At 47.0% G+C, this 576,716-nt stretch overlaps 1 protein-coding gene, 1 long non-coding RNA gene and 1 pseudogene across 7 annotated transcripts; 1 reads left to right on the top strand and 2 right to left on the bottom strand.

Annotated features, from left to right (window-relative positions):
- The first annotated feature begins 192,350 nt into the window (after window positions 1-192,350).
- On the top strand, window positions 192,351-435,746 carry PBX1 (PBX homeobox 1). 6 transcript variants are annotated; one of them, XM_037906079.2, is made up of 10 exons: window positions 192,511-192,526; window positions 193,284-193,540; window positions 196,453-196,526; window positions 385,335-385,579; window positions 393,081-393,289; window positions 393,767-393,902; window positions 400,034-400,082; window positions 411,560-411,672; window positions 412,965-413,054; window positions 428,744-435,746. In XM_037906079.2, the coding sequence occupies exons 2-10, from the start codon at window positions 193,350-193,352 to the stop codon at window positions 428,834-428,836; spliced, it is 1,200 nt and encodes a 399-aa protein (XP_037762007.1). In that variant the 5' UTR covers window positions 192,511-192,526; window positions 193,284-193,349; the 3' UTR covers window positions 428,837-435,746. The 6 variants fall into 6 exon arrangements, with proteins under 6 accessions (XP_043408681.1, XP_037762007.1, XP_037762005.1 ...); XM_037906077.2 differs by having other exon boundaries at window positions 400,034-400,193; XM_043552745.1 differs by having other exon boundaries at window positions 192,512-192,526; window positions 393,099-393,289.
- Window positions 435,747-558,530: 122,784 nt separating this feature from the next.
- On the bottom strand, window positions 558,531-559,893 carry LOC102947230 (annotated as a pseudogene).
- Window positions 559,894-560,302: 409 nt separating this feature from the next.
- On the bottom strand, window positions 560,303-571,184 carry LOC122466865. The gene is made up of 3 exons (XR_006292770.1): window positions 571,137-571,184; window positions 562,589-562,709; window positions 560,303-561,589 (listed from the first exon to the last, which is right to left on the bottom strand). It is a non-coding gene; the product is annotated as an uncharacterized LOC122466865 (long non-coding RNA).
- Window positions 571,185-576,716: the final 5,532 nt, after the last annotated feature.

The following is a 576,716-nucleotide window of genomic DNA, read 5'->3' as shown; positions in this document are numbered from 1 at the left end:
GGGTGGGAAGAGACGGGGTGGGGGCAGGGCTTGGGGGAAGTGGTGGAGCGGGGGCGGGAACAGGTGGAGCTGGGTCGCTCACTGCTGCCGATGCCATGCCCCCTGCTACCCCCTAGACCCCCCTGGACCCCGCATCCCCCTGAAGTGCAGGGCCCCCCAAAGCACGGGGCCTGGGGTGGTTGCCCTGGAATGTCCTATGATGGGATGGCTCTGAAAATATAAGCCCAGACATTGGTGGAGCCAGGCCCACGTTCCTGAATATTGGTGGAGCACGGGCACCATGGGCCCATATAACTTGTTGCCTATGGCCAGGGCTGGGTGCTTTTGAAAATTCCACCCCCAAGGAGCACCCATCAAGAGGCTAAATCTGTGCTAACACTAGACATGGGCAAGAGCCAAAAACCAAAGCCCTCCCCTGCCCCACTTAGAATCCAGATCTGAACTTTGCTGCCTGGACCCATCTCTAGTTAAAAATCAGAGGTCCCTGGGGAAATCGCAGGCCTTTGGGCACGCTGCTTTTAATCCCTTAGCCATGTAAATGGAGGGTCTCAGTTGTGTTCTATTTAACGGGCTCTAATAGTCAGTGAAGGGACTTGAGAAAATGTTACCACAGGGTTTCCTCTTTATTCTCTCTCTCCATACCCCTCTCAAAAATTAAAAGATACTTTTTTTCTATCTGCCAGTGCTGCACTCTGAAGAATCCAGCTGTTTTCTTTCCCTCCCTGAAATCCTGACATTATAATCAGCACTTAGTGGAAAAATTTGCTGCCAATGTATAAGACAGCATAGAGTCCCAGCACATTATCAACGATGTACAACCTATCCTGAAAAACGATCCCTCACTCTCCCAGACCTTGGGAGACAGGCCAGTCCTCGCTCACAGCCAGCCCCCCAACCTGAAGCAAATACTCACCAGCAACTACACATCACACCACAGAAACACTAACCCAGGAACCAACCCTGTAGCAAACCTCGTTGCCTACTCTGTCCCCATATCTACTCTAGCGACACCATCAGAGGACCCAACCGTATCAGCCACACCATCAGGGACTCATTCACCTGCACATCTACTAATGTGATATATGCCATCATGTGCCAGCAATGCCCCTCTGCCATGTACATTGGCCAAACTGGACAGTCTCTATGTAAAAGAATAAATGGACACAAATCGGACATCAGGAATGGTAACATACAAAAGCCAGTAGGAGAACATTTCAATCTTCCTGGACATTCAATAACAGATTTTAAAATAGCCATACTTGAACAAAAAAACTTCAGAAACAGACTTCAAAGAGAAACTGTAGAACTGAAATTCATTTGCAAATTTAACACCATTAATTTGGGCTTGAATAGGGACTGGGAGTGGCTGGCTCACTACAACAAGCAGCTTTGCCTCTTCTGGAATTGACACCTCTTCATCAATTATTGGGAGTGGACTACATCCACCCTGATTGAATTGGCCCTGTCAACACTGGTTCTTCACTTGTGAGGTAACTCTCCTCTCTTCATGTGTCAGTATATTTGTGCCTGCATCTGTAATTTTCACTCCATGCATCTGAAGAAATGGGTTTTTTACCCACGAAAGTTTACGCCCAAATAAATTTGTTAGTCTCTAAGGTGCCACAAGTACTCCTTTTCTTTTTCCAAATAAATCTGTTAGTCTTTAAGGTGCCACCGGACTCCTTGTTGATAGAGTCCCATAGTGTCTGGGTTCTATTGTGGCTTTCCTGCTGAGGTGCTGAGTGATCATCACATCTCTGATTCCACTTCCAACTTTTGTCATTTTAGGTTGCCAGCTCTTCATGGTAGTCTCTTACTATGTGCATGTACAGTACCTAGCACAGTGGGGTTAACTGATCTCAGTTAAGGCCTCTAGGCTGTGCCATCATATTAATAATTATTATGTGAAAGGACCATTTTTGAGGCTGAAAAGTCAAGCCCTCAAAAGTTAGGAAGTTTCAGTATTAATGTTTTCCTGCACAACCCTTATTCTGCTCCCATGAGTATCCATCCATCCTGTGCACAGAATGAGGTGGGGCTCCTGTGGAAAAAATAGTATACGATCATGTCATTAAAAAAATGATAATGCACATGGACAGCTTTTAAGTGCTTGACCTTGCAACATGAATAATATTTTTAACATAGTTTTTTTGGGGCAAAATTTCATATTTTTTCTATTTGTTTTCACCTTTCTTTATGTTCAACTGCACCACTTCCTCCTGCCACCTCATCAGTAATCAAAAGGGTTTGAGCCTTGAACCTTTAGCCCAGGCTGCTACCGCTTGAGCTCCAAGATGTAGAACACTTGTTAGGAGCAGGAGGGCATTGTTCCTCCAGGTGGGGAGAGGATGGGTTGCTGGATTCAATTGCTGGATCAGACGAGTGGCTGAGGGGAAGCCCAGCCAGGATCTCTGTCCCCTATCTCCAGAGTTGAGGGAAGGTGCTCCCTGCACTTTATAGTAGCTATATAGGATATAGGCAAAGAGAGAGCCAAACAAAAACATTGTACAATACTAGTGGCATGTATATTGTACAACATGGTTCCAGTTTGGATTCTATCAACACAAAGACAAGAGGAGGGAAAGCTTAGGTGGGACTTGCTTTACGTCAGAAATAGAAGACAGTGAAGCCACTGTCTGTTTGCTGTTTTGTCCAAGATGTGCTCTCTCTGCTGTTTTCCTGCCTCTCTCCCCACTAGAGGAGGCTGCATTTTAGTGGTGGTTTCTGCACGGTAGAACATACAGTAAAACCTTATCCAAATGTAGGTGATGATCCCTGGTGTACATCACTTCCCTGAAAAACTCCCATTCTATCTGAACCCTATGATCCTTATTCCATACAGATAATCTATCCAGGATTCAGGATTGTGGCATATTGTTTACCATTCACTTAAAGACCCCTTGCATGAAAAGCACTATGCAAATGTAAAATATAATATTGTTCTGCCCCACACAGGTTACAGCTGATGTGCCTTGAAGAGCTGGAGCGGACAGCCTTGGAATAGTGGAGGGTCATGGGTTAGGATTGAGGTGCATTTTTCAAAGCTGTAGGGCAAGAAGCTGGCTGAACCAGTGGCTAGGGTGCTTCCCTGCAACTTGAGAGACCCATAGTTAAGTCGCTGCTCCACCACAGGCTTTGCTGTATGCTGCTGGCAAATCTCTCTATGTCTTAGTTCCCTAACTTTAAAATGGGGATGCTGTTTCCATGCCTCCCGGGGGTGTTGTGAAGGTAAATAGTGCTCCGAGGCTGCAGCAGCGAGGGCCACAGAGAGAGAAAGGACTGGCGCAGTGGAGGGTCTTGTGGGACAGAGCTGAGGTCCTGCAGCTCAGTAATGTGCCTGGCAGTGGTTTTTGCAGGCTGATCCTGGAATAGTGGGTTGCTGCAGCGCAGGATTGTGGGGTGTTGGCAGCAATGTGTGATGAAGCTTTCTGTGGCCTGGTCTACACTATGGAAGTAGGTTGACGCAAGGCAACCTACATCGACCCAACTCTGGACACGTCCACGCTACAATGTCACTCCCACTGATGTAACTCGCCTGCTACACCTCCAGGAGAGGCATAGTGCGTAGGTTGATGTAGTTAGGTCGACGCAGTGTGAGTGTAGACACTGTGTTGCTTACATTGACTGTTGCTGCCTTTCGGAAGCTGTTCCACAATGCCCCACACTGACAAATAAATCGGTGCAAGCACACCGCCAAACACAAGGAGCATAGTGTGAACATGTAAAACTGATTCAATTACGGTAGTGGCTGTATGTTGACATAATTTAGGTCAACTTAATTTTGTGGTGTAGATTGGCTCTGAGTCCTGGCCTGCACTGAGCGTGGTGTTAGCCAGTGCTATTGGCCCCTAGCTATCGCAAGAAACAAATTCACAAAGCCTTTTATAAAGGAAGATAAAGAACTATGATCAGGACTGGCCCTGCATTCGGGGTGGGAGGGGACCGGCAGGGAGGTGGAAAGGTACAGCCTGACCATGCTCACTTTTTACTCCTCCCCATGCCTCACACTGGCAATATGGGTGAGAAATCCGACCTGAGCCTGGATTGTTCCTCCTCAACCCACACCTGCTTGCTCCCCAGAGTCCAGGCCCTGCCAGGACTTTGTGCTCAGTGCCAAGGAACCCACCTGGCACTGCCATGCCGTCCACCGAGTGAGATATGCAGCTGGCACAAGATGAGGTGCTAGTTTGGGGAAGGGATTCAGTGTCCCTCTTGGCTGCCAGCTGTCTGACCTGCTACTCCAATTGGGGCCTTCCTTCCAGGGCTCTCCCTCCCCTTCTGGCTTCTGCTCATTTCTACAGGCTTCCCCTTCTCCCAGCCGCTTTTTGTTGCATCTGACTGGGATTGGGCTCCCAGCCACTGCTGCTACTTTTCCCTGTCCCTGCAGCCCTTCCCACTAGCTCGCCTGTCCCCATGCCTTTCTGCCCCAGCCAATCTGCCCCAGCCCCTCCCTGAGCAGGAATGGGGAGGAAAGGGCCTGACAAGTGCATTGGGAGGCCTCAATGGAGTGGGCCCAAAAAGGGCCAAGAGATTCTTGACTTGGGCCTGCTACAGTAAGGAATTGTGAAGTGGGAATAAAAAAAGCCGCCCTCTTATAGACTTGTCTCTCAGCATGAAATCCCCTTCTCTTTCTTCTGTGAATTAGCCCGAGGCCAGAGAACAGGACTGAGATCCCTGTTATGGCAGACCAGCTCAATGATACTTTGTGTGCCTGTGTTTCCTATACCAAACAACAGCCTTGAATATTGATGGAGCGCAACATCAGATTCTCCCTCTGTTGAACTGGAGTGAGACAGGAAGGGGGGAGAGAGAGCAGAAAAATACAGCAGCCTCATGTCCAAGCAGGAAATGCCGGAGCATGTTAACACAGCAAATATTCCAAGCTACAGGCTGGAGGCGGAGGAAAGTGGAGAGAATGAATAAGGTAAACTCAAATGAAACAAACATGCGAGATGTCTCTGTGTCTGTAGCAGGTTGGTTACTGATGAGCCTTACAACACAAAGGAAGAATCTGCATAAAATATTCTGAGTGGAGCTCGGGTAGCTGGTTCCACACCAGATAACAATTTGACAATAGCTGAGGAAGAATGCCTCTAACCTTCATGAAACTGAAAGGACAGGAGAGAAATGAGGCGGGCGGTGGTGTCATGAAAATTACAGCCTCAGCGATTTGGATGCATTTCATTCTGCAGAGGAGTTCTGTGCAGCTGAGGGAGAATAAACAAAATTGGGAAGCTGTCTGTAAGTGGCATGGAATATTTATGTTAAGCTAGAACAAGATGTTGTGCCTTTTATCAGAGGATCAAAAAGAATGTAACAGACATTCATTAGTTAAACTGCACCTTGGTGAGTAATCTCTCCATTTTGCAGGTGGCTAATCTGTGGCACAGAGGGGTTAAATGATTCTCCCAAGATCACACGGCTAGTCAGTGACCAAGCTCAGAACTGAACCCAGGAGTCCTGGTGTCCAGATTACTCCATCTCGCCTTAGTTAATGAATGATCTCTACGGAGCCTCCAGGGCTTGGAGTTCAGAAACCTGAATTTTTTTTAGCTCTTCAGGAAATTATTTTGTCACCACAAATCTACACATTTTTCATTGAAAAGTTCCCTTTGATGGCACAGTAGAGTGAGTGCGCCATGCTTTGAACTCCAGAGACATGCCTGCTTTGAAATGAACTTCAGTAGGCACCAGCCTTGTCTCTGTTGGGAACTTGTCCACATCTTGGAACTGCCTCACAGTCAGTCCAGCAGGAGTTGCAGCCACTCTTCAGCAGAGGCCCAGTTGTGGAATAGTTGAAAATCAGCATGAGTGAATTGGGCTGCTTTGGCAAAGTTGTCTGGTGCATTGCACAAATGCTGCAGGTTAGGAGTGAGATGCATTGGCAGAGTTGTTGGAAGGCCCAGCAGTGCAGTACCAGAGCTCTTGCCTCCTTATCTAGCCAGAAGATTTTCACCTGTCCAGGTCCCTACAGTATTTTCACTATTTGCTCTGTTTTCAATGCATGCCCTATGGATTTCACTACGGCCCCACACAACCAGCAATGCTATGACTCTCCACACATGACCTACTCACGGCTGGGGGGAAAATCTTCTGCCCAGATACTTGGCGTTATGTTTGGCTTTCTGATGACAGCTATACTGCTTTGGTGTCCTGGGGAACAGAGCTGGCCACGAGTGGAAAAACTGGTTCTGGAATATTTGTTCAAATAAGAGAACTGAGTGTGGTTCATTCTGATTCCTGGGGTCTTCTTAGTTTCTGACATGGGTATTCAGGAAACTCTTTGTGAATCCCAGTATTGTCATGAATTTTAGCACAAATGCTGATTCTTTCCTCACAGCCCTGGTTTGCCCCCCAATTCATGATTCCAAGATTATGTGACATCCAATTTTTGAGATAGTTATGTCCTTTTGTTTTCCTGTGACTTTAAAATGCAGGTCACTTTTGGGCCTCAAAATCACTTAACAAGGGACATCATTCTTCCTAACTTTGGAGTCTTTAAAGACAGAATGGATGTCTTTTTGAAAACCATGCTCTAGGTCAATTTTTGGCAAGGACCTTGGATGAGTTAACCTTTCCTGCAGAGCACTGTGCGGTCATCATCTAGGTTTTCTGACACAATCAACTTCCTGTGGTCACTGGTGGAACTCAATGCTTCGCAAACTTTTCTTTCTGGGTTTACATCTGCCAGAGAAGAGGATCGAATCTACAGCAAGCATTTGTTCCAGTGAAAACAAAGTCAGTGAAACAGCACAGACTGCTGGATCAGTGTTTCCTGCTTTGCCTTGAAAGTACAGCCAAGTGAACATTTTTGGCTGAAAGGTTGAAAAATGCAGTTTTGGGCTAATCAAAACATTTCACAAATGCATGTTGAATTCATCAAACTGTTTTGTCCCCTCCAAAATTCCAAAAAATAGAAACATTCCATTTTGATATTCTTGAGACAAAATGCTTTGATTTTTCAGTTCAAAATAACTTTTTGTTGAGAAATTGACTTCCATTTTATTTTTTTAAAAGTTTTTTAAAAACCCTCAAACAAAACCTTGAACCCAAATAAGAAAACATTCAACAATTTTGGTTAATGAAAAAAGTGAAAAACTTCTCAGGCTGAGCAGAAATTACTTTTTTCTTCAGTGTTTTTGGTATGGCCACTGAATGAAAAATCAGTTATTTGCATAACTGCTTGAGAGTTATATGACAGCAGAAGACTTTTGCCCATTGAGAAGGCCCTGACTCATAATTATAAATGTAGTCCATGTCACTTAGAAGTTAGCATGGGTGCAGAACTTCATGGTGGGTAAAATTCCATGGATTTTTATTTTTTTTCATTACATCTGACTTTTCTTGCGCCTGGATTTCAGATAGGGCTCGTATGTCCAAGCTGTCCTTAATGACTATACTAATACAATACCAAATCTTGGCCCTCATCCTGCAAACTTTTATGCACATGAGTAACTTTACACCCAATGAGATGACTTGCACATCATGTGTGTAATGAGAATACTTTATGCATGAATTTACTTATGTGTGCAAGTGATTGCAGGATGTGGGCCAGGATTTGGTTCAGCCAGGGCCTCTATTTTCATAGTTGCAGATGCTTATGTGAAATTGCCATATCTCAGTCAGATTTGTTATCTGAAATTTATCCCAGCTCTTGTAATCACATAGTCCAATGTGAAGAAATCTCTGTGAAGCTACATGAATTCTCTGCCCCCTCTGCCAATGTGAGAAAGATAAAGCTGAATGTATGGGGAAGAAGCTAAGGGAGGACAGAGTGAGTAGTAACAGCCTCCTCTCACAGCTTGAGAATCAGTACCAGAGGGTTTAAGCCACAGGGCTGGATGTTGGGGCACTTACATTTGGTGGCAATTGAGAACTCCCACGTGGACGGTTCTTGGGGCTGAGAGTTTCCGTGGTGCTTGCCAGATGGCATGCTGGTGGTGAGGGCTCCATGGCAGTTGGGTTGTTGGACTGAGGGTTGAAGCACTAAAATGACAGCTAGGCAGTTTAGTGCAGGGGTGAGAAATGCCTGAGGTGGGCGGATGTTAGGAATTGAGTTGGGTGAAGCCACCTAGTGAATCCTGCATCAATCCAGTCTTTGTGCATCCAAAATAACCTGTGGAAATGATGCAGCTACAACCTAAGTGGCCAGACCTGAAGGAATTTCGAAAACACAATGCTGAAATAAAAATGTGGCGGGACCCAAACTTCAGAGGTAAGCACTATCTGAACTTAGACCCCGTGAGCCAAGTTTGGCTCAGAAGCACCAGACATTTGGGACTGTTCAGAGCTTGACACACAATTCTCAGATCCTACTTAATGGCAATTCCTAAAGGCCTTCTCTGGAGGAGTTGGGCTCGTTGTCAATATTTCCCAACACTACAAATTGAGGATCTGGGGCCGGCAGGTACTCTTATCAGGAACTGAGGCTTCTCCACAGGGAACTCCACGAACAAATTCAACAGAAGTGAGAACACAGTCTAGAAGAAAAATCAGCTCATCTCAAAGACTGGACCTTTAGAATACTGCTCAGAACCATTTAACTACAATTGATAAGGAGGCATATAAGTGGAAATAGCTTACTTTGAATTGTTGTGAGGTGTGTATGTATATATATATACATTGGTTTATCATTTGTTTTAATCTTTTATTAAGAAAGGGAAGATGTGAAGTGGTTATAGAATTCCTGGTCCTCCACAGCTACCCAGGGCGGACCAAGGGAGGTTAATAAACATAGGAAGATGGGAAGTTCCTGCTTAGGGAGTTCTCTAGTTGCTGCTTAAAGCATGTCTCTTTGTGTCTGTCCTCACACTACAGGAAATATTCCTCTGAACCCGTTCTTTTGCATAGCTTGCCTCTTTACCTTATGACGGGACTTGAGGCCACATGACAATTCCTTGATAGCATGGAGTATCCTGGGGCTTACACAGTCTAACAGTCCTCACGATTAAATAATATTGGCTGAATTTCAGAATGATTTTTCGTTGGCTTATTTTCATCCCATTTCTTCTAGCACCCCACTTGCGCACTTCTTCTCCCCACTTGGCATTCACACCCTCAGATACCTGTAGCTGGTCATCATATCGTCACACTTCCCTTCATTATCTTTTAGACAGCAGACACATATGTAGTACCTTTTAATAAGCGTTCCCCCTAATTCAGTCCCTCCAGCCCCTTCCCTTCTCTTTTTAGACATCTGATTAATTACAAAAAGGCTGCAGGTAGAGCAAATCCCCCACCTTGTCTCTTTCTCATTTGTTCCATGCACAGAGTGGGCACCGGGGATGCCAGCTGTCTTGTGTTTGTAGAGTTACAGGAATTCAATACAGCGGTAGGCTTGCAAAATAAATTATCCCCTAAATGGGTGACCCCACAGCCCACTGAACTAACTGTGCCTTGCTAGCTTATTAATAAGCATCTTTTCCAAGTAACCAAGATGTATTGAGTTGGGACTCCCTGAGTGCGAGCGCGGCCAGACATAGCTTTGACTTTTCCTTTTTTTAATTTACCTTGTGGGACTGTGGGGAATGAGCAATTCTTGAGTCTGTCAATATTGCCAGCAGCAGCAGCAGTGGTACTGCCCTGGGAATAAAGGGGGGACCGGCTGAGGGGATGGAGAATTGATGCACCTCAGTAGCAGCAGATCAGCTGCTTGCCTGGGTATGGCTGAAATGTCAAAGCAGACAATGGACTAGTGCTGAATAATCAGGATTCTGATCAGCCCACAGCACTGCATGGGGCTGTGACAACTACCAGAAGATAATTCTTCTGCCTAGACCACTTTCTCTTTCTGATTCCCAGAGTCAGATTTCTTTCTTTCTTTCTTTCTTTCTTTCTTCCTTTCTTTCCAAAGACTTCTTTTTATGTCTTTTCAAACTTTTTTTAGCAGCAAAATTGTTCGTTCAGTCAGATGTGTTCAAGGCAGAGGTTGTTGGGCCCCATGAAGAAATCACCGGGTGAAATTCTCCGGCCTGTGTAACTGGAAGATCATAATGGTCTCTTCTGGCTTCAGAATCTATGTAGCGGCTCAGTGAAGACTTCGCTTGGGGACTTCTTCAGTGGACTACATGGGGGATTCAACCACAGTGCTTCACTTGGTGGGTCCTTCTAATCCCTCCCTCTTTTAGTGGGTGTCTCTCCAATGCTCAGGCCTTGGCATCCTGCTCTTCTTTCTACTCCTTATCTCTAAGCATTCTTATCCGCGAGCCTGGCCTCAAATATCATCTTTACACAGACCACTCCCAAATCTACCTCTCTACTAAAGACCTCCATTCGGTCCCGCCTCTTTCATCTCTTTGTCATTCAGCTGGCAATTTAAACTCCCTTTTGCTCATGTTGAGATTTTGATCTTCCCTTCTCCACCATGTCTCCATCACTGTGAACAACACCCCTGTCCTACCAGTCACTATGGCCAGGAATGTGGGCATTATCTTCAATGTGGAGTTCCTTTGACCCACACGACAAGAGCATATCAACATCTCCCCACTTCTGCCAATAGAAAATTTTGTAAAGATTCAGCCTTTTCTGTCTGCCAAGACTCCTTTTTAGGCCTAATGCCTTGACTACTGTAATTAGAGCTGGACAGAATTCTTTTTTTTGTCAAAACAGGTTTTCAGTGAATGCCATTTTAGATAAAAGTGTCAGTATTGATGACATTTTGTCTAGAAAAAAATGAAATGAAGGTTTTTTGGTAATGTCAAAAAGTCCCTTTCTGCTATTTTTAGAATGGAATGTTTTGATTTTGCATTTTGAAACAAATCTTTTTTAACATAAAAACGTTTTAAAAGGTTGAAATTAGAATGAAATGTTTCAATTATATCAAAATGAAGCTTTGCAGTCAATCCCAAATTCATTCCCCACCCACCGACCCTGAATTTAATTTCATGGGAATCTTGGACATTGTTTTGGTTTTGTTCCATTTCAGAATGGGGGGGATTCAAAATCACAGAATTTCCCACAAAATGGAAAATCTGGCTCCTGCACAGAACTAATTGTAATCTCCTCTTCTTTAGACTAACACCAGTCACATTGTCTTCCCTCCACCCTCAATGGCCTTTCCAAGCATTGCTACTAGAATCATTTCAACCATATCACTGCATTCCTTGTATCCCTCACTGATTCCTCACCCCCCTCACACCAGACACAAAGCAGCATGTCTCTATGTCCTTCACCATTTAGCCCTGTCCTAGGTATCAATCTGCTAGCTTGCAGATCCATTGATTCCCCACCTTTGCTCTGCCAGTGATGGCACCCTCAATTGCCCACCTGTCGTCTTTCCTCCTCCTGCCCCCGAAAGCACCTCTGTGTGTTCTCCCATGTCAGGGAAAAACGCTCCATCACAATTCATCAAACCATCACCTTTAAATGCCCCGTAAAACCCACCTCTGCTTTGAAGCCTGCAAATCACTCCCATTTGGGCCAGGCAAATGGTGGGTTGTGACTTCTGCTAAACTCCGATTAATATTGTTACGTGTCTGTTTCAGCCACTTATCAGATCATTTCTGGCACTGGGAGCCCATTGAGGCCAAGGCTCTTTTCTTTGTTACCGGGCTGCACAATGCCTACCATTATCATCACCAAATAAGAACTATTCCTTCTACTTAGTGATACCTATTCAAGTACTTTATGGTTTATAGCTGCAGCATTTACTATGTTTCATGTTTATTAATTGGGTCCTTGATGTGCAGTGGGAGTAGCAAAAATGAATCAGTAACAGCCCTTCTTCCTGCACAGTATAAATCTCAATCCATCTTTATAACGCAAAGGCCATGTATGGTACATGAGAAAAAAAAACTACTACAAAATAATTTTACCCTTGCTTTTCTTTCTAGTACTACCTTCATGGATGTGTGGAACTGAAATCTATACCCAAAAGGCTCCTATTCTGTAATAACTTGGCCCCCAAACCAGAAAAGCATTTAAACCCATTCTTAAAAGTATCCAGTGCACTTTTTAAAAAAAACTTGCAGGTCTGCTTATGACCACAGGACTACATGCATGGTTTGTTATATAGGGTTGGTCTGGAGCACTGGTCTGTGCTTGCTGACTTATGACTAGAGGTGTAATATGAGCATGGGGAATGCTGTCACTGAATTAGTTACTTTGAAAAATCTTGGCACTTTTGTTCCAAAACAGAAATCCTCTTCTTCGATGACAGCTGTAAGATTCAACATTACTGATCTCATGGATCAAGTCTTAAGCCAGTGCCGATCCTGGCAGTTCTATTATTAGTTGTATTACAGTAGCAATTCAAAGCTCCAACTGATTTCAGGACTCCAGCGTGCTTGGTGCTGCACACCCACATAGTGAGAGACATAGGCAGCATCTTTAAGAGATGCTGAGGGGTGCTCGACCCCTGTTACGCACCAGGCCCCGTCCCCACTCCACCCTTTCCCCCAAACCCCCACTGTTGCTCTACTTCTTTCCACTCCTGCTCTGCCCCTGCCCCACCCCGTTCCATCCCCTCCCCCGTGCACGCCCCACCCTCACTGCTCCCCCTCCCCCCAGTGCCTCCTGCACACCGCTGGACAGCTGTGCTGGGAGGTGCTGGGAGGGAGTGAAAGAGGAAGGAAGGGAGGGGGGGGAGGCGCTGATCAGCAGGGTTGTTGGTGGGCGGGAGGCACTGGGGGTAGGGGAAGGAGCTGATTGGGGGGCTGCTGGTGGGTACTGAGTGTAACCCACACACCTCCTGGATGTGGTGTTCTGTCCCACCGAGTGGCACCAAGACCACTTAGAGTGAGAGATTAATGAGTCTGCTCTACAGCCTGCTCACGCACTAAACTCCAGAGGTCCCAGGTTCAATCCCACCTGCTGACGACCGGGGTCTCTCAGTGTTACAAGTGTGGACTTATCTGGGATTTCAACTGGGAAGTCTCCGAAGCTCAGGATGCACTTCCTCAGCTAGAGGAAGTATGTAACCCACACATCTTGTGGGTATGGTCTTCTGTCCCATTTAGTGGCACTGAGACCACTTAGAGAGAGAGATCAATGAGTCTGCTCTGCAGCCTTAGCTAACAGCTATATAGCTTTGGGCTCATGCACTAAGCTCCAAAGGTCCCAGGTTTGATCCTGACAACCGGGGTCTGTTGGTGTTACATGAGCACCCACTATTTTTTTCCCGTGGGTGCTCCAACCATAGACAGACAAGACAGAAAATGCCTGGAAGCTTAAGCTACACAAATTCAGTCTGTAAATAAGGTGCAGATTTTTAACTGTCAGGGTCATTAACCATTGGGACAACTTACCAAGGGTTGTGATGCATCCTCCATCACGGGCAAATTTTAAATCAAGATTGGATGTTTTCCTTAAAAATCTGCTCTAATTCAAAGAGGAATTAATTCAGGGAAGTCCTGTGTTGTATGGGAGGTCAGACTAGATACCCACATTGCTCCCTTCTGGCCTTATAATCAATGAATCAGAAGCACAGAGAAGGACAGTAATTGGCCAAGGACAGAGCCAGGAAAAGACAGGGTTTCCTGAGTCTCAGTGCACTAGCTCATACGCCTCTCCCTTGTACTTGCAGAGCAATGCTCAGCAGTTGAGCAATGCTCAGTCCTTACTGCTGTAGAGCTGGAAGGTACAGGATTAATACACATCTGAACTTAACTTCTGCAAAGGTTTGGCCATGCTGCTGTGGTACAGCCATGTATTCATAATGTGTGATGCGGGGAGTGCCCAACACAGGCTCATGGGAAGCCAGTCATACTCTCCTGCAGCACCTGGTGGGAGAGCCAGGCTTAACTGATCATGAAGCCTAGCTGGCTGGAGCAGGCTGGTGAGTCTAAAGAGAAGACGTTTGCAGCAGAAGGGGGCTTCAGGGAGAGAGTCTGCAGTCACTTGCTGGGAACAGAACAGTGGTAAGGAGGAAGCCTAGGGAGGAGAATAAGCCCTGGGATCCTAGCCCTAAAAGAAGGGTCAGCCTAGAGAAGTTGCAGGGAAGAAGCCTTGAGAAAACTTTGGGTAGACATGAGGCAGGGAAACAGCAACAAGGAGTAGGACTGTGCAGACCTTGGCTTTTGGTTATAGGAGCCCTGGGCTGGAACCCTGTGTAGTGGGTGAGCCCGGGTTCCCCTACCAGCCGCTAGCACGGTGGCATGTGTCCAGAGAAGGTGACAAGGACATTGGAAAGCCCTGAGGCAAGGGTGTGAAGACCAGAGTCCCGGAGTTGGGGCCAAAGACCCTCTTGTGAGGACTTTGGACTGCCTTATGTTGGGCTTTGTGTTACCCCAGAAGGGGGAGGACTAAATGGGGGCCTGGACCCAAGGAGGTACGCCTGTGGTGAGGGAACCCTTTCATATAATGATAATTCCTGGAAAAGGCTGAGGTCTTGGGAAGCTTAGGGTGCTCCCTTGGCTCTCTTTCGTTTCAAAGATCAACATGTTCTCTTTTCATTTGAAGTTGTTTGACTCTGAGGCCAACAGGTGGCACTTTGTGCTGCCTCACAGGCACGCTGTGATAAACCCCATTCTCACTAGACCTTGAGGTAAACAATACACATACACACGCGCGCACACACAGATTCTGCATTGCTAACATTTATCGTGTATATGTTCCATTTATCTCTGGCAAAAAGCTTCAGACCCAAACTATCTTAAGTGATCTAAAAAAGACAGTGATAAGTACCGTCCCCCATCATTACTGCTCCATTTTATCACAGTGGTGATAGCAATAATGGCGGTTGTAACCCCTATCAAGTCCACTTAGCATGGCTCATTTTCAAAAGCCACTCAATGCCTTCTGACAGTCTGACCGGGCGGTATGAAAAGATCACTTAACCCCGATGATCTGAGGAAGACTTCGACTGGGAAAAGGAGCCCCTACAGTGAGAGAAGAGACAGTGTGAGGAGGGTGGGGGGGAAAGACCATTGATTTTATGACAAGGGGCAAAACCACTGTCAAAACAGAGTGGCACAAATTGAAGGAATGTTTCAATTAGCTGTTTGGGAGAGAAATTCCAGAGAAGTCGGAAAAGCGCCGGCTTTTTTTTTAAATGGTGAAAGATGAACCCGAAATTAGAATCCTTATTAACAATTAACATAATTAAAGGAGACATGTTATAATTTCAGCGGCAAGGCGCTTTATGATGATACGGTGGCCTGAGATAATTATACCAGTCATTTGGCTGAAGTGAGCGGTAAATGGGCACAGCGCTGGCCCGGCTGCCACTCAAACACCCCTGCCATTATGCTGCATAATGCCGCTGCCTTGTGTGCACTCCCATTAAAAGTAAAGTCCTCTCTCCTAAGTATCTGATTCATTTAGGAACTTCTCCTAAACCCTGACTTTGTTTTTTAAAACGACCAGCATAACCCCATTCAGCCCAACAGCTGTTCAGCACAGGAGACAGTAGTAGAAGCTCCAGTGAAGAGGAGGAGCACAAGAAGTCCCAGCACAATTTGATCCAGTCCTGTCCAGGCTGTAGGCTCAGTTCTAGAGGAGAAACCGGATGCTACGGCTAGGGTAATCTTCTTGCCTGACTGATCTGACCACATCTTTGTGTCCACTCCACTGGTTCCCATCCTCCACCACATCAAAAGAGAGCTGTTCTCTTGCAGCCCTTCACCAGTCAGCTCTGTCCTACCTATCAGAGCTAGTATTTTATCACCTTGATGACACCTGCCTTTATCATTTGGCATGTCCGCTTGGATGCATAAACAGGGGAATCTTGAGTGGGAGTGGAGAGGTTGTTTTACCTCTGTATTTGGCTCTGGTGCGGCTGCTGCTGGAATACTGTTTCCAGTTCTAGTGTCTACAATTCAAGAAGGATGGTGAGACATTGGAGAAGGTTAAGAAAAGAGCCACAAGAATGATTAAAGGACTGGAAATCATGCTGTATAGTGATAGACTCTAGAAGGTCAATCTATTTAGCTTAATAAAGAGAAGGTTAAGGGGTGACAATCACATTCTAAGTACCTACATGGGAATCAAATATTTGATAATGGGCAGTTCAGTCTAGCAGCCAAAGGTGTAACAAGATCCCATGGCTGGAAGTTGAGGCTAGACAAATTCACATTAGAAATAAGATGTACATTTTTAACAATGAGGGCATGTAATCCCTGAAACATCTTACTGAGGGTTATTGTGGATTCTCCATTACTGGCCATTTTAAAATCAAGAGTGGATGTTTTGTTTAAAAAATTCAAATAGGAATTATTTTGGGAAAGTTGTATGGCCTGTGTTATAGAGGATGTCAGTTTAGATGGTCACAGTGGTCCCTTTTGGCATTAGAATTCTGCCCAGGAGAATAACCCTCCCCACCCCTGTTCAAATCCCAAAAGCCACCTCCTTGTCCTAAGAACATAGGAATGGCCATACTGGGTCAGACCAATGGTCCATCTCGTGGAATGTCCTGTCTTCTGACAGTGGACAATGCCAGGTGCTTCAAAGGGAATGAACAGAACAGAGCAATCCTCAAGTGATCCACCCCTGTCGTCCAATCCCAGCATTTGGCAGACAGAAGCTTAGGGCCACTCAGAGCATGGGGTTGCATCATGACCATCTTGGCTAATAGCCATTGATGGACCTAACCTCCACGAACTTCTCCAATTCTTTTCTGAATGCAGTTCATAGAATCATAGAATACCAAGGTTGGAAGGCACCTCAGGAGGTCATCTAGTCCAACCCCCTGCTAAAAGCAGGACCAATCCCCGAGTTTTGCCCCAGATCCCAAATGGCCCCCTCAAGGATTGAACTCGCAACCCTGGGTTTAGCAGGCCAATGCTCAAACCACTGAGCTATCTCTCCCCCCCTTCCCCTCCCCTCCCCACCCCACCCCACCCCAGTTATAGTTCTGGCTTTCACAACATCCCCAGCAACGTGTTCCACAGCTTGACTGCGCGTTGTGTAAAAAAGTACTTCCTTGTGTTTGTTTTAAACCTGCTGCCTATTAATTTCATTGGGTTACCCCTGGTTCTTGTGTTATGTGAAGGGGTAAATAACACTTCCTAATTCACTTTCTCCACATCATTCATGATTTTATAGACTGCTATCCTATCTCTCCATAGTCATCTAAACTGAATAGACCCAGTCTTTTTAATCTCTCCTCAGATGGAAGCTGTTCCATACCCTTAATCATCTTTGTTGCCTTTCTCTCTACCTTTTCCATTTCCAAAATATCATTTTTGAGATGCGACGGCCAGAACTAGATGGAGAATTCAAGGTGCAGATGTACCATGCATTGGTACACTGGCATTATGATATTTTCTGTCTTATCTAGCCCCTTTCAAATGGTTCCTAACATTCTGTTAGCTTTTTTGACTGCTGCTGCACATTGAGAGGATGTTTTCAGAGAACTATTCACAGTGACGCCAAGATCTTTCTTGAGAGGTAACAGCTAGTTTAGACCCCATCATTTTGTATGTATAGTTGGAATTATGTTTTCCAATGTGCATTACTTTGCATTTATCAACATTGAATTTTACCTGCCATTTTGTTGCCCAGTCACCCAGTTTTGTAAACTCCCTTTGTAACTCTTCACAGTCTGTTTGGGACTTAACTATGCTGAGTAATTTTGTATCAGCAAAATCATCTGCAAACTTTGCCACCTCACTGTTTACCCCTTTTTCCAGATCATTTATCAATATATTGAACAGCACTGGTCCCAGTTCAGATTGCTGGAGGACACTGGTATATACCTCTCTCCATTCTGAAAACTGACCATTTATTCCTACCCTTTGTTTCCTATCTTTTAACCAGACACTGGTCTATGAGAGGACGTTCCCTGTTATCCCATGTATGCTTACTTTGCTTAAGAGCTTTCGGTGAGGGACCTTGTCAAAGGCTTTTTTGAAAGTCCAAGTTAACTATATACACTGGACTTTCGGAAATCATTTGACAACATCCACGTGTTTGTTTACCCCCTCAAAGAATTCTAATGGACTGGACAAAAACCATGTTGACTCTTCCCCAACAAATCATGTTCATCTGTGTCTAATAATTCTGTTCTTTACTATAGCCAATTTGCCTAGTACATGGAGTTAGGCTTACTGGCCTGTAATTGCCTGGATTGCCTCTGGAACCTTTAAAAAAAATTGATGTCACATTAGGTATCCTCCGGTCATCTGGTACAGAAGCTGATTTAAGTGATAGGTTGCATACCACAGTTAGTAGTTCTGCAATTTCATATTTGAATTCCTTCAGAACTCCTGGGTCAATACCATCTGGTCCTGGAGACATCACTGTTTAATATATCAGTTTGTTCCAACACCTCCTCTAACGACACCTCAATCATACCGAGGACAATAGGTGGAGGTGGAGGGATGTGGGCACTGGAAGCACAGAGTGAGTGAGCGGCACAGACTAGCACTACAATACAAAAGTGATGGGAACCTTTAGAGAAGGCAAGCTAGAAAGACAGACAAATAGAGCTGGGAACAGAGCCCAGAGCTCCTCATGTACATTTGCCTTTCCCTTACCACTACCCAATTCTCCCTCCTGTTATATAATTAATCTTAATGTTCTCTTCATGTAGCTTTTGTGGGAATTTCCTAGATTTTTTTTTAAAGAAAAAAGAGGCAAACTAGGGTTAAAAAACAACAACAACAACGAAAGGAGTTAGTGTCTGCTTGCTTGCAAAAAAAATGGCATAGAGATAGGTGTGGCAGAATTTGATTTTTTTTCTTTTACAGTTCTGGTGGATAATATCACAGTTTCTTTTTAATCATTTTTTCAATTTTTATGGATTTTAAATGTTCACAGTTCTGGGAAATGATGGAGGGTCAGACAATAATTATTTAATGACAGTAGATGTTGAGATTCAAAAAATTAAAACTTTATAACCTTTAAAACACAAATTGCCAACATCATGTGTCACAATTTTAGCCTTAAATCCAACTCTAATGAGTTCTCAAGCAGCAATTTTCTTGCTTTGCCTTTCTGTAAATTTCGGTTATTATTATCAATGGAAATTTTTTTCGTTGGTTTGCGTGGGTATGATGAAATCGATGTTTGCTGACATTTACCGATAAAAGTTGAATCCTTCCAAGCCTACAGATAGGACATGCAAATCCCTTAATCTAGAAGTATTGGGGTCACCAGTCCCTACCACTGCCATTCTTGACTGAGCTCACCAGAACCCAGTTGTCTCTTACCAAGAGCAATGAAACAAAGATGCCACCTTAATATCTATGTGGCAACTTTTGCATTAAAGCCCTGTGTATTGTACCCCTTGCTCTTTACTTAGCAAGTTGTGTATGTAAGCTTAAGCCAGGTCTACACTACAGACCCATGTTGCTCAGGCGCATAAAAAATTCGCCCCACTGAGCAACCTAGTTATACCAACCTTAAACCCCCCATGTAGACAGCACTATGGTGATGGGAGAACTTCCCCTGTTGACATAGCTACCGCCTCTTGGGGAGGTGGATTAACTACGCCTACGGGAGAGCTCTCTCCCATCGGCATAGGAGCATCTTCACTTATGCACTACAGCAGTGCAGCTGCATTGGGGCACCTGTGTCAATGCAGCGTTTTAAGTGTCAGCCTGCACTTAGACTCAGTCACCTACTGTTGTTAGCATCTTCAGACTACCTGGCATCAGCTAAATTTATGTCAATGCTGTCCCAGTTAAAGCAACACTTGTCATTAGTCTAAATCAGGTTCCAATAAAATAGCTGCCCCAACATATAATGTTGCACTGAACTACAATATTCTGTGATAATAATTGACATTAATATACCAACTTTCATGCCAAAGCACTTTGCACTTGGCAGGCAAGATTGTCTCTTACACCCTGCACCTGTGCAGGGGTGTAAGGGGATATAAGTTACCTCCTTGCTTCCTTGCATGGCTGACCTACATTATAGGTCACAGAGCAGAGGGACAGCAAACCCTGTTTGAATGCTACTGTCCCCCTTTTTCCCCTCCCCCACCACTCTGTGAGCTGCAAGTGGGCAGGCAGGGGTGGAGAATGGAAAGAGTTTTGACTCCACCCCCTCAGAGCTATTTAGACCATTAGCGGATCATATCCCCCTTGGGGCAAGGTGGTATCAGGGAGGGTACTGTGATTCTGAATGGGACAGAGGGCAATTCCTTGAAATATCCTGGATAAATCTTATGGAATTAAGATTAAAACCTTTGGGGTTCATTGTGTTACAATGCAATTGTTTATTGTAGGATTGTATGTAACTTTTCTAGGAGACTGACTAACACCAGCCTTGGAGAAATGTTAGGAACTCCAAAAAACTGTTTGGGACAATACTGGTGAGATGGGTTTCCTTGGAGGTACTCGGGAGGCAGTTTGAAGCTCCATACTGGGGAGAAAAACCCGTTGTCAGCTGATTACCTGCGCCTGGAAACACCAGGTTAATGCCCTTGAACTGTGCAAAGGACGGACTGAACTTTTAGGGGTTTGACAGATTAGTCACCTGCCTGAACCCATTGCTGAAGTTGGGGGGATCTCTGGTAAGTTTATTAGCATGTAGGTTCTTTTCTTGTTTTTAGTATGCTTTCTCTGTAATGCTTTACCCTAAGACTAAAGAAGCTTTCCTAGAAAGAGCAGTGTGGTAGCTTAGTCTCTGGTGAGAAAGCAAGTCGGTTTGCTTAGGCAGTGTGACTTTGCTGGTGAATTCACAGTATAATCAGGGAGCTATGTAGCCTGGAAATATCCTGATCAGAAGGGAGAGACGTGTCTCCACCCAAGAGAGGCAACAGCTGGGGAGCCAGAAGACTAGAGCGGGTGCCCTTGCTGGAACACTGAGGGGAAATACAGGGGCAGTTGCCCTGAACTGTGACACTGAGCATCAGAGGGCATTCCCTAGTCTGGGGCTGCAAACACAGGTTCACACAATCCTGCACTGAGAGGAGATTGCTGTATTACAGGCTTGGCCATGCACAGCACATGGTGGAACTGCATTGGTTTCTGGGTGAAGGGCCGGAGCTGGCCAGTGCACAGGACTTGACACAACAGCCCTGGCAGAAGAAACTGGTACCCTAGTGCCTTAGAAAAACCCTGCTTTTACAAAATGCTCATGCATCTGTAACATGCACACACAGAAAATGGAGCTCTGTGTTCCCAGGTCTGCTCTGCAGGCTCCATATCGCAAACGGCAGGAGCACTTAGTTTCCTGATCTCTTTCCAGAGGAGGCCAGCCTCCTGTGCCTCACTGTGAAGCAAAGGCTCCAGGAAGAGTAAATATTTCAAACATGAAGTTTTAAGCCATCTCCTAAGGCCAAGGCTGAAAGCTCCTTACACACTCTGGGGACCTTCTCTTTCATTTTCCATTTAAATCAGCTGATCTCTCTACAGAAAGTGTTTGTGCCAAACTTTTCCCTTCCCCTACAATTCCTTCCCTTCTATCCTCCTGTATAGCCTGAGGATCTCCTATGCCGTACACTCCTCTCAGCTGTGAGGAAATGGGTGAGCTTAGGACAGATTTGATGTAGTGATTGAACTCTGTTCCCCAAAGCTGCAGCAGACGGATAACAATGGTAACTAATGATCCTCTGTTTTGCTTTTTCAAAGATATTGTTAAGGAATCATCATTGCTCTTCCCCTTCCATAAAGTAATAATACCTGGATCTTAAAGAGCACCTTTTATCTGTAGATCTCAACACACTTGACAAAGTAGCCATCGTCATTTTACAGATAGAGAGACTAAGGCACAGAGAGATTAAGTGACTTGCCCAAGGTTATCCAGCAGAGCTAGAAGCAGAACCCAGGTGCTCTATCTATTAGGCAACACCGCCTCTCTGTAGATAGACAGGTAAATCAACATTGCTGTCCCCATTTTACTGCTGGCTGAACAAGGACATGATGTGAATTGTGTAAGGTCACACGTACCTGCCAAGTACACCTAATTCAAAAATGCCAATCATTTGTCATGGGGAATTTTATTTTTTTTTCTCCTGGAAATTTCCTGCAAGCTATTTTGGGGGTTTTTTTGGTGATAAACCAAGATCTGAAAATATTTGGTTCTGGGAAAACATATTTGGCAACATCTGGGTTCTTTAAAAAAAAATAGTTTTCCAAAACTGAATTTATTTTTTAACGAAACCTGAAAAATTGTACTGTAGAGTTTCTAGGTTTTGGCGAAAAAACTTAGAAATTTCCACCAAAATGAATATTTTGGTCAGAATGCCATTTTTTCATTTAAAAAAACAATGTTTGGGGGGAAAATAAACTGACCAGCCCTGCTGCTCAGTGTCACTCACTGGAATGACCGTCATTCATAGGCAGCGTAGGGGCTTTGGGCAAGGTTTCTCCGGCAGCTCCTCATCCAGGCTACTGGAGGTTACTCCTGGGGGTTTGGAGCAGGGCAGTCTAGGGTTTCTACTCCTTCCCTTCTCACTGCTCTTCCTGCCTACCCCCTCACCCCCACCACAGGCGCCGACTTTCTTCTTTCCGGGTGGGTGCTCCACCCCCACTCCACCCCGAGGCCCCATCCCCACTCGGCCCTTTCTCCCAAGGCCCTACTGTCGCTCTGTCTCTTTATGCCCCTGCTCTGCCCCTGCCCCGAGGCCCCACGCCACCCCTAACCCTGGGGCCCTGCCCCCACCCTGCCTCTTCCTACCCCCGAGCATGCCCCATGCTTGCTCTGCCTCTTCTCACCTCCGCTCTGCCCCCTTCCCCCAGCGCCTCCTACCCGTGGCCGAACAGCTGATCAGCAGGTGGCTGATGGGTGCTCCAGCCCCCAAGCACCCACGGAGTCGGTACCTATGCACCCCACTGTGACTGTGCATCACAGTTAGGGTTGCCAACCCTCCACAATTGTTCTGGAGTTTCCAGGAATTAAAGATTAATCTTTAATTAAATATTAGGTCATGTGATGAAACCTCCAGGAATATGTCCAACCAAAACTGGAAACCCCAATCACAATGAGGAGGAAGGGGTGGCCAGCACCGGTGCCTCTGTTTTCCCTGAAGAAGCAGCACATGCCACGCCCAGGAGGTGGCTATGGTCTGAGGGAGACAGGGCCAGAGGGGTGGCAGAGAAAGGCGTGAGCAGGAGGCAGGAGCTTTGCAAGGACCAGTGACAAAAGAAGGGGTTGAGGGAAGGACCAAGTGGGAGCAAAGAGACATAGGATCGTTAAGAAAAATGGATGGGAGAGAGCTTGATAGTAAGAAAGGCAAAGGGAGGAAAGAACACAGAGCAGGGGCAAATAGGAGAAGGACGATCTTATGGCTAAACCACAGGATTGGGAGGCAGGACGCCTGGGTTCCCTTTCCAGCTGTGCCACTGCTTTGCTGCCTGTCCCTGGAAAGGTCACGTTGCCTCCCTTTGCCTGAGTTGCTCACCTATAAAATCAGGGTAATAATATTGACTTGGCTTCCAGGTAGGTGAAAGCTCCTTAAGATCTTGAGACGGACATATCAGCATAAATGGATTATTATTACATAGGGAGAGAGGCAAAAGCAGAACAAAATTGCTCACTTCAGGTGCTCACATCTGCCAAAAATGTGGCCTGAGGAACTACTGAGAAGTTGATAAATGGGTGGCCACATGACAAACAAGTGCCAGATGCAGAGGTCAAACTTACTTGTGCCCAGGGTCCTTGCAGCCTTTCTTTCCATGCCAGTCCTAGAAAACAAGACTCTTGTTCTTAAAAGAAACGTGTGTGAGCAACTAATGGCGCCCCACCATAGGCTAGCATCTGTAGAGCCCAGGGTTCAGAGCACCCACAGGGCTTGCCTCTGAGTCAGTGGTACACAGAATATGCTACCAAACAGATGTAAGAGTGCTCCCAGGCCCAGCTGGCATGGGGTTCCTTAGAATACTTTTCACCTCCATCAGGATCCTTCCTTTGTAGAGCTCTGAGGCTTGCTCGAGGTGAGGAAACTCCTGTAAGACAGGTGGCACCAAAGCCAAGACCTTCTCCTTGGAGAGTATCCCTATACACAGAGAGATCTCTCATGCAGAAATGGGTGAGGCCACTGCACCATCCAAAGGTGGGTACAGAACCCAGGGTCTCATGGCTAGCAATGCTGTGCCCATAGCTGTACACAAAGGGCCTTTGGATAGCAGCAATGCAAGGAGCTGGCCTTTTACCAAGCCTGACGTTTCTGAGGAATATTTGGATGGGGTGATGTAGCCAAGTTAGTCCGACAGCACAGCCCCCCTCCATTCTGAACACTACTTATAAATCCAGCCAAATGTATCGGGAATGCTGGAAAGGCATTTTTCAAAGGTTCATAATTCAGCAAATCAAAAGCAAACATATTGAAATCTCTAAGGTTCTTATATGGGCCCCACTATTGTAGTACATGAGCACTTTTCAATTGTTCCTGCATTTGTCCTCCCAACACCCCTGTGTGGATAGGCAGGGCTATTGGGGAACTGCCCAAGGTCACACAGAACATCTGTGGCAGAAAAGGGAATCGAACATGGGTCTCAGCCTAGTTCTGGAGTCCTTCTCCTCTATGTGTGGGTGCATGAAGCTAGGGTCCTCAATCCATTTTAGACTTCCAAGGAAGTGAGCTAGTGTTCAAAAGTAAGCGCATCAATGGAAGTTGTTGGGTGCTTGGCACTTTTAAAAGCAAGCACCTTATTTAGGTACCTAAATGTGGTCTGAGGCTGTTCAGTGTTCAAGCGCAGAAAGAGAGAGAGACAAGACAGTGCAACAATCGGGATTTTTTTTCCTTTTTCCATGTCTGGTGTCCTATCAAGCATGTCCATTCCGAAAGCAGAGTTCGAAGATCCTAGACATTACCGTACACATAAGCATACTGTCATACCATACTGCCCCATGTAGGGAAGCTAGTTATCAGAACAGAGGAGACTTAATTTTAGGTTCTTATTTTTTAAAATTTTGGCCTGGTTTTTACTTAAATACTCAAAGCACTTCTCTTAATGAGTGCTAGTTCTCTGCCAATTTTCCCATTTGTCTCTCACCAGTTTTAACACCAGTTCTGTTCAAGAAATGTTGCAAGAATTTGTTTTTATAATGAAGAAAGTGCCTCTTCCCCCAATTGTCCTTGTGTTAAAAAAAGGCTGAACTGTTTCTATTAAAATGTTTTTAAAAAATCACCTGGAAAATTTCAGCCAAAATGGAGAAAGTTTTTTAAAATTAATGAGCAATTGAAAATATGTCTAGCCACTATGGTTCAAAAATTACCATTCCATTCATGAACTGAGTGTAAACTGAAGCAGCAATGTATTCCTGAGCCTGTAGACTGCTCTAGCACTTCTGCTGATGCTCAGAGCTTTTACAAGCTGCGGCAGAGTAAAAATTGACCTTGTCGTGTCAGATTAACTGCTGCTATTCAGAACTAAAGCTGTGTATCGAATGGATTTTACAATTTGCTGGTAATTCCAAAAAATGAGAAAAAAACAAATTGGGGTTAATCAGAAAACATAATTTTTAATTTTTTTCAGGATTTAAAAAGTTGAATAAAAATTTGGAGTTGAATGAAATGTTTTGTTCATCCTGAAACAAGCCATTTTGGCTTTGAGCATTTTTTTCAACTTTTTAAAATAAAATTAAAAGGAAATTTCAAAATGAAAAGTCATTTCCAAACAAATTGAAACGTATCATTTGGAAAATGTCAAGATGAAATATTTCCATTTTTCTGGGGAGGGAGGCAGATTTTTAAAGTTTTGTTTCTTATTGAAACAGTTTGGTAAAATTGACACTAATTTGTTAAATGTTTTGGTGTCACCAAATATGTATTTTTCACTGAAAAACATTTTAGTCAAAATTTCACTCCTCTCTGTTCAGAACCCTGTAGGCAGCAGTGAAAATAGGAAAATTGAGCTGGCATTGGAGTGTCTTGCAGTTTAGGAAGATTCAAAGGATGGGTAAAGTAGGGAAGACTCCCTGGTGACAGCTAAAAACTTGCAGGAAGGGCAGAAACACAACTCTGAGGCTGATGAGATTAACAGAGAATCCCCTTCCCAGCCCCCAGATGTTCTGGATAGCAGGAGTGGCTTCAGATTTACCAGACTGGGGCTGGGCTACAATGAAAAGTTAGGTGGACCCAGCTATGTGGCTCAGGGGGTGAAAAATCCACACCTGGGAGTGACATAGTTAAGACGACCTAACCTCTCTTATAGACAGCGTTAGGGCAATAGAAGAATTCTTCCATTGACCTAGCTCCCGCCTCTCGGGGAGGTGAATTTCCTACAGCAATGGGAGAACCCCCCTGTTGCTGTATTGAGAGTTTACACTGAAGCGCTGTGCCACTGTAGCAAATTAAGTGTAGACATAGCCCTGCTAGTTAGAGACTGATCTGAAAGATGGAGCCCTGAGCAAACTATGCTATATCTATATATATATGGGATATATACTAGAAAAATTGTGTGTGTGTTTCTGTCTGGAGTGTGTGCATGTGTATCTTCACTGCTCTAAAATATTTCTAAAACAATTTTGGTAACATACAGGAGACATGAGGGGCCAGATTGATACAAAGGTTTCCTTAGCTCTTATTTGGGATGACCTGTGTAACTTCATACTTGTGCATAACGGAACCATCCCAAACTCATTAACCCTTTACACCACATTACCCTTTGGGTATTCTGGTACTCTCTATACATTTTTTTCAAAGCACTTCTGATTGAAAGGGGTTATAGAAACGCAGCGTTGGGTCACACACCCTGCCATCTTTCTTGTTCAGCAGTTCCTCTCTTTGAAATAAACAACTCCTACAGCACTGGCATAGGGGGAAAGTGCATACGCGTGTGTGGGTGTGCCCTTCGTCCCCAAAACTAATGCAAATCTCACTTCTTTAAAAATCACTTGTCAAATTTCCACAGTGCTCTCTAGCTGTCCATAAAGCATGAAGAAAGAAAGGGTTTGTTTTTTTAAAAACAGAGAGAGGAAGAAAGTGATCTTGTGCAGAGAGGTGGAGAGTGAGTGTATATTGAGTGCATCCAGCAATCTATAGAGATCTTCAATGTGCATACATCAAAGGAAGGATGTATGCCCACTGGCATTCTCAAAGTTCAAATAGTTAGAATAATTTATGCCTGACCTCGTCCCTCTTTCTCTCTCTTTCTGTTTCCTTCTCCCTTTTGCCAGTTTCCAGTAACCCAATTCCAATAATCTGGTTGTAATAAAATGTGACTGCTGGGGCTATTTTTACGGAGCTGGCATTCATTTGCATGCTGGCTCTGTGTGGGGCCCAGGGCAATCCCTTATCCACCCCCCGCCTCCTCCACCACCACCGCCACTTCTCCCTGCTCCCCCGCTGGCATTGCCCTGATCAGAAGTGACAACACAAACACAGCCGTATTTCCTGGAGATTTACTGAGTTAGATGATAAAAGCTCAGAGGAATGGTAACAATAGAATAAGAGACTTAAAGGAAAGGAGGGGGGGGGAAGTTCCTAAACTGATCATTTTCAAATGTCAGCTTGGTCCTCGGGGGGCTCCCAGAGCAAACCCATTGCTAACAAATACGCTGAGAGTCATTTGAATCAGAGAAGCCCGAGATGGAAAAGGCCGATTTGGTCACATCTAGTCCATTTCCCGGGGGGGCTAAGCAGGATTGCTCCCTACGGTGGTCTGTTCTACAGGGTTTTGTCCAGTCTAATGTAAAATGAACCAGGCAACTGGGCTTGGGAGGCTATTCTACAGACTAACATATCTTCCTGCCAGGGAGCACTTCTTGACATTCAGCCTACATTCTGTACTCTGTAATCCTTACTCCTACTGATATGCTCTCCCCTCTCCCTGTGGAGAGCCCTAAAAAACTTCACTGCCTCCTGAAGGGCCCACTGTGTTTGTCGCTTACACAGGCTTGTAGTCCGGGGGTTATGCACAAGAAGCCATTCCTCACAAGGTCGTGCCCCCACCCCCATGCAAGCGTTTTTCATCTTAGAGATCCTCCTATGTAAACATAACAAATGCATCCAGAAGGAGGAAAAGGATGGAGATGAGGAAGCTCATTATCCCTGCTTTGGTTTCGACAGTGAGGGAATCATCGTGTGTGGCTGGTATAGCTGATTGAAAGTTTTGCTAAAATTTTGAATTTCCATGAAAAAACCCCCTCATTAAAACTTATTTACAATACATTTAAATTTGGGTTTTTTTTTCCAGCAGTCCTAATGTCCACCAAAATGTTTTGACTTTTGAGAAGCAGCTTTCAGGCTACCCCAAAAACGTAGGTGACATTTTCAGAATTCTTTTTTCCCTCCTTTTTTCAACCTGCTCTTGTGTGTGGTGAGGCCCAGAAGCAATGGGAGTGGAGGGCAGACGCAGAGGAAAAGAAAGTCTGAGGGACAAAATAAAATATTCTCTGGTAAGTGGTCAGTGCTCTGTGAGGTTTAATGGGCATGTGCCACAGAATGTCATGTTGGCACTTTCCAGTTGCCAAGGAAACCAGTAGGATGCGCATTCTAGAAGTTTTCCTGTAGAGTAAAGAATATTCCACTTGTTCAATGGTTGGCGCCATTGCTTGGAATGGAAGCAAAGTCCCAGGTTCATTTGGTGAGTCTGTTCTATGACATATAATGGTGCCCCTCCCAGGGAGTGAATAGCACAGCTAGTGGTGGGGTTGGATTGCTGATGCTACAGAGCGGTAGCATCGCCAATCTCAAAATGGAGATTGGGGATATGAGAAATCTATTGTATGATTATTTTTTAGCTTGGAACATGGTTATTGTTAGAATCAAAGCCCTGTGTCCTATGTGGCATATTAGAAGTAAATCATCTGGCGTCTTTGGTCCCTCTATGCCTTACTAATCTGCTGCCCTCTGCCAACCATTTTCCCCACCCACTCACAAAGGTACACTCGGAAGCAAACTCAGTCAAAAATCTGTGGTGAAGTCCTGTGGTTTCCACACTCTGTTGGTGTGGCAAAGTGGGAAGCTCTGCCACGGATTCAGGCCAGCTCATGAACGGAGGGTTTTAGTGAAGTACTCGTGAAAATAGAGAATACAATCAATGCAATATCAATTGTGTTATATGTTCTGGCATTATACCTGACTGCTCTGACTCTTTTGAGGCACTCTGTGAAGCGGCCATGACCCAATTCCTTTAAGGCTGGCTAGATTAGGACCAATATTTCCAATTCTATTCTGAAATGAATGAGGCGCTTGGGGAACTGACAAAAGCTGAGTGTGATGTGTTGTGGTAGCTTGTGTTACTGTTGTGTGGTGCATCTACTTCAGCCTACTTGTGGCGACGGCATTCAGCCTCAGGCAGGGAGAGTTACAGTAGTTTGACCTGGAGGTGGCAAAAGGATGGGTCACAATGGGTACGTTTTTGCCCATATGGGATTTGGTGTCAAAGAGGGATATAAATAAGAATGGCAGCCAAGAGAGCCGAGCCACACTGCAGGCTTGTTTACATGGGGAAGTTATACTGGTATAAGGTAAAGTGTGAATTTAAATTGAAATAGTTAAATCAGGATAACATCGTATGTGGGTGTGATGGCTGCCATCATGGCTGACACACTGGGGATTGAACCGGGGCCCTTCAGAACTAAAAGCCTGCACTATAGTTCTGTAGCTGTGGATCAAGGACTTTTAACAAGAATTCAATGTAGTTCACTCAGGAGGCCTGGAAGGCCCCAGGACTATACTAGTCGATAGATGCTTAGAGGCCTAGGTCAGTGGCTTTCAACCTTGTTTCATTTGTGGACCCCTAAACAATTTCAAATGGAGATGCAGACCCCTTTGAAAATCTTAGACATAATCTGTGGACCCTCAAGTTGAAAACCGCTATTCTATGGTAATGACAACCTATTGTGGACCCCTTAGACAGTCTGCGGACCCCCAGGGGTCCATGGACCACAGGTTGAAAACCACTGGCCTAGGTAAACTGAGCTTCTGATCTCTGTCTGGATCTCGGCAGGCAGGTGCCAGAAATGATTACTAACTGGCCCTCTCATTGGTGGGCTCAGCAGAGAGGCCATGGTCTGAATGGGCTGTGGAGGTGAAGCTCCCCTACAGATGAGCTGTCCAGGTCAGAATGAAGGCCCTTTGTGCGTAAGCTTGCCATGGCTGAACCTGTTCCACAGATCAGGGGAGGACCTCAGTCTCCAGGTGCTGTCAATCTGGCAGCTTCCACCCCCCTCCAATCCATTTCGAAGGATGATTTTAATGTTATTAAACACTAAATCAAGTCCCCTCTGTTGTTTTATGTATCAAATACTCAGTGCTAATTACATCCCCTCCAAACCCCATTTCCTCTTTATTCAGGAGAACAGGCACTAAGTGCCAGTGAAATACTCCTGTCTGTGTCTCTCAAGGCACCTGGACAGCTGTGAACTCATGACCTGATTGTTCTAATGGCTTTCCCAAGCTCCCCTGCTCAAGGCTACAGGAATCAGAGCCCTCTGAACCACAAGCCTGTAATTCATGGTACTTAGTCAAACTCCCCCCCTCTCCCTGCCACCACCAGTGCTCCCCCCACCCCTCCTCAACACCAGTCTCAAGCAGCTTGATCACCTGCCAGCCAGTATTGATTTTTGCTTCCCAATCTCCAAGCTGGATGGAAGGAAAAGATTAAAAACAGTTTGTCAGTTTGAAGTTGAATAAGAATTCAGCACAGGGGACATCTTAGAAATGTGAGAGTGCTGGGGGAAGGAGGGGGTCAAGGCCAAAGTCAATGTCTGGGAGTTTAACCCTTTTGCTCCATGATCTGCACTGGTGACACAACAGTAGCCCCTTACCAGCCCAGAGCTAGAGGAGGAAAGTAGGAAGGAGCAGAGGGGAAATGGCAATGGGGTCTGGGAGTAGGCAGACCCTGGTTGCTAAGGCGAGGGCCCCTGTGTTGGAGCCTGTAGTAGTGGGCAGGCCTGGGTTCCCCTACAGGCCACTGCGGAAAGTGGCATGTTATTGAATTAGAGGATGGCCTGGAAAGGTGACCAGCCAGTCAATCTGGAGAGACTTGGATACCCCCTGGAAAGGGAAAACACACAGTGACCTGGCTGGAGGGCCAAGCCACGAAGAGGGACCGTACTAAGTCGCAGAGAGCGAGTGAGGCCCAGGCAGAGCAACTGACAAGAAGAGGGCATCAGACTAGGATGGAGCTAATCCGCTGAGCGGCCAGGAGGAGTCACTCCAGCGGTGATTTTACCCTGTGACAAGCAGTCCTGTCCCCCGCCTCCCAGTATTCCAGTCACACAGCTCTCCTCACACAGCTCTCCTGAGTCCTGACCTGCAGCACGCTCTTTTATACTAACCTGGAGCCCCCCAAACGCACCCCAGCCTTGACCAGGTTATTGGGCTCAGTACGAGGCACCAGGGTGGGGTTTGGTAGACTGCGATGCGAGGAGATCAGAGTTGATGACCTGGTGGTTTCTATGGACCTTGAACTCTGACTCCATATGATTCCGGAGCTAGGGTTCTCTCGCTCCTCTGCCATTGCACATCAGTCAGTGCTGACCAGCCGCAGCCCTCATATCTCTATCTGCCCTGTGGCATCCTAGGGCTTTGCCATTAGCATGCATGTAGTGGGGCCTGCTCCTGTCCTTGTGAAGACTGAATGGGCAGATTGAGGAAATTTGCCCTTCAGAAAATGACTCATTTGACTCAAGAAAGATCTGGTTTCCTTGCCAGCTCGAGAGATGACAAATGATTTACAGTGATCCCTGCTCAATGAAAAGGACCTGAGAGTTGAGAATCAGCATGTAGGCCTCAGAACAGGGGTACCACATTCTGTTCTGTCCCAGGGCATATTGAAAAGCTAACGGGAGGCTCAGGGCTGCCCCTAACTTGCATTAAATAGAGTAAATTAAACCCAATACAGATCCCACCATGGAGTGCTCCAACTTGATCCACATGGCCTGTCTGATAAGATCAAGAGGGGGTGTTGCATGCTGGCTCCTGTAGTTCCCAGAGGCCTTACCTCGGTGTGTGGGGTGAAGGTAGAATACAGTTACAGAAATCCTTCAATTGCATTTGGCCTGCGAGACACATTTGACCCTGAGTCTGGGTTTTTGTTGCCACTGAACAGTCTGGAATAGCAGGATGCCAGCAGAGGTTCAGTGGCTGAGCTGTGAGCTGATCTCAAAACTGCATGAGCAGGGCATACCAGTGGTCAGGACGGAGAAGCACCAGCAAAGCTGTGTGAGAGGCACAGGAGTGAAAGAATGAGGGGTCCTGTAGGTCAGGACTGAGTGCGATTAGAAGTGCTGTGTGAGCTTGCCAACTCCCTGACACCACTGCTTCTGAGTGCTCATTTCTCCCACAAACTCAAATCATTGGAGCAATGTAAATGAACGCCACACAGATAGATCAATTTTGGGGCTGCATCCTATTCCAGAGTGAGGATTTTCTTCCAGGCTCACCTCACCTTCCTCCTGTCATAAATATAAAGGGAAGAGTAAATACCTTTAAAATCCCTCCTGGCCAGAGGAAAAACCCTTTCACCTGTAAGGGGTTAAGAAGCTAGGATAACCTCGCTGGCACCTGACCAAAATGACCAATGAGGAGACAAGATACTTTCAAAAGTTGGACGAGGGGAGAAACAAAGGCTCTCTCTGTCTGTGGGATGCTTTTGCCGGGGACAGATCAGGAATGGAGTCTTAGAACTTAGTAAGTAATCTAGCTAGATATGCGTTAGATTCTGATTCCTTTAAATGGCTGAGAAAATAAGCTGTGCTGAATGGAATGTAGATTCCTGTTTTTGTGTCTTTTTGTAACTTAAGGTTTTGCCTAGAGGGATTCTCTATGTTTTGAATCTAATTACCCTGTAAGGTATTTACCATCGTGATTTTACAGAGGTGATTCTTTTTACCTTTTCTTCTATTAAAATTCTTCTTTTAAGCATCTGATTGCTTTTTCATTGTTCTTAAGATCCAAGGGTTCGGGTCTGTGTTCACATATGCAAAGTGGTAAGGATTTTTATCAAGCCTTCCCCAGGAAAGGGGGTGTAAGGGTTGGGAGGATTTTGGGGGGGAAAGATGTTTCCAAACGACTCTTTCCCAGTAATATACCGGTTAGACGTTTGGTGGTGGCAGTGATAAAGTACAAGGGAAAAAGGTAAAATAGTTTGTACCTTGGGGAAGTTTTAACCTAAGCTGATAAAAGTAAGCTTAGGAGGTTTTCATGCAGGTCCCCACATCTGTACCCTAGAGTTCAGAGTGGGGAAGGAACCTTGACACCTCCCTACTGGGGTGACCACACATTTGGATTTTTCTCTTCCCTGGTATTAATGTCCATGGTCCATATCCAGTAAGGAGCTACTAAAATGCACTTGTCTACCTAAAAAGGATGTAGATGTATGGGGGGAGCCAGCAATGCACTGTCTCATTGGCCGGTTGGGGAAGGAGAGGAAATCAGTTTCCCCCCCCCCCACCCCAAGCTTTTAAAGAGACCTGATCGTCTTCACTCTGTAATGAATCAATAAACATGAGAAGACGAGTAAAAGCAGAGGCAGCTTGTTGGATGCAGAGACAAGCCCACTGTGGTGTAGACTTCCCCCAGTTTATAATGTAACCCTTCTGCCAGGTGGAGCCAGCAGCAACAAGGTTCAGTATCTAGGGGTTCCTTTTCAACAATACAACACAAAACTGGCTCAAGCCCCCACCCAGTGACCTGGGACAATTACACACTGCCCCCTGGGCGCCTCTGAGAGGCAATACTTCCCCTCTTGCAAGCACCGAGTTTGAGTGTAGCAAAAACTTTTAATAAAAGGAGGGCATTAACTCAGCGTTAATTTGGGACAACACCGCAACTAGGGTTCATAAACACAAAGCATGAGCAAAAGACCCACTCCCAAATAAGTTGGGCAGTGTCTTTTTCCCCTCAGGGTCTTAAGTCCAGCAACCCAAAAGTCCCTTTAACATGCCCATCCCTTGTCTGTACCCCACTCACAGTTGCTGTCCTTGGCCAGTGCAGCCCCAGAGTTCAGGGGTTCATCCACAGAGTTCACCTCCCACACTGTGTGGAAGGCAGTGGCAGGGGAAGTAAGAAGGCACCTTACATGCTACACTGCTTGGGCACTCACTCATTGCCCCAATGGCCAATTGCCACGATTCTGCGGGGCTCTGCTCTGGCCCTCTCCACCAGCTTCTCTGCTGGCCGCTTGCCATGCCTCTCCACCAACCCCTCTCCACCAAGCCCCCAGGTTCAAGCCTGCCTGCCAATGACCAGGGTCTGTCAGTGTTATAAGTGGGGGAGCCTCACTGCTGCTACACGCTGGACAGTCTTTTTGCAATGCCCAAATAAATTTGTTAGTCTCTAACGTACCACAAGTACAACTCATTGCTTTTGTCCCAAAGTAGGCCTAATATTTAGATCAGGGATTTTAGCTCTGCAACTATGTGACAAGACTCTCAATTGAGTCTAAACTAACTCTCTTTCATTATGAGCAAACAGATCAAATACTGCCCAAAACAGAGCCCACCATCTCTGAACTCACTGGGCTTTGGAACCCATGTCCCCTGCCTAGTGAGCGCTATTCAGTTGAGGGTGAGTCCCTCCATTGGGGTATGCCAGGTACATTTCTGCTGCCCTCAGTTCACACAACAAAGATAACAACTCTTTATTACTCCTGCCCCAATAACAAGGAGACTGGGGTTCCAACACCAGTCACAAGGGATCATTTGGGCAAGCAATCCCATCATGCTGAGCACCTAGGCAGGGTGGGTGTGTCCATGCAAACGAGATCAGCTTCTGAAGTCTTTTTCCACAGCTCACCACTAGATGGCAGGGGAGAGCTCATTCAGACTCTGCTTACAATACTATCAACTCTTTGGGGTAGGCGGCCTCTCTGATTACACACAGTGCCTAGCCCCACAGGGTTCTGATCTAAGGGTCCCACAGAGAAAGACAAATAATAAAGTTAAGATTTGTCCCATTCTAAGGATAGGCACTGTTGACACAGCACAGATAATACAGTTCAGAATTCCATGCCCCCATCCCCAGCACAGATGTGCTTGGATCCAGGGTTTACTTCGGGTCCAGCTTTAATTCTGCACTCGCAGTTCTGCCCTGAAACACATACATGCTGAACCCAAAGAGATCAGAGCTCACTGAGCCCTGTGACACGTCGTTTGCTGCTAGAGGGCTGTCTGCATTTCGAGTTTGGGCCCCTTGGTAACATGGCCCCAAATCCTCCCCCGACGACACACACCTAGCTAGGGTTGGCTGAGCACAGCCACTCATGCAGAGCAAGGTTTGTTCTAATGGCTGTGGTATGACGGCTGCTGCTATTGCTGTTGCTGTCTGGGATGGCAGTGTCCCCAGGTGAAGAGTCTTAACTAATGCACTCTGACAGGTAGAGGAATCCCTCAGTCTGGTGACTTGCCTGGAATAATTAATTAGCTAATGGTGCTCTCGTGTGATGAGACGCAGGCAAATCCCACAGCCCTTGGCCACCTCTTCTCTGTTCCACCTGCACAGAACAGAGCCTGGGAAGGCTGCTGAGACGGTTAGGCCAGTTGGCAACTGGAAATGACCACCTGCTGAAGATCAACCCCTGGGTTTGGGGGCAGGAGAGCCTGCTTTATAATAATACTTCCCCTCCAGGGATTGGAAAGTGCTTGGCAAGCATTAAATAAGACTCTCCACCACTCCCCTGTGAGTTACAGAAATGTTGACTTCCACAGATTGAGCAACTGAGGTGCAGAAAGAGGTTAAGGGATGTGCCTATGGATACACAGCAGGTCAGTGGTAGAGGCAGAAAAAAGAACCTAAATTTCGTGGCACCCCAATCCATGCCTCTTAATCTGAGGATCTCAAAGTGCTTTACCAGCGTTATGATCCAAACTGTGCCCTGAGACGCATGCATGGAGCAATGGGAGCTTTGGGTGTGTGGCCAGGGCCAGCACTCCTGTGCACTAGGGAAATGCACATAAATTATAATGAGTCTGATACCATATTATGTTCTGTCTAGTGAGTCTCACAACTCCACTGTGTGGAAAGGAAAGGTTATTGTCCCTGTTTTACCAATGGGAAACAGAAGAGCAAATAGGTTAAGGCCCAGGTCTTTAAAGGTATTTAGATACTGCTGCACTCAGCATTGCAACATCTGAGTTAGAAGCCTAAATCCCCTTTTCAAAAGGGATTTAGGCACTTACCAACCAAAATCCCATTAACTGTCGATGAGATTTTGGGTCCTAAATGCCTAAATCTCTTTTGAAAATGAGATCTAGGCTTTTAGATCAGTAGCAGCTTTATGCAGAACTCAGCAATGCATTAATCCCATTCCAATCTAGGCCTATGTGATTGTCCAAGGTTATACAGTGAGTCGGTGAGAAAATAGGGAATAGAACCCAGGAGTCCTGGCCCTCAGCCCACTCCCCCTAAACGTATGCAGCATTCCTTCAAATAATAATATATCTAGACAGCCATTTTCATCCTGGAGAGTCCCAAAACACTTCACAAACTACATATAGCAGCAGTGCTCAAACTGTGGGCTGGTGGGCCAGAGAGACTGGCTGCTCACATGGTGCCGGCTCCTCCTCCTTGTTCCCAACTGTTACATCACCATAACCACTCCTGTAAACACACAAGACATATGTCCTTGGCACCACTTTCCTGAGCCAAGAATTGCTGAAGCTGCCCAAGGGTGCTGAATTATCAGGGAGGGGACAAGGCCCATGTGATCTTGAATAGGAGAGGAGGTGTTCAGGAGACATCTCTGGACCAAAATGTGGACCATGCCAGGGAAAAGTTTGAGAAGCCCAGATACCTGTGTAGAGTAATCACATCAATAGAGTGGAGCATAGGGCTCAGACCCTCAGCAGGTACTAGTGAGACAGGCATGGAGGTATGCTGATTTACACCAGCTAAGGCAGTGGCTCTCAAACTTTTTTACTGGTGACCCCTTTCACATAGCAAGCCTCTGAGTGTGACCCCCCTTATAAATTTAAAACACTTTTTAATATATTTAACACCATTATAAATGCTGGAGGCAAAGCAGGGTTTGGGGTGGAGGTTGACAGCTCGCGACCCACCATGTAATAACCTCGCGACCCCCTGAGGGGTCCCGACCCCCAGTTTGAGAACCCCTGAGCTAAGGGGTTGGCCCTGTATGTCCTAACCCCATAATCACTGCCATCTGATAACCCACCAACCAACATGTGCTCTGGCAAAGTACTCCCTCTTCCCTCCAGCCCCCACCCCCGATCTGATATGAGCCCAGAAAAGCTATAGTCCTTTGGATCTGACTGACGGGATGCGGCTGTGTCTTGGTCACGTGACCTCTCTCTCTCTCTCTCTCTCGCTGGTATAAAGGCAAGGTGCTCTCTCGGGGGAGAAAAGAGAAAACGACAGAACAAGTGAAGCAAAAACGGCTCAAATGGAAAGGTCATAAGGAGTTTTAAGTAGAAATGTCATTGTTATTCTGTCAAAAGAATAATAGAGCTAAACTGCATGCAGCAGAGATGAAGTCTACCGTCTAGGACGGGGAAGAGGGGATAAGCAGAACCCATTTATCCTTGAACTTTGGCTTGTTTTTCAGTCCTTTGGCTTTTTGGGGAAGATCGCTGTTTACCTGTGGTCCTGTCCCCTCTCTGCTCGGGAATGGAAGGGTACATGGTTAGTTGGCTTTACCTGTGTACCTAGTGGGCTGCTCTGACTGCCCCATGAGGTAGAGATGTTGTAGGAAGTCTTTCACATGTTTTGGATTTTCTCTACTTTGGGCTATTAGACTCTGTTATTGACTTGTGAGTAATGGGTCTGATTGGCTACCAGAGAGGAAAGGACAGAGCCTATGAGTCAGAGGAGCATTAAGCATGTAGGCTGTGCTTCCCCTGCTGCCAGACTTGACATTTCCCAGCCTTGTCTATTAGCATATCTGTGTGTGTGTGTGTGTATGTATGGGAGTCAACCAGTCTCACTATCATCCCCTTGTTCTTTCTCGCTCTGTTTCTAGTGTCTCTCACAATCTTTCTTTTCCAATGTCTGTCTTTGAACCAGATCTTCAGCTGGTATCAATCAGAGTAGCTCTGTCAAACACTGCTTTGCACCAGCAGGATCTGCCCCCCGATCACCCCCCATTCTCACTCTCTCTGTCTTTTGAGGAAGGATGGTGCAGTGATTAGGGTGCTAGTCTTGTATTCAGACCTGGGTACCATTCCTTGCTCTGCCACCGATTTTCTGTGTGATCTTCGGCAAGGCCTAGATCCTCAAAGGTAGGTCTGTAGCATGATTGCAATGGAAGTTAGTAGCCTAAACACCTTTGTGCATCTGGGCCTTAGTCTCTCTGTGTCTGTTCTCCATCTGTACAATGGGGACAATAGCACTGACCTACCTTTTAGCATATTTATCCCCACAACACTCCTAAACATTGTGAGGTGCACAGATACTGTGGTTACTGAGAGCCAGACAAGTACAATAGATCTCTACAGAGGGCCTGGCTTGTGTGAAAGAAGGGGCTCAATCTTCTAAGGATTCAAAAGGGCTTAATGCTGCACAAATTGCATGCAGAAGGAGGTGTGCACAGTGTACCCCATCCTTCCCTTCACCTGGTAGAAATGAACAGTGGAGCCCCGGGAACCTGTTCCACTTACTAGGAGATACAGCAAGCTAGTGGAGTGAGAATTGGGCCCAAGGGGGAGATCAGTGAAATCCACTGAAGTGTGTGAACAAGGGAAAGGGTCAGAAATACAGTCCCACTGGTTACAGCAGTTAGTAACTGAGCATGGACACAAGGGGCCTGATTCTCCACTGCCTTGCATGGCATAAACAGCTACCAGATTAGAGCCTCCACTCACTCCCATTGGCAGCATTTTACACCCACTTTGCACTAGATAACCACATCAGGGGCAAGGCAGCTTTCATAGCGTGTGGCCCCAGAATGGCCAATATGGTGGTGAGGTTGGAATATGGCCTGTCGGTGAGAGGCTGTAGCACAGAGGTGGGCAAACTATGGCCCGCGGGCCACATCCAGCCCATGGGACCGTCCTGCCCGGCCCCTGAGCTCCCCGCCAGGGAGGCTAGTCCCGGCCCTCCAGCCGCGCTGTCCCTCCTCCCTCACAGCCTCAGCGCGCTGCCAGTGCTCTGGGCGGTGGGGCTGCGCGCTCCTTCCGGGCAGGGCAGTGGTGTGTCTAGCTCTGCCCTGCAGGAGCGCGTGGCTGCCAGACATGCTGCTCTGAGCAGCATGGTAAGAGGACCGGGGCCGGGGTGTTGGATAGGGGACAGGGAGCAGGGGGCGGTTGGATGGGGCAGAAGTCCTGGGGGGGGGCAGGGGACGGGGAGTAAGGGGGGTTTAGATAGGGGGTGGGGTCCCGGGGGGTGGTCAGGGGACAAGGAGAAGGGCAGGGGGGGTTCTGAGATGGGCAGTCAGAGGGTGGGAAGTGGGAGGGGTCAGATGGGGGTGGGGGCCAGGCTGTTTGGAGAGGCACAGCCTTCCCTACCCGGCCCTCCATACAGTTTCGCACCCCGATGTGGCCCTCGGGTCAAAAAGTTTGCCCACCCCTGCTGTAGTAACTACCTGTCATGCTGTCTACAGTAGCTCACAACTGTGAGTGTCAATCTCTGGGCAGACTGTCAGAAACCAGAAACTGATGGTGTAGGGGAAAAATTTCTGTATTTCTGTTTTGGCATTAATACCAACACGCCATCTTGAATTCCTGACAACAACAACTAGGAAGCCCTTCTTCCCCCTCCTTAGGTATAGTTTCCTGCCCTTTGTACCGAAAGGTGGGAAATCAGGCAACCATGTGACATGTGATCTGCCCAGTAACAGCAGGGCATATAAGGGTTAGCACATCAGAAGGAAGGGGCTGGCCATCTGAGTGGCAGAGTGCTGGATCACAGCAGTGTATTCTACCCAGGTGCATAAACCAGAGCACTGTGCCTTAGGGTTGTGGGATGGTTAAACACACTTGCACTCAGGAGTGTGCTGCTAGCTGCCACCCTCTCATCTGGATCTTACTTGCACCCACGATGACGCAGGGGAGGAGAAAGAAGGATCACCAGCATCAATCAGAGTTACCACCTACCTGTTGCCTGAGGTCCACTCCTCACCCTGCAGAGTCACCTGGTCGGTTCCGGACCCGATCTGTGTCGTGAGGGCAGGAGGCTCCAGACACAAGCTGCAAGAAATGGTAGAGACCTTTCAAGTCCTCCATACCCCTTACCTGGGACCCGTCTTGGGAAGGGAGTAAACCACCAAAGAACGCTAGCAGCCAATTACTCTGGTAAACTAACTAAAGGTTTATTAGCTAAGAAAAGGAAATGAGAATTATTGAGAAGTTAAAGCAGGTAAAATACATTAACAGGTGAGTCAAAGTTTGTAACTCCACAGTGTTAGCAGAGTTGTAGTAATCTGCTAGCATTCAAAACAGTTGAGAAATACAGGATCGTTCCCTGGATTCATTCTTATAGCTGTCTTGCACGGAAAGAAATCATTATCTGCACAAGTGTTTCCCTCACAGATGGACTTTTCCTTTGTTGACTAAACGCAGACAGGATCTGTGGATTTCCCATTCATACTTTGAAGTTAGCATGCGTCTTCATTTACAGTTCCAAGGCTCTGGTCCTGTTTTATGGGCAGTCAAATTGCAGATACATACACAATGCATTTATTTACAGCAATCTAAACAATCTTTCATTAGTTCTGATGAAGTAAATTCTCAGTAAAACACACTTTTGATCCAGGGTTAAGTACAAGGATATACATAATGTTGGGCAATAGCAAGCAACAGGTAAATGTAGTGTGAATGTAATTACTGGGGCATATGCCATGTAAATGTAATATAACATTTCCCTTTGTTCTATTCTAACAAGTGAATTGGCCTATGCCTACTAACCCATTTAACATTTCTTTGATATTCACACACAAGTGAACTGGCCTATGGCTTTGATTTGAGCTGGTCTGTCAGCGTCACGTGACCCACAGGTGATAACAATAGTGCTACATGGGGCAGCAGGAATACAAGCAACAAGTTGAATAATTTATCTCCAGCAGAACATTAACTGTAACAGGACAGGTGAATTCAAGCCAGCCTGTGACCTAAACAATGGGTCAGATCCAAAGCACAGACAACTCAGAGGGCATAGATCCCCACTGTGCATGAGAGGAGAGCACCACTGACTGATGTCTCTACACTCGAGATGTGGACATGAGTATGGGCCAGTGTTTTGTTACATCCAATCAAGCCACTGTCCACTAATTGCAGTGATGCCTTCCTTTCTGTGCTGCTCATTTTATGACCTTGCCAGCCTCCCTTCCCTTTTGATGGCATTGCCATCTCTTGAACAGGTTTCTACAGCCTCTGGCATTTCATTTAAGGATGGATTGCAGCTGCTTTAACTTGTGCATTGGGATGTGGGGGAGGGTTTCTTGGTGGAGAGGGGTATGCCCTGTTTGGGCATATGCTCCTGGAAGAGGGAACACATGGCACAGCTGTTAAAATTGCAGCCACTCCATAAGTGCATATTCCTCTCCCCTTCCCTCCTTACCCAGGTTCTTTGTGCAGCAGCCAATCAGCCACTATGATAGCAGTGTGCCAGGGGCCCATCACAGCACTAAGTTTTTGTGCATCAATCCTTTTTGGAGGACATGCCTTTTTGATGGACCTTTCCTACCTCCTGCATGGGTAATGCTGTATCTACTTGCAGTATATTATTCAGCCACTAGATGTCTCTGTGCTCTGCATTCAGGACAGGAAATGAGTGAGGGTACCATATTCAAAGGAAGTGGTGGGTGAAATTTAAGGAATCAGAATGTAATGGCCTAAACTGGAATGTGACTGGGAATCTAGGCTGCACTGACAATGACCCACCAGGAGCTCAGATGACACCTCATTTGAGATGAGCGCCCCCTAGCACCATGTTGAGGCTCTGTCTTGACTCAGATGGCAGGGCCTTGTCACTTCTAAAGCATTTTATGTTTCCTTTGGAGACCTCCTAGCTGAGCACGGACTCAGGCCAGTCCTATTTACCTTGTAAGAGCCAACAGGATTACACCACCTGGTGCCAAGGCCGCAGGCCGTTTTAGCTGCCATCCAGCAAAAACAACATAACCAGCCCCCACATGAAAGCGTGCCTGTGATTTTTCTAGCCTTAATTACAGAATTTCCATATCATCAACTCCCCCACGAGTCCGTGCTGACAAGGAAAGCTGGGGCTACAGCCCCGACTGCTGCCATCCGAGAAAAACTGCTCCGTCCAGGGGACAGCTCTCAAAACGTTATTTTTAACTCCATCTCATAAAGCCTGTTCTGTATAAATATATTTTAATTAATTAATAAACGGGATGTAATGAATTCTGGCAGGGTGACATTTGAGCACAAAGTGAGGCTTAAACAGATCCTGACATGCATTAGCCGGGAAAACACAACACACGCATGCACACCTCTTCATTAGAGATGTTACGTAACATGGAGGGGTGTCCTTGGGTTGGAGGAGAGAGGTCATTTTTCATAAGGTTGGGGTGACAAGCAGGTGCATGAGCTTCATAGACGAGCCAGTTGGTCAACTACTCATGAGTTATTGCATCCCTACCCTGCTACAGAAAGGAGAGGATTGCTCACTTTAAGAGAGAGAGCTTGAGAATAGAATGCCATCCACAGATACTCTCCCAGTGAATGCAATTCTCTGGAAAGTGCCACAGAAGCCATGCCGAGGAAGCCATGGGAGTTCCTGCAAACAGCCACGGGTCAGAGCCAAGGGCACTTCGTCGGCAGCTCTCTAAAGTTTATGATTTCTTGCAAACTTATGCTTCCATTTTCAGTTCATGCCCTGGCAATTTCATATTCCTTTTCAGTTACGAATGAAGCCCATAGCTCAAAGCCAAGCTCAGCAATAAGGTGCCAAGTTGGCCTGGTGGTGTGAAGACACCACTGAGTTTTGCATGGTTTCTACCTGAAATAATACATCTGAGCACTTTTGCTAAAAATTAGCCCAGGTTTTGTGCCCTTTGACAAGCCAGGTTGGTGTTTTAAGTCTACAACAAAACATGAAATCAGGCAAGACTCCTGAGGTCTGTTCTCCTGCCAGTCCCTTGGGCAAGTCACTTTAGCGCTCTGAGACCCAGCAATGTAGAATTCTGTATTCTTAGGGGATTAATACCAGGCTCCTAGCAACCTGGAGCACAACAAGAATATGGGCAGACTAGAGACCCCCTTTCTGGCAGCTCTTAGCTAATGTCCCCCAAGGCCGTGAAGGAGGAAGTGTCAGATAGGGACATCTCCCAATTGATCTAAATGGCAGTTTAAGAGCCTTCACTCTTTCTACTAGGAGAGAATAGTAAATAAGCCTGGTTAAAATACAGAACCCTACACCCAAAAATGAGGGTAGTTTTTTACCGGGATGGCTTTACATTTGTTTCCTCCTGCCCTTTTTGGTCCTGGTAGTGATTGTCAGTGGCAAAAATTTCAGGAGAGAGTTTGATCTGACATTGGGTCCTGGTGCAACCAGAAGCAGGAGTGTGGTGGAACACCCTGTTCATATGAGATTTCCAGCTACTTCCCAGAAGCACCTCTGAATGTTTTGAGGTTCTCTCCTCCCAGCTCAGAATTAGAGATGGGCCTGAGCATGTATAATTTGGATTCAGGTTCTGGACCAGATTTTTGAACCCCCATCCAAAGTACAAGCCTGTCTAAATATTGGGGTCACTAAAGCCCATTGTAGGGAGAGGAGCCACCAATAACCCTCCTGGCACAGATAGATCCCAGCTATGCTTCTTGCCCCCTTGGGAGAATGATGTGATATGAGCCACTCTGTCCCCATGCTGGAGAATACTCAAGGATCTGAGTTTGCTCATCTTAAATCTGCTCTATATCCATCAGGATTGGAGCAATTTATTGATCGTGGGGGATTTTCTTGTCAAGTCTCCTTTGCTGAAGGTCTGTTTAGATCATAAATTGAGATGAGAAATACGAGCCTTATCCGCTCTATTACAGTAGCATCTTGAGGTCTCAAAGCAAGATCAGGGCCCGGTTGCACTAGGTGCTGTACATAATCTTAGTGAGAGACTCTCCCTGCTCCAAAGAGCTTACAGTTTAGCAGATCATCAGCACAGAAGCGTTGGCTGTTTGTAAGACCAGCTGCAAATAAATTCCCTCTGGTGCAAAGCAACTTTAAACGGAGCTTCCCAAGCCTCTTTTCCTGGAATGAAGAGGAGGGAGGTGGAAATAGATTTCACTCTCTCCCTAGATGGAATGGCTTGATAGTCCCAGCCTGCCCCTGGGCCATGGTTTTGCCCTCCTTCACCCAGCAGCGTTATTGTCATCCTTGCTAAGGTCTGACATTTTATGCTTTAACTAAGCACAGCCTTAGGCGAGAAGCTGCTGAGAGACAGATTTCCTTATTAAAAGAAGATGTCACCAAAAGAGCAAGCCAACAAATATGCCACTGCTCAGAAACAGCCCTTAGACTGGGAGAAAGGAGGCAAGAAGACAGGGAAGTGAGGAAGAGACAAAGCTGGAGTGGGTGGTGGGGTGGGGCAAGGCAGGCAGGCAGACAGTTCTGTCTGTACAACTTGAGGACACATAGGATGATGCACTCCAGTGTATAGGGCTCCATAATGAGCAACCATCAGAGGGCTGGGTCCTATTTGGTTTTCTAGGATGGTGATATCAGGTGTCAGAATCGGACTCAATATTTGTGGCACTTGCTGGCCATCCTCAGTCAATTATCTACAGCGTGTTGGTGTTGGCGTGATGGGCTCTGCGCTCTTGTGTAGACCAGCCAAACACAAACAGTGGGGAGGAGCCGCTCACAGTCTGCGCTTGGCTAGCATGACAGCCATAATGCATAACAAGGCATGTGCTTGACACCCGCCCACCGCAGATACGTGCCCACCTCTGAGGCTGCCGCTGCTGCTTCTTCTACCTTTAGTTCTCCCTCAGGGCAGTTTTGACCCAAAAAGCCAGTGGGATGCAGTGGACTTGGATTCAGCAGAGCTAGGTGCTATTCCTGGCTCTGCTATTGACCAGTTGCATGACCTTGGGCCAGTCTCTTCATCTCTTTTTGCCTTTGTTTCTCCTCTCACCCCTTGTCTTGTCTACTTAGCTTGTAAGATCTCTGGGGCAGGGACAGTTTCTTATGATGTACAGGGTCTAGCACAGTGGGGCCCTGATCTCAATTGGGGCCTTTCAGCACTGCTGAATCAGTAGCGATGACTCACACCTTTCAGTCACTGATCGGGAACTAGGCCTGTGATGGGTGGAGGATTTGAAAGTACGATTTACCAGACTCAGACAGAAAGCTGCGGGCAGCCGCTCTCTTTTATTGGAGTGAGTTCGATAATGTGCCTTTTCCCCATGTTGCTGACAATGGTATTTTGCTCCCCTTTATGGAGTTTAAGTGTAATACACTTAATAGCAGTTAGTGATGTCAGTGCTCTTTGGTATAGCAAATCTCTGGTGTGAGATAATCCTAGTTAATGATCAGCATAAAACAGATAGAGGTCAGTATTTTAACGTTGCTATAAATTTCACATTCACTGTGATACCATTGGAAGGAGGTGATCCCATTAGCCTTTTCATTGTATTGATAGTGTGTACCGAACCCCAAGGTCAGTCTCCAATTCGAGAGCTCCTGACACTGCCCTTCTTACCTGGCACATGCGGACCTGCAAAGAGCGGGTTTAACTCCATGGGGAGAGAGTGTGAGCTAACTTCTCAGCACATAGGTCCTGCTCCCATCACACACTGCAGCCTCACTCAGGCTGATACCCAGTAATGGAAGTGAAAGTTTTGCAAGGCAAGAAGAGAGATGGAAAGATACTGTTGGCTTTCTCCCTACTGCAGTTTACACCTTGTAAAGGTGTAAGGCAATATACATGTCACCAGGCACCTTGGGGTATCCCCGATTGCTCCAGCAAACTCTGGCATAGCTGTGAATCATGGGTCAGATTCCCCAGTTGGTGCAAATTGATGCCACTCAACTGACTTCCGTGATTTGCACCAGCTGAGGATCTGGCCCAGTAGAGTTGCTGCTTGTGATCTGACGTAGAAAGATAGGGCAAAAAATGCCAAACCAAACCAAAACAGTGAATGAGACATTATAGTTAAAAATCAAATTGCATAAAATTCAGGAAATGCAACTTTTAAAGCTCCTCCGGGAATATTAAATCAACAAGCAGTGCACTTATGTCGTGGCAGCACTACCGTTTATCCTCTTGTTTTTAGCAGGGCTTTTGACACAGTTCCACATGACATTCTCACAAGCAAACTAAGGGAAATGTGGTCTTGGTGAAAATACTCAAGGCTGGGTTCACAACCAGTTGAGAAGCTTGTATTCAACAAATAGTTATCAGTGGTTTGCTGTCCAACTTGGGGGTCGTATCTAGTGGTTCTACTGCAGGGGTTTCTTCTGGGCCTGGTACTAGTCAATATTTTCATTAATGACTTGGAGAATGGAGTGGAGCATGCTTGTAAAATTTGTGGATGACACCAGGCTGGGAGGGGTTATAAGCACTTTGGAGAACAAGTTTAGAATTCAACAGGACCTTGACAAACTGGAAAATTGGTCTGAATTCAACATGATGAAATTCAGTAAAGATAAGCACAAAGTACTGCACTTAGGAATTAAAAATCAAATGCCCAACTACAAAATGGAGAGTAACTGGCTAGGCAGTAGCACTACTGAAAAGGATTTGGGGGTGATAGTGGATCACAAATTGAATATGAGTCAACAATGTGATGCATTTGTGAAAGAGGTCAATATCATTCTGGGGTGTATTAACAGGAGACACGGGAGGTAATTGTTCAACTATGCTCAGCGCTGGTGAGGCCTCATCTGGAATATTGAGGGACCACACTCTAGGAAAGATATGGACAAACTGGAGAGAGTCCAGAGGAGAGCAACAAAAATGATCAAAGTTTTAGAATCCCAGCCCCAGCCAGGAAGGAGTTAGAAAGTGCCTCTGGAGAGAATTGCCAAACCTGGAGATGGACAGGACCTGGAGAGGGGGGATAACTCTGAAAGAGCAGGACTTCAGTGCAGAGCTCCCTGGCCATGGGAAGCCGGAGTTCCTGACCAGGGAAATGGCTAGAAAGGCTTGCTCACCCTGGCCCTTTCAGAAAGGAGAAGGGTTGGTACTTTTCCCTTTGGCTTCCTGAAGACCTAACACTCCTCTTTTCATAGGCTGTGGAAACATATTGACTCTCTCTTTGGACTACTTGAACTCCCCTTGTGAGGGAGCAGACCTCCGGCTGTGCTGTTCAGGTTGACTGGGTCCTAGCGTCTGAGGGTACGTCTACACTGGAGTAAAAGACCCGGGGCATGGCCTCAGCTGGCCTTGGTCAACTGACTGAGGTTCGTGGGGGCCAGCCCGCCCTACCCTCTCGCGGGGTCTCAGACCTGGGCTCCAGCCTGAGCCCGAATGTCTACACTGCACTTTTAAGCTCTGCAGCTGGAGCCCTGCAAGCCTGACTCAATTGAACTGGGCTGTGATACTCAGGGCCATGGGGTTTTTACTGCAGTGTAGATGTAGCCTGAGACAGGAGCAGCACCTGCCCTCTCCCCAGGGGGCATAGCCTGCTACAATGACCTGTGAGGAAAGGTTAAAAACTGGCCATGTTTAGTCTTGAGAAAAGACGACTGTGGGGGGACCTGTTACCAGTCTTCACATATGTGAAGGGCTGTTAGAGAGAGGACGGGGATCAATTGTTCTCCATGTCCACTGAAGGTAGGACATGAAGTCATGAGCTTGCTCTGCAGCAAGGGAGACTTAGGTTAAATATTAGGAAACGCTCTCTAACACTAAGGGTAGTTAAGCTCTGGAACAGGCTTCCAAGGGAGGTTGTGAAATCCCCATCACTGGCAGTTTTTAAGAGCAGGTTGGACAAACCCCTGGCAGGGATGGTCTAGGTTTACTTGGCCCTGCCTCAGTGCAGGGGGCTGGATTAGATGACCTTTCAAGGTCCCTTCCAGCCCTACATTTCTATGATTCTGTGATCCTGTTAAATATATACTGTTCTTTTAATATCTACGGTATGAGCAGTGTAGCTGTAGTCTGCTCTCTCCTATACCACTGTAAATGTGGAGTAAGTCTGAATTTATCTCAGTGTAGCTGAGAGGACTAGTTCCACCCCCACCCCCAGCCACCAGCCTTGTTGTGCAAACATCAACTTTTGGATTATTGGAGGAGGAGATGGTGCCTTTAGTCGAGTGGTTGGGATGCTCACCTGGGAGGGAGAGATTTGTGTTCAGATCCTTCTTCCCGAGCTAGGATTCAAACCTGGTGCTTTCACATCACAGATGAGTGTCCCAGCCACTGCACTAAACATTATAAAGGATATGTGTGTGATACAGAGACCCCTTGGCAAAGGGTCCCCTGTACTTTGCACACAACTCTTACCTCAGACATGACAAACTCACTATACCAAAAACCTGTCTTACATAAAGAGTAATGTGTGTGGTATCTATCGAAAGCTCATAACTTGTCAAGACTCATAGTCATTGCTAGATATACATCCGGCTAAAAGTTAAGGACGAGTGTATTTATACTGAAAGCATGCTTGATTGACTTGGAGTAGGAACTGGCCACCAGGAGGTAATTGTTTCAGCGATGACCCATTCAAGCAAGAGGGAGTCATCACCCCACCCTAGCCAGCTGGCAAGGCAATGCAAGGTTCTGTTGCTTACCCTGAGCACATCCCAGAACAGTCAATGGAAAACCATGAAAGACAATTGCAAATGGTCGAAGCAACTTTGAGGTGGACAGGACCCTTCCAGCAGGCAGGAGATGATCCTGGCTGGGAATAAAGACAGAAGATCATTTCAGAAGAACAGAGTGAAGGCAAAGGCACTATGTATTTGTTCAGCCATTCACTCAGGAAACCTCTTAAGGAACAAGGGGTTTTCATGAACACAGACTGAATTTTGGGGGGAGGGGGGAAACCGACTGTATTAGGTAGGACAGGTACCTATTGATCAGTGTAGAGCCAGGTTTGCGTGTTAGGATTTTGTTTTGTTATAACCAGTTGTTTCCATCACTTTCTCTCACTTATAGTTCAAGCTTTCTTCTCTTTTCTTTTGTTTTATGCGAAGTGCTCAGTAATGCTGTCTGCTTTGCAGGAGTGGTAGTTTAAGATCTGCAGATTTATCTGGGGTGCATTGCACCTTTGGGTGCAGAGGGCCTGGAATTTTGGTGAGTGTCAGGCTGGCTATCACAGGGGAGCGATTCCTGGGGACTCGGGGATTGGAGTGCACCGATTGTAAACCTGCAAGGTGAAATTAGGGCTGGCATTGCCCCGAGGAAAGTGCTGGAGCAGCTGAAGGGTTCATGATGTCAGGGTGGGAGCTGACCTCCAGTTACCACCAGAAAGACTCCTGGACACAGGAGCTGATTAGGTGACTCACAGTCCTGGGTACCCCAAGAACCATCACAGGGGGCTTCTGCTCCAGCCATTTTGTGAATCTAGCCCTTAAAAAGTGCCTGGAAACAGAAGGTTTTGGGTTGAACAACATGTTTTGTTCAAGCCAAAATGGATTATTTTTTTCACTTACCAAAGTTTTTTGGATTTGGTGCCACCCGAACCAGCCCCCCCCCCCACCTCAGTTTTTCAGGATGACCAGTGAACCAAAAAAATCAGTTATTCACCCAGCTCTATTTGTAATGCTTCTTTGGGGGCTACACCATCATTCCTGTGATGTTTTAGCCCTTAAATTACTGATATGTACTCAATGTCATCTCCAGTTTAACATGGGTTTTATCTGGGAATAGCAATGAGGATTAAAACCCCAAGAGTTTTGGAAGGGGTGTAAACCCTCAGGCTTCAGGGCACAAACCAGCCTTTAACTAGTGAGGATCAGAAAGAAGATTGCCTTAGGGACAGGCTAACTCATCACTGCCACTGCAGGGCTCCTTGCACCTTACCCCAAAGCAGCTGGTCCTGGTCACTGCTAGAGACAGGACACTGGATTAGATGGATCTCGTCTGATCGAGGCGGGCGATTCCTATGTATATATGACAGTTCCTCATTGTACAGATTATAGATGGAACTGATCGTGATGCCTAAAGCTAAGGTTGTCTAACTCTTGATAAGTCCCTGTTTTCAGTGGCTTATAAACTTTGCCAAGCAAAACACCAAGCTACTTGTGCTGGATTTTTCCGTATTGGGTGTCTGCTTCAGATTGACATTTGTGTGTGAAGGTTTCCTCAAGAAATGGTTTAGCCATTTGGGAGAACGAAGCAAAGGAAAAAAGGTAGTTTGGTCAATGTTAATAATGTTCCCAACTACTTCTTTGAAGAGCTGTAGTACCTCCTGGGTTTGAAGCAGGAAACTGATATTTTGAGAGAGGCCTTTTTGACATGGAGGTGCCTTTTTACTGTCTCCATGAAAATCCAGTCAGATTTAGCCTCTGAAAAATTACCATAGTCACACAGATATTTGTAAAGGCTTGCTGCTAAAATCTCTGAACATTCTATCTGTCTTGTGTATGCGCCAGACCTACTGGCCTCCCTGCATCTCCACAGAGCATGTCCTCCGCCCAACTGACCTTGCAGTGTTACCAGCCCCAAGTGTTCAAAAAAGATCATGAGAGGTTAACAGCCAACTATTGCTGCCCTTAGCTCAAGGGGCAGAGTGCTGTGCTAGGGTACTAAAGATCCTGGTTTCCAACCCTGCTGATGACTTATCAAGTTCTTTTGGTTGCTCTCTCTTTTTCCACCTTTCCTTTTGGGGGAAAAAAGCTAGGAAATTCCGTACAAAATAAGTGTGATAGAAAAGATAAAAGCTGCAAATTCATGCACTGAAATGTAAGAAAAGGCAGCATTAACTCCGCCCCATTGTGCGTCTGCATTATGGTATAGTCTTTAATTACATGATTATGTGCTATTTTTACACATCTATTTTTACCCTCCATGCTGCAATGCTTTACACAGAGGGTAGCGGGGAGATAGTTCTGAGAGATTCTATACTCTGGATAATTTAACAACCCGACAATTCTTCAGTGTAGTTACCAACTCTACTGCATTAAAAGCCCAACTGGCCACTGAGAAGGCTGGTGATTGGTTACTAGCTTTTGAGAGGACTTTTCCGTAGCCCAGCTCTCAGTGGGTAGCACAGAGTTGATTTCGCTGGCAAAGTGAATCTCAGCTCAGGCTGGCCAATCAAAAGGAAGGGGACTCTTTGGGGCATTCCCAGAGGAAGTGAGACAGGTTCAGCCACTGGTGGGGAAGAAGGGGATGTTTGTTATTGTTTGGTTGATGTCATCCTCAACATGGCCTCTGGTCTCCTGCATTCTTATCCCTGATGCCACCACTTTTTCCAGGCGGTCGCACCTCTGAGGAGATATGGCCTCATACCAACCTTCCTCCCACGGAGGACAAGGGATCAGGCTTGATGGCCTGTGCAAGTGTTCTGGGCAGCAGGTGAGTTCACTGGAGAGGTTCTCCTCCTCCCCCAGAAGGGGTCATGTGCTCTTCATTCATGAGGCCGACCTGGAGCTACTAACTCCCTGTGCATGGCCTGAGGGAATGGAGAGGGCGAACAGAAGGAGTCAGAGCAAGCAGCTCCAACAGAAGAAGCTTCTTCTTTCTCTCATAGGGCCAGCTTTGAGTGAGGTGATGAAGCCTTTTACACATTATTCTTATCTTCTCTTCCTTCCATGGCTATGCAAAGCCTCTCTCTCCCTCTGAATTCTCAGCTTCAGTCCCAACCCATCATTAGTATTAGTAGTAAATATTTATATTCTGGTAGCAACCAAAGGGCTAGGGCCGCATTGTGCCAGACACTGTACCAAGCCCACTGATGGGGGGAGGGGAGTGAGGGAGGCAAAGGGGACAATTGCCCAAGGGCCCGGGCGATTTAAAAGGGAATGGGGGCCCCCAGTTGCTGCCATGAACCCCGGCTCTTTTAAATTGCCTGGGCGGGCTGCAGGGCTCCTAGGTGCGTGCAGGGTGATACCGGCAACGGCAAAGGCAGCTGGGAAGGCATGTGGAAGCCCTGGCTATGCCAGTAGAGCGCGCCCAGCAGCACAGCCGGCAGCAAGCTCCCTGGGCCCCAGCAGCGCAGCCGGCAGCAAGTTCGCTGGGTACCAGCCAGCGTAGGTGCAGCACCTGCCCTGGGGCCCGGAATTGCTGTCGGCGGGCCTGCACTGTACAAACACACATTGCCTTGAAATGTCACTTTGGCTGTATGGTATAGCTCCAAAGAACTTGGCTTTAGAAATCATTGTGCTATAGAATTCTTTTTTGTTTTCCTCTCAGCTGGCTGGATAGACAGAGCCGAAATAAAGGCTCTCTCCGGTTCTCATTCACATGTCACAAGAAAATGTATTAATGAACCAGTAATCCCAGAGCACGTTTGTTGCTTGTTACCAGCAGTTAATCTTCTGCTGTGACCTGTTTGCTACTTGACTGCCCAAGAACAGGGAGACACAAACCATTGCTAGGCTGTGTTTAGGGTCGAGTGGTGTGGAATGAGGAAGGGGACTGCTTGTTGTGAGCAACTGAATGGGTTTGATTTGCCCCTGCAACCACAGGGGGTACAAGTAGCACCTCCTGCACTGATGGGGCAGCTGCACCAGAGAGGGGGCGTTAGCTTTTGGGGAAGGCAGCACTGAACCCTGACACCAAGAATGTTCTCCAGGGGAGGGCTGCTTTAGCTTGTGGCTGGGCACAGGCTGCATGGGAGATAGGCTTATTCAGGGCACCAGCTGGGCACCCTGGCCCTTCTTCCTGCCCAGCCAACCACATTCATTTTCTGGGCTGTACCATCCACTCCAAGAGAGGTGGGGTTTGCAGGTGACTTGTGCTGCACCTTGAGCCTGGGTTCTTCCACTAGCAGTGAATCAAGCACGAAGGGCTCAGGCCCCCTAAGCCTCAGTGAAGAGAGCAAGAGGGATGCACAGAGAGAGAGAGAGGGATCTCAGGACAGGACATGCTTGCCAGATCCCTCCCCAGCCCTGATTAGATCTTTGCAATTGCAGTGCAGTTCTGTCTGGCTTACTCAGGTCCTAACAAGGTCACTTGCGCAGTGAAGGCAGACAGGGCGGGAGGGGGGGAATAAAAATGGTAAATCTAAGCTATAATAAGCAAGAGGGGGGAAAAAACAAGGGCAGATGCACATCACTGAAACAGAGAGGAAAGAAAAGGTCAAACGTATCTTTTGAAACAGCAAAGGAGTATTCTGATCTTCCAGGTTGGGTGAATGACCAAGGCTGAATCCCAATAAAGTCAGGGCTGTCTGTGTATGATGCACGTGTCCTTTGTTTTCATTACTTGAGAGGGTAGTGACCTGCCTGTTAAAACCAAAGTAAATATCATCCCCTGCTGGCCCACTCCCTGGTATGAGGGCAATGAACAATAGCACTGCAGAGCTCTTTATACACCAAACGGTGGTCATGTCTTGTCTTAACTCCCAGTGCATATGTTGAGACAAGTAAAGTCCTATCACTTTTTCAGTCTCTCTCCCTTTAATTCAAAAGCATAATCCCATCCAAGGATGCCTCTCATACCAATATTCCCTTTCTTCATGTAGCTTCTCTCCAACACCTACACACATCCCCAGCCTTGATGGGAGTTTTGGCTGTATCACAACGAGCCTCTTGTTGTAGGCATTTATATGTAACTGTCATCACCATCTCTCGCTGTCTGATAATGGAGCTGTACTGGGACAAACATCTGTCTTCTACTGGTGGTCATCTACTTGGCCATTCCTCTGACCTGGCTGCTAGTGGAGTTCTCCCTTTCTGGTGTCCTTCAGAATCTTCTGTCTGGTGGCCAATGAGCCTCTTCTCCTTTTCACAGTGTACTTCTTCATACGGTGATGATATGTTTCATCTGGCTACTTTGGGTCACTCCATAAGACTGATGGGGATTGGCCCTGCTGGCTCCTTTTTTGGGTTGTGATGTGTTCGCTTCATTCCAAAGAGCCATTTTCTAATCCCAGGCAGATTCAGTGGTAGTCCCAGAAGAGAAGCCACCTGGATTGGCAATATTTTATGTGCCCTCATACCTTGTTGTGAACTCAAGGACTTTTGCCTGCAGTCTTATTTTGAGGGGAAGAATGGTCTCATGATTAAGGTACTGGACTGGAACTCAGGAGAACTGAAGTCATTCCCAGCTCTGCCACAGACTGTGTGTGACCTGAGTGAGTCACTTAATCACTTTGTCTCCGTACCCCATCTGCAACATAGAGATAAGAACACATCCTCTCTCCCACCCTTAGTTGGGGCTATTAGACGGTAAGACCTTCAGGACAGAGCTGGTCTGTGACTTTGTGTATGGCACAATCAAGCCCAACTGGGCCCTGCAGATGCTACTGCTATACAATAATAAGTCCCTGCTGGTGGAAGGGAGTGTGCATTCAGTGCTATGGATTTGCACTTGTACATGTAGTGAAGATAATGAACATCTTACAGGGCTTTTAGTAAGACACAAGTGGAATGATGCAGAGGAGATGCAAGGTGTTAAATGCAGAGGCTCAGAGTTTGGCATGTGAATTCATGTTTTATGAGCATTTTCTCCATGCGGACCACTTCAATAGCAATGACTGTACAGTCCAAAAAAGTCATTAGAATCCAGCAAATACAGGCCCCCTTATTTATTGGAAAGTTTCTCTGTATTAATTTCTCATGGAAGAGGGTTTCATTAGGCCCTCTAGGCTGGTATAAAGAGGGGGGAGTCCTCCCCTCGAAAGTTAATTTCTTACCCTGTTGTTTTGTTCCTGTTGCTCAGACACAAGGCTGCTTATTGCAGTGAGAGAGAAGCCTGCACTCAAGTCAGATTTTTTTTTTATTTCCTGCATTTGAGCAGGCCAGAATTTATATCACTCGGGTCTCCTTAAATTAGTCCAAGAGGATTTCATTTTACAGGCCTGCTTGACTGGGATCCTTTTGGCACGATGGGCTCAGCTTTGTATACAACTGAGATTCATATTTTATGTGTGTATAAAAATCCCGGTCATGAATCTAGCAGCTTAAAGCTTCACCTTCCTTCTGTACAGCTCAATCAGAGCTCACCGTGCGTTTCCAAAGGGGGGTTCTCACAGGCAGCTGAGCTTCCAGGGAAAACAGCAGGAAAGAAGGGAATGACTATCAAGGGCTACTTAGCTCTTCCTGTCATCCACAGGTGGCTTTTGAGGCCCACAAAAACTGGCTAGTGGAGTACCTTGATTCATGATGGGCCATATTTGGGAACCTGTCCTGAATCTAACAGAAGGGTGTTACTGATGGGGGTTGTGGCTACCGCACTAGACTAGGGATCTGCATTCAATTTCCAGCTCTTCCACAGATTCCCTTGTGCCCTTGGGTGAGTCTCTTAATTTTCCTGGCCCTCAGTTTTCTATCTATAGAAGGTAACACCTCCTCTGTCTGACCTGTCTATTGCTGCTAAGCTCTTTGGGGCAGGGAATATCTCCTTCTACAGTCTTGATCAGCACCTCACGCAACAGTGCCCTGATCTCAGTTGGGGCCGTTAAGCACTACCAAGATACAAATCCTAATGAATAATGCCAAACAGCAGTGACCAGGGAGGGTATGGAAACAGATTGAAGAGTTAAATGGAAGTAAAGACATTAGAGACCCTCTCAGTGCTGGCCTCACCAGGCTCCCCAAGAATTCTAGCCCTGCCTTTACAACCCAACACCCCAAAACATAACTCAGGTCATTTTAGTTCACAGAGCTTACAAGGAGAAATGAGAGCCCTGCTTGCCCCTCCGCTTTGGTGCCAGTTAACGTCTGGTCAGATTGGACAGACACCACAAAGGCCCCCCTGATTATCCGGGACTGTTGCTGTTCTTCTAGGAAAGTCTATTTAGATGAAAATGTAGGGCATTTATTACTGCAGTATAACCAAGTTGGACACATGGGTGCCTAGCAAGATGCTCAATGATTCCCCATGAATGTTGGGTATCAGAGTCTCTGGTCAGCTGTTTACTGGAAATGGAATTGATTCATTTACCAGTCTCTCTTGAACAGTTTTTTTATGACTTACATCCTGAATCAATGTCAGACATGGAGACACCCTCATCTTCTCCCATCACTCTCAGAAGTCTGTCCTTTTTCTAAATGGCTCAGTATGTCCAGGAGCACTGATTGTTTCAAGGAGCCTGCATCCAAGGTGAAGTGATGGTTCTTTCCAAGTTGAGAAATCATTCCTGCTAGCTGCATCACTGCTTGCCTGTGCGCTTTCCCCAAATCCAGAATGAATGAGCCTGCTGCCCTTCTATACCTTTCACAGACATAACCATCCACTTCCAAAACCATCACATCTTAACATGATGAACGTGAGTGACACTGACAGCATTTACCCTAACTTCCCCTTGCACCACACCAGGAATAAATGGAGAACTTTATGGTCCAATGTTCTCAGCTGAGGTTTCTAGCAAACCTGTTCCCATGTACCATTTCCTATCAAAACTAGAGATGGGCCAGAACCGCAAAGTTTAGATCTGGATTCCAAATGTCCCCAGAGTTTGAGGGTGATTTTGGTTTGACCCATTGAAGAGCTAAGGGCCAGCCACAAAATTCAGATATGGCTCCACATTGGAATCCAGACCTCACAGTTGGATTTGGTTTGGGTCCCTCTCTAATAAGACACAGGTGTGACTCATGGCTTTACATAGACTTCAAGATGAAAGTTTGGTGGCTCAGTTTGATTTTTCACTTTGAGGTTTTTCTAATTCTTGAAGTTCAGTTAAAAGGGATCTGAATTACAGAAAGGGTTCATATGAACCCCTCCATCCAGAGCAATGTCACAGAGACCCAGTAATAACTGTGGGCATGTGTGTGCAAAATACTAGAAATGTTACATCCGGGGACAGCATTCAGGATCTGTTCCTCTACCATTCTGGGGTGGGAGGAGAATACTGACAAGCACAGCAGGTGGAATTGAGTGAAATTGTGCACAATATGAGACAAAGAGCACAGGGAGTCAATCAACACTGTCACAGTTTCTGAGCAGTCAGGAATAGAAGGACACAGATGTGGGATGCGAGAGGAATGAGTAGACACAGACGCAGAATGCTGGATTCCTGGGCTGGTTTTTCCCTCCATTAATTGTGCTGTCAACTGGGGGATTTTGATGGCAAAATAGCAGCAAAGATTGGGATCCCAGGTGCAAGCCCCACAGCCAGCAGCAGTTTCTCTCTGATGTTCCTCCGCAGACTGCAGGGTCTTTCTTCTATGTGAGGGATGTCACTCCAGCTTTGACTGCATTGGGGATTTGCCCCAGTTCCAGCTGCTCTGGCACAAACCCCAATACAACTACACAGGACTTGCCATACTGGATCAGACCTGTGGTCCATCTAGCTCAGTATCCTGTGTCTGACCCTCACAGCATCCCAATGCACGAGGGCCTAGGGCTCACTGGGATCTGGTAGTGAGTTTCAGCTAGCCTGACTGACTAAGTGTACCTCAACTCACTAATGTCATAACCTGTATCTAGAAGGTGTCATGTAAGATATCAATAGAAAGCTAATATCATTCTGATCATTAATATTAGTGCGTGGTGTATGTATGGAGGAGAAACTCAAACTTGCAACCATATTGGGATTTACGTTATCAAAGTGTGACTACCAAGCAGGGCTAAAGTTACCCCGTCCTAGGCAAAGAAATGTGGTTCTACCATCTTGAAGGTAAGAGACAATGGGAACATAATTTACATAGAAGGTAAACAGGGCCAACAAGGGGTGGAGACAACCACTCAAAATCACAGCAGGGGAAGAGATTGCGGGAACTGATCAATTTGCATTTTAGCAAAGACCAGCATGGAACTGCCTTCACCAGGAGACTCCATGTCACCTTCCTCACTGCTAGAATGAACTTTACTTCACTTCAGAAGACTGGACTATAGAAGAAAGGGGCAAAGAATTCCAAGTTATCTTTCACCCGTGGCAAAGGAACTGAGCACTTTGGACTTTGTGGGAGGACCTGACTACAGGGCGGACAGACATCTTGCTGGAAGGTAGATTGGTAAGGAAACTACCTTGAACAAAGGCTGTCGCTTGTTGCGTTAAGTCTTAGTCATTGGACAGCATTATTTGCTTGCAACCATTTTTAATTCTATCCTTCATACTTGAACTCACTTAGAATTCTATTAGAGAGACAAGATGGGTGAGGTAATATCTTCTTTAGCTTTGCATAAGCTCAAAAACTTGTCATTCTCATCAACAGAAGTTAGCCCAAAAAAAGATATGACCTTCCCCACCTTGTCTCTCTAATATCCTGGGACAGACACAGCTACGACAACCGTGCCTAGAATTAGAATTCTATCTCCCTTTGTTAATACACTTGTGATACTTTTCATCTGAACCCATCCACCGCTGTGTTTGAATTGAAGTGCTAGCTAGCTCCAGTTCCAGTGATGAGCTGTGCGCTTGGTCTCTGGAGGAGCACATGAACCTTAGTATTCCTCCGCATGGTCCAGGAGAGGGCTGGCCATCGTAGAGCACACCGTTTGGGGAAGGTTTGGGACAGGGGTGTTGCGGTCACCCCTGCATAAGGTAACTGGAGACTAGAGTGGGGCTGTTGTATTATAGGCAGGCTGCTGGAATCAGAGCTGCTTAGTGCAGGCTTGTCTGCAGACTGTGAATCACAGCGGCAGAGCATTTGAGGTGCCCAGGTTTACAGGTCAGGTGGTGACACAGCCCCTTGCTGGTTTGGATTGCACCCCAGCATATGACACTGTCTGTGTGTGGGCGGGGGGGAAACAATGTGATCATGTCATCAAAGGCATTGTTTTGCATACGCACAAAGGAGCCAAATTAAGCTCGCACAGCCCCAGTCTCCTTGTCCAATGAGTCCCAGCCACACCCACCTCCCACTCACTCAGCACAGGATGTTTCAACCGAAACAACTGAAGTTCATCAAAGTGATAAGCAACTGAAAACAGGGTCTGATAATTGTTAGCATCAGGCTACCTTAATAATAAGCAGTACTGCTGGGCCCCCCATAACAACTCGGGATATTCTTGCTATCCATATTATAATCCCTCTTTGAATCTTGCTAAATTCTTGGCCTCAACAACAAAGGCAAAGCTGCTATTTACGTACATGCAGCTTAGACCTGATTCAAGCAGGGCATAGCTCTTTTGGGGAACATCATGGGTTGTCTTGCTTATACTGGTCCAGCTGCTGTAAGCAAGGCAAACCATCAGTGCAGACAAGCCCTCGCTCACCATGGCCCCAAACCAAATCCACACGCTGCCTCCTTGGCCCGCGTTTGATTTTCTAGTAGTGGGGTTTACAGAGCAGTGCTCTGCTGGATTTATCATGCCAGTTGTTAAAGCTTCCAGCTGCTTAAATTTACTTTCTTGTTTTCTCATTTTCTCATCTGTCTTTTCAGTGTTCTTTACAACAAAATCCACACGGTCCTCTATATCATTAACTCTACGGGTGAGTTAATCAAATTTAGTGTCAGGCCCAGCTATCGCTGTTTGAATGTTTCTAATCCCTTTGGAGGGGGATACAGGCCATGTGCATACTCAGCCAGTCCTTCCACTTGTTTTTTGGTGGTAGGCCCTGGTGTGACTGGGATTCTGAGAGTCAGGGCTATTGGTTATGGACTTGTTTGGGAAGCTGGCTTCACTTAAGAGAAAAGTTGTTCCATTCTCTACCTGTTTTTTATCCATTTCTGTTCAGGTCTTAGTTTGTTTCTATCACTGTCTGAACAGTTACGGACTTGGGAGGCCAAATGGTCTAGTGAGTAGAGCACTGATCCAGGAGTTAGGACACCTGCCTTCTATTCCCAACTCTGCTGAGTGACTTTGAGCATGTCCTCCTGCCCTGTGCCTCTATTTTCCCTCTTACTCTTTGTCTTGTCTATTTAGATTGTAAACTCTTAGTGGCATGTCCTGTTTCTTGCTGTATATACAACACCTAGCACAACTGAGCCCTTACCTCAGTTGGGACCTCTAGGTGTAATACAAATAATTACAGAGAGGACTACAGTAAGTGATGAAGATTTTTAACTCTTTCTTCCAAGGATCTCACCATGCTTTGCAAGTATTAGTTAATCCTGCAAAGTACGGAAAAGATTTCAGAGGCAATTCACCCAGGATGAATGCAGCCCACTGTGAGGTAGAGCACAGCCACATATAACAGCACACAGCAATTTTATAAAGATTTAGGACAGGAAGTGTTGCACTGAACCTGGAAGGTTATAACTTAATGGTTCAGCTTCAGTGGCTGAAAGAAGTGAAGACAGGTGGCCGTAGATTTGTTCTGATCTTGTAAGATAGCAAAATCTGTCACTTCTGTTACCACCAGGGGATAAATTCTTTGGAATATATCAACCACCTTTCTAACTCTGGATGTCTTTGATGGTGGAGGGTTGTCATCTCACCAGACTTCCATATCCGTTTGTATTGGGTGCTGCTGGCAATGTCCCGATACATGGTGAGATGTGACCACATGAGACAACATCATATGGCCATGACTTAGAACTCCCCCAAATCAGAAACCATCACAGAGTGACACTGCATTTGATGGCTGAATAGGTGGAACTCTCACTGGTCCAGACGTTCTCAGCAAATGATCACTCAAGTGCGTCTGAGGCCCTTGGCTTGCGGCACCCTTAATTTTTTAAACACCAGCCTTTTCCCTGCAGCTCTCAGCCTTTCTTCCTGGCTGCTCCAAGCAGAAAAAGGCTCCCCTGGCCAAACTACCTGGGAGTCATGTGTGAATTGCATTCTCTTGTTCTTCAGCAGAGTCATGTCACTAAAGTTACTTGCTTCCCACAACAGTCAGCTGCTGAGGCAGCTTGGCCCTCTAGCTGAGCCCCAAAAGTCCACCCCTTCCAGGGTAATCAGGTCCAGAGGAAAATCCCATCCTCCTGTCCCAGTCACAGAACAGTCTCTTCTTCCTCCCTTTAATTTCAGGGGGTCACTGCTTCATCTCACCATGCGGCAGTACAGGGTAATTTTTCTTTTCTATGGGCTGCCAACACAGGGAACCTGATGAGTTGGACAGTCTGCTCCAATAGCCTAACCAAGAAGAGGACTCTCTCTTTCCCAAGGGCTGTTCTCCCAGCCTGCCTGGCTGGTCTCCTGCTCTTTGAAGAGGCCCAACACCACGGTTCCTCTCAATAGAGTGTCTCTGCTTGGCTGTTCCTCTCCAGAGACTCGCCACGCTTCCCCCCACCCTCCTTCAACAGCCTTGCAGCGTCTCTTCTCCAGCCAAACTCCTTTCCTCTCCCAGGCCTGCTCTTTTATCCCCCAGCACACCCAGCTCCTAATCATCTGCTTCCTTGTCAGGTGATTTTGCTCATTGCCTCCACGTGGGGAGGCAGGCCAAATTTCCCACATGTGCATCTGTGCCCTTCACCCTCTGAAACGACCAGCTCACTCTGTGACAATGGCTCCAAGCCCAGGTCATGAAAATCAGATGAAGATCTCAACCTGAATCTGGGTTGTCCTGTAGTTGAAGGATCGTCGTGAGCCACCAAGTTCAAATTCAGATCTGGATGTGAGCTTCCCCTGAGAATGGGGGTGGAAGGGCAGTGTCTTTTTAAACCCATCTGCTTTGCCAATAATTTTCTATTTGCTTCTCTTCTGTTATTGGTGCATATGTGTGTCTGTGCATGTAAGTGATCTGTATGAAAGCCAGAATTTTCCATAGGTGCTCAGATACCATGGCAATGGGCGTGGTATAAGAAACTAAATAGACAGTATATTCCATTATAGTCACCTCTTGGGTCAGGCAGGAAATATAACCTCTTTAGTCATTCCAAGGGCTTTTGGAGCAGCTGAATTGTGTAAAGCCCTCCCAAAGTGTTGGCTGCATGATATCAAAGTGTTGTTCAAAATAATGCATTTCCTTACAGATGAATCATCTAATAACCGGCTTTGCAGGTATGTTGTGGAGTCCTCTAGACTGCAAAGATGGGGACTGTGTGTTTCATAGGCTTGAATAGAATAGACTTGACCGGTGCATGCACAAATCTCTGTCTTGCTGGGTATGTGTTGTGCAGATGCACTTTTGCGCATGGAGCTAGAAAATGTGAGCCTTTAGCCGTTGCCTCAGTTTCCCTCTCTGAATAATACGGATATTAATACCTTCTTCATAGGGGTCTTGTGAGACTTAGATTGTGTTTGGAGATCCTTGGATGAAAAGCAATATGTGCTTGCAAAATAATACTTACCTCATGCTTTTCAAGGGCAAATTGCTTGGCGAATGCTATACAGTTAATTCTCATGACGTTGCTGTGAGCTAGGCCGTGGTATTGCCTCCATGCAGTAGCTGGGGCAAAGACGTAGGGGGGCTGCCCATGAGATGCAGCAGGCCAGGAGTCAATGGCACAACAGGGACTAAACCTGAAGCTGCTGTTCCAACAGCTTGTCTGTGCCTCCCTCTATAAGTAGCTGTGTCCTTTAGCAGGATCTCCAAGGTTCCAGTCATTTGACAGTGTATGGGGTGAGCTAAGGACCTGTCTGCTCTGCAAGTATGAGGATGCAGATGTCACTGGTAAGGGGTGTGTGTGAAGCTTGGAAATCAAAGTTGGAGACACATGCTGCAGGGAGACGTTCAAAGGACCAGGGATCGAAATTGGGGTCACAGGGGTTCCAGAGTCATTAGAGTGGGGATAGAGGTGACATCCAGGATGTTCACCCTTATTTTGCTATAGGGCAGTAGACCAGTTATTCAGCTGGTGTAGATCAGAGTAGATCTGTTGGCTTCAGTGGAAACGCACTGATTTACACCAGCTGAAGATCTGGTCCCTGATGGGAGATTGTGGAGCATATGGAGCAGGGACTGCACCCTTGGCCTAAACTCCAGCCAGTGCAGAAGTTTCCCCTTCTCTTGCCCCAAATTTGTCTCCTAATCAAAGGATCATATGGTGTCCCCACTGAAGAGCATCTCAATTATTGAGAAGCACAGCCTGTCACCTTGTGCATTAGATTTTGTGAATCCCCATTCCTAAGGGAGACTGGAGCTCAGTAATCTGCCTTATGGGGTGAAACATGCAGGTAGGAGCTTATGGGGGCTTTTGTTTGGTTGCTGCTACTATGAGGCATTATAAATTGAGGGGCTTAGCAGCATTACAGGGGTGCTGCTCTGACACAGAGCCCTGCAGCTCAGAGCCAAGGGAACAGGGTCGTGCAATAAGGTGTGTGTGTGTGAGAGAGAGTAGATGTTTGAGGTGTGAGTTTTTTTGTGCGTCTGATGTTCTGTATGTATGTGTGAATGCGAGGTGTGAGATGGTGTGTGTGTGTATTAAAGAAATGATGCTGCAGGCTTTGATTCTGGATAACTGTCTGCAGGTGAGTGAAGAGAGAGAATGGAAGAAAATGGGGAAGGGACTGGAGGGAATAGCAGCAGCAGCAGAAAATGGGGAGAGGGACAGAGGAAAAATAAGACTGGGTGAAAGAATTGGAGGGAGGGGGGAGAGAGAGCAGGATGGGGAGTAAGTGAGAGAGAGAATGGGAGGGGGAAGGAAGAGAGGTAAACAGGGATGAAATTGCAGGTAAAAATAAAGCCGAAGAAGCCCAGGTGGAATTCAGGCAAACTCTTCTCATCAACACCGCTCCCCCCGCCTGTCATGGGAACTGTCACACGGGCTCGGCTCATAATGAAAGGAAAAATATTTTATTCAGATTTATTAATTTGAAAATGAAGCCCGCCTGTCGAGAGGGGGGCAGTTCTTCTCAATCTGTCATCGTTGAACCACACGCTCCTGACACCGGGATTCATTTGTCTTGTCGGCTCTGACAGTCGGATTCTCCCAGAGCTCTTCCTGGTGGAGCGCCCTGGGATTTTAAACGGGATGAAACACATTCCGACAAGGAACAGCCTCTTTATTAATGCAAATTACATGGCGAGGCAAGAGAGAGGGAGGGAGGGAGGGCGAGTGACGCCAGCCGACCCTCTGGTACCTCTCCTTGTAGCAGTCATTTGTTATTTACATTTATTCACGTTTTTCAGTTTTAATAAAAGGAGACCTGGATTTTCGGTGACATTTATGGACAGTTTATTTCCAAAAAAATGATGCTATCACCGCAAATGTATGCAACAATATCTGTCTGTCTCCGGGCCTGCCCTCCTGCCGGCGCTGGAAAAAGCCAGCTAGCAAATGGGCTTTAAACGGCACATGGGGGCTAGGACATGCACTTGGCAGCACAGTGGGTACGGGTGAGAGATGGATGTTTTATCTCTTGGCAGGAGCTGGCCTATGAGAGCCTCAAGCACCTATGTGAGGTCCCAGCCGAGGCTCAGCAACGGGCAGCCTAATGCCCCTCCTCTGGCAATGGGGTAGACCATGGGTCTGCGTGCCTTCTGGCAGCAGGCCAGACCAGAGAGTAGAAGGCAAATCCCAGCCACGTCCCCCGCTGGCTCCAGGAGCAACTCCAAGTGGAAAGGTTGCTCCCAGGCCGGTCTCCCCAGCCCAGCACCTGGACTGGCTGAAGGAGGAGTGTCTTTTCTGGGCCATCTCTCTTGATCAAAGAGCGGAGGCTGACTCAAGGCCAGAGTCCCCTAGTGGCAGCTTGAGACCCAGAAATGGGCCTGGCGAGCAGGGAGTACCGCCTGGGAGCTGGAAATGGGGCAGATGAACGCTCGTCCGCCCTCCTCCCTCCATTGCACCTGCACAACGCAAGACTCTGAGGCGAGCGGCTCCCCTGTCCTGGCAGAAAGAACGATGCCCTTCCTCCATGATAAGCAGATGGCAAGAAGGGTACTAAGGAAACACAAGGAGCTGGCAAGGGCACAGGTGGAACGTGGGTAATAACCTCTGTGCAGGCACCAGCACGACCAAACCAGCCTTTGAACCAGGGCTCCATCTGCTGGTAGGGCTAGTTGGAGAATGTTTCCCTTGATTGCTAGCAGCTCCTCCTGGCTAGTGTGGTGGTTGTCAGGTTTCCCTTGGCTGGTGTTGTGAGGCACAGGACTCCCCCAGGCTGGGGCTGAGCAGGCGGACGCTGCTTGGGGGGGATGCTCGCTCACTGCAGCAGCAATGTGCCTCTGGTCCCTGGACAGTGTTGGAGAAGCCAGCATGACCCATGGCCACTCCCGCTGGAGTTCTGTCCCCCTATAGTGGTGGCTGGACCATAAATAGAGGGTGCTGAGTTTGCTCCAGCCTGGGCTAGCATTGCTGGGTTGTTTAGCTCAGCTAATAGCTGCTCAGATGTCCCTACTTCAATCCCAACTGCTAAAGGCCCAGCCAAGGAGGCAGTGTACTGCCAGCAGGGACTACGGGAAGCACCTGAGAGATACAGGAGAGGCGCTTCTACTCATAGCAGCTTCTGTGGCTCAGCAATGGAGAGGGAAGCCCTGGCCTTGATCTCAGCCTAGCGCAGATGTTAATAGGGCGGCTGTAGTCTTAGGATTTCCAGGTGAGCTTGCAGCACGGTCTCCCCGGATCCCTGGCCTGAGCCATACCTGGTCCCTATCCCTGTAAGGATTGGCGGGACTTGGAACACGGGCCAGCAGGGTACCAGCTAGCTAACACACCCACACTGCCACGGGGCGGCAACTGCAACCTGGCTGCTCCCTGCGATCCGCGATCCACAATCCACAGAGGTTGCATGCCACAGGAAGTGATCTGACTGACAGTTGTCTTCAGGATCCCTGATTGGCTCCATGATCCTACATAAACCCAGGGGCCGTACCACGAAGTGTCCAGGCAACAACGTGGATCCCTGGCTAGCCTCATGACCACCCTGCTTCTGAGCTCCCAGTATTGACCTCCGCTGTGCCTTGGATTCTTGCTCGACCCCAGAACCCCATCCCGGGCCTGGATAGCTGGTATTGTCCCTCGGCCTCATTCCTGGCTCATCTCTGACCCTCAGCTTGGCTCCTGACCCTGGCTTCACGCTCAGCTTGACACTCTGACCCCAGGCTGGCTCCCAAGCTCCCCTCACTAGCCCTGCCTGCCTTCACCCAGGATCCCGACAATCCCCCATTCTCCCAGGACTAGAGCTTGGGGAAAGGTCAGTGAGGTGACTGTTTGGAATACCCCTCAGCCCAGGGCTCAGAGTGGTGATATTTCCATGCCAGCCGTGGTGCTGTGGGAGCGCTATCTACTCAAGACAGGGAGAGGAGGGCAGCTGTCTCCCCCCCATCCTCCTTATTTTAAACGCTGCTTCAAAGTTAACTGCTATATTGACATAATGTGGGAGTGGGGGAAGTCTCTCACTGCCTCCCACTGCTAAACGGGACCCCAACTCCTTTCAACCTTAGCCATGGGGTCACACCACATTACATCTCCCAGGATATCAGTAGAAGATAATCCATTAGAGATAATGCAACTCTCACCTCTGACACAGCCTCCCTGGATGGCTTTTGGCAAGTCTCTTAATCCCTCTGTGCCTCAGTTGCCTATCTGTGTAATGAGGATAATAATACGCCCTGTCTGTTGAGACTGTAAACTCCTCAGGGCAGAGATGGTCCCCTGCTGTGTGTTTGCGCAGTGCCTAGCACTACGAGGCCTCTTGGTAGTGCTGTTAATAATGGTAAAAGGCTAGAAATGGTCTTTTTAAAAAAAATAAAAAAGCAAGCTGCAATTCCCTTCTATGGGGTCCAGAAGCCAGTTCTGTTAACAAGGGGACTGCTCAAGCTCCTGTGAGGCCCTGTTAGCTCATCAGTGCTGTGTAAAACAAATGCATATGCAGAGACTGAGCGTATGTGTCTAATGATGTCTCCACAGTGTAGAGAATGAATATTTAATAGTGCTTGTCAGCAAGATCTTATACTGGGATTTCTTTTCTAAAATGCTTGTTAGCTCTTGTGATCTCCATGGCCACCCTGGTTTTAATATTTGAGTTTCTGTCTGCATTTTTTTCTCCCTACTAAAAGGTTGGCTTGTCTTTGTTCTTCTTGCCTTGAGATGGCCAAAGTAAGGTGTGGTGAGGATCACACAAATGCAGGGCTTCCTCTCGGTTCCCTTTGCCTCTCTCTTCTTCTCATCGAACAATAGTGGGATGAGTCCCTCAATTACAATCATTGGCAATCCCATGGGCTGGAAAATCAGGGCAAGGAGATTTTTTCCTTGGGTTCTTTGGAGGGGCCTGATCCAAAGTGAATTGGAGAAAGTGGGAGTCTTTCTGTTGACTTGGATCAGGCCCCAAATGTAGAAGAAACAAGTTCCGAACTGGATTGTATGTGGGTCACCCAAGCACCCCCTTGTGGCTCTGTTTCCCCTCACCAGGGTTTTCTGCCTCTCTTGGGGATTCACAGGGCTCAGCCCTCCAGCTGGGTCACTCTTGGACTTCAACCCCTGTTCGGGGTAACAAAAGTCCAAACAAACAACAAGGCTCTTCCCGTTTAGCCTGCCTTCTGGGCTCAGTTCTCCACCACCCTTATGTCTCTCGGCTCTGGGATACAGGCTGTTTCCCTGGTACCCTCTCCTATTTCAGGGCCTTCTGTAGAAGCGCAGCTTCCTCCCTCCCCCAAACTCTGCCCTTTTATGAGGCCCAGTTGTTTATCAGGCTGTCACCTGACTGCAATGAGTCCTGCCCTCTTAGGCTGAAGGCAGCTAATTATGGCCCAGGCAGAGCTGGCCGGATTTCTCCTTAGAAGGGCCAGTCGCCCTGTGAGGCGGACATACCAGTATGTCTATGGCATTTAGGGGCGGTGCTAACAACATTCTCGGGTTCACCCGGTTACGTGCTAAGGCACAACCCATGTAATCAACTCAGCATCTGACCGGCACTCAGCTACGTCCCAGATTGAACAGCGGGGAAAATAGAGCATTTAGAAAAGGGTAGGAAGAAATTCTCTAAGGGCCTGTTTCTCTACCTGGTACAACCGCATGACTCTCGTTATCTTTAGCTGATATTTCCACGCAATATTTAACCATGTGTGACTAGGCCGTGCATTGTAGAAGGGTAGCTAGCACTTCACAATCTGCCTGCAGTAGCCACTCTGTTGTTCTCCCTTTGGGCCCATGATGCCCCTATATTGTCCCTATTTTTGTCCTTTCACCCACAGATACGGTAACCCATTATTGCAATGGGTAAAGTGAGAAGTGTAGCAAAAGGGTGGAGGAGGATTGAACCAGAGTTAAGGGAGTTCATCTCAGGAATCGTAGCCAATTCTAGGTTCAGGGGAGTTTGCATTGAGGGCTCAGAGTGAGCTCCCAGCTCAAACGGTCCATTGTCACCTACAGAGCACAGGTTCACCTACGCATTTGCCTTAAATGATGAGCTTAGCCCTGGTGTGAAATGATTTGGTAACCAAGCCTCCAGCCAGATGGAAACTCTCTTGGCTTCAGCTTTCATGACAACTCCAAGCTATGGGTTGAGTTTGCTGAGGTTCACAGTCCTTGCAGTGAACCTGGGGAGGCATGGCTAGGGCCTGAATCCTGAGCAAGGCTGGTCCACTTTGTGATCCGGGGCTAAAACTAGGTCAGATGTGGTAGGTTTGGCTAAGTTTCACTCTGAGCTTTTGGGATTCCTTCAACCCAGAACCTCTTTCTAACATTTATGGGGCACGAACTCTGTGTCAGCTGAAACAAAGAAATAAAGGCTTGGTATGAATCACTCCATGTCCCTAACAAATTCCTAAAATGTCCAGCTCACGTTATGCCCCAAACTAGACCATAGCTATGGTGCTGTTAAGCTAATGTTTGCAAATAGCGCTCTCCTGCACGCTATGCCCTTGGGCAATTTATGAAGTGACTGGTACATCCAGTTTATTTGCCCATTCGCTGATACCTGTGTGGAGCCATTCATCAGCTCAGAGCAACACCTTAGCCTTCTCCCTCCTCGTGAAACACCTGAGGGCATGACTTTCCTCACATATACTGATTTTTCACCAGTGAAACATCATTGGCTTCACGGGAGTTACTCCCACTATGAACTAGCTGGACCGTGGCCATCAATTCCTGCAGTAATAACAACAAACAAAAATGTGTAAGGATCTCTGTTGCATGCTTGCTTTGTCTAAAAAAGTTTTTTTTACGTGTGTCAACATGCTAACCTTTCCCCTGCAATGGAGAGACCCAGACACAGCAACGTTGGGCTAGAGGTCTAGAAAATTAGTGCTCTCCCAGAAATGGGGAGGCGGAGGAATCATTTTTGAATGTTTAAGAAACTTTGCATAACAGAAGGTATGAAATAAAACTAGTTAGGTGGGGCAACTTTGACATGAAAAGGAAATACAGGATAAGTATATAACTATAAGTATATAAATATAGAATATAAATATAAGTATATAAATAGAGATGTAAATACATATCTATATAGAAATACATGTATATAAATAAATAAGTACATGTATATAAATACAGAATATGTTCTACATGCTGAAAATAAATAAAAGACACGTAATCAGTATGTGGCTGTTTGTAACAGGCATCCAACAGTAGCAGTTGGAAATTGCTACCTGCCTGGTCTAGATTTGAACCATTGACCAAGTGGTTAAAGCTTGAAAATGTTCTTTGAAGTACAGCAGCAGTCAGGGCTCCCAAAAGTCAGTGGGAGTCTTTACGCTGACTTCGTTGGGCTTTGGATCAGGCCCTGGGGACGTTCCTAAAAAGCCACTTTTGCCCTTGAATTCCCATTTAATTGCAAAGCCATGGACAGGGCTCAGCACTGATAGACGAGGCTCACGATTCTTGATAATGTGTTTCCTGTCTGCAAGCTCCCCATCCCTAGACCTACTTATAAAATAATGTACATTGCTCCAGTTTTATCAGCTGCATGGTAAAAAAAAAAAATCCATTACAAGAAATAAAGGCAGGTGCAGTTAGGTGCAGCAGGCACTTGCTCACTTTCTTTCATTCTCTCTCTCTCTCTCCTTCACTCCTGGTGTTTGCTAGTTTGTATGATTAATTTTATCAATTTTCCTGACCTGCTTTGCCACTGAAATAAATATGACAGCTGCAGTGCTGCCTCAATTCGTTCTCTTGCCAAGTGAGCTGCTGAGATGTGTTTTCTTGTTGATCTCAGACTTTGGTAAATATCAAGTAAATAGACTGAAGAGGATTCATTTCAGCAGCTTGGTGCATCAGGACTTCAGACTGAGGGCAAATCCTCCAACAGGAAAATGAAAAAAAGACAAATTCCTTGCCATCCCCCCACGCCAAAATTTCCAAAGCCAGTATGGCCCCTGGCACTAATTAATCCCTTTGCTGGATGTCTCAGCAGAGGCTAACACCATATCTACACTACAAAATTAAGTCAAGCTAACTTATGTCGGCATGCAGCTGCCGCAGTAATTACATCACTTGTGTGTGTTTACATTTTGTTCCTTGTGTTGGAGGTTTGCGACCTCGCCAGGAGCACTTTTATCTATTGTATTGTCGGTGTGGAGCCTTTGTGGGAAAGCCAGTAACAGTCAACATAAGCAACACAGTGTCTACACTGACAGTACAGCAACTTAACGACATCGATCTGGACTCTATGCCACTGGTGGAAGTGGAGTTATGAAGTTGGCATAGCTGGGCAGTTATATTGGCAGGAGAGATATTTAAGTGTAGACAGTTCCACAGTTAGGTTGATGGAAGCTGCCTTGCTTTGATCTAACTCTGTAGTGTAGACCAGGCCTAAAGACTTGAATGGGTCATGGAGAATGAACATCCTTCTCAACCTTTGATTTGGTGCTTCCAGGTCAGAACTGGGAATCTTGCTGAAATTGCCCTTTTCCATGGACCAACAGAGGACTCCACTCAGAAGGCTGGTCAATCTGGTACCTTTCACCAGACCTTCCACCCCGTCCCTCTGTTTTCAGTTGTCCCTATGTAATCAGTTGGCCTCGTTTTTCTCCCCCCCCTCCACTTCCAAGGGGGAAAACACTATTGCCTTGTGGTGGGACTTTTTCGGGGCGGGAGGGGGGTGTCTCTCCATTACCAGCTGGGGTGGGGGTGGGGGGTCAGGCCTCTGGTACCAGAACCCGATTCACTTTAGAAAGAACCAAAACAGCTACCAAGATGAATGTGCCTGACCACTGCAACCCTTCATCAGCACACATGATTACAGCTGGCTGATATTTTCCAGAGGATTAGTTTGCATAAAAAATGCAGTTTCAGGTCAACTGAAACTTTTGTGAATTTGGGTCAAAAAAAGGTCTAAATGTTTCTTTTCAACCTTTTCTGTACAAAACAGTTTGACTTTCGTTTTAAAACGTTGTTTTGTTTAGAAATTAGGCTAGCTTTAGTATAAAAAACAAACACAAAAGGTTTTTGAAAAAGCCTACCCCCAAATGAAACAAACGAAAAAAACTGGAACAAATATTGTTTCAGGTTTAACAAAACATTTCAGTCTCCCTGAATGAACTTTTTTTTTTTTCATTTTTAATTCCAGGAAGAATTTATTTTTCCATTTTTCTATTTGGCCATTTGGCCACCAAACTGAAAAATCAATTATTTGCTCAGCTCTACTAATAATAATTAGCACTCAACAAACCTGGTTCTGGGACCTCACTCAGAGGAATAGCCCAGGCTAGAGATGGGTGAAAACCGGTGGTATTTGCACAAAAACATTCATGAATCTGTTTGGGTTTATTTTTTAATTGAAATTCAACATCTTGATGAACAATTGTATTGAAACGTCAGATGTTAAAAAGTTTTGCCCAGCTGCAGCCACAAATGTTTTATCTTTTATTTCCGCTGTTGAAATTCAACGTTTTGAAGAAAAACAAGTGGCAACATTTTTCCAGAGTCTACCCATGACTGCTTAGCCCCATTTTGAGGTTACTCCCTTAAATAAGGACTGTTCTCACGAGATGTGATCTAGTACTCTGTGTGCTTGCTTTCCATGGAAATCAGTGTGATTTAAGTATGTGCTTCAAGTTAAGAACGTGCTATAGTACTTTGCTGAATTGGAGTCTACTGAATTCTGGCTCTGTTGAAGTCAATGGGAGCTTTGTCTTTGTTGTCAGCGATGCCAGGATTTCACCCTATGGGTGTGTCTTCATTGCACAGGGGACTCAGGCTCTTACCACGATGCTGCCTCTAACCCACCCTCACCTCCATCCACACACGAAACCCCGTTACCTAGGTTTTGTGGTGTTTTCAACCTGAGCTAGCTGGCACAGCTGGGGGTTAGGGTAGAGGTTGGGTGCCACTTTCACTCGGGCTGGTAACCCGTGCACATTGCAGTGAGGATGCAGGTTAAATCACTTGAGCGCTAATAGTCTTCCAATGCCTTCCCATAATCTCCCCCACACACACACACACACCCCAGGTGCCCAGGACACATAAGTTCTCCCACAAGTCAGCTCAGGTTACTGCAGCACAAAGAACCACGGGGTATGCTATGACCCTAAGAGCGTCCCAGTGCCAGCGTTATGATTACCGAAAAGGTGGCATGTAATATACCAGTGGAAAACTAATAACTCAGTGATCATTAATATTCTTTCATGATGTATGTAAAGCAAACCCACAAAGGATTTAATAGATATATGCTAGAAATATGTGGCTGCAATGTTTTTACACCGGGCAGGTCAGGGGAATTGTTAAACAGGTTCTCTCCAAGCAAAGGAAAGAGGTCAACACCTCAAACCAGGTGTGGCCAAATTCATTTGTATCAGGGGTTGCAGGAGGAGATCATTTACATAGTAGAAATCAGCAGCGGGGGAGATGACAGCCTGGAGTCTACACCAAACAGCAGGGCATGCCCACCCTGCAGGGAAAAGGAAACTTATCTGGGGCTATGTTTCAGAAGAATATGTTTCCAAAGTTTTCTGGAATATAAATGGGGGGGAAGGTGTGAAGCCCTAAAAGTTATCCTACACCTGGGGGGACAAAGAAGCCCAGTGCTTTGAGCTCCGTGTGTTGGGTCCTGGCCAGAAGGTCTGGTCAGCCAGGCTGAAAAAGAGACTTGGTGAGAAATACTTCTTTGAACTCTAATTTGTTAAAGCAGGTTTTAGTTTTAGACACGTATTTTGACTTCTTGATGCTTGTGACCCTTTCTCTCTTTACTCCTCATCCTTGGTATCACTTAACTCTATGGCTTTTGGTTTAGTAACCTTGTTTTCCTTTTATTATAAACCAGCTCAGTACTGTGATTGAAATAAGAGTGTTTGTCAAACCTCCATTAAATTAATGAGCTGCAGCTCATTGTCTCTTTAAAGCAGCAACAAACTTAATAACTTCTGTAAGTGGTCAGTGTGAGGGATGGACACTGCAGGGAGAGGGTTTGGGGGGAATTTGGGACTGGGAGGGTGTTGGAGTCAAGCTGCAAAGATAACTCAGTGGTGGAAGCCAGGGGGTGGCCTGCATGCTTGTCTGCTGGCTGTTGGTGCCATAGGTGCTGGAACTAGGGGTGCTGGAGGTGCTGCTGTACCCCCTGGCTATACAGGGTTTACAGTTTGGTTCAATGGCTCTCAGCACCCCCACTATACAAATTGTTCCAGCACCCCTGCTGTGAGCCATAGCAGTTTAGCATTTAAGGCACTCAGAGTTCCATGGCAGGCAATGACACAATCCCTTACTGGTCTGGGTGCCAGAAATCCTAGCAACACATATGAAGGAGCACAGCACCACTGAAGGTATTTAGGCACCTATTTAGTTAAGTGCCTAAATACCTTAAAGGATCCGGGCCTAAATCATTGTGTTATGATTACTATTTATGATTAGTATTACAGGAGTTGTCAATTGCCCCAGACAGAACCAGGCCCCATTTTACTGGGGAGATGGTCCAACTATTGCTAACCCCAAATCATGAGCCTGGTCGCCAAAATCATGAGATTTAAAAAAAAATACATTTTAGATTCTTTTTATTTTCTGAGCTGTGGGATGCACAGGCTTCACTTTTTCAAGCTTCTTTCAGCAACCACAAGGGATAAAAACTTGCTTTTAAAAAAAAAAAGAAAAGAAAGAAAGCTGCGGTTCTCAGGCAATCTCTTGATTCCCACAGCTGGAGCTTTAAGAAAAGCTCCAGATGTATAGCAAGTCACATTGCAAGAGTTGGAGAAACTTTCTGATTAATCTAATTTCAGACATGTGTTTGTATTAGTTATCTAGTTAATTAGCAAGCACTTGTGTTTAGAGTAATGCTAAGGCAGAATCCTCTGTATTCCAAGATTCCTTAACAGTGAAGTTTCTGCAGAACTTGCTCTTCGCTAGAGAATGGTGCTATAGAATCTCATCTTCCATTTAAAAGAAAAATGTTTCCAGCTTCTACATTTGCAAATAAATTTTGAAAATGTGAACCAAATGTAATTGATGTAGTGTTACCTTCTTGAGTCCGCAGACAGATGAGATCACTAGCTCCAAGGGGTATGAGCTGTTCCCTTTATTGCTCGCAGTTTGAAACCAGTTTAGGGATGATCACAGATGTCTTGTTTCAGAGTAGCAGCCATGTTAGTCGGTCTCCGCAAAAAGAAAAGGAGTACTTGTGGCACCTTAGAGACTAACAAATTTATTTGAGCATAAGCTTTCGTGAGCTACAGCTCACTTCATCGGATGCATACTGTGGAAAATACAGTGGGGAGATTTTATATACACAGAGAACATGAAACAATGGGTGTTACCATACAGACTGTAACAAGAGTGATCAGGTAAGGTGAGCTATTACCAGCAGGAGAGTGGGAGGGTTTGTGTGTGTGTGAAACCTTTTGTAGTGATAATCAAGGTGGGCCATTTCCAACAGTTGACAAGAACATGTGAGGAACAGTGGGGGGTGGGGTGGGGGAAATAACATGGGAGTCTGTTTTTGAAGTTTTTTGTTGAAGAATTGCCACTTTTAGGTCTGTAATCAAGTGACCAAAGAGACTGAAGTGTTCTCCGACTGGTTTTTGAATGTTATAATTCTTGACGTCTGATTTGTGTCCATTTATTCTTTTACGTAGCGACTATCCAGTTTGGCCAATGTACATGGCAGAGGGGCATTGCTGGCACATGATGGCATATATCACATTGGTAGATGTGCAGGTGAACGAGCCTCTGATGGTGTGGCTGATGTGATTAGGCCCTATGATGGTGTCCCCTGAATAGATATGTGGACACAGCTGGCAATGGGCTTTGTTGCAAGGATAGGTTCCTGGGTTAGTGTTTTTCTCGTGTGGTGTATAGTTGATGATGAGTATTTGCTTCAGGTTGGGGGGCTGTCTGTAAGCAAGGACTGGCCTGTCTCCCAAGATCTGTGAGAGTGATGGGTCGTCCTTCAAGATAGGTTGTAGATCCTTGATGATGCGTTGGAGAGGTTTTAGTTGGGGGCTGAAGGTGATGGCAGATGTCTTGGCAGGTCAAACCTGGTGAGCAGATGGTTGGATTGGTGACGAGAGAGGGATTAACGACTGTTGTCACTGGCCACTTGTTATGCCAAGAAGATTTCACTGTCATGTCCTGTGGTGGCACAAGTCACCATAAAGGGTGTCTAGAAGATAGGCAAACTGGGAGGTGGTTGTAGAGGTTTGAGTACAGAGGCAAGTTGCTGTTCCCACAGATCTTGGCCAGGAGCATGGTGGAGACTCCCTTGTGGTGAATGTGGGGCAGTGCTATTTTACTAAGTATTGGAAACCATGGCCTCAGAGTTGCGCGTAAAGTCCCAGTAACAATGCGCATAGCTTTGTTAAGCTCTACATGGACCAGCTTCGTGTGAGATGAGTGACACCAGACAGGAGCACAGTACAATGGTGTTTAATAGCAGAGAGCAATGGCTGAAGTTCTAAGCGTCCGGGTGCTCGCACCCCGCGTTGAGCCAGCCAATTTTCTGAGCAAGTTGTTCCAAGTGCTGACTTTGGCTGCTATCTTCTTCAAGTGGTTGTGGTACATCAATGACCTATCCAAAGTTACATTGAGGTAAACCAGTTTGCGTTGTGCTGCAGGTGTGGGCCATTTAATGAAATATTTAACTTGTGGTGTGTGTTTGCATTATGCAGATGAAATACGCTAGAAACAGTCTTTGGAAAAGCTTGGCTGAAGACAGTAGCCTGCCATGAGCTTCATACCATCATTCAGGACCATGTCAATTTCTGAGAAGGACTGATCTTGATAGCTGCCACAGATGTTGTTGGCATAGATAAACTTGTGCGAGAGTGTTGCTGGCAAGTCGTTGATCTACACATTGAACAGTATTGGTGAAAGAAATGAACCTTGAGGAGGACCGTTAATCTGACACTTCCAGGAACTGCAATGGTCACTCATGTGTATACTGAACTGCCTAGTTTGGAAGAAGAGCTCTATTATTTCGATCACCCAATGTAGGGCAACTTGAGAGAGTTTACACAGAAGGCCTCTGTGCCAAACCATGTCATAAGCAGTGGTCAAATCCAGGAAAATGGCACCTGTCTTTAGATTTTGTTGAAAACCATTTTTGATAAAGATGGTCAAGGCAAAAATTTGATCACATGTGCTAGGTCCATTCCTGAAGCCTGCCTGCTCAACCTGCAAGACATCGTTCAACTCCAGAGCTATTTGTTGGAGGAACAATCGGTCAAACACCTTAAAACACACTGACAGCAAGGATATTGGGTGGTAATTCACCACATTGTGGGGGTCCTTGCTTGACTTGAGAATGGCAATAGTCTTTGCTTGATGGCAAGTGTGTGGTAGCTTCTTTGCATTAATGACCTGTAGTTGTGGTTAAGGCAGGACTTATCTACATGGGAAATTATAGTGGTGTAATTAAACAGCTATAGTTATACTGATAGAGCACCTTCTGGGGACACTTACTGCAGTATAAGAGGGCCGCCTTCTGGTTTAGATTATGCTGTTTTGGAAGCATTTTAAGCTAAACCAGAAAAAGCCATTCTTTTTATAACTATAGGGGTTTAATTATACCAGTATAACTTCCTGTGTAGACAAGCCCCTAGGCAAGGTGGATGAAGTTACTGTCCCTGCCACAGTCTCCCTGGATGGCCTTGGGAAAGTCACTCAGAGAACATCTACACTTGGAGCTGAGGGTGGGATTCCCAGCTTGAGGATACATACCCACGCTAGCTGTCATCGAGCTTCGCTAATGCACTAAAAATAGGGTGCAGCCCCAGCAGCGGGGGCAGTGTGAGGAGCTCACCACCTGGAGTTTGTATCTATTGTCTCTGACAGGCACATACTAAGGGCAGCTTGCCCCTCCCTCCGCAGCTACATTCTGTTTTGAGCAAGCTACCTTCATGAGAACTAGTGCGGGGTGTCTCCTCAAGCTGGGGATCATGCCCTTAGCTGGACATGGAGATGTACCCTTATTCTCTCTATGCCTCAGTTCCCCATGGGATCGTAAGCCTTCATTTTCAGTCCAGATGATTTTGACTAAGTTCTTTGGGGCACGGACTGTCTCTTGCTATGTGTGTGTGTACAAAGCCAACCACCATCGATCTTGGTTGGGACCTCGAGGCGCTACAATCAATACATAATAAACTGGGATCTTTCTGAGGTAGGGGCTGACCCCACACACCCCTGAGTCAATGGAAAGACTCTCATTGACATCACTGCATTTTGGCTTAGGTTCCTCAACTTGGATAAGCTGATTATTGGTTCAATCTAAAACAGACTCTTATCATGAGAATTGTGGGTTCATCCCAGCACGGATCCATTATGCCTCCAGAATGCTATTAATTATTAGGATGATCCCTTTTATTTCGCAGGATGCATGGAGGCTGTCCTGAGAGTATCCAAATACCCAGGCCAATAAAGCAGGACTATGTTTTTCACACCAGTCAAGGTTGTCAGAAATCGCTACTCTGTTGGCTAGGCTTGTGTTGTTTTTTTTATTGACGCAAATCACCTTGGTCTGGGATGCAACAAACACGGCAGCAGATTCCCATCAATTCAGATATCCCCCTGATTTTCAAGGACTTCCGAGAGCAAAAGGCTTGTGGCTACAAAGATTTACATCCCTTTCACAAGGGTTAAACTCATCTCACGGCCACTGTTGTCTCAGGACAAGTTGTCAGTCTGGGAGAACGTGCTGTAATGGATTTGAAGAGGATTGCTCAGCCCATGGAGAGGGAGCTGCTGTATATATTGAATAGACATTAAAAGGAACATTTCTCAGTTTCTCAGGACTGAACTCAGGGTCAATGGATCTTCTTGGCACTGACATGCTGAGTCAACTCCTAGCTTAAAGCTTTTAGAAGGCCCACAGTTAGATTAAAGGATTAGACTCTGTCGTTAACGTTTCCCTGGCAAAATCATTGCGTCTTAAATCATTTAGGTTGCCTTGCAGTGCTTTGTGTGGCATTTCCCTGCTACCTTTGAAAGCTGTGTGCATACGCGCGTACACATACACGCACATACAAACACAGAAAAAAGGCTTCCTTCTTTTTTTTCAGATTTAAATGACAGAAGTTCATCATTTCCACCACTCTCTGCCAAGTTGACATGGATATAAAGAGCTTTTGGACTTCTACTGCACATGCTGTGCTGGGCTTGAAAAAAATGGAAAAGTGGGAGCTAGAGAGAGTCTGCTGGTTCCCACACAAATGGAAACAGCACAACAAATATGTGATGGAATGCACCCCTGAATTCACACCCTGCACACCGTTCCTATGGGGAGGGGACCTGGGGCTAAGGTTAGGGTTCCTATGGGAAGGGCGCTCCCCCATAGAAACCCTATGGCATTGTATCACTAGAGTGGCGTGCCCTTCCCATAGGAACCCTAACCCCAGCCCCAAGTCCCCTATCCATTGGAACCCTAACCCTAGGACGGGGCTCCCTCCCCACTGGAACCCTAAACCTAGCCCCAAGTCCCCTCCCCTTAGGAACCCTAACCCTAGGGTGGGGCGCCTTCCTCATGGGAATTCTAACCCCAGCCCCAAGTCCCCATCCCATAGAAACCCTAACCCTGGGGTGGGGAAAGAACTTTATCTAGGAGTCACTCTCAGGAAAATGCATTTCAAAGGGTGACTGAACTATAAAAGTGAGGGGCAAAAACACCCCACGTTATCTCTCCCTATCCATCTCTCTTGAACCTAAGAAGACAAAAGAATACAGCTCTTTGACTTTGGGAGGGATCCTGACCTGAAGGTTGGTCAATAATGCTGTTTGGAGCGTGTGGTAAAAATGTTACCTGAACCAAGCCTAGGTTGTAAAGTTTTAATGCAAGAAGCATTTTATCTTTATTTTTCTTGTAACCATTTCTTACTTTAATACTTGTACTCACGCAAAAGCTATCTCTCTGTAGTTAAAGAAACCTTTTTTCTTCTTTAATCAAAATTAATCCAGTGGCAAGTTGCATATTGTTCCCTTATAGGGACAACAGACCTTTAAAATCTGAACTGTCCAGGAAAAGACTGCACAGTACAGAACACACATGTTTTGGGGGCAAAATTCAGCACTGGGAGTGTGTTGGGGTCACCCTGCAAGTAATAACCCAGGCTGGTGGGAGCCAGAGTGTAGCTGGCATTTGCTGACAGGCTTCTGGGATCAGAATTGCTGAACCAGAACTGTGGACTTACACAGACACTTGGGGTGTGGCTTACATGCAGGCAGGCTGTTTGTTAGTGGCCCAGGTGGGCATTACAGTAACAAAGCATTAGAAGGCACCTCAGGTTGTGGGGTAGGGGTAATACAGCCCCTTAATGGTCCGGATTCCATCCTGAAAACAGACAGCAGGAGATTGTCCAGTTTTGGGTTAATAAATTTGTTGTGTTTTAATAAGACAGGTGTATCATAATAAAATACCAATAGATTACAAAAATCTTGACTGAGGTTTCCAATTCTATTGTCAGTATGTGGAATTAGGCCTCAAGAAGATGAAATATATAACTCACCATTTCATTATCTATTAGAGGGGGCTCTCTGCAACATTCCTTATTTGCTTTCAATGGGAGTTTGTCTGAGTAATGAGCACTAAATAGGGGCCATAGGTATTAAACCTCAATTAGTGTGTTGGCATCATTAATAGGGGTCAAATTCTGCTCTCTGAGCTGGCATAAATCTGGAGTAACTCCATTGACTGTGGATTTATGCTGGTGTAACTGAGAGCAGATTCCCTAAGGGTATGTCAACACTATGAAATTAGGTTGAATTTATAGAAGTCGATTTTTTAGAAAGCAATTTTATACAGTCGATTGTGTGTGTCCCCACTAAGCGCATTATGTCAGCGGAGTGCATCCACAGTACCGAGGCTAGCGTCGACTTTCGGAGCGTTGCACTGTGGATAGCTATCCCACAGTTCCCGCAGTCTCCGCCGCACATTGGAATTCTGGGTTGAGCTCCCAATGCCTGATGGGGCAAAAACATTGTCACGGGTGGTTTTGGGTACATGTCATCAGTCACCCCTCCCTCCGTGAAAGCAACAGCAGACAATCGTTTCACGCCTTAATTCTGTGCAGGTGCCATACTGCTTTCAGCAGACAGTGCAGTAGGGCTGCAAACCATCATCATCAAACGACCGCTTCTGCTGCCACTCTGCTCTCCTGGTGCTATGAATCCACCTCATAGGTCCTCTATGTGACCGTCGTCATCCACCGCTTCCGCTGCCACTCTGCTCGGCTGCTCTTGTCTTGCCATACCACGGCAAGCGTGCAGCCCGCTCAGCTATTGTGCCGTGGCAGCAGATGGTGCAGTAGGTCTGCAAAACTGGTCATCCAACCACTGCTTCCCCTGCAACTCTGCTCTCCTGCAGACGCCATACCACGGCAAGCATGGAGCCCGCTCAGATCACCGCAGCAGTTATGAGCATTGTAAACACCTTGTGCATTATCATGCAGTATATGCAGATCCAGAACCTGAAAAAGCAGGTGAGGAGGCAACAGCAGCGTGGTGATGAGAGTGATGAGGACATGGACACAGACTTCTCTCAAAGCACAGGCCCCGGCAATTTGGCCATCCTGGTGACAATGGGGCACGCTCATGCCATGGAACGCCGATTCTGGGCTGGGGAAACAAGCACAGACTGGTGGGACCGCACAGTGTTGCAGATCTGGGATGATTCCCGGTGGCTGCGAAACTTTCGCATGCGTAAGGGCACTTTCATGGAACTTTGTGACTTGCTTTCCCCTGCCCTGAAGCGCAAGAATACCAAAATGAGAGCAGACCTCACAGTTCACAAGCGAGTGGTGATAGGCCTCTGGAAGCTTGCAACGCCAGACAGCTATCGGTCAGTCGGGAATCAATTTGGAGTGGGCAGATCTACTGTGGGGGCTGCTGTGATCCAAGTAGCCAACGCAATCACTGAGCTGCTGCTATCAAGGGTAGTGACTCTGGGAAATGTGCAGGTCATAGTGGATGGCTTTGCTGCAATGGGATTCCCTTAACTGTGGTGGGGCGGTAGATAGAACACATATCCCTATCTTGGGACTGGAGCACCAAGGCAGCCAGTACATAAACCACAAGGGGTACTTTTCAATGGTGCTGCAAGCACTGGTGGATCACAAGGGACGTTTCAGCAACATCAGCATGGGATGGCCGGGAAAGGTACATGATGCTCGCATTTTCAGGAACTCTGGTCTGTATGAACAGCTGCAGCAAAGGACTTACTTTCCAGACCAGAAAATAACCATTGAGGATGTTGAAATGCCTATAGTTATCTTTGGGGACCCAGCCTACCCCTTAATGCCATGGCTCATGAAGCCATACACAGGCAGCCTGGACAGTAGTCAGGAGCTGTTCAACTACAGGCTGAGCAAGTGCAGAATGGTGGTAGAATGTGCATTTGGACGTTTAAAAGCACGCTGGCGCAGTTTATTGACTCGGTTAGACCTCAGCGAAACCAATATTCCCCTTGTTATTACTGCTTGCTGTGTGCTCCACAATATCTGTGAGAGTAAGGGGGAGACGTTTATGGCGGGGTGCGAAATTGAGGCAAATCGCCTGGCAGCTGATTACGCGCAACTAGACACCAGGGCGATTAGAAGAGCACAGCATGGTGCCCTGCGCATCAGAGAAGCTTTGAAAACCAGTTTCATGGTTGACCAGGCTACGGTGTGATAGTTCTGTTTGTTTCTCCTTGATGAAAACCCACCCCCTTGGTTCACCCTACTTCCCTGTAAGCCAACCGCCCTCTCCTCCCTCCTTTGATCACTGCTTGTAGAGGCAATAAAGTCATTGTTCTTTCAAATTCATGCATTCTTTATTAATTCGTCACACAAATAGGGGGATAACTGCCAAGGTAGCCCAGGAGGGGAGGAGGGAAGGACAAGGCCCCACTGCACTTCAAAACTTATTGAATGCCAGCCTTCTGTTGCTTGGACAGTCCTCTGGGGTGGGGTGTTTGGGTGCTCGGAGGGGGCTCCCCACCGTGTTCTTGGGCATCTGGGTGAGGAGGCTATGGAACTTGGGGAGGAGGGCGGTTGATTACACAGGGGCTGCAGTGGCGGTCTGTGCCTTTCCTGCACCTCAACCATACGCCTGAGCATATCAGTTTGATCCTCCAGTAGCCTCAGCATTGCATCCTGCCTCCTCTCATCACGTTGCCACCACCTCTCCTGTTGCTCCAGCTATCTATCCTTTCATGCGTCCCTCCTGTCCTCGCGTTCATTTTGTGTTTTTCTGGACTCTGCCGTTATCTGCCTCCACGCATTCTGCTGGGCTCTTTCACTGCGGGAGGACTGCATGAGCTCAGAGAACATTTCATTGCGAGTGCGTTTTTTTTTTTTTTGCCTTCTTATCTGCGCTAGCCTCTGGGACGGAGATGCTAGTGGCAGTGGTGAAACATTTGCAGCTGCAGGAGGAAAAAAAGGGAGAGTAAAATTGAAAAAGACACATTGGCCATTTAAAAGGAGGGGCTGTGCAGCACAAACCAAACTAACCCCCTCCCTACCCAATTCTCTGGGATGATCACTTCACCCCTCCCCCCACCGCATGGCTAACAGCGGGGATGATTTCTTTTCAGCCACAGGCAAACAGCCCAGCAGGAACGGCCACCTCTGAATGTCCCCTTAATAAAATTCCCCTATTTCAACCAGGTGACAATGAATGATATCACTCTCCTGAGGATAACACAGAGAGATAAAGAACAGATGTTGCTTGAATGCCAGCAAACACCGGGACCACACGCTGCCATGCTTTCTTATGCAATGATTCCAGACTATGTGATACTGGCCTGGCATGGTAAAGTGTCCTACCATGGAGGACGCAATAAGGCTGCCCTCCCCAGAAACCTTTTGCAAAGGCTTTGGGAGTACCTCCAAGAGAGCTTGATTGAGATGCCCCTGGAGGATTTCCATTCCATCTCCAGACACGTTAACAGACTTTTCCAGTAGCTGTACTGGTTGCAAATGCATCCCAAGTCTTCAGGGCAAATTAATCATTAAACATGCTTGCTTTTAAACCGTGTATTATATTTTCAAAGATACACTCACCAGAGGTGCCTTCTCCACCTTCAAGGTCCGGGAGCCCGGGTTGGGAGGGTATTGGCTCCAGGGTGATAAACAGTTCCTGGCTATGGGGGAGAACAGTTTCTCCGCTTGCCTGGTGTGTGCTATCTTCAACCTCTCCCTCATCATCATCTTCCTCATCCCCCAAATCCTCGTCCCTGTTGTGTGAGACTCCCTTGCAGGAGTCCATGTACAGGTGTGGGGTAGTTGTAGGGGCACCACCTAGAATTGCATGCAGCTCATCATAGAAGTGGCATGTCTGGGGCTCTGACCCCAAGTGGGCATTTGCTTCTTTGGTTTTTTGGTAGGCTTGCCTGAGCTCCTTAAGTTTCACGCAGCACTGCTGCGGGTCCCTGTTATAGCCTCTGTCCTTCATGCCCTTGGAGATTTTTGCAAATATTTTGGCATTTCGTCTTTTGGAATGGAGTTCTGATAGCACAGATTCATCTCCCCATACAGCGATCAGATCCAGTACCTCCCGTTCAGTCCATGCTGGAGCTCTTTTGCGATTCTGGGACTCCATGGTCACCTCTGCTGATGAGATCTGCATGGTCACCTGTGCTGATCAGCTTGCCATGGTGGCCAAACAGGAAATGAAATTCAAAAGTTTGCGGGGCTTTTCCTGTCTATTTGACCAGTGCATCTGAGTTGAGAGTGCTGTCCAGAGCGGTCACAATGGAGCCCTCTGGGATAGCTCCTGGAGGCCAATACCATTGAATTGCATCCACGCTACCCCAAATTTGATCCGGCGATGTTGATTTCAGCGCTAATCCCCTCGTCGGGGAGGAGTACAGAAATTGATTTTAAGAGCCCATTAAGTTGACAAAAATGGCTTCGTTGTGTGGACGGGTGCAGGGTTAAATCGATCTAATGCTGCTAAATTCGACCTAAACTCGTAGTGGAGATGAGGGCTAAGAGTGTATTTTTATGTGGCATCTGGCAATCCTGTAATAAGATACAGTATTTTTATGCCAGGGGTTGAGTAAAACCTCGTTGATGCGGATGGGTAGAATAGCCACCCTTCGTTCTGGATAAATGTAGAAAGCACTTAAGCTCCTTCATCCAATAGATAGCTGAAACAACAGAAGTTACCACCCAAAACATAGGCCTTATGCAAGGCTGGAGTAGAAATTAAGTCACGTGGGCTGAGGGGTATTGTCTGATGTCTGAACGCAAATGGAGGGGGAAGCATTTTTTTTGAGGGACCTGCGTGGATGTGAGAGACAAGGAGCTGAAATGCCACCAAAGCACACAGAGAAGGCAGCAAGGAAGACCTAGAGAAGCACTTCTGGTGTGACCCTGAAAAAAAGCAAAGAGAGAGAACTTTTGGGTAGAGTGCTGGCTAGAAAGAGGCTTGGGATGTGAGCAAAGATACTATCTCCTGCTGTGTTCAGGGAAGCAGCACTTCATGTACATTCTGTGTAAATAAACAGAATTGCATCTAAGAAATACCTGATTCCATCACCAATTTCTTCCCCCAACAGCTCACAAGGCTCCAAATAGTGGCTAACCACTCAGGTCAAAAGGGGTAACACTATCTATTTCTGATGATAACCTATACAGCTAGATGATAACTTTGGGTCAGAAAAATTCGATCCCTTTACTCACATGTAGTACCTGACTCCTGGAGAAATCCCATTGAAAACAATGTGTTACTCAGTGTGAGTATGGGCATCACTGTCTGTCCCTTTTTTGGCAAATGTAAATCTACACAATGTGTGTTCAGGCCTGCAGTCCATACGCAGACAAAACTCTCAGTGGAGCCAGCATTTTGCCTGAGAAAGGTCTGCAGCTTCAGGCCTTCTGGCAGCAATACGACAAATAAAATGCAATCCACACTTACCATAAAATCCAATAAGAATGAAACTGAACAACCCCTTTGAAGGAAGCAAGTACATTGTAAATTTATGAGCTCATATCTTGCGCAAGACAGAATAGTTAAGGGGTGGGGGGAATAAGGGGCTAGTGAGGAAGAGAGAGAGAGTACAAGGGATAGTAAATATGTTTTCAGTAATGAAGAGACCCGATAACCCTCGTTCCCATAAAAACATGCAGAAGAAAAAGATGCTATAAAATTATTCTCAAATAGACTAGTGTGTCTGCCCCTTGCAGATCCATGCAAATTTGCCACCTGAGTAGCAGCCAGTGTGTTTAGGTTCAGTGAGGATGGCTGGGCTGTGTGAGGAAAAGGCAATATTTACTTATATGCTGAAAAGCACCTTCCTTTACGGCTTCCTGACCCCCAGGACACAATGGTTTGCCTGTGACCGTAGCAACCAGCTCATCGATGAAAGATCTGTATTGTGCATAGCACAGAGTCACAGGCAGCTGATGGCATCCGCGGACACAGGTAGACAGACAGTACAAGAGTGAATGATGGGTGGATAACAAGAACCTAGTCCTGAATAACTCAGAGTTACTGAGTTAAATGAAAGGTGTATGAGGAGAAATGCTCAGCTGACTGTCATGTGAATGTGCACAGCATTACAATGTACCATGTCCGCTACTGTTGCACATACAGTGTTATTCCTGCTGTACCCAGGCAGGCCTGTCTGCTCTCCTCGCTGATGCTCACATTGTTGGAGATTGGTGCGTGGTTGCATTTGATAAAAAAGAAAAAGCAACAACACATTAACTAGGGCAGGGACTGCATGTAACCAGCCACCTGACCCATTCTGATATATAAACAGAGATTGTGCCTCAGTCCAATATACCTGAATGCCAGCCAGCCCCCATTCCAATGCCCACAGGTTGAATAATGCATATTGTAAGCATGCTCTCAATCTGAAAACCTTAGCAGTCCTCATTTATGGGAATCAACCTACAGAAGACCCCACGCCAGCACCAGTACCCACTGCAGTCCCATGTGCAGGTCGATAAAGGTGCAGGTCCATGGCTATCTTTCCCCAATCCCATTTTTTACACGGCTCCTGAAATGCATCATTGTAACAAGGCAGCCTTTCCCTTGAAGGGCCAGGCAGCCTAGGGCCAGGCAGCCCTGTTCAATTAGCCCCAATATGTTAAACCTGTTCTGGGGATTGGACTTAAGAAGAAGGAAGCCCAGCCATGGAAAGGAAAGCAGAAGGCTGTGAGGAGTCAGAGGAAACACAAGGCAGGAAGAGGGCCGGGGAGACTCCAGGTAGGCAGGCTGGGGAGTAGTTGCTCGAGGCAGATCAGGGAACCCACCCCAAAGGAGGCCGGGAGGGGAACTATGGAAAGGAGCCTGGGAAGGGTGAAAGCGGAGCCCAGCAGGTGTGCAGAATTAGAGGAGACAAGACAGACCCTTTGGGAAGGAGGGGCTGGGCCCGGTTGGAGAATGGAGCAAAACCTTTGTGTTGTGTTTGCTTTGGACTTGCATACCCTGGCAGGGATGAGCTTCTGTTCGTGACCTAGCTGGATGGCCAAGACACTGCAGCAAGCCCCTTGTCAGGGATTTCCCTGCCCCATCCCCACATCCACCCATTAGTGGTCAAGTAGTTACATTGTTTTTTGGAAGGCCACGCCCACTTTCCCCAGGGTGACACTAAAAAGTGAGAGAGCCCAGTGTACCTTCTTATGCTAGATTGACAAGCCCTCTATTATCAAACTTCTGGGTATTTATAGACTGTGATCAAGTCACCCCTTAACCTTCTCTTTGATAAGCTAAATAGATTGAGCTCCTTGAGTCTCACTATAAAGCACGTCTTCCAGTCCTTCTCATGGCTCTTCTCTGGATCCTCTCCAATTTTTCAACCTCTTTCTTGAATTGTGGCAGCAGAACTAGACACAGGATTCCAGCAGTGGTCACACCAGTGCTGAATACAGAGGTAATATAACCTCTCTACTCCTACCTGATATTCCCCTGTTTACACATGGTCACTGCATTGCACTGCAAATTTGTGTTCATGACTCCAGAATCTTTTTCACAGTCACCACTTTCCAGGATAGAGTCCCCCATCCTGTAAGTATGGCCTGCATTCCTTGTTCTTGGATGTGTGACCTTACACTTGGCCATATTGAAACACACTTGCTTCAACTTAGCTTACAGAGCAATCCCGATTTCTTGGTATCAGTAACCTGTCCTATTCATTATTTACCACTCCCCCAACCTTTGTGTTGTTCTGTAAAACACTACTGAATCAAAATGGCTATTATGTGTATTGCGATTGCAACTAGGGGACCTGGCCACATGTAACAAAGGCAGTGCCATCCCCATAGAGCTTCCAATCTGAGTACTGATTTACACCCACTGATGCTAATGACTCCTTGAGGTGCAGGGCAATGGGGAATCTGACTGGGGGTAGGGAGAAGATGATGTTTCCAAAGTTTTTTTCTTCAAGACTCCTGCTGTCACACCATCTTGTACCACCTTTATATTTGGTAGAACTAGATTGTTGGGCCAGGAGGAATGGAAGGGAGCAAATGTTTTACTGAGCATTTAAAGATGTATGAGGGGGTGATCCTGGTAAATTACAGACTAATAGGTCTTACCCCCCATAACAGTAAACTGGATGAAATGAAAGTTAAACAGATGATCATGAGATGGTAGGGGGGAAACTGGAAAAAGGAGGTAAAGTGACTTAAATTCTAAATTGGTCAGATCTAGGGAAAGTGATGAGGAAGGTCCAAGGAGCCTAACAAAACTAAACTATTGACTGGCAGGACAGCCAATGAAACTTTGGAAGGAATAATTTGAACTAGTCATACACCTTCACTGGTTTCTAAATTAAACATAATAATTCAGGGAAAAGACCTGAGCATCACTGAAGACAGCTCAGTGAAGACTTCTGCTCAACATGCAGAGAAGGTCAAGATAGCTAAGGGAATGTTAGGATGTGTATAATATTTAGTCATGGTAGAATTCAACTCTTTTTTATAAGTAATGGATAATATTGATTGTTTTAAGTGGTTTTTAAAAAAAATTGTATTACAATTTTCACAGTTGCAGGAAATTACAGTGGGGTCAGACAATACAGCGGGTCAGACAATTATTATTTAAAGACAGTCGCTGTTGAGTTTCAAAAAGTTAAAGCTTTATAACCATTAAAACACACATTGTTAACATCACATGTAAATTATACAAAGTAAATATCCTTAAACCAAACGCTAAGTACTCAAGTAGTGTTTGTCTTACTTTACCTATCTGTAAATTTCAGTTATCAATGGAAATCTTATTTTGTCCCTTTGTGTGTGTGTGAGTGTGTGGGTGTACAGTGAAATCAACGCTTACTGACATTTACCAATAAAAATCTAATCCTTCCAAGCCTAATAACATTATAATGCCATTCTATAAATCAATGAGAAGGCATCACCTGGAATACAGTGTTCTTTTCTAGTCATATCATCTCCAGGAGATAGAACAGCAATTGAAAGGGTGCAGAGATGGGCAATGAAAATGATTAGAAGCCTGGAAAGAAGAGAGACTGAAAAGGTTAGAAGAGTGTAATTTAGAGTGGAGATGAATGAAAGGGGACATGACAGAGCTACACAGATTAATGAATGGAACAGAGTAGGTAAATCAGGAGCTCCCAACTTTCTCTCTCTCTCTCTCATTACATAAGAACCGGGGGTTGCAACAGAGTTTAAAAGGTAAAATACTTAAAACTGGGGTAAGGAATTTTTTTTTTTTTTTGCACAATGCATATCGAACCTGTGAAGTTCATTGATCCAAGAGCTTAGTATTCAAAACAAGGATTAGACTTTTATAAGGATAATGAATCTGATTTTCCTCCCACATTGCCAATGTAAACCAGGAATAAATGCACGGAACTCAGTATAAAACATGAGTAGGTCAGAGAAGAATCATGCACAATGAGAACATCCACTGTTACCCTCATACTTCAGGGCAAAAACCAACTCCTAGATGATAGAGGTTGGAAGGAAACTTCCCCACCTGGAAACCTCCCTGGCTGGAGACAGGCTACCAGCCTGAATTGGCTACTGATCCAATCAGGATGACAATTCCTGTGTTCCTCTTCTGGCCCATCCAAAAGCACAAAACTCAAAACCTCCTGAAATAGCCTATTCTCAGCAGACCAAAGATATTAAAAGTTTGGCTAACCTATGGATGCACACGCTTTTGGAAGTTGATTTGAACAGAGGGAAACCTCCAAGTCTTTTGAATACTCACCTGAAGCTAATGTGCAATAAAATGAATGAGGACTGCTGTACAATATTTACATTAATGGAATTTCTTCTGGCTCCATTGCTAAAGAGCTCCTTTTTACCACCCCTGCCCCCTTTCTTCACAGTAGCTGCAATTGGCTCATAGCTTTTGGAAGCAGTTTGTGTTCAGTGCAACTTTATTTTCTATACCTCTTTCATAGGAATCCCCAAAATACTTCCTAGAATAATAAGAGAAACTTAGAGTTAAAGGGAAGGAAGAAAATAGATGCTTTCAGATGAGACTGAAATAAGAGTGGTGCTACTGAAATGCTATTCCGTAAATTTCAGAGACGGTTCTCATACTGACAAGGACCAGCCTGCATCAAGGGACAGTGAGAAAGCCAATGCTAAATGCGTGGCGTTGAGAGCAGGGACAAAGCCCTGCAAGAATACCTGGGAAAAGTCCTTAATATGCTTTGAAAACAAGGAGGGAAATTCCTAGCAGGATCCTGGAAGGGGTGAGGAAGTGGAGGTGTCTGAAGAGGAAGGTGATATGTTCCTGTGTGTGTAGACCTCCAAGAGGGAAGCATGGCCTTGTGGTTAAAGCACTCTTGGCTGTCAGGCGGGCTGGGTTCAATTCCTTATTCTCATGCAGATTCCCTTGGTGACCTCTCATGGGAATAATGATGCTTCCTTTAGCTATTTTGCTTGTAAATTCTTTGAAGCAAGGACTGCCTCTTGCTATGTGTCTGTACAGTACCTATCACAAGAGGGACCCGATCTCAGCTGGGGTGGGTAGATGCTAAAGAAGGAAAGAGAGCAGTAGAAATCCAGCATATGCTGGCACATGGAAAACTGAGTTGTGGAGACCCTATAGAAGGCAATTTCATTCAGATGCAGCACTGTGTTGCAGGGAGAATATTTTCTTTTTTTAAAAACCTCTTAGATCAAATGCAGCTGTGGGGTGGAGAGTGTAGCCATCTCTTGCCTTGTCTAGAAGTTTGAACAGCAGAACCAATGATCACTTATTTATTTTTATATCCAGGAGGTATAAAATGGAGATAATCTACAATTCTCCCTGAATTAATTGTAACTCCCTGCCACCTCAACACAATCTCCTGGCAGAAAAACTGCCTTCCATCTTTCCAGCTCTCTTCCTTTTGCTTTGAGAAGCAGCACACAGACTGGCTGCCTTCACAGCTGCCTGTTGAGTCTCCTGAGATTAGAGTTTTCCCTGAGGCAATAACTTAATATGGAGATATACCTATCTCATAGAACCGGAAGAGACCTTGAAAGGTCATTGAGTCCAATCCCCTGCCTTCACAGCAGGACCAAGTACCATCCCTTATTTTTGCCCCAGATCCCTAAACAGCCCCCTTAAAGATTGAACTCACAACCCTGGGTTTAGCAGGCCAATACTCAAACCACTGAGCTATCCCTCCCACCCCGTTTCCTGGGATGCTAATTGGGTTGGCCAGTATTGAAGTGGTAGAACATTCCACTGCCAACCTGGGGGGAGAAGAGAGTTCAGGCATGCTGGGACCCAGGGCCGGCCCTAGACCAAATAGTGCTCCAGGCAAGGGTGTGTGTCTTCGGTGCCCCCCTCCACTTGTTAAACTTTGGAACACCTTATTTTTTATTGCATTTGTAGCCCATTTCCTACATGATTTGCATGCAGGATTTATCCCTGTCATATAAAACAATAAATGTGCACACTAGGATCTTCAAATCTGTATTTATTCATGCCATATATAAGAAAATAAAAATATATGTTTCCTCTAAGCTTATAGAAACTTTTTAATTTTAAGAATAACTGAAATGTACTAATATCAAGAAAGTGAACTGTGCACCAACATTGGGTGGACCAGTATTAAATAGTCTTACAGTAAGTGACAGCCTTAGAATGTTAACCCTAGTCCTTTAGTTCAAAAGGTCACTTTTCTTGCCTCTGCCCTCCTGAACTGAAGCATAGTGTCAGAGAGATCCAAAGACTGGCCAATGGCATTTTCAAGTGGTAAAATAGCAAGCAATATCAGTCTCTCATCAGCCATTGTTGATCAAAGATATGTTTTAATGAGCCTGAGATTTGAAAAGCTGTGCTCCCCACTCGCGACTGTGACCGGCAGCATGAGCAGAATCCTCAAAGCATCCACACATTAGGAAAAGTGTCCTTCAGCTCTGCACCATGAATGAATTGGAGAACTCGGAGTGGAGTGGAACTCGGAGTGGAGAGTGCTTCCCGTGTTGCAAAATGTGACAGATGTTGTCCAATTTGACATAGAGGTCTTTATCATTGACGTCTGAACATTCACCATGTGTCACCATGTGTCACCATGGTGAAGGTCTGTACAATTATTCAAGAGTGTTTTCCTGGCCGCCTGTAGCTTACTAAGGTCATACAAAGCCCCCTGGGTCTTTTCATGATTCTTCATTTGTCTGAACCTTTCTTCAGTGAACACTCGAGCAGTGTCAATGAGCGAGTAAAAAAACTCCCTCTTGAATTTTTCTTCCAAGCTTCCCATCACCTCATCTGTGCCCTCATAACCAAACTGTCTCTTCTTCTGAATACAAGTTTCCTTGAGGACAGGCTCAACTCCTGAGTTTTCCTCCATTTCTTTGGTAGCAGTGATGGCATCTACAAATCCGTTGTTCCTGTAGGCCACAAAGAAATCAAGGCAGCTTCTCATCAAAGTAATAGTGGTCATGATGTCCATCGACTGAGTTTGTTTACAACATTTACTTGGAACAGGATATAATGCCAAACCACAATTGAGACCAGAAATTTGAAGTCAGTGATCTGCTTTTCCAGGCTTTGTGCCTTATGTCAGATTCCAGCCTTGGGTTTACTTGACTGCACCAGTTCCATCAGGGCATTGTAAACCTCAGTCACTTGATACTTTACTGGCCTTATGCTGTCAGTGTGGCTCTCCCAGCGAGTGTCACTTAGCAGCTTCATGGTCAGATTTGTAACATTGTCCATGAAGATCTTCCACCTGATAGTTGATGCTGAAAACAGGATGTATATCCTTTGCAGTACTCCAAAGAGAAATACTGAATCTAAAGAAGATGACACTGCATGTGACACAACCAGGTAGAGGGAATGGCAACCACAAGGCATGAAGAAAGGCTTTTGGATTCAGTTCAAGGATCCTTGCCTGGACATCACTGTTTTTTCCCTTCATGTTCACACCATTGTGGTAGCCTTGGCTGTGGCAGTCCTGAAGTTTTATCTTATTCTCATTCAAAATGTTCATGAACAGTTCTATTAGGCCTTTCCCAGTAGTGTAATCCATAGACCGGAAGCAGATAAAGTGTTCCTTTACTTGGAAACAGCCATCCCCGTCATCAACAAATCTTACTGTAAATGACATCTTTTCACTGTGACTAATGTCGGGAGTGCAGTCCATTATTACGGTGCAGTACTTTGCTTTGCCGAGCCATATCAATATGTTATCAAGCACTGTCTTTGCCATAAGGTCAATCAATTCCTTTTGAATTGTTTTGCTGCAGTAATGGTCCATAGCTTCTTTACGAACTACTCAATGTAGGTGTTCACACATGGCATCGTCGTATTTCCCAAGGAGCTCTACCAAACTGAGGAAATTACCAATATATTCAGTGAACAACTTATCTAACGAGCCTGGGAAAGTCAAATTATTCTTTGCAAGAAAGAGGGTAATTGAGATCAGACGCTGGAGCACATTCCTCCAGTGTTGGGTTTCTCTATTAAAAATGCACTGGTTTTCTACATCTATGCATTTATTTAGCTTGAGCCTGGATTCGACTTCCATCCATTTGGAATAGGCCATAAAATGGCCAGCTTTCTCATTAAATATGTCCCTTATTAGTCACTACTTACACTCTTCAAGTCTTAAAACACAAGTACACTTTCACAATTACACAATAAAACAATGTTCACAGTATCACAGCTGGGTTCTCACTTCATTTCAGCTAGTTCTTATATCTCACTGACTGACTGGTGATGCCCTGCTCTTTATATACCTGCAAGGGCATGGCTGACAACATTTTAGACGGTTTGAGGAAAATGTAGTTCTCAGACAGTGTGGAAGGTTCCACGAGATTCTACAAAGAACATTCTAGGAGGTTAGTGAAAAATGAATCCACATACAGAATACCTGAAACATTTTACTTTCAAACATTCCATTTTCCCTTTTGTCACTAACAACTATAACAGCCCGAGCCTGGGACCCCCAAGCTAGGTATCCCAGGCAGTCACCTGGGTCGCCTGCCCCTAAATCCGGCCCTGCTGGGACTCATGTAGCCTGGCCTAAAGGAGAATGGGGATACTGCAGAGAGACAGAGGTGAGATCTAAGCAGATCTAGGGATCTTGACCCAGATCCTCAAAGGTACTTGGGCACCTACCTCCAATTAACTTCAAAGTATCTTTGAGGATCTGGACCCTTGTTACCAGGAAAACTATTCTTTATTCATTTGAAAGATTGCTCTGGGGTTGCATGCTTCAAATCCAAGATGGCAGCCAATTGTTGTCTCATCAAAAGCTTTTTATCAGCAACAGAGTTGGAGCTATGGTTGGTGGGGAAAATGGTATTTACTCCAGAAATGTTCATTTTTGTCATCAAAACAAACTTAATTTTCTTTTCAGTTTGAATCTAATTGAATTAAAAAATGTTCAGTTTTATGGGGGGAGCTGTTTCCTTCCCACTATTCTTTTTTTCCCTACAAAATTCTCTTTTCTATTCAAAATAAAACTTTTTAAAATTAGCTTTGAGGAAAACTTGAAAATTTTCAAAAATATTTTTTATTTTGCCTAAATTTTTGATGGAAAAATTCTCGATTGGCGTAATGTGGATCATAGGCAAGGCCTCCCTCTTGAAATCATCTAGGTGAATGTTGCTCTGCTAAATTTTTTAACTTTATATGTCAGTGTAAAGAATACTACAGGAAACCTGTAAATAAGGCCATATAGAAGAGCTACGCGTTTGACAAAAATGAATCAGTGCTTACAGAGCACTGTTGCAAGCACTTACAAAATACCCAAGATATAGAGAGAGTAGAGATGCTTGAAATATTTCAGATGACATTTTTGATAGAAAATTGGTGTTTTATCAGACAATTTGTATGAAGATCTCATTTTCAACTTAAATATTTGAAAATTGAATTTCAAAATTTTGTTTCCCATTTTCAGCATCCTATAACCCAAAGTTTTCATTTTAAAATGGAAAAACTCTAATTTTCTGAGTTGTTTCAACAAAAATACACTTTTTTGTGTACGGAAATTGTCAGTGAAAACCCTTTTTTGTGTCAAACTTCCCGCCAAAAAATGACACTTCATTGACTTCAATGGAATTATAGCAGAGTAACACTGGTATAACTACAGTTGAGATCCACATCAATCTGGCTATTAGAACTGGTTGGATTTTTCTTTTCTTTTTTCTTTGTGAAAAATGTTAGTGCAAATAAAAAACTTCTGACTTTCAAATTTTTTCTAGGAAAAAACAATATTGACTACCAGTAATAGCAAGATCGAGCCTCATTCAGATGTCAGTTACACCAAGTAACTCTGATGTAATGCCATTCACGTCAATGAGGTTAGCCCAGATCTGGTATAAGAAGAGAGTCAGTCCCATGGACTCCATCAGATCACACAGGGATTGACCCTGGCAGTTTGTCATGGAGACTTGGGATCACCTAAAACTTGAACCTCTGTTGACCTGTGCCACTTCCCCCACCACCTCTGTCCTCCCAGGCCTCTGACCCCACCACACACATCATTATTAGATAACTTACTGTCCTGGTAACCAAGTGATCCTCTGCACTGCTCTCTTCCTGTTAGCCAACACTTCAGGAGCTGCCAGTCAGAGCCACTGCCTCTCCTGATCCCATTAGGACAGTGGCTTTCCTGTTACAGTGGCTGTGTAACTGACCACGGGGCAACTATGCCTTGATTGGGATGTCACCATAATGTTCACTGACATGTGGTTACTGGGGAACCCCAGGGAGTTCACAGTTGCACAAAGGATTCTGGGGAGCTACCTATTCATATTCACTAACACAGCTGTTGCAGCAGCAGCTCCCACAGTCCTTTGGAGAATGAGACCACCTCGTGACCCTCTGGGTGATCTTGCTCAACATTAGGAGAGAGAGATCATATAAATGTAATGCTGGAAGGGACCTCAAGAGGTCATCTAGTGTCCATCCCTCCAGGGAACCACTGAGATAGGAATAAATATATCTAGACCATCCCTGACAGGTGTTTGTCTAACCTGTTTTTAGAAACCGCCAGTGATTGGCATTCCACAACCTCCCCAGTAACCTATTTTAGGACTTAACTTTCCAACTATAAGGATAGGTTTTTTTCCTAATATTTAGGATTGGCAGAACTAGATTTTTTTTTATAATTGTGCTGATAATATCAGTGGTTATTTTTAAGTATTTTTTTCTATTTTTATCTGTTCAAATTTTCATGGTTGTGGGAAATTATGGGGGAGTCATACAATGGGTGGGGGGGGGTCAGACAATTATTTGACTGTAGACACTGAGATTTAAAAAATTAAACTATTAACATCACATGTCAAAATATACAAAATAGATATCCTTAAATCAAACTCTAAGTTCTCAAGCAGCATTTTTCTTACCATGCCTATCTGGAAATTTCTGTTATTATCAATGGAAATATTTTTTCATCTGTGAGTGTGGGAGGGGGGTGAAATCGACACTTACCGACATCTACAAATAAAAATCGAATCCTTCCAAGCCTCCTAATGTCTAACCTAAATCTCCCTTGCTGCTGATTAAAACTATTACTCATTGCCCTACCCTTGGTGGACATGAAGAACAATTGATCAGCATCCTCTTTATAACAGCCCTTCAGATATTTGAAGATTATCAGGTCCCCCTCAGTCTTCTGTTCTCAAGACTAAACATGCTGAGTTTTTTAACCTTTCCTCAGAGACCAGGTTTTCTAAACCTTTTATGATTTTTGTTGCTCTCCGCTGGACCCTCTCCAATTTCTCCACCTCTTTCCTCAAGGATGGTGCCCAGAATTGGACACAGTACTCCAGCTGAGGCATTATAAGAGTAAAGTAGAGCAGGACATTTACCTCTTGTGTCTTACATACGATACTGCTGTTAATACATCCCAAAGTGACACTTGCCTTTTTCCCAACTACATCACATTGTCAGCACATATGCAATTTGTTGTCTTTCTTTCTTTCTTTCTTTCTTTCTTTCTTTCTTTCTTTCTTTCTTTCTTTCTTTCTTTCTTTCTTTCTTTCTTTCTTTCTTTCTTTCTTTCTTTCTTTCTTTCAGCCTCCCTGATTTGGGGTGGGTTGTGAGCTCTATGTGAACACTTCACTAAGCTTTATCTTGAGGGAATCACAAACAACTCGTGTCAGCCGTCTGCGGGTCGCACAACACGAGCGGAACCCCTGGAGGTGTGAGGTTGCTCAATGCTCCGGAATGTCAGGTAGTAGTATAGTGAGCAGAAACCTTTGGTGTGTAAGTACAGCATTCCCATATCACAGAGACCAGACAGGGTGTACAGGTGAGTGCAAACAACTTTTGTGAAGGGTCTAAAGGAGGTACTGCAGCCATTTGTGGAGTCTGAGACAAAGCTGTTTAACCATCACACCATTTGCAAGCCAAAGATTTTTTTAAAATGGAAAAAAAATAAAACTACTTTTGAATTTTGGTCAAAATATGGAATATCAACATTGATAAAATGTTGACATTCAGAAATTCTAACCTGTAGTTGTTTCATAAAAATGGAGGGAAGTCATAAAAATGTCAGACATTTCCCCCTCTTTTTTCATTGAAATTAGAAACTTAGTCACAAATTTTCACTGAGAATTCAAAATATGTTGACTAATTCTGCATGGCAAACTTAACACAGGAGCCCTAGCTGGCAGAAAATTCAGGGGAAGTTTCAGAAGAGCAGAACATAACTACTCAGGAAGGAATTTGGCCAGGAGGCTGGGACTAAAAACTAGATCAGTATGACAAATTCAGTTGTACGTCCATGCAAAGCTTCAAACTGACTGATTTTGTTCTGAAACATTTTGTTTGAAGTATTTTGCTTAAAAAAACCTGCAAGTAAATGTTTAATTTAGAGCTGAAATTTTCATTAAAAAATCAATAATTTTTGTAAAATTGACTTGTTCTCACAAAATAGTTTGGTTTCAACACAATGGCAGGTTGTTAATGAAAAAAACATTGTGGTTGAAAAATGTTGACTAGTTCTACTAACAATAATGCTGTTAATATTATTGTTAGTACTAGGACTGTTCTGTGTTTGTACAGCACCTAGCAAAATGCGGTCCTAATACATGACTTGGAATGCCTTAGCGTTACTGCAATATAATATGACATACCGGAGTTCAATCCAGATCAGTGTGGGGTTCTGTCACCACTTGCCCTGCAACCTGGGGTACCTCACAATGCTTTGCTGCTGTAGCTCCCAAACTGGGCTGCTCACAAACAGCCAAATGGCAGGCAGGTCACCCCCTGAGTGCCTGTGTATGGCCACAGCCCTGGTCAGGCAACTCGGACCCCAGCAGCCTGTAAGCAAACACCAGCCATGTTCTGGCTTCCAGCGGCCTTGGTTATTACTTGTAGGGTGACCCAAATGCACTCTCAGTCCTGGATTTTCCCAAAAGAACATATTCTACACTGTCCGGCCCTCTCCTGGATAGTCCAGATATACTAGGTCCATTGCCCCTCTAAGGGAATCAATATACAACAGTCTGCTCCCTTAACTGGAGTTACCCAAACAATTCACAATACTGGATTAGTTTTCATTAAAGAATAACACAAGTTTATTTTAACTACAAAGAGATAGGTTTTAAGTGAGTACAGGTATAAGGCATTCAAGTCAGAAATGGTTACAAGAGAAAATAAAGATAAAATGCTTCCTAGTACTAAACTTAACAAATTAGACTGGGTTCACAGTGAAGTCCCTTACCACATGTTTCCAGTAACATTGCCAACCAAACTGTCAGGCCAAGATCTACTCCCAGCGTTCAAATGCTGTTTCTTTTTTCTTAGGTGAAAAAGAGAGAGTTATAGGGAGAGAGAACTTGAGGTATTTTTGGCCCTCACTTTTACAGTTCAATCATCCTTTGAAGTGTATTTTCCTGAGAGCTACCCTGAGTTAAAGTTAATTTAAACAGTAAAGAAGGTGTCTGGTGGTGAAAGAAGTTGCCTGTTGTTTCTTCTCACTTCTAGAAAAGGAGTACCTGTGGCACCTTAGAGACTAACAAATTTATTTGAACGAAAGCTTATGCTCAAATAAATTTGTTAGTCTCTAAGGTGCCACAAGCACTCCTTTTCTTTTTGCGGATACAGACTAACACAGCTGCTACTCTGAAACTTCTCGCTTCTGTTTGCTGAAATGCAGATTTTGCTTGTCTCTTGTCTTCCCCTTCTCCCTGTCTGAGAACCCAGTTTACAGCTTAGATGTAAATTGAGGTAAACACACATTCCTTTGTTTAAGACCTGCTTGATCAGTCCTGCCTAATTGGGGTACATGGGTTTGAACATGTGCTACCAACTTTACTTAGGGGGAATTCATAACTTTACATATAATGTTGCTACAGGCATGTCGTCATGATATTATTGACCAGTGAGTTATTAGTTTTCACATGATATCTCCTAAGGCATATTTTGTGCAAAGATTATTACAATTGTGTGTAGGGTGTGACTACAGGGGTGCATTCCATCACAAAATGATAATAAAAAAAATAACATTGCTATTCCAAAAAGTGCTATGAGATCTTGAATGAGTACAGAGGAGCCGATGTAAGGAGAGCAACCTTGTTTCACTGCTATGGGAGTGACTCTACTAGCATTGGTGCTGACTCCATGGGTGCTCCAGGGCTGGAGCACCCACAGAAAAAAATTATTGGGTGCATAGCACCCACTGGCAGCCAGCTTCCCCCTCCCCCCAGCACCTCCCCCACACCGGCAGCCCTGCTGATCAACTTCTCCCCCTCCCTCTCAGCGCCTCCTGCCCGCTGCAGATCAGCTGGTCCTTGGTGTGCAGGAGGCGCTGGGAGAGAGGGGGAGAAGCGGGGACAGGGCGTGCTTCAGGGAGGGGTGGAAAGAGGCAGGGAAGAGGTGGCCAGGTCAGGGCAGGTGGGTGTGCGGGCTTGGGGGAAGGGGTGGAGTGTGGGAAGGGCCTGGGGTGGAGGGGCGGTCGAGCACCCCCTGGGTAGAGAGGAAGTCGGTGCCTATGTCTACCAGTAACTAGCTAGGAAAGTTCAGGACCAGTCAGAGTCAGGGAGGAAACCTATGGTCTATTGGTCTATGTCACCAGCTGGCCTGGCATAAAGAAAGCAGCATGCTGCACAATCTTAATAGTGGGGTCTCAGGGGTATACTCCCCTGCTTGCCAAACTTCTTGGAGGAGAATCATGCCTTTCTGTGGCACAACCTCTTTCAGAGCCACCAGGAGACAGCATGGCTTGGCACTGCCCCCAGAAGAAAGCTATACCCAATAGCTCTATAGGGTCTTCCCCTGCCCTTTGACAGTTTTTGAGAAAATGGTTGGTTAGTGTCACTGAGACTGTGCTTTCAGCAACGGGCCCTGAACACAGCTCGGGGCCTGGGATTTGGGAGTATCTGTAGTGAGAAAGAGTGTAAGGGTTTGTCTGCACCAGACAGTCACGCTGGTCTAATTTAAAGAGTGATGTCAAACTGGTTTGGTTGAGCCAGTGCAGAAGGCTGTGTGCACACGCATATTTCAGTTTAAACCAGGCTTATTTGGGTTAAGCTTAAATCGGTTAGGAACTCGTTTATACTAAGCGGCTCTTAAACCGAAACAAGAGCATCCTCTCCTCCGTGTACTCTGGATGAAGGAGTGCCTAGTTTTAGTTAGAAACCCTAACACTCAGATTCCCCCAAATGAAGTGTCTAATGACTACATTATGTGAATGCCGCTCACTTAAACTGTAAGACTGTTACTAGCCATGAACGTCAACTGCACTGATTGAATTTGCTTGTTTTGCACATTCTGCCTGTGCCTCTCGTAAATTAGAAGGATGGGGATCTGGGAGGGGAGATGCACTCCCTTTTCCATGGGGCCTCAGGGAGAACGGGCGGTGCAGGGGTCGGGGTCACAGTTTGGGCACTGGTGACCCCCCCCCCCCCCGCACTTTTAGGGAATTTACACCGCTCCGGGAGGTGGTAGTGGTGGGAGAGGTAGCATCTGAGAGCTTGCAGGGTTTAGTGGGTGGAGCACTGGGTTCTATTCTGAGCTCTACTACTGATCTGCTGGGCAAGTCACTTCATGCCTCTCTTTCTCTTGTCTATGTAGACTTTAAGAACTAACTTTAAAAGGTAGTTGGTGGCTAATTCCCATAGAAATCAAAGGGATATAGGGCCAGACTTTTGAGTATTTGGGTGCCTAAGTTATTTGGGGCAGGGACTGTCTCATGAAGTGTACATACAGCTCCTAGTACAGTGCAGTCTGATCTCAGCTTGGACAGCCACAGGAAGGGAAATCAGTAATGCTCTCCACCATGGAAATAAAGATGTTGAGATGATGAAATGGCTAGATGCTCTGGGATAGGAAATGCAGTAAGGTTGTGCTGGGCCTAGTGCGGGTTTCCCCCAGTTGAAGACAAGTTGCGGGAGATGAGGCTACATTGGTATGGACATGTCTCATGGATACCCAAGAGTTCTAGTGGTAGGCTGACACCTCTAATGATTGTGGATGGAAGATGAACAAGGGGGAGACCAAAGGCTCAATACGCGGCCTGGATATCAGTAGGCCTAAGACAGACCAATTTGCATGACAGCTAGGTGTTCAATCATGAGTTTTGGAAGAAGGTTAAAAAAGTCATTGACCCCAAATAGGGAAATGGCAAGAAAGAAGCGGAGATGGCATTACCAGCCTCTTCCAGGAGCAGCGTGGAGCCAGGGCAGGTAGGGAGCCTGCCTTAGCCCCTCTGTGCTGATGACCAGAAGTTGCCTGAGGTAAGTCTGGTTGAGGGCGCAGTGGGGCTAAGGTAAGTACCACGCAGACGGCATGTCCGACCCCTAGGCAGAGGCACGCTCCACGCGCTGCCTCCGCCCTGAGCCAATGGGAGCTGCAAGAGTGGTGCCTGCAGGCAAGGGCGGTGAAGCACCGTGTAGAGCCGCCTGCTGCGCCTCCGCCTAGGGGTCGGACATGCCGGCCTCTTCCAGGAGCAGTGCAGAGCCAGGCCAGGCAGGGAGCCTGCCTTAGCCCCGTTGTGCTGCCAAGTGGGAGCCGCCTGAAGTAAGTGCCATCTGGACAGAGCCCACATCCCAAACCCGCTGCCCCAGGTCAGAATCCCCTTCCGCACCCTAACTCCCTCTCAGAGCCTGCACCTTTCATGCATCCCAACCCCATACCTCCTGATCCCCCTCCCGCACTCCAAACTACTTGGCCCCAGCCTGGAGCCCCCTCCTGCACCCAAACCCCTCATCCCCGGCCCTACCCCAGAGCCCACATCCTGAGGCAGAGCCCATACCCCCTCGCACACCTGCCCCAGACCTGAAATCACTTCTGCATTCCAAACCCCTTGGCCCCAACCTGGAGCCCTCTCCTTTACCCCAAAACTCCCCATCCCAAGCCCCACCCCAGAGCCCACACCCGCAGCTGGAGCCCTCACCCTCTCCTACACCACAGCCCCCTGTCCCAGCACAGTGAAATGAGTGAGGTGGGGTACAGCGAGCGATGGAGGGAGGGGGGCTGGAGTGAGTGGGGGCAGGGCCTTGGGGAAGGAGTAGGGCAGATGTGTGTGGTTTTGTGCAGTTAGAAAGTTGGCAACCCTATCTAGGAATGGGGGGGAGCTAGGCTGGATTTGAGTGGCACTGCAGCCCTGTGCACCTGGGCAAGTTGCCAACTGGCAGGGCTCTGCAAAGTGAAGTGCCGGAGCATCACTCCTGGGTTTCAGGTGCTGGAGCGACACTGGCAGCACTACACCCTGGGGTGAAATCTGGGCTAACAGGAGCTCTGTACTGACTTAGTACGGGGCAGGGAATCTTTTTATTTAAATAAGGGTGCCCCCTAACACATGGCTGGCAACCATAGAACACCAGGACTATGGATGAAGCTCACCAATCACTTTCCAGGTGAAACCTGGTCTCCAAAGCCAAGAGCCCCACCCCTCGCCCATTTCTCCCTAAATGTGGCCTTCCAATATAGCTCCCACCCAGCGACCCTCCCTCCTGCCAGCACTGCAAGGGAGCTGAACACCACTGACTGTGGTTCTAGGTGTGACTAACCCAGGACTGCCCAGAGAGTGGGAGATGGCCTATTATATGGTGTGGAAGTTCCATGGAGAGAAAGGAGACCACTTAGTGTCTTCTTTTATTCTCTATAGGTTCTTATACCATGCTTATCACTGTAGTAACTAAGCGCCTTACAGCTGTGCATTAAACAACGTTACCTGATGTCTGTCATGTGCCTGCTCTCTCATTCTCTCTCTAGGGAGAGCAGCGTGTGTCGTGGAGTGTCTTGTTTTGGTAGGTTTATTTTGAGGGTAAGAGTGGGTGTTTGCCTTTGGGTGGTGGTTTTTAAATATGCCTGTTGCTATGTATTAGCTAGAGAAATCACGGTCAAAGAAATGTACATGGCATTTGGAGCAGAAGGTGGGGAGGTTTGTGACAGTCCTTAGCTTCTGGGGGAGTTCATTCCACAGGGTGGGGCCAGTCCCTGAGAAAGCTTTGTCTCCTGCACAGATGAGCTCTGTTGAGAGTTCCTTGGGCCAGAAGAGCAGAGTTGTTGACATCCTGGCCTTTTAGCTGTCCTTGCCCACGCTGTACTTTTTGGAGGTAGATGTTGCTCATTCAGCTCCACGAGTAGTAGATTTAAGGCAGAGGGCACACCAGTATTCCATACCTACCACTTCTCTTCCAAAACAAACAGCTGATCCTTGCTAGCAATAGGTGATCCCTGCTCCTTAGCTTTTCATCTCATCCCAAAGTCAGCACCTCCTAGTGCTCTAGGCAAGAGCATTAATGGATAGGGTGAAGGAACAGATGGGATATCTTGATTTTTATTAAGGCTTTTGACAGTCCCATATGGCATCCTCCTAAGCCAACTAAGGAAATGTAGTCTACATGAAATTACTAAAGAGCAGATGCACAACTGGTTGGAAGACCGTACTCAAAGAGTAGTTAGCAATGGCTTGCTGTATCTAGTGGGGTCCAGCAGGGGTCAGTCCTGGGTCTGCTAATAGTCAATATTTTCATTAATGGCTTGGATAATGGAGTGGAGCATGCTTGTAAAATTTGTGGATGATACCATACTGGGGGAGGAGAGGTGGGTTTACAAGCACTTTGGAGGACAGGATTAGGATTCAAAAGGACCTTGATAAATTGGAAGATCGGTCTGAATTCAACAAGATGAAATTTAATACAGACAAATGCAAAGTACTTAACTTAGGAAGGAAAAATCAAATGCACAGCTACACAATGATAAACAACTAGCTAGTTGGTAGCACTGTTGAAAAGGGTCTGAAGTGAGAGTGGATCACAAATTGAATATAAGTCAACTTGTGATGCAGTTGCAAACAGGCTATCATCATTCTGGGGTATATTAACAGGAGTGTCGTGTGTAAGACATGGGAGGTAATTGTCCTGCTCTACTTGGCACTGGTGAGGCCTCTGCTGCAGTACTGTGTCCAGTTCTGGGCACAGACTTTAGAAAAATGTGCACAAATTGGAAAGAGTCCAGAGGAGAGCAACAAAATGATAAAAGGTTTAGAAAACCTCACCTGTGAGGAAAAGTAAAAAAAAATTGGGTATGTTTAATCTTGCAGAAGAGAAGACTGAGGGGGGGACCTGATGAGTCTTCAGATATGTGAAGGGCTGTTATAAAGAGGGCAGAGATCAATTATTCTCCATGCCCACTGAAGGTGGGACAAGAAGTAATGGGCTTAATCTGCAGCATGGGAGATTCAGGTTAGATATTAGTAAACCCCTTTGTCAGGGTTCCTTCCCCACTCTGAACTCTAGGGTACAGCTGTGGGGACCTGCATGAAAGCCCCCCAAAGCTTATTTCTATCAGCTTATGTTAAAACCTGGTACGCTGCCACCACCAAGCGATTTAACAAAGAATCCGGGAAAAGCCCACTTGGAGACGTCTTCCCCCAAAATATTCCCCCAAGCCTTACACACCCCCTTTCCTGGGGAGGCTTGAGAATAAACAAGATGAGCACAAACCAGCCTTGGATTTTAAGACCCAAAAAACCCACTCAGAGTCTTAAAAAACAGAACTTTATTAGAAGAACAAAAAAAGATAAGAGAACAACTCTGTAAGATCAGAATGGAAGATAATCTTACAGGGTAATCAAATTCAAAACACAGAGAATCCCTCTAGGCAAAACCTTAAGTTACAAAAAGACACCAAAACAGGAATACACATTCCCTCCAGCACAGCAAATTTCACAAGCCAAAACAAAGAAAACCTAACACATTTTCTAGCTAGATTACTTACTAACTTTACAGGAGCTGGAGGGCTTGCATCCTTGATCTGTTCCCAGCAAAGGTATCACACAGACAGCCAAAAGCCTTTTCTGCCCCTCCAGATTTGAAAGTATCTTGTCCCCTCATTGGTCATTTTGGGTCAGGTGCCAGCCAGGTTACCTGAGCTTCTTAACCCTTTACAGGTGAAAGGGTTTTGCCTCTGGCCAGGAGGGGTTTTATAGCACTGTATACAGAAAGGAGGTTACCCTTCCCTTTATATTTATGACACCCTTCATTTTCAGTTTAATCAAATTTTTACTGAAAAATTCCCAGGTTTCACAAAAACTATTCATTTTTTTTCCAATTTTCACCCTACTTTTGTATCATTCAAATATATAAAATAACTTATTTTAGTAAGAAAATACAATACATTGCATGAGATATATGTACTACGATAATACATTAGTCAATGTGTATATGCAAAGCTGCCTGTTGAAGTAAAGTTATGTATCAGTCTAGAAGATTCATACAATAAACAAGCATGCAAGCTCTGAAGTGTGTGTGCATCTGAACATACTGATGAATCTCACGCCACCACATACCCATTTCAAGCTGTTAGCAGATAACGGTTTAAAGATTTGACATACTAAAATGGGAAGAAAATGAAAATCTGTGTCAGAATACATTTCAGAACACAAGGCAGTATTCCAAAGTTTTAAAAAACTAAAAACAGGAGAAAAGGATGAAGTTGAGTGTGTGCGCTGCAAATGGTGTGGCCCAATTATTATATGTAAATATTTATAGGCTAATAGTTCTAAGTCTACAACAGCAAACTGTTTATTCAAATGAAAAGTTTTACTGGGGCATTAGAGATATGTTGTTTTCTTAAACTCAGATGTGGCATTGTGTTTTGAGTTGTTTTAGTTCTGCAGCAAACCACACTGATGAACGGAATTCAAAGCTTTAATCTACTGAATACTTTTCCCTTCTTTCTGTCCACCAAAATAAACCCCGATATTTGCCCACAAAAATTATTAATAGTTTTTTGCACTGATTTTCACCTGTTTTTGTTGTTGTGGTAATAAACACTGATAAATTCCTGGGAAAAATTAAATAAAATAAAAACTGAAAACCAAGGGCCCTAGATATTAGGTACCAGGTTTCTGTCTCAGGGGAGTTAAGCTCTGAAACGGGCTTCCAAGGGAGGCTGTGGAATCCCCATCGCGAGAGGTTTTCAAGAGCAGATTGGACAAACACCTGTCAGGGATGGTCTAGGTTTACGTGGGCCTGCCTCAGCTCTGAAGGCTGGATCAGATGACTTCTCGATTAACACTACTTCCCCGAGCACCTAAGGGTCCGTCTACACTGCAGTTGGGAGTGAGTCTCAGCTTAGCCTGGGTAGACAGACACACACTAGCTTGGCTCAAGCTAGAGCGCTAAACGCAGCAGTGTGGCCGTTGCAGGACAGGCTGGCTGCCTGAGTACAATCCAGTCCAGCCCTCTGGCTCTGCACTCAGGTGGCTAACCCCTGTCGCTCACCGTGCTGCTGACGCCACACTGCTAGCATGCTACCTTGAGCAGAGCTCGCGTGTGTGTCTATCCCAAGCTGAGATGTATGTTCCCAGTTGCAGTGTAAACACTCTAAGTGTTCCAGGGAGGCTTCGCTTCTCCCCTGCCCGTAGGCCTGCTGTTGCTTAGTTTGCTAAGTGATGAAATAACAGTCCTTTGGTGCAAGTTCAGTACAGGCACAGCAGTGAGGGGTTCCTTGCTGTGCGATCAGTGGGCTGTCTCCTTCTTTTCCAGCCTGTTCTCTCACATTCAGAGCCTTCTGTTGCAAATGTTTGCAATGCAATTGTCACAGAAGTTTTGCTGCCGCAGCTCGGCCTGTGCTCTCATTCCTTCTGGAATGCGCCTCTGATCAAACCTTTCCCCCACGTGCTTTTGCCACCGTGTCTGTTTCCAAAGTCAGGCTGGATTGAGGCAGCTGCAGCCGCTGCTGTCCTCCCTGCAGTTTGTCCAAAATGTAAATACATTTTATTCATAGGTTTGTGCATTTCCTGGGGTTATGGATTCCTTCAGTTCTCCAGGGAGCTGCTATCTAGCCATTAATATTACACTCTGGATTGCTTTGGGCTCTGTTGTGTGGCATTACAACTTTCCCTATTGACATCTGTTTCTAAAAGGGTGGAGGAGCAGCTTCATGCTAAATGGCCCGATAAAAATTGAATTTGCCATGAACCACTCTCTGTTGGTGTGAAAAGCCAGGCAGTGCTAGAACAAAGCATGGAGCATATGCTGAGCAGAATGGTCTCGGGGAATTGACTAGATGGGATCTTTAATGTCTAGAATCTCAAACTACACTAGCGATGGGCAAAGCTGAAAAGGTGCCATCTGGGGCAAGTAAGTACCCCAGATTTGGCTGCTTAGCCAAATGTTTCCTAGACCATCTGAAAAGCCTGAATGTGCCAAATTTTCTGCTTGGGGTATCTCACAACAATAGGCTCTCTTAATATTATTTGTTAGAGCTGGTAGGAAAATGGAATTTCCAGTCTGCGTAAAATTTCAACACTTTGAAATTTGTATTTTAACCCAATGTGGGGCGGGGAGACACAATTCTTGAAATATGTAAGAGGGTGACTTGCCCTTGGGTGGGAGAGCCTGCAGTGACCCCAGTGCTGAGAGGAAGCAGAGGATACAAATATAAAAGGCTGCAGGAAGGGGTAGGAGTTGAGAAAAGTGGCTGTGATTTCCAGAGGCAGAAGCTTGGTGGTGAGCTAGGGAAACCCAGAACAGGAGACTGGATGGAGCTGGGACTGATGAAAGACTTTGTGTTTGGTCTGGGACTTTTTTGAGTTGTGTTTTGGACAGGCTCTGTCACCAGCTTGAGGAAGAGTGAATTTGAGGATTTTGGGCTGAGAAGGCATCGGGAAACTTTGTGAGTTCTTCAAGGGGCCCTGGTGAAGGGGAAATAGAAGCAGGTGGTGGCCAGGGCACTACAAAATAGTTTACAGAGTGGAAGCTGTGAAATATTTTGACTTGGAAACACTGAAACAACGTCATTGAAATGTTCCATAATGTGGAATTGTTTCAATTTGATAATGTCCAAACATCATAATATATTTCTGTATAAATATAGTATAATACAATACAATTAAAAGTTTAAAAAATTATATCAAAACAAAGCAATGATTAAGTTGGAATAAAATGTGCCATTTTGACTTCAAATCATTTTGAGGGTTTTTTTTTTTGCCAAACTTAATCAAAATCGACACATTTAGATGAAACAGCATTTACTGATAGAAAACTCTTCCATCAAATTGGCTTGAGATGCTCTACTAAAATGCAAATAATAGTGCCTTGAGCCCCCAACCAAGATAAGCACCCTCTTGTCCAAGGTGCTGTACAAACACTCAGAAAGACACAGGCCCAGATCCATGAAGGTACTTTAGGCTCCTAACTTCCATTGCAATCAATGGAGACACCGTTGTGGATGTAGGCCAGAGGCCCTGTTTTGAAGAGTTCCGTTGCATGGCTGAGGAACTGATGCCAAGAGAGATGAAACTACTTGCTCGTGGACACACAGGAGTCTGTGGCAAAGCCAGGAGTGGAACCCAGGTCTCCTTAGTCGCATTCCAGCACCTGTTTCCACAGATAAGTGTAGAGGTAACCATGTTGGTCCCAGGAAATTAGAGACACAAGGTGGGTGAGGTAATATCTTATATTGGACCAACTTCTGTTGGTGAGAGAGACAAGCTTTTGAGCCCCATGGTGCTCGTCTCTCTCATTAACAGAAATTGGTCCAATAAAAGAGATTACCCTCACCCACCTTGTCTCCACAGATAAGGGCATTTTCAAGTGCAGTGGAGAACTCACCAAGGATCTAATCCAGCTGCCATTCAAGTCTTTAGGAGTCTTTCTTTGGCTTTCCACTGGTAATTGGATCAGGTCTTAAAGAATTTAGAACCAGAAGGGATAAGGCAAGTTTCTGGAGAAAAAATTCTTTTTTGGGGGAGACAATCACTCCTTTTCCCTAGCAGTAAACCAATGAGGAAGAAAGGTTTGGTTTCCTAAGAGAGAAAGCTGAGGCCTTAAAAAGCTCAGGAGCTGGGACAATCCCTGGCTGAGTGACGTTTCTGAGGGTACCATTGCAGTGAAATCCCTAGCGAAGCGAATTTTAGAACTGCTAAACTTGGAAATATGCAATAACATTAACATCCTTGCAGGCCCTCACTTAGCCCATCAGAAAGAGCTAGTTTGTTGCCCAATGCCTTTGTGATGGAGATATGCAGCTGGTCCTGCAGGCCTTGAGGAAATTAGGAAATGCTGAAATGAAAGATCATAAAGTTCTGCTTGTCCAGGACTGCTCTGCACATGCAATTAATAAGAGCAGTGTTCAGCAAGATATGCAGGAATGCATGAGCATTCATTATACCCAGCAATACTAAGAGTCTTCAAAGCTTAATCAAACTTTTACTGCCAGTGAGGGAGCTGAGAACTACTTGGCAGAGAACGAATCTGCGTGCTCTGTGCATTAAACCCCATAGCACTTGCCTTTTCTAACTATTCAGCCTTAGTGCAACTTTCCTAGGCTCCCAGGGCCAGGGCCTTGCCTCTTGTGTCATGCTTACTGGAGTTCAGGAGAATGTGTATGTTAAGAATGTCTCTGTTTCCTTCCCTCTCTGAGATGCTCAAAATGAATGGCATGAAATGCTCTGGCTAGGGTTAGCCTGGCATGTGTTTTGCCATGGTCAGCAAGCTTTGTTTATGAACTCATTGATTATGAAGTCCACGTGAAAGGTTAATAGTTCATGTAGAGTGTGTAGTACCTTTGGCATACATTGTGGTGCATACGCACCATCACATCCACGACAATAAACATGTTAAATCAATGCCAGACACAGAATGTGATGGTCAGGACGTGGAGGGCCAAAAAACCTAAGCTCTAAAAGAGAGAAAAGTCCATCTCCGCAGCTGCAATAAGTTTGCAGAACTCTAGTAGCTTCAGTGGAGCTATGCTGGCTTCCATCAGTGGGGGATGTGCCTCAGAAGGTTCTGCCTGTTAGGCTAGAGCATGAGTGATCTTCATTCAAGATTCCCAAGAAGAACAGGATATACCCTCACAAATAACTGACCCATCAAGGTGGTATCGGTGCCTTCCTCTGCTCCCAGGGAGTAAGGCTGCATCCCCCTTGTCCCTCATCTGCACCGTGGCCCAGCACCCAAGATCCCACTGTGACGCTTCCCACGGTACCCAGAGCTGTGAGGCACCTTGCGACCACCTGACCTCAGTGTGAAGAAGCCTTGTCTGGGCCTGACGGGGTCAGCTCTCCAACTCCTCTTGCCATGGGCAACACAAGCAACCCCTTTCAGCCTACCCAGGTTCTGTTGTTACTCTGTCAGTTAGCAAAAGGCACACTCCAGCCCTCTGAGCATCTCCCTGGAGCGTCCAGCCCTTGGTCCACTGCACTCTCACAGTATTCACTGCTTCCAAAAATACAGAATACCCCAGTTTCACCTCAGATCACTGCTCTGCTTAGTACACAGCACTTAGACTCATAAGAGTTGCCATAATGGGTCAGACCAATGATCCATCTAGCCTAGTATCCTGTCTTCTGACTATGGCCAGTGCCAGATGCTTCAGAGGGAGAGAATAGACCAGGGCAATTATCAAGTGATCCAGCCCCTGTCGTCCAGTCCTAGCTTTTGTCAGTCAGAGGCTTAGAGACACCCAGAGTATGCGGCTGCATCCCTGATCACACTGGCTAGTAGTCATTGATGGACCGAACCTCCAGGAACTTATCTAGTTCTTTTTTGAACCCAGTTATACTTTCAGCCTTGACAGCATCCCCTGGCAATGATTTCCACAGGTTGACTGTGTTGTATGAAGAAAGACATCCTTATGGATGTTTTCAGACCTGCTGCCTATTAACTTCATTGAGTGCCCCCTAATTCTTGTTATGTGAAGGGGTAAACAACACTTACTTATTCACTTTGTCCACACCTTTCATGATCTTATAGACCTCTATCATATCCTCCCTCAGTCGTCTCTTTTTTAATCTGAACAGTCCCAGTCTTTTTAATTTCTCCTCATATGGAAGCTGTTCCATACCCCTAACCATTTTTGTTGCCGTTCTCTGTATCTGTTCCAGTTCTAATATTTTTTTTTAAGATGGGGCACCCAGAACCGCATTCCATATTCAAGGTGCGGGCACACCAGGGATTTGTATATTGGCATTATGATATTTTCTGTCTTATTATTTATCTGTTTTCTAATGGTTCCTAACATTGATGGCTTCTTTTTTTTTTTACTGCTGCTGTACACTGAGCAGATATTATTTTCAGAGAACTGTCCACAATGACTCCAATAGCTCTTTCCTGAGAGGTAACAGCTAATTTAGACCCCATCACTTTGTATGTATAGTTGGGATTATGTTTTCCAATGTGCATTACTTTGCATTTATCAACCTTAAATTTCATCTGCCATTTTGTTGTTCAGTCACCCAGTTTTGTGAGATCCCTTTGTAACTCTTCACAGTCTGCTTTGGACTTAACTATCTTGAGTAATTTAGTATCATCTGCAAACTTTGCCACCTCACTGTTTATCCCTTTTTCCAGATCACGTATGAATATGTTGAACAGCAGTGGTCCTTGTACAGACCCCTAGGGGACCCTGCTATTTACGTTTCTCCATTCTGAAAACTGACTATTCCTACCCTTTGTTTTCTGTCTTTTAATAAGTTACTGATCCAGGAGACGACCTTCCTTCTGATCCCATGACTGCTTAGTTCACTTAAGAGCCTTTTGTGTTGGACCTTGTCAAAGGCTTTCTGAAAGTTCAGGTACACTATATCCACTGGATCCCCCTTGTCCACATGTTTGTTGACCCACTTGAAGAATTCTAATAGATTGGTGAGGCATGATTTTCCTTTACAAAAGCCCAACACATTGTGTTCATCTATGTGTCTGATATCTCTGTTCTTTACTATAGTTTCAACCAATTCTCCTGGTACTGAAGTCAGCCTGTAATTGCCAGACTAGACTCTGGAGCCTTTTAGGAAAGCTGGCATTACATTGACTATCCTCCAGTCATTAGGTACAGCAGCTGATTTAAGTGATAAGTTAGTTCTGCAATTTCATATTTGAGTTCCTTCAGAACTCATGGGTGAATACCATCTGGTCCTAGTGACTTATTACTTTTTAATTGATCACTTTGTTTCAAAACCTCCTCTTCTGACACCTCAATCTGGGATAGTTCCTCCGATTTGTCACCTAACAAGAATGGCTCAGGTATGGGAATCTCCCCCACATCCTCTTTAGTGAAGACCGATGCAAAGAATTCATTTAGCCTCTTTGCAATGGCCTTGTCTTCTTTGAGTGCTCCTATTGCCCCTTGATGTCCAATGGCCCCATGGATTGTTTAGCAGGCTTCCTGCTTCTAATATACTTAAATTTTTATTTTGCTGTTAGTTTTTGTCTTTTGTTAGCTACTCTTGAAATCTTTTTTGGCCTGCCTAATTATACTTTTACACTTGACTTGCCAGAGTTTATGCTCCTTTCTATTGTCCTCTGTAAGATTTGACTTCCCATTTTTAAAGGATGACTTTTTGCCTTTAACTGCCTCTAACTCAGCTATAATGAAATCAAATAACAAAATACACCAATTCAAATAGTAGCCAGTAGAAATATTGAAAAAAATGGCTACCTATAAAATAAAATCATAACATGAGTTCTAGAACGTACATGTCATTAACAGGATACTCTCATGTCTAAAAGTATTGCTTACCCCAAAATCCCTGCAGTGCTTTGCAGCCAGTCTGGCTTTGATGATTCTTTCATGAGACATGCATGCAGTCTGTTTGCCTCCTAGGCACAGAACTCAGTGTGTCCCTTTGCACTCCAGGATATGCCAGAACAATCCTTTGACTTTATTCGTAAGCCGGACACTCCCCTGCTGTTTGTTTCGTCCTTGTAGATTTTGCAATCTCTTAATTTGCATTTGGCTCAGTGTGCAAATAGGCCTGCAATGGGAGTCACACACAATACACAGATGGCCAGTCATGGACACAGGTGTCTGTCACCTCCTGCCTGAAAGGTACATGTTGAGGTTTGTCACCTCCTGCTGATCTGCCTTAAGAGCATAATTTTCAGGATAGATACATATCTCCTTAAATATTACCCACACATACATTTTGCAATGATTATGATGAGCGGTGGGCTACTGGCTTGTGGTAAAGACTATTGTGCAGATCGCTGTAAAACCTTGTTGGCAGTTGAGGGGTCCCTTGGCCACATCTTCCCCCTTCTTTCTTCCTCTGGGGTGCCCAGGGGAGCACAGGCTCCCTCTGTTAGCCCCCAGAAGCACTCATTGCACAGTCTTGTCACCCAGAGTTAGCCACGGACAGTGTGCATAATGTAGAGAGGCTCCACCTCTAGAGCTTATGTTGCTGCTGGCATATGGGACAGGAAGGGGGATGCTTCACTTGTCCTCTTTAGCCCTTGTCCGCGTGCTGGTTCAAGGACACAGGGTGGATGGTGCTGCAGAAGCAGTGCACGCTCCTGCCACATGGCTGGAGAAGGTGGATGGCTCCTGGCAGCATGGGTGGCTCCTTCTGCATGCCGCTCTATGGGACACCGCATAGCCCTTTGTCTGAGGATGTTCATTTAGACTAGGTTGAAATATCTCCAGTCCCCGAGCGTTCCTTATGAGGCCATTATTGTTATGTGCCTTGCAGCACTCGCTGGGGCTCACGACTGAGATCAGGGCTGTATTGTGCTTGGTGCTGTATGAACACTGAGTGAGAGACAGTCCTGCCCCTGAGTTACAATCTAAATAGTCAAAGGGTGGGAGAAAGGAAGGATAATGATGGGGTGGAGGGGAGGGCAATTGCCACAGTGCACAGGGCCCCAGAGTTCTTTAATCCAGCCCAAATGTTCAAAATTCATGAACCAGGCCCTAAAAACCTGACCTCTCAAGGTTTTCTCTGCCACCAGGAGGGCCAGAATGTATTTTATATTTTTTTAAAAAGAAAGCTAATGAAATCATTTGACTCCAGATACTGACCGTTAAGGAAAATACCAAAAATTGTGAGCATTGGCAACACTCTTTTACGTGAAAGCTCAGTGGAGACAAGGCATTAGGGCAGCAGTTCTCAAACTGTGGGTCAGGAACCCAAAGTGGGTCGCAACCCCATTTTAATGGGGTGGCCAGGGCTGGTTGAGACTTGCTGGGGCCCATGGCCAGAGCTGAAGCCTGAGCTCCACTGCCTGGGGCCGAAGCTGAAGCCTGAATGCTCCAACCCTGGGCAGCAGAGCTCAGGTTACAGGCCTCCTGCCTGGGGCGGAAGACCTTGGGCTTTGGCTTTGGCCTCCCTGCCGGAGGCAATGGGACTCAGGCTTGGGCTTTGGCTTTGGACCCCCTCCTGGGGTCATGTAGTCATTTTTGTTGTCAGAAGGGGGTTGCGGTACAATAAAGTTTGAGAACCCCTGCCTTACCGTGTGTAAGACCGCGCCCATGGGTGTGTGTGAAAGAGTTAGATTCTTAGCTGATGTAAAAGGTCATAGCTCCATTGACTTCAGCTTGCCCCAGCTGGGACTCTGCCGCAGAGATTCCAGATGCATGTGTGTGTGTGTTGCTGTTTACAGTAGGGTGGCACTAGTCAAGGTTTGACTGGGCAGGTAAACCTTTCCTGATAATTTTGCAAAGCTGATTTATGTATTATTGTCATAACATAAACTCAAAGAAGAAATATAGGACAGATAACACAATATAGAGATCCATATGTTTCCCCATTGAGTAACATCTTGTGCAATTTTATCTAGTTACTATTAAAACAGCTTATTTCTGAGGGGGAGCGGGGGGCAGCAGGTTAACCACAAGCACATTTCACTTTATTTGCTGACAGGTTAAGGAGGAAATATATATTCGTTGCACTTAATATTTCAAACCAAACATACTAAAAAGGGAAAATTAGCAATTAACTAAAAAGCCCAGCAATGTAATAGTGGCATCCCTTCCCTCTGGATTCAGCTACCATGAGCCCTTCTTACCATAGACTTACTTAATTGCAGTCATGTTAAATCCTTTTATTAATAACTTTGCAAACCTGCCAGGAGCACAGTGAAATTACTGTGTTCACCTTTCAAACCTCAGCAAACCTTTGATACAGGGCCCACATCCAAGGCAATAATTTACATTTATGCAGCACCAAAACCTAATATGCTCACCCATCATATTAAAAGTCTATTTAGAAGTATTTTGTAAAGGGTTAATGCTTGATTAGCAGATATTTTAGCAAATGGTTAATTGATTGTTATAAAGTCCAACAGGTCAGTGGATTGCTTGTAACCATCTAGAACACCTTGAAGCTGTGTAACACAGATTGCTGATGTGTATAACATCTGTCAGTTGTCTGTTAAACCCTTTAGAAATAGAACGTTGATCTGTAGAGTGGCCCACTTCACAAACTGTGCCCCAGATCCTCAGCATAGCTCTACTGATGTCGGTGGAACTATGCTGATTTGGACCAGCTGAGCATCTTGCCCATTACCAGCCTAATCTTAAAGTCCTAAAGGCAAAAATCCCATAGCCATCAAGAGAACTTTTGCCTGAATAAGGACTTCAAGGTTGGGTCCCAGACCAACAGAGCACCACTGAAAGGCAGCCAGTTCTGGGACAAGGGGCAGCAACCGCCCAGAGAACTTTGGGCCAAACCACTAGCCATAAAAATTAAAATGGGACAAACCTCTCACTCCTGCACCGTCAGCCCCCTTCCCCCCACTTGCCTGCCTAGTTACCAAGGCAAGGTGATTCATGTGCATATGAGGGTCTCCACGCTTTGCTACTGTCACTGGTTAAAATGGGCAGTTTGGGGTCTTTTTATCATCAATGGGAAATTGTGAGAAGTTCTTGGCTTTTCACCCAAACTGGAATTCCCAAACCATTGCTGAAGAGTGCAGATCTCCCAAACCCCTCTCCAATGCCTTGAGCACAAGCCCATTCCTCTTCACATGGTGGATGCTCCTCTTTAGATTTTTAAGACGAGGGACAGGCTAAGAAAACTTGGCTCCTTCCTCACTCCTCTCACTCCCCAGCCCCTGGCACCCTCCCTGTTACCTCTCCATGCCCTTCCCGAGCACCTGTAGAGGTGCATGCGACCCAGCCTACATGGGAAAGAAACCTCATGCTCCCCACTCAGCCTACCGATGCCACTGGCTGTGTCTTTAGCATGCAGCAGCATTCTGGCTGGGTGCCATGAAATCCCTCTCTCCCAGCCACTCTCCCGGCTGCAAGCTGCCCATCTTCTGCTTCATCCCTGCACCAGACAAGGGAGCAGGTGGTACAGGGGCAGCTGGACAGTTGACATCAGCCCTGCTTGGTTAAACAGCTTATGGTTGAAGGCAGGTTAGAAAACGCATCGCTGTGCAAATGCGGGTCATTTCCCCAGGGACCGTGAATATATGCTAGTGCCCCAGCCCTGGGAAGAAGGTGTGTTTTACAGATTTTTTTTTGCAGATCGAGAACCTCAGGCACACAGGCTGAGGTCTAGGCCAAGGTTGCAGACTACATCAGTGGTGGACGCAAGACCGTGAACAAGAGCCCTAGCTCCCTCTGTGTCTCCCAGAGTTCCGTGTTTCTATAAATAGTTTCCCAATAAGGGGACTCTATGTATAAGGTAATATCTAGAAGTTTGGTACTCTGCTTTCAGGAAGTGCACGGTGAGAGAGGACCGTGCACGTGGAGGAACAAAAAAAAGGCTGATTGTTGCCCTGCCTGGGCTCTCTCTCTTACTGGGCTTGAACTCTGAGTGTGCTGCATCGCTCTTTGTTCTTCTGCTGCCGCCACTTGATCGGCCTGTTTGCTCTTGTGCTTATAGTCCACCACACCACTTTAGTGCTCTCGCCATTTGGGTAGCCCTTGTGGACAAAGCCAAAGCACGTGAGGATGGTGCTCAGAAGTTGTGCTGAGAATCTAGGTCCATACTTAGGCTAGAGCATCGGGCTTCTAGCATCCAAACTGAGCCAATTAGAATCTGTCTTGAGCCACAATCCAGTCTGAACCATGCCTCGAACAGTATCTGGACTAGTGTAGACAGCTCCACCCTCCTTAACAAATAGCAATTTCAGGCGCTGTTCAATATACTTCAAAACCTCAGAAACAGACAGATTTCCTTGTGCTTCTCCCCTCTGTGAACCTAGAGCCCCTAAAAGTGGCATCAGTCTCCCCCGGATGCCTGTGCAATCCCCAAACTGTCTTGCTAGCTTTCAGGCCAATCTTCTAGAGCCTAGCTCATAGCAGAGATTGGGGCCATAAGCAGAGCTGGGCAAATTTTTTTGTCCAGAACATTTTTTTTGGTGAAAATGCAATTTTTGGCAACGCTGAAATGTTTTGTGATTTTGTGTCACTTTCACTGAGTTATTCGTGTTTAAAAAAAACATCAACCAAAACTTAAATTATTAAAAAACCCAGTTTTTCAATTCCAAATGACTTTATTTCAAAGATTCTTTCAATGTTATTTTTAAAGATAAAACATTTACTTTTAGATTTGAGAAAAATTTTGAGGAAAAGATTGGTTTTGGGTTGATCCAGAACTAATTTTTTTTAAGTGTAGTGACCCAAAAGAATCAGTTATTCGCACAGCTCTAGGTGTGAGGCACCTTCACTACATCTCCCATGAGGCACCATGAAACCTTAGACAGATGTCGTTCATTGTCCACCTGTCTCAACATCAAAATGATTTGGTTCATTCAACAAACCAGAATGTTTCAATTTGGATCAAACTAACCCAAAGCGGAATATTTCCTTTTGGTTTTCATGATGAGTGGGGAGGGAATAAAAACAGTTAAGCAAAATCAAAATTTTACGAGGGAAAATTTTGATGGAAAGGGAACTCTTGATCAGCTCAATAATCCTCTATTTGATTTTTTCAGCATAGTCCAAAGCCAAGCATCAACCTGAACTTTACATTTCTTATGTTTGGTCAGCTGGTGCCACACAACTTCTCTGTTGCAGGGATTTTATGGGAGAAGGGGTTATGTGGAATATTACAAACATATATGGACTAATCCAAACACCTTCAAGTCAGAGAAAGACTGTAAGGGGTGTAGATTATGTCTATATATTTTAAACTATATACCATGGTTGATATAAAACTTAGCTATACATGCAATGCACATGTGTAGCACGTGTGTATATTTTTGCACCAGTCAGCTGCAATCTCTGCTTTCTGTGTAGAATGTCAAATTTGCTGTGAACATTTAACGGTGCACGCTAGGAAGTACGGATGGGAGGGGGTGGGGGTGAAAAATGCATTTTCCACTTCATTGGAAACTTTGAAATTTTGGGGGGGAAAATCAGTTTGGTTTGGACCAATATTGAAAATTTTCAGCAAATTGAAAACTTGGGGAAAAAAATTGTTTCAGGCTGAACAAAATGTTTTTTTTTGACCAAATCAAAACATTTTGCTTTGATTTTAGCTTTTATTTTACATGACTCTTTAAAATTAAACAATGTGTTAAAATTTTCTTTCAGATTGAACAATTGAAATGTTTTGTTTTGAAAATGTCCAAAGTGGCTGTTGCAAACTTTTTGAAATTTAAAAAAAAAAGGTTTGAAATGAACAATTTGGTGAAATCGCCCCAAATTCACAAAATGTTTGTGTTGCCAAATGTGTATTTTTGCCAAAAAAACTTGAGCGAAAAATTTCGCCTAGCTCACCTATGCAGAGAGCATGAAATACTCAATAGGTGTTTTGATTTCAGGTTTGACAGTATACATCCAGATCACCCATCATTGTGCATATTAGAAAGGAAGGGAGTTTAGCAAGTACAATATGGGCTAAGATGGAGTGGGACTGTAGGTTCCCAGGGGGTGAGAATGCGGGTTCTATAAAAGGTAGCACTGGGGTCTCTCCAGAGTGAATCAGCATTCAGCTCTAACACCGCCGCCGTCTCACCGCTCTTCTCCTAGGATTCCCCTCGCAAAGCCGCCTCAACCTGCTGTGGTGCCTTCTGTCAAATGCTTCACACGTTTGTCACCAAAATGTTTTGGCAGCAGCATCATCTCTAGGTTTTGACATAATCCCGAAGAGAGACTTTCTCAATTATTACTAATGGAACATTACGCTCCTCTTTGGGAACTTCTGCATGAATAAAAAGGGTCATTAATGACATCTACTCACAGCCCGGAAATTATTAGTCAATGCTAATCCTTTTTTTTTTTTTTTTTAAAGCTCCTGGTAATTTCCCATCTCACCTCCCACCCCCTTCTCCAAAGTCTCTAGTCAAAGTCTGCACTGAGCGGAGTTATTGTTGGCATCGTTGATTTTGTGCAAGTATATGCTATTCCCCTCTCGCCCAGGTTTCCCATTTATTCTCTCCTATATTGTTTAATAATATTGCATGTTTCTAGAGCATCTGCCAGCCCAAAGGATCCTGTAGCACCTTCCAGTGCGGCGCAATCACACTCCCAGTGAATTTGGGACGTGGAGTCAGTGGGACCATGGGAAGGTGACAGTTACCCTTCACCTACCTGGATAGCAGTGGGGGTGAAAGCATGAAAGAAAAGGAATGGCGCCTCCATGTTCTCTCTTCCTTGGGAGCTATCAGAGCTTTCTACCCTGCCATGCTGTGGGGCAGAGGCTTCAGGACTCAGGAGAAGAGATGCATGCCCTAGGCCAGAGAGGGTGGCGCTCAGAAGGATGGATACCCAGGCAGGTGTTAACACCGCTCCACGGCTGTGCCTCTCATTAGAGGATGGGGGTATTGTGGAGGTCCTGTTGGGCGAGCCGACACTATTCAGCCAGGTCCCTGAGAGAGGCAGATTCATCTTGGGGCTGGTGTTTCTTTGTGCTGGGGACCACTGGCGTCTGTAGTGTGGAGGCCACACCCACTGTGTTCATGAGACTCCCAGACCACCCTTGCCTCCCTGAACCTCCCTGAGTTTCCCAAAGAGTCCTTCCCACTTCCACCAGCATCGCCCACCCCCCCAGGGTGTTTACTTCAAGAGGACATATTTGGAGATTGACAGAGAAGACACAAGGGGGTGAGGTGGTTTGAAGGGTTTGATCAGAATCAGAAGGATTTGGGGTGGTCCCCTCACTTACAAGTGGCACAAAAATAAGCGACTTACCCTGGTCATCCCAAGTGACTGCTAATAAACCCTTTATGCCATCCAGCCCTTCTCCATGTACCATGTATATTACAGGAAACTTAGGCTCAGATTGTTTGAGAGTTTTTAAAAAAACAAATTAATACTGTGGTTTCCTCCATCTGTCTGCCTTGTAAAACTGAGTGTGTCAGTCCCATGAGCCCACCAGTGCAGGGCCTAGAACAGGGATGGGCAAGCTTTTTGGCCCAGGGCCACATCTGGATATGGAAGTTGTATGGTGGGCCATGAATGCTCATGAAATTGGGGGCTGGGGTGTGGGAGGGGGTGAGGGCTCTGGGGTGGGGCCAGAAATGAGGAGTTCAGGGTGTGGGAGGGGGCTCCGGGCTGGGGCAGGGGATTGGGGTGCGGGGGAGTGGTAAGGGCTCTGATTGGGGGTACAGGCTCTGGGGTGGGTCTGGGGATGAGGGGTTGGGGTGCAGAAGGGTGCTCTGGGCTGGGACCAAGGGATTTGGAGGGCGGGAGGGGGCACAGGAGGGGGCCAGGGGTACAGGCTCCTGGTAGGGCTTTCCTCAAGGAGCTCCCAGAAGCAGCGGCATGTCCCCCCCTCCGGCTCCTACATGGAGGCACAGCCAGGTGGCTCGGCATGTTGCCCCATCCACAGGCACTGCCATGGCATGGTTCCCAGCCAATAGGAGTTGCGGGGGTGGCACTTGGGGCGGGGGCAGCATGTGGAGCCCCCTGGCTGCCCCTTCATGTAGGAGCCGGACATGCCGCTGCTTCCGGGAGCCACGTGGAGCGGGGCAAGCCCTGGACCCCACTCCCCAGTGGGAGCTTGAGGGCCGGATTAAAACATCTGAAGGGCTGGATGCGGCCCCCCGGGCCATAGTTTGCCCACCTCTGACCTAGAAGGAGAGGGAAATTCTAAGAAGAAAGCTCTACAGATGGCCTAATGTTGGTTTTCTTTGCATAATAATGCAGTGATTTTAGAGTCTGAGATACCTTGCAACCTCCCAGGATTAAGGAGAATATCCTTATCCTGCTGGAAAGGGGGTTTCCTGAGAAGACTGCTGTTTCCTCTAATGCTATGTTATGCTGTCAGCTGTTTAACTCTCTACTCTGATTGCAGACTTGGCTCTGGGAGTCTGTGAGCAGCGGAGGTTCGTTGGGATTGGTCAGACAAGCCCACATCTGGACTAGTTTCCATTCCCTGGCTGGAGGAGTGGGGACCCTATGGTGGAAAAGTGACTGAAAACTCGCTTTCAAAGGTGAGTGAAGATTCCCAGGAAGGAAATGTTTTGCTCTCTCCGCCCAACGTTTCTAACTTCTTAGCTCCGATGGCGGTCAAGTGGGTCTCCCTCTGACATTGGCCACATGGTCAAAATTTAATTCTAAAATGTACAATCTGATTTACTAATTATGATTGCAGTAGCGCTTAAAGGCCACAAACAGGGAGGGGGGCACCATTGTGCTGGCACTGTACAGCCCCCTAACAAGAAAACAGTTACTGCTCCAAAGGGCTTACAATGCATTTGAGAGGCCTCATTCTTTCCTCTGTAGTGATGACATCAACAAATGGAAAAGGACATGCTCTAATAAAGGCCGGCTGTGATACGGTTTTTGTCATGGATGGTGAGAATAATTCCTTCAGCCAGGAACCAGATCTTAAATGTGGTGCCTTTGGCTGCTAGGTGGCACCTGTGGGCCTGTCAGGCCCTGCGCTTGGGCCAGGTATAGGCGGGGAGGGGGGTTACGTGGCCTCCGTTGCACTTCCCATGGCCCTGTTGGGAAGAAGAGAAGAGTCGTTGTAAGATGCCCTCTGGCCATGTCCTGACATGCCACCAGTGCCAGTGTTGAAGCATTAGCCCAGCTCGACCCTGCTCAGGGTAACCCCTTACCCAGAGGCTAGTCTGAGGGTCCATTTCTACTCCTTTTAAGGCTGTTTTATGCTGCCAGAGTGACCTAAAGGGGTCTTAGGACAACTGAGAATCAAGCCCTTTGTTTTGATTAACCAAAAGGGCTCTAGCTCCCAGACACCTCAACAGCTGTATGGCTACCTAGCACACTATAGATGTGGGGCAATACACATCTAGCCTCCCCCCCCCCCCCCGTTTCTTCTCTGGTCTTTTTCTATCTCTCTACATCCTAGCTCAATTTTCACTTGTCCCAGCTCCATTTCTGGCTTCATTTTCACCTGTCCTCTTTAAATAATCCAAATCCTCACCTTTCTTTCTCTTAAAAAACATTTTTATTCCTGACTGGAGTCCTGCCTATGTGTGAAAATTACAATATAGAAGTGCGGTAAGAGCCAGGGAAAGGTGACACTGACGTTGGGGTGCGCTCACCAACTTAGTTCAATTTCCTTGGTAGGAGACATACTCACATTGGGCCCCAGTCATAAGAGGGATGTTGTATAAATACTCCACTGAGCTTACATAGTTATTCTCTCTCAGTGAATTCCGATCCAGATCGCTCCATTTACAAGTCAAAAGATGATTTGTTCTAATGGGGAGCTGATCTGAAAAGCAGCCATACGTTTTCTGCCTTTGCATATGGTTAGTTGTTGTTATATTACTGTAGCGCTCTAGAGGCCACATACTGAGATCAGGAACCTGTTGTGCATGGTGCTGTACATACACAGTGAGATGATTCCTCCCCAAAGAGCCTACAGCCTGACTAGACAAGACCAATGGGGAGGGGGGGAATGAACACAGAGAGGGGAAGTGGCTGGCCCAAGATTACACAGCAAGTCAGTAGCAGATATAGGAACAGAATGTAGATCTCCTAACACCCAGGCCGTTCCCCTATCTACTAGGCAATACTTTCTCCCAATATGTAATTGACAGAGAGGGGAAAAATAGATTCAGCATTTGGGTTTTAGCTGATAATGCGCCTGGCAGAATAATATCCAAATGCCTCTCCTGCCACTGTGTCAGCAGATGTGACTCAGACACATGGGTCAAAATTTCTGAAAACAGCCAGTGATTTTTGGGGTGCTCAACACAAGGCATTTAAAGGTGTTTCCAGTTGGACACCCAGAAATGGAGACCCCTGAAATCACTGGCCACTTGGGAAAACTTTCACCCAGGGGTCTCGCTGCACGGGGCTCAGAACAAGAGAAATTAAAAGTAATCACAAATAAAACGCCTGCAAACCTCACTTAAAATAGCTTTTTCTAAATCTAAAAATGTTGCCGGTTGGGGGCAGAAATGAGGGCAGCAAAGGAAAGGAGGTAGAAATCTTTAAAGCCATAGTGGTTTTTATTTCTGAAACTATCCTGTCTTGGCTTCAGGGTGGTCTGATCTGGGGGCAGAGAGAAATTCCATATATGGGGAATTGAAATTGTTTAGCAACCCTAACTAGTGGGTGCCACTGACCAGCTGCAGTAATGTGTTATAGTTAGTTTGAGAAGTTATAGGCCTGGTTTTCAAAAGTGCTAAGCACCCCTTCCTCCAGCCAACATCAAAAGGAAGTGCAAGTGCTCAGGGCTTCTGAAGAATGGGGTTGTGTTGGCCAGCTTTTCAGAACAGCTCAGTACCCACTATGATTTATGTCCCAGTGGGAGCTGCCGGTGCTGAGCTCTTGAAAATCTAGCCCTGGGCTCTTTGGAAAAATCTGTCCTTCTGTTGCCCAGGGGGACTAGATGCAAAATAGCACATGGAGTCTTTCATTGCTCAGTGTCCACTTGGAATCCACCCCAAAGGGTTCAAAGGTCAGTCCTATCTGGTGGTTGCATAATGGCTGAAAATGACTTGGCGGATCCCAGTCTAGTGAAAATGTGGCCATCTCATCAAGCCACTGGAACTAGTTGGCCACCTGCTGCCCTTCCAGACCTGGATCGAAGCTTGTATACGAGAGAGTAGGACACATCTTTATGGTATGCTTGTATAAAATTAAAACATCCCCAATTCTAAATGTGAGCACTGGTTGGCCAAGTACTAAGCACCTTGGATTTTCAAGCCAGATCAGAGGAATTAGCCAGATAGGAAGTTTACTTCTCTATCTTGCCCATCAGCCAGGGGCTGGTGCAGTATTGTCCCTTGATGCGAGCACTTACAATCTTTGTCTTATTCTCCTGTGAAAAAGAAATCTAGAAGAAGCCACTCTCAATTCCACTGGCCTCTGGGAGTCAGAAGAGAAATTAATAATCAACTCCTCTGTTAAGCCTACTCAGCTGAGCAGGGACTCATGCCTTCTGAGGAGCAGATAGAAGAACTTGCCAGGGCCAGCCACAATGGTCCACCCCCCCTCCTCCCAATCTGTCACTGCGATCAGTCCTGACCTGCAGCACCCCCTGCTATTCCACTGCCACCAGCTCTACTGATACTCCTCAGTCTCGATGTACAGCACTCCCTGCTGACTACTGACTCCTGGTTCCCTGCTGGCTGGAAGCTTTGGAAATCAGATCCAGTCATGCTGTGGTTTGTGATGTGCCCAGTTGCTCAATGGGAGCCTAACAAGCATTTCACAGGTGACGTCACTGCAGGATCCCCAGATACGCTCAGAAGGGCTGGCACTTTAATCCACCTTCCCACACAGTTCCCTTCCTATCTTTCCAGCAGCTGTTGCTTTCCTGGCTCTTCCCTGCAAGCCCCACATTTGACCTCATTCTTTCCTGAGGCCAAGAGTGTGGTTGTAAAATAACGTTAAACATAAATACACTGATTCACCAATGTACTACTCGGATGTGAGCACACAGTAAATTAGCAGGACTTTAATGGAATTTAATGTCCCATTAATGGTTAGTAAATGACGTGTGTTCGTATCCTGCTGGAATGCAAAGCTCAGCCACATAAATGGGCCTCTATGTCTTCTATTCATCAGATGCTTCATTGTGCTGGCTGATTCCAAGTGAGTGCTCCCTACAGATGGCGCCCTTCCCTCTGAGTCCATGCTGAACCAATACCCAAGCCAAAGCCTAGGGCTCCCAGCCAAGGAAGCAATCTCCAACCAGAGACTTGTGGTTCTCAAGCTATGAGGCACAGACCATTGATGGTCCATGGAGGTCTGGCTGATCACATAGTGCTGGCTCCTCCTGCTTGATTCCAGCTGTTTACACTGCCTCAAAGATAGCTATAAATGCATGACATGCTTCCCTGATATTGCTTTCCCAAGACACATGCACAGGGATGTTACGTGGTTGGGAGAGGAGAGGTGGCCAGTGGATAACAAATGAGAGGGGAGGTGGGTCCGTGACATGATCTCCTTAGTCAAATGTGCTCCATTCAGTGGAATAACCTGAGAGCTCCTGCTCCAGGTTCTGGATTGCTGCTGGAGGTGCAGCCTTCCAGAGGAAATGTAAAACGGAAGTCGTTAGAGCCACCTGTGGTCACATGAATGAGTGTGTATAGGCCCCAGTGGATGTCACCTGTTCTCCACCCCCTGCTTGTTCCCTCCATCCCCTGACCCCACAGAGAGGCCTCTGTAATGTTTTGCGGGAAATGCAACAGAATCCCCCCAACAGGAGCTTGGGGCTTATCAGGCTCAGTGTCCTACTTTTGGCAACACACAGCTCAAATCAGCCCTTCGGCCCCCTGAGGGAGGGAAATTGAGTCCTGTGCTGTTTACTCAGAGTTTGGGGTATTTAAAACCAAGGGCCTACTCATGGTGTGTTACAGGAGGCGCTATAACTGAGGTATACAGGGATAACACTGTACATTATTGGCCAGGGTGGTAGAACTGTCTATTATTAAGATTGCCCAGCACTTTCTGTTATAAGACCCTTTTTCAGTTGCTTATAACTTTGCAAAACTAGATGATCTGGCAGTCCCTTCTGGCAATAAACTCTATGAAACTTTAACCTTTTGGGCTGAAATTTTCCATGCCTGGTGCCTGCCGCGGGCAGAACTTGTCTGGGAAATTTGTGTCAAGACAGTTTAGCCGTTTCTTAGAACAAGGTCAGGAAAAAATACCTTGTTTTGCCCATGTTAAAAAAAATTCTTGAGACCTTTTCTTTGAAATGCTTTAGCGCTCAAATGCTTTGGAGCAAGGATTTGAAATTTGGCAGGGATGTGGCCTTTGTGTCAGGGATGTTCCTTTTGCTGTTTTTGTGTAAGTCCGCCCATGTTTGGCAAAGTTAGAAGCCATTGAAAAATCTCAGTTCACACATGCTCAGTAGAGACTTCTTCAATTTTATCAGCTACAGTCTTTGAAGATTCTGTCTTCACTGAGCATGCTCGAGCCTCTCTCATCTCCTAGCGCTGATCGGAGTCAGCATGCGCCATTCCCACAGGGTGACTAATGCATATGCACAAGGGAGCTGAATTAAGGTTGCCCACCCAGGCACCCTTAATTCTGGCATTTCCTATCTCTTGAGTGCTTGACTTTGCAATGTTAATCATGTTTTTTTTAACACAGATTCTCTGCTTAATGTGTAAATAGTTAGTAGACAAGGTGCCAGTAGATGATGCTCAAGAATACGTAGCATTTGTCCTGTGCTTTGTAGAACCAATAAAGCTTGTTATTTTGCCCTGCAAATGGCTTCCTCTTTATGTGGGGCTTCTAGTATGGTGTTGCTTAACTGGCTGTCAGTTTGTTATGCTTCTAAGGGTGAAAGTTCAGCAGTCTGATGTGAAGGCCGGCAGTGTACTGCCTCAGAATATGAATGGGCCTGGCAGAACCTTGCAGTGTTATGTGTGATCAATTGTTTTCAGTAAAGAAGTATTAAGGCTACCGGTTCCTCCGGCTACCCTAGGAGAGTTAGTCCTCAGAACAGTTACACAAAGGCTAGGGGAAGCCTCTCTAAATAGTCTCACAGCTGGTTCCTTAGAGGGAAAAGAATCTTCTGAAGAATTGGATCTCCAGAATGGCAGTAACTCATGCCTGGAAAAAGCTGGTCCCTGGAAGATTGCTGTACCTGGAAAGTGCTTCTAGATCCTTACACATCAAAGGGGCTAAAGAAATAGCACGGATCGGTGCGATGTGCAAAAATCAGTCTATTACACACCCCCATTACTTTCTTCTGGAACCTTGGCATAAAGCCTAGTGACTTGTGCACATACATGGGATTGCCCTGGGTACAGAGATCATTTTATACTGAGGATGGGAAGGGCAGGAGTGCCAAGGGGGAATGGAAAGGAATCCATGTTGGGTTTTGGCATGAAAAGGAGAGCCCTGAGAAACTGGCTGGTTTTGGCTCCCGGGGCTTTTGATGGACTTTGGGGTCAGCCCCAGAATAGTGAAGGTGAAAATCAAAATGAAACAATGTTAAGTTATGCTCTACTCATGGTTAGTGAAGAATAAGAGTTTGTTCCAAGTAAATGACCTCCCATGTGACTAACCTTCACAGACTTTGGGCCCACGTGTGTCCCTCTGATCTGCATGTTGTGGGCACATCTATCTATGAAATGGCAAATATGGTGAGCAGGGAACAAGAGTTTAAGTTGGATCACCTCCTATTTGTGTATCTTCCTGTGACCTAATGGCTGACAGACTGTCATCACTCAAGTGCTACTAAGGCCACCAGTATCTGTCAATAGCAACGCCTGCTATTTCTGTTAGAGATGGGTCAGAACAAAAACCCTGGATCCAAACATGCTTGATCTATGGGGAAGTTTGGCTCTGGTACCAACCTTCACAACTGGCCCCTATCCCTATGAGGGGACAAACCAAAACCTAGGTCCAAACATCTCTGAAATTTGGTGAAGTTTGACTCTGGATCTAAACTTCGATGTTCACAAGCATCTCTAATTCAATATCTTCTTCCATCCACAGGGATCCCGACACACTATACAAACTGTACATACAGAATCACTGAAATGCAGCCACCTCTGGGATACGACACATCAGCTGTTTAACAGCACACAACACTGTACAGAAGTTAGAGACAAGAAATAAGGAAGAATGCTCTCTTTAATTAAAACCGTACCACTAATTAAGGGTGGCAGGTTTAATTGCCTCAGTTAGAATTTGCTTAGTGTGCTCTTGAGAACAGTGCAGTAGAGACGACCTCCATTTTACAACCCATCTGGAAGACAGCAGTACCTCCAGCAGTGGAGGCAGGGTTCCACTACTTACTCAGGAAGAAGATGACCACTTCCCACAGCACCGCTGCTTTTCCTTGGAGGTCTCCCATCCAAGGACTGAGCAGGTAATGCTACTTAGCTTCCCACAAGAGACCTACCACGATCACAGTCTGTGATGGCATGCGCTCAGGAAACAGGGCTGCAGCTGCATCAGTCTGATTGTACAGGATACTTGCAAAGAAAAATACACACCTGCGTTCAGGTTAAAAATACCAATTCTGGTTTGAGGTTAAAGTGTTCTGCCAATGAGACCATCCTACCCCAAATGTGTACTTGGATTTTGCAAAGTGGATGAATGGCCCAGGGGGCCAAATGGGGATCACCAGGCATATTTTGAACCAGAACTGGGAGGTGAAAGGTCAATGCACTCACTCTAAAAAGAAAACTGCTAAACAAGAAATAGACTCCTTTTAAAAAGTCCCTCAGAGAAGAGATTGCAAAACCTTTTTGATTTATGACCTACTATAGAATATTGAGACATTATTTACAATCGATATATGCGCCTGCAAGCCTCCCGCTGGAGCCATAGACCTGGCCTGTTAGAGGGGAGGCTGGTCAGCGTGAGCCAATGGAAGTGCTAGCAATGTCCTACTGGAACGGGCAATAAAGCCAGACGTGGCTGTATATCTTCCAGAAAATGGACCTGGTTACACATGTCTTTGGGCAGCTGACACAGGGATATAGTTTAGGACTAAGCCAGCAGTTTAGTAGCAGAACTCTGTATTCCTTAACTTTACCAATAATGAAATCTCTTGTACCACGCATCATGGGTATATCCTCAACTGGTGTAAATTAGCATATCTCTATTGACTGCAATGGAATCGGGTCAGCTGTGGATTTTACTCCAGCATTTTCCTTTTAAAAGGGGATTTGCAAATACTTTCGGGGCAAAACTTCATTATTGTAGAATTGCATCCTGGCCAAATTCCAGGGTACTTAATTGCAGTCTCTTCTATAGGTGGCCACAGGATAAAGGACTGTTCATCCCATTCTAAATTCTGCAGTGTGCTCCTGTGCTCCACTGCAGAGGAGGCTGCATTTCAGTGGTGGCTAAAATGATTACTTGATATCGAATGGTGTGCACAAGAAGGTAGGAAAGTTTGGGAAGTGCTTTGAATGAGAGAGAGAAGTGCAAGAAGAACGGCATCATTATGTGTTGAATGTTCCAAATAGCCAGAGTCAGAGGAGCACTTTGCAAAAGAGATTGCTTTAACCTGACCTATGCTTTCCTCTTCAGATCCCCTGAAGTCACAGCTCGCCAGCTTCTGCTTTGTGAGGCACCCCTTGTACTGGTGCCGTACCAGCAACCATGGAAACCTTGATGGAGCATGATTTTATAACCCAGAGGGGGCCCAGGCTTCCTTCAAGGAATAGCAAATCTCCAAGCAAACCATTTCAGCAAATGGTTAAGTCATTGACTTCAGTGGGACATAAGCACATGCTTAAAGTAAAGTGTATGCTTATGTGCTTTGCTGGATCAGGGCCTAGCAGATGGAATCTTACAAAATTTGGCCTGGAAATAAGGTGTAAATTTTTAACAGTGAGAATAATTAACCAGTGGAACAATTTACCAATGGTCGTGGTGGACTGCCCATCAGTGACAATATTTACATCTAGATTGGGTGTTTTTTCTAAAATATACACTGGAATTCAACCAGGAATTATTCCAGCGAAGTTCTCTGGCCTTGTTCTGCAGGAGGTCAGATTAGATGATCACAATGGTCCCTTCTGGCCTTGGAATCTATGAAAAATGCAGTCTTTTGGGAGGGCTGAGGGTAGAAGAGATAAGCAATCACCAAAACGACACAAAACACAAGCCAGGGGGACTGTGACTGAGGTTCCTCACCCTGGGAGTTCAGATGATATCCCCAACCATTATCATGAGAGCTGCTTCACATCTGTGTCTACCGCCTTTTAATTCCCGGTTTCCTGAGGAGTGGCTCTAATTATTACAACCGTGCAGAATGTTTCCAGTGCAAATTGAAGCCACCCTTGGTCTTGTTTCTCATTTGAAACTCAGAGCTCAGCCAGAGTTGCTGAAAGGTTCATTAAGGTGTGGGAAGTGTATCCCAGCAGACAGCAACATTGATGAGATCTTAAGGGAGGAAGCAAAAATACTGAGTCCAATTGAAACAATAGGGAATTTTAGGGGAGCAGAACAAACACCCAAACTGGGATTTGGCCAGTGTGGAAGTTATCACCTCTGTCCACCTCATTGTCTGCCTTCAAATCCCTCCTTACAAACTCGCCTCTGCTGTGATGCCAACAGCCTTGACAATGGTTCGGCAATGGTTCACTCTGCCTTCTGGTTGGTGTCACATCTAATTCTTACCTTGTGCTCCCTCGTCTATCTGTTGTCTCCAGCTCTTGTCTCTTCTATTTAGATTGTAAGCTTGTGGGGGGAAAAGATTCTTTTTTGTTTGCACAGTGCTTAGCACAATGGGGCTGGGCCTCTAGCTGCTACTGCAAAGCAAATAACCGACTCTTGTGCAAAATGCCCCAAATCTTTTATGACCACCATTCAGCAGAAGCTTGGTTTTATGTCTCACCCCAAAGGTGGCACTTATAGCAGCAAAACCTGGCTGCTAGTGTTCTGCTGGGCTATTGCTTCTGCAGGAGCAGCAAGGAAAGGGCACCACCTACTTACCCAGCAACATTGCTTTCCGCAGCACCTTGGCTTTTTCCTTTGTCGATTTCCAATCCAAGCCTTGAGCGGCTCAAGGCCTGCTTAGCTGATCCAATCACAGCTGCAGATGGTGCTGCTGCTGATTGGGTAGAGGCTGCAGTAGAGTAGGGCAGATATGGATGGAGAGGGGGATGGATGAGTGGGAGGCAGGAATTGAAGAGAATGGATGCTTGTGACCAGTAATGTGACCTGCCTGTGAAAATCCTTGACCTACCAGCCTTGGTTGTGTCCCTTTAAAGCAATTTGTAGATGGTTATCCTGTGTCATTAACCTAATTAGTGTAATTGCCACCATTTACTTAATGAGTATAAATACTGGAGGAATCCTGTAATTAGAAGATGTAATTAGGTAATTAATAGATGACATAGTAAAAATCCATAGAAAAGTTTGTGAAATAGATATGATGCAGAGGTATGTGGGCAGCAAGCTCTTCACAAACATTGGCCTCTCCAACATCGATGTGCAAGAGACACCCTGAGGTTGAGTCTCAGCCACACTGTGGCCCTGTTATTTTTATTTTGGAAGAGTAAAGGGGCCTTAAAGTGAGCAGGAATGACCCCTGAGAATACCCCCTGTTCAGACAGTCTCTCTGGTCTCTGTGGAGACTCTGTGTCAGCCCTGCTCCCTGATCTCTCAGGAGGGGGCATGTCGGCCACTAATTCTGACTATTCTCCTTTCAGGCCCCGGAAGAAACAAAGCATAAGTTAGAGGAGCAGCCCTAAGGCCACCTCTTCATGGTCCAGAATACAGGGGGCACAGAGGTGGCATAAAACTACATTTTCTACCAGCCCCTCCGTCTCTGCCACAAGTGCAGGAATGGACTGAGGATCAGGCCCCATCTGTATAGGTGGGGTCTGTGTGATGGAGATTCAGTAGCTTCTCCATAGCTAACGCTGCAACCAGCTTCTAATAGAAAGTCGTGCTTAATCCATCCTTTGAATTTGGCTGGGGGAATTGACTGAGTCTAGAAATTGCCAGTTTTACACTGAAGACAAGCAAGAAGGTTTCCATGTGGTTTGAAGAGAATTCGTCTAACAGTTTTGAAGTTACAGGTCTTAAACATTTACCCTCTCCTGAAACGTTGACTTTTGCCTAATGTTTCTTTGTCTCCCTGGCGTGTTAAGGCCCCTTCTTGCTTTCCAGGGAGTTAAATGGCCATATGTGTCTGAAAGAAATAGGTTGAAATTATGTAACGACATGAAGGATTTTTGTTGTGGATAGTCTGGACTCCAAATCGGCTTCCATTGACATCAAAGGCAACTCGTTTTTTAACTCCAGTTTGTAGCTCCAGTTAAAAGCTCTAGAGGGGCCTGCATTTGAACTCAAGCTGCTAACCCGAGCCAATAGCCAAATTGTTGTGTCTTCACTGCTATTTTAACCATCTTAACCTGGATTAGGAACAAACTTTTTTATTTTCATTGAAAACATACCCAGTGCAAGGGTAGGTTGCAACTGATTTCAGTAGAAACAGGACTAGGGTGTGTGTGAGAGAGAGACAACACGTTTTCTGCTCTGTGGCTGGTTGCAGAAAACATAAGGCCACGATTTTTTTTAAAAAGCCTGTCTCTAAAGTTAGGTTTCTAACTACATCTTTAGGCACAGATGGAGGTTAAGCTCCCTTAAAGGGCCACATCACACAGCATATAACAGCTCCCAGTCTCAGATCTGTAAGCATGTGTTGCTTTCTTATGGAGAGCTCCATAGATAAGGCTGCCATCACAGACAGCATAGTCATCAGCAGTGATTGAACCCATGACCTTCACCACCAAGAGCACAAGCTCTCATGCTTTTGAACTAAAGGAGAGCTGGCTTACGTATTGGATAGTAGCAGGCCAGCTAGTCCCTAGAGCTAGCAGCTAGAGGGAGATAGGACCACATTCAAGCACAAGGCCACTGTTTCATACCCAGTGGCTTTATAAGCCTGATTTTGATTTCTCTTGTAACCCCGGATAAAAGAAAGAAATCCTCTCACTTTCAAATGCTTTGAGTTAAGGTAATCGACAAATAGAATGTCTGGCACAAATTTCATTAAATGGAATAAGCATCTTTTGAAACTGAAAGCCTTTCAAATGGACCCTGTTGGAATTTTTGCCAAGTCTTCCTTAGGCCTTGTCTACATGGGGAAATCGTACCAGTTGTACTGAGAGAGCTGTACCGGTTATAGTTCTACTGGCCGAGCCCTCAGGTGGACACTCTAATTCTGGTATAAGAGGCTTTTTAGCTTAAACCCTTCACAATCGATGTATGCTAAATCAGAAAAAGGCCCTCCTATACCAGAGTAAAAGTGTCCACACAGAGGTGATACCAGTATAACCAGATTCATTTAAATTCACACCTTGGGTTATCCTGGGTTTTTTCCTGTGTAGACACGGCCTTGCTGCCCCTCAGTCAGAACAAGTGTCAGAGCTGGAGCCTGGTCAGTTTCTGCCGCCATGTTTTCTTTGATTAATATATGGATGGGAGGGATTTCCAGCGTTGGGCCTCTTACATTATTCATACATGCTGTGGTTTTGGTGTGCCTCCGTTCAGGGCGGAACCCAGGCCATTTCCCTCCCCCTCTGCCCCTGACACCACATGGGATTCAAAAGGGACATGTGAAAAGAGGAAGTTAAGCGGATGCCATGGACTTTTTGCTAGCTGTCTGCCAATTGTTATAAGTCTAGGTTGGGGGCTCCACAGTTAGTAGCCTCACGTACCTCTCCCATGTAATACAGCACACCTACTAAATCAGGCACCTTTGCATGTTCCCGACCGAGTGCGAACTGAATCCCAAAAAACCAGGCAGTTCTGAGTCCAAACAAAACCAGGGTGAGGATTTGGTCCATTGAGGGTTTTACTGCATAAGTCCAACTTACCACGGGGGTGGGGGGGTCTGTCTGTGTTAGCCGGCCCCATGATCAGTGAGGTGGCTCTGTACATGGACACGGATTGCTTGTAAGGATGCTGTGCTGTGTCTCCAGGCTCAATCAGCATCTTGTTGATTTTACCAAGAATTTTCATCCATTGCTGGCTGGTGGAGAAAGCGAACTTCTCAGAGAGTAGGAACTCCAGCCAGTCGGTTATGCTCTGAGATAGGGCATACTTATTAGAGCTGCCTCTGTCGCTCATAGGCCCCCTCTATTCCAAGATGTGCTGGTCAGTCACTAGATGCCTAAATATCTCATTAGCACACACAGATGGCTGTCCTCTGCTGGCCTGGACCAGAAGTTCATGCTTACGCTCATAAAATTCCAGAATATCAATGTTCTCCAGAGGTTGCCGTCCCTGACAGGACAGAGAAACCATAGCTAGTAGCTATTCTACTTAGAAGTTCTCCATGCCACCTCCAGAAAAAAAAAATGAAGGGGATGTAGAAATAACTTCAAATGAATTTTTTAGGTATGTCTTTCTATGATGTGTGACGGTGTCAGTGCTGCTCCAAAGGACGTCTGAAGTGTGAATAAAACACAGCCCATTGATAAAAAGTAGCATCTTTTGACCTGGAATTAAAGCAGCCCTTTTCACATAGCGGGAAATATAATTTTTTATCATGCTCAGACTGTGCTCTGAGTTTCTTCATTCAAGGCTCTTCCACTTCCACAGGGCAAGCGGGTGCAGGCCAACCTACGGTGAGTAAAGAGAAAGAGTCTAAGATGATGGGAGAGCCACTAGATAAAACTAATTGTCAGATAGAATTCCAGAAGGACCAAATGGGGTATCAAAAGGACAAGAATGCACGAAGGGTGGAAAGAGAAACCAAATCTGCAGAGCGCAAGGAGAAATGAGTGGACAGATACATGGAGCATGGCCACAGGAGGAAAACAGAGCACAGTAGAAGAAGCTGTTCAAATGATGACTTGTGCTCATGGCTACCAGTCTCCACTGCCATCTTCAGGTTCTGCCACATAGCCTGAGTCCCCTCCATGCTATTCTGCCCTGCAGATAATGCAGCCTTTAGACAGTTCAGGGGTGGGCTGGACCCTGGCACAGGCAATGAACACTAACACATGGAACAGACACAAGTACTTTAGGCATTCATCCACTCCAGTCCAGTCATGGCCTGCACATACAAAATGCTCCTGAAAGGCCAGAGAGAGCACTGTCTACAAGGGACCCCCAGGAGTAGTTGGACATATCATTTAGGCACATGGACAGTTGATTGTTTTGACACAGTTTGTTTATTGCTCTGTATGCTTTGATGGCCACTGATCTGCCTTTCTGGTTCTTGCAGTGGATGGAAATACCTGAGTACAATAAAGTGTTGACTTTACAGACAAGCCTACAATAGTAAGTTGTATTATATATAATGGGAAAAGTAGCACAAACTAATGAATGTCGTCACATGCCCATTCTCAATAACTTCCATAATAAAAATCTGTCATCACGTTAATCCGTAAACTGTGAGTTGCAGTACCTGGCCAGTTCTGATAAAATGCATAACACATCTCCATACATTTCATGAACATGTTTACAAAAGTCATAATACACAATGCCAACAGCTTTGCAAAAATTTTCCCACAACTGGCCCCACACCCTTATGCAGAACAACCTAAAATACCATTTCATTCCCACTCCTGCAGGGAACTGTGCAAACACATTATGTGGGTGCTGAATGCATCCCTGCTTTCCATTGTGTGTGTGTGTGTGTCCAGAAACATAGATCCAGCACCAGTCATGACAGGCACACTCTCTGGCTGTGTGTACTGGTTCAGAAATCCAACTGTGTCTTGAGTCTACTCCTGGCAAAAAGGTTCCCCCTTCTCCTCGTAGACATTATGCAGAACACAGTGGGCAGAAGGCACTGATGACACCGGAATCCAAATAGTTTTGAAGGGATCGCCAACGGGATTTCAATCCGCCAAATGCACATTCCACCACTTCCCTACAGGAACTGCGTATGTAGCTGAACCTTCCTTTGCCAGGTCCTCCGAAATCAGGGTACAGTTTCATAAGCAATGACAATAGGGGGTCCCCTAGAATAACAGTGGGGACAGGGATTCCATTTATAAGCATGTCATTTGGTGGTGATAGTGCCCCCAGTTTGTCCATGAAGGCAAAGTCCCAAGCTCCAGAATACTCTGGCATGATGCCCCCTGCCAGTCCATCCCTGTGGTCATTGAGAGCCTGCATACAATGGTGTAGTACCCTTTGTGGTACATGTGCTCCATTTGGAGGGCAAACGATAGGCACATGAGTCCCATCACAGCCCCAGCACCGTTTGGAAAACCCATTCTCAGAAAGCCAACAATTATTTCCAGAACATTTCTTATTCCCACCACCTTTGGGTACATTACAGCTCTGAATGCCTTAAAATCTCTGCCACAACAGCCCCCATAGCTGATTTGCCAACTCCAAACTGGTTAGCCATGGACCTGCAGCAGTCTGGGGTAGCCAGTTTCCAGATGGCTATAGCAACCTGCAGCTGGATGGGCATGGCCTCCCTCATGTGGGTATCCCGGCACTACAGAATAGGAGCAAGCTGATCACAAACCTCCAGGAAAATCTTCTTCATGCAAAAGTTCTGGACCCATTGTTTGTTGTCCCTGTCCGCAGGAAGATGTAATTCCACTAGTTTGTGCTTGTGGCCATGCTCCAGAAGTGCCTCTGTACATGTGGGTGGGGGGGGGATCTCTGGCTATGACAACTGGCATGAGAAGCATCAGTAGGATCACAGTTGGCATGTCAGTGTCCCCCTCCAGATGGTGCCTTCAGCAATTCAAAAGCTGCTGCTGAAACATCCACCGGTGTCTCCTAGATGCTCTGTTGTGTCCTGAAATAGGACTGAGAGCATAAGGTGGAGAAGTTCTTCCACTGTGTGGAAGAACCTACTCATCACCCCAGGCTTCAGAACCTGAGCTCCAGACCAAGCTGCAACTTCAAAGCACTGTCTACAGGGCTATTTTTAGAGCACTAGTGAGAGCTGTGCTAGCGTGAGTCTGTCAACCTGGGCTGGGAGGCTGGCTGCCATGGGCTGTGTAGATGTACCCCGAGATCACTTGCTAAGCAGCTCTCACCTGCTGCTCTGATGTCACAGGCCAGGCCTTGGTGAGGCAAAGCACTAGTGGCATAAGAGGTGGGTACTGGTGTTATATGGCAAAGTGATATTGTATCATCTTGCAATATGGAAGGAGGCATGGAAGAGGGCATGGAATACATGCATCTGAAAAGGCACCTATTTTGAAAAAAATCTTCGTCTAAATACACACTAGTGGTACATCCTGGTCCAACAAATCCACATCCATGCATAGTTCCACCATAAATTGGTATAATGGGGCAGCTTGTTCCTGGGCTGGAGAGCCTGGAGCTAAGCCAGCCCTGATTACAAGGTGAGCTCCACCTGAGGGGAATCTAGAGAGTCCAATATAAAAGGCAGCAGGAAGGGCTGTGGAGGAGACTTGGCAGTGACTTAGGGAAACCCTAGGCTGGTGACTGGCTGGAGCTGGCACTGAAGAACGACATTGTGTTTGTTTTGAGAGTTCTTGAATTCTGTTTTGGACAAGCTCTGTTGCCAGCTTGATGACGTGTGAATCATAGAATGATAGAATCATAGAATATCAGGGTTAGAAGGGACCTCAGGAGGTCATCTAGTCCAACCCCCTGCTCAAAGCAGGACCAATCCCCAATTAAATCATCCCAGCCAGGGCTTTGTCAAGCCTGACCTTAAAAACTTCTAAGGAAGGAGATTCCACCACCTCCCTAGGTAACGCATTCCAGTTTTTCACCACCCTCCTAGTGAAAAAGTTTTTCCTAATATCCAACCTAAATCTCCCCCACTGCAACTTGAGACAATTACTCCTTGTTCTGTCATCAGCTCCCACTGAGAACAGTCTAGATCCATCCTCTTTGGAACCCCCTTTCAGGTAGTTGAAAGCAGCTATCAAATCCCCCCTCATTCTTCTCTTCTGTAGACTAAACATCCCCAGTTCCCTCAGCCTCTCCTCATAACTCATGTGTTCCAGTCCCCTAATCATTTTTGTTGCCCTCCGCTGGACTCTTTCCAATTTTTCCACATCCTTCTTGTAATGTGGGGCCCAAAACTGGACACAGTACTCCAGATGAGGCCTCACCAATGTCGAATAGAGGGGAACGATCACGTCCCTCGATCTGCTGGCAATGCCCCTACTTATACATCCCAAAATGCCATTGGCCTTCTTGGCAACAAGGGCACACTGTTGACGCATATCCAGCTTCTCGTCCACTGTAACCCCTCGGTCCTTTTGTGCAGAACTGCTGCTGAGCCATTCGGTCCCTAGTCTGTAGCGGTGCATGGGATTCTTCCGTCCTAAGTGCAGGACTCTGCACTTGTCCTTGTTGAACCTCATCAGATTTCTTTTGGCCCAATCCTCCAATTTGTCTAGGTCCCTCTGTATCCTATCCCTACCCTCCAGCATTTCTACCTCTCCTCCCAGTTTAGTGTCATCCGGAAACTTGCTGAGGGTGCAATCCGCACCATCCTCCAGATCATTTATGAAGATATTAAACAAAACCGGCCCCAGGACCGACCCTTGGGGCACTCCACTTGATACCGGCTGCCAACTAGACATGGAGCCATTGATCACTACCCGTTGAGCCCGACAATCTAGCCAGCTTTCTATCCACCTTATAGTCCATTCATCCAGCCCATACTTCTTTAACTTGCTGGCAAGAATACTGTGGGAGACAGTGTCAAAAGCTTTGCTAAAGTCAAGGAACAACATGTCCACTGCTTTCCCTTCATCCATAGAACCAGTTATCTCGTCATAGAAGGCAATTAGATTAGTCAGGCATGACTTGCCCTTGGTGAATCCATGCTGACTGTTCCTGATCACTTTCCTCTCCTCTAAGTGCTTCAGAATTGATTCCTTGAGGACCTGCTCCATGATTTTTCCAGGGACTGAGGTGAGGCTGACTGGCCTGTAGTTCCCAGGATCCTCCTTCTTCCCTTTTTTAAAGATGGGCACTACATTAGCCTTTTTCCAGTCGTCCGGGACTTCCCCCGGTAGCCATGAGTTTTCAAAGAATCAAAGGATGTTGGACTGAGAAGGAGACTGGAAACTTCATAAATGGGAAATACAAGTGGGTGGTGGCCACGGTACTACAGTTGGTAATGTACAAACTCTTCTATCAAACTGCATGCACAATGTTGTTCTTGAGGAACTGTGTTTATAAGTACTTTACAAAAAATGTCCTATCAAGTGATAACTAAGTTAACTGATACTACTTTCCACATAACAATAACTTTTAGAAGGAAGTATTTAGATAATGAAATCATGATAACAAAACCACGTAAACTGGCCATGTGTATGGGTCAGAGTTAAGGCTGTTGTGTTGTAATGAAATATGCACATCCTCCTACTTCATTAGAAAAATGAGTTTGTTCATTACGGAGGCAGTGTAAGAACTATGATGTCCTTAATTAGTAATTTCCTTGCTTTCAAAATGTTTGGGTTTCATAAATGATGTGATGGGTAATTACACTGCCACATAGTCACCTTAACTCATTTTTGAGATTAAATGTTTTAGTTTTGAAATATTATTTATATCTGTAGATAGGAGTGAATTTTTTTTCAACAGAACTATGCACGAAAGTTAATAGAGACTAGAGAATAAACTAACAAATGCCATTGTTCATACATCTACACCCTGATTTACATGGGTATGTGGGCATTCATACAGGGTAAAATTCATACCATGGAGAGAGCAGGTAGGAAGCCTATGCAATGTTTATATTCCAGTTAAGCCTGCAGGATCCCCATATTCTTATGCAAACAAGGGAACTCATGCACAAGTCAGACTTCCTTATTCATTGCAGTATAGCCCAGGGCAGAGGCAGTGTGGCCTCCTAGATCAAACATTGGAGTTGGGACCTGAGTTCTATTCTAGGCTCTGCCGTTAGCCAGCTGGGTGACCTTGAGTAAGTCACTTGACTGCTCTGTGGCTCAGTTTCCCCATCTGTAAAATAGGGTAATGATGCTGACCTCCTTTGTAAAATGCATTGATATCTGCTAGTGAAAAGAGTTATTACTTGTTGTTCATTATTCACCTTTTTAAAGATGCCCTACAATGGAAAAAATAAGTGGGCTTATGACATCTTTTGCTTCTTTCTGGAGAATAAAGAGGGCCTGAAAGGTTGTGGTTCTTTAAAAGAGAAAAATTTCCAATGCTTGGTTTATTTTTTTTTTATTATTTTTTAACACTAGAAATTCAAGTCCTGTCTAGGCTTTAGGGTGATTAGAAAACTGACATCACCGGTGAAAGTTGGGTGATTGGGAAAGAATTGTTATGCATCATAAAAAGCAGAAATCTGACTTTTTAAAAGATTCCTTTGCTACTGGTCTTTAAGAAGTTTTAGGCCAGGACTAGACTCAAAACTTTTGCTGATATAGCAATGCTGATTCGGATTATGATTTATTTACAAGATTTTGGTACTGGCAAAAGCCCTAATGTAGACAAATTATGCTGGCAAATAAAGTGCTTTTGCCAGAGTGACTTATTGTGTTAGGGAACTGGTATGAGCTATACTGGCAAAATCAATATAAACTGCATCTGTACCTGGATGGTTTGCTGATGCAGCTATACTGGCAAACTTTTTCTAGTGTAGACTAGGCCATAGTCATCTGGGGGCCTGATTCAAAGCCCACTGAATCACTGAAAGATTACCATTGACCTCAGTGGGCTTTGGATCAGGCCCCTAAATGAGTTGCAGTACCAGTGCCATGCAACTTAGGTGACCAATAACAAATCACAAAGCAACCTCAGTGAGATCCAAGCACCATGGTGCTAGGTGCTGTACATACATGTAGTGAGAGGCCCTGCTTTAAAGCATTTACAATATAAATAGACTCTGTCACAGTTGTCTGTGAGGCCTTCTCTGCCTCCTGATGAAGGCCTCAATGCCTTGCCACTCCCCGCCCAAGGAAAAGTCACTCAGACAGGGTTACCAACAAGATAACCCTCCCAGAGGCCTAGTAGGAAATACTGAACAGTCCCGAACCAGCAGGCCAGTTAAGGCTTCCCTGCTTTTGCTCAGGGGCAAAGCTGGGTGACACTGGGACACAGGAATCACTCCTCAGGGCTAACCCAGGCCAAGGCCTTTCCCTAAGCGCCTGCATTGTGAAGGGTTTTTTTTCTTTGTTTAAAGGCAGAGACAGCTGAGTCCTGAGTTGCTACTAGATTGATTAGAGACTGACGCCAAGCGTATGACACAGGCAGCCCTGCCCCAAGTGGGGCTAGGCCAGGGAGTGCCTGCAGAACCACGCATGGCCCTGAAGGGGGTGCTGCACAGCAGCCCCACCTCCCTCACCACCACAGTGGAAAGGCGTATTTCCATTTAATAAATGTGGAACTGAGGAGTGGAGATGAAGTGACTTGCCCAAGATCCCACAGGAAGTCTGTAGCAGAGCCAGGAAAGGCACCCACATCCCCCTAAATCCTGGTCCAGTATCTAAACCACAAGATCATCCTGCATTTCTGCACCTGTTGAACAAAAACCGCAAGAACCATGAGAAAAAAACCTTAAAGGGACACCGTTAAAATTAAAGACTTTCAGAATGCTAAAAGTTGAGGTTATTAAAACAGAACCAATGTTTTAAACCGTGGCGAGTTTTCACTTCTGATTGTTGAATTACAGCATGTCACACAGCTTTGGCAATGAATGTGGAATGAGCCTTATTCTTTTATGTATTTCTAGTAGGGCTTAGAATGTGCTAGGGCATTTCCGATCAGGATGCTGAGTTTTCACTTTCTGTGTAGCTGTTCTATATTCAAGGCAGTTGTGTTTGCTTTGCCCACGGTGCAGGGGAAAGTTTAAGTCCAAAACACCTCCTGACTTCTCTCTCTGTCTCTTTTTAATTCCATGAAAACATTTTTACTTCCATTCAGTTTTGTTAAAGCTCTTTGTCTACAAAACCTAAACTTGAGGCTACAAAACAATGTAGCAGGGTCCCTGCAAAGCTCACATAGCATTTTTCTCAAGAGTAGGGGTGTTAACCTCACTGTCCTGGCCAGATTCCAAAGGAGGTAATTACATTCTGTCTCAATAAACTAGCCCTGCAGTTTCTGCAGGAGAATTTATTTGTCACTTCTCCTCCAAGCACTGCTGTGCAGTGCTACAGAATGGCTACTGTGCTCCGCCACAGAGGTGACTGCATTTCAGGGGTGGGGGCAGGGTATCAGTGATCCATATGTACACCATACCTCAATATCCAGGCTTCAAACAGCTTTGGGTTCCTATTGGGCTCCTCTTTAGATATGATGGGCTTGATTCTCAATACCTCCATTCCTGTGCTTGACTCAGGGATGGCTTGGGGAAGGGCAAAGCCACCCTTAAGACACCTTTGTGCTTCCCAGGCCAAATTCTCTGCTGTCTGAAACTTGTTTGGTTTGGATTGACTGAAATGTTTCATTTTGATAAATGTTTGTTTTAATTTCAACCTTTTTTCAAATAAAGCCCTCTTTTTAGTCTACATTTACAAAAATAGTTAATGATGGAAAGCCAATTACAACTTTAAAGCCAGGTATGTGGGATAACTCACATGACTGGAGTACTGTCATGGATGGTTATAAACTGTTCAGGAAGGACAGGCAGGGCAGAAAAGGTGGGGGAGTAGCACTGTATGTAAGGGAGCAGTATGACTGCTCAGAGCTCCGGTATGAAACTGCAGAAAAACCTGAGCGTCTCTGGATTAAGTTTAGAAGTGTGAGCAACAAGAGTGATGTAGTGGTGGGAGTCTGCTATAGACCACTGGACCAGGGGGATGAGGTGGATGAGGCTTTCTTCTGGCAACTCGCAGAAGCTACTAGATCGCACGCCCTGGTTCTCATGGGCGACTTTAATCATCCTGATATCTGCTGGGAGAACACTACAGCGGTGCACAGACAATCCAGGAAGTTTTTGGAAAATGTAGGGGACAATTTCCTGGTGCAAGTGCTAGACGAGCCAACTAGGGGGAGAGCTTTTCTTGACCTGCTGCTCACAAACTGGGAAGAATTAGTAGGGGAAGCAAAAGTGGGTGGGAATCTGGGAGGCAGTGACCATGAGTTGGTCGAGTTCAGGATCCTGACGCAGGGAAGAAAGGTAAGCAGCAGAATACGGACCCTGGACTTCAGGAAAGCAGACTTTGACTCCCTCAGGGAACTGATGGGTAGGATCCCCTGGGGGAATAACATGAGGGGGAAAGGAGTCCAGGAGAGCTGGCTGTATTTCAAGGAATCCCTATTGAGGTTACAGGGACAAACCATCCCGATGTGTCGAAAGAATAGTAAATATGGCAGGCGACCAGCTTGGCTTAACAATGAAATCCTTGCGGATCTTAAACATAAAAAAGAAGCTTACAAGAAGTGGAAGATTGGACAAATGACCAGGGAAGAGTATAAAAATATTGCTCGGGCATGTAGGAATGAAATCAGGAGGGCCAAATCGCACCTGGAGCTGCAGCTAGCAAGAGATGTTAAGAGTAACAAGAAGGGTTTCTTCAGGTATGTTGGCAACAAGAAGAAAGCCAAGGAAAGTGTGGGCCCCTTACTGAATGAGGGAGGCAACCTAGTGACAGAGGATGTGGAAAAAGTTAATGTACTCAATGCTTTTTTTGCCTCTGTCTTCACGAACAAGGTCAGCTCCCAGACTGCTGCGCTGGGCAACACAGCATGGGGAGTAGGTGGCCAGCCCTCTGTGGAGAAAGAAGTGGTTAGGGACTATTTAGAAAAGCTGGACGTGCACAAGTCCATGGGGCCGGATGCGTTGCATCCGAGAGTGCTAAAGGAGTTGGTGGCTGTGATTGCAGAGCCATTGGCCATTATCTTTGAAAACTCGTGGCGAACGGGGGAAGTCCCGGACGACTGGAAAAAGGCTAATGTAGTGCCAATCTTTAAAAAAGGGAAGAAGGAGGATCCTGGGAACTACAGGCCAGTCAGCCTCACCTCAGTCCCCGGAAAAATCATGGAGCAGGTCCTCAAGGAATCAATCCTGAAGCACTTACACGAGAGGAAAGTGATCAGGAACAGTCAGCATGGATTCACCAAGGGAAGGTCATGCCTGACTAATCTAATCGCCTTCTATGATGAGATTACTGGTTCTGTGGATGAAGGGAAAGCAGTGGATGTATTGTTTCTTGACTTTAGCAAAGCTTTTGACACGGTCTCCCACAGCATTCTTGTCAGCAAGTTAAAGAAGTATGGGCTGGATGAATGAAAGATGGGTAGAAAGTTGGCTAGATTGTCGGGCTCAACGGGTAGTGATCAATGGCTCCATGTCTAGTTGGCAGCCGGTATCAAGTGGAGTGCCCCAAGGGTCGGTCCTGGGGCCGGTTTTGTTTAATATCTTCATAAATGATCTGGAGGATGGTGTGGATTGCACTCTCAGCAAATTTGTGGATGATACTAAACTAGGAGGAGTGGTAGATACGGTGGCAGGTAGGGATAGGATACAGAGGGACCTAGACAAATTGGAGGATTGGGCCAAAAGAAATCTGATAGGTTTAACAAGGATAAGTGCAGGGTCCTACACTTAGGACGGAAGAATCTAATGCACCGCTACAGACTAGGGACCGAATGGCTTGGCAGCAGTTCTGCAGAAAAGGACCGAGGGGTTACAGTGGACGAGAAGCTGGATATGAGTCAACAGTGTGCCCTTGTTGCCAAGAAGGCCAATGGCATTTTGGGATGTATAAGTAGGGGCATAGCCAGCAGATCGAGGGACGTGATCGTTCCCCTCTATTCGACATTGGTGAGGCCTCATCTGGAGTACTGTGTCCAGTTTTGGGCCCCACACTACAAGAAGGATGTGGAAAAATTGGAGAGAGTCCAGCGAAGGGCAACAAAAATGATTAGGGGTCTGGAACACATGACTTATGAGGAGAGGCTGAGGGAACTGGGATTGTTTAGTCTGCAGAAGAGGAGAATGAGGGGGGATTTGATAGCTGCTTTCAACTACCTGAGAGGTGGTTCCAAAGAGGATGGTTCTAGACCATTCTTAGTGGTAGAAGATGACAGGACAAGGAGTAATGGTCTCAAGTTGCAGTGGGGGAGGTTTAGGTTGGATATTAGGAAAAACTTTTTCACTAGGAGGGTGGTGAAACACTGGAATGCGTTACCTAGGGAGGTGGTAAAATCTCCTTCCTCAGAAGTTTTTAAGGTCAGGCTTGACAAAGCCCTGGCTGGGATGATTTAATTGGGGATTGGTTCTGCTTTGAGCAGGGGGTTGGACTAGATGACCTCCTGAGGTCCCTTCCAACCCTGATATTCTATGGTTCTATGATTCTATGATTCAGGTCAACACACACAGATGTAGCAGTTTAACAAAAGATGGGATTTTAAACCAGTTTAGTTAAATTGGTGCAACTGTGCGAGTGGACACTTAAACCAATATAAACCATGTATAGTTTGCCTATATAAACTAAGGGTGTGGTTACACTCGAAGTGGTTGATTACATTTAAGTATCATTGAGGTCCATTGTATTAAATGAATGGTGTATATGTTATTGTGGGCCAGGACTGTATATAAATGAGGCTACGATTTAGTCACGGGTATTTCTAGTAAAAGTCATGGACAGGTCATGGGCAGTGAACAAAAATTCACAGCCCCGTGACCTGTCCATGACTTATATTAAAAATACCTCTGATTCAATCTTGGGGGTGGCACTGGGGCCACTGCTGGGGGTGTGTGTCTCAGCGGGTGCTGCTGGGGGGAGGGGCACCTGGGGCCACTGGCACCGGCGGCTGGTGTGGCTGTCTCCTGGGCCATTCCAGCAGTGGCTGGTGTGGCTGTTCCGGGGGCCACTTGAGCAGCTGGCTCCAGAGCCAGCTGCTTGGGTGGCCCTGGGGTCAATCATACTGACCCCTACAGAAGACACGGAGGTCACAGAAAGTCATGGAATCCGTGACTTCTGCAACCTCCGTGACAGACACAGAGCCCTATATATAACCTCTTAAGGTGGGAGATATGGCAGATGTGAGACCTGGAGGTTCAAAGGACGATGTTGAATAATGTGTCAGATAACAATGGATTTCTGGAACGAAAAGTGTTAGGTGGTTTTCTTGGGGAATACCTGTGGGTAGGTGAGTGCAAATTCCCCATTTCTGGTAGTGCAAAAACCCAGCCTTTTGAGGCTATGCCCTGAGGAGGGGCCATTGTCTGCTGATCACCTGAGGCCAAGATCAAAGACCCAAGTTGTATAAAGCAAAGACTGAATTATTCCTGGTGGTTCTGATTCTGAATCTGAGACAGTTAGGAACTTGGAACCATGGGGCAAACCCAATTGTGGGTTTTGAAGGACTAACGCCTCCCAGAGGCTGAGGTTGGAGCTCTGGTAAGTTTTTTAGCATGCATGCAGATTATTTTATTGGTTTGCTTTCACCTTTAGAATACATGTGCTTGCTTAGAAAGAATTGTATGGTAACTTATAATTGTGGATAATTACAGCTGTTCATAACCTCTGGAGAGAAAGCAAAACACAGAGGCTAGCCTGTCTAGGGATCTATGTAGCCTGGATAGACCCCAGTCAGGAGGAAGAGAGATGCAGGTCTCTGCCCAAGAAGGTGACAGCTGAAGAGCTGGGAGCCTAGATCTGGTGCCCTTGGTGGACCAGGGAGGGTAAATACAGGTGCAGTTGCCCTGAACTGACAGTTGAGTGAGTTAACACAGTGTAGCTCAATGGTACTCAGCCAGGGGTACGTGTACCCCTAGGGGTACGCAGAGGTCTTTCAGGGGGTACATCAACTCATCTAGATATTTGCCTAGTTTTACAACAGGTTACATAAAAAGCACTAGTGAGGTCAGTACAAACTAAAATTTCATACAGAAATTTTCATACTTGTTTATACTGCTCTATATTCTATATACTGAAATGTAAGCACGATATTTAGATTCCAATTGATTTATTTTATAATTGTATGGTAAAAAGGAAAAAGTCAGCAACTATTCAGTAATAGTGTGCTGTGACACTTTTGTATTTTTATGTCTGATTTTGTAAACAAGTGAGGTGAAACTTGGGGGTACGCAAGACAAATCAGACTCCTGAAAGGAGTACAGTAATCTGGAAAGGTTGAGAGCCACTGGTGTAGCTAACTTTGACTTCACCTCGACCTTTTCCCTAGCATATATGCTGGGTAACACCTTTTACCTTGATTTAAGAAATAGGTTCTCTGACCTCAACCAGCTAAATCAAAGTTAATTATGTTAATCTGTCCATATGCTAGTTTACTATCTAAACTCCCAAATTCTCATAAACTGTCATCTTAGAGAAATCATCAGTATCAGGGGGCTGGAAAAATACCTCAAAGAACTCTGGAGGAGGACAAAACAGAAACCAAGAGGACAGGAAAGCACGGAACAAAAATGGAGATGCATGGAGGAAAGACCCAAACAACATAACAAGACAGGCATTGGATTGGAACTTCTAGAGAAAGAGAGGACAAGGTAGACCACTTTTCCTTGTGTAGACAAACCCCTTTGAGGGGCAAGCTAAACTGATATATAAGCAAGTTTTAACCAGTATATAAGTGTGTCCACATGGAGGGTTACATCCATTCAGCTAATCTAGTTTAATCAAACCAGTGCAAGCTGGTGGCAAACACATCCCAATTGTGAAGAGGCAAGGCCTCTCCATAATGTATTAGTCTATTTTGTCTTCATCCCTTCAAAAAGTTTGTGGTGAGTTCTCCACGCTATCACATATTTCTTTGCAAAGCAACCGAAGGAAATTGCCGTTGCAGTCAGCAGAATTCAGTGTGGGATTTTCAAAAGTGCCTCGAATGATTAAGTAGCACAAATCCCGCTTGTTCTCCTAAATCTTAGCCGCTTTTGCAAATCTTCCCCTAAAGCGGGATGTGTGCTCTTGAATCCCTTCAGGCACTCTCGAAAATCCCACGCTGAATTCCGCCGACTGAAATGGCAACCTTGTTTGGTTGCTTCCCCTTTGATCTGGAAAAAAGGCTCATGCGAAAGCAGAGACAATCCTTCATTTGTTTCTTGTAGACTGAGAGCCCTGCCCCTGGGCAGAGATGTACCTCTGTGTGGGTTCGCCCATTGCACAGCTCAGTGTGGCCCTGATCTGGGTTGGGGCTCTTGAGTATTATTATCATCATCATCATCACCATAGAGTGGCTATCTTCTAAATATCACTGCACCTACAGGTCCAGATCCTCAGTTGGGGTAAAACAGAATAGCTCCGTGGAAGTCAATGGGCCAGATCCCCAGCTCATAGAACTGCACTGATTTATACCAGCTGAGGATCTGGTCCACAGGTGCTGAAGCCGGGCTAATTCAGTTACCCCTCTCTTTGGGCTGTTGGCAATCACTACAATGAGTGACTGATGGGGTTCCTTCTGTGTGTGAGCTCTTGGTTTAGCAAGCAGCGGAACGACTCCACATTCACCTTACTGTGCTCTGTGTGGGAGAGGGTTTCAAGAAACAATTGACCAAATGAAACCTAGGTAATGCTCCTAAATACTCCAGCGAATTAGACATGCCTTCCTGGCTGGGAGATAAATTAGAGTTATTATCACTAGTGCGCAGGCAAACAAACGGAGGGCCCTCTACAAACAAGCCATTCACTCCAGACTAGATCTGTGAGGCTCAGGGAAGTAGTTTGAGTGTCACACACGTGCCTTCCTCTGAAACCTCCACAGATCCGCCATATTTACTGGCTGCAAAAAAGGAAGGGGTCTCGCAGTGCATCCCTGAAACATAGCTCTCTAATCCAGAATCCCCAAATGGCTTTTTGGGGGGTCTCTGCCTCGTATTACCTAATGCTCTTGTGTGATGCATCGCACTGTTAAATAATAATAGAATATCATTTATTTAAATATTTTTGGATATTTTCTACCTTTTCATATATATTGATTTCAGTGACAACACAGACTACAAAGTGCACAGTGTTCACTTTGTATTTTTTAATTAGAAATATTTGCATGGTAAAAAACAAAAGAAATAGTATTTTTCAATTTACCTAATATAAATACTATAGTGCAATCTCTTTATCATTAAAGTTGAATTTACAAATGTAGAATTATGTACAAAAAAATCCATGCATTCAAAAATAAAACAATGTAAAATTTTACAGCCTGCAAGTCCACTCAGTCCTACTTCTTGTTCAGCCAATCGCTCAAACAAGTTTGTTCACATTTGCAGAAGATGATGCTGCCTGCTTCTTGTTTACAATGTTACCTGAAAGTGAGAACAGGTGTTCTCATGGCACTGTTGTAGCCAGCGTTGCAAGATATTTACGTGCCAGATGTGCTAAAGATTGTTCACCCGCCTTGATATGTGTAAGTAAGCCAACCTCCATCTCTGTATAGACACTGCTAGGTGGAAAAAAGAATTCTTCTGTTGATCTAGCTGCTGTCTTTCAAAGGGGAGGGGTTAACTGCCAAGATGGAATAAACTTGAGGGGGAGGGATAGCTCAGTGGTTTGAGCATTGGCCTGCTAAACGTAGGGTTGTGAGTTAAAACCTTGAGGGGGCCATTTAGGGATCTGGGGCAAAAATTGGGAATTGGTCCTGCTTTGAGCAGGGGTTTGGACTAGATGACCTCCTGAGGTCCCTTCCAACCCTGATAGTCTATGATTCTATGAAACCCTTCAGTTCTTGTAGCAAGTGTCTACACTACAGTGGCACAGCGGCCACAAGTTAGTTTTTATCTGCTAACTTGTATTACAGCAGCACATGGAGGTGCATTGTGTTAGGCACTGCATAGACACATGGTAAGAGACAGGGTATGTCTACACTGCAGTAAGAGGTGTGCCTGAATGACCAGCCAACATGCAAACAACCCCCCTGAGAAAGCAGGATTCCAAACCACTAAGGGTATCTCTACACTGCAGTTGGGAGGTGTGATTGCATCTTTGATCTAGCTAGCTCAGATAACAATAGCTGTGAAGCCGCAACAGCATGAGCTAGCTGCTGGAGTACATACCAGGATCCCAGGTAGACTTGTACAGCCCCTGCTGTCCAAGCTTCACTGCCACTCTTTGAGCTAGCTAGGGTTGCAGTGTAGACACACCCTGCGTCCGCCCCAAACAGCTCACAAGCTGAACAGGCTGGACAGAAATATGATCCCAGTTTTCCAGCTGGGCACAAAGACATGAAATGGCTTTCTTATCATCACACAGGAAATCTGCGATTGCCCCATGCCAGGCCCTGCAACACAACAACCACGTTTCTTCCCAGAGTGACTGCCAAAGAGAGCCAGTACAGAATGGTTTAGTGCTCCAGGCTGACTCACTGAGAAAGGATCTGCAGCAACATTTGGAGCAGGGCTGTGATTAATCCAGAGTTTCAGCATTTGGCTGAATATCAAATAGGCAGCCTTGGTACCCAGTGACTATTGAATACAAGTACAAATAGCAGTGGGAGTAAGCCAAGCAAGCAGGAGCAGGATTCTACATAGCAAGGAGGATGCTGGGCTCAATGGTGGGAGACTTGGAGCTGGGCTGGGTTTGGAAACAGGAGTGGAAGGGGACCAAGCCCTGCTGCGGAGCTAATGTAGCTGGTGTGATTTGGGAGCAGCCATTTAAGGGTATGTCTACACTCCAATTGGGAGGTGTGACTACAGCACAGGTAGGCATAAATGAGCTTGCTCATGGCTACACTGAGATTTTTAGCAGCTCAGGTACATCTATGTGTGCTGCAATCACACCTCCTGACTGCAGTGTAGACATGCCCTTAGTGGCTTGAAGTCCTGCTTTCTCAGGAGTGGGAGGGGAAGAGGAGTGTTTGCATGGCAGCTGGTTTACTCAACAGAATATAAATACCTGCCAAATAACTGCATAGTACACAAACAGAGACTGAATCAGACTCATCACAGCCCTAGCAGTGGGGGAACTGCCAAGGCTTGAAGGCCAGCTGAGACCACTGTGAGCAACTCATCTGACCTGCATAACACAGCCAGAGCATTTCTCCTGGTAATTCCTGTAATGGAGGGAATTATTCTTCCCTGCCATATAAGCAACACTACCAAGCCCAATGACTTGAAGCCAAATCAAAGCATCTCTTTTAGAAAGACACCCCATCTCGATTTAAAGATCCTAGGCGATGAGGAATTGACCATTTCTCCTGGTAATCTCATTCAATGGTTATTTACCCTCACTGTTAAAAGGTTGTATTTTATTTTAATTTGATTCAACTCAATTCTCACAGTTTTTACCACGTCTTGTGATATTTGATGCTTTCTTCAAATCCCCAGCTCCTGGAGTCATGTGAGAATCTCACATTTCTAGCCTTCATGGTTGCGGAGAAAAGCTTGGAAATGTGTTCGTAGTGTGAGCTAAAGGCTCAAAAACCAGAAGGCAAATTAAAAGAACCCCTGGGTTTTTTTCTCATGACTTTTTAAGCCAATCTCTTGTTCTGTTTTGTGTGGAGTGGAGCTGACTCATGATTTCCGAACACTTGGGATGGCAATAATACTAGTGTACCTAGGTCCCAGGATGTCACAGATTTTAAGCCAGGCATATGGTGGACTGTCCATCACAGTAAGTCTTTAAATCAAGAGACGCTCTAGCTCAAACAAAAGCTATGGGCTTGTTGGCAGAAATTATTGGATGATGTTCTCTGGCCTGTGTTACACAGGAGATCAGACTGGATCGTTATAATGGTCCCTTTTGGCCTCTATAAACTTCAACTTCATTGCATCTTCTTGTGCCTTTGCCTGCTAGCTGAAAGGGCTTCCCTAATGTCCGATAGCTTCACCTTCTGTAGGTAGATGATGATCTGGTGATTCAATTTATGAACTGTTTGATATTGGAGGATAATGGAGATGGCAAACTCCATTTTGACTGTGAGGCTGGACTTTGCCTTCCTGCTGTCTTTTAACCTCCATCTTGGGCTAAAATTCCAATGGGTGGCAGTAGCATTGGGCTAACAATGAACGGTCGTTAAACTTTGATGATCATCCATTCAAATGGAGCAGACTTGGACAAAGATGGCTGCCATCCTGGGCACAGCAGCTTTTCAGGTCTGAACTCTGGAGTGGGAGGTAACTAAGCAATGAATCAATTGGTAGGGGACTTTCATCACCTGGCAAGGCTGATCCGGGAGTCACCAGACAAAAGGGGCTGGAGTTTATAAAAGAGAAGGTCAGTCATCAGCCATTTTACAAGAAGCTGTGGCAGGAGAGAGAGGGAAGAGTCCAGAGACTCCATGTTTTGGAGAAGCCAGGTGGGGAGAGGAAGGTTCCTGGAAACTTTGGAGAATTCTGTTCTAAGACCAAAGAATGCTCAAGAGTGGTGAGGAGACCGAGGCAGGGAAATGCATATAGGGCTTTAGGAATACCTGAAGAGGTGAACTGTAAACCCCAAGAGCCCACAGGGTTGGAGTTGTGGGAAAGACTGTGCGTAAGCTACTGGGCAGTCTGGGGGAGGGGGAAATGGGTCAGCACTGGTCCAGTGGGGGCCATTTCCATGAAGGGGTAACCAACAGCCTATACCCAGGAAGTATGCCAGAGAGGCTAAAGACAGTACTGGAGCCTACTGAGACCCAGAAACGATTCAGAGCACATGAGTCTGGTGTATTGGCACCCAAACGCATCAGGCTGGAGGGACCTCTCTGTGCATGTCGGAGATTGTCCCCTTTTGTAGCTGCCCTATAGATGGTGATCAAGCTGCCAGTTAGATTTCTCTTTGATAAGCTGAATAGGCTCAGCTCCTTAGGTCTCTTGCAGGCTGAAGCACACGCATAATATAAGATGTGTTAAAACAAGAAGCAATGTACGTGAAACATCCTCTCCACCCTTGCTCCTTGCATGACGTAGTGCTCCTTTTTATAGAAAACTAAGCTGTAGGAGGCATCCGAGTTAAATGATCTGACCAGTTGCTGGAGGGGACTTTAATTGCCCGATGGATGGTGTATTGAACACATCAACAAACTCGCCATTCAGCCTTAAGGAAGATAGTGAAATGCTCCAAAATGTAATTAAAGCCCTGGGACCGCTAAAAGCAGGGAGTCATCAGCATCCCACTTAGTTAAAAACAAATGCTCAGTTTGACTGTACATAATTCATTCTCGGAAACTGATTTTCCTTCAACTCCTGAATTAGTTTATTATGTAACAGACGTGGATCAGCATCCCAGACCTGCACTGTCCACTTGCCTATATACATGGGCCATAATACTTTGCACCTGAATGGTTCTTTTCAGCCAACAATCTCCACACGTTTTGCAAACTCTCATTCGTACGACACCGTGTGCGGTAGGTAATTATCCACATTTTACAAAGAGGTAAACTGAGGCACAATGAGACTGAGTAACAAGCTCAAAGTCACAGAGCAAAACCATGCTATAGCTGAGACGAGAACTCAGAAATTCTGTCTCCCAGGCCTGTGCCTTAATGCCTTCTCAACAGGATGGAGCTGGCTTGCTCTGTCCTGTGAAGGATGAAATGCCAAAGACTGCAGGCTAGAGACCTCAGGAAGACTTAGCCTGGGCAGGATACTGCTTCATACTGGAGCTAGGGAAAGGCAGTGGATCTCCAGGAAAGGATTGAGCACAGGGCCCAGAAGATTCTTTGGGACTGTAGACTACTTTGGACATTTAGTTACCCCAGAAGAGGTTAGAACAGAGATGGGCAAGCTTTTTGGCCTAAGGACCACATCGGGGTTCTGAAACTGTGTGGAGGGCTGGGTAGGGAAGGCTGTGCCTCCCCGAACAGCCTGGCCCCCGCTCCCTCCCACTTCCCGCCCCCTGACTGTCCCTCCTCAGAACCCCGACCCATCCAACTCCCCCTGCTCCTTGTTCCCAGGCCACCCCCTCCGAGGACCCCCCGCCCCTAACCGCCCCCTGGGTCCCCCTGCCCCTTATCCAACCCTCCCCCTGCTCCCCGCCCCCTTACCATGCCGCTCAGAGCACCAGGACTGGCAGCTGCACCGCCCGGCCGGAGCCAGCCACGCTGCCACATAGTCTAGAGCACCAGGACAGGCCGGCGGCTCTCGCAGAGCACTGGCAGCATGGTGAGCTGAGGCTGCAGAGGAGGGGGGACAAAGGAGCTCAAGGGCCAGGCAGGAGAGTCCCGCGGGCCGGATATGGCCCGTGGGCCGCAGTTTGCCCACCTCTGGGTTAGAACTTGCTGCTTCCCAGCCAGCGGGCTGAGTGGTGCATGAAGACAGATAGCCAGGAGGGGGTGCTGGAGATATAACCCCCTGCAACGCCCCACCCTGACACACAAGGGTGCTCTGGTGGTGAGTGTGCGTACTACAGCGCTCAGCTAATCCCAAGAATCCGGCAGTGGATGCACCATTGTGCCTGGCTGGTGAATAGGCAATCCCAGGCTTACTTGCAAAGACAAATTAATGAACATGTCAAGTGTTTTGCTCACAAAGACCCATCGCGTGCTGAGAAGAGAGAGCAATCATGCTGGTATGGAACTAAAAATGAACTGGCTTCATGAGTAGCTACAGCACATTGTTACCATGCAGTTCTTAGTGGACAAGCATCCACCTCATAGCTGACCCTGTCTGATTTCCTTATTGGTATTCTGAGGAGAGGCCTAGAGAACATACTCTTCACTTACCAGTAGAAATAACCACCTGCAGGACAAAGGTGAGACCCGCTGATGGGCCAGCATGCATATGACGTGTGTATTGCTGCTAGCCTGCTCTGTAGATAGAGGCTTGTAAGTCACATGGGCTGTCAGCAAAAGAGCTTTAGTTTAAATGACTATTTGACAAAGAGAGTTAGAGTCACAGACAGACAACCCAGAGCTGCAACAACAGCACGGACCAGATCCCTTCTCAAAGACCAGGAGCAAAGCAGACCTGCAGACACAGGGACTGTACTATAATAGCTCTGCTCAAAAGGTGAGCGGAGAAGAACGATGTGATCATGGTCTGTTATACGTGGGAAGCAACATGCATGGATGCTGAGACAAGAGGCACTTTCTTGAGCCATTCCTGTTATTATTTTAACCCTGTGGTCTGATCCTATACACTGGAATTGACCCTTGAAGCTACTTGCAGCTAATTATATATGTATTGGCAACAGCCAAAAGCGATCGTCAGAATTAAGCAATGCGGCTAAACAAAGTCAATTTGCATGAAAACTTTTACATTCATCCTCTGGCAAGGGGATTGTCTGACCACTAATGATGCAGTCACAGCCCAGGTAGTTTGAAATCAGGCCCATTTTGGAAACTGGTTACTGTCCAGAGAAGTGGCCACAACTGAGAATCCAGCACTTGAAATCTTGCTCTCTAATCCTGGTTTCTTGGATGGATTTGAGCAGCAGCCGTCAATGTGTTGTTTTGCCCACTTGTAATTTACCTACATCCCAGAGTTTGTTATTTTTGGGGGGGAAGATTCTTTAAGTAAGTGGCCCACAACCTGCTCCCCTTACCCACCTATGCTGTCCCACCGACTTCAGAGGGATTAGTCATAAGTGGCACAACCTTGCGTAGACCAGTGCAAAGAGTAGGCCTCACTTAAGACCTAGTTTGCGTGTTGCCCTCTCTGCCCAGGGATGAAATTCACCCTGTGTGAATAAAGTAAACAGGATTTGGCCTAATCTGCAGAATGTCACACACTATAAGTGCTGAATACTCTCTGTTTTCAGAACTGCTGGCTGACCCACCGATTGGCAATGTATAACTATGCTGACCATGAGGGAGAACAGAACTCCCTTATATGGTACAGTGAACAAAGCTACAGTTTACACTCTTTTGTAAGCCTAATAAAGAATCGCTTAGTTATGACCAGGGGGATGTCTGCACTACGCAAAGAGCCATGAACAAGCAGGGGTATGAATCTTAGCAGCTAGGGGAATCTATGATCTAGCAGGATTTCTCTCACTGCCAGTGTAAACTGTAGCCTAGTTAAGTAAAAAATTAGGCTTTGAACTAAGCTACTCTAAGTGTAGAGGAGGATGGGAAATTGAGGTTGCTAGTGTGAGAAAGTTAGAGATGGGAAAAATGAAGTTAGCAAGGACACAGCTGAAGGTTGCGTTGTGACTATATTTTTGGTTATAACTGGTTTAAGCAGGGTTTTTAATGAGTGTTAAGAATTGTGAATGTTTTATTAAAATGCTATCTATACTGACAGTGTGGGAAGGACGTTTGTGCAGATGTTTGTTTACATGATCTTTATTGTAAAGAGCCAATAAGGAGGTGGCAGAAATATAATATATAATGGTGAGGGGCAGTATAATGTTATTATAAAAGGAGGAGTTTTGAGCGTAAGTATAACTGTAGCACTGTGTAAGAGGTAATTGCATGCCTATTTGCTTAACTAATCATTTTCCTTTTGAATAAAGTTTTAGTTTTTCATTCAAAGCGTCACCTAGTGGTCCTCTACTGAACTTTCTGTAACTGACCCAGAGGCTCAAACCTGAAAATGAAGTTGGCTTTTATTGCACGCTTATTTTTAACACCTTTCTATTAATTGGGAACACTTCAACATAAAGGTTACAAAATGACAAACCAGTTCTAGAACTGTTAGGGAGCAGTGGTATGACTTACATGGCTCTCGACCATGTCGTCCGGGTATCCTAGCAATAAAAATTAATGGTAGAAGTCAGATGTCCTTAATCACCACAGACAAATGTTCTACCACATGGATCATGATTCTGGGTGCTACAAAAATAACAGCCATGCTCGAGTACACTGCTAAGTTCAGACCTCAGGTCCTAGCCCCAGATTCTGGTTCATAGGATGAAGCAGCTAATCACTGCTGTTGTGCACAAAGATTGTCTTCGGGACGACCAGTCAGGCTGTAATCCTGGGAAAGACACAATGGAATTTCATAGAGGCCTCATTAGTGGTCCCCAAGGGTGTGACAACCAAGCATATAGCTTAATCCTAGTGCTAGTACACCCCTCATCTCCATAGAATGGCACAACCTGTCTTCTGAAATGTGAACCAGGGTCAACATCTTTTGTAAAGTGGACTAAGCTTTCGTGTGATTGCTCCAGACTACTCAATCATGACAAATTACTTGCTTTAACAAGGGGCTGGGTCAGATGCTCCTGAGCCTTTTGCTGTTAGGTTGCGGGTTCCAATCCCGCATGTGTCAAGAGTGACTGACTGAGAGATGCTCCCATCTGCCTGCTCTTTGGCTGCCTATGTGGTGTGACGCTGATGTCTCCTAGTTTATAAAGGCCAGAAGGGATACTGTGATCATGTAGTCTGACCTACATAACCCAGGCCACAGAACTTCCCCCAGATAATTCCTGTTTGATCTACAGTGCGTCTGCATATATAAAATCAAATCTTCCAGTGACAGAGAATCCACCACAGCCCTTGGTAAGTTGTTTTGATGGTGAATGACCCTTGCTGTTTAAAACACATCCCTTATCTCCAATTTGAATGTGTCTAGCTTTAACTTCCAGCCAGTGGAGCTCTTGTTACATGAATCATGTTCCCATTGGACAGGTGTTGTAACTGGCCCTATCTGCATCCCTGGTGAGGTGGTATCAGCAGAGAGGCCAAGAACTGTATGGGAAATGGGATGGAACTCCTAGAGGTGGGTGCTGCTGATCAGCATGGAGAAAGATGTGGAAAATTGGCCTGGTTCTCTCTCTGCTGTTCCTTCCCTTTTGTTATATAGAGGACTGTAATTTCTAGGTTCATTGGGCTGGCTGACCATTAGACCAGCACTTTTGTAAGCATTTACTACCTATCAACCTACATAAGCAATTTTTATAGCATTTCTCTCTATAGTTTCAGCAAGAAATTATACTATAGTCAGGGCTGATGACACCATCAGTTAAGATTGGTTGACACTTCCCAGTATAAGACCCTTTCTCAGGTGCTTATAACTTTGTCAAACTTTAACCATCTGGGTGGAAATTTTCCATTCTGGGTGCCTGCCTCAGGCTGGACTTTTTTTTTTTTTTTTTGAAAACTGCAGCCAGAATGGTTTAGTTGTTTCTGAGACTGAGGCGTGGGAGGAGTGGAGAATACATTGTTTTGCCTCTGTTTAAAAAAAAATTCTGGCAGCCTTTTCTGTGGAAAGTTCTAGTGCCCCCATGCTTTGGAACAGGGACTTGACATCTGACTGGGGAGTGGTCTGTGTGTCAGGGATGTGTCTTTTGCTATGCCTCTGAAAATCTTCCCACACTGAACCAAGTTACAAGCCTTTGAAAAATAACAGTTTGCACATGCTCAGTAGAGACTTAGATTTTTAGCAGCTAAATTCCCTGAAGATTCTTCCTGCATTGGGATATGCTCCAGCTCTGAACCAAGTAGGATTTTCCTTGCAATTCCAGTTCTGGGCTGCTGTGGGCCATGCCAGGTCCAGGTAGCTGAACTGAGAGCAGGGAGACTGTCTCCCCTGAACTCTTTCTCTACTGCTTGCCTTGCCCAGGCAGCTTGAAGGAGAAAACTGCCTGATTTGAATGCTGACAGGATGAGAGCTGGACCTGTGGAAGGAATAGTCTGAGACAAGGTGGAGAGGGAAAACTGGGACTTGGAAACTGGCAGGGAGGGTGAAAGGAAGAGTGGAAGCTGTGGTGGAGACTGGGACTGGAGGGGTAAGGAGACTGGGACTGAGAGCTGGCAGGGCACTACAACTGGCTAGGTAAGGAGATTGGAACTGGAGGAAGGGAATGATGGGACCAGGAGGCAGTAGGATGGGAGAAGATTGAAATTGGATGAAGAGCTGGGGAAGACTGAGCTGGGCAAGGAGATTGGGACTGACAACCAGGAGGGCAGGGGAGAAGGAAGCGGAGAGGGATGGGGGACATCTGACAAGGACAGGGGAATTGTTACTGGCTGGACAAAGAGATGGGAAGAAGGAACTGAGGGCAGGATGGGGGACTGAGATGGAACAAAGAGTCCAGGGAGGGAAACTGGGACCGGGAAACATTGAGGGAAGAGAATCTGGGTGGTGGAAGGAAATAGACAGGATAAGACAGGACTGGAGAACTGGGACTGACTCGGCAAAGGGACTGAGACAGAGTCAAGGGGGATTTGACTAGGACATGATGGGCAAGTAGACAGGGGCTGGGATGAAAAGCCTGGGGAGTGGAAACTGGCTAAGTGAGGAGAATGAGAGGAGGAGCCAGGGTGGGGAAGAGACAGGCTGGAGCTGTGATGCTGTATAAAAGAAAAGTGACCATGTTTACACTAAAGATTGGCTGCAGTGCAGTATTTGGTGAGATCCTGACAGTACCTGTTAACCTGGGGGCGAATGTCTGATCCTTTGGGACTGGAAGAACCTACTATGTGGTGAATTTTGGTTTTATAACCTTTCATCATTAAGTTCAGTTGTGTGGGTGGTACCCAGGGCTGGAGTGCCTAGGGGACTGTTGTGTGGCTCTCTGTGAACTAGTGTAGTGATAGTAGACATTTGTTACTGTCTTGGTGAAATCTTACGATAGAATATGCCACCAGTTTGGAGTACATGCCCTGTATTTTGACAGTGTGACGTGAGATTAGCTCTCTTAGCTGTGTCCCATACCAGGCAGCGTGACAGAACGGTATGGGGCACAAGGGGTCATGCTTGTGGGGGGAATGGGCAGAAGAGTCTATGCCCACTAGAGATCACTCCCTTCTAGAGCCTGCCGTGGAACCCCATGATCCATTCCTCTGCTGTCAGCAAATATCCCATCCCCTCTAGTGCATCCACAAAGAGGATGACAATCTACTACAGCTATCAGTTACTCTATTAGCTCCAGTAGCAGAGGTCTGTGGTATGGATCGAAAGGGTCCTTCACTGATGGTGACCCCTGTCAGTGTCAACATGATGGAATTGTCTTGCGGAGTGGGGGGGGTGGTTGTTTCATTTCATTTAGTTTTTTTTAAGAAGCAAACATCTAAAAACTATATTAAAAGTTAAAAGGCACTCAGGTTAGGAAATGCCAGAGTTAAGGTTGCCTCTGTAACCTTAATTCAGCTTTTTTGTACATATCCATTGTGATACAGTCTTTGGGCTTGTCTATGTGAATACTTAGTTTGTGGCAAGCTGCCACATTCAGTGCCCAGGATGGATCTGCTCTGGGAATGCACAGAAAATTGTAATTCTGACATTCCTCACTTTTGAGTACTTTCATAGGCACTGACTCCATGGGTGCTCCGGGGCTGGAGCACCCACAGGAAAAAAATGGTGCGTGCTGAGCAGGGCCATCTGGAGGTGAGTGCAGGGCCCGGGACATAGTCATCAAGTTGCTAATCTGCCAGGGGGGTGCTCCCCACAGCTCCGCCCAAGCCCCATTCCCCTCTGCCCCCACCCTGCCTCTTCTCACCCCACCTCTTCGCCGCCCAGTTCCGCCCCCTCCCCTAAGCACCCTCGCTCCTCTCCCCTCCCCCCCAGCACCTCCAGATGCCACGGGTGAAACATCTGATCCCCAGTAGGCCCTGGGAGGGAGAGGGAGGCACTGATCGCCCTCCCTCCGCCCGCCTGCCTGCCTGCCTGTTGCTCACCTTCCCGTTCACCTCCTCACCCTGCTCGCCTGCCTCTTGCCTCACCTCCCCGTCCACCTTCTGTGGGGCCCCCCAAAGGGCCCAGAGTGGACACCCCGATTCGCCATACCCTAGGGATGGCTGTGGTGCTGAGCACCCACTGGCAGCTCCCCTATCAATGGCTCTCCTCCCCACAGTGCCTTCTGCCCCCATGGTGGGCCCGCCGATCAGTGCCTCCCCCTCCCTCCCAGCACCTACTGCCTGCTGCAAAACAGCTGTTTCGCAGTATCAGGAGGCGCTGGGGGGAAGAGGGGAGGAGTGAGGGGGCAGCAGGTTTGGGAGAGGGGGCAGGGTGGGGCAGTGGTGGTGCGGGGGTGGGAAGAAGCAGGGTGGGGGCATTGGAGGAAGGGGTGGGGTGGGGGCGGGGCCTGGGCGGGGCCGGGGAGGAGCACCCCCCAGAGGATTAGAAACTCAGCACCTATGAGTGCTTCTCTTTGCAACCTCAATAATTTTCTTTTAATTTAGTTTTCTGGTGTGTAAAATACATGCACAACTCTCTCTCTCCTCTCTTATGCCTCTCTATTCTATGTGGAACACAGGGCTTTCATCTTTGCGGATCTCTAGCTGCAGTTTTTCCATGTCATTTTGATAGCTTTCAGTTCTGCTTCTATTGTGCATTTCCATGTTATCTTTGGTCTACACACACAATACACTAAATTAAATCAAATCACTGGATGAGAACATAAACCCCCCCCCTTGCACTCTCTCACACTTTTCTTTTCAATCCTCCTTTGCTATCACAGAAATCTTGATAGCCCCTTTAAGTTCAAAGCCATCAAAAGCTCCAATATAGGTGAAATCACAGAATGCCCTCTCCCTTTACATAAATGGTTTACAACAAAGCACAAATAGCCTTGCCACAGAGCTGAATGCAAAGATTCAGAGACATTTCAGGGATAGCATTGAGTCAGGACTTGAGAACACACTTTAATTGAGCAGTGCGTGTGGTGATGTTCTCAGATCAAGAACACTGACACACTTAAGGGTCTTGCTACATAATAAATAATACAAAAACAAGGAAAAACTCCCTGACCACAATTCTACCTCCCTCCTGCTCAGACTACAGAAGAATTTAAATAAATTCAGGGCTATGGGCTCCCACAGCATGCAGGAAGGAACAGTCTGAAACGCACTCTCTCTGCACGCTACATGCTGCGCGATCCAGGTAGTGGATGGAGCTAAGTCACGATCTCCATATGATTTTATTTTCTGTGTACTAAGCTTTGAATTGCTAGGAGTCAGCTTTCTGCAGCTTTCAGGTTGTTGCGGGGTATATCAGAGGAGAGACATGCTGCTCTCGCCTGGAAACTTTACTTCAGTTCATTCTTGTTAGGTTCCCATGCCTCCTGAAAGAGTGTGACTTGCTCTTTGGGTATGAAAAAATAACAGCACGACACATGATAGTCAGGAAGGATGGTTCAGTTCACTCAGTGGAGACCTGGGCTGAATTTCCTGCTCTGCCACAGACTTAGTGTGTGACTTTGGGCCGCAAACTTAGCTTCTCTGTGCCTCAGTTCCCCATCTGCCCTGCTTCAGAAGAGTATTGTGAGTATAAATCCATTAGAGTGTGGTGCGCATTAATAAATACCTTGTAGGTAGGACTAGGGTGTGGCCTGAATAGCTCAGTAGATGCTGGTTCAGCTGTGCATGGTGAAGCGAGCAGCAGCTCTGCAATCTGCTGCAGTTCCCATGTGTTACTGCCTGGCTCTGCAGAGGACAGCCACTGGATGCAAGCTAACACCCCCCAAACCCCCACCCCTAAGCAGCATTAACTTCTTGATCTTCTCTTTTTCCTGAAGTCACTAGGGTTGCTCCAGATTTACACCAGCGTAACTGAGAACAGAATCTGGCCCATTCTCTCTAGTTGACCAGACATATTTCTGGGATTTTTCAGGAGCTCTTCTTGAGCTGCGTGAGCAAAAAGGAGCTGTTGTCTTCCCAGTGAAGAAGGGAATTATGTGACCAGGGACCAGTGCATATTACATGTCCAGTGCCCATATGGACTTGTTATAGCCCTCTAGTTACAGAACCTGGTTCTTCAGCTCAAGCTGTAGACACTTACAGTTGAAGTTCTCGGCTCAGCCACTGGTGTTGGCCAACCTGGCAGCTATTGCAATGGTGGGGCTGGATCTTCTTCAACAGTAAAAATATAAAAACTAGCCCCCTGAAGACACAATGTGAAAAGGCCTGGGTGCTAGTGGATCTGTCCATTCGTTTTAGGCGTGCAAGTGCTTTTCCAGAGTAGCTATGCTGTTGTGAGTGAATTTGCACATTTCCTATGTGATGGATTTGCACATTTAAGGGATTTTTGTATTGTAAGTGCTCCTTTGAACTGGTTTGCTTTCCATTTCCTACCACCAGTTTCACCTAGCAGACAAAGGCATAACAAGACCCAAGAGCTGGAAGCTGAAGCTAGACAAATTCAGACTAGAAACAAAGCACCATTTTTAACAGTGAGGGTAACTCACCATAGGAACAACTTACCTACGGACATGGTAGATTCTCCATCACTTGCAGTCTTAATGGCAAGTCTTTCTAAAAGAGACGCTATAGATCAAACAGAGGTTATGGGCTTGATGCAGGGATTATTGGGTGCTGGTCTTTGGTCTGTGAGATGCAGGAAGTTAGACGTGATGATCATAGTGGTTCCTTCCTCCCTTAAAATCTATTAGAGATGGAGGAATTCAGTTGCCCACATGATTAGAATAAACTGCCCACCCTAAATGAAGAAGAAAAAATTTATTCATTCTCATTTATTTGTTGTGGGAATTTAATGCTCATAAAAACTTCTTTATTTCTTCCTCCCCTCTAGGGCCAGTTGTGTTAAGATAACTCAACTGAGCTGCCATTCTTTCCTGTTTCATCTACCCACATGGCAGAATAAAGACCTGGGGTGAAATCTTGACCCAGTGAAGGGGAAGTTTGGTATGGAGCCAGACTTTGCAGCTTGCGGTCCTCTCTGCTAAGCCTGGTTGGAATACCCAGGGAGTAGTGCTTGTGAATCAGCATGTGAGCCTCTTTGCTCTGGATCAACACTGACCCAAAACCTCAGTGTACAATGAAGAGCACAGTGCTGTTAGTGGTGCCGTATTTCAGGTACAACACAAGGCCGAGGTCCTGACTGCATGTAACAATTCTCATGGGTAAGCCCACCGTCCTGACCAGTTTCCAAACTGGTTAATTACGTTCTGCCTCCCTATATTCCTTCTGCCCTTTCAGGTGGATATGATATCGCTTTTAATTTCCTGTCCTACACCGTTGTGTGCTGGTACTCTACTCTTGAAACCAGTGTAGTGGCTAGTGGGTTGACTCCTTTATTCTCTCTGTGTGGTATATGCGTGTTATATATATTTAGTTTGGGATCTGATATGATGAAAGGCACTATGTAAATATATCCTATTGTTACTCACTATATATGTACTTTACTTACTATATATGGGCTTATATATGTTGATATGATCTATTAAAATAGAGAAGGGAGGAAGAACGGTCTTGTGTTTAAGAGTCCAAAGATCCTTGCCTCTGCCAGACACTTCCTTGGGCAGGTAACTTGGGCCCAGATTTTCAAACTTGGATCATTTAAAGTTAGCATCGTCAATCCCACATCTGGTACCTAAACATGTGGCTTGGTTAACTGAGCAGCTGAGCACACGCAAGGTCTCCTGAGGTCAATGGGACTGGTGAATTCTCAACACCTTTGAAAATCAGTTCATTTACTTAAGGGCCTAAATTTGGATTTAAATTCCTAACATTAGGCATGAAAGTATGAAAAGGTTAGCTTTAATCTGTCCCTCCATTCTCTCATCTGTAAAACAGGCATAATAATGTCTTACAGTAGCAATTGAGACCCCATCTGAAATTAGGGCTGTGTCTAATCCAGCACTGTACAGACACAGAGTAAGAGACAGTCCTTGCAGTTTGAGAAGACAAAGAGTGAGAGTGGAAAGAGGCTGCCTAAAGTCACAGAGGAGGCAGGTACATAACTGGAGCTAGAACCTCTGGGGCTCCTGACTCCCAGTCCAATGTGTGATCCATTTGACCGTGCTGCCTTATCAGACACCCATTCTGTCATTACCCATGAATGCATATGCTTGTAAGCCTGCATTCATTACTGATTGAAGAGCTCTTTGCGATCCCCACATAGGAGGTGCAATAGAAAGGCAACATATCATTTAATATAGGTATTTGTATGTCTTTTGCCCTAGACAAGCGAAATGTCCCTAACCCATGTTCTCTGTGCTTATGTCTTAAATAAGATGAGTCCTATAATCATAGAAATTACAGATGGACAAAGAAATATGGCAACTAGTACATCCAGCTCAGACATCGTTGTTTCCTACAATGTATCTTCTGATGCTTTTTCCATCACTTCCTTTTGAGAGGACGCTCTTAATACTTTGACACCCTAATACTTCATTTATAGAAGCATAGAATCATAGAATATCAGGGTTGGAAGGGACCTCAGGAGGTCATCTAGTCCAACCCCCTGCTCAAAGCAGGACCAATCCCCAACTAAATCATCCCAGCCAGGGCTTTGTCAAGAGAGAGGGTTTTTTTTTCTTCAATGTTCATCAGACAGTTCCCTTTCTTGATTCACCCCATTAACCAGCTATATCTCCTCATCCTTCCCTATGTAGTAATCCTTCTCATTCATGAGAGAGATCACTGAACCACAATCAGACGGGAGAGGCAGGAGATAGTTTTGTGGTTAGGGTATGGGACTGGGAGTAGGAGAGTAATCTTCTATTCTCAGTTCTGCTATAGACTTCCTGTGTGACTTTGGGTGGCAAATGCCTCTAAGAGACTTAGTCCCTCTGGGCCTCATCTTTAAAATGGGTGTCATAATACCCCATTTTTCTACTTAGTCCCTGCACTGAAGAGCATTTATGCTCTCTCTCTTATTATGTGTCTGTACAGTGCTTCGCACAATGGGGCTGGAGTCTCGGGTGCTACAAATAACAATAATGTTGGGAATGTCTGGATCTGAACTTTGCAGCTCTTTCTCTCGCTCTAGGACTCCAAGCCAAAAGAGTAGATGCCTACACCCTCCAAACTCTGAGATCGAGAGCCAAACTGCCCTGGCTTTTGAATTCAGGTACTAAACAATGTGGTGTTCATTGAATTAGAAATTGCTCCTGTGGCAAACTGGGAAAGAATGAGGAGATGGTACTAGACAATTTCCAAATATGTGTTTATTTGAATTTTCAGTATTTATTCTCTCTAAAAAGGGGGATGGGGGGTGGGAGAGAAAGCACTTTGAATCTTGCAATCATTAAAACCAATTCCACTTTTCCTGTCCCTGCCCACCTCCTGATATGTGTGTGAAGCAATCTTTATAGCTACACAGCCATCAGATGGTATTGATCCAGATGTGGAAATTGGTATTGACTGCTGCTCTGTGTATTTCCGTGGCTTTTAAAGATACACCATGCAGGTGATTTCACTTTTCACATGACGCAGCTTGGGAAGCATTCCCTGTAACGGACCTAAAAGTATGTGCACATGTAATATAGAAAGTTTTGCTTCCTTCACTCCTATTTATCCAAGGAAAAAGATATAGGAATGTTACAGCTGCTGGGGAGGGATGCTAAGACACAAGAAACCACTTATCTAATGGGAGGAATTAAGAAGTTGTACATGTCTGTATTCTGCAGTGGTTGTTTCTCTCTATCCAGCAGACATTTTCTTTTTAGAGCCAATGATTAAATCTTGCAAATCCACAAACCAACTGGGACTAATCCTGCATCCTTATTAGGGCAAAGGCCCATTGAACTCCTCAGTACGAGCAGTGTCCCTGTCTGGGACTGCAGGATTGGGCCCACTGATATTTTTTTTAAGGGACACCTCTGATTAGGAATTCTCAGTCTCTCTTCTGTGGTGAAATGGAGAAAGCAGGAAGTAACATTTGATTTTTAATATAACTTGTGTGTTGCTTCATATATTTCCTTCATCATGAGGTCTGAGAACAGAGTGCCAAGAAGACCATAAAATACACATTTGTTTTCTTTAGGGTGGCTTATTCTATGCTGCCTACATGTTCAAGTGTCTGGGACAGGGCAAGCCAAAAGGGAAGGGACAGTCAGAAAAATATCGGGCTCGATTCTGGTCTCATTTACATTGCGTAAATCCAGAGTAACTTCACTGGATTCACTTTGGGTTTACGCTGGTGTAGCTGAAAAGAGGAATCTGCCAAATGAAGTCTAAAGGTACGACTTCCTCTAACTATTGCTGCTGCTGCAATAGAAATTACTCTGATACTTGATTCAGTTACTTGAATTCAAAACTCACATGTGTCTTCATCTCCATTAATTGAAGGCTGCCCTTTACAATGAAGGTCTCTTCCATGCTGTTCACGTCAATCCGTCCACATAGACCAGAGGTGTTCAATACGTTTGCCACTAGCCACATGTGGCTAATAGGCTATTGAATTGTGGCTAATGCATGTGGCTTTTTTATAATGTGGCTAATAAGAAAAATTCAAAACCACAAGTGTGGTAGCAGTGTGTAGCTAGCATCGAATTTCTATTGGACACCGCTGATGTAGACCATTCCCAGAACACCGCAGAGTGAGGGCACCTGTCTATTATGCTGAATGGTTGTCTAGAGATAGGCACCACATGCAACCAGTGAAGTCAGCTGAGGATTTCACATAGCCGGCCAAGACCTCCTCCTCCATTCCTCAGCATGAAGCCTGCCAGGAATTGTCTCCAGTGGTATTGCTCAGAGATTCTCTGGCTGACTTATGGCCAGTCACCCAACTCAGAACTAAAGTCTCCAATTTGTAGGGTCAGATGCTGTCATTAGAAAACTCTTAAATGACTTACTCCCCTCACAGATTTTGTCTAGGAGGTCAGAGACGTCACAAGCTCTGCATCTGTTTCCAAGCCAGATGCCTGCTGAGACCTCGCTTAATAGGTTGGCCATATATGCAGACACTGTGGTCATCATTAGCTAACAAGAGGCCTACGGTCATGTAGGCAGCCTAGGGGAATGGGCTTAGCAAATTCTGTTCTAAAGAGCCCTGATTTGCAAGGAAGAAGAGTGGCTGCATTTTGCATCATTGAAAATGAGACGAGGGAGGAGGAATATGGTTTTTTTTATTGTGGAAAATTTCTCTCAAAACTGTGAATTTTAAAAAATTATAACAGTCACTTGTGTGAATCCTGGAAAGCAAAGGCAATTTCGTTTTTTCCCATGAAGTTTCCCCTACCTCTTTTATTAACCAGTTCTAAATATTATGAGGCTGGTACACTTTATTTTTAATCAACCTACTGTTTCTTTACATATTAAAAATATAAGACATTAACTGGTATTACAAAAAGAAGTCAGACTTAATCTAGTTGGGAGTGTTCCTTTAGGACCCATATTTTGATTTCGTAAATATTTACCAAAATATAATCTGAAGGCAAACATTTGTTTTTACATGAAAGAAAAACTGCAAGGCCTAGGAATGCGAAGTGTCACAAATGTCCTCCTGGGGGCTCCAATAAAGGTCATAGAAACTTCAGCAGGGGGGCCTGGAAGAGAGAGGGCTAGAAGGGGCTTCCTCCCAACCATGGCATCGGTTGCTGCACGCCAGCAGCACCACAGCTCAATAAATAAATGATATACCAATAAAGGTAATTGACTTTGTGCTTTTTTTTTTTTTTTTTTTTTTGCAAACTTTCTGCTTAAAGACGGCCCCGTGGGGATTTCCTGTCTTTCCCCAACTCATTAAAAACCCCTTCTTGTTTTTTTTCCCCATTAGAAATACAGGCCTTGCTATCAAAGTGTACTTGTTAGTTACATGCTCTCCTACGATCAGGGCCCTATTGTGCTAGGTGCTGTACATACATATAGCAAGCAACAGTCTGTGCCCTGTAAAGCATACAATGTAAATAGACAAGGCAGACCGGGGGTGGGGAAAAGGAAGGGCGGTGGTTGTATTTTTCCAGCTGGGTCTGCCTTCATCGACTCAATTGCCTGGGGCCCAGGTACAGCAAAGCATTTAATCACATGGCGAACTTGAAGCAAATGCCAAAGTGCGTTAGTTATTTAGTATGAACCACCACCCTGTCGTATAAACGCTGTGTACATGAAGAAAAAATGTTTTACTACATAAATGAGAATAATGTAAACTCTTTGGGGCAGGTATAGTGTCTTTGTGTACGCTTAGACAGCAGCTCCCACAACAGACCTAGGAGCCATCTTGACCTAGGAGCACTGGAGTAATATTAATTTAAAATAATGCTTGGATGCAAAATCATCAGAACATAACTTCATAATATCAGCTCTGATCCTGCATAGTCTTATGCAGTGATGAGCTGCCAAAATCTTAACAACCGGTTCCCTCCTCACCCCACGGGGGGGTCGTGGCCTGCCCCCGCCCCCCAGGACTCCTGCCCCATCCAACCCCCCATGTTCCTTGACGCCCCCCCCCGGGACCCCTGCCCCATCCACCCCCCCTCCCCTGTCCCCTGACTGCCCCCAGAACTAGACAGGAGGGTCTCATGGGCCACCGTTGTGGGTCCCCACCCTGCCCCGCCCCGCCCCTAAGAGCCAGAGTGACCTGCCGGGGGTTGATGTGGGCAGTCCCGGCAGTGCTTACCTGGGGCGGCTCCCGGGAAGCATCCGGCAGGTCCCTCTGGCTCCTAGGGGCGGGGGAGCGTAACTTGCGGGGGAGCAGGGGGAGCAGCCGCTCCCCCCACTGATCACATCAAAAGTGGCGCCTTAGGCGCCAACTCCGTGGGTGCTCTGGGGCTGGAGCCCCCCTGGGGGGAAATTTGGTGGGTGCAGAGCACCCACCGGCAGCTCCCCGCCCCGCCCTGCCCCGCACCTGGCCCCAGCTCACCTCCGCTCCGCCTCCTCCCCTGAACGTGCCGTCCCGCTCTGCTTCTCCGCGCCCCCCCCAGCTCCTTCACGCTGAGGCCCAGGGAGGCAGAGGCAAGGAGCAGTTCCCCTGAGCACCCCCCGGGTTACCTGCCGCGGCACGGGCGGCCCTCCTCACACCCCCTCACCCCAGCTCACCTCTGCTCCGCCTCCCTGGGGCTGAGCGCGAAGCCACCGCCTGCTTCTCAGCCCTCCCCGGCTTCCCCCGCGAACAGCTGATTCACGGGAAGCTGGGGGCGGCGAAGCAGAGTGGGGCGGCGCGTTCAGGCCCAGGGAGGTGGAGCAGAGGTGAGCTGGGGCCAGGTGCGGGGCAGGGAGCTGCTGGTGGGTGTTCTGCACCCACCAAATTTTCCCTGTGGGTGCTCCAGCCCCGGAGCACCCAGGGAGTCGGCTCCTAAGGCGCCACTTTTGGCCAATTGTTAGGTTCCAAAAGAGCTTCTAAATTTAACAACCGGTTCCAGTGAACTGGTGCGAACCTGCTCCACCTCACCACTGGTCTTATGTGTGTATGCTTCCTTTTACAAACTGGGAATTGTACTACTTAAGTCAATGGTGCTACTCACCATATGTAAAGTTTAGCATGTGTGTACATCTTTGCAGGATTTGTGCCTTACTGTGGCAGTGGTGGTTTTCTGGTGCGGTTTCTTTGTGGGAGCTGTGGCAAACTCTTTGCTTTAATATCTATAACTAGAGTCAGTTCTTAGGGAAGAGTTGGTCCCTGTTAATTGAGCATTGGTATTTGGCTGAGATTCCTGCAAGAGGGGATTGTCTGCATGCTGTTTGTAACCATCTGTGTTCCAGGACTGCTGTATATAGTGTAAATAAAACAAATTTTGCTAACAATATATCCAGACTCTGCATCACTGATTTATCCTCCAGTGGGAAGCCAACCTGCCAGGCCCTGACATCTGCTACCCCTCATATCATTTAGACAGAAAACACTTAGCCACAATAAAAACGTTTCAACTTTCAAATATACATCAGAAAATATGCAAAAACCTTCCGGGTCAAATTCTCTGCTCCATTTTGCACTGCTCAGGCACCACAAAAACAGAGAAGAATGTCTGCAAACCCCTAACTGATCACTTGCATTATATAATGCACTTCAGCAAACCTCAGTCGGGGAAAGGTCCTTGGGTACCATCATCTGCTAGACCACATTAAGGAGACTTTGGGGTATCCTAACAAATCCCTGGGCCTAGAGAGAAAATCAGGGAGACATAAGGGACTCCCATCTTGGAGCAGAGCACCCAGTAGAAGTCAAACAACCACAATATTCTACTCCTGAAGAATCATAGGTCTACACTGACTGCTTGTAGCATGGTTTGCTCTTCAGTTGTCTCTGATTACTGTTATGGCGTCTGACCTATTTTTTAGTTCAGGATGCAAAGCCCTTCTAAATGCTAAAATATTAAAAGATGAACGATGTTTCCATTTTATCATTAAGAAGTTGTTTTTAGACTAGAGCCAATGTGCAAAGTAATTCCCAGCATTCCCCTCTTCTATTTGCATATTAATACTTTTCATGTTTCAGGCCCTACAGGGACACCTGCTGGCAAGTTTCTGTGTTGACTTTGGCTGCAGAATTTATTGTCTCATCTGAGGAAATGGACCATTGGAAACGTTCAGTGATAGGCTTTTAGCTCTTGGAGAAGGCAGCAGCCGTTTAACAGATCAGCAACCCAAAGCACAGGTATCTGATCCTAGCATTCCATCCCTTGCACCTTCTGCCAGGTTGCCCCTGGGGTGTGGAACACTCTCCCAAAGTCAGGAGCGATTTGGGGCAGCAGCTGTTTCTTACTGTGTATGTGTTCAGTGCCTAGCACAATGGGGTCCTGATCTAACTAAATTGCTTATTATTTTCATCCTGCAGGAAAATTCCAAAATGCTGATGTGGTTTTTGGCCCAAATTGGGATGAAAAGTCAAAATCTTAGAATTTTGTGCAAAATGACATATTCTAAAATATTTCATTTTGACCTTATAGCATTTCATGAAGACTTTATGACTTGACTTTATATTGTAATATAATATTATTTTGAGGCTTGTCAGAATTCAATTTTTACTCTTTATTCATCTAGATGCATAATATCAATATTTGTTTTTTAAGCATGTTTTTCCTGTTTTTATTGGTTGTTTTTTAAAATTTTCAGTTGCGCAAAATTATGCCTGGGGTAGGGGGGGGGAGACAATAGCAGGGTCGGACAATTATTTAATGATAATAGAGGATGAGATTAAAAAAGTTAAAGCTTTTTGTTAAAACACAAATTGTCCACATGTCAAAACATACAAAGTAATTATCCTTCAATCAATCTCTAGTACATTCTCAAGCTGCAGTTTTTTTACTTTGCCGATTTGTACATTTTGATTATTATTGATGGAAATATTTATTCATTGGTTTGTGTGTTTTGCTGAAATCGACTTTTTCTGAAATTTACAAATAAAAATCTAATCCTCCCAAGCCTTATTATATTATATTAATAATCAAATCAATCAAATCAAAATGATATATTTCAATAATTTGTTGTGAACATTTTGATAATCAGTATGTTCCTGCAAAACATTTCAATTGTGTTGAATCAGCATTTTCCAACAGAAAGCTGTTCTGTCAGAATTTTCAGTCAGTTTAGTAATGTGTTTACTTAGGGCTTGTCTTCACTATGGGGATAAGTCGACCTAAGTTACGCTACTCCAGCTACGTGAATAACATAGCAGGAGTTGACATAGCTTAGGTTGACTTACCCCAGTGTCTTCACTATGCTGCGTTGACGGGAAACTTACTTTACTCTTCTCAGGGAGCTGGAGTACCGGAGTCGACCGGAGAGCGCCCTGCCATCAATTTAGCAGGTCTTCACTAGACCCACTAAATTGACACCTGCTGCATCGATTGCAGCAGCGTCAATCTCCCCAGTAGTGAAGACAAGCCCTCCGTCACTAAAGTATTCATTTACTAAGTTAAAACAATGCTGCCCTTAACCCTTTTAGTTTATTACTATTTATCATTTATTAGCACCAGCTCCAGAAATAATAATTTTTGGAAGGCGCTTAAGCATGTGCTTAACTAAGTTGATGTGCTTAAGTGCTTTCACGAATCAGGGTTAATAATAATTTATTAATTGTTTATTATTAACATATCCACTACTGTGCCCTCCTTAAGTCCTACCTATTCCATAACACCTTGGTAACTTGCCAAATGAGAATGGCTAGGCCTGTGGCCTGTTAGTGATTCATTAATTTGTCTTCTCCATTGATCTTATTTCAAACACACTAAAAAGACATCACAGTATATCACATAGAAAGCAGCAGACAGACATGCCAGGAAGAGATATACTGACTGATTTTTTTGGAACTTAACAAATATTGAAGATCAGATCTGTGTATCACCTAAATTGTTTGCAGTGTTGTTATAGCCATGCTGGTCCGAGGATATTAGACACACCAGGTGAGTGAGATAATAACTTCTATTGGACCAACTTCTGTTGGTGAGAGAGGCAAGGTTTCAAGCTACACAGAACTCTTCTTTCAGGTCTGGGAAAGGTACTCAGAATAGCATAGCTAAATACAAGGTGGAACAGGTTGTGTAGCATAAGTAAGTACATTTTAAGAGACCATTCAAGGTGAAGTGGCCCATTAACACCTCTGTAGTCATAGGACAAAAGATGGGGCAGGGGGGCTAGTGGGTTACAGACTTTTATAATAAGCCATAAATCCAGTGTCTTTGTTAATACCATAGTGTCTAGCAAACATAGGTGCTAGAACTAGGAGTGCTGCCTAACCGCCTGGCTTGAAGTAATTTCCATCCTATACAGGGTTTACAGTGTGGTTCAATGGCTCCCTGCACCCCCATCATACAAATTGTTCCAGCACCCCTGCTAGCAAAGTTATGAATTTAAGCTCCCAGGCTTGTCTTTTGAAAGTGTTGTTCAGGTTTCTTTTAAGGACAAGGACTGAGAGGTCAGATACAGGGTGATCACCCGCCCAGTGCTGGGGGAGGGTCTGGGACTCCCCACAGCAGCCCAGGCTCCCTGGGAGGTTCTTACCATGGCCTGGCTCCAGCTTCCGGCCTGGACGGGGGGGCGGAACCTCTGGGGGAAGAGGAGGAGTGGGGGGGCATAGAGGCAGGCGGGACTCCTCCATGTGTCCTGTTTTAGCCTTTTGAAAAGGTGGTCACCCTAGTCAGATACGGAGTGATTGCTTTGTGAAAAGTGTTTGCCCATGTGTTATGTGGTGCTTTTGTCTTTTATCTTTTTCCTGTGTGAGTTCATTCAAGAGCACAGTGATTGCTGGTTTCACCTACATAGTTGTTGTTGAGGCATTTAGTGCACGGGATGAGGGACAACACATATTGTGATAGGCTTGTGTAGAAGCCATGGTCTTGAAAAGTGTGTTGTGGGGGGTATTGATCATCAAAGCATTGGAGATATGTCTGCATGTTTTGCATCTGTTTTGGCAGTCTAGTGCTGCTTTGAGTTGATATGTCCTGGTCTGTGGGGAGCTTGCTTCCGATGATGAGCATGGTGAGGTTGAGAGGTTTTCTGAAGGCAAGATGAAGGGGTTCAGGAAATATTTCTTTCAGCATGTGTGGAGCCCATTGGGTATGGGTTGTAACTGTTTAATGATACCCCGTATGGGGTCCAGTGTGGGTGTTAGGTGACAACTAGAGGTGTGTGGTCGAAGGGGAGGGGAGCTTCTGTATTGAAGTGAGTTCTCTTGAGGTATTTGGGTGGCCATTCCATGATGTGATCTACTTCTCTGGTAGAGTGTCCTCATTTGGTGAAGGCATTTGTAAGTGTTAAGGTTTTTATCCCGGCCTTTCTCCTTGGAGCATATTCTGTGGGTGCCTGGCTGTAGATATTAGATTTCTTGGTGTGTTTGGGATGGTTACTGGATCTATGAAGGTAGGTGTGGTGATCTGTGGGTGTCTTGTATATAGTTACCAGTAGTGTTCCATTGTTGAAGCTGGTTTTGGTGTCCAGGAAGTTGATGTTGATGTGGGAGTATTCTAGAGAGAGTTTGATGGAGGGTGGTGGTGGTTGAGTTAAGGTGGAAGTTTGAGGGAGTTTAGGTCATCTGTTCAGAGGATGAAAATATCATCTATGTACCTCAGGTATATCATTAATTTTTGTGGTGCATTTGTCCAGAAATTCTTCCTCAAGGTGGCCCGTGAAGAGGTTGGCATACTGGGGAGCCATGCTAGTCCACATAGCTGTTCCTATGGTTTGAACAAAGTGCTTGTTGTTGAATGTAAAATGGTTATGGGTGAGGATGAAATGGATGAGTTTGGTGATGTATTTGGGGTGGATATCTGAGGATTGTCCATTATCTTAAGCTATATGAGGCAGGCAGCAATGGTGAAGAATGTTGATGAACAGGGAGGTGACATCTATAGTGGAAAGGACAGTGTTCTGAGAGAGGTTGTTAATGTTGTGGAATATCTGGAGGAAACAGGCTGTGTCCTGGAGGAAGCTGGCCCTTTGTACGGTGAGTGATTTGAGGATGGTTTCTATGAGTCCTGATATTCCTTCAGTAAGAGGCAATGGCCAGATAGGATGGGTCTGCCTGGGTTCCCTTGTTTGTGTATCTTGGGAAGCATGTAGAAGGTCCCTGGCTGGGCTCATGGGAGATGAGGTTGTAGAGTTTGTCTTGGGGGAGGATTTGATGATATTCTTAAATTCCTAGGTGAATTATGGTGTGGGGTCTTCTCTGAGTTCTTTATAATAGGTGGTATCAGAGAGTTGTCAGTTGGCCTCATTGACGTAGTCATCACGGTTGAGAACTGCAACTGTGTCCTATTGTCTGTTGGTTTGATCATTGTCTGGTGGCCAGATTTCAGGGGCTGTATAGCTGTCCTCTCAAGAGTGGACTGATTATGGTGGATGTGAGGTTTATTAAGGATTTCATTGTCAATTTTTTTTGCCTGAAGCAATCAATGTAATAATCAAGTGTGTGCTGTTATCCACTGTTGTGTATCCAGTCAGATGATTCTTTTTTTCTTATGACTGTCGGGGAGGTGGGCGGGGGAGCGGGATGCTGTTGTTGGTGTTCTGAAAGAATGTTTTGAGGTGAAGTTGGTGGAAAAAATTCTTCTAGTTCTCCCCATGTTAGTATGGTATCAGGTTCTGTGGTGTGGCAGAAATTCAGGCCCTTCAAGAATACAGAAAATTCAGCTCCAGTTAGAGGTAGTTTTGACAAATTGATGAAGTTTGGGGTGTTGTGTCATGTCCATGTGGTGGATCCTGGTGCTATGGTTTCTCCCAGGCATGGTGTTCTGTAGATTGTGCAGGAGTTGTAGTTGGTTCCATGTCTTGTTTTTGTGTTGGATGGCTGTCATCATGGAGTTTTTTTCAGTTGTTCTGGGTTTCTTCCCTGATCTCCGGGTAGGCTTCCTGATATTTTTTTCCTTCCAGTGTGTGGGAGAATGTGAGGATTTCTTTTCTGAGGTGGTCCCTTCTGGAGTATGTGAGGTACAGGAGATGGTTCCTCACTAACCCTCCTTTTTTTGTCCTATGACTGCAGAGGTGTTACCAGGCCACTTGAGAAGTCCCTTAGAATATATGTTAACTACCTGTTCTAAACAATCTGTTCCACCTGGTACTCAGCTGTGGTGCTCCGAGTACCTTCCAAAACCTGAAGAAGACCTCTGAGTGGCTCAAAAGCTTGATTCTCTCACCAACAGAATACAAGATATTACCTCACCCACCTTGTGTGTCTACCACCTACATTGTCTCTTTTCAGATAAGCAATTCTGTCTGATCCTGCCGAATCCGGCAGCTCCAGTACCCCAGATGACCCTGTCTCATGTCAGGGTGCTTTCAGGAATAACAGTATCCTTTCACAAGACCTGCCCCTCTGGCAAACCCAGCGTTTGTGCTGGTATGTCAATAGCGCCATCAGGTTCCATCTACCAAGAGCTGGCTCCTACACTAGCTCACCCTACAGTATATGGTTCTGTTGGGCTGTGAAAATGGCCTGAATTATGTATGGGCAAACCATCATTTCCCCAGATAGAAGTAAAACAGGGCTATCTAGGTGTCAGAAGGTAGCCTGCAAGAGTTTGCCATGTTCAACAGATCCTGTTGAATGTTCCGGTTCAACCTCTGTTAAGACAAGGGGGAGAGGGGGTGTATGATACAGGGGCAACTGGGAACAGAATTTGGCCCACTTGAGGGAAAACTGTAGTGTAAGGCCATGTCTATGTAACTCAGTCAAGCCCAGTGTGGCACTTGGTCTCCATTTTGGACTAAACCACATGCAGAGATTTCAGAGTCTGATGCAGTCTCTGAGCTAAGTGGCTTGGCTCCTCTGGTTCAGGCAGTAGTGTTTCATGCTTTTAGGGCCAGCGGTCCCAGGTTCAATCCCCACAGATGACAAACCAGCCAGCGTCATCACATTACATCTCCCCTGGTGGTTTGCACCTATTTCAGCCAGCCCTGGGTTGCTGCACTGAGGCAATTTCTGGAGTCAATCTAGCTCAAGGAATGCAGCTCAACACAAGGAGAGCCAGATTCCAGTACTTAGGAAGTTGCTATATCACATCACCAGCGAGAGGCCCCACCCAACTCAGATCAGCATTCCAGTGGGCTAGGTGCGGTGTACACCTGTAGGGCAAGAGAGATGGCTCCTGCCCCCAAAAGAACTTACAATCTGAATAGACAAGACAGACAAAGGCTGGGAGCAGAAACAGGCCCAGCGTGGAGAAGTGAGTTGCCCAAAGTCATTCAGGAAAGAACTGCACGTGGAAACCCATCTCTCCTGAAGGCTAGTCCAGGGCCCTGTCACTGAGCCATGATGTTTCTCAGTCAATAAAACACTAAACTTGGCAGAGACTTTCAAAGCTTTCCTAATCCAAGTTTTGCTCAGATGTAGGGACTCTACAACACCTTTGAAAAGCTCTGCATTTGCCATGTGTGCTAATGGGCACCTATATTTCCTGTGGTCTAGGCTGCTGATGTACCAGTAAAATTGCAGACACCAACAACCTTCCCAGTAATGGAGATGATGGTATTAGTAAGGATTGAACCCTTAGGAAAATTCATTTCAGTCTGATTTTTTTTTTTACTAGGAAACCGGGCCAGCTTAAGGCATAGGCACTATGCATCTTTGCCTGGAGCCTCAGCGCCTGGAGTCATGTGATTACACCACTCTCAGCTTTCATTTAACAAAAAGTACATTTCTCACCCTCATAGTTGGGAAGAAAAGCTTAAAATGAAGTCTGTTGCAACTGACACAGTCTGAGTCTGCAGTTGGCCAGTGAGGTGAACAGCTCCATACATCTCAGTAGGGTGTTCAGTCCAGGACTCACTGCTCTGGGGGGCCCTGCTAACCCCACCTCAGCAGAGGTGACTCTGTGTGTGGCAGGAGAAGAGTGTATCTGGCACAGCCCTCCCACACATGCAGATACATCCCAGCTGCTGGGGTAAGTACTCAGGGCATCATTACAAATGGTGGCCCCATGTGGAGATGGCTGTAGGAGCCTCACAAACCTCTAGCCACAGTCTAGCCACTAGAGGGGGACAAAGAATCACACTGTGTTAATCAGAAACAGGCATGTCAGCCCACCCATGTTGAGGGGGTGAGTCGTACCAGCCAGAACAGCAAGGGTTGCTGCTAGAGTGAAAGCAGCTTTCATGGCAGCCATCTAGGCTGTGCACCAGCCAGGCATGGGAGCACAGATATAAAACCCCAAGTAATAAAACTATTGAGGGGCCCTGAAAAAAAGGGAGCCCGCACTGCTATCCAGTGCTCTGTGGAAATAACTCTAGGCCCACGCACAAATGTAGGGCTAAATGCAGAGCTGGTTCAAAAGTAAGTTATACAAAAAATGGCTTTTTTCAAGCTTGAAAATTTTTACAAAAATTTTTTTTGGTGGAAAATGATTTTTTTTTCAGCTGTATGCCGAAAACTGAAAGGGTTGGGTAAAAAATTCTGATTCTGTTTAAAAATTTCAGTTTACCAAAACTTGGAAATGCTTACTGAAAACTGAGGAAAAGTACTGAAAATTGTTCTGGAACTTTTTTGGTTTTTCAGCTTTGTTTTTTCATCAGAAATAACGCGTGTGAGAATTTTCAAAGAAAAGAATTTTTGTCACTGAAATTTTCCACAAAAAATAATTTGTATTTTCTGACTAGCTATAGCAGGGGTGGGCAAACTTTTTTGGCCTAAGGGCCACATCAGGGTTACGAAACTGTATGGAAGGCCGGATAGGGAAGGCTGTGCCTCCCCAAACAGCCTGGCCCCTGCCCCCTGCCCCCTATCTACCCCCTCCCACTTCCCGCCCCCTGACTGCCCCCCTGAGAACTCCCGACCCATCCAACCCCCCCCCCCCCCCCGCTCCTTGTCCCCTGACCGCCCCCTCCCAGGACCCCCCACCCCTAACCACCACCCCCTGGGACTCCCTCGCCTATCCAGCCGCCCCCTGCTCCCTGTCCCCTGACTGCCCCCCAGGACTCCCTGCCCCTTATCCAACCCCTCCCCCCCCCCCTTACCATGCTGCTCAGAGCACCAGGACTGGAAGCTGCGCCGCCCGGCCGGAGCAAGCCACGCCGCCTCACAGTCTAGAGCACCGGGGCAGGCCAGCGGCTCTCGCACCCAAGCTGCCCGGCAGGAGCTTGCAGCCCCGTCGCCCAGAGTGCTGGCAGCATGCGAGCTGAGGCTGCGGGGAGGGGGAACAGCGGGGAGGGGCCATGGGCTTGCCTCCCCGGCCGGGAGCTCAAGGGCTGGAAAGGAGGGTCCCACGGGCCGGAAGTGGCTCGCAGGCTGCAGTTTGCCCATCTCTGAGCTATAGGCTAAAGTTCTTTATGAGCAGTGTAATCCGCTCTCTGACAACAACTTTCCCAGACCAGCTTCTAGCAGTGATGAGGACCTAGGGCTGCACTGCTACAGCAGCCTTAAAGAGACACAACATTAGACCCTTTCCACAAGGCTTTGCAAACCCAGGGGTTAACAAACATAAACCTATAGCTTTGTTCTCATACATAGCATGGTCATTATTGCAGTCCTCCAAAGCATTTTCTCTTGCCACCTTCTTACAATGGGAACATTCAGAAAGCTGATTGTCCTCTTGTCTCTGGAATGGGATGAAGGAGGTATGAGTTTCTTATGAGCATCTCCATCAACCATTTTCCTGGATTCTTTGCTTTTTCTTGTAACATTTTCCTTCTTAAAGAACTTGCTTATATTCCTCTCTGGTGGCTCAGTAATGCCAAATAACAGCCAGGGCCAATTTGTCTTCCTTTGCTTTTTCCCTGCTTTATCTCTCCACACCCAGAGTTCCTCTGTCAACCGTTTTATTTTGTCTCTCTTTGTCATTGGCTCGTCTCTCAGTCTGAGTCTCCACATGCCATAGCACCTTTCTACTCTTTCCTTTTCTAAATCCATCAGTTTGATGGGCAAGCACTTTCATTTTAACCTGCAGCTGCCTGATTTGCCTTCTCTTTCAACATCTCCCAGCTTCTTCACTTTAGCTTTCAGTTTCTTCTTCATGGGACCACTTCCTGGGCATTCCTCTTCTATGTGACAACATTCCCGGTAATGCTGCTGTCCTGCCTTGAGAGATCAATTGCCCTTTTCTTTTCTGGTTCTGCTTTCAGTGCACTGCGGTTCTGAAAGGCTGTAAGTTGTCCTCCTGTCATGTAGGTGTGCACAGTTTCCTCTAAGTCAACAGTCAGCTGTTGCCTGACCACCCGGGCTCTTCACCCGTGGACATGCATCTGCCTTTGCTTTAACAGGTGGGTTTCCCAGTTCCTGTTTTGTGTGTGAATTCTGCCCTCTGGAGCTGGAATTGTACCTCAAAATTTAAGCTAATTAGAGTAAAAATTTTTCTAAATTAAACTGTCAAAAAACACATTTTTTTTTTCATATTTTAAGTTCACAAGAAATGTTGCTGTTTGGATTTTGTGTCCCAATTCAAGATGGGAACATTTAAAAAAATCTCAAGATTTCATAGGATGGGAAAACCACGGGTACATCTACACTGCAAAAAATAAAAAATCCCAAAGCCCCATAGCAGTGAATCTTGGAGCCCGGGGTAAATGACAGGCTTGTGCTAAGGGGCTAAAAAGAGCAGTGTGGATACTCCCACTCTGTCTGGAGCACGGGCTCTGAAATCTGGCCAGGGGAGGGGATCTCAGAACCCCGGGAGCCAGCCTGAGGGGGAAAGCCTACACTGCTCCTTTTAGCCCTGTAGAGCAAGCCTGAGTCAGTTGTCCTGGTCTCTGAGACTCACTGCTGTGCTTATTTTTTTTCTCTGGGGTATTCAGGTCTCTCAGTAGAGTCTCACAGCCTGCTTCTTCTAGTCTGTTCCCTTGAGAACAGCACCTGCTTCCTCCAGAGCTCTCCCTGTTGCTAGGAAAGGCAGCTGCTTATATCCCCTGGCTCCCTTACCCAGCATTCCTTGCCAGCTTCTAATTCCCAGCCATCCCTCTGGACCACAAATCCCAGCATGCTTTGTTGCAAGAACAAGACTAATACTGAATCATACATCTGCCTTAAATTCATAGATTCATAGAGTCATAGATATTAAGGTCAGAGGGGACCATTATGATCATCTAGTCTGACCCCCTGCACAACGCAGGCCACAGAATCTCACCCACCCATTCCTGCGATAAACCTCTTGCCTATGTCTGGGCTATTGAAGTCCTCAAATCATGGTTTAAAGACTTCAAGGAGCAGAGAATCCTCCAGCAAGTGACCCGTGCCCCATGCTACAGAGGAAGGCAAAAAACCCCCAGGGCCTCTTGCAATCTGCCCTGGAGGAAAATTCCTTCCCGACCCCAAATATGGCGATCAGCTGAACCCTGAGCATATGGGCAAGATTCACCAGCCAGATACCCAGGAAAGAATTCTCTGTAATAACTCAGATCCCACCCCATCTAACATGCCATCACAGGCCATTGGGCCTATTTACCATGAATAGTTAAAGATCAATTAATTGCCAAAATCATGTTATCTCATCACACCATTTCCTCCATAAACTTATTGAGTTTAATCTTAAAGCCAGATAGATCTTTTGCCCCCACTGCTTCTCTTGGAAGGCTAGTCCAGAACTTCACTCCTCTGATGGTTAGAAATCTTCGTCTAATTTCAAGTCTAAACTTCCCGATGGCTAAGACACCCTGTTAAGGGGCCTTTGGAACGCTTTCCCGCCTGTGGTTCAAAGCAGCCTGTGTCTTTCAGACACACTGCAAAGCCCATCTGTTTGAACAGGCATTAGCCGAGGAAGGGATTTCTTACTAGTGGGAATGTGTGAGTGGGGGATTAAACTTTATAGCCCTGCAGACTGGTGATCCATTGACATCAATGGATCCCATTGACTTCAGGGGATGTAGGCTCAGGCTGTGGTCTGGGAGTGTGGGGAGGAAGGAGAGTTGATGCTGCTGCACTGGGCAATGTCTGTTTTATAACTCCCATGTTATTGCATTTTTTAGATGCCCATCAAGAGCTCTGGATGGGCACCTTGTGGTGCGGCATTTGAATCAAAATCCCAGTGGCTACATTGGCCAGATGGGGTTCCTAGGGTGACCGTGTGTCCCTGAAAACAAGGAATATCCCTGTTTCTTCAGGGCCTCACCTGAAATCTCTGTTGGTTTAACCAAAATGCATATTTTGTCCTGGTGTTTTCATTAGCTGTTTGGGGTTAGAAGAATTAACCATCTAATCTAGTAGGTGAACATCACAGGTTGAAGGGACTGCTGAGTCACTGCCGTCATTATCAAGAACATAGTGTGCTCTAGATCAACCAGGAGGTATGGCCTTCAGACAGGAATCACTGGGAGAAGTTCAATGGCCAATGTTATGCAGGAGGTCAGACTAGAGCCGTGGTTTTCAACCTGTGGTCCATGGACCCTGCAGACTGTCTAAGATTTCCAAAGGGGACCACACCTCCATTTGAAATTTTTTAGATGTCCGCAAATGAAAAAAGGTTGAAAACCATTGGACTAGATAATTAGATTTGTCCCTTCTGGCCTTTAGACTCTGTGGATCCTTGAACTTTGCTCAGCTGCTGTTTAAACTGCTAGCCAAGGTAAGGGAGTGCACAAGACCTGCAAGGAGAGAGCGGTGACCAGGACTGTCAAAATAGCCTTCGTCATGCTGATTGGATGATCTGTAAGCTATGCAGAGATAACAAATAACCTGACTATTTGGCTAATTAATAGTACTGATATTGGTGTGTAGCTCTTAGACAACAGTGGGTTATCCTGTTTTTTTTTCATGGCCGTTTGTAATACATATTGATGCTGCAAAAGGTAGCTCCGGTGCTGGTTTATATGAATGTCATCAGGGAAAGCTTTGGGTGAGTCCTTTTTGGATCAAGGACATTGCCACTTCCAGAAAGAAAGTATCATGACTGTTCCGGGAATTTGGAGAGGGTTTTAAATGGACATTGGCAATGGCATCTGCTGAGGGATCTATTTTTTTTTGTTTTAGGGAACACTAGACCCACATTCAAGCCAATTAGTAGAATGGAACTGAGTAAAGTACAAGAGGAACTGGAATGATAATAAGCCAAGTGCTTCAATGTAAGAAATTTGGGGCAGAAGCCAAATGAAAATGAAATAAAAGGCTATGGTCCAAATCCCAGACTCTTGCTGAGAGAAGGGAACAGACAAATATAGCATTCCTTACACAGACACTGGGTCAAAACCCCAGTGAGTGCTGCTGGAGGCAGCTCATGTGTGGGCAACTGCATGAAGAAATTAGGGGTAGTGGGGAAATCTAATCTAACAGTGAATCAGTGCTGCTCGTCATGCCGGCCTGCACGCACCCTGAGAGACCAGGGCCTCGCTCCATAACACAGTGAACACTTAACCTAATTTATTGATTAAATCCACCTTGAGAAATGCAAGAGAAGATGAGAATATATCCTAGTAATCAATGATTATCTCTCCAGTAGGCAGATGCTTGGTTATGGGACTCTTCTCTCTAATTTGTCTGCCTAGTTTTGAGGGGCACCTATCCACCCCTACAGCCCCACTGCTTGGGGTTAGGGAATTTTACTGGAGCTTGCCTTGTCTATCCCTCCATTAATACAATATTTGTAGGAGAAGCTTGAACCAATTCCTGATCCTGCCTTTATCAGCTGCTGGAAGCCCTATAGAAAGCAAGAGTCCTCGACCCCACAGGTGAACTTTATCAACATCATCTTTAGGTAGGCAATGGGGAAAAAATCAAATGAACTAAATCTTTGCCTCAATGCAACAGCAAACTAAGAAATCATTCAAATTAATATCCATTGTTAATATAACTCAAATAAGTTTGCAGTGTTGTAGCCGTGTTGGTCTCAGGATATTAAAGACAAGGTGGGTAAGCTAATATATTTCACTGGACCAACTTCTGTTGGTGAGAGAGAACTCAAATATGCATATTTCTCTGAGAATCAGCTAGTGAGATATACACTACACTAATAAACCACTGTCTAGAAGTGTACCCATCCAATAAGGGGGGAAATGTTGTTGAAATATGTGGTATACAAAAGGGAAACATTATTAAAATACATAACCGTGAACTTATATAAAAAGGAAAGTCAATAAAGATATACTGGACCATGATGAGAATGAAAATAATGTAAAAATACAAGAGTGTTTTTCTAAATTACAGCATGTTACATGTATGTTTTTTGGCTGTTGAAAAATGGTTTGAGATCAGAGTTCTCTTCCTGGCTCTTCCACTGGGTTACCTTGGGCTTTGCTTCCTGGTACCTCAGTTTCCCCACCTGTACTATGGAGATAATGATACTGACCTCCTTTGGAAAGCGCTTTGAGATCGAGAGATGGAAGGTGCTATAAAAAAGCTAGATGTTATTATTATATTGTATTATTTGAGAAATAGAGCTGCTTGAAACCGGGAAATTATTTCATGAAATAATTTCAAAATTGGGTTTTGTTTTATCGAGTCCAGAATGGATCCATTTTCCATTTTTACCTAAAATGTTCTGTGACATTTTTGTTAATATTTTTACTGAAATTTTGTATCTGAATCATTTTCAAAATCATTACAGAACATTTCCATTTGCTTGAATACACAGTTTTTGGGTGAACCAGAAATGTTGATGATTTTGAAAATGACTTGGATACAAATGCGATAATATATCACAGAAAGTGTCACAAAAATGGAACATTTTGGTAATGCTAACAAACTTTTGCAAAAAGTTCTCATTTTTGAAATGCAGCCAGTTTTCAATGAAAAAACTTTATATACTAAAAGTTGCCACCACCTCTCAGAAATAGCAGGCGATCACATCAATAAAGGCTGCATTGTAATGTACAAGAAGACAGAGTTTAAACTGAGGGTATGTCTACATTACAGTGGCATAGCTATGGCTAACACCACAGTATAGATGTTTCCAATATCCAGTGATGAGCTGCCAAAATCTTAACAACCGGTTCCCTCCTCGCCCCACAAGGGGGTCATGGCCTTCCCCTGCCCCCCCGGGACTCCTGCCCCATCCAACCCCCAGCATTCCTTGATGCCCCCCCCGGGACCCCTGCCCCATCCACCCCTGTCCCCTGACTGCCCCCAGACCCGGACAGGAGGGTCTCGTGGGCCACCGTAGTGGGTGCCCACCCTGCCCCGCCCCTAAGAACCAGAGGGACCTGCCGGGGGGCGAGGTGGGGAGTCCCAGCAGTGCTTACCTGGGGTGGCTCCCGGGAAGCATCCAGCAGGTCCCTCTGGCTCCTAGGGGCGGGGGAGCGTAGCTTGTGGGGGAGCAGGGGGAGTGGCTGCTCCCCCCACTGATCATATCAAAAGTGGCGCCTTAGGCGCTGACTCCCTGGGTGCTCCGGGGCTGGAGACCCCCCGGGGGGAAATTTGGTGGGTGCAGAGCACCCACTAGCAGCTCCCCACCCCACGCCCGGCCCCAGCTCACCTCCGCTCCGCCTCCTCCCCTGAACGCGCTGCCCTGCCCTGCCCTGCTTCTCCGCCCCCCTGCAGCTTCCCGCAAATCAGCTGTTCACACGGGAAGCCAGAGAGGGCTGAGAAGCAGGTGGTGGCTTCGCGCTCAGGCCCAGGGAGGCGGAGGCAAGGAGCAGTTTCCCTGCACACCCCCCTGGTTACCTGCTGCGGTGCGGGCGGCCCTCCTCACGCCCCCTCACCCCAGCTCACTTCCGCCTCCCTGGGCCTGAGCGCGAAGCCACCGCCTGCTTCTCAGCCTGCCCCAGCTTCCCCCGCGAACAGCTGATTCGCGGGAATCCGGGGGCGGTGAAGTAGAGCGGGGCGGTGCGCTCAGGCCCAGGAAGGCAGAGCTGAGGTGAGCTGGGGCCAGGCGCAGGATGGGGAGCTGCTGGTGGGTGCTCTGCACCCAACAAATTTTCCCCGTGGGTGCTCCAGTCCCGAAGCACCCACAGAGTTGGCAGCTAAGGCGCCACTTTTGGCCGGTTGTTAAATTTAGAAGCCCTTTTAGAACCGGTTGTCCCAGCTCACCACTGCCAATATCGACAAAAGGGGGGTTTCCATTGATATAATTAATCCAACTCTGTGAGAGGCAGTAGCTAGATTAATGGAAGAATTCTTCTGTTGACCTAGCAGTGTCTACAGAGTGTTTAAGATAATCTAACTAGGGCACTCAGGGTATGAAACTTTCCACACCATGAGCAACGTCATTAAGTTGATCTAATTTTTAAGAATAAATAGTAACAACTGAATATAGAGTATGACTCACTGTGAATTTACCATTTATTTCATACATATAATGCTTAGAAAAATCACTTACACTTTTATGTCAGCTTATGAAAAAATCAGTTTTCATATTCGTTTAACTTGCGAAAATAGAAATAGAATGTGTTACTTTCAAACCAGTAATGCACAAATACAAATTCTGGGCACAACACATTTTAGTGTAAATCCACTCTTCAATGGAACTAATTAGGGCTGTCAATTAATTGCAGTTAACTCATGTGATTAACTAAAAAAATTAATCATATTAATCGCTGTTTTAATCGCATTGCCAAGCAATAGAATACCAACTGAAATTTATCAAATATTTTGGATGTGTTTCTACATTTTAAAATGCATTTATTTCAATTACAACACAGAATACATAATGTGCAGTACTCACTTAATATTTTTTTTTGCAAATATTTGCACTGTAAAAATGATAAAAGAAATAGTATTTTTCAATTCACCTCATACAAGTACTGTAGTTCAATCTCCTTATCATGAAAGCACAACTTATAAATGTAGATTTTTTTTTGTTACATAACTGCACTCAAAAACAAAACAATGTAAAACTTTAGAGCCTACAAGTCCACTCAGTCCTTCTTTTTGTTCAGCCAATCGCTAAGAGAAACAAGTTTGTTTACATTTATGGGAGATAATGCTGCCTGCTTCTTATTTACAATGTCACCTGAAAATGAGAACAGATGTTTGCATGGCACTTTTGTAGCTGGCATTGCAAGGTATTTACATGCCAGATATACTAAACATTCATATGCCCTTTCATGCTTTGGCCACCATTCCGGAAGACATGCTTCCATGCTGATGATTCTCATTAAAGAAATAATGCATTAATTAAATTTGTGACTGTACTCCTTGGGGGGAGAATTGTATGTCCCCTGCTCTGTGTTTTATTCACATTCTGCCATATATTTCATGTTATAGCAGTCTCGGATGATGACCCAGCACATGTTGTTCATTTTAAGAACACGTTCACTGCAGATTTGACAAAACGCAAAGAAGGTACCAATGTGAGATTTCTAAAGATAGCTACAGCACTCGACCCTAGATTTAAGAATCTCAAGTGCCTTCCCAAATCTGAGAGGGACGAGGTGTGGAACATGCTTTCAGAAGTCTTAAAAGAGCTACAACTCCAACGCGGAAACTACAGAACCTGAACCACCAAAAAAGAAAATCAACCTTCTGCTGGTGGCATCTTACTCAGATGATGAAAATGCATCGATCCACACTGCTTTGAATCATTATTGAGCAGAACCCGTCATCAGCATGGACACATGTCCTCTGGAAGGGTGGTTGAAGAATGACGGGACATATGAATCTTTAGTCCATCTGGCACATAAATATCTTGCTACGCTGGCTACAACAGTGCCATGAGAACGCCTGATCTCACTTTCAGGTGACATTGTAAACAAGAAGCGGGCAGCATTATCTCCTGCAAATGTAAACAAACTTGTTTGTCTCAGCGAGTGGCTGAACAAGAAGTAGGACTGAGTGGACTTGTAGGCGCTAAAGTTTTACATTGTTTTATTTTTGAATGCAGTTATTTTTGTGCATAATTCTATATTTGTAAGTTCAACTTTTATGATAAAGAGATGGCACTACAGTACTTGCTTTAAGTGAATTGAAAAATACGATTTTATTTTTACAGTGCAAATATTTATAATAAAAAATAAATATAAAGTGAGCACTGTACACTTTGTATTCTGTGTTGTAATTTAACTCAATATATTTGAAAATGTGGAAAACATCCAAAATATTTTCATAAATAGTATTCTGTTATTGTTTAACAGCGTGATTAATCACGCAATTAATCACAATTAATTTTTTGAATCGCTTGACATCTCTAGAACTAATTAATCTTTGACCTATGTGAGGCTAGGTTGGGGTTAGGACAGATGAGAGAAAAATGCTGGGCCGACATTTGTAAGAGGGAGACATCACTTTATTTAAATAAGCAATACTTTATGGAAGACAAAGCTTGCATATTAGAGGCAGCGTGGTCTAGAAGACAGAGCACTGGACGGGGTTTGGAAGAGGTGGCGTTGATCTGTGACTCTTTCCCCACTGTGATATAATTGCAGCTCTAAGTATGGGAGATGAAGTCCAGCCAAGGATCCCACTTTATGGAAGAAAATGGGCACATGAGGCATCTGAACTACAACTCCCATGAGGCACCACACCAGCATTTCAGAACAGAAACATTTCAGTTTTGGGGCATATAGATTTTGGATCAAAAATAATTTTCTTCTCTGCTCTTTCAACCTTAACTTTGGTATTTCCAGCCGGACGAGGGCTTACCTTTGCTTTACGTTTAATAAACAGTGGGAATTACACTGATACGGTGCCAAGATTTTAACAAGAGCCTTCCACAAACATTTCCTCCAGTAATCTATAATAAACCAAAGACAGGGAGGCTTGCAGAGAACAGGGATGAGGGATTTGGAATTGATCCATCCAATTTACCATTGAAACGAAACCACTCGTTAATAAGCAAGGTGTGTGGGGGAAGTAACATCACTCAGCGTTCATGCTGTGTGAGGTGGAAATATTTATTCTTTATATCACTGTGTTCTGCTTGTGTAATGGTAAAGATTTCTTGAAGGGAATCCAGGGTATCCTGCCCAGGGACACTGCTTTGACAATACTTGTTGCATTACTGGTACATTCCAAATAATACTGGTACATTCCAAAGAAGGTGAGACTCATGTGCATTTTAGGAGTCGTTTTGTCAGGCCGAAGGATAAATCATCTCGCAAGGGGCTAATTTAATAGAATCCAGTTGTTAGTCCTCATAACTCTCCCTTCAATTGCCTTTTTAGCAAGGGTGGGTGGACACAGCGGAAACCAGCAATGCCAAGCTACTGAGGCTTGGCCTTCCTCTCCCTGCCCCCAACGACTGCATTCCTCTCCAGTCGGGTGACCAGGTGTCCGGTTTTGGACCGGAAAATGAGGTCGAAAAGGAATCCTGACAGCTCTGGTCAGCACTGCTGACTGGGCCATTGAATGTCCGGTTCGCGGCGCCACAGGGGGGCTGGCAGGCTCCCTACTCGCACTGTGCCATGGCCTGCGCAGCTCCCGGGTCCGGAAGCAGCTGGCATGTCCGGCTCCTAGGCTTAGGAGCTGCCGGGGGGATCCACGTGCTCCCCCACTCCAAACCTGCAGGCGCAGCTCCCATTGGCTGGGTCATGGCAAGGGAGGAACTAGTGCCACTCATGAGTGCTCCCAGGCGGCTGTTGAGAGGGGTCATGCGGTGCGCGCTTGTCCTGCTGCTGCCCGGCCCTCTTCTGTTCGCACACCTCATGTGGCTGGGCTGGAGTTGCGGTGCCTGCCCTGCTGCAAACCGCTGTCTGTCGCTCCATCGCCAGCACCCAGGACTTGGAGGTACATGTATCCCCATCTCCGAGTGCTGGGAATGGGGCTGCATCCCTCCCTGTCCCAACGGCCCCCACCTCCATCCCGCTCACTGCATCCCTCCCCATCCCAACCTCCCCGCACCTCCATCCCCCTGTTACTGCATCCCTCCCAGTCCCAACCCCTCCCGCACCTCCATCCCCCTCACTGCATCCCTCCCCATCCCAACCTCCCCGCACCTCCATCCCCCCGTCACTGCATCCCTCCCTGTCCCAACCCTGCTGCACTCTCATCTCCCATCACTGCATCCCTCCCCATCCCAACCTCCCCGCACCTCCATCCCCCCGTCCCTGCATCCCTCCCTGTCCCAACCCTGCTGCACTCTCATCTCCCATCACTGCATCCCTCCCCATCCCAACCTCCCCGCACCTCCATCCCCCCGTCACTGCATCCCTTCCTGTCCCAACCCCGCTGCACTCTCATCTCCCATCACTGCATCCCTCCCTGTCCCAACCCCGCTGCACCTCCATCTCCCATCATTGCATCCCTCCCTGTCCCAACCCCGCTGCACCTCCATCTCCCATCACTGCATCCCTCCCTGTCCCAACCCCGCTGCACCTCCATCTCCCATCACTGCATCCCTCCCCACGCCCCTCACTGCATCCCTCCCTGTCCCAACCCTCCCGCACCTCCATCCCCCATCTATGCATCCCTCCCCGTCCCAACCACCCCACACCTCTATCCCCCCATCACTGCATCCCTCCCAGTCTCAACCCCTCTTGCACCCCCATCCCCCTCACTGCTTTCCTCCCCGTCCCACCCCCGCACCCCTATCCCCCCATCATTGCATCCCTCCCCCTTCCCATCCCATCCTGCCCCCACACCTACCCATCCCAGCCCTGTACCCCTTACAGCGCTCTCCCACCCATCCTCTCTACCTCCCAGAGCCACCACCCCCCACAGCCCTGCACCCCATTCACCTCCATACACTCGTGCACTCCCATTATGTCCCTATACACCCCTGTGCCACCCACATCCTAATTCATCTGTAGCCTTCTGCCTCCCCCTGCATCCCCATTCACTTCACATACCCCCCATGCCCCCTCCCCTCTCCTTCACTGCCCCCTCTTACCCCCACCCTGCTCTCATCTTTGACCTCTTTCCCTCCCCATCCTCTCTCCTGCACCCCCGCCCCACCCACCCCCATCTTTACCCCTCCAGCCCACTCTCCTCCCTTCCCAGCTGGGTGATTTAGGCAGCCCCTGGAAAAGTGTACGAAAAAGTGTCTCTGTGTAGGTAAGTGTGTGCATACATGCACGGTAGGTGTGTAAGAGACTGTGTGTAAGTGTCTTTGTGTAGGGAGGTGCGTGTATTGCCACGTGTGTGTATATCTGTGTGAATAAAATTTGCAGCCTAACTCTTTGACTTTTATTCCTTTTGCTGGCTTGCGCACAAAAAAATTGATGACAAAATATGTGTTTATTCATTTCATAACAAGTTTTTAAAAGAGAAGGGAACGCTAAAAGAAATGTATTATTTCTTAAACAGTGAATGTTGTTGACTAGTACTTGCAGAAGAGCCAATGTATCATACATTTCTCCCCACCTTTGTCAAGCTACATTATAAACTCTTTGTTGCAGACTCTCTCTTTTTGTGTGTATGTCCAGCACCTGGAGCCCTGATCTTAGCTGGGGTCTCTAGGCACTAAACAACAATTGTAATGATAAATAATGTGGAAATATACATGTTAGTGCTAGATGTGTACACATGAATACACGTGTGTATCTGCATGTAGTTGTGGAAGTCAGTTTCTACAGATTTATTTATATAGGTATCTGGACAGGTGTGCATTTCTGTGGTTGTGCTCTGTGGATTTGTATTTGGGCTTCGGGAGTGGGCCTTTAATGGCCCCATTGCAGCTGTGATAATGTGTGGTCCTAATTCCACACACAAAATTACGATAACTTTACTGAACAAAAAACATGGAGCTGATTATGAAAAATGGGAAGAGGGGAGGGAAAGAATCATGAAAACCTTCGTGAAATTTCATTTTTTTTAAAAATTACCCTTTTTGACTATTTGCTGCCAGCTCTAGTGTCCTGTAACAAATAAAACCTGAACTTAGCATAATACATCTGTCAAAACAATAAATATGCCTGTTTGGGTCTTGCAGTGAAAATGAGCACGTGAAAGAGGGTCGGGGAGAGTAAGTGAGGGAGGGAGGGGGAGGGAATGAGCGGGGGAGCCTCAGGCAGGGGCGGGGCCTCAGGGAAGGGGCAGGGCAGTGGGTGGGAGGGGGTGGGGCAAGGGGGTTCATTTTCTGGAATTAGAAAGTTGGCAACCCTACTCCCCAGGTCTGTGCAGGGCTCTGGAGAGGGTAAGAACAAGGATCATTTATCTCCTACCCCTGGTCTCAGTCATACAGGGATGCAGAAATTGATGGGGGCTCCCTGCAGAAAGGGGTACCCCTGGCGGCCATCCAGCTCCTCTTCCTCCCAAGCTCTATGCAGTGGTCCTGGGAATAGATGACACCATCATGGCCCCAGACTCAGAACCAGCAGCTGCTCTGGTGCTGTGTTACTGCTGAACATCCTCCTATGGGCCCTGGGGCAGAGCTTGCATGTGAGTTCCATCTGGAGCACTGCAGGAGACAGGGATTACAATTGACCAGCCAGGGACCGTAACCCCTGGGCAGAACAAGGACCCTGACCTGTGAGATGCATGCCAGCAATATGGATCTCTTTGAAAACTGGAGACCTACACCACCCCCCAGTAGGTCAGCAGCACAGCCGCCCTGCAGGCCAGGCACAGAGACCTGACAATCTCTTTCAGTTTTACTCACATTAGGCACACCTGCCACATCAGGTGCCTCATGTGACACTCATACCAGCTGCGTGCTCAGCCCCCAGCTGGGTCCGAGGCAGGCAGCTGGTATCCCCTTGCAGTGACTCTGCCTGGCCATGGGTAGGCACTGCTAAGCCCCTCTACTTCTTTGTCTGCGCCTGCTGCCAGCTCCTGCTGTTATGCAGGAGGTTGGGTAGGTAGCTCCAGACAAGTGTGTGTTTGATCTGTGTGGCAGTCACAGATTTCATGGCTGTGGATGGACATGCTCGCCACTTTCCATTCAGGTGCTTCAATGCCAGACCCCTACCACTGCTCAGGCGGAGGGGGAATCAGTCACTGTCTCTTTGAGGGAAACGTCACGCTTGCCAGCTGTGATTCAGGAGTTACTTATACTTAGGACCACCGTGATATTTCCAGACAAATATGATTTTCAAGGTGGCAGTGCCCTGGTTCACTTCACTGAATCCCACAAAGGCAGTTTAAAGGGATTGAGTTCCTGAAGCAGACAGGGCTCTCTGCTTTGTAAGCTCCTTGGGGCGGGCACCATATCTAGCTCTATTTGTACAGGGGAGGGCCAGCGCTGATGGTGCTCTGTAAATCATTCCAAAACTTCCTTCACTCCACAGAACCACTTTGGCACTTGGGAAGAAAGGCAAGCACTCATTTAATTTAACTCTTTCTATGGCCTCTCCTATTGCAGAATTGTCACCCAGAGCCAGCACTGCCAACTCTTACAGTATTTGGTGTATGTCTTAAAGCCCCAACTCCTGGAGTCAGGGGATTAGGCAAGGAGTTCATTTAAAAAAAAACCTTCTAGCCTTCATGATTGTGGAGGAAAGGCTGAGAACGTGACCCAACTGTAACCTAAAGGCGCAGAAACTTCAAGTGAATGAAATAACCTGGTGTTTATTTATTTAGTTTTGTAAAAAAATCCGGTGTTTTTCACCTAGCCCCAGGGTTTCTTGGGGCCTGCCTCCTCATTCTGAAGGTGGAGGGCTGCCCGGTCTGCCGAGCGAACCAGGCCCTTTTCCTAAATCACAGCTGGCACCTCCCTGCTACCCAACCTACAAATAATGCTTTCGCAAGGACATGCAGGCAAGGCTTGTAAACCAGTGGTAGGTTGGCATGTTTGCAATAAACCTCCTTTTGTTTCTTTTCGCAGGGCTGCAGGGTGGCCGGGTTGGAAGCCTTCCCCTCCCTTAGGAAGAGCAAGCACATCGGGGGACGACGACGACGGGGAACGGGGAACAGGCCAAGTGCACTTTCTTTTGCAAAGACCCCTTTGCACCTTTAAGGACTGGAGACTTCGGATGGAAGCAGGGCACAGCCCACCTCTGAACCCGGTGATTGACAGGAAGCTGGGGGGGTGGGGTGGGGATGTGAGTGTATGTGTCTGAGGAAGGGGTGGGAGGAGCTCGGGCCCTTCCCAGATGGCCAATCAAGGCAGAGGGGTGGGCAGCTTGGCTCTCTCCTCCTGTGGCTTTTTTCTGTGTCAGTTTCAGGAGTCCTGAGCCTGAGCTAAACAAAAGCAGGAGGCAGAGGGGGCTGCTGGAGTTTGCAGAGACAGAGAGAAAAGGGAGGGTATTTTGCTTGCTTTGCTGCTGCTGGGGTGGGGGAAGAGCTCTGGCTTTTGCAAGAAGAAGGGGAGAGGAAAAAAGAAAGAAAGCAAACCAGCCCACCCCCTTTGAGATCGCTCTGGCTGTGGCTGGAGGGGGGTGGGGGAAAGTTTGCCTTGCAACCCTCCTTCGCCCCTGCCTTCCCCAGATCAATGCCTATTTGCAAAAGGATTAAGAGGCAGATTTAAAGGCTGATAGCTCATTTCTGCGATTGCAAAAGGAGCCCGGGACTAAGAAAGCAGCCAGAATCAAGCTCTGATCCTCCCCCTCAAGTGGCAAGGAGCTTTATTTTTCTTGCTTTTTGGAGTCACCCTCCTCCCCCTCCCCACCCCCCGAGTCCCCTTCCCCCCTCCCTTCAAGAAGCAACGGGATCCCCCTCCCCCCTTTCTCGTTTTGCCTTTTTTTTTTTTTTTTTTAATTTCCTCCTCCCGAGAAGAAGGATTTGGAGCCAGCGTGAAGGATAAAAAGCCTGGTTTCTCCCTAGGAGGCGCGCCGAAGGAGCAGGAGGGAGAAGGAAGGAGAAAAGGGACTGCTGCTGCTAGCTTGGGCGATGGACGATCAACCCAGGTTGATGCATTCCCATGCTGGGGTGGGGATGGCAGGACATCCCGGCCTGTCCCAACACATGCAGGATGGAGCAGGAGGGACAGAGGGCGAGGGAGGCAGGAAACAAGACATTGGAGACATTTTACAGCAGATCATGACCATCACAGATCAGAGTTTGGATGAGGCACAAGCCAGGTGAGATGTGAAAGGGGGGGCGGGCGAAATCTTCTCTTCCTTCTTGCATGGTGCTGGGTTTCTTCATTGTGCTTTCTCTGCTTTGAAGATCAGCTAGGTCGGGGAAGGGAAGGAACCAGAGCCGCAGGAGAAATATTGATCGCGAGTGTATCTATCTATCTATCTGGTGATATGATATAGTTACATTATATCAGTCTGTCTTTATCTATCTATTTGAAACTGCTCTCTGATCTCAAGCCGGCCTTCCTCACTTCCATGGCGCCTGGAGTCGAACAGGACAGGAGGGCTAAGTTTTGAACATCATCTTGCTGGGTGGTATTCCAGGAGGAGAAAGTCCCAGGCTAGACTTTATTGCTAAATTATTTGATTTTCATTCCTTTCATCCCGCCCTTCTTGCCCGTGTCTTGGGACGGTTAAGATTTCTAAAAAAATTGATTCCTTGCTCTTTTGTGTGTGTGTAAAAACAAATCACTTTCTTTGTTGCCAGTTATCTGCCCTTTTAGAAAAGCTTTTCCATGGGATTTTAAAAAAACAGGCCTTTTCATGGGGGTGGGGGGTGGATATTTGCTTTTATTCATTGAAAAAGTCTTACTCAAATTCTTGTTTGGAGTGGTGGGATTTAAAAAAAGCAACAAAAACCTGGGTCAGTTTCTTGTGGGTTTACTGTCTAATCCAGCTATATGTACAAAAACTACACTCTTTCTCTTTTCCCCCCTCCACCCCTCACATTAGGCACCTATGACACTACTGTGTGTTATTGGAACCATGTGTGGATTATGTACATTTTTGGAGTAGGATTTGGGGATGGCAGCTGATTCTTCTTCAGCATTTGCACTGTAGTATTTCATTTTACAGTAGACAATTTTAAAAACACAGTAGCCTGCTTTGAATTCCATAGAAAATGCACCAAGTGGTATATCATCTTTGGACACATTTTAAAATAATGCACTTTCTTCTAAGGCTACATTTTATGGTTGGGACAGACATTCACGGATTTTTTTGTATGGTGGGATATTAAAAAGGAAAAAAACCAGTAAAAATCTGCTAACTGGAACATATTCGACTTCATCGCATGCAAGCTCAATAGACAGCTTTGAGAAGCTCTAGCAAAACTTAGAAAAATGAAGGCTCAGTTATTTATTTTTTTTTTAATATAAAGTTGCCAAAAATTGTCTGCTGTACATTAGAATTTTATTATCTGAAGAAAAGCTTCTAGGTGAGGTATAGTTCTCACTGGCACATATGTTCCACAATGGAACAGATTGCTAGAGTACATTGTTCATGGAAAAACACGCATCCCAATAAACTAGCTTGGGTCTACTTCCAAAGGCATGAGGGTATGCTATTATATTTGGTCTCTCTGTCTTCTTAGCCTTAAAACCCCAATATAATAGGATTGTTGTAGAAGCAGAGCTTGCTAGCTTTTAGGATGAAGAAATTTCCCACTTCATGCCCAGACAGAGCTGAGGGAGGGGGAAAATCTTTATCCTGAAAGTTACAGGAATTTGTGTGTGTGTGTGTTTTTGCATGTGTAATATACATTCAATCAAATTAAAAACAAACAGAACTTTGAGACCTGGATGATGCTCCATGTTTTGCCTTGCTGGGCTACCCACAGCTACTTCCTTACAGGACTTTCTCTTCAGCTGCGAAACCGACTGTATTTTTCAGCGATGCGTGGTTTTCAATCCTGCGTATGCATCCCATGTTAGTTTTTTATGAAGTTCCTTCAAAGATGTAAATTGCTAATTCTGTGTGTGTGGCACATATGCGTTGTTTATATACAAATGGCTGTGATCATTTGAGTTCTTTGCTAAGGGACAGTGTGGCTTTTCTGGGTTATGCCTTTGAGAGACTTCATAGACCAATCTTTTACCATTAGGTGGGGTCGGGTGGGGGACTTAGGTTGGTGAGGAAAATAATAGTGAATGTTTGCCAGATGTTCCCACCACCTTTATATATAATTTCAGTTGGTAAACAGCATTCCCATAATTGATGCCTGATTGGAACAGCTCTTTATACAACCAAGCCCTTTGCAAAGTGATTATATGGCTAAAAAAAATGACATTTGTTTCTTTGCTTAAGTGGGCACCTGATGGGTTTTAAAGGCAACCAGCCAATTAAACAAGCAACTCTCCTGCCTCCCTCAAAAACAATAACTAATCCCTGCTGCCCGAAAAGAAAATTTAAAAAAAATCCACCAGGCAGAGGGTTGTGTATGGTGTGTGTGTGTGTGGTTTTTTTTTTTAAATGTGTGTAGTGTCCTAATTGTCAATAATTGAATCTTAACATCAGCAAGCAGGCAGTATGTACACAAGACGCATAATGTAAACATGAAAAAATGAATTTTTGTGCCCAGATGTGCGTGTTTGCCCCTGGCAGTGCATTTCCATTCTCTTTCACTTGGGTCCTGAAATGCTAGAAATTGACAGTTCCAGTTGGTGCACCTTTCAAATTTTGAGGGGCATCTGCAGGATGAATTGGAACACATGGGTGTATTAAATAGAAAGGAGGGTAGTGTGGGGACGGGGTCAGAGGGAGGGAGACAGATCTCAGTGCTGTGTATTTCAATAAGATTGTCTTCCACATGTTCCTGGCTTTGGCTGTTAATTGCCTGGCTAGGGCTGCTAGATTGTGAATGCCACTTACTTGAAAATGGCTTTCGCTACTAATTCCTAAATTGGCCTAATTTATGTTATCTGCGTTAGTGGGTAGCCCCTCAAGGATGAAAGATCACCAGTTAAAGTCCTAAAAGTTATTGAACGGTGACTTCCTGTGCAGTTTTGGCCAAAATGTATATTGTTTATAGGTATATTTGTATTTCCCTCCTCCTTTTGCACATGCTAGCCAATTTCAATTTTGAAAGTTGTCTTGAGCTGCCATGGCACCCTAACCTTGCTTCTTTCTTGCAGGAAACATGCTTTAAACTGTCACAGAATGAAGCCGGCCCTTTTTAACGTCTTGTGTGAAATCAAAGAAAAAACAGGTAGGAATGGGGATTTTGATGTTCTTATGGGTTTTGTGCGGATTTTGTTTTTCTGATTTAAGGGTATTTCCCTCTCCTCAAAAGTTCTTATTTTTTTAGTATTATTTTAAAGGGAAAAATGGAATATTTTACACTTCGGGCATTAACATTGCATAGTAGGGCATCTGTTGAAGAGGAGAAAATATTAATTAATCTTCACCCATGGAACCTTTTTTTTTTTTTTTGCCATATGCTGCTTTTAATATATTGTCTTTCTTGTTACAGCTTTAAAATATTGCTCTGCTATGAAAACTGTTTGGAAATAGATTTAAAAAACAAACAGCCCCCTAAGAAGGTGTTTTCAGTTTGTCTCTTAAATAAGGGTAAAAAGAATAAAAATACACTTCTAAAGTTTTTTATTTTATTTTAAATAAAGTTAAAATCCCTGTGTATCTGCCAGTCACTGGCACCAGATGACACACAGAGAGAGTTGTCAAATACCTTTAGTGGAAGCCTATCTATTAGATTGTTGATTACTTTAGGGTACTGTGGTTTTATGGCAGGGGGTGTTCTCCTGTAAGGGCGGTAATGACATCACAACACTCATTCTGCTGGTTCCCACTTTTCCAGACCTCCTACCGTGCACTAACACACTTATAACACATCCCAGGAGGGCATTTAAATTTTAAAAGCAACAATTAAAAAATAGCAGTCATCAATCAAGGGTGATCTTAAACAACAGATGCTCAGGGAAGGACATTTAGCAACATCCGCCGCCATGTATTTATTTTATTTTTTGCAATTTTTAATTTTATTTTCCTCCCTCCAAATGGGTAAAATCCTTTCTTATGCCTCCCAGAAAAATGAACTGCATATAGGCAGCCTGATCCAACAGCTTCTTTTTTAGCACGCTGAGAACTACTTGCCTTTTTTTCCCCCCTCCCCTTTTACCAGCAGGACGGTAACAGTCAATAATTCATATCTAAACTATATAAGCAAGGGCATGACATGAATGAAAGTGACAATAAATATGATTGCATGCCCAATTGATATACATTGATAGTTACACATGGTGGGGGAGAGCAGCTTTTGGAAACCCGAATCTGTGTCTGTTTAAAAAAAATATATATATGTAATATATAAGCCTCATCACGTTAGCAGCTGATTGAAAATGTGGTTACTTGACTCTTGTAATATATATAATATGACTAAGGAGGCCCTTTGTTAAATGTTGTTTGAGCAGCTTGTAACCTAGACAAAGCACCTAGCAGTGGCATTCAACTCTCTGAAGTCCTTAGGGCTGCATTGCCAATGCCTGACCTTATTGAAACGCCGTTCATTATATATTTCCTATAATAGAATGGAGCCTGTATATGGTTCCTATAATGTAATGGACGCTGTATATATAAATATCAGAGATGCCGTGGAAATCCTGCAAGTGCCTTTTCTTCCTCTCCTTTTATTTTCTATTAGCCAAGAAAAAGACCTGTCTCTCTCTCCCTCTTCCTTTCTCTTATTTGTTTTGTTGAGAATGTTGTCTATAAAATGTTGGTGGTTGGCCCAGTCTCTAATCAATATCTGCCCTGGTTTGAAATCAAAGCAGTCGTGAAGTTGTAGGGGGTGATTCTTTTTGAATTAGAGCAACTGGAAATACAGCGGGAAAAACAACAACCCACATCCCCATCCGCTCTAATTTTTGGAGAAGCTGTTGGGCTATAGGGAATCGGAGTGAGGTGGGAGCATTTGAGTGTCCATAATGAGTGGGTGTGTGAATTCCGATCCCCTAATTAAAATCTAGAGAGACATTAGGTCAAAGTGTGACAGTGCAAACAAAGAGCAGGTGTGGATGGGTACTGTCTCCCTTTAATCATTCTGGCTGGATTGCTAGACGGGAGGCTGCTGTGTTAAACAGAATAACCCCCCCAAAGAGGTAAATTAGGATGGCATTTGGAATGAATTTTTATCAACCCTGCTATATGCGTATGGAGAATAATTTGCTTTATAAATGGGTGGGGGGGGGGGAAGAAGAAAAGAAAAATCCATCACACTTGAAACTAAGAAAGGTGCAGGTGGTATCTTTATTCTTCTTTTCTTGGACCAAATTCTATAGCTGAGTAGCCATGGTCTTCCGAAGATGAGCCTCATCCAAAAGGAACATACAGGCCTAGTGCAATCCAAGGTGCAGGTGTGCAAAGGTGAAAGTTGGGGCTAAGTTAGATTTCCTCCCCACATCTGAATTTCTGATGTGGAGTCAGCGGGGTGGAATCCATTGTCGGATAAAATCCTGGCTACTCAAGTGGCTTGTGGTTCTGGTGGGGCGTGTGTGTGTGTGTTCCACTCTTCCCATCTCAAGCGTTACAATGTGTGGAAACGGGGATTTGCTTTCAAACAGCTTGATTTAAGTGACTCCAGAGCCTGATGGAGACTTTACCACCATCTCTCGCAACATTACGGCTAATATTTCATAGCTTTAACGTTGTCTGAGCAAACCCAAAGTGTCCATGAAGTTTAGAAAAAGAGGTCGTCTTTACTGGCTGGAGTCCCCTTTTGCAAGCTGACTCTTCAATTATTTTAAAGGATTTATAGGCATGCTTTTATATATATATAAAACTATTTGCTGGAATCCGTTAGTTTCTTTTGTCTATTTCAGAATGATGTCTTTTAAAAAGTAGTAAGTGGAGAGATTTGATTTGAGGTGAATGCAGGAAAAATTGTTGCTTAAATGTACACATGATTAGTCTCTGCTAATTTGCAGTGTTTTCCCTTCTTTTTTGGTTGCTTCGTTGGGGGCTAATTGGTAGGACTAGCTTCAAATGGCTAATTGGCTTTTTGGAATAAAATAATAATAAAAATAGAAGTCATCATTGTCTCAAATGCAATTGATTTCCCAGTCAATAGAAATTTAAATAAAAAAATTGCACTGGCAATTTTGAAAAGTTTGCAAGGGGTGGGGGTTCCTGTGTGTGTGTTTTTTTTTTTTTTAAAAGATGATTCTCTGCCTGAGCAGAATTGCTAAGTAGAGGAATCAGGCAAGGCAAACGCAGACGTGCGGTCCTTGGATAGCAAACTGGAAAATATCTGCTGTCAAAATGCAGCAGCGTCTATTTCAGCTGTGAGCCTTTTCCAACTCCCATCTCGTTTGATGGGAAATGGAGAAGAGAGAGAAGGTGAATGCAGGATCTATGATCATTTAATCCGATTGCTCCTCCTTAAACATTAGATGGGATATTCGCTTTTTCGCTTCTTTTGTGGACGTGGGAATGTGAAACATGTTTTATTTAAAAAGACCCTGAGTTTTTTTTTTTAAAAAATTTCTAAATTATTTTTTCCCTTCTATGTGTCAAAGTAATTCAGGTATAAAAGGAAAATTAATACACCCCCAACAGATTAAATATTCCATTTAATAAATTTCTAGACAGCAATGATTAGCTGTGCAATTGTTGTTAGTGGTTTTGGTTTGTTTGTTTGTTTTTTGGGTTTTTTTGTTTTGTTTTTGTGTTTAAATTTTGAACATAGTAGCTACATAAGGCACTTCTTAGCCACCCTTCTCCTATGTATTATCTTCATGAAAGTTAACTCAAATCAGCTCTTTGGAGGAGGTAGAATATTTTATTTATTTTTTTTGTTTTTTGCTTCCTTAGCACCCCTTTGTTCTTTCTAGCTCTCTGCCTTTCTCTGTGTTCAATTAACACCCCCATCATAGAACTGTAGTCTCTCTCTTTTTTTTTAATGTCTGCTACTGTATTTCACTTCTGACACCGCCCTTATTATTCTTGCCTGCCATTTCTTTTTAATATAGCAATTACGGTATGGGGTTTCTTTTCTTTTCTCTCCCTCCCCCCTTTCATTTCTTTCTTTAAAGCTGGAAGAAAAAAAGGAGGGCCAAGCATGTGTTGTATGCAAGTGAATGTTTCCTGGGGTACATCTTATCAGTGAGAGAATGGCCAAACCAAGGCCCTGTCTGCCCTTTATAGGATAGGGTAGCATGGGGCAGCTTTTTTTCGGCTCTGCTTTTTGACCTTTATGCATCACTTTAAAACTCTGCCCTCAATTTCCTGTTCTTCCCTTAAGCTGGGAGTCAGCAGAGGAGCCCAAGGAGCATAAAACACCCACATTAGAATGTCAGTGGCAGTTGTGTACTTAGGGCCTGATCCTGCTTCCACTGCTGTTGTCTTCCCACAGCGGAATCAGAGTCCTAACTCCTTCAGGCTCCTCTGCAAATCCCAGCCTTGGTTCCAGCGCTCCCCTCTCCTCTCCAAAGCAAAGCAGGGTTTAGAATTGTGCTGCTTTTTTTTTTTTAAGCGGCTGCTGTTCAAATGTCTTTAGCTGCCCTTTTGAGCTGTGCACTGTTCTCCTGGCGACCTTGCATTGGATCCACAGTTGGCATGTGCCTCGAGGTTGGTTTAAGAATATACAACCGGTGGGGGGGGTGGGTGGGTGGGAGGGGAAGAGTGGGGGAGGTTTAGACTTTTCTGCCCCAACAAACGCAGCTTGGTGTAGGCCCCTGAAGGTTGCCAGATGCTGGCCGCGAAAGCCTTTGCAGGACTCTTGATTCAATTAGTTCCAGAAACGTAGCATCTTTAGAGGGAAAGGAAGAAAAATAGGAATGAAGGAAATAACTGCACAGAGGGAAAGGGGTTTTTGGGGCGGGGGGGGGGGGTTGACTTAATTGGAGACCATGTGCACCCTTGGAAGGGAAAAGTTTGCAGCGCGACAGGGCGTGGGGTGTGAATGAGGATGGGGCATAAACCAGCAGCCCAGACTGGGACTGAAGACAAACAGAGTATCTATTGGTGGGACCTGCCTAGTGGGGATGATAAATGCAGCTCTCCACTCAGGTGCAGGTCCCTCTGTGCTGCTGAAATGTCCAAAAGCTTTAGTTTTAATTGTACTTTCTCTACTGTTGAGAGGAGGGGACGGGAGGGTGGGGGTCTGTACAAAGATCCTCCCCCTCCCCCCTTAGAACAGAGCAGACAAAATTATCAGAATCAGAACTGGCGAGGCAGTGTGAAAGGAGGTGGAAACTGGAGGCCTGCGATTGACTCCAGCCTGGCAATGAGGAGGACATCTGGGGCACTATGGGGTGACAGGGATTTTTTTGTGTCCGTGATGCCAAATAAACTTGCCAGTAGCTGCGGAGATGGATGTGATCCCCCCTGCGTTATCCAGAGGGAGCTGAATCGTGCAGACTGGTGGCCTTGTTTAACTAGGGGGCCTGACGTGAGGCGAGTCCCCTGGCCGGCTCTGTCTTGCTCGGGGATAGGCTTTGATTGGTCTTAAATCTCTCCTGTGCGTGTCAGGTGGCGTCGGGGTACTTCGGGTTGGGTGGCTGGATCGGAAGATGCGTTGGGATGAGGTGGAATTCCTGCTGGATTAGTCCGTTGCAGCCTCCCGAACTTGTGGTGTTGCCTCGGCAGCATTCATTCATGAGACTGCCTGCCATCACCCCTGGACTAGATGCTCTGGAGAGGGTGCACCATGCCCACTGTGGGTGAGATTTACATTTCTTGCCTGCTCGCCTTTGCAGAGAAAGGGTGGTCCTGTGGTCAAAGCACTGCAGTGGGTTGAGTGCCCCACTCTGCTCATTGTGACCTCTGGGCCTTCATCTGTAAAATATTCCTGTGTCTATTTAGATTGTACGCTTCCCAGGCATGGCCTGACTTATCGTGTACACGTACAGTGCCTAGCACAATGGAGCTTTTAGGAGCTACAATAATATAGCAGTCTGTTCAATAAGCTACAGTAAAATATAAGAACATTATGTACAGCACACTATTTCACTATAGGTTATTCGTTAGAGTAGTTCCTAAAAGCCCCAGCCAAGAGCCAAGTGTGTGGGCATGAAAGTGCCACGGCCACAGCGCTATGCCTTCAGTCACTTCCCTTCCGCAATCAATAGAAGGGCTACTTGGTGGATCACTGGGTTTCCGTGTAAATTCCTTCCTTTTGGCTTTGAGCAGAGGCTTCCCTGTCTGAAAATGAAAATAACGATTGGAAAAGTAGCCGGATCAGGCTGTGTTCTGCACAGCCTCTCTCGCAGGCGTTCCGGCCCCAACTGCTTCGCAAAGTTAAATAACAAGAGACAGCGGGCAGTATAGGTATAAATGACAGAAAGCAGTAGTGTGAAGATGCTGAATAAATTAAAGCGTTCAGTTCTCTGGCCGATAACAGAGTGGGAGAGGAATTAAGCATACAGGCACAGGGAGATGGGAGACATTTTCTCCTGAAATGGAGAGTTGATGAGAGACATAGGAGGCTATTTATTGAAGAATAACTTTTTGTAAATGAAACCCAAATTAACCAAAGAATTAGTCACTTGCCCTCGTGCCAGTAAACCGCTCCCTTCTCCCTCCTTTTTAGCTAGAACAGTATTATTGTGACCAGTGCACTCGCAGTGGGAAGCTAGTCCTTCAGCAATGCATTATGGGATACAGTTGTTCGGAGGGGATGGGTGGCAGAGGGGGGAGAAACCCCAGTCTCCATTTTATGAATCAACGAATCCCGCGGTGCATGCTGCTCGGCAGTGACAGGCTGAGAGAGTTTATTTTCAGTTAAAGGATTGCTCCCTAAACAAAGGCCATGTCTACGCCTTGCCGCTGTCGAGTTTTTCCAGGGCTTTAGCAGAGGAGGTGGATTAACACCACCGATGGAAGAACTCCTCCCATTGCTGTAGCGAGTGTCTACACTGAAGTGCAAGAGCGGTGCAACTGCAACGGAGCCGCTGTAGGGTTTCGAGTGTCGACAAGTCAGCGCCCAGCGACGGTGGCGAGGGACTTGTCGACGCTTGAAACCCTATGGCAACTCCTCTGCAGCTGTGTTGCTGTAGTGCTTGAGTGTAGACCCTCGCTACAGCTATGGGAGGGGTTAATCCTCCTCCCTGCAAGGCGGTAGCTAGGTCAAAGGAAGAATTCTTCCGCTAACCTAGTGCTGTCTACACCGGGGGCTAGGTCGGCTTAACTCCATTGTGCAGCGGTGTGGAGTTTTCACACCCCTGAGCAATGTAACTGGATCAACTTAACTTTTGAGTGTAGACCTGTCTTAGGCTGATGGAAGCGTTCTTCCATTGACCTTGCTGCGTCTACACCAGGGGTTACATTGGCAGAGCTCTGCCACTGGGGGATGTGGGTTTTTCATGCTCCTGAGCTCCAGAGCTACATCATCCTAAATTTTAAGAGTAGACTAGGCCTAAATCAGAGTGCAGAATGGGGGAAAAGCCTACTACTGGCCTTGGTTACAGAATCCAGCAAACTGGATCCTCTGCTCTGTTCTTTGGTCAGAGTTGTCTGTCACAGGGATCTCTTGCAGGCAACATCCAAGTTGTGTGTGTGCATGTGTAACTCTTCAGATACATTTGCCAGAGAGACTGGCCATGTGCTCTGAGGCAGGGACTAACAGATCTTGGATTTTAGTGGGAGGTTCCCATATTTCTGCCCCTCTTTAATTTGGGTCACTTCTTCCCATCTTTCCCCATATTCATCTTTTCCCTGCTGTTCCATCTTTCCCATCTGCAGTCACGAGCCTGTCTTGCCACCCCTTAATAGCTTTCTTCTGGTCTGGTGAATAGAGCTGGGGGGACGGGGAAAACCACCAGCAGTAATTTAATTGTTTAAAAACCTGATACAGATTTTCTTTCTTTTTTTTACATTCTGGTTTTCCCGACAGCAAACATTAGACTCGAAAAGGATCAGGCAGCTTTATGGGGGAGCTGCACAGAGATCGCTGTTGCTGGACACTACTTTACTGAGCTGTGTATATCCATGTCTCCACCAGATGAAACCATCTACCTGTGCCTGCAACATAGAAATGCAGTACATTGTGCATTGCTCTTGTATATTTTTGGGAAATGCCAAAGCAATCTAGCTGGATATAATAGGCTTCAATGTATATTTTGAGGGGGTATCTAAAACATGCATGCGACTTTAATGATCTTTTATTTGTAGAAAAGAGCTTACCCAAAATAACGTTTTGCTCATGCTAAACAAAAGGGGCAATTTTCCCACCTTGTTTTTAAGAAGGTGAAAAATCAGCTAGTGTAAAAAAAAAAAAAAAAAAAAAAAAAAAAATCCCTACCCGTGTTACTAATAACTATGATAATTAAAATAATTACTTTCAGCATTTCATGTCAACTACATTGGAAAAATTAGCTAAAACTGAATAGATTTTAAAAATGTAATTTGCATTTCCCAACTGCTGAGGATGCCTTGATTTTAGTTTCTTTTTTCCACTCACCATGGGCAGTGAAACTAAGCTGGTCAGTTTCAGGTTCTGTTTTTAGTTAGTTTCACATCTAGGTTCTTCTACCAAAATATTTGCCCTAAACTACCTGACTGTGCGCCTTAGACACTAGAAGAAGAAAATCTAGTTTCTCTCCTGTTAGATAACATTTTACTAATCAGCATCACTGCAGAATAAGAAATGAGTAATGAAAGGTGACCTTCAAAACTACAGTACCTGGTTCCGAAGTCTCTTCACTGTTCTTTGCGGCCCGATTCCCAGTAGCTGGGCTGAGTCCCAGGTCCTACAAAGACATAGGCACGTGCTTAATTTTATTTGCTGTGAGTAGTCCCTGTCTCATCAAATGTTTTGCGAGGTTGGAACCTAGAGGGAGACTGTCTGCCTATAATAATCTGAAACATTTATTTTTGTTCTTTCAGAATAAACTTTGAAAAATGCAAGCTCTTTGTGTGTCTGTATGCGCACGCATATACAAACACACACACTCAGTTTATGTGGGCTCCTGGTCTGATTCTGCAGTGATTTGACAGTACAATGAAGTGTTAAATGTGATATAACAGTTAGAGCATGCTAGCCATGGCATGGATAGACATCTACCAGTTTCACTGCAGTCAAGAACTATACAAGGGGCAGACTTAAGGTTATGCATAAAGTGTGAAGTTCCTGACTTTTGAAAACATTTAAGATGGCAGGATTATAGATGTTTTAATCTTTTAATCTTTTTTTTTTTTTTTTTTTTTTTGCATTAAGTTGCGCTTTGGAATATCATGATATGAATGTCACTGGACAAAATTAGATTTTTCAGGTCAGAAGAGGGTTTATTTTGATCATTGAATCTGATCTCCAGTATAAAACAGGGCATAGAATTTCACCCATTAATTATTGCATCAGACCATAACTTCTGGTTGGGCTAGAGCATCTCTGTTAGAGACGCATCGAGTCCTGGTAAAGACTTCAAGTTATGGAGAATCTACCACCTCCCTTGGTAAGTTGTCATAAATCGTTAATTACCCCCATTTAGAAATCGGGCCTTTATTTCTAGTCTAAATTTGTTTAGCTTCATCTTCCAACGTTGAGATCCATGTTATGCTCTTGTCTGCTAAATTAAAGAGCCCTCTACAGTCGGAATCTTTTAAAATTCAAATCTTTGGAGTTAGGGGCCAAACTCCCCCTGAGTTCAGAGGGAGTGGGAGCTGCAGTATACAGGGAAGTGAGTTTGCGGCAAATGCATGGGCTATCCCTGGCTGTTGAACCCAGTCAGGAGAGATTGCCAAAGTGCTGATGCTGTTTGGGGAAATTAAAAATCTGAGGAGCAGTGACTTGACTTACACACTTGTTAACTGAAGTAATGCAGTTTCTTAAGCTTTGTATATGGAGAGCACCTTGTGGAATATTTATTCCTTTGGATATGAGTCAGCCTCTTACCTGCTTCAGCCTCAAATTGCTGGTGATTTTGGACGCATAAGTTGCTTGGGTGCCTATCTTGAAACCTTTTGAAGGGGACCCAATTTGCAGAGGCTAGGTGGCCTGCCGCTTCTGAAAACTGGGGTGTCAAACTGGGCACCCAAAGTTGTAGGCACTCTTGGAACACTTGGGCCATTTTAACACATCAAGAGTAAAGATTCAAAAGAGGCATAAAGATAAGTGCATCTCCCTGAGCCAGGGTGTCCTGTGCATACAGTGCCCTGCACGGTGGGGTCGGCACCTACTCTGCTTGTGCATGGGGCAGATACGGGGGCTGCTGTCTGTTGCATGTGATGCTGCTAAGGTGGTGGGGGAATTCTGCTCCTGCGGTTGGCCTGAAAGGTCTCCGAGCTCAGTAGCAAATATTTCATTTCCTCACTCTGCGAATACCTGAGCAAACATCCTTCCACTGGTGCAAGGAGTGGGGGCTCTCCACTGCAGCCCCACCGGGAGGATGAACTATTGAAGTGTCTGACAGAGCAGGGCCTCTTTCCCCCTCAAGGTCTCCTATTGCTATTTGCAGAACCTGTGGCCTGAGTCAGCTTGGCATTTCCCCAGCTGGCTGGAATTTACTTTCTGTCTGGCAGGGCCATTCTATAACATTTGCTCACCTGGGTGGCTTAAGCTTCAAAGCGGGGTGGAGCAGCTGATCCTGCCTCTCCATGACCCTGATTCCTCATTGGTGGGTGGGAGCCAAGCCAAGCAAGCAGTGGCTCTGACTTTCCCTGGGAATTAATAATAGGGGGATGCTTATCTGCTGTTATGCTCATTGAGGTAGCACCTGGGAAAGATCAGGGCCCCATTGGGTTAGACGCTGTATGGACAAGTAACAAGATGGTCCCTGAGAGCTCGCAGTCCAATCTGCTGCTTCCCTTTGCTAAGGCTGGCTGGCTGTCCATCTCCGGCAATGTGGTCTAGCTCACGGATACTCAGGCCTCTGTGGTGCAGGAGTCAAATTATTGATCGGCATTACGCAAATGAGCCACAGCAGTGTGAATTTCATTGGTTCATTTACTATAGTACTGTACAATCCTATTTAAACAGTATGGCAGGAAATATTTAATGTGTGTATTTTGGTGTGTGTGTGGGTATATATATAATATATTCTCACAGCAAAATGACTGACCAAGTATTATTATTTTATTAACTGCAATTGGTTCAGAACATAGTAAAAGCAGCCTGGTTGGTTAATAACTTAGGTTGGTTAATAATTCAGTCACACCATGGTTTAATATCATGTGCGGCAAAGAGCTGCCGGCGATCACAGGTCTAGATCAATGCGTGTGGAAGTGGAATTCAAGACCTTCTGCCTCTGCAGCGATGGGTCGCTGAACGCTGAGGCCCAGATCCACAAAGGTATCTGGGCTCCTTGCTTTCTTTGAGGAGCTGAGCCTTAAGCGCTGTGTCTGTTTCCTCATCTGTAAAACAGGGCTCATGGTTATTTACCTGCCTCCCAGCGGAGAGGTGGGTGGGTTAATTGGTTAATGAATTTTACTATGTGTGTGCGAGAAGGCCCTGTAGCAATGCCCTTCTGCTCGCTCTCTCCTGCCTGTCCTACTCCTGGGTGGAAGAAGTTGGGCTGCTTTCTGAGCCCCTGTCATTAGATTGTCTGACTGTAAGGCTCTGGGCAATGGGCCTTTGGCTGTAGGGCACCAGGGATCAGGAGGAGGATTGCTGGTTTCTGGGGTGTGGCTTCTAACCCTCCCAGATGCTGGCTGTTCCTTCTGTCTGTCACACACAGTAGCCATTCTGGATAGAGAGGATTATAATGCCCGGTCTGTGCTTCCCAGCTGTCTCCTGCCTCCCCTGCCTGATGTTTCTCTGCTTGCTCCACCTCCCTTCAACCAGAGCAGATGCAGGAGATGGAAGCTCTGCCTCTTCTGCTCCAGCCCACTGCGAGCCAGCCTGTGCACACTGACTGCAGCCCCCTGGCAGGACATGCCTTGTGTGCTCCTGTGCGGCAGAACGGCTGGACCAGTGGCTACCTCCAGATCTGCACAGCCAGTGCTTGCTGGGGGTGAGGCACAAGGAGGGGCCTCCCAGGAAAGGATCCATGCTACAGACGGGGTGCGAAAAGGATCGCAACAGGTCAGGTCCTGCACCTGGCGATCTCAGCTCTGCAAGGCCTATGCTGGCTCGCTGCTCCCTCCTCCCAGGGACCCCTTCTTGTTCTCCCCAAAGAAACAGCTGGAAGGGCCCCATCCCCTCTGTCACCAGCCTCTTCGGCTCCTCTAGAGACTTGTTTGGGTTCCCAAGGAAGGGGGAGGAGACGGATTGAGAGCCGCAGCAAGGGGAGACCTTTTCTGGCCCTGGACAGGAGGTAAAAGTTGGTGGTACTCTAAAGAGATGCTCATCAGGAGCTACATCTTCCTATGGAGGACCCCAGAGCTCTGGTCTCGCTGACCCCCTCAGCCCCTTCTCTCATTCTCGTGATCTTCTGGGGCATGTCTGGAGACTTTCAGCCTCAGGTCGTCCTCTCTGACAAGGTCTAACTCCCTAGAAGGGGACCTCACTGCCACCGATGGCAGCCTTAGTAGATGGGGTGTCCACTCCTCTTCCAGGTCAGTCCAGGGGACTTATTCCGTGTACTAGAAGCCAGGGTGGCTGGGCTTGCACTGTGTCTGTGACGCTCCATCTGGTGGGATGACAGGGTAGTGGTGGGTCATCATGGGGGAACTGGGCCATCATCCTTTATCACTGACCCAGAGAAATTGATCCTGCTGAAGTCCTTCATGTCTGTAGCCGTGCGGACTGGCTCAGACATGTCCAGATCCCTTTGCCTGGATGGAAGCGCCACAAGGAAGTTTTTCGGTGAATAGAGACAGGGATTTAGGTCCAGGGACACTGACCATCCACCCCCAGCTGGAGCTGCAGTCAAAAAAGCCAGCAGGATATAAGGAAAACAATACAGATGTCCTTATATAAATTGGTGGTATGCCCTTATCTAGAACATTGTGTGCAGTACTGATCACCACCTCTCAAAAAGGATATTGCAGAATTAGAGGAATGTTCAGACATGACAAAAATGAAGCCAGACTGGGATTTTTTACATTAGAAAGGAGATGAATAAATCTTTAAAATGAGGGGTATAAAAAAGGTAGACTTGGGAGAACAGAAGCTCTTGATCTCCTAACACAAGCAGCAGGGGGTGTTCAATGAAATTGGAAGGTGGCAAATTTAAAACTGATAAAAATGAGATTTTTTTTTTTCCAGACAATGCATAAAACAGTGGAACTCACTGCCACATGATGCCATTAACACCAAGAACCTAGCAAGCTTCAAAAAGGATTGGACATTTTGTATTGATAGCAAGACTATGCGGAGTTAGTGATTAAAAATTAGAATCAAAAGGAATATAAAACCTCATGCTTCAGGTTTTACACCAATATATGACTAGTAGGGATTAGGATGAGACATTAATGGGGGAGCAGTTCTCCCCACATCTACCTACTGGGTGGGGGGGTTCTGCACCTTCCTCTGGAGCATCTGGTGCTGGCCACTGCCCTAAACAGAATGCTGGGCTAGAGGGACCTCCAGTCTGGTCCAATCTGACAGTTCCTCTTAACCTATTGCCTTCTTATAGATGGGGAAATGGGCTAAGTGACTTGCTAAAGGTCTTTCTGGAAGTCTGTGGCAACCTGCATCTAGAACTCAGATTTCCAGATTCCTAATCTAAGACCTTAGCACATGACTCTCCTAGGTGGTTGAAAAGGAGAGTTCTGCAGACTACACTGTAGAATTGCTCTGTGGAACGCATGTTCTAGATGTCTGTGCACAAGGTTGGTCAGACCTGGTAATGTGCGTGGGTGTGCGCGTGCGTGCACTGTGGAATAAAGAAACTGAGAAAATAGAGGTTTCTGGCTTGTCTTTCAGTCCCTACTTGTGTCCAACTGGAACGCTGTAGGATGATTAAAACTGAAATAATTTTAACAATCTTTTTAAGTTTGGCCATCAGTGCTTCTGTTTCTTGGATGGCAAAGCTTGATGGGTCAGTTTCCCTTTCACTGTATATCTAGGTTTTCATTCCCAAAGCTACCAAGAGAATGGGCAACCGAGTCTCTTCTGCTTTCCATAGTAGTATTGAGAACTATTTTGTCTCATTCGCATTAGCAGCTATGATGTTCTCAGGACCCATTGCTGATAATGATTGTCTTCACCGGTCACCTTTTTCTAGTGGAGAAGTAGGCAGGGCCATAAAATCTGAGAGCATCTCTGAGATGCTGTGTGGCCCATTACCTAGGGGCCAGTGCAGCCCTGTCCCTACAATATCCTCTTCAGTGCTTTGCCTCTCCCAGCTTCAAATGTTTAAAGTGTCAGGGCTCCCACCAATTCCCTTGACTATTCCCCAGTCTGATAGATCGCATTGGTATGAAATTTTTCCCTATATTTTCTTTTTTATTTAAATTCATCCTGTCCTTCCTAAGTCACTCATCTCCTTTGCTGCTCTTCATCCTCTTGCGGTCTTGGAAGGTACCCAGGTATTCTGGTGATACGCGTGGTGTGGGTATACTTAGGGATAGGTCTCCATGTAGCAGACACACGATAAAAGTGAACTGTCAGGTTTTTATTGGCCAAGACCAGTTTGAGACTCTTCATGTCCCGTGCCAGAGTGGAAGGCATCACTAACTCAGCATGTGGCACTGTGTTCCTTACCCTGATGTGATCATCTAGAGCGGAGGGAAATGTTGAATCCTGAACCAGGATCTGGGATGTCATTAAACATGGCTCTAACTTACAAACAGAGATGGCCCTATACCAAAACCCCGGGTCCAGATCAGGTTTCAGATCGGCGTTCATGGGAGAAGATGAATGCTCAGAAGCTTGCAAATCAGGTAGAGGCATCAGATATCCAGGGGCAGGATTACTTGGATCTGGGGTTTTCGTTTAGATGATTCTTTCCTCTTCAGAGATTCGGGGACTGATTCTCATTTTACAAGACCTTTAACACTTGACCTAAGGCCCTGCTATACTGGCGGGCAGCTTTAGCATCAATGCACATTGGTTCCCCTGTTGCTAATACCTTTTTATCTGCGAGTCCCCAAGTTTTCCCTAGCTGAATAAGGGACTGTGTGCGCATTCAAAGTAATTCCTATTTCACCTTTAAGGCAAAGCCCCTTCTTGGAGAGAGGTGTGCCCTGTTGATTCCTGGCTGCAGCTTAGCCCTGATTTTGGGGAAGAGGGAACATGTAGCCCCATCGGAATGCCCTCCCTTCATCTGCTCTTTAAATAAGTGCTTTTTGCAGCTATCTTAGATTTTGTGGGGAGAGGGGAGGGGAGCTGAAGGAAGAACAAACGAGAACCATATAAAGACAAATGAGAATCAGATTTAGGAAGCAGACTAGACAACCCCTTTGAAAGGAGGGCGGAGGGGAGTTATCGCTTTAATTGGTCTCCTTCTCGGGTTCCAGGCAACAATAAAAGCTGATTTTTTTTTTCTTTTTTCTTCCAGAATTTGGCCTGCTCCTCTCCCTTCACTCTTTTCCCTCTCTTGGCCTTTTATTTACTGTTTTCAAAACATCTCTGGATCCAACAGCAACAGCGTCTCCTACCCTTCCGCGAATCAGGTTACCATCCAATCCCAGCTGACCTCTTGCCCGCTTCCCTTCTCTTGCTGTCTGCTTACCCGTCTGCTGTCCGTGCTCTCTGACCAAAGCTATTTCTAGCTGGACTGTGTTGGCAGGGAAGCTTTTTGAAGTCCCCCATCCCCCCACCAGTCTTTTTGAGCAAGCCTGGGAGCAGACTCCTGTAGGTTTCTGTTTCTGTGTTCTTTGGCGGCGGATGAGTCTCAGTCTTCTCCTGAGATGGTTTTTAGTTTGATCCTTTAGGTGTCTCCAAGATTTTCGCACTCCCCATGTGATTTACAGATGGTCCTGAGGGGAAGAAAGGCGGTGTATATGGTAGATGATTGTTTCTGTGTCTCTGTAAGATGTGGGTCGTCCCTCAAGTTTGTTCTTCTGGGGTCTTGTTTGTGACTGGTGCCAGATCCTCAGCGGAGAGGGGCTGTTGTTGCAATAGCCAGCTGCTGGGTCAATTCTGCACTTACCTCGGAGAGATCTGGGTTCTTGTGTGTGCACTGTAGCCAAATTCCTGAGTCGTTTGGAGCTATGGGGAACCTGCCTTTGGGATGGATGATCCCGTAGGAGATAAGGGGTTTTCTGTCTCCGGTGGAGCCTGTTTCTCTGTTCGGTTTTTTGAGGCGGAGGGGAGAGCGGGGTCTTTTTTAACATGTATCAAGGATTCCCAGAATCTTCTTCTCCACCCAAGCTTGGCTGGGAATGGAGAGCAGTTCTCTTGGGAACCCGTCCACCTCTGCAAGTTCCCTGCCTGTCATAAAGGCCACTGAAGTCACTGCCCTGGCTGTGGAATTCAGCCTGTTCCATGCTCGCTGCGATGCGCATGGGGCCGAACCCATCGCCAGCGAGATCAGTGGAGGTCTCGCCGTTGGCTTCAGTGGCCTCTGCATCAGGCGCGTGGGGCAGTACTTAGGTGTCATGTCAGTACCTGGCTTGTTTGTTGTGTTATGGCTGGGGGAATAAGAAGGCCACCAGCACTGCACCTCCTCCAGCCTGGGAAGGTGATAAGAGCACACAGCTGGGAACTGGGGCCCTGGGGTACTGGGCCAGACTCTGCAACTGACTCACAATGTGGCCTTGGCTAAGTCACTTAACCTCTCTGTGCCTAGGCTGGTCCTCTCACGTGTAAAACACTGAGATCCTCTGGGGAACGGGGCTTTAGAACGGCTGATTTACATCGGTTCCAATTTTCAAATGGGCATGCCCAGAAATGTGTGGGAATTGCCGACACCCCTGTGTGCGCTCATAAGCTTTGACCTCTGTGCTTGAATAGGAGATGTGCAAAGGTGCGCGTATGTCATTGTATTTGTATTTGAAGAGGCCAGGCTTATTAAACAGATTTATATCTGGCACCTTCGCCACCCATGGTAGCTTCATAATTGCATCACTTGCGAAGATGAGACACAAGAGCCCCCCACACCCTGCTGTGGTCCATTCGCTGCAGACACATGCGCAGTCATGCAGGTCACGTGTGCCGTTCGGAAAGTCCTGGCTGAGGGCCTTTCCTCTGCAGCCCTGGAAGGAGTCTGGGGCAGAGCCCGGGTTCGAACGCGGGCCTCCTTCGCTCTCGGGCCTGCTCAGTATTGACGTGGCTAGCCTGCCTCTGGCTATGAAGTGAAAAGAGACACCCCCTTTGTGGCTAGAGGCCACATCAGCTGCTCAGCTGGGAGGAAATTTGTGGTAGCCCTACTGCTGTCATTGGCAGCCCAAGAGGGAATGATTGATTAATACCTGTAAGGCAGAATATAACCGCAGGGCCCTCCAGCTGCAAATGGGTTTGCCTTTGCCCTTCAAAAGTGCGGGGGGAACTTTGTCGCTGAGGGCTTGACAGATCCCAAAGGCCAGCCCTGGGCAGGTGGTCTGGGGCCGGGGGGAAGCAGTGTCAATTACACCCTCGATTTCACCACTGGAGGTAAAACCTCTTGGTCATAAGCTCTCAAACCTGCGCCCCCAGTGCTGGGCTTATATTTTTGCCCCTTAGGCAAGGCTTAGGGCAGAAGGTGGGGAATCAAAAGCTCGGATTAGCTTGGAGGTTGCTGTGATCCCTAACTACGGGCTGCAGGCTACATCGCTGCCCCCCCACCACCCCCCCCCCCCCCCGCCCCCGAAGGCTGGTTCAACCCATGAGGCCCATTTGGTTGCTTTAAAAATGCAAGCCCTTGCGGTTGGCCCCTGGCCCGCTGCTAGCAGATTTGTTTGAGAAAAGGCTGCCTCGGCCTCCCGCTGTATTGACTGGGCCTCCTGGGAAGGGTGTCTCCTCAGAGCAGGGAGCTGGAGGCCAGTTGCTGCAGTGGGGATGGGGGCTGTGCCTCTCTCCCCACCCCACCCCCCCCCTTTCCGTTGTTCCAGGCTTTTTTTGGAGGAGTGTGGCATGAGCTATGCCTGGTGCGTTCCACTGCACGCTGCTTTGCTCTCTCTCTCCCAGCGGAGTTCATCCAAAGTTCGTATCCAGCCCATGAACAAAGTGGCTCAGACCTTTTCCTGACTCCTCACCCTTTGTCCTCATCACTCAGTGACAGACAGGAATCAAACGCCTGGGACAGGGCAGGGGTGTGTGTGAAAATATTCCTGTTAGCCGGGAGGGGGGACGGGAGAGGGAGGCTGAGGGGGGAACTCTTGTTTAAACAGCTCCCCGAACGCCTGCCCGAGCTGAAAGCCGAGTTTGTTTTCCTTGGAAGGGAAGAGGATGTTCAGCATTTTTAATGGCACGTGGGAGGGTTTGAACGACAGTAAAGGAGAGGTGGAGATATGAGGGATGCAGGACAGAACAGGGCCCAAAGGACAGGCTCCTCATGGGCGCGTTGTGTTACTGAGCACAGTGGCTCATGCTGAGCCGGGCTGGAGAGGGGGAGAATGCAGTTTGGTTCCCTTCCAGAGCTCCGTCCCTGCCCCGTATAGGAGAAACGTATCCCCTTTCACAGAACTGGCATGTGGTGCTGGGCAAATCTCTTTCGAGACCCTGCAGAGGGAGATGTTTGGTGTGTGTGTGGGGCGGGGGGAGGTACATGTAGCAAACCGCTGCACTTCTGTAGCTTGTTTAGCTCAGGACTGTGTGTGGAATAAGCCATACTGGCCAAAGCTACCTTTTGAGGGTATCTGCCGTGGCCGCACTAGGAGTGCTTTACTGGTATAACTATCCTGGCAAAGCGATCATAGTGTAGATGTGGCCTCTGTGATAGGCCCTTTCGCATGGCAGCTGCCCGCTGGAGAGGTTTGTGCTCTAAATTTGGCTTGCTGCAAACCCTCGGCTTACGCTGGATGGAGCAGCCCAAGGTCTGTGGGTAGGAAAGAGCGGATACAAAACAGAAGGCAGCAGGTGCTGGCAGGTCTATGTTTGTTTGAGTAGGGTTTGGTCCTGTCTTAACTCGAGTGAACGATCACACTTCAGTGTGGACTATCACCAGACGTTTTGCTCCAGGACATGCGTGTTTGTGGTTTAGCATAGGCTGAACTCAAACCCTACTCTACCCTCCCCTGTAAATGTCTCTGCCGTCCCCAGGATCTATATGCTCTCGTATGTAAATGCCATGCCCCGGTGGCCAGTGTAGTGACCCCTGGGCACAACTGGTAGGCACAATGCAGCCATATTGCAGTGGTGAGTTGAGCGCGCCTCAGAGACCTTGTTGAAGTGCTTGAGGATGTGAGGTGCTGTAGAAATGTAAGACGACACCTATTTCTAGCTGTAAAATAGTGGCTTTGCCTAGGAAGTGCAGAACACTCTGTCCAAGGCAGAGGAAATAGATGAGGGAGCGGAGAACGTTATTACCTGAATTTTGGTCTGCCAGGGGTCCCTGGATTAACATCCCAGCTTCTGAAAGAGGCCACATAAGCTTTGCTGACCCCAAAGTTGGTTTTACTGTTCGGCTAAAAGATAGCAGCCCCCTGTTCCGTACCGGCTCGGAGAAAATCATGCTTAGTGAATTCCCAGCACTACTTCCATGGCCTTCCATCCAGGTACTGAGCAGGCACAATCCTGCTTGGCTTCAGAGCCAGTGAAATTGCACCCCACGGCTGCGTAGCTGCAAGCTGCTGCTGCTTTTTTACACTGCGGCTTTTAACATAAAGCCGCCAATGATATGGTTTGAGGCTGGCACTTGGTCGCATGTGTTAAAGAAATTTAGTGGGTGGGGGGAAAGAGAGAGATTTGCTCAAATGGTTTCAGTCAGTTGTACAAGTGCAAGCGAAGAGATGGTTTGCCCGTCGGATGCTTTGTACGCAACTAGAATCCAAGCAACTATTTATCCCTCTTCCCCTGCCACTACCTTCAAATGATCAGGTGACTGGTGCAGGAATTGATTAATTCGTCTATTTTTGTTTTTGTTTTGTTTGTTTTAATCACAACCCCCCAATCACTCCCCCTTGCAAATACAGGATGAGAAAGGGGCTTCTGCGCTGCTCTGTGAGATGCCCTGTTCATGGGCTGCGTTGCCATGGGTGAAGGGCACGTCTGCGGTGCTGAGCTGACGGGTCTCTTTGAGTGCTTGAGGCCTTGTACCTGCTGGAAGGCAGGAATTAGCTGCTGCCTTGTGTGTCGAATCAGAGAGGTAGTCAGAAAAAGCTGTTTTCAACTGTTTGCACAGTCCTAAAATAACTCGTAGCCACTCCCCTCTAGGGGGCGCTACGCGAACGGTATTCAAACCAATGAACCTTCAAGGTTAAAATAGCTGTCTGTGGGCTGGGGAGGAGTTGGGAGAGAGGAATGGGCTCTAGGTCTATTCCCCCACTTGCCATAGATGGCTGTGGAACCTCAGCCGAGTGGCATCACCCGTTCTCTCTGCGTCTGTAAGCTCTGACCCTACTCCTGTAACTGGATCCACATGAGTAGAAGGCTGCCCAGAGCCTCCGTTCAAGGCTCTGCATTAGCCCAGGCATCTGCATGTGGAGATGCAAGCGCAGGATCGGGGCCTGAGTTTTTAAGCCTTCCAGCACTCTCTGAGCTAGAACCCAGTTGTCTGGAAAGGGCAAAGCACTGACTCTGTTTCCACACTAGGGAAGATACACTCTCCCTCCCCCATTGCTAACACCACGGATGGCTTTTAGTGACATTAGAATCCCTAGTGTAGACATGGCTCCTATGTCCATAGTCCTTTTAACAGACTGTCTATTAGACGTGGCTGAAGATGTTCGATTGATGTGGAGTTATAGATGGCTGCAGGGGCTTTGTCTGCGTTCGGGCTCCCCCTGGTGTTTAGCCAGGGTGAGAAGCTTTTAGAAAATATCCCTAGTGTAGACAAGGCACCATGACTGGCACCAGTATCAACGAGGATGGATGGAGAGGGATTATAAAGAGAAATAAAAAGAAGTGTTTTCATGCTTTTTAAAACTGGATAGGTGTTTGTATTACATTAGCACCAGGAGATCAGGACCTCATTGGTTAGGCACTCCCCTAAAGAGATTGCAGTTGAAATAGACAAAGGAAGTATTTTGTCTCCCCCCCCGCCCTTAGAAGATGGGAAACTGAGGCACAAAGCAGTGACTTGGCCGGGAACAGAGCCCAGATCTCTGCAGTGCCAGTGCAGTCACTTAACCATGGGCCACTCTTCCTCTCCCTGCGGTGGAGTGAAGCATGGATCTGCTGGGCCTGGGGTGAGGGTTAGTTCCATGCCTCTGCATTGCACAGTTCTGTGCTTCAGAAGTGCTTTATTTAAAAAACAAAATTAAAATCCACTAGCAGGGCCTGGGTGTAATTTCCCCTCCTTGCATGTAAAAATCAAGCACGGCCTAATGGTGATGAAGAGATTGGATGTTCTGGAGTGACTGTGCTGGCCTGCTTGTATCTGGGCCCTGTGTATTCCCTGGCCCTTAACACATCTCTCATTTAAATGTGGATAAAATATGGTGGTAATGTGTCATTTTCCACCCATAAATCTACCTCTGTAATATTCTTCTCCTTTTTTCTCCCTTCTCCCCTTCAACTGTGAAGCGTGCCTCCTGCCAGCGTGCACCTCTTGTGAATGACTCAGTGACCGGAATACTGAGTGTCTCTGGGCTAAGTGCTCCGCAGCTCTCTGCCAGCAACGAAGAGGGGTGTGGTGTGTAGGGCTGATCGCTGAGCTGGTCGGAGGGGGAGACACCTGCCGACAGGACCCGGATCTTTCAGATCTGATCCGAAGAGTTACATGGTGCCTGAGCCGGCTTTTCTTCCTCCGCTCAGTGGGTACTTGCTTCTGTGGCCCCCCCGCCACCGGGGTATCTGAGCGCCTCATGATCTTCAATGCATTTATCCTCCGACAGCCCTCTGAGACAAGACAGTGCTGTTATCTGTATTGTAATGATGGGGAACTGAGGCGTAGAGAAAACTAAGTGACAAGGCCAGGGTCACACAGTAAATGGTAATTGAACCTAGGCTAGGTCCTTAAACCTTGAGCCAGTCGGCCTGGCCCGTGTGATGATGGTGGCGGCTGCTCCCACAGAGTTTGAGATCCAGCTTGCTCTGCTTCCAAGGCAATGTAAGGATTCCCTGGCTACTGGCGTCGTGGCAGCCTCTGCCTGAGGAACACAATGTGCAGCTTTGTTTCCTGTCTGATCTGTGTGTCGTCTCCAGGAGCAGCGGTGTAGGAATTGCCCCTCAGCTGGCAGTGTGGCAGATGGGGAGGAACCAGTGTAAGATCCAGCTTGCCCTGCTTTAGATCTGCTGCCTTAAATCTGCCTTGTTGGCAGGAATTATTTGCTTTGTATCCATAAACAAAGCGGGGTGGGATCTGGAAGGCGGATCTGGGCAGTATTGTGAGCAGGAGCCCAGCTGTGAAAAGCTGCAGCGGTGACACAATTGCAAGTGAGCTGACTTGTGTGGCTCGTCAAAGACTGAGCGCAGATTCTGGGAGGCCAGGTCAGTTTCCTCCAATGCCAAACTTGAACGGTGACCTCAGCAATGTTAAGGCAGAATTATTTTGGAGCTTGTGCCAGTCAGAGATACTGATCTGTTGATCCAAGAGAGTTTAAGGTACCCTACAGATTTGTCTGGGTCCAAATGCTGGTCCCGTGTAGCTGTAAGGGGACCAAGAGTAACCCATGATCTTCAGGAAAAGTCACTGTCTAGAACCTAGGTCCCTGAAAGAGGGTGGGGGCACCAGGGGAGGAAATCGCCATGGGATTTGCAGGAAGAGATAATTTTAATATATACTCTGTGAATCTATTTTAGCTGTTGCCTCTGCTCCCCCTGGCTGGCCGGTTTTGACAGCCTCGCCTGCTCCTATTGAAGTCACTGGCAAAATTTCCAGTCACTTCCATGGCAGCGGGATTGGGCCCCAAGTGGAATTGCTGAAATAATCCAAAGGAGCCCTGCTTTGATTGTGTTTCTGACCCAGCCAGACACTGGAAGCGCGAGTGATCTCACCAGGGAGCCTGTTCTCATCCGTTTCCTAATGCTCAAGAGGTTTGGGGGAGAATCTGAGTGGAGGTGGTAAACCCTGGAGTGTCATCTTCGAGCTCATGCATCCCCTCTGTAATGTGGTTGCGTTGCCCTCTCGTGCATTGGAGTGGCCTGCGCCAGGTTACACTAGCGACTGTGGCTATCTCTTGCCTGCTGATGAGAGCAAGGGCCGGGGAGTGAAGGGGGGTAAACTGACTGGGGGTGGGGTGGGGTGAGAGAACGATGCACGTGTAGCTGAAACGCCTAGATGAGTATTAATTGTTGTCATGACTCTCGCCTGTCCACAGCGACCAAGATGTGAGCCGCTTCAGATGTGACATTGTATGCAAATTTTTTAGTGAGCTTATTTGCAAATAACTGGCATTGTGGAGGTTTGATGGCAGTGAAAGGCATGGGGTTTGTCTCCTGTCTAGTGACACAGCAAGCAAACGCTGCCTTGCTGCCGTGGCATATCTCTGTTATGGGATGGGGTGAGGGTGGGCAGCCACTTCCCCTACATAACACGTAGTTCAGCCTCCATTGTCCTTGCAGTTCTTGGCCCCTCTGGTGAGTCTACCGAACTGGGGTGATGAGTTTGTGACATGAGCTGGCCCTGAGGCCCATGAAACTCATCGCACGGAAGGGGCCACAGAACATCCATTAATCCCTGCTGAGCTGGGAATCTGCAGCTCATTAGCAGTCCCCTGAAGCATCTCATCCCCTGAGAAGTGCTAATGTTCCACCTTGGAGAATGAGACTTGCATCCTGAAAAGATCTGTGAGACCCGGTCTTGATTGAATTTCTGGAGCTTACGACAGCAGGATCGTTCCCTCTCAGCACACACTGTCCCTTCCATCTTCCTCACACCAGCGCTACAATAGATGCCCCACCTGGTTCTCAAAAGGACAGCGCCATGAACGAAAATACAACAGTACGAACAAGTATTAATGCTGTCTCCTCCAAATCTGCTTCTCACTACAGTGCATTGCAATAGAAAGTGACTTCAAGCCTCCCCAGGTCCTCGCTCTGTTAGAATTTATTATTTATATTACCATACTGCCTGTGAGCCTGGCCCATGGTACAAGACACAATTAAAAAAACTAATAAGGATCATCCACAGAGCTCGGACCCACAACAGGTCTCTTCCACTTCAATGATAGATATTTCTCTTGGGGATAGCCTGCTGTGTAGACTCACCTAGAGAAGGGGATGTGACACACATTTTGACAGTGTGGCTATTCCCTGTTCGAGACACAGCAGTGGAACGTTGGGGATCTAGGAGCAGTGGCGTGTCTGCTGATTGGAGAGAGCCAGATCTTTTGATGCCCCTGTTTGGATCTTTTGCAGGGAGTGAACCCAGGAGCTTTTGATCTTAAAAGCACAAGACTCTCTCATTTGAACTAAGTACCCCCTACCCCACCGGTGTAACAGGGAGGCAGTAGCAGACTTCTAAACCTATCTATGATCTAACCCAGTGATACTCAGACTGAGGCTTGCGAGCCACAAGTGGCTCTTTAATGTGTTTCCTTTTGAAGCATGTGATATTAAACCACTGTGTGATTAAATTATTAACCAATCAGGATGCTTTTACTATGTTATTAACCAATTGTAGTTGATAAAATAATACTTGGTCAGTCATTTTGCTGTGAGAATAATATATAAAAAACTTAATATTTTCCCTGTCATATGATTTACATATGAATATATATTACTATAATAAACAAACTAATGAATTCACATTGCTGTGGCTCTTCTGGGTAATGTTAATCACTAATTTGACTGCTGAACCACCGAGTTCTGAGGATCACTGATCTAACCAGTAGAGGGAGACAAAGATCTTCACTGTAATCAGGTGTGCTACATAAGTACATAATTTGATGCATTCCTTCTGAAAGGCAAGGTGGCTGAGACATGTTGGCCATAATAGAGACTGGTGGTTCTGTTTCTGATCCTGTATACAATGACCTTGTGCAACCTCAATTATCTTGGCTAAAACTTTCAAAAGCACCCTACATGACTTAGGAGCTTAAGTTCCATTGACGTCTGATGGAATTTAAAATCCTAAGTCATTTAGACACTTGAGAATTTCACCCCTAATCTGTAAAATGGGTGAATGATAGTTGTGAAGTGCACAGAAATATTAACAGCTATCAGTGAAAGCTCCCGGCCTATAGTCAGTGTGCAATTGCCTAGGATACAGAAAAAAGAAAAGGAGTACTTGTGGCACCTTAGAGACTAACACATTTATTTGAGCATAAACTTTCGTGAGCTACAGATCACTTCATCAGATGCATTCTAGGATACAGAGTATTTTGTGTGTGGGGGGTTGTTCTCAGAGTGTGATGTGCAATGCGTGAGACTTGGTAGGGGGCTGCTTTTTCCCCAGGGGAAGTTGCCATTTAAGCCCCCGAGTCAAGATCCTTTCTTTCTTTTCCCACAACTTCTCGCCTCCTCCTGCCACTGGCTTTTCAATCCAACTGTGTGTCAGGGCCAGAAACCCTCCGAGCCTCAGCAAACTTATCTGAAGTGTCAGCATGCAGCGTTTCACTTCCCCCACCCCCTGCCTCTGCCTCCACATTTATCAACCATTTCTATTGCCTCCAAGTCTCTGAATTCTTGCTTCATGGCGTCATCCCCCGACAGAAGCCGATCCATCCCCATTCTCCCTTCCTTCAAACAAGCCCTGAAGTGCTGGGCAAACATCTAGCCTGTTGTTATTACAGTATTCCCATCTGCATACTTGGTCATAAACCCTTTTAATTCCAGCCCTTTCTGGGGTGGGGTTAAGAGTTCAAACCCATCATTTTTCTTTTGGGGGTCGAGGCGTACAAAAGCTGCCTGCAGCGAGATTGTTCTGGCGGCCAGGGCCGAGAAGGGGTTTGTGGGGGTGGGGTGGGGAGGGAGGGAGGGAGGTAGGGCGGGGGAGCGGGCCTAGGTGGAAATGGAGATAATCCACTCAGGGAAGGTTTTTGGAAGCGGTTGGTACAGAGTCAGGCAGGTGAGACTTTGAGCCAGACTCAGAGCCGAAGAGGGTGCAGCTTTCACCAACTCAGTGGCATTGTGCAAGCTCACGCAGGTTCTGCATGGGCCCCTTAGCGCTGCTCTCTCGTGTCTTCTGTTGTGTCACTGAGATTTTGCAGAATGCTTTAGGGGAACTAGGTCATGGTTTCCTTGAAGGCGGGACGCGGAGGGTTGCTAAGTCCAGAACCCTTTTCTTCTCTTTCTTCCACCCTACACGCCCCCTTGCTTTGCAAGATTCTGCAAGATTCCAATAAACCCCAAACGAGGAAGGAACCCAACTAAAGTGCTCCAGTATTGAATTTTAAACATGGATACCCCGAGCCCTCGTGCGAGACCTTATAATAAACCGGTTTCGTAGAAATTAATGTGTTAGATGGGAGGAATGTGAACTAAGCTTGCTTCTAAAGCAAGTAAAGATTTTTTTTTTTTTTTTTCAGGCTCTGTTACCACCTATATAATCCTTTTTAATATGTAAAATACATTGATGTGTTTCTTAAACACAAACCAAACCCTCTTACTTTTTAATCTGGTCTCTTTATTACTGTTGGCCCAAAACAAGGATGGCTGGAGGAGATAGGCTGGAGGAGCGTCGCCTGACTTTAGCACCATCTGCTGTACCAGTCCTGAACTCACATCTGCCCATACCCCTTCCTCTTGCATGTGGGGCTCGTTAACTCACCTGTATATCGGGGGATTAGCTATCCAGTTTGGTAGTGCCACATAGTTTGTACTATCCAGTATCCTGTAGGTAACTGTGTTGTGGAAGTGGTGAGCTGGCACAATGGAGGACTTGGTTGGGACAGCTGAAGCTTTTGGCACCCAGGCAGGGGTGGGAGGCAATTTGGGTCTGTGGGATAAGCGCACCAGCTAGCTATTTTAGCAGTGAAATAGGTAACAAGTCACCATTTTTAAGTCACCTTCATCGCTTGGCTTCAGAGTTATCACCCCCCTGAGCTGAATGGGGCAGCTGACACATCTCTGAGCTGTTGTTCTGGGCTGTCTGCCGGCTCAGGCAGACACCACTGTATTGGGTATACTCATAGGTGTTTGAGAGGGTTTCTTAAACCCACAAAGCTAGAAATGTATTCTCCCTGCCCATTAATTAAAGTTTAGAGTCCGTGATTCTGTAGCCGCATAGTCCAGGGTCCCTGAGAGCTGCACTGGGAGCACTTGGAACGCTGCATATATGAGAAAACAAATGTGGGTGCGGGCCTATTGGACAGCAGCTTAGGAGCACCGTGCTTGCATGGTCCCTTGCACTGGCCCCTGCGGCCGCATGGACTCGATGTCCCCAGATAATATGCATGCTCAAAAACGTATGCAGCACAGTTGAGGACATCTTTATATGCTCCTCCCCCTTTCCAACACATGTTGGTTAGCCATTGGCTCTTTTGCAGCTGTCTTGCTATTTACAATGGGAAAGGCAGCAATTGCTATAGTTCAGGTTGCATAATGATTTCCAGTCTAACTCTGTGTTCACAGGGGCTCATGGGCCACCTGTAGGCTCAAATATGCCAGGTGTGACCTGTGCTTGAGGAGGGGTAGTTTGTCTTTTGGGGGGGCATGGAGAACAAGATGGGGTGGGAAATCTCCCCACCTTATATTAAAGGAATAAAAATCCTCCAGTCTTTGCAAGCTGCTGGCCTAAAGGGGTACTCCTCGATGAACCTTGGAGCCTTCTGCTATACTACGGCTTTCATCTGAAAGTCATACCCCTTTACAAACCCAGGGCCATGCATCACGCTACGTTCTGCATGAGGTTTTGTGCCATGCTCCTGAAGTGCCCGGAATGCCTCACTGCATCCGCGTGGCTGCCTACATACCCCCCTGCCAACGTGTGGCTCATAGCACCCTTTGCTTCATGGCGGGGCGTTCCTGCAGTATGCGGTGCCTTGTTGGCGTCGAGGGATTCTGACAGGCAGCTGCGCGGTTTGTAAAGCTTTATCCTGATGCATTTTAAAAGCTCCACTGCTGAGATTGGAGCAAAGGCCCAGCTTCTCAAAGGTGATTGGACGCCCAACTCCCATTGATTTCCTTCCCCACATGCTGGTGTACAGGAGGCGGGAGTTCTGAAAGAGGGCGCCCAGGGGCTGCGAGGCCTGTTGCTCAGATGATGTGTAGTTCAACTTTTTTCCAGAATCGGGAATCTGCAGGCACTGTTGCAAATATTTTGCAAGCAAATAGCGCTTCCAAGCCCAGGAAAGTGAAGTTGCTTTTTCACTTCCCCTGGCCCCTTTTTCTTAAAGCAGTTGTGGGGGTGGAAGGCTGTCTCCAAAAAAACTGTTCAGGGTTAATGTTGCAAAGTGAAGCACTCAAAGACAGGAAATGCGAAAGTGAAGGTTGCATCAGCCCCCTTAACTCTTCCTACTTGTGCATATCATACTATTCGGTCTTCAATTACATATGTTGCATTACCCAAAGAATATAGTACAATATGACAGAAAGTACAACTTTTCTCCTAGCTTCTTAGATACATGAGTTATAGAATCTCAGTGCACCGTGTGTACATGAGTTTCATGAAGGGCATTTGTAGAAAAATTAAATTGAACTGCATGTTACATCTTGTAAAGTTACAGCATAGAGTAGTAGTGAAAGTTTGCAGGTCATATATAGGCCATATAAGGTCCAGCCCTGCAACTGTATCCATGAGGACAGAGCTCTGGGGTCAGCCTGCGCAGGTGCAGCTGTGGGATTGGGGACTAAATTTGCATCTAAGATAGTTTCATGGTATCGGTTTGATCTCCTGACATTCACCGAAAGGCTGTGCTGCTAGATGACAAGAGCATGTACTTTACCTGGGTGCAGTTAAAATTATTAAAATACCTTGGAGAGAAGAGAACTTACAAAGAAGTCTGTCAATAAAGATGTACTGAGAGTGAAATTGGTCTAAGCTTTTAAAAGAATGGAAAAAGCTATTACAAGATGTCATCTGTGTTTCTCAGCGTTGTACAAGGAATTGCACGATAAAACAAGGCACTTGTAACAACCTGCTAGCTATAGCTAAGTTTGTATAACTGTTTCCATTCTAACTACCTGTTTTCAGTTGCTTGTAAAAATTGGAAACTTCTTTGTTTTGGGCTGAATTGTTTTTCTTTGATCCCTACCCACGGATATATTTTAGTTTTAAAATGCTGTTGTGGTGAAATACTCCATTAGTATATATCTGGGCATTTTGGTGTTTTTTTTTTTTTTTTAAAACAACCAAGTGTTGACTGGCTTCAAACAGGGGAAACTCAAATGGTTCAGATTACAGATTTCTTTGACTGCAGCTGTTGGAAGTGGGAACTGCTGGGAATGTTTGAAAATCTGGCCATTGCATTGTAAATGGGGAGCTGAGCAATTTTGAAAGTGGGAACCCAAATACGGATCTTGATTTGCTGGGCCAGGCCACGGTGCTGCTTGGTGTGAAGTTTTTTGAAACAGTTGTTCCGTCCCTAGAACGGAGGTGACGTGCGCTTGCTTGCCCATCTTTGCTGGAGGCTGTGAGGCCGATAGATGGAAGAAGTGCAGTGCAAGGGCAGCGTATTTTTATGAGACCCATTTCACAGGAAATGTGAGTCTCAAAGGATGTGTGCCTCACCAGGGCCAGGGGTACCAGGTTAGGCTTTAGTATGTAAGCCCAAAGACCTAGATTTGACTCCTGGGTAAGACAGTTAGTTGCTGAGTGACCCTGGTTGAGTCCTGTCGCTTCCCTGTTCTCCTATCTGTAAAATGGAGATGTTAATATGCATCTACATCCCTCACAGAGAGCACTAAATATCCTATCAGGTTATGCAAGTTGAGAAGCACTGGAAGGGGTTGGGTGGGTACTGCCACAAACAGCTCCTCTGGAGAGAGAGAAAGAGAGAGGCCAGCTTGAAAAGAAATGGAGAGATGACGCCTGCGCTGTTAGTACAGCATTGAGCCTCGTCTAGGGGCTATGGCTCAGAGGTCTGACTGCAAAATGTTTGGTCTTCCTGGGTTCAGACCGCCATCCCCGGGGGGACGTCTGAAAAGCCAGCCTCTAATTTCAGTAGCTAAATATGGATGTATGTGCCCAATATTAGCATTTGCAAGGGCTGGCCTCCGTGACTTCGCCAGGGTCACATGCTAAGTTAGCATCGGAACTGAGGAGAGAACCTGCCTTTCCTGACCCCTGCTTGGAGCTCTGTCCGTAATAACAAAACCACTGAAGAGCCACCCCGTTCATGTGACCTGGCGAGCCGGTTGGAAGGCTTCCCAGGCTTGCGGTTAGTTTTTGGGGGTACGAGTGGCGTTCCCCTGAATTTTCAGGAGTCAGGTTTCCGATTTACTAGCCAAGGAAATGATCTGCACAATTGATTCCTTTCCCCTACCGTGTCCTTTTTAACTAGAGGACTTGGTCCATGCAAGCTCTCCCCGTGCCTACCTGCGCCTCTCACCATTCTGGTGGCTGATGCATTAATTATGGCTTGAAAAATTGTTTGCCAGTAAATCTTCCAAGAGCATGACCCCCTTCATACCCTCCTCTTTCCCACTCTCAAAAGCTCTATGCGTCACATTCCAGCACCAGGAATGTTGTCCGTGTCTGGGTGAGCTGTAGCCTCTGCAGTCCCTTGATTTCAGGGCGTGCTGTCACCCTGGCTCCTTTACTACCCCCTCTCTCTCTCTTTGTGTGTTGCCGGTGTAATTGTTGGCTGTTTGTCTGCTAATGATTATAAATTAGAGGCTGAGTGTATACAAAGTTAATGAAGTTCGGTTAGTGGAACCATTATGAGTTCCCCGGCTGGCACGTACAGGTCGATGCAGGCGGTAAGAAAAGCCAGACACCGAATCCAGCCTTTCAGGAGATCGGGTTTCAGCTTGCTGGCTCTTTCCCATGCACTCTTTCTTGCTGGATTGCTGGAAGGAGCCAGAGCCGAGCGCTGAAAATGCCAAAGGTGACAGGTGATCTCGACTCTGTTACTGAGTGAGAAGCGCCACCTTGCTCCCCTTGTATTTGTTCCTCTTAACTTTGTCACCCTCTGCAATCTAGTTTAAGGGAGGCATGTGCTGTGCTAGCTTCCCCCCATACCCAGCTGTTTCAATGTCCCTAAATACTCTCCTGCAGAAACCTCTGCTATTTCAGTCCTGGGCTCCAGCATAGCTCTCCTCGTGCACTTCAGTTCTGGCCTGCAATCGCTGCTGTTAGCCCAGTCCTGACTGTCCAAAACCCTCCACTGCTGAGCTCCTTCTGCTTCCCCTCCTTAAAGGGACAGGGCCTTGCAATGCTGGACTGTATCACTTTCTCCTGGCGATTTGGCACTTACAAGCTCGGGATCTGAAAGTGGTGGAAAAAAATTATAGCGGGTGCAGGTAGGTCCATAGTTAGTTGCCCATTATACGATCTTGTTTTCAGTTGCTTATAACTTTGACCAACTCTAACTCTTCGGGCTGAAATTTCCTAGGCTGGGCATCTGCCTTAGGCTTTTTTTTTTTTTTTTTTTTTGGGTAAACTGTCCGCTTAAATGGTGCAGCTGTTTCCAAGAATGAGATTAGGGAAAATACACTTTAGCTCTTCTGTACTTTAAAGCAGGGACTTCAGATTCATGTTCGGGCCAGGGAGTTGCCTTTTGCCATCCTCATGAAAATTCATCCAGGTTTGGACATATTATGACCCTCTGGAAAAACCTCCATTTGCACATGCTCAGTGGAGACTTGTTAGGGGCTGGCAGCTAAATTCTCCAAAGAGTCTGTGTGCAGACTCTGCTCCAGTCCACGGCTGACAGGGCTGAGCAGAATCTTCTCTACAATTGCTCCTCACTTCACCAATTGGCTGCTATGGTGCCAAGCAAAGAAATTTAGAGCAGGAAGACGGTGTCTCTCTCTCCTGTGCTCGGAGTGCTGCTTGCCTCGGGAACCATGGGTGCCTGCCTGTTTTGAATGTGTCCGCCTCCCCTCCTGGTTACAAGCCCATTGCATTGCCATCTCGCCTTGCGGTCACAGCTTCGTTGTTTCCCTGCTGCAGTTAGAGCAACCTTTTTATATGGGAAACTGAGGTCAGGGAAATACTTAATATAGGTAGCTACTGGGAGGAGGTGCCAATGCTGTGTGCCTCTTTGTGGCCCACAGTGAGTGCGCTGTGGGGGCAGAGTTTGGGGAGCTCTGCAGTAGACAGTGCTTTTCCCTCTAAGCTGGCACTGACCCAGTGTCAAGGCCTATTGTATGGGGATGGGCTGCTGCTGGAGCTGCTGTCTTCCTGCTGGGATGTAAAACTCAGGTCTTCGCCACCTGTAGTTGTCAGCAATCTTGTGGCACTTTTCCCAAGTGTGAGATGTTAACTCTGGAGTCCTGGCCAAATTCCAGCCTGAATCATCACTTTTAGCCTTCCTAAAGTCCCCCTGCTGTTTCCCATTGGATACAGTGTTCTCTTGTTCTAGCTACTGACTGGTGTTGAGATGGGCTGTTAAACAGCTGCTGTGTTCCATCCTGGAGATGGCTGCATTTCAGTGGTGGGATCAGTTCTTGACCCTCTGCTATTTAACATTTTTATGAATGACCTGGAAGAAAACATAAAATCATCCCTGATAAAGTTTGCAGATGATGCAAAACTTGGGGGAGTAGTAAATAGTAAAGACACATCACAGATACAGAGCGATCCAGATCACTTGGTAAGCTGGGCGCAAGCGAAACAAGATGCTTTTTAATATGGCTACAAGTAAATGTAAACTTCTAGGAGCAAAGAATGCAGGCCATATTGGGAAACTCTGTCCTGGGAAGGAATGACTCTGAAAACCATTTGGAGATCATGGTGGGTAGTCAGCTGAACATGAACTCCCAGCGTGACGCTGTGGCCAAAAGGGCTAATGCAATCCTGAAATGCATAAAAAAGGGAATCTTGAGTAGGAGTTGACAGGTTATTTTACCTCTGTATTTGGCAGTGGCTGGAGTACCGTGTCCAGTTCTGGTGTCAAGGATGGTGATAAATTGGAAGGGATTCAGGAAAAAGCCATGAGAATGATTAAAGAATTCGAAACCCTGCCTTCTAGTGATAGACTCAAGGAGCTCAATGTATTTAGCTTAACAAAGAGAAGGTTAAGCGGTGATTTGATCACAATCTGTTAGGACCTACATGGGGAACAAATATTTAATCATGGGCTCTTCAATCTGGCAGGGAAAAGTCTAACACGATCCAATGGCTGGAAGTTGAAGCGAGACAAATTCAGAGTGCAAATAAGGCATAAATTACCCATTGGAACAACGTACCAAGGGTCGCGGTGGCTTCTCCATCACTGACAATTTGTAAATCAATATTGGGTGTTTATGTAAAAGCTCTGCTCTAGGAATTGTTTTGGGGACATTCTCTGGCCTGTGTGATAAAGGAGGTCAGACCGGATGATCACAATGCCTTGGAATCACTTGGATCACTTCTGGCCTTGGAATCTAGGAGTCCATGCAGCAGCGGGCCCCATATACTGCATACTGCCGTTATGTAGCTGCACAGACGATTGCATAATCCCTTTGCACTGTAGAAATCCACAAGATGCTGCCTGCTTCTGCTCTTGAGCTTTTCCATATGCTGGTTTGTCATCCAGCTGTGCCTGCTCTGCCTTTGCTCCCCTCAAAGGACGGAGGGGAAGGCAGTGTGAGGGGGACCCTCCCAGACTGAGGACAGTACCAAATATTGGACCACTGCCAGCTCCCTCAGACCTTGTCTCGGCAGTGGGATTCAGTCACCTGCCAGGTTTTGCTTCCTGGGCAGAGGGAGATGGGGGAAAAATGAAGGACTTGAATCCAAAGCCCGTGGGAGTCTTTCTGCTGATTTCAGTGGGCTTTGGATCAGGCCCTAACTGTTCAGGAGGATGAAGAGAAACTCACTTGTGAAGATTTGAGGAAGTTGACCAGAAGAGGGGATGTTGCCTATAAAGTTCTTCTCTCTCCCTCCCTTCTCAAGGTCAACTGATGATAGTGGGCACCTTCCAATCAGCCCCAACGTTAGTCGAGTGTAATGTTGTTTTTCTTGTAGTGTCTCGGAGCCCCACTGAGTTCAGGACTGTATTGTGCTAGCCAAATATAAACCTCTGTCAGGGATGGTCTAGATACACTTGCCCTGCCTCAGGGTGCAGGGATAGATTATGACCTTGAAGAGTCCTTTTTATCCCTACCTTTCTATTATTCTGTGACAGAAGGTCCCTGTCTGGTGAACTTACAATTGGAGCATGTTGGAAAACAAATGTTTTTGCAGGATGGAAAAATTCGAGAGTCCAAAAACTTTTTTTTTTTTTTTTTTTTTGGGGGGGGGGTCTCTATTCTGGACAGAGGTGAAATTCGAATTTTTTTTGCAAAACAAACTTCAGAAAAAATTGTTTTTTGGGTCAATCGAAACCATTTTATTTTTATTTCAATTTTTAATTGAAAATATGTAAAGTAAATTTAGAAACAAAATATCATTTTGAAATGAAAAATCCAAACTGTTTGTTTGGAAAATGTCGACATGGTTGTTTTTCAAACCATTTTTTCCAATTTCTTTTAAAATGGAATGTTAAGTCCACACGATTTTGCAAAAAATTTCAGTTTCTTCAAAATGGCATTTTCCAACAGAAAACTTCTGACAAATTCTGTCAGCTCTGCTCAGTCTCACTAGACAAGACTTCCCACTGCAGTTGCTTAACCACAAGATCTTTCTTCCCCTCTCTGTTTTTGCTAGAATTAATTTCTTTCCCTCTCTCTGGCATATTCACCAATACCTCCTGTGGAGGACGCAGTAAATGGAGTTAACTTTTGAATCTCATGAGGATCAAGAGAGTTCAGAAGGATTTTGTCCTTCTCCTGGTAAAGAAGTCTGTAGACAATGTGGAAATCTAAACTTCCTGTAAATCTTGGATATAGATTAATTAATTTACTTACACAAGAAAAAACAAAGGGAGCTACAGGTTGCTGGTGACCAAGGGATGGTGGGAAGGGGAACCTAGAGTCTGAGGAGAGACAAGCTGATGAGTGAGGTTTGGGAGCTAGTTTCTACTGCACTAGTCTGCATGCCTGTGATGTGGTGGGTCCACTGAAGCAACCTGGCTTCTCCCTGTCTCTTCTAAGCCCTGTTTAGCTTGAGTCAAGGGGCAATTGGTTTCAAAGGTGGCTTTACCCACACCAAACTGAATAGACCATCTTGGCGGAAGTGTGTGTGTTTGTGTGTGCGAGAGAGCAAGCTCTCATTATGCAACACAACAGTTTCAATCTTTGGGAACTGAATGGTGTGAAGACAACTCCATCTGGCCTCCTTCCCCTCCCCAGGGACCCAGCCCTGTTCTGTGGGAGGTCTGTAGGCAGAAAAGAGAAGAGGTCTCAGGCGATGGGGCAGGGGTGGGGGCACTGAGATTGCAATTTCACCCACAATCCATCCATTGCAGACTCATTACTCTTTCCCTGTGGCAAATTTTCTGTTAAGTGTAGGCATTCCAGGAATTTGTAAGGAATTGTGGGGTGGGGTGGAGTGGGGGGCAGAGAGGGGAGGAGGGGGAGCGGGAAGACTCCTGGAATATAAACCATCTGGTTACGGCCTCCCTGTGCTGCAGCGCCTGGGATAAAGGAACTGATCTAAAACAGACATTGTTTTAGACAATAAAACTGTATTACACGTTAATGAGCAAATACATTTTAGAAGCAAAGGCGTCACGCAAGCTGGGTGTTCTCTTTTTCCCTCCTGACCCAGGAGCGGCCCAGTTTGCTGCCCAAGGGTCTAATGTGGTCGGCGGCTACCTCCCTCCATTATAACCGTGGGCTCCAGTTGCTGGGGGTCTTGGCTGACAATGAGCCCTTTCTGGTCTGCTCTCAGGAGGAATCTGAACGTGCGCAAGAGATTCGGGCTTTTGGCCCTATTACATGCCAGTTGGCTGTAGCTCACTGGGCAGTGAGCTGGTGCTATGGCTGTTCTTCTGTCCTTACGTCTGGGACTCTTAATGCCGGCACGCTGAGCATGGATCAAACTGGGCCAAATTCACTCATTGATTGGAAATTTTCTTCCATGTAAGATTTTGTTAGCAACTGTAGGGCATTTATTTGGGGGCAGCTGCCCCCACCCTGCCAATGTCCCTGCCACGCTGTGAAAAAAGCAGCTTCAGATCCTGGAGTCTCTGTCCCTGGGCCCCCCCGCCGTCCCTGCCATTTATTGCTGGCAGTTAGTTGCTGAGCTGGGGTTACCCAGCCCTGGTGTGCGCTCACCTTAGCTTGCCCCCCTGCTGATTTCCCGGTGGACTGTGCACTGCGTCAGAGGAGCCATCACACGTAATGCAGCACGGTCTGGTGCAAACAGCAACCTTTTCACTGAGGGGAGGCTGTGGAGGGCTGAGTTTGCATGCTAAGTGGAGTGGCTCTGGACCAGTGTAGCAGAAGGCCTGGCTTTGGGGGTTGGTCAGTATGGCTAGGGAAATGGGGGAGCGGGAAGCCTTGGCCCTCTCACCATTCTACTCGAAAGGCAATGCGGGGACTCTTAATTGGGGCATATTCATTTTGAAATAAGCGTGCAACAGTGAACCCAGAAGGCAGCGCCTGGGAGATGCATCCTGCTAATTCCAGGAGAGATGCATCAGCCTCCCCATCCCATCTTATCAACCCCACCCTGCTCTGCGCAGTGATTCCCAACGGGCCCAGGACATTTCAGTACTAGCTTCCCTGCAGAGGAGGGAAATCCATTGGACAGTGCTCTCTGCAGGGCTCACAGCAGCTTTCCTGGCCCCTCTCTTGCTGCTTGCCTGTAGGCTGCGTGGTAATAAAGGCACCCGGGCTCCTGGTGTGTGTTGTTCTGGTGGTGGCTGCTTGGCATGCGTCCGACTTGTCCTAGTGCCAGTTCTTGCTTGACTTTCATGTTCCAGCAGCCTCTCCCTCTTCTGAAAGGAGCGGGGAAGAGGGGAGACACAAAGTTAGCTCGGCTGGGTTGCCATTCACTTGCCCTTTATTTTCCTAACTTGCTTGAGCAATAAATCCCAGTTCCCTTCCTCCATTCTTTTCATGACCTGCCAGTGCTCTCCGTTTCCTTGCTGGTTGGATGTGTGTTTATTTCTGGAGCGCTGCCTTCAAAGTGCCTTCACCTCGCTCTCTCTGCGTCTCCGGTCTCCTCTCAAATATCATTTTAATCTTTCCATTGCCGGTCCTTCCCCCTCTGTTGTGCTGGTTTTGCTGCTGCTTTAACTTTCTGTCTTCGTTTTCTTGCCATTTGAGCCACTTCAACTCTTGTCTCCATCGCGCGCAGGGTTGACTTTTTTGTGATCTGGCTCTGCTTTGAGTAGGCACCATCCTCCGGGCAGCTCTTTCTCTCCAGGGAAGATCAGATCCAATTTAGAAAGGTAGGGCAGCTGTGGGATCCCCAGCGGGTGTGTACCGGCCATAGCTCCATTTTAGTCAATGGCGCCAGATCCCCCAGCGGGTGTGAATTGGCCATAGATCCATTGACTTGAATGGCCCTGTGCTGACTTACGCCAGTTGAGCATGTGACTCCTTATAGGCGTGCCCTGCACCCCAACACTCAGAGCTCTAAGTGCTTGCTCTGGATTTCAGTCACGCTGCTCCAGGGGCGGCCCGACTCCACGCTAGCAAAGACCTTAGCTGAGTGTAAATTCCATCTGTGCTCTTAGGAGAGGCCCCCCAGATGAAGCAAGCGCGTTTTAAGAAAGGGATAGGAGCCAGTTTCTATTTTGGGGGCAGTACGTCAAAGGGGGGGAGGCGGAGCGGGCCCTGTGCCTCCCAGTAGAACATTTTCAGAGCTCTTTCTTCACCTAGAGCTGACAGCCCACAACAATGGCCCCTTTTCTTCCCCCAGGCTGGCTGCTGGCGTTGGGATAGTGTTGGGTTACAGCCCCTTCTCTTGGGTGGGGGAGGGAGGGTGTTTGTAAAAGCCCGCACGGGCGACGTGATGTCATGTTGTTTTTGCAGCACTGAAACGAGGCAACATTTCACCCAAAGTCAGCACAAATTTACAGCGAGCCCGGAGTCCCGGCTGAGTGGTGTCTCTCTAGCCAGTCCCCCAGCACCCTGGCCGATCCTTTGACAAGTCAAAATCTCCATGAGGTGGTGGCACCTGCGGGCATCTCCCCTCTGGCCCGGTTTTGCCACTTTCCTGGGCCTCAACCTATAGATTTAATTAAATGTATTTTATTTGTGGTGCACAATTGGGGAAACCCATTTTATACCCTGTGTTCAGTTAATCAGCCATCAACATCTGTTTCCTATTGAACGGCTATTTGGAGAGAGCGATCCTTTTTATAGCTTAATCATTTCAGAGGCAAGCATGCAGCCCTGGCTGTCTTTCCAGCATTCCCCCCTCTCTCTGCCTCCCCCTCCAATCCCCAGCTTGGCTGAGCTTTCATTTTAATAAGTAGTAATAATTAAAAAAACAACAACAAAAAACGTTCTGAACCCCACCGTTAGTGTTCTGCTGAAAGCTTGGATTGAGTGCACATACGCAGCTCCTCCACCCTGTCTACCTGAGTTGCACCATCGCCTAGCCTCCATTTCTCCTTTCTCCCGAAGCGTGCCCTGCATACTGACCACATTCTGAACCAGCAGCACGTGCCAAGCTAGAAATGGGGATTGGTGAAAATAGAGACCCTCGGTTGAAATCCACAAGATTCGGAGCTATTGTTTTTAAAGGGTCGGAGTGGAAAGATAGTCTGTGTTACCATTAAAAGCTTTGGCTTTGTGTTGTTTCAATTCCTGTAGCTCCTAGGAGCCTTAGTCCTGGGCCAGAATTGCATTGTGCTAGGCGCTGCAAGGTACAGGCGGATTAGGAATGGATGGGCTCTTTCCACACTCAGGAAAAGGCATGAAGGTCCTTTTCGGGAAGGTGTAATAAATGGGTGCCACACTGTGCTATGGGATATATGGTTAACTGCCAGTCCTAAATGCACTAGTATCCCATGGCGGCCTTTCAGATGAATTTGACACTACTTGATCTGTTTGGACTCTGCAGGACTGGGACTGTCTCTTGCTTGACTCTACATGGGGTCATTCTGGAATAGCTATTGTGCTTTTAAAGCCACACCCTCCCTTAATCTGAATTAACATTTAGATGTAGACAAGCGTTTATGTATACGTGCACTGGGGCTCAGATTTCACTTGGACCTATAGGCTCTGCTGTAATACAAATACTGATGGAATGTCTATGCCTTTTATTGGAGAGGGGCTGGGGTAGGAAAGGGCATCTTTGTTTATGAATATATAGAAGGATTGGAATGGCCTCGGATATAGGCCAAAAGGGGGACGCTGCATCATGATGGCCTTTTGAGATATGCTACAGCTTGCAAAGTTTAAAGATGGTCAAGACCTATTGGGTCTCTTCTGGTTGCTTGTGATGCCCCCCACAGCTGAGCAGAAGAGCCGACAATGAAAAGGTTAATGGCCCAATATGTTCTCAGGCACTTCAACCTGGTATCACTTCTCCACCAGACCTTCAGTAGTTGGATACAGCTGCGCTCAGTGTGCTGGGGTGAGGAGAGTGGGGATGAGTATAATATGACTTCAGCTCTCAACCTCGCACACACTCAGGCTAGGAATGGGTAAAAATTAGTCTAAAAACAAAAATTTGTCATAGAGGATAATTTGGGGGGAACATAAAATAGAAAAGTCCCCCTTTCTTCTTTTGTCTGATACCGAGAGATCTCTGAAGCGTGGCCTCCTCTCTGATGTGCACCTAACACGTCTAGTGCACTTTTGTTTGTATCCTTTTACTAAACAGTTGTGAGTTATTTCAGCGTTACAAACTGTGGCTCCAGAGCCAGTTAACCCTCAGCAGTCGAGGGAAAGCTTTTGATTCTCTCCTCTTCCCACTTCGCGTGACTACTGGGATAGAGACAAATGCCACACGAGGTTTTCACTGTCCCCCCTCCCCCCCCCCTTCCTAAGTGTAATAAATGCAGGGTTTTTAGTTTGGAATAATAGTGCCGTGGATCAGAAGGACTTTCTCTGGGGTAGGTCAAGCCCCTGAACCCCACCAACCGCAACGTGTGCACAGCAAACTGAGAGCTTAGCAAACACTGGAGAGTGTAAGTGAAGGCTAATTGGAAGCAGCCCCAACATGCTCTCTGCTGGAGTTATTTACAATATCTTTCATGCAATGACTTATTGGGTTATTCAGTAGAAGAGAGAAACCCGGCTTTATTTATAGCAATAGTAGTAACCTTTGATACGCGAGCAGCTTTGGACGTGGAGGCATGCGTCCCCGTTGAACCCATGACTATTCGTATTCCCACTGGTATGCATTGAAATATGCAGATGTCTGCTGAAAGTGTGTCATGGGGTTGTCATTGGCGGAGGATTTACCAGGCTGGGCACCATGGTTGGCCGATAGGGATTCTGTCCAGCTGCATAGGCCAAAAGATCAATATTCCGATGAAGGCCAGGTAGCAGATATTTGATCTGGTAGGGCTCAATGGGGCAGAAGTCTTGTCTGCGAACACCCTCCAGCTTATCCTGTCATGCAAAGTCGGTTACTAACGAAGCTGATTTTGTCGATGAGTTAATTGTGGGTGAGTGGCTCAGTTTCACATTGTTGAGGCCCAGCTGGATGAATCCTGTGGCTCTGTCTTGGTAGATTAATTTTGGGGCTTTGTATTGGTGAGGTTTTTGTCTGGGGAAGAGTAATTTGTTCTGAGGATGCGGGGACTCAGGAAGGAGGAAGGTCTGCATTTGTTGCATCTGACTTTGGGTTTAGGACATGTATCTAAGACTGAAGTGCATCAGAGTCCTAGAGTTCAAGGCCAGACAGGACCACTAGATCTCTCGCGCGCGCACACACGCACACATACACACACGTGTGTGTGGGTCCTGGGCATTTACGTAGGGATCCTGGTTGTGTACAGACTTCCCTGCCTGTGAATTCCTAACTGGGCAAACTCAGTTATCTGTCCTGGAAGCAGAGTCACCAGGGTGTATTGCTCTGAGCATGTTCCATCTCTGGGCAGACAATGCTGCTTTTCTTTGAGCATGGCGTATGGTGCTCTCCATGACGACCATCGGATTATCCCAGGTGCTTTCTGAGTCCGCTTCTGTGGGTGAGCACGCTCTGGTCTAATCTTTTAGTGTTTGGATTGGATTTAAGAGGTTAAGGGATCATGCCTTTGCTACGGTCAGGTCTTCCTCACCTCGACCCAGAGAAGAGGATCTCACCAAGCTCTGGAGAGTTGGGTTGACTTGTTTGGTTTGATGGCCAATTCTTGGAGTCGAATGGCCCCCGCTGGATTCCCAGATTCCTCTGTGGGTACATACTGCCCAACCTTTGGACCTTGTGGGGCATTCTCACCATCTCTTGACCAGAACCATTGATGCACTGGTCCAGCATCGTATGCTTCGGCTATTATCGCTAAATTTGGGAGGAACGGCAGGAGGGATTGATCAGGCTGCCTTCTCCTGGGGCGAGCAGACACTAAGCTTGATCCTGCGTTGCAGTGGCAGTGACGACAGACTGCTGGGCAGGCCCCTGTATTGCATGGTCAGCTCCCTACACCCATGCCAAGATTAGCTGTGTGCCTTGAGGAGCGACCATAGCTCTCTTACTGCAGTGGCCTATGTTAAGTAATGTGAATGGGGCCCTTTCTGCACTGAAACAGGGATTCTTGGGGCCAGGTTAGATTTCAAGGGAAATTTGCCCCCATGCCTTGTGCGGGGTTTCTTAAATGCGCTTTAAACTGCTTCAGTTAGGGCAAAAGCATCTTCCACTTTGCCTACTCTGGGAGGCACAATCATTGGTGGCTTTTAATAACTGAAGGAGAGGGGATGGAAATCTGGCATCTCCTGCAGTTGGTGGGATTCAGAGCTTTGGGGGAAACCCCTCATTCTGTTTTTGACTGCCCCCGGGATTAGACCAGGCTCCGTTTCATCCCAACACCTACTGGCAGCGGTTCTGGGTATGTGGCGCATCGCCAGCCCGTAGCTTATGTAGAACACAGAAGTTTTGTGTCAGGGTACAGGACATGTACGTAGTTTTCTGTCAAGTGAAGAGCACCACGTTGCATGGGACCATGTAGTCCACACTCTCATCCTTCCAAAGCTGTTTGCTTCTGACCCTGCCTCTCTGATTTTTTTTTTTTTTTTTTCCTCCCCTACAGCTTAGCATCAGTGCTTTTGATGTTCCCATCCTCCTATCTCTGCACAGCTCCGGCAGCACCAGCCCTCTGCCTTTCATTAGTGCATTAACAAACTCGAGTCGTGCCTAACGAGGACGCCTCATACGTTATGCTAATGATCAAGAGACATGTTAATGATATTTTAGAAGCCTAATTAGTGGAATATATAACTATATGCAATTTGGTAATGGACTGTGACAACAAGTTGTTAAAAGGGGGCTTGACAAATCCCGTTGTATGTGGCCTCAGACAAACAGTGGCTGAGAATGGATGAGCAGCGACCATGTGGAGGTAGTGGGGGGGAGACGTGTGAGTTCCTGTGTATCTGCTTTTCGGTTTTACATTTCCTACGCTGCCATGTGAACTGATGTGACCAAAGCTTCAATTTCTGTGCAAAGTAATTTTCTCTCTCCAGCTGTCAATACCTTCCCGCATACCCATAAAACACTGTCTGTTTGTCTGCAGTGTTGCTGCACCGGATCAGCTCACTGATCCATTGGGTATCTGATCTGGCCTCCCTGCTCCATTGTGTTGGAGGCTGGAGAACACTCCCTGAAACTGCCCCCGTCTACTCTAGAGCACTGCACATTGGGTGGGGGGTGGTAGTGAGCATACCGGAGATGCCTGCAAGTAGATTAGCTTTGTAAGGGTTGGGAATGTAGAACTGTCAAGCCCTCTCCAATTGGCTAAGACAGTCTCGTGTTATAAGCCACTACTGTGACTGAATAGAGATGGAACAAGGTCTGCCAGGTAAAGGCCAGGCCTGTGTGCTCTGAGATCTGGCTTTTAGTCTTGGCTCTGCTGCCAGTGACTTGGCCTCGGGGAGCCACCTGGGTGTACACTCTAACATGTCAGCTGAAGGCAAATGTGGGTACTCCGGACCTCGGACAATCACACCCCAGGTGTTTCAGGTCCAGCCTCCAAAAGAGCTTCCCTCTGTCTCTCCCTGCCTCTGTTCCCTTCTCTGAGAAGCACAGATGGCATACTCGCTGCGCCCTTCCATTGTCCTCTCCAGTTCCAAATGTCCCAAGTTCAGGTGGCCACTTCTTCCGCTTCTTAAGGGGGAGAACTCTGGAGCCAGTGTTTAGGTTGGCTGGGAGCCTGGATTTTCTTTCGATCTCTGCTACTGATCTGCTGTGTGACCTGGGGAAAGTCTCTTCACCTCTGCATGGTCCAATTGGGAATAATTACGTTCCTTCCCCTTGTACAGCACTTTGAGATCTGCTGGTAACCATTGTTATACAAGAGCTAATGATAAGTAATAATGAATGATTATTGTTAAATATTACTTATGAAGGAGTACTAATTATTAAATCTCATTGTCAGGAAGCCTGTCCTGATGTTGAGTCTATTTTTTTTCTCTTCCTTAATTACTTCCCCACATTCCTAGTGGTACTGTATCTGGAAGAGTAGACCATCCTCAACGCCTCCAGATATTTGTTGGCCGCTGTGCCCACCACTGAAGTCATTGTGCATCCAAGCTATATACATTTAAACTCTCGCTATTGTCATGCATTCTCTCCAATTTTTCAGTATCTGTCTGGTCACGAGATGCTTAACTGAACCCAGAATTCCACCCTGGAGACCTAGAAAGGTGGGCTGTGATCTTCTTGCTCCGTAACCCAACGCCTCTGAATATGCACCTCAGAAATGATAAAACTGATTGCATTTTTGTCCAGCAAATTTCTAATTTTAGCAACCACCATCACCTGTCTTTTTAAATGACTTGCTTCCCATATTCCTCCTTCCTCCTGAATATCTCTGTTTTGGGTTCATTGCCCAAAGATGTACCTAGCTCCCATTTTTACCAGCTAGGAGAGCAGTAATGAAGAGCTGTTTCAAAGGCCACATGACTTTGTGGCAGGCATTTTGCCACTGCATGTCCATACTACGAACACTATAATAATCCAGGAGGCACCACGACATCTATTATGTAGCTAGCACCTTTCTGCGGAATTATTTTGAGGCTGCAATTCAGCATGCTTCAGCGTGGCTTAAAGTAGACTTTGGGTGAAAGTGTGAAGAAATACGCTCAGATGCTTCTATTACCTGAACGGGGGGAAAGGAAGTCTGAGTTTGTCGCTTAGAATGGTGGGGGCCTGGTCTGTGACTCATAAGTGCTATGGTACAGCAAATATGTATCCCCAGGCATGGTTAGTGATACCCTTTCCTATTTTGCCTTCTCTCTTCTATTGCACTTATGTGGCCTTCATTGCTGGAGAATCTGAGTGTCTGACCATCTTTATTGGATTTATCTTCACAACACCCTTGTGAGGCAGGGTGGTGCTATGAACCCCATTGTACAGATGGGAAACTGAGGCACAGAGCAGCTAAATAATTTGCCCAGGGAGTCTGTAGCAGATAGGAACTTGAACGCAGGTATCCTAGGTTAGCACCCTGATCGCTAGGCCATCGCTGTTTCGCCAGCTACCGTGATAGGGTTATTGACACCAGATGCGGTTTCCTGTTGCATATTATAAGTAGGAGTTTGTTTCACTTGCAGGGGCGACCAATACAAGACCTTGGTTGGGACTGGTGGGGCTCTCTGAACTGTTTGAAGCTGGGGAAATTAGCAGCTGCTTTGAAGCTCAAAGAACTTTTCATCGTCTGCGTTTTTTTTTCTTTCCTTTAAATATTTTTTTAAAAAGTTGAAATTCTTTTTCTCTCACCACTTATTTGGTTTTTTCTGCTAATAACTAAATTATAATGAGGCTCCCGATGGGATTAAAAAAAAAAACTTCACATAAATTTATTCCTTCCCCCCCCCGCCCTTTTCTTCTTTTCAGTAAAATCCATTCTGCATAATAGCTCTTTGTCTCGCTTATAGATAGAACGGGGGAGGCCAGGCATCGGAAATGAAGCAGCCGTGTTCTCGGGAAGAAATCTGAAGTTCTGCAGCGTTAATAGGGGGCTGTGGGAGGGGGTGGGGAAATGGGGTTTTGAAGTTCTGTGCGCTGCTGGCAGTGTAGAAACATGTTCCATTACCTTCCGAAGACAGAGTCCTACCCATGAGCCTTGAGGATGTGGTTAGTGTCTGATATGGGGACTTGGTGTGGGGGATTTTGCACAGTGACAGGTGGGTGATGGTCTTGTGGTTTAAGGCATAGGAGCGGGAGGTTGACCTCGGTTCCATTCCTGCATTGTTGGTCATTATATTAGTCATGGACCCATTGTGCTAGGCGCTGTACCTCCCTCGTCTTCCTTTATGAGCCAAAGCAGTCACGTAACCTTTCTTTGCTTCAGTTGCACCGTTTGTCAAATGAGGATAGTCCCTGTCCACCTCACAAGCATTTCCGAGGATAAATTCACTGACTCCTGGAGATTCTTAGACAGAGTGGGTTATCAGAGGACAAAGCATTATTATTTATTAAACCATTGTCTTTTGTTATATATTGTCATATTTTTACACAACAACCATGTTCTCCGGGGATTAAGCCATCAAGCCGTTACTGAAAAGTGCTGTTGTGCAAAATGGCTGTCCCCCATTGCGTGGTGTGCAGCCCGCATGTCTTGCACACACAGCGTGGCGAAGGTGTTTTAAACGTCTCCATTGTGTCCAAATGTCTCCACCCATTTTTTTTAGCAGTGGGGCTGGAGAGAACCCTGACCACCTGAACCTTAGCTTCTCCCTCTGCCCCTCCCTCCTGTTGGACAGGTATAATGAATCAGGAGAATCTTTGCACTTGGTGATTTTATACCACGGAACAAAGATCAAAGCAGAGGAATACACAGCGACCATAAAATTAACTGCTTTTTCAATTTTACAATGCTTTCAGTGATAAAAAATCATATAAATTTAATATTAATTAAACACTTAGCTTTTAACCTCCTCCTGCATCTACTTTTGGCTGCTTGTTGGGGAAAAATTAATTGGGCATCTTAAATCTTGTGTTACTAAACGGCTTGACAGGGGGTTTCAAAGGCACTTATAACTTCAGCAAAATGCACTTGGAGCCTTCGTCCTTCCACTCATCTAATTGAAAAGTCTGAGGGGGTGGGGGTGGTGAAAGGAAAAATGTATCATTTTATGGTTTTGTTTCTTAAAAAACCATAACTTATAGCCCCAGTATTGTAGTTTGTGCTTTTAATTCGATCCCTGTCACACTTAACACTTCACAAAATGGAAGCGATTGATCATCTGTTACACATGACCTATTGCTCCTGAGCCACGTTGGTAGGAGTGCATTACTGGTGACGTATACTTAGCGTTATAATAGCTGGTATTTCTCCAGTATGTCTCATCGCTAAGTGGTGTACAAACTCTGTGTGTGCAATGCATCTCTCTCTATAAAAGAGATAAATGCGTGTGTTTGTATATTTGTATGTAAAATTATTAGCTCAACAGCCTTTGAAATGCAGCTGTCTCTGGGGTAGAACACAGCACCTCTTTAACAGTCCATAGCTTCATTCATAGCTGAGGATGGAAAGCGAGGAACTGCAAGGTGGGCAAAGTAATAATAATCCAAAACAGAGCAATTCAGTGGAAAGAAGGCCCTTAGACGTCAGTATTGCTGAAAAAGACCTGAGGAGTGATATGGACAGTAAATTAGACTTGTATTTGAACGGTGGGGTGACAATCAAAGAAGGCCAATATGATTTTGGGCTATGTATGCAGCACTGTGGAGCAGAGAGATCACAGTCCTTCTCTAACTGGAATATTAAGGTCTTTTCTGGAAGTCTTACTAATAGAAACCTATTGATAAATGGAATTTAAAGAAGGACACCCCCTCCTCCTCCCCCCCCCGCAAAAAGGGGGTTATGGGGTTGGGTGATTTACTGAGAGAAATTTAAAATGGGTTCTGTAGCACCTTGTTAATTCCCACTGTCGACTGGGAGCCCCATTGACTGTGCTCAGATACCCTATGGTTATAGAACTTGGTATGGAATATCTAGACTGAGAATAACAGAAGCTTGTGATCTAGCCCAGTGGTCTCCAAACTTCTTTGATCATGCACCCCTCAGGGGAAAAAAAAATTGATGCAGGGGTGTCGCCGAAGGAAAGAAAGGGGAGGAGCTGCTGCAGGCGAAAAAACCATGGAAGAGCTACTATGTGGAAGAGCTGCCGCAGGCTTGCTCCTCCTGCTGCCGCAGAATCAAAGGTAGAGGAGCTGCTGCAGGCGTGCCGGCGGCACTCCTGCCGCACCCCACCAGGGATCGTCTTGCACACCCCCTGGGGTGCGTGCACCCCACTTTGGAGATCACTGAGCTAGCCAATAAATGATCAAGCAAAGAATAGGTGCTGCCTCGTAGGATGCACTTTTGCTCCTTTGATGAATGCGGTTTAATTTATTGCGGTGCTTCCTAGAATACTATTACGAGTTTTTTGTAGAGTCTTCTGTAAACATAAAGGCGTCTTAGTAAGGTGAGATCTCACTCCGTTTTCTGCTATAGACCTTTTAAATCGGGGGGAGAGAGAGAGAGTGAGTGTGTGTGTGTATTGAGTGAAGTGCAAAGTGTGTACTGTACAGCTTGACTGAGAGGCCAACAAACTGTGCGGGGGTGGGGAGAGAACCGATACCTGCTGATATGTTTAGAAATGGACCCTGAGCTGAAATTTTGAATCTGGATTTAAAGCAACCCAAAGTTCTTGGTTGGTTGGTTCTCTGGTTTGTTTGTTTGTTTGTTTGTTTTTCCATTAAGGGTTGACTATGAAATCTGAATTCCAATTCCGATCCAGATGTCCCTGTTTGGGGATGCTCAGACCAGGATATTTAATGTGAATGCCTCTCCGCTCTGGCCCTATGAGGCCCTTTCTTTAATAACAAACACTTGCGCATCCGTGAACCAGATCATCATGTTACCCACTGACTGAGCAGAGGAGGAAAGGGAGCAAAGAATGGAGAAGAATTATTTAGTGTGTTATCCAGGGCTATGTTGCAACTAAAAATCATGGATTGGAATTAAGAAAGGGAACATTTAGATTTTCCTACTATTCGGCCTTTTTGACAGAGATCTGGGTGATGCTACAGAGAAGTCTCCCAGGGAAAGGGATGGAAACTCAATTGCTCGAGATAAAATGTACAGTCTGGCTTAATCTTGCATTGCCAAAATCTCCCTTCCATTTCTAACTACTGATTCTTCGCAGCATCCAACTTAAACTGCTGGGGAAATTAAAGGCAAGATGTCATTGCTGAAGTTGTCCTGGCCAGATTCCATGATGCACAACCCTCCCTTCTGCAAGGTCTCCTGGTTTCATTCCTTGCTGGATTGAGCGCTTCTCTTGTATTTTACAGGAAGTCCTTTATATGTTGCTTAAATCCTGGGACCTATATCCCATACGACACTGAGAACTCTTTAGATAATGAGTATATTTCCAAGCAGTCATCACTGTAGAATATTATTACTAGTATTAATATAGAGCCTAAAGTATGCTAGACACAGCCTAGAAAGAGACCCAGCCTCCACCTTGAACAACTTCTTCTAATATAACATTTAGGTACAACGGATGCTCTGTAAACTTTATATGATGAAGAAAACCTTGTGGGGCAGTGTCCCTTTAAGAAGAAGCCCTACCCTATTTCTTTCATGCTGTTGCCCTTTATACCTGTGAAATTTTAGGTAGTTCCTCGTTCCTGGAGTCTGAGACCTTGGGAAAGTTCACTGTGTGTGTAATGGGGACAATGTGGGGGGCGGGGAAAAAGTGTTTGGGTAAGCTGGAAAGCGCTATAGAAGAGCCAAGTGTTGGTGCTTTTTTCATGGCCCCATAAAGAAGAGTGTCTGTGGGCAGGACTCCCAACAAGCCCAGGGACTGTCCCATTTTGACCTGCAAACCCCCCTGTTCTGGTTGAGGGGCAGTTTGTCTTGGGACCCCATTTGAGAAGGCCCCCAGACCAAGTGGCTTTGGCACTTGGTGCACAGGGTCTCAGCGCCACTCAGGTTTGGCCCTGCCACCCCTCTGTGTGTATCTCCAGAGGGGCAGCCGGGCTAAACCTGACTGGCGCTGTGCCCTGCTTTAGTCACTGGATGGGAGAGATACTTTTGTATCTGTGCATCCTGAAGCATGGGGCCGATCCCTGCCCTAGCTAGCCCATTTGCAGGAGAAGCAGTGGCTCTGGCTGGTGCCTCTTGGAATGTGGCCAGGATTCCATGGAAGCCAGGAAAGGTATTGGGCTATGTTTTATGTTTTTGCTGCTCCTCTTTGGAGAAATGAGGAGTGTACCTTCACACACCTCTGCTAGTGTGCGCCACGCAGCAGCAGAGATGCTACCTAGCAAAGGAGGAGTTAGCCACACTATTCTGCTAGAGGAGCATGATCCTGTGAGGCTCTGGTTGAAGTTCTTTGCTCCTAACAACTAGATCAGGATCTTGACATGCTGCTTGCAAGTTAGGGGGGAGAGAGAGGGGAAGCTCCTAACATTCTCTTCCTTACCCACCCTCCCTTTTATACCTGCCTGCCACATGGTTATAGTGTGTGCCAGTGTAGGTATATTTAGTAAGTACATCCTCAGATGGCCATCAAAAGAAAGGGCCCTATGCAGACTCTCTGTACAAATCCCCATACAGATTTTGGATTTTTTTTTTTTTGGTCAATCAGGTGTTGAATATCCCAGATAAGTAGAGCCGGCCCATTTCCATCTTCAGTCTCTGATCAGAAGACTGTTAGCTGCTCGTAGGGGTTAGGCAAGCCCAGTTTTTCTATATGCAATATGGTTAATGGCTCTATGTTGGTGTTCACCAGACAGGGTGTATCAGACAAAGTTATCAAGAAACACTATAACGTGGATGGAAGTTTTTAAAGTACTGTGGACCCCATCAGGGAATAAGAGAACATTAATGCAGAACACTTTGCAATGTTATACGTGGCTGAGAGAAATACGGCTCGTTTCTCCAAGGCTGTGTTGTAGGGTTCAGTGGCGTGCGATGTGAGTAGAGTCCATCTTGGGATTTGGCACAGATCATGATCCGGTCACCCTCTCGGTGGGCTGTGCATTAGGGACTGGGAAAAGATGGTGGAGAGGATGGGAAGAAGCCTCAATTAAAGTTAAGGGGCTAGATCTTGAGCTCATGTAAATTGATGTCTCTCCCCTAACTTGAAAATTGATTTACAGCAGATGAGGCAGTGTGATCTCGTAGACAATTGGATAACCACCTTCAAGGGAATTGCCTGAGCCCACTCAGTAACTTTCAATTCTTAAAACTTATTAAAAATAATGTATCGAGCACAAATGTCCCGTACTATGTTACAGTGGTCAGTTGCAGACATAGATAGTGCCCAACAAACATAAAGTAAGGAATCATAGAAGATTAGGGTTGGAAGAGACCTCAGGAGGTCATCTAGTCCAACCCACTGCTCAAAGCAGGACCAACCCCAACTAAATCATCCCAGCCAGGGCCTGGTCAAGCTGGGCCTTCAAAACCTCTAAGGATGAAGATTCCACACCTGCCCCTAGGTAACCCATTCCAGTGCTTCACCGCCCTCCTAGTGAAATAGTTTTTCCTAATATCCATTCTAGACCTCCCCCACTGCAACTTGAGACCAATTGCTTCTTGTTCTGTCATCTGTCACCACGGAGAACAGCTGAGCTCCATCATCTTGGGAACCCCCCTTCAGGTAGTTGAAGGTTGCTATCAACCCCACCCCCCTTTCTCTTCTGCAGACTAAATAAGCCCAGTTCCCTCAGCCTCTCCTCGTAAGTCATGTGCCCCAGCCCCCTAATAATTTTTGTTGCCCTCCACTGGACTCTCCAATTTGTCCACATGCTTTCTGTAGTGAGGGGCCCAAAACTGGACACAATACTCTAGATGTGGCCTCACCAGTGCCGAATAGAGGGGAATAATCACTTCCCTCGATCTGCTGGCAATGCTCCTACTAATGCAGCCCAATATGCAGTTAGCTTTCTTGGCAACAAGGACACACTGTTGACTCATATCCAGCTTCTCATCCACTGTAATCCCCAGGTCCTTTTCTGTAGAACTGCTGCTTAGCCAGTCGGTCCCCAGCCAGTAGCAGTGCCTGGGATTCTTCCATCCTAAGTGCAGGACTCTGCATTTGTCCTTGTTGAACCTCATTAGATTTCTTTTGACCCAATCCTCAAATTTGTCTGGGTAACTAATCCCTACCCTCCTGCATATCTATCTCTTCTCCCCCCCCCCCCACCCCCATCTTAGCGTCATCTGTGAACTTGCTGAGGGTTCAATCCATCCCATCATCCAGATGTTCGCTGCTACAAATAGCTTACAAACCAAGCGCCTAAGTTGAAGGTGCCTAGCACTTCTCAAGATCAGGCCCTAAGACAGATAAGGCCAAGAGACATAGGACAAGATACAGACCAATAGTTCAGGTAAAGGAGGGTATGGGGTGATCACATCCAGTCCTTCCTGCCTTGTTCTCATCAATCAAGTAGGGGCAGAAGTGGCAGATGAAGGAGCATTGTAGATCCTGGACTTTCTCCTAAGGCGCTAAACAGAGTGAGGATAGGAAAAACATTCCCTAAAGTTGGTGGACAGAGGCCTGGCCTGGGACTTAGGAGAGCTAGGTGCTAATCCCAGCTCTGCCACTGGCCTGCTGGGTGACCTTGGACAAGTCACGTCGCCATTCTGTGCCTCAGTTTCCCCATCTGTAAAATAGGTATATTTAGGTCTCTCTTTGTAAAGCACATTGAGTTCTATTGAGGAAAAGCGCTGAGAGCTAATTATCATTCATCTCATCCGTTTACTGTTCAGTCTGTGTCATTCAGCCCTTAACTGTAATGCTAGGGAGCGCTGGTTTGTTTTTCTTTTTAAAAAACACCTTGGGTAAAAAAATTTCAGAATTTCCTAAGTCCCATTTTCAAAAGTGACTTTTTGAAAATAGGACTTAGAATCCTAAGCCACTCAGGTGCTTTTGAAAATTGAGGGGTGTGTGTATGTAATGTCTACCAAAGATACTTCAGAACTTTAATGGAGTTGATAAAAACTGATATTTCAGTGAAAACTTTTTAAGTATTAAAACTTTCCTCTGCAGTGCTGTGCTCCTAAATCCACCCACCCACCCCCATGAGAAACGAACAGTGGAACTGACTACAGATGGACAGTGGGACCCAGCATTGTGGTGAAGGGCACAAAGGAAGCAAACAGCATCAATGATAAGTACATTGAGGTTTGGATTTTCAGAAGCACTTGGCTAACTCTGCTCCCATTGAAGTTGACCCTTGTTTATTGTTGAATTCAGTGGGAGGAGAATTTAGTTTGGGTGCTGAGCTGAAAGCACCAGCCCCAATGTATAAATGTGATCAGTGTATACGCTTTAAAGCACAGCTGGGAACACAAGGCTAGGGGAGGGTTGGCATTCTCTCTTTGAAAGTGGCTTATTACGGCAGTGCCACTTGGACTCATGTGAAGAGTCCAGTCAGCAATAGCCTTTACACTAGTGTGGTTGAAAGATACCAAGCCACAAAATGCCTGCAAACAGCTGTCTCCAGCGCACTCTCTTGGATCTGCACAGAGTTGTTCTCTTTGGCCTCAGCACTCGTATTATTTCCCCTGCTCTCTCCATGAGGCCCATGTTCCTATGACAGGATCCTGAACTGCCCATAAGGCTCAGTCTGAGTAGCTACTGATGATGATTTCATTATTGAATTTCTCCCCTCTTCTTTCACATAAGGGGGTGACTGGCACAAAGGAGTAAGACATGGGCCTTCTGAGTTGTAGTAATGGCCACTTCACTGGTTCCAGGCAGGGAGAAGTAAATCAGTGGAAAGGAAAGTGCTTGAAATGTGGGTCAGTCACTCACCAGCAGCTCCTCGGGGAGGATTGGATTTCATGTTCCTAGGCGCTCCAGAGGAAGTTGATTGCCCAGTTTCTTTCAAAACGTCTCCCTGGCCTCACAGATCCTGCCGAGTTCTTGTTACCTGCACTGGAAATGGAAAATTAACTCTTTGTCTTTAGTAGCACTCGTTTGCTGGGACTGTCTAATCTCTTGCCTGGAACTTCAATTATTTTTTCCCTCTTGTTTCCACGATCACTTAACTCCTTTTCCTAAAAAATTGTCCTGACCAAAACTGTAGCAGAGTAAAAACTGAAATCACAGCCCCAATGATTTGTTGGTGTGGAGGAGAGATCCATCAGACTAGGGGATCAATCTCTATTCAGCGGAGGCCAGGTATTGAATACGACTGAGTGCTGCAGAAGAAGCTGGGCAGAGCTGCGTTGGAGAACTGTACGCGGTTCAGCCCAGTTACTCAAAGGCAGTTAGATGCTTAAGTACCTTTTGAGGATCCCGCTTTTTCTACCTATCCTATTGTCTGTTCCCCCAGTGCTGTTTCCTGACATTAGCTCACGCAAATCCTGTTAGAAGTATCATGACTGCACTTGGGGCCTCTCCATTTAAAAAGCCCAAAGAGCTAAGTTCTCCACTCTGTAGTGCTATAACATCTTGGGCTAAAATCCTTTGGTTTTAATTTTGAAGAGGTACAAAAAGAGAATTAACATTGGCTCATAGTTTTGTTGCATAGTGAATTGTCCCCTTAAATAGAACACTTCTGCCGAAAGGATTTTTTAAACCATCTTTACACGTGCAATGCCTTAGTGTACTGAGAACACTTCCCTTGAGTGGGGCAGGGCTTATGTCTCAGTTTTCGGGTCAGCACTTGATCTTGTAGGTGGTTGAAACCTCGGCACCACTGGGAGTGCCGCCCTGTGCCAGTTACCCACCTCCGTCAAGCTGCCCGTAGCATCTCCAGAGGCTCCCGTCACAGCCTGGCTAGTGAGAAGTGACCGGCCCCTGAAATCTGGCCTCAGCAGCTGGAGAGAGCAGAGAGAACGCCAATGCGTGCCTTCACCTCACTCCCCCTGCGCGCGTTCTCCTTCCTGCGACGGGAGGGAGGGAGGGAGAGAGAAGGAGGAAGCACTGTATAAAAAAATGTTAATTTATTAATCACTGAATATATAGCAGTTCATCTGAAATGCTGTTGCCATGCCAACACCCTGGGAGTTTATTTTCTTAATCCAAGTGAGGAGCGCTCGGCCCCCTGGTCCCCTGCTGTGTCATTTGAATACGTTGCCTCCGCTGCGGTATCTATTTAAAAGGGGGAAGGCAAAAAGAAGAAAATAAAGTAGGCTAAACCACCAAAGCAGTCAGATGCAAAGTAGTCCGAGGCCTTTCTCAGTGCGACTTAGTAAAAATGACACAAATTAATATACTCTACTTAAACCAGACCAAGATTAATGGTTCTCTTTCAGAGCAGCTTAGCCCAACTGTCACTCGACAGGCGTTCGTCGGACAAAATCAACACTAATCAACATTTATTCCTCTCTTGCCCTTGGGTCTGAGGAGCGTAGAGCAGGCTCCGCCATTCTCCGGCTCGTCTCGCCACGCTTTTCACCCTCTATCCAGCTTCGCCATATATCACCCTTCCTCGATGTGCCTCTCCTTGTGCGGATCCACACGCTCAGCTATCAGGCTACATTAGAGGCATGATAGATTTTCTGTTTTAATTTACATCTATTATATTACAACATAACAGATCTTGATTCAGTGGAGACCAGTGTCTCCTATAGCCAGACTCTTTGGGAGGATTTCTGCATTAACTTATTAGGGCTGGTTAGCATGTGGCTTTGAATAGACTCTCACGCGGCGCTCCCTCCATCCCCTGCAGGCTGAACGAAGGGGAGCACACAGCAGCCTTTGCTTCCTGTAGAGGCTGACGGGGAGGGCCTTGGTCTCCTGGGGGAAAGGGCTCTTGAATTCTGTTCCCAGCCCTGTGATAGTCTTGTTATATGATACCGCCCGCTGCTGATGTTATTACTACTGGTCGTTTTTATTACGTTGTATTCTGGCAGGCCTAGATCTGAGAACGGCGCACCCGGTCCCCTTGCGCCAGGCTCTGTACAAACACATAGGAAGAGGCCTGTACTCAAAAGCTGGCAATCTCTATAGACAAGACCAAGGAAGAAAGAAAGGCAGTGCTGTTCTCCCCATTTTACAGATGAGGAATTGAGTGACTGGCTCAATGCGTTTTGTGGCACAACTGGGAATTGAACCTACTTGTCTCAAGTCCTGGACCCAAGCCTTACCGACAAGACTATCTTTCCATCTCGCTGTATCTCGACGGCGGAGTTCCCTATCTGTTAAATGGAGGTAATACTGCACCCTGACCACACTCTGGTGTGGGGAGGCTAAATTCACCAGTATCTGTAAAGTGTTTTGAGATCTGTGCATGGAAGGTGGCAGGGAACGATGCTATTGTTTTCTTTAGACTAAGAGCAGAAGTTCCTGCTACATGCATGCTTCAGATAAAGAACACGGCCTGGTAGGCGCCAATACATTTTTGGTCAGGCTTCTGCTCTCATTTGGCACAGCCCTGCCCTTGCCTTCCACGTGCACTTTACCTTTGGCTTCTAGCTCTATGCTGTTTGGTTGGCTGCACAGGAAACCAGAGGCGTCTGGGCAAGAAAGGAGACCGGGAAGAAAAAGCAGTGGGAGAAACTGCAGCTTTTGTGTTCGTTTCCTCTCCAGCTCTTGGAAGTGGAGCGTAGGTCGGGGTTCTGTCAAGTGGAGCCCGGAGTCATTTGAAACGCCCCCCGCCCCCGCCTGATCTTAGAACCTTGGATTGTTGAAACAAGAGAGGATTTTAAAAAACAATTATTTCCCCCATATTGATTGTGTGTGTGTGTGTGTGTGTGTGTGTGTGTGTGTGTAAACCACTTTTTTCATCTCATTCCCTTAGTCTCCCTGTGCCTGTCTGCCACCTCTGTATGGAGATGATGGCACAGGATGCTGTGAGGATAAATGCAGTAAAGATTGGGAGGTGGTCAGATGCTGTGGTGATGGGGTGGGGGGCCATGCAAGTACTTGAGAGAGATCAGAGAGATGAGCTGGTGGCATTGTCTAGTTCTCCCGTACTAGCACAATGCTGTTGTTTTTAGGTTTCTGTCGAGATTTTGCAGATAACATTTATGGCTGTGGCCTGCCAGGGCTTCTGCTGATTTCAGCTATAGGTAATGCAGGTAAATCCCTGGTGTAGACAGGCAAGGTTGGTATTTGCATCTTGTTCCTGCTTGCCAATGACTGTAATTGGGGCAATCTCTAGTGGGGACAAGACCTCATTTGTGCCCTGTCCCCAGGATGATCTAATCCAAAAATGCAACTTCTAGATCCTGGCTGTGGTGTTGGGTTGCCGTGGATTCTGCTCTCCAGGAGGCAGTGGGGATAAATGGCAGCAGAACAAGGCCCAGTACCAGGATTCTGTTGAGGGAGTCGAGGTCGCTCTTGCTGATTGACAAAGGTGCATTGCCCGGTGTTGCACAAAGAGGCCTGTGCTCCCATTTACTTTGCATCTTGCCTTTCAATATTTGCTTTGCAACAAGTGCCGCTGAGGCTGGAGGGAGGTGAAACAGGACAGGAGACATATCCTGCTGCTCCTTCCTTTCCGGCCTGTGCCCTCTGCCCAGTGGCGACTTAAAGCCGGGATTTGCAAAGGCCCAGGAGTTGAGGGTACCTTTCTCTGTTTGAACTGAGCTTTGATTAATCTGGGCACTCCAGCACAAGTGCCATTTTCCAGGTAGTAGTTCTTGGCACGTGGAATACCTGCCTGACCGGAGCGTAAATGAAACTGCAGACAGTGTTTGTGCCTGTGCAGTTTATGATGTGTTTGGAGGAGAGCTTGGTGCTTCCATTTAAGTTTCTTATTGCTCAGCAGTAAAATAAATGATGCTTAGTATAACTTTGCACTTATAAGACTGTAGCTCAATTTAAAAAACAAAATGCCAGTAGCAGGAGGGGCTCTGTAGCATGCTCGTCTCTGGAAACTGACCTCGTTAATTTTAATGGTGGGAGAAATTCTCCAACTAGGGGGGAGAGAGAGAGAGAAAAACATTTGATGTTTCAACTCCACACCCTTCGCCATCAGAGGCAGTGTTTAATAACCCCTACCCAGGAATTGTTGTGAAGACTCTTAAACTGGACGTGGAAGGGTTGGAGATTCTCTTCCTCCTCCACCCCCCCCCCCACCCCGCCCCCCCGCCAAGAGGCACAACCAAAATTAAAACAATTATAGTGAGCGAGTCCACAATCAATGAATGGTTAACTAGGAGTGAGATGGCAGCCCCTGTACCAAGCAGACTAGAAGGTGGGCTGTCTCCATGTGAAGTTTTCAGGACTATGCCAACGCTTGATGGAGCACTGAAGAAAGGAGAAAGTTAGTGCATAGCGGCTCATTATATTCATAAAGCACTTGGAAGATGTGGAAAGACTGCTATAGAAATGCTGTTGTCAAAAAGTCTGGCTCATTGAGTTCTGTTTGAAAAGCTTCTGTTCTCATAAATTCATCTGTAATAGCAACTGGTCAACTATTGGGAAAATTAATTTTCCCCCAACCCATGCCAAGAATAAAAATAACAAGTGAATTTTTCTAATTGTCCCATAGAACTCAAGTCGAGATGTGAGCGAATCTCAAATGGTGCAGTCTGACAGGATCTGAGTGATTTGTGCTCTAGTGAAGCGAAAGATATTTGTATGTGTCCGTACATGTTCTTTCATTTTAACAGATCACAGATCGCCATTCCATTGAAATGTAGCCACTTCTGGGGTGGAGGACAGCAGCTGGTTCAACAACCTGGGGAAGGGGAGGTGAGAGAAATTTGGGACCAGAGCAAACCCTTATTCTTATGAGAAGTGCCGGGGGGATCTTGAATGGCAGAGCCGTTTTTAAGGCAGTCTCCAACACACCAATGTACAGCGTGGAATTGAATTCATCAACCTGCTGAAGGAATCTGGTCTGACTTACCCTGACTGGGGTTTGAACCTGCTAGCCCCAAAGAGTTTAGATATGCCAAACCCAAGGCTTGGCTCACTTATCCCTCAGATCTGATTTAAACAGGAGCCATTTGTTTGGAACCCAACTAAACTGCAGTCGTTGGGGGAGAGTCTCTACAAACGGAGTTGGCTGTTGGGGCAGTTAAACTAGCTGAAGGGGCTCTGAATGAAAGCTTGGGAAAGGGCCTGCCAGACAGGCCCCCGTGGGTGCCCCCTGTGCTGAGCAAGATGGCTCTTCCTGTGTGGTGCATGGAGATAAAGGAGCAGCTCACGGAGGAGTCCCTGGAAAAAGGAGGAAAGCGTGACTGGCAATTGTTTGCTGGGGCCCAGGGAACAAAGCAGTCAGGAGAGAGAAATGCAGCCCAGCCCGGCTGACCTGCCCTTTCTTGGAGCTTTGGCAAACGACAGGCTCCTCTATGAGGTCACCTGCTTGAGGACATGTCGGTGGGAGAGTGCCTGGATCGGATCAGGGGCTGGAGCTTTGTTAGGCTGTTGGGGAAACACAGGAAGAGGTGGGTATGCTGGTAGATGGGTGCACTTGGCCAGGTATCTTCTCTTCTCCCTCTTCCCCCTGCCCCCCAACGTGGCTACTGGCTTTGGCTTTTGGGAAGGGAAGATGTGGCTGTTGCTTTCTTTAGGAAGAGCGTGTCAGCCCACACAGCCGGAGTTGGGCAACGTGGTACAGGGCATCTTTCTATGTAACCCACCGCCCCGGAGCGAGGGGTGAATAGCTGCTGTATGAATTGGGTGTAACACAGGCAGCGTTGCTACAGCCAGCTCTACCAATGTACCAAAATCTGGATTTACACCACACCCTCCTGTGCAACTCCCAGGCCTTTCTGGAGGGAAAGCTCTGGGGAGGAGGGTGAGCCCCAGCAAACTAAGGAGAGAAGTGAAGATGTGAACCCAGATCTCTTTTGGTGCAAGGCAGGAGCAAATGTTATACCTGTCTTTTTGAGGAGGCGCTAGGAGTGCTCTTGAGAATCCCAGACCACTAAACCTTACTGCAGTACCAAGAGGATCTGTTGAAATGATGATGTAAAAATAAAAGTATAGACCCCTTAATTAGGACTCTGGGATAAACCAGTGCTGCTTCTGGAAAGTGAAACTGTGCTGCTCCACGAGGCTAGAATTCGTGGAGACCACAACAAAACAGTGCATAAGCGAGAAGCAGTGAGAGTCACTAAGATGGATTTTCACTAATGCTTTGACAAAGTCTCTCACAAGAGACTATTAAAGAAATAGGTCATGGGGTGAGGGAGTTAAGCACTGACATAGATTGGAAACTGGCTAAGGGACAGAAACCCAAGAGTGGTCTGTTTTCAGAACATCTGGAGGTTACCGGGGGCGCACCCTACGGTTTCCCAGTAGGAGCAGTTTTAAATACGTTAACGAATGGTCTGGGAAAGGGGATGGACAGTGAGGTGGCCAAATTTGCACAACGCCAAATTCCTTCAGTTCCCTCAGTCATCCCTCGTGTTCTGCTAGGCAGAATGGGTTGCCGGGCAGCACGTGAAGTTCACTGGTGACCAATGCATGGTAATGAACATTGGAATGAAGAAGGTGACTAGGCCGTCGCGTTGTAAATTAATGGTAACCTCTCGAGAGGGGATGGAAAGAACGGGGAGTCGTGAGCAGCTCACTGAAAAGTCGTATTGTGCAGAATTGATGCCCCCCCGCCCCCAAAGGGGCAAATCTATAGGGAATATAACGAGTGGGATGGAAAATAATAGTAATGAGATGATGCCGTGATGTAAATCCAGTGGGATTCCTGGACCTGGAACACGGCGTTCTGGTTTGGTGACCCTGCCTGAAATGGATGCAAGTGAATTGGAAGGGCTTCCGTCTGAAGAGATGGAAACCACTGAAACCGTTCAGCTTAGGGAGAAGATGCCCAAGAGGGGAGGGCGGTGAACTCTTGTCTTTGGTAGGATGCTCCTACCAGACCCAGTCAAAACAGAAGAATAAGGAAAGACACCCAATGAAATCCCAAGGCAATCCATTTCAAGTTGAGATAAGGAAATACTCGGTTACAAAAGCACAACCATTACCGTGGGAATTTGCATCATCAAAGCTAAAACTTGGTAGGGTTCAAAGGTGAGACATTTAATGGTTTCGAACCTGGATGGCTAAAGTTAGGTCAGGCACACTCTTTAAACTTTTGCTGATATAATAACAGCAATGCAGTGTGTGACTTTTTTTTTTTTTTAAATGAAATTTTTTTGCCAGCAGAAGCCTTCGTGTAGATGCAGCTTATTCCGGCAAAAAGTGCTTTTTGCCAGGAGAGTTTATAAACTGGTATAAACGGTATCTGCATTAGGATGGTTTGCCAATGTAGCTGGACCGGCAAATCTTTTCTAGTCTCAACTAGGTCTGGGACTCCTTAATGCAGAGAGAGTCACCTCATAAAAATGGCATGGTTTGCGAAGGTGCTGATCGCTTGCAATTCTCCTTTGACTCCTTTGGGATTTCGGCCCGCTTGATGCCTTTTGAAAAGCAGCACTCCTCGTGATGCCTGCATATGGCTCGGGAAGCTGAGCTTTGGCTGCAGCCAGGTTCGAAAGCGTTGGCCTTATAAGACCATCCAGCTGCTATATAAATATATTTTATAAGGGCTGTACACCCGTGTACTTCAGGCAACCCTTAACTACCAGGCTGAGGAGGAAGCTTCCCCTGGAGCAACTTATTCCAAAATTGCCTACTGCAGGGTTTCTTGTGCCTTCCTCTGAAAGATCTGATCAGAGATGGGCTACTGGAGTAGATGGACCACTGGTGTGACCTGGTAGGGCAGGCCCTGTGTTCCCATTGGAAATTCAACCCAGAAACCATTAAACGGCTCTAAAGAAACAAGAGTAAAACTAACATATCCCTTTCTATCTGTCTGTACCAGGATAGCTGGGCCTGGAAAAAGTACCTCCTCTCTCTCTCTCTCTCTCTCTCCCCCTCCCTTCCCACTCCATTTCACTTGGCTCCCCTCCCAGCTGAGGCCTGAGTGACATCAGAGGTAGCAGATATCGCAGCAGGATTCAATAAGCGACCTTCTCCCCGGGTCACTGGTTGCCAGGGTCAGTTGGCTGCTAAGCTGCATATCAGAGATGTTTTTCCCAGCTGGTGAAAAAAGCAAAGGAGAAAAACCGCGGGTGGGGGAGGGACGGCTCCAGCAATGGCTCGTTGGTCCCACCCTTGTGTGGCCCCGTAGCACGTTGCAGCCTATCTATAGCGTTCCAGAACTCAGTGGAGATTTTGTTAAATGTTACTATAAAAGAAATAGAGGCCGCCTCTGGTGAGGAGGGGAGAGATAGTTAAAGTGTAGATCTTGGGGGCAGGAGATTTCACTTCTGTTTCCGCCTCTGGTGTGACCCCAGGCAAGTGCCTCAGTTTCCCTATTGTAAAATGAGACTTGGGAACCCATTTACACTATTTCTGTAATAAACCAGCCGGGGGGGGAGGGAGGGGGTGATGCGTACTAATGGGGCAAGAGAGCCTGGCCTAGAGTCCTTGGGTTACCAGGGTGCACCGGTCATGCCATGGTCTGCCACAAGAGGGTGCTCCTGTCAGGGTCATCCCCAAGCCAAGGGCCTAAAGCCAGTTTCTGCGCCCGGTATCTAGGTGCCTATTTCATCTTCACTTAAATACCTTTAAAATCTGACCCTGCATTTTCAAAAGTCACTAGGGCTAAAATTTTCAGAAGCATCTCAGTGACTTGAGGGTTACTGGCTCTTGCTGAGCCCTGGGCTCCGTAAATCACTTGGGAAATTGTTACCCTAGGTGATTCTGGGGGGTCCAATTTTCAACACCATAGGAGGCCTGATTTTCAGAAAGTGCTGAGCACCCGCTCTCTGAAAATCAGGCTTTTAAAGTGTTTAAGTTGGGCCCCCAGAACCACGAGACACTTATCCCTGCCTTGTGCCTGTCTTTCCCTTCTGTAAAATAGGGACAGTGGTACTTGCCACCCTTTATAAAGTGGTGTTGAGATTACTGATGGAAAGCGCTTGGTGGCAGTGGGAGCAGCTGATTCATTCTGTAGGTAATAAGGAAAGAGCCTGGACATGTTTCACTTTGAAGGGAATTGAGAGTTGTTGTAAGTGCTGGATTCGCAGCCCAGGAATGTGACATCCTTGACCCACAGAATAGGTAAAGTCCTAGTAACCAGAGTGCAAATAGCTGCGTGTCAGGCCTGATCCAAAAGGCCAACTGCTCCACTTTGTCTTACAGAAAGTCTTGTTAGGTGCATGGCTACTTTTTCAAGGTTGCCCACTGGGGATAAGGGCCAGCTGGGGCGATGGTTCTTGTGATGGGGACAGGTGCCTGCTAGGAACAGCACAGAGATCAGACAACAGGTTACTGGACAGCTGTGAGATGGTAACAGCTTGCACTCTCTTTTGGCCTGGGCTGGATTTGAACCAATGACCTAGAGATGAAAGGCCCCATGCCCCTTTCTTTGAATCACCAAGTATTTCGTACTTACATCTTCTGTAATGCTCTCCCTCCATGTGAGCCATGTACCACTGTGGTTTCCCAACAAGTCACTGTCTTCTGTGAGTGGTCTAATGCAGAGGCCCCAGCCCTGTCATAGCCAAGCACCTCCTATGCACTTATCTTTGCAACACCCATTTTATAGACAGGGAAACTAAGGCACAGAGAAATTCAGTCAGTGATAGAGCCAGAAACTGAACCTAGAGCTTCTGAGTCCCAGTCCAACCCATAACCACAAGACCATCCATCCATCCTGCTTCCAATGCATCTCAACATCTGGATACGCCCTTCCCCCTCTCCCCCCGCCCAATGCTCGATGTGGAACGGGGTCTTGATCCTGGCTCCTTTCCCAGTGGCACATGAAGTAAGCCGGAGGCTTCCTTCAGATAATCTGAGGCTATTGGGCCAGACGGCGGGCAGGTGTGGCCCCGTAGAGGCGGAGATTCAATATAGAACGAGGGGTAGAAATAGAAATGTTTGCAACTGTTAGTGAGTGTTACTGTTGATGTACAGCAGCCCCTACTGGTGGCAGCCTCCTCCTTTCCCTGGGAGCCAGGGGGAGCTGAGATCCAGGGGGAGGAGCTAGCAGCATTGTATGACTCTCCAAGGGCCACGGTTTGGAAAGGATAATTTTAAAGACGTCAACAGTCATTTTTATTCGAAACATCTTGGGGAGTCGTGTGTGTGTCCACGCATTTGGCTGTGATAGTGCAATGCATTTAGGATAACTGTTTCCCTCATTCGAATTCCTACTGGACTAGAGAAGCCACCACACAATTTGCTGTCTCAGTGCAGGAGAAGCCCAGGACTTGAATAGCAAGTGGGGATGGGTGGGGGGGCGGGGAAGGTGAAGGAAATGATTGAGGTGCATTGACAGAGCTGGGTAGGGGTAGCTTTGGAATAGTAGCAGATGGGGCAGATCAGATTGGGTTGGGGGAGGTGGGTGGGGTAGCTTTGGAATAGCAGGAGGGGGACAGATCAGGGTGGGTTGGGGAGGTGCGTGGGGTAGCTTCGGAATAGCGGGAGGGGGACAGATCAGGGTGGGTTGGGGAGGTGCGTGGGGTCGCTTTGGAATAGCGGGAGGGGGACAGATCAGGGTGGGTTGGGGAGGTGCGTGGGGTAGCTTTGGAATAGCGGGAGGGGGACAGATCAGGGTGGGTTGGGGAGGTGCGTGGGGTAGCTTAGGAATAGCGGGAGGGGGACAGATCAGGGTGGGTTGGGGAGGTGCGTGGGGTAGCTTTGGAATAGCGGGAGGGGGACAGATCAGGGTGGGTTGGGGAGGTGCGTGGGGTAGCTTTGGAATAGCGGGAGGGGGACAGATCAGGGTGGGTTGGGGAGGTGCGTGGGGTAGCTTTGGAATAGCAGGAGGGGGACAGATCAGGGTGGGTTGGGGAGGTGCGTGGGGTAGCTTTGGAATAGCAGGAGGGGGACAGATCAGGGTGGGTTGGGGAGGTGCGTGGGGTAGCTTCGGAATAGCAGGAGGGGGCAGATCAGGCTCAGGGTGTGTTGGCAGAACCGTGCTGGGGGAAAGGTTGCAGGAGTCCTGTTTGTGGCCCCTTGGTATTGACGTCAATTTCCTGAAATTCACCTAGATCTTCCCCCTCCTCCTCCTCTGCCAAGTCTCTTTCATTTTTTCTCTCCAAGCTAGAAACGACCAGCTGCAGGATAACAGCAGAGTGGAAGCTGTTCTCTGCCCCCGTCCGGGGGAAGGGACACTAACCACTGGGGCAAATGTCTGTTAATTTCACCCTTAATTTTGTGACTGGAAAGGAAACACAACAAAGGGAAGTGGCACAGCACGGGGCTGGTTTAACCTTGATAAAACAGTGATTTCACTAAGGCTGATGTTCTCCCATCTATCTTCATCCATCACAGCGCAGCTGAAATATGCTAATGAAGCCCATGGATAGGAGTATAGTGCAGTTAAATGGGGCGTTGCAAACACTCTCTATACCCCCATGACAGGGTGATGCTACTTACTGTCCAAATTTAGTACAGGAAGTAGTACAATTGCTGTCTCTTGGATTTGGGGGTCAGGGCAGAATATAGATTGGGCTCTGAAGCCAGAGGTAAGGAACAGGGGCCGGGGGCTTCTGTTAACCCTTCGTTCAGGGTTATTGTAAGTCCCAAGACCCTTAGTTGTCATAGCCCCATTGACTTCAGCACCAGCTGACGATCTGCCCTGTGGTGTAGACTTCTGAATAAGCAAACAAGCCACGATCAGAGCAGCCACTTCTCCAAATGCACTTGGTCAGTTTATTTTGATAAATGCATTTCCCTTTTATCTGGGATAAAAGGTTAATGGCATTCGTCAACGTGCTGTGTTTATTTGGTAAAAGTAACCAAGTCGTACTAATATGGGACAGCATGGAGTGGGCAAATCACTCTGTGTATGCGCGTACGTGTAGATTAGCAATGTGGGGATGATTGTTACTGTATTTTGGCTACATATCTAAAAACAACCTTACTGGATATATAGGAATAAAAATTTAGATAGACCAGTGGTAAACTGACCCCTGTAATCTAATCTCTTATTCTACCCTATTCCTGTGAGCTTAGACAGGGGTTCATGCAGGAGCTCCACAATTCTCTAGAACTTCCAAACATCCATGTGTGTCCCTGAGTTCTATATTTTAGTTGTGTGTATTATAATTAAGTCTCACAATTCCCCTCTGTGGTAGGCAAAGGATATGCATAGATTGCTTTGTCCATTTCTGGGGTGGAACACAGCATCGTAGAGAAATACTTCACAACAGTGAAAAACCCTGTGCCAATATAAAACACCTGGTAAGGACTTAGAGGAGGTAGAATATAATTAACCTGGTTGGAATTTGGCCGGGGCGCCAGGGTTAATATTCTTTTATCAAAATCGCCATGGATGGGCAAGGCCTAGTTTTGATCTTTGATCCCTGGAAGCCTCTCGAGCAGCATAATGCCCCCAACACCATCCTGGGGCATTTGGGTTCAGGGGTGTATCCGAGAGAAGAGCGATGCTTACGGACAACCAGACATGCAGCACCGTAGTGCTTTCCCAGCCAAATGAAGGATGAGGCGTGACCCTGACCCTGATTACCTGCGATCTTAGGTGACTGCACCACGGCACATCTGCTGCTGGAATATATCATGGAAGTCCTCGATCCTCCTTGAGCTCCTCCTTTAATACCTAATGGTTCCTGCCCTCACTGGCCACTCAGTGCTCACAATGCAGGAATCACTGGATGGAGATATCTGACCTCCTGCATAGCACAGGCCAGACTAGATGGTCGCAGTCGGGCTTTAAGGCCTAAGAAACTCCAAGTCCAGAAACAGTGCAATCCAACCTCCACTTCTGATCTTGCCTGTGAGGTTATCTGTCTGTCCGTGGAGGTGGGTTACTTATTGAGGGACACTTTACACCAGTGTGGGGGTCTGTTTGGTCATTGGATCATGTCAATTTCAGTTGTACTTTGGCCATGCTGTTCCTAGACCTTGGGCAAATGTCCATGGCTGCTCTGTGAGCTCCAGTTTGGAAGGAGGAAGCAGAAGGAGAGTTTGTGGTGTCTGTCTGTCAGGAAAAGTTCCCGCAGGTGTGTTTCCATAGTGTATCTCCCAGCATGCACCTAATATGAGAGTCACAGGTGCTTTCTTTCAGGGAGAGCATTATTTCAGTCCTGGGGACTCCTGTAGAGTTGGACCGTGTCACCTCTGCTAGGGTTGCTAATTTTAGTTGGACATATTCCTGGAGGTTTCATCACACAACATAATCTTTAATTAAAAGATTCATCTTTAATTGCTGGAGACTCCAGGATAATCCTGGAGGGTTGGCTACCCTAACCTCCACCTAGACTTCCAACACCTCCAACTATTTTAGTCATGAGTCCTCGCGCTGCTCTCCCAGAGCACCTCAATCCTAGGCCTGGAGAACCCGCTGCTTTCCTGCTCCCGGCTAGCAACTGCCAGCCTCTCCTGATCGCGTGCTGATTTTTGTGCTGCGCATAGTTACCGCGACTAGGAAGAAATCCTCAAACTGGGATTGGGAAGCAGGTTTCCGGAAGCTCCGGCTTAGCGTGCCACCCCACACTGCAGAACCTTTGGTGAGTGACTGCTCCTAGCTTCATTAAACCCTCTTCACCAAAAACCTAGAGCAGGACCATGTGAGCCAGAGGCCAGCCTGGCAGAGGCTTTCAGGGCCTGTGCTAGCTACAGGAGCAGCACACAGAGTGCCGCCCCCCCAATCTCTTGTTCCCGTTTTCCCATTGCTGCCTCCATTCCTAATGCACTTGGGAGCATTAGGAAAAAGTTCACAAAAGAAATGAATTATGCATAAGGAATTAATTTCCTTGATGAATAGGGACTTGCAAACTCGATTGCCGTTTGCTTTCAAGGGGCGATTGGGGGAGGCGGAGGAACGTGAGCAAAAGATAAAATGATGGGAGGTGGATTTGGTCTGCAGAGTTCCCTGGCCATCTATTGGCCCTTTGGAAGTGGCACCGGCCCATTTAAAATCACACAGAGACATTTTCTGAACCAGGGGCACGGTTCACAGAGCACGAGACGGTAGCTGTAGTGGCTCAAAATTGGGTGAAGGACGGTTTGTGTGTGGGATGCAGGGTCATGGCAAGATGCATGGGAATTAGGTGGTGAACTTGAAAAGCATGGGGTGAGAGACAAGATTCTCCAATAAGCAGCATCATCCCCTTTTTACAGGTGGGGAAACTGAGGCACACAGCAGGGAAGTGACTTGTTTACAGGTACTCTGGTGGTTGGTGACAGAGCCAGATCTAGCACCCGGGTCTCCTGAGTCCTAGAAATTTGCTTATCGCCCTTGGAAGCTATACAGCATTAAAGACCAGGAGCACAGGAATTATAGGGGCTAACACAGCAACTGGTTGATAATTCATGCTCAGTCTCTCGCTGTGGTTGGGAAAAGGGCCGTACATGGTGTCCGTTTCAGTTTCTGGCTGGCCCTCCTCTGACCACACTGGGAGGAGAGGTGGGCTGATACTGGTGTGGGTGGTGAGATCCAGCGCAGCCCACCAATGTCTTTTGCATGGGAAAAACCAGGAGCATTTAAAGCATCTGTGTCAAGATACTGAAAAGTAACCCTCGGGAAATGGATCCCAGCAAAAAAACCTTCCCCAGATGCATGGGTGGCCAGTGAACTACCTGTTGTGGGAGGCTAGCCCCCAGTCCCTCCCCTTTTGCCCCCCTGCCCAGAACCCAGAGCCCCCCCCTCCACAGCCACTGGCCCCTCACCCTGGATTGCCCCAGCCCCAGAGCACCAGGGGGCGCAGCCCCAACCCCAGAGTGCTGGGTGGGCAGGTGGCACGGTCTCCCCCACTGCCCCTCTGAGCCCAGGCCACGGCATGGGGGAAGACTAAGCTGCAGAGCGGGAAGCAGGAGGAGGCCTGGGGGTGGAGCATGGGTGGGGCTACACCTGGCTGTCTGGGGAGGCTCAGGCTCCCCCAGCCTATGATACCTACTGCCCAAGCCCAGATGGGGGATTCTTGGAGGGAAATGGTTGTATTTGTCAGTGCCCCGCCACAGTGCTTTTGCTTAGCATGGCAACTTGTATCCAGGGGTTTGAGGCAGTTTGGGGATAGAAAGAAGCTTCAGACAGGCGGTTTAAAAAAAAAAAAAATTCTTCTGTCCCATTCCTCATCTTGTGGGGGGAAGGTTTCAACTTCCAGAGCCGTGAAAGGGTTAAGAGAGCCCCTTTTGTTGCAGAGGCAGGGAATTTTATGCTAGTGAATCTGAAAAATATTGAGCTGGGTGTGGTGGTGGCGGTGCGGGTGGGGGTCTGGAACAGTATTTTTGTCTTTACAAAGGAAACAGGCAGACTTAGCAGCAGGAGGCCCAGCATTCCAGTGACCTTGGCTTCTCCTGAGCTCGCTGTGCAAAATCCATGTAATTCTTCCTTGTTGTTTTCCCCGCCCAATACACTGTACATGGTATTTTCCCAAGAAACACTTGCATAAGTCTGGTGCTTTTGAGCAACTCTCCAATAACAAGCCACTGTACACAGCCTGCCTCTCCAATCACAAACTAGCATGTGAGGGGCATTCAGAGAAGGTCCACAAGATGAATCCTATGAAGAAAGACTGAAAAGATAGGGATTGTTTTACCTTTGGCAAGAAAGAAAGAAGGAAGAGGGGACATGATAAAAGTATATAAAGTTGGGACCTTCTGTTGTCCCTGTCTCATAGCCTAAGAATAAGGGGACATTCAATGTGATGAAAAGGTTACACATTCAAAACTGATAAAAGGAAAGGTTGCATGAAAAAGTATATAATTGGACTGTGGAACTCACTGCCACAGGGAGTTGCAGATAGGCCAAGAATTTAGGAAGATTCAAAAAGGGATATTGTGAGTTTATCACAATTATGCTGATAAAAATGGGAAGGGATATTAAACCGTAGGTTTTAGGGTTCAGCCAGTCTGTCTCCCCCCAATCTCATAGTTAATTTGGGGGGCAGTTTGGCCTACATTTGCTTACTGAGTGGTATTTACCCCTCCCTCTGAAGGTACTGGCTACTGTTGGAGATGGGACGCTGAACTAGATGGACCTCTGGTTTGATCTAGTCTGGCAATTCCTCTGTTCAGTGGAGGGTAAGAAATGTTGGTAGAGAAATATTCAGGTCAGCGCTTCGCAGGGAGGGGAGAAGACTGTAAACAGGAGTGGGTAAGATGCTAAGTACATTGACTCTGTCCCCTTCCCCTAGCTTGTGTGTTGCCTGTGGCGATTCTTTTTTATACGACTCACCTTTTCACGTACTAGATGGCCACATAACTTCAACACAGCTCGTCTTCAGACACTGCCTCCTGGGAACAGCAGGCCTCCTTTGTCGTGTGTGGGCACCTCTTTGTTTTTAAAGATGGAAAAGGTAAAACGAGGCAAGAGCAACCTGTGAGGGCTCGCAATTGCAGCTGCTGCGCGAGGGCCATCTGAGCAGAGTTGGCTTTAGTGGCCACCGGGCCCAGGAGCATCACTGTGTAGAGTCCATGGGATAGGGACCTGTGGATGACTGCACCGGCCGTTCTTCCCCTTTGGGTGAGCAGGAGCTGCGGCACTCCCTGACGTGGAATTCTCAGCCTGTTTTAGTCCTTGGCACGGGTCTGACCCTCCTGTGCTGTGAAAAGACAGTGGCGTGGGAGTTTCACCAGTGAGGTGGGGGAGGGGCCAGTGGTTCTACCCCCAGACCCACATACGCTCTAGAATAAGAAAGCACTTAAGGTCCTCCTTGCTGGCTCTGGGACCTTTGCCCCTGTCATTGCATCTCTGGGGATGGCTCCATCCAGGAGCAACCCATTACTGTGCAGTTAATGTTGCCTCCGACTGCACTATGTGTCTGCTGGGAAGGTCCATGACACCGCCCAAAGCTCCCGGGGGCATGGCCCCCAGCCTGACCCCTCCTCAGCCATAGATCCTTGACCCTTCAAAAGGCTCTCTCCTCAGGCTCGGGTGAGGAGGGTCGCAGAGGTGGCTTTGCCCCATCACTTCCCTTAGGACTGGTGAAGTAGATACATAGGGGCTGCCCCATGCAGGAAACTGGGGGTCGGGAGGAGCTCAGGGCTCAATACGCAAGAGGGTCGCAAGAGCACTTAACGAAGGTTTAATGAAGTTTCCCCCCGATTAGTGTTATCCAGGATGCACAGCGAGTCTGGGACAAGCTAGGATTAGAACGCAGGCATCCTCCCCACCCAGTTGCAACAAGCTGCCCAAGCTGTCCCTTTGTGCTTCTGCCCTGTGTCATGTTACCCTGGTATCTGGGCACCAGGACCGAGGGCCTGCCCTCTCCCATCTCGGGTTTTCGTAAGAGACCCAGGACCTGCTGACAAATGCACAGTCGCCAGGGACAGCGTAGGGACAGCAAACACCCCAACTGCCTCTGGTTAAGGGGTCTCCTGGGCAGCTTAGTTGGCGTGGTGGCCTAGAGACTAGTGAAAACACGATGATCTCATGCACCAGCCCAGCCTTTCCCAACCCCCTCCATATGCACCCCAACCTCGCCTTCCTAACCATGTCGGCAAGGGCTGGCAGCATGCCTGTGGCTTTTTCGGGGACATGAGGGAGGGTGGAGGTGAGACCTTTTGTGCTGCTAAACAATAGCTCCTCCAAAGGGGAAGATGGGGAGAGCTTTGGAGGGCCCACTGTGCTGCCCTCAGCTGGAAGGAGGGCAGGTGAGATGTGGTGGTTTTGAAGTCTGACCTTTGTAGATGGAGTAGGGTTAAAGCATGCGTGCTGGGCTTTGTGTAGGCCTTCAGAGGTCCATAAGGGAAACTGTGGTTCCCCAGCCCCCCCCTCCTTTAGGGGGGCTGCAGAGGGAATTCCCTCCTGGATGCATTTGTTACCCTCAAGCTTCCTCCAGGTCCTTGCAGATTCCTCCCTAAGGCCTTTCTGCCCAAACGGGAGGGGTGTAGATGGGTGGGTGGCTGCTAACATTTTCCCCCCAAGCCTTAGAAGAAAAGTGCTAACTCTCCTGATTTTCATTGCACACCTTGTGATATTTGGTGCTTTTTCTCAAAGCCCCAGCTCCTGGAGTCAGGTGATCACAAGAGGGGCTCAGCTGTCTGTATAATTCGTAAATTATACAGCTATGCTGCTTGAAACCCACCCCCAAGGTGGAAGACAAATAAAAGGAACTCCATTGTAGCATGGCAGGTACTCACCGCTGCAGCGCCTCCTGCTGGTTGTCCGGGAATTAGCTCAGTTTGAGCCTCAGAGGACCTCCTGCTGGCCGGTGTCTTCCTACCGGTGCCTGCGTCCTTCTGATCTCCACCACTTATAGCACTTCAGGCCCCGTGTCCCTCCTGGCCCCCAGTGCCCCTTACCTTGGGGTGCTGCCCCACAGCAGTGCCCCCACACTCGTGGTCTCCCCTCCCCAGGGAACCTGAATCCCCTAAGCCCACCTCACCTCAGTGACCCACTGCCAGTCCCCAGTGACCCACCTCACCTAGCCCCTTCCCTCAGGGGCAAACTGCAGTCTGAAGTGGCCACCCATCATCGGCAAGGGGGGTTTGGACCTGCTTCCTTTCCAGCCCCAGCTGCCTCCCTGCAGCCCTAGTACCTCCTCTGGCCTTTAGCCAGGCCTCAGCCTGGGGACTCACAGCCAGCGCTCCTCAGCTCTGCCTGGCTGCCTTTCCCCAGCCCTGCTCTGCCTCAGGTACCCTGCTTGCTCTCCCGAGCAACCTGGTCCTCTCTGCTCCTCAGCTGGAGCAAGAGTCTTTTCTCACTCTCTCAGCCTGCCCTTTTATCAGGGCCAGCTGTGCCCTAATTGGGTGTGGCCACACCTGTGGCTGTTTACCCAACCAGCCTCCCCTGGCTGCTTTTAACCCCTTCCTAACTGGAGCGGGGTGACCGCCCCGCTACGCTCATCATGTGTGTTTAAAAATGTTAGGGTTTTTTGGGTTGTGGTTTTGAATGCTTAGCCCCGTTGCTGTGCCAAGCTCCTATGCACGCAGGCGCAGGGTCTTTGGGCTGAGCCCAGGCTGTGTAGTGACATGGCTGCAGGGTCACTGTGGCCTGTCTGGTGGAGACCTTCTCTGCGCCAGGGCTGAAGCCCTCCATGTTCGCTTTTGCCAGCGGCAAGGGGGTGCTCCTGACACGAGAGCTGTGTCAGTGTTCCCGCTGTCCGCCTGTGGGCAGCGGTGACTCCTGTAAGGTGCCCTCGAGCTTTTAAAATAGATTGCTTGTGCCACCTCCCCTTCCCACTTCATTGCTGCCTCGCCAGCCTGTTCCACCCAGCCAAGCGATGTGATTGGCCGGTGGCAGGTGAGAACGTAACCCCCAAAGTTGTCCGGTGATCTCACGGGCCCAGATCCTGCAAGAGGATGCATGTGGTCGATTCCCTATGGCCCACCGGGGTCCACCAGCACTGATTTCATTGTGGGATTGAGGTCGCTGAGAGATACCAGGCAAAATTCCGCCAGAGACATCTCACTGCTAGTTAACTGTGTGACCCAATTCCCATGAGGAAGTAGAGTGTGCTTGGCACCTCGCAGGATCCATCAGGATGGCACCGGTTGAACAGGGAGGATTAAAACAGACGCTGGATAAGTTGCCCGCTTCACTGCACATTGTCCAACCTGCAGAAAAAATAGAATGTGATCATGTAATTAAAGACTCTTGTAATGAATCTGAACAAGAGGGCAGAGTTAAGGTGACCTGGTCGGTCTCCATTTCTGACTTTTGAGTGCTTCATTTTGCAACCTTGGTGTTCCCTCTAATGTAGCTTTTCGGATGTGCTAAAATAACAGTGTAGTAGTACGTTAAGACGTCCTCTGACAACTGTATTGTGTACAATTGCACAACACACTGTTGTTACACACACAGTATATATTAATTATGCATGTTCTATACACAGGGTATATACTAGCTGTGTAAAAATAAATAAATAAATAATTTTTTCCCCCCACCTACCTGGGGCAAGTAATTTTTTTTTTAAATGAGCAAATTAAAGTATCGTTAGCTTATTCATTAGCATCTGGGTAAGATCAGATAAGTAGTTTTTTGTCTCTGGGCTGGTGAATTTTCACAGCAATTTTGCAAGGCAGATGTACATACATGTGTACATTCACCGCAGCCCAGGGTAAGATATATGCACATGCATGTGAACACACATACGCAGCATGGTGTGTATGCACACCCCAGAGTCATCTGACCCCTCCTTCCCCCCACAGAACATGGTACGCCCGTATACATAGATGCAACTGTCACGGTATAGATTCTGCATGACACTGGCTACTCCGTTCTCACTAACAGACTCCAGTCTCCTGGCAGCATGGTGATGCTGACAATCCAGACTGTAAAATGGGGAGGAAATGGGGCAATGGGTATCTTCAAACTACACCTGTTTCCACATTCTATCATTTTCCCCTCCCACACAGTTTGCTGATGCGGACACATTGGGGAGGAAGGGATGTTTCTCATAAGATGCATCGACATCATAGCTTTCAGTCCTCCTTTGAACCCAACCCAGGCGGGTGCATGGGTGGTGTTAGCCAGGTACGTCCTGCTTTCGCATGCAGTGCCTGGAAGGAGAAGCGATGGCTTTGGTTCCCACCACCTCTTACACTGATCAATGGAATTTGGATGTTAAAATGATAATTTAATTGTATTTCCCCTCCACCCCCCCAGTCAGTGCCAAGCGCAGGGCACCAGCAGAAAAGGGCTTTGCGAGCTGTCGCTTTGCATTGTGCGGATGGGGAAAGGTCTCTACCTGACTTACTTTGTCCTCTTTGCTTAGGCTGTCACTGCTGACAGTCCTCATGTTTATTTCATCTAGTGTGGTAGCTGTCTCGTTTCCCTACCCTCCGATGTCATTAACGCACAGAGAGCGGGCCCTGCAGTGCTGAGCCTAATGAATTCCACTGTGGCTGCTCCGCTCCGCACCTCGTTACCAAAGCTCAAGGTGTCAAATTAAACCCAGCCTGGAAAAGGAGAGAGAAAACAAAACAAAACAAAAAACGAAAGGGGAAAAAGTGGGGGAGGTCGCCATCAAACCATCTAGCCCTCCGCCCACAAATGAGGGGTGTTGTTTGCTCAGACTACCCCCTTTAACTGTTCTCTCACTAATCCTGTGAGCAGTGTGTCTAGATTTGGTTTGGTGGCTTTTCAGTTTCCCCCTTTTCATTTCTTTATTTTAGCCATTCATTTCTTGTCGTCACCCTGCAGATCGCAGGCTATGATACAGAAAGTGCTGGAGCTGGATGCCTTGTTAAAGAGCGGTGACTTTGCCCACTAGAATTAGTGTGCGAGTTCCACATATCTTTATAAGGCTGCAGAAGCACTGGAGGTGATGGTGAATGAAGAACTTCTATGGCTCTTAAAAACTGGATTGACATGGCTAATCAAGCACCTGGGGTGGGATTCCTCTCTGCCGCTCCCATGCTGTCTCAGAATCGACAACCCTGTGTTCAAAAAAACAGGAGTCAGGGCTCCCCAAAATTGTGAGATTGACTTAAAAATCATGAGGCTTTTTTAAAAATAGCAACTTTGAGGTTCTTGTCGTTTGCCTTCTGAGCTGGTATGTTACACTTGGGTACGTTTTCAAGCCCTTTTTTAACCACCGACAAAGGCTAGAAATGCATATTGTTTTGAAATGGAAGCTGCTATTGCCCCTAATCCCATGACTCCGGGAGCCAAATATCCTGTGATGAAAGTGTGAGAGCAGGCAACACTTGTGTGACTTTTCCACCATTAGGGGTTCGGAGCTGCGCTGCAGGCAGGTTTAGCTTTGGTATTTACCCTTCATTTAAAAAGAGGTCACTCTTTTTTGTTATGTGTTTGTAGAAGGCCAGGCGCACTGGGGTCCTGCTCCAGCACCAAGTCTCCTAGGTGCTACCGTAATACATCTCATACATAATGTACAGTGCCTGTCACTGTGGGGTGCTGTTCCAGGACTGGGGTACCTAGGTGCTACCATAATATACCTTATACAATGCCTGGCACGGTGGAATTTCACCCGACATTGGCAGTTTGACTCTACAATATCCAGAACTCCCCCTCATTTCGGGTGGCTCTTTGAGAACTGACCATGGATTTAGCACCTTGTTCTTTGGTGCAGGCGTTTCCTGCGCGACAGCGGGTTTGGTTTTTCTCTCGGGTTATTTCTCCTCAGTGGGTTGTTTGAGCAGAGTCCTACCAGGCAGTCTTCTGCGGGCAACTCTCGGCTTGTGGGAACTCCTCACGGTAACGTCGCTGGCCTCCTGCCTCTTATAAACCACCCTGCTTTAATTATGGATTCTAGAGAGAGTCACTTACTTCAGCTCTTGCTCTCTTAGTTCCATGTATGCTGCCGGTTCTGCAATTTATTGTAGGAGAAACGGGCCTCCTTTTATTTGAGACACCGGTCCTCTCAGTCTCTAATTTCTATCAAGTCCATCCCTCCACTTGCAGCTTGATTAGGCTTATTCCCTGGGTCTATTCTTCAGTGCCTTACCCTGCTTGTCGAAAATAACTCAAGCACCATGGCTCTTCAGCTTTTCTTGGGCATCTTTTGGGAGCCCACAGCCTTCCTTGAAGGGGCAGAGGTCAGAACGGTAGCAAAGGCTTGTCTGTTGCCTTTTCTTTTCCTTTCCCTTGCCGCTGAGGCTTTGTTGGATGAACCAGCTCCCTTCCGGGGGAGGAGGGAATGAGGCGATGGATGGATGGTCCCCAGGTTAGCCGACTCGTGGAGCACCTGCCATTCTGCGGCACTTCTGCCCCGTGACGTGTCAGCGAGGTTCCAGTCAAGACGCTCCCCACCGTGCTGGCTGCAACACCTGCGTCTCGGCTGCCAGCGTGCGACCTGTCAAGTGCCCTCCATGAGCAGAGGGAACAGAACAGGGGGGCCTTGCGTTAAAGTCAAACATGAAGCGGTTTGCTCGGCCTCCAGCCGCGCGCAAGGGTGAACGCTGAATTCTGAGGTAAATAAAATGGAGAGGGGGCAAATAACACAGCCCTCTCCACACCTGCTAAATCCCCTGCCCGTTATTTATCTTACCAGGAGAAGTGAAGGTGGGGCCTGATGCTACTGAAAAGAGCGTGTTAATATTTAAAGACTTCCACGTGTGTCAATGTGCAGGAGTCAAGAGCTGCTTTTCAATTCGTTGCCTCGCTGGGCGTGGTAGAGTTTTTTTTCCTACCCCCTCCATCTTGACAGGATGGAAAGTGCTCTAAATTCCCTGCACACACTCCTCATCTGAGGGGGTCTTATCAGCACTGCTCCTTTCTTAAACCAATAGTAATACGGAAATGTACATTTCTATTTAGTGCATTTCATCCCAACGGAACCCCCACCCTAGTCATCTCTTGTTGTGAGTTATACATAAGGATCACTTAGCCTCTCGCAGAAATGAAACCAGCGCCAGGGCAAGGCACGGAAGCAGTTTCACACCTCACAGCAACCCGGCTCAACTGGGTAGAACAGGAAGGGAGGGAAAATTCCGTGGCCAATTGACACTGCAAGGGAAATGGAGAGAGGCAGAATTTAATGACCTAAGTTGGAATTTGGCCAGGACACCAAGGTTAAAACACCTCTATATTGCAAAAAATGCCATGGGAGTATTAGCTGTCGTCATTCACCTGCCGCCTGGCACCTCTCGCTGCATAGTGCATTCTTCTGCTGGGCTTGGGATCAACCCCTCCTGCGGCATAGAGACTGGGATTAAAAATGTCCCTGATGCTTTTCTAGAAAGAGGATTACGCTGGAGGGAATATCCATGTGTGATATGTATTCCTGTTTCCATGGCCCGGAAAGCCACGGCCTCTGGAATGGAAAAGTGTTTCTGAAAATCTGACTCCTCTCTCTCAATATGCCTTGTTATCCCCCATTGGCTGGATCCCGGATCCTATTGCCCCTGGGGTCTTCTACACATGCTGGATGATCTTAGGCCCATGCTCTTAGGAAAAGTCTGATTGCTCTCCCTTTCTCACATCCCGAGGCTGAAGCTGGGCTCTGGCTATGCCTGGTTCACCCAGCGTCTCTACAGAGGGGCCTGTTCCAGGAACCAGTAGTCAGCAGCTCCTTCTCCTCACCGATGGGTTCAGGGTCATGTCTCTACTGACTGCAAGGCTCCAGTGGTCCCTTCCCCTGGGAGTTATGTTTGTGTGGGATGAGGGGCTGAACTTGGTGCTTCCCCAGAAGTGGTTTAGGGAGTAACATACTCCAGGTCAAGGCACTCAGGTGGCAGTAGCTGTGGTGGGGGAGTGGCACAGGCCCTGCAGGGTGAAGGGGGTTTCCTAACCCCACGCATAGTCTCCCACCTAAGTACTGATCTGGCCTGACCTTGCTTCGCTTGGGATCATAGCCAGGGGTGGTAAGGCTGCAGGATCAACGGATTCTGGTGTGGGATGGGCAATGGGGGCCGGCCAGTGAGTTCCATTGGGCACACCATTGTGGATAGAGGGCTGTGGCATCTAAGAGCTAGAGGGAAACCGTGTGAAAGGGATAGACGGCAGCCAGGAAATAACCTTTTCCCCCCTCACCAGACTGAAAAAGCAATCCCTTTTTGATAGGAATCTTTGATAAAAGACTAACCCTGTCGAAAGAATGAACAACTCTCAGAGCAGCAAAAAGGGGTAAATGCAACTTAAAATGGACTCCACGAGAGAATCGATCTGTGATTTGAAGATATTTCCTCTGCTACCAACATAGGTTTCAAAATGCAGCCAAGTTGTCTTGATTTAACGGGTCATACTAGGCGCTCTTACTTTACTGTAGACAGAACGACTGTCTTAAAACCTGCCCTGTCCTCTTCTTGAAAAGGACTGTAAAAATCCAGGGTTTTTATTGTCTCAGCAGGAGCTTTTATTAGGAAGACGCAATGTCAAATGCATTTAAAGCTATCTCCCGATTATGGGTGTGGTGTAGGGGTCTTGGGTTTGAGACAGCTCTGGGGAGCGCAGTCAGAGCAGTGGGATGGTGCTGTCGTATATCAGGAATACATTAGAAAGTTCCTGGATTTGAGTTCTTTTTGTTTTTAAATAGTGTCAAGTCATAAGACTAGAGATCTTATTGGACACCTGCCAGTAAGTCATTTGCCGTCTCTGTTATTTCCATTAATACAGGAGGACTGTGGTGAAAGTTGGCTCATAAACGGTGAGTGCAGCTGTGCTAATCTTCCCAATGCTCGGTCAGAACTGGCTTGATGTTAGGAAGGATAGTCTTGTAGCTAGCACATGGGGCTGGGAGTCATGGGAGGTGGGTTCCATAACCATCCTGGCTGCAGACTTCTTGCCTAACCTGGGGTAGGTCTCTGCATAGTTTTCCCCTCCGATCAATGAAGATGATGATACTTCCCAAGGGTATTGTGAAGCGAAGTTCATTAATGTCTGAAAACTGCTTTGGGATTCTCAGCCAGAAAGTGCTGAAGAAGGGCAAAGTATTAATAACTGTTGTTGATGTAAATATTGTCCCTATATCCAGGAAGTGGGCATATCTGCCGTATGCTTCTGTCTCATGGTAGTAATCGGATAACTGCAAGATTAAAACGGGGGGGGATAGTATTTCCCATGGAAATCAGTTCTGCTGGCTTTTCCTCCTCCTTTGTTTTTCTTTGTAGAAACTGTGGATTGAAGTTATGATGAGCAGTGAAATCTTTGCCCAGCCTTTTGCATGAAGGCGTGACCATGCTGTACTTTCAGATGCCACCACAGTCAGTGGATAGCACTATTGCACGATGCCCTGGCAGATCTGACATGGTCCTCTTTGATGTTGACAATTTTTACTTTTTTTTGGGTGGGGGGAGAGTTCTGTAATATCTCGCTGGTCCCAATCCTCTCTTGTCTCAGAGGAAGAGAATAAATCCTTACTGGCCTGATTCTAGGAGTTGCTGAACACCTACAGCTCCCACTGAACCCAGGCCATGATTACCCCATTGCAGCCTGATGTATGACGGTTGGAGACTGCATATGACTACAGTTGCACACGCTAGATCAGGGGTTCTCAAACTGGGGGTCGGGACCCCTCAGGGGGTCATGAGGTTATTACATGGGTGTCGTGAGCTGTCAGCCTCCAGCCCAAACCCCACTTTGCCTCTAACATTTTCATGGTGTTAAATATATTAAAAAGTTATTTTAATTTATAAGGGGGAGTCACACTCAGAGGCTTGCTATATAAAAGGGGTCACCAGTACAAAAGTTTGAGAACCACTGCGCTAGATTTCTAGACTCTTTGGAATTGTGTCTATGCCTGGGTTGGTGCTTGATGGGTTACCGTAATTTGCACCCAGACTCACCCATCCCCCTGTAAACAGCCATTCAGATAGGCGGAGGAGTGTTCTCTCTGTGTCTGAGGTTAGTGTGTATAGTTATAAGGCCTGCACTCACTTAGCTTCACATGTGGCATGAATGAGACTGTGCGCCTATATCTTCCCTATACCCAGAAGTAAGGTTCGCTGAGCTCTTGCCCATGCATGACTGCAGTTCTCGACCTGCTCCTAGTCTCTTGAGATACCCAGCATGCATTGTGATTTGATGAATGGAGTAGCCAGGAAAGGGAATATAGTAACTCAGCAATAATACCTCACTGGAGGCATCAGCCACACGTGGCCGAGAAGAGCTGATGAAAGGCAGCACCAGGCTCTGCTCTGCTGACAGATGATACTCCAAGTCATGCAAGTATTATAGCAAGAAGGGAAAAGTTGGAGTGGGTAGGTGGGACTCAGACCCAGTTACTAGGCACTCTTCCCGCCAGTTACTAGGCACTAGTGCTAGTTACTAAGCACTTTTCCTGCCACCATTCCCAAATTCCCCATGGGACTTTCTTCTCTGTGGAGTCCAGGGAGTCATTGTAGGTCTTCCCTGCTCCAGTAACCACCAGCCTGGTCTGTAGGCCCAGGTCTTTCCCGTCGCCCATCTCAGGATGCTCTGCAGATGTGCTTAGCTGGCAGGTCCAGGTTCTCCTCCCATGACTGTTCATGGGTCCAGTTTATCCCCTGCTACAATGGTCCCTGGGCTGAGATTCTCCACTCCAGAGTGGTGTCCGGTTCCTCTGATGGTCTGTCTTCTCCCCAGCCCAGATGGCCAACATCCCAGATTTCCTTGGCTGATCAGCTGTTGAGAAATCCAGATAGTGGCTTCTCGTGCCCTACCATAAATCCATCCAGCCATGGAGATGCAGCATCACAGGTGACCCAGGCCTGTTTCTCCAAGACTTTGTCAAAACACTCAAGGCGCCCTGCCGTCACCTCTCTTTTTAAACCCTCGGCCCGGGCGCTCTTTGCTTCATCAAAACATCTTTGGAATCTGGGCCGCCGGCCCGTCCGCAACACAGCCCAACCTGAGAAACACACCATTCGATTTTGGCTGTGGGAGGCAGGCTGACTTTGGATGCCAGGCCCCTTTCCTAAGGCCCAGCCTTACCTGTTGGTGACGGCTACAGTCCATTTTGCCCGCTCTCACCGGCTCAAGGCCTAGAGGTAGGGCTGGTTGGCAGAGCCTTCCTATGTAACCCAGCCAGGATGGAGCTCCTTGCATGCACTCCTGCCTACGTGTGCCCAGAGCTCCCATGCTGGGAAATGCTTCAGGTTGCCAAGCAGGAGTCAGGTCACAAACATGCACCTGCAGTTGGCTCCATCCTGCACCTATACGGCTGCTGTTGCCTTTGGCATCCTGCCTGTTGCTCTGGCAATAACTTACTATATCAGACTTTGCAGAGCAAGTGGAGTCTCATCCCCCATAATGCACTTGGCTGTTTGTGCAGTGCTACATAGGGGGTGGGGAGGAACTCCGATTCGCTACTGGCCCCCCCCGGTCTGCTGTCCTGAAGCACGAGATCTGGTTCCCTTCCATTTCTCCGGTCCCCTTCAAATGTAACCCCTGCTATTACAGAGCCCCTCACCATCCTGTTAATTAGACACATGCTGGAGTGGTGATTAACCTTCAGCCTCAAAGCTGTATTGTGCCCTTGGTTGGCTTGTGCATGGTCAATCGCTGCGTGTTCGGCTTGCTTTCAGGAGCGGCTGGGGCTGGAGGAGCAGGGACCCCTATGTCCAGCTCAGTGACCGAGGGTACGTCTACACTGCCAAAAAAAACCCTCATGGCAGCGAGTCTCAGAGCCCCCAGGTTAACTGACTCGGGCTGCGCTACGGGGATAAAAATAGCAGCGTAGACGAGCCTGAGTGGCACCGTTTTGGGAACGTCTACACTGCTGTTTTTCATGGCATAGCATGAGCACTGCAAACCCCAGTCAGTTGAACTGGTCTCTGAGACTCACTGCCGTGTTTTTCGGAGCATAGTCGTGCCCAGAGCCTGTTGGGTCCTGCTGCTGGGATGCCGACCCGCTGGGACAGCGAGGGGACCTTCACTGAGTGGTGAGCATTTAGCTGCTGACCCGGATAATCTTGAGGACCCACGGCTGGAGAGCCAGACATGCAGTACTGATGGGAAGGGGGAGTCGCTGAGCAACATCAGCCACTTATTGCAGCTTACTGCAGCTAGTCTTCCCCTCCCTGGGAGTGGGTTAAGTGGGTGAGAAGAACTGCAATGAATTGTATGTTCATTCCCACCCCTTTCCTGGGTGGTTTGGCCTGCTGCATGAAGGGTTCCAGAGGGAATAGTGATGCTGGAGAGTGGATTTCCTGGCTGCACCCGTTCGCTCAAGCAAGGCGATTGCCACTCGTAGGTGTTTTTGAAGTCGGGCCTGAAAGAGATACTGAGTAGAAACCCTCCCATGAGAGCGGCCCTCTGGCTGGGGTAATTGAATTTGGTGCCTACGAAGATGAAGGCCTAAGACAGCCAGCTAAGTGAGGCATCGTGCAGGCAAGTCTTCTGGGGACTGCTGGACTTAGCTCCTGACTGGCCATACCCCTGTGGGCCCAGCCCTGGGTCCACATGCAGTGCTGCTAACACTCCTGATGTGCAGCAAGATCCACTCCTGCATCTTGCCTGAGCAGAAGCTGCCAGCTGAGCCACGTTGACACACAACCCAGCTTAAGGGAAGAAGGACAAGCAAACTCGCTCTAGGCCTTGTGATCTAGGCCGGATTTGAGGCCAGGCCCCCGGGGATGAAAGAGCTAACTCCACCAGGGCCCACCCTCCCTCGCCCATGCTTCCCTTGGTGTTATCTGAGGGACATGGCAGTGCCAAGCCAGGCTCCTGCGCCAGCAGCCACAGCCCTCAGCTTGTTAGACTGAAAGAATGTGCCGTTTTAATTAATGATATGTAAATATCCTTGAATGGGCCGCATTTGCATATTAAGAGAGATTTGCGGAATCTGCGGAGTAATATATTTTAATTAAGGATTAATTAAAAATAATGGGAATTTCATTTCGCCTGGCAGAATCCGTTTAGATCTTAGCACACGTCTGCTCGGGAGTCTGGTCTGATCGCTCAGCATCCCCCATCCCGCAGCTGAGACCGCTGCGCCTGTGTTTATCCTCTTCTAGCCGCATCTCCAATAACAACCGCAAGAGCAAGAGGGCAGACGGCTAGTCCCTTCCTGGAGCCTCCTCTCTGCCATTTTTCGGGCTGTTTTTGGTATTCTTTATGGCAAAGTAAGTAAATGGCTCTGAGACACGGAACACTAGTTGTGTTGGCAATTATGTTAATGGGATGCTATTAGGCTATGATTCTATATGAGCAATTGGGGAGAAGAAATGCCTTACTGAGAGAGAACGCTACAACAGACGTCTGTCTTATTGATATAGCTCCAGTGGTGCTTTCTACATAATTGTGCTCGGCCACTTTCCATAGGTGGGGAGAGGCCGCTGCTGTGGGACGGAGAGTGGGAACTTGGGCAGTGGTGAAGGGGGAAGAGCTGGCTGCATTGTGGACTCCACGCACGTTCCCCCCCCCCACAATTGCCCACCCCTGAATCTCACCGAAGTAGTCGTGCGGCCTTCCAAAGCCACGCGTGTCTCCCCCTCCGGATGCAAGGCCATGCATGCAACTGTAACGCTCAGTCCATGTGTATGAGCCACCCAATCTGTGCACATCTATCTACTGCACATCCATATTCACATGCACCCCTATACAATTACCCAGAAGCACACACCTGGCTTCACACACTTTTTCAAAAGACATGCATCCCCACTCAGTCTTTCAGCATGCACACGTCTGGCCCTGTTTCCATGTGGCACACATGTACATACCATGCTTAGCTGGACCCCGATGTTAGGGTGACCAGACAGCAAGTGTGAAAAATTAGGACAGAGGATGGGGGGTAACAGGTGCCTACATCAGACAAAGCCCAAATATCAGGACTCATCCTACCCAATGTAGCCATGCAAACCCTCTTCTCCCAAGCACCAGTGCAACCCTGTCATTCTCAATAGGTTGATGCAAAGCAATCCCAAAGCTGTGTGGTAATAGGCTGGTGTTTTTAAGTGACACCCTCGGGGCCGTGTGATGGTTTATGGCTTAGAAATATCTTGTGCTGAATGCAAGTGGTCAGTAAATAACACTTAGGTAATAGGGTCCGGTGATAGCCAAGACCTCCAGCAGGTGGTGACATGCCCCCCAATGTAAAGTTCTACCCTCCCATGTTGGGGTGGGGTTTGTGCTCCCCATCTCTGATCTAGAGGGGTCTCTTGCATGCCACCTGACGTGGCCGCTGTGACTTAGGCTCTGCCAAGTCTCTTCACAATGCCGGGAGCTTAATCTCTGCTTACTGTATTTTTTCACGCCATGCATCTGATGAAGTGGGTTTTAGCCCACGAAAGCTTATGCCCAAATAAATTTGTTAGTCTCTAAGGTGCCACCAGCACTCCTTGTTGTTTGTGCCAAGAAAGTGAGTGTGAGTGTTTTTTTGGGGAGGGGAGAGAAGCGAGTACAGTGAGTAAAGGGGAGGGTTGGCAAGGGAAGGGGATGATGGGGTGCTCCAAGCAAGGAAATGGAGCAGGGAGCAAGGGTCCAGGGGTGGGTGAAGCGGGTCAGTTAGGCGTCGGGTGGGATGCCGGGGTGATGTGAAGAGGGAGAGGGGCGGATGGGGGCTGTGACTGGAAAGATGGGTGGAGAGTGAGATAGAAGGTTGGTGAGGGGGAGGGGGCACTGGATAAAGGAGGAGGGGGCGGATGGGGAAGGAGATATAGGGGGAGATGTTACCGCATTCCTACCCTCTGCATTTCCCTTGCACTTAGCCAGCAGCAGTGTATCTAATGCAAATGGAGGAAAATGCAGTTTGTGGTAAGTGTCCCCTAATAAATAACCCTGGTGCCTTCTCCCCTATCAGCTGGTGACATCCTGCATTTCTCTTCCTCGCTGCACCAGCCCAAGACATTTAATGATGTGGTGCTCCTTATGGGATGTGATGTCCATGCTAAATATCTCCAGCCTCACAAAATGGTGGGAGCGGAGCCCCTCGCCCCCCACCCTTCTTTAAAAGATGTTGCATTGAGTGCAGTCCCTCCCCACCCCAAAGCTTTACATCCAAATCCGTCCACCCGCTAGTTCTTGGTTGCTGGAGGATTTCATTAACTGAATGAAGTAAAAAAAAAAAATAATCAATTTCAGATGTTCCCAGTGTTTGTAGTAATGGTCTCTCTAACCATTCTGATTAGCCGAGTGAGATGGAATTTTTCTTTTAAATTACAGTGCGTTGACATTAAATATAGGCAAACTTTGTGTGTGGGGGAAGGGGATCAGCTTTATATTCATCCTTGTCCTTCCCTTTGCCGTTCATCACTTGCTTCATCTTTCCATCCACCCCCCATTTCCCAATCGTGCTGAAATCTCCTGCGAATTCTTTTGGATACCCAGCCGGGTTTTTTTTTTTTTTTTTGGTAGTATTCTTTTTAATGTTCCATTTCATGTTGCTAACCCATCCTTAGATTGGTGGTTTTATTTTAGGGCGAGACTATTTCTGGGAGTGGTTCAGTATCTCTTTCTTTGAAATCTGCATTCAGATCAATAGCGAGAGACTGTGTATTTGGAAACAGGTTTGGTTTATTTCATTTAATTTTTGCCCTGCCCTCCTTCGATGGATCAGTATTTGCGCGATTTGAATTCCCAGCTCAGTAGGGATCTTGTCAAAATGACTTGCTTGCCCATATGCCTTTACCTTTCCTTTCTTCCCCAGACCCTCTTGTACTTCCAAAGAATGAATAAATTAAGGCTCAGAGGAGCCCACAGTGGATTTTCCATTATTAATTTTTCTTTTTATTTATTTTTCATGCATTTCCCCCTCCCACCTCTCTCTCCTTTTTTTTCCTTTGCTCTCATTCTATATGTGAACATCTACATGTAGGTATAGATCTTTCTCTCTCGATATCTGCGTGTGTATATGCAGTATAGGAGCTGTTTGTACTTCTCGTTTTGATAAGCTGTCATCCCCCTGGCCCTGTGCAGGGATTTGATCAGCGTGATCTTTCGACCCCGTGGAAGACATTAAACACCCTCCCAGACCCTTTGCTCTGTCTCCATCTCTGAACCTTTCACTCTCCTTTAATGAGAATTTCTCCTAATTATTTCAGTGGCTGCAGCACAGGGACCGCAGTGTACTTAGATCTCGATACCGGGACGTGACTGTTATGCTGATAAAGGCAGGAGATCAATAATTTAGGCCCCAGCTTTAATGGCAGCACTGAGCGCTTAAGTGTCTGCATTCAGGTTTCGTCCTGGAGGTTCCTGGAGTATTAATGATTTCCAGATGAATTTTCCCCCCTTTTTTTCTTGGGCTGCCACTGCTTTTGTCATATGCCCCGCATCTTTGAAAATCTCTTTTTTTTTTTTTTTATTTCCTCCACACTTCTTTTTCCATCCATGTAGCTTTCAAGTTGCCCCTGAATTGCCCTTATAAAATTCATCTGGTTATATTCTCGCACGTCTAAAAGCGGGTGGGCGGGGGGGAGGAGAGCATCTCTCTCTCTCTCTCTCTCTCTCTTTCTGTCTCGCTTTGTAGACCAGACAGATCTGCCCTGCTTAGAAGCTGAACAGCAAAGCTAGGTATGGATCATATGTACATAGCATATATTTATATGTAACAAACCCTATCAGTGGATTGTTATATGTCATATAAGTATAGATTATAGTCATATAATCAGCATTGCAATGCCTAACTGATTTAGGAGCCTAAACCTTATCTTCAAAAGGGATTTAGGCACATAAGCCTAAATACCTTAAAAATCTGGGCCCAAATCCTTATAGATTAAACATGGCCCAGCTTTCTGCATTAGGTGCACCGCCTATAGATCTTCCACATTCCTTGCACACAGTGGAGGTGGGAACTGGGGTCAGGCCAGGCAATGGACTGTTAGAGGCATAGCTACACACCCCCAATCTCCCCAGTCAGGGACAGTAGCTGTAATTGCAGCCTGTAGGCTGGGGCAGCAGTCGTGGAAGGAGGAGTTGCATGCATTTCTTTCCCAAGTGCTGCGGTGAGATGGGTAAATTCCCTCCCTTATTTGTGCAAATCCCCGTTTAGTCGCAGTTTGCATTTGCAACAGGCAGGAAGCATGGCTGGGTGCAGCCAGGTTGTCTTGCATCCCGCAATGTCCTGTTAGCATGCAAACCTTTGCCAACTGCAAACAAAGGGACTGGAAACAAGCACCGCTCTTCGAAATCTCCTCCCCTCCTGTGTATACCTGCCAAGACCCGAGGTCAGGCTCCGCCTTGCCTCTGCTCCAAGCCAGAATGGTTTAGAAACCAACAGCAGGTTGGGTTAGTGTTTGCTAAGGCTCCTGTGCCAGTAGGCTGAGGAATATGGGCCCGGGCAGGTAGACAAGACGCCAAATTATTTTCAGCTATTGTGTTTGCAAATGTCCCGGTTTTAAGTGCAGGCTTTTCAGCCCAGGGCGGGCATTGGGCAGATGTGTGAGTTTGGTGGGGGGGAAGGGGGGGAGTCCACTTCCCCATCACCAACCACTGACCCCTGGAGACTCTGAAGTGGCCTGTGTGGGGGAGAAAGGGGAGGATTTGTGCTGCGCTCAGTCCTCTGCTCTCAGGCCGTCAGGCCTCTTGTATCCTGCCACAGAGCTGAGGCTCACAACGTGCAGTAAGATGGACACCCCCTCTGCTACTTTGGGCTCCCCACACCCAGGCAGGGGCATGGAGCTGTCCCTTATTGAGCTGGGATTGCTTGCCTATTTAAAAAAAAATTACTAGATAGACAGAGATAAGTGATTTTGCTATGTCCCTGCGGCCTCACTGCTGCACGAGACACACGCTGCCTTATAAGCCACCTGCCTCAGTGTACCCATCTGTAAAATGATGTCACAGGGTGGTGTGTGGTTGAGTGAATGGTTGTAAGGTGCTCTGAGGTCCATGGGGTGTGTGGAGGAGGGTGAAGTAGTATTCTGGGGGAGGGGAGGGGAAGAGAATGGGAAATATTAACCAGATGCCTTTCAAGTCAATCCGAGCCTTTTCCGCTTATTTCCAAGAGGTCTGCACTTGGGGATCAGGAAATATTTGATTGATTTGAAAGATGATAATTGATAAAGGACATGGGGGGATGAAGGATCTCTGATCTGAAGACTCGGGGCATTTAGCCACTAGCAACCTGTGCTAGGAAATGCTGCTTCATGCACTGTCTGGTTAGCGGAGATTTTGCCAGTTTTATCCCCACCTTGATCGCGGGGAATGTACCTAGATTACTCTTCAGTGTCTTCTTCTGTAGGTTTTCTGCAGGGCCTCTCTCCACTGCACAGTTCACTTGAGTTATAACTTGCACGTTGCCCCTTTTGAGTCCCGTCCATGCTTGCAGACCCTTAACCCGAGGGTAGTGGTGCTTTTATCTCAAGTTGGCCAGCCCACTAGGGGTATAGACCGTAGCCTCAAGTTAGCACAACTCATCACCACCACTTTGTAATGTGGCCACAGGCGAGCACCACTTGAGTGTGGCTAGTCCTCCGGTGTCTTCGCACAATTCCCCCACCCCTTGTGCCCAGAAAGGACAGACAAGTTCTCCCACAGTTCATTGGGAAAAAATTCACAGAGCAGCTCAGCTTACTGTAGTGCAAAGAACCATGGGATATGCCCCCAAGAATCTTAGCATCATTTACGAGTGCACGTGTAGCACCAGTGTGGATGAAGCAGCTTGCGGTTATTTCGTAGTGTGGCTGCTCTCATGTGAGCTAGTCTGATTCGAAAGGAGTTGCTTGAGTGTAGGGAACAGGAGTTAACTCTGCGGTGAAGACAGACCCATTGGGACTCTCCCCTCCTTCTCCCATCTCTGGCCACCCCCTCGGAGATCTAGCAAAGGCAGGTTGAGAACCCCTGTATACCTGCCCTTTATAACCAAACTTCCCTTCCTTTTTTTTTTTTTTAAGCCAGATTTTAATCAAGTTTGTTGTGGTGTGAAAAATCATATGTCTACCCCCATGTGCCCTTCACTGAATCCACTGAAAATCCATTGGTCTCTGCTCCGATCACGTCAAGGTGATACACATGGTGCAGGTTTCATTGGATGCTGATTATCTTTTTTTTTTTTTTTTTTTAAAGGAACATTCTAAATAAAAGATTTCAAAAGCCTCTTCTGGTGTTGCTGGTAACATCTGAGACTGAAATACCTTTGAAAACCCGAGCTTGTTTCTCACCATTGATAGTCTATGTCCTTTTCCCAGGGCTTTCTGCTTGGACAGTGAGGCCATCCTGGTCGGTTTCACTTCCTGGTTCTCCTGCAGTAGCCCAAGGCTGCTGCAAACCCAAATTCAAAGTTCAGAGTCCCATGTTTCCTGTGTCTGTGTGTCCCAGGTTCACTGTGCCCTGTTGGTGAACATTAATGCCAGTCTGAAATTTTCCAGAAGCACGAGCTAGCCCCCTCAAATCATTAAAATGAACAAATGTAGGTTCTTCTTGGTTTTGAGCCTTTTGGGTTCAAGTTCTTCTCCATAGCTATGAGGGATAGATACATACTTTTTAAAATAATGGTAACTGAGATTCTCACATGCTCAGAGGACTCCGGCAGCTGAGTTTTTATATCACAAGGCTCACACTAACATTAGGAGAACGTTTTTTCAGAGTGGCAGCCCTGTTAGTCTGTATCCTCAAAAAGAAAAGGAGTACTTGTGGCACCTTAGAGACAAACAAATTTATATGAGCATAAGCTTTCTTGGGCTACAGCTCACTTCATCAGATGCATACAGTGGAAAATAAAGTAGGACGATTTTATATACACAGAGAACATGAAACAATGGGTGTTACCATACACGCTGTAACAAGAGTGATCAGTTAAGGTGAGCTATTACCAGCAGGAGAGAAAAAAAACCTTTTGTAGGGATAATCAAGGTGGGCCATTTCCAGCCGTTGACAAGAACGTGTGAGGAACAGTAGGGGGGGAAAATAAACATGGGGAAACAGTGTACACAAATTACTTTGTGTCATGACACATCCACTCCCAGTCTTTATTCAAGCCTAATTTAATGGTATCCAGTTTGCAAATTAATTCCAATTCAGCAGTCTCTTGTTGGAGTCTGGTTTTGAAGTTTTTGTTGTTGAAGAATTGCCACGTTTAGGTCTGTAATCGAGTGACCAGAGAGATTGAAGTGTTCTCCGACTGGTTTTTGAATGTTCTAATTCTTGACGTCTGATCTGTGTCCATTTATTCTTTTACGTAGAGACTGTCCGGTTTGGCCAATGTACATGGCAGAGGGGCATTGCTGGCACATGATGGTATATATCACATTGGTAGATGTGCGAGTGAACGAGCCTCTGATGGCGTGGCTGATGTGATTAGGCCCTATGATGGTGTCCCCTGAATAGATATGTGGACACAGTTGGCGACGGGCTTTGTTGCATGGATAGGTTCCTGGGTTAGTGTTTTTGTTGTGTGGTGTGTGGTTGCAGGTGCGTATTTGCTTCAGGTTGGGGGGCTGTCTGTAAGCAAGGACTGGCCTGTCTCCCAAGATCTGTGAGAGTGATGGGTCGTCCTTCAGGATAGGTTGTAGATCCTTGATGATGCGTTGGAGAGGTTTTAGTTGGGGGCTGAAGGTGATGGCTAGTGGCGTTCTGTTACTTTCTTTGTTGGGCCTGTCCTGTAGTAGGTGACTTCTGGGTACTCTTCTGGCTCTGTCAATCTGTTTCTTCACTTCAGCAAGTGGGTATTGTAGTTGTAAGAACACTTGATAGAGATCTTGTAGGTATTTGTCTCTGTCTGAGGGGTTGGAGCAAATGTGGTTGTATCGTAGAGCTTGGCTGTAGACAATGGATCGTGTGGTGTGGTCTGGATGAAAGCTTGAGGCATGTAGGTAAGTATAGCGGTCAGTAGGTTTCCGGTATAGGGTGGTGTGACCATCGCTTATTAGCACCCTAGTGTCCAGGAAGTGGATCTCTTGTGTGGACTGGTCCAGGCTGAGGTTGATGGTGGGATGGAAATCACATCAGCCACACTATCAGAGGCTCGTTCACCTGCACATCTACCTGAAGGACAACCATCACTCTCACAGATCTTGGGTGACCGGCCAGTCCTTGCTTACAGACAGTCCCCCAACCTGAAGCAAATACTCACCAGCAACCACACAACAAAAACAAACCAATTTATTTGAGCATAAGCTTTCGTGAGCTACAGCTCACTTTACGAAAGCTTATGCTCAAATAAATTGGTTAGTATCTAAGGTGCCACTAGTACTCCTTTTCTTTTTGTGAATACAGACTAACACGGCTGCTACTCTGAAACAACAAAAACACTAACCCAGGAACCTATCCATGCAACGAAGCCCATTGCCAACTGTGTCCACATATCTATTCAGAGGACACCATCATAGGGCCTAATCACATCAGCCACACTATCAGAGGCTCGTTCACCCGCACATCTACCAATGTGATATATGCCAACATGTGCCAGCAATGCCCCTCTGCCATGTACATTGGCCAAACCGGGCAGTCTCTACGTAAAAGAATAAATGGACACAAATCAGACGTCAAGAATTAGAACATTCAAAAACCAGTCGGAGAACACCTAAGTCTCTCTGGTCACTCTATTACAGACCTAAAAGTCGCAATATTACAACAAAAAAAACTTCAAAACCAGACTCCAACGAGAGACTGCTGAATTGGAATTAATTTGCAAACTGGATACCATTAACTTAGGCTTGAATAAAGACTGGGAGTGGATGTGTCATTACACAAAGTAATTTGTGTACACTGTTTCCCCATGTTTATTTCCCCCCTCTACTGTTCTTCACACGTTCTTGTCAACGGCTGGAAATGGCCCATCTCGATTATCCCTACAAAAGTTTTTTTTTCTCTCCTGCTGGTAATAGCTCACCTTAACTGATCACTCTTGTTATAGTGTGTATGGTAACACCCATTGTTTCATGTTCTCTGTGTATATAAAATCGTCCTAATGTATTTTCCACTGCATGCATCCGATGAAGTGAGCTGTAGCCCATGAAAGCTTATGCTCAAATAAATTTGTTTGTCTCTAAGGTGCCACAAGTCCTCCTTTTCTTTTTATTAGGAGAACTGATAACACTGCGTGACGTTTTCCCCAGCTCTGCACTCACATCCTGAACTCTGAGAGTCTAGCTGAGTTCTTTCCTTTTCATCGTTGCTAGTTAAAGGTGTTGTTTCTTCAGCGTCCGATCTGCTCTCACGTATACCTGTGCAAACTTACGGCCTGCAGTACATTTGCACAGGTGTGATCGATTGGAGCTTAGTAAAGAGTCCTGTCGATGCAGAATCCAGCTGGCTTTCTTCCCTCGGTCGGCTCTGCGGGGCTAACTATAAATTATCAACTTACTGTAGTTGTTGAAGTCAACAGATATAACTGAGTACATGTGCGAAGAACATCTGCCCAGTTAGACAGTGTCATTTTTACATAGACACTCTTTTTGGAGTTGTGCTTTAAACAGATGTATTTAAGTCTCATACAACTTCTAACATTTATATGTTAAGAAAGAAATAGACTTGCCTGTGGTCCCATAACTAGCTGTAGCATTCAGGATGCTGCCAGCCTGGTGAGAGGGAATGGGAAACGAATTTTTGCATGGTGATGGAGCTCCGTCATCCTGGGGCGTTGCAGAGCTGGCATTGTCTAGGAATATCCGGGATAAAGGCTTAAAGGTACTTTCCCCCTTTACTCTTTTTTCCTGCACCAAGGAGCCATGCCATAGGGTTGGTGATAATGGAGAAAGAGGAAGACAGCCTTTAGTGCTGCATGGCCAAAGTGTGAGCGATGGTGGGAATATGACCTGCAGCCTCCATCCTCTGAAGTGTGGAGTTGTGGCACCTGGAGACGACCGTTTCATTGTGGAATGCTCCGTCAGAATCAGAGCAATATGGGCACATTGTATGCTGGGATCTGCCATCTCCAGAAGCTACCCCTCTCTGTTTAACATAAGGAGCAGGTAGTTGCTACTGAAATGTTAATAGAGACTGAACTGACTTTTGTGTGCTGGCAGGGGAGCCCTGACGCCCTTTATGGAAGGAGCCCAGAGAAGATCACTAGACACCCCCCCTTCCTCCCCAAATGCTAAAAATCCCAAAGTGCCGCCTGAATAATATGCTGTCTGTCTGGGGAAGGAGATTAATCCAGCCCGGGTTCAGTTTACCAGGATTACTGGGGAGCGGGGAGTATGGGAAGGGAATGCTCTAGGATTTGCCATAATGGATCTGACCATGGATCCTTGTACTCTGCTTGCCTGGCTTCAGAAGAAAGGAAACTTCCTGTCGCTGCCACATGTCAGCTGTCAAAGGGCTAGTTCTGCTAGGACATTTGGCCTTTGCTGAAGGGGGAATGTAGGCGTGTGCGTATGAATGCGTGGGTTCTATGTACAAAGCATGTTGTGTGTGGGTATCTGTATCAATACAATACACCCTGGAGACGTGCACCAGTGGTGAGCGGTTCCTTTCGCTGGTTGTTTCTTTGGAGTCAGTGGGAGAGTGCTCCAGGGGTAGGGCACTAGGCTGGGAGTCTGGAGACCCAGCTTCTATTCTTTGATCTGTCATTAGCCTGGCTGAGTGACATCTGGCAAGTCCCTTTCCACCCTCTCTGTGCCTCTGTTTCTCCTCCTACTCTTTGTCTTGTCTGTGTAGACTGGAGGAGGGGAATGGGCATATAAGGATGCAGCCAGTAGCACTATAAGCATAAAGATGGAACTCCTGGTACATCAGAGGAGGAAGATCATAGACATCCTTCCTGTATATGACTCCAGCATGGTGGTTGCTGAACCTTTTACTTCTGAGAGAGGCAGGGCCATCTGAAAGTGAGCACATTTACAACTGGTAGCAGGCAATACTTTTTTGACCCAACAAAAAGCCTGTGGAACTCGTTGTCACAAGGTATGATTGAGGCCAAAGGCTGGAGCGGATTTAAAAAAAAAAAAAAAGGACTGGACATTGATATGGCTAGCAAGAATATCCAGAATTGGTATAGGAAAGATTTAAAAAGGAAACCTAAGAGTTGAAGGGATATAAACCCTCATGCTTCAGGGGTCAATCAGCCTCTAAATAATGAGGGTCAGGAATAAACTTGCCCTGAGGTTGCCTTCTCCCATAACGGCCATTGTGGGCTGCCTTGTACCTTCCTCTGAAGCAGTTGGTGTTGGTTGCTGTCAGAGGCAGGACTCTGGATTAGATAAACCTGTGGTCTGAACTGGGCAAAGTAAAATGTATCGACTTAAAAATTCCAGTCTCATGCTTTTCGCACTTGGGTTAAAAAATAGTTTAAAAAATATTATTGGCTATGGGCTGAAAGAGAGAACAGTGGGGTATCGGGCCCAAAGTCAGTAACTTCGCTCACACTGATAGTCACTTGCTTTCAACCTGTGAGCCTGAGTGCTCACTTCATTCTCCAACTGGTGTAAATTCTTACAATGAAATCCTTGGGGTCTGTTGGGCAACCCTAGATGCGTCCTATACCATTTGAGGGCTTGTGATCTGTGGCTCCCACAGGTAACCTTCTGTTTCCAAACTGGCCACCAGATGACCAACTAGCGTGACTTCCATGGTGTGCGCACCCCTGCCTGGGAGAGCAGTTTGTTACGCAGCTTGCCAGAGGAATAATTTCCCTAACAGGCCATAGATCGGGAGCAAGAGGGAGATTTCAGGGGGTCCCCTTATTCTGTGCTTTCTACTGGTGGTGAAAGGGGACACGGTTGGTTTGTCTTGCAGTGAATATGAGGTGGAAGAACCCAGTCTGGAGATGGCTCAGAGGTGGTGGACCTGCACAACTAGGCAAACACAGATGAACTGTTCGCATAGTCTGAAATGTTGAAATACGATTTGACACCCAAAATAACCACAACCATCATGTGGTTGCTGACTTTCCAGCGCAGGACAGCTAGTGTGTGTGTCTGTTCTGCACCTGTGTGTTTTGATACCATTGTCCAAGAGAAATGTGCTCTATCTGGGGGTAGTGTGGTACATACAGGGGGGCCCAGTCAGGGATCATTTTGCTAGGCACTGTACCTGTACCTAACGGAAAGGACTGTCTTTGCCCTGAAGAGCTTACAAATCCCCCGTGTTCTGGAGTCTAGTCTCGACGAGTTGTGCATAACTCTTCACTGCAGAGTTAGCCAGGCGTTATCCCCTACCCCCGCCCCTGTCCACGTACACAACTCTCTCACCCAAGCTGGGTGGTGCACTCAAGCCAGGCTAGCTGGCCAGGCCAGGATGTGGGTTAGAGCTCACTTGGGCTGGTAACCCACCTGCTTTGCAGTGAGGACGCAGTGTCCCGATGTGTGGCCAAAAGGACAGACCACTGTCAGATTCACAGACAGATTCACAGTTCACTGGGAATTCACTAGAGCTTCTGAAGCACAAAAAATCATGGGATACGCGCCCCCTCCCCCCCACCCCCAAAAGACCTAGCAACGTACTTGGGGAAGGCAGCACCAATGAGGACACTGTAAATCAAATGTGTCTTTGCAATGTGGCTGCTCACACCTGGGCTAGACTAGCTTGGGTGCTGATCACTGGGGTGCCGATTGTGCGAGTCATGAAGATGTACTTTTGATGAGGGATGCTTGTGTTTCAGAATGAATGATAGAGAGAGGGACACAAACACACAGACTATGGTTCCTGCTTTTGTTTTCTCCCTCTGTGAGGAGAAACAGGTTCTGTTCTACCCCCAAAACCAAATAGAGATGGATGGAAGGCATATGGTTGGAAGTGCCACATCTGGATCTGCATCTTCAGCATCTGGAGGCATCTCCTATCCAGCTCCTCCCATCCTGGAAAGTGCACAGCCCTTAATGAGTCAGAAGGTAATGGAGACCTTCAAGCTGGAAGAGAGAACCCGTGCCTTCTGTTGGGGCGAAGCAGGCGTGTGGCACACCATATCACCTTTCCAGTTTTGTTAAAGGAGAAAAAATATTTAAAACATATGGGAATGCCTGCTCCTCTCTGCAGGAGGTACGGTAGGGACACTAGCATGGCCTAGTGGAAAGCGACTTCTGCACCAGTGTTGGGAGAGTCTGAAGGTCTCTGATCATGCACTAGGAAGTGTGTGTGTGAAGGGGAGAGAGAGAGCAGGGGGCAGGGAGTGGTCTGCGTTTCTAAAGGGTGTTACCCAGTGAGTTGCTATCATCTTAGTATGTTTGTTTTTTTCTGGGTCTCCAGCCTTTTATAACTGTGTTCTGCAGCATGAACTCATGATGAAAAATATGTTATGTCCTGGCGTCGTCCTTCTCTGCTGTTGTACCCTCCAACCCCCAAACATGGCCACTTTGGGAATAACTCCTACCAGCCTTGAAAGATTTTGGGGGCCCTATGGCTTGCAGGACCTGGGATTGCCACAAAATCAGATGCCTCCAGAACAATCAAGCAAGGCTGAAATCCTGGAGGGCGTTAGCCTCTGCTTCAGCAAATCACTTAACCACATGCATGACTTTAAGCACAAGAATACCCCCATAGAAGTCAATGGGGCTATTCATGTCCTTAAGTGCTTTGTTGATTCGTAGCCCTGAGCTGTATCATAAGTTCTATTTTAAACCTTTTTCTAGGCATTGATTGTTTTTTTAAAAACATTCTTTTTATTCTAAAACAAGCAAGTATTGAGATGAGACAGTTCTGCTGTGTCTACAGCATTCCCACAAACCACATTGCGCAAAGCACTTTCATCGTATTTCCTGCCTTTATATTTAAAAAAACCCAAATGCAAGCGGTAGGCTGAGAACTATAGAAGAGGCCTTCAGATCTGTCATTTTTTAAGTTCAGCACTGTTCCCTGTGAGCAGAGTGTCATGAGTGTTTTGTTAAGAGCAAAACAAAATTCTAATGATACAAGTAAAAACTTCAGGGACGCTGTGAAGAGAACAGTCACATACCAGGATGGTCTGGGTGCAATTCCATTGAACTAGCAGTGGGTTGCACCCATTTATTCCAGCACTCTGTTGTGTTGTCCTTTTTAAGTAGCCTTGTAAGTAAACCCCAGCACTGTAGGTTGTTAAAATTTGGAAGAATTTAACACTACAATATTTTTTAACTCACCATTTTGAAGTTTGTTTACTCTTTGCACTTCCCTCAGTTTGGACAATGAAATTAAAGTCATTAGTTTTACTTTGTTTATAGTCAATTTCATTGTCCATTTCTCATGGATTAGCATTAGGCTGTTGCTTTTGGGTTCTCAGTGCTGCAGTTTAAATCTGTCTCCTAACCCTCCCAGAAAACCTGTTTTCAGTGTTGCTAGTATAAAAACATTTATAGCAGGAACTCCTATCCCTTTTAACACAAAAATATAGATTTGGAATTTAAGATACAAAAAGTATATATGCCACAAATTCACCTTGTACTATGCCAGCAGAAAGAAGTGTCCTGCTCAAAGATCTTATCATCTAGGCCCTGATTCAGCGCACCACTCCGCACATGCTTAACTTTAAGCATGAGTGCTCCCATTGAGTCAAAAATTGTGAAACTATACATGCTTGCAAACCCTCACTCTGTTTGCTCTGATTGTGTGTTATATCCCTTCCCTCCAACTTGTGCCTGTCTTGTCTATTTAGCTCTCTGGGGAAGGGCCGGTTTCCTATTTTGTTTGTAAAGTGAGCAGCACAAATGGGCCCTGAGGTTGGATCTCTAGATGCTACTGTAAAACAAATAATAATTTGTGCTCTCTAGGAAATCAGTCTGTCTGAGCAAGGAGACCAAACAGCCCTCTTCTTTTACATGTGCATAAGGCCCTCGTTACTGTGGTATCTGAGAATCTCATTAGCTTTAATGTATTTATTCTCTCAACACCTTTACAAAGAAGGGAAGGGCTATTATCTCAGCGACAAAGAGAGACCAAGTGACTTGTACAAAGTCACATCGGGACTTGAACATAGGTCTCAGGAGTCCCAAGCTGGCAACCTAGCCGCTGGACCCTTATTTCCATCCCATAGCCCTTCAGCCAGGTCTCTGTAGGGCAGGATTAAGGCACAGTAGGGGAGGCCTGGTGGAAGTTGCTTCACTTCTCCATGGGCAGCCAATCCAGCAGATTTCACCAGCAAAAAGCGTGCGTGTTCCATACCTGATGGGGATCCAGTACGGTCTGCCCCAGATCTTGTCTTCACGGAATCAGCTGGAATTTAGAGGAATTCAGGAATAAACCATCTGGACACCAGTGCCTAATGCTGTTGATGCTGTTTAGCATGCCGTGGTAACCGTGTTGCCTGCTGGGAAACCAGCACGGCCACGCTGGGTGTGCAGCTCAGAGGTGGTGGGAGTGGAGGTCCCGCGAGCAAGAAGAACGTTGGTCACTCCTCTTTCTATGATGGTAGCACACAAAGGACTCCAGTCTGGATCAAGGCCCCTTTACAGTCACCTGTGGAAACGTGGCCCCATCACAAAGAACCCACAGTCTGAACAGGGAGGGCAGCACAGAAGTAGGATCTCCGAAGCAAGCGTCATCTTCGTAACATGGGGTTTTAAATGTAGGTTGCCCTCAAATCCTCCACCGCCCTGCCCTTGTGTCCTTCCACTGCATCTACCCTACCCGTCCCTGTTTGAAACAGAGATTGTAGCGTTATGCTTTTGTGTGTCTCCCTGTGTCTCCTCCCACGGTCACTGTAACCCCAATCTGTGCCCCATCGACTGAGCATCACGACAGTGCGGTTAGTTGGGGTTCTGGTGATGCCATGGGAGGGAGGGGTTCTGGATGCATCTAGAGTTCTCTCTGACCCCTGTGGATCAGGTCAGGGTGAGGTCGCTCTGGGCCAGGTTCTCAGCTGGGGTAAATGGGCAGAGCTCGACTGAAGTCAATGCTGACCGTTTTAGCCTTCTGTCTGTAATGGTGCTGCTGGTGGGTTTTTTAAGCACATCTTAATCAGTAACTCTCAGACTTACCTGGGCATCGGGGTTAGCCATCCCCCATAGTGCCAACCCCAGACATTAAAAACAATCCTGAAATCATAAGACTCTGTGAAACCCATTCTTTTCTTTCTCCGTGGTCTCCCAGGCTTTTAGGGAACATGTGAGTCCCGTTTTCAGGGTTTTTCTCTACGACCATAAGGCCTATTAACTTCCTTTTCTTTTTAAAGAAAGCTGAGATTTTCCCCATATTCACAGGACTCCAGGAGCTGGGGCTTTAGGAAAAATACTAGATATCCAGAGATTCACAGTAAAATTGCAGAGGTTGGCAACATTGCATACCAGTGAGCGTATCTACATTATAAATGGATGAGGGCAGTAATTCATTAAACTCAGCTGCTGCTAAGGGGGTCTGTCAAGGGGGTAGGAACAAAATAGTGCGTGCCTGGACTTGACTGAACCCCCTCCCTCCCTCATCTCTCCTCTCCACATGTGTTTCCTTATCAAATTCACCCTTCCAGACACAGGAAATTAAAAACAAACATGCACCTTGTTCCTGGTTTTAATCAGGGAAGGCTGAACCAGTCTCCCCTTACAGTATATTTCTGACGAGGCCAGAGGCAAGATATTGGCTGAGCTTTTTGAGATTTGCCTGAGTCTGATTTATTTATAGAACACCATAGGTGCATGTAGTGCTGAGCAGATGAAAAGGACAGGGCTGTGTTCTAAGGAGCTTGCACTTTAAATGAGACAGAAACCAGCAAGAGACGGGTTAAGGCCCTGGACTGAGACTCACAAGGTCTGGGTTTAATTCCTGGTTCTGCCACAGACTCCCCATGTGACCTTGGTCAAGTCATTTTGACCCAGGAGTATTAGGTACCTAAATACCTCTGCGGGTCCGGGCCTTTATCCTTCCTTTCCCTATCTTTAACAGGGTAATAATGATCCTTCCTCTTTTCCAGCTTTTATCTGTTACAGATTATAAAATCTTCAGGGCAGAGACCTTCTCTTACTTAGTGCAGCACCTAGCACATCAGGGCCTCGACCTTGGTTAGAGCCCATAAAAAATAACAAGCGAAGAATGACAATGAACAAATTGTTGGGGAGAGGACCCGGGATCCGTGAGGGTGACCCCAGTGTAAGCTTCAGGATATGTTTGTTCCATGCACTTCTTGGTACTTCTACCTTGTTCTTGTTTTTTAACTGGGGGCAGAGTGCGTAATGAGAGGTGGTGTAGGGTTGTGAGTGGAAGGCTGGCTGAGAGATGGGAGGAGAGGGAGATTGCATGGCCCATAGGGTCAGTGAGGAGGATACGTTGGACATAGAGCTTGGAGTGAGAAAAGTTGCTTCTGGGAAAAGGAGTCCAAGGGACCAGCTAGGCCAGGGGTATGAAACATGGCCCATGCGTTGGGTCTGGCACGCTTGATGTATTTATGTGGCTGTTTGCTTAGCTGCTGTTCTGAAGCTTGCCTGAGTCTGCAGACAGTCTGACACAGCCTTGCAACACCTATGCAGGTATTGTCCTCATGGAAGGAAAACGAGTCACAAGGTCGTCAGACTCTCTGAACCATGGGTTCAAGTCTGGTCAGAGGCAGCAGTTTAATTTCAGATTAGTCTTCGAAAACAAAGGCCATGCCTGCCCTGTATAGAGAGTGGTATCCTAGCACGCTGTGGGTCATTGGCCAGAACTTAGCCACCTTTCCTCAGACAACTATTGGGCTGCCACTCTGCATGCCTCAGAGCTGGCTGCATGTCCGTGAAGTCTTCTGGGATCTTTCAGGGTGTGTAGTTATTGTTTGTTTGTGTTGTTTGGTACCTCCCGGAGGCCCGTGGGACTTGGTGCTATACGGACACACTGAGAGACGGTCACTTACAATTGAAACAGAGAAGGCAGACAAGGGAGAGAGGACGGATTACCCCAGTTGTACACACGGGAAATCGAGGCACGGAAGGATGAAGTGACTTGTCCAGGGGTCACGGAGGGCATTAGTGGCAGAGCTGGGAGTTGACTGCAAATCTCTGGAGACCCAGGCCAGTGCTTCCACTGTATCAATGTAGAAATGGAAAGGATCGTTACTGTGAGCGTCAATAGTCTGTTTCAATTAGTACATCCCGGAAGGAAATGAAACAGCTGGCCCTTCTGTCCACGCCTTCCTCCCTCCCCCTCCAGAGGTGGGTGGTGTCAGTGTCTCCTCGGCCGCTCACCTTGACTGGCAAGCCCTGCCTCCCCGTGTCAGCACAGGCTGACGTGCGTTGGGGATGGGCCCCGGCCACGGTTCCTCTACCGGCCTCAAATGTGCTGAGCCAGGAATGAATGATTGGGACTTTCCAAAGTGTTTAAACACCAGAATTGAAATTAATGTCCCCTCATTGCTGGCTAGGCTGACAATACATTACAGAGAACACCTTCCCAAAGTGAAATGAATGTTTGTTTATCCTCATGAAATATACATCAAAACATGTTGATGGAAGAGGCCCTTAATGAGTGAATGGGCTGGGTTTCCATTAATTCCAGACTGGGAGCGGGCACCGAGTGGTTCGCTTCCCTCACTTATTTTGATGTTATTTTGAGGCTAACCTGTCCACAGCTGTGTATCTAGAGTATTAATATGGGTTTAATGAAAATGCCGGTTGATCTGTCCAAAGATATTGATGAGCGTTCCGTGGCCATATTAATCATCTCATCGGAGGAGGAAATGAAGGGGATAGCTGAGCTGGTCTGTGTCAGGTGCCACTCCAAATGGGAGAGCATGGAGGGAGAAAGCTGAAATTTTTGTTTTGTTCTGTGGTTTGGTTTTGTTGTTTTACCCTCCCCTCCCTGGGCTGGCTGGCGCGGCCCGGTGTTTAACGTTAAAATCATTGCGGTTCTGCCAATAAATCCATTACGATTATGTATATTGAGAGGGCTAACGATCCGTCGACAATATTCTCCCATTGATTTTCATTCTTGTCGAATCAGTGCCCTGGTTTTAATCTGTTTCGGGGTGGTGGTGGGTTTTTTTTTAAGCTTTAGCAGTAATGCAGCATGCGCTCTCTCTGGTGATACAGTTCTCTCTAAGTGCCGAATGTTTCTTGATAGGAACAAGCTACATTTCTTTATGGCTTATGGCAAACTGCCTTGATTACTTCTACTGTTGTACCCATTATGTGAATTAAATATGTATTCAGTTGCATGCTGCTTGCGATGTTATTGCAGGGTGACATATGGTACCGACTCAATTAGAATGGAAACTAGCATTAGATAACCCTTCTGATTACATGCATTCCGACCCATTCCTCAGTCTGGCTGCTGCCGCTGCGCCTGCTCTCCCGTTATCTGCAGGCCACGGGCTTCATTATCGGTTATCATCACTGCCACGCCAGAGGTGGGCTGTGGGTGGGAGCGTGACAGAAGGAGACTGCGTGAGAGAGAGCGAGAATGTGCGTTGTGCATCGTTTTTGGCTCTGAATGAATGATGAGAAGCTGCCGCCTCTCCTGTCCTCTTCCTTTCCAGCAGACCTAGCAAGATGGGAACAAAACCTCTGTACTTACCTTTCCCCGTCAGCGGTGCCTGGATTTGGAGACTGTGGCTGAAAGAGTGAGAGACTCCTGTGCAGTACTGGAAAGTCGTCTCCCCCCCCCACCGATGCGCCAAATAATAACGCTGCTGCCAAGGAACGTTCGCTGTACATCCAGGCTCTTCTCTGTGTCGTTTCCCCCGCAATGGTTTATTGTGGTGAGAGGAGGCTCCGTTAGGGCTCACTGCGCTTGGGCATGTTTTCAAAGCACCCCAGCCCACGTTGGGGTGACCGAGCTACCCCAAAGGAGGCGGCAGGAAGTGCTGAGTTTAGTTTATGCCGTATTTGGCCTTTGATTTTGTGTGCAAAATTGTATGAAGCCTTTTGTGAGTTAATGAAATGAATGGAGATTTTTAAGATGAAGCAAATGCTATGTGAGAAACACGTTACCCCAGTACGAATGGCCATACTGGGTCAGACCAAGGGTCCATCTAGCCCAGTATCCTGTCTTCCAACAGTGGCCAATGCCAGGTGCCCCAGAGGGAATGAACAGAACAGGTAATCATTAAGTGATCCATCCCCTGTCACCCATTCCCAGCTTCTGGCAAACAGAGACTAGGAACACCATCCCTGGCTAATAGCCATTGATGGACCTATCCTCCAGAAACTTATCTAGTTCTTTTTTGAACCCTGTTATTATCTTGGCCTTCACAACATCCTCTGGCAAGGAGTTCCACAGGTTGACTCTGTATTGTGTGAAGAAATACTTCCTTTTGTTTGTTTTAAATGTTGGAAGCTTCAGAGGGATTTTCAGTTCTTTTCGGTCATTACAAAGTGGCACACACAGCTAATGGTAAGGATGAAGGGTCAGAGAGCTGGACACAAATTGGAGAGAGAGTGTGTGTGTGTGTGTGTGAGAGAGAGAGAGTGTAACTGACTGCGGCAGTTATGAGGTCTCGTCAAGTATACGTCCTGAGTCCTATAACTGTGGCAGCTAGGAATGATTCTCCTACAATTCATCTGCTAAAGGCCTTTGATTTTTGAGTTGAAGAATCCTACATATGTCCCCGCATATGAACATTGAGTCCTAACTGGTCAATTACACCCTAGCTATTGGGCAGACTGGCTTAGATAAAATAAGAACACTTCCTTCCCAATTTCTTCCACTCCCAAAGAACCTTTGCTCAAAACTCAGACCAAACCTGGAGTCTGTTTGGAAGCTGGAAGAAGTTGGAGTTTTCTATTGGCTATAATTTCTGTACATCCCTGGAGTCCATGTAGGCCCAGAGGCAGAAGTGCTGTTTGCTAATCTTGTTATAGAATTTGCCATTTTGAATTCTCAAAGGAAGAAATCCGAGAGTTGGCTATTTCCAAGAAGCACCCAAACTTTAGAGCCAGTAGAAAAATGGGTCCAAATGTTCATGAAAACGTTGACACAAATTTTGTCACTTGTTTTGGATCAAAATTTGACAGTCACCTCATAGATGTTTGCCTGCCACTAGATGCTAATGGCTGGTAGAGGGGAATGGAAAAGTTTGTTTACCATTAATAGTACTTGTGTGGGTTGAATTGATCAGTGTGTAAATAACATTAATCATGGAATTAGCCCCTTTTTTTGGTCTGTGAATTATCTGCCAGCCAATCCTGATTTCAGCGAATGGATTCACTCGCAGAATTTGCCTAATCGTTTATACAAACAAGTTTCAGCGTATGGGTCGTTTGCAAATTTTTCTCTTCATCTGTTTGCTATTGATTTGTGTGTTGTCACTGCTGACCCAAGTCACACGGTCCTATATCTGCTCTCTGATTGGATGAAGGAAAAGGCTGAACAGGTGAATAATGAAAATAATGCCCTGCCCAGTGTGAATTTTTGGATGAATAATCTTTTTTCTTAAGATTTGTGAAATTGCTGGGATCTAGGACATGACCTTTTTCACGTATACACAGTGAATGTGTGAATAATAAATATGACCCTGGAAATAAGAGAGAACCAAGCTCTCTGCTTTATTTTTTTTAACTTTTTTTATTTTTTGAGAAAATATTCAGAAATCACTTTCTGTCATTTACAGCCAGTTTGTTATTGCTCTTCTCCCTTATTGTTTCACCCTTTGCAGTTTCATAGCACATTCCTGCACCATGCTTTACATGCATTAACTCTGGCCTCACACCTGGAGACTAGTCAGCATTATTCCTGCTTTTGTAGATAGGGAAGCTGCATAGTAAAAAGAAGCTGCTTGCCAAAGGTAGCACAGCGATTGTGTGGCAAAGGGGGCGAGGATTTCACCCAAGGGAATCTTGACTCTTACTACTATTCTCTTCAATGTGCCAACCTGTTTATAATGAAAACCACATCTGAACAGGGACTGTCTCTTGGATATGCTCCCCCCTCCCTTCTGTAGGGTGCATATCTCTGCCATTCCAGCCATGAGTGTGTAATATCCCTGTGACAACTGATGAGGAGGTGGTACCCTGTGATCTGCCTGCTCATGGGTAAGAGCTGCAATGCCATGGATGGTCCACAGGCCACGGTGTGAAGAAAGCTGCTTCCATTAGTTGTAGCTTGTGGTAGCATCTAGGGGCTCCAGTCATGGACCTGGACCCCAGCATGCCAGGTGCTGTACAAACAGAACAAAAAGGCTTTTCTCCGCCGAATAGCTGACAGCGTAACTATAAGACAAAAGACAGCAGGTGGCTACAACAAACAACCTCCCTCCCAGCCAAAGCTCTCAAAATACCTTACAAACCTGAATAAGGGCTGACAGTGCCTCCAATAGAAGGGAAAACCTTAAACGGCTATAGAATCCCACTTGAGTCAGAGACCTTTTCTGTGGACTGCGAATACAATTTATTTTCTAAGTGAAAAGTTCTTTCGATTAGTTTTTTCTCTACTTACCTGCCAAGACCAGAGTGCATGGGTTCAGCTTGAGGGAGTAGTATCATGTACTGCACGAACACGGCCTATTGCTTTAGATGCTAGAATTGTCAACACTTGCAGGGGAAAGATGATTCTCAGGTCTTGGCAGGTAAGTAAACGAAGAAGAAACTGATTTTCAGATGTTATTTTAAAAGCATGTGCAGTATTTATGATCTCCAGGTTGCCACGACTGTTCTGGTACTGGGCTGGGAAAGGGCACCGTTAATTTGTTTTTAGTGCGGTTTAGTTTCTAATAAATGCAGTGCTAGTGAGAGGATTTGGAGGAAGGCGTTTACTCTGACACAGATCCACAGCACGGGCTGCAGCTGGGCATGCTTTTCCCCAGGCTGTCCCCTACTAATGTATCTTTCCTCTGGCCTCAATGGACCACTGCTCAGATTACCTTCTCCAAAGGAGGCCAGTTAATACCAATGGTGAATGGTAGGTTTTATCAGGAGGGTACCTGCCCCACTCCTGAATGAGTTGAATTACCAACTAAGCGGACAGCCTTCAACTGCTGCTAACCAGGTCTCAGTTGAATTAGTGCCCTAGAAAGTCCTCTAAGCCTGCGTTTGCTGGGCCATTTTGAGCTCTGTTGCATGTTCTTGAGAAGTGGTTTCTCGGAACCTTTCTCCCACCAATATGTGGCAGCTGGAGCAGTCTCAGGCTAGGGTGTCAAAACCGTGTCAATTCTGCTGGGTTGGAAAGGGACCCGATTTTCTCGATTCAAGAATTTGTGCAATTTGTTAATGGGAATTTTTCTGGTGCACATTATCAAAATGCTCCTCGAGGGTGTTCAATGAATGCAAAACTTCGACAACTGGTTTGCTAACCAATTCAGGTTACAAAGTCACAAATACAAGTCACAAAAAAGTTTGGAAAACAAATAGTGCCTAAAAATCGGACAGTTTTTCATATGATTTTTCCTTTTAAAAGGCCAAGTAAAAATTCTGATTTATTTATTTTTTTCCACCCAGCTCAGTTTCTCCTATGCCCTAGTCACTGCAGACTGTTTGTGTTTAACCCTTGTTAACTTATCATGAACATAAATCCTTTGGCTTAGGTAGTAAAGGCACTTATGCTTTTAGACGGAGTGGTCCCATGTCCAGTCCCCAAGTGGTCACTGCCTTTCCTTATAGTGGCGATCTATTTTGCAGTTTGCGGCTAGGCTGTGATTGGATATTTATAGTCATGTTTTAAATGGAAAAAACCTCTTTCAATTAATTCAAAGCAGACTTGGCAGTGAGCGGGCTGTCGCCTGGTCTCCTGGGCATTTCTCATTTGTGCCTTGACTTCTGATGATGACCGGCCATGTGACACGGGTAGTACTGAGCCCAGCAGATGTTGTTGGGCTCATTTGGTTGGGCCCAATCCTCATCTAGTCCTGGTTGAATCCAGCCACAGCTCTGATTTGCTCCCTTGAGGGGAAAGTCCAGTTTTCAGCATTGAGACTTTAAAAAGAGTGAAAGGAGGCAGAAGAGACCCAGGGGCTCCTAAGCTGCTAGGCAGAGTGGATTATGTAAGTGGATTAGTGATTTCTGATGAGGGGGCGTATAGAGAGCAGATCAGTTTTACTCTCACTGGTTACTGCTCTAAGAATAGAGAGCTATTGTGGGTCTCCCGGGGTTTCCCTGGGGTGGGGGCCATTTGAATCCAAGCCATTAATGACAAGTGCTGAGCCGACAGGGGTGTTCATGGAGGGAAGGTAATGGATGTTGTGCGTAAGCTCCCTGTCACACTGATTCTGGTTTCACTGACGTGCTCAGGAGTTGCCCATCTACATCTCCACCAGAGATCTGGCTCCCCACAAGGCCCTTCCTCCTGCCTGTCCCCCCCGGACATCCCATCCTGCATGGCTGGCTGCCAGCTCCAGCTCAGTATGGCCACATCTCCTCTTCCCAAATGCATGCTGTTGAAGTGAGAGGCTCTAAATCCCGGTACTATCCGGAGTTATCTAGTCCCTTCCAGAAACAATGGGACTGGCCAAAGCCCTGGAGAACATACTGTAATGAACAAGCTTCCATTGCCCATGGTTTGACTAAATAACATAACAGGTCTCTTATGTCTCTCACTGCTCTGACCCTTTCCCTTATGGCCGTGCTGATGGTGCTCCATAGGTCAGGCTGGTTAATATGCTTTGCATCATGAAATGAGTTCTGCTTCTCTGTACGCTGATGCTGGTCTGAAAGCCAGTCCAAGTTCAATCCCAAGTCTATCAGGAAGCCCCTTTAAATGTCTTGAAAGCATCTGCCCCAGCTTTCCAGCCAAGATGAACAGCCAGTGCTGCTGCTCCGTCACCATGGATGGCTGCACCCCTTTTTTTCAGAAACCCCCTCCTTGTCTCACCTGAGTTCCTCTCACCTCCCCATGGAGGGAGGCACGACTTCAGAAAATACTAGCAACTCCCCTTGTCACTGCAGCATGCTTAAAGCCCCAGCCTGCATCGCTGGCACCAGTCCCTGGCTTGACCAGGAAGAGTCCGGACTGGCTGAATGAGGCACGAATGACCCCTGCCCCACAGAGAAGCAGTGAGCAAGGAAGGTAGGCCTGCAGTAGCTACTTGGTTTTCTTCTCTCGTTCTGGTTCCCGTCAGAACAATGGACTCTGCAAACAGCTGGGGGGCTGGCCCCTGCACCTGCCCTTGGCAGGAGGGGTGGTTGTATTTGTGGAATGACCCCGTAGCCCAAAAAGAAGCGCTTTGGCCACCTTTGCTGGCGCCTTGGCTCGTATGGCGGGTGAAAGGTCCAGCGAATTCCCTTCCCTCGCCTCCCGCTAGGCCTCTGGGTCAATGAAATAACAGAGCAAGGTCGGAGGGGAAAAGGGAGGCTGTGGTGGAGGGGGACAGCAGCTCTTTGTCTGAATCGGGAACACCACGCAGATCGCTTGACGTCTGGCTAACGTTCGTTCTCCTGAGAGGGAAAACCCGCTCTCCCTCCCCCATGCTCCTCCCTCCCCCCCATAATAAAATAAAGCCCCCAGCAGAAAGGAAGCTGCGATGCTGTCGTCCCCGGCATTGATGTTATTTATTTTCCTCAGTTGCTGCTCTGGAAGCCCGGAGTTGACAGAGCGGTTTTGTAGAATAGAAACATTATAGACTGTTACTGTCAGAGTGTTAAATGTGATGGATAGAGAAATACAGGAGAGGGAGGGGACTTTATACTAGCCATGTCTGGGAGCCTGGGTGCTCATGGGAAAATAAACCAGCCGCATATAAGAAATGAATGAGGTAATGTGGCGGGAGGTAATGGGCTCTTGCTACACACTGGAACAGAGATGCTCATTACAGGGCGGACTTAACCCTCGGTAGTCTGGTTTCCTGCAGCACGTTGTGGGCGGGGAGAGTGTTTTGTGTTGGGTTTTTTTGGGAGCATGCTCGTGAGCCACTGGGGAATGGATTTCTCTTGAATAACGCTATGCTGGCAGCCTGGAGACTTGTGAAAGCAGGCTCTCCTGGCGCTAAGAGACAGGAGTGTACTGTGATTGCTGATTTAGTGACAAAAAGAGTTGAGCCGTTGTTGGTTATTGAACCGAGGGACTTGTTTGGAAGTCACAGTAGCAGCAGCATGCATGTCTATAGCCTGTTTTAATGCCTTGCGCTCTGTCTATGATGTGTACATACAAATGCGTGCATCTGGTAAATTAAACTTGTTTTATATACTGATATGTTTTACACAGAGATGGGCCCAAACCAAGATCTAGGATCCAAATGCCCCCCACTTCCCTTTTATTTAATAAATCTGCATCTTGATATTATGCCTACCCAAGAGAATTGCTTCCCCCTCTTCTGACAAGCAGCCACCTCTAGGTTGTAAGACAGCAATTACCTAACAGTGCACAGCAACGCTACACCCAACCCTTTTGGGCTGGAAGTGAAGAAGCAGTGGATATCCAAGGGAAACTTCAGGGGGTGTTTACAGAGCAGGATGTAATTAACAAAAGTGGAGTCAATATCCCAACCTATTGCCAATGGCACCGTTCATATAAAAAAATCCCGCGAGAGGTGGCCAAGACTTGTGTATCCCATCCAAGTTGTTGTGAACAAGTTTAGCTGTAACGATCTGACATCCGGAAGCGGCATGGCTGCTGGAAGCTCAAGCTGCATGGCAGGTGACCGTGTTGGGTGATTTCTTGTGTGCACGTTTCCTGACCTCCGAGATTGCTGAGGGGTGTGTACGTCTGTGGGGCGTGAGGGCATTTCAGTCAGTCTCAGTGTGTCAGAAGGATAAAGCTCTGTGTTGGTATAACCTGAAACAAAGTCCCAGCTTCCCAGGAAAACGAGAGTAGAGGAGAGCAGATATGAAACTGGAGTTCCAGTACTGATGTCTAGATCTAGCAGCTTCCCAGGAACCTGAGTCATGCACTTCATCTGGGTATATTTTACTCATCAGAAAGTGATGAATGCACATTACAGTGTTGCTTGTACTCGGTCTCCCTCCTTGACTGATGGATACACTTGCCAGTGCTCTGCATTTTAGGTAGCCCAGTCTGGAGCACCCTTCTCTAGTTTAGTTAATATTAGCGCCAAGATGCTATAGGTTTGCAGAGAAGGAGATTGGAAGCCAGGACTCCTGGGTTCTATTCCTGGGTCTGCCACTGGCTTTTTTGCCTCAATTTCCCTGTCTGCACAATGGGAATAATAATGAAGACCTACTCCCCAAGGATGTCGAGACTTAATTGAAAATTACTTTGGTAGTTCCTTTTAATCTGAGTGTTTGCTTTATTTTAAAAAGATCAGGAGCCCTCCTTTGGAGCCCCTGGCATGCATGTTTCCCTGGCAGTCAAGCCCCTTATGGAGTACAGCAGAAGGTGGGTGGGACAGGACATCCATTCCCATACCAAAAACTTTATTCCGAGTCTATTAGTGATGCTACTTGCAACTGGTGATGATGTGTGATCCTTCCTCGCAACGGTACAAAGGCAATCCGGCCGCGCTCTTTGACAGCATAGGGGGTTGGCTGTAAATCTGAATCTCTTGACTATGCATGCAGTGAGAGGGAGGGATGCTATCACCGCAGTGGCATTAGCCACGTCAAGTGTTGCCTGCCAGGTTGGGGTGATTGCTAGCTCCTGGGCTGCTCGGTGCGTCTGGGTGGTAGCTGTAATCCTTTGGAAATCCACTCATTCGTTAAGGGGCTGTGAAGTGGGAACTAACTGATGTCCAGGTTTTGGAAGCGGCAGTAGAGGATGCTGTGCAGGGAAAGAGAAGGGGTCTCCAGTTGCTGTGTGGTGAGGCTGAGTCACGTGGGTAGGGCAAACCTGATACAAGCCACCTCCTCTTGGGCAGCTTCCTCTCTCCTCCCCTGCCGTGACTGGCTTCTCCCAGCAGCTGGCTGCTACTGTGAGCTGGCCAGCGGCTGAGAGGGAGTGGAGAAGAGCCACGGTGGGGCAAATGAGGGAGGCCAGCCTGGCAGCTGAGTGAGGCAGCAGTAGCTTGACATCGCCCCTCATTTGAAGAGGTGGTGGCGGAAGGAGGGGACCTTCGTGCAAATTTCGTCAAATTTTTATCACTGCTCATCCCCTTTTCCAGATCATGAATACATCTATTAAACACCACCGGCCCTAGCATAGAACCTAGGGACACCGACTTCTCTGTTAACCTTTGCCATATTGAACATTGATCATTTATTCCCACTTTTCACTGTCTCTTAGCTGCTTTCTAATCCATGGCAGCACTTAACTACTCACCCTCTGGCCACTTAAATTTCTTTAGTAGCCTTTTGTGAGGGATCTTGTCAAAAATTTTTTGAGACTCCAAATAAATGATGCCCCAGCTGTTTTCCTTTGTCAACTGTGGGGTTGACACACTCATAGTTCTAATAGATTATCTGGGCATGGTTTTCCTTGATGGTTGCTGTGCTGGTGAGTCCCTGTGATATCCCAGTCAGCTAGATGTTTCATTACTCTCTCTCATGATCATTTCAGCCAGTTCAGCTGGTACTGAAGTGAGGCCCAGTGGCCTGTGATTCTGTGGCTCTCCTCAGCCTTTTTTAAACATAGAGTATGACACTTCTACTCTCCAGCTTTCCGATACAATTGCTGACAAGCGAATGCATTTTTCTGCTAGCAGCTCAGCCCCTTCATTGTTATGTTCCTTCAGAACTCTGGGACAGATCCCGTCTGCTCTTGATGCCTGGTTGCTCTTCAGTTTATCGATTTACTGCCCCACCACCTGTTTTAACATATCAGTCTCTGTCAGTGCCTCGTCTTTGCTCCCTAAAAACCCCCACCTGGATGGATTATTAACTTTGAATATTTGTCTTCCACTGAGGGTTTGATTCCCTTTCTCTGCAACCTGCCTCCCCCTGCTCACCTCAGAACCTGGGCCAGCAGAGGGCTCCTGATGCAGCAGCTGCCTTTGGAGACTAGGAAGTCTATGAACACGGCATTCTGGCTTGTGTCTCTCTGTTTTTAAATCTCCATGCAGAGAGCTTGGTCTCCTGTGATGGCTTGGGTCAGGCTTACTACCGCCTTTTCAGTTTGTAGCACCTACAGCCCCAAGTGTTCAAAAAACATGAGCTGGGGCTTAAAAATCACGAGTGATTTAAAAATGGTTAGATTTTTTTTACAAAATTGGTTCTTCTTACTGTATGTGCCTTCTGGTGTGTGGAAAAGCACTCAGGTCATGTTTTAAAGCTTTTCTCCTCAACCCTGACGGATGGATAGAAACTGACTTGTTTTTAAAAAAAAAGACTCTTGTAATCACATGACCCCAGAAGCTGGGGCTTTAAGAAAAAAACAGCGAATATTGCAAAACTCCTTCTGACAAAATTACAAGAGTTGGCAACGATATTATTCAATGAAAATTAACACAGAAGCATAGATGGTTGACCGTCCCCTGTATAGCGGGAAGTGTGTGTATGTGTGCGCCTCTAGCACTGTTTTAGTTTGTCTCACTGTTTTTCTCATTTGTGAAAAATTAATTCCTTGGATGGTTCTGTTCATGGAAAGCCAGATCTACTGGCTGATCTGGCTCCATTAATTGAATCTCTGCACGCTGCTGCCGCTTCCCAGTGATCTCTGATTATATACACTAGTTCCTTAGGTCTCCCTGATTTTTTCGATTGTTTCATTAAAACAGAACCCGGGGGAAGCAGGTGGAAAGTAGTTTGCATGGCCGGCAGACGGACAGCAGGTCTTCAAGACCACAGCCTGCCAGAAGTCTGTTGACAGAGAGTCCCTTCTCATAAAAGAGCTTTGACAGCCTGCCAGGAGCTGGGACTCAGTTCAACTCTGCTGACCAGTTAGCCAAGAGCCCTCATTTGCCAGCTTGCTTGCCGGCCCTGGTCGCAGTCCTGGTTTATCCTAGTCAGCACCCGGGCAGGAATGCTGACTTCTGTGGAGCTGAGCAGATGACAGCAATTCCTGTGTTAGCTGCCTGGGAGCATGGTTGCAGCTGCTCTCTCCAGTGAAGTCGGGGAGTCAATTAAGCATCCTTTCTCATCCCTGGTGCTCACCAGCGCAGCACCGTTGCATTACCGAATGCTGTGGCTCTCAGAAACATCCCCTTTTTCATTAGCATTTCCTTGTGTCTTCAACCTCCCTGCATCAGTCAAGAGGAAAAAAACCTATAATCTTTTGCTGATCATTTCCTTTTTTTTGCAAAGGCAGGGCAGCTCCAAACCAGCTTTATTTTGTAAAGTACTGCAATAGAGACGTCACAAATAATTCATTCCTGTTTGCTGTAATCTGAAGGAAAACAGATACAAGACCTATAAGAAAAAAAAATAAAGTAAAGTATTCTTGCTTTCGCTGACAGTACAAAGGTGTCAGATATGAGAAGGATTGACACAGACCAAGGGGTCTTGTGGGAAATATGATAATAACTATAAAGAAGACAGATTATTCCCCAGTTGCCAACATTCAAACCTTTTTACAGTCAGTTCAAACATATAAAACTTTATTGCTCTAGCAGAAAGGGGAACAATTTCTGGTTGCACAGCTTTCCCAGGGCTGGGTTTATACTGTCTGTGTTATTGCTCTATAGTGGCATTTTAAAGTTTATTGAACAAGACTTTTACAATTGAAGGAAGTATATAAAACTGTAAATTTATTAGATTTTTCAGAATAAGTGCCCTTTCTAGTTGTGCTCAAGAATTCAGCGCTACGAGAAACTGCTAGTTACAAGACTTATTAATATTAAAGACTGAGAGACCGCACATTTTATACCTTAACTGATCTCAAAAATAATATTATTATATTACTGAAAGTCTGAGCTGTCATGGTACAAAAATGTGTGCAGTGTGTTGTATAGGTTGGTGGATATAAATATACTATATACTTTGTGTGTTTGTGTCTATATTGTGAGCGTACATGCTACACGCTAATATTTTATATTGTGATTGTTGTGTATATAAGGATACTATGTTTTATAAAATGTATGGTATTGTGTGTGTATATAAATATATGCTATGTGCACATATATAGATGTGTATACAGTGCGTGGTTATACGTGTGATATACTGTGTATCTATAATATTTATGTGTGTGAAACCTATATATACACTATGTATAAATTTATATTACCAATGCATGTGAGAACATGCAAATAAAATAATACATATACAGTATCTGCATAACATAGTACAGCACCTAGCACAAAGGAGGTCCTGGTCCATGAGTAGGGGTGATAGGTATTATAATAGCACAAATAATTTGTGTGTATGTATAAATATGTATTAAAAATAGTGTGTAAATGATACCTGGTTTGCAAATCATCTAATTTGCACTATATATAAATATATAATTTAGACATGCTCTTGTGGATGTATATATAAAGTACTATGTGACTAAATGATTATATAATTACACATTTCAGGGGAATGGATCTTTAGCTGATTTCAGTGACTCCTCTTTAAGGCTGTGGTTAAATAAAAATACATTGGAAGGGGCTTGATTCCTGAGCCTCCAAATTCACTCTGCGCCGTTAATGCGGCATAAAGTGACCTTAAAGCAGCTAGAGATTGCCCCTGGGGAATTCCCTCTACAGCAAATTAGTGTGTGGAACCAAGTCCTAAGATGTCTTAGCATTTGATGGTCCTAGCTTTGGGTTTTCCTCACTGGCCTTACAATTCTCATATTAGATATTTGTCTTGAACTAAAATACCCCATGAATTTGACCTCCTAACAGCCAGACCCCCACCTAGCCCCCTTCAGTGTTAGGGCATGGGGAAGAGGTGTCACCATAACAACTGCTGGAGTCTCAGTATGTTAGGGTATGTCCATGTGTGCCGCTGTATGTGTGTGCCGGTCTGCTTGTCTCCTTTGTGTTTGTGTGCCGTGTACAGCGTGTGTGTGTGTGTGTGCTTGCATGTGCACGTACATCTACAGGCAGCGTTGGAATGTAGCCATTCCAGCCCGTCTCCCCTACAGTGGGACATGTGGAATATACTTGACTCAGGGAATTTAGTCTCCTTCCATTAGTTGTTTTACATCCTGTTACTGCGTTAGCCTTTTTAATTAGGATTTCTATTAGATTTGGTGAGGTTTTAGCTGGGGAGAAAATAATCTGACTATAATTGCAGTATGTGCATGCACGGTTTGAGAAGGATGAAGACTGCATGAGATACGAGGGCATCCTTGCACATTCACACACGTACCGGCCCTACGTGCGACCTCTTGTGTTCTCAAACACACCGTCACATGCCCGCTTACAGAAATACACAAGGACCCTAACACACACACACCCACCTCTCTCGCTCTCTGTGTGGAAAATATACCTCTATTTAAAAATAACCATGAAAAGGAAATCTTCATCAGGCCTAATTGTCCTTTGAAATGCCTTTCCTCTGAGTCCGAGCTGGGAAAGAGAGAGGATGGGGAAGAATCCCTGAGTTAAACAGGAAGGGTTCTTCTCCGGCACTTTTGTGTGTCAGTCCAGCAGTCCAGAAATTTCTTCCACTTTGGTGTCTGTAATGACAACTTGAAAGGGCTGCGGCCTCTTTTGAGGCCGAAAGGAAGAAAGCAGGAGCAACATGAAACAGCAGCAAATGTAGGGAAGTCAATAAGCCCTGAATTTTTTATGAGACCTTGGATATTCTGATCACAGCTCTGCTGACACCGAGATTGGAATACAGATTATGTGCCAGAGCATCCGTGACTTGAAGCCCAGTCTTAAATCTTCCCAAGGTTTTAACATTCCTTCCTGTGTTCATATTTTGTTTATCTGGCGCTACCCCTGCTGGGAGGTGAGGATAGGGCATTGTGTATGCTGGAGCTGGGACTGTCTGGAGGTGGAAGTGGCAAGAACATTACGGCAACTAATGGGGCTAAGAACATTATCTCCGTGTATTTTTAATAACAAAACAAGGCAGAGATGCTGCGCGCTGTGAGTGAAAGAAAAGGCAAGCCGCGAATCCCTTGTAATCCCTCATGGTGCCGAGCAACATCGTTGGAATCGCAAGGGCTCGCCGTGAATTCATTTTGGTTTCATAAAGAAAAGGAGAGAGGAGAAAATAGGAAAAGGAGAGACCCCTGCTCTATGATGAATTTATGCCTAAGCGCTTGTCTCGGGAATGCAAATGTGTTTAAGAATCTCTGAACTAAGCCACCCCTTTTGGGAAGGTGGGGGAGGGAAAGACACAGAAAGGACACTTGGAGAATGTGAAATGAGGGGTTGCTGCTCCATGAGACGTCCTGCATTGCTGCTGACCTGGACTCCAGCAGGCGCCGGCAGGGAGAGCCGGAGGGCGTGGGGCTGGGGTGGGGCCTGTAGATTCCCCTGCTGCTGAGAAAGGGCAGCACTTCCATGTCTCCTAGACAGTTTGGAGGGAAGTTTCTGTGTGTGTGATATGTACAGTGAGGGCTCCACTGAAGTCAGCGAAGCCGTGTAGGGAATCTGGCCTGTAGCGCTCCCGCCCCCCTCCCTGCCCCACCTCTTCTTCGAGAAGTAGTCCTGGCATAAATCAAATCTTCTCCTTGCCTTAGAGGTCTGCGCCCAGCGGGTGGCCAAGGATTGGAGGCACATGTCTTGTGCATGGGGTGCAGAACCCCCAAGAGACCTATTATCCTAGGGGTGCTGACACCGCACAGGGGAGGGTGGTGGTCCGGGCCCACTAAGGAACTTTTCAGGCAGATCCCATCCTGATCCTCATACCCACCAAGCTTTGGCTCAGTGATCCCCCCTTCATAGCCCCTCCCTCCAAACTGCTGTACTCCCTTCTCAGTGATCGCTCTCAACCCACGTCTCCCACCACCCACTGGATCTATTGTGTTTCAGCTGTCTGATGTATGGTCAAGTTCTGCCCTGCTTTGCGTGGGCGTGCTAGAGGAGAAGAGAGGGAGCACAGGCCAGGAAACTTGCTCGGCAGTCTGCCTACCTACTTTTTTCCAGTGTCAGCTTATCCACCTTCCCATCCTTCTTTGACTTCTGCAACGTGGCCACTGGGATTGAACCCAGGACTCTGGATCTAAAAGCATGAACCTTTTCCTGCCTGAGCCAAAGAACCAACTTTCCGAGACTTTAGCGGACTCTCAAACTTCTATGTACGTGGATTAGTCACTAGAGAGGGACAGAGAGCCACAGGGGTTATGCACAGGGGCAAGTGAGAGCAGAATCAGCCAGCACGAAGGCACTGGCAGTAGCACAGGGATGGGATGTGTGTGTATGAGGCGGGGAGGGAGAGGCGGTTTTCTCTTTTTTAAAATAGGACATTTTTTATCATGACACGTCACCTTTCGTCGCAAGTGGAAAGTCTGGCTTTTGATGCTGCTGTGGCTGAAAGATACGTAACAGCAAAATCCCTGCAATCAGCCAGTTCTTCCACAGTCTCTCGGATCTGCTCTGAGGTGGTCTCTGCGACAGATACTGCAGCAGCCAGGCGCGGTTTAAATGCCTGCACGGACCTGGGCCAAATCACCTGCCGATAAAGTTCCAGAAGCAACCACTGACTATGAATGCCTCTGGCCTGATGACCCAGAAGTGATGGGCACTTGTGGGCGCTGTGAGAGCTCAGTGCTCTTGTGAATTAAGCCCTAGGTGTCTAAGATTGGGCATCTGAAAATGAAAGCACCCCAAATCAGCAGCCGCTTTTTTGAAAAACATGACCTTCACCTCTGTGTGCCTCTCTTTTCCACATCTGTAAAATGGGAGCAAGAAATCTTGTCTACATATGGAGGGGTCTAGGTGGTTTAATTAATCAGTGTCTATAAAACACTTTCAGATCCACATAATGTATGGGCTATCGAACAGATCCTTTATTTTTATATGATCCATCAGTTTCTTAGCCTTTGAAAACCAGCGAGTCAAAATTAGGTGGTAAACTTTGAACTTCTGCCTGGTTTTTATTTAAAGTGTGGGGGAGGAGAGGTGTCTGTGTATCCATCCATCGAATTAGCTGTTCTGTTTTTCTAATTGAGAACTGAGACTGGTCGAAGGTGGAGTTTTGGGGATGTCAAGTTTGGATCTGGGTTTGTAAGTGACAGAGGTGGGGGAAGGAATGTGACATTTCCTTATAAATAAACTGAAAGAGCCACGGCTGATTTCCCTTAGCAGACAGGTGAGCTCTGTGATCAGTAAAGGATGGGCACAGCCCTGTTGGCTGGAGCATCCAGATGAGAAAAGAAGGATGTGCTTTTGAAAACAGGGAGGAGAAAAATGAAGCAAAGGAAAGGGGGGTAGGAGAGGACCCACTGCCAGTCGGGCAGTTGTGTCTGTTGTTTGCGGGCTGCTGCTACCCACTCGTTACAATTAAAATGAAGTGTCCGTCAGCGGCTATCTTCACTGTGTGGCCCATATGTTTCTGAACTGATACTGTCCGGATTATTCTGTTTGGGAAAACGATAACGGCTGTTTATAACCTTGGCAAAGACTGAGGCCTAATCAGGCTGGAGCACATTTTCACTGACTGCCTGATAACAGGCTGTTAGCTGCTTTATCGCTCGGGAGAGAGAGGCCAAAATAAGCAGATCTGTGAGCACAGGAGCCCAACCATGCTCTGGCCCGGTCTTTATTTTTAGATGCCTTTTTCCTGGTTGATTTCAGTGAGAACTGAAGGATTTGGCAGGTGGGGGGGGAGGGGTTAGAAAGAGGAGAGATTATTCATAAACACAGGGGTTGTGAGGCTGTTTCATTCACACATGGCATCGATAAATAAAGAAGAGGAGTAAAAGGAGTGGAAATGACTTGGTTTCCTGGGCTTCCATTCTCCTCACTGGCCCTTGCTCAGTGAATTTCACCTCGTCCATCTCTGTGCCCCTGTGGGAACAATCCCAGTAGCAGGTCTGTGCATCACTGGGCCACCGAGTAACATAGCAGCCAGAGTCTATCTGTCTTTTGCAGTGTTTGCTTGTTCTCTGCCTTAGCCTTTCTCTGCTCTCTTTGTCTGTTTTTCCTCTTCCCACCACCCCATTTCCCTTCTCCAGGTATCATTCCAAGCAGATTGCTTTGCAGAGCACTGTGTCACCCTGTATAACTGGGGGAGCGGGAGGAGAAGTGGGTGTCTAGAGCCGCTGCTTTCCAGTGCCTTAGCTAAGAGCTTTCCAAAACTCTCCAGACGGACAGGTTACAAAGATCCAATGGCTGTTCTGCATTTAAGCTAGCAGAAGGCTCCCTGCGGAGCTGCTCTGTACCGTCTTAACACTAACCCGCGCTGTTGAGCCGGAGCCCTGGATGGTGGGGGCGTTGTCTGAGCGTGAAGACGCTAGCCATGTCCACACTGATGTAAACTCACGGCGCTCCATTGACTTGCTTCCCGTGTGAGATTCCCAGTCCTTTGATGATACGGCACATCAGCCTTAGATCTCTTATTTCAAGTTAATGTTTAGAGCCAAGTACTGTAGCGCGGGCTGTCTGCTTTATGCCACTCTGGAACCGCCCACACCTGCCCGGTGCGTTGGCCGCTGAAGCTGGGTATATAGCGGTTTTGCGTTGCCAGAGCCCCCCAGAGCAGCCATTGCACCTCCCTCCTACTCTCCACGTTCGCCTGCACCCTTAGCTCTCAATGTGAGTGAGGCAGTCCACTGTCATTAGCAAAGATGGCCACTGCCTCCCATTCTCCCCAATGGGAAGGAAGCCAAGCTGCTCTCAGGGAAGATGGTGACACCCCTCCCCCCCAAGCTGTGGGGAGTCAGAGAGAGAGACAGAGAGGGGAACGCAGGTGAAGAGAAGGGATGGCTGCCTTTGCTGTGGCCTACAGCTCCCTGAGGATAGTAGGAAGTTGCAGCCATTTTGAAAGAGGGTGATTCTTATGAGTTTAGCTGAAGAAGATTAGTCTTCAGTGCCTGCTGAAGGAGAAAGCGGGAGTTCTGAGGAATGAGGGGGAGAATGATCATTAGCCCTGACTGTTTCCTCGCAAAGACCACCCACTGCACCAGATCCACCCAGGATTCATCTGGCTGCCAGTTTTGGTGGTGCTAGACAACACCGGAACCTGTATTGTTCAAGGGTGCTCTGACACGAGCAGCTAACTTTCGGACAGGACCCAATTTTAAAATGAATTTTTACTCCTAAACCAATGAACGGATTTACTTCTAAATTCCCTGAAAATTCATTCAGTGCCCAAGGAGCAAGTGCTGTCATTTTGGGGGAGCAAATGCATAACACAATGGCTCAGTCCCTATTTTGAGTGGAAAACTCAACTCACGCCTAACTATGGAGTTACTTCCAGGCGTTGGTGGTAGAGGGGAGAGTGAATTCCAAAGTCGACTGGCCCTCCCTAAGAATTTGCTCCCAGCAACAGCCTCTGTTCTACCCACGGGACGAGCCTGAGCATCTGGCTGATTGAATTTGTGGCAGTAAGGGGCTAGTTCAGTGAGGAGGGCGAGCAGGATTCAGCTCTGTGCTGAGAGAGGAGTTCCTGGGTTTCCTTTGCTTTGTTGTGCTAGTGAAAGGAAAGGACCCCTGTGTGTCACGCCTCTCCAATGTTCTGGAGGAAAATGTCCAGATTTCCCAGCGCAGCACCCTCTGTGCCCAAGCTCTGCTCTGCCTCGGAGTCGCAGGCAGGTGTTCAAATAAATAATGCAGCTAAAAATACCTTTTGGCAGCAGCTGGGAGTTCTTCAGAGCAGGGCTGGAGTGGTGGGAATACAGTAGCGCAACTCCGCGGGCAGGTGTGTGTGTGAGCGCTCCAGAAAGTTAGAACAAATACACTCCAGGCGCACAGTCTACATGCCTTGTGGGCCCGTCTCAGGCAAAGGAACAAACCGAGACGTTTATTTCATCCATCCCAGCTTTGAAACAGGCGTCGCTCCGCTGAGTGTGTTTACAGTCAGCTTTAGTTGAAAGGACAGCCTATTGCAGCCACAGGCCCCACCAGCTGTGTTTTAGCTTGTGCATGAACGTCACGCTGTCCCGGCGCTCTGGGCTCACCAGCAGGCATCAGAAAATAATCGTTTCACTTATGTAGCATCTTGCAGCCCCAAAGCGCTTCATGCTGCATCACATACCCACTGCTGCAATGCAGCCACCTCTTGGGAGGAACGAAGTTGCTGTTTAACAGCACACAGGGTTTATAATAATGCTCATCCCTTTTGTCTTGTAAAGTGCCATGAGAACAGTTTGGGAAGGGAGGTGGAGAGTGGCTGGAGCTGCAGGGAGAATGTAGCAAGGCAGTTAATTATCCACGGTCAGTTGCAGCCACTTTATACAAAGTGCCACTGATCTTTACTGGCCACAAGTGGTCTCAGACTTGGCTTACATCTCGTCTGAGAGATAGCAGAACACGTGCCCCTAACACCATCCTGTGGCATTGGCTCAGTACTGATTTGGAGGAAAGAGGGTCCCATCCTGAGTCACCAACATAATTACTTTTCAGCCCCCTCCCGGTTTTCTTGGCAGCCTCTCGTTCAGCCAACGACAAGGGACAGCCACCCATTGTAGCGTGTGAGATCTGAGCCTGAAGTGGTATGGCTGCAGGCTTTCCCGGCTTTTGAGCCGCTCCTGCAGGTTTCAGTGGGCTACCTGCTTACAGGAAGGGGCATGAAGGCTTAGCCTGCTTCGAAAACCCTCGCCCTGGGGTTTTGCATCGCCAGTGTTTATACCCCTCGCAGCCCCTCCTTTCGAGAGCCAAAAGATCAGCATCGGGAAAGCGTCTTTAATGTTAAGCAAAAAAAAAGGCCTTATGATGAGCTTAATTTTTGGTCCTGTCCCCCTGGGCAATGTCGCTTTCAATTACGCTGTGCTTGCAATGACACTGGGGTGCGCTATATGAAAGAAAACATCCAGGATGATTGCGCTTTTGTCCAGGGTAGAGGGTTTGGACTGGGTGCATGACAAGACAGAAGCATGCTCCAGGGGCGGCCGACCACTACAGCCATTTCACTTGAAGCGGAGATTTCACCAGCGTCCTTGCGCTATGCCAGTTCAGCCCCGCTCGGGGCTTGAAAGGAAACTAAAGGTGCTGGGAAAAGCGAAGTTAGAGGCTCAATAGGTGGCGCTCTTGTCATTGGGTCAGTGCTGAGCAATGCCCCAGCATAGTGTGGACGGGTGCTAGCGGTGCTGATTGTGGCCATTGAAGATCCAGGGGCACTTTTCTAACAGCAGGGATGGCTAGTGAAGTGATAATGTTCCTTTTTGGGACTGCCAAGGCTGAGATTATTATCGCTATATGTTACTGTATTGCGGTAGCACCCAGGACCCATTGTGCTACGCGCTGTGCAAACACAGAGAGAGTCTCTGCCCCAAGAGGTTTACAGTCTAAGTAGTAAGTAATCTAAGAGACTAACTCCTACCATGTGCGACATCCTTTCCAGTCACACAGGGAGCTACAGTCCCTGCTCTGTACCGCATGCAGATGAAGCAATGTCTGCTGTTTTCCCCACACCTGGGCACTGCCATTTGGCTTCCCAGAGCCACTTCTGATGCAGAAATGCAGCATCTAGCGCTAAAAATAAGCAAATAAATAAATAAATAAAATGCCTGGGCTCCGTTTTGGCAAAAATGATGAATGCTGATGTGCTGGCTGCAGATGTACTGTCGGGGACAGATACACATGGTGACGTGTCTCGCTCCCGTGTGTGTGTGCTTGTGTGTGAGCATGGGTGCATGCGTGCCTTTGTTTTTCTGAAGCTCGCAGCCCGCTGCCGGCCCATGAAATGCAATCAGAGTGATGCGGACATGGCACGCAGGGGCAAACTGACTCTTTCCATTTCGTCCTGAAAACAGAACTAACATCCTCAAGGTAAAGCTCTGAAATCTCACAGTGACCTTTTCGTAAAGCATTATAATCAAGTTGAACATTTCCAGTTGTACCACTAATCCTTGCCCTATGGGAGAATGCTCCCTGGTTTTATTATTATTATTATTATTGCTATTGTATATTTCTTAGAAGTTAATCCCACTGAATGCAGAATGGCCACCGTCGACTGGAAGGCAGAAGGTCCAAAGGTCCCGTGTCACTCTCCATTTGGTTCTGTGCTGCGGGAGGAGGAAGATGGGAGGGCACTGAAAGCTGTTGAGTGCCGTGTGTTTGGTCTAGTCTTCTCTGAGGGCTTTTTTTATAGTTTTGTATCATGAAACGTGCACAAGCATACGGGTCAGTGCACACCTGTGAGCTCCCCCAAGAGTGATGTCAAGGCAAGATGAGCTTAGCATGGTTTCTACTTGCTCAGGCCATGAGCTGGTTAGTCTTTGTGGCTCACTTCTACCCCTGGAGGATTTGACTTCTGGCTGTTGGTATTTAGCATGTTTAATAGCACTTTGTGTTCAAGTCACAGGACGGATGTTAACTCCCAGTACTCATGGTAGGGTATGTATCACTAGTCCCATTTTACAGATGGGGAAGATTGGGACAGAAGGGCACAAAGGGACTTTCCCAAGGACACGCAGTGAGTCAGTGGCAGAGCGAGCAAGAATTAGAACTCAGGTCTTCCTGACTCTCAGTCCTGTCCTTGTTCCACCAGACCATTCCCCCCACTCCAGTTGGTGATTTAACAGTCCCCACTGCCTGCTTGAATGGAGAAAGCTCCCTGAGCCCAGTAGAACCAAAGGCACACTACTAAACCAGGGAGCGTTGTCAGTAGGGGCATGGCTAAGGCACAGATCCTCTGATTAACTTTGTGGATTTGGGTCTGAGGGTGCGTCTACACTGCAAAAAAACCCCACTGCAGCAAGTCTCCAGACCCTGGGTCTACAGACTCAGGCTTGCACTACAATGCTAAAAATTGCCATGTAGACGTTCCTGCTTGGCCTTTGAAACCGGGCGCGGGCGGTGGGTCTCAGAGTCTGGGCTGGAGCCCAAACGGGGACTTCTACAAGGCTATGTTGCGCACCGTACTGTGAGCCTTAGCCTGTAGCCCTGGACTCTGAGACTCGCCAGCGCTGGTTCAGTTTTGTATTTTTGCCACGTGGACGTACCCTGTTTAAGTGGCTCATCAAAGGTCACCCAGTGCGTCGGTAGCAGAGTTCTCAGCAGCTTTCTCCACTCAATATCACGCTCCCTCTTGGCGGTTGGCGGCTTTCACAGGTCGTGACAAATAAGAAATGGGGGTGGGGGGATTACAGCAACAACGAGCCCAATCTCTGGAATTCTCCATCTGCTTGTTTTAATAAGGTGCACTGAAGAGCCTGCCTTTGTCACGTGAAGTGAGCGTCCAGTCAGAGCCGTGGTGAGGAGTGTGCGCTGCCTTAAAAGCTCTTCTGGCACAGCTGACATTTAGCTTGCAATAACTTGGAGCCATGCATATTTATGGAGAGCGGGCAGCCTGGCGGTGAATCGCTGGACTTGGCCCTGTGACCTCCAGAGAGACTGCGCCGTTACAGCTAGCAGCCAGCGCTGTGCTCAGCCGGGGGGGTTCGAGATTTCTCACTGAAATGTTCCGGCGATTGCTATTCTTCTTCACACACCCCCGCCCCCCACATCAGGGGAAGGCGAGGCAGAGTAGCCTCAGAGCTGGATGGTGCTGTCCATGGGGTTTGTCTCGTTTGCACAATGTAGTGGCTACATCTGCAGTTTTCCCGGTGCAAGCGCTTCACCAACCAGCTTCCTCTGGCTTTGAGGCAGGAGAGAGCGCTCACCACCCCTTCCCTTCTGGTGTCTACAGCATCCATTTCACCAGTCTACAGACATGCCCTATCTGAGTTCCCTGAGCCCGAGTTAATTCCCTGCAGCCGTCACAGAGCATAGCATGTGTTTTGCATGCTGCGGTTGTGACGCCGGCTGCCTTTAGAATGCATCACGAATACTCCCAGGGCCAGCTATTATTAATTACCCGCAAAAACAGCTGTGTGAAAAGAACGTTATTAAGATTGCATAGGTCAAGCACTCAGAAGTTAGGAAATGCCAGAAGGAAGGTGGGCTGTGCAACCTTAATTCACCCCCTTGTGCATATGCATTGTGATACAGACTTTAATTACCTGATCTCAGACCGTTTCTTTCCACAGGATCCCTGCCTCACTCAGTGCACAGGAAGGACCGGTTCTGGGGATGAATCAGGACTGTGTAGCGAAGGAGGCTGTTGTCTGGGGGACCCATGCCTCATTTGTTGCAGAAGATGCAAAGTGTGCAGTGAATGAGGCAGGGCACTGCAGGAAGAGAAAGGACGCGCTCGTAGTTAAGGCAGGAGAATTGGATTCTAGCCTTGCCTCTGTCACAGAGTTCCTGTGTGGTGCTGGGCAAGTCAGTTAACCGACGCTTTTCACAGGTTGTCTCTGATGGTATGTATCTCATTCTCTGCAAGCCTGACTTGAGACCCTTAGTGTGACTGACCAAAGTGCAGCGCACTCGCAGCTGAAGTCACTGGGAGCTGGGCTTTGAACATGTGAAGTGCTTATAATGCTATAGACTCTGAAGCATCGGGTCCTAGCTGCCTCAGACGGGGCACCCAAAACTAGTGGCTGCTTTTGACCTTCTTTTCTCTGTGCCTCATCTCCCCATCCGTAAAACGGGGGTGATAATACCCCAGATCTCACAGGGGTGTTGTGAAGGGAAATGAATGCTTTAGGAACGTATGCATTACAGTGATTGACACCATAAAAAAGCCCAGGAGGCGATTAATAATTCTATCTGCAGAGCAGGGTTGGAATAGCGGGCAGTGAACGGGGCATGGGGCCACCCATTGAACAATGAGGAGAAAAGAAAATGTTGAATAGCTGCTCCTTAAGTGAGCACTGTCCATCCTGTGCATTGCATGAGATGTGGAGCGGTGAAGAAAACAGGGTGTGATCGCCCAATTAAGAGCTGTATCATAATATGCACAAGGGGGTTGAATTAAGGTGGCATAAGCATTTTCCTTCCTGGTTCCCACTCCCAGTCTCCTTGCTCAGCCAGTACCATCCCCCCACACCAACTCAGTCCCAGTTTCCTTCTCCATCTCCTTGCGAGCTTCCAGCCCCCGTTCCTTCTCTCTCTCTCTCTCTCTCCCAGTCCACACACACACATGCGCCACATGCACACAGGCTCCTTGTCCCAGTCCGCTCCCCCACACCCTGTAGGTCTAGCCCTTGTCCTCTCTGCATTCAAACCAGGCAGCTTCTCCTTTCACACTACCTCGGCCCAGCTGGGGTGTCACTGACAGCACAGTGCAGACAGGCTTGCTGCTCTCAGTTCAGGTGCCTGGCCCTGGACCCAGCACAGCCGGCAGCAGCCCAGAGCTGCAGTTGCAGGGAAAGTCCAGATCAGATCTGGGCTGGAGGAGCATGCTTAGTGTGGATGGGGAATTTAGCTGCTAGAATCCAAGGAGTCTCCACTGAGTGTGTGTGAACTGTGATTATTTTTTTCAGTGGTTTATAACTTGGCCAAATGAGGGTGGATTTTCACAGGGACAACAAAAGGCACATCCCTGGTCACCCTCTCCTGGAAAATTGCAAGTCCCAGCATGCTATAACTTTTCCAAGGAAAATACGGGAAAACCAATGTTTTTTTCCCCTAGCCTCGTTCTCTGAAATGATGGAACCATTTTGGCCAAAACCCTCCCTAAAAAAGTCAGCCTGAGGAAGGTGCCCACTATGGAAAATTCACACTTGAGTGGTTTAAGTTTGGCAAAGTTATGAGCAACTGCAAAAGGAGTGTTTAATGGGAACTGTTGGACAACCTTAATTTAGGCTGGCTGGTAGCACACCTAGAAATAACCTTCTATATGCAGCCAGACAAACTGGAATGATCATTGAGGAAAAGAGCTGCTCTCGTAGGTGTGGAGGGCAGCAGTCAGGTGGCCATGATGCCGCATAATTGTTGGGCGACCCCATACACTAATAAAAAATTACTGGGGGTGAGGGGGGGTTGGGGGAAGGTTGGACATGCACATGTTCCAGACCCTGCCTATTAAGGACTTTATCCAAAAGGTTCTTGTACAGTATTCTGCATTTATTTAACTTGGAAAGATAAATTGACCTACCTGGATTTGAATCTGTGGTAACAGCATTCTGTCTGTCTGTCTAAGGCACATAGAGCCACCATTACCAGAGTATTTGAGCACCTCACAGTTCTTTACATATTTACCTCAATGCCACCCCGAGAGGCCAAGCAAGCACAGAGAGACTTACCAAGGTCATACAGGGACACTGTGGCAGAGAAGGGACGCGAACCTACGTCTCCGGCTAGTGCTCTAACCGCTGGACCATCCTGCTGCTTAGTTGCCTAAGTCCTTACTCGCCTCTCTAGTTCTACTCAGTCAGCAATGCGAAAGCGGAGCTCGGTGTGGTTCTTTTCCCAGAGACGTTGTCTGGGCACCCAGAGCGTAACGCACCCCTGCAGGTCTATCCCCAGAGCGCTCTCTGGGCACCCAGAGCGTAACGCACTCCTGCAGGTCTATCCCCAGAGCTCTCTTTTTCAGTCGCTCCTTCCCTGAACCCTGGTCCGCTCCTCGCTGCCCGTCTCCTATGTATGTCCAGACCTCCCTCCCTGCCGTGAGGATTTGATGCGCTGTGTTGCGTTCCCACTCCAGGAGCTGGGGACCTTCCCGGTTTGACACCGGTGTTCCCCACTGACATCCACATTGCACTGAGTCGTGCACTAGGTACCCACTATCAATCCTGCAAGAGCCCATGCTCCAGAGCATATTGGGGTGGGGGATGGGAGACAGAGGGGGAGGACAAAGACTTGAGAGGTTCATGTGTGATGGGACAGGGGGAGATTCCAGATTGAGCAAAATGGCTTCCTCAAAGTCCCCACTCCCCCCACAAAGAAACCTTCCAGCGCTAAGGCTCACTGGAGAGGTGTCCTCTGTCTCGGTCGTGCCTGCCTGTCAGAGGTTATATATATATCTGCTGTGCTCATGCTCATCCTCTGTAACCATTTTCTGCTACAGAATCTTCTGGCTGCTCATTGAAGCCTTAATCCCTAATGCAGCGATCAATGGGCGTGCATCTGGGCCTCTCGGATGCTCATTTTTTAATCCCCGCTGCCTCCCTCAATGTCATCCCTTTCCATTTTTCTTTATAGAATTTCAGGTCTACTGTACCTGCTGATTAGTTAGTGGAGAGCCCTGGACATCTCCCTTAATTAATTCCATCGATTTTTTTCAAATCCCACAAGGTTTGGGGTCCTTAGATTTCTGAAGCAGCTAAATGGAATGTCTAAATTCCGACATTTTCCTTCTATAAATTGTTTTGCCAGGGAGTCGCTGGGAGGCAGAGCTGTGGTTTTATTTCTTTGGAGAGGACTTTAACCTGATCTTGCCTGCCGGAGGCTGGGGCGATGGGGGAAGGAGGTCACCTGGAGTGACAGCCGGAACGGGGATCCTAAATTGGCATTGGGGAGGAACTGGGTGCGGGGTTGTGGAAGGGCGAGGTGTGAAGGATTCCTTTCCTGGCCGGACTTTTGCAATACAGCGTTGAGTCAAGGAACAAACTGGCCCCCATTGCAAGGGAATCCAGTCAAGTTTGAGCCACCCGCTTTGAAAACGGAAGAAATATGCAGAGGGCAGGAATGGAACGGGTCCACCTCGCCATCCCCTCTCTGTATGGCTCACCTGTGGACAGGTAGCTGTACTCTGCCCTGCCCTTCCACACCGCCGCCCCCCCTTCCCCCCCCCCATGGACATGGCTGGAACCTGTGAAATAAAGAGCCGCCTTTTCTTTAACCCCTTAACTGCTGGACCTTGGCTCCCCTTGAAGTGCTGGCCAGCTCCCTTAGCGTTCGATGGCACCGGTGGGGTGTTAGGATGGATGAAACCAGCGCACGTGTGATGGTAGCATGGCAGCGGTCATGTTGTCCAGGTAGACCCATAGCACTGAGCAATTGCGGCGGGGTGCGGAGTTTGAACGAACATACTGCAGCCGGGACTAGGCAGCGAGCAGTTAAAAACCGGGTGGCAATAGCGCATGGTGAGGAGAGCCTGTTAAATCAGCCTGTATCAACCGAGGCTGCTGTGCACCGAGCCAAGGTCTCCGAAATGGAATAAGCCTCCTCCAAAGGATCTATTTACCATTCTGGCCCAGCGAGCAGCAGACCCTCGGCGGCAGGAGGCCGTGGAGGACTCTGTTGCTATGCACAGAGAGCTTAATTTTATTATTACTCTCCCCTATTTAATGTCTGTCTCTAAGGCAGCTGGTGATGTTTTAATGAAGCTGGAATTGTATAGTCTGTAGCGCTGGGTAATCATAAGCTGCCGAGTCAGAATCAAATTAATAATTCATGAAATTAAAGTGTATAATTAATTCGAACGGTGCAGATGAGGAGAAGGACCCGAGCCTTCAGCCTGAAAGGAGCTTATATCTATCGTGTGTGTGTGTGTGAGAGAGAGAGAGAGTGGGTGCATCAGAAATAACTGTACTTAAGCTTCCATAACATTTCCATTCTAACCCCCTGTTTTCAGCCTCTTGCAAGTTTCTGAACCTTGAGATTTCACCTTCTGGGTGAAATGTCCCGGCATGGTTTCCTGATAACTATTTAAAGGTTGAGCAAAAACAATTTTTCGTTCGCAGAGCCGGAAAACAAAATGTTGTCCACATGTGACTCAACTTTCTACCCCTAGACCTGGTTTTAAAAAAAAAATCATTAGCCACAGCAGCCATTAATTCCCCAAAGGTTTTGTCTTCTGCATATTCTGGGGGGAATTGCTTTTGCTTTGATGGAGTTATGACACCTAGAAGATCATACAAGGTGCATGCAGTACATTTTACACAGAGGTTTATCTCTAAGCTGACAAAACTGCACACACCTGGAAAATGTAAATTAACATAGTTGCACAGTGAGGAACGTTCTGATGGTGCATGTATAACCAGTTGCATGCAGTGAATGAGGCAGGGCTCTGTAGGAGCCCTGGATTCATTTGCTGTGCGTTTTGTAGGCTAGAGAGGCATAGATTCTGAGATTCCCAGGAGAGGAATGCTCTCCTACAAACTTCATGAGGTGCAGGGGATAAAGTGTTCTGATGCTGCCTAGCCAAATAGTTCCATGTTGTTGAAGCACAGGTGTACCTAGGAAATTCCATCCAAAAATGGCGTTAAAAGAACTTGATGTGCCAGTCATCAGAGAAGAATGGTTTTGAAGTGGGTAACAGCCTGGCCAAGGATCAGACTGTGTCCAGGAGGCGAATGTATTGATGAACGACCCAAGGATAGACCGTTACAAGTGGTGCTTGGTTTAGGAAGCAGCAAGTTGGTTTGTCCTCCATTTTAAGGACACACCAAGTTGGATCTTTATACAATGAAAAAGAAAGCTGCCAGCCTCCTCCAAGGGGGGTTAGTGGGGACTTCTTCATGTCCACCTCACTCTACGTTACCTTTATGGGGAAAAGTTCTTGTCAGACCCTGGAAAGTCATGCCATGAGGAATTCCTGTTACTTGCGTCTCACGATATTTGTCGGGTACATCCCTACATGGAATATAATTTACTCTTATCTCATTGTAGGTCAAGGCTATCTGATCTGGAGCCTTCAAACTGTTCAGCCCATATGCATGGTACTGGGGACCCAGACCCTCATACATTCCATGTGTAGTCAGGCCTTGCTATGAGAACTGTTGGGGCACCAGTTGGCCATATTCAATGCATCCTGGCACCTAGTGCAACTGACAGTAGGCAACTTGGAACCGCCTGATGGTGGGATTGGTGAAAATCAACACTCCACTAATATAGGATGGGACTGCATATGTTTTCCAGGAATTATTGGGACAGGACTTGTGTCCTGTCCAAAAGGTACTGAGCCCCAGAAAAGCCACAGTGTGTGTGTGTGTGTGTGTGTGTGTGTGTTTTTTAATTCCCATGCTAATTCTGAGAAATCAAGAGAGGCAGCTGGATGGAGAAGAATCCAGCAGAGTTGGTTTTGTGTAACCAAAGCCTTGGGTTGGGTAGCAATTAATTCAGACTCCCAGACTGGCACCCCTGCTTAGCAGGCAGAGTCCAACCATTGGGAAGGCTCAGTGCTTGACCCTGAAAAGATAATGCCATTTTCAAATATCAGGGTTGAGTAATGGGGGAATGTCCCACTGAGCCAGGCTTACAACCAGACAGCTGTGGTCCTTAGCCTCCAATCTGTCCTCTTGTGCCATGTAGACAGGAATAACCAGAGAGGAGAGGTCTCCACCTTGTGACTGGTGGAGCCCTGCTGGGTCTGTAAGAAAGTCAGATGGATCTTTGTGACATCGTCTGATACTTCTGAAATTTAATGTTGTATCATAATGTGATTCATATTCAATGCTGCAGCTCTAGAGGCTGCCGGACAAGTTAGGGAAAGCAGAATATGTCACAACCCTTGATCCGACAGAGATAAGGGCAAATTGCTCTTGATGCTGAGCCTTGAGAGCAATGGCGTAGTGGCTTAATAAATAAATAAATAAAAGGATGGGGGTAAACTAACCTTTTTGGTGTTCCAGGCTGTGCCATGCCGTGCCGTGATAGGTGCTAATGGTGCACAGAGAAGCCCTTATTTTGAATTGGGTTTAGGCTAGTAACTTACGTTAAGACGTACAAAATAAATGTATGCTTTTAATGGTCAGGAAATGTTCTCATGCAGTAGCATTGGATGGCTTCGTGCTGATTTTGGCAGGCCACAATTTCCGCTATTGATCTATGGCTGAGCATGAGCAGCAGGTAAATAACATGCACCTCAGTTGTGGTAGTTGTGCAGCTGTAATTTGCTCATCACAGAAGAGTAGGAGTGGGTGAACTCCATATTCCTCCAGTGGGAAGTGGATAATCTCTGTTTACCCTTGATTACATTACTGGTTGGGAGAGAACTGCCATCTCTGCCTTCTACATTCTGCACCCTGGCCTTCCACTGTCATAGGCTGCCAGCCACTTCCAGTTAGAAACTAATGGATCATGTTCTCCAATCCAGCGGTGACTCTGGAGCAGCCCCCCTGGACCCTGATGTTAGAGCACTGACTGGGAACTGCCCTTACGGAAGTGCATAGCAATTCTAAAATCTCTGGAAGAGTTTTTAGTGCCAGCAACCCACTAAAATATGCCATTGAGAAGGAGAGGTGCTTCCTCAGTGCAATAAAACTAACAGTGGGTTAGGGCACAGATTAGGAAGACTCATAGAAGATTAGGGTTGGAAGAGACCTCAGGAGGTCATCTAGTCCAATCCCCTACTCAAAAAAGGACCAACCCCAACTAACTCATCCCAGCCAGGGCTTTGTCAAGCCGGGCCTTAAAAACCTCTAAGGACGGAGATTCCACCACCTCCCTAGGTAACCCATTCAATCGTTTCGCCACCCTCCTAGTGAAATAGTGTTTCCTAATATCCAACCTAGACCTCCCCCACTACAACTTGAGACCATTGCTCCTTTTTCTGTCATCTGCCACCACTTGAGAAGAGCCGAGCTCCACCCTCTTTGGAACCCCCCTTCAGGTAGTTGAAGGCTGCTATCAAATCCCCCCTCACTCTTCTTTTCTGCAGACTAAATAAGCCCAGGTCCCTCAGCCTCTCCTCGTAAATCATGTGAAGAAGAGGAGCAGGGTGACCCTTGACTGATGATCAGAGGATGACCTTGCGGTTAAGGCACTGCTCTAGGATGGGGGAAGATCATAGTTCATCGTGTCATAGCCACAAGGGATATCTGTGCTCATCTAGTTTGACCTCCTGCAGAACACAGGCTACAGAATGAGTTCGATTCCAGCTCTGCCACTGTGTGACCTTAGGCAATTTATTCTGGACCTCGGTTCTCCAGCTGTAAAACGGGGCTACTAACACTTCCCTGCCTCACAGGGTTGTCGTCTTTTGAAAGTGTTGTGTGGGTTTCCTTTGCGGATGAGGACTGATAGGTCAGATATGGAGTGATCACCTACATATGTGTCTCACAACATGTGGTGTATCTCATCCAGTGCACTAAATGCCCCGATAACAACTAGATGGGTGAAACCAGACAATCACTGTGTTCTCAAATAAACTCGCACAGAAAAACAATAAAAGAAAAAAACCCAATATATCATATATGAGCAAACACTTTTCACAAAGCAATCACTCCATATCTGACCTCTCAGTCCTTGTCCTCAAAGGAAACCTGCACAACACTTTTAAAAGATGAGCCTGGGAGCTTAAATTCATAATTTTGCTAGACACTAAAAATCTGGTCTTAATAAAGACATTGGATTTATGACTTGTTACAACAATCTGTAACCCACTAACCCCTCTTTTGTGCTGTGAATGCAGGGGTATGAATGGGCCACTTCACCTTGCATGGTCCCTCAGAATGTCTGCTAATACTTACGTGAAACTGTCTGTTTGACCTTGTATGTAGGTGTGACACTGAGTACCTTTCCCAGACCTGAAGAGCTCTGTGTGTAGTGCAAAAGCTTGTCTGTGTCTCCAACAGAAGTTGGTCCAATAAAAGATATTACCTCACCCACCTTGTGTCTCTAATATCCTGGGACCGACGCGGCTACTACACTGCATACAATAATTTTATGAGACATTTTTAATCATCATTTAAAAAATTATATTGAAATTGGTTGTAACCACACATCCGGTTTTAGTAACAAAATGCGGTTTGCGATCCATGAACATTTTGATGATTTTGTTAAAAAAATGTCGATAAACAAATTAAAATATCAATAAAAATTCCGCAATAGACAGTGAAAGCATTATCCCATCATGATATCATCCCACAATGTAGATCCACTGGGATAGCTGTAGTGATGGGGAAGTCCTTTTGTCTTTTTGTTACTCAATACACCATCCATGGTTCCCCAGCTAAATTCATGTTGCATTCACTCAGCAGAGTTACTGTTTCCATTGTGTGTAGGGTTTTCCTTTCCTTCCTCTTGAAAGTCCTCTTCCTCATGCAACTGTAGTACCGATTTACCATCTAGGATAAACAGTGCCACTTAGCTATGCCGCCGTACCAGCTGTGCCCCTCACAGAAAATGGAAACTTCAGTTGCTCTTGCTCTTTGAAACTAGCGGAGAAAATCTTTCTAAGTGCTCGCTGGTTACGGTGTGAGCAAGAACCCAACAGAGAAACCTAGCTCACTATAATCCCAGTTTGCCATTTTTAGATGTATACGGTAGTGTTATACAGGTAAATAAACTGTACTGTAGTTTGCCTGTTTGGATATGTGACTTGAGTCTTCTTAATTATTCTTGGTCCATTTAATTTTTCTATTCAGCTTCAGTGCAGTGGAGCAGAACTTTTTATTTTTGTGAGAAAATAAAGTTGTGAACCTCCCTCCCCCACCTAAGTAATGTGAATGAAGTGCGTGGTTTTTGTTTGTTGTTGGTTTTATGTCCTTGGTAGCCCAGAATTGTATCAGACTCTCTCCCGAGAGTACATCGATATGGAAATGGGAAAAGCAACACACTTCAGCTCTCGGATCATGACGCACAGGCCATCCAAAAGACTTTATTAGAGATTTCTTCTGGAATAGGGACAAATGTGCTTCATTTAATGTTTCATTAACTTATTTTTTTTATGTTAGTTTCAAAAGGTCTGTCACATCCCTTGACTTGGGCAATTTCATACCATTTTTATTGCAATGAATACAAAGTATTTAAGTGAAGAAAAGGTTTTCTCTTCACTAGCTGAGCAACACCTTGATATGATTAGGGAGGTTCAATTTTGAGGGAGATGGTCCTTTGTTTATTGGACTATGTTGCACACTTTAAACATTTACGGTAGACTCTGAAAGCTAAAAGCTCTGTTACGGTTTCTGAGCCACAGCCCCATATAGGGGTCAGTACAGCCCTGCACCTCCCAATGAAGAGCTCCAAGATTGCACCTCTGGGGGGCACAGCCTCTCTGGGGCTGCTCCTTGCACACAGAGGGGTGTGTGAGCTGGGGAGTGAGTAATCTGCTCCATCCGTTACGCCTTGCCACCGCCCAGTCCTGTTCTTGGAGTTCTGCTCTCCACTGGGTGGTGCTGGCACTCCACACAGCTGTCCTTGTGTACCTGCCCAAGATGGGAAGTGTGGGAACTGGTTGCTTGTTGGTTTCCCTCAGTCTGACCCTGAGTTTTTTACAAAACCTGATAAACCCAGAATTCTGGTTCTCAGTGAGTTTAATATTTTTTTTATTATTTAAGTTCCAATAGTACCTAGAGACTGTGACTGATATAGAATCATAGAAATGTAGGGAAAGGACCTTGAGAAGTCATCTAATCCAGCCTCTTGTGGTGTGGCAGGACCCAAGTCTACCTAGACCATCCCTGACAGGTGTTCGTCCAACCTGTTCTTAGAAACCTCCGGTGATGGGGATCCCACAATCTCCCTCAGTAACCAGTTCCAGGACTTAAGTGCCCTTCTAGTTAGAAAGTTTTTCCTTGAATCCAACCTAAATCTCCATTGCTGCGGATTAAGCCCATTACTTCTTGTCCTTCAGTGGACGTGAAGAACAGTTGATCACCATCCTCTTTATAACAGCCCTTGACATATTGGAAGGCTGTTATCAGGTCCCCACATCAGTCTTCTTTTCCCAAGACTAAACATGCCCAGTTCTTTTTAACCTTTCCTCACAGGTCAGGTTTTCTAAACCTTTTATCATTTTTGTTGCTCTCTTCTGGACTCTCTCCAGTTTGTCCGCATCTTTCCTCAAGTTTGTCACCCAGAACTGGACCCAGTACTCCAGCTGAGGCCTTATCAGTGCTAAGTGGGATAATTACCTCCTGTGTCTTACATACGACACTCCTGTTAATACAGCCCAGAATGATATTAGCCTTTTTTGTAGCTGCATTCCATTGTTGACTCCTATTCAATTTGTGCTGCGTTATAACCCCGAGCTCCTTTACAGCAGTACTACCACCTAGCCAGTTAGTCTGTGTGCTTAATTTTTCCCTTCCTGAGTGAAGTACTTCGCAGTTGTCTTCATTGAATTTCATCTTGTTGAATCCAGACCAATTCTCCAGTTTGTCAAGGTCATTTTGAATTCTAATCCTGGCCCCATTGTGCAAGATGCAGTATAGACACACAGCAGGACAGGCCCTGCCCTGAAGACCTTAGTCATTCTTTTTTTGAACCTTTGCCAGCAGTGCTGGCTGCCAAAATCCATCTGCCTTGCAGCAGTGTGGGAGAACCAGGAAGTGAAACTGTCTAAAACCAGACACTCTTATGGCCATCCTTGAACACTCTTATGGCCAAGCTCAGCGTCGTGCGAAAAACATCACTAAGGCTAATCCCCAATGGATGTAGTCTCCTCGCAGATTGAGCGCCATGCTTATGGATCCCAAGCGAGGTCCTGAAGACGGTCTGGTTGCATAGTCAGTCCGTGTCTGCCAGTGGCAATCTTATCATGCTACCAAAGCTTTTGGCGACCACATGAGCACCGGCTGTGTAGCGGCTGTCCTTGGTACATGTGCTTTGGAATTCATTGGTCTGCCATCCTAATGATGTATCCATGCCAAGAAAGCCGCTGAATCTGAACCATTGCTGAGAGAGAGGTTGTTGGGGGTTCAGCTGCGTGGAAGTCCTTAAAATAATCTGGTTATGTGGAACTTTAAAAAAAAAATTCCATTGAATTTTTTTTGTGCAGACCCCTTTTTTAAACATGAGACCTAAACTGTCCTTGAGCTACTCCTCTCGCCCCTCTGTGACTCAGTTTCCCCATTTGTTTAAAAAGGGATAAGGAGGCCTACCTTGCCGGGGAAGCTGTGAGGCTGAATTAATGCCTGTAAAGCTCTCAGAGGTTTCCAAGTGCTATGTAAATGCTAAATTTTATTAATAACCCCCTGCGTGAGTGCCTCTTTAGAAGCGTTCTCATTCAGAGTTGTGTTTTATTTGTCATTATAAAGCTGAATGTAGAGAAGATAAGGAGCAAGCCCAGCTGGTTGTGTTGTTTTGCTGCTCTGTTTGCATCACCTCTGGCCTTAGCTGGAATATAGGAGTTGTTGGTTCATCCTCTAGTGTAGCCTGTGACTCCCCTGTGATCTCTTAGGTGTGGACTTTGTTTGGTTCAGAGGAATTTAAAAAAAAAACCAAACAATCTGCTCTGCAGCAGGGACTGGAGATAGCAATAGAGGCCAGGACCACTCTGCATGCACACACCACACAGGCAGCTCTAGGTGCACAAGACCAGATCCTCAGTTGGTGAACACAGGTGCAGCTCCATTGGCTTCAATGGACATAAACTGATTCACACCAGCTGCGGATCTGGCCTGTAATATCTCTACTGCCGTTCTCCGCTTCCCTCTCTCAGCGGCTCAGGGCGCTGATCTTCCTATTCTTGCTTGTCAGAGGGAAAACGAGGATTCATGGGGCCATTTTCTCTTCTTTTGGCTGCCTGACTGGTATTTAAGGGGGGTGGCAGGGGAGGGGAACCAAGGTCCTTGGTGTGAATACAGTTGAAAGGGTTACAGGGAAATGCAAACAAAAACAATATGCAAATGAAGCTGCCAGCAACAGGTAGACTTAATCAGATGCTGTCAGATGAATTCAGCATCTCCTCGATTGTCGCCTGTGTTAGCCTCCCATTCGGAAGCCCTCATCTGCTCCAGATGTGGTTTAATTTACTGCGACTTGGCTAATTACTGTAATTAAGGATTAATTACTGTTAATTACTTTCACATAAACTCAACGCCAGTCAAAGAGCGGAGCCTTATGAAGCCTGCCACATAAGTGAACACAAGCACAGCAGCCTGGGTGGGCATGGCAGGTCTCTTTATTCGCCTGGACGGCTGTGCGGTGCCCTGGCCTCATGTTGGCAGGGCTGGGGGGGGGCAATGCCTCGCCCTTCGTAGAGCATCACCTATCCACAGTCCCCCATGTGCAGTGGGGTGGCAGAAGGGTGGTCGTGGCAGGAGTCCAGACGGCAGGCAACGAGGCAGCCGTTTGTATTTTAATTTAAAAAAAAAAAAAATTCTGTATGGCAAACCCCAGATTTGGGGGAAGGGAGAAAAAAAACCAACCTTCCTGTTTGGGACAGTCAGGTAGATGAGCTATTAAAAGCAAAGCCCCAGTGTTGAGGAACTGCAGCCTCCCCGCCCCCGGTTAGGAAAGCAATATGGGGGTATGTATATGGGGGTAGCAGGCGTCTCTAATGAGGCAGATGCTTGAAAAGTAACCTCTGGTTCTGGCATCTTTGGTGGGAGGGGAGTGTGTGTGTGTCCCTTCTCTCTCTGCCCACCCTGCTGCAACCTCTCTTTCCCTCTCATCGCTCCCAGTCACACTCTCCTTCCCACGGCTTTCTGATCTCTTCTTGTTTTCGACCTGCGTATCTTGACTTCAGACAGCAAGCTGCAAAAGAACCACTGGCTATTACCTCTCCAAACTGTGTCTCGCACACAACCCTTACATGCATGCAGAAGGCACTTCAGCATTGTAGCCAGACCAAAATATGGCAGTGTAGCTAAGGGGCAGGCTCTCCAGGAAAGCAAGTGACGTGTGCCTACAGTTAATATATGGAGTAGCAATATGCATATATCTCCTCTTGTGTAGGCCTAGCTAGAGAATGTGAGATGTGTGTATCTCTGTTGGGGTATAGGCGCCTGCCCTTGCATAGGGATAGACTGGATGGTCTGTTAGTCTTATTAGATTATTAATCTATATTGTATGAGTTTAATAGTCTTGAGGGTTTTTTCTGTGTTCGTCTTCCTTAATTGTATATGTGTATGTATTATATGTACCGTGTGTGTGTATTGTATTGTATTTACTCTGTGTGTGTGTGTATAGTAACTATGCATGCATGGTAACATAAGATCTCAGTATGAAATACATAAAAGATGTAACCCTGGTGGAGTACGTAAGGGGCACTGAGAAATCCAGTTGTTTCTCTATATGAAAGTGAGATGGTACATGTGGAGTGATCATCCTCTGTTTCCTCTCCTGCCATGTGCGGGAGCGGGGTGGGGGGAAAGGAGTGCAGAGCTAAGCAGCAAAATTCCTTTTAATAATTCAAGGGAGAGAGAGAAGAAACTGTAGCTTCTGATGAGGATTTCACTCTTGGCAGCTTGGAGCGCTTGCTCTCTGTTTCAGTGACACATGATCAGTGGTAGGTCTGTATTGGGTATATATGTATGTGTGTATGATATGTGCATTTATAGAATGTCCTGCAAGTACGCACACATACACGGTCAGAACATGGACACGTGGTGTATGTACACAAAACAGGCGCGTGTACATAGAAAGCACAAATTATGGGCACTGGATATTACTATATAAACACTACATGCTGTTAGGAAATGGTGTGTGTGTGTATATGTATAATATAATGAGAAAGCAGGGTGCAGAGAGAGAACTAGGAATGATTAGGTCGGTATTGTTCTACCAAATCTCTGCCTGCTCGCTATTGTTTCCCGGCATTTGAAGATGAGCCATATTCATTTAGCTCTCAGAATGAATGGCTTTAATAAGGGCAGTGAGATGAGGTGGGGTAGCACTGAGGACTTGAGAGACCCATCAAGTCTTCCCCTAAGGCCATTTCAGTGATGACATGGACCACACGACCATTAACGCTGCAATCAGGACAAGTTTGCTGTGTCCCTCTGTATCCTTCACCAGGAACAGGACGGTTTGGAGCTGAAGAGGAGATGTATATCAGCAGTAATTAGATTCTGCCTGGGGCCCCAGTGTAAGCATTCCACTCTTAGGACTATAGTCCTTGGGGGAAGGCTGGGGGGAGGGAGGGAGAAAGGGTTGCTCATGCTAGCAACGGCCAAATACACAGCAGCAACAGGCATTGCTGCTTTGCAAAGACACTGTTTCACATATAGGATGCTGGTTTGCCCGTCAGCCTTACTGTAGATCTAAGAATGAGACACTTCACCCATAATCCGATTGATCTTCCAGGTGTCCCACCTACCTAACTTCCTTCATGCAGATCAGGCGATCCCCCCCTTGGGATAGTCAAATCTTGCTCTCTTTCTATTTTAAAAGGAGTCTGGCTGTCCTCTTCCCTCCCACCTCCCTCTGAGCCCTGACTGCTTCATTACAATCTGCCTTCAGGCTCGCTTTGGCCTGCTTAAGCCTCAAATCATTATAATTACCATTATTAGAAATAGCTGCGGGGGTGGCGAAGGAACAGGAAGCCAAATGTGTGAGTGTCCCTTCGCCTGGCGGTCGCTGGTTCCGAGCGCAGGGGACCACGAAAGAAGAGAGAGCCACCAAAGCTGGCTAATGCGCCGGCTGTCATCTCCACTCACCCCAACTGTCAGGCGCAGGATGCGGTGGGGTTCATTTTTTTAATTGACACCTTCCTCTCTCGTTCCACGCTCTCCCATCTCAACCTCATTCTTTCTTTCATCTCCCTTCTCTTCGCTGATAGGAAAGCCACTCTCCACTGCCCCTGAAGAAAGGGAAAGGGAGGGGTGGGGTGGGGAGGACAGAAAATCCCTGTGCTGGGAGCAAGGGCATATGTATTATTCTCTAGGAAATACGCACCTGCTAACAAAGGCAAGGCCCGCCAGGGATTGCGCCCGCAATAGCAGGGCAGGACGGAACACAAAAAAGAGGGACCAGCTGGAATCTTGGGGAGGGAGAGCATGCACGTGTGTGGATGTGACTCCTGAGAATGAGATCAGTCCCAATGATTGTATGAATTTTTCTTTTCAAAGGATGCCAACGCTTAGCAAAAGCATCCCAGTGCTCTGCATCTCATCTCTGTTTGGAGAGGCCCCAGGCACCTTTGTGCTCATCGCTGCAGGTCTGGATGGGCACACTTGGGCAGACCTGTGTAACTGACCACTAAAAAAATTGATTCTTATTATTTATTTTTATGACTGTGGCACCCTAAGGGCCTTGATCAGGGAGCAGGGCACCAATGTGTGAGGCACTGTACGGACATACAAAAACAGGGACAGTTCCTGCCCCAAAGAGCTAAAAAAGCAGAACCTGGGCTATGTTTGCTTGAAGCAGCCAGGACTGGTCTCTTCAAGCTTCACTCTAGTAGCAATCCAAAGAAATGCATAATCTAACCTACATCTATGCATGGGGTGTGATTTTTCATAAGCACTCTGTTCTGGCCGAATGCTGGAATCAGGGCTAAAACTCCCATGGACTTTGATCAGAGCAGGCTAGGCCAATGCTAAGTGCTATTGAAAAATCCCATCTCCTGTGCCCATCCATTTTCTCCCGCTCTCTGCAGTGAAAGGTGAGGCCTCAAGCCCGTGCGTTCTCCCTCCCCAGGGACGCCGTGGACAGTGATCCTTCAGTTGAGGGTGCGCGTGGGATGATATCACGGTTAGTTTTACTGTCCAGGGATCTTGCACGCCAGCAGCCCGGTGGAAAGAGTGCTTTTATTTCTGCCTCACTGTCTGCACATGGGTGCACGTCAGCCTCTCCCGGCCTAAAAGCAGACTAGCAAATTGTTTCACTTGTCATTGTGAAAAGTTTAGATGATCAGTACTTTTTTCACTCCTGTACTGTTGTAAATAAGAGTGATTGTGATGGGGTGTTCTCCTGGCAGCCGCCAAGGTGTGGGGCTTGCTCTACGTATAAGATTAGGACTCAGCATCTCTTACCCTGAATGAACCTCAAAAATGGCAGCTCTGACACCAGCACTTTTGAGCTCCCCTGATTCCACCCAGCAATAGCCAGTCCCCACCAGCGCAAACCCCTAGTGTAGACAGACTAAACTGCTGTTACAGGCATTTGCAATCTGTGCTTACCCTGGCTCAAGCTGGGGTTAGCTCCACCAACTAGCGGCAGAGCTTGTCTATACTAAGGGGTCACACTGATCCTGCTTCAGCAGGAGCTGGACCCCCTGGTGGCTAGAGATAGGGCACATCCCCAGTGTAGACATCCGGCTATACAGCAAAAAGCTCCTGTCAGGGGTTTCTTGGGACAATGTGAGCACTTCGTGCAAAGCTCAATTTGCCAGAAGCGCCCACTCGTCCCAAATAAAAATACCAAAGCTAGGGCATTTCCTACACAGCTGATTATCCGTGTGGGTCTTGGCACTGAAGGAGAAATTACAGGGGAGCAAAAGAGATGGTGAGCAAAGGAGGCATGGTGAGCTCAAAATGTGCCAGAGGTCAGTCGATCTCTCCTCTCCTCGTCTTGTGTTCTTCGGCGAGCAGGCCAAATCTGGGCGCTTTGGTGAACGTCCACTCGAGATGTTTAAAAGCGGGCAGCATGTCTTTTGAAACAAACGAAAAGGGGGAGGAGAGAGAGCTCGCCCTGCGACATCTCCTCTCTCGGTTTATGGTACAGTGCAGAATGTGGTGCTAAAAATGCTGACTGTGTTAATTACTGAGAGTCCCAGGGCGCCCCGGGGTAGAGAGAGGAAGGGGATGGTTGGGAGATAGAGGTGGGGAGAGGAGCAAGCTTGGTAGGGTGAATGAGATCAGCCCTGGGGGTATGCTGGTGGCAGGAGCAGCAGAAGCTCCCCAAAAGTGGGGGGGCTACCAGCACCTGAAACGTGGCCCTGCACCACCCCTTCTCACCAAGCCCCCATCCATGCACCACCCCTTCCCCTGAGACCCTGCCCTCGCACCTGCCCTTCTCACCAAGCCCCTATCTGTGCACCGCCCCTTCCCCTGAGACCCTGCCCTCCCTCGCACCGGCCCTTCTCACCAAGCCCCTATCTGTGCACCGCCCCTTCCCCTGAGACCCTGCCCTCCCTCGCACCGGCCCTTCTCACCAAGCCCCTATCTGTGCACCGCCCCTTCCCCTGAGACCCTGCCCTCGCACCGGCCCTTCTCACCAAGCCCCTATCTGTGCACCGCCCCTTCCCCTGAGACCCTGCCCTCGCACCGGCCCTTCTCACCAAGCCCCTATCTGTGCACCGCCCCTTCCCCTGAGACCCTGCCCTCGCACCGGCCCTTCTCACCAAGCCCCTATCTGTGCACCGCCCCTTCCCCTGAGACCCTGCCCTCGCAACGGCCCTTCTCACCAAGCCCCCATCCGTGCACTGCCCCTTCCCCTGAGACCCTGCCCTCGCAACGGCCCTTCTCACCAAGCCCCTATCTGTGCACTGCCCCTTCCCCTGAGACCCTGCCCTCGCAACGGCCCTTCTCACCAAGCCCCTATCTGTGCACCGCCCCTTCCCCTGAGACCCTGCCCTCGCACCGGCCCTTCTCACCAAGCCCCTATCTGTGCACCGCCCCTTCCCCTGAGACCCTGCCCTCGCACCGGCCCTTCTCACCAAGCCCCTATCTGTGCACCGCCCCTTCCCCTGAGACCCTGCCCTCGCAACGGCCCTTCTCACCAAGCCCCTATCTGTGCACCGCCCCTTCCCCTGAGACCCTGCCCTCGCAACGGCCCTTCTCACCAAGCCCCTATCTGTGCACTGCCCCTTCCCCTGAGACCCTGCCCTCGCACCGGCCCTTCTCACCAAGCCCCTATCTGTGCACCGCCCCTTCCCCTGAGACCCTGCCCTCGCAACGGCCCTTCTCACCAAGCCCCCATCCATGCACTGCCCCTTCCCCTGAGACCCTGCCCTCGCAACGGCCCTTCTCACCAAGCCCCTATCTGTGCACTGCCCCTTCCCCTGAGACCCTGCCCTCGCACCGGCCCTTCTCACCAAGCCCCTATCTGTGCACTGCCCCTTCCCCTGAGACCCTGCCCTCGCACCGGCCCTTCTCACCAAGCCCCTATCTGTGCACCGCCCCTTCCCCTGAGACCCTGCCCTCGCACTGACTCTTTCCCTTTTCTTATAGGTGATGGGACCATGGCCCTTTGGCCTCCCCTGTTTCTGCAGCCCTGGGGTAGGCAGGGGAGTGGGGTGATAGGTTGCCTGACAATCAGTGGTGATAGGGAAAATGAAGGTTTGATTTGCTAACAAGCAGCTCTTGGGTGGAATAGAAAGGGCCCTGGAGATTTTGGGTTCATCCCGGGCATTTCACTTTTCTTTCAAATGAAAGGCATAAAATAACCTGAAGTGAAATTGGTTTTTAGCTCATCTAGGCTACTTAGAGGAGCCACAGCAGAGTTCCTGCCAGTTGGGTTTGAAGGGCTATCCCATCTCTATTCTTCGTTGTCAAATGGGGAAGGTGTTCATTAGACCACTGGCTTTCACCTGGGCTGCGTTTCTGGTGGAAATGCCTGGTACTCTGGGAGGGAGGCACAAGATTTATTAACTGCTGGAGGAATGGGGGAGAATCTCCCATAAGCACTGTGTGGCCACGTAACCTGTAGTTCATGGGGTGAAGGTTGTAAGCCCTGCTCTAACAGAGGCCAGTTGTAGACTGTTTTTAAAGCAGAAGGAAATAAAAAAAGAGCATTTTGGAGAATCAGGCTGAGACATAAAACTCCTCCTGTGAGCAAAACCTGCGAGATACCCAGCCATGGTGGTTCTCCAGCAGCAAGTGTGTGGGGCTGGGTCTCGTGTGGTTGTCCACGAACTCCCTTCATCGTAAGACTCAATCCGCCCACCTGTGCGGGCGACCAGCAGCATGAAACAGAGAAGCGTGCAGAAGAGCTAAGTGAATTGCGGCCGCCAGTGATCCCTTGACAGTGTGGGGCCTGCCTGAATAGCCAACGCTTCTCCCCACCCCTCCCCTTCCCTGGGCTGGGGAGTTCGGAGTCCTTCAGATCACTGTTGCACCACGCTTTTCCTCAGCAGCTCTCAAAGTGCTTTACAGAGAGGGCAATAGCCCCATTTTACAGGTGGGGAAACTGAGGCACGGAGCAGGGCCATGCCTTGCCAACATCACCCAGCAGGCCTGATTGCTCCTGACATGGCTCCCCATCCTGTCCTTTATTCCATTCCCTTCCAAAAACCCCACATCATGGGAAAGGAAATATGACCCCCTGGTTAGGACACTCGTCTGGGTCTTGGGAGACCTTTGTTTAGTTCCCTGCTCTGACACAGACTTCCTGTGTGACCTTTGGCAAATCACATAGCCTCTCTGCTCCTTGGTTCCCTAGCTGTACAATGGGGACATTAGCCCTGCCCTGTCTCACAGGGGGGTTGCTATGGTGTTGGAGGCAAAGAGACATCTAAATCATGGTAGACCTGAGCCTGGATTCCCCAGGCCTGACTCACTTCACATCCATCTACTTCTCCAGCCCACATTGGTCTCGGATCTGAGCACCCATGACACGATTGCATTTACCTGCGTAACAGGCCTGGGAGGTAGGGAAGTGACATTATTCCCACTTGACAGAGGGAGCCCAGGGGGAGTAAGTGACTTGCCCAGGTATCTCTGCTAAAGGAAGGATTTGAACCCAGATCACCTGAGTTGAAATGCGTTGATGACAGAATAAGCCTTCCTGAGCTGGCTGCCATGTGGGACCCCACTGGCACCTTCCCACCTGCTGAGCCCACGCCCTGCACAACTGCCAGCCAAGGAACAGGAGCCTGGAGGCTGCATGACCAACTCTTGTGCCCAGCTTGTCTGAGAGAAGCTGCCTTGCTGAGGGCAGGGGTATTTAATTCCTCTAACACCTTTCATCCCACAGTGTGATGAGGCTGTGTCTGTCACTCCCCCCACCTCTGTCAGCAGCTGGTTGGAGTGCGCCTAGAGCACAGCAAGCTTAGGACAGCAAGGCAAGATGAGTCCCCGAATCCCCTTGGTCTTTGGCCGTGTTCACATGAGGCACTTTCCTTGCCTTTTGTGCTGAAGGGACTATGATTGCACCCCACCGCTTTAAGGGACTGACATGGCCTCCAGCACCCAGACACCCAGTTCCCAATGGGATCCAACCCCCAAATAAATCAATTTTACTCAGTATAAAGCTTATACAGGGTAAACTCATAAATTGTCCACCCTCTATAACACTGATAGAGAGATAGGCACAGCTGTTTGCTCCACCAGGTATTAGTCACTTACTCTGGGTTAATTAATAAGCAAAAGTGATTTTATTAAGTATAAAAAGTAGGATTTAAGTGGTTTCAAGTAATAACAGACAGAACAAAGTAAGTTACCAAGCAAAATAAAACAAAACACGCAAGTCTAAGCCTAATACAGTTGGAAACTGAATACAGGTAAATCTGACCCTCAGAGATGTCCCAATAAGCTGCTTTCACAGACTAGACTCCTTCCTGGTCTGAGCCCAGTCCTTTTCAGACCAGCATTGTGGCTTATGGCCTAGGTCCAGCAATCACTCACATCCCCGTATTTACAGACCTTTGTTCCAGTTTCTTTCAGGCATCTCTTTGGGGTGGAGAGGCCATCTCTTGAGTCAGCTGAAGACAAAATGGAGAGGCTTCCAGGGCCTTTTATATTCTCTCTCTCTCGTGGGTGGAAGCCCCTTTGTTGTGCTGTGCAAAATCACAGAAACAAGATGGAATTTGTAGCTACCTGGGCAAGTCATATGTCCTTGAATGATTCAGCTTTTTGCAGGCCGACGCCATTGTTTACATGTTAGTTTGAACGTTCCCAGGAAAGTTCAGATGTGGATTGGTGTCTCCCAAAGTCCATTGTCAGTTAAGTGTTTCTTGATTGGGCACTTACTCAGAATAGTCCTTTCTCAAGAAGCTGACCAAATGCTTGACTGATGCTACTTAGAATCAAACACTTTGAGATACAAGTATATAGCCAATATTCATAACTTCAAATATAAAAATGATACACGCATACAGACAGCATAATCGTAACTAGCAAATTAAAACCTTTTCATAGACACCTTACTTGACCTCCTTTGTACAATATTTGGTGCAACTGTAGGACCTTGGTTGCAGCAATGATCTATACAGTCACAGTTCATGTCAATAACATCACACTCACAACCCCCCCATGAGGTAGGGCAGGGCTCTTGTACAGATGGGTAACTGGAGCATAGCTCCTCAAATCTCATTAGGTCCCTAATTCCCACTGGGAGTTAGGCACCTAAATACCTTATGAGCATCTGGGCCGGAGAGACTAAGTGATTTTCCCAAGATCACAGGATGCCTGTGGTTGATTAGGGGATTGAACCCATGCCTCCCGTGACCCAGGCTAACACGCCAGCCAGCGGCTCATCCTTCCTTATCTGGTCCAAGTGCGTTCAGTCACACACCAGTAGGGGATTCTCTGCCATGTGTGTCTTTTTGGACAGTAGTTCCCTAGCTTGCTGGTTAAATAGTTCCAAGTACCTCTCCCATGCTACTCCTCGTGAGCTTGGTTACCTCTTAGTCAGCCCAGCCAGGTCCCAAGAAGATCCCTTTCCAGTCCCAGAAAGCGAAAGGCAAGGGAGAACCTTTAATAATTCACATGGCCAAAAATGCAAAGTTTTTTTTTTCTCAGGCTCAGGCTGGCAGAATTTAGCTCCTGCACCAAATCACTCCCGATTCGGGGATGGCGGGGGGGGAGGGGAGAAAAGAAAAGAGATGAGAAATTGTTTTTCATGTTGATGACTTACAAAGAACTTCTTTAAGTTCGGCCCCTTGGTGTCTAACTTTATAGCTTGTATTTATGCCTAGAGGCACCAAGCAACCTGTATAATTAGCACGGCTAACGTGGCTGTCTCTGCGTGGGATGACTGGGCCAAAGGGGATAATAGATTTCAAAAGCTCTGTGTTATAGCAGAGAAATGTTGTGTGGGGTTTGGTAGGTTTTTACAAAGCTCCTTTCGCCTTTTTTTGATGGCTCTGCATTTCCGCAGTCAAGACACACATAGGTTTTGCTGGCTATTGTTTCACAAGTTGATTAACTATTTGTTACCGTTTATATATATATCTAATAGGCATTAGACAGAGCACAAGGACATAGGAATAACCAGGCTGCATCAGACTTGTGGTCCAGTTAGTCTAATATCCTGTCTCTGGCAGGGGCCAGTAGCAGATGCTCCAGAGGAAGGTGCTAGAAACCCTGCAGAGGGTAGTTCTGGGATAACTTGTGCTCTTGAAAAGCTTTTCCTAACCCCCTTCCCCCCTTAGTAAGAGATTGGCTTATGCCCTGAAGCATAAGGATTTATATCTCTTCCTCAGCCCTTCTTCTGGTTCTGGATGTCTTGTTATCCATATAAATAACCAGATCTTGGTCTTGATTGTGTATAGTGGCAAAGAGTTCCACAGGCTAAATGTGTGTGGGGGGGAGGAGTTTCTTCAATTTTTGAATTTGCATGTTGTAAAAGCCAAGCTGTGGGGCCATCAGAGCATTGTGTGACCTGATGTTTCGTTATGATGCCGAGACTCAAATGTCATCTCAAATGTCAGGGTGTTTTTCCCTGGAGGAGGAACTCAGAAAGGTATCGACCCATTTCAGGCATCCTGGTTGGTGGCCTGGAGCTCCAGTCTTGTCTTTAACCTAGTTTTACTCTGCTCTTCTCTCACACCTGCCCTGCGAGGGTCATGGCAAGAGGCAGCAATGTTAATTGATCAGCGCAGCCTGTTAGGAGGTCAGGATCCTTGTCCTCATTGTACAGAGGGGGAAGGCGCAATACAAAGCAATCTTGTGTGCATCTCGTTGTAGGGTCATGAGTGAGATTGGGTGTTTAAAGGGGCCTGAGAGAGTTAGCCACCCAACTCCCATTGAAAGTCAATAGGAATTGGGCACCTGACTGCCTTTAAGCCCCTTTAAAATGCCCAGACAGAGTGATTTGCCCCAAGGAAGCATGTGGCAGGACTGGACTGAGGATCCAGTTTGTCTTTGTCTTCCCAGTCTCCTGCTCTACCCTACAGTCTGTGTTAAGAATACAGGGATCTGTACAATTTGGAATTGCTCCTTCCTGCCTGCGACTCTGATTTGTGATTGAAATAATGTTGCCCCTTCTCTTGACCCCCAGAGTCCCATTTCTAACAGCAGAGTCGCCCCTTTGCTGGGCAATAGCACATGGTCAGGGCCTCGTAGATCAATTTCCCAGTGGAGGAGAAGTTAGTGATGTAGAGTCTAGGTATATTCTAAGTGTCATTTGCTTTACACACACACACCCAGGACACATGGGGGTGTGTGTATGTGTAACAGCAATGGTCACAGACCTCAACCAGGCATCTCAGCACAACCCCAGGGCTTGGTTTCCAGGCAGCAAGTCTGCCTCAAGAATAGACTCCAGCTAGACAGTCCAAGGCAGAAAGTAAACTCTCCAGCTGCTCAGACAACTCTCTCCACCCAGAACCTGGCATAACAAAACTAACCACAAGACAGCATTTCTTCAAAGGCTAAAAACTTGTTCACACACTAAGAAAAAGAACAGAGGAGGTTATGTATAACCGTGCCACCCGGTGGCGCCTGCAGTAAAAACACCAGTATCCGCATTTGTGTGCACCGTGGGGCAGTCCTGGGCCCATAAGGACGATGGGTGTGAGGAGGAGGATGCCAAAGGAGAGACCTCACCAGAGCCTGCCAATAAAATGGCAGCGTCAGGCCAGTAGGCTCCGTGGTTTATGTAGACGCACGGGACCAAGTGAAGAAGTTCTCCTAGTGCTGCAGAGGTGACTGTAGTTTGCCTTGCCCTGCAGTTCGTGCCTTGCCACTAAGCTGCTGCTTGATTTGGTTCCTGGCCTGGCAGTTCCTCTGGCACAGCAGAGCAGCCCTGGACTCCTTTTCAAAGGGCACAGTTTGCGATGGCTTTTCAGCTCCATTAGGTGCAAGGCTCTGTCTCTGGGCCAGCTTGGCCACAGCAGAATTTTATCTATAGTTGCAGGGCAACGGGCAAACAAGCAGGGTCATGAGTGAATACCTCCTGCCCCCCCACCCCTCCCACCCTAGTGCGAGCAGTGGAAAGAGAGCCATAGATCTTGCATTAGTTTTCTAACACAAGCTTGACTTTTCCACACCATTGCTCCAGAAGCGCAGTGCAGTGGGGAATGCAGAGTGCTCCTCCGCTTGGGGCATTGCCCAGGAAAAACAAGACTTTCCAGTTAAGTAGGTTCTCCTCACGCTTGTTTTTAGGCATCCGCTGCTCCCCCTCTCCCCGTCTTTTCTTTTCAAATGTGAGTTTCCTGTATGCGTGTAATAAAACTGTGCTCAGAATTTGTACAGGATATTTGCAAACAATAAGCAGTGAGCCCCCTACACAGCAATCCTCTGGGATCCAGAAGCCAGTGGGGGAAACTGAGGCACAGAGTGGTTATGTGAATTGTGAAGCCCACACAGTGAGTCAATGGCAGAGGTGGGAACTGAACTGGAGATGAGGGGGCGGCACCCACCTTGTTCAGTGACTTAGACCAACGCAAAGAGGATGCAAAAGCATTCAGCATGGTAGCACTTTATACCTACCTTTGCTGGGTGCCGATGACTACACAGTGTATAGCACAATGAAGAACCAGGCTCCTGATCTCTTGTCCTTTGCTGTTACCACTAGACACACGGCTCCCTCTGTGTTTGTGCCTGTGATATTAAAAATAGGCCCAGTCAAAGCCTGGAAACCAAGGTCCAGTACCATTGAATCAGAACCACAGCTCCAGCCCACTGACCTCTAATCAAGCTCCGCATCCAAGCGCCACCTCCATAGCCCATCTCTCACTTTCCTCTATAACAGTTTTCTCAGGAGTACTGCACATGACCCAATCTGATGCCAGTCTGCCCTTTCCAGAACACCACCATGTATCCTGTGTAATACACAGAATTATGACTTTAGAGCAGGCCTGAGATGGACAATGGACAGGTTGAAGGAGGCCGTTCCTCTGCTGCTCAGCTTTGGTATTGCTGCCAACCACTTCCCAACTAACCATCCAATTGCAATATAGATTGCGCAGAAGCAGCAAAGCAGCAAGGTGGCCTCTTTCGTACCCATGATGCTCTCAGAGGCTCCGTCTCATGGCTGCGACCTGGCGTCATGAAATGCAACTTTCCAGGAGTGGGGCAGGGTGGGAAAGAAGCAAGATGGCTCTGAAGGGTTTGAACCAGAGAGATGGAAGTGGGTTCAGACTTCCTCAAAGGGGAAGGGAGTTTGGGATGTAGGGGGCTTGATTGGCGGTCATTGCTACACTGAAAGCAAACATTGGCTGAGCTTCCTCGAATGATGTCCTTTCCCCCTAAATGTAGTAAGATGGTCAGCACTCTCTTGGAATCTACCTGTTAAATGTGTGTGCGTGTTTCTCTCTCTCTTTATCTGTCTGTCTCTTTTTCCAGTGGGTCTTAAAACATTAACCCCATATCCTTCATTTTTTATTTATCAAAAATACCTAGCCAGAGGGCAGATGTGTATTTTGCATGTGATTTTATTAGGTAATGTATTTTCTAATTAAAAAGTCTTGTACTGTCCCCCAATATAAAAGGTAATTGAGGGACACTGTCCAGGAGGATTCTTGTCCTCTTCAGGTCTGACGTCTTTTGGCTTTGTTTTCAGTGTTAACGCGATGTGATCAGACCCCTGTGCGGTGTGGGGGCAGTGTAGATCCACAGCTCCGTTAGCACCTGTTATGTATGTTGTGTGCATGTGTGTGTATTTAGTGAGTATAGATCTACTGTGTGTGTGTGTGTGTCTGTATGCATATATTATATATGAGACTATGGTGTTTAGACCACTTTAGTGAATATAAAAAGTGTACAGAGAAACGGTATCATTTATGGTTATGATATGGCTACTGTCAAAATAACACGTTATTTTGACAGTTCCTTTGTCGTCTCTCTCCAAGTCTACATTGAGAAACTAGTTCCTTAGCAACTAAAATGTATCCTCAAACAAGAACATAGAAAAACAACCCCCCAGAAGGATAACATCAACAGCATGAAACTGGTAACTCTCTGGTGTATCCTCACGGGAATGTTGCGTTAACAAACTAGATCTTGGTTGTCCTGTTTGGCAATATAATACCTAGCCTTTGTATTGCACTTATCAAAGCATAGTACAGACATTATCCTTCAAAAGAAACACATCCATGAGCTGTGGGTCAGTTTTATAGCCTTGTTTTACACTTGGGTAAACTGAGGCACTTGGCGGTTGAGTGGGCCCTGATTTTTTGGATGCCTCTGGTTGGGTACCCAACTTTAGATAGGTGGGTCTCAATTTTTGGCAGCACTGAGCAACTTGAACTCCAATCAAAATCAATGGGAGCGAAAGTTGGGAACCTAGATTCAAAAAGAGAGGTAATTTTTTGACCCTAAGTGCCTTGCTTGAGGATATATAGAAATTCAGGAACAGAGTCAGGCTTAAAACCAAGGTGCTCTGGAGTCTTAGTCTGGTGATAAACCCACTAGTCCAAACTGTGGAGCATGCTGTATTAGCAAGGTATTGCCTGTGAGAGATGATATTTTGCTGCTTGGACTCCTAATGCCAAGTCAGGTGTTCAAGGCAGCCATCACTGAAAGGTTTTCCGAATGGAGTAAACTTTGACATTTTGTTCAGTTGTGGTATTTGGGGACAACACCCTCATCAGGACGTACAGTGTGATGGGTCAAGCCGGCCAGGCATGGAAGGGGCTTTGGAAAGATGAATGCAGGATGATGCTGAAGTTCCCAAAACTTTATTTGGAGGCTATGAATGACGTATGCATGGGAACGGCCCATTTGGATCCAATGGTGTGATAGCGTATCATCTAATAAAATAGCTGAGGAAAGTCTGTTCTACTGTTTTTGATTGAACTTGGAAGAATTAAAAGGGCAATTTAGAGCCAGAGGAGATTTCAGCTGATAGATTAATCCTGACTGTCTAAACCTAATATGGTTACAACACCTTCCCTGTGTGAATGAAGAAACACATCCATAGAACAGCTCTGTCCACCAAGGACTTCAGTACTTACCTCCTTTTAAAGGGACGAGCAAATGCAGTGATTACACACAAATCTGGCCTGATGTGGAAAATAAATGAAACTTTATTCATATCTGTTAATTGGTTGCATGGCCATTTGTGTGAAAATGAGAGTGAATTGAGTTTAAATGAGAAAAGAGTGACGCGTACTTTGGTTTTCAGTGCATTGTCCACTTTTACCATTAGCTAGGCCTAAAATTAAAGTTTTCTCAAAATTATGTATATTTCCTTCCTTGAGCTGTGTTACTTTGGATGTCTGTTCTGCGTTTACACTAAGGCCCCTTTACACCTCTTTTTGTATCATCACCTGCTCTCAGGGTCCTTTACCCTCCCACAGCAGAGTTCCGCCAGAGCAGTGTAAAGGGGTCTAAGGGCATGTCAATACAGCAGCTGGAGGTGTAATCCCAGCTCATGTGCATAAGCTAACTTTGGTTGCGGTCGGGCTCTAAAAATAGCAGAATAACCATAGCCGCGGAGGTGGAGGCCAGGGCTAGCTGTCGGAGTATGTGCCTAGGGTCTTGGACACAGTTGTGCTCGGAGCGGATAGCCCATCCCCCTGCCTGCACCACAATGGCTACACGCTGCTAGTTTTAGTGTGCTACTTTGCTCAAAGGCATCAACTTGAGTTGGAAATTACACCTGTACCTGCAGTGTAGACAAACACGATGTGTAAATGAGGACCAGACCCTGGATTATGAAAAGAGAACGCACTTTAAACATCTAGGGTAAAATTTTCAAACATGCTGGAGTGATTTAGGAACCTAGGTTCCACTGGGCTGTGGGCTTCTAAGCGATGTGGGTGCATCTGGAAAAATTATACCCCTACAGCCTGACTGCACTCTGACTGGTGTAAACCAAGAGCAGCTCCTCTGGAGTAAGTGAAGTCACACTGTTGTGAAACCTGAATCCAGTCCCCAATCTACTTGTCACCTCCTGCCCTGTCTTTTTTGCCCTTTAGTCATTACATGAACTAAAAACTATTTCCCACTACTGGTACTCACACCTTCTTGTCAACTGTCTGAAATGGGCCATCCTGATTATCGCTGCAAACGTTATTTTTTTTCTCTCGATTGGTCTCCTTAAGAGTTGGTATGGAACCCCCATTTTTTCATGTTCTCTGTGTGTGTGTATATATATATATATCTTCCTACTGTATGTTCCACTGCATGCATCTGATGAAGTGGGCTTTAGACCACGAAAGCTTATGCTCAAATAAATTTGTTAGTCTCTAAGATGCCACAAGTGCTCCTCGTTCTTTCTTTTGCCCTTTTATTTCGGCTTGGCAAGTGGAACTAGGCTGGTCAGTTTCACTCTGTTTTTGGTCAGTTTCCAGTTCTCCTGCAGTGGGCCTCAACTCTGCCACTGGGTGCTCTAGGGTTTTGTGGAGGAAGGGATGGGGACATGGCACTGTGGATTGAGGGAGTGAGGAGCGCGGGTGATGGTGTTGCCTGGGGTGGCTGGATGTGGGGTGTTGTAAGAGCAACACCCTGTGATTCACTGTGTCACCCACATTTGGAGAGTAAACAGAATCCATGCTCTAGATACCCAGAGGCCAGGTGATCCCTTCCTGCAAGTATACCCCTTGGTGGGGAGGGGAACCTCTGAAAAGATCCCCTTGTAGAGCTTTTCTTGGAGCAGTCTGTGGAGTGAGCCAGAAGAGCTATCATGGTTTTTACACCAATCTCATTATTTCATGGGGTCTGACGCATGGGGTTGGCAGAGCTAAGGACTCTGAAAAGATGCAGCAGGAAAGAACTGGGGAATGGGAGATGGGCAAGGGAAGAAAGAGAAGGAAAGGGAGATGTGTTAAGGTTTATTATTTTATTTGATAAAACATTTGCTTTATGCAAACATTTTGAATCTCTGATTTAATGGGGATTTGGTTGATTCTGGCACACTCACATGCACAACACACACGTGTAGATTCTCACTCTTACTGTCAAGGTGCTAGAGCTCCCCAGGACATTCTATGTTGTGGGGTTTGTGTGTGGAGGGGGAGGTGTTGACTGAGATGGGAGATTGTGTGGGAGCTGCTTTCAAATCATTTGGCAAAGGTTTTCCTATTCACTTGGAGTATTTCTTCTTTGAAGCCAGCACTGGATCTTGTGTCTGTGCTGACGTTTTAGAATATGAGAGCAAGCCGTGGCAGGAGCCAAGTATCTGCCAGACTGTGTCGGGAGAACTTTTATCATTTCTGTCAGAGACATCACAACTTGCTTGTCTTACCATACATCTTCCTAAATGTGACAGAATATTCAGCTGTTATTAATTGAATACTCTCTAATTTAACTGCTTAGCAGGAGAAAGAGCGACTGGTTTGTTTCAACACGGAGAGCTGGCATCATCCTATACGTAGGTTTCAACACAGCTGAAGGTCCTAATGGATTGGCTGTCGTAAAGGGGGTGACCTGTTTTAAAACAAAGTAACTCAATTAGGGTTGGGCTCTAATGGAAAACACATGCGTAGCACAGTCCCCTGATCCTGCATTGAAAGTCCAGCTATGTGGAGCTTGGTGGAGGATCCGGGCCAGGACAAGACATGGGATCTTGCCGGGGCAACCTGTGTATGCTGGGTGGCCAGATGATTAGCACAGGACCCTGGGAGTTCAGGACTCCTGGGTTCTGTTCCTTAATCTGAAGCTTGCTTGCTTTGTGACTCTGTTTCCACATGCCCTGGAATCCCTCAGGGATGTCTCCAGGCATGCTGTGTTGGGAGAGGGGCTGGGCAGGCCCGGGGATGGGACTAGGGGAATGTAAATTATCCCCAACGCTGGTTTCACAGAAACTGCTAACAAAGATAATAGGTCCCAGGGCTGATATCCCCCTGGGCTGCTCTGGCAGCCGGGGCCAGGAGGCAGTCCTGGTAGCACAGGGAACCGTGCTGCTATGGAGATGAGGATGGGAGAGCAGAGCGGGGCAGAGGACCAGGCCTTCCAAGGATCGGCCAGGTTTGGGGACAGTCCCCATGGCCCTTTCTAGGGCTGGTGGAGAATTTGTCCTTCCCGCTCAATATGTAGCAATGTGGAGGCGTCTCTAGGAGGGAATTTCCTCCCTCCACTCCAGTGACTGAGGTGGATGTTCACCACTTCCTGGCAGTGAAGCTCAAAGCATCTCAAGTTGCGCACCCAAATCAGTGGCTGCTTTTGAAATGGCTGACCTGAGCCCTCCTGTGCCTCAGTTTCCCTATTTGTGTCACGTGTGTGATGCCTACCTCACAGGGGGCTTGCGAGATTTAATCGAATAACACCGCTTTGAGATCATTGGGTGGCAGTTGCTATAGCAGGGGCTCCCGAAGTTGGTCCAGGTGTGACTCAGATCTTAGAGTGATTGTCTTCCCATCATCCCTCCCATTCCCGATTGACTGGCCACGTCCTCCAGCACTGGCCATTGCAACGGGAGCAGTTGCTCACATAGGAAACGGTTGGATGTACTCTTTGAATCCTTAATGGGATGTCGCAGCTGAAAATAGGGAGGAGGAGCCAGTGCCATGTGGCCAACCAGCTCTCCCCAGCTAGTGTGTCCACAGATCTCCGTTTGGGAGCTGCTGGGCCGTAGGTTGTTAATGAAGCCCCCAGGGTTCTGCAGTGCAGCCAATGGGCAGTTTGGCCCAGATCCACAAAGAGACTTAGGTGCCTAAATCCGGGATTTAGACTCTACGACGATCCCCACCACCTGATCATGCGGGTGCCTAAACCCTCTCAGAGCCTAAATTTTTGCTGTAAAAGTCCATGAGGCATTTAAGTTTCTGCCTCTGGGCATGTTCATCCTGAAGCACCTACCTCCCACCGATGCCCCAGTGTGAACTTCAAACCAGGGGAAGATAAGCACTCACCTGTTCAGATCACTTCTTCTCATCAAGCAGGGGAAGGGGGGACTTGAACCTGGGCCCCCCATGTCCTCAGTGAGTTCCCTAACCACAGGGCTAAAGGGTATAAGAGGGGCTGCTGCCTCCTCCTAAGCTATTGCATTGCGTGAATCTCTTTGTGGATCTGGGTCTTACCCCTTGATTTCTCCTCACCCTGCATCTCCAGGGAGTGTGTCTACACTGCACACTGAGCCCAGGCCTGTGGGACCCGGGCTTGTGGACTCGGTTTCCAAGCCTGTGCTTGAGCGGCCACACTGGGTTTACAGTTGTTGGACCCGGGTCTCACAGCCGTGCTAAGACATCCACACTGCACGACGCAGACCTTCTGACTCGGGTTTGCGTCTTGAGCTGCGTCCGCACTGCAGAATGGCAGGGCTTGGACCTGAGTCACCGCAGGACCTCGGCCTTGACCCACCCCTCTAGCAGGGTCCTAGGACCTGGGTCCTGACTGATTTGGATGTGGATGGAAGCAGGGCTTGGGCTCAAACCTGAATCAGAGCCTGGCCCTAGTGTGCAGCGTGGTGAGCTAAGTGGGTGAACTTGAATGCCCCAGCACTTCCCCGGCCCCCGCATCCAGAGAAGAAAATAACAAGTGCAGACAAACATGTGCATTGTGAGCAATTCTTCAGATTAAGTCATTTCCTCAATGCCTACATGGGGAGGAGGAGGATTATTATTTTCCAAAGTGTCCATCCCCGTAGCATCAGGGCTGCAATTTGTATATCATTCAGGTGAGCCCAAGATACCTGGGAAATTGCCAGTGTGGTTCTTTGGTGGTAGCCAATAACTGTTGGGTATGTCAAGCTTCTTAGCATCTGATATCGTTTACCATAAATCCTACTCTAAGCAAACTCCTAATGAAAAGACCCAGCTTGGTCTCTGTTGCACGTGGAGGCTTAGCACCCCCAGGGCCCTGAAAGGCCTTGGCTACATGAGAAAGCTGCATCAGTTTAAGCTAAGGTGCAAGTCTAAACCAGTTCAGTTAAACCCGTACATGCCCTCGAGTGGACACTGACTTTGGACTGAGAGGGGTTTGGGGGGGTTAGCGGAGTCAATTGGGGACAGATGGAAGCTAACCCAAAATAATCTGCTCGTAAACTGAAATCCAAGCATCTGTACAGGGCTTTGCACTGGTTTCAATAAATTGATTTAAAGAATCATCCCAGTTAAAACTGGTGCAGCTTTCCCATGTAGACAAAGCTATGATGCTGTTGAGTTGTGAGGAGCAGCTGTTTGTTGTGTTCGATGGTTTCAAACGGGTTGCTGCCAGGAGCATTAGTGTGTTGCAGGAGAAGAAAGTCAGATACGAAGGATGTAAGAACTGTGTCCGTCCTCATCTCCTGCTCCCAAAGGGGATCGGTCTCCTAAGGAAATCTATTGGAAACCTCAGTGCGCATGGAGGATCCGATCTCTGTAACCTGCCCAGGCGCTAGCTAGGATGGCAGGAAACAGCTGCTCTTCCTGTCGAGGTGTGCACTTTTGTACACTTCTATCGGTGTCCCTGTGTGCAGCCATGCACAACCCGCACAGAGGAAGGCTGTGGTTAGGGCACTAGGCTAGAATTTGGGAGACCCATGTTCCATTTTCTGCTCGGCCACAGACCAAGGTCCTGTGTGACTTTGGGCAAGTCGCTTAGCTTCTCTGTACCTCAGTTCCCCACCTGTCCAGTGGAGAGAGGTACCCTGCCCTGCCTCACTGTGGTGTTGCGAGGGTATGTACAGGAAAGGCACTCACATTACGGCTGGAGCCTTTGTGGAGTCTAGCCTGGAGAAGGGAGGGATAACCAGGGAATTCCAGTTCAGAAAAAATGGCTGACCTGTCTTTTGTTAAGTGCTAAGTGCTGGTGGTGGTAGTGTTATCCAGGTCATATCATGGATGATAGGTCCATCAATGACTATTAGCCAAGGTGGGCAGGGATGCAACCTCATGCTCCGGGTGTCGCTAGCCTCTGATTACCTGAAGCAGAGATTGGACAACAGGGGATAGATCACTCAATGATAACCTCTTCTGTTCGTTCCCTCTGAAGCACCTGCCATCGGCCGCTGTCAGAAGACAGGATACTGGGCTAGATAGACCATTGGTCTGGCCCAGTATGGCCATTCTTATGTTCTTTTGCCTATTTGTTGCTCTCAGGTGGCACATAAGCACTGGCCATCCCACACAAGAGCCTGATTCAAAGCCCATTGAAGTCACCGGAAGTCATTTCATTGGCTTTGGATCAGACCACGCGTTGTCTCTTGCTCATGAGCCATCCCTCGCTTTCGGTGGTGTTCCTGTCAGGTTGGTCCTGAGGAGGGGCAGCCCCTGGGTTTGCAGCCCATAGCCAGGTGGACAGAGCGGTGAACTTGAAAGCAGTGCTTTGAGTTTCTAGGAGACCCTCTCCGTTATGGTTATTCCTTTAAAACGTTACTGCAAACATGGTCACTGCTGCTTGCGGTTCATTATTGCTTAAATAGATCATTGCACAGTGTCATGGCTTCCGGCTAATGAAACTCCCGCACTGAGTGACTGCAGCCTGCTTTTGTGAGAAGTGACATTGGAAGCTGTGGGCAGTCCCTGAAGAGTCAGGGTTTCGCTCTGCCCTGATGCTGTGGACCAATCTGCACTTTGAGTGTAGGACATTAGAGAGCATATGAAGTAAGGGTCACCGCCTAATGATGTCTGCCGGAGAACAGGGGAAGGTGACTTCCCGGTGCCGGCTTTCAGATGGAAACTGGCATCTTTCGGCTGCCTTCTCCCTCCATAACGGTCACAATCCATGCAGCGTCCGAACTCCACAACAAGGCAATGAGCCAGGCCAAGTACGATTTAAGATAACACCAGTAGCTCAGAGTATGTCTTCCCCTTTCCTAACAGATTTCCTGTGTGAGAGTTCCCAGGTTCATTCTGCAATCGGTTACCTTGTTGGTTCTTTCCCCTCTCCCTCAGCTCCCACGCACACATGGGGTTGTTATTGTAGGGTTGCTCAGAACCGCTGGTTCTTTGTTGCTCCTGTTGCTGTGTGCATGAAAGATTCCCCTGCGTGGGAAGGCTTCCGTTGTCGAGGGACTCTGGAGCTCAGCTGGCCGGAGGGCTGAGGTGGCCACCTCTGAAAGGCTAGAGGAAAATACTAAGCTCAGCAGTATGATCTTAAAGTCAGTGACCCTAAGATGACGTGGGTCCCAAAAGCTCTCTGGAAGTCAGCTGAACTGTGCTGGTTTACACCAGCTGAGGGTCTGCCGCGTATTAGAAAACCACAGCGCGGCATCCCCTGGCAGGCCCCATTCAAGGCACGCCTTTGGCTGGCAAGCAGGGTCTCTGTAGCAAGATGCTTTACCTGAGCAGAGGGTGGGAGACGGCGGAAGGCACCAGCCTTGCTACCATTTTGCCATTGGTAAGGAGCATGCCGGTGCCCAGTGAAGAGAGGCCTGTTTCCATGATTGTGTAAGGCCAGATTGTGATACCCTACTTGTGTGGCATAGTACCTGAAATCAGGGAGGTTATGGGTGGGTAAGAATGTCCTGGTCTAGTCTGTACTGCTCATCTTTGATCTGCCACCCAGCTGAAGGTGCTCCATATCCAGCCTGACATCCAGCCAAGGAAGAGGGGCTGGCTTAGCCACAGGGAATGAGCAGCTCAAGTGACCTGCCATGGTGCAGAAGAACAGGGACAAAGAGGCCTGCCGCTGTTCCAGATCCGCCGTTGGTGACAGTCAGTTATACGCATACACCCAGCGTCTCTGTCTTTCTCTCGAAAAGTTCAAACACTGAGTTAAGTTTATTGTTTCTATCTCGTTTATTTTAAGTATGGTTTTACACTTTATTATATGCTGTGACATCTTAAATGGAGCCTGTCACTCCATCTTGACTACTGCTAGGGGCTAGAGCCACTTACTGTGTCAGGCATTTCGGCAGCCCTGATTAACAATACCAAAACGAATGGATCCAACGCAGGCGCATGCACAAAATCCAATGCTGATTTGCATATTCAAATAGAGCATGGCATGAAAATGGTGTAGCTGATAGATGTATATGATCTATATTCAGCACACTTCTGTGTGTGTGTTTAGACACCCATGTGCACATATAGAATATATGTATGTATGGTATACAGACACATATGTATATTTATTTATGATATTCTGCAGGAGACAAATTGCACTCTTCTCTTCTCCTTAGACTTTTCCTCCAAGGACCGGAGATCAGTTAGGATGACTAAATGGAGTAATTCTTTTTTCTTGTAAGCTAGCATGGGTCTGGTGTAAAATTACACATGCAGACATTTTTTTTCCCTGAAAGTAACATTTTGTTAGGTTAATTCATGCACTGGAAAAACAAACTTTCTTTTCTTCCAGTCCAATCCACGCTTACAAGTCAGTTTTTTGTAACCCTGTCATTAAAATGCGAGGTAGCCTACAGTAATTTGAATATTTCATTCTGCCGGCTGCTAATGCACTCTGTGTTACAGATGGTACTTGCTCCATCCTTCTGGACTGGGTTCAATTATAAATGAAAGTAGGGAGCTGAGATTTGTCTTTTTGTCTCTGCTTAGTTGGAATAACACAATAAAGCTTGATGGGTAGGAATTCCTCAGGCTGCCTTGTGCATTTCCCATGCAGCTGTCTCCTTGCCACGGCGGAGTTCACTTACCTTTCAAAGCAGACGTGTCATATTTTTGCTTGTGGTTTATTATTTTTTTTAGATCCTCATTTTGAACTCGCGCCGTTCGGTTCCTTTTTCTATTTTTTTTCCATTAGCCTTTTGCCAGACAATAACAGAGAAAAAGCTGTTTGAAAATACAGCGTGGATGGCGAGGCAGCCTGAATTAGCACTTCTGGCAGGAGACTCCAGACTCCACAGCTCTGGAGCTAACTCACTGTGTCACCTCGGGTACATCACTTCGCCTCACCGTGCCTCAGTTTCCAAACCTGTACATGGAGGATAATAATACTGACTGACCTTCATAAAGAACTTTGAGGTCCTCCGCTCCAGAGGTGTACTGTAGCCCTGTTCCTAGCACAATATTGCTGCTGTGCAATGCTAGGAGTTGTTTATAATTGCACAATCATCATATCCTCAGTAATGAACAAAAACATTTTTTTTTCTGCTTTGGGAGGGGGTTTAGAAAATCTGCAGTAAAAGAGACCTTAGCTATGAGGTCTCACCACTATAGGAGTTATAGGCTACATCTACACTACCACAGTAAATTGACCTACACTACGCAACTCCAGTTACGTACCTTAGGTCTCCACTGCGGGGGGTTGACGGGAGTCTCCCGTCGACTTACCTTACTCTTCTCATCGGGGGTAGAGTACAGGAGTCGACTGGAAAGCAAGCTGCTGTCGATTTGGCGAGTCTTCACCAGACCCGCTAAATCGACCGCCTGTGGATCGATCTCAGAGTGTGAATCCTGGCTGTAGTGTAGATTTAGCCATATTCCACACAGCTTCACCTTGTGACTGTCCTCTCCTCTCCACTCTCAGGGGTAAGAGCAATATTACCAAGAGAATGCCGTGGACTCTGGTATACTTTTCATTGTGGATTTACATTAGCAATGACCAGATGGTCTGCTGGGGATGAACTTTGATCTAGGATGCAGCAGGAATTTGTCAAAGGTTTTGCTTCCTTTTTGTCTCCTGGCTGGGCCTCGCTAGCGTAAGGTTAAAAAAGAAGTTGGTTTAGCACCCCACGTTTTGTGGTAATGCAGCGATCTCTTAACTTAATGGTATCGGCCTTGGCATGGCTCAATCAAGAGCAGTTAGAAAAGACCCAACAGGGAAGATGGTTTGTGGTTAAGGCCCTGAACCTAGAGCTGGGGAAACTTTTTGTCCAGAACTTTTTTTTTTTTTTTTTCAGTGAAAAATGCAGATTTCATGCCACCAAAATGTTTTCACGAATTCATGTTGGTTTTGCTGAATTGTTCTTGTAGGTGGATGGTGTGGCGGGGCAAAATGTTTGGTTTTGACATTTTTCTAAACAAAACCTTTTGATTTTTCAGCCCAGCATGAGTTTTGTCTTGAAATTTTCTTTCAATTTTATTTAAAAACATTACACAACTGCTCAAAATCTGGATGGAACATTTCATTTTGGGTCAATCAATATGTTGCATTTTGATCCAAAAAAATTTGTTCCAAATTTTTCGCTTTGCTGAAAAATTCAGATTTTTTTATTTTTGGTCAATTTATTGACCCCCAACAAATTTTTTCTCATTTTTTGTTTGTTTTTTTGGGGGAATTGCCAGGAAACTGAAAAATTGGTTATTCACACAGCTCTGCCTAGGAGATCTCAGATCATATCCTGACTGTAAGTGTGACTCTGGACTTCAGTTCCACATATCTGTTAAATTAGGATAATGACACTTCTTTTCCTCCACGCTTTGTCTGACTTCTCTATTTAGACTGTAAGCTCTCCAGGGCAGGATCTGTCTCTCATGATGTGTGTGTACAGTGTATGCACAATGGGGCCCCCATCTCAGTTCTGGCCTCTAGCCACTCTGTAATAGAAAAAATAATATACAAAACCTTATCCCGTTACAACACAGCATTGCAGCCTAAAAATTTGTATCAGCATGATGGTGTTGTATCAAATATAATTAAACACACACGGACACTTAAAAATGTAATTAATGTATCCTTTCTAATTATTTTTCCCAACCTCCCTGGTGTCTTAACACCCTTTCGAAAGTGTGAAGAGGTACGTTTTTTTCCCCCAAGCAATTCTGTCCTTTTCCACTTGGTGCAATCCAATTTGGGGTTTGTTTTTCTCCCCCACCCCCATGCCAAAATGAACACAACTGATCCTGTTTCACAACTGCTTGGACTTGATGCTGCCCAAACAGGTCATTTATAGAAGTGAAGGAACAGAACATTCAAACCAATTTTCAAGCTGGGATTTAACACGAAATGCTGCCAGTCTGAGAAAGTTTGTTCATGTCCTACTCTTGCCTCCACCACATCATGATGCTCATGCAAAGCTGCATCGTGTTCAAGGCAGCAACATCACCATGCAAAGGGGTTCTGCATGCCACTAATTTATTTGAAGGCCCACGTGCAGCCCCCACGTAATCAATATGGGCCTGGAAATTTCAGGGTAGATGCCGATGTTGGACTCTGGGCTTGGCCACAGACCAGAAAGTTGAATTTGAGCAGGTGAAAGCTGTGTGGTATATTAAATTCTTTCTTGCCCCCCGCCCGTTCCCTCCCCCTCCCCCACTCCCACCCCCACCCACCTAGCTGCAACTAGCTGTAGTTGTTCTATTCTGAGCTAGGGTGAGTTATATCCGGGCAGTATGCAGTCATGGGGGAGTTGTGAGAAAAGGCAACTAGCAAAGGACCTGGGAGGCCCATCTGTGTTTCTGAATCTCTAGGACATTTGGAGGGAAGGAGTTCGACTCGTCGTAGCTAAGATCTGTGATCAGGAAGAGGGAATTCTTGACGGTCAGGGCTGATTGGAAATGTGGCTGAGTGAGCATGTATATATGTATGTATGTATGTGTATGGGGGGGAATGACTGTGCATGTATGATGGTGCGTGAAACCCGTCCACACTGCTCTCACTATTAAACCTCCCCATTAGGCAGGCACTTGGTGGATTGACTTTGGCAGTGCTGGCAGAGTTCATCATACAAATAGAAGTCACTGACATTTAACTGTGTGGCTCTGGGTGTACGCAATGTGTGTATGACTGTATCTGGTGGCTACAACTATACGGGGCTGAAAGCTGTATATGCCCTGCCCTTCCTCCTCCCTGACCAATCACATTTTGCCTTTCCCGGGAGGGACTTCCTTTTGCAGACAGAGCTCCATGAGCCAAGTAGCTTTTTGAATTTTAAATTTCAAGCCTACAAAAGCTGTAGGTCGCAAATGATCTTTGCTGGAGGCCTGGGGTTGCTGTTTAGAAGCAGCTTCTCTTCTACATCCCTTTGCCGTGCCCAGCAGGTGGTGAGATGCTGAAGCCCAGCCCCTGGCATGGATGTGCTGTGTGCATGCATATTATGAAGGCAGGCATTAAGTCCTCTCAGGTACTTCCCAGGAGGGGTTGAAGCAGGCGTGATGCCCATTGACAGCCAATCAGTAAACACTATTTCTTAGCAAAAATAACGAGGAGTCCTTGTGGCACCTTAGAGACTAACAGATTTATTTGGGCATAAGCTTTCCTGGGTTAGAACCCACTTCATCAGATGCATGGAGTGAAAATACAGGAGCAGATATTAATACATGAAAGGATGGGGGTTACTTTACCAAGTGTGAGGTCCATCTAATGAAATAAATCAATTAACAGCAGGATACCAAGGGAGGAAAAATAACTTTTTGAAGTGGTAAGAGGGTGGCCCATTACAGACAGTTGACAAGAAGGTGTGAGTAACAGTAGGGAGAAATTAGTATTGGGGAAATTAAGTTTAGGTTTTGTAATGACCCAACCACTCCCAGTGTTTATTCAGGCCTAATCTGATGGTATCCAGTTTGCAGATTAATTCCAGTTCTACAGCTTCACATTGGAGTCTGTTTTGAAGGGTTTTTTTGTTTTTGTTTTGTTTGTTTGTTTGTTTTTTTGAAGAATTGCTACTTTTAGGTCTGTTATTGAATGACCAGGGCAATTGAAGTGTTCTTCTACTGGTTTTTGAATGTTGTAATTCCTGATGTCGGATTTATGTCCATTTATTCTTTTGCATAGAGACTGTCCGGTTTGGACAATGAGGATGGGACCCAAGGTCTGGCGCATTCAACAATGCGCTTAGACAGGGAAGGTCTGTAGTGCCGAGTGTCCATGGACATATGGTACGGCTTGATTCTGGGCATTGCTGAACTCCCCTGGGTTATTACTGATATGATGCAGCAGGTTATGACTGCGTGGCAACTGCCAGGCCGTGGGCTGGGCAATGTCCCCGCCTGACCTAAAGTCCAACCTCCAGGGCTCAATGTGTGGGGACTGTATCTAGGAGGCAGGTTGCATGGCCAAAAAGTGCCAGCTGGCAGTGACCAAAGGTGACTCCAGTCCTCATGAGGCCAGTTCTCCATAATACATCCCTGTGACTGATCAAATCAAGCTGTGTTATGCCCAGTGGTTGCTGCTGCCAATACATGTGAAATGCCCCTGCTTCCTGATGTCTTGTTCAAGCAAAGTCCATGTTCCAGGTCCGTAGAAGAGGATCAGGAGTGCACAGGTTGGATGGATCCATGCTGTTGTATATAATTTCACCTTCTTTTGGATTCAGATCTGGTGCAGGTCCTTTGTGGCTGCTAAACCAGTTCTTATGATGTCTGGCTGCCTGTGCCCATTAGATGACAATTTACGGCCTAGATAAATGAAATCAGCCATTACTTCCATGGGGTGTCTGGCAGCACAGATGTCTTGTATCACAACTTTTGTGCTGACACTCTGGATTTTTGTTTGTGCCCAAGAAATCCTTAGCCCGAGGGCAGCTGCCACATGCTGGAAACTCTCTACTGCATCTTCAAGGTCATTTGTGTCCTGGCCAAAGAGGACGGCATCATTCAGATCTGTAAAAGAAGCTGAGCCAACAGCTCTACCAGTATTTGTCAAGATCTGTTCAAGGAGTCAATCCACTGCACAGCCGAACAGGGCTCAGGGTCAGGACGCATCCCTGCTTCACCCCAGATCTAGTGTAAAACCTGTCAGACTTATGGTTCCACCATCACATCGGTGCCCTGAGTCATCATATAGATCTTGAATTAAATTCTGGAGGAGGTTGGGAATGCCGATGCTTCATGGGCCTTCTGCAGGGCAAAATCGAAGGCTGCCTTACAGACCACTCCATTGTTATTAAAGATCTCAAGAACTTTCATGTAAGGAAGGGTGTTAGCTGTGATGTTTTGGTCAAGTTCCTTAAGAACATTGGACCAATGGTCCATCTAGCCCAGTATCCTGTCTTCCGACAGTGCCCAATGCGAGGTGCTTCAGAGGGAATGAACAGAACAGGGAAATCAATCACCGGGTGATCCATCCTCTGTCGTTCAGTCCCATTATCTGGTAGTCAGAGGATGGGGCACCCACAACATGAGGTTTCATTCCTGACCATCTTGGCTAATAGCCATTGATGGATGTATCCTCCAGGAACTTATCTAATTATTTTTTTACCCAATTAGTTTCACCCTTGACAACATCCCCTGGCAATGAGTTCCACAAGTTGACTATGTGTTGTGTGAAGAAGTACTTCCTTTTATTTGTTTTAACCCTGCTGCCTATTAATTTCATTAGGTGACCTCTGGTTCTTGTTATGTGAAGGGGTAAATAACACTTACTTTCTCCACATCATTCCTGATTTCATAGACCTCTCTCATATCCCCCCTTAGTCGTTTCTTTTCTAAGCTGAAAAGTCCCAGTCTTTTAAATATCTCCTTATGCGGAAGCTGTTCCACACCCCTAATCATTTTTGTTGCCCTTCTCTGTACCTTTTCCAATTCTAATATATCTTTTGGGGGATGGAGCGACCAGAACTGCCCACAATATGCAAGGTGTGGGCATATCATGGATTAATATAGTGGCATTACGATATTTACTGTTTTATTATCTGTCCCTTTCCTAATAGTTCCTAACGTTCTGTTTGCTTTTTTGACTGCCACTACACATTGAGTGGACGTTTTCAGAGAACTATCCATAATGACTCCAAGATCTCTTTCTTGGGTGGTAACAGCTAATTTAGACCCCATTATTTTGTTTTTATAGTTGGGATTATGTTTTCCAATGTGCATTACTTTTCATTTATCAATATTGAACTTCATCTGCCATTTTGTTGCTCAGTCACCCAGTTTTGTGAGATCCTTTTGTAACTCTTCACAGTCTGCTTTGGACTTAACTATCTTGAATAATTTTGTATCATCTGCAAACTTTGCCAACTGACTGTTTACCCCTTTTTCCAGATCATTTATGAATATGTTGAACAGCACTGGCCCCAATACCCCCTATTTTACCTTAATCCATTCTGAAAACTGACCGTTTATACCTACCCTTTGTTTTCTGTCTTTTAACCAGTTACTGATCCATGAGAAGACCTTTCTTCTTATCCCATGACTGCCTACTTGACTTAAGAGCCTTTGGTGAGGGACCTTGTCAAAGGTTTTCTGAAAGTCCAAGTACACTATATCCACTAGATCCCCCTTGTCCACATGTTTGTTGACTCCCCTGAAAGAATTGCAATGGACTGGTGAGGCATGATTTTCCTTTACAAAATCCATGTTGACTCTTCCCCAACAAATCATGTTCATTTGTGTGTCTGCTAATTCTGTTCTGTACTATAGTTTCAACCAGTTTGTCCGGAGGCTGATGTTAGTGTCACACTTCAAGGCAACTGCACCTGTATTCCCTCTCCATGGTCCACCGAGGGCACCTGCTTCTAGGCATCTGGCTCCCAGCTGTTACCACTCTTGGGCAGAGACTTGTATCTCTTTTCCTCCTGACAAGCGTTTTCCCAGGCTGCACAGTTCCCTCCCTAAACTGTGATATCCCCTGCAAGCCAGACAGCCTAAACAGGCCAGTACCTGCAGTTTGCTTTCTCTTCAGAGGCTAGGAACAACTGTAATTGCCTACAGTTACACGTTACCACTCAGCTCTTTCTAAGCAATCACATTTATTCTTAAAGTGAAAGCATGACAGAGAAAACATTAAAACTAAAAAATAACCTCAAGCATACTTGCCAATAAGCTTAGCAGAGGTCACCCCAACTCCAGGGTCAGCAGGAGGTGTCAGTCCTTCCAAGCCCACAACCAGGTTTGCCCCATGGTTCCAAGTTCCTAACTGTCTCAGATTCAGAACCAGAACCACCAGGAATAGTTCAGTCTTTGCTTTATACAGCTTGTGCCTTTGATCTTGGCCTCATGAAACAGGTGAGCAGCAAACAATGGTCCCCCTTTAGGGCGTAGCCTCAAAAGGCTGGGTTTTTGCAGAACTGTAAGCGGGGAATTTGCTTTCACCTCCCCCTAAATATTCCCCGTTCTTGTCTGGCCCATTGTTCAATACCTTTGAACCCCCAGACCTTACATCTGTGACATCCCCCCATTGAGAGGTTATATACAGTCCCAGCCCACAATAATACATACACTGTTCATTTAACACAATGGACCCCAAAGATACTTAAACTTAATTTAGTAGGGTCTCCCAAGGAGATGGCAGAAAATTGCCAGATCTGTCACTTTCGGGTGACCAATCTAGGGAGTAATCGAGGCTATAGGGAGAAGTGGGCAAGGGAGACTGGATGTTACAGCTCCATCTGATTGGTGCTGTGGCTGTTTTGAATTGTGACTTGCTCTACTGCTTCATTTCTTGTCCATTCTGTTACTGAGGGTTGTCTCCTTGCATTGCTCCTGCCCAGCAGGGCCTACAGCTGGAGTGCCTGACTGCTGGCAATCTTATGGGTACTGCACTAGATTGACTTGGGATTCACCAGCTGGGGCTTATCTAAACAGGGTGCTTTCTTAGTATAGCTGTACTAGTATTATTATCCCACTATAGCTATGTTGGCAGAACTCCCTGTGTGTGGACACTTGTTTGGAGGAGTTAGAGTGCCTTTTATCAGGTTTGCTTAAACCACTTCCAAAGAGACGAAGGCCAAACCAAAAATATTCCCTCTAAACGTGCCTTGTAAATTTCCCCATGTAGTACAAGCCCTAGTTCTGTGGGTCTTTCCAAACAAGTCCTTTGTTCTGTGTTTGTACAGGACCTAGCACCAGGGTTCCTGCAATACAAATAATAATAAAGACTGCCCCCCCCCCCCACACCATCATCTTCTGTCATTAGACTACATTTTTTCATCTCAATTTCTTTCTTCTCCTCACTTTTTTCCATCTCCCTGTGATTCTGTCCTCCTTTGAAACACGCTACTTTGCATGGAAAAAGAGATGCCTCTAGCATGGGCTCAGTGAAATGTCAGTTCATTGAGCAGATGGAAATTCACACCCTGGTGCGTGACATTGAAATATACCCTCCCCTGGGATGTAGGGTTGATCTCTGTTATAGGGATTTCAAAAGCTTCTGTCCCCACACTATCTGGGGCCCATCACACACATGAATAACTACATGTATCATACATACATACATATACGACTACTTAACTGCCTTCAAAGAAGAGGAGTAAAGCTGCAGGCCCCAGACCCACAGATTGACGCTGCATGTTTCAGAACCCAGTCTGGGTGGCTTATTTCCAGGAGCTCCTAGCCAGAGCAATCTCACCACACAGTCTTAGAAGAAGGTTTGCTGAAGGAGCACAATCCTGATGGTAGTGGCCCAGGCTCAGCTGTTGGCCAGATTGTGTGGCTGGCCTAGAGGGCATAGCAAGGTGCCCTTATCCCCTACTTGTACCCCTGGCATAAAAGTCAGGAATGACTGAGGGATGCTGCCTCCTAGTGCCTCCTGTGGCACAAATCACACCAACACTTCACAGTGGGGAGCGTGTGCTCCCCTGTGAGCCAGGGAGATTGCTGAGGGATTGTACCTTCTGGGACACGAGATCCACCCCACCCCACCCCAAACAGTGTGGCTCTACCCTGCTGCTAACATGGGGCAGTGCCTCACGGACATGGTTTGGCCCCAAGTCCAGACTAGTGCTAATTACCTATTTGGGTGGTCTTTGTCCTGCACTTGCAATGGGATGGGTATGCTCAGTCTCCAGGTCCTGGGATCTATGAGCTCCCTTACGAATGGAGCCAGATCCCAGCTAGTGTGAATGAGAGTGCTTCCATTGGTGTTGATGCTGATGGGCACTAGATGAGAATCTAGCCCATAAAATCCACCAGTAATACCAAATATGCTGACCCCAGGGGTGCAGTGTACACACCAGCTTGAAAGATTCAACTCAGGATCTGCTCCTGGTACAATACCACAGCACTGAGATATATTTATAGTGAGAACACCCATACATTTATTATCCAAGATCAAGATTCACGAGAGAGTGAATAAGGACAATGGAAACAGAAGGTTACGTGTGAAACAAAAGTATACACTTTCTAGAGATTAAATTTACCAGGCTGACCTCCTGGCTACAGCCGTCTTGTCTCACACAAAGCCTTTTGCAGTGTTTCCAGCCAACAATGGTTGTGATCCCCTTTCTATGATTAAACATGCTGTCCATTTACTTCCTAGGGGCAGGATGAGAGGGTGCTTTCCTTGTCCGACAGATACAGCGCAGTACATTTTTGCAGTGCACGCCCCGAAATGAGGCTCTTCCCCGGCTGTTCCTCCTCTTCTCCTCCTGTTCAATCTCACAATCCTTCATCTGCCTTTAGCTCAGACCAGTGATTGTGAACAAGACAACACCCAATTTACATTGCGACAGATAGATGGGTAAACATCTTTGGTTTGGCAGAAAACCAGTTTTTCACCTCTGCTGGGGATTAGCAACTTGATACAAAGTACACACACCTCCTTACATAATAGCAGTACATACATTGTATAATAATATTCATACCCAGTGTGACATCAGCTTTCCTTTGATACCTTAGCTGACATTCTTTGGTGAACAAGGATGTCCATACTAGTAACCCCCTTGCCAATTGGTATTTAGGGGTTTGGGGTCCCACCTTCATTTTACAGTAATTATCCAGCCTCCTACAATGTCTGATAGTGTGGCTGCAATTTTTTGGAACTTTTATAACAATAAAGAAGCATTAGTGCCAACCTAAGGCATTCAATAATCATGAATCCGGCCCTCAAAATCATGAGATTATCTTAAAAATAATGAGATTTAAAAAATAATAATAAGTGCTGGGTTCTTTTAATTGTCCTTCTGGGTTTTTCTGAGCCTTTAGAGTGTGGCTGAATCACATTTTCTCTGCAACAGATAGGGCTAGAAACTTACTTTTTTCTGAATAAAAGCTGAGATTCTCACACAATCACATGACTCCAGGAGCTGGAGTTTTCAGGAAAACCCCAAATATCACTGAGCCAGAAAGCTAGTGTCTGAGTCAAGAGTGGCGGACCTCCCTGCTTTTTTGAGTATTTGTGGGTCACTTTTGATTTGTTTAGCAAACTCGGGACACGTGGACTATCGCTGCCCGACAAGCATCAGTATTTTTGCTGTTTGTGGCGATCGTATGCTGCCTGACTACCTGGGTTTATTATTTAAAGTCTCAGACTAACACAGGAAGGGAATCTGAAATGTGGTGGGTTTGAAGCCACTTTTAATCTTGGTCTCCTGTCAGTCTCGTCATCTACATATTTCCCATCCTAGATGCTTTGTGTATAGAACAGCAGCCCTGAGGCCATCTGTGTCCATGGGGGCTGACCTCTAAACAGGCTAGAAAAGAGGCAGTTCCTTTTGTGGGGGGGGCTTTCTTTGTTTGTTTATAATTTCATGGCTTGGCCTGGAGAGGTTGAAATGGGACCCTGGCTCTCTGAGGGGCTCCTGAGGCCACAGATTCTCGTCAACAGATGCAGTTGGTTCAAAAGCTGGTTTCTTTTCAATGGAGAGGATTCATATGCAAAGCACTGAAGAGGAGAGAGGGAGTGGGAAGCATGGATCCCAGCCGGGCAGGGCACTCTTAATCTCAGAGGTTCTTTTATGGTTGGCCTCATGAGCGAGACAAAGATCAGATTCTTCATCATTTCCTCTCTTAGTTTTCTTGTTTGTTGCTACTTAAGAATTAGGGCTCAAAGCTTTAATTTAGGGCTCTGATCGTGCAAATGCTTGATGTTAAGTGGTCACACTGAAGAGTGTGTGCATGTATAATAACAACACCTAGCTGTTATCGGCACTTTTCATCAGCAGATCTCAAAGCGTTTTTACAAAGGAGGTTTCGTTAGCCCCATTTTATAGAGGGGGAAAGAGAGGCAGAGAGGGGCACTGACTTGCCCAAGGTCACTCCGTCAGTGGCAGAGCCAGGAGTAAAAGTCAAGTTGTGTGCATGTGTGTGGTGGAAGGGAGTAGTTGCCAAATTCTTATCCCAGCTCTGTGACTCCAGCTGTATCTTTGGGTAAAGCACATCCCCATTTTGCCTCAGCTTCCCGTTGGCAAGATGAGGCTTGTAATATCTGCTTCACCAAGGGCGATTGGTGGGTTGGTTTGTTCTTGTTTGTGAAGAGGTGTGAGGATGGAGTGCAATGGAAGTGCTGGATTTGATGTCTTGGCTGGTGGTTTCTTTGTACCACAGTGTGGATTTGCTTTCTCCTCTTCTGTGGAGGAAACAGGGGAGAAATCCCTTTACCCCAGAGTCCAGCAGTCCAAGGTGCCATTCAGAACTGAGGCCTCGGGGCCTTTTCACCATAAGGCAGGATTTTGCCAGCATTTTACCAGCAACCCTGTCAGTCTGGAATCGTAACAATAATGCTGGTGTTGATCTAGCACCTTTGAGCCAATGAGCACTAAGAACTCTACGAAGGCAATGTGAGAAGTGGGGAAACTGAGGCATGGAGTGGTGCCGTGACATGCTTGGGGTCACAGAGGCAGAACGACATATAGAACCCAGGAGGGCTGGCTGCTGTCCCCACTATCTGAGAACTAGAATGTGCTTCTGGCTTCTTTTTAAAATCAGATTCTCCCTCCCCAGGTGGGATGTCACAGACTAGAGGGAAGAAATCCAGTCTAGATTTATTTTTTTTAAAATGCAGATTTTTTTTGTGCAGATGGATTTTTCATGGAAAATATATGCCGTTCGTCATCCAGCTCTAGCTGTTTCATTGATATTATTTATATTTATGATGCTATTTATTTTGTGTGGTAAAGTGGCCACTGAGGGAAACAACTGAATATCCAGCCAGGATGTCCTAAGGACCTAGCTAGAGACCAATCCGCGTGGCGCTCGCTCTGCAAGGAGCCTTACGTCTCTTTGGGATTTGCCATGCCGAGGATGATCTAATTCTGTCGTTGGCTGGGTGGGGCTGGGGGAAATCGTGGATTTCTCTCCCCTCCCTGCTTTAACATGGAGGTGTGGTTACAGTCACAAGCATTTCCTGCATGGCTTAGTCAGGTGCTGTGAACCAAGCTGACTAATAACAGCTCAGCTATAATATAGCCTGTGGTCCAACGCTGGTCCATTGGTGCTCTGCAGCACACGTGCGGGGGCTGAGCAGAGTCTAGAGCTGGGTAGGCAGAGGATGCAGCCTTGCCCTCCCCCAGCTGTTAAATTGCATTAAAAGGAGCTGGAAATCCATTGCCTTCCTAACTTCTTCTTTGAATCTCTATAGCTCCTAGCAAATGCAATCGTGGACAGGGACCCCATCACGCTAGGCGCTGTACAAAAGCTGAACAAAAAGGCCAGGAGCTGGCAACTGAAGTGTAAGACAGGAGAACGGCTGAATACAGACCAACAGGAGAGTCCAAGTAAACAATGAGACAGTGCCAGTTGGCATGATGGGCAGCAGTCTCTGCACACCAACGGCCTACCCTCTGCTTTTCCATATAAGCAACTGATGGCGCTGCCAGAGGGATGTTACCTTCTCCCGGATAGGCTGGTGACTGGGAATGGGAAAAGAGATGGGTTTGCAAGACAATCTCGGTAGTGTGGGGTGGTCCAGGCTCTGACAGATTTTGGGAAGCCCTGAGGTAGTTTATGTAAATAAAGGATTGATTACACTTCACTGCCGGACCAGCCCACTAATCTTCTCCTGGTCAAGGCAGGAGAACTGCTTCATTAGATAAGCTGATTACTTCAGGCCCGGTAAGAGTTGTTGATATGTGGAATTGCTCCGATGGGATTCAACACTTGGCTACCTTAGGTAAACTTGCCTTGAGGTCAGTGGTTTCAAGCAGTCCTGAAGGGTTAGGCGGGATGTCTGACCTGGCATAGGGAGGGTAGGAGACAGAAAGAGAAGGGGTAAGGGAACCTTAATTACAGGTCTTTCCCTCCCCATAAGAATGTGGTTAAATATTTATTTTTGTTCTTCCAAGGAAGGAAGTTGATAAGGTAATACGATCCTGACAGTTTTGACCTCCCCATCCCGGGGAGTTTGGCTGAGGGGTCAAAGGTCAGCAGCAAAGTAATATCGTGGGGTAATTCAGTTGCCGGGGTTTTGTTATTTGTTTGATTATACTGAGCAGTAAGCAAGCCTGGGCTGCAGGTACTTTGTGGAGCAGAGACCAGTAGCCTGATGAAGCTGAAGCAGCTTCTGTCAGGCAAGGAAGAAAGCCAAAAATCTGTGTGATTGTTCAGGGGGTAGGGGGAGAAGGGGGAAGGTTGGGGAAGAGGCCACCTGATTCATTCTCATTTTTGAAGCCACAAATGGCTGTAAACCGTGATTCCCTCTCCTGCTGGCTGATCTGCAGTTCTGTTTGTACTGTGGCTGTTCTTCGGCCTGCCAAGGAAGCTAGTGCGTTTGTGAGATATAATGCGTAGCGTATTCCATATCACATGAAGAGGCCATCGCCGAGTGATATCTTGCACCTAACGTGCACCTTTGTGCCCCTGACCTGTGCTCTGCCACGAATCCATCTCTCTCTGGAGTGTTGAACTACGGCTAGCTAGTTCAGCCTAGCCGTCGCTTCAGGCAGCTGTCGTATTGTGAAAATGACTTGCCAGAGAATTATTTCTGAATGTGCCCCTGTAATTAAGCCCTGCTACAGCAAAGCTCTGAAGCACAGGTTTGTTTAAATTTGACAGTTGTCCCCCTGAAGTCAATGGGATTTTAAGCACAGACCTAAAGGTAAGCACATGCTTAAGTTCTTTGATGAGTAGAGAAGACTTGCTGAGTCAGGGCCAGGGGGTAAAACTTTAAAACCGCATAAGCCCCTTTTTCCAAGTGACTTTGGCCCACATCAATTCCAGTGGGAGTCTGGTGCCTCAGGTACTTTAGACTAGAGGATTTTGACTTTAGGAGCCTACCTTTTATTGACTTTTTTAAATATGGAAATTTTTACCCATAGTGCTTTGCTAGATTGCAGCCTTATACTGTGCCATGAAGTGCAGGATGGGCCTCACATGCCAGTTCCTTGCAAATCTAGAGAGCTAGAAATGTGGAAGGTTTATACTATTGGAAAGGGGAGATACCCAGAACTTGGTCTGTTCCTGGTTGATTCAGGTTCTTGCGGAATCGGTTTTTATTCAGGCCTTCAAATCCCCACATTATTACAATTGATATGTTATTATGGAAACAGTTATTTTAGGTCACTTTCCAAGTTTTTTTCTCAAATGTGTTAGTTTTTCCTCACCTCTTGAGCCTTGCGCTGTCAGACTCTTGTCACTAAGGCAACTGGCTTTGCAGTTGAGAGGGATACAAACAAAAAATAGCACAAATAAAGTATTTTAAAACTCACAGAAAACAGGAATGTTTTAGAAACTTACATGACACCTACAACATCCATCAGAAGGTGGTGCAGAAAAAAGGGGGTCTATTGGGATGGCCTGGGTAACATGCTAGTGGATACGCAATGGGAGAGTTACAGTTTGTACCCATCCAAAACTCTTGATGTCCGTTATGACACACCTCTGCCTTATTTCGTGCTATTAGGTTCTTCCATGGTCTGACTGAAAGCCCTGTGAAGTCAATGGTATGAGTCCAGTGCGGCTCAGTGTAGGTCCTACGTCCATCACCGTCTATGGGGAGGTATGTCCAGGCAGACATAAAATCAGGGTATACGTGTGCAGGTGCTGTGTACGTACATTGTATGGCCTAGATCAACGGTTTTCAAACTTTAGCAACCCGAGGACCCCCATTCTGATTTAAAATTTTTTGCTGACTCCCAAGCCTCCCACTCAGCCTCAGGCCCCACCTCGCATTTCACTCCTTCCCCCAAGGCCCACACCCCCGCCCCTCCTCTTCTCCGCCTCTTTCCACCCCCTCCCCCAAGCGCACCTCATCCCTGCTCCTCCCCCTCCCTCCCAGCCCCTCCTGCATGCCACTGAACAGCTATTCCCCGGTGTGCAGGAGGCACTGGAAGGGAGGGGCAGAAGTTGAATAATGGGGCCGGCGGCCCCAGACATAATTCCACCCCCTCCCCGAGCATGCTTCATCCCCACTCCTCCCCCTCCCTCCAGTGCCTCCTGCACATCGGAGAACAGCTGTTCCCCGGGGTGCACGAGTTGAGGGAGGGAGTGGGAGGAGTTGATCAGCGGGGCCCGCGGACCCCCTGGAGTACCGTCACAGACCACCGTTTGAGAAATGCTGGGCTAGATTCTCAGCTGACGTCACTCTGGTTTCAATGGAGCTATGCCACTTTGCACCAGCTGATAATCTGGCCCTGTCGCTTTAACAAAAGTGAAAGCAAAGGATGGAGTAGTTCTGTCCTGAAAAGCTGCTCTCAAATTGGTCGCTTTGTTTCTGTGGCTCACTGACAATCAAATGACAGGTTTCAGTGTGGCAGCCGTGTTAGTCTGTATCCACAAAAAGAAAAGCTTATGCCCAAATAAATTTGTTAGTCTCTAAGGTGCCACAAGTACTCCTTTTCTTTTTGACAATCAAATGTGACTAGTTTGGGCTCAGTCTTGTAACCTGCTGAGCTATCTTAGCTCTCATTGAGGTGAGGAGCTCACAGGATCTGACCCTGTAGAAGTAAAAAGCTGGATCTCCCCCAGTAACCCTGTGGAGTGACCCTGGGGTATGAAAGCTAAGTGGTGTTCCCTTCTGTGAGTGCATCAGCAGCAGAAAACCTGTCCCAGCTGTGATGTATAGGGTGAGTCAAACGCACCTTATCTTCACCTGTAATAGATCTCGTTTGGGTCATGGTTACAGATGACAATGCACTAGCAAGAATGAACAGGGCTGAACTCTGAATCCAGGCAGACTTGGCAGCACTGGTAGTTAGAAGATACTTCTTTTTACTTTAGTCTGTGGAAATCTGTTGTGGAAACTGCCCCTTAGTTTCACAGTGGTCCTCCCTTTCTGAAAAAAAGTTCCCTCTTTGCCGGCTGCAATTTTTCACGCTTCATCTCAGCACAGACATGGTTTCTTCTGGAAAGTCTGAGCAAAATCTGTTCACCCATTTTTAAGTTTTGGAAAGGAGGTGGGGGAAATATACATTTCCTGTTTGAAGCAGATTTTAAAAAGAAGCATTTTGCTCATGTATGACACACTCTGGAATGTATTGTGTGTGTCTGTAGAAAAAAATAGATTTTCAAAGGAGCATGAGAGTTAGTCACCCAAATCCCTTTGACTTTCAACTTCTTTACACTTCTCCTGAAAACCCCAGCCTAAGTTTAGGAGTATAAACTGATTATCTTGTGAATTGTGGCTAGTAAAACACTGTAAATATGAATAGACCCAGTTTTAAAAAGATTTGAATGGATCAGCTGTGTGCAAATGGTTTCACCTCTGTTGTTCTGACCTTTAATGTCAATTGGACGTTTACACACGCTTGCCAAGAAAGCTGAGGTTACCTTGCTGTGTCTGTCTCATGGGCCCTTGAACTGGTGGTGGGGAAGCATTTCACCCAGCTGGGATACGAGTGTCTATCAGAGGGTCATTCTCCAGTTTGCACAAAGCTCCTATCAGGGGGCTGATATTTTTGTTGTCACTGAATGTGGGTCACTGAGGTGACCTGATATTTAAAGTGAAAAGCCAGGACACCTGTGATAGCAGCGAGGGTCAGTGCAGGGTGAGTCAGAGGATATTGGCAGCTGAGGCCAATGCTCATCCCCCTTTTCCTGCCCCACTCTCTGTTGGTCTGACTGTGTGGGCGTGCTGGCATGAGGCTTCATGCAGGGGTGGGTCACTGGTCACAGGTCTGCTCTGCAGGGAGGGGCGTTATCCCCCAGCCCAGGTAGACAGACACGTGCCACTAGCTGGCCTTGAGCTAGCATGCTGAAAATAGCCATGTGGCTGTTAGAGGGTGGGCAGTGGCTTGTGCTAGCCACCTGTGTACAGACCCTGGGGCAGGGGTGGGCTTCTCCTCCGGCAGCCAACCCAGGCCGCCAGCCCTGCTGCAACATCCACGCTGCACTTTTTGGCGTGCTCGCTCAAGCAGATCTAGTGTGCGTCTGTGTACCCGGGCTTAGAGGCCCAATCCAGCCGCAGCGTCGACACTCCCTGGGAACGTGCATGGGTTCAGCACATGGGATTTCATAAAATGGATGGGACACTGGGACTTGATCCATCAAACAGGGACATGGCAAGTTTTCAGCGACACGTCCACTCTGCCGGTCTCTCTTGTGCCATGCTCTGCAAGTGCTCAGTGTGGGGACTACACATCAGTTTGGTCTCCTATAGCAGGTCATTCATTCCACTTGCAGGGACTTTCAAGGGGGTGCCTTGACTTCATCCTGTGCACGCTCCTCTGCCTTGCCGCTCCGCAGTTCCTGGGTGGAGAGGCGGTCTCAGTCTGGACCCAAAGTCCTGAGGGCCTTAAAGCTGAAGCTGGGGCTCTGGCCTGGCACTGTAGCAAAGCGGAGGGGTGTGATGTTTTCTTGGTGGCTTTTCTTCCCCAGGAGATGCTGCATTCTGGGCAAGCCAGAGCGCCTGGGTTACAGCGTTTCCACCTGCCCAGGTACTGTCAGCTTCACTAGCCCTTCATGGACATATTGAATTTTGCTGGCTGGATTCTCATATGAGAGGAGTGTGGTAGCTTCCTAGTATGCTGGAGGAGGGAGAATGCAAATTACATCACTGCTGCTGCCGGGGTATCCTGAGGTTTCAAGGCATTGTAGCACCTTGGTCAAGGGAGGGCAGACTCCTTTGATGGAGGCAAGAGTCCCTGGTCTTGGCTAGCTGCTCAGATGGTTTCCCCCTCCCTATCATCACTTCTGTCTGCTTGGGATCAGCTGGCCACAGCTGCTCTTCATCCAGGGGCTGATCTCTGTCAAGCGCTGGGGCAGCTGGGTGACGACATTGGTGCCATCTGCTGAGCGGAGCATCTATCCTCTCTTTCGCCCCCTAAATCGTGACACAGATCCCCATGCCCCACGCCCTCCTTCCCTTCCCCCAAATTCCCAGTCTGTTATCGCCAGCCTCAGCCTTCACATACGTCGCCCTCCTGGCAAATGACACACACCACTGTCCTTGGTTTGGTAAGCGATGGTCCTTGGGAAACCTAGAGGGAGGGATTTCTAACTGACTTGCCTAAGGAAAGGCAAAGAGATCCACTCTGGGACACGAAAACCCCCACCCAAATCCAAGGAGGGCCAGAGAGTTGTCAGCTCTGCTCTTACAGTGGGAGGGGAGGCAAAGAAACCATGGCAAGTTGTTTAAGCACTGAACTTGTTACTGTGCGCAGCCCAGCTCCATTGTCTTCCACCCAGCTGAGCCCACTCAGAGCAGGACTGAATCTGGCCTTGTGGCCTTCTCCATAAATCATTCCCTAGAATATATCTAAGGAAACTGCCCCCATCTTTTCTTATGCAGAAGCCGCTGATTTTTGCCGCGTTTCCGTCTCCTAGGGCCCATAAACAAAAAAGCCCAAGAGTTCCCTTTAATTTCCTAGCTCACCTTGACATTGGGCCACTGGTGAGTAACTTCGGCTTTGTTTGAAAAGAGGAGCTGAAATAACTTTTGTCACCGGAAATGTTTTTGGGGCTGGGGTGGGGCAGGGAGGGAGTCTTGGTTATTTTAATTCAATGAAGCCAGGTTGTGATGTAGGACAAACCCAAAACCAGTGTGGTACCTCTCTTCCAGAAGGTGAAACACCATTGTCCTAATTGCTTTGGCCAAGCTGAAGGGTAATAAACAAAGAGGAGTCGGTCGTGAAGTGTTTCAAATCCTCCCATTTTCAATTGTCTAAAGTATTACAATTAACACAAGGCAGGAGGGAATCCGGCTGTTTAAGATTCAGTATGGCCAACCCCAGCCACATGATTCAGGCGCTAGGAAATCATAAGACTGGTTTAAAAATGTGATTTTTAAAAAAACAAATTTGGGGTTCTTTTTATTGGCCTCCTGATTTCTGGGTCACGTTTGCAAGTTTTTACTGCAACCATGAGGGTTGAACACTTGCATGCTTTTAAAGTGAAATGAGCGATTCTCCTGCGATCACATGACTCCAGTAGCTGGGGCTTTAAGAACGCTACCAAATATTGCGAAGGCTGTGATAAAATCGTGCGAGGGATCATTTTTAGCCTGACAGTGATCTTTTAACATCTGGCTGAGTAATACTTCCAGGGGAGTTTCTGCATTGGCATTCACGTAGAGGTGCAATGCTGCCTCACTGTGCATGGGTGGGCATATATGTCAGGAAGGGTGGCTGGTGAATGATAATAGCGAGCATCATGGATCTCCCTAGAGATACTCTTCCACTCCTGGACTCTTGGCTGTCTACTGGAGACATCCCCAATTCCATGGGGAAAGCCATTCTTGGGGTTAGATCATGACCCCATGGCTGCAGCAGAAGAGCCTTCAGCTTCTCTCAAGCCCCTGGGTTTTTTCAGCATATCTTAAGCACTGTGGAGGCAGGGAAGAAAGCCCTTCTGAAAATCACAGCCTAATCACTCCCATCTGCTCAGTGCTGCTTCCCATTGCCGCCTGCCAGGATGCTCGCCTCCGACGCTAAGTGGCACATTATTTTCGATAACTTGCAATCATTTGCTGGAAATCTCCTCCTCCTTTAAAAGGTCCCTTGGAAAGGCGATTCAACAAAAACATAGGGTAGCACACCCAGCTTAGGCAGACATTTGAATTCTGCATCCGTGTTATCGGAAGTACGACCTCGCTGTGTTTCATGGTGGGTTTGGTCAAGATTCCGGCCACTGAGACTCATTTTTACCCAAATGCTCTCCGAAATTAGAGCCAAAAAGGAGCTACCAGGTCCTTCTAGTTCATCTTCCCCCCCTGCAAACCCACAATGGTTCCCTACAGCCTCTTCTCCAATGGTTCCATCACATCCCTTTGGATACTATTACACAGGCTAATAAACAACATTCTTCCTGATGTGCAACTTTACTTTCCCCTTAGCCCAATTTCAAGCTCTTCATCCTTCCAATTTACATCCAAAAGGATCCAAAAACTCTTTGCCAACTACATATAGGAATTACTTCACTGAAATGCAGCTGCCTCTGGGGTGCATTGTGGGAGCTCTTTTACCAGCACTATGCAACAGGTGAGGATAGGAAGCAAAGAAAAGTTTATCTAAACTACAAGGTTAATTATCCTACTGTGATTGGAATCTGACCAGGACATGTGAGCAAACAACATCCCTTCTCTTTCAGACAGCACCCTGCTGCTTTTAGGCATTCAATTTGGTTAGGGAAATTGGTGTTCCTGTCGGAAAGATGGCAAGAACTTGGCAACTCGATCCTTTCTTCTGCATAATGGACCATGTCTCTGTCATTCTCCATCCCTTCTCCGCAGAGCACGCTCCTGAATGCGAGGTCTTCAGCGTGTCAACCACCACCCCAGCTTGCTGCCTAGGTTTAACTGGATCCATTATGCCAGGGATCTCCAAACTCAAATCACCACAAGGGCCACATGAGGACTAGTACATTGGCCCGAGGGCCGCATCACTGAAACCTTTTTCATACAACACAGCTTGGAAAGCAACCGTGGGGCCCCCCCCCGCCCAGTTTGCAAATCGTGCTTGTTTTCAGGGGAGGAGCAAGGAATTGGGGGCTGTTTTCAAATGTGAAAACTCTGCGATGCACCAAGAAACTAGCAAGGGGCTGGCTGAGAAAAAACACAATCCCCACCCCCGTCTGCCCAGCACGGTTAATACAGCCTTGGCAGCCCCCGTGGGTCCCCTTCCCAGCCTGTTGCTCTCCCTCCCGTCTGCTGCTCGCAGCTCTACAGTGCCAGGCTCTGCTTAGCCCCGCTGCGCATTTGTGTGTGGCTGGGGACGGCGGGGGGGGGGGGAGGGGGAAGGGGGGGCAGCCTTGTGCTGCCCCGCGCTCCCGCCGCTCCACTTGCGCAGCTTGGCACAAGTTGGCAGCCTGGAGCTGGGCAGGCGGAGGAGGAAGCCCCTGGGACTTGGGCCGGGGGGGGAGGGGAGAAGGGGAGCCTGGGCTTGTCCTGCCCTATGGTTTATTCGCCTCTAGCGACACTTCAGTGCATGCCCCACCCCTTCCCTGCCTCCATTCCAACCCCTTCCCCAAAGTCCCCGCTCCAGCTCCTCCCCCCCATCCCACCCCACACACACACACTGCCCCCATTCCAACTCCTTCCCCAAATCCCCGGCCTGGCCCTGCCTCTTCCACGCTGCCTCCTCCCCTGAGCGTGCCGTGTCCCCGCTCCTCCCCGCTCCCTCCTGGAAAGTCCTAAGCGGGAAGCGCTGGGAGTTAGGTAGAGGAGTGGGGACGCAGCATGCTGCAGGGGCGCGAGGAGGGACGGGAGGGGGTGAGCTGCAGAGTGAGGGAGTCGGCGCCTATGGCGGGCCGCGTGTTTGAGACCCCTGCATTATGCTATCCTCCCCCCCGCACACCTATGACTTTAAGGACTGAAAAGCAACATCTGAGAAGGAAAGAGATGTAAATTTGGGAGGTGGAGGGGGTTCCCTAGGAGTGTTTAAGAGCCAGCACTCAACAGCTGGATGGGATCACTCCACAACTCTCTTCCCGATGAGGCTCCCAAAGGAATTCAGCGCTCAGCCAAGGGTTGTACTGCCGTGATCTGGGGATTGTGAGGATGGTAGGGAGTGAATGAGGGGATGAGAAGCAGCCCAGAGACCCTCTTGTAAGTTTCATCAATGCTCTGACTTGTGCTTTCCAAGTGCTCCTAAGAAGCAGACTCCTCTTCTGTTTGATCGGAGCCCTTGCTGGTGTTTTGTCCATTGCTCTCGAAATGGGGGAGGCAGAGAGTCATGCAGCCTCCAGGTTGGAAAGAACTTGCTCATGATGCATCTTAGAGAATCTGGAATCCGAACACTTCCAGGATAGCCTGCCTGTTCAGGGACTCCTTGCAATTCTCACGCCTCTGTCCCAGGTCCCCACCGAGCAGGACAGTGAAAGACCCTAGGGCTGAGGTCAGGCTTTGCCGCGGAGCATTGCTCCATGGGGATCTGGCATCATGTCCATGTTGTGCGAGTCCATGATGACTTTACGCATATGTGATGTCACTGCCTACTAATGCCGTGTTGGATGAAGGTCCAAATGTAGGATCCAGATGATGTTCTCTCGCAGATGATGATGATAACCCCTGGCTCTGGATAGAGGGAGGATACATTTCCTGAGCCGCACACGTGTGCAATGCCAAAGCAGAAAAAACAAGCCTGAACCGCTGAACTAGACTGTCCCGGTGCAGCATGCACAGGCAACTCTCCAGAGTGGAAGGAGGTATCTGCTCAGCACATGAGTGTCCCACCTGCCAGCAGGCCTGGGGAGCTGCTGTGTGACCAAGTGGGAAATGAGCAGAGGATATGATGCCCACTGGCCCCAAGGCAGGACGAAAGGAGAAGGGGTGTGGGAGGATGCTGCTGTGATTGGATCGTGCTGTGGTCCCTGTAGAGCCCTAGCTGTGGATATGTTACTAATAATGCTGTCTGCATCCCTACCACCTCCATCAGCGACCCTCGGGCTGCGTTACGAGCAGCAGGCAGTGATCATTTGTCCCCATTTTAGAGCTGGGGAAACAGAGGCAGAGGTGAAGGGACTTTCCCACAGCGAGTCAGCAGCAGGGGTGCTACTGTTGAGCTTCCAGCTCCCTGCTCTATCTGTTAAACCACACTGCCTTCCAGGCTGGGGCAAGTCCCGAGCCATAGGTGCCTTATCCCCCGAAGTCCCCTTAGAAGCTTGTCAGCGCTTGCCAAGGGGGCAAGGAGATGCCTGTACTGCAGCCTTGCAGCTATGGAGCAGGAGGCTCAGAACTGGGGCTGGGACAGACCTTCAAGGTCCGAGGAAAACTTCTGAAATACCAGGCCAGAAGAGGGGGGAAGGTGGGAAATGAAGGGCAGAGGGAATGGGCCAAGGCTGCGGCCTGCACAGAGGTGCGTTACCGCGGACACCCATGGCATCATGCCCCGGGAAAGCGGCTTGAAGGCTCAATGTGATGGGAATGGGAGTCATCTTTCTTCCCATGAGTGGGTCTGGTATGGCGCAAGCAGGCCTTGTGGGCATTTTATGAGCCTCACCGATTGTTTTTGGGACTGCTAACTGCAACGGCAGCTGACTTGCAGGTGGATCGTTGCATGCTTGGACCTGTCGTCTCTGGAGGTGGGACCTGCGTATTAACCATGAAGATGGCCATGGGGCGAGCTTTGCCCCAGGGTTGGATGTTGGTCACCCCCGTGACCTGACCCAAACCCTGGCTTTGTTACTTGAACACCACCTAAGGAGGAGCGTGCCGGTGGGCGAGGACCTGGTCCTGATGTCGCCGTCCCACCCACTAACCTGACCCCAATAATGCTGTAACGCTGAGGAATGTCCCCTCCGTGATTGCACTCGGCCTGGGAGTTCAGAAATTAGTGGCAGAGGCATTTTGCAGCAGTGCAAATGGGGAGGAGGTGTGTGGTTTTTGTTTTGTTTGCTTATTTATTTGGGCGAAAGCCGATTCTTTGTGAAGGAAGAGCATCCTCTAGTGGCAGTCAGCGGAGCCAGCGGGTTTGTCAGGCTGTCAGTGGAGCAGCCAAGGACAAAATAGTCTTTTTTTCTCTAGTTCTTAGCTTGTATTTTTTTTTTTCCTATCATGAAAAGCAACAAATTGAGTGTGCTGGGCTATTGGGTCTCCACCTTGGGCTGTGGGAAGGGTGCTTCTGAGGACAGAGGAGAAATTAGGGAATGTCAGCATCTGGTTTCTCTTCTAAGAAACGAGGAGGGAGTGGGAGGGCAGAGCGGAAGAAAATACCGTTCTGCCAAATTGGTTTTATTTTCACTTTGTTTTCCCCTTTCTCCGGGGAAAACTGACAGCCTGGGAGAATGAAGGCCTTCCTTGACTATTCACAGAACTACGGCCTAGGTGGCATCCTCACACACTGACCCCCTTTGCCCCATTCTTGGTTTCCGGAGCCCCCCCCGACGAGGCAGCCAAAGAGGGGGTGTGGTCGGTACCAGCTGCGAGGTGGTGGTGTCTGATGTGCTCCTGCCTCCACTGAAATCAGTGGCAAAGCACTCATTGGAAAATGGCCCCGCTGGTGTTAAGGGCACGGGCTGATAGCCCCTTGGTTCAAATGAATTCATAACTGTCCAAATGTTCATTAAAGAGTCTGTCACTGACACAGATGCCCTGGGCCAAATCCTCAGCTGATGTAAATTGACATAACTGTTATCTGCACTGATTTGCGCCAGCTGGGGAGCTGATCCCATAGAAACCCTATAAAGGGATTTGCATTGAATCCTGCTAAATTCCCTTACCAATTTCCCAGTTCTCTTTCCCGGGTATGGAAATCCACAGACTCCAATGCCCCAGCCTGGGGAGTGTCTCCGACTGTCAGGAATGGGTCCCTTGTCCCTTTAAACCCATTTCCAGTTGAGCAGGGGATGAACAAGAGAGAGGTAGGGGGCCAATCCGCACAGCAGGGCCTTGATCATATGTGATAGTTGCTGGATTAGGTAACAGCTCTGCCGCTTGAATTGGATCGTGCCGGATGAGTGTTAACATCTCGGGCGTCCTGGCAGAAGGTTCATTTGAGTCATATATGCTGCTGGGAAGATAAAGGAGCTTTTAAATAATCATTTTGTCTTCTACTCACCAGAGCGCAGACTTCAAGCAATAACTAGGTGGCATCAGGTCTGCTTAGACACACTGGCCTTTTCATTTATTTATTTAATAGTGTTATTCTACCTGGCTAGCCAAATAGGCACAATTGCTGCAAATCCCAGCGCCTTCTCACCCAGCTGATTTTTGGATTCCACTCATTAAACATATATAATTATAATGTAATAGTAATATAATGTGTACTCGCACAAATATGCAGATGTGGATATAATAGAACACAATGTGTGTATGGTTCACATTATACAGTAATAATACTAAGCACTTACATAGCACTTTTCTTGAAAAGACTCTACACACACAGACTAATTAATCACACGTGCACACCTGACTAGGCAGTGAGTTTTTATTATTAATGTAAAAAAATCTCTTTTTTCAAATCCTAACCAAAAGTGTGTCTGGCTTGAAACCCTATTTTGTATTTGTTTTCACCTTTTATTTTTGTTTCAATTTGTCTGTTGAGTTTTGTTGGGAAGAACAGGAGATTATTGTCCACCATTCATGTCATCTTCGTCTCCGTCCCATCTTCTGCCTCCTTTTCCTCCTTTTAAGTTCTGCCGTTTGCCTTTTCTCTTGTTTAGGATTAAGGATAACCAACCGCAAATCAACACATGTTTCATTGACAGTGCTCCACATCTTCTGCTGTGATTTCCTTCCCCACTGTCTCTCCACCTCAGGAGATGTTTTGTTTTGTTTTTGTCCTGTATGTCAGTTGGCTTGCTTTGTGCGTCTTAGTTATAGAATCTTTCTGTTGATTTTAGCAAAGCATCATATACCTTTACAGTAATACCTATGTAAGAGAGGTGGGGCTTTGGCCAAAATTCTGAATCTCAACTCTTCTGAATTCTTGTCTCTTTGAAACTAGGATTTGGATGTAAATTTGGCATCTTCAACCCATCTCTAGTATGTAAATTATAATTCTTAATTAGCAATTGTTTGTAATTTATTTTTTTATTTTGCTAACAAATTTACTTGCAAATTTCAATCCTTTTCACTGACAAAATTTCAAACACAAAAGGTCCAAAAAATACTAGAAAGGATTTGTGTCCAGAAAATTAAGATTTCAAAGCCATTTGAGGGGTTTCAAGTCTCCTATTACTCATGTTCATTCCCAGCTGAGCCTTCTACTTAAAATTGGTTTCTATTAATAGTAATTGTATCATTCAGAAACTTATTCTAGATTAAGGAAAAATATGTTTCTTGTTATTTTCACTGGCCTGTTACGACTTTTTATTGGCAGCCAATTTTAGATTATTTTTTTTAAACTGACAGTAAAACCATTTGCTGGTGGTTGGCAGTGCAGATTACAGGGCTAGGAATAATGGTCAGATTCATTTTAGACATAAGAAAGCATAGCTCCATTAAAATCAATGGATCATCACACAGCTATGCCATATAATATGTATATATTGGCCCACAGAATCTCTAAGGAAATTCAGTGCACTGGTTCTTCCTCTCTGTTATTAGCATCCCTGACCATGTCCAGATTCTGTCTAAATGCAGCTGTTTCTTACCCTTCCCAGCAAGGCTTACAAAATTAAAATACAGTCAGCTTAAAAAAAAAAAAAAGTGATTCAACATCTTAAGTAGCCAGTTTGCCCATTTCTCCCCCCACCCCCTCCATTTTCCCCCTCCACTTCAGTGGAGTTTTCAGGCAGGCTGCTTGGTACACATTTACCATTTTGCCACCCAGCTCTGCCTGTTGGCAGAGTGCATACGCACACACAGGTTTTGCAAACTCGGGCTGGGCATCCACTTTTGCAAAGTGAGTGTTGCAGTGGAGTGTTGTTTTTTGGGGGGGTTGTTTTTTGCTGTAATTTTTATTTTTAATTTCAAAAAGTGAGAGAGTGATTTTAGGAAAAACACTCAAAGCAAGAGAGTGATTTTACTTGTGTTTAAAGCATGAATTGAAGCTGTGAGAATACTAGAAAATTCTCTGTTTGGCAAGTAATTTGTGAGAATATGGTTATTGCTGCTCTCTTGGCTTAATACAGTTCAAGTAAGTCCCAAGAATGACCAAAAAGCCGTTTCCAAATAATAAAACTCTTATTATTATTATTTTTTATTTTCCTTTTGTCTTCCACCAGAGGCTTTCCAAGCACATATCAGTTAAGCCTTGTAAAACCCACTTTTAAAGTCAGGGAAACTGAGGCATGAGTCGTTTAAGGCCCTGATCCTGAAATGAGCTCTGCACAGGGGTCCTGCTTGTTGCAGGATCAAGGCTGAGGACTTCAACTGGCTCCCACTGAAGTCGATGTGGGTTTTATCGTAGACTTCGGTGGGAGTAGGATGAGGCCAGAAATGACTCATGCAAGATCACATTAGGAATGTGTGCGAGAGCTGAGAACAGAAGTCAGGCCTCCAGACTTGCAGCCCTTTGCCTTATTCTCAGATCTGCCTTCTGTTTTTGATGCATTTCAGCAAATTTTGGTGAAATCAAATGCTTGTGTCCTTTGTATCAGTCATAAAAAATGAGAGAATTGGGAATCCTGCTCTGATTCTGTCCCCTGTTGTATTCTCTGTGTGTGCAACAGCCAATGTATCAGGTAAAGCAGGCTTGTATTTATTTGAGTTTGCACGGTTGCTGTTAGTGCCTCTAGTTTATCCGCCATGCAGATCTGAGAACAAGATTTTGCTTCTTAATATTTCTTCTTGTGAGAACAAAGAGCAGAGCAATCATTCGGTCAGATTCTGGAGTCAGATATGATCGCAGAACAACAATATGTAGAAATCAACCCCAGGGAAAAGCCCTATGGATTGGAATATAATAGAGTGCTTGCATTTCTGGAGAGCACTTTGACCCCACCTATAGAATTCTAGGTTTTTATAGCTCACTATAAAATTTCTGTTGGTTTTAGCCCTCTGAGATTTTTCCCTAAGGGAAGAAAAAGAAACACATGTAACCAAGAGTTAATATTCATTGAATGATTATTTCCACCGTGAATGATCTAATATTTGTGCAGCTGTTTGGAAATACAAAGCCATGTTATTAATTAGTCTTGTGATTTCTAGTTTTTTATTTGCCTTTAAAAATATAATGCCCTTTAAAAGACAAAAACGAAACCTCCTCCTCTTCCCATTGTAATTGAGGAGCATGTGTAAACAATCTGCAGCCCAAGCTGGTCATGTGGAGAACACAATGCCCCGAATAACTAAATGTCCCCTTACATCGGCCTCACATCTACCTTCCCTGTCACAACCTCATGGGGGTGACCTGCAAAGGCTGCGGAAACAACCAGAACTGGCAAGAGCCCACGGGGCCAGCCAGACGCACACAGGACTTGCAATTTATTTATTAAAGCATCATGTCTGCGGCGTTAACTCTCATTGCACTGATGGGTTTCCCCTCCCCTGAAATGGGGGCTGCAGGTGCTGGCAAAGAACCGTCGGCGGGAAATGTGTCTGCAGCCCCTTGCCCCTTAGCCACCACGCTCTAAGCTCCAGCAGCGGCTCACCAGTGCAGAGCTGTCTGCTGACCACAGCCGGTGGGGCACGGTGGGGACTGCTCTCTCCCCGTTCTGTCTCCAGCTGGTGGCAGCTCATGAGCCTTGGAAAGGATGGGCTCAATTAGGGCATTCACCCTGGTACTTCTGCCACCAGTGGGGCCTGTCTGCAGGGTTCCTGTACCATACAACTTGGTTCAATCCTCCGTGCTGAGGTCTCTTTGCCATGCCCACTCTAAGGAGGGCTGGTGAAAGGGTCCAGTTGACAGACCTGCGGACAGGAGCCCTCTGTTTGCCCACAGAGGAAGGGACAGCGTGGGAGGTAGCAGTGCGAGCTGGGGCTGCCACCCATCCAGGTTTTTACCCGGATAGTCCGGTTTTTGGCTTCTGTGTCCGGGTGCCATTTAGGGTTGCTAGGTGCCTGGTTTTTGGAGACCTGGCAACCCTTAATGGCACCCGAACCAAAAGCCTGGTTACCGTGGGGCAGAGGGAGGCCCTGGCTCATTCACACGCGCCAGTCCCTGCTCAGCCGAGGCTGCCTACTACCTGCAGGCAGGCTTCTTGAGATGATCCAGCGAGCAACAGGGGAAGGGGGCAGAGCAGCAACAGGGGCGGGGCTTTGGGGGGGAAGAAGGGAAGTGGGGGCAGCAGGGCCACCCAGAGGGGAGGCAAGTGGGGCAATCTGCGGCAATTTGGCGGCGGGTCCTCCTGTCCTCTTCTCTCTTCGGCGGCGCGACTTGGGTTTTTCTTTTTTTCTTCTTCACCACTTGGGGCGGCAAAACTAACTTTTTTTTATGGAAGGGGCCCCCGAAATTGCTTTGCCCCCGGCCCCCTGAATCCTCTGGGCGGCACTGGGGGGGAGGGCCTCTTGGGAAGAGGCAGGCTGGGGCCAGGGCCGTGGTGGAAGAGGTGGAGAGGAGGTGGGGCCTTGGGGGAAGAGGCAAGGCAGGGGGCTGGGCCTCGGGAGTAAAGTTACCAGCTGTTCGAAAGGTGGCAAGCCTAGTGCCAGCGTTTCCCAGCGTGCCCCACCCTACTCCAGAGGGAGCGCCACGGCGGGTGAGAGCAGAGTCCGCGGCCCATCCGGGCTGAGACTGTCACAAGGGGGCCGGCCAGCGACAGTTGTGCTGTGGGCTCCGGCCACTGGGAACGGCTCCAGGCCCCGGCTCGCTTCAGGCTAGGGCCAGTATAGAGTCACGAGCTGGTGATTGTGCCGAGTCACTGCCAGGGCTGGGTTTGAACGGGTGAACTAGAGGCTCACTAAGGGTTTGCAAGCAAGGGCCAGGTCGGTGTAAATAGGGCACAGCTCCATTGAAGTCGGGGGGCCAGATCCCCAGCTGATGTCAATTGGCACGGCTCCACCGACGTGGCTCGAGCTGTGCCGAGTTACCTCAGCGGAGAATCTGGCCCTCACTGCCTGCTGAGCTGTTGCTATTGTTTGTGTTCATCCTCAGGGCATTGCTAATCGTTTCCTCCCTCCTCTGTCTCTTCTCACAGTCCTGAGTATCCGGGGAGCCCAGGAAGAAGAGCCCACAGACCCGCAGCTGATGCGACTGGACAACATGCTCTTGGCAGAGGGCGTGGCAGGGCCTGAGAAAGGAGGGGGCTCAGCGGCGGCTGCGGCCGCCGCTGCAGCATCCGGAGGGGCTGGCTCAGACAATTCTGTGGAGCATTCTGACTACAGAGCTAAACTCTCGCAGATCCGACAGATCTACCACACGGAGCTGGAGAAATACGAACAGGTAACAGGCTCATTCGCGGAGGCTAAGCAGAGGCTTCCCCTCTCCCGGCCAAAGCAAAGTCAGGCTTTAAATGAAGCTCTGATCAAGGAAATAAACCCATTCAAGGGATAATGTGCCTGTACAGCAGAGGGAAGATAATGCAACAGAAAATGGAACCGATAAGAGAATCGGTATGTTACCTACACACAATTCTGTATGCCAAGCCAGCATGGCTGTGCTCATATGGGCTGGAGCGCTAGTGACATCTATTGTCAAGGTGGCATGAGCGTAGCTGCTACACATCCCTGTAGCTTAGAACTTCCTGAGACGTCCACCGTTCAGGCTGAAATCTGACATGGGGAGCTATTAAAAGTTTTGCACACAAAGTTTTTTTTTATCAGAAGAAAAAACTTTATTATTATTATTTGTTATTTATTTATTTATTTGCCAAAAGTTTTTTATCTCAAAAACAATTTGGGGTTTGGTTTGGTTTTTGCAGACTTTTCCATGATACATTGTTTTAATCCATGTTTTGTTATCAAAATAGCGTCCGCATTTGAATCAGAATCGTTCAAGAAATGCTTCGTTTACTGAAAAGCCCATTTTCAGTAAGAAAATCTGGCTTTTTACCTAAGGATTTTGATCAAAATTTTGGTAACAAATTCAGTGAAAACAACCCTGAAAAACTTTGTGAAGAAGGCAAAACTGAGCCATTTCAAACTCTGCAAACTCATTCTGCCACTTTTCAACCAGCTCCTGACAGGCTTGGGTCTCCATAAAGCGGATTGTTTGGTTTTTAAGCTTAACCAAGAAATATTCAGCCCTCTTAGGAGTAAACGGAGAGGGGAACGCTGGTCCAGTGATTAGGGCCTTAGCCTGGGCCTCGGAAGACCCAGGTTCAATTATCTGTTCTGCTAATGACTCACGGCACCCGCGCACAGGGCTTGCCTTATTATGCCCTCCCCCGGCCATGCAGGGCTTGCCTGATCCACCTGGCGTCGCCGCTTGCCCGAGCCCTGGTTCCTGGTGGCATCCCCCGCCCCCGAATGGTCCAGGTTCAATTCCCTGCTCTGCTAATGACTCACTGGTATGGTGACCATATTTCCCAAAGTCGGAACGGGACACCGTGGGACAGCAAGCCTGGCCTGAGCACTGCCCCCATGTGGGACTCGCTGCCAGGTTTGTTGTTGGTTTTTTTCAGTGTAGACATACCCTTCATCTCCGTGCCTCAGTTTACCATTGGAACATGGAGATTATTGCTCACAGGAGTGTCTGCGAGGAGAAATATGTGAGTTTTTGTGAGTTGCTTGGATGCTATGGCGATGGGGGTGTATAAGTACCTAGGATACAGAGAAGTGAGGCCGGTGGGAACATAATTCTCCATTATAAAAACAATCGTACGGAGTTTTTTTTTAACAGCCTGAGCACCAGAATGGGTGGAGTTGAAACTGGGCGGGAAATCATCCTGGCTGAGGGAAAATGCCTTAAATATCCTGGTGGAAATTGCTTGAGATTTGGCTAATTGAGGAGTGTTTGAACTGCTCATAGGAGGCACATTGCGTACAGCAATTTAGCCATATTGTCAATGACAGAAGGGCTGAGTTGTATCGTGCATAGACCTGTAACTCACTGACCATTACACCTCTCCTCCTTCAGACCCACGGGAGTATGAGAAATGAGTGAAAGGCGAAACGTCTGTATTTCATTGCATGCTGCTCTCTAATGTCCAGATTATAAAGGCTTTCAGCCACTGGTGTCTGTAGGACAGGTGGCCTGATTCAGCCAAAAAGTGGAACATCCTGTAAAATCTGTAACCCTTCAGAGAGCCGGTGACCACTGGCGGAGTAGCTACATTTAAGCAAGCATAGGAGGGGCACTGAACCAGCCCTGCCCCCTTTGTTGCCCAATAGGGATGTGTCTACACTGCACTGTAAACCCAGGTCTGTGGACTTGGTATTTCCAAGCCTGTGCTTGAGCATCCACACTGCACTGTAAACCCAGGCTTACAATAGCTAGACCCGGGTCTCAGGGCCATGCCAACACATCCATATTGCGCTACACAAACCTTCTGATAAATGTCTATGGCTTGAGCTGCTTCCACACTACAAAATGACAGAGCTTGGACCTGAATCTCAGCGGAACTCTGGCTCCAAGCCAACTGCCTAGCAAGATCCTAGGATCTGGGTCCTGAGCGCTTGCTGACCAGACTCAGACTGATTTGTGTGTGGACAGAGGCTTGGGCTGTGTTTAGTGTAGACATATCCTAAGGTGCTTGGGAGCTATGGAGAGCCGAGGTACTTTTCAAGAGAGCAGCTACAAAGTATCCCCTCTACTGAATTGTGCAGGAAGGTTTCTGTAGCTACTTTGCTGTAGAGTCCCTGAAGCGTGCAGGACAGGCAGTCCCACTGAGGAGGATGGGGGAGGTAGAGGAAAGGGGGACCCACTAACTGGAGTAACGGGGATGTACTAAGTGAGAGAGTTTATACAGGGTGAACAAGATGTAGATTGAATGAGACACAGGAAATGGTATGGTCTGTGTTACGCAGGAGGTCACACTAGACAACAATGGATCCTTCTGGCCTTAAAAGCAAGGAACCTGGTAACAGTCTCGGTGAATAAGACACGGCTCTGCAGGGGTAGACCTGGAAGATTTTTTGGTTCTGAAAAATTGGGAAAAAATCATTTGGGGTTGAACTAAAACCCACATTTTTCAAAATTTTCAGCCAATCAAAAAGTAAACTCCCCCGCCCGCCCCCCCCCAAAAAAACGCTCGAACAAAAAGTTACAAAACCAAAACGTTTCCTTTTAATTTTGACCATGTTCAAACATTTTTATATTAAATTTTGAAACAAAAAGTCATTTAGAACCAAAAAAAATGAAAACAACATTCTGTCTTGAGAATGCCAAAACAAAACATTTCTGTTTTTTTCAGATTTTTTTTTTTTTTTTTAGGATTTTATTTTTCCAGCCAATGCAATTTGGCGAAACTGACAAGAATTTGTGAAACATTTTGGTATTGGTGAAAGAGAGGAAATAAGTCACCTGATTTGGAGACTGGGACTGCTAATGCTGCAAAGTTTTTGTTGCAGCGGTTTCTGCTTGCTCTGTTGTACATAGAAGTGTGTACAGAACTGCTCAAGTCCGCCTTGGTTTTGAGGGTGCTGTGTTTAACCCCTGGTAGTCTGAGGTGCAGTGGCTGAGTGGTAAAGGCTCTCAACTGTAATCCTGAAGGGCGTGGGTTTGAGTCTCGCTCGATCTCACACTGATAGGCCAACCCAGCTGGAAAATGGGTACCCGTCATCAGGTGAGGGCAGCCAAAAGCAGTCAGACGTGAGACTGGCTACATCCCTTGCGTACCATTGGCTGTAAAACTGACAATGAGCTGTTGGCTCAGGGGAAATTGGACTTGCTGTCAAAAGAGATATACTCCATTGTCTGTGTTCCTGGACTGACAGCAAGGTGTGTCTCTTGATTGCCCCCTTCTCCATCTCCCCTCAATCAAATGAGGTCTCTCTCTGCCCAAAGCCAGAACACAGTACTCCTAACCAGAGGACAGCCTGCCAGCTGCACTCCTGCTGTTGGCATAGGGCTACTTTGTGCCTGGTCCCTCTCCGCCTAATTTCTGAGCCCTCCTTTGTGCTGGGAAAACCAGCAGCAAGGGGAGTCTGACCACAGTAGGTGGGCAAAGGTGGGAAGTATAAGTGGATGGCATGTGTCAAATAACCTTTACCTTTCCAAGTCCTACTTTGCTGGAGTTCGTGGCTTTCCCAGGGTCAGATGTTTCCCCCCACCTTTGATTTTTAATCTTTGTGCTGGAGTCTGATCAGTGGATAAAAACTTGGGTAGTGAATCCCTGCCATGCAGCTTCCTGTCCTCCTGCTGAGGTGGCTTTGGGGAGCCCAGGCAGCTGTCGACGGGAGCCGTGAGTCCGAGACGGGGCCGAGGTCCCCTGGCCGTCTGGCCTTTTTGGAATGTCTCCCAAGACCTCTGGATAACTGGGTTCTGCCGTAACGTCACTATCATGACTTTACATGTGCAAAGAGCCTGGACATGGTTCCACCTTTGCTCTCGAAATGGCACAGAAAGGGATAGTGAGAAGGCACCTTGGCCAGGACTGTCTTGATCTTCCCTGCTGCGTCCTAGGTCCCACCAAGGCGCCATCTCTCTGGGCCAGAAATTCAGAACAGCTTTCCCTCTCCAGTTCCCCGCTCGGGATCAGAGGCAGGGCTCGGGCAACCCTTTCCAGAGAACCTCAGTCTGCCGGCACTGGTGGCCGTAGAGAATTCAGCCCATTTCAAGATGGTGCAGCAGGTGATTGGATCCATCTGCAGCCTGTCAATGGCAGAGCCCTACACGCCCTGCGGGAGTGCAAAGAGAGGTGACAAGCCCCAGGGGGATGCTGGAAGGGCTCTCAGAGGACCTACTGGGTGTTCCCCAAGGAGACCAGAGGTTGAGAGGATCCGGGGCTTTTGTGGGGGAGAGTTGTGAGGCCTGCTGAGAGGTTTCCCTGTTCAGACAGAGCTTGGAGAAGCAGCTGTGCTTTAGCCAGGCTAGTTACGCGGCTGTTCAGCTCCAGATGCTTTGATTTCTCTGCTTGACGGCGGAATGTGGTTTGTGACCATTGCATCCCCACAGCATCAGTTTGCGCTGACCTGAAATCACACACGTGGGTGGTCTCATGAGCCTAAGGTGTGGGGTAGACCTCCCCTCCAGGTCACAGCTGTCCCACCAGCCAGGAAGCTGGCCCCAGGGCACAGGATCTGGCTGGGATAAGTCCAGTGTCTGGCTGCACCTCAGGGACCTGATGTTGCTGTGACTTGACACAGCTTTGCAGGTCGCCGGGCCGTCATCTGTGTTGCTAAGTGGTTTGCTTGCCCTCTGGCCCAGCAGCCCCTGGCTGCACGGACCTGCCAGCATCCAGCATCTGATGCAGCAGGCGGAGAAAATGTTTTAAAAACAAACTTTGCCCAATCCGAACCCCCATGGAAATGAGAGGAGCGGGGGACCGCGGGTGGTGGGAGTGCGCGGGGTGGGGCGGTGCTATGCCGTCAGCACAATAATTCCAGTGATTACCTGCTTGCCCTTTCATGTCAGGGCGCCTGTCTTGCGCTGCTTTAATTATTATCATTATTGACTTGTTATCAGATGTGCTGGAAACCTGCAGCAGGTCTGTGTCACTTCCGCGCTCGCAGCCACTTGATGTGGGTCGTTTGGGGGGCTCTGACTCCACTCCCTCTCTCTGGGACCTGCATGCCTGCAGAATTAACTGTTCCCCGTGTCGGCAGCCCAAGGTGCACTTGAGCCACCAGCACCCGCTTCTCCCCACGCTTGCTTCTGGCTAACTCCCACCGTCCTGTCCTTTGGCACCTCTCTCCCCCTCCTGAGGGGCAAGCGCTCCGAGACCTGGGACCAACCATAAGTAGCATCTGTAGCACAGACAGAGTTAGGACAGGCCACCTCACGTGCATCAGACCAGCAGCTGATCCTGGGTGGGCTTCAATCAGGAAGGAGTTGCCAGCTCCCAGGCACCCCATTGCACAGCAGACCACGTGCATTATGGGAGAGCTCATCTCATGAGGCACTGGGTACTTCGGCAGGATCGCCGGCCAGTATAGTCAGACTGTTGGTCTGCCTGCGAATGGAAGGAGGTGGGATACCAGACTGGTCAAGATGCTGGTCTGATCCAGTATGTCAGGGATGAAGGGACCAGTATGGCTACCAGACTGAAAGGACAGTGGTTCTGATCTGACAAGGCAAATCCTATATTTTTCTGGCTCCTCCAGCCAACCCCAAAGCAAAAGTAATAGGGGTTAGGGTTTTTTTTCAGCCTTGGTCCCAAACAAAAGGCTTTATGCAACCCAGCTCCTCCCATTCCCCGAGCAGCAAGGAAACAGCATCAACTCCTTCTCAGTTTGGGTTCAGCAGCCTACTCCGAAAACCCATTCTCTGCCTAGCAGGAGAGAGAACTTTTTCCTCTCACTATGGAGAGCCAGCCTAGCCTGGCCTCCTCATTCCCTGTATCTCTGCTCCAATGACCCCCAATGGAATACTCTTCCTTTCCCTTCCTTAGGCATTCAGAGTGGGACAGTTCTTCTCCCTTTCCCCCGCTGCAGCTTTGAACCCCTTCCCTGCCTGCCCGTCTAGGTGTGCACGGTCCTACATCCCTTTCCAGGCCTGGTGTGAGGATCAGCAGTAATACTAATTAGCATTTACAGAACTCTTTGCATCTTCAAAGTGAGGTACCAATAGGTGTTAATCAGGGCCTGTTCTAAAGCCCATAGCTAATTAGAGAGAAGGATTTGGGCCAGATATGAATTATATGGCCTCCCACCACCATAGTGTCTGAGCACCTACTGTATTTATCCTCACAACACCCCTGCAAGGTAGGGAAGTGCTATTAACTCTTACAGATGGGGAAACTGAGGCACGGAGAGCTAACTGACTTGCCTCAGGCCACACAGGGAGCCTGTAGCAGAAGAGGGACTTGAACCCAGGTCTCCAGAGTCCCAGACTAACCCAACCCACTGGACTATCCTTTCTTTCTGATCCCTCTTAAAGCTCCCAAGGCCTCTGCCCAAACACCCATTCCATTCTGGATTCAATGCAGTGACTCCCCATCACTGTATCAGACGCTGGCTGCACAGGTTATCTCTGGATGTTTTTGTCCTGTTTCTCACTTAATCCGTTTCCCTGGCAGGCAGCCCGTCACCAGAGAGATACAGAGGAACAGGAGGGAGCTGAAGGAGGGGCAGCCATATAGATGCAGGGGCAGGAGGGTTCCCAAACTGAAGAAGGGTTAAAAGCCGACCATGTGCAGCCATGATGAAGGGAAGGCCCTACTGCAACTGTCTGCCACTGGTGGAAGGATGGGAGCACTCGGGAAGGGGAGGGCTTGGTTAGAGTGATCCAAGGAGGACCCAGGGTTCCGGGGATGGAAGCGAGCAGAGGACAATGGAGGTTAAGCAGCAGGGAGATGGTGTACAGGTGAGAGGCTGTGTTATAGTCCTCTTAAGGTGGAAGCTCCACTACTTGGGTCATTTTTAAATCCTAGACTGGACAAAACACTAAAAAAAGAGGGGGGGGGAAATAATCCCGCACAAGCCGGCGAGTGGACAAGGGGCCTGATCCAAAGCCCATTGAAGTCCGTGAGAGTCTTTCCCTCAAGTTCTCAATGGGCTGTGAATCAAACTCTAAGTGGCCCAACAGGTCCTCTCTGTCTGGCCACCAGGGATACTCTGAAGGGTTGGGCCCAGTTTCGTCTCCTCCCTGGCTCATTTTAAGGCTCTTTCCTTTAGAAACCCTCACTACTGCCTCAGGGCTGAAGTTTCACCTTGCAGGCAGCTTGATTCCCACCATGGAAAGGGGAAGTGGTCCAACACTATAGAAACGGGTGCGGTGTCAGGTCGCGGTTGGGTGGTTGGATCTCCATTGGAGCCCTGGGCTGGTGTCCTTACCTAGCTCTGCTGGCACCATATAGTCTTGAACATGGCCGAATGACCCTCCGATCCCGGGGTTTCTTTTGTTTTTCTTGCCGTCCCAGGCGTGCAACGAATTCACCACCCACGTGATGAACCTCCTGCGCGAGCAGAGCCGGACCCGGCCCATCTCGCCAAAGGAGATTGAGCGGATGGTCAGCATCATCCACCGCAAATTCAGCTCCATCCAGATGCAGCTCAAGCAGAGCACGTGTGAAGCCGTCATGATCCTGCGTTCCCGATTTCTAGATGCGCGGTAAGTTTGCCCATCTCCTGCCTGAGAGAAAATGCTTTGACAGGGGTAGGGGGGGTCTCTAGGCAGAGCAGACACTGTAAAAATCTGCTCTGGTCTGGCAGAGGTGGGACAACCAATGGTCTGATCCAGATGAAGGCAAGGGACCAGAACAGACGGGTTAATGTGGTTTGAGACACAAGTGGATCAAATCCCCAGCCCACCCTGACTACCCTGTCATGCGATCTCCTTCGCCAGCCCGCCTGAGGGCCAACCTCCTAACCAGGGCACTGGCTGTGGGGAGGCAGGTCAGAGGCCAGGTGGGTCCAGAGCATCCCTCGCAAGGTGTTGCAAAGCTTGAGCAGAGGAGGTTTGCAAAGTACTTTGCAATGGAGAGGCAAGAGGTGCCATGGAACTGCAAAATATTATTCCCATCCCCAGAGCACTTTCCCTCTTTCTGGAGACTTGGCCCTGATTCTGTTCCATTTTCTCCTTGCCAAGGCGGAAGAGACGAAACTTCAACAAGCAGGCTACGGAAATCCTGAATGAGTATTTCTATTCCCATCTCAGCAACCCTTACCCTAGTGAGGAAGCCAAAGAAGAGCTAGCCAAGAAGTGCGGCATCACAGTCTCACAGGTAAGGGGACAGGCGAAGGGAGTAGCACCAAAATAACGGCCTTGCGTTTCTCCAGCAGGGCACAAATAACCAGGCAAGCTTCTCTTTAGTGATCTCCACAGCGGTGGTGGGTGAATTGTGGAGTGAGTGCTAGACTGGTAGTAAGAGAATAATTGGAGGCTGCATGGAACAATGGGGGAAAAGGCCCGTTGAGGAAGAGAGGTGTATTGGGAGGGGAAGTATTAGGGCAATCACCTGGAAGGGATGGAGATGGACTGGGCAGGGGTTGGCTGGGACATTGCAGATTAGAGCCAAAGTGGAATTTAGGCAGTAGAGTTTGAGGGGGGCATGCTGGGGGGATGGGGGTGGCAGAGTGGGAGCTGAGCAAGGGGACCAAGAGATTTCTGGGGCAAGTGCTACGTTTGGCCAGTGCAAGGCCTCACAAGCTACAGAAAAACCAACACACACATGTGGGGCTTGGCAGGGGTTTGCTTGCTGGAGCTGTGTGAGCAAGGCCCAGGAAGGAGGCCGTGGCTAGAGTGGGGTTTCTGGTGTGAGGGTCTCATGGCTGGGGGTGGGAGGTGGATTTGCAGGGTTGTTTCTTTCCATCTAAAGGCATGGAGGGTAATTATTCTTGTATTTGCTGAATGCAATGCCTCTCTCATCTGCTGATGTGCAATTTCTGTGTAGAAACAGGACATTCACTAGCTACACCCCAAGGTGTGCCCATGTAATTAAAGGGGCAGGTGAATAGCTTCTGTGCCCCTGGGATCTATAGCATTGACCAGAGCAGCTGAGAATCTAATTTGCAACTGCCACGTTCTTGGGTGTCAATTATGCTCTGCCCTTTCCTTCGCTCCATCCTCCTCTGTTCCTCCTAGTGCATTTGGCTGCCAGAGGCTGAAGTCTGGAACCAGTCAGCATGCCCTCCTATAGTCTTGCCCACAGCCAATCCACCTGCTTTCCAGGAGTCAGCCATCTTGTGCTCCCTCATGTTCGCAGACAGGTTTGTGGTGTCATTTGGGTCACGCATTCACATGAAGATGACAACAGTAACTGGAGCCAGATCTCAACCCAGTGTGGCTGTTCAGTTTCTCTGGAAGGAACATCAAATTGGAGACTGTAGTCATCTGTAATCATGAGGGAATCTTGCTAATTGCTCCTTAAATGCTCATGTAGTGACCTCCAATCAACAACCATGTCATCGACATTAGAAGACCCAAATGACCATCAGTCCATCCCAAGGTTACACATGGAAAATGGGGTGCACTGATTCAAAGAAACCAAGCAATGTCCTGGTGTTTTATCCCAAACTTGGAATTGACCCTGGATGTTTTTATGGGATCCAACATAGTTCCATTAACTTGTTTGTAATTCGCATGCCATCTCTGCACTCCCTAGTGCCTGGGGCAGAAAGAGCCAATTTCCAGGAGAAAAACTTCTTTTGATCTTTCTGAACAAACTGAAATAAGGAAACATTGCTGCTCTCCTAAGGATTTCCATTCTCGCATGGTTTTTGAGGCCAAAGTGGTACAGATAAATTGAGTGCTTATCCGCACCAGGTCAATGGACTACCCCTTTGAAAACTACATGAAGAGAGACAATCTCCATGCGCTGTAACTGCCTTAGTTCATGCTGCCTTGGTCTGTGCTCCTCTCAGCTCTCGCAAAGCAAACACAATTACCTTAGTTCCTAAGTTCATAGATTGTAAGACCAGAAAGGACCATTGTGATCATCTAGTCTGACCTCCTGCATGGCACGGGCTGAACCTCATCGAGTGATTTCTGCATCAAGCCCTTATCTTCTGAGTGAGCTTTTTTAGCAAGACATCCCATTTCTGTTACTTCAATGTCAGGCCTCAAAGGAAAGCCTGGATCCTGCTGAAAAGGGTGTCAGTGAACCAATCACTGGCTCTCTTCCCTCTGACTCAGAAGTGGAAGCGTTCCTGACAATTGGAGGTTGTATGACCCTTTTTGCAAGAGATGGGCTGTTAACTTCCATCTCATGGCCAATTTATGATCTCAGTAGTTCCATTCTGCCTCCCGAAATTCACCCCTCAGTCACAGCTGGATACGTTTTTCCCTTCCAGTGCAGTGTTACTGTGGATTGTTAAATAGCTGCTGCTGTCCCCTCAGAGGTGGCCTCATTGCAATGGTGTGCCAGGGGATTTCTGTGTGAAGTTTGTCAAACACTTTGGGATCCCTGCAGATGGAAGGCATCGTAGATAATCCCTTTCAGGAGGGATTATTTATCTGTTTTCCATGCAGTGAAACAAGCAGCAATTATTCAGTGAGTGCAAAACACTAACTGGATACCAGTGACAAAATATCCAGCATTTAGAACGGGACAAAAATCTCAGCTGTATTGCCCAAATCCTAATTCAGGCTAGCAACCTAAGGGACAGGACTAGCCTACAGAAGACTGGCTAACTGTTCTAGGAGGTGACATGCCAGAGTAAATGGAATATTGGACTTTTCCAGTAATGGGTTTATGCATAGAGGCAGGATATCCGATTCAACGGGCCACAGGTCTGATCTGATTAGCATAAAATAGGGTTCCTGACTAGATGGATCAATAGCTTGAACTGGTGTATTCAGAAGGCAGGGTGCCAACGCAGATGGACTAGTCTGGGGAAATCCTGCATAAGACGGCATGGTTTCAAAAAGTGAGGCCAAGATGTTCAATAGTGATGAGTGATTTTGGGTTTCCAACTGGAAGGTCCACAGGGCACTTGATTTTCAGAGGGTGGTGCTTAGCACTTCCTGAACAGTGGCCTACCTGCACCCCTGTTCACCCCAAAGTAAAACATAACTATTCCTGATTCATGAGAGCAGGTAGGTCCCAAGAGATTGCTGAGAAGAAGTGCAGGACAAGACACTTGGGGGCCTGTCTGTGTCTGTCTAGTCTGGCATATTGAAACGCTTCTGTTTCCGGGAAGCCTAGGGGCGCTCTACCAACACCAACAAATATGACATGGCAGAGAGAGTGCTCCAGGCCAGAGGGAAAGGGATTATTTTGGGGGCATATTGAGAGGAGGGTCGTTGAAAACTGGCCACGATCACTGAGCTTCCAGAAACGAGCTCCCATAAAAGGGGAGATTACAGCTGACCCTAGCAGCTCTGCGTCTGTTGACCCTGCTGTTTGAACTTGATATGGACAAGACACCCAGCGTTGATTTAAATCAGAAGCCTCCTATCACCGTCCTCAGACCTTCCACCCCAAACCATGAACCTCTCCTGAGATGAGAACAAATTCAGCCAACTCCCCCGCATCCCAAGCTCCATTATTCATTCCTGCCCCGGCCTCTGCACTCTTGGGCTCCATCTGGAAATGGAAGCATCAAAATGCCGAGAGTCCCAGCTCCATGGCATGCCATTGGAAGGAAAAGGAAGTCCAGTACTCTAGAAGAGAGCCTGCTTTCCAGAGAGTTACGGCTCAAGGTTGTAGACCCAAGTTTCTCAGACGAGCGTCTAGGTTCGGTAGAGCTTATCTGAGCAGAGCACGTGGTCTTCAGGACTTTGCCCATCCAACCCACCCATCTGTTAGAGGTTTCTAAAGTCCCACCGGTAGTGGTTCACTTCCGGTGACTGGCAGGTGTAGCATGGGCTTTTCCGGAATCTTTTAACTATGCAGATAAGTCTCAATATACACATCAAGGATTGCACCCTGCAACCTCCATAATGATCCATTAAAGATCTGGAAATAGGGAATGCCACTGATATAACAAGGTGATGGGGACATGTCCGACTAGGTCCCCATCCTCTTTTGGTAGCGCAACCGGTGGTAAATCCAATAACAAAGACACCATTTCAATGGACTTTCAGCCTTTAAGAAACACAGTCCGGTTTCACTCCAGCCCTTTTTTTGAACAGTCCTTTGGGAACCTATTGATTTTTGCCATGACTAGTCTTTCTCTAGAAACAGAGGGACAACTCCAGATAAAACCAGAAGACACCCAAAACCTGCTTCCAAAACTCAAGCCCACATCTTTCCAACATTTTTAAAAGTTCTGTGCCAGTTTCAGTTCCGTACCTGTGGTTACCCTTAGTGCTGATTTCATAGATGGCACCAGAATGGAAGTCAAGAGATCTGGGTACGGTTCCCAGCATTACCACTGACTTGTGGTATGACACCTTTCTCTGCTGCAGTTTCCTCGTTTGTCCAATGAGAATGTTACTTGCCTGCTTTTATGAAGTTGTTTGAGATTGATGGGTGCAACCCACAGTGTAAGTGAGGAGAGAGATTATTGTTAATAATGTCACCTGGTTCCAAATGGGACTGTATGTGCCAGGTTTGAGGCACACCAGAAATTATCAGAAACTTTCAGAAAGCTTGTTTTAGTGAGAAACGCAGCCCGATTTTGCCAACTCAAGAATTTTTTGTATTTCAGATGAACACCCAGACTCTAAACTTTCGGATGCTTATCCAGACCTTTTGGGGGTTGCCCACCACAAATCTTTATGCAATTGACTCAAAGCTATGTTCTTTAAAATCCTCAGTGGATACTAATTGCCATTAATCAATTAGAGCCTAGCTGTTAATATCTCTCCATGGTGCTCTCTCAGACTGATTCATTGCATATGGCCAGATCCTCAACTGATGTCGACATCAGTGGAGCTCCACCAATTAACGCCAGCCACTGATCTGGTCCATTTCCTGAATTACTTCTGAAGAAGTTCAGTCTGTATTTATAAATCATAGTTCAATCTGTCTCGTTCTGAAATTCTGGAGATAGTCGAGGCGCCATGCACGCAGCAGACTCTGCAAAGTTCTGCTGAAACACCTTCATTGATGGCTGCCCTTGCAAACTTTCCCACCTCTGCATCTAGGTTGGGGATGCATGATCTGAGTTGACAGCTTGGAATTGCAACCACCTGGCAGTGAAATGGGGCACCAATTGAAATCCGAACCAAAAGAAGCAGACAGCAAAGCCCCTAACAATCTCCATTTTCTGTCTCCTTCCATTGGAAGCCTGGTCTGCGCACAGAAGTTGCACCAGTATATTAACTGATGCAAGCTCAATTGGTATAAATCAGGTTTAAATTGGATTAAGTGTCTACATAGGTTTCGCCCTGATTTAGCTAAGATGTTAAACCTTGAGTTATATTGGTAAAACTGTGTGTGTAGACCAGACCAGAGTAACCAGTGCAGCAGCTGTACCTGTAAATTCTTTTGGGATGTGCTCCAAAGAGCAGCACATGCTACTGTGATGGAGAGAGCATTAAACTAGGGTATGTTTGAGTATGTGTCTGGGGGGGAATCACAGCTTCCTAGTGCATGGGACTGGCTTTCTCATTAAAGGGACACGGCTTAGTTTTAGGCACATGGTTTCATTTTGTTTAGAGGAGCCATGGGACTGGAGTTTACACAATCAAATCAGAACAGAAGAGTTTCCTGGGTACCTAGATCATTCAGCTGAAACGGTTTATTTAAAAAATGAAAATCTTTCTCTTCAGTGCAGGGACCCCGAACCCAGCAGCGTTCAGAACCAGGAAGTGAAAATGACCTGGCTGGCTCAAGCTTGAGTGGAAACCAGCAGGATAAATGATGAAAAGAAAATTAGATTTTTAAAATCCTAACACATTTAATAATGGTCTCGGGGGAGTTTTCAAAGTCACAAGCGGGAGCTAGACTCCCATTAAAAGACAGCTCCTGGAGTCCTGTGATTACGGGAGAATTTCAGCTTTTGTAAGTAAGCTTACAGCCCTCATAGTGGCAGAGAAAAGCTTTAAAACATGACCTGCGTGCACCCTAGAGGCTCAAATCCCAGAAGGGAAATGAAGAACTCCACCCCGATTTATTTTAAATCTCACGATTTTTAAGCCTGTCTCTTGATTTTTGGAACCTGTCTCGTGATTGTGGAATGCTAGGCATTGGCAATATTGTTATCTTGACAGTTTGCCCTTAATTGAAGTTGAAAGAATAGGCATGTGCTCGCCTTTGCATTGGTTTTATTGACTTTATACTGCTCTGGGGGTCACTGGGGTTGGGATGGAGTCAGCAGGTGGAATCTTTTCCTTGCAAAGCTTTTAGAAAAAACTGCAGTGCTTTAACTTGCTTTATTCCCCATTCCTAACCCTCCCCCGTGTCCCCACCAAAATATGTCAAAGGTGAAACGTTAACTTTTTTGTCTTTTCTTGAACTCGCTCTAGGTATCAAACTGGTTTGGAAATAAGCGAATCCGGTACAAGAAGAACATAGGTAAATTTCAAGAGGAAGCCAATATTTATGCTGCCAAAACGGCTGTCACTGCTACAAATGTGTCAGCCCATGGAAGCCAAGCTAACTCACCCTCAACTCCCAATTCAGCTGGTTAGTTTTTTTTTTTTTTTGGGTTGTTATTGTTCGTTTTTGGTTTTTTTTTTGGTTTGTTTTTTCCTTTAATATCTGTGTTTTCTTTTCTTTTCTTTTTTCCGTTTTCTTTTTTCGGTTGGTTGGTTTTTATGTAATTTTTACTACAACAACAACAACAACAACAACGAAAAAAATATGGATTTAATTTTTTTCATTTTTTTTTCCGTTCTGTTTTTTCGTTTGTAAAAGCGATGTGATCATGCTGTGTAACCGACGGTAATGTGTTGGGGGTTTTGCATGGATTAAAAATTTGCTTGAGTTGCTTGCTCCTCAGGAGAAAAAACTTGTCCATGCACAATTGATTTACTTCACCAGGGGCTGAAAGCATGAGTGACCCTGATTTTAAAAAAAAAAAAAAAGAAAGAAAGAAAAAAAAAGACCCAACACTTACAGGATGTTCCAGATCATGCTATTTTCAGTCTGTTTTGTGTGGACTTTTATACTTCAATTTTTTGGCTGCTCACACCATAATGTCTGGATCACCCGCAAGTATGTGTTCTGTGTGAATTTTATTTTTCTTTAGTATCAGTATTGGGTGAGATCTTCTATCTTCAAGGAAATCCAGTGGGTTGGTTTGTCCATCCCCCACCTCTCCTCTTCCTTACCTGTTTATCGTGGTTTTCATTTAATTTGCTTTAAGGGACAAATGTGTGTTTGATCAGTTCCTCTTACCCAGATTTCAACTCTTTTGCTAAAGAACTATGATGTGCCCCCTGTTTAATTCTCATGGCAATGTGTGCACAGTGCCACCAGATAGAATCACCGTTACTCCAAAAGGGACATTTTTAGGTTCTTTGTACCGATTGTTCAAAGCGATGGGAGATTTGAGACCTAATTAAAAGAAACAGAGGTTAACTTGATGGCTGCCATGTGATTTAAATTCTCTCTCTATATAAATTATATATCTATATATGCTTATTTTGCTTAAAGGAGGGAAATGTGAATACATTTGGTTCTGTATCATTCAACTTGGTCTGTGATTATGGTACCCCTTTCTCCAGTGCATGAAGTGGGCTGATCTCAGGTATGCTTCTGAATGCAGGGCCAGCAGAGATGTTAAACAGGCAATGGGTATTTTGGTATCAGTGAAACTATTTCCTATTATTAGGAAACCTGACATCATGCCAGTACTTGGTATGGCATTTTCAGGCGACCTAAAGAAACATGGTCTTGACCCCGAGAATGCCCAGTATGAATTAGACAGACATTGAACATGAAGGTAGAAATGGGAGGAGGATATATAGGGGGGAGGGATAGCTCAGTGGTTTGAGCATTGGCCTGTTAAACCTAGGGTTGTGAGTTCAATCTTTGAGGGGGCCATTTAGGGATCTGGGGCAAAAATTGGGGATTGGTCCTGCTTTGAGCAGGGGGTTGGACTAGATGATCCCCTGAGGTCCCTTCCAACCCTGATATTCTATGATAGGGAAAATAGGACAAGGGTTCAATCAAATACAATAACATCACGTTGAATAGTGAGGGAAGCATGATTCCAAAAAAACCCAAAAAACTACTCACTCTTTCTCCAAACAATCCCTCTGGGGCTTGAAACTCCAATCTATCCCCTTGCTGGATTTTTATCAGTTACTCCTTTAGTTCACGTCCCATGCTGTGGATCTAAAGATCTGCACCCAAACCCTGCTGCTGACCCATGTGGCGGGTTCTAAATGGTTCTATGTGAACTACGGTTTTATTTAGGATATAAACCATTTATGGTTCAGAGCACAAAACAGCCTCTAACTATTGGGGGTTAGGTTTCCCTGGCGATCAGGTTATCCCATAACTGCCCCACTGCATTGTTTCTCACACCTTCCTCTGTAGCCTCCGGTACTAGCCACTGTCAGAGGCAGGGCACTGGACTAGGTGGACCACAGGTCTGACCAGCAATTCCTGTGCTTCTGTGCCCTCTCCCCATCGTGCATGCAGGTTTGTGTAGGGTTGCTCAAAAGGGTCAGGCTGCACTCCCTGGTTTGTTATTGTAGGGTTGCTCAGGAAGGTCAGGGTGCACTCACTGGTTTGTTGTTGTAGGGAAGTACTAGATGGCTTCCACACCTTTTTTCTTTCAAATACTTCTAAAAATTTGCAAACTTCTACATTCTTTTAATCACTTTGCAAATGGATCTTAAGTAAAAACAGCTGAGCAGACTGGGCCTCCTGGTACTGGCAACTCCCCTTTTTAAAGGCATGGAGTAAATTCAGCTCTGTGAGTGTGTGTGTGTATTATATTTAATAATAATCCTTTTCAAATTGGAGGCTGTGAATATCAGAGTCCAGAATCCACACAAACTTGTAGCCAGGGTGTGTGATTTTCATTTTTCTCCTATTTGCTCAATTTGAGCCTGATCCAAAGCCCCTGGAAGCCAAGGGAAAGTCTTCAATCGACTTCAATGGGCTTTAGATCTGGCCCATATCCAGCATAACAGCCCACCTCCAGTGGCTGCCCCAGTTGAATAATGGTGCAGTGCCGCTTTCTTCCGGTGACATTTCCCACAGGCAGGAGCATGGCTGTGTAACGGGTGTAAATTGTCCGGACCCTGCAGTAAACCATCATGATCCTGCACTTTCAAGTCCTGGGGTTAAAGCATAGGACTTGGACTCCTGGGTCTTGTTTCTGACTCTCTCAAGATGTGTGTCTACATCCCAAAATCATGTACCCTTCTTCTACCAACATTGCTGCACGCTGGTGCTAGCCCCGGAGGAAGTGCTAACGTTGGAGGGACACGAGTGATCTCAGTGCCGTGCCACGAAAATGTTCCTTCTGCTTTTAGCAAGGTCTCAGTGATCTGGGAAAAGTCTCCTCCCCTCCATGAGCCCCAGTTTCCCCATCTGCAAGATGGGATTAATGATGCTTCCTATGGGGATTGAGAGGCTTGGTTGGTAAGCAGCGATAAAGTGCTGCGAGCTCCACAGATGGAAGGCGCTGGAGAAATGCAAAATAATGTTGGTTTTCTATCTGCACCTATTGTATATACCCAGGCTTGCCGTAACGCACCCCCTGGGGCATAGTTCACCTACTGTTGAGGGGAGGGTGCTCTCACAGATAAAAATACATCACTATCTTCCAGTGCCTTTTCACAGCAGCTTATGAGGGGTGATAGTGGGGCTAGCAACACACTGATCGTTGGGCTTACTTTGTCCTATGGCCAAAGACCCTAGCTGCTTCTTCCCTTTTCTATGGGGAAAATGCCCCAGTCCTGACCCCTTTCTCAAACATCACCCAGGTTTGTCAATGTGCGCTGGTCTCTCTCGCTGTTAGCTCCTCCTGAGAAGACTGTTGCTAATGGTCTCAGAATTTGCCCCCAGCCCCTCTGGGACACCTGGCCTTTGACAGGATCCACGGGTACTGGCAGGCAGCAAGAGGCAGCGCTATGCCTGGCTGTGATTCCTGGGCCCCAGTGATTGCCCCATTGCCAGCAGAGGCCCTTGTACGTCAGACACTATGGGCCTTCGATTGCTGAGCGGTATCTCTGGCGTGTAATTGGAGAGCAGAACCCCGGTGACTTGACTGTGAGTCACTGCTGAGATAAATACCATCCTCTCATTTCTCTAGGCCCCATGTTTCAGAGCCTCTCCCCTCCCACAAGCATCGCCCATCTCTCCAGCTAAGAGCATCCTCCTGCCATGCCAGATCCTCTCTCTGCTCCCCAAGAGGCCTCTCTCATCTCTTCCCCGTGACTGACGGCTTTGTCAGTTTCACCACGGTAGCACTCTTAGGGTCTGGCTTCCCCTTTCCCTTCTGGAACGTCCGAGCTTTCTTTCCATCAGCGTGTGATGTTTGGACGGGGAGCATGTGCCGGGGGGAGATGCCAGTCTAGCTGCTCTGTGCACTGTCATCCTCCATGAGTGCTACAGCAGCGCAAGCAGCGCAAGCTTCCCCCAGACACCACTCCAGGAAACCATCTCTACCCTGAGCTGCAGAAATCTGCACTTGGAGGTGGGAAGCGAGTTCAGTCCCATGGCTAATTAGGACCAAGCGCAAGGGTGGTTTTCCTGATGGGGAATGCCTGCCTACTAGGAACTGCGGCAAGACCAACCCAATTCATTTCACACTGAACAGCTGCTACCAATCTGGGTTGGGTCCGGACTGGTGGCTAGATGTCAAAGGCTGTGTCATGTGCTCCATGAGCCCACCAGTCCCCCCTCTTTAGTTTCTGGCAGGGAAGCCCTGCTTTACTGTATTTGCAGCTCATCCCCCCATTAGCACATGTGTTTTAACATGACGAGCTTCTTGCACACCCACCTCTGCCTCTCAGAAATCAGCCAAGTAACGGAGGCTAGGCTAAGAGGTCTCTGGGCATCGCTGGCCCTTGATCGGTCTGATAACAAAAACAAAATGGCAAATGTCTGTCCACATTGTATCCCCGCTCCCCACCACCCTTCACATGTCACTGTCTTCTAAGTTCTGTCAGCGAGCAGAGGCGGGGATCACGATTATACAGTACCTAGCACAATGAGGCCGGGATGCCGAGTCGGGCGGCCAAATGCTATTGCAGCGTTAGTGTTAGATGATTAATTATAGTGTTGAGCAGAACTGGAAGTGGCTGATGGGATGGCATGACAACCAACTGCATTGTGTATATGCCACAACCCCCACCCTGTATTGTGTAGATTCACAAGCACGCATGGACACAAGCAGCTACCAGTATGTCACCTGAGGTCTCCTGTTTTGGGAAGAGATCAGCATAGAAATGCCATCTCTGAAGGGCTCCCCCGTACCCCACTTTCCCCTACCTCCACCACCCTCACTGAACTGGCTCCCCTTTCCCCAGTATCAGGAGACAGGGTAAGTTGCAAGGAGAGGTTGCCCCGCAGAGGAGCTGATGAGGTGTCAAAGAGAACGCCTCCGGGGCTGAGACCCGGGTAGGTAAGCAGATCCTGGCAGGGGAGCTGGGGGCAAGGAGAGGTAGAATTAGTGCAGGGGGGAGAAGAGAACAGGGAAGCAGAGAGAACAAAGTCAGAGTGTAAGAAAAGGGAGGGGAAGCAAAGGCAATCCATCCTGGGGGAGCAGACACCTCCTGTCAGTCCCATGGAGAAGGGCTGCCTTTGGTGAAAGTCCATGCCGGAGCCAGGAGGGGTTAGTGGAATAGAGGAGGCCAAATGGCTGGAGCTCACAGAATAAAAGGTGGGGAAGGAGGGCAGAAGAAGAAAGGGCCCACATGGGATTCTGGCAGTTTGGCCCAGGCTGGTATTCCCTGGCCTGGGAGCATCACAGACTAGGGAGTGGTGCCTTTGGCTGATAAGAGGCATATAGAGTCCTGCCCAGTCCTTAGAGGGTTGGAGTTTGGTGCCAAGAACCATAAAAAGCACAACAGACCCCGATGACCCCTTTTGGATGCTCCAAATGGGCTAGTGTAGCTGCACCCTGTCTGCCCATCCAATCCAGGCAGCTTGCAACATGAGCTGCAGCCAGCATGGTTCGGGTCTGGGAGGGCGGCTGTGCTGGGCAAGGAAGAGGCAGTGTTTACCTACCTGCTGCAAAAGCACCTTCCTTTACGGCTCCTGGGCACCCAGCCCTGTGCCTGCGACCGCAGCAGCTAGCTTGGCTGTGACAGGTCTGTATTGTGCAGAGCCCCGAGGCAGCAGCAGCTGATGGTGATCGTTGTAGCAGGTAGACAGATGGTAGAAGAGTGAGCAATGAGTGGATATCAGTCCGGAGTCCGACAGACTGAAGGTGCAAGGGGAGAAATGACTGGGAAACGAATGTGGGTAGAGCCCAGTATGTTGCCTGTCTAATGGTGTCATTTATTGAACAGTGGCATGGGCGTGCATGGTGCTGTACATGGAGATCCCGCAGGGTCCCTGCCCCCAACTTAAATGGCCAATGACAAAGAGGGAGGGGGTTCTGGGAGGAGGGGGGCACACAGTGAATTAAAGGGGCACAGTTTGGGTTTTTGATACATTTTCAGTTCACAGGGCAGGTTTCAGGGATTACAGGAAATGGGGGTGCTGAGGAGGGATTTGATGAAGAGGGAGGCTGTGTGCTGGCAGGATATGCCAGGACTAGGGCCCTTTGAGTGAACTAAGGAGACATGGAGGCAATGGAATTAGCAGGGCCCAAGCAGGAGAGAAACGAGCCGCTAGAGATGGGCTGAAGGCATGGAGCTTTGCAGAGCCCTGAGCGGAGGGACCAGACTTTGGAATTGGAAGGGAATGCGGAGCAAAGACGGGCGTCGTAGAGCAGTGGGCATGGGAAGTGATTTAATGTTACTCCCGCTGCTTTCCTCGGGGGTGCCCACCTTGCTGGAGCTTGGTGCTTCCGTTGAGTCGAAGAACTCAGCAACACATGGATGAGGGTAGGGATCACATCTATCCAGCCCCAATCCTGAGATCCGCTTATGCCCCACCCTGAGCCGCCCGGCCCCCTCCCAGGGCACGCAGTCTGAGCTCTCTAGGCTCAGAAGTGCTGAGCAGCGCAGCTCAGCTAGAGCTGACGAACCTCTGACAAACAACACCCTGCACCCACCTTGTCAGTGCGGTGTCCAGAGGAAAACTAGCTGCAGAGCCCCCAATCCCTTTTTATGTTGCTCTTTAAGGGGACTGCACCATTGGGAAACCAACACCCACTTTGTCTGTAGCAAGCCAGAAAAGCCAACAAGCCTTCTGCCTTATCTGTTAGCTGCTGAGCCTCTTGTCTTCTGTTACCTCTGCCTTCCTCTGTCCTTTTGTGGTAGCATTTGGTCACATTAGGTGGAAATCCAGCGTAAGCTCTTCAGGTTGGGAGCTGTATCACTGGACGTTCAGGTACCCTTTACATTTGCAGCGCTGGGTAAATAATTGTAAGTTTCACTGTCCATGTTAAGGTGTGACATGCAAAAAGGAAGCCAAAAAACAATGAGGCCAAATAAATGAGATGTTCAGGGCAAGATCCTCAGCTGATGTCAAGTGTCAGAGTTCCACTGAAATCACCAGCCTGTGACGGGTTCTTCCATCATTTAAGATGGTTGTAGAAATGCTGAGAAAAGTATTTTGCATGTCTGGTGCCAAATTCTGCTCATCAACAGAGACATGCAGCTCCCATTGACTTTAAACAGCAGTCACACGTGTGGCTGCAGGCAGAATTACTGGTCCTGGGTTTCATCTTGGCAGTGATGACTTAGGTGGGTTCAGTGTGATAAAAGCCCATCACGTTATTGGTGTCCAGAGTGTTTCATGGTATGGCGCAGCAGACAAAGTTGTGACTTGATTTTCTCTACAATGGGCACAGCAATGATTTGTATAACATGCCCTTCTTTATAATGCCCTTTGAACGCAGCATCACCAGGCACTTCACTGAGAGCGATTAGTAAGAGGAAAGGAAGTATTTCTTCACACAACACACAGTCAACCTGTGAAACTCTTTGCCAGAGGATGTTGTGAAGGCCAAGACTATAATATGGTTAAAAAAAGAACCAGATAAGTTCATGGAGCATAGGTCCATCAATGGCTATTAGTCAGGATGGGCAGGGATACCCATCTGTTTGCCAGAATCTGGGAATGGGCAACACTTGATTACCTGTTCTGTTGATTCCCTCTGAAGCACCTGGCATTGGCCACTGTCAGAAGACAGGATACTGGGCTGGATGGACCTTTGGTCTGACCCAGTATGGCCATTCTTATGTTCCTATGAAATGTAGGATTCCAGGTGGGATTGAGGAGTGTCGAGGGGCAGTTGGGAATAGAGTGGTGGGACAGCAAGGAGGTTGAAGCAAGTGGAAATGAGGGAGAAGGATTGGCAGTGAGCAAGTCATGAAGATGTTTGAGTATTAGGGAGCAATTGGGAACTGGATGTGGAGATCACCGGAATTAGAGGTGGAAAAGACCTGTTTAGACATGTCTAGTTAATCTCCCCTCTGGGGTCAGTGCATTCAAGTTGATGCTGAAACCTGCCACCAGCAACTACCTGGTCAATTGCCCTTGTACCTGAAACGGCCCAGAGTTTCTCTGCCAAAAAGGCAAAAATAACTAAATGAAACCTTGCAAAGGGGCTATTCCGGTATCCTGCATGATTGATCCGGGTGGCACACGATCTACAAGGAGGCTATGTCCCTTTGGGATTTGCCATGATGATGAAGTTAATCTCCCCTTGGACGATATAGGCTTTCCTCTACAGCATGTTCCCCAGTGCCTTGAACTGATTGGTTTTAAGTGGACCAAGTGTCTAAGCTTCTGTCACTTTCTGTGGGAGGCTGTTGCGTGGCTGAAGCCCTGTCACTGTCCAACCTTCATCCCAAATTTAATATTTATTTTCCTCCCATTGCAACTAGTGTTACCTCCTCAGATCACAGTTTATCACTCTCCTTGGAGGTGGTGCTCTTCAAGGATGTGTGAACGGTGACCATATCCCCCACCACACACTTCAGTCATTGTGGGGCAATAAAGCAGTGAAAGTGATGGAAGAAGAGAGGATGGATGGGAAGCCAATGAAGAGAATGGAACTGGGAAGTTACTGATGAGAAGCCAGCTAAGGGACGAGTGGTGCAAAGGTCTTGGGTTATCATCTGCTAAAGCACAGATGCTAAACAGCAACAGCTGCTACAGGTGCTTTTCCTGTCAGTCAATTATTGTTATGGTTTGCATTATGATAGCATCCAAGAATCCCACGCAAGGCTCAGGGACTCTTTGTGCTAGGCTCTGTATGAACATGTATCAAAGCAAAGAACCCTGCCCCAAAGAACTTACAAGCTAAAGTCCGTTGTTACATTTCAGCTCTTGGGGGTCCTAGGTCAGGCTGTGGTGACCCTTCAAAAGCTAGAGCCACGTAACATGGGACCCTTAGAGTGACAGATTAGATCTGTGATGGAGTCTCTTCTGATTGGTGCATTCAGCTAGTACCTCCTAAGCTCATGGATGCCACTGGAGTCTTCATTCTGATGGCACCTCTTTCCCCCTCTCCCACACCAGTGTATTAGCCCCTCTCAGCTGCTTCTCCGCGACTCTGGGCCCTCGTCATTTTCACACATGGCTTGTACGTAGACAGCAGAATGCTGAAACAGCACTACCGACAGCGGAAAGGGCTGTCTCGGCAATTACTGCGCTGATGCAAATGCATCCGTACATGGAGCGCATTGGTATGCGCATATTTATGGTTGCATCTCCATCAGCAGCAAGACGTATTTAACATTTATGTAGGCACATCTATGGTAAGAAGACGCTGTGCCAGTAGCAGTGTATATCTTCCAAATGGCCTCTCGCGCGCCCCTCATGATTGCCAAGACACTGCCGCTATTCAGAATTAGAGTTTGCGGCTGTTTGTTTTATTTTTCTCCATTCTGCGGTCTGGTTTGTTAACTTTCAATCAAATATCAGTGAGGTGTATGTTGTATTTATTTATTTATTTATTTTAAACCCCCGGGGGGGGAGGGGGAAGGGAAATAAAATAGTGGCCCTGGTGGAGATCGCACAATCCCATGCTACTTGGGGAGGGAGTGTTGTCTTGTGGTTAGTGCAGGGAGCAGCGGCGGAATCTTGGGGTCTGCTCCCGTCTCTGCCACTTACTTGCTGCGTGCCCTTGAGAACATCATTTCACCTCTCTGTGCCAGCTGTTAAAGGGGAAATAACAATTCTCTCCTACCGCTTGTGGGGCTAAATTCACTGAGGTTGGCAAGGTGCTTGACAATCCTCAGAGGAAAGATGCGATACGAATGCAAAGTAATACTATTGTCATGTACTTTTACCTTTCAAATAATGACCCCGGGGTGCAGAAAGGAAATGGAAGTTCTTTGCCTGCTAAGCAAGAGATGTGGAGGTTTCAGTATTGCTATCTACTGAGTTCCTATTGTTTCTTATTCTTGGATTATTCTCTGCAACATACTGGACAGTGTTTCGCAGCAATACAGCCACTGTAGCCTTTACTGGTTGTGTTCTTTCCAAGTACATTTAGGGGCTGATCCACTGATGTCAAGCAGAGTCTTTCTGTTGGTTACGGTGGGCGTTAGGTCAGGCTTTTATTGCTGAGTGATCTTCCCAGCTCCCCTTAATTTTGAGACCTTCTAGAGTCTCGTGTGGGAGGCCCTTGTGAAGAGACACTCCAAGAGCTAACACCTGCACAGGCCAAATTCTCACCAGTTGACTTCCTGTCCCCTTCTTGGAAGCAGGTTCCATCAGAAGAGCCTCCCTGGGTGGGATTATTCACTCCGTCTCCATGACAGGAGGAGGGACCTGGGCTGTTGATTTGTTTCAGAGCTTACGCATGACTCATTGCTGGGCAATTCCACCAAGACGATGGTTGCCGATCTGGGTTTGTAGGGGGTGGGGAGGGTAATTTGAGCAGCTTGGGGTTGGATCAGTACAGTGGAGCTGACCTGGGCCCCTGAAGTCTCCCCCTTGCCAGGTGAACGTCATGTTTATAACCCAACCTTGCACGTTAAGCTTTCTCACACTTAATGCGCGGAGCTGCACGAGAGTTTCAAAATAATCCCAGGAAACCATTTTTTTCCACGCGTTCCGGTTGTGCAATGGTTTTGTTTCCTCTGGTCGTTGGGCGGGGGAGGTGGTCAGGTACCTCAGAGCTGGAAGCAGAAAACCTTGTTTCTGCAAAGACATTTCTCTGTCCCACCCAGTTGTCTCTCTATTATTAGCAGTGGCGACTAATGCATGCGGCGGGATCCCTGATCTTCAATTTGCTTGCAGAGTTCACTGTTGCTAGGCGGCTGGCATGGAAAGGGGTAGGGGAGTCTCTGATGGTCCATCATGGGTGCTTGAGTTGCCTAACCAATGAAGCCAGAATGGAAGTGTGGGATGTCAAAGGATGTTAAGAAAAGGCTATACGATGCCTTCCCGTCCTTGTGAACCTTAGCTCATGGATGGCTGCTACCCCCACCTGATGAAGTTGTCCATTAATGGATTTATTGTGGAGGGAGCAGCACCCCTTGTTTTATAACCTCACCTCCGCGAAAGCACATTCCATGCTCGTCTCACCAGCAGACCTCCTATGAACATCTTTGGGAGTTCTGTCCCGGGGACGAGTAAATAATCTGCCCTTTATGCGCTAAGCTGTTCAAAACTGTCTAAAGGATTTGGATGTGCTCAGATGAATGGGAATTGGGCATCCCAGTCCCCTAGGCTGGTTTTGAAAATATCCGTCGTTCCCCCTCTCCCCCCAGTTGGGAAGCTGTTAAAGGATAAGCCTTATGTTGAGATGTAATGATGTGTGGCTTTGTATAACCTCAAGTTTGCACCCTTTTTTTTTTTTTTTTTTTGCTTGCTCTGTTCTTCATACTACTAACCTACTGTGTGTTTTGTTTTCATTTTGGGGTTGCTTTGCATGTCGTTCCTTCCTCTTGGCTGAGAGTTGCGGGGTGGATCCTTTTCCTTTCTATGATTCAGGTGCCTCACTCTTTCCTTTCCAGGTTCTTCCAGTTCTTTTAACATGTCAAACTCTGGAGATTTGTTCATGAGCGTGCAGTCACTCAATGGGGATTCTTACCAAGGGGCCCAGGTTGGAGCCAACGTGCAGTCACAGGTAGGGACCCATCCGATGTGCTGCCAGTGAATGCGTTAGTGTTGGAAGAGCCCTTGATTGTATTGGCATTTCCCACTCCGGTCCCAAAAGAGAAATCTTAAATGGTGCAAACAAACCAATCAGACAAACCAACAGGAAAAACCTCCCGACCCCCACCAAACCAAAAAAAAAAACCATTGTCTTGGGGAATCTTGCCCACACTTTGTGAATGCATTTGGCTCTGGCTTGTTAGTTTGTGTTAGGAGAGGTTTAAAAGAACAGGTGTGTGCTCAAATGAAATTAGCCAAGGTCTAGCTCGCTTGCTTTATTTTTCAAGGGACGGGACCAGATGTTCGTACTGGCGTTTCATTTGCAAGGCTTCCACTCGTTCGTTTGATGCTGAAGCTCGGTGTCTGCTGAAAGGAGAGCAATGCTGAAATGTACAAATACGCCCTGTTTTAATTAACAACCACCAGCACAGGCTTAGGCAGCCATACAGCCCCTCTCGAGTCCAATGAGACAGAGAAGGGCTTTGGGCATCATTTCAGGAGTGTCAACAGCTTTGGACAACAGAGGGTCATGCCCGCTAATTATCTTAGATGCACATAACATTTTCAATAGACTTCTTGCTTCCCATCCACCCCCAACAACTCCATGGGTCCAGTAGGCAGTCAGGGCTTTGCAGCTGGTGGGAGGTGATGCCCACTCAAACATTTCCACCTTGGCAAAGAGAGTTTCTAAGCCATCCCTGTTGTCACCATGGATGCAGAGCAAGGTGTCATTGATGGGGATCAGCCAGCTTGTGGCGTGGGATGGTAATTGGGGGAGGGGAGCAGCAAGACAAGGTGGGGGAGGGATGGTGATCTATTGCAATGGTAGGTATGCACACACTCCATGCCCTCCGGAAACAAGCAAAGGAGTCACATGAACGACGCTCACCTAGGCTTTGCGTCTCTTTGGTTGACATGGGCATCCCAGTGGGTTGAAGCATGGAGGGGCAGAAAGAGGGAAGGGGAGCTAGAGTTTCCTTCCTGTGCATAATCACTGAGTTAGCTGCAGCAAGGAACTGACTGCCCCTGTTGAGTTTTCTTTCCTCCCCACTGTCTTTGTTGCAATGCTCAGAACTGACAACCGAGAGTGACAATGCCGGCGGGGGGAGGGCGTCCTCCATCTTCCATCCCAAAAGTCGCCCTGCAAATGATCACAGTGTTTGGGTTTTTGATAACATGCCGAAATACAAACCAGAGGGGCTTTGCCTAATAATCTCTCTCTGTCTCTAATTTTCTCTTTTTTGTTGTTGTTGGTCTGTTTAGGTGGATACCCTTCGCCATGTTATCAGCCAGACAGGAGGATACAATGACGGGCTCGCAGCAAGTCAGATGTATAGTCCGCAGGGCATCAGTGTAAGAAAAATAGGCTTGTTTTTCTTTCTTTTTTTGTGTGTGTGTTTCATTTTTGTTCTCTCACTCCCAATTATTTCAAAGCCATAGGGCTCAGAATGCCACTTAGTAGCACTTGTCTTAGCTTTACGGTCACCTAGTTTATTGCTTCTGTATCGGTCACGCCAACGGCAGAGTTCTGCCCACAAAAAGTGGTGATTGGGCAGGCTTCATGCAGGCAGCTGGCGTCTAGGCCTGTCAGACACGATCAGCGTTTGCAAGGCACCTGCGGCCACATGCGTTCAGCTGAGAGGAGCTGCTAAACAGGTGACACCTAGTAGAGCAGTGGTAGGGAATGTCACCATGAGCCAGGCCTTGAAATCTCCACAAGGAGGCCAATGGCCAGAGCCCATCATGGACAGAGCCAGGGTCTAAAAATAACCCTTCCCCTAGTTGGCGTCTAAAGCCAAAAAACGATGATGATGATGATGATAAAAAAGAGGGGGAGGGTGAAAAAACATCTTCTACTTGTTCTTGGGTGCGCTGGCGGCTCCCAAATAGCATGAAAATTCATAGCGACAAGCTGTGTCGTACAGAGTGAAATCGATCAGACAGACACAAGGAGAACCGAGTGTAGATTCGGGACAGCAATCCAACTTCATTTCTCAGATCAATCGTCCGCCATCTCAGCAGCAGTGACAGCAAGCGGGGACAAGAGGGCAGCCTGGAAAAGGAAGCTGTTCTCGAGGAGTGGTTGTTTTGTTTTTCTCTGGCCCTTTTAGAGGTCACGGAATCAGGCTGGGGACGCTCGGAAGAGGGAAATGTGTTTGCAATGTGGTTTTGTTTTTGGTGTATCTGACTTGGGAAGAGAGGGAGGGAGAGAAAAGGAATCCATTGGCGGTGGGGGCAGAGGAGAGGTGAAGGGTTTAGACCCCTCCCTGTCTCTCCAGATAGCCTTCTGGATCCATACGCAGCCCACCCAAGGGGATCTGTTCCAAACTTGCCACCTTCACTGGGGGAATGGGCAGGACGCCCTTGGTCCCGCCAGGCGTTCACCATGAGTTCATGTCATTTTGAAACAAAGGCACCGGGAATGAGATATGATATGAGTGGAAGCATTAAAACAGTCTCCCTGCGCTCGTTCACTCTCTCTCTCTCAGGCGGGACATGGCATCCAGCCGTCTCCATTCTCTCAGTTTGCGACCAGCTCGCACGAAGGGAAGCCCCTTGTTTTGATCCCCCTTGTATTTCCTTTACGGAGCCAAATGGAGGCTGAAATTAGAGATTTTCCAGCGTTAGGCAGAAAATCAAGACTACATGGCATTGGGATGGCCAAAAAAAAAAATTAAAAAATCCACCAATGCAGGGGTGTAGCGAGAGAACGCCACCAGGCATGGAGAGAGACGTGGCAGAAGGCTTGGCTCGTTGCTTTTACCTTCCTTTTAATTCAGCTGTGCTGAGAAAAAGGGACATTAAGGCTTAGCACAGAGACCTGACGTCACGAGGCAGAGCCAGGCGGCTTTGTGAAGTAATGCAACTGAACATGTGCAGATAATTATGTCTGATTACATAAGCCCGTTGCAAAAACTGTGCTTGGAAATGCCAGATGAAAGATCCCATCGTTCCACATTAATTTCTACGGTCGCTGAATTTATTCCCTTTCTGGATTTTTAATACTGAAGAGCAACTGAATCGGAGGCTGATCGTGATAAGATATGATACTTTTGTATAAATTAAAATACCCCCGAGGAAAGGCTGAGCTTGTTACGGCCGGGGAAGTATTTGAAAATAGCAGCATTCTGGGTTAAGTCAAAATATTGGGGGAGTTGCTACTAACGGGGGGGGGGGGGGGTGGAGGGTGACAGAAGGAGGGAGAGCAATCTCAAGAGCCAAATACAAGCCCTAGGGCCTAGTAGAGCACCCCCACTCTGTTCAGCCAGGTACTACAGGCCAGCAGCAGAACTGGGGGGACCCAAATGACCCTTGACGGAGCATTAGAAAGTCAGAATCTGTGGTGACACAGACGGGGGCTGTGCGATACGTCTCCACTTTCAGTTCAGAGGCGTAGGGGACTCGATGGCTGGTTCTGGGGGGAGAGGAGGAGTATTCGGCCCAAAGGGGTTGGGGGAGGGAGGGGAGTTATGTGGGGATGGCAAGTTGGCTAATGGTTTAAAAAAAATGCATAAAAGGGGGCTGTTCCTGGTGGTGTTTCTCAGGTGTGACCAGCACGAAGCTCCTTGCTCATTGGTTGGATGCATTGAGACATTGCTTAGCTGGGGGGTGGGGGACAGATTATTTGCAAACAAGCAACAGGTCGAGAAAACATCTTTATGTTTGTCTCTCTGTCTGAGGCTCCCCCCTTCCCCCCGAATACTTTGTGTCTCTTCCATCCCTGTCAGTACACTGCTATATGTAGCATTCATTATCACATAATTTCTATACCTCCTTTCATCCCAGAGGATCTCAAAGTGCTCGACAAACTGTCTCTGCAGGAAGCCCTCCCTCCCCCCCCACCCCCCGCACACTGAAACACAGCCACCTCTGGGGAGGTCTCTGACGAGTGTTTACCACTCCGCAGCAATTTTAAGACAGGAAGTGGAGAAGAACACTGTGTTCAGCTCAGGCTATAGGCAGAGCGAGCCGCCAGGCTGGAGTTTGTAGTCACACTCCAGCAGTGCTCGACTGGACCCAGTTACATTTCACACCGGTGCAGAATTCCCAGCTTCCAGAGTAAAGAGACTGCCCACAACAGTGAGAGCAGCTGAGTGAATAGAGCACACAGCCCGCCACTCTGGGGGCAGGAGTGTCTAGGGGAAAGTGACCAGCAACCCAGGAGACCGTGCGTTGCCGGTCACAGCTTAAACCATCACTGGAAGCACGCTGAGATGCATGCGTTAACATCCAGGTAGAATTCATGCTGCTGAAGATCCCATTTGCGGCAGGGGGTCAAGACTATGTTGATCTTGCAGAGATCTTGGGTGCTGAGGCTGAATAATCTGAAGAGTGTTTCCCAGCTCTGTCATTGCATAGTTTAGTGGCAGATGCAACTAAGGCAGTTTCCCCACTATGGTCTTTCAAACTCTGCCGTCATTGCCTTGGCAGCCTGTCTCCCAGTGGATGCTCAGTCTTAAAATATGGTTGTAGTCAAGACAGAGCCAAAAGGGCCGCTGTGTATGCTGTAGATCGGCACCCAGTGTGTCTTCTAGTCAGAGCTCCCGCGTTACTGACAAATCCCAAATGGTTGCTTCTTTTAGCTCTGCAGAGCTAAAATAGCTGGATTCCCTTCTGCCCTGTAGATTGTCAACAGCCTTATCAGCTCCCACCCAACCGTACAATCTGTATTGCCTGTGTTTGATGTCTGAGGCAGAGAGCAAACAGCTGGATGTGCGTATCCCAGGTGTAGTTAGCATCGCTGGCTGTTGGAATCAGGAGTCACCTTTTGACTCATAAAGTGAACGGGACTGACAGGAAGTGGTGGGGAGTCTGAACCCTGGTGAGACATGGCCTAGGAGGGGCAAGGACAAAAATGTAAATATTAGGGTAACGTAGAGGTAACGTAGGCCTGAGTCACAGGGTTGGGACCCAGAAGTGCCCAGGATTCTAGGGTCCTAGGAGCTGGACTTCTCGAGTTGTTCAAAGAGATGGGGGGCTATGAGTGCCGGAGCGCCTCTGTTCCGGGACCAATTTGGGTCAAAAAGCAGGCAGGTAAGAAAACCATGCAGCCAGGCAGCCTTCCTTCCCCAGTCCCCCCTCGCCTCCCCTGAGCTGGGGGCCATGTCTAGGGCTGAGAGGGAGGGGTGTTTACATGCCAGCAAGGGGGTTAACTAGTGCCAGCTGTGAGTTGTTTGTCAGGCTGTGGCCACATGTCCATGACACACACACGAATTGCACGGACTGGCCCCCTGCTTGGCAGTCGCAGCAAAGGGGCCAGCAACTGAATGGCCCTCTCGTGCCTAGAGATGGGACCCAGCGTTTCAGGTTGGAACTGCTGAGTTTGTGACAATGACTCCAGACTGGGGATCCGAACTCTTGGGTTCTGTTCTTGGCTTTGCCACTGGTGTGGCAATGTGGCCAGGGCCAAAATTTCACAGGGTGCTGAGCAGCCACTTTTCCAACTGATGAATGCAAAAGCCAGGCTTTGCGGGTCTGAAATGAGGACGCTGGTCAAAAAATGCGCCACAAACTTTTTTCCATCGGAAAATGCCCTTTTGTCAGAACCGAAACGTTGTGCAAGAACGTATCAGGTTCGATGGACGTGCCCTCTGGAAGGTTTCACAGGTGGAGCGAGTGTGACCCCAGCCTAGCCACCAGGTTCAGTCCCTCCCCCTGAGATGTGCAAGACCCAGGCTCAAATCTCTGCTCTGAATCACTTGAACTTGGGTCTCCCACATCCCAGCTGAGAGCCCTACCTGCCAACTAGGCTCCCACAGAGCGAGGCCCTCAGCTATTTGAGGCCACTTCTGGCCACGCTTCCCGTGGCTCGTTTGTCGGAGGAGGGGCCGTCTCGGGTGAGTTCATCACTCTGGGGAGATCTTGGCGTGGCAAGTGCAGCGTGTTAGAGGGCTTTCCCTTCACCCTCTCCCCTGGTTCTTGTCACGCAGACAGAAAGCAGAAGTCCAAAGTGCAGGCAATGCGACGTTTATTTGGGTTAGTTTCCAGCAAGCATGTACACCATAACTGTGATGCTGCAGAGCCTTGTTTCCCAGTGTCCCGTCCCCCCCTCCTCAGCAGGCATAATTATACCTGAAATGCACGCCCACAGTCCCACCCCTTACAACTTATGCTCACGTTCTGTTTTGGGGGGTCATGGATCTGGGGTCTTCGTCCCACCCCTTTTGTACCCCATAGGAAGGGTAAGGAGTGAAGTTGTGCTATGATCAGGGGCGGACATTTCTTTGGCCTTTTAGTGTTTTATACCTTCCCCCCAATCTGCCTTTGCCCCTCCCGACTGGTTGCTTGACCTTGCCTTGAGATAGGAGTTGAGGCAGTCTTAAAGTGTGTGCTCATATATTATAGTCCCACCATGCCCAGTAACACTTTAATTGTTCTTATCTGTTCCTGTTATACCAACAAACCCACCTGGTTAGGCAGAAGCAACATACACAGTATCTTTGTCCTTTGTTTACACATATTAGTAAGAATGTATGTGTATCAAAAAATCAAACAGGCAAGCAAAACCCAAAATACTATCTCAGGCAAAAATACAGGCCTGGATCCTACATTGTCACTGGTGCTCCTGACACACAGCATTCTTGGGTTGGTGCCATGGCATTCCCAAGGAGCAGCTGGCGGGGGGGGGAGACCAACGCTCCAGTCCATAAAGCCCCGGCATAGCTGTCTCTGTTAAACCATTCCAATGAGCAACTCGCTGGCTGTGAGCAATGACAGTGTCCGCTTCATGGGGAGCCAGGAATCCTGGTGACTCAGCAGATGGCGCGCTCCCCTTTTAGTACTGAGCCGGCGGTGCTGTGACACTCGCGAGATGTTCACGATTTGGCTGCTGGTGGCCATGAAGGGGTGGGTTATCTTTTGTCCTTAGCCTGTGAGTGCAGGAGGGTGGGTGCATTGAGCTTTTCCCACACCTTGCAAAGGCGCCAGTCCCTGCACTTATGAATGTAGGGGCTGCTTCTTCCGTGTGCCCCAAGGGTGCCAGTCACCCTGTGGAGCTGGCCTACTGTGCCACACGGAGCAGACTGCAGCAGTCACAGGGAGGGTGCAGTGTGGGCACTCCCCCTCACACACACACACACGAGCTGGGTAGATTTCTGATCTGCTTCCCGGAGCGCTCTCCCCATGTGGGCTAGAACTCTGGTCTGGGAGATCCTGAGTATAGGCCAGTTAAATGTCGTGTTATGGCCAAACACTGGCTTGGATACCTATACTGTCTCCCCAGGCTCCCAGGTACAAGCTCAGTTTGAGACACTATTCTTCCCTGCCCTTCCATAACAACTGCTGCATGGTATTTCTGTGCTCCCTTGAACAGCTGCCACCCTCCACTCCAGAGAGAGATGCATTTCAGTGGCGGGTATCTGTCTGTCTATATAACCTGTGTGTGCATGGATACAAACATCCATGCATGCACTCTTGGGGTCTCAAGGCTGGGATTTTCAAAGGAACATGAAGGGTTTTGGAGCCCAAATGGCAGTGAATTCCAGTGAGAGTTGGTTGCATAAGTCCCACAGACTCCTGTGAAAATCCCATCTCAAAATGCCACTTTTCCTGCAATAGAGGAGCTTCTTTTTGGCAGGAACTAACTGTTCTGCAGTGGTATTCACTTTGCGTGATAGGAAATTTCACACAGGACAGAACTGGATATGTGTGGTTTTATGAAGGTTCTATAGCAGATTCATAGTTGACTTTTTTGCATTTAAAGCCAGGATTGGCTATGTTTTATTAAACACCATGTTCCCCAAATACTCTGTCAGTTCAGAATGAGTTCCTTGCAAGGATACAAATCAGTCGGTTAATTAGCCAACGAGTTTTAAGCCACCCCTTTTGAAATTTCATTTGCGAGCCTACGCTTTTTTTCAGCTCCCTCTAGCAAACCAAATTGCACAGACTTACCGATAGATGATTCCCAAATTGAATATGCATTCTATTTGGAAAGTACCTTCATGTGCAAATTTTTGTCTTATAACCACTCTTACTGACAGCCATGTCTATTTACTCTGCGATGTTTGTCCTATGTTTGTTTTGGTCAATATTGTGGCGTATTTTTGGACAAACTGCTTTCAGCACTGCACAGGTTGTGTGATGCGTTTTTGCAGGAGGAGGCAGTTCTGGGAAGCTGACAAAGACAGCAGCCTTCTTCAAAGGATGCATCCATTGCGAGGAAAACATCCTTCGCCGTATGGCTCGGCTAGTTCCACAAATAAGTGCTTTAGTAGTTGAGCTGTGGGGAAAGACTCGTTCCCTGAGCTGAAGTCCTGGACATTAGGAAGTTGGCGGGAGAAGAACTGCTCTTCTGTGGTCTCTCTGGGAATGTCTATACCGCAAAAAATAAAAGTAAAACCCAGCAGCAACAAGTCTCAGATCCAGGTCAACTGACCCGGGCTTATGCTACAGAGCTAAAAAGAGCAGTGTAGACATTCTGGCTCAGGCTCTGAATCCTGATGAGCAGGTGGTCTCGGAGCCCAGCCCAAGCAGGAACATCTGCACTGCTATTTTTAGCCCCATAGCACGAGGCCAAGTCAGCTGACCTGGGCTTTGAGACTCGCAGCCACGAGCCGTTTTTTTTCAGCGTAGATGCCTTTAAATCCTAGGAGGCACCTTGTTCCCCCACATCTCCTGTCTCTAGTCCACTGACCTCTAGTCCACTGAGGTCAGGGTAGGGACTCAGCCCTATCTCATTTGATGCCACAAGTGGGGAGCCTGGACACCTCCTGCACAAGACGAGCAAGAAGATGATGACCTACTGAAATGGCAGAGGAATAAGAGTGAGCTCAGATTGCAGCCCTGCAGTGACAAGCCCAGTAGGAAGCCCAGGCTGAGAACCAACCATTCTTGTTGTGGTTCATGAAGGTGCAGCAGCAGTTCCAGAAACAGCCACTTCAGAGACTTATTAACCCATGCGTGCTGCCCAGGGAACCAGCCAAACTCAGCCCCTCTGGGCACAAGCACTGGGACCAGAAGATGGCTGCTACGTCCCATTGGGAGAGGAGTCTTCGGCTCTGATGGCAGAGGCACATGTGCTGTGTACTGAGCTCAGCACAAGATGCCTCTGCAGGGGCAGGTAGCTACTGCCTTCGCCCAGCTGGAAGAAAATAACCATCAGCGACTCTGAGATGAGCCGATTGCGCTCGGAGGGCAGCTGAGCGTATGGAGTGGGCAGCTTATTGGACCGAACCCACGATCCCAATAATAGGACTCGATAGTGTATCTGTGAAGATGTAGACATGGGAGCACCAGGCCCTGCCCTCCAGACTGGTGGAGATAGCGCAGCCGCCAGGAGAATATCTAGAGGTGATTCCGTTGGTGAGGCCATGGCTGCATCCTGAAGCAGAGGGGCAATCAGGCTGACAGAGGAAAATAAAGGGCCTTGGGCACTCCAAGGGGAGAGCCAAAAAAAGGCATTCGTCCAAAATACCAGGGGGAGCCACTTGTCTCTCCCACAGTGTGTGTGTCGTGTAGGAGGCTGGAGCTTGTGGGGTAGATATGAGCTATCCGAGGCCATGAGGTCTGGGGTAACCAGGGCTGTAGAGGGCTCATGCAGATAGAAGGCCATGTCGGGACAGCACTTTGCCTAGTGCCTGTGAGGTGCACCCACAGTCTAGTACGGGGAGCTTCCTTGCAGCTGAGCCATTGCAGCTGGCAGGAGCCATTTGAGTCACCTGCTCCCCTGGCAACTCCCAGATGTACCCTGTGCTGTAACCCCTTACAGATGAGAGAGAGCAGGAGGGCCCACTTGGGGCTGGTGCACACTGCTCTTATCAGTTGTATTGGGGAGAGATGGGGGTACATTCATGCCCCCTGAGGCCCCAAGGGGTGATCATGGACCTCACTCAGGACACAAGAAACTCAGCAGATAACAAAGGGCCCAGGTCTCCTGGCAGCAGCGTGAGACTTCGGGAGATGGGTCTTGAATGGTGAAAACAAGGGTGTGGCATTGCTGTGGTCCCCAGTGTAAGGCTGCTGAATGGCTGGCTGGCTGGCTGGCTGGCTCATCAAGGCAAGTGTAGCTTGTCAACTCCAGCAGGAATATAAGGGGAAACCAGCAGAGAAGAGAGAGAGTGTGAGTGTTTGTGTGTGTTGTGTCCTCTTTACACACTTTGTACGCCACCCCGTCTCCTTAGACTGTAAGCTTGCCAGGGAGGGGATTGTGTCTTTGCATGTGAGCAGTAAATAATAATAAAGGAGGCAAGAGCAAGGACAGACAAAGTCTGGAGGGAAATACTCAGGGAGGAAGCTTAGGCTGTGCTTTGACGTTGCCACTGTAGCCAACCCCCAGGAAGGGGGTGAGTCTGGACACAGATTATGGGGCTGTATGCACTGTAGAGGATGGGGTAGGGATGTGGCCTGGTCACCTAGGCTAGTGCTTGGAGACTGATATTCCTTTGGCTGTTACTGTTGTCTGAACTTGTGATTTCTCGCTTTTTAGAGTTTGCGTTGCTGGGAGAAAACCCAATGAGCAACCTTAAGTCCATATATATGTGTGTGTGTGTGTGTGTGTACACACACCATGGGATTCCCAGAAGCAGTCAGCGATAGCCTAACTCTGCTCCCGGTGAAGCCAGTGAGGCTTTTACTGCAGGTGTCAATGAGAGCAGAGTACGGCCAGCGTCGGGCTCTTCGGAGAACCCCATCCATCTAGTCTAAGGCATTTTGAGGTCCTTTCAGATGCAAGGTGAGACTGAAATGGGTACTGTTATAATGGGCTTCCTTGGAGCCGAACATGCCTGGGCTAGTGGCTCAGAGTTCTGGAGAAACATCACCTGTAGCACACTGGATCCCATGTGCCTCGATCTGGTTTCCATGGAAGTCAATAGGCATCTTTCCATTGACGTCGCTGGGCACCAGCAGCAGCATGGTGCGGCATTTCCCAATCAGGGTGGGGGGCATAGCTAGCCAACTGGGTGATAACTCACCAAACGGGCTGTAGCCAAAGGCCACAACACCTACAATGAATCCATATTTTCCTGGGCTTCTCTATGAGGCCTCCCGGGGGCAAGAACTCTTTCTTCATTCTAAGAAATAAAGGCCATTACCGGTCATGAGTAAAGTGGGGGCTTCCCAATCAGCCAAATAGCCAAGCGCCGCATTCATTGTCTGAACAATTTTCTCTCTCTCTCTCACTCACTCATTTAATCAGTGGATGGAATTAAAAAAAAACCCTTTAAAATAGTTAGGCACAGTAGGAACGGCAGGTCTGTTCTGAACACCACCCTGCCTCCACTCCCCCTTTCTGATAGCCGTAATGACCCTGCAAACACTAAATGGCATTTGAGTGCATTAAGCAGCAAACTCTCTGGTGACATAGCAATTACGGCTCTGAAATAGATTTGGTGCGTCACGGAAGATAAGGGTTTTGAAAGTTGCTGTTGTGATTATAGCTTGTAACGCCAACAAATAACAGGCTTCAAAATAAGAGGCTGCCAAAAGAGCCATTGTGGTTTTGCCTCAGTGATGGCACGTAAATTGCTATTCATGTCCTAAGTGTACTTGAGTATGCCAGTCTCCGGGCAGCAGAGTTGGCTCAGTGTCTCTCTTTACACAGCCTGTCATTGTCGGGCTGATAATCTGTGGTAATTGCTGCCTCTTGCAATGGTCAGAGATGTGTCAGGGTGTATGCTGTTTCTTCCGTGAAGCCATCAGCAATGTGTGTCTGTCCCAGTATGTGGTGTATGGACAGAAGTGACTGCAGGTGCCTGCTTACTGTCTGACCTTGGGCATTTGGGTCGATAGGTGTACGTGTTGTGTGTGCACAGTGTGAGGATGGGCGTCCACAAGCAGAGTAGGCATGTGGATTTGTCTATATATGTGTGTGTGTGCGTGTAGTATATGTATACAGTGTGACCGCGGGTGAGTCTATATATGAATGTGTACACAGGGTGAATAAAATCAGCTGCCTTAAGCTAAGTGTGTGTGTCAATGTATGTCTGTGTGTAGTGTGACTGCAAGTGTTTGCATACAAGGCCTCTGCGTTGTGCATGCGTATGTGTACACAAAGTGAATGTCTGCCGTAGGCTGTGTGTGCGTGTGGAAGTGTCTATTAGAGCTGTGGGAATAGGGATTTTTTTTTTGTTTGTTTGAACTGAAAAATAAAATTGAAACAATTCATTTTGGGTTGACCCGAAATGAACATTTTTCAGAGAACCAAAAAATTTGGAAAAGTTTTGTTTGGAGTGGCATGTAAACATTTTGTTTCTTTCTTTAGTTTAACCTTTTTTTAAATAAAACTGAAGTAAAATTTGAAACAAAAAAGTAGTTTCAAGTCCAAAAATCAAGAAAACTGAAATTTTGTTTTTATTGAGAATTTTGGTGCGACTAAAACAATTCAGCAAATTCAGGTCGGTGGAAACATTTTGTGAATTTGTGTTGAATTTGCATATTTAGGGGCGGGGTGCGGGGGAGTTTGGGCTGAAATTTTTCACCTCGTTCTAGCATCTACATACATACGCACATGTATGCCATCTGAGTGTGTCTGAGCACATGGGCTTTGTATGCTGTGTGTGTGTATTCTGCTTCTGCGCAAAACTGTTCTTTCATGGACAGCCTGCAATTGATACAGAGTAGCTTGGTTGCTGCTGTTTGTCTGGCTGGGTTTCTCCCTCCTTTCTGTAGACTACACTGCTGATGCATCCCCCGTGTTTGGTGGCTGCGTGGTGTTTCCTCCTGTTAGGATCATTTCTCCCCAGCCGTGCGATTGCTGGAGGGATTTAGGCAGGGAATCAGGCATACCCCACCCACCTCTGCCCACGGTAGCTGTGGTAACGGCATATGGCCCGTTTGCAGACACTCGTGCTTGGTGCTGACATCAGCCACTTTGGGGCACCCCATCATATTTCTGGGCTGCAAATGAGACTTTCGTACAGGACCAGGCTAGCTTGGGCTGTCACAGGCAGTGATGAATTCTCTGCGTCAGCGGAGCACTACGGAGGTAGGTGCGGAGGAGGAGAGGCGAGAGAGAGATGGCTCAGGCATGTCGAAAACAGGACAGCGGCTGCCACCGACTTGGGCGCTGGCAGGAATTTGGAAAGCTTAATTAAAGTAGCATCGAATCAATGTCAGAGCGAGATAAGGAGGCTGTGCGCACATCTGCTTCTCTCCAAAGGGGCCAGGCAGCTAGGAGAGAGAGGCGGCAAGCAAGGAATGGCTGGTAACCTTCTGTTCCCCTTCTCCTTCTACCATAGTCTCCTGTAGTGTGCTGGAGAGAGCAGGTCCCTCTTCCCCACTCTAACAATGTGACTGTCGCTAGAAAAGCACCACGTCTTTATCCATCATCTCCCTGAGACACACACACTCCACAGCCTGGGATACAGCTGGGAGAGCCCCACTCTGCTTTGCAAACAGCCAGCAGGATCGTGGGCCAAGCTGTGACTGTGGCATCCCTGGGGCTGCTGATGGAAGGAACAGAGAGACCGTGGCTTTTGCAGCACCAGGCCACAGAACTATGGGGTTTTCCTGCTCGCCAACACGGTGAATTTGTTGTGGAGTCATTAAGAGGGAATAAATCCAGAAACCCAGGAGGTCATTGCACAGAGTCCTTTCCTGGACAGTAATTGCACTTTAGGACAAATGAGCACTCAGAGGTGGCTTGTTAGTGATTTTTATTCTACTTAATAACCCGCAGGAAAGCCAGGCGGGGGATTACCCTGGGTGTTGACATGGCAATAAGGAAGGAAGACATCTCAAATTCCACAGCATCAGACACAGCTCACGTCCAGCGGGGCAGCCAGAGTTTGGCTGGGATCCTGGGGTCAGTTCAGCCATGAGGGCCCCTTTTCTGGAGTTGGATCCTGCATGGAAAGGGATTTCCTGAGGCCCCCTAGGCCAGCCTGGATTGGGGGGCGCTCACTTCTGAGTGTGCTCACCGTAGAGATCACAACCCCATTGGCCTTTGAATGGCACCAAAGACCTGGGCAAATTCATATCTATAATACTCTTCCTCCACAAGGGGTTCTCTGCCCCTTTGTCAGGGCCCCCTCTCCTCCCAGCTTTCCCTGCTTTCATACCTGCTGCCCATCAGCAAGACCCAGCCTCACATCCTTCCAGCCGGAGAGGACTTCCATCGTTACCCCCACAGGGGGCGTGGTAGTTACTGTACCCGATGTGCACCCAGCTCCTCCGGCTGCGCTGCTTCCCCCTTCTGCCATCCTACCTCTCTCTGTCTCTTTGTCCTGGCATGGCGGAGCATCAGCCCAGGAGCAGGTCTCCATTATAGCACCTTAGCCTATTCGGTGCGGGCAATAGGGGCCAGACAGGCCGAGTCCTCTGGTTAACCCCAGAAGAGGACAAACGCGGGCAGGTTCTCTCCACATGGCCATGCCAGCACATTTCAAATGGAAGGGCCACTCTGGTGGGCGAGAGGGGAGCCCTGTTTCCATGGCTTTTCTTGAGTCTCGGGCTTCTCAGCTGAAGACGTGAGCCGGGGGGCTGGTCAGTGCTAGTCCGTAACTCTTAGCAGTATGGTGCTTTTCATCTTTCGAAGCATTAGCTGATCCCCCGAATATCCCTGCAAGGCAGACAGGCTTTGTTATCCCCCTTTCACAGCTGGCCAGGTGAGCCCAAAGCTGCTCAGGGAGAGTTGGTGCGAGAGCTGGGGTTGTGACTCCCTGTACGCAGCGCAAGGAGAGTTTTCGTGGGGGCCCATGAGACCCTCGCCTTGGGAAGCGTGACAAGTTTTCTGTTGTCCCTGTGTATGGGGATACCTGGTTCTGTGAGGTGTTGGGGAGAAGCACGTTAGACTCTCGATGGTGGTGCTGGGTTTTCTGACTCTAATTGACCATTAGAATCTGGATTGTGAGCATCCAAACCTCAAAGATGTCAAAGTTCCATCAGGCTTCAGAGGGGTAACCATGTTAGTCTGTATCAGCAAAAACAACGAGGAGTCCTTGTGGCATGTTAGAAACTAACACATTTATTTGGGCATACGCTTTCATGGGCTATAACCCATCCGATGAAGTGGGTTATAGCCCACGAGAGCTTATGCCCAAATAAATGCATTAGTCTCTAAGGTGCCACAAAAATCCATCAGAGAGCGACAGCTTTTCGTCACTGTCCGCCTCAGTGGTATTTAACTGGATGATCAAGGAGGTACCACTGAAGGGATCCATATTTCATTCCTGACTCCCTACGCCATGTAACCCCTCCATGCAGGATGGTCTTTCAGTATGACGGGAGAGCCAGCATAAAATCATAAGGCGTGGAAAAGACCAGAAGAGGTCTTCTAGTCCAGTCCCCTGCACTGAGGCAGGACTAAGTATTATCTAGACCATCCCTGACAGGTGTTTGTCTAACCCGATCTTAAAATGTAGTTTGAATGTAGTTTCAGGATTATACTGATCCTGCTTGGTGGTGCCCAGCAGCTCCCCTCACTCCCCAGTAAAAAGTGCATGTCTTTGCAGACGTGCCTGCCCCAAAATGATGTCGGAATGCTTGGGGTTTTTTTCTTTACATGTTCAGAGGGTGCGTGTGTCCATGCCAGGTATCACCTTTCACATGTATCCCATGGAGCCAGCAGGCTATTTATTAGCAGAATCAGGAATTTAATCTGTCCTTTTAACCCTGTATCCCAACATGGCATCTAGATGATGTTGCAACCATGATAAAACTTGAAAGCAAATTTCACGCAGGTGAAAAGGGCCAGCTCAGCAGTCCCTAGAGAGAGCCGCTGCCACCATGCGGCCTCCCCAGACTTGCAAGCATCTCATACTTCCCTGAAACACGCTGCTCTTCGACTCCCAGCTTTCTGGAGCCGTCCTTAGAGTTCAGCTTGAATCTGCCAGCTCGATGAGTCACTCCAAGCCACATCAGCTTAAACTCAGTGCATGGCTTTGTTTCACACCCAGGGATGCATGCATGAAGGGACAGTTTTTACCGTGGCACTTGACAGCTGAAAAATGTCTCCTATATAGGAAAGATCACGCAGTATGTGGCAACTTTGCAACCCACACAAAAGAAAGTACAATCCGCCAGGCAGGTAGTGATGAAACGGGCCGAACCAGATAAGGGGGAGGTGAAGCAATGGCTCAGGGCGCTCCACCTCTGCCAAACCCCATCCCATCAGATTCTGCATCCAATGGGATGTCCTGGTGTCTTTCAGGTACAGAGGAGAGACAAAGCCCACCTCCCAGTTGAAGGCGATTTGCTTTAATGGCCAGCCAGTCACAAAAACCATGTCTATACCTGCAGGCATCTGACCCATATCAGCACTGGGCACTGTTCCTGTATTTGTGTTGTGTTGTGTGTGTGTGTACGGCGCCTAGCACAAAGGGCTCCAGGACTGGAGTTTCTAGCACTGGGCTAATACAAATAATCATAATAGTATAAACAGGGCAGAGATACGGTGTCTCGCCCTGCTTTGAGCTGCACCAGGCCAGATGTCCAAGTTTTGCCAGCATAGACACGCCCAAAATATTTGGGTTGGAAAGTTTCAGCTTTTCACCCCAAATTTGACAATGTTTCAGGTTTGGGCTGAACGTTTTTGGGGTTTCGACCAGAAAACGTCGAGGGAAGTGCTTTCCGTGAAAATGGTGGTTTAGTCGAAACCCCAGTTTTCTGGTTTTGACAGACAAATGTTGACCAGCCCTAATTTGGGCACCATCACCCTCCTCCGGCCCCATACAGCATGAGGTTGTGGCACGCAGTCGTTCAAAGTCTGCTCTCGCATCAGGTGCTGCACAGGGCTGGGGGGCAAGTTTGTGGCTGTGCTTGGAGGAGCTGTACTGAGCAAATACGGGCAAGTGGAAGCAGCCTCCGGTCAGCAAAGCCAATAGTGGGGATGGACAGTCTGTGAGGTGGCGTTCAGGGCAGGTTGCCCCCTGGGGCAGGACTGAGGTACCATGGGGCTCAGGGCCAGATATTTAAAGGTACTGAGGTGCCTGAAGATGACCCGGGCCCTCTGACTCCAGTAATATGGAGCCGCTTGGCAACAACAGCGTGTGCGAAATGGCTGGAGCATGGTAGGAGCCAGCCGGGAGTAGGGGAGAAGGGAACGTTGGGCTTGGCTGTCCTGTTGATATAAAGCGACTGACTGAGCTCTTTGTTTCCCTCAGGCTAATGGAGGTTGGCAAGATGCTACTACCCCCTCCTCAGTGACCTCCCCCACAGAAGGCCCTGGCAGCGTCCACTCTGATACCTCCAACTGATCGCCCAGCAAATCGCATCCCTGGCTGACCCCGGCCCCACTTGGGGCCGGGGGTGGGAGGGGAGGGTGCTCTCCTGACACTGAAGCAGTCAGACTGGAGGTGGAACCAATCGGCTAAACACAAGAAGAGTCGCCTTCTCTTCTCTTCGTCGGGATGCTTTTTTCAGCCAATCTGGACACTTCTTTATACTCTTTTCCCTTTCTTTTCTGGGCAGAAGCCACCTCTCCTCTCACCACCATCCCCTCCCCAACCTTTTCCCTGAAGGATATTTTCAACAGTTAGAAGAATTTAAAGAGGAAAAACAAACAAACCAACAACAACAACAAAAGCATCTGTCCATTTCCATGCTGGTGTTTTGAAGAGCCAAAATTTACCTCACTCCTTTGCTAACAGGCAACCCACCTCCTTCAGCTTCTCTTGCGCTCACACTACCTCTTAGCAGGAATACTTCACATCCGCTCTCTCTTCTGCTGCTGCTTCACCACTCTTCCGGTTCTGGGGACAGAGCTAGCAGGACGCTTTTCTTTTCCGAAGTGATCCCAAAACCTCAGTGAGTCATCCCCAGGGCATTTCCAGTGACAGGGCAGATAAATGCATTCCCAGTGCTGCTGGGCGTGTAGGAAAAAGGAGCAAAAATCCTCTGCTGAGGCTCTCCTCACTTTCAAAAGGTACCAGGACATTGTGCTTGCAAACAGGTGTAAATATCAAACGCTAACCCTTCCCTCTGCCACCGTGCTTTGCCTCAGACCCCAAACACAAGCCGTTCAGCTCTGCAGCAAACACACCCGGCCTTTGCGAGTGTGCGAGGGAACCAAAATTAGCCAGTAGCCTTTGCATCATGGTACTTCTAGGAAGGAAACAGCAGAGAGCAGTGAGTGAGAAACTGTGGGCATCTGTAATGCTAACACTTAGCACTCATATAGTTTTACCCGATCATAGCACTGCAGAAACAGCGGCGAGCAATTGATGGAGATGGGGCCAATTTGCACAACACTTATGTCTGTAGTGTCTTTTCTTGTTAGCACCGAGAGTGTTGCACTGGGTTTGAAAAGCAAGCCAGGCCTGGCTCGTGTTGTGTTCTGAGGGGGTGTGCATGCCTACCTGCTGGGGAACTGGATGGGCCCTGGGGTGCCCCTTCTGCAGGTACAGTGAGAAACAGGCACATGTATCCATTGGTACAGTTTAGCCCTTAAAAGGTGTTCAGATAGCATCCTGTGAATTAGCAGGCATGAATGTTCCTTATAGCCAAGCAGATAAGCAGTGAAGACAGAAGGGTGAGGGGAGAGATGGATGCACACACAGTCAATACATAAGTTGTATGGACTGGATACTTTCAGTAGCTATTAATAAACCAAGGCTGTTTTTGTCGGGGGGGGAAATGCCCCATAAACTAAATAATTTTCTAGTTTGGGGATTTCTTTCAAATTAAGGTTCTGGTTTCAGTCCGCACCTTTTTGTGAATCTAAGACGTGACATGATAAGTACTAAAATAAATCATGTGACATTCCACCCAGCCAATCAGCACCCAGGATCTTCCAGCATTTTGCAGCAGGAGGATTTGCTCCCAGTGTTGGGTCTCCTGCAGGGCTTGGTCAGCTGTAGGGAGGAGAGGCTCCTGATTGGCCGAGAAGGAGGCGGGGTTTATTCTTGGTGGAACGTTCCATTGCACACTAACAAAACAAAATGAGATAAGGAGGGAAGGATGCAGCCAACTCTGACTTTTGCAACAGAGTTAAAATAGATTGATCTTTGTCTTCAGCTGGAGGCCTCTCTGGTGTGCGGGTGGTATTTCAAATGGGTGAACACAAAGCAGGGCAGCTCTGGTGGCAAGCCCTCCTCAGCAGGAGGGCAGCCTGCATTCAGAGTTCTGCTTGTGTGATGGGAGGGAATTACTGACTTTAATGGGAGGGATGATATGAAAATATGCCCAATCTTCTCTTTTACGAACTACAGCCCTGAGCCTGAAAACACGTACATGCAGCAGTCCCATTGGCCTCAGTGGATCTGCTCATAAGCATCAAGATAGGCATGTGTGAGAGTGTCTCAAAGTCTAAGTCTTAAGAAGATCTCGGTGTGTGGGTTAATTATGCATACTGATCGCCATGTGCTAAATTGCAGAGCCATGTGATCATCGGTATCTATCCATGCACCTTTGAGCACATCGTCTGCACTCTGGCCACTGACCTCCACTGGCCTTTTTTTTCCTCCCAATTCCAGTATTAGCGTAGTGCAATTATTGAACTGCTTCAAGTAGCCACCATTTGAAATCAAAGCTCTGCCAGAAAAATAGCCATCCCTCCACCGAAAAAGATGTAGATTGGTTTGAGGCCAGACAAGGGCAATAAACAGTCCTGCAAGAGTTTATGGACTTGGGATACTGAGTCCCTGCAAAAGCTAGAATTGGGAGCATGATTCTGTTGAAATGGGAAGATCCCAACTTACCAACAGGATGTACAACACTTGCTAATAACCCTGGGAGGCTCCAAGGTATTGGCTGTGAAATTTGTGACTATTTTTTAAATAGATGAGCTAATTTGGCTGGATTGTGTAGGTTTCTAAAATGTAGATATTTAGATCTCCCTCCCACCCCTGAGTCTTGTACAGTTGGATTCAGAGCTTTTTAGAAACTTGTACAAAAAATGACCAAAAAAATTCTCTCACTTTCTCCCGACCATTTTCCAGTCAGCTGTGTGCTGAGACACCCATGTTTAGAAGTGGAGGGATACAAAAAATAGTCCCAATTAAAGTCCAACATGTGAGCCCCCTTTACCCACAATGGTAAGCAGTTACTCCCGCAAGTAGTCCCTGCATTCTAGTTCATTGTGGTTATTCATGTAGCTACTCACCAGTGGGAGTAAATTGAACCATTCGGTCCTAAGCATTTAAAAATTGTCTAGATCATCCCTACCTGGAATGTATAGGACACATGATGGGGCAGCATGCTATCCTTGGACTGACTGGGATAGCGCATGACGCTGCCAGTCGGGCAGCGTCCCATCCCACGCCTGTGTCTATAAAGCGTTTATACTGCATCCCGCCATCACGTATTCTCTCTCGCCTCGTAGCTAGATGATGATATACAAACACCAAATCGCCCCCCAGCTGTTCTCCCAATATGGCATCTTGGTGACATCACAGCCTAGGGCCTCGGTCTATCCAAGACCTTTAAACGCATGCTTAACTTGAAGCATGTGAGCAGTCCTGTTGAAGTCAGTGATTTCAGTTGACAAATGGGAGTGCTTATTTATGGGCTTACAGTTCAGCATGTGCTTAAGTGCGTTGCTGGAGTGGGGTCTGTGGTCCAGATCCTGTGACTGGCTCTAGGCAGATGGACCTTCCCACCCTCCCACTGCCTGCATGGTGCCTCAGTGAAATGAAGAGGCCTCCATGTATGTGCAAGGGCCGTCTGCAGAGCCAGCTGTGATGGTACCTTTTGAAAATGAATCATTTGAGAAACAGATTTAAAGCCATGCCAACATAAAGCAGCCTGCCCCTGGCGATCCCTAGTCTGCTTGAGAATCGAACTGCGTGCCATCCACCTCCAGTGCAGCAGGGATCAGTCCTCAGAAGCGGTTGGCTGGAGCTGCATTTATCCTCCTTGCAGTTATCTCCCTGTCATTCTCCCATTCACCACGGCATGACATTGACTCCTTTATGGTATTTAACACGTCACGTTTTTTGGTTTCCTTTTTCGTTCCTTTTACATTTGTTGTTGTTGTTGCTGACTGGTCGGTTGCCTTTTTCTCACAAACTTTGAATTTTTTTTTTTCTTTTTTCTGCCCAGAAAATCCTAACTTCGATACCAAAAAAAACAAAAAAAACAAAATGAAACAAAAATTAAAAAAACAACAAAAAAAAACAAAAAAACCTGCAGAAAATTTAAAAAAAAAATTAAAACAATAAAAATTAAAAAAAAAAACCTTGATGATTCTTTCAGCTTTATTAACATTTTCCATTGTTTCTTGCGATTTGTGTCTTGTTCTTTGTAGCATTGATGATAATGAACATTTGATAATGAATGTTCTTGTATATTCAGATAAAGGAAAAAAAACCAAAAAAGCAGTCTGAATTTAATAGTGTTTATAATAAAAAAAAAATTTAAAAATGACCCTCATAGCACGCAAAAGTGAACGGGGAAGAATTTCCACTCCAGTTCTTTCTGTGGCAAAAAGCGCTTCATTCCTGTATAGTTTAAAACACCAAACTACCTACATTCATCTTCTCTTTCAGTTTGGTTTTTTTCCATGTTTTTTTTTTTTAATTTTATTTTATTTTTAATTTTCTCGCATTTGTGAATTAGTTCAAGAATGCTAGAAAACTGTAGAGTTGTGCACACTCATTTCCTCTTACACAATGTTTAAAAAGTGACAGTAATTCATTTTGTAAAACTTAAAAAAATTTTAAAAAAAGGGTTGGAATAGTGAGCATAATAGGTACATTCTAACACTTTATGTTTATTAACGTTGAGACCCAGTTAATTACGTTTTCTTTTCGTTTGCCTTCCTTTTTTTTTTCCTTTCGGGGGCAATTATGATGATGATGATGATTTTTAAATTGTCCAGGACTATGGCCTTGTAAACGTCCCTTCCTCCACTTTTGATGTATATTCAAGGTGATGTGAAAAGCTTAATTGGCAAAAATCCATTTTTTTGGTTTGATTTTTCTCATGGAATCCGGTCGGCTCTGAAAGGACTTCACCCTGTTCCTCCTCCCTGAAAATTCAAATACTGCCGATCTTGGGCTCAGTTGCTCAAGTTCAGTGGAAGTTATGAGCCTAAATACCTTTGTAGAGATGAACCTAAGTGCCATGGTGTGGGCCAAGACGCTCATCCTGCTAGGTGCAGGGACAAGACTTAGCTATGGCCCCCAGTTCAGCAAACCACACCTACTTAGCAAAGCTTTTCAGCCTGTTCTTAAGTGCAGTTCGGGTCAACAGAGCACATGGTGAAAGTTAAGCACTTGCTAAACATTAGGATGTTTCAAAGGAATTTAAGGTTGTTCAGCTCCTAGATCCCATTGCATCTCTGTCTTAGGTGCTGTTGAAAATCCTAGGCTAAACTGCTTTGCTGAATAGGGATGGACTTCATACTTAAATGCTTTCCTGAATCGGGGCCCCTGTGAAATGCAAGTCTTAGGCTCTGAGCTCAACCCTTTCAAATTTCGGAGTAGCAGCCGTGTTAGTCTGTATCAGCAGAAAGAATGAGGAGTACTTGTGGCACCTTAGAGACTAACACATTTATTTGAGCATAAGCTTTCATGAGCTACGGCTTCATCAACTGTAGCAGGCCCAGCCTTTCACAGCACAGCTGGCAGTTTCTTTCCGTCTATAATTCTGAGCACTATCAAATGGTAGGGTTTTGCTTTCCTTTTCATGACTGATCCCAGCAAAAACGTGCTGCTTCTCCTAGGGCTTGATCCAAACCTCATTAAAGCCAATGAAAGACTCCAGTGAACTTTGGATCAGGTCTAAAAGCACTGGCCCAAAACACTGATGTTTACAAAAATATCACTCCAGAACTTTGGCCATTATCATGGAATACATCAATATTTTGAATAATTGGATCCTCTTATTCTGATCACCTTGTTAGAATTGGTGTGGAGTTTTTTGCCTCTCTATTGTGTATTGAAAAGCTTCCCCATTTCCTCATCACCTGATCTAAACTCAATTAGGACCTCATCCAAAGCCTACTGATGTCAATGGAAATACTTTTTCACACAACCTGTAATTTAGACTCTGGAACTCATTGCCACAGGATGTCATTGAGGCCAAGAATATAGCAAGATTCAAAAAGGAGTTGAAGATTTATATGGATAACAAAGATATCTAGAGTTACAATGCTAATAAAGAGTACTGGAAGGGAGAGAAAAAACATATGTTTCAGGGATTAAACCAATCTCTATTAGGGCTCAGGATGAGCCCTTCATGGGCGCGGGGGGAGGAGGTCACCCCACATTTGCCTATTGTGGAGTTTCTTGCACCTTCCTCTGAAGCATCCCTTGCTTGCCACTGTTGGAGGCAGGATACTGGACTATAAAGATCATGGGTCTGGACCAGTATGACTGTCCTAGGAAAAGAATTCCACGTACCTCCAGTGGGCTTTGGATCAGACGCTAAGGTAGAACACGCTTTCACCTGTCCGTGAACTGGACAGGAAGTTTGGAGATGAGTAAGAGCTAGGCCTTTGGCCTCCGATCCTGTGACCACTTACACATATGCTTAAATTTACACGCAGCAGGAGGAGGCGACTGATTTCACTGGGCCACCTCCCATGCAGAAAGTTAAGCACGTGTATAAGCTTTTGTAGAACCAGAGGGCTGTATTTGGAAGGCAGACGTAGTTAGCATGATAAAGGAAAATAAAACTCCAGTTATCTCCTGAAAATAACACAGTTAAAGGTCCTAGTTCAAGGAGAGAGGTTTATAAAACCATTAATTTTAACCATTTCTTTCTTTTAAAGAGGTCCAAAAAAAAAAATCTCAACTTTTCACATCACTAGTTGTTTTTGCTTTTTATCTTGAAGCTTCCTAGAATACTTTTGCTTTCACGCTCACGTTAGTGTTAGAATTAATAAAATATAAATCAGACATTGCAGGGTTTTTAAAACAAATTTCTCATTGCAAACCCTTTTCTTCTTGTAAAGATGTTCCAGTTGTTCTGAACTGCTTTTTCTTTGCTTTGCTTTGCTTTTTGTTTCTAATGGATTCCAATTATAAAACCTAAAAGACTCTGCTGTGACTTGGTTTTGAAACTTTAAGCTTTTCTGCTTCTGTAAAGACAAAGGCCTATGTCTTTTTGACCCCAACTGAAACTTTTATGTTCTATAATGTTACTAACAAGGTGTAGGTTTTACAGTCTCCTGATTTGTACTGGTAATGCATATTCCAAATAAATAGTTTCTTTTGTTGCAAACACTGGTGTATTTCTTCAAAGCAAAACCAAACTGCTGAACATGTATGGTATTTTATATTCAAAGGCAAAATATAAGCATGAAACAAAGCGGAAGCTAGTTGGAAAGGCGATTTGAAGGGTTGTGTATTGGTCAGCTCACATTCACCTCAAACCCAGCTCTGCCAATGCACCTCAATCCTGACCTGGAACACTGTCATACCACAGAGCTGGGGCATCCATAGATCTCAGAATGCTTCACAAAGGAGGTCAGTATCATTAGGCCTATATTACAGATGGGGAAACTGAGGCACAGGACAGTATCATGACTTACCCGCTAGCAGTTCAGTGGCAGAGCTGGGAATACAACCCAGGTTGCCTGTGTCTCAGCCCAATGCCCTTCTGCTAGGGAACACTGCTTCCCCTTAAGCTCCCTTATTCGTTAACACAGCTCTCTGACAGAACCGCGCTGAAAGAAGCCATCTCCGCTGAATCCACCTGCTGGTGTCTTTGTTCAGGCCTCTGGTGACTGTGGCCTTTGGCTCCACTTAGTGATAGCACATCAGTCCCTTGCGTCCCAGTCTGTATTTTGCATACTAACCCAGTCCTGGGCCTCCACCCAGCTCTGTCAGTGCACCTTGTAACTGACCTACTTGCTGCATCGCCTGCTAGTCCAGCCCTGAGCAAAGATGTCTGATTCTGCTGAGTTGCCTTCCAACAGTCATTCTTCCGCAGCAGCACAGCGCTGTAAAAGACACGGCTCCTGGGAAAGCTCCTGACTTGGTCTGCCGCAGCTACAGGTCGTCCTGGGTGGCTAGGATCATGAACATAAAAGGAGGACAGGTACGAAGACGAGACTTTTCCAAGAGCAATTAATTGCTGCTCTCACTCTTTGCCATGACATGTCACCCCATCCCCACAGAACGTCGGCTGATAGCAAAGAGATGATGATACAGAAGCTAGAGAGGGAATGGACTTATTAGTGCATCTACTTCATCTTCCCCACCCCGGCCACTGCTGGAGCCTTCCCTCCCATGTCGTCTCCCAGGTTTTTGCAGCCTGGTTTCACATGACCCCAGAGATGGAGCCTTCACCATGTCTCTTGGGAAACTAATGGGGCTCTGCCACCATTAGGCAGCACTGCCTGGTGTTCAGCCTACGCTTGCTTTAGCTCAATGGCATCCCCTTACTGATGCATGGCAGAGGGTAATGGTGAATCACGCTTTTGGGGCTTGGCGTGGAGTGCTTCCCGACAAGCCTTAGCTATGATGTTCCCCACACACACACACACGGACTTCTGGCCTCCGTATTTCTCCACAAGTGGTGCTCCCTTTCCAAGGAAAGCGTGTCAAATGTTTGGGAAACAACTGACTCTGAGTTTCACTCTGGGCGTTATCAACAGTCCAGACAACCTACAAGAGCCTCATGAATCGGGAAGTGAGCCCTGACTCGGGAAGTGAGCAACTCAACCCTGGAAGGAGCGCCTGAAGTTGCTCTACGCTGCACATGAAGGAGTGATTGTAGATATACCCCCCCAGCTAGCGTTGATCTGGCTACCTCACATACCATGAAGCCACAGCAGCACAGGCTAGCCACCTGCGTGTACGGCGGCAGGGGAGGCTGGAGATGTATCCGGCAGCTTCACTATTACTGGTGCCCAGACTAGCTGGCTTGAAGTTAGCTGAGGCATGGCTACATGAGCTGCAATCACACCTCCACTTGCAGTGTAGACATGCCCGTCTAGGCACAGCCCCTCCTAGGGGACAGCCTCAGAGTTAAGCCTTAAAGAGTGGGCCATGGTTGGTCCCCTTAGCCTGACTCGTTCTTGGCTGCGGAAGGAGACAGGCGGGGCACCGCTGCTCTGCCTTTGCACAGAGGCCCCTGCAGAGCCGGAGTGCAAGGACCTCTGTTAGGCCAGAGCCCTGAGCAAGGGAGACATAGTCCTTGTGCACTAGCCAATGTGCCAGACTCACTTGGACCCCATCGGCTTAATACCATGTGACAATGGGGCAGGAGGGCAAAGCTGACCCCATATTGCATGTCTGGGCTAAAGTCCTTTCCACCCGAGCTGGTCAAAAGGTGTATTTTTTGGTATTATTTTTGTAAAAAAAAAAAAAAAAAAAAAGGCCTTTGGACAAAATTTGTTTTTCAATGAAAAGCCATCAACTTCAGTAACATGTTTCTGTGACATTTTTGTAGTCACCTTTTTTATTGTAAACATTTTTCAGAATCACTAGAAATGGTTTGCTGCCCGACCCCACGTTTGGAGGCGGGGGGCTGCTTTTTGCTAGTCAAAATGCTGCAGCAAAGTCTTTCAGGAACATTTTTGATTAAAATAAAGTGGCTCGCTTCCAGTGTTGTTTGTGGAGTCGTTGGAGCCCTGTGGGTCCCAGGATATGTTAGAGACACACAAGGTGCGTGAGGTAACACTGTTTAGGGGACCAACGTCTGGTGGTGAATGAGACAAGTTTTTGCCCTCTACCGAGCTCTTCTTCAGGGCTGGGCCAGAAGAAGAGCTCTGAGGAGCTTGAAGGCTCGTCTCTCTGCCCAACAGACGTTGGTCCAATGGAAGATATTACCTCCCCACCTTGTGTCTTTTAATTAAAAAAAATCAGATTAAATCAGTTTCGATCCCTGCAAGACAACATTTTTCAGGGATTTTTTTTCATTTAATTTTTCAGCTGGCTTGACTTTCCACTGCTTTATGCTACAACCTTTGTTCACCTAAGGGTATGTCTACACTGGAGTTGAAGGAGTCCTTTCCAAAGAGCCATGTAGAGGGGATGGTTTGAGCAGCCAGAGGGGCCAGATGCCCTTTGTACAAGCCCAGCTGAAACCTTAGGGACGCTCTCAAAGTGGCTGGTCCTTCCAAGTGCCATGCAGCCATGGCAGTGTTGCTGTTTTTAGTGCTAGCTTAGTCAGCACTAGAGCAGGGATGGTGACCTGTGGTGGAAAGTACCCCTCCATATCCAGTGTAGACATGACTTCTGAGTCTGGCATTTGCATCTGGCTTTGGTTATTCAGGCTGTTCAACGCCGCCTAAGGGAACTGGTGTCTAGATGCCTTCAGCAGCTTTGAAAACCTCATTCTCCAACCCCCTCGCCCCGCCGCCCAGCATACTAGGTGGCACGAATGCCAGTGCTACCGTAGATGTGACAAGCTTAAAGAAAGTTTGAGCATGCCAGGAAGACGCTGAAGCCACAAGGAAGAGATTGCCCAAGTGGCTCCAGCTCCAAGCGACCTCTCCAAATACTTTGAACCAAACCAGGTGAGTCCCTAAAGGTTCAACTGGTTTCTTCACTGGGTGTCCTGATAGCTCCTCAGCTGGCATTAATGGGCTTACCACCACTACAGCCTCAACCACCTAGGGAGGTTGATGCCTGCAAAGCTCTTGGAGATCTTTGCGTGGGAGCTGCCATGACAGTGACTTTCTCATGTCATTGTTTAAATGATTCGTCTGCTGTATAGGCCCTTCAGCCCACCTAGTCCCACACACCTCCGGTAGTACAGTCCTCTCTGCCAATTGCATGTCCCTGCTATCCCACTGCAAGGGACCCTACTGCAACCTGTGAGCAAAGGGCATTTCCTGCTAGCACTGCAAGGTCCATTTCAAAGCTAGATTTGCGCTCTGGAAAACTCCTGCAGGCTCCAAGAAGCAGCCAGCCCCGGTGCAGGCCGTAGGGCTTTGTGATTCTGTTGCTGTGTGTGAACACGGTTCTCCCAGTGGCCAGGCCCTTCTCCCCCTAGTCAAGTGCTGACATTTGCTATGAGCCAGCTTAGCCTTTAAGCGGAGCCCCTGCCCTTTCCACTGACTCATTCCAAGTGCTCACCACTCCCTGGCTCACAAAAAGCGTTTGACATTTGCTAGTGGTCCAAGAACATTATTTGCCAAGTACAAAAATCCCATCCTCTGATGGGAAAGGAATGAATGAATACCTCGGAGCTTTCAACCCTTCTATTCTGCAATGCCATTCTCCACTGGAAAAACCCCAGCTCAGGGTGTCAAAATCCCCCGAACCTGTTCTTCTTTGAGTGCTTGCAGGGCCCTTTATACTGGCTCTATGAGAGTGCAACTCCAGGGGGCACCAGAGCTAATGCAATGGATACCACTGAGGGGAAAAAACTTTCTGGCGGCGGTGCTCAGAACGAGCACACACCTTCATTGGAATGGATGTGAACACACATCTCTAAAGCACAATAGTTACTGAAGGTTAGTAACCATTTTTTTCAGGCATGCCAGTTTTACGGCAAATGGCACACAAGGGAGTGGGCAGAGTCACAGCCAAGTGCTTTTGACAACCATAAGCCAAGGGATTGGGCACCCATTTTGCACCTTGGTCACCTGGAAGTGGCTTTTCAGTGGCAGATCAAGGAAGACATGAACACCTGCCCTTCAGGGTGTAGTCAAGGGCCTTAATCACGCAGTCAAGGTACAAAGCTGCATTTATCCCCTTAGAATTCAGATGTGACATTAGAGTTTCCCAAAAGTATCTGGAGGATTGGGAGGGGATGGGGCAGTTGTAGGGAAGAGGCGTGGTCTGGCTTCAGGCCTGACTTACAACCCAAGATAAAAATAACAAGCAACCAGCAGGAATAATACGTTGCAATTGCATCTAAGGGGCTCAGATATTCTTGCCTAAGGGTTCATGAATGGAAGCCTGGCCAGCCCTGTCCATAAGAGGTTAGGAAGCATTCATGATCTTGCATCAACAGATGCGGAAACTGAGGCACAGAAAGCCCTCCCCACCGTGGGGTGTAATCACTGCTCATTATGTCCAGTTGCAGCCATCTCACTGTTGACTTTGTGGCCACCTCCAGCAGTTGTTTCTACCTGACTCTTCTCATCTCTTATTTAGATAGGGTCAGAGGCCATCTTTTCATTACAGGGATGTATAGTGCCTAGCACATCAAGCACCTGAACCCAGAGTGCGGCTTCTAGGCACTACAGCACCAAAACAAATGAGTGACTTGTCCAAAACCTCATAGCGAATTTCTGCGACAGCTGGAATTAGAATGCTTGTTCCCTGACTCTGCTCTCAGGCTGCCAGGCTCCTGGGTGGCCACAAGGGGTCTGTTTTGCAGGTGACTTGGCGGAAACCACCCTTTTGGGAGGGTTCCCTTGTGCGGATTTTTTTGCTCCTTACACAAGCCTGCTCAGGCTAATGCTGCCTTGAAGGCCTGCCACGTTGGCAGCCACTAACAAGCCCCTGAAGCGAGAGTTACAAGGCATAGGCCCCTGGCACCAGCACCTCCGGTGGCCATGGGATGAATTGTAGGGCTGAAAGCTGAGGGTGGGTTTTTGTTAGTGTATCTTTAAACATATTTTAATCAGCTCATTAAACTGCAATCTGCTGCACATTCCCAGCAGTGCCGCTCGGCCCTGGAACAGATTTTTCACATGTAATGATACCTATAAACATCGGTTCTGTCGTGTTGCTGAAAAACAACATGGGGCGGCGGGGGGGCAGATGAGTAAACAAACCCCCCAGATGGCCGTCCTTCCCGCCATTTGGGGCCTGATTTGCCACAGATTGCCACCATGTGCAGCCAGTGACTCCTGGACAAAGTGGGTGTGAAACCCCGGGCATTCTGATCTGTAGCATTGTCTAGGCACTCTACTGTTGTTTATGTATAGAAGAAAAACATTGTTCTGATTACTGGCATCCATCAGATTGTGCCCATTTTTAATCTACTTAACGCGCTGGTCTTCCTGCTATTCTCCTTCTCCACCATGTGCTCTGATTGCAGGTTTTTTTTCCTGCCCTTCCTGCTTTCCTATCTATTTTTTGTTACCCTTGTATTAAGCTCTTCACAGCAGGGATCTGGGATGGGAGGAAGCTTGAAAACCTCTGGAGCTCTGTAGGGGGACAACATAAGGATGCTTCCAAATGTTTGAGTGGATTTAAAAAAAAAGTAAGGCAAAAACCTTCATTAGAAGTTCAAAAGAATCGCTCACTTCAGCCCCAAACCGTCTTTCCAGAATCCTCAGAAAGATGCAAATGTTAAGACAATCTGGAAGTTCAAAGGTAAGGCTCCACTTCACAAAATAAAATAATAAAATATACTCCAAAGATGCCCACAAATACTCAGAAGTATGTAAACATATACTGAAGGCCGCTCAAACAACCTTAGCTCTGCCCCTGCTGCACCACCATAAGACCAACCAGAAATTCTGAAACAAAGTTACCTGTCCTTATCACAGGCCGCTCTCCTCAGTGACCACAAAAAGTAGAATACCTCGGGCCAGCTGTGGGCTGCTGTAAATCAGTGTAGTTCCGTCGATTTGCCCTCTTAATTGTACATTGCTTGTACAGATTCTTGCCTTCTTTTTAGACATACCTGGTCAAAGACATACTTTGAATAGCAGACAGGGAACCATCTCTCACTGCTCACAGACATTCTGTGTGGTGCCAAGTAAAAACTTCATTAGACAATGAGGTACGTTAGCTGCCTATAGAAGTGCCACAATTGACATCGTGGTTAATAGATTCCAAGGCCAGAAGGGACCACAGAGATCATCTAGTCTGACCTTCTGCAGAACCCAGGCAATACAATTTCCCCCAGTGGTTCCCGCATCAAGACCATAAGGTCTGTTTGGGCTACTGTGCCTCTTTTAGAAAAATATCGAATCTAGCTTTAAAGACTCCAAGCGATGAAAAGTTTATCACACCCTTCAATCATTTGTTCCAATGGTTAATTACCCTCACTGCTAAAAATGGGCACCAGTTTGAATGTTGCTGCCTTTCTGAAGCTGCAGCACTTGCAATGAAAAGAGGAGCACTTAATGAGGGGACAAAATATCAGCTTGACATCAGAAACAATTATGTTTGAAACCTTTTGTGAAAACCAGTGCTGGGTGGTTCACGTGATCAATGCGCTTTTCTCAAGGGAAGTGCTGAGGGCAGAGTTAAGGTTATTTGGGTGACTTTACTGTGCTTTTGTAAAGAAATTTGAAACTCTAGATTTGAATTTGTAGGCTTCCTAAAACTTCTGTCTTGGGAAAAAGCTCCAAGGTTCTCTAAAGGTTGAAATGACAGATACTTTCAATCTTAATTGCAGGGTAACAAAGATTTTTTTGCCTGGGATAATCCCCTCTTAGAAGCTTGTACTAATGCTGCAAAGTAAGGAAAATGAGAAATCCCGTTAAGTATATGTATCATTAAGGACAAATCCCCAGAGTTTCAAAACTGCAGATTTTCCAGTCAAAGGCAGAGAAGTTTTGGCTCTGTGTTTGGAGATCACTGTCACCTCATAATATGGAAGAAATTAAGAAATTAAAATAGTTTGTGCTTCAAGGACCGCTGGGTCCGTTCCCTCGACTTCCCTAACATAGATTTATTTTCAGGAATGTAGCAAACCCACTGCCTAAAGCTTGAAATTGCATTACTTTAATGGTTACTTAAAATTGATTCTCTGCTCGTTAATACAAAATTTACTTTGCAAGTGGATTTGAATGTCTGAATGCTAGTTCAAGGGAAGGCAAGAGACTTTTAGACCACGACACTGAAAAATGTCAAAAATGATCCTCATTTGGAATTAAACTCTCCGTAATTCGCCTTGCCTAGTTTAGGACATGCTGTCTTTCAGAAGTGCAGAAGGGCAGTAATTCATCTACTAATAATCTTAGAGTTATTCCAAACACAAAAAGCTACATTGCAGACCAGACACAAAGTCCACATCCTATCTCCAGCAGTGGCCAACACCAGTAGTTCCAGAGAAAGAAGCTCTGTAAAGGGATAACCTGGACCCAGATAAAGTCTCCTACTAACTCCAATAGTTAGAGGTTGGCCCTAAAAGTGAGGGCTTATATCCCTTTTGAAACTCTTGTTTAATTTTTAGTGTTTGCTGTTCTAACTCCAGATGTTCTTTTTAATCCATAGAAATTGACCAGTCCTTTTTGGAATCCTGTTAAGTTCTTGGCCTCAGTGATATCTTGTGGAAATGAGTTCCACAGGCTAATTAAAATTGTCTTGTGTCTTCCTGACCTTTCCCATCACCCGCTCAGGCACATCCACCCTCCACAAACCTACCCATTCCATCCCACTTGTAAGCAAACACAATACTGCAAATGCAGTCCACAGAGAGGGTGTGGAGGGAGCAGGTTTGTGGGTGGGTAGATGGGGTTAATGTGAGGGGAACGTGAGGGTGTGAGGAGCACAGTGGGATAAGTAACCTGTGGGGTTATGGAGGGAGCAGCCATCAGGAGAATTGGGTACTGAGCTGGGAGGGGAAGATGAATTAGCATTTCTCAAATGTGGCCACAGCCTCCTGGGTGCTGATGGGTGGGGCACAAAGCAGCCGCCCCTCCCCCAGGGCCACCAGCAGGGGCGGGGCCCTGCCCCCTTCTGGAGCCACAGACATTGTAGGAGCAGGCAACTGGTGGGAGTTCCCCCCCTTTCTGGGGGCGGTGGGGCTTGGGCTTTGGGCTTCAGTTCTGGGGTGGTGGGTGGCAGGCTCTGGCCGTGTGGTGGCGGACTCCATCCCCAAGCCACAGGGCTTTGGGCTCCAGCCCCCGGCTCACCCGCCCAAAGCCACTGGCCCTCTCCGCCTCCCCATCTAGGGCTTAATTTGTCCCCCAGCTTGCTGGGGCTGAGTAAATCTGCTGTGAAAAGTGATATTAACAAATATACAGATATCAACTTTTCACAGTAGCAGATTTGCTAGCTAGCAAATCTTTAAAAAAATAAACCCAAAAAAGCAAAACATGTAAAGCAGCTTGTTTTTCTGTTCAGGTCTAGTCAAGAATAGAGACAACTGTATATTATTTTTAATTTTGAGTTTGCAAAAAAAAAAAAATCCCTACTTAAATCAATGACAATTATTTGGACATGGATATGTGTATATTTATTTGTTTTTCCTAAAGTTAATTAAGTATTTTAGGAAAAAGTGTCAGGGTGGCCACCAGCAAGAGTAGGTGGCTGCGCTCTGAGGCCACCAACAAATTTGTTGCGAGAACCCCTGAACTAGGAGCATCTCCACTCTCTCGCAGTGCAAGCCGCAGAAGTGAGCATGCAAATTAACTGCAGAGGAAGATGGCTGGCTGGTTGGGTTATCTCTGATGTCAGTGACACTATTTAAGAATGACCTGAGCTAGTGCACCGTCCCGTACTGAGTTGTCTACTGACACCATCTTGTAGAGACGGAAACACAAGAATGCCGCTGAGAGACTGCTCTTGATTTTCTGGCTCCTGTACTCCTGTAGTATGTTATGGATCAAGGTTCCCAAGTGTTACACCCATGTCACATGGCATGGTCAGCATCCAGATTATCCAATGAGTATTGTTACATACATTCACGTATTATGGGGGTTCTGCCTTTCTCTCCAACACAGCTAAGCAGACAACAGCATGTTTCCTCCTCATCTTTGGATTTCTGGGTGCCCTTGAAGACAAGCATCACAAGCTGCTTTTGCTTCTTCCACTCCTCAAGAAAGTTCGTACTTTCTCTGTCCTTTGGACTCATGCAAATGCCATAATCCTGATCGGTTTGCCCTTTGCTTGAGCGGCTTACAGCACCAGGGCATTGGCACCATGTAATGGTTTGTTTGCTTGTGTGTAACATGTAGGCAGCAGCAACACCTAAGAGTTATTCCTAATCAGAGAGATTCAGGCAGAGAAACCATTCCTGATGATAAGCTCAGTGGGTGAGCTTTTCACACATGGCAAAGTGATTTAGGAGCACATGTCCCTTCATCTATATCACTTTGACACCCAGCATCTATAAAGAAATGTACCACAGCTCACAATAAGTATTTACTTCAAGTGCTAACGCCTGAATATTCAGATAAACAGAATTTATTACACTACTTCTAGTGACCTCTGGTGACTCCCAATAGTATTACACTTTTCCCCTCTACTTTGGCTCCCTCTGTTTAAATCAAAGAGGGTTTTAAGGTGATGGAGTGACAGCCGTGGAGCGCCCATGTAATAATTTATTACTACTGCACGGTGACCAGGTTGTAGGGATGTTTGCTGTATGATTGTACTGGGGCTAACTCAAGAGGGGGGCTGTGAGGAAACAAATAGTAGGCAAAAACAATGACTCTAGGTAGATCACCCACTAGCACACATGCAGGGGTTGTTACAGGACAACTGGGAGAGCCCTTGGTCCTCAGCAGGCTGGCTTGCCCACCCATGGAGCTCACCAAACTGGTTTTGGAATAGCAGGGCCAAAAAGCCCAGGAACTGAGCAAACCCTGACTGGATAAAGTGACTCTCTCCCTAGGGGGGAGGCGGCAACTGTTGCTGAGACACTGTTCAGTCTGACACACAGAGACACCTGCTGGGATATCTGAAGAAGTTAGACCTACCTACCCGTCCGTCAGGGGAATCCTCTAGGTAAGACAGCGTTGCATCTAGATTATTTTAAAATCCTGTTTAGTCCTTTAGTCCTTAACAGATTAAACAATACTTTGGTTTAAGCACTGCTGTCTGGTCACCTTTTTCCCACTGGTCACAGACTCCCAGGAGAGGTAAAGGCATGTGGCCTGACATTTGAGGGGGGTGCACTCAGAGAGAGCAGAAAGGGGACAGATTGTATTTGGATCTGCAATAGATTTGGGCTGAAGTTCTGGGTTTGCTTGCCTAGTCAAATCAGGGCCATGGTTGAGTGTTGAGTTGGATGCAATTGTACCAGTTCTCACCAGGTTTGGCTGAAATATTACAAGCACGGTAGAAATCTCATGAGAATGGCTGCACTTTTAAGTTTTTGGTTTGAAATGCAGTAAAATCAAAACACAGGCCCCTTCCTGGTTTGACTTTCAGGCCCAAACAAAAACTGCTGAAGTTTTTTTGGAACTGGAGATTTGGAACCCTAAATTCAAAGAGATTTTTGGTAGGCCCTGTCTCTGGTTTTAAAAGTCCAGTGCTTTAACATATTCTTATGTTGAGGAACAGAGTTGATTCACAAAAGAGAGATGCAGGATTTTCACTGGGCCTTCATGCTCTAACTGAAATTTAACATTGTGAGATAAATAGGCTGAAAACTTGGACAACTGCTGAGAAACATCAAACATTTTCAATTACAAGGGCCTGATCCAACTACTACAGAAGTCAATGGGAATTGTAATTGAAGTCCAGAATGTCCCTGGACCAACACAGATACGGTGCCGAAGACACAACTAAATGAGCCGTGCACAATTCTAAAATCCAGCTGTCACCCTGCTGCTGAAGGCTGGCATGTTGGGCCCCTGTAGGTCAGCTTGTTGTTGGAGTAGAAAATCATGATGCCAAGGGCATATTCTCAGTGCAACTCATTTTATTTCAACTATATACCCCAGACTCAGAACAGAGATGGTCAAACAGCACATCGACTCTTCCAGGATTATTATAGCCTCTTCCAGGAATATCAGCCCACACCCCAATGCCCAGTTCCCAGAGAGCAACTCTACCCTCAGAATTGCCTCTAGCTGGGGAGAGTGAGGCAGAGAGTGACCTCTCTTGCTGTTTGCAACAGCTCTCCACCCAAAAATTAAACTGCTTCCAAGATAACAACAACCCAGCATTAAGAGACCGAACATTGCTTGTACGCTAAGCACTCATAAGACTATGCAACACTGCCATCTACTGACACTGTCATAACACAGCCTATTGCAGCTGCATAGTGAGAACAAAGGAGGTCGACAGTTGTTTCTTTTGGCTAATGAACAAACCCCCCAAAACCTTTACTGTTCCTCCCTCCAGACAGAAGGAAAGCCGAGAACAATATCATGGAAGTTCATGCTTAGCTGGTATTAAAAACATGACATAAAGTGGGGCCCACGGGTGTTTGGTGAGTTGGTAATGTAGACTTTGGATCCTCTTCAAAATCCCCTATCGTGCTTCTGGGTGGTGGGAGAGCTGCGTGCAGTGCCTGAGATTCATACTTATGCTTTGTTTTCTTCATGCCCAAGGTAGACATAACCTGGAAGACTGAACCTGATTCCTTGTTGGCCTGCACCATCATTGGAACTAGTGTCAAGTGGGTGTGACATTACCATCCTGAACTGGGTAGCACTTTCTACACAGAGATTAAAGTGATTTCAGTGTGTGGTAGGGGAGAATCGGGGCCTGTATCCTTAGCCAAAGTGTAGCCATAGCAAGGTGCTACACTTAGGGAAGAAAAACCAAATACACAAATACAGAATGGGGGATAACTGGCTTGACAGCAGCACTGCTGAGAGTTGCGGTGGATCACAACCTCAATATGAGTCAGCAATGCGATGCTGTTGTAAAAAAAGCAAATGCAAAAAAGCAACAGAGGCACAGGAAGTGATAGTACTGGACTAACCCAGTGCTGGTTAGGCCTCAGCTGGAGTACTGTGTCCAATTTTGGTCACTGCTGTATAGAAAGGATGTGGAGAAATTGGAAGGACCCAGAGGTGAGTGACAAAGATGATCAAAGGGATGAAAGGCAAGCCATATGAGCAAAGGCTGAAAGAACCGGTATGTTTAGTTTGCAAAAGAAGAGATTTAGTGGGGGACATGACAATGGTCTTCAAATACTTGAAAGGCTGCCATAGAAAAGATGGAGAAAAATTGTTCTCTCTTGCCACGGAGGGCAGGGCAAGAGGCAGCGGGTTCAGGAGGGATAGCTCAGTGATTTGAGCATTGGCCCAGGGTTGTGAGTTCAATCCTTGAGGGGGCCATTTAGGGATCTGGGGCAAAAAAAATTGGGGATTGGTCCTGCTTTGAGCAGGGGGTTGGACTAGATGATCTCCTGAGGTCCCTTCCAACTCTGATATTCTATAAATATTGGTACACAGCAGATTTAGATTAAATCTCAGGAAAAACTTGCTAACTGTAAGAACAGTAGGACAATGGAACAGACTGCCTCGGGAGGTTGTGGAAGCTCCTTCGCTGGAGGTTTTCAAGAAGAGGCTGGATAGTCATCTGTCTTGGATGGTTTAGACACAAGTCCTGCATCATGGACCATTCTGGCCTTAGAATCTATCAATTGAGAAATGACCCTGATTCTAAGATGGAATTCTGGGACAAGCCCATGATCCTGTCCATAAGAGGGAGATTGAGGTTCCCCTGGATTGCCTCCTGACTCCCCCACCCTAGATACAAGCAGTTGGTGGTTTTTAAGTCCCATTCAAAGACCTCAGTAGAGAAGGGAAAATAAATTAACCAAATAAACGACCCCAACAAACCAGATCCAGGTGTCCAGGATAAAAACATCGGCCTTGCTTTGAGTCACTGCCTGGGACTCATCCCCTATGGATTTCTTGTCAATGATTATTCAATCTCCGGCCTGACCTTTCTATTCTAAATAACACTGCAATATCAGCATGGCACAGCCGGCAGCACCGGCAGGAAATTAACTGTATCAGCCTCTCACAGGAGACTTGAGAAATCCCCTCAGTACCTGAGCTCTGCCTGGTTTTCTAAAACACCCCAGGAATTATCTCCCTCCCATCCACTCCTCCTAATACACGTCTAAATATCATCTAGCTCCCAGCTGTTTAATTCTAATAAATACTCATCTATTCTCCAAACAGACAAATGTTAGGTCTCAGGTGGGCCTTGTGCATCGTGTGAGGGAGAGGTGGGGGGGAGGAAAGAAAAGCTGCAGGCAGCTAGCTCTCGCTTTCTGTTCCTGTAAACAGGGCAGCTTGTAAAAGCAGCCAGCAGTTCCCTGTGAGCTGGGAAAGGCAAACACGGTGGCTGGCTATTTATTGTGTCATTTTAAAACCTCCTGGGAGCGCAGTGGCCAGACACGGCAGAGGTGGCGGTAGCAATGCCACCCTGTGCTGAGCTTCCCTTGTGGAGCAGGAGCAAGATCCCCGTGTTTCACCCTTTAACAATGCCACTGAGTGTCCAGGCCCATCCCAAGTGCTAGTCAAGGGAGAAATGAATTTTCGAGGTGTTCTTTGGCTCCCCTTCTTGCTGACTTTTCTTGGGAGAAACCATTATTTTAGGCCTGACCTAAAATCAATCCAGCTCCACAATCACAAGCCTGGCATTCTCCAAACATCATGTGTTTTTGCACCAGCGCCGCACCTCGGGTGCAGGCCGCTTGCAAAAGCTAAACTGAGCTGAACAAAAGTGGGTGGTCGTGTCGTGCTTGGTGTCCGCCAAGAGACGCCACCAGATCTGATAGAATCTGGTGCACATATCGGATGTCCAGTGCTGTCCCTCTGGCCCCTCTGTCCAGCCAGTCTGTGACCCCAGGCCTCCCATATCTGGTCCCTGTACCCGCTCCCCATTGCAAGCTCTGCCATAAAGCAGCTCTGTAGTTGTTAGCCTGGCTGGGCAGTTGGTCTATGGGTGTCTCATGGAGACCTCCAGTCTGCCCCTTCCTCTCACCAGTCTTTAGTCACCTCCCTGCCCCAGGCAGACCCAATCAAGGGCACCAGCGGCCGACTCAGTCCAACACGGGTCTGCCGCAGGAGGTTTGCCAGAGGTGGAAGCTGCCTCCAGAGTGCAGTCGGGAGCTCCCAGTCTCAGCCCACCGTGAAACTCTAACCCTTCTTGCTATTTGGGGCTCGTGTGTGTGTCGGGGGGGAGGTTGTGCAGTGGTTTCCTCCATATTTACTGATGGTGTTGAAAGGAAATGCTCCTGCAACCTTAGCTCTTTGTTAATCCTGGGCCAGCTCTCCAGCCTCTGTAACTCAGTGTGGCAGTGCCAAGATACTCAATAGAGCTCTGTAAACTTTTCAGCTACTGCATATGGTTTATGTATGTGTACGTTTATTGATGCACCCTTCCCACACAAGTACAGAGATATTTAAAACAGAGCAGGGGATTTACTTAGCTATAAACACAAAAGCCCAAATTGTCCGAGAGGCCATGTCGAACCCAGGCATCCAACAGGCCGTGTGCGTACGTTAGTTGCATTCCATTTCCACCATGCTACAAACTGGAGCCAGGTACTGAAAGGCTAGGATGCCTGTCCTATGAAATGATATTAACTTAGAATTCTCCAGGGTCAGTCAGCCCTCAAAGCTCGGAAGCACTTCACCCAAGCAGAGAGATCTCCGCATCCTTCACTGACACGCAGCCACCTCTAGGGCATAGGGTGGCAGCTAACAGTGCAGAGTGCCTTTGCACAGCCGTTTAGGCCAGGAAGTGAGCAAACTGCGGGGGATTTTCAGGAGGCAAAAATCTGAGTTGCAATTAAGCCACTATGTCAGAGCTGACTGCACGGTCTTGCAAAAAGTCCCATGGCCCTGAGTTTAATGCTTCATCCATAAGGTGACATCCAACCGTGGTATAGCCACAGAGCACAAGGTCCCCAAACTTTCTCCATCTAGCCTAGCATGGGATACTGTATGTCAAGGCTGCGGTGCATGGGCTGAACTATGCAAGGGACCCTGAGCAGGAAGAGCTGATCAGGAGTTAGGTGCATTGGCAGAGCGGTGCATGGGAACCTTGCAAAGTTTCTGCCTGCCCTATGTTTGGCCAGGGTGGCTGTACACCCCCCACTACCCCTTCATTGGTGCCCTGGTTACATATTACTCTTAACAAACACCAAACAGAAGCAGGACAACAAACACCTGACACCTCTGTATAGCACAGGCTGGTTGGTCCAATACCAAATCCTACTCGGATTCTGGATGTACAGTATTTGCTCCCAATTAGACACCTCGTCCCAGAGGTGGAGGATGCTCTGGAAAGCTATCATTTGCTCTCCCCCCTCCCACACACGCTAATTGCCTTCAGAATAAGTATGATTATCAATTTTGCAACATACCAGCAAGCAGCCAGTGGAACCAAATTAGATCAAACTGGCTGCTGTTCAGATCATCTAATTGAATTAGTTATTGTTGCATTACGGATAAGGACAATTCAGGGAGAGAGAACAAACCAAAAGGGTCGGTCTAGACACAGTTATATCCAACGAAACATGGCCACAGGAGCACATAAAGAGCCAATCTGGCTTTGTGATTAAAGGACTTGGACTCGGGAGATGGGGTTACATTTTTGGCTTTGCTACAGACCTCCCTACATGACCCTGGACAAATCACTTAATCTCTCTGTGCTGCCATTCCCCAGCTGAATGGGACCCAATTCATTTGTATATGTCAGGGGCTATGCTTTGGTAAGGGAGAGCATATAAGACCCTTGATAAACAGCAGGGCTGCTCAAACCTTTTCCATCAAAACTTTTTTTTTCCCAGCAGAAATTGGATGTTTGACAAAACATTTTTTATTTAAAATGTCTGCTTTCCTTGAAAATACTCATTTTCCATTTGAAAACCCTGAGAACCAATTTTTTTTTTTTTTGGATGAAAATGTTTCAGGTTTTGGCAGTTTTCTGCCAAAAAATATTTCAGGGTTGGTGTTTTGGATTTAAAAGGTCAAAAATTTCTCCTGAAAACACTGATGAAAATGATTTCCCCCCATTTTCACTGAAATCTTCCAGCACTGGGGGAGGAGGAAACATTGTCTGGCTGGCTCTAATAAACACATAAGTATACACCCCATTAGACAGAGGCATTTCCTCCAGTTTAACGAGTGCTTTGACAGTGAAACCAATCCCTAGCTTTTTGGGCTGCTTTAAACTTTTAATTAATGTGACTTTTATCCCATTTCACTCATCTCTGGTTTCAGGTCCTTTCCATGTGTTGTTTCTTCCCTTTTTGGTTCCCCGTTGTCTCATGTTCTTTCTTTGGCTTCCTTTCACAAATTTGCTATTTGCTTTGCAAAGTTTGTCCGAATCCTGTGAACTGATCCAAATAGACTAGAATCCAACTGATGGAGTTTGCTTTATCTTCCACTAGTTAGGGGGCAGCGCCAAGAGATTGGGAAAGGCACTAATATCTAGAAGCTGATACATTTGTTGGAGTAGTAGGGTGATTGTGGTTTGCCCTATTTACGGGTTATGGGTTACTGTGTTATACACAACACAATACACATGCCATAACCAGTCGCTACATCTAAGAACTGCTCCTAATCAGAAAAAGAATAGATTTTACTGGTGCTATGCTCAGCATCTAAAAATGAATTGCACCACAACTAACAATAAGCATTTTCCTAAGATCTTGCTTCTTACACAGTTAAACAGAAGTTGCAAGACCATTTGCAACAGCGGCATCTGGTGCCTCCTAATAACATAACATAAACCCAAGTCAAAATTCTAACTCTTGTCTCCAAATGGGAAAATAAACTTGAAGTATGATTTGGAGTCGAATCTCCTCATCTGAAAATTGCTCTTTTTTGTTGAGCTCAAGCATTGCAGAGCATTCAGAGTCTATAGCCTGGAGTCTTCTTATTTTAGATCACTTGAAGTCCTTGTTTTTAATAACAGTACGTCTCTTTGTTTAACGCCAACTCTGTATATACACACGGCATATTTGGCCCAGCATTAAGGTTGTTAAGAAGTTTGCTGGAGTCTGCTGGCATCTTTCCTCGCCTGTCATTTAGATGGCTGGGTGATTTTATGTAGCACACACCGATTCCTTCACGCATTTTGACCTTTCAAACCTGCTACATTTTACAAGCGCTGACTGGCTATTTGCATCCCAATTACCAAAGTACAGGTTGTGACATCTTCCTTTCCCGTCCGTCTGCAGGGTGCCATGAAGGTTGTCAAAGAAGGGGGGTGCCTTGTCAGCAATCCCAGCCCTCCCGCTCTCCCCGCTTGCTAGAACAGCTCTGAGGACCCTGGCTCTTTCAGAGCCAGGTATATGTCAAGCAAAATCCCATGTAATGATTTGGTGTCAAAGTTGGACCTGGAGCTGATCCCTATCAAAACGGCATGGCTGAAATCAAATGACACTGTTTGTCTGGCTAGGAATGAGCTGACAGGACTTGCTTTCCACTGTCTCTCACAGCTGGCTGGGGAGACAGCGTTGACTGCAGAGCTGTGTATATGGTTTCCAGACACGAGAGTGTTTGCTGCTTATGCAAATGTGTTGGGTTTTTTTTTACTGTTATCCATGTGCGACACAGCACTGACCAGAAACCAGGCTTGTATTGCCGGGCAAGCGAGCTAGGGAAGGGTTGAAGGAGCAGTGTGAGTGCCTGTTCTCTCTTCCTCTACCTCAGCCGTGCTCTGATTTAGCTGTCATCGCGGCATAATCTCTTTGGGACAAGCGTTGCCTTCCATTCAGCTCTGGGGTGGGAGACGGGTTCCCTGGGAGCTCCTTGTATAGCTTCATAGATTCTAAGGCCTAATGGGACTGTTATGGTCATCTAGTCTGACCTGCTGCATAACACAGGCCAAAGAATTTCATCCACTCACTCATGTATTGAGCTGCGTAACTTTGGGCCAAGGTTTTCCAAAGTGACCTGTAATTTGGCGTACCTCTGGTTTTGTTCCCAACCCGAGACAGCTTAATGGGCTCTGAATTTCCCAGCACTCACAATCACTAGTCAACTTTGAAGCTCTTGACCATGAATACACATTATTGGCCCTGGCTTGGATTGCCCATCTTCTCCTTCCATGACTTGAAATGGGCACTGAGGAGGCTTGGGGGTGGGGGTGGGAGGGGATGTTAGCGGTTAACGCTGTGAAAGTTCATGGGATTTAACTACCTCTAGTTTCCATGACAGAACCCAGCCTAGCTCAGCAGTTACCACAATTATGTATCTCAAAGCTGTTTGGTCTCCTGTGTACAAAGAGCAGGGTACAAAGGTCTCCACTGCCCACAAGCCATCACTATAATAGCTAATTGTTGGCTGTCAGAGCAGACGTGCAAAGGGTTGGGGAGGCCACTGAATTTCAAAGGAGCTGGGGGCTGAGCAACTGTATTCCTTTGAGAATCACAGCCTTTATAGGGGTGGCCCAAAGCTGTACTATCTATCTGCCCTCCTCCCCTGTCCAAACGGGGAGTTCAGCTCAGGTGGGCCCTGGATGTAAATCATAGCTTAGCAAGACAAAACCCAGCCGATGGGATTTCATAGCATCACCCCCCCATAGCCAGCTTTCTTGGCTCATTGCTAATTACTAGCCCCTCCAGTCCAGCTACTAGGACTCAGTGCAATATTGTGCCTTATGGCCTCTCCGCTGGTGCTTCATCCCCTCCGGTTTGAAATGCTTCAAGCAACAAGTTGTCCACCCCTTCCCTTGGGAGACTATTCCACAGCCAGATTGCTCGCTCACCACCAGGAAACATCTCGATTGCGTTCTTTGGGATTGGCTGGGAGAACAGGCATGCTTGACTGGGAAAGGGGGAAGGGAGAGCCCTGAGACTGCACATTTCTCTTAACTCCTTTGTTTCTCTCAGGGATGGATGTGTGGATTGTGCTGCCCCCCGCGCTGGCCTCTCCTAGCATGTGGGTGATTGCATGGCAGGCTGACATCACGCGTTCAGTTCTAGTCCGCCTGCGTTTTCCCGTGCACTCTTTGTTTTAGAGTGAAGGCCAGATTTTGTGCTGTGTCCAGTGTCTCCTGGGCAGAGCAGAGTTGGGTGCTGGTTTTGGCTCTGAGTCTCTGCCTGGGCTCAGCCCCAGAGACGGGGCAGGTGAGAGCAGCCAGTAACATGCCTGCTGGTAACGGCCCCCACGGACCTCTGCCCACTGGGGATTGCTGGAGCACATCACTTAGTTGCCACTCCTTCTACACCCCACTTCCCACCTCCAAATGGCCCCAATGGCAGGTGGTGTTGGAGGAGCTCTATGACCGAAAATCCTGAGCAGGGGACTTCCTCCCAGGCTCTGCTCCCTTTGCCACATGGGGGCTGCAGAGTGGAGCCGAGAACTTGTGACCTTGCTGTCTGAGCTCCACTCCTTGCATAGTCCAGAGGAAACCTGTTCCTCCCCACTTCCTGCTTGGAACTGACTCCGCTGTTTGGGGGAGCCCCCTCTGCCCCAGGCTTATGAGTAAATGGTGGAGCTGGAGGGTTTGACAGCTTGGACAAGGCCTGTTGGGATTTTTGGCCTCCAGGCTGTTGTGGGATGTGGTTTGGGATTGCAAGATAAACATCTTGCCTGCTAAACTTCCTAGTTCTGAAATAGCTGATATATATATTTATCATCATTAGGTTCGAGAGTTAACAATTCACTGTGCGTGAAAGTGGCTTGTTAACACTTCTCTTACAACAGTTGTTTCAGGCTGTCTGCTGACTGCTGACTCAGGGGCGTGCACTGTATCAGTTTACATTTGGTTCATGTTAACACCTTTCTTCACAACTACAAGGGTTAGAAATATAGCAAAAAGAAACAAGAGCAGAGATTCTGAAGCAGAATTCTACAGCGATAGGTGGGTTCTGCCCCAGATCTCGTGGGCTCAGAATCACAAAACACATGGAACCACAATTATAGTGCAAATATATCTCTACATCTGACATGTCCAGACCGGAAGGAACAGGAAGCAGCATGGTTATGCAGATTCGTTGCTAAAGCAGCAAAGATTTACCTGACAGGCTGCCTCACCAAATGAAACAATGGGTAGCCTTCAGGGCAGGCAGGCAAGAGTATCTGCCCTCTGTGGGGTGCGATACTGTATGATATCTACCTGCTGCTCTAAACTGGTTCTGGGAGACATCTGTGTTTGTCAGTTTCACCTACCTACATTCAGGTGTCATCAGCTTCCAGGGCATTGGGGTACAACAGCTGTGACATAAGTTCTCACAAGATACCAGTGCGGTGCTGCACCACCTGCTGCATGTCTCCTACCAATTGGAGTCAAGCGATTCTGATGGAATAAGAACAACCCAGAAGCTCATCCAAAGCGCAGGGGTTTTTTTTTGAAGTTGGAAAAGTTTGGATAATTTTCTGGTTGCAATCAAGAAAGGAAGTGGAATACCAACCTATGGAGATAGGGAGATGATGCTCATGGGAATCCAAGCAGATTTAACCAAAGGGGTTTCAAATACACTGAGTCAAAAATGTGGTGTATTTTCAGTGACAAATTTTGAACAAAAAAAATGTCTTTGGACCTTGCTTTTCAGGATTTTTCAGATCTTTGATTTAATGAAAAGTGATTTTTTTCCCCACTTTTTTCATCTTTTCACTACCATTTTTCCTTTCTCACCTTTTTTTCTGAAGAAAAAAAAAAAGGGTGCAAAAGGAAAAAAGGGAAAGGACTGAGCCCCAAACACTGAACACCCACCCCCAATGTTTTGTGATTATTTTAAATTTAAAAATGGAAAATATTGACCAGAATGAAAAGTTTCTGTGAAAATGTTCATTTTGCTCACAGTTATTTTCCATTGAAAAAAATGTTCGATGAAGAAAATTCCAAACAACTCTAGATTTACAGAGCTATCCAGGGCTGACCTGACAGATTGTGGAAACTCAAGAAGACACTGTTCCTACAGCTGCCAGAAGGGGAAAGTTTATAAACTGAGATTTGAAAACTGAACCTTTCCTACCATGAAGTGCACTTAGAAATAATTTGAAACACATTGCATCCAGTTGGCTCAATGACTAAACAAAGTTCGGGAGGTCCATCCCACACGCACATGGATATAGCTGGCTCGCAAGACCCTCAAGAAGAGGAAAGGATCTAGAGGCCACCAGATTCTGCTGTATGCTTAACAACAGCTCTGAAATCGAAAGAACCTTCCAGAATGTTTGCTGTTGCCCGCAATTAAATATACCCATGCGGGGCAGGCAGACATGTGCCAGGAAAATAAAATCGGGCCCCAAATGTTCTCCATCTCTCTAACCAAAACCTGGCTCTTTCTAACGTTTAGGCAAGTCTGGTTAACATTAAAACTAGAAGCAAAAGAACCACAATGGCACAGGAAAGGGTGTTCCAAGGGTGGTTGTCTTTTCTGGACTGAGTGAAAGCAGGAACCACCGGACATTTTTCAAGAGAACCTGCTCTGATGAGCTCTTAAATTCAATTTTGCAGACAGAGGCTTGGATAGTGTGAAGACCTGGCCAGCCAAGAGGCCATCTTGCAACAACAGCTTTATTGAACTTCTGAACAGTACCATAGACTCTATTCTTATAATCCAGGACCTGGCCCTCTTTATCAGTATCAACTACACTCACGCACACACATCTATCTACAGACACTGCTTTTTTTAAACATACAACTTTTGTAACAAGTATGTCTCCTGAGTATCCAAAATTCTGGACCTTTATCAGAACTGCACAGACCCTTTTGAGGTTTGCCAGGGAAGGTGCTAATAGTACTTCTTGGCTGAGTGTAGAGGTGGTGGAATGGAGGAGTGTGTTGATGTGCATAGAACAACCTTTGCAGGAAACACTGGTTACTTTTCAGCATAGAATGAGGCAATATATGGGATCTAATATTTTCTTCTTTGACCTTTTCATATCAAGAGTCTCTTGTCTCTTAAGAATAAAAGCCACAAGTTAAGGCCCCGCAAGAACTCATGGCCTAGCTTGACACCTGGTGTAGTGTCTTACCTTTTATTACCCATGTCCATATTACCGGCCAGAACTAACCTTCCCGGCAGTAAAACGGAGCGTCTGCATTAGCTGTTACTGATGGCACTGCTCCATTCCCTGACCATCCCACGGAGATGGGAAAGTTGCTGCTCTCACAGCATAAAGTTCTTGTATGGCTAAAATTCTATGGACCAGATTACCAAGTCAGCTTCAAATTGAAGTTAGTGGAGCTGTGGCAGTTTACATAAAGGGCCAAAGCTTCAGCAGGTGTATCCCTCCCTCTGAGTGCAAGGAAGAAAACTGGCTTCACCCAGTATCACTGTTCATGCAGTGCAGCTGGGAAGTTAAGTTGCACAAAGAGCAGACCTGCATGTAGCACAAACCAGCTGGCCAACTGATCCATGCTTCCAGCCCATCCTGTCTCTTCGCTTGTCGCTTGTCTGAGGCATGTTTCTTTCTTCTTTTTATGTTGAGTACGTTTAATAGTAGTGAATGGTGCGAGATGACAGCTTGGGTGCCCCTGCTAATCCTAAACAAAGGTAAAGCAGCAGGGTGGCCTTGCCCTCCGCCAGTGTTCTTGACCTCTGACCTCAACCTCAACAGGTGTGGAAGGGAATGCCCTTTCCATGGTGCATTGAACCTCTCTGCTGAGACTGCCAACGTGGGGGACAATGGCAGAGGCGGCTCTTTCATGACGTGGGAACCTGCACCCTAACCTGCTGCTGACAGGCCACTGGATGGCCATCAGAGGGTAACAGGCGATGCCCACCCAGACCTGGGCTGGAATCAAATGCGTGGCCTAACTGTGAAAGGCTCACTGCTCCTCAGCATCAGCCATCCCTCTAGCTTAGGTAGAGTTATGACCAAATCCTCTGTCCCAGCGTCATCAGCTAAGGAACCCAACTAGACCAAGCTCCACTTATGGCAACGACATAGACAGCAGCAGTTTGCTCCTGCTTCTCTTTACCTCAGCCTCTTGGTTTGTGAAGTTCTGAGGACCTCTGATGGTGACTGTCGTACTTGGCAAGCGAATGCTTCTCAGCAGGATTTCTGTGCGAAGAGACAGCACGTTCCTTTCCACCGTGCTAGGAGCTGTCACTTCGATTTCTGTAGCTCACGCAGAGCTGTAGGAACATTCCAAAAGGGGCACGGTCTGCCTTACAATAACGAGCCAGATTCAGCCCTCTGGTAACTCTATTGGCGTCCATTGATGACAGGAATGAATTTTGTCCAATATGCTTACATGGCTTCATACTAAGTTGGGAAGGGCCAAATTTGACCTTAGCAATAACTTGCAGTAGGGATGGATTAGCTTGGAGCTGTTGAGGGCAGAGAGGTAACAACAAGGGCACATAGGGAGCTGTGAACTATGGGTAGAGAATTAAAAGTGGACAGGTGTAATGTAATCCATAGGAATAAGTGGGAGATAGAATTTAGCTCTCAGCCATGGCTGAGACAATGACCTCAGTTTAAAAGGGGTAACAAAGCAAATTTTATTTGAATATTTATAGAGGTTTTTTTTTGCTGTGCTTGCCCCTTTACTTATAAGCTTTCATCCAGTAGTGCAACACTGTGCATGAGCAACCCTACAATAACAAACCAGTGCATGCAGCCCCATCCTCTGTAGCAACAGACAGGCTTTATAATTTTAAAAAACAATTGCAGGTAACATATTTCAGTTTAAAGAAGGTTATAATAATTGCAATTAACTAATAATTACATTCCGCTGAAGCGATCAAATACATTACCCACCTCTTCCTATATCCATTTTGTGGAACTAAGGTGTAGAGAGGTTAAGGGACTTGCTCAAGTCACCAAGCCTGGAGCGGAACCCAGGAGTACTGGTGCATTGTTTCCCCATTCCAATCAGTAGCCGACAAATCTCATTATAAACAATGAGGGAAACGTTATTTTGAAAATAGCAAAACAGTTTGACTGTGTCCTTCCTCAGAGTATGAGCTTTGATTGTTAAATGCATTTCAAACGAAAGGAAGAAGCTACAAAGAAGGGCACATTCCTTGTAGCAATTTCTAGTGTGTAACAGATGCCTCTGCCTCTCCCATATTCCCTTCACTCTTTGTGAGACTTTGATTGTGGCAGCCTAAAGATTCACCCAGCGTGAGCTATCGTCTCTTAATTACATGTCACCTAATGCAGAAGGCTTTTCCCCAGACATATTCCTCCAGCCCCCTAGATTGTCCTCCAGCCAGGCTTGGGGCTAATACCTGGGCCAACAAAGCAAAAATTTCATGCATACAGGAAGCATTGTGAATTGTACCCCAGTTCCTAATAATCCCTCCAAAATAACCGAATGGTTTGGAGGCATTAAAGTTATCGTTTGCAGTAAACCCTGCGACTGTTTCCTGGCGAGTTTAATATATCGCAGGAAGTTTCACCCATAAAAGGTGATTGTTATGTTTCCCCCAGTTCACCAGGAGTGTATAACTTACGACCTCCATAAATGCGAGTGGGTCTCATGAGTGAATCCATCAGTCTTCAGAGTAATTCTGCTTTGTAGTAAAATATTTTACTGTGTTCGCCTTGTGCCTCGCACTGTTTTGCCTCAGCTGTATGCAGATACCCCTTAGATCTCAGCTGCCACCTCGCTGGGCTCTGAAATAACCAACTCCTTTTATACAGCTCTTCCTTACAGCTAGGCCAGCAGGCCATGCAAAAGCACTGCTGTTTTCAGGAGGACTCTCTCAGTTGGGATTAGGGCGACCAGAGAGCAAGTGTGAAAAATCAGGATGGGGGTGGAGGGTAATAGGCACCTATATAAGACAAAGCCCTGGATATTGGGACTGTCCCTATAAAATCTGGTCACCCTAGCTGGGATAGGCAATCGGGTTGATCTCTCCTGGCGGGGGCTTCCATCGTTAATGCCTCAGGTAGCACAGTGCACACCACACACGACTGCCTCACCATAGCATGTATCTGCAGGCTCACACCTGCCGCGCTGCACCTGCGCCCCGCGTACTGCTGCTTCCCATGCACCCCACAGCCTCCCCACAACACACGTCACACATCCATACATCGCAGCCTTGACACTGCCTTGTTCTGGTGGGGCACCACCCACTCTTGGAACATGCTGCACACCTCCCCATGAACCAACACCAGTCTTAACGTGATAGTGCTGACTGTACGTGAGCCTCCTCTTGATGGCAAGACAGGATCTCCTCTGTGCCCAACCTACAAGAGGCAATCAGGTCTCAGCTAGCCAGTTTTAGCTCATGCTTTGGCTCATGCTTTGGTTCAATCCCTGGCATGTTGACCGACAGGGCAGCCATCATACTGAGACTCCAGCATGTGCTAGCTTTCATGGTATGGCTCTGATGTGATAGAACATTCATGGCCGGCCTGTGTCAGCTGACCCAGACCTGCAGAGCTCGGGCCGTGGGGCTGTTTAATTGTGGTGTAGATGTTTGGGCTTGGGTTGGAGCCTGGGCTCTGGATCCTTCCCCCCTCGTGGGGTTTCAGCCGAGCCCAAATGTCTACCCTGCAGTTTTTGGTCCCGTGAGCCTGAATCAGCTGACCCAGGCCAGCCGTGGGTGCTTGATTGCAGTATAGATATACCCTAAGGCTCCACATTCCCACAAGGGCAGGTCAAATGACCTCTGTGAGTCTTAGACTTGGCCTTTGGGTTCCAGCACAACCTAGTTCTCCCGATAGCTCTCAATACTGAGTCCAACTGAGCTCAGACTCCTGAGAGGGACTTTACCTTCTTAGGGAGCAATCCAACCAGCAGCGTATTTGCAGCAAGGCTGGGCTGGCAGCCTTTTCAAAACAAAGTTGCATTTATTAGTCAATCGCAATACAAGTCCATAGGTTAGCATGGAAAAGCCAGGCTTAAGCCAAAGTCCATATTGGTTTTGATCCTTCAACCCACGGTTTTTGCCCTGCCACGAGGTCCATCTTTGCTCTCTCTGTCCCTGTCTGTGCGAGCATGTGTCTGCCTCACCCCCATCCCCCCACGTCACTGACAGTTTTAATGACATTTGGCTCACGGGCTAATAAGCCAGAGCCTCAGCTAGTGGCAAAACACTTTGGGCTGCCATGGAGCCACATCACTTGGCCCCAGCTGAGAATCTGGCCCGATACTTTTACCTCTTAGTCATGGGGATTGTACTTATCATGCTGTGCCCATGGCTTGTGTTTGGGGGGGAGGGGAAGGGGGGATATAACTAAAATGAGCAGTTGATGGGCTTTGACACTGACATTTTACTCCAGCTCACAAGCTGTGGTGCAAGGATAAAAACCTTTGGCTTGGACTGAAGATGAGGGGAGGCGCCAATTTTATCATCACAATTTTATTTCAGTCAATTGGAGAGCACCGTAAGTACAATTGCTAAGGCCCCAGCACATTGTTCTGCTGGTGTCAGTTCCAATGGAACCATGGTGGAGTCAGGGGCCATGACTGTGGCTTCTCGGCATTATTGCAATAATCATAATTAATAATAACGTACACTTTCAAATGACAGTGTATCACAAATGAGCAAATTCACCTGCCACCTTCAAACATGTCCTCCTCACAAGGGGAATAACATAAAACTGAAGAAAAAAAAAAAGGAAAGAGGGCAACGACTCATTGATTTGATTCCTTTTGTGGGGAGGGTAGTACTGACTAATAGAGTTGGTCAGAAAAAGAAACCTCAAAATATTTTTAAAAAACTCAAAGTTATTTCTCTTTGGTGGTGTTCAAAATGGATCTTTTTGGGGGGGCTTTTTTTAGACTCCATTGCAATAGTTCAGATTCTTTTTAAGTCCTACTGTCCCTTCCAAAAACAATTTCAAAGTTCATCTGGCAACTACTCATTGAAAGGATTGCGGGCTTCTGCCTTGCTTTCCGAAGGTACATAATGTCCACTGCGATGTGGTGGGCAGCAGTTGATGTTCATAAGGCCATGGCTGGGAAATCTTGAAGAGTTCCTTTCCACAGAACAGAGACAAGGTGGGGGAGGGAATATCTTTTATTGGACCAACTTCTGTTGGTGAGAGAGACAAGCTTCCGAACTACACAGAGCTCTTCTTCGGGTCTGGGACAGGTCTTTCCCTCGACTGCATTTCTGGGCTCCTTAGACCAGGGATGCGGTAGCCCAACAAAAGTCACCTATTGTTTCACCAAGGCTTGTCTGTGCACCCCAGGTGCAGCCATGAATGGGGAATTGAACCTCAGGCTGATTCCATTCTCTGGCTGTGTGTTAGGGACAATCGGGCCCAGAATTCAGACATCCTTTTAAATAAACATTTTCCCTTCTTTTCAGCTAGCAAAAGTTAGAAGTGTAGGTGAAATGAGAGGAAGCCTAGGGCCAGATCCTCAGCTGGTGTAAATCAGCATAGCTCCACTGCCATCAGGTTAGACTGGGCATAAACTGTTGGCTGGGTGGGACTGGTCATGGGCCTTATTCTGAGCTCAGGTTTCAGAGGAGCAGCCGTGTTAGTCTGTATCCGCAAAAAGGAAAAGGAGGACTTGTGGCACCTTAGAGACTAACAAATTTAGTTGAGCATTGAGCTTTCGTGAGCTACTGCTCACTTCATCGGATGCATTCAGTGGAAAATACAGTGGGGAGATTTATATACATAGAGAACATGAAACAATGGGTGTTACCATACACACTGTAACAAGAGTGATCAGGTAAGGTGAGCTATTACCAGCAGGAGAGCGGGGGGGAAAAAACCTTTTGTAGTGATAATCAAGGTGGGCCATTTCCAGCAGTTGACAAGAATGTCTGAGGAACAATGGGGGATGGTCCAACGCATCGTCTAAGATCTACAACCTAGCCTGAAGGACGACCCATCACTCTCACAGATCTTGGGAGACAGGCCAGTCCTTGCTTACAGACAGCCCCCAACCTGAAGCAAATACTCATCAGCAACCACACAACAGAACCACTAACCCAGGAACCTATCCTTGCAACAAAGCCTGTTGCCAACTGTGTCCACATATCTATTCAGGGGACACCATCATAGGGCCTAATCACATCAGCCACACTATCAGAGGCTCGTTCACCTGCACATCTACCAATGTGATATATGCCATCATGTGCCAGCAATGCCCCTCTGCCATGTACATTGGTCAAACCGGACAGTCTATATGTAAAAGAATAAATGGACACAAATCAGACGTCAAGAATTATAACATTCAAAAACCAGTCGGAGAACACTTCAATCTCTTTGGTCACTCAATTACAGACCTAAAAGTTGCAATTCTTCAATAAAAAAACTTCAAAACCAGACTCCAACGAGAGACTGCTGAATTGGAATTAATTTGCAAACTGGATACAATTAACTTAGGCTTGAATAAAGACTGGGAGTGGATGGGTCATTACACAAAGTAAAACTATTTCCCCTTGTTTATTCCCCCCCCCCCCCCCCAACTGTTCCTCAGACGTTCTTGTCAACTGCTAGAAATGGCCCACCTTGATTATCACTACAAAAGGTTTTTTCCCACCCCCGCTCTCCTGCTGGTAATAGCTCACCTTACCTGATCACTCTCGTTACAGTGTGTATGGTAACACCCATTGTTTCATGTTCTCTGTGTATATAAATCTCCCCACTGTATTTTTCACTGAATGCATCCGATGAAGTGAGCTGTAACTCACGAAAGCTTATGCTCAAATAAATTGATTAGTCTCTAAGGTGCCACAAGTCCTCCTTTTCATTCTGAGCTTAGTCACACCAGTGTAAAGTGGAATAGCACCACTGAAATAATTTGTTGCTTCAGATTTTCACTAGGGTAGAAGGGAGCAAAGCACGGTCCTGGCGCTTCTCTGGGTACATCTACACAGTCATAAAAGATCCACAGTGTGGCTACAGCTGGGCCCGGGTCAGCTGACTTGGGCTGGCAGGGCTCGGGTGGTGAGGCTAAAAATCGTAGTGTAGATATTCAGGCTCAGGCTGGAATCTGGGCTCTGAAACCCCACGAGGGGGGAAAGCCAATGGCCCCATGCTCTGAGACTCAGTACCATGTTTTTTTTTTATTGCAGCATAGACGTACCCTTTGATGCCAGATTGATTCTGATCCAGGCTGGTAGTGACAAGAGATGGGCTCAAATGGCAAACGTCGAGATCTGGTCCAATGTTCAGAGGCCCTGGGATTCCAAGGTTTGGGGCAGGCTCTGTCTCGACCAGTGACTGGTGCTGTTTAGTGACTTGAGTGAAATGGTTTGGGGTCTCCACCCAGTTCCTAATGGACAGGGGTTTACATTGCGAAAGCCACTGTCACAGCACTGCAGGCCGGGCTGTGCAAGGTGACACCTTCAGCAGAAAGGATAAGGACTGAATGGACCATGGAGCCTGGACCCCCCATCGAGCCAAGACCCTCCTGATTAGAACTGAGGCTTAATGGCTGCATGTCAGGTACGTTTGTACAGCTTGTGACCTTATGCTACTTGTTTGGTGGACACAGAAGATAAAACCTGCTACAGGTCTGTCAAACCACCACTGGAGGCTTTTCATTGGGCCCCAGTAATTCATCGGCTGCTGTTTCTTTGTGTCTCCTCCCCTCTCGTGAGATGGAGCCCTCAGCTGTTTCCGTGAGAAGGCCCCTTACAGAGCTCCATCCCCCATGCAGGAGCCAGCCAGACTGGGCCCCTGGACCAGCGGAGCATTCATTTAGGGACACCTCATTTCTCCAGTCGAGATGAGACAGGTGAGTGAGATTTCAGAGGAGAACACATAAGCCTGTCTGCCTCTAGTACCACCACCATGTATCTGAGCGCCTCACAGCAGCCCCATGGGGGAGGGCAGTGCTATGATCCACTAAGCCTGGGCTCTGACTCAGGTTTGAGCCCAGGCACCCTCTCCCCCATTCTGCCCCCCACACTAATCAGTCTGACTTGGGCCAGCAAACACTCAGAATTTTGGTATTAGGACCCAGCTGTGGGGTGGATCAGAGCCCAAGTCAATAGACTTGGGCACATGTTACAGGGCTAAAAATGGCAGTGCAGACATTCCCGCTGCGGCTGGTGCCTGGCTCTGAAACCCAGAGAGGGGAAAGGGTCTCAGAACTCCACCCAAATGGGAAAAGCCACACTGCTCTTTTAGCCAAGCGCATGAGCCCAGGTCAGCTTGCCCATGCTCTGAGAGGTGCTGCCGTGAGTCTCTCTTTGCCTTGTAGCTGGACCCTAAGTGACTTGCCCATAGTCACACAGGCTGTCTGTAGCAGAGCGGGGAACTGAATGCAGATCTCCTAAATCCCAGGTTAGCGCTGTAACAACCGAACCATCTTTCCGCTCCTGGACCAGTGGGACATTTTCCATTGACTGAAACAGGAGCAGGAACAAGCTCATTATCCTACTCTTCGTATTTTTAAAAATCTCCTGTTTTTCTCGTTCTGCAAATGTTAAATTCCAAGGACAAACCTTTCATCGCCCTGTCAGGCCCCTCTCTGTCTTTTCCATCTCACTGCCTGATTGCTTACGGCATTTGAGGTGTGTAGGATTAGTTGGGGTTTTGTTTAAAAAAACCAAATGACCCTGATTTGAAGTGTGATCTACTGGGAGTGCGAGCTGCACCTTTTAATTATTGCTAACGAGGTAGAATTTAAATAGCTTTATATGGAAATTGATGAGCCCTTCTACACGTTTGCTGCTTGATTCAGAGAGGGCGCGAGCGCTTATTAAAAATAATCAGCATAATAAAGCAGCAGATCTGCTCGTTTCAAACACGGAGTGGAACAAATAAAAGAGTTGGCAATGTGTTCCTGGAAGGAACATAATAAAGAGACTCTAGGTGATAGGGAGCCTCATGCTGTTGTGATGGAACAGCTGGAATGGTGCTCGCAGAGCTGTGGAATTGTAGGATCCTGTGGAATTAGAACCTGTTCTGAAGACCAGGGAAGTCACCAGAAAAGCTCCCAGCGATGGCCCTTAGCTTTGGATCAGGCCCTTGGGGAGAAGGGAAAATGGGGAAATGGAGACTGATCCCCCTCCCTTGAGGAATACACTAACTAGGGAGACTAACTTGTCTGTTAATAGGGTAATGAACTGGGAGCCTGAAAAGGACCAGATCCTGCTCATTAGAAGACCTAATAGTAGTGAGGAGAGAGAATCAAGCAAGCTCAGGGTAACAATTACATCCCCTTTAGGTGGGGTTCATAGCAAAATGAAGGCAATCTTGTTAAGGCCCAAGTGTGCATGTCAAATCTGGGCTCAAGTCCCTGTGTGACCTTGCCACGTAGTCTGTCTGTGCATCCCTCTGGACAGGGGGATAATAATTCTTCCTCTAGACATCTTGACTTTGTAGATTAGGAACTCTCTGGGGCAGGTTTCTGACAATATATGTGTGGAGTGAATAGCACAGCTGGGCCCTGATCTCGGCTGTGACATTTAGGAGCTAGAGTAATACAAATAATAATAAGAAGAATAAGAATAAGATACATTAGAAATAGTCAATACACAAAAGGTATCTACAGGTTTAACCTGACGCTGGGTTAGGGCAGGAATAATAGCAGGTTGAAAATTGGACTGTCCATCCTGTGAAAAATTCTGAAGTGTAGAAATTTGGTTTTGGACCTGAATTGAGAGAAAGAGAAAAGATTAGATATTTTTTTCATGGAATAGAAAATTTAAAAAAAATTGCTTTGAAGCATTTTGACATTCCTGACATTGATGCTAGGCAGGTACCTAAAATATGCTTTGATTGCACTTTGAAAATTCTTCTGGCCACCAGTAAAACATGGAGTTGTCCAGTTTAGGAGTCTTAAGGCTTGTCTACAGGGTGATTTAGTGCACAGCTAGGACCCTGCTATCGCACACTCAAAGTTCCCTGCTGAGTGTGCAGCAAACTGGTGCGCTCTAGAGTCACACCCCGGCTTGCTGCGCACTAAATCACAGTGTAGACAAACCCTTGGAAAATCCCAAGAAGACTGTAACCCACGGACTCTCCCCAGCTGTTCAGAGTCTTCCATGGCATTGACTCTAGCGGCCTGAGAGTTTGCCTCACCCTCCACGACCATTGTTAAGAGCTGATGCAAAGAGCTGCATGTTCAGTTGTTCTCCATGTCCCCTGAAGGTAGGACAAGAAGTCATGGGCTTAATCTGCAGCAGGCAGATTTAGATTAGATATTAGGAAAAACTTTAACTATAAAGAAAAAGAAAAGGAGGACTTGTGGCACCTTAGAGACTAACAAATTTATTTGAGCATAAGCTTTCGTGAGCTACAGCTCACTTCATCGGATGCATCATTGGATGCTGTAGCTCATGAAAGCGTACGCTCAAATACATTTGTTAGTCTCTAAGGTGCCACAAGTCCTCCTTTTCTTTTTGCGGATACAGACTAACACGGCTGCTACTCTGAAACCTTTAACTATAAGGGAAGTTAAATTCTGCAATGGGGGTTCCACAATCTCCCTTGGAAGCCTATCATTGGAGGGTTTTAAGAACAGGCTGGACAAACTCTTGTCAGGGATGGCCGAGGTTTACTTGGTCCTGCCACAGCACAGCGGGCTGGACTTGCTGACCTCTCAAGATCCCTTCCAGCTCTGTGACTCATTACTGGAAGCCATTGGCAGTGCACAACAATGTGTACTGGGCCTACAAAACCTACGAACAAGATTGAGCACCATCTACAGGTAAAAACTACTATATATATGTATATCCCTTTTATAGAGAACCCTAGTACTAACCATGACCTCTTATGACAGCTATTACATTCCACTGGAACTGTGAATCTATGGACCAACAGAGAGAGCCTCAAGAGACAGAATTTTCACAGAAACTGGGCCTAGACTATAGAACTACTCCAGTGAGAGAGAACAAAGACTACAGAACTAGTCAATTCCAGAACCAAATGCAAGACATTCCTTTGGCTTAGCTTCTGCACACAAGCATGTGGACGCGCACAAACTTATTAAATAAAGTGAAATCCTACTAGTCAACTACTCAAGCCAATTACTTCTTAGGGCTGGGAAGAGGGGCAGAGATAGCGATTTAACATTATAGAAGAGTCAGATTTTACAATGTGGAAAATCAAATAAGAAAGCAGCTAGACAGAAAGGTATTGACCAGTGAAAACTTCCCAGCTCTTCTGTGACTGGGTGAACCAGGTTAGTTTTGAAGGACACTCACTGTGAATTTTAGGATTTACTCAAACCAAACTTGGGAGCTCAGGGACTCTATGAACAGCAGATCGGAAGAGAAGTTTGGCATGAACTCTTCAGTCTACTAATGGAAGAACTGAAGATAGGTACAGTGATAATCCCAAAATTTTATTCAATCCCTCAGTGGCCTCTTCACGCCTGAAAATGGCTGCTACTGCCCTTTAAATCAAAAAGGAGTTTCTTATTCCTTGGAACTGTCTTTTTTTCTGTGTGAAACTAATATCTTCTTTTCTCAGAGCTGCAGCCAAGACAATAATTTTTACTCAAAAGTTGATGTTTTAATGCAAACTGCCCTCCCCTCTCATCAATTACAAGAAAAGGTACAGGAGAAAAGGCTCAGAGACTTACTGAGATCCCTGCTAATTAAAGATGCAAATTAAGGATCAAAGCTCAAGTCATAAGTCCTGTGAAATATTTCCAAAGGTGCAAATTACAGGAGTGACTCATTGGCAAAGTGGCTGCTTTTAATTTCAAGAAGAATTTCCAGTCTCCCAGAAGCAGGGGAATAACACAGCTACCAGCTCTCCATGAATGGTAGTCCCATTAATCCCCAGCATCCAAACTAGTTCATATTTCAAACCCACCGATTCCCAAAGAAGTCTTTCCACTGATATCAATGCGCGTTGGATTGAGTTCTAAACCTGCTTAAAGTTAAGCAGTGGAGTTGGGTAGAAAATGACCATTACCATTTTTAATTTTTAGTTTTCAGAAGAGTCTTTTTGAAAATGTTCCTTGAACTATTTCATCAAAATGTTTTACTTTTGCTAAAGGAGTTTAAAAAAAGAAATTTTGCAATTTTTTAAAAAAATGTATCACACAACTGAGTTGACCAATCACAGTGACATAGTAGCAAGACAAAAAGAAAACACAAATGGGTACAGAGCGAGGGATGAGGAAGATTTTTCATTATTTTCTCCCCCCCCCCTCCCTTTTTTTTTTGCTTGGCTACTTCATAACTTTTGATTAGCTGTCTGAGTCAAATGAAGGGATTTAAAAAAAATTATATCCAAATTTTCACACAAAAAACCTGGCTTTCAACCATGAAAAAAAAAACAACCCAAAAAATCAGAGAAGAAGGTTCATGAAAAACGTAGCTGCTGAAAAAAGGTAATTTTTATTCACAAAATTGCTACCAGTCCTAGTCAGCATGTTAAGTGTTTGGCAGAAGAGGGATGAGATTACTCAAATGCCTAAAATTAAGCACGTACTTACATCCATTTTCATACGCACTAAAATGATTTAGGAGCCTAAGGGTATGTCTACACTGCAACTAAACACCCGTAGCTGGCCCGGGTGAGCTGGACTTGCGGGGCTCAGACTGTGGGGATATGAAATTGCAGTGTAGACGTTCAGGCTTTGGGACCTTCCCCCCCGCCCCTTTCAGGGTCTCAGAGTTCAGGCTCCAGCCCAAGCCCAGACATGTGCTGTGCAATTTTATAGCCCTGCAGCCCCAGCCCCGTGAGCCTGAGTCATCAGACACAGGCCAGTCACGGGTGTTTAATGGCAGTGTAGACATACCCTAAGTCCAGTTTTCAAAAGTGACTTCGGAGTCTGAGTCTCATTGACAATCCCTGGGAATGGGACACCTAGGGGCCAGATTTTGAAAGGGACTGAGGCGTTGCTCAGCTGAGTGGAGCATTGCTGAACTGCTATGTGGCCCACTAGGTTAGGTGGGTCCGTGCCACCTAGATTCCCTGTAGAGGGCCTGGGTATAGCTCAGCATCTATGTGTAAGGGGACTGTTGTCCCCTTACTAACATTCAGTGGAGGTGTTTTCGTTGCTAGCTCCCAGTACTAAAAAACGGGGAAGGGTCGATGGGGAATCAGGACCCTGAGACTGACAGCCCCCAGGAACAATGGAGAGAGGTCAGTGCTCCAGGTCAGCCTGAATGACAGGGCGGGCAGGCTAATCAGGGAGTCAGGAGGCCAGGGAGGTCCCGTCCTCTGTGTGAGCTGGAATTGCCTGGGTCAGACAGAGTGGGGCCGAGCTAAGGAGCAAGCAGGGGCCGGAGCTGAGCTGGGGAGCAGAGCTGTGCCAGATCCAGAGAGAGCAGACCCTGTCCTGGGAGAAGAGCTGCAGCCCCAAAGCCAGAGGCACAGCCCAGAGAGAGCAGACTTGCCCTGGGAAGAAAGCTGCAGCAACCAGAGCCAGAGGGGCCAGAAAAGCAGCCCACGAAGCAGGTCAGTGCTGGGAGCAGAGTCACAGAAGCAGCCTGCAGAGCAGACCTGTCCTGGGAGCAGAGCTGTAGCAACCAGAGGCAGACGGGCCAAAGAAGCAGCCCAGGGAGCTGGAGGCAGAGCAGCAGCAGCAGTGCAGAGACAGAGTGGTGGAGCTGGGGCTGGAGCAGTCCGGCGCTGGGTGCGGTGAGCAGCTGGGGAGAGCGAGGGGGACCCTGGGCAGCGGGCCCAGCACAGGGAGACGCCTCAGCCAAGAGGCTCTGCAGGCCAGGCTTCGATCATAACCCCCCCGACAGGGCGGGGGCGACACTGGGAAGAAGGGTCCTACCACTTAGAGCCTGAGAGCTTGTGGCCACCACCAGAGCCAGTGTCCAACCCACAGCTTCCCTGCAGCACAGCCGGGGCCTGAGAAGAAGGCCTGGGACTTACAAGGAACAGACTGTGAACTGCCCTGACATTCCAGAGACACTGTTTGTGATGTTCCCTGCCACAGAGCGGGTTGATGTTTCCTTTAACCTTTCCCATGTTTCCTTATTCTTTTTAAAATTAATTGTTGATTAAATAACTTGCATTTGCTTTAAATTGTATGTAATGGTCAGTGGGTCAGAGAAGTACCCAGTGCAGAGAGAGTACCCCGGAGTGGGGACACCCTAGCCCCTGTCCTAGGTGACCACAGCAGGGTTGGGGGTCGAGCCCCCCAGGAATCCTGGGCCCAGCCTTGTTGGGGCTACGAGGACTCTGCCAGACAGGAGAATGGAAGGGGAGTCCTCAAGGGCAGGGAGGCCACTGGGTAAAGGAAGTGGGAGCATGGACTCAGATCCTTTCGCTAGCCCACTTCACCGGGGTAGTGCAGAAGCCAGGAAAGTTCCCCACAATAGCGGGACTATTCCCCCGCTTACATATGAAAGGGATTTGCAGCTGAGTGGGGAGTCCCCTAAGCTAGCCAGCACTGAAATGCCCTTGTGGGGCGTGGGAAGAGGAGAGAGGCTTAGATGGCTGACCTGGTGCACCTGGCAGACAGGCCAAAGATTGTTGCATCCTTCTGCTCAGGATCCTCAGCCACAAATCCCCTCCTGGACTTAGGCACCTCAGTCAGATCAGCCCCTTCAGTAGCCCATACCCTAGTAATTACATAAGAATGGCCAGACTGGGTCAGACCAAAGGTTCATTTAGCCCAGTATCCTGTCTTCTGTCAGTGGCCAATGCCAGGTGCTTCAGAGGAAACGAACAGAACAAGTAATAATTGAGTGATCCATCCCGTCGCCCATTCCCAGCTTCTGGCAAACAGAGGCTAGGGACACCATCCCTGCCCATCCTGGCTAATAGCAATTGATGGATCTATCCTCCATGAATTTGTCTAGTTCTTTTTTGAACCCTGTTATAGTCTTGGCCTTCACAACATCCTCTGGCAAGGAGTTCCACAGGTTGACTGTGCATTGTGTGGAAGTAATATTTCCTTTTATTTGTTTTAAATCTGCTGCCTATTAATTTCATTTGGTCCCCCCTAGTTCTTGTGTTATGAGAAGGAGTATATAACACTTCCTTATTTATTTTCTCCACACCAGTCATGATTTTATAGACCTCTATCATATCCACCCTTCGTTGTCTCTTTTCCAAGCTGAAAAATTCCAGTCTTATTAATCTCTCCTCATACGGAATCTGTTCCATACCCCTAACCATTTTTGTTGCCCTTTTCTGAACCTTTTCCAATTCCAATATATCTCTTTTGAGATGGGGCAACCACATCTGCACACAGTATTCAAGATGTGGGCATATCATGGATTTATGTAGAGGAAATATGATATTTTCTGTCCTACTATCTATCCCTTTCTTAATGATTCCCAATATTGTTTGCTTTTTTTTTTACTGCCGCTGAACACTGGACCTCTCTCTCTCCATCTCCTACTCATGCTCGATATCTCTCTGCCACTCACCCTTAATTTCCCTCTGCCCCCAGCTGTCTTTTGCGCAGTGCTGTTATGCTCCTGACCCACTCTCCACGGTTTGCCTCTGGCTCTCCTGCTGTGGGCTCTGATGCATACCAAGTCTTAGGCGTACTCAGAGCTTGCCTACAGGATTGGGCCGTGCTGGTGAGATTGGCATTCCCCTGCCCAGTTTAAACATTCCACTTCAAGGCCTCAGGCTTTGGCTGGAGCTGGGACTCGTTAGCTGTGGGGTGGCAGCAGCGCGATGGAAACTTGGGCACCTAAGGGGACTTGGGGCACCTGAGCTGTGGCTTTCAAAATGTCAGCAGTGGACTTAGGTGCTAAATCCATCAGTGGGTTTAGCAAATCTGACCCTTGCTCGCCATGAAGTGAAAATGCTGCAGAACATTTTGATTCTTTGGCGGTCTGTGCTCATGGGAACGCTGGGAAGCTGTAGTAAAACCAGCCAGAGAGAGGATGCAGGGCGAGGACAGTAGGAATACAGGGGCAATGCAGAGTGAACTGTGACATTATTAAGTGATGTGTTACTCCTCTAGGGCTTGTCTACACTTGGAGTGCTACAGCAGCACAGCTGCACCTGTGTAGTGCCTCAGGGCTTGTCTACACTACCACTTATGTCGGCAAAACATATGTCACTCAGGGTGTGAAAGAACACCCTCCCCAGGGACATAAGTTTTGCCAGCAAAAGTAGTGTGCACAACATTATGTCGGCCGGAGAGCTTCTCCCACTGACATAGATACTGCTGCTCATTGGGGGGTGGTTTAATTATGTTGACGGGAGAGCTCTCTCCCATCGGCATAGAGCGGCTACACATGAGATCTTACAGCGGCTTTGCTGCATCAGTACAGCTGTGCCGCTGTAAGGTCTCTAGTATAGACATGGTCTTAATGTAGACACCACCTACCCCAACGGGAGGGGCTCACCCACTGGAGTAGGTAATCCACTTCCCCAAGAGATGGTAGTTAGGTTGATGGGAAGAATTCTTAGCACTGTCTCCATCAGGGGTTAGGTCGGTTTACGTATGCCACTCAGAAGTGTGGGTGTTTCACACCCTTGAGCGATGTAGCTAGGTAAATCTAGCTTTTTAATGTAGACCAGGCCTCAGTCTTAATTGCTGAAAAAGCCATTGCCCCTGTGCATTATGAGTACATTTAATTAGATCTCATCACATTTTCTTTTAAATGTTGATGAAACATGGCCTTTTTCTCAAAAACAATTTTTTTTGTGTGTAAAAATTTTAGTTTTTCCAGAAAAATCCGGAACCTGAAAAACTTTTTAGCAACCATTTTGGTTTTCAGTGAGAAACTTCAGTTTGCAGAAAGGTTGGCTAGTTTTCAAAAAGTGAATTTATTTTTACCAAAAATGTTCACCAAAAGTGATTTTCAAAACCCAAAATTTTGTACAGAAAAAGTGATTTTTGAACACCAAAAATGGTTATGGTTTTTGTTTTCCATTTTTCAATGAAAAATAAAAATAAAAAACAAAACAAAAATGGCAGGAAATTAAAAAAAATATTAAAAATTCCCCATGAATTTTGGGGGTATTTTTTGACCAGGTTACTGTTTAATCCAGTTTTCAAAAACCAAGAAATGTAAACCCATTGATATATTTGTATGCTGCATTGTATTGCTTGCCTTTTACAACTCCTCATTTTCATTGTCTGACCAATAAACCTAAAATAACCGTATTAAAAAATGTTAGCTGCACATTCCATGTGCTTACTGACTTCCAAATGTAATAGTCTTCAGGGAGTTCTAATTTTCAGAATGAAATATCTTTTCTTCATTAAACCTGCTGTCAGATGGCCCCTCACAGCCTTAAAGGAAAAGATCAACCCCCCCAGCTTGTCTTCTCGTGTCTTCAAATGTAAGTATTTCAACCAATTTCAAAATTCAGTGATCGCTTAAGGGCTCATTGTTATTATGTTCACCTAGAGGCGTCAGCTGAGCTCAGGGATCCATGTGCTAGGTGCTGTACAGACAGTCCCCACCCCAAAGAGTTTACACTCTAAACAAACAAGACAGAATTATTATCCAAATTTAACTGATGGGGACCTGAGGTAGAGTGAGATTAAGGGCCTTACCTCAAGTCACACAGGGAGACTGTAGCGGAACTGGGAAGTGAACTGCCAGACCCTAAGTGGTGATGCAGTGCTCTAACCATCTCAAGAAAGCCCCACTGAAAACCATTGTCTTGAGAGTAAACAATCAGCTTTCCTTTGCAGTGGCGGTTCAGACATCTTCTAATGGGGAAAAACTATTCTGTTTTGCCCTAATAAAATGCCAGGCAAATATCAGCACCTTTTTGTGTATGGAGCCCTGACTGCAGTCCCAAATGAGCCAGTAGCTCTCTTTGTCCCAGATGCTCTATGCGAGGTCTAATACACAGCGAAGGCTAAATATGAGGAAGAGCATTCGAGGGACAACCTAAACCATATATGAAAAAAAATCCTTCCCTGTGCTACTAACAACATCTCAGATCAAGTGTCCCCCTTTGGGACCAGAGCCCCCCTTTGGGAAAAGGAAATGGATCCCATGCCCCTTAAACACAACCATGTGGGGTTCATCAATTCCATAGCCAAAAGGGACCTCTGTGCCAATCTAGTCTGGCTTCCTGTATAACACAGGCCATAGATAGAATTTCACCCAATAATTCCAGCTCCATGCCCATAACTTGTGGTTGACCTAGAACAGGGGTGGGCAAACTACAGCCTGAGGGCCAGATCCGGCCCATGAGGGCTTTGGATCTGGCTTGCGGGATTGCCCCCCGTGGTGTCGCAGGCCCCACACCGCTCTCAGAAGCGGCCAGCAGCACGTCCCTGGGGCCTGGGAGGAGAGGGGACAGAGGGCTCTGTGCATTGCCTTTGCCTCAGGCACCGCCCCCTGCAGCTCCCATTGGGCAGGAACGGCGAAATGCGGCCAATGGGAGCTTCAGGAGAGGTACCTGGAGATGCGGCAAGGGCAGCGCGTGGAGCCCTCTTCCCCCACCTCCCCAGGTGCCACGCAGGGACTGCTGCCCGCTGCTTCCCAGAGTGGCGCGGTGTGGGGCCAAGGCCGGCAGGCAGGGAGCCTGCCCTGGCCCCAGTGCATGCCGCTGCCACCCTGGAGCTGCTTTAGGTAAGCGGCGCCGGGCCGGATTCGAACCCCTCCTGTACCCCGCCCCCCAACACCCTGCACTAAGCCTCCTGCCTGCACCTCGCACCCCTCCTGCACCCCAACCCCCTGCCCTGAGCTCCCTCCCACAATCCGCACCCCTCCTGTACTCCAACCCCCAGCCTTGAGCTTCCTCCCTCAGTCCACACCCCTCCTGCACCCCAACCCCCTTCCCTGAGCCCCCTCATACACCCCGCACCCCTCCTCTGCCCCAATCCCATGCCCTGTGCCTGTTCCTGCACACTGCACCATACCTTGCACTCCCTCCCACACCTCAACCCCCTGCCCCAGCCCTGCATATAATTTTCCCACCCAGATGTGGCCCTCGGCTCAAAAAGTTTGCTCACCCCTGAGCTAGAAGATTAAAAAGACCTGTCCATTTTAAATAATCCATCTTCTGCCCCACCACCCCTGCCAGCTCTTCATGACACCCCCCAAGGTGGTACTCCCATATTTTAGGAAATGCTGCCTTAGATTTTAAATTGAACATTTAAAAAAATGTAGGGCCTTATTCTGTTCTCACATAGGCAGATATAAATCAAGAGTAACTCCACTGGATACTTACACACTATAAAGTCAGGGTGAGTGAGAGCAGCCATCCAGTCCATAATTTATGAAATTAGGCCCCAATCCTGCAAAAATATACACACTTGCTTAACTTTAAGCAGGTGAATAGTTCCGCTGAAGTCAATGAGATCACTTACGATTGAAATTGATCATGCGTGTAAGTAGGGCTCGCTGGACAACAAGAATTCCATTTTGTGAAAAATTTTGAGGTTTTGGAATTTGCTTTTGAACTGCGTTGGAATGAAGCCAAGACCTTTCAAAATATTTTGCAAAAACATGCTGGAATTGCCACTAAGCCAGCAGTTAGGGCATTCCCCTGGGATGTGGGAGAGCCCAGTTCAAGTCCTTGCTCTGGATCACGTAGATCAAAGCTGGTGCTATCACATCCCAAGCAAGAGCCCTAGCCACAGCATTAATGCCTATTCTCGGGGGTGGGCTCTTTCTCCTTCTGCCTTTGACCAGAAATACCATCCTGTACACTGAGTCACCTGCCCGACAAAGTCAAAACCAAAATGTTTGGGTGAAAAGTTTCTGTTTTGAGGCATTGGCATTTTTAGACCAAAGCAATGTTTAGTTGAGAAATTTCCACCCAGCTCTATATGTGTTTGCAGAATTGGGGTCTTGGATCCAGCCCTCAAAAGCACTAATGGACACTATTTACACACCACGGGTGGGGGTCAGCACTAACACATTACGACCCCAATCCTGCATGGAACTTTTCAGTTAACAGCGCTCAGGCAGTCGCAGCTCATGGTTTTAGATTCAGAGGTCCCAGGTTTGATCCCCAGGGCTGACAATATACCCAAGGGTTTCACGGTACGCTTAGTCTGGGTGTGAGCCAATAAATGCGCTAGCTTAATTTTTCTTATGTGACTTCAAGGGGCCTACTTACATGCATATGGTTACCTACGTGCCTAAGACCTTGCCTTGTCTTCACTGCAGAATTAAATTGTTGTTGTAATTTGAGTGTTGCCCCTAACTCAAGCCCTGTCCACACACAACAAAGTCCTTAACTTGAGACTGGTGGTGCTGCTAACTTCGGTTTGCTGGCCCATCTGGGGGAACAGGCTAAAGCTTACGTTAGCCCAACTCCTCAGCTGCTAACGTGACCCCCCTTCACAGTTCCAGTGTGGCCACTCTCACTGGACCTAGGCTAACCCAAGAGGAGTTAACGTGAGTGTCGAGAACTCAAGTGAGAACTGCAGTGGAAGACAGCTCTGTATGTGGGCTCTGGGCCTATGTGAATTAAATTGGCTTACCTGAATAGGCCCACTGACGTCACTGAGGAGATGTGTGCTTATGGCAAAGCATGTTTGCAGCCAGCACGCTCCGTTTCACTGCCTGGGTCTGCTGCACTCAGCCAAGACTGCTGGGTTTGGGTTCCCAGTCCTGCAAGGGAAGATTGGAATGTTACAAAATAGTTTGCATTTAAAAAGAAAATCTACTTTTAATTTGTTTGAATTTTTCTGCAAATCTTTTGCAAACCCCAGTCCTGGATTCAGCAAGGTACTTAAAAAACACCTGGCAAGTCCCATTGAAGACAGTGGGATTGAAGCATGGGCTTTGCAGAATCGGGGCCATAATGACTGTAAAATATTCCCCCCTCCCCCAGCGTACATTATGAGGCATGGGGCTGTCAGGCATGCATGCTCTGAACGTTCAATTAATAAAATGCTCAGATGCTGCCAAAGTCCAGCTCCAGCAATTATCCTGCTACTTTGCTGATTCAGCTACGTCAGACTTCTAGTCCTGCTGCTAATTAAACTCCAGCTTTTCATCTTGGTAATAAGCTTCCAGTATATTTTCATTAAAAAAAAAGGCGAAAGAAGTCCATTTCACCTTCAACATGTGGCTAATTCTTATTCAAATATTTAACCTCTTCTTATGGCTCAGAAACATCTGTGTATATCGCACCCTGAAGAGGCAGATGTGATCAGGTTGGCACTTCCAGTGTGGTCCCCAGCCCCTCCTGTTGAGCAGATGAGAGGGAAGATTAACGAGTGTATTTAATAGGCAATACAGAAAGATGCTGCAGTGCATCAGCAACTCTTTCCCCCATAATAGAAAACCCAGCTTCAAACTCCTGTGTCCTACTCTCTGATGACCCTTGTGATGACCCTCTGTGACCTTGGCAGGTGTCTGTTCTCACCTGGGCCCACCGTTACTATGATTATTGTATTAATACCAGTGATATAAATGCCACTTAACTGGGATGCCCTTAATTAGAATGGCCACTCTATTGCGATGGTGCTCAGAGAACCGATTTAGCCCAATGCCAATGTGAATGCTTAGCTGGGGTAGTATTACTACAAACATGCCACTTAATGGGAACACATCTGACTAATGCCAGGAGGCTTAACCAGGTGTTATAAGATGTGATGTTGCTAAGTGCGGCAATCTCTGGGGTGGAATGCAGCAGCTGTTGACTAGCTTTAAACCTTCTTTGGGTGCATAAGCAGCCATGATCCCCTGTCCCCTCCTTTAACTACTACTTATGGAATGGGGAGCGTAAACTTTTTTTAGAATTTTGAAAAAATATATATCTAAATTTGAAAAGAAAATCAGATTTATTTTTGTGATTTCCCCCCCACCCCAATTTATCTCTGCACCCATGTGAAACCCCATTGGTGCCCACATGCATGGAGTGACTTTCAGGATCGGAGCTGTAATGTGTTAGCACTGAAGAGAAATGGACAATCTCTCTAGAAGCAGCAGCATGCTCCTCAAATGTAAAGGCTTTCACAGTGCCCTTTTTCTCCTCTAGGGCAGATTTCTGCCATTGGCAGCCATCCCAGTGCGGCTTGGCTTGTTAAGGAAAACAAATATACTGACCTTTTCCATAGCAGTGTTGAAGGGTTGCCAGGGAATACCCACAGATGCTGTAAAACAGATTCTGGAGACATTAATAGCAATTCCATTGTTAAGGCTGGCTTCAGTTTTTCACTTAAGAGAATTCAGCATTGTTGTTTTGGGTGAACGTGATGGCTGATGCAGGATTGAACCAGCAATCTCTAGACTGGCTACACCTTGAGCTAAATACCCCACCCTTCCTAGGTATTGTAACAGATTCATATCCTTTGTGTAAATATGTTTATGAATATGAGTTAAAAGTAAACTATCTGAGTTTAAATTATCCCTTTAACAAAATGTTAGCTTTGAATCTCATATTTTCTCAGGCGCCTCTAGCTAACAAAGGGCTTTTTTCTAACCCTTCAAACTTTCCATAGAAACTTCCATAGAAAACCCTGGGCATGGTCTACCTTTGGAAAAATGATGTGGGAGTTAAGCAAAGTAATTAACCATGATTCTTTTATTACTGTTTCTTTCACCCTCGCAATTTACATTATCAGATATGTTTGTTTGTGAATATATTTCAAATTGCTCCAGAATGTCAACTTTCATCTTTTTAAAAATTCAGCTGGTCCTCAGCTGGTGTACGTCAGCCTGGCTTCATTGAAGTCAACAGGCTAGATCCCCACTATTAGACCTGGTTGAAAATTGGGAATGTTTTTTTGCGTAGGATTTAGAAAATTTGGAAGTTATTTTTAGTCTTCATGTTATAAAAAGGAAAGATTTTTTGTTTATTCAAAAAAATTTGTTCTTTTTTTATGAAAACAGAACGTGTTCGTTGTTTAAAATTTTTCCTTTCCCCCCTCTTTTTTCTTTTTTTCCCTCCCTTTCTCTTTTTTCACCTTTTACCATTTTGCCACTGAAAAAGGGGAAAATGAAGAAACTATAAAAATGACAAATATTTTTTATTTTTCGGTTTCATTGGAAACATGGAAAAATTTTTAAAAACACCATTTTTTATGAAAATGTCCAATTTTTTTAAAAGACCATTTTTCAGTAACAATTTTTGTTTTAAATGTTGGCCACCTCTCCCCAGTACAAAGCTGTGAAACTTGAGAGGCTTGCAAGCTTGCTGTACTACAGTTACAGAACCAGGGCTGCAGAATTTGCAAAGGGTAATTGGTGCTATATGGAAACCTAAGGCAGACAGATAGCTTTCCTAATTTGCTTGTTAGCTCCAACTTTTTGCGCAATCTGAATGTGGTTCATTTCTTATTTCATTGGATACCTTGTAAGCTTTTGTCACTGCAGGGAGTCTAACCTTTTAGAGTAAATGGGGTATGGTGGGTTAAGGCTATAAGAAGCTACATGGGGAACAAATATTTTCTAATGAGCTCTTCAATCTAGCAGACAAAAGAATGACAAGATCCAATGGCTGGCAGTTGAAGCTAGAGAAATTCAGACTAGAAAAAAATTAGGTGTACATTTTTAACAGTGAGGATAATTAACCATTGGAACAATTTACCGAGGGGTGTGGTGGATTCTCCATCACTCCATTTTTAAATCCAAATTGGATGTTTTTCTAATAGCTCTGCTCTAGGAATTATTTTGAGGACCTTCTCTGGCCTGTGTGATACAAGAGGTTAGACAAGATAATCACAATGGTTCCTTCTGGCCTTGGAATTTATGAAAAGCCTTTTACTTCTGGAAACTCGGGTTCATGTTTGGTAGCTCATAAAGGGTTTGCAGACAAGCTCAACAAGCATAGCAGCCTGTGCTCAAGTCGGGGTGTAGCAAGTTAGAAATGAGGTGCATTGACAGAGCTAGGTGGGCACCGAGAGCTTAAATAGCACAGGCTCCTGCATGTCAGGAGGTACTTTGAAAGAGCTATGTAGGGGGTCCAGGACTGGAATAGAAGAGGGCCATGCAGGTCAGCATTAAGGTGCCCCAGCAGAGCTGCATGGGAAAATAGCTGAGCTGCCAAACGTTTGCTCCTACAATTTCCATATCCAGACCTTACCTAGAGCATTAACCATGCAGACCAGCCCCAATATTCATTAGCTGCCACCATTTAATACGCTCTTGCCAGATGAGTATTCTAGAAAGAAAAGTGGGTTCCTTGCAGGGCTTGCTTGTGTGCCCTAACCCAGAAGGTCTCATAGCCATTTCACAGAGATGGTAACAAAGCCAGTGGGTTGAACCGCATTGGCCAAGGCACAGAATCCTATTCTGGGATGAGCACTGGGACAGGTTTTCGCCCACCGTGCCTTTTGTGTACATGGCCCATATGCCAACAGAAAGTCCTAAGGAAGCAATAAGTGGTATGGGTGAAAGCTGTCCAGTGAAGGTGAACCTGCCATCCTAGTCTGTGGACTTCTAGGTTATTCAACACGATTAATTAACCTGGGACTCAGAGACTTGCAAATAAACCAAACAGCTTGTTTGCTGGAGCACGTCCAGCACCGCGTGACCTGCAATGGGCGTCTGTTTCAAAGCCTTCTGTGCTACCAGCTTCCCAGTACCGTGTGCTTTGGAGGACGCAGACAGAGTGGAAGTATCAGACTGGAAAATTGCCCAGTGACCTGTTAAAAACATATTGTCAACTGCTATGCCACCGGTCCTTGTATCCTGAGTGACGGGTCAACGTCCTACCCCTGGGCTCTTTGGAGGTCATGTCCGCTGCTGTTCCTACAGCTGTGGAATACCCTGCCTGGAGAAGAATGCTCACAAAGCCAGCATGGAAAGAAGGGGTCAGCCCTAGCCATGAAATGCATATGAGAGGCTGGAAATCATGACCAATGACAGTTTCTCCTCTCTCCTTCCACCTAGCTCCTAGGCTGTTCTTCTCTCAGGCCCCTGAGACTGAGCTGTTCTAACTTCATATGCCTCTCATAGCTATAGCTACGAGACATTTCCGGCTGCTCTTGTGCAGGTGTTGGGTGGGGGGAGACCCACTAACTCATCTTCTCTTTACCAACAGCACTACTGGTCATGTGGCTGCCATCATCATTAAATCATTGCTGACACTCGGTGTCATTGACACGGCTTGCAGCCAGACAGTAGAGAGGCTAAAATCACTCCCTCGCCATCCACCCCTTGCAATGCACTACAGGCTCACACTGACCCTCATCTGGAGGCAGTAGCTTAGACAGGTGTGCTCAGAAGGGGACTCCTTCCTCTGTGTTGGTCCATGGGAACTGCGCGGAGCTTGTCCGGGCCACATGTTGATCTTTGCATACCCTACTGGGACATTTCTGTCTTCTCTTGAGAGCTCTCGTCATAAAGTCCTCTGTCTGCCAGCATGAATACAATTGGTCAGCCGCCTCTCCTCACTGAGTTTGACTGTGTTAGCATCTGGCCACAAATTGGAAACTGAGGTGAGGATTCAGATGTCTCCAGCAGGCTCCCCTGCCTCTCTCTCTCCCGTCTTCACTAGCCTTGGCCCCTTAGCTATTGGGCCTGCTCTTTTTCATATAATAATGCTAGGGTAGAAGTCCAAACCCTGATAAATTGGAGACACTCTCAAGGACTTTTTCCAACATCACTGTTTCTTGATGTCCCTTAACATATAACTCACATGCCCTTTTCCACCCACACATAACCACCTTTCCCCTTGGAAGAAGAACTTCTTCAGGGGCATTCTGGGAATGGTAGTTCTTACAGCCCTTTTTGATCAGGAATGACTGCTGGTAGCCTCTCTAAAATATCCACCTCTCTCTTCCACAGGGATAACTAGGTCGGAATAACTAGAGCTGTGCAGAGGACAGACGTTCTGTTGCATCAAGGATTTCAAGATTTAAAAATTGGGCTTTGTTCCAAAGTGGAGTGAAAACCAAAACTTTCCGCAAAGGAAAATTCTGAAAAATGCTGTGTTTTGGGTCGATCGAAACATTCCATTTTGATTTGACATTTTTGACTTTGCATTATAGAGTGATAGGTAATACAAAATAAAAAAATCATTTCAAAACAACAGCTCAAAATATTTTCTTCTGAAAATGCCAAAATGGATGTTCTGACAGCGTCAAAACTTTTTTTTTCTGGTTTCCTTCTGAAATAAAATTGTGGGGACAACAACCTGATTTTGCGAAGCATTTTGGTTATGATGGAGCTGCAGAGTCCTATGAAATATGGTTCCATCAAAATGTCTCTGAACCAGTCTAATAATAACAAGATGCTATTATCCAAACACTACTGAAGTCGATGGGAAAAAGACTCCCATTGACTTCTGTGGGCTTTGGATCAGTCCCATTTTTGGCTAGCATCGAAACATAATGTGAAGTTGGTTCTTATAACACAACTGTATCATCATGAGACAGATTAAACAAACTGAGATCTCATTTTGGAGTCCTCAGCTTGTGACATCAAGTCATTGCCACAGGCAGCCAACAATGTCATACACAGAGGGTATGACTTTCAGTGGGGAATAAGGTGCCTAGAACAGATGAACAAAAATCCTGTTTTCATCCTTCACAGGGAAAGAGAGATGAAAATGACCAAAAATGCTGTGCTTGCTTTTGGAAGGACAAGGCGATAGAAAATAAAATGTTTTCTCACGTGTCGCCTGCCGGAGCAGTTCATAGGAATTGGTTCAACCTTTGTCTTGGTTTCTTTGAGAGCAAAAAGCTGTGAACTGGAGATCAGTCTGCAATATACAAACAATCCTGAGATATCAGCTTCGGCTTATTATTCTCTCATATTATCTGGAAGTGGCAAGGAACAGCTATTGTGGAAAACAGCTGTTATTCTCAACATCAGGGCCAGATTTAGGGGCAGGCTACCCAGGCAACCACCTGGGGTGTCAGGTGTTGGGGGCACTGGGCTCAGGGTGCTGTTTTTGTTGTTAGTGACAAAAGAGAAAATAGAATGTTTGAAATAAAATATTTCAGGTATTCCTTATGCGTATTCATTTTTTACTAACCTCTAGAATGTTCTGGACCTTTGTAGAATCTTGTGGAACCTTCCAGACTTTCTGAGAACTACATTTTCCTTGAACCTCCTACAAAGTTGTCAGCCATGCCCTCGTGGGTATATAAGGGGCGGGGTATCGCCACTCAGTCAGTGAGCTATAAGAACGAAGTGAAGTGAGACGCCGGCTCCAATACTCTGAACCTTGTTTTATGGTGTCATTGTGTGTGGGGGGGAAAGCGGGGAGAGCGGCGCCGAAGATGCTCCTCGCTTGGGGCACCATTTGGTTTAGGGCTGGCCCTGCTCAACACTGGAAAGACTGCATCAGCATTACTTTGCACAGCTAGCAACAGTGGATTCCTGTGCAAATGGGGAAAAGAAGAGGCTAGGCCTGCTGGCCTGGTTGGGAACTGTGATGGGTCCCCCCCATGGTGCCACTTGGAACTGGGGTACCGCTGAGCCTGCCTGACCCACCAGCCTGGGCTCCCTTTACACTGTATTTCTGAGGCAAGCCAGCCAAGCCCTCCCTCAGGCTTTACTTTACCAGCACACATGCAGGCAGGGACACACCCAGGTGCAGCTATATACACAGATTGTGAGATCAGTTCTGCATGGGAAGGCTCAGCTAAGGAACTGCCCAGTACCCAAGTGCACACCCCTTTCTGGAGTATAAACCCAAAATTGCACCATCTTGCGCTGTACAGAGAACTGTACAGCGTAAGCTCATGAAATTCACCCTTTCCCTCAATGTGGAGAGGAATATACACAGTTTTCTGCCCCAAGTTATGATTTCACACACACACTGATTTTAGACAAAACAAAAACAAGTTTATTAACTACAAAAGATAGATTTTAAGTGATTATAAGTGATAGCAAACAGATCAAACCAGATTACCTTAGTAAATAAACAAAACCACAAACTGAGCTTACCACATTAGATAGGTAGGTTATGAATTAGCAAATTCTCACCCTTGATTAACAGGCTGTCAGATTCTTAAGGCACAAGCTGCCTTGGCTTTCCCAGGTTTTCATACACAGGCTAAAAATCCTGGGACCATCACGTCCCACAGTTCAGTCTTTATTCCTCAGGTGTTTCCAGGTGTGGTGTTGTAGGGGAAGTGAGGTACCATCATGATGTAATTTTCCCTTTTATATCTTCTTCCCACTTGCTGGAAAGCTCTTTTGCTGTGACCTGGGTCGAACAGTTTCCATTGTGTAGAGCTATCTCTGAGAGGTTGCTACTGTACACAGTTCCTGGGGTAATCCTTGTGCGTGTGTGCATTTCCTTAATAAGCCATTAACATTGTTTGGCCTTTTTACTGTTGTACCTGAAAGGCTGCTTGTGGGTGTTTTCAACCTCACAACATGTTTCAGTAACACATACATAATCAAACTTCATCACTTCACATACGACGATAGCACATACAATCCAATGAGATATTACTGACTAGCAGATCAAGACTTTTAGAATTATGATACCTCACAAGACATACTTTGTACAAAACATATCCTAATTATTTCACGGTGGTGAATATTGGGGTGCCAGGGAAGTTCCTGTGATACCCTATGTAAACATAGTCCAGGTGAGAAGGAATATGATCCGATACAAACATTCTGCTGAACTAAACCTTCAGAGTTTATGGCTATCTACCTAGTAGTAGTTGCTACTGTCAAGGCACAGTATCGAGGCTACAGCTGCTATGGGTACATTCCTACCCATGATGCATGTATTTATTATGTATGATTATTTGTATTACAATTGCACTTAGGATCCCCAGTCAAGGAGCAGGGCCTCACTATGCCAGGTGCTCTACAAACAAATAACAAAGAAGATAGTTCCATCCCCAATCAACTTCCAGTTTGGGTGTCAGACAGGATGCAACAGGTGGACAAAATAGACAAATGGGGTTGAGGTTGGGTAGGCAGAGGGAGGAACAAAAGAGAGTTTAGTAGGAATATAGAAGTCACGGCTTGTCAGTTGCCTAACCAATGGCATGCAGGAGTGGTTTATAGACCTCACCCCATAGGTGGGATTTAATGGCATGTAAGGTGGTACCTTTTGATGGGGAATTTGTCCCATGCATTGGGGTGTCCTGGGAAAAATGTTGGAATCACTTCAGGGAGAAGCAGCCAGATGGAAGCGCGAGGTAACATTGGCAAAACTAATGATGTCCCTGGTTATACATGTAGCAAGGGGAGTTTAAAGGTGCTGAAATTCCTATTCCGAGCTGCGAACAAACATCCCATGCACTTAAAAACACATCAATCATTCAACAAATCAGTTAAAAGCATAAACATGATATGCCACCATCCAAACCACACAAACTAGTTCTCTGATCCTTCCAGCAGCACATCCTGAATAAGGTTTTAGAAAGACTATTAGTGCATGCTCCTACTGACTTGCATTTATTGAAGTGTGACAGCGATGAAATAAAAACTCCCTTTCTATATTTATTAACCAGCTGCTGAATCTCATTCAATATGTTTATTATACTCCGCCAGCATATAGGAATGGGGCTTATGTTCCTACACCTTATGTGCTTTTGAAAATCTCCATCTTAACCAACAGATGGCTAAGGGTGATCCAGCTGATATAGAGTACTCGGGCATTCAGAAAGCCTCTGACAAGGTCCCTCAAAGACCCTTAAGGAAACTAAATAGCCATGGGATAAGAGGGAAGGTCCAATCATGGATCAGTATCTAGCTGAAAGATAGAAAACAAAGGGTAGGAATAAATGGTCAGTTTTCACAATGAAGAGAGGTGAACAGCGGGGTCCCCAAGGATCCGTACTGAGACCTGTGCTGTTCAGTGTAACTGGAAAGGGGGGTGAACAGTGAAGTGGCAAAGTTTGCAGACAGTACAAAATTATTCAAGATAGTTAAGTCCAAAGCAGAATACAATGAGTTACAAAGGGATCTCACAAAACTGGGTAACTGGGCAACAAAATGACAGCTGAAATTCGCCACTGATAAGTGCAGAGTAATGCACACTGGAAAAAACATAATCCCAGCTATACATATACAATGATGGGTTCTAAATAAACTGTTACCATTCAAAAAAAGAGATCTTAGTGTCACCCTCGATAGTTCTCTGAAAACTTCTGCTCAATGTGCAGCAATGATCAAAAAGACTAACTGAACATTAGGAACTATTAGGAAAGGGATAGAAATCAAACTGAAAATATCATAATGCTATTATATAAATCCATGATGTATTCACACCTGAAATACTGTATGCATCTCAAAAAGGATATAGAGGAACTGGAAAAGGTTCAGAGAAGGGCAACAAAGGTGATGGGATGGTTTCCTTATGAGGAGAGACTAAAATGACTAAAAAGATTGGGGCTGTTCAGTTTAGAAAAGAGATGACAAGGGGTGATATGATAGAGGTCCATATGATCATTAGTGGTATGGGGAAAGTGAATAGAGACGTGTCATTTACCCTTTCACACAATACAAAAAACAGGGGTCACCCGATTAAGTTAATAGGCAGCAGGTTGAATACAAAAAAAAAGAGGAAGTACTTTTTCATGCAATGCACAACTAACCTGTGGAACTCATTGCCATGGGATGTTGTGATGGCTAAAAGTATCATTGAGTTCAAAAAAGCACTAGATAAGTTAATTGAGGATAGCTCCATCAATGGCTTTTAGCCAAGATGGTCAGGGATGCAGCCCCATGCTCGGGGCCACCTTAAGCCTATGACTACCAGAAGATGGGGGTGTATCTGTCTATAATGCCCCTGTTCTGTACACTCCCCTGAAACTCTGAAATGGGCCACTGACAAAGACAGGATACTGAGCAAAATGGACCATGGCATGAGCTAGTATGGCAGCTCTTACGTTCTATAACAGATAGTTGATAGGTTTCAGAATAGCAGCCGTGTTAGTCTGTATTCGCAAAAAGAAAAGGAGTACTTGTGGCACCTTAGAGACTAACCAATTTATTTGAGCATAAGCTTTCGTGAGCTACAGCTCACTTCATCGGATGCATTCAGTAGAAAATACAGTGGGGAGATTTATATACACAGAGAACATGAAACAATGGGTGTTACCATACACACTGTAACGAGAGTGATCGGGTAAGGTGAGCTATTACCAGCAGGAGACCGGGGCCGGGGGGGGGGGGGGCGGGAAAGCCTTTTGTAGTGATAATCAAGGTGGGCCATTTCTAGCAGTTGACAAGAACATTGGCGGAACGGTGTTGGGGGGGGGAAATAAACATGGGGAAATAGTTTTACTTTGTGTAATGACCCATCCACTCCCAGTCTTTATTCAAGCCTAAGTTAATGGTATCCAGTTTGCAAATTAATTCCAATTCAGCAGTCTCTCGTTGGAGTCTAGTTTTGAAGTGTTGAAGAATAGCAACTTTTAGGTCTGTAATCGAGTGACCAAAGAGATTGAAGTGTTCTCCGACTGGTTTTTGAATGTTCTAATTCTTGACATCTGATTTGTGTCCATTTATTCTTTTATGTAGAGACTGTCCAGTTTGACCAATATACATGGCAGAGGGGCATTGCTGGCACATGATGGCATATATCACATTGGTAGATGTGCCGGTGAACGAGCCTCTGATAGTGTGGCTGATGTGATTAGGCCCTATGATGGTGTCTCCTGAATAGATATGTGGACACAGTTGGCAACGGGCTTTGTTGCAAGGATAGGTTCCTGGGTGAGTGGTTCTGTTGTGTGGTGTGTGGTTGCTGGTGAGTATTTGCTTCAGGTTGGGGGCTGTCTGTAAGCAAGGACTGGCTGTCTCCCCAGATCTGTGAGAGTGATGGATCGTCCTTCAGGATAGATTGATAGTGGAACTAGCTGTGTCTTTTTAGCTTAATTATTAATAGTAATGAAACTCAAATGTATAAATCAGCCTTCATTTGAGGCACTCAAAGGGCATTCAAAAGAGAGGTAAGTACAAGTGGGAGTTACTAGGTGGCGCTGTAACATAGTTTTTCACGTTCTTTTCCGTGGTGTGCCAGTGTGAGTTGCTGCAAACGGTAAGGAAGTTTGCTTTCTGCCTGAATCAGGGTTTGGGGTATGGGCGGAGATTTCTAAAAAGAAGAGACTGAACGTAAGCCCTTTGACCACCACTGTTCAAGGACTGGTGTACACAGTTACACTGAGAAAATACCCACATCAGCTATGTCTCCTCCAGTCTACACGGCTCCAAAATCTCGTATCAGTCAGCAGAGGGGCGGTAGTGTTAGTACTTCCCGTTTTGCAGAAAGGGAAACTGAGGCACAGAGCTTTTATGGATTTGCCCAAGTGCTTAAGTACCTTGCTGAGCTGGGGCTATAAACCTTGATCTTGCAAGATGCTTAGGTCCAAGATCCTCAAAGCTATCCAGATGTCTAGCTCCCATTGGGATCTGGGCCTGAGTGCCCCTAAATCCTATGAACTCCAAAAGCTTTGGGTGAGGCCCTCAGAGCTCTCCCCTCCACAGTACTGAGCATTCCTGGGAAGTGTTGAGAGCCCTCAACTCTGTCTGATGTCAGTGGCAGGATAGGAGTCTTGGAGGATCAGGCTTTCAGGCCTTGATCCACTTAAACACAAGGGTGACATTATTCAGAGGGTGGACTGAGCATGCAGAGTAAAATTAAACATAAGTGCTTATAGCACTGGGAGCTTGGAGCTTTCCCCACATGCAAACAGAGACTAGAAATGTAGCTTGTAAGTGCAAGTACTCTGCCTCTCCTCCCACCGACCTTTCTCCACAGAAAGAAAGCCGTGTGTCACAGCTGTTCGTGCTCTCTTGCCTTTAAAGTCTGTAATACCAATGAGCTCTGGAATAGAAAGAGCTAAGGCAGTCTCCACAGTCCTCAGTCGTGGACCGAGACATCAACAAAAGCCGAGCTGCCCTAATTATAAACTAGCATTTTTATTGATGGCACAGGAGCTGCTTTGCTGAAGTTGAAAGATACAGTGAGGAAAATGCGATCATGGATCCTCACTGTCTTAAGAAAGTTAATTAGACTCTTTGTGGCATATTAGTGAAGACAGGCTTATTAGACCCATTTATACACTAATGATATGCATATACTCCGCTATCAAAGAAAAATGCATTTAAATAAATTGATTTACAGTTCAGTTGTTATCGTGTCTTTAACCAGCACTTTTGCACTCACATTATACAAACTTAATTGGCTTCGAATCTGAACATTTTTTTGACATCCCACCATTAATTTAGCTCCAGCCATTGTTCATCTCCAGCTTGCTATAGCACGGCCGTACGTTAAGGCTACTGCAGTCAGTGGGGTTTTTTTCTTCCTTAAGTGAATTTGTGCTGGTGAAAGGTACCAGAATCATAACCCTGGAAGGCTGAAGATGTCCATTTATCCACAGCAAGCTTTCCCAACAAGCCTCCCCACACCTCAGCCCTGAGCGAGAGGAACCGTCGCTACAAGTGGAGAAGGAGGAGTTCGGTGTCTAGGGTCCATTCAGTCACTGGTCTCACTCCGAGACTGCCAGTCAAAGGACTAATTAGTGCCATTTGAAGCCTGAGCCTCCAAGATTTGTACTGAGACCACCAACTAATTTCTCACAGGCCACCAGATGGTAATGACTTTCTGTCACTATTGACCTCAATTCAAATCAGTGGCCTTGAGGTGAAAGGCTCCCTTGGCCAGTCCCAACTCCTTTTCAAAGCTGTGGACGCCTAAAACATTTTGAATGGAGGCACGGATCCCTTCATAAATCTTAGATATTGTCGGTATGCCCCCAGGGGTCCACGGACCCCAGGTTGAAAACCACTGCCCTGAGCCATCTGCTCAGCCTTTGGTGGTGAAGGATTAACAGACTCCTCAGTAAGTAGTATCAACAAATGAGGTGCCTGGTAAATGACCTGGATTTGACATCTTTAGAGCCAACCAATGTACCAAAGTACATGAGCCTTTTCAATGGCTATGCTATGATCATTCAAATAATAAACAATAATAACAGAGGCTGACACTCAGTTGTCTTTTCTCCCATCACTAGGACACAGGCCTCGTCTCAGACCCCAAAGTGCAGCCATCCCATGAAAATGTTTCCAGAAACACAAGACAAAAAATGGCAATTCAATGAGCGAGTCTGAAATTAATACAGCTGCCATTAAGAGCCTGATCCAAAGCCATTGTGATCTGTGGGAGGCTTCTCATTCATTTCAATAGGCATTGAATCATAGAAGATTAGGGTTGGAAGAGACCTCAAGAGGTCATCTAGTCCAACCCGCTGCTCAAAGCAGGACCAACCCCAACTAAATCATCCCAGCCAGGGCCTTAAAAACCTCTAAGGATGGATCAGACACTGCAACCGGCTGCAAGTAGGCTGACCAGACAGCAAGTGTGAAAAATCGGGATGGGGGTGGGGGGTAATAGGAGCCTATATAAGAAAAAGACACAAAATTTGTGACTGTCCCTATAAAATCAGGACATCTGGTCACCCTAGCTGCAAGACAAAGGGACACTAACATCAGTCTGTTGCTTTTAGCTTCTGTTTGCTTTTTGACAAAGGAAAGGGTCAGCTCTGGGTTGTATGATCGTGAATATTAGTTACCAACGTAGGGCCGTATCCTCAGCTAGTGTCAGCTAGGATAGTGCTAGTGGCATCTGGGCTTCAGCTCCTGCATTTTAGAGCCAAGTCCTTGTCAAATCTCTGTCTGCCTTCCCTCCCAGGCTGATCCAGAACCTAGGGATCCTGGCACCTGTTACCTGCCCTAAACATCCGTTCCTATTGCTGTCATATGAGGGAGTGTATTACAATGAGTCCTGTTACGGCCCCAGCTGAGCTTCTTTAGAAGCGCTCACCTTACATAGCTTCAGACATTTAATACCTAGGCAAGCTTACGGAGCATTTAATACCTAGACCTTTTTAAAAGGAGTGTTGGCTGTAAAGTTCTTTGTTCACTCAAGTAAATTCTCTCCAAGCTGAGCTATTACTACATACTAGGGCTGGCCAGAAAACAGGCATTCTGTTTAAGAAGAAATCTGGGCATTTGGACATTTGTATCTGTTCTGCATTGGAACAAAACAGAGACCTTTTGGAATTTTTCACAAAAAACTTGAGAGCAAGAGAGAGAGGCTCTCTCTCAGGCTGTAGAAGACCCAGGTTGAATGTGGGTCTCCCACATTCCAGGAGCATATCAGGGGTTTGGTTACAGCTCCCTGAATCTGGGCCCCAGCTTGATCAGCCTAGGGGTTGCTCTAATTCATGCCACTGGCCTACATGATCCTATGCCCATGGTAGATTAGTGTAGCTCAGTCATGCCTCCTCCTCCTCCTCCACCATAGTGGGGGTGGGTGGCTGGCACAGGAGCTAGCTTCTCTGGCTTCCCACCATGGAGAGTTCCCCTCTGCCAGGGAGTTCTCCATTGGCCATTTGCAGCAAGAAGTCATCTCATTTCAACTGCCTGAGTGGCACAAAGTGGCTAGATTGTATGGGACAATCTGGGCCATGGTCCGTAACAGAACACCAGGGAATTCTCCTCTGCTCAGCTGATTGCATACACCCACAAGCCACCACGAGGCTACCAGCAGCTTATTTTTTTTCTCCTTTCACAAACTTTAGAGCTCAGTGTGATTGGGAAACAAACATGCCTGGAGTTGATTGGCCGGTAAATAGCAGGATTTGAAGCTGATTCATCCTGAAGACTCAAGAGGAGCTTTTCTAGAAATTTGCCTTTGTGTCAGAACAGGTAGATGAGAACTTGCAGGCGTACTTGTCTCATACAATCTGCCAAGACCTTGGGTCTGTCGTGCTTCGTGTCATCTGAAGGTCAAGGATTTCTGCTCCCACTGGCTTTCTGCTATTGAATGTGCTCGTAGTACCTCTTATTAGGAGTCAATAGCCAGTCAATGACTGCGGTAATAACTCTTCCTTGATCTCTCTTCCTCTTGGAGGTTATGCTGTCATTGTGGCCGGACACCTGGGTGCTCTAGGAACTTGACTGTACCCAATATTTATATTCTTCTCAGGTCTCTTCCATATCAGGGAGCCCTTTATGGGACTGAAACATGAGATTTAATCTTGTCTTCGTGTTCCCACCCTCTAGGGACTACAACACCATAGGAAACCAGAGCTTGTCCTATTTCAATTTCAGCCTTGTAGATGGCTCCCTGCAGAATGACAAAAACCCAGTGATAAACAAACACAAATGCAAACACTAGAGCCTGTCTCCCTCACCCCGAGCTGTAATTATTCTGAACAGAAGTGGTGCTCATCCTTTTGTATAACAACAGCACCTGGAGACACAGCGAAGATCAGGGACTCTTGTGCTACGTGTTGCACATACACATAACGAGACTCAGTCCCTGTCCCAAACAGATTACTGTTAACGCAAGACAAAGGGTGAGAAGGGAATCAGATGCACAGAGAGGGGAAGTGACTTGCCCAAGGTGACTCAGCAGATAAGTGGCAGAGCCGGGAAGAGAACCCAGCTCTCTCGACTCCCAGAGCCCTTTCCCCTAGATCATGTTGTAAAACCATGTGCCAAGAAGGGGGTGAGTTTTGGACACTGAGTTAGGGTCTGCGTGCTCTGTAGAACCTGAGATAGAGCAGTGGCTCTCAACCTTTCCAGACTACTGTACCCCTTTCAGGAGTCTGATTTGTCTTGTGTGACCCCAGGTTGCACCTCACTTAAAAACTACTTGCTTACAAAATCAGACATAAAAATACAATAAAAAAAAAGTGTCACAAGAACACTATTACTGAAAAATTGCGTACTTTCTGATTTTTACCATATAATTATAAAATAAACAAACTGGGGTAAATATTGTACTTACCTTTCAGGGTATCATATATAGAGCAGTATAAACAAGTGATTATGAAGTTTGTACTGACTTGGCTAGTGCTTTTTATGTAGCTTGTTGTAAAATGGGGAAAATATCTAGATGAGTTTATGCACCCCCGGAAGACCTCTACGTACCTCCAGGGGTACATGTACCCCGGGTTGAGAATCACGGAGGTAGAGTCTCAGCTGGATCACAGAGGCCAGTTGCAACCAGTGGATTTGGATCAAGAGCTGAGTTCCAAACCTCCCTCCCACAAAGTGTGGGGCTTTTGGATCCCAGGTTTTGTTGAGCCCAAATAATCACAGTTTGTATGGCTCACCAGGGCTGAAGCCTGAAGTCCGGTTGTGATAATTGGTCCTATGAATTTATCCTAATTGGCGGCTCAGCAGTAAAATGTATGTGAAAGTTCATAAAATGTCACAGTAACTTGCAACAACACATGTTGACGGGAAAAGGAACGAATGGGAGAAAGACTGAATTAGCCTAAAAAGAAAAGACCACATTGATAGATTCAAGGACTGTAGTCATGTCTTCTGTGGCAGCGCTTTAACTTGGCTGTGCAGTCATGGCACCAGCGCTGGGAGAGAGCTCTCCCAGTGCTATAAAAAACCCCACCTCCACGAGGGGAATAGCTCCCAGTGCTGGCGCACTGTCTACACTGCTGCTTTACAGCGCTGAAACTTGCCGCACTCAGGGTTTTTTTTACACCCCCCCCCCCCAAGCGAGAAAGTTGCAGTGCTGTAAAATGCCAGTGTAGACAAGTTTCAGAGTAACAGCCGTGTTAGTCTGTATTCACAAAAAGAAAAGGAGTACTTGTGGCACCTTAGAGACTAACCAATTTATCTGAGCATAAGCTTTCGTGAGCTACAGCTCACTTCATCGGATGCATACAAGGCCTATGTTGAAATCATGCTTTGTGAAAACAGAAGACATGGAACTGGAAATTAATGAACCAAAATTGATGTGTCAGAAACTAGGCCTAATTGGTGGACAAAATAAAAAGAGGGGATGGCTATTCCTCCCACCATTCTCTTTTGGGTCCTTAAAGAAAGAATAGATGGAGAAAAAGAAAAATGGAGAGGAAGCAGAGACAGAGGCTAATGGTCCTAGCATCATCCTCTGGCGGCCACCCCCACCATCTCCTGGGAGGTTAGGCCTTCATCATCCTAATACAGAGAGATGTCCTGACTAGACCAGAGTGGGATCCAGACAACATCACCATTTCTACTAGCTCCCAACCACCACCTGAGATGAAAGGTGACTGGACTTAAACAACAGTGAAACTAACTTCTTCTCTTTTCCCCAAAAGGACAGTTATTACCTCTTCTTTCTTTGATACCATATCAGAGACTGTCAAACAAAGATGGCTTTTTCCCTTCTAAAACTCTCTCCAGCTACAGGGAAAGGGAACAAGACGTGGTTAAAATGAAAGCCTGACTTAACACTTTATATTTCAGAGGCTTTAACTGGTTTTTTTTTCTCGTCCGTGTCTTTAATAAAAGGCTTAAAGGATTTTTGTGCCCTGGAACTAAGCAGGTTGAGATCTCTCCAGACCAAACCCCAAACCTTTTTTAACACTGTTTAATGTTGGACAGTTACTGGGTTGTGGTAACACTTTTGGCTCAGATATGCCATCTAAATTAATACAACAGTCCTTACTCTGGTACACTCTCACTGATTTGGGAGCGGTGTGTGCTCTGCTTCTGAAACTCAGGCCACTTATTTAGGTGCTCCTGAAGTTTGAGAAAATTGGCATGGCTCCATAGACATCAGAAAGGCCATGAGGTAAGATTTGTGATCATAAACACCAAGGGAGTAACATCAGGCTTTGGCATCTGCCTCTTCTTTGCCATCTGCTTCACCTAAAGTGTGGGACGTTGGCTTCTTTTCCCCACTTGTTGCTGGTCCAGGTTGGACTAATGGGGGTCTCTCTCTGGGTCCCTTTGGCTGCTGAAGATGCACTGTGCTTTCAGACATGCTCCACTGATGCTTAGACTTGGTTTCTCATCTAACTGGAAGGGGGTGATGAAATCAAGTATGTGTCTTTCTGAAAAGGCTTTCCAGAGCCCACAAGTCCCTTTATGACACCTGACATCATTACATTCCAGATGCATTGGCACCAGCTTTCTGCTTGTATGTAGCCTGTTATTGGAGTTGGACTTAAGATGTCTTCCACCTCCTTTATTTCTCCTTGATTCAGGCACCAAAGGAATATAAGAACATAAGAATGGCCACACTGGGTCAGACCAATGGTCCAGCTAGCTCAGTATCTGGTTTTTCAACAGTGGCTAATGCCAGGTGCCCCAGAGGGAATGAACAGACCAGGTAATTATCTAGTGAGCCATACCCCTGTTGTCCACACCCAGCTTCTGGAAGTCAGAGGCTAGGGGCATCCAGAGCATTGGGTTGTGTTCCTGCCCATATTGGCTAATAGCCACTGATGGATCTATCCTCCAGGAACTTACCTAACTTCATCAGGTGACTCCTGGTAAATAACACTTTCTGATTCACTTTCTCCACACCTTTATCACATCCTCCCTTAGTTGTCTCTTTTCCAAGCTGAAAAGTCCTAGTCTGTTTAATCTCTCCTCATATGGAAGTTTTTCCACACCCCTAATAATTTTTGTGGTCCTTCTCTGTGCTTTTTCCAGTTCAAATAGATTTTTTTCTGAGATGGAGCAACCAGAACTGCACACAGTATCTGCGGTAATCAAAGGGAGGTAATCAAGCACACCATGGATTTATACAGTGGCATTATGATATTTACTGTCTTATTATCAATCCCTTTCCTAATGATTCCTAACATTCTGTTCGCTTTTTTTGACTGCAGCTGCACATTGAGTGGATGTTTTCAGAGAACTATCCTCAATAACTCCAAGATCTCTTTCTTGAGTGCTAATGGCTAATTTAGACCCCATCATTTTATGTGTATTGTTGGGATTATGTTTTCCAATGTGCATTACTTTGCATTTATCAACATTGAATTTCATCTGTCTCTTTGTTGCCCAGTCACCCAGTTTTGTGAGATGCCTTTGTAACTCATTGCAGTCTGCTTTGGACTTAACTATCTTGAGTAATTTTGTATCGTATGAAAATTTTGCCACCTCATTGTTTACCCCTTTTTCCAGATCATTGATGAATATATTGAATAGCACTGGTCCCCATACAGATCCCTGGGGGACACCACTCTTTACCTCTCTCCATTCTGAAAACTGACCATTTATTCCTACCTTTTTGTTTCTTGTCTTTTAACCAGTTACCAATCCATAAGAGGACCTGCCTTCTTATGACTGCCTACTTTGCTTAAGAGCCTTTGGTGAGAGACCTTGTCAAAGACTTTCTGAAAGTCCAAGTACAGTATATCCACTGGATCACACTTGTCCGCATACTTGCTGACTCCGTGAAAGAATTATAATAGATTGGTGAGGCATGATTTCCCTTTATAAAAGCCAGGTTGACTCTTCTCCAACAAATCAAGTGAGGCAAAGCTGGAACTCAAGCTGTGTGGAAACCTGTGGGTTTGTATGCAGTGGTCACTGTTCCCTTTACTATCCATCTTTTGTTTAAGAAACCCTGTAATTCCATGTATCATGACTGTGGTGAATGTCTATTTCCAATCTTTGCCAGTATCACTATCCCCTCCCCTGCCTGTGGAGCTACAACTCCAGGGCGCTCAGGTGAAGGTAAGAGAATGGAACAGCTCAGTTCCATGCCAGCTCCCACCCTTCTATCCCTGGGTGACACATCCAGCTGATAGTACTTATTATTTATCCAACATTTAAAGACCTGAGGAGGTGAGATTCAGGGTAGATTCAGAAGCAAAATCATAATATTTGCTAATAAACATAAAATATCAGATAATAAACATAACATTTTATTATGCTAATTTCTTAATATTTCATTATTAAACATTGTTGAGCAGCACAAAAACCTGAATTATTTGCTAAAGCCGCTAAAACACACACATGCATGCACTTATTAGCCTTCCAGGGCTATTTTTTTTGTAATTTTCCCTGTTGGTACATTTTTATTATTAACAATGCAAATTTGTTCGTTTGCTTTTGGAAACTCCTAGCTGGGCACGTATTTAATCTCACTGTAAGAAAGACACACAGAAAGGCGCAAGGCCGGAACCACCAGAGGTGAACCCGTGCAGCAGAGTTTGGATCTGGATTTACGCCAAAGTTCAGGTGCTTGCAGGTCCAGGCTTTTAGTGTGGATACATCTCTAGTAGTCACATCTTTAGTGCCAGACTGACCCCACTGCACGATATAGCGGTAGAAGAATAGTTACTCATAGAGTGAGCCGGGAACCTTCTCCCCATCCCACTGGAGTTCTGCTGCACATTGGAGAGGAGGAGATAGAAATTCTCAATAAAAGTCTGTGTATCTACTGTAAAGTTGCAGGGAAGAGTTATAACCACTGGTTAATGAAACAGACCAGACCCAAGGGGAATTTCAGTGGTATGATAGTGTCATGCAAACATTGCAGTCTAAGCTATCAATGGCTATTAGCCAGGATGGGCAGGGATGGTGGCTCTAGCCTCTGTTTGCCAGAAGCTGGGAATGGGCTTCAGGGGATGGATCACTTGATGATTACCTGTTCTGTTCATTCCAGCTGGGGCACCTGGCATTGGCCACTGTCAGAAGACAGGATACTGGGCTAGATGGACCTTTGGTCTGACCCAGTATGGACGTTCTTGTGTTCTTATATTTCTTTGGTGCCCGAATCAAGGAGAAAGGAGGGAGGTGGAGGACATCTTAAGTCCAACTCCAATAACAGGCTACATACAAGCAGAAAGCTGGTGCCAATACATCTGGAATGTAATGATGTCAGGTGTCATAAAGGGACTTGTGGGCTCTGGAAAGCCTTTTCAGAGAGACACATACTTGATTTCATCGCCCTCTTCCATTTAGATGAGAAACCAAGACTAAGCATCAGTGGAGCATATCTGAAAGCACGGTGCACCTTCGGCAGCCAAAGGGACCCAGAGAGAGACTCCATTAGTCCAACCTGTTTATGTTTACCAGGGACTACTCCCTGTCTCGAACTCTATACTGCCCACAGAGACATCTAGTGGCTGAACAATATAATGCAAATAATAGCATTACAATAAAGCGCTTTAATCCCAGTTCAGATTGTGGTTTAATGATGGAAGGAAACCGATTTTCTAATATGTGTTAAGGATGCAGACAGGAGTATGTCTACTATGACTTCCATTGGGAAGTCCTCAGAAAGCTTTGGGCGTGTTGAGCTTCCAGCTAAGTTTCCGAACAAAAGCAAGAAACAGTATGTATTGTTCTTGTGCAGTCTGTGCACTGGAGATCGGTGACACTGTTATAAACTCGGCTATCATCTAGGAGCAAAGGGGCATGGAATACACAACACAGGATACATTGTATGTAATATGGCAGGGCAGACTTTCCTGTAAATGAAACAAAAATACATGCATGTTCCTTCCTTTGTGTTAAGATCATGAGCCTTTTCTCTCAGGGCAAAGCTTTTGACATGGTCTCCCACAGTATTCTTGCCAGTAAGTTAAAGAAGTATGGGCAGGATGAATGGACTATAAGGTGGACAGAAAGCTGGCTAGATTTTCGGGCTCAACGGGTAGTGATCAATGGCTCCATGTCTAGTTGGCAGCCGGTATCAAGTGGAGTGCCCCAAGAGTCAGTCCTTGGGCTGGTTTTGTTCAATATCTTCATTAATGATCTGGAGGATGATGTGGATTCCACCCTCAGCAAGTTTGCAGATAACACTAAACTGGGAGGAGAGGTAGATATGCTGGTGGGTAGGGATAGGATACAAAGGGACCTAGACAAATTAGAGGATTGGGCCAAAAGAAATCTGATGAGGTTCAACAAGGACAAGTGCAGAGTCCTGCACTTAGGATGGAAGAATCCCATGCACCACTACAGACTAGGGACCAAATGGCTAGGCAGCAGTTCTGCAGAAAAGGACCTAGGGGTTACAGTGGACGAGAAGCTGGATATGAGTCAACAGTGTGTCGTTGTTGCCAAGAAGGCCAATGGCATTTTGGGATGTAAAAGTAGGGGCATTGCCAGCAGATCGAGGGACATGATCGTTCCCCTCTATTCGACATTGGTGAGGCCTCATCTAGAGTACTGTGTCCAGTTTTGGGCCCCACACTACAAGAAGGATGTGGAAAAATTGGAAAACATCCAGTGGAGGGCAACAGAAATGATTAGGGGACTGGAACACATGACTTATGAGGAGAGGCTGAGGGAACTGGGATTGTTTAGTCTGCGGAAGAGAAGAATGAGGGGGGATTTGATAGCTGCTTTCAACTACCTGAAAGGGGGTTCCAAAGAGGATGGATCTAGACTGTTCTCAGTGGGAGCTGATGACAGAACAAGGAGTAACGGTCTCAAGTTGCAGTGGGGGAGGTTTAGGTTGGATATTAGGAAAAACTTTTTCACTAGGAGGGTGATGAAACACTGGAATGCGTTACCTATGGAGATGGTGGAATCTCCTTCCTTACAAGTTTTTAAGGTCAGGCTTGACAAAGCCCTGGCGGGGATGATTTAGTTGGGGATTGGTCCTGCTTTGAGCAGGGGGTTGGACTAGATGACCTCCTGAGGTCCCTTCCAACCCTGATATTCTATGATTCTATGGCATATGATGCTGAAGTGCAATGATATCGGAGCCCTCATTCCCCTCTGAGATGGAGCACTCCAAGGCTCTGTCCAGTGCCCTCTTCTCCATTTACTGTCTCCCTATAGGATATTTTGTTAGTTGTTTCAACCTTGGCCATCACTTCTCTGTGCATGACTCTATAATACTACATCTCCCTACATTCTCTTCTCACAATCTCTGTCAGCTTCTGGCTGTATTGTAGCTTATACTCCTGAGTGCTTCCAGAACTGTAACACTCCTTGCACTTAAACTGTCCTCTGGGTCCCATGCCTCTGACTGTAATCCTTATAGGGCACCTTAACTTGTCTCCCAGTGCCAAAAATCTGGACATCACCATGTCCCTAGGCTTTCCTTTCCCACCTCTCCTTCATCTGTAAATCCAGCGGCATGTCAGACTGATGGCTTTGAGAGCCACAGTCCTCACCCTACAGCCCACACACTGCCCTGTCAAGGTGCCTTGAACCTGGGAGAGAACGTCATGCCTCTATGGCTCTTTCATTCCTTGGTTGTTCTGCTGAGACTGTAACCAGGAGGCCAGGGTGGTGGCTTACATGATGTTCACTGTTGGCTGGGGGAATCGCGACAAACTGGGATCATCTTTCATATAGGCCTCAAGGCAGATATGAGATGGGAACAGCTTTTTATCACCACCATATGGGCCTGATTCAAACCAGACACCTCTAGTGGCTGGGTCAGTATCCCATTAGCAGGTCCATAGTCTCCGAATGGGGGGATCTTGACTTGGTGAGGCCTTTGTGTCTTTTGCTCATAGGTCAGGATTTGGGCTCTCTCTGTCTCTCATTCACGTCCATTGTAATGGTTGCTGGCTATGCCCACTTCTGGTGCCAAAGTACCCCAGGAAGTGTGTGCACTTAATGCCGTCAATGGGCGTCACATACATGCATCCCCAAAGGCGGTTGGGCCCCTGATGTACTATATAACAATCCCAGGGAATGCGGGGAGGCCCCTGAAGCCAGGTGGAGCCTTTGCGCTAATGTTCTTCCGGGCCAGTCTAGGATCACAGTTTGAAATACATGTAGGGGAATTCAGATTCTGCATGCCACAGCACGGGGCCTGCAACACTGTCTGCTTGCAAGTCATTCATTCCATTATGCCGACACAGATCTCCATCATTCCAGCATGGCCCTGCTTTGCAACAAGAGATCTCCGAAGAGCGGCCCCACTTTGCGGAAGGAGCTGTGTTTGAGAGATCCTATTTTCCTGGGCTGTATCTGAACAAACCTCTCCTCTCAGACTCTGGTGGGGACATTAAGGGCAGGGGAAAGAGCATTACTGAGTGGACAGATGGGTGGCAGAAACTGAATTAGCTGCCTGGACCTGCGATGCGATGCCCTTTTGCTGAGAGACCCCTGCTTTCCATAGCTCCTGCACGTCTCATCATCAGTGGAGGCTGAGGCCTGCTTGTTCTGTCTCAGCGCAGCTTGCACACTGTCAGCCTTCATCAGAATCTGCCCTGTTCAGGCTCACGTGCAGTCATTATTTTAAGACCAGAGATGCAAGCACAGTGGATTTTATGTGATTAACTGCTGAGATAAACATTAATTAGTTTTCAATTTCTGTAAAGAACCCCCGACAGAAAGATTTGTTCAGTGGCTACGGCCGATTCCAAAACTGAGAAAAAAGGAGCAGGAAATTACTAGGGGAGAGGAAAAAGGGCACTGGAATGCATTATGTGGTGGAAGGCAGGCAAGGGTTAAACCTAGCGTGAGCTGAGCATGTTACTCACACAACAAAAATCGCCTGCATTATTGAGATGTCAAGCAGGATAGACAGGGAGGGGATGAAGGACTGGGAGATGAGTGGAGATGTGTGGCGGGAGAGGGGAGAAGAGAGGGACACATGATGGGGAGATAACCCTGCCAATTTGTTCAGTAAACTGCGAAACACCTTACTGCCCTGCACAGCCACGCGCTCAGCTGAGTTACCGAGGAAATGTTGACACCACCTGCAGGAAACTGGCCCCTAAGGAGAAGATTCCCAGAGATCTTGTGTCTTTGGGTTTGTTATTTTTTTTTAAAGCTTTCGTGTATTTTCCAAAAAGGCACCCAAATAATTAGCCCCAAAGCACGAGCTGGTGCAGTTCCAATGAACCCCCCTCCAGATCTCATACACAGTCAAATTAAATAAATAACCCCCCGCCCAGCTTGCAGTCCCCAACAGCACGTGATGTGCTTAGAAGTGAATTGCAAATGACATTTCATTAACGGCTTGAATAAAGCTGTTTTCCCGCTTTTCCACAATCCCCAAAAGCTGCTGTAATCTTTTGCACAAAAGTTCTCTTTGACAAACAAAGCCAAGCTGCATGGATGGTTATGGGTCGGGATTTGGTGGCGGGGATGTTATACTGACCCCACTGAGTCACCCCAGCCTCTGATCTTAGGAGAGTAAAATAAATGGAGCAAAATCTACAGGGAATATGCAGGCTCTTGGGCCAGGAGATAAGGGTAGAAAAGATGGGCTAGTGGTTAGGACACTGGACTAGGAGCCAGGAGACCTGGATTCTGTTTCCAAACCAACTGGTAGAATAGCTCAAATGCCATTTGGGCTAGGATGGATGGCCTAGTGAGTAGGGATAGGGCTACTTAGGACACCTGGGTTCTGTTCCTAGTTTAAACACAGAATGCCTGCATGACCTTGGAAAAGTCACTTAGGCTGCCCAGTGCCTCAGTTTCCCATCTGTAAAATGGGGATAATCTCTCAAGGATGTTGTGAGAAATACAGCCTTCAGTGACTGTGAGGTGCTCTGTTGCAATGCGATGAGGGCTAGATAACACTCGGAGAGAAGATCAGCTCTGGGTGTAGTCAGGGGTCCAAGAAATCTGTGCTCAGACAGTGGAGAGGCTTGGAGCCCTAGAGCCATCACGGCTGGGCTTGTTCCATACAGACCGGGCCAGCTCTGTGCTCACCAAATGGACAGGCTGCTCTGGGAAGCACCTGCACATCACGACAAGTCGATGCACTAACCTGCGAAGTGCCACTGACACGCCAGCTCCTGCCAGAGCCTTGTCTGAAATGTGACAATCCTCATCACCCATCTCCTGCCGAAAGGACAGGCAGAGACCGCTCGAGTGAGGGAAATGCTAAGCAGTTGTGATGGCCCTGCTGTGGTACAGTACCTCAGTGCTCTCTCATATTTACTCCACAGCCGCCTCTGAGAGCTAAGGAAAATGTAGGTGTTCTTAATCCTTTGCAGACTGCCGATAGACCCGTGAACCTGGGGTCAGATCTCGCTCTCTGTACATCACACCCATTGTAGCACCATCCATTTGTTTTGAAAGGGAAAGCCTCCTGTGTGAATTCAGTGTTGGTGAGCAGTGCTTGACCAGCAGCCCTGGAGATGGAAGTCCTGTCTTGGTCCACAGGCCAGGCCCAGCACAGACCGAGTTGTGTAAGATTTCCACTGCCAGAGTCTCCTGCCAATGTGTTTCCCCATGACCTAGGTGGAAAACGCTTCTGTGCCCAGACTCCAGTCTTCTTCAGCTCTCAGCCTTACTGCGATGGCTGACAAACGGGCCAGCTGTCATGGTGGTTTCCAGAATGGGGACACTGGTCTAATAAAAAATGGCCAGAGACGCTCCCCAACTCATTTCACATACGATACACCACCAACCAGCTGTGAGCCAGGAACAGCTTTCAGTTCTCTCTCTGGGCTGTAGTCGTGCTAACGACTCGGAGGTGAAAGACTTAGACCCGTCGCCAATTCCTCCAGACATCCAGTCCTTCCAACAGAACCAATTTTTAAAAAACACAATGATTTCACTCTATGGCAGGAGGAATTTACTTGGGGTGAAATTGCAAGTGGCACATTGCACTGCGCTGGAACGATCTGGGACTGTCACGGCCTCCCGACTGGATTGTCAGTCAGCCTGCGCAGGTTCCAGCCATCCATCTGTGCAAGTGTATCCTCCTGAACATTCCTTTAACCCCCACCCCCCAGGTCTGAAAAACATGTCTCTTCTTAACCCAATTGTCCCTCAGCACCATGGAATGACGCCTCAGTTTGTGGGCAGAAGTCAGACCGTGACCACCCTGATGAAACCACAGGCTAGTGGTTGGGAATTTTCCAACCAAACGTGTTTCTTCATAGGAAAATTCTCATTTTGGGCAACAGCTGCAAGCCACCCTGGTTATCATCATTCTATTACGTTCTCTAGAACTTTGCCAGATGGATTGGGCTTAATCTGTGTGCCCCCCAAGAGTATAAAATTTACCCCAGCGGGATAAGGGGAATACAATAGCCCTTGTCCCTTTCTTTGCGCGAACTCATCAAGCTGACCAGCCCCAGAAGGGAGAGCGGAGGTGGCAATTTTCTACAAGCTGGTTGGGAGCGGAGGGAAGGGGAGAATCCCTCCTGGGGCTGCCGCTACGGGGAGCTGTGCGGATCTGCAATGTCTTTCATGTGGGACCGTGCCTTAAAGGCATACTTTGGGCATCTGCGCCACAAGCACACATGTGACATATAGTTTGATCTGTTCTTTCTTGAAGCTGCTTGTGGTTCTGGTCCTCATGGAACGATGTGTGATCCTTGGCTTCCCCACCCTCCTCCACAAGGATTGCCTTTTGCAACGTCTGAGCCAGGAGAATTAATATCTTGCCTAAATGGAGCAAGAGCTGCTGTTAATATGGATTCAGCTTGGCAAACAGTTCAACACTTCGAGCCTGATTCGGCAAAGCACACGTGCTTAAATGAAGTGGACAGGACTTAGCCTTGTGCTTTCAGTTAAGAGAGTGCTCTGGAGCACACAGAGAGGTTATTTATTCAATAAAGGAGGGACGCAGTGTCCTGCAAATAGCCCTTTATTTCATCCAAGTTTTCCAGCCTCTCTCACTGATGGTCCATGGAAATTGCAGTCTCTGCTCTAGATGTACATACATGAAGGCCTGTGGGAGCTGAAGAAGAAATGCCTGCTCTGAAGGATAAGGGATGCAGCAGAAAATGTGTATGAAAAATGGAGGGGAAGTGCCGTACACGCCCTCTTGCAGCTTGTGGTGAATCTTTATAACTGAGCCTTTGCAAATTAAGACTTGCAGGTTCTTATTAGCACTCCAGTAGCAGCTGGCAGTCCCATTGTACCAGGTGCTGTACACACATGTGGTGAGGGACCGTCACCGCACCGAAGGGCTTACCTCTGAATAGACACAGGTTGGGAGGGAAACAGAGGAGAAATGACATGACCCTGATCTTACAGCAGGTCAAAGGCCAGATAGAGCCCAGCCCTCCTGATTTCCAGTCTAGAGCCACATCCACTAGACCATGCTGCCTTCCCAGTAACATACTGCCTCTTTGGTAACGAAGCACCATCCAGCCTGGTCGATCCAGTGCATGAAAATGAAGGAGACAATGCACATGCGAACTATCAATTCCCAGCAATTTTTCATAGGATTTGGGTCTAATTTATTAATTGTAGAGCTGGACCCAAGCTAAAACTCCCCGACCCAAATAACCCTGAACTTTGGGAAGTTCAGAGCTGGCTCCAAGTTGAAACATTGTGTGAGTCCATTTCTGATTAACTGGCAAATTGTTGGGTAGGTGTGTATAAGCCAAAATTTGGAATTAGTTTACATACTACATATACACAATTAGCAGGTCAATTTCAAGGGTAATATAAATGTTACTTACATGCTATTACTGGCTGAGAATGAAGTGATGGATGTGACAGTGTAGCTGAGGCCTTATTACATGGTCTGAGCTGTGCGTGTGAAGTGGAAGAATGACCACTGCATGGCTGTTAGTTTTACACTCCTCTGTGAGCTTTGTTTTTCCTTTGCAACAATCCATTGATGCCCCTGCTCTGCCTTCAAGCCAGTCTTTAAAACCCACTCCTTGCACTTTCCCTCCGGTCACTGACCTCCTGCAGCTCTGTCTCCTCCAGCTCTCAGGCCTCACCCTTGGTTTCTTTGTGTCGCTCCCCTCCGAGTCAGATTATAACCTGCTTGGGGCAGGTCAAGTGACCCTCATGCCCATGACGTGGCATAAAGAATACATAGGATAATAATGATTCTGGCCGGGGGCTGCGAAGGAGAATAAAGGGCTTTAAAAAGAAGAGAAATTAAACCACACACATTAGACAGGTGGGAGCCTGTCCCAGTGGCCTGTCCAAGGGGGCTGGGAGAAGGTAGATTTGGGGGTTATAACATGCTGTAGCACAGACTTGCTGTGTGAACTAGAGCAGGCCACTTCACTTCTCTGATTTCGTTTCCCCATCGATGGCTACAGTGTATTTACAGTGCTTTGAGATACACAGCTGAACAGCGCTGGATGGGCTAGACCCTAGCTGGCAGATATCACCATGGCACTACTGATTGGAATGGAGACATGCTGATCTTCACCAGCTGAGCAGCTGACGTGCGAGGCATCATGATTCAGAGGGTGGCTTTAGAATCTGCACAGCCGATCGGGGCTTCCCAATAAAAAATGGAAATGTCTGCAGAGGACTTGCCCGACCTGTCCTAGATCCACAAGCGCTTTCTTTACGTGATCATTTTCTTATTTTCATTCTGGTGAATCCTTGCCCGGCCAGGCATTTCCGCCAGCACAGCTGTGGCAGACTGCAAGGTGTCCGCCGGCGCGCAGGGGCTCTTGTGAGGTTTCGCTTGTGAACCGGCGATCCGTTAGGACAGGCAGGAGAAGGGACAGGCCCCGGCTGCTGGGCCCACTGTCAGGGCAAACTTTCCCTCTCGTGTTAATGACTTTGACGTTATTAGGCTGGACAGAGGGATGTCTGGGCGAATCATTTTCAATGCTATTACATATTCATAACGGACTAAATATAGTCAGAGAAACAGGACTGGCGGGCATACTCCTCTGGATGGTCAGAGTGGATGACTTCTCAGTCGAAATGAAATGCCATCGCTCGCCCTGTTGCTCCCCGCGGGGCAGAGAAACCCATACCCCTCGCCCCAAAGAGGAGCATGAAACTAAGACATAGTTGTTAGGTTTTTAGCCCGATCTCCCGGTGGCCAAATTCAAATAACATTTCATCTGGCCCAGGCGGTTTGTTCTGACTTGTAGAAATTTCCCATCTACAGCTTCAGCCGGGAGCGGGCTTTGTCAACCAGCCTCTCTCCTCCAGGGCTCCTGGGCCCTTTTCAGTGCCAAAGCCCCAGAGCCATGTTTTTCATTAAATGAGAAGGTTAATGATTTCAATTATGTAAAGGGAAGCAACTAAATGATTATAAATAAACCTTTTTCCTCAGCTGCACAAGGAGGGAGGTGGGGAGGGGGAAAGGGAGGAGGCTGGAGGTGAAATAAAAACCCACTGGATGCGCTTCTTAAGATTGCGGGACAAGGGGCCGGTTGGCAGCCTCCAGGCTGAAAATGGGGTCAAAGCAGAAGCATCTGTGGCTGCTTGTTTGTCTGCAGTTGAGGAGCTAACTGAGCCACCTCTCTGCGTGATTCTCCAGCGTGAGAGGTGGATAAGCCAACACAACCACCCCGGGTCCAGCTAAAAAATGAATCAAGGCGGCATGGAGCCAGTACAGAGGGTCCTGCTCTGTGAAAGTGCTCGACTCCAATGGCAAACAATGCCCCTCCTAGGCTCCCAGCCCCCTGTCCCTCTGCTCGCGCATCTTAACTCTCCCATGTTGCGTGAGAAACCCGGAAGGGCTTCACAGAGCCCGCCAACCACAAGGGCTGGAGCTGTCATTCCATCCCTCCCGGCTGGAAATGCTCTTCTCTGGTCTCTGCTAGTGATGTGAGGCTGGAGGGATTAACATAAGGAGAAATTAAAAGGACTAAATACAAACAGCGTGGCTACATGCCAGCCAGGAGAAAGAGGGATGCGATAACCATCTAGTTGTGTTTGGAGGGGGCACGCGCCAGGGTAGGAAGGGATTTGAGAGGGTGGTTTTGTTGCAGAGGATTCAAATTCAGCTCTGGCATAAGCAGGGGCATATCCCATTAAAACAAATGTCCAGTAATGGGCTCAGGTGGCCGTGGTTCGGTCTTGGCAAACCACCAGTTGTGTTTTGCCTTTCCTAGGACCCAGTGCGGACGAGCCCCAGTTTTAGATACGTGCTCTATAGGGCTATCAAAGAGTCCCGCCCCCCGACCAGCCTCCCACTGGCTCACATCCAACTCATGCACTAGTCACCTTCTTAAAGAATTCTCAACCTGGTGCTGAGCCTGGAATCAGCACAATCAATATTGCAGACAATCCAGGCTCGTCAGCAGCGCAAGTGCACCGTGCGGCAACCCCAGGCCAGCCCTCACATGCAGAATTCATTCACTTCTGCAGCCCGTGGCATTGCTCAGAACTATAAAGCAGCTTGCAGAAAACTCTCCCCAGCACGCAGCAAACCTGCCACCAGCATTGCCAAGATACATATAAAAATGTGGTAAACACGTCCTCAGTATTTCCAACATATACACAGGAACAGGCCATCCCCCAGCCCCCAGCATTAGCAAACTCCTGCTCTGCTGGAGTCATTTCCTGCACGCTCTCGCATGTGGTGTCACTACGAGCAGTCCATGCAACACAAACCCTGCAGCATCTCCCTGGCTGCCTCGTTCCCAGCCCAGCCCCTCACCCCACCTTTCTATCACTCCATCCCGGCACTCAGAGTCTTTAAGGTCAGAAGGGACCATCGTGATCGTCGTCTGACCTCCTGCACATCGCAGGCCACAGAACCTGATCTGCCCACTCCACGTGGTGCCACTTCCATACAAAGCAATTGGCTGGCACCTCCCCATACTCTCACAGCGCCACACTGCCTCCTAATCTCCAGGGTATCGCACACGTAGCCCTCTCAGAATCGGGGGGGGGCTCCTCGTGTAGGGAGGGAGGAAGTCTAGCTCTATTTCAATAGCCAAAGCTTTCCAACCCAGCCTTAGTCTCCTCACACGATATTTAAGTCAGTAGGAGCTGCTGGTGCTCAGCACTTTTGAAAATCAGATGACTTCTGCCTGGGCGCCTAGCTGTAGATTTAGGAGCCTGACTTTGGGCAAGGTTGGCTCAAGTATTTAGGAGCCCAGGAGAGGAGCTATTTCTCCTATTGTTCCCTGACTGCACCAATATTCCATTGAGCATTAGAAAGAAGAGGTGAGAAAAAACTACAAGGGCTGCAGAGCCCAGCAAAAATGTGTGATCCTACCGAGATCGCGAGGCCAGGAAAGTGTCATGCGTGCCAATGTATTGTACCGTGTGTGCGGGGGTTTCACCCACTCTGCGAGAAGAAAAAGAAAAAAGATTTTCCTCCTGTTTGGGTGTGAATGAGGGCCCTTTTTCACACAGCTGTGGGTGTGGAATTGTTAGTCATAAAGGGTTTCACCCCCACCACAAACAAATATACAAGAAAAATAAAGTCCCTACGTATGATAGTGGCCCAGGTTCAGTAATTATCTGAGCACACGCTTAAACTGTGAGCATGTGAGTCGCTCCAGAAAAGTTACAGACAGACTATGCGGAGGCATTTTGCTGAATAGGGGCCACTGTCAATGAAAGAACGCAGATGTCTTGTTCCTGCATCAGTGTGTGGGTATGTATATGGATGTTCTCACAGGCATGTTCCTTAAAGCTAGGCATATCTGGGATGGTTCTTGGGGTACCCAGGACTGAGAGTCACCTCATTACCACCTCTCTCCAGCGTGAAGGAGTCTTTCTGGTGGTAGCTGGGGGGTCAGCTCCCTGACACCGACAGCCCTTCAGCACCTCCAGCACTCTCCTTAGGGCAATGCTGGCCCTAGCCTCACCTTGCAGGTTAACAATCGGTGCACCCCATCCCCGAGTTCCTGGGAATCGCTCCCCTGTGATATCCAGCCCAACACTCACCGAAATTCCAGGCCCTCTGAACCCATAAGTGCAACGTACCCCAGATAAATCCTCAGATCTTAAGCCACCACTTCTGCAAAGCAGGCAGCACTCCTGAGCACTTTGGATTAAAAAAAAAAAAAAAAAGAAAGAAAGCTTGAACTAGAAGTGAGAGAAAGTGATGGAAACAACCGATTACAACACAAAGTTCAGTCTATGCAGAGCTGGCTGGTTTCACAAGAACCAAGATCCAAGCGTTCATCAACCATCCTCTCCCCCCAACTCGTTAAGAGGTTTTCTCAGTGAATGGCTGAACAGATAAAGGCCTTTGCCTTTACTCTGTTCTACTGAAATGGTCTTCTGTCTTTATTCCCAGCCAGGATCATCTCCTGCCTGCTGGAAGGGTCCTATTCACCTCGGAGTTGCTCTGACCATTTGCCATTGTCTTTGATGGTTTTCCATTGACTGTTTTGGGGGCGTGGCATAGGTAGGCAACAGAGAAATGGAGCAAGATTCTGTAAGAACACGGTGTAGTGAGTTTGGCGAGTCTTAGGTGAGCGCTGTTTGTAAAGAACAGGGGACCCTTTCACAAGGGGTCTCTGGGTCACAGTATCCTTAAAGCCAAGCATGTGTTCAAGTACTTTCCTCAGTTAGGATGACTCAGGTTGATAGTAGGGCTGTCAAGTGATTAAAAAAATTAAATGCGATTAATCGCACTGTTAATAATAGAATACCATTTATTTAAATATTTTCAGATGTTTTCTCCATTTTCAAATATATTGATTTCAATTACAACAGAATACAAAGTGTACAGTGCTCACTTTATATTTATTTTTAAATTACAAATATTTGCACGGTAAAAAACAAAAGAAACAGTATTTTTCAATTCACCTAATAATACAAGTACTGTAGTGTAAGTTCAACTTTCATGGTAAAGAGACTGCAAATGTAGAATTATGTACAAAAAATAACTGCGTTCAAAAATAAAAATGTAAAATTTTACAGCCTGCAAGTCCACTCAGTTCTACTTCTTGTTCAGCCAATCGCTCAAACAAGTTAGTTTACACTTGCAGGAGGATAATGCTGCTCGCTTCTTGTTTACAATGTTACCTGAAAGTGAGAACAGGTGTTCTCATGGCACTATTGTAGCCAGCGTCGCAAAATATTTACGTGCCAGATGTGCTAAAGATTCATATGTCTCTTCATTCTTCAACCACCATTTCAGGGGACACGCATCCAGGCTGATGACGAGTTCTGCTCAATAACAATCCAAAGCAGCTTTCTTTTCTGGTGGTTTGGGTTCGGCCGTTTCCACTTCAGAGTGTTGCTCTTTTAACACTTCTGAGAGCATGCTCCACACCTCATGCCTCTCAGATTTTGGAAGGCACTTCAGATTCCTAAACCTTGGGTCAAGTGCTGTAGCTATCTTTAGAAATCTCACATTGGTACCATCTTTGTGTTTTATCAAATCTGCAGTGAAAGTGTTCTTAAAATGAACATGTGCTGAGTCATCATCCGAGACTGCTGTAACATTAAATATATGGCAGAATGTGAGTAAAACAAAGCAGGGGACATACAATTCTCCCCCAAGGAGTTCAATCACAAATTTAATTAACACTTTTTTTTTAAAATGAGAGTCATTAGCATGGAAGCATATAAATACCTTGCAATGCTAGCTACAAAAGTGCCATGTAAATGCCTGTTCTCACCTTCTGGTGACATTGTAAATAAGAAAAGTGCTGCATTATCTCCTGTAAATGTAAACAAACTTGTTTGTCTGAGTGATTGGCTGAACAAGAAGTAGGACTGAATGGACTTGTAGGCTCTGAAGTTTTACATTGTTTTATTTTTGAGTGCAGTTATGTAACGACAAAAAAAAAATCTACATTTGTAAGTGGCACTTTCACGACAAAGAGATTGCACTACAGTACTTGTATGAGATTAATTGAAAAATTCAATTTCTTTTATTTATAATTTTTACAGTGCAAATATTTATAAAAAATATACACTTTGATTTCAATTACAACACAGAATACAATATATATATGAAAATGTAGAAAAACATCCAAAATATTTAATACATTTCAATTGGTATTCTACTATTTAACAGTGCAATTAATACTGTGATTAATCGCGATTAATGTTTTTAATCATGATTAATTTTTTTGAGTTAATCGTGTGAGTTAACTGTGATTAATCGACAGCCCTAGTTGATAGCACTGTCCTCACTGCCAACTGCCTCTTCCAAACCTCTGGTCACTAATGGGGGAGACTGATACAATAGGGATTCGTGCCCACTGAGCCGTGTCATCTGCAGTTACTAGAGGTGTGCACAATACAGATTTTTTGATTCACTGGCAATTACAAAAAAATTGCGGGGGGTGAGGGGGAAATCTAGGTGGGTTGAACTGAAAATGAAATTTTTTGGTGAATCAAAAAGTGTGTGTGTGGGAAATTCACTGTGGCAAATGAAATGTTTTGTGCTGATTTTGAGCAATTTTTTAAAAAAAATTAAGGACATTTCAAAACAAAAGTTTCAAATAAAAAAATCTCAATCAGAAAACTTCACAACAAAACATTTTGACTTTTTAAGTGGTTATTTCTCCCCCCGCCAACCAAAACAAGTCAGCAATATTGACACAAATTCACAAAATATTTCGGTGTGGCTGACGCTGCATTTTTCACTGAAAAGCAAAAAAGAACAAAAATCTTTGCTCAGCTCTACTGTTTACACCAAATGAGTCCCACGTGACCCTACTAAAGGAAATCAGACCGTCTGATTGGTGTGACTCACAATTAGCTGATTTTTCTTCATTAGCCGTGGAATTTTTATTCAGAGGAGAATAAAACAGTAATATAGGGGGTGTGTTTTCAGCTTGGAAATTCGGCTTGGAGCTATTGCTATCAAGAGTTATGCACACACTATTTCGTGCCGCCCCAGAGATTTTCTCATTGCAAGGAACTCTACTGCCTTTTTTCTTCTTCTTAAAAAATATATATATCTATTTGTTCCCTTTAGAAGACTGGATTAAGATACAAAACCCATAATTGAATATATGTGCAGATTTTTCTATATTACAGCTCAACACAACATAGTTAAAAACCTTGAACTGGTTGAAATTTTTCAACTTCTGAAGTGTCTAGGAAATTTTGATTGAAAAAATGCAAAAGTTTCAAAAACTATTTTATAATTTTTTTTACTTTTTTTTTTGTAAGTGGGTCTATTAACAATTTATTCCTCCTTTACTAAGCTGCTAAGAACCACAATCAGCATTGCTGATTCTCACAGTTTTATCCTAAGCTGCATGATATTGGTGTTACTCTTAAAGCTCCAGCTCCTGGAGTCAGGTGAGAATTTCAGCTGTCATTTAATAAAACAAATTTCTAGCGCTGCTGGTTGCTGAGAAACATTGGAAAATGTGAATCTTAAAAGCTCCAAACCTATAGGGCAATTTTTTAAAAAATTAGGCAAATAAAATATATGTATCATAAAAATCACAATATTTTAAAGAATCTCATGATTTTGGGGAGGCTGACTCATGTTTTTTGAATGCTTGGGCTTTGTAATACTGCAGTCTATGTCCATCTTTCCTGTGCAGCAGCCAAGGACATCCAAGTCAATTAAAGCTACGCAAGGAAGGCAGTGAACCAGGTGGAAGCTCAAGCCAGAGTGGAAGGCAACATCTCCATCTTAAAAACAGCCTCAAGCATTTGCTTGAAGAGGCTGGCTTTGGAGTGGTCTGACACGTATGGAGATCTGTACCCAAGAAGGGACGAGCTATCTTTGAGAAAGCCAGACTCAAACCCCTCCCATTTGAAAGAGCTGGCTTCCTATGACGACTCCGGGCAAGCTGGCATTCTTTTGGCCTTCACCATCATGCTGATTCTTTCAGCAAAGAGTGATGATGATGATGGTGGTATGGGCCAGATTAATCAAACATCTATGTTTGAGGCCCATGCTTCCAAAACCAAGGAAACTATGGGTGATAAGCCAGTTTGGTTAAGAACCTCCCTTCTTGAATCATCAGCCATTCCTCAAGTGAGTGAAGTTACTGGAGAGTGGCAAAGAAGAATTCTTCATCAAGCAGTGTGGTGATGACAGCTGATGTGGATGGCTGGAGTGGAAGAGGGCACTATTTCAGAATATGTTGGGCTTTCTTTCTGCAGCTCATCCCCGATTTAGATGTAGGACAGCTCACTGCCTCTAATTGCATGAGCATCTTTATCAAAGGACCTTCCTGCTGATGCTTGGTCAGACGTAATCGGCTGGTTAATGTCAGAAACTCTCTAACTCCACGATCACTGTGTTACCCAATTCACCCTAGTGATTACATAGGGAAGTTCCTATGGTAATATTTTACTCAAAGACAACCTAGATTCACCCATTACATTGATAGAAAGTAATCATTCCTTCCCAGTTGGTGTCTTTCTTTTCCCTAGGACTTTTTTTTAATCACCCATTTCTTTACTGGCTTTAATTCTGGTGAAACGTTGTAAGAGTGACATTTCACAAGTCTGAAGTCCTTTATCTTGGGCCTGATCCAAAGCCCTCTGAAGATTCCCATTAGCTCTAGTGAGCTTTGGATCAGCCCCCCAAAAAGCAGATATAGTGTGGGTGAAACATCCCCTACACAGAGTGCCTTAGCCCTGAACCAGAGGGATCGCCTCCAGGAGTGAGGGAGAAATTAGGTCTTCATGGTGCATTCAACCCTTGATCGCCCTGTTGAGTTCATGCCAGTGATGGTGATTGTTATGATATGAACACCTAACCACAAGCAACAGACTGAGATCCCTAACTCATTTCTGATATATTGCTAAACAGTCTTCAGATGTTAATTTTCAGTCATAGTGAAGCCTACCTTGTCAGTGATGAACAAACAAGACTTCAAAAAGCTTTGTAACCTTTCCCTGAAGGGTTGTGGCCCATGAAGCCCTTTGCAGTGGGTGAGCACTAATTGGTTTTCCTGCTGTTTCTCAAGGGAGGACTAAAATTCCTTTGGGGGAAAATATTTCCACCCCTTCTTGTAAATAACTCATGAAATGGGATCACTCTGCTCGATTGGATTCAGACTTCTCCAACATTATCCAAAGACTCGCAGATGAAATTGACCCATACCAAGATCCCTGCTTCTTCTTGTTCCAAACACTCATGAAAGAAGCATCCATTGCATGGAGCACTTCAGACAGAATGACCATGCAGTAATATACTCGGAAGACCACCCTGTGTGCTTTTTGTCATTCTATCCTCCCATTTGGTCCTTCAAGCTGGAGGCTCTCTGGGCTGATTGCTGTGGTTGATTTAGTATTCTTTATCTATTGTATACCGCTATGCATGTATAAGTAGTATTTATGGATTAAACTGGCAAAATGTCATTTCTATAAATTAAATCTTTATTTGGGGAAGAGAATGGGGGAAACAAGCCCCTTAAACCACTAACTTTATGTAAGTTATTTGTTATTCCTTCTTGGAACACAGTTATTTTTCTTCCCCGCCACCCCTTTCTGATTTTGTACACATTTGTCCCCAAGGCTGGAAAACACATATGATGAATTTCAGCAACAGAGTGAATTTTTGAGTCTACTTATAAACCCCCCAAACGACTGGTTTACAATGGGGAAAATGCTGACACAGCCTTCACTATCTTAGCTAGCGTGGTGTTGAAAAGCAGCTATAAGACACATACTGAGAGAGAATAAATAAAAGAGAGAGCTGTGAATGAATAACCTTCTGTGTTTGGATGGGTGCCTTTAATGGCAGGATAATCATGTATATTGATGCTGATTTAGGGTTGGGGAAGTAGAATTTCCAAGTTTCAGAACCTGCTTGTGTGCAACTCTGGCTACCTCTAGTGGACAGTGTGCAGAACTAGCATCATACTGTTGCCTTGTATATTGCAATGGGTCAGGATGTCCCAGCCCCTGAGTTTTAAGGCAGACTCCAGAATGTTGTCCCATTCTGCACTGAGCAGTGATAGTTAAAGACATTTTGGGTCCAGGTAGAGGGTCAGAATCACCTGATCATCAGTGGAAAGTGGCTGCTCTTCCTTTTTAATTTTAAAAAGGAACTCCATATTTTGGTAACCCTCAACCTGTTCCTAAGGCATTCCAGGGAAATTATTAGGCCCCGATTCATTTTGGTGTCTTAATCATGCGCTGAAAGGCTGACCCAAAGCTCAGTGAAGTCAGTGGAAAGACTCCCATTGAATTCAGTGCATCAGGTGCAACTCTGAGCTTTAAACACACGCTTTGTTTTAAGATGCATTCAAATCCATCCCTATGAGGCACAGCACACACATCCCAGCTTAAAGCAAAGCAGGTGCTTAAATGCCTTGCTGAATCCGGGCATAAGTTATTAAGTTCCAATGCCAGGCCAAGCAGCCACACCTCTAGTCCAAGCAAGAGGTACCAACACCTCAGGAGAATTTAAATGTGTTGTTGAGCTACAACAGCAGCACTGCCAAACCATGCATTCAAGAAATCATGACTCAGGCCCCAAGAACTCACGAGAGTGGCTTAAATCATGAGATTTTTTAAAATAATTTTTTAAAAATGCCTTATGCTTTGTGAGCATTTGGGATTCATGTTTTAAGGCACAACTTTTTAACGGAGTGAGCGATTCTCCATTGGGACAAACTACCAAGGGAAGTGGTGTAGTTTCCATCTCTTGTGGCCTTCAAGCTCAGGACGGACTGCCTTTGTGGAAGAGATGCTTTAGTCAAATACACGTGATTGAGCTCAGTACAGCGGTAGTTAGGTGAAAATCTCTGGCCTGTGGTCTACAACAGGTCAGACCAAATGAGCTAATGACCCCACCTGGCCTTAAAAATCTGTGAATCTATGCAGTTTCAAGCTTCTCTCTGCAACCATGAGAGCTAGAAATTGCTTTTTTTTTTTTTAAACGAATGCTGAGTTTCTCACCTAGTCACATGAATCCAGAAGCTGTGGCTTTAACAGAAGCCCCAAGAGTTGGCAACATCCAGCAGAGGGGTTGAAAGTTCCATTATAATGCACTAGCTTTTCTGCTCACTGTAGCACAGCTATCAAGCTAATGGGTGCAATATAGGAGTCTGAATAGATTAGAATAGAAGCAGCCTTTGTAAACAAGTGTCGGAGTTGGAAGCAACAAGGGCTGGGTTCAGTATCTAGGGGTTCCATTCCAATAACACAATGCAAAACCGGCTGGAGCCCCCACCCAGTGACCTGGGACAAATACATGCCACCCCCCGGGCACCTCTAAGAGGCAATACATCCCCTCTCGCAAGCACAGAGTCTGAGTGTAGCAAAAGCCTTTTAATAACAGAGAGAAACAATGTGGCATTATGTTGGAGAAACACCACCGACAGGATTTATAACACAAACCATGAGCAAAAACCCACCCCAAGCAAATTGGACCATGTCCTTTCCCTTTGGTTCTTGAGTCCAGCAACCCAAATGTCACCCAAAGTCCCAAAAGTCCAACAACTCCAAAGCCCAGCAACCCAAAAGTCTCTGTCCTTGGTGAGTCCAGAGTTCAAAAGTTCATCTGCAGAGTTCTAACCCCCCCCAGCCTGTGTGGAAATGGGGGTGGGGGAGTAAAGGGGCACCTTACGTACTCCAACAGCTGACTGTTCCACCTCTCCATGGGTTTCTGCTGCAGCTTACACCGCCAGCTGCTCCTCTCCAGTAGCCGTCCTGCAAGCCTCTCTGCCAGCTGCTCCTCTCTAGTAGCCATCTTGCAAGCTGCTCACCAATATATCTTCAGGCTCCCTACTACTTAACACAGTACTCATTGATTCCAGCTCATAGTAAGGGAGCCCCAGTATTGGTGCACCATTAGCCTAAAGTAAAGTCAGCTCTGCAATCTGTAACTAGACTCCTAACAGAATCACAATTAGCTCTACTATTGCACAGTAGAGAGACAAGACGCAGTTAGCATTTAAGGCCCTCAGACAAAACCCATACCACAAAGTACAAATCCCTATCCCCACCCTTTCTCTATTCCCTGAGTTTTGGAACCCATGTCCCTTGCCCAGCGAGTGCTACTTAGTTGATGGCGAGTCCCTCCATCATAATAAAAAGCCAAGTACAGTTCCGCTGTCCTTGATTCACATAATCAGGATAACACATTATTCCTCCTGCCCCAATAACAGAGAAACTGGGGATCCCACAGCAGCCAAAAAGTGACCATCTAGGCAGGGTGGGTGTGCCTATGCAAATGAGATCAGCCCCTGAAGTTCTTTTTCACAACCCACCACAAGTCACCACCAGATGTCAGGGTAGAGCTCATCCTGACTCTGCTTACACAAGGACAGTGTTTTATAGAGACACAGAAGCACTTTTGAATACTTCCGCAAAGCACTGGACATCTGGAAGCACTGCATGTTAGCAACATTTTCAGCAGAGCTGGTTGGAGAAATAAAGGGGAACATTAAAAAAAAAAAGTGTTGAAATCTCCCCCCAGCCCCACTTTATATTTTGACATTCAACAATTTCAGCCTCTATACAGCATGTAGAAAGACAGGCGAACAAATATTGCAGAAAGTTACATCTGAATTTTTCCACAGTGTTTTCAAATTTTGAAATTGTCAGAATTTTGAAAAATCAAAAGAAAAAAACAATGTAACCAGCTCTAAGTTTTAGCATAAATGGGGCTGAGGGAGGAATTAGACTTTACTGAGAGTCATAATCAAAGCCACCCATCACTCCTCTCATGAGTTTCTTAATTTGGTAGAGATTCTGCCAGGACTACATTCTTTTTTTAAAATAAAGAGGTATTAGTTTTAATGATCCATGACAGCAATACAAATAATAATAATAGATATTAAGAAGATTTTTCTCTACAAATCAAATTCCATTGCCTGAGCCTCAAGTTCTGTTTCCATGAAAGACCAAAGTAGCTCCAGAAAGAATTGAAATGCTCTGCAGAATTTATGAGAATCTCCAACACTTTTATAAAGATTTTGATCCCAAACTCTACAAAGTGAAGACAGACCCCATAATTAGAGCTGGTCAGAGAATGTCAATTATTTTTCACATGAGATTTTGCAAATTTTGGGGAGGAGAAGGAGGGAATTAAATTTCCTGTGAACATTTGTTATTTGTTTCCTTGATGATAAAATTGAAAAAAATTAACATTTCAATTTTCAAAAATTGAAAACATTTTACTACCTTTTGGGTTGTTGTTGGTTTTTTTTGGTTTTTTTTGGTGTGATGAAAACTGGAAAATGTAGTTGCAAATAAAATTTTTCCATGAAAACATTAGTTTTCCCATGCACAGACATTTATTATCCAAATTCCTTTTTGATGGGGAAAAAAGCCCCAACCAGCTCTCCTCCATGCCCAGATGAAACCAAAACAGGGAACTTTGACCTCCAGATACTGCATCATTTCACACATTGGCCTCAAGTATGGTGGGTAAGCAAATTAGCTGCATTAGGTAATTGTTTACGCTAATTGACAACCTGGAAATATTCAGTCAAGTACACAGTACTTATACAACTTGTCTATGCACACCAGCTTGATTAGCACAGATGATATAAATCTTAACTGAGAATGGGATAATGTATCATTTAAATTATGGTATTAGAAAGCCTGGGTTATCCATTGCACCTCAGGGCCAAGAGATTAGAAAGAAAAAAGAAGCATTCATAAGTGTCCAACCTGGCACTATAGAAGGGCTTGATTTTCAGAGGGTGAGGGCTCAGCACTTTCTGAAAATCAGACCCCTTCCAGGGGTCTCATGTTGAACAAATGAAATCATGGGTAGTTTTTGGAAAATTTCAGCCCTGGTCTGGGGAAAGTTGGCATTGGTACCTGTAGCTTGCAGGGATGTTGTCAAAGAACAGTCAGCTGTGAATTCACTAACTCGCCCTGTCTGTTTATTCCTGCAAGATCCCTAGGTTCAGCAGCTGGGCTGATGTGAAGGCCAGGGTTCTTTGCAATCATTGGCAAGGCCCCTCAGCTTCCTTGGCTGATTTCAAGGCCCTCTGGGAGGTTATGGGTCACCTGCTCTAGCATGCCAGTCCGATGTCAACACATTGGCTTTTGTGAGGTTACTCACCACCTTGGAAGGGTTGGTTGCCTGTGAAGAAGCAGGCCTTCTGGCTTGCTGGGATGATGTTAAGGACTTTGAGGTCATGCACTGGCTTCGCTCCTCTAGCTTGTTAGTCTGCAGCCAAAGCACAGACCTTTGTGATGTTACCAGCTCAGTACTAATGCGTGCAGTAGATCAAAATAGCTCCCCAGTCACCCTCCTCCCATCCACACCCTGCTGTTGAAGGCCCAGGTGGAGCTCACAGCCATCCTGTTTCCCTTGGGGAGGCTGGGGGCAGGGTCTCTGTGGAAGGGAGGGATGGATGGAAGCAATGGCCTCGGTCTCTTTCCCCCTCTACCAGGGCAGTTCTCTCCCATCAGGCCTGCCCCACCTATGGGTTGGAAAGGCTGGGTGCCCCATGCACCCCTCAACCAGGCACCAGTTCCTTCTGCTGCTCACATGTTGGCCGCCATCTTGGCCAACAGGGACTGACACAGGGATCTCTAGAGCTCTAAGCCTGAGCCACTACAGCTTGAGCTCAAGGTTGAAGCTGGGGTCATGGCTAGGGTTGCCAGGTGTCTGGTTTTCGACCGGAACACCCGGTCAAAAAGGGACCCTTGTGGCTCCAGTCAGCACTGCCAACCAGGCCATTAAAAGTCTGGTCAGTGGTGCTGTGGGTCTAAAGCAGGCTAGTTCCTACCTGTCCTGGCTGGCATCATGCTGCGCCCCAAAAGCAGCCAGCAGGTCCGGCTCTGAGGCAGGGGCACCATGAGGCTCTGTGCACTGCCCCGGCCCTGAGTACTGACTTGGCACTCCCATTGGCTGGGAACCGTGGCCAATGGGAGCTGGGGGCGGGCAGTGCCTGCGGGCAAGAGCAGTGTGCAGAGATGCCTGCACGCCTCCACCTAGAAGCCAGACCTGCTGCTGGCCACTTCCAGTGTGCAGCACGGTGCCAGGAGAGGCAGGGAGCCTGCCTTAGCCCTGCAGCACCACCGACCGGGAGCTCCCCAAGGTAAGCCCGCACACCAACCCCAAGCCCCAACCGCTTGCCTCAGCCCGGAGCCCCCCCAAATCCTAGCCCCCTCCTGCACCTCAAACCCCTCAGCCCCACCCCAGAGCCTGCACCCCTAGCCCAGAGCCTGTACCCCCTCCTGTACCCCAACCCCCTGCCTCAATCCACAGCCCCCTCCAGCACTCCTAATTCCTTGGCCCCACCCCCCAGCCTGGAGCCCCCTCATGCACCCCAAATCCCTCATTCCCAGTCTGACCCCAGAGCTCGCACCCCCAGCCGGTGTCCTCACTCCTGCATCCCAACTCCCTGCCCGAGCCCAGAGCCCCCTCCCACATCCTGAACCCCTAATTTCTGGCCCCATCCCAGAGTCCACACCCCAGTTAGAGCCCTCACCCCCACACACACTCCAACCCCTTGCCCTAGCCCAGTGAAAATGAGTGAGGGTGGGGGAGAGAGCCACCAAGGGAGGGGGAATATAGTGAGCAGGGCCTTGGGGAAGGGGCAGGGCTAAGGTGTTCCATTTTGTGCGATTAGAAGGTTAGCAACCCTAGCCATGGCAGCCTCCTCCTCTGTGGATCAGGCACAAAGGGGTGTGTGCGTAAGACACACTGACAGGTGGGCTCCAGTCCCACGTCAGATTCACCCACCTGCTGCATCCTCATTTCACCAGACAGTGAAGAGGGGAGCACTGAGCCCAGGGGGAGAGGAGGGAAATATACCCACTCTGCTGCCCACGTTACTTTAAACCCTGAAAATTAGCAACCAACCCAACTCTAAGAGTGACCCAATAAGGTTGGTCTCATGGAGTGTTTCCTGTATATACCCTAGTCTAGAAGCCCAGTCCTACACTCTCACCCCATGCAATCTCATTGGCACCAGAGGAGCTGGACATTGTTAAAAGACTACTAAATTTGATGCTGCTCCTTTAGCTCACTTGGTAAACATAGTACAGAGGTACTGTGGCTTTGAAGGACTTATGTTCAAACCCTTGAGGAATGTATACAAGGTTCCACGTGATGGAATTTCTGGGGGTTTTCCAGTTTTGTTTTTAAAGAAAACATAGGGCATTCCACACAAACCAGTACGTTACAAGAACACGATTAAGCCTGTAAAATCAGGCACTCGGAAGTTAGGAAATGCCAGAATTAAGGTTGCCTTTGCAGCCTTAAACCTGCTCCTTTGTGCCTATGCATTATGAGATGGTTTTTAATTATCACAATTTTTCCCCCCACCGGAGTCCTGCTTCAGCCAATGCTTTCCTTCAACCATAATCTTCTCTTACTATAGATTTCTTTTTCCGCAGAGGAATTTCTATGGGGTTTTGTGTGTTCTGTCTTGTTTTTAAGAACACAGGTAGGGGAAAACCATCAAAAGATCTGCCCAGTATAGGAATCTGAAGCCCAGCCAGTTTGAAAAATTTGGCAATAATGCATTCAAACTCTATAATCTGGAACTATTATGCTAGACAGTAGACACTGCCAGAGCACCCTGCACATTGTTATTAGTATTATTAATTTGTTCTACCATAGCACCTCAGGGCCCTGCTCATGTCCACAGGACATCTACCTCCACCTTCCATGTCTCCTCTGAACTCCATGGGCTGTCGAACTGCTAAGATGCATCAGAATTCTTCTCCCAGCTGTGGGCCTTACATAGTCACCGTTGTCTCCCCTCACTCATTCCTCTCTCCTAAACACAGTAAAGGTAGCCACTCACTCATGAATAGCTCATTGTTTCTTAACTATGCCCTTTACACGCTTAGCAGGAAACTCAGTGCAAACAGTACTATGTATACACAATAAGTGCAATTTTCTCAGTCTTATAGCTTGGTCAAATCTTCTTCCTTTCCCCAGCCATTTCCACTGTCGTTCTGTTAAAAAAACCTGGTTCCACAATTCTTTTTTTTAATTTAGGGGAAGGTGTATTTTTCCCATTGTCCTGCTCAAAAATACCTGGTTTTGGTTTCGAATATAAAATACAAAAGATATTTACCTTCAAGCAGCCCCAAAGCTTAAAAAGCGTCAGCCCACAAGGTGAAAATTTTCAGAAAGTTCTGAGCAATTCAAAACAGGGCTGCAAGGGAAAAAAGTTTGTGCATTTTTTACTATAGTAGTTGCCTCTGCTCCTGCTCTACTGATGAATAGTACAGAGAAAGTCTGCTGGGAGTTCCTGTCTACCCTGTCTCACAGTAAACGAAAAAGGGGAGCCCAATGAAATAAAAATGAAGTACATCGAAAATTGAATAAAGGAAACATTTTGTGTGATACAAAATTATCCCCTGGAACTCACAGCCACATGATATTATTGAGGCAAAAAGATCAGCTGTGAAATATCACCCACATTAACCTTATCTAGGTTAAAAATACACAGAAGGTATCAACCCCTGCCATAAATCACGCACTTAATTCTTTATCAGGATTTTGAGCCTTCCTCCAAAATATCTAGCAAGGGCCACTCTCAGAGTCTCTCCTGAGGCTCTACAGCTTGAGATAAAGAGATACCCTTAGCTACCAAGCCTATCACAGACCCAGATCCTCTGTGGATTGGGCACTGACTAGCAAGTTGCAATTGGCATGGTCTCTGTTCATTCCACCCCCCACCATGCTCCTTCTTTCCTTGACTCGCCTAGTTACTGCCCCCACTCATGTGGTGATGATTGGTCCAATGTGATATAGCATTTCCTACATTACTCTGTTATGGCTGCATCACGGCTGCTCTGAAATTCACCAAGGCAGCAGGGATACAGCTTAGATCCTCCTCCTGCTACGGGGGCCTGTGCTTTGGGAGATCACTGTGTTATAGCAATCCTAGATATAAAAAGTCACTGGTATAAAAGATGGCATTGTAGAGGGGCTCTCCTGAAAGCATGCCTAAAAACAGCCCCACATGAGAGGGGTCAGTAACAAGGTGAGTCATGGAAAGAAGGAGCATGGTGGGAGGTGGAATGGACAGGGACCATGGCAATTGCAACTTGCTAGCCAGTGCCCAATCCACAGAGGATCTGGGTCTGTGACACCCTTTATCTCAAGCTGTAGAGCCTCAGGCTTTTAGCTTTGGAGGTTCCTGGAATCTGCTAAGATTGCAGTTGTCACTTAAGTGGGGCTCCCCACTGCAGAAGTATATCTTCTGCACACTGGGCACAGAGGGGACACCTGCGGTTACCAGAGAGTCACAGGGGGCTGTTTCTAGAATTTAAAAAACAGTTAGGCTTAGTCTTGAAGCAAAGCAGAGTCCCAGATGCCCCTAGTGAGGGGACTGAAAAGGATTTGCTGTCCTACCACCTGAGCTAAAGGGGAAACTCCAGTAGCCGTTAGCAGCATAGAGCCGAGGACACACAGCTGAGTACTCAGATATCATGCAGTAGAAAGCAGTGTTATGCATACACACAAGCCAGTTCACTACAAAAGGAAGTATGTTGGATCAGTTCAATAAACCAGACTGAAACATTTTGATCTGGGGAATGTCAGAATAATTGCTTTCAAACAAAAATGTCAAACCCAAACATTTCAATGTTTCCTAATTGAAATTTTTTTGGAATTTCCATTCTGCCAAAAATTTTGAAATTTCACCTTTTTGTCCCGAATTGGAAGAAAATAAATGTCAACGTGTCAGAATTTCCCTGGGGGTGGAAAGTCTGAATTTTGCTCAGCTTAAAACCTTCCAAGTGCTTTATAAACCTTAAAGAACTAATCCTCAGTGAAGAGGATTGGGGAAACTGAGGCACAGCAAGGTTAAGGTAACTAGCTCAAACTGGCAGAGTCAAGATTAGAACACAGGCGTTCCTGGTATGTCATCCCAGAGTGGATCCCCTACTCACACAGCCTCCCAAGCCTAGCCCACCTTGTCCCTTCCAGAGGCGGACAAAAGAAAACCCATCTTCTTCACACTTGCTAGGTGAATGAGATCCTGCTTATGGTGCAGAGAAACTTACCTTCTCAGGAAGGCTTTGTACAGCGTGTGAAGTACCTTGCTGTCAGATCACTGCATTGGTAATAACTTTGTCAGCTGCCTTGATTTCTCCCTGTCTCTTCCTTGAGGTTATCCAGCCAACATCTTCATTCCCTGTCCCCTTCACCTCTTTGTGAGCACTTTGATAGTAGCTGGCAGTCTCCTGGCTATTTTTCTCAAGGCCAAGCCTTCATGAGTTGCCTCTTTATGACACAGGATCCAGCATCAGCACAGTGATTAAGCATAAGCTTCCTGGATACACTTCCTAAAGAGACTCCTGACAGTAAGAGGAGCAAGATACAAAGTGATCACTGGTGTCTCATAGGCAGGCAACTGGAAAATTGGATAACAGGGCTAATGGGAAGCAGAGACGAGTAATAGCTGTGGTGAGGGAGTCCAGGGTGACACAGCTTTTTATGGGCTGCTCGCTGCTCAGTTCCATGGTCTGCAAACGCCTGGCTGCTCCCCGCCTTACAAGAGCCAGGTCTGTCTAAGGGCCTTATGACCCTATTAAAGTAGTAGGGGAGCACCTCGCAATCATTAATCTCAAGCCACGCCTGGGAGGTAGGGAAGTGCTCTTAGCCCCATTTTTACAGATGGGAAACAGAGAAATTTGCCCAAGGTCAAGCAGGGAGATTGGTGCAGAGCAGGGATTTGACTCCTTGAGTCCTCAGCTAGTGCCCGAGTCGCTGTGCTACCAGCGTGACGACCCGGCTACGCAGCCAGAAGAGACACTCGCCTGGAAGCCTGGGAACATTGTCAGGGGTGTGGCACTCCCCATGAGGACGCACGCTCCGTCGGGGACTGCCTGAGGATGCCCAGGACACAGCATGCTGACAGACAGATCCTCCAGCCCACAGGGGGGATGAGGTGTTCCATTGCAAAGGAGCTCAGTGGCAATGCCTGCTGGCGGAGAAAAGGGTATTTCACCCAAAAGAGTGCCGCTGTGCAGGGGAATGGATACTCCATCCAAAAGCCGCCCTGGGCCAAGTGCATTGCGTGTGCCACTAGGGTTGCCAACTTTCTAATCACACAAAACCGAACACCCCTGCCCTGCCCCCTGCTTGCTCCATCCCCCCTCCCTCCCTCCCTTTCACCAGGCTGGGGCAGGGGCTTGCAGTAAGGGGGTGGGGGGTAAGGGCTCCAGCTGGAGATGCAGGCTCTGCGATGGGGTCAGGGCTGACGGTTTCAGAGTGCAGGAGGGGGCTCTGGGCTGGGGTGTGTGAGGGGGGGTGGGGGTGGGCTCCAGGCGGGGGCAGGGGCTTGGAGTGCAGGAGTAAGGGCTCCAGCTGGAGATGCAGGCTCTGCGATGGGGTCAGGGCTGAGGGGCTCAGAGTACAGGAGGGGGCTCCAGGATGGGGCCGAAGGGTTCGGAGTGTGGGAGGGGGGCAGGCTGCAGCTGGGGGTGTGGGCTCTGGTGTGGGGCCAGGGATGAGGGATTTGGGGTGCAGAAGGGGACTCAGGGCTGGGGCAGAAGGCTGGGGGTGTGGGAAGGGGTTCGAGGTGTGGCATCCCGGTGGCACTTACCACAGCTCCCAGGAAGCAGCCGCCAGGTCCCTGAGGCCCCCTAGGTGCATGGGCTGCCTTCGTGCTTGCAGGTGCCGCCCCTGCAGTTCCCACTGGTCACGGTTCCAGCCAATGGGACCTGCAGAGCTGGCCCTTGGGGTGGAGACAGCGCATGGAGCCTCCCTGACCACCCATGCACCTAGGAGCTGCAGGGACCTGGCAGCTGCTTCCGGGAGCCAGGGAACCTGCCTTAGCTCCAGCCCCCGCTGTGCTGCCGACCGGACTTTTAATGGCCCGCTCGGTGGTGCCGGTGGGAGCTGGCAGGGTCCCTTTTCAACCGGGCATTCCAGTTTGAAAGAGGACACCTGGCAACCCTACGTGCCACTCAGAAGCTCCCTCTGCTGGGGCAAGATGACTCTGCAGCCCCAAGAACCTTACTGCCATGGGGGCCACAGAAGAGCAGGCAGGAAAAGAGGGAGCGCTCCTGAGGCGACTGGATTATTGAGAGGGGTTGCGTTCAAAGATACCTGGTGTGCTATGGGAGCTGCTGGGGCCTTTGTTAACCATAGATTAGCTACAGTAGAACCTCAGAGTTACGAACACCAGAGTTACAAACTGACCAGTCAACCACATGCTTCATTTGGAACCGGAAATACGCAATCAGGCAGCAGCAGAACAACGAGGGGAAAAAAAGCAAATCCGATACAGTACGGTGTTAAACGTAAAACTATCAGAAAAATAAAGAGAACGTTTAAAAAGAATGATTTGACAAGGTAAGGAAACTGTTTCTTTGCTTGTTTCATTTAAATTAAGATAGTTAAAAGCAGCATTTTTCTTCTGCGTAGTAAAGTTTCAAAGCTGTAGTAAGGCGATGTTCGGTTGTAAACTTTTGAAAGACCCACCATAACGCTTTGTTCAGAGTTACGAACAACCTCCATTCCCAGGGTGTTTGTAACTCTGAGGTTCTACTGTAGTTACAAAAAAGGAGCGGTGCAAACTATGCGCTGTGAAAGCCTACAGTGGGCATAATGCACCTCGTGTGATGAGTCGTCAGAATCAGACCAGGTTCCTCACATGTTTGCTAAGGCTACAAACTGCGAGCCAGCCTGAGCACAGGGAGGATTTCAGCACAAGACCTGGTGAAACACGAGGCTTCTGAGGGAAGTTTGCTGGGGTGCGGGTTAGGTTCCATTTGGCCCGAAAGCGCAAGGAGAAGGAGCAAGCGCATCAGGTTAGGTGTCTGGGGCCAGGAAATGATTACCAGCACTTAATACTGCTGCTTAGCTTTTCAGAGTGCTTTTCATCCAGAGGCCTCCACGCACGTCACAGAGAGCAGTATCTTTAGCTGTATTTACAGATGGGGAAACTGAGGCACGAGGCGGCTCACCCAGCATCGGCACTGAGGATAGAACCCAGGTTTCCCAGTTGCTAGTTCAGAGCACCATACTGCACCACACTGCCTCTCTGTGGCACTTTTATACTCCTCCCCTGAGGACTCGAGAGGTTTAACTAGCCACTTCATCTTGAATGGTTCCCTGAAATAAGTGTTAACTAGTTATGCTAAACAATCTGTTCCATCTGGTATTTAGCTGTGACACTGAGTATGTTTCCCAGACCTGATGAAGAGCTCTGTGTAAGCCTGAAAGCTTGTCTCTCCCCACAACAAAACTTGGTCCAATTAAAGATATTCCATCACCCACCTTGTCTCTCTAATATCCTGGGACCAACATGGCTGCTACCCACATGGCATACACCATTTTATGACAGCAGTGGCCTGGGGTCAAGTCCCATTGGAAGGGCAAATCTGGAGAAGCTCGGACTCCCATTGCCAGTGCTGTGTCTGACTGGGGATTTAAAAGGCTTCGTTCGGTAGGGCTGCCGATGTGGCAACTTCCCGCCCCGCACCTTAAAATTCACATAAGAAATCAAGAGGAATACAAACGAAAGCAAGTGAGACCCTAACTTTAAATAAAGTTGCTGATTTGTGTGGAAGTCAGTCCCGAGCCCTGCTGCTCACAAAGAGGCTGATGGAATGAAAGACGAACTGAAGCCTCATGCATGGCGAAAGGTTGCTTTGGTCGCTGCTGAAATTGACCTGTCTCCTGTTGTCGGCCAGACAGGGATTTGATGCCTTCAGAGCAGCAAAGCCCAGGGAAAGATGTCAACAGGCAGAGAGACGTGGATACTGCCTAATTTCACATGACTGTCTTGTGGTTGCCTGAAGTCAGCCTTGGATATAGCTTTGAAAAGACTTTGTAACCTTCTGAGATAGGCTACGTACTGCGGGAGCAAAGCAAATGGTAAATAAATCAAGGGCAACAGCCAGGTCTGTCAGGGGAGCTCAACACTGCAGCAGCCTCAAAGTGCACAGTCTCAGGGTAGGGGAACACCTGGGATTAATAGGGTTACATTGCCAGCATGAAGGAAAGTTCATTAAAAATAGTCCTTCCTACCAGCCCCAGCACGCACCTTGGGCCTGCTCTTGCTATACGCTCTCAACCAGCACTTCTTGTACCCTAGAGCTGGCACCAAGTGGCCCTTCCCATATTTAGGAGCCAGCATAATCGCCCGTCTACTTGCTTTGATGCCCCTGAGCTGATGGGCATCTGGGCATCCTGCCCTGCAACCAAGATTTGGCTCTTGGGCAGCTACTTCCATGTCATGTTGGAAAGCTGTCTCCCTTGGACAGATGCTCTCCCTGTTTGTCAACAGCTGTGACCCTGATCTGGACGGCCCCTGCCATGTCCAAGGGCTGGTGCTTAAATGTGCTTTCTGCAAGCATCTGTGCCAGTAAAACCCAAGCGCACAAATGCCTCTGACACCCAAAAGGGCTGCGAATACATTCAAAGTCAATTCACTCCAAAATGCTCTTTGCACTCAGTTGTCTTCACTATTCACCCAGCTCTGTTAATAAATAGACTACAGCTAGTTGGGAATTTTCCAAGAAAACCTTTTTCCCCCATCGGAAAACGTCAACGTGCCAAAACGGAACTAGTTCATAAGGAAGGGTCAGTTTTGACAAGTCTCCTGAATTGAAAAATGTTGGGGTGGGGACGGGGGAGGTTTGAAATGGTCTAAAACATCCATTTTGACAGTTTCCGAACCAAAAGGTTCATCTCCTGATTCGAAGCAACTTTTTCTTTCAGACTGGTAGTTAACGTTTTTAAAAGATCAAAATTGAAGAGAAATGTTTCAAAACGAAATGTGTCCGTTGACCTGCTCTGAAATACTTTTCAGATGATTGGTTCATAACATTTTGTGAGATTTTGACTTTTCGCCTCATTTTGGGATAGGATTTAATTTTGAATTCTTGAAAATTGTCTGTCACAGGATGGGAAAACCATTCCCCACCCAGCTCTATAAATAACCACTCGCCCACTGAGTGCTGCTGTATCCTTGATGATCTTCCCCAACCCCCCCCGCCCCCCCACACACACACATGCCATCATCACCACGACCACCAGACAGGCAAAGATTCTGGCTGATACATCCATAGGGTACTAAAAGGCCTCAATCTGAACCAGGTTGCAGGATCGTCTAGCCCATTGTTTTTCCCAGCCTGATAGATGCCCAACAAATGGGATGGAAAACTCATCGTCTGAGAGGGGTGACAGCGCGAACTCAAGAGAACAGCAGAGAAAGGTTCTCGAGGGGGTGAGCGAGTCACTAAGGGACAGGCAGTGTCAGAAATTCTGTGTGGGTTGTACAGGCACAAAGGTAACAGATTCCCTTTGGCACTCCGAACAGGTGAGTACCCCTGGACCTCCTCTCCATCCTCATGGAGCTGCTGTTCAGCAACTTGACCACAAGATGGAGGCTTCTGCATGTAGACCTGGGAATCTGTGCAGGTTGAGGAAAGCACAATACTTTCTATTCGGGGTGACTAGATGGGGAGTGGGAAAAGATCCCATAGAGAAGGGAACACAGAGGGTAAGCAGCTGGACATTAGCCCATTAGATTATGCTGGATTTGACAGTGAAGCTCAAAGCACTTTACAAACACTGTTGGAGTAGCCTCACCACCTCCTTTGCGAGTAAGGTTGCTACTCTAACTCATGCCAAATGCTATGCTGGCCTCTGGAGCAGCCAGGAGGTGCAAAGCTGGCGTAAAACACAGAATCTGGGCCAAAACATCAAGCGATCCCTTTCCTCCATATGATAAAGTCTATTGCTGTTATTCAGAAATGTAATCAGCAATGGACAGTTAGAAAATATTCTACACCCTTCGTTGCCCACCCCCACTCCTCTCCAAACTCACACTGGATGTCTATGGGAGTTAGGCACCTGACTGCTAGTTGTGCCTTTGGAAATCTGTCCTTTGAGAAGAACTGGTGAAAGAGCTTCCAGCAAAAGCTTCTGGCTGGAAAATATGGTTTCATCGGAAATATGGTTTCCCCATCGAAAATATGGTTTCATGGGGAAAGTGTCAATTTTGGCAAAAGGGTTGATTTTTGCATCAGAAAGGCTGAAAAGAAAGTTTTGGTTCCGAATTGATGTTTCCCCTTCAAAACATCATCTTAAGTGAAAACGTTGATGCACAATGCAGTGTTTAGTTTCCAATCAGCTTTCTTAAAACATTCCAAAAGGTTTCATTTTAAAAGTTCTGAACTGAAATTTTTCAGAATGTTTCATTCCATGAAACGTTTTTGATATTTCTAATAGGAACGAAAAGTTGGATGTGTTTTGTAACCTCAGATTTGCCACAGCCTTAGAGTACAGTATTTGTTTTTTCTATTGTTGATAGCTCCAATGTGCACATAGTGAGAGATGGTCTCTGTCCCAAAGAGCTTATAATCTAAACAACACAGAGAAAGGGCAAGAGAGGAAACAGAAGTGATACAACCTTACATACGCAAGTGGCAGAGAGAGGAATAAGAATCTGTGGCTCCTGAGTCCTAATCTGTGTCCTGGCAATTCACCCGCAGTTAAAACTGATTGGAAATTTTTCATTGAAAAAAAATTGTCCAAAAATTGATGTTTCAACAAAAAACTGATTTTTTTCCCACAAACTCAGATTGATTTTGTGATATTTCCCATGAAAACAAATGTTTTCTAAAACAAACAAATAAACAAAGTTTGTTTGAGAACATTTTGGAATACAGGTAAAATTTTCCCCAAATGAATTTTTCAGAACAATTATTTTAAAATTTCCTCTCTGCAGGAAATCTTGAAATTATTTGTTTCAGAGCAAAACAAAATGTTAAACAAAAACAGAAAGTCCAAGTTTTGTTGGCTCTATCTGCACTATGGTGTGGTGAAGAAATCCAGTTCAGATATAAAGAAATTATATTGCTGAAAATTATGTACAATAACTTCATAGACTTTAAGGCCAGAAGGGCCCATCATGATCATAGAGTCTGACCTCCTGCACTTCACAGGCTACAGAACCTCACCCACCCACTCCTGTAATAGACCTCTAACTTCTGGCTGAATTATGGAAGTCCTCAAATCACGATTTAAAGACAGCGACGGGCCCGTTCATCGTTTGCAATTGTTTAATCACTTTTTTTAAAAAATAAAGGGAACGTATTCTTTTTCCACAGACCCAAAAGCAGTGTTAGTAGAAACTTTCCAAAACAGACAGCAATGTAGCTCATTGCTAAGATAGACAGACCTATATAGCTCAAGGTTCAGCCAATCACACCAAGAGACGCTGCTTGTGCAGAGAGACAGAAAACCCAGCTCAAAGCTGAGAGAGAAGGCAAGCTAAACAAACCTAGCTCAAAGTCAAGGAAGGCAAACAGACACAGATCAAAGTTGACACAGACAGACTGGGGGACAACGCTGCGACAGACAGACCCAGCCCGATCCTGCTTTCCTGTCCAAATCTCTCCTTTGCCGTCTGCTACCCTGCCTTCACGTGTGTCTCACGTTGGGTAAAAGGCTGTCATGACTTTGTGGCTGAGGTGATTAATTAGCAACATTGCGGTGTTGGGGAACATGTGTCGGACTCCACATCTGCCCCATGACAGCAGGGCTTAAGAAGCGAAGTGTCATCCCTTCCCTCTCACCTCCTTCCAGATCTAATCGGCTGTGACATACGTGCCAGCTGTTCGGAGAGGCAAAACGCAGGCGTCTTCCAAATGTGGGAGTATGCCCAGGCAATAGCCACAGTCCTCCAAGTCCAGGTCAGAGCAATGGGGACATTTTAAAGTTCCTGGGCACGACATTCCTGATTCCCTTGCAGCTTGGTGAATCTGGTCAGATTGAGATGCTGCTATACCCAGCAGCTGGTGCAAAATCTGTGATGTTGTCACAACTCCATAGCCATCTGGGAACTTCACAGGCATTGCTATGCCGCACATCACAGCAATGCAAGCCTTCCCGCTCCAAAAGCACAGTTCCTACGGGCCTGAGCTCTAGGAGAATAAGTGACTTGCTCAAAGTCAGGGCAAGCCAGCAGCAAGGCTGAGATTATAACCCAGAGCTCTTGATTTCCACTCCCCTGCAGTAAGCACTAGTCTAAGAGCGGATTGGAGATGTAAAGAAACTGAGATATAGAGCCAGTGTGGAACCTAAGACCTATGTCCCTGCTGCAAGAAACCTGGGGTGGAATTTTCAATGGTGCCTAAGGCCCAGGATACACAGAAGTATTTAGGCCCCTATCGCCCATTAACATGAATTAGAGTTAGGCCCTGATTCTCAAAGGTATTTTGGGCACTTAAATGACTTAAGTTCCTAAGTCCCATTTTGATTTGGCGCAAGAGTCCCATTGAAAAAGAGATTTATGCTTAAGTCCCTTTTAAAAAAATGGGACCTAGACACTTCTGAAAATTTTATTCTCAAGCCACTTTGTCCCTGTATACAGAGTAATATAGTTATAATTATACTTGGCTACTGTAAATACCAAGAGGAGATTATCCAAAAAGTTCAGGTTCCATTTAGGCTCATGAATGGAATTTTCAAAGCATGCCCAAGTGAGTTAGGAGCACAAGTCAATGGCTCTTTCGAAAATTCAACCTCATAAAGTGTTGAGATTTTCAACAGTGCACATACTCAGTAGACCCAGTGGTGCCAACCCCATACGATCACAAATAATGAGTCAGGCCCCCAAAAATCATGAGATCTGAAAATAATAAACATTCTGCTCTTTGCCTTTTGGTTTCTGATCCTTTAGGATGCACTTGGGTCACATTTTCAAGCTTTACTCTACAACCATGAAGGTTAGAAATAGACTTTAAAAACTGACAGTTGAGCTTAGCCTATAATCACATGACTCCAGGAGCTGATGCATTAAGTAAAAACACTGAGTATCATGAAAGTTGGCAGGGCTGTGGATGGAGCTCTTTTGAAACTCTGAGCACTTACTTAGCTGTCTAAATGGGAGCTGAGCGATTTTGAAAATTTGGCCCAATTTGTGGGTGCTCAACAATTGAAAATTTGGCCCAGAACAATTTGGAAAATCTGGCTCAAAGTCTAAAGAGGAACAAAAACTCTTGGCCAAAGGAAAAACCGCCCCCAAGGAAATCGAAATGATTATGCCATATTGCAGGTGATGTTTGTGTCTATCCAGACTTGTGGTCCTCTTAGCAGTCTTTGCATCAGGAAACTGAAAGCTGAATGTGCATGATGGCCCTGATTCAGCAAAGTGTTTAAGCACATGCCTAACTTTAACCATACAAGTGAACAAAAGTTTGAATGCTTTGCTAAACTGCAGTCTTAGCCAGCATATATCCTGGCCTATTCTAAGCCACCTTTCATCTCTGCCTAGCTTGTTAGACTCCTACCAACTCTAAGATGAAAGTTAAAGCAAGCAAGTGAAAGGCTGATAAGAAAGCTCTGGGTTTCAGGATTGCCATACCAACACTGTAGTGCCAATTAACACTCCGATGTCCAAATTAGGGCACTCAGTCCTCCATTCAAGGACTCAGCATTTAGCCACACAAATGTCCATGTGCTTATGTGCCAGTCTGGGCATTCAAATGTGGAATTGGGCTCCCCAGGATTCATTATATGGACATTATTAATTATTCCTATTGCAGTAGTGAGACCGAAAGCACCCTGGAATCATGCCCTATACAGTGTAATAACTGTTGTACAAAATAGATCTTGTGAGGGATCATTTGAAAATTAATAACTTGCTGGTTAACAATATCCTGGTGAAATGTACGTAGCAACTTTCCATATAAAGTTCTGAATTCCGCCTGTATGATATTTTTAGTACACAGTCAAAACCAGACCGCCCTACCGGGCAGACGCTGATAAACAGGCATGTCCAAGTAAAGGAATGTGTGTTTACCCTGATTTACATATAAGTAGTAAACTGGGTCCTCAAAACAGCAAGGGGAGGAGATGGCAGGAAACAGAACAATTTGCATTGTAACAAACACAGGTAGGGGAAGAAAGGGCATGGAGCCTCCTTTACCATCAGACTCCATGTCTCCTTCTTCACTGTTGGGGTAAACTTTGCGTTGAGGGGTAACCTTCAGAGGAATCCACTTCAGACATTCAGTCGTACTATAAAAGAAAGGAACAGAACTCCCCAAATTCTCTCTTTCACCTAAGAGGACAAAGGCCCCAGCACCTTTGGTCCTCAGGGAGAGATCATGACCAAGGAAAGGGTCAGTCACTATCTTGCTGGAAGACTGGGAGTGAGAAAAACAAAGCCTTGAACCAAAACTTGCTAGATTAAGTATTTGATTTTCAGAGCCATTTTCACTTTGATTTGCTTGTAACCACGTCTAACTTTCTCTCTCATAGCTATCTTCTTTTGTTAGTACACTTGTTTTATTTTTAATCTAAATCAGTCCAGAGCAGTGTTTAAACTGAACTGTTTGTAACTCCAGGTAAAAGTAACAAACCGTTGAATATTGATTCCTTACAAAAGCAATGAACCTTAAAATCTTGACTGTCTGGGAGAGGGCTGGACATTGTACAATCATGGGCATGGGGTCATTGTGCAAGCAGCAACCAAGGTGGATGGAAGCCGGAGTGGGGCTGTAGACAAGTGGGGTTGTTCAGACTGCTGAATCAGGGCTGTCTAGAACACACTCAGGGGGTGACCTGCATGCGGTTTGGCGGATTACAAGTGGCCCAGGTTGGGAGCTACAACAGCAAAGCATTGTGAGGCACCCAAAGGTTATGGGGCAGGCGGTGACACAACCCCCACTGGTCTGGATTGCACCCCCCAGTGTGACAAGTAGCGCCTAGAAGCCTCAGTTATGGAGCAGGACCCCATTGTGCTAGGCATTCTACAAAGGATTGTAGTGCAATCTTCCATTTTACATGCCTTTCCGCAGGAGCCACGTCTGATTGATCAATCAGTAAAACAGCAGTTCAGTGTGTAAAAATAAGATTTTCAATGGGTTTAGATCAAAGTTTGCAAACAAGCTCATCTTTCAACGTGCTTGCAAAGGTGTATGTTAATAGCAGCTTGGTGTCCATATGAATTGACTAGCTTTACTGGATTAGCAAACGGAGATTGATGTTTCTGTCTAGATGGCGGGCGTGACAATGAACTGTGGTTTGGAGATCTACAGACCTGAGCTGTGGGTGTGAACTGAAGAGCTGTATGGTGAGCTAGTTGTACTATGGATAGTTCACACACACACACACACACACACACACACTTCCTTTCCCATGCAGTATACAAGGTTGATGATTAAGGGGAAAAAAGTAAATATGGCTAGTCTTGCCTCCATAGGCCCATTGCAAATTTCCCAGTGGGATCCCAGCGCTTTTGCCTTAAGGCAGAATTTGGCCCAGTAGTTCATTCTTCCTGCAAGGACTTATGAAACAATATGCCCAGATCAGACAAATAACCAGATCAACACCATCTCCTGATTTCCCAAAGCAAATCTCGGCTTGGCTTAATGCATCTCCCCTCTAAGAAGTCTTATGCGGAAGCTCAGGAAGGGTGAAACTTTCTTTCTGGGATAGCTACTTCCAGCCTTTCCACAAGTGGGATCTGAGAAAACGAGCAGACAGAGGCTGGAGCAGGCCGTCAAACAGCGGGACAGTAATAACCTCATTATTAGCCTGGAGATGCCAAGACTGCCGGCGCGGCAGCCCTTCTGCCGACCACACTCGGTCAGCAGTTTGCCAAGCCAGTAATTGCTAGCGCGGCTCCTGGTTCATACCTTGCTTCTCATTAGCTCCCCACCGTGCTGCCACACGGGCAGATGAGGCAGGTCTGTCGAACGCCTGCCGGCTGCCCCCTTGACTCCAGAGGAGCGGAGCTACAGTCAAACAAAACCAGCCCTCATCCCAGCGATGGGTTTATACACTCTGCGTAGCAGCAACAGCCTTGCTGGTGCTTAGCGTCATCTATAGCACCAGCCGCTCCATCCACCCTGGCACGCCGCTATTTCGGAGAGAGGAAGCCCCTTGGCTGCTGCATTTTAAATCAGGACCAGCCCTGGCATTACCCTGGCTCAGAGCCTCAGGCCCTGTCTCCAAGGCCTTTAACTGGTTAAGGGCACGCTTTGCTAGAAGCATGCTTCATGCCCACAGTTAAAAGCAGGTGACTCATATCACTTGCCCTCCCACTAGCTGTCTAGTCTGGCACTAGTAACCACCACTGGTTAGCCACACAATTATTTTGCTCTTTGGACGGGTGCCCTTAGCTGTGCCACTGTAACCAGTAAAGCTAGTCTTCCCTCCTCCTGTAATTCAGCACACTACCCTGCAGGGCACGTGCCCATGTGTCGAGAACACCAGTTTATATGCCTGAGCTCTGGGGGACTCGATCTCCCATGCATGAGGCATTGCAGAGGGTGCCCCCGGCTGAAAGCCATGGGTGAGTTTAAAGAACCTGTGGTTTGTTTCGCTGTACATAGCACTCACACCACCAGCTGAAGAGCTGGACATTATGAGATGGGTGAGCAACTGCACATGCTGCCTCTCTGCTATGGCCAAGCTGAGAGGGTGAGGCTGGTCCGAGGGCGGGAGAGCACCTGCCATTGAGAGGTCACAGGGCTCTGGCAGCTAGGAACTCCTGGCTCTGTCAGCCCCTTGCTGGGTCAGCTTTGGGCTTGGGTGTGGTCAGCATGGGTTGAAGTCTCTATGGCTTGTGCCATGCAGGTCAGACTAGATAGTCATAAGGGTTCCTCCTGGCCCGCAGCTCTGTGGAAATCCTGAGCTGGCTGAAGTCAAGTCTGGCTTTGACTTGAGTAGAGGCAGAATTTCACCCTAGGAATCCAGACCATTCTGAGTGTAAATCTGTACCAGCGGACCCTTGACTGCCTTACCCAGAACACAAGATGTTTTCATTACTGCACTGGCAAAGCCATCCTCAAGTGCCCCGCTCACAGTGAATTACTCCCACTAGGTATTGGATTCTTCCCACCAGGAGCCAACCTGCCCCACAGCTTGATGGCGGTGCTATGCCCAGCACATGCCAATGCCACCTGCTCTAGTATCAGCTTGCTCAGGGGAATAGCTTGCCAGGCGGAGGGCGGAGAAGTCCTTCTGGACTCCCTGGGGGAACTGATGGGCTGAGAAGATATTCATGTGCTAGAAGGTGTAGAGTGGCTTGAGGCCACCAGAGGAAGGTGAAGGGAAAGATGGAAGTAGGGAGGAGGCAGAAGGAGCAGCAGAAGCGGAGGAAAGGAAAGGAAAGGTCAGGAGAGGAGATGAAGACAGCAGTTCGAGACGTAGACATATATGACACAAAGGATGAAGAAAATGTCTGTGTCATTTGCTCCCAGGCCCCACATATGACCCCTGATGCACCCCAGCCCCATCTCCCACAGCAGGGCCAGCAGGTGAAATAGTAATGATTCCCACCTCCCCTCTTCTCCAGCTGACATGCCTTACTCATCCCTGAGCAGCAGGCCTGGATACTGTGGGAACCGTGCAAGAACTGCCTGTCTCAGGATGATCCATCAGCAAGCAGCAGCATTAATTGCACTTCAGTGCATTTTTCTGGACTGGCCTGCACAGCTATAAACATGGTGGCCTGGTTTATACTTCTCCATTAAAAACCCTCTTCTGGGGTAACATTTCTCTCAATACCACGTTGGGCCACCACTGTTGCATAAACACTTCATTTTAATACATAGCACAATTGTTGCCTGCTCTTGAATCAATCAGTTTAAAAAGTCAAATTAATAAAGTGCTTTTGACATGAGGTCCAACCTGGTTGTGGCATTTAGGTGCATTCATTGTATAAAATAATAATAATAAAGCAGAAGCTTGTCAGATGCAGCAGCCTTCAACAGAGAGGCAGGTCTCCATGATTTGAAATGGCCACTGACCCCTGAAGCAAAGGATTATGGGGTTTGCATAAGAAATCTCAATCCTCGGTGGAAGGGGGGAAGCTGCAGAAATACCAATAGTACTTGGTTTATGCGTCTATCGCCAGGCACTATAGGACAGAATGTCCCCAGATGTACTCCTGAAACCACAGTTAGATTCAGAGCTAGTTGTGGACCCAGAAACAAGACAGCGATGGCAGGAAAATTGCCATGTGGACCCAAACCAAACTGTGCAACTTGAAGCCAAAGATGACAGACGTGCCTTATAGCTCAGGGTGGATGGGCTCTACCACTGAGAAGAGCGTATAGAAGGCCGCTCCATTTTCAAGAAATCTTGCAGTGAACACAGATGGGTGAAGTCAGGCCCTTGGAGATAACGAGCAATGTGTTTGATCTTTCCTCACCTTCTGCATGCAAGATTGGAAACGGTCCTGAGCTATATCTGAACTTTCTCAAAGTTCATAGGTGTTTGGCTGTCAGGCTTGTGTCTGTCCATCCATATGCCGGCATTCTGTTCATGACTTGGGATCCCAGGTAGTTCTTAAAAAGCGGTTTGACTTAATAGAAACCTTTGCATTGTGTGACCCACTGGGGTCTGGAGGGCTAGGGGCTGGTAATTAGAAATGAAGACTTTTACCCGCTAAGACATGGCTTTCAATTTTTGAAGCCACCAAAAATTGTCACCAGCTAGTGGCTCTTGTTGGCTTGCATGAAAAGGGTTGCGTCTGGTTCCTAGTGGATGGGCATGCACACTACAAAATCAGCGCTACTGTTGGTGCTGGTTGGACCCCTTGTTACAAGTCTCGATGCAAAGGCCAAGAAGAGAGTGGGCCAGAGAGACTGAATTCACATGCTCCTCTCTAGCCATGGTCTTTCTGCCTCAGTACTGAGCTGCGCTGAATGAGTGTGGGGACTGCACAGGCTGCGGATAAGCAGAGGGCATCTCTCACCCACAATAAATTCACTTAGAAAAGTTAACATGAGCTCAAGCCTTGCAGGTCTCCTCCATTCCTCCTGGCTCCACGATTCTCTCTCTCTGGTATTAGCAAGCCCTCATTGCTGACTGTGAGTGAGCAGACACCGAGAACTGAGCGATGCTTTCCCCGCTCCCTGCTAGCTCTAGAGACTTTTCTTGGCGCCAGCAGATTCTACTTATGTGCGATGTTTGGCACCCGCTTTTAGCGCATGTGTCATGTGGGGGGCATATGCAGCAGTACAGAGAACACAGGAATTGGTGCATGGAAGGATTAGAACAGCGCAATGCAATGTTACATTCAAAACACTGTACAGGGTCAAACCATTCTGGGGCAGGATACACGTAAGACATGGGAGGTAGCTGGCCCTTTCTACGCAGCACTGGTGAGACCTCAGCCTGAGTATCGTGTCCAATTCCTCAGCCTAAGTATTGTGCCCAGTTCTGGATGCCACACTATGGAAAGATGTGGACATATTGGAGAGAGCAACAAAAACCTGATCTATGAGGAAAGGTTAAAAAAACTGGCAAAGTTAGTTTTGAGAAAAGGCAACTGAGGGGATCCTGATAACAGTCTTCAAATATGTTAGGGGCTGTTATAAACAGGGCAGTGATTAATGGTTCTCCATGCCCACTGGAGGTGGGACAAGAAGTAATGGGCTCAATCTGCAGCACAGGAGATTTAGGTTAGATGTTAGTGTAACCCACACACCTTCTGGGTGTGGTGTTGTGTCCCATCTAGTGGCACCAAGACCACTTAGAGAGAGAGAGAGTTAAATGAGTCTGCTCTACAGCCTTAGTTAACAGCCAGGTCCCTTCCAGGCTACGTTTCTATGATACAGTGGTTGCATTAGCGCTAATGAGATAAAACAAAGATTTGCTAATGGTCACTCGGTATTGTGTTTAGCTCTGGAGAGACAGACAGGATGACCCAATGGGGATGCGAGCAGCTGGAATCCTTGCATTTCCCCACCACGAACACTTGAAACCCCAAGCAGTTTCAGAAGGTTCAAAATGTATGGCTAATGAGGACATACTTCGTTATTTTTCATCTTTTGTGCCCTTCTGGGCTTACCTTTACTGTCTGGGATCAGAAGCACCAAAGTACTGGGAGAGGCAGATGAAGGGGATACTATCCCCACCAAAAGTCTGGATCTTCCCATGCTCAGAGAGACTTGAGCTCCTGTACTCTTTCCAGGGTGGTCTCTCTTTCCACCCTCCTCCATCCAAACATGGTTTCTTGTCTTCCTCCCACTTGTGAGCCCTAGATATTCCTTCCAGGAGAGGCAGCCTGACTCACCTCCCAGCAGGAATTACTTGTGTTTTGCACTGAAGCCTGTTACACTGCCTAAGATCCACTGCTCCTTCTGGACACCACAGTGACCCAAGAGTTGCCTCTGTCCCTGCCAGCACTCTCACATCTGGCCTTTCCTCACGAGACTCCTAGCAGAGCTGGCTGGAGGACAACAGTTCCGTTTCACGGCAGCTTCTAAGGTTTTGAAAATTTGTTTTCAGTTCCCACTAGAACAAACGTGGAATCCCTCAAATGTTTTTTTGCAAAAAGAGTGGTGTTGAAATGGTGGGAGTGGGGGGGGGGGGGGGGCGGGGGGAAGGGTACAGCCTGGTGGTTAGTGCCCTTGCCTGCAGTTTAGGAGACCCAGCTTCAAGGCCCTATTCTGCCTGCACGAGAGATGAGATCGCTCAAATCCCAGAGAGGCAACTTGAACCTGAGTCTTCCATCTTCCCACCCAGTGCCCTCATTGCCAGGCTACAGAGTTACAAGCACCTCTCAAAAGGTTTGTCAAAACCGACACGTCTTTGTGAAACATTTTGGCTTTGATTAGATTCCATTTTGTCAAAACTGTTCCAGCCAGCTCAGATTCCTAGCTCAGGTCTGTAGACTCAAGAGGTTGGGATAAATACCCAGACTTCTGAATGCTTATCCATATGGACCTTCTGTCTCCTTTGAATTCTGCTTGTCACCAATCCCCACGCATTCAGAAACCATACATCTAGCTCCCCCAACAATCATGAGATAGGCTTAAAAATCCACAAGCTTTTAGCTGACAATAAATATTTGGATCTTTTTCATTTGCTGTCTGGTTTTTGAGCCTTTAGGGTGCACTTGTGGAGAAAAGCTTGACAACATGACCCAACCCGGAGGGCTAGAAACTTACTTTTCTCTTTTAAATGAAAGTTGAGATTCTCCCGTAATCACCCGACTGCAGGAGCTGGGGCTACAAGGCGGCCACCAAATATCCCCAGACTCACCAGTAGAATCATGAGTTATCAGCACGGTTAATGATACAGATTTAAAGGCACAAATAGCCCCCAAAGCAGTGCATTCTACTGGAGAGTACCAAGCAAGAAATCACGTATTGGTCTCCCATATTTGTTGAGCTCTCCCCTCTCATGGGACCAGATAATCAGCTGATGCCAATGAGTGTTTGGCTCCATTGAAATCAATCAGGGATAGAAATCCCATTTACATCAGCTGAGAAATTGGCCCATGGACTTTTCTGTATGTTCTCATTTGCAGATAAAGACAGGGCACATTTTGGAAGTGGCGCAGCTGCTTTCTTCTGCCGCCAGCTTTCCTCCAATTCCGTCACATAATCCTCGCTCACCTCGCCCCGGGACTGTCTTAACCGAGATGGGCCTTTATCAGAGTGCCATCCTGGCTGTGAAAACACCTTCGCTCTGGTGCGCAATTATGTTTATTGTGTCCGCAGCCTTGCAAGAGGGCGAAAGAGATTGAAGTCATGACTCATTCTCATGAAGGAGGCAAACTATAGAAGCTCAGTTTAGAAATGAGAGAGAGCTGGGTCTTTTTTTGTAGGTGACAATGCACTTCAGGAAACAGGACTGCAGTGTGATTTCAATACATGCCCACACCACGCCTGCATTATACCCTGTGTGAGGGTGAGTGGAGAGTGCTGTTAATTAAAACTGCTCCATCAGATGCTAGAGAGAGATTAGTTGTCACATTGTGTTAAAGGAATCCTTGGCTTATTCCCGAGGAGGGGCTGGACTGCCTGCCAGCCTGTCATCTGTTCATGTGCCATGGATATACCCAGCCAGTATGGCTAATTGGCAGATTTTTTGGAACAGAAGCCTCCTTGTTATTGGGAAAATATTGACTCCTAATGAAGAAGAAAAAGAAAGGGGATGTGCATGTACTAAACCGCTCCCACCAGTTCCAAGGTTTCTCTTGGGTGGCAGATGCTGCCCAGGCTTGGGCTGAGTGACCAGGTGAATGGAAAAGAATCTAGAAAAAACGTAGGGTAGAAAGGAGGCTGGTTGGTCTCTAGTAACTGCAGCTAGCTACATCTCAGCCTTAAGCACAAAGTAAGTGGCTTCTTGGGGTTCTGCTGCCTTGGGGATCCTGTATCCAATGCTACTGCTGCAGCCCATGGGCATCTGTTTTCCTCCCAACAGCAGGGCAAGAATGGGAAGTAACCAAGTACTCATAGCACTCAACCTACCCTGGCCATAGCACTGCAGGAAAAATCAACTCGTGACCTGATTTCTCCCCATTCTAGTAGGCTGGGGCTTCTCAAATCACTAGGCTGGCCCCATCATCCCTCCAGTACTCATCCAGGGGTTTTGGTTGGTTGGTTGGTTTTATGGCACTGCTAGTTGTTTCTCCGGCTTTTTTTCACATTCACCTCCCTCGCAGGACGTGGAATTCTCAGTTTGTTGTTGCCTTCATTTTACTCTATGCGCCCCTTTTTCAGCCTAGGTCAAGGAGCTTCCGTCCATGTCCTCTGCAAGTGCATATTTTGCACACTCCAGTTCACAGCCCATAGAGCCTGGCTGTCTGGATGGCTAACTGCCTTCTAGAGATTATATGGCTGGCTAAATAATTTTCAAGAGCTTTGCAAGAGACAGAGGCTAATCTTTGGATCCGATCTAACAATGCTACAGCCAATATCACCTCTGATTTTTAAACAGGCATGATTGACATACAATCATCCCCCTCACAGAACTATCAAGGTGCAAAAGATGCAGCTATGGCAGGAGATCCACTATCTTGTCCAAGGTCTTCTACACTCAGGTGGTTCCAGAGGTCTCCACTGGCTTTCTTGAGGCTGGGCAAATGGCTCTCTGAAGTTCCTTTTGGCTTCTCCATTTGCTGCCTTTTCAAGGAGACCGAACTCATGATCTGTCTTGCAATTTGAACTATGGGTTGACTCCTGTGACTCCATCATAAAAGTTCCATCCATAACTAGGTTTCTGAGGATAAAAATGATATATGTTACCAATCCCCATTCTTCAAGCCATCAGGTCGTCACCAGCTAGGGTCAGGAAGAACTCTGTGCTAGGGGGGCTAGACATCTTTCTCTGAAGCAGCTGGCATGGTCTACTGTTGGAGAAGAATGCTTTTCTAGCCCAGGAGCCTAACACATGTTCATTCTGTGAGCCACTAATTTTCTCTCTTCTCCATGTTCAGGGCTTCTTTTCAGAACAACACTCTCCTGTTTACGTGAACACCAGTGATTGGCCTTCTTCCAAGCTAATCACAATGCTGCTCTACAAGCTAGCAGTCTTACTGACCCCTCCCTTTTTTACTTGGAAACCTAAAGATCTCACTTCTCAGATACACAAAAGTTCGACGACACAGATCCACAAAGGTATTTATGCTCCTAGTGTATCTGGACCTACAGACTGATGAGACCTGAAGCTCCAGTATCCCATTTGGCTGCTGTCATCACCAGCCTGCCTTGTATCTAAATCTGATCATATATCAATATTAGATCTAGGCTTCAAAATTTAGCTCCAGAGAGATCTAGTCAATGTATTTGATCAATGCCATTTAGAGATGCATAAAGATCCCATTGATGGGTCAGCAACATGTTCATTTATCCACTGATAAGATTGCAGCATTTATATGATAAAATTAGGACAGGGATTTTCAAGAGTGCCTAAGGGAGTTACAAGCAGAAACCACTCTGAGTTTCAGTGGGACTGGAGTTCATAACACCCATTCTAGATAGAGAGTAGGTGTCTGGCAGAGAGTGCTGTAGCTAAGATTTAAAACATTTTCTGTGACAATCTTCCATTTTCACATGCCCATAACTTTCTGGGAGAGTCAACGTCAGAGCTGAAGTTTTCTAGGCTTGGTCTTTGACAACAACAACCACAACCTCTTCCCATTTTTAGAAGGTTTGAGCCTTTTTAAATTAGGAGAAGATTTAAAAAAAAATACAAAAAAAAAAAATCCAACACACTTTTCCTTCAATAAAAAAAAAAAGGTTAACTTTTTCACACCCCAAAACCAGCTGATCTCTGAAAGGGGAAATGTGAATAGGCCTCATGAGGATGGGCTGCTATATTAAAAATCTGGCAGCAAAACAATGGTGAGGAACATTTGCAAAATGTGCTCAGAGGGAAACTCCATTAAGGTTTAAGCTGACATGCACGGTGAGTCGTAGTAAAGAGCTGCCTTGTAATCATGGGTGCCCTAAACCAGTCATTCTCAACCAGGGTACATGTACCCCTGGGGTACGCAGAGGTCTTCCAGGGGTATATCAGCTCACCTGGATATTTGCCTACTTTTACAACAGGCTACATAAAAAGCACTAGTGAAGTCAGTACCAACTAAAATTTCATACAACTTGTTTATACTGCTCTATGTACTATACACTGACATGAAAGTACAATATTTATATTCCATTTATTTGATAATTATATGGTAAAAATGAGAAAAGAAGCAAACTGTCAGTATTAGTGTGCTGAGACACTTATATTTTATGCCTGATTTTGTAAACAAGTAGTATTTAAGTGGGGTGAAACTTTGGGGCACACAAATCAGACTCCTGAAAGGGGTACAGTCGTCTGGAAAGGTTGAGAGCCACTGCTCTAAACTAACTAGGACACTGGGTATTATGATGATGGTAGCATCCTTAGAGGGTCATGTCATGCTTGGTGCAGTTTATACCCATAGTAAGAGACAGTCCCTTTGCCAAAGAGTTTACAATCAAATAAGTAACAGGTGGGAGAAAAAAACCCCTGCTGTTACCTCCGTTTTACAGGTGGGGAACTATGGCTCCACCTCACTCCATTGTCTTAATTGCCAAAACCATCCTTCTAACACCTGTATGCAAGGCTGAGGTTGTGGATTTGATCGAGTTTACCTAATTGTTTGATAAGACCTAGTTCCTCCCGGTGGGGTTTCTTTTTCTTCTGGTCTTATTGGGATCCAGGAAGTGGGCGGGCAAAGCCCGCCCACTGCTAAAGGATCCCTCCCCCAGCCCAAGAGGGGGGTCCACAGGACCTGGAAAACCAAATAATTACGGGGGACAACTAATGAACAACAGGGACAGGAGTGCGGTCAAAGGGTCAAACGAAGGGAACCGGACGGGGACACGGAGCAGAGAACCCCGGACAGCGCCCACTGCTCCTCGAAGGCATCAAGGGAGTCAGTGGACGCCGCCCAGAGGAACTCTGCCCGGAGGCATGAATGGATGGAGGATCGGAAATAGGCCCCACAGTCACAGGAGACTCCATTGGCCAACCTCCTCACCCTGGTTTTATAGATGGCTACTTTAGCCAGGTCCAGGAGGAGGTTGACCAGGTGGTCCCGTGACTTAGTGGGGCCACGGACAGGGAGTGCGTAGATAAGGAGGTGAGGGGAAAAGTGCAACCAAAATCTTAACAAAATATTTGTGAGGAGCCGGAATAGGGGCTGCAGCCTGGCGCACTCCAGGTATACATGCCCCAGGGTTTCCCTCATGCCGCAAAAGGGGCAGGTATCCGGGATTGGGGTGAACCGCGCCAAGTACACACCCGTGCTCACGGCCCCATGAAGGAGCCGCCAACTGATATCCCTGGCGGGCCTCGGACCAGGGTGGAATATAGGCTGGCCCACCGGGGCCTCTCACCCTCTAAGGTGACAGAGGTCCCGCCACTTCGTGTTGGGGCGGGGCACGAGGGTGAGGATGTGAAGGGTGTGGAGCACGAGTATAGGTGTTTCCTTGGCGCGGTCTGGAAACGGACCGGTTGCAGCTCATGTAGCCGGCTCACGGTGAAGAGGCAGGGGGGTTCTTTCTTCTGGTGGGAGGTAGTTGTTACGCACTCCAAGCACAGTTCTAAGGGCTGCTTACTGAAGCCAGGTCAAGCTTCTTGGCTATCATGGACAAGGAAGGAGAATTCTCCTATTGGCTTAATAACCACAATCTTATTTTCTTTAGCAATAAAAGGATCAAAAATTGGCCAGAGAGGGTTAGATCCTCTGGAGTCGGCACTAAGCATAGAGGATGTGACTCAGAAGAGATAAGACATCATAGGACACAGGCCTTCTTTTGGTAAGTAGGCTGGGGAGAAAGGACGGAAATCCACCCAGCTGCTAGACAGAGCGATCAGAGAAGTGCTGTAGAAGCTCAGAGTTATGAACTGACCAGTCAACCACATGTCCCTAGCCTCTGTTTGCCAGAAGCTGGGAATGGGCAACAGGGGATGGATCACTTGATGATTACCTGTTCTGTTCATTCCCTCTGAAGCATCTGGCACTGGCCACCGTCGGAAGACAGAATACTGAGGATACTGAGCTAGATGGACCTTAAGTATGGCCGGTTTTTTGTTATGTTCACATGCCTCATTTGGAACTGGAAGTACACGATCAGGCAGCAGCAGTGGGGTGGGGGGAGGCAAATACAGTACAGGTACAGTACTGTGTTAAATGTAAACTACTAAAAAAAATTAAAGGAAAAGCAGCATTTTTCTTCTGCATAGCAAAGTTTCAAAGCTGTATTAAGTCAACATTCAGGTGTAAACTTTTGAAAGAACGACCATAATGTTTTGTTCAGTCACAAACATTTCAGAGTTACAAACAACGTCCATTCCCAAGGTGTTCATCAGTCTGAGGTTCTATTGTAGCTCAAATCTTATTGCTCCTAAATATTATATATGACAAGCATCACACAAAACACAGTTTCACGCTAAGAGTCTAGCTCTCACCTGGAGGAAACAAGTCAAATGACATCGCTAGGATATTAATATCTCCTGATCTCCTTATAATTGATTATATGAGAACTCTTTCTTGAGTTCCTGAAGCTAAGATAGAGTCCTGCACTGAATGTGTTATTAATTAATTGAATACCAGAAGTAACCAGGGGCCCCAACTAAGATCATGGCCCTATTGAGCTCATCATGGTACACAGTGGTAGAAGACAGCCTCTGCCCCAAAGAGCTTACAGTTGAAACAGGCAAAGAACAGGAGAAAGGAAGTATTATCTCCATTATAGAGATGGGAAACTGAGGCACTGAGAGATTTAGTTACATAGCCAAGTGGCTTGACAGATGTGCCAAGTGAGTTCCAGGTGGCTGCCTGCGGCTTCTCAATTCAGCGAATATAGACTGATTTCCTACTAACAAAGAAAATTCCTTGTTGTTTTCCGCTCCCTCCATTAATCCTAGATGTTTCCCTTGGTTTGGCTCATTGGCCCACTCGAGATGGTTCTGAACCAAAACATTTCCTCCAAACATCCTCAGACTTGGAGGTGTTTGAAATTCAGGTCCAATGGTTTTTGGCTTGAACCCATCTCAAGTGCACACTGTAACATTTGGTTTGGGGAAGGCTGATAGTTGTGGTAGGAGGAACCCAAAGATGCAGAGGCTGCTGTGCATTGCCAGTGACAGGCACACCTGGGTCAGATTCAGATATGATGAGTGCCCAGGTGAAAGTGATGTTGGGGTGAGCTTGCCTCTTCTTTCCAGCAGGTGGCATTCTCTGCTCTGCCATCTCTGTGCTAAGGTCTCAGACCTGGACCTTGCTGCAGAAATCTAAAGATCTGTCTGCTTTATTTTCAGGAGCCTTGTATTGTTGCAGTAAAGAATGATAATGATGAAGTTGTATTTGTGTGCTGGCAAGATCGGAGACAGGTGATTGACAGAGTAATAACGACTCTCCAGCTGGTATCCCAGTTACAATAGCTGGCTTTTGAGAACTGCCAGGAGGCAGAGTACATGACACAGAGACACATCAGCCTTCCTGTGACCTCTAGTTAGGCAGGCACACTGGCAAAGTGATCACCTTTCACAGGGCGTCCTCACCCGTTTGCATCATAACGTGGTGACACCATGATTGTGCGCCATCAATGAGGCCATGCAGAGTCATGACAACACCACACTGGGTCAGATCTGAAGACAGATTAAAAGCACCCCAGACTCTCATGGACTTTGAATGCAGAATGTAAGATAGTCCCATCAAAGTCATGGCTGTGCTACAAGAATCAGGGGAGGGGGAGGAAAATCAGCCCAGCTGATGACCCTTTTGGAACAGAGGGGATGACCAGATCTTATTTCATACAGAAACATTCTACATATCTTAACAAACGATAACATAACGCAGAAATTTAGCAATTGCAGTATCAGGGGGAAATATATGCAATCCATTTCTATGATAACATGCCAAAACTGGTCTTAGTTATGTCTTAGGTAGAATATGGGTGCTTGTTTATCGTTTGTGTTTCCCCAACCAAGACTCTATTCTGCTAGGCTCTGTACGTTCACATAGCGAGAGGCAGCCCCGACATGAAAAGGTTGCTATATAAATAGACAAGACAGACAAAAGAATCATCATCTCTGTTTACCATAAAGGACTTAAGACACTGAGGGCTAGATTGTTAAAGATATTTAGGTGCCTAAGATACAGGTAGGTGCCTAGTGGGAGTTTCAGAAATGCCTAAGCACCCAATTCTGCCCTTTGAAAATCTGGCCCTAAGTGAAGCTACTTTACCCATTAAATCAACCTTCTTCTACACAACACTAATATACAAAATCCAAATCACTCTTCCCTCTCTCACCTACAGTAGCCCATTCCATTCTGGATCAGCACACTTAAAATCTCAATGTCACTGGCACATCGTTAGTGCTATTTCTTTGTTCTCCTGTTTCTCTTTTTATTTTATTTTTTCAAATTACTCTTCCTACATTTTCCTTTGTTTTGCTGATTTTTTGTTTGCTTCTTCAGGGTTTTTGTGTGTGTCTCTTTTCTAATATTAACATTTAAGGAGTTCATCTAAAGCCAACAGCTGTGAAGTAGCACCTCACCTATCTGCACTGAACAACGAGTGGGGAATCCGTTCCGAATTCTGAGTTTTGCAAGACCTCAGTTCTGCAAACATTAACAGCCATGCCTAACTTTACATCTGCGAATAGTTCTATTATTACTTCAATGAACCCACGTGAGCAAACTAGGGCCGAGTTGGGCTTGTGCAGTAAAGTTCAGCTCTGGATCAGAACACTCCCTTAGCTCTCTGATCTGGGGTATTGGTTCGGCCAGTGCCCTAACACACACACAGTTAGCCCCAACCCAGGAACTATGTATCACAGAACATATTTTGTTTGTGGTGTTGAGGAATGAAGTTGAGTTTTAATGATCTAATATAATGTAACGGGATGAGTGACCAAGTGACCATTAATTTCCATGTTCCCACTGAGTGAGAATTGTGAATTTTGGGCATTTGCCCAATATGGGTGGCTGAGAACATAGAAAAATTGGATCTTTACCTTTCCCTTAAAAGTCACCAGGGGGTCATGGGACTGTCTTATGGGATTTCAACAATTCAAGTATCCTTTTAGAACTACTCTCTTGAAATCTGGTACACCATGGTAAATAGGGATTGCGATACAGCATCAGACCCATCTAGTCCAGTGACCTGTTTCCAATCATGGGCAGCAGCAGATGCTTAAGGTCCTGAGGACCAACCAACCTATTCGTTCTGTGGAGTCAGGGTCAGGGATCACTTCTCATCCTCTTCCACCGTAACAGGCAGGACACTGGAACAAATCCTTCCACTTTTGTGGAAGGTGCCACAGGATCTGTAATGAACACCAATGTTCATCTACCCTTCTTCCTTCTCCTCAATAATCCCCCAACTTCCTTCTCTGAACTGTGGTCTCACCTTGCTTTTTTTAAAAGCTAGTCTTATTGGAGAGGTTACAATCTCAATGTCTCCTTTGACATGCATGAGCTACTGTCTAAATATAAGGTATATTATAAAAACAACAAAAGTGAGTATTGATGGCTATATATAATAATGGGCATGAGCACCTGGCCTTTTTCCATCTCCAGGAGACCATCCATTAGTAGAGACCTGTCTCCGGGTGTCTTCTACAGGCAGAAGAGTTTCAAAGAGCTCTTAACGCTTCAAATAGCGTCGGAGAGGCATCAACATGATCTTTTCAATCCTTCTCCCAGAGCAGAGCAGCTCAGAGCCAGGGCTATAATGGGTGAGATTGTTTCATTATTCCATTCTTTATAGAGTCGGCCTCACAGATGCAGGCCTTCTGCCCATATAACCTAGAAGCTAGGAATATGTGGTTAAAGCACTGCACAGCCTCTTAGGGAATCTAGGTTCAATTTCTGGCTTTGCCATGGACTCCTTGAGTCTGGACCTAGTCTTCCCATCTGTAAATGAAGGCTATGATCCTTCCCTACCCCCGCATCCGGCTGCTGTGAGGATAAGCACATGGCATTGTGTTCAGATGCTCCAGTGCTGGGAGACCGAAGTGCACAGAGAGATGGGAGTGGAGGGTAACTTTTGGAACTTCAGTTGTAGCTTAGCATCAGAGGCCTCTCTCTGCTACCCACAGGACCCACTTCCAGCATGGCTGATTCAATGCCCATGCTCCTCATGCCACTCCTGGCCCTATGACTCCTCTGATGGAGGAGAAGGAGTCATGACATCTGCCAGGTTCAGAAGCAAATATGCCAAACACAGGAGCTCTGCCCCTACCCTGACCCCAGTACCCCGACATGTCCTCCCCATGTCTCTTTCTGCCTCCTCATCTGTGTCTCTCTGTGTTTCCTTCTCACCGCACCTCCACCTATGTAGTTATCAGTTTACTCTTCTCTTTGCACGCATGGAGCGCTCGTCACTCACGTGGTGCAGAAAACATCGGACAATAAAGAGCTCCCTGCAAGTGGGCAAGAGACCGCCCCCGACTGCTCCTGCTATGCACGGCATTCCCGACGTTGGGCCAAGCTGGGAGATTCACCTGCATGGGCAGACAGTGAAGGATTGTTCTAAGCAAAACACTGTGCAATCGAGTTGAGATAGAGGAGGCAATGGGGTCAGGCCGGCTGCCTGGGACATCTTTCATCTCCAGTTTATAGTGGTAGGGTGTAAAGCATGTGCTGGATGGCCCCAAGGCGTGCTCAAAGACAGCCTTGTTCGGCTGCCTATCGGCCATCTCTCTGATGTCACAGGTTTCATTCGGGTAGCTCACTTCAAAGGCGCCTTGTGGGGTTGGATTTTTCTAGTTGGGGAATAATAGCCAAGCTTTTCAAAAGCATTTTGCTGTGCAATAAAATCAACTATTCTTAAGCGCAGCAGGCTAAGTTCACCCAGTTCAAGCCGTACAGCTTCACAACAGGAGCCAAGACGACCAGGCCAGGGCTGACATAGGGCAGCTGGGCTTTCTTCTCCCTTTCGCACAGCCCTTCCTCTCTACAGCCCTGCACTAGGTCCAGTGCAGTCAATAGGGGGTGCTCAGCATGGGTGCTTCTGCTCACATGTGGCGCATACCTGCCTGTGAGCATGTGCTTGCATGTGGAAGTATACATGGCTAGGCACGCTTGCAGGAGCGTGTCTTTATCTATTTAGATTGCAAGTTCGTCAGACCAGCGACCATCTCTCACTAGCAGTAGGTACAGTCCCAGCAGTGTTTTCCCCAGGAATTGACGTTAGAGGGGGCATTTGAATTTACTGGGCGGGAGGGGGATTGCAGAATGACTAAACTGGCAACTCTGTGATGTATATACTTGACCACTGGCAGGAGGGGGTGTGGGGAGAGATGTTGACCTCTAAGTACTGCCGTAATACACAGCGCAAAATGATATCAAACTACACCATCTCTATCTGTCTAAAGAAGAGCTCTGGGAACCTCAAAAGTGTCCCCCTTTCACCAACAGAAGCCAGTCCAATAAAAGATATCACCACACCCATGCTTGTCTCACCATCTTATTTGAGACAAGTACACGATTCTCTTTGATCCTCAATAGCAGGCTCCTTGTCGGAGGATTTTAGGACAAGGTTGCATTTCACCCCTACCTGCTGCATTGATCAAACACGCCAGTCGCTATGGACTATCGGCCACCACCATTCACCAGACAGCCTCCCATGGTGCGCCTAACCACAGAGAAAGCAGTTGGATATTCTTGCCTGTCTCTTTAATTTAATCGTGCCACGGTTCAAAGTTGGAGGACCACCCTCCCAGTCTTGTTGCAAGGTTGGGAAGCACAGAGCTGCATGTCCCATCCCCGGTACAAAATGCAAAACCGGAATGTACTTGTTTCTGGTTTTCCATCACTTATTGCTAGCGAGTCACACTCATTGTTGCTTATGTAGGCCAAGCTGTACACCTAGGGTTGCCAACCCTCCCGGTTTTGCCAGGAGTCTCTGGGAACTGGATTCTATCTCCCAGAGGTTACTGAAGCCAATCCAGGAGATTTTAGGCCACTAAAAGTATGGAGGCACAGCAGAGACCCAGCGCTAAGGCGGGCTGCCTACTTCCCGAAGTGGCTGCCGGGAACTGTGGCCAATGGGAGCTGCGGGGGTGGTGCCAGCGGGCAGGGGCAGCACATGGAGCCCCATGGCCCCCCCCCAAGGGGCCGCTGAGATGTACTGGCCTCGTCCCGCCAATCGATGTAAGCGCTGCCTGGCTGGAGCCCGCACCCCAACCCCCTGCCCCAGCCCTGAGCCCCCTCCTGCACCAAGACTCCCTCCCAGAGCTTGCACCCCGCACCCCCTCCTCCACTCCAACCCCCTGCCCCAGCCTGGTGAAAGTGAGTGAGGGTGGGGGAGAGCAAACGATGGAGGGAGGGGGGATGGAGTGAGCGGGGCAGGGCCTCGGAGAAGGGGCAGGGCAAGGGTGTTAGGGTTGCCAACTGTCTAATCACACAAACCCAATGTACACCCAGCCAGGCCCTCACCCCCACTACAGCTAACCTCCTCGCCCTGCCCTCCCATTCCAGTCTAAACTCTTCTGGTTTTCCTGAATGTCACCAAAATCAACAGAGTCTGATTTCCCCTAAAATCAGGCTGCTTTTCACTAAAATCAATAGGGTTCTGATCAAGGCGTAGAAGGGGCCTATCAGAGTGGGAGCTAGAGGCCCAGATAGGCGGGTGGCGGGGCTGGCTGGAGTTGGGAGGCAAGTGGCTTCGCTGAGGGGGGATTGGCTGAAGTGTGGTTAGGGACCCTAAAGTCACTGCCTCACCCTTGTATCCAGAGGGACTCTGCTCCTCTGCCATAGACCTCTGAGACGTCCCTGCCCGACCCCTATATCCAGCGCTGATTTTAGTTAACAGAAGGGTTTTCAGGTTTTCCCATTTTCACTAGATCACTAGGCTTCTGCCCTTTGGTGTCGAGAATGGTCCCTGAAATTTTGGAATAGATCGGACACAGTTTTCAAAATGATCCCATTGAACACCGACAACAGGGACATGCCGTCGAGCTGAGCACAGGGCCTCGCTTCTGTCAGCCAGCAAGAGCTTGACGAAGAGAGTGGGGGGGAAAAGAAAGTTCCCCCACAAACATGTGGTTAAATTCGCTATTCCCCACAGTCAATCTCCCAAACCCCTTCAGTCCCAATCTTGGGCCCTGTTGGAGCTGTATTCAGCACAGCACGGGATGGGGGCAGGGGAGCAGCAAGATACTTTATTGCCCATCTCCTAGCGGGCACAGCAGACTCAGGTCTCATCGGGGTGCAGAGTATGCAGGCCATGCCCACAGCTCTTGGAAATGAAGAAATAATCCCTGTTCTGGAGACTAGAAGAGAACAGAGCCACAGTAGTTCCTTTGTGTAGGACTCCTCCTCCAGCTTCCCTGTTACTTCATACCCCTGCGAGAGCCTGGATCTGGGTCATGATCCAAAGCTCAGTGAAGTCAATCAGACAACTCCCAGGCCGAGATCCTCAAAGGTAATTAAATCCCATTGAAATCAGTGGGGAGTTAGGCACCTAAGTCCCTTTTAAGGTCCGGCCCCAGTGACTTGCCTGGGCTTTGGATCAGACCCCTGGCCCAAGAAATCACGTGCAGGTAGCCTAAGCCGAGCTGCAAAGGCTGCAGCCACGTATCTTTGAAGCTTGGGTGGCTTGGAGGCCGAGAGCTACCGCATTCGCACAAGCCACATTGCCTAGTCGGTGCCACATGCTGCATGCAGGCAAGAGGCCAGAATAGCAGAAAAGAGCTGCTGAGATGCTCGAGTCGACTGTAACCTCTTGCTGAATGATAAAGATAATTGAGAAGTGACAAGGACTTTGCTAAGCCTTTTACATTGCACAAGACAGAAAGAGGGCATTTATAGAGGCACCCAGCACCAGTTTCACAAAGCCTCTAGGCCAGGGGTGGGCAAAGTTTTTGGCCTGAGGGCTGCATCGGGTTTCTGAAATTGTATGGAGGGCCGGTTAGGGGAGGCCGTGCCTCCCTAAACCAGCCAGGCATGGCCTGGCCCTCACCCCCTATCAGACCCCCCCGCTTCTTGCCCCCTGACGGCCCCCCCCAGGACTTCTGCCCCATCCAACCCCCCTGCTCTCGGTCCCCTGACTGCCCCCGGACCCCCCGTCCCTAACTGGCCCCGCCGCCCCATCCAACCACCCCTTCTCCCTGACCGCCACCAGACCCCTCGCCCCTAACTGCTCCCCACCACCCCATTAAACCCCCCCTCCTTCCTGACTGCCCCCCGGGACACCTGCCCCCGTTCAACCCCCGTTCCCAGCCCTCTGACCGCCTTGACCACTCCCTGATCTCCCCTGCCCTCTATCCAACCCCCCCCCCCCCGCTCCCTGCCTCCTTACCGCACTGCCCGGAGCACCGGTGGCTGGCAGCGCAGCTGCACCAGGACAGGCAGCTGTGCTGCAGCACAGAGCACAGAGCCCAGGTTATTGCACTGCGCGGCACCAGGGGAGGGGAGACAGCCTCCCGGGCCAGGAGCTCAGGGGCTGGGCAGGACAGTCCCGCAGGCCGGATGTGGCCCGCGGGCCATAGTTTGCCCATCTCTGCTCTAGGCCCAAGGCAGACACCTGATCCAACAGGCATTGTCTAATCAACAGTTCTGAGATTTTTTGTAGGGGGTGAATTACCCACTGGGGAATCCCTATTTCCCAGTAAATGAAACACTGAGAATTGTGAAGAACGATGAATACATGCAGATGTACTTCAGGGGTGATACACTTACTATCGCCAGCTGTAATCATTCCAAAATAATGAGCCAGGTCTCAAAAAAATACTCAGGATATTCCCTTTAAAATCATGAGATTTTTTTTTCCCCGAGTAATTTGGGGATGGAGGGTTGTCTTCTGGTTTCTCAGCCTTGGGGGAGTATAGGGGTCATGTTTTCAAGCTTTCCTTTGCAACCATTTGGGCTAGAAACTTTTTTTTTTTTAATATAAACACACACACTGAATTTCTCATGTAATCACGAGTCCAGATGCTAGGGCTTTAAGAAAGACACTAAATATCGAGAGACTCATGGTAAAATTGTGAGAGTTAGCAACACTGTATTCCCTCAGTCAAAGCCAGACCTAACAGCATGCAAATTGCTATGAAAGCAAGATTGTCAGAGGCACTGCCCTGTTGCACTAGCTCAGCATTTAAGAATGTCTTAAAACCAACAAGCTCAACATCTTACAGAATCTAATTATCTAAATGGTCTCATGAAAAACAGCCAATGACAACAGTTCTTTAACAGCACATGAATGTTTCTCTGTAGTGTTGGGAACCAAAACCTGACAGCCCCCATCAGACCTGAAAGGGTATCCCTGTTCCCAACATGTTGTATCCGCATATAGCAATGGCACATTATCCTAGACAAATCAACTTCGGGTGCGTAAATGCAGCCATACTAAACCAGACAGCTCTTGGGACTGGTTAGAGGAAGGGCCTGCCGTCAGGACTCCTGGTTTTATTCCCAGATCCTCCGCTGATGTGCTGTGTGCACTAGTGAAAGTCACTTAGATCATATTCTGGACCCCTCACTGGCACAGGTGAGCAGCTACATGTACGAATGGACACACTTTCGTCAATGGGACTATTAGTGTGAGTCGCTGCACCTCCCAGTGAGCATCGCTTGGCCCATCGCTTCTGTGATTCATTGCACCCCTCTGCACAATGGAAAGAACAATTAAAGCTCATCAAAAACTAACAATGACATGGGGACAACATTATTCATTGGGAAAGAGACATTTTGGGGGTTGAAATTCAAATTTGTCAAAAAAAAATGTAAAAAAAATTCAGAATTCAAGCAATGCCCATGCGAGCAGTGGTCAGCTTGGGGGCCTTACAGCAGATCCATCTGTGCTATTAGAGAAATCAGTGATGCAACATCCAATGGTAAGGGCACATCCGCACCTCTAGGGCGCCCCCATGCTGTCTGAATGAGGGGTTGCAGGGGACTTGGCCTCTTGTACCCCGCTTCACAGCCACTTCCTTGGCCACAATGGCCAGTCCCAGCCAATGTCTTCTCCCATCTCTCTCTGGGCTCGGCCCTCTAGCCAAGTCACGCAACAGTTCACTCCCCTTCCGGTGTAACAAAGGTTCAACTTAGAGTCTAAATCACATGCCCAAACTAATAGTGCTTCTGTCTCTCTCAGGTGCCATTGATGCCCTCTGCTTCTCAGCCCTGGCAGAGCACCTCATGTCTTGCTTCTTCCCCAGCAGGATTCCCTGGCTGCTTCCCTTCACCAGGGACTCCAGAGTTTAATTGTGGTGATCTCCCAGCTCTTGTCACAGGTCCTAACTCAGGGTTCCCCCACACAGAAGCCTGCTGTGCTCCCTATGGGTCTCTTTCTCCTGCCACAGGCCCTAACTCAGGGCTTCCAAAGGGTGACTCACCCTGACTTCCTCAGGCTCCTCCAGAGGGAGCTCCCCTTGTTACTCCCTCCAGGGTCTCCCCCTCTACTGACTTGCCAGCTCTGTTTAAGTAGCACTCACCCTGCTGCCATACCACAGCTGGGGGTCAGTCTTTCATTTTCTTATTTTTTTTTTAATACCAAAATCCTGTTTATTTGCTTAATTTGCATGTCTGGAGCCTGTTAATGCCACCGGAATGGATGTGAAATAAACTTGGGGGGCCTCTTGGGGCCCCCACCACAGTGCTGCCCCCCAAACTCCCCTATTCCGGGATATCTATGACAAGCTCATCATCCCCGTTCAGGGGGTCTTCACCACTCCCCTCCCCCACGTCACTGAACATTTGCTGAGGCACGGTGCTGAGAATGGTGGGGCGCGGGAGCTTGGAGGAAAGGGAGGCCAGGGAGCCCACCTGGGGCGAGGAGAAGAGGAGACCCCCCACCACTGAGCAGTCGGGATGGGTGGCCGGTGTCAGGGACATCTTTAGCTTGCGGGTGCCTTTGGCCCGTCACTCGGGGCGGGCACTCGGGGGGCACAGGGCTCTGGCACCAGGTACTCAGAGGGGAACGGGCTGTGGCGGTGGGGGAGGCCAGCGAGCTTGGGTACGGGGAGGGCGCCCCCGAGCCCTGCAGGGGGAAGCCCGAGGTCACCTGGAGAGAGAGGCCAGAGGACGATGGGGACGAGGCTCCGCCAAGCTGGGGGCTCCGCTTCCTCTTCAGTGGCTGTGGCTCTGCCCCTTTGGCCCATCCCCATCACTGTTCTTTGAGGAGGCTGTGGCCTCCGAGTCGGACGATTCCTCGTCCACGTGATCGTGCTGCAGCAGCCGGTCCAGCAGGACGCTTTTATCCCGCTACACCTTCAGCAGCTTCCTCCGGGCCTTGCGACGCTCCTCCTGGAAACACTCCTGCTCGTAGATCAGCAGCTTCAGGCGCCGCTTCAGGGCCCAGTAGCGCCGGCGGCTCCACTAGGCCTCATCACACCTGGCTGGGGTCACTAATTAGCCAGCTCCTCAAGATGGCTGGGGGCTAGCTGCTAAGGCAGGGGCAAGGCTGAGCCCAGCTCTCCTCCAAGGGCTGGCCGGCCGGCCGGCCTGTGCAGTTGATGTTGGGTAATTTAGTTGTTTACATGAGGCACCATGTTGTGTTTGTGTACATGATGTACGTCACCCTTGTTGATCCTGGGGTATGTCTACACTGCACCTGGGATGTGACTGTTGACATGCCCGAGCTGGCTTTCATGGAGCTAGCTCTGATCCCAGAGTCGTTGAGTTGAGCCCTGAAGGGGAAAAAAAACAACAAAAAAGAGGGTTCCTGGCAGGTTTGAACATCCCCTGCTAAAGCATGTGAACTGCTATGCCTTCACTGCTCTGGACTGTGAGCTACCAGGATGAAAGCTAGTGCAGGTGTGTCTCCTTGTGCTGTAATCACACCCTGTGATTGCAGTATAGACATACTCTCAAGCAGCGGTGCACCAAAATGCACACAGGTAATCCTGCTGCAGAAACCTCAGTTCAGTTCTCACTGCCCTGCTACCTAGGAACAGCCCCTCTCTCTCTCCTTTCACCTCTTGGTCTCCAATCACCTGGTCTGTCCCCATTTGATCCTTGAGCATTTTAGAACACTCTATTCCCCTCTCCTCCTCCAGCCCCTAGGCTTTTTCTACCTGAGGTGCCTCTAGTCCAAACCATCTGTCATAACACAGTTTGTGTCCTAACAATACCCTCCTCAGCAGGATGGTGGGAAGCCTAATTAATGTATGTGAAGCATTTTCAAGTCCCTGGGGAGAAGGTAAACATTAGGATCTGTCTGGGGATCCTTTTCTTGATTTTAGCACTTTAGACAAAGAGATGTGGTGGGGCTTATACAAGTGTGCGATTTTGCGAGAATATATGGTAATGGCAGCTATGGAAGAAATGTAAAGTAACAGAACCCGTAAGGATCTATGGGAGACGCACACACACAGATCTGATTGGTGGGTATTAAAAGTTCACGGCAGACCTAATAGAAATCTGTCAACTCCCTGCTAATCCTTCTTGACAGAAACCTTATAAGAAGTTTAATGTGTTAAATAGCTCTAGAGACTAATCAGTGTGAAAGCCAAAGGGGATGGGGAGTTTGGAATAAGGGTTATATTTTCCTTCTTCATTTAACTGAGTTACTCTGCAGAGTCACAGGGGAAAAGATAATTTGGCTTGTAAATTGCTTTTCTCATATAAAACCAGATTACATGTTTCAATGTCCACAGGCTTGCAGTCCTTATTTCCCTGGACTCTAGTGAGTTGTGGCACAACCCTCATCCCCCCACCCCAAATATGCATTTGATCTCCTGCACTGCATGCATCTGATGAATATGCATTGGACACCCTGCTCCCTGCAGTACAATGGTGGGTCTGTCTGCCTGAAGGTGGAGTGGAATGCATGGGGGGACCAGACTAACACACCTGTGCTCACCTGAGCCCAGTCAAGAATGTGAATAATTTACATTTTCAAGTAGTCGGAAACCCACCAGCAATGAGAGAAGCTGGATAACCTAGCCCTGATGAGGAATTTTTTTCATACTCTGTAAATCATTTTGGTGTGGGCAGTTCTATCAGCTAATCATCCCAGACTTCTAGATTTAGCTCGTGTTATGCAGGTGGTCTCAATAGAAGACCATAATCTTCCCTTTTGGCCTTAAAAGCCATGACCTCTAAGGCCAAGCAGGACCATTATGATAATCTAGTCTCACTTCCTGCATAACACAGACCGAAGAACCTCATCAAGTCCCCTTATGTGCGGCTGAACTACAGCATATCTGTTAGGAAGACATCCAATCTTGATTTAAAGATTCCGCATGGAGAATCCACCATGTTCCATCAGTTAACTACCCTCACTGTTACAAATTTCAAGCTTGAACTTGGCTGACTTCTGTTTCCAGGCATCGGATCATGTTGTGGCAGAGACGGACCTGAACCAAAACCCCATATCCACACACTGCTGAACTTTGGAGGAGTCTAGATCGGGACCCCAACTTTGTGGCGTAGCCCCCTTTCTACTAATTATTGGGCATCAGGCAGAATGCACCATATTATTTGCTTTTTGGCAGAACAACCAGAGTGTATTTCAAAAGTGCCTTTAACTATGTTCGGTGCCAAAGCACTTCACAGACTGTATAGAAGTTTTTATATCTTGCCCATCTTCATGGTCTCTCTGTCTTGTGGTACAGGGATCATTCTGCCCACCACTGAAATGCAGCCACCTCTGGGGTAACATGTGACATCCATTCTTCATCTGCAACACTACACAAAAGTTCCCAGGTGAAGCAAGAGCTGCAATAGAAACAGAGGGAATTTTGGGGAGGGAGAATGTAAATGCCTGGGCTACAATTTGTCCAGCACGTCTCAGCCAACACAGAGAAATGTAATGACATCAAGGATATAGATGCCTAATCTTCAGACTCCCTCTTCAGCAGCAGAGAAACATCAGATTGGGGAAGTGGGTTCAGTGCTGACTGAGTGACAAGCCAGAGCTACTCAACCACCAACACCAGTGCGTTTTCCTTTATAGTCCTGCATGTAAATACTGACCAAACTGTAACCTACATCAGGCCCAGTTCTCCACATCTCATTCAGATCCCAGAGCGTTTGGGGCTACTTGTCTAAGTGTCCAAGGAAGGCTTGCACAACTGGGTCCTTACTTTTTAAGCTCAATGAGATAACAGCCCAGGACAGTTCGGCTAGAGAGAAGCACAATCCCTTAAATGTAGACAACATAGTACACAATGGGTCATAACCAGAGAAAATGAACCTTTTGCATTGGGGTAGGATAAATCATTTACAGTTGGATTGGACAGAGCACTTCAGATCACATCTGTGGGGAACAGTCTTGCTCTGATTGGAGGAAGGTATGCTGAACAACCCCACAGGCCTTTTTCCAGCTCTGATTCCTTTCATTTGATGATGGCAATGCACCGTGATGGGGCAGGACACTGGACTGGAAATCAGGAAACGTGGGCTCTACTCCCAGTTCTGCCACTGACCAGCTGTGTGACCTCAGGCAAGTTGATTGTCTAGGCATGCTTATCTTGGTTTGGGGGGCGGGGGGGGATGAACTAGATGACCTCTTGAGATCCCTTCCACCCCTACATTTCTATGATTTCTCTGCCTCTGTTTCTCCTCCCAATCTTTGTCTATTTTGATTGTACTCTTCAGCATAGGTATGGTCTCTCACGAGGTGTTTGTACAGCCCCTAGCACATGGGGCCCTTTTCTTCCTTAGCATTATCATATAAATAACAGCAGCAGCAGCAGCTCGTGGAAAGGTCCGTACCTTTGCTAATGGCCACTTGAAGTCATCTGTTAAAGGCAATCACCAGTCACTCCTCAAGTCTGATTTCCAGGGAACATCAGCAAGGAGCCAAGATGTCACACCCTGGTGGAAGTGCTCTTTTCTGGAAAGAGTTAGAATATATTGCTCTGTCACATACTCGCTAGCGTAACCAATGCCATCTCAAACAGGGCTGTGCTTCTTTCACCCATTAGCAGACTAAGAGGCCAAGGCTTGTAGGCTTGACTACTCCATCCTGACAATTACAGTCACCTTGGAAGCAGTGCACATTTAGTTGGAGTGTAATATTTATTAGTTGCACAGAGCCAAGAGGCCTATCAGTAAGCATCTTATAAACAGTCTGAGATTTTCAAGGAGGCTAAACCTATTAGGCTTCCAACTCTCACCAAAAGCCAAGGGGAGTTGGGTGCCTGATTCCCCTTGAAAAAAGTCACAGGGGTATTAAATAAGGACCAGGTTGGAAAAGGCCCTTTCGATTCTGTGCACACAAAGATCCTGTCCCCTTATGCATCCTGCCCAACTGACATCCCTCAGTTAAGCTCAGAGACTGCTCCCTCCACACACACAGACTTGGAGGGTGATGGGACCATGAATCCACCCCGCCCCCCCCATATTCAGAGGAATTAAGTGGTGGGCTAGGCCTCAGGCTGCCCTCAACACAGCATGTTGGTGAGTTTCACCCTCACTGTTTTAATCTTGATTTGTGGTGTGTCGTTTTCTTAGCCTCAATCACTCCCGAAGAAGCAGTTCGGCCTTAAGAAGAGATTCGGAGGTTAGGAAAGAAGTGGAGATGTATTTTGTTGCTGGTGAATAAGTGTGGCCAGTCTGAGGAAGGCAGCTTAGTCTCTACAATGGGTAGCCCTGCCCCTGCCTACTCATGGCCCCACATTGGGCTTGCTGGGCAGAGATTAAAAACAACCTCCCCCACAGCCATCTCAGCAGGCTGCAGAGAGCTCCAGGCATGAAGTTGCCCTGCAAAATCTGATCCTTGCAAAGATGGGAAAAGATAAAAACAGTTGAGTCACTCTGGCAACAGGCCCTTCTTCTTACCTGTCCCCAGACAACGATTTCCCCCCTCCGTGACACATCTCTATAAACACAGCACATGCCCTCCACCCGCACTTCTGCCCGTCCCGTTAGCTACACATTCAAACCAAGCTGGCCCTACCCCACCCTGCCTGTGCCCACACACATAGCGTATCCCACATGCACACCCTTGTGCTCAGCCCACAGATCCCCCCAGCCACTTCCACGTCCTCACATTGTACCCATAGGCACTCATCTTGCACACACAAGCATCCTGCACACACTTACTGTGACAAGCTTTACTCAGAATTTCCTCTAGTCATTCATCACCTGTCCTGCCCCCACATCCTCCAGCAACCCCTCCATCTCCTCCAGCCCCCACCCCCATTTTCCCCTGGCACCTCCTCCATCCCCTCCTGCTCCCACGTTTCCCAGACTCAGTTTTCTGCCTTGTCCAACGCTCTCCAGGCTGCAAGCAGTGCCAATTGACACCAGTTACACACCATTACAGGTGAAACAACAGTCGCAGAACCTGGAATAAAGAGGCTGTAACTCACCAGGTGGCATTTTATACCCTAGCTTTCCTCAATGAAGAGACGTGCAAAGTTACACGGAAGATTCTGTTTAAAGGCCAACAACTGAGAGGTCTTCTCCCTGGCGATTTGTAAACACACACCGGAGCATTGTGAAAACCAGCCTCAACTCAGATGGTCACTCCTCTGCATCTTACTAGTTGGCTTGTGTTTCTTAACATTTGGCATGCCTTTCTTTGCAACTTATACGTTTCAAGTTTATTTTTTCCATGGACTTGCCAGAGCCCATCACCTGTTTATAAAGGATACTACTCCTTGGTGGAAACATCCTGTGTAATTTAAGCAAGGCTGGTGATCAATCCCACAGAATTGAATGGAGAATTATCTTTCTGCTGTAAAATTCTAAAGGAAAGTTCAAACCAGCTGTACAGGAAGGACCTCATTTTCTGTTCAGTTCCAGAGATGTTGAGTCATTTCTGAAGAACCCTCTTGATTTCAATGTTACTAAACTCAGTAGGACTCATCCTTAAGGGAAAAAATTTCCACCCCAAAAGGCACTGAATAGGTTAGTGGCATAGCACACATTGCGTGTATTAATTATTGAAGAATATTGATCACTTTTCCAAATATTGGGCCAAATCCTCAGCTAGTGTAAATGAGTATGAACAGCTGCCATTACCCTACTACCTGAGCACTTACTAGCCATTAGTGTACCTCTCCTTACAAAATCCCACTGAGATAAGGCAAGTGACATTAGCCCCATTTTACAGATGGGGAAACCAAGGCATGGAAGAGGTAGGTGATTGGCTGTGGTCACACAGGAAGTCTGTAGCACAGCAAGGACCTGAACCGGGTCTCCTGAATCCCAAGCTAGCCTCTTAAGCACAGGATCCTCAATGAAGCTATGCTGACTCACATTAACAAAGGAGCTGGTCCTACAACATCTGTGCTATTGAGACTACAGTTACAAAGCATTGCCCTTGTTTTATGTTGTGAATGCTGACGCACATTGCATTAGCCTCTTCAGTACTGCTTTACTCATGCGATCACATGTGGAGCTTTGGTACCAGCAAATTTGCCATTGGTACCAGTCCACTTCCAATCCAGCCTAGGGCGATAGTGGCTGAAAAGTGTCGCCATCTGATAGTTATTCTGTGGCCTCCTGAATGCAAAATGAGTTTAGGACCTTAGTCTTGGTCCTTTTAGATGCCTGTCTGCTGGCACTGGCCCTACTCCTCACCAGCACTGGGTGCCTCAGCAAGGAGATCAAGGACTGAGTGATGTTTTAGCTCCCCAATTTTCACTGTCCCATGTCAGGGGCCAGGCCCACTTGTGGAGGCCGGAGCAGAAGAAGCCAGCAGGGCTAGTGTTTGGGAAGTGAATGAGAAATGGTTTTCTGCTACCTGACATTTGAAGGAAACATGATTATTGGGGGCTCCAGTCTTGCTGCAGGTACCAGTGAGAGGAACCAGGTTGGCAGCAAATAGGGGATTGCTTCTGTGAAAAGGAAGCCATACTACAGCACAGTAAATACACTTTCCTCTACCCTGGGTATGCTATGCTCAGCCTGCTCCATTATTACTGAAGCACAGCAGCAGCGAGCATACTGGCACATCTCCTGCTGTAATCCCCTGTAGAAAGAGCCCTCAAACCAACGTCAGGTACTCCCCAAATTCCCTCTGCATGAAGAGCGTTTAACAACAGTGATCGGGCTGATGAATTGGGAAGCACCCTAAAGGACAATCCGATAGGGTTTCAAAACCAATCTCTTTTAATGCCCTTTTTACTTAGTCATTCCCCCGTTCTTGTCATCTTACACTCAGCCTCCATTGAGCAGTTCCCAGGTAACCAGATCCCTTCCTGTACACAATGTGCCTACTATACGCAAAGTGATGTTATCAAGCCAGGCTCAGCCTAGTGCATATGGTCAGATAGTGGCTAAGCTAGGGTGGCCCTGGGTTGATGGAGTGAAACAGGACTCTTCATCCCCAATTTAAATACACAGTGGGCTTTGTGAGGTCTGTTGGGATCAAAACATATTTATAAAGACTCATTAGTACATAATTGGGTAGTGTTTTACTTGCTGAGTTCAGAATTCTCTATACAGTCACCTTACGTATCTGTCTGTCCAGCCTTTCATTCCAGATAAATGAGACACTGCGGTAAATATTTGGTAGCTCCTTGAGTGTTATGGGCCTGAGGTGAGATGGACAGTGCGGTAGCTGATATTCCGAGAGAGAAAGAAAAATAATCAAAGAAACAGATGTTAAACTGCAGGAATTATTAATTAAGGGATAATTCCATTTTCTTTACTAAGCTTGTTTGCACTTAAAAGCTTTCAGGAGCAAGCAACTAGCATCTGCTTGATGGGACTTTTATGACTGAGGAGAAAAAAGATGCAATAAACCACAATGCACCAAAAGATATTATTTAAGAGAATTACTGAAACTCAGACCTACGAATTGCATCATTCTTGTCTAATGGACCAGGGATGTGATGGCCCAGATGCCAAAAAGAGTTCTGACTCTCAAGGGCTAGTCTCCCAAACAGGCTTGTTATGTTCTTTGTCCTACATGGGAATAGCACAGTCCCTACCCAGAGACATGGGATGCCTGGAGACCTGAGACCTGACTGGGCATTCCTGGAATGGACCAAGAAGGGGAGAGATACAGGTGCAGTTGCCATGAAACTGTGACAGCCCTGTGCCTTATTTACTGCACGCCACCCAACCCCTGCACTGAACACAGAATTATTTGTTTCCTCCTGGATGTTTCTCTGGTGCTCTGACCACAGTATCTGAGTGCTTCACAAACATTAATTTTGCTTTACACACCCCTCTGTGATGAGGGGGCATTAGCCCCACTGCACAGATGGGAAACTGAGGCACATGGAGATTAAAGCGAAGATTGTCAAGCGTGCCAGTTAATTTAGACATGCCTGGCCTGATGTTTTCAGAGAAATTAGCAATTTTGTGCCACTTTATATGTTCAAAGTACAACTCTAGGCAACTTCAGTTGCAGCTGTGAGTGCTCAGAACTTTGACAAACCTGTCCCCAGGTGTTTAATGTTGGGAACCCAGAAAAAAAGGAGCACGTAATCAGTGACCACCTGTGAAAAGTTTGTTGTAAATGACTTGCCAGCATCACACAGTAACTCTGTGGCAGAGGCAGCGATAGAATCCAGTTCTCCAGGGCAGCATTCAACTGCCTTAACCATGAGATTGTCCTTTTTCTTCCTACAATTCCCTGCCTCATTGATGACACAACTTCCCAGTTCTGCAACAAATAAAGAAGGGGTCCTGCAGACAACAGCCTCCTTCCATCCTGCACACTGAATGAGGCAGGGTCCCATGAAAAAAATATTCTGTGACTATCATAATGCATATGCACAAGGGGGCCAAGTTAAGGTTAAATGGACAACCTTAATTCTGGCATTTCCTAACTTTTGAATATGTGACTTTACATCCAAAAACTATATTAAACAAATATTAAGTTTGCAATATCCTGTTTTAAAAAACAGAGTAACTGGTAGCAGTAGCAGGCTGTTATCCTTTATGTGGACCAGTGACTAGAGGAGGGCTGAGACATTTTGCTAGTGGGTTTCACAGGTCTATTTTGGCTCTAGCATGTCTCTGTCCCTGTGTGCTCCCATCTGTCCACTCCAGTTCCTGCTGCTCTCCCTATTTAACCTCCTCATCCCCTAGCCCTTGTGCCCTCTCTCCCACTGCCCCCCACCCGCTCATTTTCACCCTTCTGTACTGCAACGGGGTTGCTCTCGCCTGGCTCCTTGGTACCAGCAGGGGGAGCACTAAATGCACAGGACACACTCTCCGTGCTATCAGTTCCAGTGCCCAGCACTGCAGCAGCCAGAAGTAGCAACAGCAGAGAAGTCCTGCTCTGCCCTGCAGCCTCAGGAGGGAGCCTGCTCAGTAGCTCAGTGGGGACAGTACATGCAGTCTGGTCAGCTCTAGGAGCTGTGAGGTGATGGAGCATGCTCAGTGCAGAAGGAATCTTCAGCAGTTATAGGTGGCGTTCTCTAACACGTCTCCGCTGATCATGTGCACACTGAGATGTTTCAGAGGCTTAAAACTTGGCTAAATTTTCCAGCGGTGGCAAAAGGCACATCCCTGACATCACAGTGACCGCCTGACACATTCCAACTCCCCACTCCAAAGCAAGGGGGCGCTAGAGCTTCTCAATGGAATGGAATTTTTCAACGTGGGCAAAATATGTATTTCCCCCTTAATCTTAGTCTCGGAAACAGCTGAATTGTTTGATCTGAAACTTAAAAACAAAATTCACCCTGAGGCAGACACCCAGCGTGGGATATTTTAGACCAAATGGTTAAAGTTTGGTAAAGTTATAAACCCCTGAAACCAGGGTCTTATGACAGACAGCATCTGGCAACTGTAATAGGCGGTGCTGCCCGCTCCCCCTAGAAATGTTGTTGCTCTTTTCCCTGCTTTTGGTATCGCCCACGTTAGTCTTCAGCTGTGCAGCGCATTCCTAAACTGGATTCCGGCTCCCTGCCTTGGGCTCAGTGGTGGTGGCAAAAGACATCTGGGTCCCCCGCATGTGTATGGGCAGCATCTTGTGATGCAGTGGCTCACGTCACAGCTGTGACCTAACACAAATCATGCCTCCTATTCACAGGCCCCTTATTCTTGATTTTCCCACCCGTGATCTGTTCCCCATGAGCTGTGGGTGTTGGGCATCCCTGCTGATGGTTGTCACGAATGCCTGGGCTCCAGGGTGCATTGGTGGGCACTGCTCAGTGTTAGGGTACTGCTGTTCACACTGCTCCATGCCCGGCCACGTCACCCTCTCAGGGTGGGAGTGATTGTCAGTCATTACAGACATGGGTGGCAGCAGTTACTATTTACATGCACTTTCTGGTTTCCATTTCACAGGGACCTGGGGTCTCTCCTGCTGGCCAATGCCTACTGTGGTGGGGAAGGCCACGGCTCCTCCTATACCCTCCTCTCCCCACCCTCTCTGCCTGCTTTCTGCCGCACTGCTCCTGGCCGGTAACATCTCGGTCACAGCCGGGCACTCGCCCACGCCTGTCCTTCCAGGCGGCCTTTGCATGGCAACCCAAGGGAGGCTGCAGTCTGTCCCTCTCACATTCATGTCAGTCAGGAGCAGAGCTATTGAAGCTAATGGAGTCACAGCAGTGTAAAACCAGAGGAGGAACAGCAGGCCATTGCTCTTTCCCTGAGAAGCTGCTACCTGTGACTGCACATAACATGCCTTTGGAGTAACTCCAGTCACAGTGTGGATATACGCCACTCCGAGTACAGAATTCGCCTCATCAAGTGCCCCGTCAAAAGAATCCCTCTCGCTTTCACGGGCAGATCACCAAAGAAGAAATCTGAGCCCATCTTCATAAGCAGAAGCCTAGAGGGACCAAAAGTATCTGGAATCCGGGTTCTTTGCTATAAGGCCCATCGGTGTTTGATCAGTTGGATACACTCATCTTCTGTCTGTGACCTTATACATGTCAGCCTGGAAACCACCGACTGTAGGAGGTCTGAGGTCACCTCTAGGTGACCAGTGCTGAGAGAAGAGCGGCACTCAGTGGGACTGCTCGTCAGCTAGCCTCAGCCATTGCAGATCTGTTGACAAGATCACTCAGCCCATTTACACCAGGTGAGAATCTGGCCCTTTGTCTGCATTTCCATTGCACATTTTCCTTGCCACAGGTTTATATAAAACTTTGCAGTGAACTTTCCCTCCTGCTGAAATGGTGCATAGAAAGCCAGACCCTCAACGGATGGAACTCCACAAAAGCAACGGAGTTGTGCCATTTTCACCACCAGAGGATCTGGCTCCTAGTGTCACTTTTGCACCTGAAGAATTTGCAAAGCTATTGATTCAATCCCTTGCACTTGATACAAAAGGGTTTTAAGGGAGCAGAGGGTTTTCTAGCATTGGATGGTGCTTTGTGCTGGAAAATACACCCAGGAGTTAAAAACTCTGATTTGGTTTAAACATGAAGACACTCGGCAAATGATTAAACTATAAAAGAGATTAAATGGTGATTCATCCACCACCTCCACCCCGAGGGACTGGAAACCAATGGCACCATTGTGCCAGACAAGCAGGATTTGGTAGCCATAGACCCTGAGGAATCTCTACTGGTACCACCTGCATGAGACCGGATTTTACTTTTTTCATGACATTTTGCTTAATGCTTCCCAGTCCACTAACCCAGTCCTCAAATTCTTTAAGAATCTCTTCTGAATCCTGGTCTGGAGACAAGAAATGCACCTGTTTGACCAACCACGTCCATAGACGGAGCCCATGCTCGTATCGGGCTGGTTATGTGAGTTACCTGATCCCCCATCGGAGTGGGGAACAGGAGCTCCCCATTGCCACGTGGGAAGTGAGAACATCCCCTTTTTGCCACAGCAAAAACCCTAAGCCCTTCCTGTGGCTCCAGCACCGTCCGCTTCTGTCACTCTCTTGGGCTCGGGAAACTCCTCTCCTCGAACTCTGCCTTCTTGCTGGCTGCTGAAACGGGGCCTCACGGAGGCGGGGGCGGGGCGGGAAGCTGAACAGGGAGCAGTGGGCAGAGCTGGTGCCTGGCTACAGAGCGCATGAAGCTTCAGACCTTTCATGCCAGTAGGGAGAAGAGCTGCCCCATCGGAGTCCCCCACTTACCTCCCCTCCTCTCCCAAGGGGGAAAGAGGCAGAGCCTTCTGCCTCCAGCTCTCCCTCCCCTCCTGAGGAAAAAGGGAGACCCTATCCCCAGCTTCCCCAGTGGAACAAGAACAAGGGCTGAGATCCCCCCACCCCTCGGGGTGGAGAGGGGCAGGAGACCATCTGAAAGCACAAGGAACATTCCCCTGCACAGCTCCACACACAAATAAACACACTTTCCCCCGTCTGGCTCTGAGCTTCCTTCAGGTGCATTGATTCCCTTCCCCTCCGACAACATGCAGCCACCAGAACTGGCAGGCGGGTACCTACTGCCTCCTCTCTCCTTTTTGCAGTTTAACCTCTGGGTCCCTGAACGTGCCACTTAGCAACCACTGCTTTTCGCCACTGCTCAGGTCTATTTAGGGCCACATCCTCAGCTGATCTAAATCAGCATCGCTCTGTTGATTTCAAAGGAGCAATGCTGATTTAAGCCAGCTGAGGATCTGACCCGTAATTTGGAGTGTATTTGTTCTAGACACAGAATTCCTGTCCCCATTGTTACAAGCTTCTGGATAGCGCAGCCTTGGACCTTTGCTGCTTAGAAGCTTACGTGCTCCAGCTGACTTCGGCTGAGTGTATTTCAGCTTCATTCCATGCTACATCTGGCCAAGCTCCTGTATAAACTCATCACTGGAAGCAAGTTAATTAACATAAGGTCATTCAGAGCTAGCTAGTTCCTTCCTATCAATATCATCTAATCAGTAGCCTCACCTGAAAGGTAATCTCTGCCTTGATCTCCGGTTGGCCATGTAGCAGCCTCTGAAAACACTGGGGGCTTTGTTAATTCAGTGTTCCCAGTGAGATGCCAAGGTCACAGCCCGATCCCTTCCCCTTCAGTGTCCTTGCTTTGGGTAAAACAGGAATGACTTGGTTTCTGTAGGAGACTCCCAGAGAAACCCCCAGTTTCTTTCCTTTTCAATGTGGCAGCAGGCTGTAGTTTGTCCGACACAGAGAAGGAAACAAGCCACTAAATGGGTAGGGGGCAGGATAAGCAGAAATGGAATTGAAAGTGTTAGGTGAGCACCACAAAAGGGCCCATCACATGGAGAGGTTGCCCTGTGAACTGGACAACTCAGGAGATCAGTAATGGTGGCTATAGCGAAGTTTTAACCAACACGTGGCTGATAGCGACAGGGGCTGAAAGTTGTCAGTCATGTGCTGACTGCTGGCTCCCCTAGGTCAGATGACATGATGGGCTTCAGTTCATTGCTTAGGAGACAAGGGTCACCATTGCATATGGTGCTCCTTGGCCACTTAGGATATGTCTACACAGCACTTAAACACCTGCAGCTGGCCCGGGTCAACTGACTCGGGCTTGGGGGTGGGAGGGAGCTAAAAATTGCTGCATAGACATTTGGGCTCCAGCCCAAGTCTGAGCTCTGGGACCCCGCAATGGGGGAGGGTCCCCAAGCCCAAACATCTACACAGAAATCTGTAGCCCCATGAACCCAAGTCAGCCAACCCAGGCAAACTGTGCCACAGGTCTTTTATCGCACTGTAGATATACCCTTGTAACCCTTCTGCCCATCAGAGTTGGCAGCAACAAGGGCCGGGTTCAATATCTAGGGGATCCATTCCAACAACACAATGCAAACCAGCTCGAGCCCCCACCCAGTGACCTGGGACAAATATATACCACCCCTGCTGGGCGCCTCCAAGAGGCAATACTTCCCCTCTCACAAGCACAGAGTCTGAGTGTAGCAAAAAGCCTTTTAATAACAGAGAGAAACAATGTGGCATTATGTTGGGGAAACACCACCAACAGGATTCATAACACAACCCATGAGCAAAAAAACCCACCCCAAGCAAATTGGGGCATGTCCTTTCCCTTTGGTTCTTGAGTCCAGCAACCCCAAATCACCCAAAGTCCCAAAAGTCCAATGACCCAAAAGTCTCTGTCCCTGGTCAGGGCAGCCCCAGAGTTCGAAAGTTTATCTGCAGAGCTTTACCTCCCAACCTGGGTGGAGATGGGGGCGGGGGTAAGAGGCACCTTACCTGATCTGAAGCTGACCGCCCCACAGCTCCATAGGGCTCGGCTCCGCTCCGCCAGCCGCCCCACGAACTGCTTCGCTCAGCTCCACTCTACAGCCCACAAGCAGCTCTCTCAGTCCTACGAACTGCTCCACCAGCCAGTCCACAAACTGCTCCGCGTCCCACCAGCAGCTTCCACCATCCTATGAACTGCTCCACAATATATCTTCAGGCTCCCCCACTACTTAACACAACTCTCAGTGATTTCAGCTCTTAGTCAGTTCATCTCTTTGGTGAATTCAGCTTATAGTAGGGGAGCCTCAGTGCTGGTGCACTATTAGCCCAAAGCAAGCTCAGCGGCCTGTAACTAGACGTCTAATGAAATCAAAATTAGCTCTGATGTTCCACAGTGGAGAGAGGAGACAGTGCAATTAGCATGTAAGGCCCTCACCAAGGGGCCCATGCCACCAAGTATTAATACTTGTCCCCAGCCTCTCTCAATTCACACAGTTTTAGAACCCATGACCCTTGCCTAGCGAGTGCTACTTAGTTGATGGTGAGTCCCTCCATCATAACAAAAGGCCAAGTACAGTTCCAAGCACAGTTCCCATAATCAGGGTAATAACAATTTATTCTTCCTGCCCCGATAACAGAGACACTGGGGATCCCACAGCAGCCAAAGTGACCATTTGGGCAGCTATGGCCTCATTCTAGGCGGGGTGGGTGTGCCTATGCAAATGAGATCAGTCCCTGAAGTTCTTTTCCACAACTTGCCACACGTCACCACCAGATGTCAGGGCGGAGCTCATCCTGACACTGCTTACACCCTTATGAACTGCCACAGGTCATGTGCTGAAGAATTAAGACACATTCATGGGAAGACATGAGGAAACAGCTTGTGCTACTGACTGGTTAAAAAGTTACCCCATATGTGTATGATAACCCAAGAAACTGCTAGCTTTGCTGAAATCAGTGGAACAACACTAATTTACACCAGCTCAGAATCTGGCCCTTTGAGTTGTTCTGCCAACACTTTATAGCTTAGTAGAGGGGGTTGAAAATGCCAACTATTTCTCCCACAAGAAATTTGGGGAACTTTTCATTTTTTTAAAATGAAAATTTCTGCAAGCATGTTCAGTTTTTTCAATATAATCTGAAACCAGAAAAATTTGATAAAAAATCATTTCAGTACAATTGTTTGGTTTTTGAAAAACCAAAACCAGCTTTTTTAATGCGAAAAACTGACCTGAAAAGTGAAAAATTTCACTAAAAGCTGGAAAAAGTCAAACCAACCATGCAATGTTTGATATCTTGTTTTTAGAGAAAAGGCTGGAAGGTTATTTTTTACCAAAATGTAAACATTGTCATTAAAATATTTTTTTTAATGAGAAAAACGGTGGGATGAAAAAATTCAAGGAGCTCAAGTAGCCACTCTGACAACAAAGACACATCCAACTCCCAGGCCAGCATTCTGCAGCAAGCCCAGGAGGGAATTTCCTGAGCTAAGAAATGCATAAATGACCACTAAAGGGCATTAAAAGCATGGCTGGCCAGCTGCTAAGCCACGACTCCTGTGCGGCAATAGGTTCAGGCTTGATGGTTTTCAAGGAGAACTGGAGTCCCAAAAAAGACGCCCCACTCGCACAGAGCCACATAGGCTATGTAGCTGTCCAGCCCTGTCCTGTCCCCCGGAGGTGGAGCCTGAGAGCCAGCCACAGACATAGGGCCAATGGGCCGCCGTGGCCCACAACTTACAGGCCTGACTGCTGGCTCTGAAATAGAGACACATTTGAGGAGCGTGCCTGCATCGAGGCCAAAACCCACCCCAAGCGGGACATCAGAGAGCAGGGGGGTGGAGATTGGTGCTCCCCCAATCCCATCACCCTGCCACAAGGGGACAAGGGTCAAAGTAGAGAGGTAGCCAGTGAAAAAGCCCTATCAGATGACCACACTAAGCTGCTTCAAGCCCCCTCATCAGGTGATCTGTTGCTTAGTTATGGCCCACCTGAGCATTTGGGGTAGAGTCCATGTACACAGAATGAAGGGGATCGTGTCCTCCTCTGGGTCAGAGGATCAGGATTTGCCTAACATGTGCATTGCATGGTACAGCTGAACCTGCCCTGTTGGAAGCAGAGGGCTCTAGTCTCCCGGAAACGTCAGGAAAGAGGGCTATGCCATGGGGATAGGAAAGACAGCTAGAAGAATCCTGGCTAAGATTTTCCAAAGAAACCTCTGATTTGGGATTCCCAATTTGAGATACCATCCTGGGGTCTGATTTTCAGAAGGCGTTGAGCACCTGCCCTCTGACACTCAGACCCCTTTAATGTTGCTCAAGTTGGGCACCCAAAAATATAGGCCCCTCTTAGACCCCTGAAGGGGCTCCCCTGGTGGATGTGCAGGGGATTTCCCTGTTTGGACCCAAGTCCCTGGATCCTTCATGCTCAGGTCTTGCTAGGGCTGGGCACAGTCTAAGCATTGTCTGTGACCCTGGACCTCTCCACCCACTCCAGGGAGGAGATCCTCTGTGCAGCACCCCTTTCTGAGAGCTGAGGACAGACCAACTGTCTAGGCCCTGAAAGTAGCACCAGCTCTCCCAAGCCTGCCTAGGAGCTTTTGCACATTCCCAGAGTTCCACCGAATCTGGTTTATTGTTCCTTTGTTCAGGGGCTAGATGACAGTAAAGGCATGTAACAAAGAGACTCCGTAAAGGAATTTCTAAACACACACACTACTCTTGGACAGCACGAGAGATATGCAAATCTATGGAAATGCAACAAAACCCTCATGTAAAATCCTGCTTCAGTTTTCTCACCACTATGAAAGCGCTTTGGGAGCTGGGTTATGTTCTTTCAGGATCCCAGGACCCTTCCTTACGCACAGCCTTGCCTGCTTCTAATCTGCTTCTAAAATGGGGTAGTGAGAGTGCCTTCCTTTTATAGAGTTCCAGGCCCTTGTCAGGTGACCACCCTGAGCGGCTTCAATTCTCTCATCAGGTGATCTGTTGCTTAGCTATGGCCCACCTGAGCAAACTGGTTTCTCTACACTGCATCCAGCTCATTGTTCCAGGGGTTTCCCTTTAAACAGAAGATCATCTAATTTAATGACTCTTGATTGTTGCCCATTGTTAGCTCTCTGCTAGGTGGAAGGATTTATTCTGACACTTCTTGATATTTTTAGCTCTAGAGGAGGTAACAGAGCCAACGTGAGGGCTCAGAACAGTTTCACAATCAAAAGGGCAGTCACAAAGACTGGAGGACACTATCAAATTAGTCTGGCTTAATTGCATCACTCACCACGTCTACACTACCCGCTGAATCGGCGGGTAGTGATCGACCTATTGGGGATCGATTTATCACGTCTAGCGTAGACACGATAAATCGACACCTGATCGCTCTGCTGTCGACTCCGGAACTCCACCAGGGCGAGAGGCGGAAGCGGAGTCGACGGGGGAGCGGCGGCCGTCAATCCCGCGCCGCGAGGACGCAAAGTAAGTGATTATAAGTCGATCTAAGATACGTCGATTTCAGCTACACTATTCTCGTAGCTGAAGTTGCGTATCTTAGATCGATCCCCCCGCTAGTGTAGACCAGGTTGTGGAAAATTTCACACCCTGTGCAACATAGTTAAGCCGACCTAAGCCCTGGTGTCGACAACATTAGGTTGACAGAAGAATTCTTCCTTGGGGAGGTGGATTAACTACGCTGACGGGAGAACCCCTTCTGTCACTGTAGGTAGTGCTTACACTGAATCACTGCAGTGGGGCAGCTGTGCGTCTGTGTAGACAAGTCCTCAGTGTCTACACTACAGCTGTGCTGCTGCAGCATTTCTAGTGACGCCATAGGGGTGGGATCCACAAAGGGACTTAGGCGTTGAGATGCT

Source organism: Chelonia mydas, chromosome 8 (assembly GCF_015237465.2).
Source record: "Chelonia mydas isolate rCheMyd1 chromosome 8, rCheMyd1.pri.v2, whole genome shotgun sequence".
In the NCBI taxonomy this organism is placed as follows: Eukaryota; Metazoa; Chordata; order Testudines; family Cheloniidae; genus Chelonia; species Chelonia mydas.
Note: the sequence above shows the minus strand (reverse complement) of the source record. Positions and strands in the feature narration are given on the sequence as shown.

What these genes read in the sequence shown, in the direction of transcription:
- PBX1 (XM_037906077.2), top strand. Translation starts at nt 193,350, where the DNA reads ATGGACGATCAACCCAGGTTGATGCATTCCCATGCTGGGGTGGGGATG. An exon ending in GCGGCATCACAGTCTCACAG is followed by an intron (nt 393,903 to 400,033) that starts GTAAGGGGACAG and finishes AACTCGCTCTAG; the next exon opens with GTATCAAACTGGTTTGGAAA. An exon ending in ATAGTCCGCAGGGCATCAGT is followed by an intron (nt 413,055 to 428,743) that starts GTAAGAAAAATA and finishes TGTTTCCCTCAG; the next exon opens with GCTAATGGAGGTTGGCAAGA.